We start from the raw sequence: 464,112 nt of genomic DNA, 5'->3' as shown, positions 1-464,112 counted from the left end.
CACTGGGCCGGCCCAGTTTTCATTTATTTTTATATTTAATGGCAATGCTGAGAAACAAACCTATTGACTTTCTAACCAGTGTAAGGATTGTGGAGAAACTGTCATTGCTTTCCAATAGAGAATAGGAACATGTGTAAGTAGTAAAAGAAATCAGATTGTCAGTGAGGTTTAGTAATTGCATTAAAAAATGCACTCCTCCATATTTAGGAGTCTTATCATTCTTAGCAGATGATGAATATTTGTTTTTTAAAATGTCATTTGGTTTATATACCTCCCCATACCTGTTGGAGGGAAGAGTCTGGCATATCAAACATTATTTGTTGGTGTATTTGAAGGTTTAAAAGCAACAGATTTAAGGTTTCCATTTTTATGCAGTAGTTTGAAAGATAGGCAACATTTCTGAGCAAAGTAGAATTTTTAAAAATAGCTTTATTGGGATGTAATTCATATGCCAAACAATTCACCCATTTGAAGTGCACAGCGTTTTTAATATATTCACAGAGTTGTGCAGCTATCACCACTATCTAATTTCAGAGTATTTTCCTCACTCCAAAAGGAAACCCTGTATTCACTGCATCTAGTATAAACTTTTAGGTTAAGTTTTAGAATTGACAATTCTGTTTTGATGTGCTGTCTTCAAAATTAGTTAAAATCTTAAAAATTCCTCCCCCCCAAATTTTTGCACATTGTGTCTAATGGTACTTCAAATGGAAACTACCTATTTGGATTTCTCCTCCCTTTTGGCAATTTGACTTACCGTTTTTACTTAAAATTATTTTTCTTTGAATTTAAACATCCTGTTAACTATAAAATACGCTTATTTGTTGGCTGTGACAGTGTCACTTTAAGAATGCTGGATAGGAAACTGTTCTTGGAAGATGCCAAAGTCACTTCAGAACCAGACCCAGTGGTGGTTCTACTGTCAGGGAGCACATTACCAGTTCTTTTTGATATTCCAAAGTTGTAGAAGTCCAGCTAACAGGCGAAAATTTAGTTTGTGATTGGCTCTTACTAACTTCTATTCATTTTTTTATTACTTAAAAGTTTATATGGAATGTTTGTTTTAAAAGACTAGCCCTTTCTGCATTATATTTGCATTATATTTGCATTATATTTATATTCTGCATTATATTTGGTATGCAATTTGGTATGCTGAAAGAGTTTAGGTATGAATTACATATTGGGGATGTCTTTTGTCATTTCAGTTATTAAGGTGTTTTCAGGCTTTCTTCTCACATCCATCTTCAGCTGCTCGCTGTTGGTTGGTTGGTTGGGTTGGGTGGGTTGGGTGGGTGGGTGGGTGGGTGGGTGGGTTGGTTGGTTCATGTCCCTAGGCCTTTGTGAAGCTGTTTCTGTGTCTGAAATGCCCCTTTTTCCTTCTTATTCCCAAGGGCTCCCTTTTCTCCTGGGCAAAAATACCTTTTTATCCATAGAAGTTTTTGTATTTCCATCTCCCTCAGGGCTGGGTTTGTCTTCTATTATAGTACTTAAAGTAGTAATATATTGCCGTAAAGTAGTAATTTATTGCCGTTTACTCCAGTTATTTGTTACAGTGTGGTCTTCCATTGGTCTGAGCCTCCCAGCATTTCTTTAAATCTTGCATGCATCACCACTATCTGTTCACTTCTGAGTTGTCTTTGAAAGAGGGCCAACGCTAGCCAATGTCTCTGCACAGCACAAGATGGGATCTTCCTTAACCCTTTGTCACTTCTAACTTGCTATTCTGGTAGTGTGATTCTTTTTTACCCCCAGGAGAAACTTAACTGGCCTGTTTTACATTTTGGAGGTGTGGCAGAACCTTCTCTTTCTACCTTTCCCTCTAGTTTGTTTTGATTATTTTTCTATCATTTGTGGGTGAGAAATGATTGAGCATAGAGATTTGTTGAGTTCTCTCTTCTTGCTTTTACTGCTACTAGAAGTGGGTACTTAACTTGCATTAGACATGTTTTACCTTAATATTTTTCACTTTTAAATTTCAATGAAGGATGGGAAAAGAAGATAATACATGTTTATGGTTTCTTTATAGATTTTAATGTTACTCAACAATGCTATTTGGTGCAGTTTTTAGAGTGGAATCTTATTTTAGTGACACTGTGTTATCACTTAAACATGGTTGTTGTTTTTTTTTTAATTTGTAGTTATATGAAGCATACTACAAATGGAAAGTCGTAAACTGAATTTGGTGGATATGAATTTATCCTTTTAAAGGGCAGGCAATCTATTAGAAAATTGGTGCGAGAGTCAGGAGACCACTAATATGATTTCTTAACCTTAGTCCCTTGAATGTAGATGAATTTCCTTTCAGTCTGTCTTCTGTTAAATATGAGTAATATTTGTTCTTGCTGTGATTCTGGGATTGTTAGAATTAAAGAGAGAGACGTGTTAGAAGAATGCAAAGTATTTTCATAGAACAACAGTACATACAAACTTGTTTTTGATATTGGAGAAAATAATCTATGAATGAATCAGGTTTAAAAAGAGCAGCCATCTCAATTTGGAGGCATAAAAAGTAAAGTAGGACTTTAAATAAATTCAAACAATAATTGGGCACTGGCTTAACCAGAGCTATTACTTGAGATCCGCTACCCATGTGTATCGAATGAAGTCTTTAAGGACAGAATCAGGCAACTGGGCCTCAGGAACAATGAACTGAAACCAGCAATTCAGATACTCTTACCTATGGTCTCTACTCTGTGCCTCTGCTTTGTTTATCTTTCTCTCTCAAGATTGCTTCCTAATGTGGCTGTGTTAAACATAACCATTTTAATGCCAGACTTGACACTTAAGAATCTAACACTTAACAGTCTTGTGGAAGGACTCTGATTGGTCCCATCTTAGGTCATTTGTGGAGTCCTGAACCCTAGTTAACTTGTGGTAAGTGTTATGGGATATGGGGGGGGGGGGTTGTCATGTGGTATGTGACCGCTTCCATTGGATCTATGGAAAATACAGTTGGTAGAGAGAAAGCAGATGTTATATATAACATGTTACAAATGGTTGTCTAATACCCATAGTTTCTTTTAATGCTAAATTTTTAGTTTAATGCTGTGCACCTGCATAATTATAAATACTTAATATACAACATTTACAATATACATAGGGAATTTCTTAGAGAAAATGAGACTGCAAATACTTTTTTACACTTGTAGTAGTGTATTATACTTGTAGTAGCACCTAATGAAATGTCTAATATTACAAAATGCCATGGAGCTCTTCAGAGTTGTAATATGCAGAGACAATGAGAAATTTAAGGCAAGAAGATTGTGTAAAACTTCAGTAAACAAGATTTCAGGTGAACTTTGTGGGGTTAAGTGCAAGCTAATGATTAGGGGGACATCAGTCTAAACCTTGCTGATGGACAGTGAATGCTGAGTTAATTGCCAGATGAAAGTATTTTTGTATGTTGGAGGTATGCTTGCTTTCCAACTATGGGATTTTTTGGTTATCTTTCTGCTACTGATTTCTATTCATTGTAGTCGAGGAACATGCTGTGAAATGTGGAATCATGTTGCACACCTGAAGCAAATGTATTATTGTGTGTCAGTTAAAAAAAGCGTCATATAAAAAAGCGTCGTATATAAAAAAGGAACACGTGCTGTTTAATTTCAGTTCTTCACATTTATGGACTTACTTTATGAGGCTTGTATGTGAATAGCTCTTGTCAGTATATGTGTGCTTGAAATGAGTACGTATCTGCACTTGTCCGTTAGTCTGTTGAACAGTGTTCAAATTATCTGTATCCTTTCTAATTTATTTTTTGTTTGTCTTGTTAATAATCGGTTACTGAGAGGAGTGTTTTAGAATTCACTCTGGATTTGTATTTTTAAAAATTTTTGTTACAGAGTTTAAAAAACTAATTAAGAATTGTTATCTTTCTTAATTGAAACTTTTGTCATTGTGAAGTTAACCTTTTTAAAATCTCCAGCAGTGTCTTTTTAAAAAATTTGTAAATTCAAAAAAATTTTTTGACTAATATAGCTACACCAACTTTCTTTTGTCTAGTGTGTGCATGCTGCTTATCCATCTTTCTTTCTGTGTCCTGTGTTTTAGATCTGTCTCTCAGAGTTGAACTCTTTTGAAAACCCAGTTTGATAGTCTTAGAGTTTTACCATTTTATTTTCTAATTTGTTGCTTTCATTTGAATTTATTATTTTTAATAGAGGTATGAATCTAGTCTTTGGTTCTTTTAGAAATGAAAATGCTATATCTAACAAGGTCTATAATTTGCCAGGCTCTTGGACTTTAAGGTATTGTTGTCATTTTACTTTAATCTAGATAGTATAATTTTATAGAGTTAATGTTCATTTACATTTATCTGTTTGTCACCTTTATTTCTTGTATCTCAGTACTGTATCTGGGGTCACTTCTTTTTATTGCTGGTGGAAAACTATCAGATTTTATCTGACAAAAACTTTATTCTTAAGAGATAACTTCATTTGGTGTAGAATTCTCAATTGGCACCTATCCTTACTATGCTGAAGAAAATATAATTCCACTGTCTTGTGGCTTCCTTTATTGCTGCTGAGAGGTCAGTTTATATGTAGCCTGGCAAAAAAGAATGACCTCCCTCCCTTTACATTGTAAGATTGTCTCTATCTTTGGTACTTTGTAATTTCATTATGACATGTCCAGGTGTAAATGGCTTTTTATTTATCTTGTTTAGGATTATTTGGGCCCCTTGAATTTATGGGTTGGTATCTTTAACCAGCTCTAGAAAATTTCCAGCCACGAAATGTTTAGACATGCCTCATGTCTTCACTGATATACTTCTGAAATTCTGATTAAATGTTTGTTTGATCTTCTCACTTTATCCCCTGTATATCTTTATTTTTAATTTTTTGGCCTTTCTGTGCTGTATTCTGCATAATTTCTTCTATTCTGTCATAATTTCTTCTACTCTGTCTGCTTTGCAAACTTTCTTCTTTGTCTAATGTGCTGCCAGACTTTTGGTTCTTTCTCAAATCAATGTCAGTTTTAGTAGTTCTTCTGTTTTGTTTCAGCCTTTTCAAGTTTGTCCTTTATATCTTTAAACATAGTGAACATTTTGAGATTTGTTTCGTAATTCTAACATTTGAAAGCTGTGTGACTGTTGTTTTTGCAAGTTTTTGTTCATGGTGCTTTGGTTACTTATGTGTTATCTGTGTGCCGTTCATTGTTCTTTGTTTATATTTGTAGAATTTTCCTGAGGTCTGGAATGAAGATATCTTCATTCAGAGAAGATATACTTTGCGTCTGTCACTTATTTGGGTGCTCTAAGACCTTGCTGTCTAAAGTGTAGTTCGCACACTGGCAAGGGAGCTTGTTAGAAAGGCCGCACCTCAGGTCTGGTCCCATCCAGTATTTTAAAAAGAATCTGTGTTTTAACACGATCCCCAGGTGATTCTCAGGTATATTAAACATTGAGCAGCACTGCATTAGATTGGTAAGATTTGAAATACCCTGGCTTGAAGTTTTTTTTCATGCAGATTATTCAAAATACGGCTGTAAATCTTCGTCAGGCATGTACAAATTTTCAGGTATAGGTTTTCTTTTCCTTCTGATATCTCCCTTTGTCCAACTCACTGTTTAGCAACGAGGTGAGTGGCTTAGCTAGCAGTTGGGTGGGCTGGGAATTAGGCATGCATCTGGTCCTCTTAATTTTGAAGGTGATTTATTTATTTATTTATTTATTTATTTATTTATTTATTTATTTATTTATTTAGCTTCATGAGTTGATAAAGACTAACGAAAGTTTGAAATAAGATTAGGTTCTTGAGTAGTTTGGGTTTGGAAAGTAGAGTGGGGAAGAGCTTCAAGTGATCAACATCATTAGTCATTGGGGAAATGAACAACGATTTGCTACTAGATTACTAGTAAACGATTACTACTACTAGATTTACTAGAACAACGATTTACTACTGCACACCCATCAGAATAGCTAAAATTTAAGACTGACACCACCATCTGTTGGTGAGGGTTTGGTGCAACTGGAACTTTTATAATTATTGATAGGACTGTAAAATGGTATAGCTGCTTTGAAAAAAGGTCTGGCAGTTTGTTTAAAAATTAATCCTAATCTTCCTGATGATCTAATGATTCTACTCTTAGTGTTTACTCAAGACAAATGAAAGCATATGTCTGTGGAAAGACTTGTAGAAGAATGCTTGCAGTTGCTTTATTTATAATGGCAAAAACCTAGAAACAGTCCGTGTGTCCATCAAACAGAAGAATGGGTAAACAAAATGTGATATACCCATAGTCAAAGAAGCTTTATACAAAAGACTATGTATACTTTGGGGTTCCATTTATACAAAATGGTAGAAGAGGTAAAGCAAATCTCTGGTCAGAAACATTAGAACAGAACAGTGCTTTTAGAATGGGAGGAGAAGTACAGGGGGTGACTAAAGAGGAGCACAAGGAAACTTGGGTGGTGTTCTGCATCTTGATAAGGACTTAGGTTAACAGGTGTATGCATTTGTGAAAACTCATTGAGTTTTATAGTTAAGATTTGTACATTTCACTGTATGTAAATTTAACTGAAAACAAGACAGTTTGAACACTAGCTAGTGATACACACAAAATTTCATGATGTCTGCAGCGTACTGTGAAATGCATCAAAAAGGATGGATGCTCAGGGATGTATAGATGAGTAGATATGGGTACATACGTGATAAAGGAAGTGTAACACTCTTATAAAAGCTAGGTAATGGAGTTATAGGCGTTTATTGAACAGTTCTCAAGGTTTTTTGTATTTTAAAAATTTTCATAATTGTTGGGGAAGGCAGTGTGAGAAGTAAAAAAGGAATTAAAAATGAAATTTAGAAAGGGAATTGGATTTGTACAACTAGACTGTTTTTTACAGATTTTGTTCAATTTATATTTGTGCCCATTTTAAGAAGGATGGTAATTGTAGTCTTACTGATCGGAATATGGCTTTTATTTATTTTTTGTATTTCATCACTATTCTGAGAAAACTTTCAAGGCCAGAAAGCTTGAGAATCACTGGTCCTTATTTAGTGTGTCAAAGAATCTTTGGAGCTCATGTCATTGCTGTCTTTATCCACTTACATAAACATAAGTGAAAGATCCAGTGCTCAATTTAGGAGAAAGACTTGGTAGTACATTTAAAGCTGCTGGTCCATCTACGTAGATTGACTTAGTTTTCAGTGTCTTCCGTAAGTACGTCTTAGCAGTGTTTAAGGCACTGTTAGTCTTAATATTGAGCAAAAGGCCTGAAGCATAAGTCTTTTGCCAGAATGGAGTGAAGTGTTGAAATGATCCATACTCTGGAGTTCACTGTTAGGTGGTTGGTTGCATCTTGTATCATCAGAAGACGGTGCCCAACTTCTTATAATGTATGAAGAAGGAATTCTGCACCTCAGGGACGCTGAAAACAGAACCAGGGGAAGAAGTACAGTGTAGAGTTACTGTGGCCACTTCTCAAATAGTGGAAAACAGGGTTTGTTTTCTTTTATATCTTCATCTCTGAAAGAAAGATACAATGTTTTCTTTGATAGTCTCACACTGTGTTAGAGTTGGGAAGCGATTTAAAGGATGAATTAATAAAATGCAGGTTGACACACTTAGGTCAAGGATGATTTGCTCTATATCAATGAGAAAGGCTTAATTTTTCTTATTTCTGATAAAAGTGATATCTCTATAAATATAGTTTTTTTAAAAAAACAAGTGGTGAGGACTCTTTGAAAACAATCAAAAGCAACAGTCTCCTTCCCCCTTCAAAAACAGTAACATTTGAGTGCTTATTCTTTTCATAAAAGACTTTTATTATGGAGGATTTCAAACGTATACAAAAGTAGAATTGCATAATGAACCTCGGTGTACCGGAGACCCAGCTACATACACCATTAACTCAGGCCACTCTTGTTTTTACATATACTCTTACCCCCACCCACTCACCCTAATTATTTTGAAGCAGATTTTAGTCGTTGCTTGATCTGTAAATGTTTCAGTCTGCTTCTGTAAAAGAGAACTCTTTTTAAAGACATATGCTAATACCATAATATAAAAACGTAGTTCCTTAATATCTGTAAACACCCACTGTTCATATTTTCCATACTTGCATTTTTGTTATGTCTCTTAAAACTTAATATGCAAGTTTTTTCTCCTTTTCCCCTTGCAGTTAGCTTACTATATTTTTTAAGTGTTCTACTTGCGGTTAATTTTCATAACTTAAGTATAGTTGTCTTCATTTTATAGATGAGGAAGCTAATAAACCTTTCATAGGTAAAAGCATTTCTTCAAAGTAACCTGGTTTATGGTGGAGCCAGAATTTGAATTGACTCAAGAAATAGGTGCTCTTTGTCACTTCCCCTCTCCTTTACTATTAACATTTATGTGTATTTTTATAGATTTTTTTTTTCTACGCTTACACAGACAGGTACGCAATTTTTTCCAACACTTCTTTCTTATCCTTCAGGTCTCAGCTAAAATATCTTTTCGGAGAGATATTACCTGATACCTTAACCAAAAGTAACTTTTCCTTTACCCCTTCCTGTTATTCTCTACTTCTTCCTGTTTTTTCCCTATTCCATCCTTCATGGCTTTTATCACGATGTGCAAATAGCTTGATTATTTTCTGTCTTCCCAATTGAGGGTAACATTCATCGAAGCAAAGATTATGCCTATAGATGGAGGAATTAAGGGTGTCCTGCCCTTCTGTATCACTGTGGTATATACAAATCTACCTTTGTTTTTAAGGACCTCTAAAATGTAAGTATGCCGTGGAGTTGCCGGCAATGTGCTTATTGAATCATTCCCCTCCCGAGAACATTTATGTCTTCAGTTGTTCCACTGTGACACACTGCAGTGAGCCTCCTGATTACATATACCATTGCATATTTGTACAAAGATTTCTTGAGGTTAGATTCTTAGAAGAGCCTAGAAGTGGAATTGCTGGATTCTAAGGACATGAGTGGTAGTTTTTAATTATGGGATGTGGGAGAGTCATGCAAAAGATTGCAGAGGATTAGGTGATACGTAATGAGAGCCAAAAAAACCAGAAAGTGTAAACCTGTGTCAGTTCTCAAACCTACCTGATACTAGAATAATATAATGGGTTCTAAAGCAAAGTTTAACTTTCCCTTACCCCCACTCTGAAGCCCAGGCATCAGTCAGTGTTAAAAAAAAACAAACCTGTATGTTCATGTTCTTGATTAATACAGAGGCAGTCATTAACACCTATTTATTTTAGGTAAGAATGCTACTATTTGCAAAGTATGGAGCCTGTAGACTATGACATTTTAAATGTGGGTTTTTTTTTTTTGTTCTTTTATCCTTTGAAAAAAATGTTTTCTGAGAGTAGTATTTTCAGTCCACAATTGAGAATCATGTATGTGGAGGGCCAACATAAGTTACATGTCCTTTTTTTGACTGCGTAGGTGGTGGGCATCCCTGACCCCTGTATTGTTAAAGGGTCAACTGTGTTTCTGAATAAAAGTACAATTCCTATGTCATACATTGTCTTAAACAAAAATTTGGCATTCTGCATTGTTTTTCTTGTGTTCAAGTTGTACTCTATCTTTTCTCCCCAGCTTTGAATTAGCTTTCATAGCTTTCTCACCAGTAACAGGAACATGCATTGAAGAAAATATTCTGAAAGCATTGCCTTATTATGTGTGTCTCTATGCTCTAAAGGTCACTTACCAAACAAAATTGTTTTTGTCTGTAGGTACTGTGTTTCCCCGAAAATAAGACCTAGCCAGACCATCTACTCTAATGCATCTTTTGGAGCAAAAATTAATATAAGACCCGGTATTATATTATACTCTGTCTTATATAAGACCTGGTCTTATATTAACTTTTCCTCCAAAAGATGCATTAGAGCTGGTGGTCTGGCTAGGTCTTATTTTTGGGGAAACACGGTAGCACCTTTCTGTAATCTATAGGATACTATGTATTTTACTTTCAGTAACAGTGAGTCTTACTTAGTAGGCATCTCTCTGTCCCATGGTGGAAGGAGGCATTTACAAACCATTCTCTCTTCCCTCTCAATAGCTCTTTAGATAATCACTGTATCTAATACTGGTGTTACTAGGTCTTCATAAGGAAGAATTTAAGAAAAGCTCAAATAAGCGTTAGATGACAGTATTATAAAATTTAGAGCTGAATTTTTAGAGACTATGTAGTCCAAAAACTGTTCCCTCTTGTCTCTTCATTCCTGGGTAGGTAGAAAAGAAAAAAGAACATCTTTAAGAGGTTGTACTAAAAATGCTAGTGATAGGCTGACCTTCTACATAGCCAGCAGGATTGAGACCTGTTAAGACTGGGTCTATGAGCGATCTTTGATGCATGAGCTAAAAAGTTGCTGAGATTTTAAGAAAATACTCTATGAAATGCAGTTAGTATTCTGAAGGATTGATTATACCAGCTATATGACCTAAGACGGGATTTATATTAGGGAATGAGTTGATCTATATTTTAGAAGTAGTTGGGCTGGGCGGGGCCGTTACTTGTTTGTGATAAATTGTTTGGTCATATTATAGTGCTCTACAAAATAGACTTTTGGTGCCAGTTATGGACAAAACATTTCTGGCTGATTCAGTATCTATCATTGTCTCTATATAATGTTGTGTTTTAGGCAGTAAGAACTTCGTTTTCTTGGAAATAATATGTTTTTTTTTTTTTTAAAAAAAACATGCGTTGTTTTTTTTTTAAATGAACATATATCTGGGACATAGAAATGTTTGAAAGTAATCAGTTTTTGAATTTTTCTCCACTTTTTAATGATTAGATCACATGATTTAAAAAAATGAAAATGAGAAAAGAATGCTAAAATTTGCTAATATTTTATGTATTTTTTCTGGTTATTTTTATCCACTGTCATCTTTTCTAGAGTTATAATTACAGTATACATTAATTGTTTAAAGATTTTTTTTGACTAGGGATATACGTACGTGATTAAAAACGTAAAAGGCCTCGAAGGGTCTTGTTCTTCCAAGGGAGCTGATTTAAATAGTTTTCGTAATGTATTCTCTATTGATAATATTTAAGCCAGTGCTTATCTGCATATATAGTAATGTATGTAAATATATCATATTCTGTGCTCAGCATTCTGTACCTGCATTTTACTTAACAAAATCTTGACAAGGGTTCCATTTTCAGTGCATACAGCATTTTCCTTCTCATTGCAAAGTTAAATAGAACCCTCAAGGTTGTCTTCTTCTGATTTATAACATGTTTTTTAAATTGTGCAATAGTATTTTTTCTTCTATTTCTTTTATTAACCATGTTCTCCATTTTTATCTCTCTTCAGTTGTTTAGAACATCTTTTTACTAAATTCGAATTGCTTCCTCTGCCCTGCAGTTAATTTTCAGTTTTGCTTTTGGTTTATTTTTTCCCTTTGAGCAGAATAGATCATCTTGATAGAAAGTCGTTTGTGGTACTTTTTGCTTGGTGGTTTATAGTCATTGTTTGCCCAGTTGATGTTAATTTTGGAGTTGCCGTTTCCCTTAATGGCTTCTCTCCTGATTCTGGAGGTACTTTGATCTTTTTTGCCCTTATTCCACAGATCTTCGTGGTTTTTTTTTTTTTTAAGGAACAGGTCATTGATAGGAACCTTTAAGATTATCTTACCATTTTCTTTTATAAAATTCTGTGGTCTTTACCTCTTCCCTGTTTTTGGTACAGCTTTTATTGTTATCTGGCAATTTTTCCTCTGTAATTTAGGGTGCAGCCAGCTTTTCTCTAGTTTTATTATAAGTGGGGTTTTATTCTGAAATTTTAAGTATTCTGAAATTTTAAAAATTTATTTTGATTTCCTGGAGGGAAATAAAGAGAGGCTTTAAAATTACCCTGCTTTGGGCCGGCCTGGTGGCTCAGGTGGTTAGAGCACAGTGTTCATAGCATCCAGGTTGCCGGTTCGATATCCACATGGGCCAGTGGGCTGTTCCCTCCCCAACTAGATTGAAGGCAGTAACTTGACTTGGAGCTGATGGGTCCTGGAAAAACACACTGTTCCCCAATAAAAAAATTAAAACAAAAATTACCCTGCTTTCTCTTCTTTTTAGGCTTGCAATAAAATGCAGAAACCTTTTGAATCAAGTGTGCTTAGACTAAGAAATATTGGAGTCTTTGTTATGTGCTAATTAATGTATTAACAGAGACAACTGTGATTCAAGTTATGTTGAACAAGAAAAAGGAGATTTCTAAGAGTTATAGCACAAATTGTATAGATGTAATTGCTTGGCTTAATACTCAAAAGAATACTATACTTTGTGAAAATAGTGCCAAAATTAATCTCATTGAACCTTGTCAGATGGCATATAAAGTAGATACTCAAGGCATGTTACAATTGTAAAGTGTGGATGCTGGCATCAATTTGTGTGCCCCGTGTTGAATTTAGTTGGTAAGTATTGGGTGATACTTGAAAGATCAAGTGTTTGCTGTAAGCACTTCAGTTTTTAATTTGCAGTTTGCCAATGAAGGTATAATATAACCTTCATTGGCTTATAGTTATTCAGAGTTTAGACTCTGGTGGGTCAGTTGTTTTCTATTTCCACCTCTGTAAATGTATTATGTGTCAACAGATCAAAAAAACAGACAGTGATTGAATTCATGTTTTGAAGTAGAATGACATGATGGAAAGTATGATTTTACTGTTCTTAAATAGATGTATGCTGTGGAGCAGTTCACCCTGGATGAGAATTTTCTCTTATATAAATAATTGCACCAGGTGTGGATTTGGCACTTAAGGTTTATGGTTTCTACTCTCATGTAGGTTCTTCATGCGCTGGGCCGTCCTCGTTGGCCATGTTCTCTACTAGGTAACTGTTCTCTGCTAGGTAACTCTTTGAAATCTTCATTCTCTCTTGCTTTTCTCATACCTGTATCACAGGTTCAGTCAAGGCAGTCATGCTCATCCTTGCTGCCATTTGTTCTGCCTTGGAGATTGACGTATCTTTCTTATCTAAGGCTTATGCTATTGATTCTTTTTTCTTCCCTGTAGGATCTTGTCAGTAAAACCATACGTTATTTCCAGCCTGTTTGTTTCAGTAATTCTTTTCCTTACATAAACATGCTTAAGACTTATTTTTTTAAAAAAACAAAAATCACGTATACTCCTGCATACACAGCTTCTGTCAATTCTGCGTCCCCTTACTTCTTGGCTGTTGTCTCTTCTCTATTTCTTTTAGCCCAACATTTGCAGAGGAGAGTTGGTGTTTCCTGTGCCCTGAATTTACCCATATACTCTCCTACCCCAGCATTTCTAGAAACAACTTGCACACGTTTCTGAATTTGATGGACACTTTTCAGTCTCCTGTGTTCTTCTGTGCCACTTGAACTCTGCCTATGCACCTTACTCCGCTTGGTATCTGCCATACCACCTTCCTGGTTTTCCCCCCACAGTAGACATTCTAGATTAGTGGTTTCAATTCACATGCATGCTGAAGTTTGATAACCACAGTCCTAGACTTTCCTTTCTGATTGTATTGATTTTATTCTTGAAATTTCTTGATTTCCATCTCTTTATGTCACCTTCCATTGTTGTCAGACCCTTGTGTATACTTAGGTCTATTTGGTAGCTTAATAGTTGATCTGCCTCTTTATCTGTAGATCTTAAACCCCAAATATTTAGTTTTAGGCCCTTCTTGGTAGAGCCCAGAATTATTTCTAGGTCCATGTTCTTCCCCTGATCCCATGTTTCAGTCCCAATGAATTAGTCAACATCCATCCCTCCATTGTGACTTTCTCTCATTTCTTTGGACCTTTCCTCACTGCTCTAGCCTTTTAAGCTGGACATACTCAGTCTGCTGATGGCAAAATTAAGTCACCTCTTCTTTGTTTACAGTATTACCTTTGATAGTCTCATCATTTAGCATATTTTACGATAATTATTCATTTAAGAATTGGTCACCTAAACTAAATTTCTCAAAGAAACGTAAAAAATTTCCTATGGATAATCCTCTATGTTTGGACTGTCATTGTTCTCTAATGTTTTGACTTTTTAAAAAGTATATTTGTTCAAGCATAAAGCATTGCCATAAAGAGCATGGACTTTAGGTTTGACCTGTTTGAGCGCTGGTCCTGTTACCTATTGGCTTTGTGGCTTTAGGGTTAAATTTAACTTACTGTGTGCCACAGCTTCAGGGTTATTTCCAGTACCAATTTGTAAGGTTGTCGTGAAAACTGAATGAAAGACATTTTGCCTGGTATTTGGTAAGCACAGAATAACATTAATTACCATAACCATTTTAAAAAATATTCACATTAAAACCTGTATTTTCCTCAGTAAATGCTCTTTTGTAGTATTAAAAAATATAATTTAAAAATACTATTTTTACACATTGTAAATATGCCATCATGACGTAGGAATGGATTTGATGCCCCTAAACTGAATTAAATGCTTAACAGATCCCCATTCTTAGATAATTTACCCCTTTCCCTGTGCACAGTGGCTCTTACTCTCCTAATTTCTCTACAGCACGATTTTGATTAACTGGAAAAAACAGTAAATTTCTCCTAGTTTCCCTAATCCAAACTAATGTTTAGCTTATTAAAGGTTATTTAAACACATTGCACTATTCTGTAACAGATATAAATACTGAGTTTGACATGAGTTGTAACTACTGTATTTTGCCATGTGAAAGGTGCTCCAGTGTATAATGCGCACCCATGTTTTTGGCCCAGACTTTGAGGGGGAAAAAATGTTTCATTTGAATGCAAATTTTTGTTTGTTTACATTTAGGTACTTGATTTTGTATTATAAAGGAATTTTAGCATTTATTTTTTTAATATATTATGGTACAAGAAATTTTATGTAACAAATAATTAATAAAAACACAAGAACAGATAAAAGGTACACGAAATTTTGTGTACTGGAAACAAATTTACGATATTTACGCATCATAGAAGGCCAAGAACTCTTTGTCATTGCAAGTTCGTCATAAGTTCAAGAAAATCGATGATCATATTCCAGGGTATTATTTTGTATATGGATGTTGTTATTGATCTCTAGAGTTACACTTTTAACTCATAAGCATAAATAAAATAATTTAAAAAGTTTTATAGATATGGAATTAGTAGTACCCATGTATAATGCTCTCACACATTTGGGCAAAAACGTGCGCATTATACATGGCAAAATACAGTACAGTAGTACCTTGGTTTTCGAACGTCTCCATTGACGAACATTTCAGTTTACGAACACTGTAAACCCAGAAGTAAATGCTTCGGTTTTTGAACACACCTCAAAGTTGACTATGCCACGCAGCTTCCACTGAGTGCAAGATCCTGAGGCCTAGCTGTCAGCTGTTTTCGAACGTTTCAGAACTCGAAGGATTTTCCAGAACGAATTACGTTTGAAAAGCGAGGTACCACTGTATATCATGCATACTAACTGCTAGGATTTTGTTTGTTTTTAAACCTCCTTCCTAAATCAGAGTGAAATACAGACGGTCCCAAATGGTTTTGTAGGAATTTTTTTGGGGGTCATTTTTCTCTCTCAAATTCTTTAGTCAGCTGGTGGACCTGACGACTAACCCCCTTTCCCAGATTGACCAGTCACTTCATTGTACTTAACAGGCACTCATTAAATGTCAGCTGTCGTGTGTCAGGCACTAATTTAACAGCCTTATATATATTTCCCCTAATACTTAAACCCTAAAGTTAATAATATTATCTCTAGTTTAGTGGAGAAAAAAATGGATGAAAGTAGGTACTTGTATGTCTTACCATTGTTAAGTAGTAGAGCGGGGATTTGAGCCTTTGCATTCTGTTTTGTAGTCAGTCTCGTAGGGGATACAGAGCAGTAAGCTCCTTGTGAGCTGGGATAGCTTTGTTTGCCTCTGCGTGTCAGCACCTCTCAATCCCTTGCTCTTAGGGAAGCTTAAAGTTATTCACTGCCAGTTTAGACAGTCTTGTTTGAAATCCTTGCCATTCGTACTTAAGTAAGAATGACTTCTATTATAAGGAAGGATAACTTCGGTTTTATGGTGGAGTTCTTGAATATTTGCCCCTGGTGTGTTTAACTTACCATACTTCCTCCTAAGACCTAGTCATTTCTTTCTTGATCGAGTGTTCGTGGTTATAGTCTGCAGTTCTGGATGCCGTTCCTTGGTGCGTGTAGGCTACTTAATTTTGTAACACTTCAGTTTCCTTATTTGTAAAGGAGGAATATTAAAATGGCTTATGAGGCTCATTGGCACTTTTAAATTTTGCTTGTTTTAGAATAAACATGAATAAAGTCCCATGCAAGTTGTGTTTATTACTGTTGTTATTAGACTCCAGTTTCATAATTTGAAGCCAAACCTCGTCTCCTTGGAGGACCACATCTAAAATTAGTGGGGGACACACTGGATAAATAAAATTCATTTTAAATGTCAATTCTGAAAGCTGAAACCTTTTTGTAGACACTGGGGGATTTAAGTATGTATTAGCTTTGTAAAAAAGACCATCTTCACAGTGAAAATAATACAACTTAACAGTTTTTAGAGTTGCCTATCAAATAGGTAATAGGTAGGGATTACAGGAATAAACTTACTAGCTTGCTCTGGGGTCGTTCATGACTGTTCTGGGTTATACTGCATTGGAGATTTGTCCTCCAGTCTATCAAATTTCCTTCATGTGGTAAAAATTCTGCATAAATACTAACCTTTGTGGCTATTTGACTAGGAAGAACTATGACATTCTAAAGTTAAATGTTGCAATCGATTTTTCTTGGTGTTCTGAAAGTTTTACACAAAATGAATGGTTGTTTTCTTTTAAGCTTTTTTTCCCCCTATCCTTAACCTCTCTCCTGTGATTTTGAGTTATGAACAGGAAAATCAATTTCCAAAATGTTTGCAGCTGAAATTTTCTTGAAAGAATATCCTTATAAAATTTTAAGAATGAGTTTTTAAATGTAGATTAATACACAGTTGCTTTTCCTGAAGTTCTGTTTGCCTGAAAAGCTAAATGCTTTCACCTAAAATTCAAGTGCTATTTAACTTGAACAGTGAGTAGGTTTGTTGTACGCTTAGAACTGTGAACAGTCCTCGTGAGCTTGCTTTCAATCTTGAACATATCCATTAGTGTTTTTGTACTTTTTCTATTGAATTCAAAGTCATACATGCCATTATTTTATTTCAGTGCTTTAGGACCAAAGGTGAAAAATCTTGGTGATTATTTTCACAGAAATGAAGATACATCCCTGTTTAGAAAGGTAGTATATTTCAGGACTTGATAGGTTGTTAATGGCTGGACTTAAAGCTTCTAGTTTCAATATTGTGAGATAGCCAATTAAGACGGAATGTTGAATTTCTATTCATTTCAGGTTATTAAAACACGAATTCTAGCAATATAGTTTTTATATTAGTATAACTCACTTTTGTGTGTGTTTTAAATTTTAATGAATAAAATATGGTAGGCATAATTAATTGGTCAATATGGTACAGAATATTCACATAAGAAAGAAATCATTGAATGGTGCGAACTTCTGAGCTCTTACCTGGAGGAGTTCCATTTTGGCTAAAGTTGAGATAGTGGTGATCTCCAGAGGGGATGGGGCTCCTTAGTATCAGGATTCAGAGGACTGAGTCCTCAACACGTGACTTGAACTTTCGTCACTTGGATTTGTCTGTGACGTAAGGTGTTGAATTTAATCATCCCTGTGGGTCCTATCCAGCTTTGGATTTGTTGATACCTGGCAGAGGGGAGATCCTATTTTGGGAATTCAAACTCTAAAGTTTAACCAAGTCTGGCCTCCTTGTAAAGATCATGTTGTGCTTTAAAAGCAGCCATCCCTTTGATAAATAACTGTCTTCTTAGTTGCCATCGTACTCTCTCAAATCTCAAGAATTATTCTTACATGGACTATTGGCTGATAATGATTCTCGTTAACAACCTTCGAAGATGTTGGGAGCATTATTAAGGTTACTTTGGTGTAACTACAGGTCAAATTAACCAGTGTGACATATTCATTTGAATGACTTAGCACCCCTGACATACGGTAGGCATTTAAATAGGGAAGTGGGCAAGTGAGATCTACCAACCCTGCTTAATGATAGTGAAAGCAGTAGTCACATGCTATTCTCTTGTATCTATATTGTTTAGGGTCCAAGTGAAATAGCACTGAGATGGTATTGGAAGTAGTAAAACTTCTTGAATGAATTCTGAAATAGTCTGGCCTTTCATTTAATGGGATGCAATTGTTCTAGTGCAGTATAACCAAGAGAGCTCTTGTAAAATCTGTCTCGAATTTCTGTACCCCCAGAATCAGAATCTTGAGGGCAGACAGAGGCTAGGCATTAATATTTTGACAAAGCTTCCCAGGTGATTGTGATGCTCATCTTTAATTAAAAACATTGTTTTTAGTTATGTTATCTTTGTAGCAAAATTCACTTTTGAAACTACATTGCTAGAAATTGAAAACTCGTGTTGACTCTAGAAATTTAAAATTCAGAAATTTAAAACTCTAGAAATTTAAAACTCAGTGGTCTTTATGGTAAAATTTCCCCCCGAATTTTATTTTACCACAAGTCTTTTTATTCTTTCGAATAAATGTTGTATGTATTGAGCCCATGCTGTATGAGAGGCACTGTGTTAAGTGGTTTGCATGGGTTTTCTCATTTAATGCTCACAACTGCTCTGTGAGGTTAAATTCTTTGTCCCCATTTGATAGACTGAAGCACAGAAAAGTATATGTACAAAGTCTTACAACTTGATGGTGTTGAAGTCAGGGTTTAGACTCAGCCAGAGGCAGCTTGATTACAGAACTCTCATTTGTAATTACTGTGCTGCAGTGACCTACCTTATTGCTTACAGAGGGAAAATACTCTATAAAAACGACTCTTCGTTTATCTCAAACTTCAGACCCCCAGTTCTCTTTCTCAAAGCCAGTGAGTATTATTAACAAGATCTGTTTTATGAATCCTTCCATCGATTTTCAACGTGTAGACAATTTATAAAGATTAGTAAGTAAGCCCTTTTAATATACATACCTACAGACGGCAGCTTTATACTGTTTACCCCTAACATATCTTGGGGAGCTCTTTCTATATCAGTACATTTCTCTTAATGTTTGCATAGTATTTCCTGCCTTTCTAAAATTGACAGTTATTACATTAGTAATTTAAACTTTCTGACCAAAGTTTCGTGTATTAATTGATGTGGGACAGAAATACATTCCTTTCTACTGAAAGGGGTCAACATGGAACGCAAAAGAACACCCACTTTCTCCTGTTGTAGTGCACGGGATCTCTTAAAACAATTCAGTAATAGATTTAGTTATGATTAGTTTACATTTTCTTTGGCACCAGTTTCTCTGATGTAGGATCATTCCTTTCCTTCCCTCCCAGTAGGAGTAATTAAGAACTCTATTTGGAGTTTGGAGGTTTAAGAAAAATTGTGATAGGTTTGATTTATGCAAATCGTAATTCTTTCTGTGATAGTAATGTTGGCATGTTATTATATCAGTGAAACTATACTGATGTTCTTGAAATGTCAGCACTTTTTAATATAATTCAATTTCTTATGGAAAGATAGAAAATTCAGATTCATTCAGAAGTGTACTTTGAGCTACGTTCGTAAGTTACGCTTACAAGTACCTTCACAATTTATTATTGCTAACAACTCTGAGGCAACATGGTGATTTTACAGAAGAGGCAAACAAAATCTAGATTTTAAGTTTTTTTGTCCAATGTCATAACCAGCACAGCTGATGTTGAAATGGAAGATATCTGGGACCATTTCTCAGTTTACTGTACTTGAGCTGCTTTCTCCTCATTTCTCCATTAAGATATGGTAGTTGTATGGTTTCCTTTGTACTTATGATTCCATTTGTTATTCACAGCACTACTGGGAAGTAGTCACGAAGTGTCTTATCCTGTGGCTGAGGAACCCGAGGCCAGAGGTTGTGGTTTGTACACAGGCAGACTCTCTGATACCTGTTCTATCACAGGACTTGAGCCGAGGTACCCTGACTTTAGGTGCAGTGCCCTTTTCTATATAGTACTAAATGTGGAAGCAAAGATAGGACGTTTCTATCTGTGCTCTGGGTTTTTGGTTTGTTTATTTGTTTAAAAGGTTTGATTGGGGAAGGGGAACAGGACTTTTATTGGGGAACAGTGTGTACTTCCAGGCCTTTTTTCCAAGTCAAGTTGTTGTCCTTTCTATCTTAGTTGTGGAGGGCGCAGCTCAGCTCCAGGTCTAGTTGCCGTTGCTAGTTGCAGGGGGTGCAGCCCACCATCCCTTGCGGGAGTCGAACCGGCAACCTAGTGGTTGAGAGGACACGCTCCAACTAACGGAGCCATCAGGGAGCTCAGCGGCAGCTCAGCTCAAGGTGCTGTGTTCAATTTTAGTTGCAGGGAGCGCTGCCCACCATCCCTTGCGGGACTTGAGGAATTGAACTGGCAGCCTTGTGGTTGAGAGCCCACTGGCCCACATGGGAATCGAACCAGCAGCCTTCGGAGTTAGGAACATGGAGCTCTAACCGCCTGAGCCACTGGGCTGGCCCCTGTGCTTTTTTTCGAATGGGAATTTCATGGGTGTTCTATGAAAAAAAATCTATTAATTTTAGGTGCTGCGTTCTGGACCTCAATACCTTGAATCAAAATGTTTACATAAAATTTCCCCCTCTTCTTTGGTGCTCTTTATTTGTTTTCTGTGTTGTACTATGTATAGCTGATATTTTTTTCTCATCTTTTTTCCTTTTAGTGAATGGTAGTGTCTAGAAAGGGTATGTCCCTTCAAGAGAGAGGTGCCAATGTCCAACCGGCCTAATAACAATCCAGGGGGGTCACTGCGACGTTCACAGAGGAACACTGCCGGGGCCCAACCACAAGACGACTCAATAGGAGGAAGGTATGTATTTAATCGTAATTTGAAAAGGAATTGGGAATAAAAGAAAATGTTTTTTAAAACCTCATTGTTTTTCAAACCAGAACTTGTTCACTACAAATGAGTAATTTTTTCTTGATTCATGAGCCAAGTAACAAGTAAAACTGGAATTCAAAGCAATTCTTTAGTCATTCTCCAAATATGCCAGACTCAGAAAAATAATTCTCATTCATTGACATTATCAAAAATCTAATTTAAGTGTCAGTATATGGAATTTTATGTTTTGTTCGCCCTTTCTCTTTATCTTCACTTCCTAAACACGTGGACAACACATCTTTCAATCCTTTGTGGTCCCTTCTTTATGTATATGTTGACTTTATTTACTTTATTGAAAGGAAGCTTCATTTGTTTTAATTTAAGATCTTGACCTTTGGTACTTAGCTTTTGAGTTTTTTCCTCATCTTTTTGACAACATGGATGCTGACAGGCTGGTGAGGCAGTCTGACTTGTTAGCATATCAGTTCTCATGATTTTCTTAGTGATCTGGTTTTCAGCTGGTCTTTTTAGTTGGAGTAGTTGTATAGGAGGTAGTGTGAAGAATCAGATGGGTTCTCTTGAATGTAAAATTCTGTGTCTGAGCTATCCGAGGACTCATTTTATGTGTAAGGTACTCAGAACTTTACTTGCAAGGCCTTATTTTCCATTCCATGGGTTAATCTTGTTTAGCTTGCAATAAATAATTGCTAAATTTTAACATGATTACCCAATGCAACACTTTGAGGCATTACTATATATATACGTATATACATGTATATTTCAGTAAATTATAAAAAAAACCTTTTAATGTTAAATGTGAAGAATAAAATGAAACATCTTGACGCCAGGCTATTTTAGTGGTTGAGCATGTGTCCTTTGGATTAGTACAGTTTTGCGTGCAATTTCTGCCCCTGCCATTAAATAGCTGTGTGTCCTTTAGTTAAATTTTTTAGGAAGCCTCAATTTCTTAGTTCACATAGTGGGATACCTATTTCATGGGGTTATTGGTTAGTTTCAGTATTGTCTAGTATGTTAAGCTCTTAGTATAATGCTTAGTAAAAAGTTATGTCTGAGATTGTTTTTTGTTTTTTTTTTGTTTTTGACTTAGCTTATTCTTTGGAGCAACCACACTTTATCCTATCAAGTAAAAAATACCACTGCCCCATTATAAAAATGTTACATATTTATTTTAGAGAATTTGGAAAATTCAGAAAAGTGTAAAGAAAAGCATCGCAATTCCACAATCCACTCTTAACCACTTACATGGCATATTTCTCCTTACTCTTTTTTTACTGCATGTATGTGTGTATGTACGTGTATGTGCATGTATTTGCTCCTAAGTAAGTTGTACCTTTTGAACAACTACAGTTTCATACATTATTAATCCTGAGGTTATATTTGGACTCTTGCACATGACTGACAAACATTTTGGGCTCTTACACGGTACTTTGCTTCTAAAATCCACAGTGATGTTTTGGCGTCATTATCTTTTCTACAAATCAGTCTCATGTAAAATTATTTATATACTATATTATACATTTTAAAGGTATGGGCGTGAAACAAATGGAAATACTAGTTTCACTTGATATTAGTGATTAAAATGCCTTTGTATACATAAGAAAGTTGTAATCGAGATGGAACTCAGATTTATGGAATGATAAATCATTGTAGTTCACATAGTTTAAGCCAATAAATTATATGCTCAATTGTGAAGGAAAAGAATAGAATTTTAAAATGCATTTGGAATGGCTGAAAACAGGCCAAAGAGCAAAATGTAATTAGGGATTTTAGAGCTTTAATCCCTCTTCCTTTTCAATAATGTCTCATTTCAGTTTTCACAATTTCAACTTGTACATGTCTTCAAAAAACATTTCCCCACAAAAGTAGTACACAAAAGAGAGCGTAGTCACTTTTTTAACCTTTTATCATATATGTCATTTTCTGTGTCCTTAAAAATTGCTTAAAAACATGACTTTCAAAGTCTTTATGTTCAGTTGTATGGCTGTACCATAATTTAGTAATAAGTTTGTGTACATGCAGTCTATAGGTTTTCCCTGTTTTTTATGTAGATTAGTATAATTTTCAGGATATAGAAATTTAGAACTTTAGCCAAAAAGTTTTATCAGTTTGACTAAGAATGCAAATTAGAAGATATTTGCTCATCAGAATTTCATTTTGCCTTCTTAGACAGCTTGATATATTTGCTCGTGATAGCATCTCAGAACTGGAAGGTACCTTTTCATCAAACCCCAGACTAACTTTTGAAGCCCCAGTAGAAGTGTGCTCTACTAGCAGTTATCAGACCTCTGAGAAACTTTCATGATTTTTGGGAGTGAGAGGATTGGGATTAATTGGGAGAGAGCAATTAAAATTATATTTTTATTTTCATATCTGACTCCTGTGCTTACTTTTCCTAAGTAAAATGTTATTGTGGGTTTTGTTTCCAAAAAACAGTGGACTTGGTCTTATCATAGAGATAGTGATTCAAAAATGATAAGAGTAACAACATCTGCTACTACAACAGCACTGGTGGAGTATTTTAAGTTAAAAAATATTTTATATGTATTTCAATTGAGACTCAACAGAAGCTATGTGCTAAGTATGTATCTCCTGTTTAATAAATGTGGTAGGTTTCTTGCTCAGTTTAACTCAACTAGTATGTAGTGAGGACTTGATTCCCGAACTCTTGACTCTGAAGTCAGTGATTCTTTTCATTGTGCTAAACTGTTTTTACTGCACAAACTACTTGGACCGTATGATGAAGGCCTTAGACCAGGGGTGTCCAAACTTTTTTCAACTTTTTTTACCAAGGGCCATATGCGGTAAAATACACAAACAGCCGGGCCACTCACTCGAGGTGAAGTACTATTGCCTCACCTGGTTTATTTAAGTAAACTAAATATATTTTTGGAATTTGCTGCGGGCCAATAAAAAATGGATTGCGGGCCACAGTTGGCTCGCTGGCTGCAGTTTGGACACCCCTGCCTTAGAGGAAGGTATGAAGTACTTATAATTGAGAGTATTAACTCATCCAACTTAGAATTTAAGAGGCAGATTTTCCCTGGTAGAAGTTTTTATATAAGTTCATTCATTTTTGATCCATTCTGTTTTCTTCCAAACTTGGATTAAGCTTGTCTTCTTTACTTAGCTTTCTTCCTGTGACCTTACATGCCCTTCCCCCAAATCAAGGTTACTTATTTTTTAAAAAATCTCCCTGCCCCCCTTTCTTGCGCGTCTCCCCCCGTCCCCCACTCCGGTTCAACCATTATTTCTCAGTCTAGTTGTGTAGGACACAGCTCCCTAACCCCTGCTGGTATTACAAGGCTTGTGCTCCCTCTGGCTGAGGCAGTCTGTCCCAGTTGCCCTCCGGCTGCTCACGGCAGCCCAGCTCTGTTGTTCACAATCCTACTTCTAGAGGGTGCAGCTCACTGGCCCATGTGGGAATCGAACCAGTGAGCTCAGCCTTAGGAGCACTGTGCTCCAACCACCTGAGCCACCGGGCCGACCCTTACTTTTTTTTTAATAGAAGAGGTTTTGTTCATCCTTAAGATATGGGGATTATATTAGTTTTTCCTGATTATTCCCTCTTCTTTTTCACTCATCCTCATCTCTTGTCATAATTGAACTAGACATCTTACTCCTCTTCTATTATTTTTCTCTTTTCCTTTTTTCCATAATTTTTTGGGCTATAGCTGATCTGTTCCTCTCTTTTCTGTTCTCTTTTTCTTCTTTAGGAAATCACTCCCACTGCTTCTCTGTTGGCTTGCTCTCAGGGATACTTCCTAGCCTTTTCCACTTCTAGCACAGGTATTTGTAGGCTCTCCCTCCCTCTTGGCCATGCAGTAGCATTTTCATTATATCATGTGCTTTTTCTTGTTTTCAAATGGCAATGGTGGGATTGAATTCAGTTTTATAGCAACTTTGGTTAAGATTGCTGTAGTGATAGTTTCTTTGATGTTGTTTTCGTTATAAAAACACAGCATGTTAACAATAGAAAGTTGAGAAGCGTCAGGAAAATTAACAGATTTTATCAAGTTAAATTTCGTAAGTGGGTTTATAGGACCTTAGGGTATGAATATTCTGGTGTAACAAATTACGAAATTGTCTTTCAGAAAGATCAAACTGATTTATTTATTTATTTATGAATGATTGGACCAATTTATACTCTAATACTTTGTGAGAGCACCAATTTTTCCATATCCTAATTAAGATAGCATACCAAAAAAATAAAAATTTGTGGAGAAAAATGATTCTTTTGGTTAAAGTTATCATTTCCTTGGTTACTATAGAGTTGAATATCTTCCCACATTTTGGCCATTTTTACTTATATTGTGAGTTGTCTGTTACTGTCTTTTGTCTGTTTTAATTAGGAGATGCTTATTCTTTTGTTGGAGCCCTTCATGGGATGGGTATCAACCTAATGACACAAGCAAATATTTTTGCAAATCTTATTACCTGTTATGGTTTGTCTTAATTTATGGATATGTTAAAAATTAGATAATCATGTTTATCAGCTCTTTGTTTCGTTTCTTCCTTTGCCTTCTCCATCCTAAGAATAAAATTTTCTTCTCATTTCTGTCATGGTTCTATTTTTATGTTTTACTGTAATCTGTCAAGTTTTTTAATGGTGTGAGGCAATGCTTGAATCCAATCTAACCCACATCTCCACCCCCACTGAAAAATTTGTCAGCAATTTTTAATAACTATTACTGCATAAAAACTCAGTATGAGATCTGTAAGTTATAGCTTTTTGTTAACATTGTCACAGCAGAGATATTTTTATTTACAGCCAGCATTTATTATACAGAAAGAAAAAGATTTATATTTTGCTTCAAAAACTATTTCAAAAGGATGGGATACAAAAAAAAAAAGCACAAAAAATGTTTTTCAGAGATGTCTGTGTTAGCATTTTGATTTTTATCTCTTTAAAATACAATTTAGCGTGTAGCTGATTACTTTAAATACAGTTTTGGATCCTGCTTTTAAAAAAAAATCAGCATCCTAACATTTTCTCATGTCATAATTGTTTATAAATAGTCACATTTCCTGAGTATACATATTTTCCATGATTTTCAGTTTTTGGATAGTTAAATGGTTGCAATGGGGAAAGTTTTTACTTATATTAAATGCTTGCATTTTAGGTATCTCTTAAGGATAGGTCCCCGGAAATGAAATTTCTTTCATTAAAGGGAGTTTTCTGTGGTTAACTTGTTTCAAGTAAATTTTTTTCCTTCAATTTACTTAACACGATTTGGAAAAAGAGTGTTTTTCTCATTATTTTGTTTGTATTATCTCCATTTTGCATTTTCCTGCTAATTTGAAAAGGAAAAATTGCATTAATCTTTATTGGTGTGTCTATAGTAATGAGGTTAAACATTAGAAAAAAATAAGCTTAAGGGGTGAGATCTGAGGAGGATACTTTTTTGCAAATGTTAATCTTTTGTGCCAGTATACAGGTGAACTGACCTTCTAATCTGTTCAGCACATAGTAGCCCCTCTTACAGCAGTAACCCTCTTTGTGGAATGATTTCCCTCAGTTCTTTACTCATGCATTTCGAATGGTAGTTAATTTTTTCCAATGTGATTTTACTCTGTTCCTGGCTACTTATTGCCTAGTCTTTTGCCAGAGCTGGCAGAATCTGCAGTCTTCCATGTTTCTGAGCTCGGTGATTGGACTCAGGTGGTCACATGATCCAAAGTGGGAAAAACTGGAAGCTTTCCCAGTAGCAAAGGGAAGTTGTGAATCTTCCCCAACTGCATGTCTCTTGCCTAAGGAAGAAGATGGACAGACAGAAAAGCAAATATATTAGAGAGTGTGTGTATTAACGTTATAACAAGCTTCAGTTCCTTAATTTATTTGAGTGGTACTGACTCTTGCCTTCTCTAGACTTCATTATTTAGCTGTTTTGATTCTGGAGATATGCATGAATTATTTTAATAAAATTCTGCCTTAATGTAATACAAACTCAGTATAAAATTGTATTTATCCATTTGTAGAACACCATGCTTGTAAGCACTGTGCCAGGTGATAGTTATAAAGCTGAGAGTAGAATAGCTTTTGTCACAAGCAGTTCCAACTCAGTATGGAAAATGGGCATGTAGGGGATTATTAGAGTCAGGTAAGAAACATTTCTGGAGGATGACCTCGTTGATCTGGGCTCTGAAGGCTGAAGAAGCAGTTGCAAAGCAGATGGTACGTGTAGCTCTATTTGTCTCTACTTGAAACATGGAATCATTAGTTACTTCCAGAGTTTGGACTTTTTCTTCATTTTTCTATGTCACTTGGAACTTTGATCATAAGCAGTAGGTGTTCAACAAATACTTGGGTGGGGTAGAAATAAGGAGATTTATTTCCTTGGCATTTCTAAGCACAGAAATGTGACTTTTTTTGCTGAAATGGTCATGAAAAGACAATTAAAGTGAAGGAAAGTTGAACTAAGGCTTGGTTTAAATGGGCTGTGTATCCATTCTACAAATGGATAAATACAATTTTATACTGAGTTTGTATTACATTAAGGCAGAATTTTATTAAAATAATTCATGCATATCTCCAGAATCAAAACAGCTAAATAATGAAGTCTAGAGAAGTAATGACAGACAGCTCCTAAATATTCATATAACAGTGTGGCCACGAGGAAATGTGTCCATACATTGGATCAGCTGGAGGCTCTCTGCTCCATGTCTGAATGTTTAGGTAGTCAGGTAACATTACTTGTGACAAGATGATACGGTGAATTGCCCTCGTGCTCTCTAAGGCTTCCTCCAGAAGTGATTCATTTCCACCCACATTCCCTTGACCAGAGGAAGTTACATGGCTACATGTAACTTCCAAGTGGTTCAGCAGATACCATTCTACCATGTTTCTGGAAAGAGGAGAAATAGAATATTTGTAAACAGCATATTACAGCTACCACAGGCTATTTAAACATCATTTTTTAATTCTTACTGCCATATCTACAACAGTCCGTTTTTCCCTAAATTTTACTTAGTACAACATAGCCATAGATATGATGTGTTCTCTTTCACTTGCTTAACCAGTATGGTAGCCTTTTTTTATATTCCTTTTTTTGTGTGTTCTCTTTTTTTATCCTGACCTTTGCTCAAATGGAAGGTCAAGTGTCATCTTTTGGAGGAGAAGAATGTTAAGGGGAGACATGCTGTGATGTGAAAAGACCGTCATTGTTTTTTAGGACTAATCATTTTAAAAAACAATTTATTCTAGGGTTGGCCAGGTAATTTGGGTCTGGCTCCTTTCGTCAACGGGGAATCTTAGCTGCAGAACCATGTGTACATACACTCTTCTACTTTTAGCACTGCTTTGGTAATGAATGCTGAGAAGGCTAGCCTGTCCCATGAGGCCTTGCAGCTAGAGGGCAAGATTTATATAGTGTTGTGTTAAATAGTGGCATGGTTGCCTTGGTCTAAGGAGGAGCAGAGGTTACTTTTTTCTGGTTGGATGTTATGTACATTGGATTTTTAATAGTACCGTATTAAGTTCTTTATTGGACCAACAAAGTCATATTTTATGTCTTATAATTTTCTTTGCAGTATATATTTCTTACTTTAGTCATCAAGTGTGAAATTTTTTCCAAAAGTCACAGCATAAGTATGTCAGCTGCATAAATTATTTAATATCCTTAACTTATGATTTGCTGATTCTTACGTCCCTCAATATTGAGGGAATCTGATGTTCACACCACTTTTTACAAGTGTTCTCTCAGACTCAGAATGCTTTCCTAGAAGAACGTCAGTGTGACTTAAAAAATGAATGCATATACAAATGCTGCTTCAGTAATTGAACAGCGAGTTTTAGCATCACATATGGAAGGCTGTTTTCTTATGTAATACAGAAAGCAAAAGGAAGCAGGAGGACTCCTTTTTCAAAGATTAAAAGAAAGTGTGTTTTCTTCCATTTTTCTCATATATACCATCTCCAAAGCCTTAAGGCATTTATTTTTACCTGTTTGCAATTAGGGGCATAACTACCAGCATGGATAGGAAAAATGTACTAATCATAGATGCAGGCCTTTTGCTTTGACCACTGAACCCCTAGATCAGCTGTGGGATTTCAGATTTAGGCAGTTGGAGTGCTTGGACTCAATCTTACTTTTCCTGCCTAGGAGCTGTGTGATTTTGGGCAAGCCTCACTTTCTAAATATTTAAAATGGAAGCATATTCATGCTTTGGGTGTCTTTGAGGATTAAATTCGATAATGTATTTAAAGAATTGATACAATGCTTACCCCATAATCACACCTTGTAAAGTATTCTGTGGTCATCTCAGTTTTTAACCAGATATTTATAAAAGCCAATGTAGTTCATGAAATACTCAGTACTGCATCATTAATCTGTTGCTAATCACTAATTTACTTTTAACTTTCTTGGTGTTTGTACTCATCACCAAACTACTTTATTTGTGAAATGTGGGAGTGAAAGTAAATTGAGCTGTATAAAATTCCCATGGTTTTGATTACATTCAATCCCGCTGCCTTTTTACACAATAACGTATGCGTTGTAGTTCATTCACCCATTCTTAATATACCCATATCACTGAACATATACAACTTTTTTCCTTTTTTTTTTGGTGCAGCATGAACAGCAGAAGTTTATTAGTAAAAGAAAGTACACTCCCAGACGTGGAGCTGGCTGACCAGAGAGCGAACATATACAATTTTTGCTTTTGGCTAACTACTTCTAACCCTGTCAATTATTACAAACTGTTATTAAGGACAAAAATCTAGATCCTTTCACGAGGCGTTTAGGCCCTAACCTGCCCTTTCAACCATGTTTCCTAATGTACCTGTACTCAGGGATATTCTTACCATTTACCAGGTACCATTAGGGTTTCATAATTCCCTGTTTCTACCTTTGTCTATATTCCGCTTTTGACTGGAATGCTCCTTTCTTCAGTTTTTCATCCTTCAGGGTGTGGTTCAAATTCCATGTGGTCTATAAAGCCTGTATTTTCCTGCTAGAAGTTAATTTCTCCTTTTGATGGGAGAAATTAACCTGGTAGATCACTTCGTTTTATGAGACTCTGACCTCTTTGAGGACAGGGACTAGACTGTGTGTCATTCATATTTATATGCCCTGTCATGACTTGCTAATGTTTGAGTTGGCAAACCTGACATATCTGTTGAAATGAATAGCGTGGTACAGTCATGGTACAGTCGTTCTTGATGCTCGCACTCTATAATGTATATCATGTAATGCAATATCTTTAGTATGATGCTCCTTTAGTATCTTGAATTAAGAAATACATAAACTGCCGGCCCAAGCTGTTTAAAATCATCAACATAATGTATGAGAATTTTACAAAGGTAAAAATAAACAAGCAATTGTAAAACAGTTGATAACAAAATAACATTATCTCAGGGAAATTCTTGGGTACATTGACACAGATGACATTATATTCAGATGCTTGCATCTGTATTTCAGTTTATTGAGTGTGACAACCACAGCAACAGACTTAAATGCCATAAGCAGCATTTTCATTGTGGACTTTTTCAAAATGATGCATGACTGTTGGTAAAGCTATAAAAAACATACAATTTTTGTTGATTCCCAAGCATTGCTGGGAAATTTAACATAAAAATCATGTAAAACAAATCTGAGAAATTATAAGCCCATTTTTCACCTATGTCACAGCCAGATTTCAAGTTTTTTCATAAGGTCTCCATATATTACCAGCACTAAAGTAACAGTTTTTCATTGTGTCTGACTGTTCTGAGTATTGCATGAAATCTCCTACCTCTAGTTCACACCTGCTAAATGCTAATAACACTCTTGTTCCCCAACATATGTTTTCAAAATGCTCCCAAGAGGAGGAACCACTGATGTTTAAAAACATTGCTTTGAAAGATAAACAAGGAGTTCTTTAAACTACATAATCATTTGGGCTAGCATTTTGCCATAACTAAACATAGGGGCATTGGTCAGACTAATCAGCTTCAGTGTTGTGATCAAAATAGAAAAACAAAAAACAGTTCATTTTATAGAGAACATTTGTTTTTTGTTTAAAGTGGTTCAAATGAAATTGCTACCTTGATTATTGAAAATCGGGGACTTATTTATAACATGGATTCTATAGTGTTACAAGCAAAGCATTTAATTTTTGGAAGACAAAACTATAATGTAATAATTTTATGCTTTTTAAAATACAAACGCATAAAAATGTGTATATCTGTATATACATAAACTCGAAGATGTAAGTAAGCCCCAAATCATTTATATTTGGTAATATGTACATGTGTTTGAGTTGTGAATATGTCTGGCATAGAAATTAATTTTAAACCAAATTGAAGACCTGTAGTATAAAGAAGTAACTAGCTAGTGTAACCCACTTTGCTCATTTTGCCTAATATTAAGATAAGAATGTGTTCTTTGATACAAGGTTTTGGCCTCTTAGATATCTTCTGGACTAGAGATGGTTTTTAATACTTTGAACTACCAAGGATTTTACTAAACAACCTGTAAAAGTAAAAGTATTTAAAAGGGGCAGTCACTATGATTTGCGCAAAGGTGAACCATAGGCATTTGAGACTTGCTTTCAAGTTAGTCTTGAAAACTTACAACCCAGAGCTGCTTATAGTCTGTTCTTTTGCAACGTGTTTCTTTAATGTGAGTTGGCCCACATACATGTGGAAAATAGGAAAATGATTTCAATGTAACGTGAAAGTAGCATTGGTTCCCAGGCAGTTTTCCTTACATTGTTAATATAGGAACTGAAATGGGTATAGAGCTTTCAGTTGAAGAAGATTCGGTAATCTATGAAGATATGAAAAATGTGAAAATCTTGCAGAAATGATTTAAACAAATCATGTAGTTCAGGATAGCTAGTTCAGTGGTTTCCAGAACCACTACACTTTGCACTGTGTTAAACATTTTCAGGAAGCTCAAAACCATTTACTCCTGTTTTTATAAAGAAAGAAAATGTCAGAATGGAAAGTCTCCCCTTGAAGTGTTTTTTTAATTTTGTTGAAGCTGGTCTTCAAACCTTTTTAAAAGTTGACACTTACAGGAGAAAGTACAAAAAATAAGACTCCGAAGAGTGGACCAACTGTGATTATTGGTGCAAATGATAGTGGAGACTTAATCTTTTATTAAAATTGATGATGTTTTTGTTAGGACTCCCCTTAGAAAAATAATAGGTTTGAGCACTCAGTGTCCAGTCTTATTTTCACATGAGTTTATTTCAGGAACACCCTTACATGATAAAGAAGCTCCTGAATCACCTACACCCACACCCATCCACCCACCTGTCCTTGGGCTGTAATTTACTAAATGGGCTCATTCTGGTGCTGTCTAAGAGTTTGTCATGAATTTTACTGTGCTGTGTTTGCAAATTTGATACATATATATATATATATATATGTGTGTATATATATATAGTGAATATAAATTTTGATGGATCTTAAACAGTTATGCTTTTTAATAAAAACTGAATGTGGAGAATTAAGGTTCGATAAATGAGGGAGTTGGTAAAATAAACTAAAAGGCATCAGGGTTCATTTAGTGCTGAATACTGTGATATTCTAATTGGCTATTCTAGATCGGGTATTATTTTATGGAGGTTTATAGTAGTCTAAGCATTAATAATTTATAAATGGGTATAATAAAATAGAGCTCCACTTTGGGACACTCCATGTTGTTACTTTAAGTCTCATCTGGTTGCCTATTTTTCTTGTGGTAAGCCAAGGGTTGGAAAACTATGACCCAAGGGACAGATTCAGCCTACTGCCTGTTCTTGTAAATAAAAGTTTGATTGGATCATAGCCATGCAAATTTATTTATATAGTTTGTACTTGTTTTTTGACACATGATATTGCCCACACAGCTGAAAGTACTTACTACCTTTTACAGAAAATGTATTAAGACCATGCTAAACAACAGGCAGAAGGAGAGTAATGATCAGTATTTTAAAAATGTATTTTTAACCAGTCCTCCATGAGAATATGACACTTAAAATAATTTCAGGAAAGGTATAATCAGATCACTGGGCATTATTGGACTTAAGCCACTTTTGTGAACCTCAATTTCTAAGATGATTGGATAGTTACTTTTTTTGGTAAATTCTTTAGTTCATTGAAGGTGTTGGGAAGGCCATGAAAAAAATTCAGGAGTAGTTTTGGATGGATGTAAAGTTAGATGTATTTTAAGGACAGAGAACAATTTATTTGGGTTAAAAAGAGAGGAGGACTGCTATCTCTACAGTGGAACTGTTAGGTTGATGCCAATCAATTTCTGTTGACAAAAGAAAATGAATATTAATTATTACTGAGATTTATTGGGGCTATATTATGACTTTTTTTAGGATTGACATTTGAATATTTAACTGAACATTATCACAAAGTTGCCTAGCTTTGAATGGATAAAGTTGTTTTAAGTATGATTTTTAAAATTAGAATCACTATATTAAGGATTATTTTAAATTTTATAATTGAAGCAGAAATTGTGATTCCATGAAAAATTGATCTAGAGCAAACTTTATGAAATTAAGGCTGTCGAGAACCTGAATGACATAATTTACAAACACCGTTTTACGGATATAACCGTACTTTGCCGTGTAATGTGCTCCCATGTGTAATGTGCATCCATGTTTTGGGCCCAAGCTTTCAAGGAAAAAAATCTTTCATTTTAAATTTTTTAAAACTTTTATTTATGAAAGTGTGTTTTTCCAGGACCCATCAGCTCCAAGTCAAGTAGTTGTTTTTACTCTAGTTGTGGAGGGCGCGGCTCACAGTGGCCCCTGTGGGGATCCAACTGGCAGCCGTGTTAAGAGCATCGCGCTCTAACCAACTGAGCTAACCGGCCGCCCCCATTTTAATTTAATTCAAATTTTTGTTTGTTTATATTTAGGTACTTGTTTTTTGTACTATAAAGGAATTTTAGCATTTAATTTTTAATGTATTGTGGTACAAGAAATTGTATGGAACAAATAATTACAAAACACAAGAACAGATAAAAGGTATAAGAAATTCTATGTACTGGTAACAAATGTACAGTATTTACACATCATAGAAGGCCAAGAACTCTTTGTTGTTGCAAGTTCTTCATAAGTGCAACAAAACCAATTATCGTATTCCAAGGTAGTATTTTGCACGAGGATATCGTTATTGATTTCCAGAGTTACATTTTTAACTCATAAGCGTATGTAAAAGAATTAAAAACATTTTTATAGATACGGAATTAGTACCACCCATGTATAATGCACATTCTTATTTTTCCCCTCACAAATTTGGTCAAAAAAGTGCACATTATACATCGCAAAATATGGTAAATTGTATACCCTGAAAACGGAACATTATACCTTTTAAAATAACTATGAAATGATTTAAAATTTTTTCTCAGTCTTATTTCTTCAAACACAGGGGTAGAACTTAGGTATGTTTACTAGACATGTATTATAAACAAAAACAAGTCCTAGAAGTTAAATCTCTTTCCTGAGAAACTCATGTGATAACAGCAAAATTTTAGTCTGTAGTGGAAGACTAGGAAAAATAAAAATGAAATAACAGTGTATACAAATCTTACAAGATTCCATTTGGCTACACCCAGAGAAGATACATACCGTGAAGAAAAACATATTCAGTACTAAAGTGAAGACTGAGGCACTTGAAAGACTAACCAAGAGTTTTTTAGTAGTTGATCTGTTTTTGTAAGTCTTTAGAAAGTGATTCTGTTGTAGATTACATCCTTAGAAATAAAAATGATATTACAGATGCAAGAAATATTTTTTTTCATTGAGAAGCTAGTTTCATATCTTCTTTCAAGAATCCAGTATTGAATTCTGGAAAAATGGAAGAAAAAATAAAGATACTGAGACAAGAAACCTTAGATCATCTTTTTAAAGAGATGTGGAACTTGTATGATATATTAAGAACTGTATGGCATCCTTACAGATTCAATTAGAATTTTTGTGTGAGGTTTATAGCGACTTATTTCTAAGTTACTTTGAGATGGTGTTCAGAATGAAAACCTTAATTTTTTTTTAAACAGTAATCAGCTTTGGTATTAATGAAACTTGCTTATTCTCATTAGAATATGCTTTTATGACATTTTCATGATTTACATGGATGTAGGCTGTGAATTATATAAATTGCATCTGCTAATAATATTAATGTCTCACTTCTGTTAACACCAGCCTTTCTGGGTACATATCAGTCAGTGCATGCTTCCTTTGCTTATGTAAATCTCATGTCCCTCAAACTTGCTCTTAGAACAGTGCTAACATAAGGATTTGATTTATTATAAATATAACCCAGCCATGTATTAATGATGGAATCTTCTGAATGTGTTTAGAATATTTTGTTGTAAATTCTTTATCTCTCTCTCTCTAGGACTTGGGTTTTCGTGTACTTTATTGATTAGTGCTTTAAATTCTTAGCAAATACCACTATTGATTTCATGTTAAGCTTATTCACTATTTAGTGCTTTAATGATTTTTCTGTGTAAAATCAGTTTGAGAATTGATTTCATTTGCCTCTGCATTTACTGTGCTAACCTGAATTACAATGTACAGATTGGGCGTCAGTATCATTGTAGGGATCACAAATTGCAATTTCTGTAAACTTTAAGCTATAATAGTCACATTGTCTATTAAAAATAGTTTTTAGATCTAAAGTCCAGATTTGTGTTTTGCAAAAATTGAACATATTTGAATGTCTACAGTAAAATCACTGAAAAATTTATTATTGCTTAAGCAACTATTAGGTTGGTGCAAAAGTGATTGCAATTTAAAAGGTTAATAATTGAAAAAAACCACAATTACTTTTGCACCAACCTAATAATAATGTTGCTATGCAATTATGACAACTGGTAACAAAAAAATGTTAACCTCCCTCGGTATTGAGGGAGTTGGTTCTTAGAGGCAGTTTGTTTTGCCAGATTATTTGACAGAATAATAATTACAGAAATGTTTGGGAAAAGGGTAGGGTCAATAATGAATTGGGAGGCTTTTTTTCAAAATGAAAAAATATTTCACTTTCAGTATTGTATTTGCATCTCACTTTCCTGATAGATTTCTGTTTTGATTTTCTGCTGACAGGTCACATTTAGGGCAGGCAAAACATAAGGGATATAGCCCTCCTGAGAGTAGAAAATCTAATTCTAAGGCACCCAAAGTGCAGTCTAATACTACTGAACTGTCAAGGGGACACCTTTCTAAAAGGTAAATCTTCACATTGCTTATTTTCAAGGCAGAATTATTTGCATATGAATCATTGCATATTAAAACTGACCAGGTTAACCCAGTCTTATGATGTGTGTTTTCATTATTCTGTGTAACTTTTTGCATTAATAGTTCATCAGCTGTGCAGTGATGTTGGTGTAACATGCCCTAGACTTTTTTTTCTCTTTTTTTTTTTTTTGTGCTTAGAGAGCTGTGAGGTTCCCCTTTTGCTTAACAAACCATTGCAGGCATCCAAAGTGCCATTTTACTTTCTTTTTTTGTTTGTTTAGTTTTTAGTTTTTAATTGTCAGAGCAAGAGGTCAGTGATTTCTTAAGATCTAATTGGTAGGAGTCTTTGGAAAGGAATGTAACTGTAAAGATTTAATGATAATACAATACAAAAATTTCTAACCCTCATTTTGAAAGCAATTTAATGCTTGTTTGTTTTAAGCTTGAACAAAGTTGTTTGTAAATAGAGCATCAGCGTTTTAGTTTCAACTGGTTCTGAACTACTAAGTATTCTTTTTCTTGTAATCTTAGTTCTTATTTTGTTATTAGCAGTGTTAGTGTCAGTAATCTTTGGGCTAAAGAATTAACCTGATCTTGTAATATTTTACCGTCCAGAGTCACACCTGCTTTTTTGGCCCCCTACTTTGAACCATTTGAAAAGCTATGTTTATTTAGTACTGGACTTATCAGGGAAACTTGTACTTTATTTTTTTTTAAAGCACTTTCACAGATTTGAGAAGTTAAATAAGTATCATATGACAGTTTCAATGATGGCAGGCTGGTATTGACTCTCTTTTTATCTAACCTCTTAGAAGCTGCAGTTCATCATCTGCTGTCATAGCTCCACAACCAGAGGATCCAGACAGAGCCAATACTTCAGAAAGGCAGAAAACGGGGCAGGTGCCTAAGAAAGACAATTCTCGAGGAGTGAAACGCAGTGCTAGTCCAGACTACAACAGGACCAATTCTCCTAGCTCTGCAAAAAAACCCAAAGCACTTCAGCATACTGAATCTCCCTCGGAAACAAGTAAACCACACAATAAGTCAAAGAAGAGACATTTAGACCAGGAGCAACAACTGAAATCTGCACAATTGCCATCAACAAGCAAGGCTCATACCAGAAAGAGTGGGGCCACTGGTAGTTCACGGAGTCAGAAAAGAAAGAGGACAGAGAGTTCTTGTATAAAGAGTGGTTCTGTGTCTGAATCAACGGGTGCTGAAGAGAGATCTGCAAAACCTACCAAGCTGGCTTCAAAATCAGCCACCTCGGCCAAAGCTGGGTGTAGCGCCATCACCGACTCTTCTTCTGCTGCCTCTACTTCCTCCTCGTCTTCTGCTGTAGCCTCGGCCTCCTCCACTGTTCCACCAGGTGCCAGGGTGAAACAAGGGAAAGACCAGAACAAAGCCAGGCGTTCCCGTTCAGCCTCCAGCCCCAGCCCCAGAAGAAGTAGCAGGGAAAAGGAACAGAGTAAAACTGGTGGCTCTTCAAAATTTGATTGGGCTGCGCGTTTCAGCCCTAAAGTTAGCCTTCCTAAAACAAAACTGTCTCTTCCAGGGTCTTCTAAGTCAGAGACATCAAAACCTGGACCTTCTGGATTACAGGCCAAATTAGCAAGTAAGTTTATGGAAAGATCATTTTTTTCCTTTAAATTAGTTTCTGTTGGTTTGTCAGAAGTGATCGTGTTCAAGGTAGTCAGACCTCCTCCGCCCTCCCCTCAGTCTGGGGCAGCCTGACATTTATTAATTTATCTATGTCTATGTAACAGCACATAATTGATACCACATTTAGTTTTATGGAGACAGATAAGGAATGCTATCTTATTAATAAACCACCACGTTTTAGTATGTGTTTTTCTTTGTTGTTGCATCATATGCTAATTATTTTCTAATATCAGGGTTGGACCTCAAGTTGGATTTTCTTCTATAACCAGATACAAAATTATTCTAGTTATGAGTTGCTCTTTACCAAGGTTAGAGATCAAATGTTCTTTTTGTTATTATACATTCTTGATGTATGGAAACACTGAGCTAAGTTATTAGAATCAATGTACTTTAGTATAATTAAACCTTATTCACATGTAATATTTTACGGACTTGAAGGAGTTCACCCTGAAGATGAATACCTCTTATGTTCCATGCACTGGGGCTGTGGGTCCTAGGTAAATGGGAAAGAATATTGTCCTCTTGAAGCTTGTAGTGGAGTAGAAAGAACTAACGTTTGAGATTAGTACATTCACGTAAAGAATTAAACCAGGTGGGAGAAAAGGGGTCTCGAGGCACATTCTTCCTCTCTTTTTTCCAAAAGACTTCTTTGGGAAGCTAGGTGTTCATTTCATTAGAACCGATGAACCTTTTCAATTTTGCAGTTGCTGTGATGCTGAAGTGTTTCTTTTTTCTGTATTGAGAAACCTAAACACAAATTTTTAGGCATTTCGTTTCTATAATATTTAACCAGAAGTTTGATTTTGACCGTCTTTTCTGCTTTTGAGCCCTCATTGAAAATTTCAGATTCACATTTTGATAGAACTACAACTTTTTCTTGGTTTAGCAGATTTTATATAGTGTCTACTACTTTTCTCGGAGTTTAGCGAATATTGAATCAGTCTAACCTAATACTGAATTAGAGCTAATTGTTATCTGTTTAGGTTTTATTTAAAAAACTTTATTTAAGTGTGTTTTTCCAGGACCCATCAGCTCCAAGGCAAGTAGTTGTCTCAATCTAGTTGTGGAGGGCGCAGCTCACAGTGGCCCATGTGACGGACGAACCAGCAACCTTGTTGTTAAGAGGCCCACGCTCTAACCAACTGAGCTAACTGGCCTCCCCAGCTCTGTTTAGTTTAACCCTGCAATCTATAACTACTTTCAGTCGATTCAGTATTAACTAAACTTTGACAAGAATACTAGTAGACACTAAATAAAATCTTATGTATAACCTATATCATGGAGTTATTGTGAAGGTAATGTCTTTTAGATTATAGAATTTTGTTCTATTTGGTTTTTTATATATGTAGTATAAAATCTTTTCAATTTGAAGATACCGTTACTAGTTTTAAGATTTTAGTGTCTTGAAGTCAAAAGAAAATAAAAGGCTTGTTTAAAAAGGTATATAGCCAACTTAAATATTGGTCCTGCCAAGGTTTTCTTGACAATTGGAGTTACCTGTCTGCACTTTTATTCCTCTTACTGTTCTTGCTTCTAAGTGAAGTGGAAGCATGTATGAGTGTGTGCGTGTGCGTGTCCATTGTCTGTAGTAACTGTGTGAACTCCACAGGCAACAGGCCAGGTTTAGTTTGCAGCGTGTTTCATGGGATTCCCTCCTCGCCTTTCTGCCTTCTGCTCTGAGTCATTTGAAGAGCTCATTTTTTCCAGCTCTATTTCTAGGAGAGTCCAGGACCAGGTTGATAGCAGATTGTTCTTGAGTGTCACGTTCTCAGCTCTTCTCAGAGAAGAGCTTTCTATTTTTAGAGAGAACTCTCTTAACATGATTTTTAAAAGAAAGCCGGAACCTACCAGCAGACAGTGGGTTTTCCTTGGTTGTGAAGTTGCCCTCAATCGGGAACTACTGGGAGTTTTGATGTTTCCTTGTGCCATAATTAAACCAGTCTAAATATTCTATCATACTCCGCATGTGGTCCCAAACTGATTTAGTTTAAAGTCTGTGTGTGTTCTATGGTGGCTAATAACCGCTTTTCCGTTTTCACTGCCATGGTCCTAGTTAGTTCTAAGCTCTCATTATAGTCTAAGCTGTTGAAATACGAGAAGGGAACCAGTATTTGTTTAGCATCTTATAAGTGCCAGGCATTTTACATATGCAGTCAAGTTTAATTTTCAAAAAAAAAAAAAATTGTGCTTGATGATAGTTATTAAGGAAATTTATTCCAAGGAGGTGAAATAACTTGTCTGAGTAACATCTCATAAGTGGCAGAGTTAGGATTCAAACATGGTAGAATGTGTGACTTTGAAGCCATTGCTTTCTTTGCTGTGCCACTTATTTTTCACCTATGTTAGTTCACTGTATTCCTGTTGTAATATCTTTGGATCTCCTCTGGGATGTTAAGATCCCATAGGAGACAAGGTTGTATATGACTCTTCTTTACTCATATTGATCGATTCATCCTTAGGAATGAATACTCTGTGAACCAGGGATTCATATCATCCCATTCATTACATTCTTTTCAAATACGTGAAAAGCATTTCAAAACAATAATAAGAGGTATTTAACGTGCCTGACAACTTGTAAATACAGGGATCATCTCATTTACTCCTCAATAGACCTGTGTGGCAGATACTGCTGGTCCTACTTTTCAGGTAAGGAAGCTCAGGGTCAGTCGTCAAATGACCTGTCCAAGGTCACAGAACTAAAAAGTAATAGAGCTAAGAGTCAAACCCAGGCCATTTGATTCAGAAATCACTTGCGAGAATAGAACTCAAAGGAATTGAGTAGGCTGGGGAGCTAAATATAGGACGGCTTCCTGAAGTCCAAAGGGCAAGGTGAATTTTAGGCATGATTAAGTATATCACTTCAGGAAAGAGTTCATGTGACAAGCAGTAGTGCAAGAGAATCGGCAGTACTTCCTAATTTTACATAAGAATATAGGTGCAAAATGAGGTATTGTGGGGGACTCCGGGTTTCAAGTAATGGTGTTTTGGGGAGAGAGAACTCAACTATAGAGCTAAGAAAACTGGATTTGAATCCTATTTCTGCCATTTTATCAGTTGGTGACTATTGGAAAGTTTGTAATCTTTTCATTATAAAATGGTCATAATAGTTATTTGAAGAATAAATAAATATATGAGGAGGTTTAGCATAGTGCTTAGTAAAGGGATGCATTACTAAATTTAGGGCGCACAACTGAAGGGTGAGTATTTTAAGACAGAAAACATTCAGAGCAGTGTTACCAGTTTAAAGAGTAGCTATCCTTAGATTTGGAAGACCCTGATTTAAAGTTGTGTTATTTCCTGATAGTTTTGTGCGGTTGGGCAAATCGTTAGCAACCGAATCCCTAATCTTTCTTGCAGAATGTTAATACTCATTCCGTTGAAGCATTAATAAAAGAATGAATATATGTGAAAACAGCTTTGTAAAATTAAAGTACTATATAAACATTATGGTGTATTGAGACTTGTTCCCGTACATTTGAAGGGTTTTTGTATGCATCATGAATTGTTTTATATATATATTAACATTAACCCAGAGGGCAGAACTAGATTCAGTGGATAGAAGTTGAGAGGCAGATTTCTGATTAGTATATCTCAGGGAAACAAAATCCGTAAAGTATCTAAAAAATGGAGAACGCTTTGTGAGATAGAAAGCGTGCCAAATTAGGTAAATGATTTGTTTTCTTCAAATTTTAAGAATCTCTGAACCTGTTAATTAGAATGTGATGTTTCCTCAGGTAAAGGCTCGTTCTAAGGTACGCTTGGTCAGTAAAGCTTCACGGTCAAGCAAATTTTTTCCAAATTATTTTCCAGGAAGATTCGGTATATGTAGGAACATGTGGAAAGCTGTGAGAAATCTGATGCTGACTTCTGCATAACTCAGTATTTTATAAATTTATTTGAGCACCTCTTACCTTGGTTAGGTAGCAGTGGTCCCTGGAGCTCACTTGGGGAAATGATAGGACATTTAGTTAGAACACTTAAGCAAGAAGACCTTTTCTGGTGTGCTTCGGCAACTGTTCTAATGGAGGAGGAACAAATTCCTGGTGAGGAACTGGGGCTGGCAGTAAAAGTAGTGCAACAGTTACTTTTTTGATGGCCTTCCTGAAGCTTTGTGGCTTGCCAGCTGCAGCTTATCAGAATAGCTCTAGGACAAAGGTCACCTTGTACCAATTGGCAGAATTCTCGAGAGTACCCCAGAAAGGATAGTGTTATATGACAATGTTTAATATGCATTAGGAAATTATTCTTGCTGTGAGTTGTTTAACCTAAGTACACAGACATTCTTATATAGCATAAATGTAAAACCAGTGGGGAAATGTAATACAAATGATTTAAAAAATATTTTTGTAATATTTTAAATATAATATTTAAAGATACTTTTATAATTCATTTGGCTTTAAAATATATTTTACTAATCTACATTTTTAAATTAAGCATGTTTTGAAATAATTCGACTATTTCAAAGTAAAAGTATGTACTGTCTGAATAGTAGAAGGTTATGGATGACATAGAAAATGTAAGAAGCAGTTTGTGACCAAAATCGGGGTAATAATGGAACTCATTTATAGAAAAATTTACAGGTATATTTCCAGTCTGATGTGTCTATTTGTAGATCTAGTTTCTTCATTATTTAAAGTGGATATTGTGTGCACATTATTAATAACATAGCAGTAGTTGCCACTTACTTCCAGCTTTTGTTTCAAATTCTTCTGGTGACTTCCATGCAGCCTGTGGCCATTATTAGAATTAGACAAGAATCAGGCAGATGCTGAGTTCTAGAAAGGTAATTCTGCTTAGATTAGGACTCTCTTTCCACCATTCTTTGCACTTCTTGCGTGGAGGGAGGAACTAAGAATGAGTCGAATAGGAGAAAAGAACTTGGTGAAACTCTTGGTTTCACATTGTTGGATCTTGTCGGGTCATCCTTACTGAGTTTATAAAATTGAATTATCTTTTAGCTTTGTGAGGTGTTGGGTGAGGAGTTTAAAGAGAAGAGGATTGAGCATTAAAAATTTTCTATAAGGCAGCTGTTAAAATAATTTAAACTTAAAACATTAATAGTTCTAATATGTAACTGCTTTGAAAGATTACCAACAGTGATTCCTAACATAGTTGTGGCTTTAAAAAAATGTTAAATTTTAAAAAGTGAGTTGCCGAATTTTAAGAAAAGGTTAAATGGAAACAGGTATCACTGGCTTCTTGAAAGCTTTGTTTTACATTGTGAAATTTAAACAACCATGGTGTGTATTTTTGTATGCCAGGTTAGAATAAGAGTTAATTTAGTCAAATTGCATTTTACTAAACTTTACCTGTAAGTTAGGGAAAACTGCAAACTGCTCTTTTATATTTGAACTTCTGTAATATTTTTGGCACTTGATTATAATATATTATTTTAAAAAGGATAATCCAGAAAATACCAAAACATGTAAAGAAGAAAAATATAAAGTAAGTTCATTCCATCACTGAGGACTACCTCTTTCCTTGTGTGTATATCCTGCTAAAAAGTTTTCCTTATATTTATCGATGCTTAAATGCAGGTTAAAGTCAAGTTGTTTGAGATTTATTATTAAAAGCAGTCTTCTTACCACATTGCCTGCCTCCTCCAGAGCTGATTATTTTGGTATTTATTTTAGCGTCTCTCAATTGTGTGCTCAGTTGTCTACTTGTTGATTTTTTTCAGTGTGAATACTGTTGCATGCCCTTATGGAAGGTTTACACCACCTCTTCACCCACCAAACTCATACTGTACATACTTCTCATTTTCCTGGTCATGATCAAAGCTCAGTGTTTTTATGGTTACAAATGCTGTTTACAGTCATGTAGGAGCTTTTCCTTTCTTACACATTTTCCACCCTGAATTTAACATTTTGTAGTTGTTTGCTTACTCTTCTGTGAACCCATCACTCAACTCCAGACTCTACTAATTGTCTGAATCTCAGAATCTTTTCTCAAGCTGTTCACATGCATCTGTTTTCAGTTTTCTGAAGAAAAGAGGACTTTGGGCGGCTGCTCTTTTATGGCTGGTTACACTGCGTTTAGCCTGTTGATTTTCTTCAGTCTTTCCTATTTTCTGATTCCGTATCATTCTAGGTTTAGTAGTATTTTGATGGAACATATCTTCTACTTGCTATCTAAGAAAAAGTGCTTGAGATTCTAAAATGCTTTTTAATTGTTTTTAGATTTTGAATGTCTGAAAATATATAACCTTGATACTTGTTTGATGGATTGGATATAGAGTTCTGGCTTGGAAATAATTTTCCTTCAGAATTTTGAAGAATTACATTATCTTTTAGCTTTTGATGCTGCAAACATTCTGATTCCTGATCTTTTGTATATATAACCTGTTTTTCTGGAAGTGCAGATCTTTACCTCATTTATTTATTTATTACCTTTTTTTTTGGGGGGGGGAGTAGTGTATTTCTCCAGGGCCCATCAGCTCCAACTCATCCTTCAGTCTAGTTGTGGAGGGCGCACCTCAGCTCCAAGTCCAGTTGCCGTTTTCAGTATTTAGTTGCAGGGGGCACAGCCCACCGTCCCACGCGGGAATTGAACCGGCAACTTTGTTGTTGAGAGCTCGCGCTCAAACCAACCGAGCCATCCAGACCTCCCTACCCCCACTATTTAGAAATGTCATGATGCTGCCATAGCTGTCGGTGTGTTTTCATTCTTTATTAGGGTGGCCAGCAGTCTTGGTGTTCATTGGGTCTGAGGCATTCTCCAAGGCTCAGAACTTTCAGCCTTAAAACTACAATAGACTCGGGCAAACCAGGAAGGATGGTCACCCTATTGTTTTTTTTCTCTTTTTGTATCTATTGTTTTGATAATTGTATGCGTATCCTTCTAAGATTCTGATCTTAATTTTTTGTTCTTGCTTTCTTTTTCTACTTTCTGGTAGATTCCTTCAACAACTTCTTCCAACCTTTTTTTTTTTTTTTTTCTTCCCTTGGATGATAAGGGAATTCCAACCTTTCTATTGATTTTTTTTCCATGTTTGCTATCTTGTTTTTATTTTCAAGAGGTTAATTTGTTTTCCTTTTTTTTATTATTATGGATGCATTTCTTTTTTGAGGACATTACTTACGGGTGAGGTTTCTTAGCTTGCAGCAGTCTTCTTGTGTTGTTTTTTTGTGTGTGTGGGAGGTTGGGTTTGGTTTGATTTTTGGCTTTCATGCTAAGAATTTTCCTCAGATTCTGGTAATTCCTGGTTATTTCCTCATGCTCAGTGTAGGGAGACCAAAAATCTAATTTGTAAGCTCTGAGCACATAGATGAGATTTGACTGAGATTCACTTTATAGTGAACTTGTTGGGCTATTCATTATGAAACCTCCTCTGTCATTATTTTTAGATCTTTTTTCTTTAGCTGGTAAAATTCCACAGGGAACATTCTTTCAGAATCCTGCCTGGAGGTGAAGGCCTCCAGAGTTCTGTGGACTGAGCTGGAGAAGAGGCCTAGGAAAGAGGCCATATGTCATCCATTGTGTCTCAAGAGGGGATACTTGATCCCCTCTCTCATTTTTGGTATGGTGCACCTGTTTGCAACTGTACTTGAATTAAAAATTTTATTTTGTATTAGGTTGGTGCAAAAGTAATTGCGGTTTTTGCAGTTGTTTTCAACCTTTTAAACCACAGTTACTTTTATATCAACCTAATACTTTCTAAAGAATAAAGGTTTGTGTTTTCCTGCCTCAGCTGTGTATGTGGGGGAGGGGATATGACTGCTTCATAAACAGCCCATCAAGTAATCCTCAGTGTTAACTCTGAAGTCTGTCCAGTGTACCTGGACCATCAATTCCTGAACCTTTGTCGGATTCTGAGTGTCCTTCTAATGGGTAGTTTTCTGCCTTCACTTTTGTGGATTTTCCAGTGCACTTAGCACTGGAATTTCTGCTTTTCATCTTCTAAAATTGTGTTGTAAGAGTGGTCTCCAATTCTTCCTATCCTCGTGGACTTAGGCCTCAGATTCTTTTAATGCTATTTTAGTAGAGTTTCATGAGAGGACAGAAGCGAATGCTTGTGTGTTCAACATTCTGTCTTTACCTAGAAGGCAGGCACTTCTCTATGTGTATGCAAATACTTTTTCAAAAGAAGGAGCTTGTAAGTGACAGGTATTGGTTTTTGTATGTCTGTTATAAGCGTAGGCTCCATACTAGACACTTTCATGTACATTAAATTTCATCCTCATGATGTCAGAATGAGGTAGTATCCATGGTTTAAATACGAAGAAACCAAAAGTGCTTTATCTGGCAACACTCTTATTAATAGATCTTTTTCTTTAAAAAAAACAACAAACCACTAAATTATATTATTTTTAATGGCTGTGTATGGATATACCTTAATTTAGCCCATTCTCCACTAATGGCATTTATATTCTTCTAAATTTTTAAATTAACTATAGTTTTGTAATTTACAACATTATTTCCTTGTTAGGTCACTGGTTATATTCTTTTTAAATATTGATGTACATTTTAAATTGCTCCCTAAAATAAATTTACATTCCCACTACCAGTGTAAAAATGCCAGTTTATTCACATTCTCATTAACTAACACTGTGTTCCTGCAGTTTTTTATTATCATACTGATGTTTATGTAACCCTTTTTTTTTTAAATTGGGGAATATTGGGGAACAGTGTGTTTCTCCAGGGCCCATCAGGTCCAAGTCACTGTCCTTCAATCTAGTTGTGGAGGGCGCAGCTCAGCTCCAAGTCCAGTCGCTATTTTTTTCAATCTTAGTTGCAGGGGGCGCAGCCCACCGTCCCATACGGGAATTGAACCAGCAACCTTGTTATTGAGAGCTCGCACTCTAACCAACTGAGCCAATCTGGCCGCCCCTACCCATTTTTTATTGGAGATTTAGCTCTTTTCCTGTTTCTTATTATAAATAATAATGCTTAGGTGAATATGTTTGCTCATTTCTAATGTTTTAAATTCATATTGCCAGATCAGTGCATGAAATTGCTGTGCATTGACTAGGAAATAAAAATTTGGGTTAGAAAATTCCATTTTGGATTTACCTCACTGTCATCTGCAAAACTTCTCTTTTATTCCTACTGAGTGATTTTTGGAATAAACATCTATGATCCCTTTTTACATGATAGATTACTTTTCATTTTTGGAATTTAATAAAAGTAGCCATTAATAAAGATGTATAAACTTGAAAAATTGACATACAATAATACCAAGTTATACCAGGTTCTCAAGATTCTGTGCTGGCTGAAGGAATCAAGAGCTGGTCACTGAAACATACCCATTGTTAACTGATTCTCTTTATTGGGTCCAATTTTTCCAGTAGCAAACTGGCCCCATCACATGATTCTAAATGTAACTGCTCTTGTGTGGCAGTAGTCATGTTATTTGGTGCTTTTTTTCCCTTTTAAGAAGGAAAAAAGTGGTTCTGAAAACCCTTTGAAATAGATTTGACATTGTAAATAAATGGATCTTAAAGTAACTAATTATTAGCTCTTTTTAGTTTATAAAAAGTTGGGGATTTGTCTTTTAAAGATAATGTTAGTCATCCTTTGTCACCTATATATGTAAATGAATTATAGCAATTTTTTTCTGGATATTTACCATTGTATAAAGTATTGGTTTGTGTACCTTATGCATTGGTTTGTCTGCTCCATTTTAAAATGGAAATGTATTTACTTTCTGTAGGAATATAACAAAAACTATAAGTTAAAAAATCAAGATACTTAATATTCTGGAGAAATTAATGCTGAAACTTTTATTACTAGCTCAGTTTCTGTTTTTCTTTCCAAAACATAAGGAGATTTATTTTGTTTTGGAGAGGTTTTTTCCTTTAAATTTTTGACTGATTTTCAAAATTTAGGTGAGTATTTTTACTATTATTCCTTTTTTTCCTCAAAGTCCAGGGCAGTAAACATTTTCTGGAACCGCTATGTAGTAAATATTTTACGCTTTACTGACCACATACAGTCTTTGTCACATCTTCTTTATTTTTTATTATAACTCTAAAAGTGTAAAAAACATTCTTAGCTAGTTGGCTACAAAAGCAGGCCGCCAGCCAGAGTTGCCCCGCAGTCTGTAGTTCATTGACACTTACTCTAGAATAAAAAATTTCATACAGTAATGACTTATATTCAGAAGATTTGGGTTTATATGTGATGGACATTCAATCAAAATTGAATGGAAATCAGCTGACATGATTGGTAAAGCCAAAAAGTTAGCCAGCTTCAGGCATGGCTGAATCTAGGAGCAGAAATGAAGATGGCCTTTTCCAATCCAATCCTTGTGACTTATGACCCCCCTCATTCCCTTACCTCCCAAAGATACTGTCCAGTCATTTATAGGTCAGACTGTAGGAAAGTCCCTTATTTTTCCTTGGGTCATATGCCTATCATTGAACAAATCACTATGGTAGAGGGAAGAGGATGGTGGTTGTGGAGTGTTTTCTTTTTAATTGGGGGATGTTGGGGAGCAGTGTGTTTCTCCAGGGCCTGTCAGCTCCAAGTCGTTGTCTTTCAATCTAGTGGAGGGTGCCGCTCAGCTCCAAGTCCAGTTGCCATTTTCAATCTTTAGTTGCAGGGGTTGCAGCCCACCATCCCATGCGGGAATTGAACCGGCAATTGTTGTTGAGAACTCGTGCTCTCACCGACTGAGCCATCTGGCCACCCTAGAGTTGTAATTGGAGATGATTGAAATAGTCTGGCCAAATCAAGTCCCACTCTTATAGTCGGAGTAAACTGAATAACAGTTCCATCAGTACCCAGTGGAGAAGGGGTGGGAGAAGGGGTGGGAGATAGCTCCCCAGAGAAGTAAAAAAAAAAACACAAAAAAAGGCAAGGTGAAAAAAACGAAAAACAGAAAAAACTTTGGGTGGCTGGTTAGCTCAGTTGGTTAGAGCCGGTTCTATCCCCGTATGGGCCACTGTGAGCTGCGCCCTCCTTAAAAAAAAAAAGAGGAAAAAAAAAAGAGAAAAAAAAGCAGGATGCTCAGAAAGAGTTGCTCATAGTTCCTTTAGAATCATGTGATGGGGTGGGGGACTATATATTCATTGTAATAGTCTGCTATATGTGTATATATCATATTGAAGATTAGCACACCTATGACAGATCATATAAGAATTAAAAGCAGAATGAAAGCAGGACAGCGAATATGTATCACACAATGGTTTGTTGCTACTTTAAAAGTAACTCAACACAATTAAGAGGGAAAAACCTTACTTTCCAAGGATTGGAATTGTCCGCCTTTGGTAACTCTGGTAGTAAAGTCGGCAGTCCATGTTACTAGGGCTCGTTTCTTCTGCACAATGACAAAATTGAAATCATTTCACAGCTATGTAATGCAATGAGAAATACTTATTAAAATTTCAAGTAGAAATGAAAAATCAGTTAACAAGTAGAAGGTACCCAGGAATATTTTTTCATAATAATAACGGGTCCAGAAGGTAAAATATCTAAGGCCCTCAATCTGTTGGTTCTTTTTAAATGTTTGTATTTAGAAATCCAAGCTTATAATTGGATTTATAAGAGGTTTAATTATTTCACATTTCAAATGTCATACTATGCCAGAGGACTCATTTTTTAAAATATGAAGCCCTGGATTTTGAGTAAATCAGTTTGGGGTTAGGAATACTTGTTAAAAAGAAAAAAACCGAAAAGAATAAGATATATTGTAGAAGAACAAATCAAACTGGACTTCGAAGAGAATAATACTGCCAGTTTCACCTTTATCCAAAGGAATAAATATTATAGGAATACATTTGTAGGAACAAATAACATATATTCTTATAGCAATAAGGTCAAGCAAGAGCTTTGATTAATATGTCTACATATATACCTAACTTCGTCACACACAAGGCTTTGTGGATAAGAATATATTGATCTGACCAGTGATATTCTTGTTGCTTCTAAGAGTGGCATCATAAAAATAAATGATAAATGCAGTTTTGTTGCATTACAGAGCCTGGGAAAGGGGTGTGTTATGTAGGTGTGTGTGTTCCCCATGCACATGTGTTTTAATTGGTTTTCAGCAGGTTGTAGGTTTACAATTACCATGTTTCCTCTTCTATTAAAATATTCCTTCCTTCACCAGTAGAATGAAGGAAACACCTTTTGATTCTATAAAAATACTGTATTTTTATAAAGAGTTTTTAAAGTTTTCTAAACAAAGCAAAATTTTAATTCCTTGCCAGAAGTGTATTGAACGTGTAGTACTTTGTTCTGATTCAGAATAAGCTTGGGAATTATATGGTTGGCTGGTTTATGCACCTTTAAGCAAGTCAGTTAATATTATTGTGTATGAAAAATAAGAATTGTCATACTTTATATCTGGAAATGCTTTTTAAAAAAACTCGATAGGCAGTGTAAAATTGTGAAGATAGTACATTCTAGCATCGTCAATTTGATGCATGGATGAAAAAGAAGGTTAAGGTATCCCCACTTTCTAGAAAGTACTTGATTTACCAAACTGTTTCAGCTTCAACTTTCCTTTTCTCCAGAATTTATATAGTTCTAAGGATTGACTTGATTTAGTTAGAAATGCCGGTAAGTTTCTAATTACCAATGTTCACCACATGCGAGATGTTCCCTTTTCAGTTTTCGGAGCAGACTATGTAAAAGTTAGTTTTGTCTCCCACTCTGGGCTCACGTACTGTTACAAATAGTGAAACCTCTTTTCCACGAAACAGCCTTGTATGTGGCAGCTCCTTAACCAGGGGATTGCCTTTCAGACACCAACATATTTGGGGTTATCTCTTCTAGGTGGAGTTATGTCATAGCCTAACAGTCATTTTGCACTGTAGTATGATTATGACATAAGTTATTAATGTTTTCCTGTTCCACTCTGTTGTTTGGTTCTTCTCTGCCCTACTTCTCTGTAACTTGGTATAGTTCTCTTAAAGTTTTAACTCCAAGGATGGATAAAGAGATTGTGCACATCCACACAAAGGAATACCACTCCATGGTAAAAAAGAAACAGACTACAAATATGCTTAACAACATGAATTTATCTCCAAAACACAATGATTGCATTTACATGGAATTCTAGAACAGGCAGTAGCGACAAAATAGCAGATCAGTAGTAGTTGCCAGGGGCCTGATGGTATTGGAGAGGAGATTAACTGCAAGGGCACAAAGGTTTTTTGAGTAATGGAAGTGGTCTGTGTCTTGATTGTGGTGTTGGTTATATGGGTGAACATATTTGTCACCCATTGAACCCCATGCACTTAAAATGAGTACATTTTATCATAGGGGTATTATATTTGAATAAAGTTGTTTCAAAGAAAGTTAAACACCAAAGTCTTAAAATAGGTCATGAGTAGTGACGTGTAGAGAAGTAGTTTGGTCAAAAAGTATACTGTCAGCCTCAAGTTAGCAATATAGTAATAGTCCACAGTACGTTAAGATGAATATTTTTTTTTGAATGGCACTGAATACATGTAAAAATTTGTGCAAAGGTCAATTACTATATCATGGCATGTACGAAGACACTTCAGTGTTACATGAACTAATTTACTGACAGTAATACAAGGTTTTTAAAGTGCTTTCTAAGTAAATGCACTTGGTTTTTGCAGTGTTTTAATGTAATGTACATTCATGTTTTTTTCTTTGTCTTTAAATTGTACGTTTTTAGTCTAGTCTCATAATCACACAATTCAGATAGAAATATAGGTATAATTTATATTTTCTGAAATATTTAAATACAATTTCTGAATTTTTAAAAATATTTAAAAAATAGTGATATTCATTAGCTAAATACATTAAGCTAGCTTTATATTCTGTCCATATGCCATGTCCAGTCTTCCAGGTTATTGGACTGTGTGTCCAGGCAAAGATACAATAGTAGAGAATATCAGGCATAGATTTGTGATCACATCAGATAATTCTGGCAATATACTATATAGAAAATCAACCTAAAACTAAAAATAGAAACTTAAACCCCGAGGCCAGTCTTCCTTCCTCACTTAAAGTTATATTCTTTCATCCTTTTATACTAATTTGAGGAATATAGATAATCTTTCGCAGAGGTTATTTTGGGGAGGGGAAGGCCTGAAAGGTATGGTTTAGTTTTCTAAATGGTAATGTCTGGGTAAACAAAATTTTTTTATAGCTTTTGTTCTCTATTTAAAGGTTCTTGAATAAGTTGTTCTTCGCTTGGCAACTTTTATTATATGTGTATTGTATAAGTACCATCCCAAGTTGAATGAATTTGAAGTTTTAATTGAGTCTAAAAGGTCAAGAAGATATTTAGAATCTTTACCCCCTCTTCCCCAGACCCTTTATTGCTGTTTTTAACAAAATCAAGAGTAAAGTATTTTTTCTTTATACTTTAAAGCAGTTGAAGTACTCAAAAATGACAACTTCCTAGGAAAAAGCCAGTGATCTGGAGAATTGTTATTGTATAATTGGTCTGAAAAACTTAACATCTATTTAAGATGATGCCACAGTTCTAATGGAAATATTCTTGTTGACTTTGGAGGCCTTTCAGTGTTGGAGGTCATTGTTTAGATAGAGGACACTTGCCCAGTATGTCATCATGTGTGATAACAGTGTTTGGGGAAGATGGATACTCTGATGGCTTCCCCATTGTCCATAAAGTAGTAATAAACTTTATTTAATTGCTGTACCTTTTTAGAATTTATCACCTCTATAAAGGTATTAATTAGGTTCCAGAATAACATGTAAAGTATGCTTAATGGACTCCCTCCCTAATTATACTGTGAATTGGACATTCTAATAACGTTAGTTCAAGTTCATATTCCTTGCTGATGGGGTGGTGTAAAGAAAAAGTATTTTGTTCTCATAGCCTTATGTATAAAACAGGTGAAATGGGGCAGTGCAAAGACAGTAAAGTGCTAAATGATAAATTTAGTAAAGTTCTGAAATATAACATATACAAAAAATTCTCTTGGCTTTAGTTAGTGGAGAAAAGTAGTAGAGGAGTAGAAATGTGGTAGGAACTTTAAAAGGGGATGGTTTGAGAGAAGAGAGACTTGTCATTCATGGTGTAGGATAACTTGAGGTTGGGCCAAAGTGAGATTTGTCCTGAACAGGAATGCCAAGAACCACATTAAGTTGTCCATTGTGAACAGGTGAAGTAGTAAAGGCCAACTCTGGAAGTAAACCTTGCAGACTGTGATGGAGGGTCAGGGAAGATAGGGTGGTCTTTTGACAAGGATGATGATATGAAGAATTTTGTAATTTTTAATTTAACTTCTCTTTTTAAAAACTTTACTTTTGCATTTCACATGTATAGGTTTAAGGAAATCTACCAAGAAGCGCAGTGAATCCCCACCTGCTGAGCTCCCCAGTTTGAGGCGGAGCACACGCCAAAAGACCACGGGCTCCTGTGCTAGTGCCAGGTAATAAATAACTTGGGTTTTTCCTGTGTATGATTAGTCCATTATCTGTGTTTAGCTTTCATCAAAATCCTTGACTTTGTAAGTTTTAAAAAATTATAAAAATTTTCACTTGAATATTGAATAAAGAAATTTATTCTAATATAAGTAGTATTTTTGTGAATTCTTTCCCAATGTTTATTTACATGTTTTTGCTAAGTTTTGATCAGACTGTTTTTTTGACACTTTCATCCTCTACCTTTTCTCTATTGCTACATTATTTTCACAGTTATTGCCAATAGTTGGACATTGGTTGTTTTTGGAATTCCAGTTTGCCTAGTATCTCTCTAATGAGCTTCTGTATGCAGATTTGGATTTGGGTTATTTTGGTTTAAGGTAGCTAAGTTTCGCAGTAGTGTGATTAATAAATCAAAAAGAATGCCTGTTTTAATGGTCGTAATATTGCCTAATTAGTTTCTCTAAAAGCGTTGGCACCAGTTACTGAGTTTAATGGTTGATGGGGAGAGACGTACTTAATTTTCATTTTGTATTACATCACTTGTCCTGCAAGGAAAAATGTAGGTTTTATTTGTATTCTTTCACATCTCCAATTCCCATTTCTCTCAGTTGTTGTTTTGGAGTTCGTTTTCAGAAAATCGACTACCTTTGATGTGATACAGTGTATTATTTCACATACTTTTATTAACTGGTTGAGAATCTTAGGTTAATGTTAAAAATCTTTTTCTTGGAATTTCATCTCAGATTTTCAGGCTTAATCAGTTGATCAAGTGCTCTTGTGCTGCTAATTATTTGCAGCCATGTAGGATTTTTCTTTCATTTATGTGTAGCTTGTTCTCTCTACCACGTGTGCCAAAACCCAGTGATGGGGCGAATGATCTTAGTTTGCCTTTTACTCTCCTCTAACTCAGGTAAGTAGAAACATTTTAGCACTTCTTTTGGTGCTTCTCTAAAGTGATCGACTGTCTGCTGTTGGCAGTGGGTATAGTAGTGACGGTGACATAAACAGTATGACTTGTTGCCGATAAGTCATAGGAAAAGGACTGTGACCACTTTAATCTACTTTTCCACTTATTTTGTAGTTCTGTCTGGATTGTTTAAAATATCTGGAGTTAGTAGTACACCTGTTGGTTTTGAGGTTTCTTGGCAATACAGGCCATACCTCATTGTATCAGCAGTTTGCTTTTATTGTGCTTTGTAGATACTGTGTTTTTTTGCACGTTGAAGGTAAGACCCTCCACCAGTTGTAAAAAGGTTACAACTTGCTTAAGACTCAGATAATAGAGATTTTTACAATAAAGTATTTTTGAATTAAGGTTATGCACATTGTTTTTTTAGATATAATGCTATTGCGCACTTAATAGTTTTCAGTATAGTGTAAACATAACTTTTATGTGTAGTGGGAAACCAAAAATTCCTGGGACTTGCTTTACTGCGATATTCACGTTATTGTGGTGATCTGGAACCGAACCTGCAGTATCTGTTACAAGTGTGGTGTACTTTTACCAGGACCTCTGAGAAAATTTCTTAGTTCTTCGAAGCTTTTGTTCTACTTTGGGCCAAATTTTGAAACCAGTTTACTTAAGGTTTATAATCTGAGACATAAACTGAATTTACTGTGGTTGAAAATGAATTTTAAGCTGTATGTGAAGCCAGGTAACCTAGTATCTTGTCTTTCTCTGCAGCCTCCTTTTCTCCTGCTCATGGCCAGTTTCTTAGTGCACATGAAATCTCTTCCTGTGTACATGGTCTGGCTGTGCCTGCGCTGTCTGGCCCACCCGCCCGGATGCTCTTCAGCTCAAACTTTTTCGGAATTAGTTGAGATTTCTCAACTAATTACTTTTATAGTCTACTATAGCTGTGTCTTTGTCTCTGTTTAGACTAACACTCCTTGAAGGCACCACCAGAGTATTTAGTACAGTGTGTGTCACATAGTTGGTGCAAATTAAATGTTAAATGAATTAATTTGAATCACATTAATTTGTAGCCAGGTAAATTGGGTTTGGAATGAACCGTTTTCCCTGGGAAGGAAATAAATTCCTGTTAAGGGAGAATTTTTTACTACTTGGAAGAACAAACTCTTCTAGTACATTCTTTAGTAATTCAGAGCTCTCACCTACATGTCGGCTTCTTTCTTATTCCTTCGGCAGCATCTAATTTCCCTGTAGTTTGACTTTAGTCTGAAACACTTTAGCAGTAGGTTTCTGCATTTCCTAAGGTAATTTGGGGTACTGCTGTTTAAACAATGTCAAGTTGTAGTAATTTGGGAGTCTTTGTTTTTATCTGATTTGCTTACCGATTTCTCTATTAAAATAGAAAATAATACATTATCAATATAGTGTAATTTGCTTCAGGAGAAATGACTGGTCATTCTTTTTTGTGTATCTTATACTGTGCCTTAATCTTAAACAAGTGTCTTCCCAAATGTCATCTGTTATTTATTTATAGATATTAAATCTTTAATTCTTTATTTTAGAGGATGGAGCTTACATTCCATTAGTAGGATAGCTGTTTTCTGATGATTTAGGTAGTCTGGAACTTAGTACAAATGTTTCCCACCTTCTCCGCCCTACCCCTTCCCTGTTTGTCACGTTTCAATATGAAAGTCTGTGTATTGATCCATGATCTACCCTGGAAGTAGGGATCTATTGTAAATGAATTGAATTGTCTCTGTAGAATTCATCTCTTTTCCCTGTAGTTGAAAGTGTTTAAAAATCATTTCTGTCTGTAAAGGATGACAACAGCTCAGAAACACAAAAGCTTGTATTGTGAATGTGATATAACTTGTAAGAATTATAAATATACAAAGTCTTGGTTGTTACCCATAGTGATTTTCTGCAACAATTTTCATGTAAAAAGAAGAAACTGGCTTTGTGCTCCATGCATTGGAGCTTTGTGCTGTGTGTTCATTGCTCCTGGTCACTGGTAGTGCTGCCTATGATGGCATTTTTCTGTTGTAGTCGGCGAGGCTCTGGCCTGGGCAAAAGAGGAGCAGCTGAAGCTCGTCGACAGGAGAAAATGGCAGACCCTGAGAGCAACCAGGAGACCGTAAATTCTTCAGCTGCACGGACAGATGAAACTCCCCAAGGAGCTGCAGGTAGGTTGGCATTTCTTAGTCCAAAAATGCATTCATGTATCTTGCAAGTTTATTTAGAGATTAATTACTTTTTAGGTATGCCAAATGTAATGAAAGAGGGTCAGAAATACACTAGATGTTACCATCCAATGAACTCTCTGTTCTCTTTAGTTTCACTTCGTAGGTTTGGTTTTTTGAGTAGTTGGATTCATTTGTTGTGTGTTCAGTCCTTTTTTATGTACACATGTGTGCTAACTACATTCAGAGGGTTTTTAGGAGGGAGTAAGTTTCTGTTTAAGCTTATGTATTGATGAGTACATATAATAGTTGCCCATTGATTGTTTGAAAGAATTGAAATTCATAATTAAAATGTAAGGACATGGCATAATTTACTTCATACATGTGTAAATTTTAATTTAGAATGTTGTAATCCCTAAAAAAATATTCATTTTGAATCTAAGCAACTTGAAGAATACTATTTATGTTTTCATGGGCTTATTTTTATTCCTGATGTCTTAGCACAGTAAAAATTAAGCCTCCCCTTCTCCACTTTAAATATATATCTATTGCCAATACTAAAAGAAGGCTAATACTTCAACTGTTAATTGAGGCTAACATTTTTAAAAATATAGCTAGTCATTAACATTTCTCACTAGCATTAAGATCTGATACAAAAATGTTACAATTCATCATTATGAACCTGGGTATAAGACCCTTAAAATAGGATGGTAACACATAAGGTTTAGGTGTAGGCATATATATATCTTAATTTTGAACAAAGCCTTTTCATATACTATTGTTGAATACTAAGATATGTTTTTTTCTTTAATGCCTGTGGTTGATCACTCGTTATGTCCTATTTTGCCAGGAAAGTTCTGGTTTGCCCACTACTGTCCATGTTTTATGCCTTTTTTGTCAGTTTTCTGTACAGCCTAACATTTTTACCACTTTCCCAGTTTTGTATAACACATTACATGGTGAATTTACAGCATCTTTTCTGGTGAGAGGGGTCTTTTTCCTGTACCTTTTCCCTAGAATAGTTTGCTGAAGGATTAAATGGTAGATTTTGGGGGAAAATACAGTCGATTGCACATGCAACTCATTGAAGCTTTTAATGATGCACAGCCTATCCTTTCCAGGGTTGTAATGTTAATTTCAAGTATGACTATGGAAGCGGGGCAATTCCCATATGGATGACAGAAATGGAGCTGCCGAGTGTGTTGTTAAAGTGGGCTTACTACAGTAATTGTAATAGCTAACAGAGAGTGCACACTGTGTTGCAGACACAGTATTAAGCTCTTTACATATATTCTCATTTAATATTCCAGACATCCTGCTGAGGTCAGTGCCGTTATCCTCATTTTATAAATGAGGAAAACCTGAAGCATATAATGTTAAGCTTGCTTTGGGTTACAAACTGGGCTGTGTGACTCTCAAATTCAGGTCTCAGAAAAGAAGTGCACATTTATAATGGCTGTGCCCTGCTTCCTTAGGGTTACAAAAGTTCTGTTCGATTCATGTGGATATAATTGGAGACTGTAATGATGGGATAGTGTGTAAAATTTTGTTCCCTGGTACAAAATTTTGTTCCCTAAGAGTATAAAAGTTTCAGGGATTAGTTTCTTAAAATTGCCCTCCTAAACACTCACCTGTGTTTCATTGTCATTCATAAATCACAGTGTGATCTAGACGTTTTCCAAGTTTATGTAAAAGATGTATATGGCATGTTTATTACATTTTGGAGGTTGGATCCCTGCTGAATCCTACAGGAATTCTTCTGCCAGCTCACCAAAGTAATTCTGGGGAAAGAGGCAGTTACGTATTAGCTTTATATTAAGCTCTTCAGTGTAATGTGCTTTTTAAAAAATTTTGTTTTTAATTACAGTTGACATACAATATTGTATTAGTTTCAGGTGTACAACCAGTACGTAAAATGTGCTTTAGTTTCTCAGTACGTGAAACTGGAATTTAAGGAAAAACAAACCATCTAAGTTAGTGTCGAGTATATAAATCAGTGATGGTAACATAGCTAGCATCTTTTGGCAAGTGTCCATTCTTAGGTAGCTCTTACACAGTTGGCATAAGATTCCCTGCATTTGAAGCATTTATTTTAAAATAATGTTTTTACTAATTTAAAGAGATTGATTTAATTCCTTCAGTGTTATTTATATATTCTTTTTTTCAGTGTTATTGTTAAAGATCAGATCTTCCTGACCTACTTCAATGAAATCATTGAAATAAGCGTATTTCTTTTTTCACATATAGATAGTGAAGTATTGCTCCATCTTTGGCAAACTAGCTTACATCATCACACTGACTGCCAGTTTTGCCAGTGTTGATGATGATATCTAATGTTGGGTCACTCTGAAGTATACTATGATGGAGCTCAACTCTAGCTTTTCACAGAAGAAATGTTAGCTCCTGGAATTGAAGGTTAAGTGTTCCCCACCTGATCTCAAGAGCCGGGGGTTTAGTTTTGGGCTTTATCAGAACCATGCACCCCTTCATATTACTGATACAGGCTTGGAAATACTAGAGATACTAAAGTGGAGAATCAAGGATTCTTTACACCTGCAACAATAAAATGGTAAGGAAAGATGTTCTGGTGGCTACATTTTGCACTGAGAGTCTTACTTTCACAAGAAAAGAACAGAGTCAGATTGTAAAAAGAAAGCAACTCAGTTGTATAAATTTTTCTCTCCCTAATTACCTTTGTTCAGTACCACTACAAATCAGATTGCTACCATATCACCTGATACCAGGGCCCATATAAGGTATAATTATATTCCTAACAGCCATTCTTCTGGCCTTGCTCAGAAGTTTTTGTGACACTCTAAAAAAAATGTCTCTTCCTGTTGCCTCTTATACTTAGGCATCTGGTAAACCCTTAGTGATTCCTGTCAAATAAAATTGAATTCTCTCAGCATTCTGATATTTTTTGTCTTTGCTTTCTGTGTAAGAGGCTACATTTATTCAAGTATAAAAAGTTGGAGCTCTATAATAAAATTTTTGTGTTCTGATTTAAACAACAAATTTTCTCTATTTTCATTCAGCTGTTTATCGGAAACTATCTTACATGGTGTTGTGAAGATAGGCTAAGACTAGATGGGAGAGATGCCAGAGTAAACAAAAGGTTCACACCTCTTAAAATCTGGCATTGGATTTTTTCTGCTTGATAGTCTGTCTTAGTTTTATATTTGTGTCTGGGGACAGGTCTTGTGTATGTTGCCCAAGGATGTTTGATGTGTTGACTGAAGTACTTGGTCAAGTTCTTCTTGAGTGATTACATTTCCTTCCCTGCATGACTTTACAAACAGCAGCCCATAGACTAGGCTAGTTTGGTTTATCTGATTTTGTAAAAGCTTATATACAGGCAGCTACAGTCGAGAGACGCTTAAAATACTTGCCATCAGAGGGCTGGCCAAAGGGTCTCTTTCTGTTAGTCCAGTAACTGCGCTCTGTCAAAACAGGCACTCCCCCTCCATTAAAACCCAGAATGTCCCCGCCCCTTCTTGTAGAGGTTCTGTGGCTCCCTTAAGTTTGGGACTCCACTCTAATAGACTTGGCAGCTCTTTTTATTATGTGCTTTTCCAAGTTTTGTCATGGTTGAGGTCTTTGTAGCAGTGCAATTTGAGATACTATTATGTAAGTCATTAGAAGATGTTTAGGAAGTAACTTAAAATTAAACCTTTAAAATTACAGGTTGTAGATCTGTAGAATGTTTTTTAAAGTAAATTCAGTAGACCTTATGATAAACAAACAAACAAAAAAACCGTCATTACCTTGCAAGTGATTTTTGTTTTTCTCTTAAAAATTGTGTGGTTCCAGAGTGTGCTTTTAAGAACACCAACTATTTTATTTGTCAAAACTTTGTATTTGTTTTCCATATCACTGGAAGAGTTTAAAGCAAGTTTAAGAGGCACGTGAACAAATACAGTTGTAATTGGGCCCTGATAATAGTATTTGTTAACAAGGTTTATGTATATGTGAGGAAGTAGCTGTATTTGAATTAAAAATTAGTACTGAAGATATATTTAAGGAACTGATACGTAGAGTTCAGCTCTTAAGAGTACAACTTATGAAGTCAGTCTGCCGGGGTTCAGATCTCTGATCCGTCATTAGCTGTCTGACCTTAGGCAAGTACACACACAGGCTTCAGTTTTCTTATGTACATGACAAATATTCTGATTTTTCAAAAAAAGGTATTCTGGTTTGTTTTTGTTTTTGTTTTAATTGGGGAATACTGGGGAACAGTGTGTTTCTCCAAGGAGTTGTCCTTCACTCTAGTTGTGGAGGGCGCAGCTCAGCTCCAAGTCCAGTCACCATTTTCAAGCATTAGTTGCAGCTGGCGCAGTCCACCATCCCATGCGGGAATTGAACTGGCAACCTTGTTGAGAACTCGTGCTCTAACCAATTGAGCTATCCAGCCGCCCCAGTATTCTGGTTTTTATGTGACATCTCCCAATTTTTATCTCCAAAAACATGAATAACACATTTTTTAGAACTACCACTGTGTGAGCAAACATTAGGGGGCTCAAGTAAAAGATACCTGTAATTTAAAATTTTTCCACTTGTTAGGTGCCATTGGCAAGAAACAAACCCCAATTAAACAAAACAACCTCCAAGGAACAGTAAGATAAAATTATATTTTATCCTGGTAAGAATATTTTTGAAAACTATTCTTTAAAAAATTTCTAATTTTTAAAAATAACATAAATCCTAAATATTTCAAATGAACTGAACACATAAACGAATTATAAATTTGCATGCATGAAGGGACCTCATCATTTTTAGCAAGAAAGCAAATCAAACATGTACAGAAGTATGTATATATTGCAAGAACGATAAGAGAAAAGGCTAAAAAGGGAGTTTGGAAACAGATTATAAAGGATTTATAAAACAGTTTGAGTTTTTAAAAAGATTTTAATGTAAAAAAATAACATTTTCGAATTTGTATTTTAAGGAAACCTGTACTACGGTTCAGGGCATATTGATTATTTTTGAATTAAAGTTACTTGAGAAACAACCAGTGCAAGAAGGACACTGACCCCTTTTATTCCCCCGAAGGCAGGAAATAAACCTCCCACGTGAATGGTACCCTCCCTGTACCGGGGAAGGTAGAAGGTATCCTTATCACCAGAGATAGGGAATTCAGGGTCAAGAAGACTGTATAAATAAATCTTGTTGCTACCCCAACTCCAAACACCTTTGTCTTGTCAATACATCACAAATGTGTTGTCATTTTGTCTAAAAGGCATAAATCACCTTATTTGGTCATTTCTTTGAGTCTCATATTTCTATGAGCTCCTCTAGCTATGAAAATTAAATTTGTTAAAAAACAAAAACAAAAAAATTTAATTTTTAAATTTAATTTTTAAATTTAATTTTTAAATTTTTTACCAGCAGTGCCTTTTTGTATGGTTGTGAGGAAACACATAGAAACATAGTAAGCATTTAATAAATGCCATCTCTAAGTAGCATGCATTATGGAGTATAGTTATTGCTTATCTCCTTTTTCTTCACCATAAATGTAAGCATTTATGGGTAGCCTATAACTCTAAACCTTGGGGTTGTAACATTTTCTGTCAAGGGCCAGATAGTTAATGTTTTTGGCTTTATACGGGCTCTGTTGGAACTATTCAGCTCTGTGGGTGTAGCATGAAAGCAGCTTCGGACAGTATGTAAGTGAATGAGTTTGGCTATAGTCTAATACAATTTTATTTACAAAATGATGTGCCGGACTGGGTTTGGCATGTGGGCTAGTTTGCTGACTCCTGTTCTAAACCCAACATTTTCCGATGATTTAAAAAAAAAAAAAACTCCCGGTGAAATGTTGGAAAATACTTAATGGGATGTGAAGAAAAGAAAAAAAGCATTACAAAAATACACAGCTGGTAGCTGGCGCATTAGTGTCTCTTTCTTCAGAAAAGCTCTTTAAATTCACTTGTTATCCAAGTGCTTCTTGAAACAGTAATGACAAATATATTCTTCCTGGCTTGCATTCTGTCATTATTTGTCAATTTTACAGGGCTTAAGGTATTGTGCGTGATGTGGTCATACATAGATTAATTGTCTGTATAAAAACATGCTTTAGGACTCAATAGACACGGAGAAGAGGAACGGTAAACCTAATTTTATAGGAATAGAGTTTCAACTTCTGGTTAGATTAGTTAACAGAACAAACTTCAGTCTGCTTAGACTGAATTGTTGGTCAGGTTAGCATTTCTGGTAGTAGAATCCCTCTACTCTGATCTCTTCAATCTACACTTGTTTTGACATCGTAGCCCTCTCTTTTGTATGACAATGTTCTACAGTCATTTATTAGTTGTAATGTGTATCTTCAATAGTTTATCCTGGAAATAAAAGAGTATAATCTTTGCACCCTTTTGAAATGAAAGAAAACAGATAAATGATTTTACCAAGACTGCAGTCTAGGAATAAAGCAAACTGAGGAAGGCACACATACATCTACAGGGAATACTACCCCCAAATGCCAGTTTTGCTTTCTGTTATGTTTCTGACTAATTGTCTGTCTATTAAATATCAGTGGTTTTAGCAGTGTTATCTTCAGTTGCCTTTTTGGTAGATGAGTTCAGGACAAGGCTTAATTTAGGAACAGTTTTAAAGGCGTGAGGAATCTGTCAAAGCCATGTATGAATTCAATGCAAAGGTTGTATTTTTTATACTCGTTTAACACTGAAATAGTTGAGCCATCTTTTTGTTTATAAAAGCTACAGGATGAAGTCTAGAACAGCTGAGTGTGCAATGGACAGACATATTTAATTATGTTTATTTATTGGAGTCTGTAAATCTTTTCTTTTTATGATAAACCAGACATAGTGAGTTTACATGTTCCTTTCCTAACCCGTGCCTTTTTTATTCCTCTTTGAAGCCTCTAGTTCTGTTGCAGGGGCTGTGGGCATGACCACCTCTGGGGAGAGTGAATCAGATGATTCTGAGATGGGACGATTACAAGGTAAATACAGTTTTACGTTCTATAAGAAACCATTACCTTGGGCTGCCTATTACTACTGTTCTCTGTTGAAGTTAATTCAGATAAGCTTATTTGAACATAATCTAGCAGTACCTGTATCTCCGTAAGTTTCTTATTTAGTAGTGATTTGATGATTTGGAATTGGAAAATGCCTCTTCACTTTACAACAAAATCATTTTATCTAGTAAAAACGAGACAAAAATCTTACTTATTTATTTTTTATGTTTAAAATTTTTTCTTCATTTTGGTCGCATATGTAGCTGGTAATAAATTAAGGATGATGTATCTGGCAAAGGAGGTAGCTTAATCTATTGTTCTCTGGTACTTAATAACATGCATCTAGTGGGGTGCTTTTTTTGCCGTGTTCTTTTGTATTCTTGATTACTTATTTCAAAGTGAATGTAAAGTGTATACTTAAACTCTAGGTATTGTAATGTTTTAAGTACTTTTTGAAAAGGAGCCTCATGTATATGCTCTTTACAAGTGGATGGTTATTTTTATCGTCTTCAGATGGTTGACTTCCAATGTGAGGCTTACAAGAAACATGATTTATAAGTCGTTTTCAGGTTGCTTTTAAGTTTCTGAAGGAATTAAAGATTTTATTGGGGAAGGGGAACAGGACTTTATTGGGGGAACAGTGTGTTCTTCCCAGGACCCATCAGCTCCAAGTCAAGTTGTCCTTTCAATCTTAGTTGTGGAGGGCGCAGTTCAGCTCCAAGTCCAGTCTCTGTTTTCCGTCTAGTTGTGTGTGGGGTGGGGCACAGCCCACCATCTCATGCAGGAGCAGCCTTGTTGAGAGCACACACTCTAACCAACTGAGCCATCTAGCCGCCCTTCCGCAGCTCAGCAGCAGCTTAACTCAAGGTGCTGTGTTCAATCTTAGTTGTAGGGGCCACAGCCAACCATTCCTTGCGGGAGTTGGACTGGCAACCTTGTTGAGACCACGCACTCTTAACCAACGGAGCCATCCGCCACCCGGGAGCTCAGTGGCAGCTCCTTGTCTTCACTCTAGTTGTGGAGGGCGCAGCTCACTGGCCCATGTGGGAATCGAACCGACAACCCTTTTGCTCAGAGCTCGAGCTCTAACCAACTGAGCCATCTGGCTGCCCCTAAAAAATGTGGACCGCTTCACGAATTTGCGTGTCATCCTTGCGCAGGGGCCATGATAATCTCTGTATTCTAATTTTAGTATATGTGCTGCCGAAGCAAGCACTTTTCTCACTTTTGTAGAACAGATAAAAATATTTTTCCATATGATTTTAGAGGCTCTCATGACTAATATCTGATTGGGAAATAATGTCAGGAAGAACAGTGCAGGATGCTTAACATATAATTTCTTCAAAGTAAATACTTATTTTGGGTTTTTTGTGGACCATTTACACAGCTCCCACTGCCAGTGATATTTAATATCGCCATAAAACCTTTAAGATGCCTTGGAGCTGGTACATGGATGTTGTAACTTATATTAATTACATCAGTATGTAAGAGTGGTCTTGAAAGTTTAATGTAGCTTCCTTTAAAGTTCAAAATGGAAAGGAACATTGTCTAAGTCAATTATGTGAAAAGAATCAGTTGCTTGAAATTTTCAGATACGATCAGTGGCATTAACAACTCAACTACTGCTCTTTTCTCTTTAGCTCTGTTAGAGGCCAGGGGTCTCCCTCCTCACCTGTTTGGCCCTCTTGGTCCTCGGATGTCACAGCTATTCCACAGAACAATTGGAAGTGGAGCTAGTAAGTAAATACTTTTAAATTTGTTCTCCTCATAAAACCTTATTAATGAGTTGAGTGATAGCTTTATTGTTTGCCTATTGATATAAGGAAGTTTTCTTGAACTTGAACCTATTTTTAAAAATAGAACTTGTGCACATTCTTGCCTTAAATATAGCAACTCTAAGATTTTCTTCTGTACGTCTATTTGTTTGGATTAGAATCATTTTGAATTGGAATCATTAGAAAACCATCCAAAGTTGATAGCAAGATTGACTCTTGTTTTATTTGAGCTCTAGAAGAGTAAAGAATCTCAGGTGATTACATTGATTATTATACCATCTAATAACATGATTAGCATAGATTTGAGGTTTTTATAGTATGAAATTTAACCCATAGACGGTCAATCGTAATATGAGCCTGAGAGTAAAGGTTTCTCAGCAGAATGACCAGTCACTAGACTCATTTAATCAGGTTATCTTGTTGTATGTGGTAGACACAATAGTGACTCTTCAAGTCTCAATTTCTAACTAAGAATAACTTTTACATAATTACAAATCCAGTGAAATTCTTTCTGTTATAGAATACCATCTCTAGCTTCCTGAAACAAAATGTACATTTAAGCATTTTTTAATAACTCCATTGATAATGTTTCTATAGAATCAGTAGGCTAGGTGAAGACTTCTGTCGTGGTTAATTTCAAAATTTCTGAAGTGTTGCTGAAGCCTATTAACACTGACTTACTAATATTTGTTTATGTGATATTCTATTAAATATTCCAAGTTCTTTTTAATGCAGCTTGTGTACATGTGCTCATTATATGTGTACTTGTATTTGAGGATTTTCCAATTTTCTGGCCTTAGCATTTGACAGGAAATTGAAGAAGCAGCTGGTATTTTTTGTTTTGTGTTGTTTTGCTTTTGCTGCCCTGACACTCAGCTCTTAGGTAATATACCCCGTTGCAAGGTTCTCACGAAACCTTGAGTTTGGTTTTTTATTTAGTGTCATTTATTAGGTACTGGGATTGGACTGAGTCATGGACAGGATAATGAGCAGAGTTGTTTCCCATGTGGAGTTTTCATGCTGGAGTGTGACTCTGGCAATAAGCAAGGCAATTATTATGTAGTAAACTTTCAGGTAGTGTCAGTGCAGTGAGGGGGAAAACAAAGCACAGGGTAAGAACGTGGGTTGGTTGGTAGGAAAATGTAGGTAGGCTGATTAGAGAAACCTCCTCTGAGGCGCGGTGATTTTGTGAAGATCCAAAGGAAGTGAGGAAACCTGCGATGTGCACAGGCCTGAGGGAAGAACTAAGTGCAGTGCCGGAAGTGGGAGTGAGCTTGGTATGTTAGAGAGATAGACAGCAAGAGGGGCCTGTGGGGAGAGGGAAGGGAGAGTGATAGAAGCTGGAATCTCAGAGGGGGGTAGGCACGTGCCAGGTCAAATGTGGCGTTTAACCTAAGGGTAATGCGGAACCATTGAAAGATTTAGAAAAAGGGAGTGATATAAGTTTTATCGTGAAAAAGATCAAACATAGCAAAAGTTGCAAGTGTAGTAGTGTAATAACCTCCAGGAACCCACAAACAATTACCAATTCACAACAACCACTGTCATTTATATCCTCAGTTGTTCTCCCTACTCCCAAGGTTATTTTTAACCTAATCTCAGGCCTCATTTCCTCTGCATATATATTTGAATTGTAAAAATAGGGACTTGAAAATTTTTAGACAGTATTGTGGGTATATTAAGAAATTAATTAATATTATTTTTACTCTTGTTAAGTCTATTCAGAGTTTAAATGTTCTAGTCCTCATAAATCCCATTTAAAATTTTTGTTTATTTGAATCAGGTACAAAATACACACTGCCATCAGTTAATATGTTTCTTAATTTCTTTTAAAAGTGAAATTTGATTTCATTTATTTCACCACTTCGTTTATTTCTGGTGAGAGCTGGGAAGAAAAATTGTTGCAGGGCTACTTAAGGATATTTGCATTAAAACATTGCAAATCCATATTGAGGGCTGACCATTGCACAGGACATTAGTGTAAAGCATAGACTAGAACCAGAGTAGAAAATAGTTACACCCTACCATGCCCGTGACCCAGCTTTAGCAATGCCTGCTTTACAGCCAGTCTTTGTCTTTACCCTCACCCCTTCCTTATTAGTTTGAAATGGATCCCAGACATGAGATAATTTTATCTATAAACACTTCATCATGTAGCTCAAGGTAATGCCTCTTAAAACACACACACAGACACACAGATTGCTTTTATCATACTTGAAGAAAAATAAAACAGTAGTTCCTTAATAGATACCTAGTCAATGCCAAATTTCCATTGTCTCAAATGTGTCATGCGCAAGTGTATTTCTTGTAAACTTGTAGTGAGATCTGGAGGCTTTTTCAGATTCAAATTTATTTTCTTCCCCTGATAGGGAAAGACAGCAAAAAAGTAGTGTGTTCTAATATCATTAGGAAGCACATAAAAAGTCTGATTGTCTCTTAAGATACTGAAACTCAGTGCCTAGATACAGCGATTACAAAATGATAGTATTATCGAATATCAGTCTTCATTTATAAGAATTTAACATAACTTAGTTAGGAGTATACTTATGTAAAGAATATCTCTCCCGGAGAATAGTTGTTACAGGAAAAATTTTCTCCCCTCTACCAGTTTTCAAAATAGTTGGTTTTTACATTCTCCAAGGTACTGTTGTTACTGTTTTATAAGTGTCATTGTCAAGTGGGTTGAGATGGGTTTTAGACATCTCAGTGATTTCCATTGATGTTTTAATTGTCCTGTCATTGGATGATAATGGGATCTCTTTGAGAGATTGGCTTCTGAATCTTTTTGATATGATCACCTCCTTACTTTCTGATGTGTCAAGTTCAGTCCCCTCCTCCACCCCCAACCCCACCCTCACCCCTGTACCTGACATCAGGCATTGCCCTAGAGAGCCCTGATTTCTTTTATATGAAAACGATTTTGGAGCCCACACTCTGGGCTCTAGGCACATTCATTGCTACTAGGTTGATCATTGTTATTAGCCACTTATGGACAAACTTAGGAAATAATTGTATTTTTTTTCTTTTAAAATAAAAATTATGAGTTCACACTAATTCTACCAATTCTAGTTGAGGGCCACAGTTTTTATTTTTTTACATTTGCCTTTTTTTTTTTTTTTTTTTTTTTTTTAATGGAAAGGCTGAAGGTCCACAGTAGATTCAGGAAAGAACCGGAAATACTGAGAAAAAGAAAATGGACAAAGAGAAGGGAAAAAGGGGGCAGGGGGCTCGTGGGGATTGGTATTATCATGTACAAGGCCAGTATTAACTATTTTTTAATTTTTGTCAGTTTTTAAATTTTTCTTACCTTTATCTTGTATCTTCTTTCTCCCATGTCCTAAGTTCCTGAATAATAACATAGTCACTTCTTCTGCTATCCTTTTACCGTTTCCTCCTTCCACACAAACAACCTTTGTTAATTTTATGGCTTTTCCTTCTATTATTTATTTAAGAAAACAAATAAATTTATGTTACTTACTTCATACATACACACTACCTTTCTTAGATAAGAGTAGTCAACTTCACACACTTTACCTTGCTTTTAACAGTGTATTTTGGCATTGACTCTCTAGGGCTGCTGCATGTATACATAGCGAGAGAGTGAGAGAGATTTCTCATTCTTTTTGAAAGCATCCTGATGCTTCATTGTGTGGCTGTGCAGTTTATTTAGCCAGTTTCCTGTTGCACGTTAGATTTATTTCCAGTCCTGGCTGCAATGAAATATAGCATTTCTTTTTTTGTTTTAAACGGTCTTAGATTTCTAGAAGGGGGATTGCTGTGTAAAAGGGTAAATGCGTGTAACATTTGGCACATATTGTAAATCACCGCTTTTGGAGTTTTACCATTTTGCGTTTCCACCAGCACAACAATAGTGTGGTGTCAGTTTTTCCCCCTCTGCTAACTTTTTAGTTATATATCCTTATATACTTCTTTTAGTGGTTACCTTAGAGATTATAATGTATATCCTTGGTTTATTATAGCCTATATCTTATATTAATACTTGAACATACTCAAGCAGTACAAGAACCTTGCAACAATTTAAGTCTTTTTACCTCCTGCCATCCTTAATGCTATTGTTTTGTTTTACTTATACATGCATTGTGAAGACAATAAGACATAATTGTTTTAGAACATCCATATTCTTTTATGTTTGCCCATATATATAATTTCAGTGTTCTTCTTCCTGCAGTTCCTTTTCCTTCCAGGGTTTGTTTTCCTTCAGCCTGAAGAACTTTCTTTTTATTCATATAGTGAAAGATTGCTAATAATGATTTCTCTCTGCATTTGTTTGAGAAATCCTTGATTTGCCTTAATTTTGAAAAAGTGTTTTCCCTAGGTATAAGATCCTAAGCACTTTTACAATGTCTTCTGGTTTCCCTAGTTTCTGTTCAAAAGTCTTAGTGTTACCCTTTTAAGGCAGCATCTTTTTCTTCTGGCTTATTTTATGTTCGCTTTTTCAAATTATAATTAATTTTTACTAGTGTAACTATATTAGGCCTATGTGACATTTTCTTTCATTTTTAATGTGCTTGGGTTTCACTAAACCTTTGAATCTGTGAGTTGATATCTTTCATCTGTTTTGGAAAATTCTTAGCCATCATCTTTTTAAATATTTTTCTTATTATCTCTTCAAATATTCTTCTTCCTTTCCTTCTGGGAGTATCAGGATCATGCATATTCAGATTTTGGACTTCATCCAACATGTTTATTCTTGTTTTTGTTTTTCCAAGAAGCTTTTTAGATAGGTTGAAAAGTACTGATCAGCTTTCTGATTCACTAATTCTTTTTTATGCTGTCTTTTTCAATCTTTTGTTAAACCCATCAGTGAGTTTTTAATTTCAGATATTGTGTTTTCCAGTTTTAGACAGTTGTTTGATTTTTATTATAGATTCCAGTTCTCTATTTAAATTCCTTACATTCTTACTCACTTTGTCCATCTTTGCTTATATTTTCTATAAAAGGCCAGATAGTAAATATTTTGGACTTTGTAGACTATAGCGTCTCTGTTGTATCTATTCAACTCTGACACTTTGGCACGAAAGCAGGCCCAGGCAGTACATAAACAGGTAAGTATGTGTATTCCAATAAAACTTTATGGACAGTGAAATTTATATTTCATTTAATCTCACATGCTACAAAATATTAATCTTAATTTTTTTTCAGTTATTTAATAATGCAAAAATCATTTATAGTTCACAAGCTGTATAAAAATAAGCAGGAGGCTAGATTTTGCCCTTTATAGAAAATGTTTGCCAATCAACATCTGATTTATAATAATGGTTCTGAAATTCTGTGTTGTCAGTGTACTCCTGGTGGGGTGGGGTTGGGGTTTGTTCCTGAGACCTTTAATGTTTAATCCATAAGGTCAAAACTAGTAATAATTGCCAAGGTTTTTCCTTTTTCATTTTGTTGATATTTGCACTCATAGTGTAAAAGCTGTGCTGGGTAAAGCTGGCACCTTAATAATAAAGCAACCATACTGCACTGTATGAAGCAGTCATTATATTTTTAGTGTCATGTGCTCCTAGTAAAAACAATTCCATTTTTACATAAGGATGCCCTTGTTAAACAAAATTACTGACATTATTGTCTTTACTAATAAATACATGTCTTTTTAATAATCTTTGTGACAAAATAGGGGCCATTTTTCCACATACTTTAGTTAAGTCAAATAACATTCTGTCATAGGGTGAGACTAGAAACAGAGGTGAGTATACAGCTGTCTTTTATCAAGCCTGATGTTAAAATGATTTGCAACAAAAAATAGTGCTTCTCATCATCAATTTTTTTATTTTAGAAACTGGGTGTTTTTCACAAAATTTTTATTTGACTAATGAATTATTCAGTCAATATTTAAATTATTTTCTTTCAATTCCAAACATTTAATACAACTCAGTAGATATAAATTGTATAAACAAAAGTATTTTGGATCTCCTCGATAATTTTTAAGATTATAAAATGGCCCTAAAATCTGCTGTCACCATGTACCAAAATTAATTCCAAATGGATCAAAGACTTAAGCATAAGACCTGACACAATAAACTGCATAGAAGAAAACATAGGTACTAAACTTATGGACCTTGGGTTCAAAGAGCATTTTATGAATTTGACTCCAAAGTCAAGGAAGTAAAAGCTAAAATAAATGAAAGGGACTATATGAAACTTAAAAGCTTCTGCACAGCAAAAGAAACCATCAACAAAATAAAGAGGCAACCAACTGAATGGGAGAAGATTTTTGCAAACAGTGCCTCCGATAAGGGGCTAATATCCAAAATATACAAGGAACTCATGCAACTCAACAACAAAAAAAACAAACAACTCAATTGAAAAATGGACAGAGGACCTGAAGAGACATTTCTCCAAAGAGGATATACAAATGGCAAATAGACATATGAAAAAATGCTCAACATCACTAATCATCAGAGAAATGCAAATAAAAACCACAATGAGATATCACCTCACCCCAATCAGAATGGCTATCATCAAGAAGACAAATAATAACAAGTGTTGGAGAGGCTGTGGAGAAAAAGGAACTCTCATACACTGTTGGTGGGAATGCAGACTGGTGCAGCCGCTGTGGGAAGGCAGTGTGGAGGTTCCTCAAGAAATTACGAATAGAATTACCATATGACCCAGCAATCCCTCTCCTGGGTATCTACCCAAAAAATCTGAAAACATTTATCTATAAAGACACTTATGCTCCAATGTTCATTGCAGCTTTGTTTACGGTGGCCAAGACATGGAAACAACCAAAATGTCCTTCGATAGATGAAAGGATAAAGAAGTTGTGGTATATATGCACAATGGAATACTATTCGGCGTTAAGGAAAGATGATATAGGAGCATTTGTGACAACATGGATGGATCTTGAGAGTATAATACTAAGCAAAATAAGTCAGACAGAAAAAGCAGAGAACCATATGATTTCACTGATACGTGGTGTATAAACCAAAAACAAGAAAAGAACAAGACAAACAAATGAGAAACAAAAATTCATACACACAGACAACAGTTTAGTGCAGGGGTGTCCAAACTTTTTTCAACAATTTTACCAAGGGCCATATGTGGTAAAATGGACAAACAGGCCACTCACTCGAGGTGAAGTACGTATTGCCTCACCTGGTTTATTTAAGTAAACCAAATATATTTTTGGAATTTGCTGTGGACCAATTAACAATGGAGTGCGGACCGCAGTTGGCCCGTGGGCCGCAGTTTTGTCACCCCTGGTTTAGTGGTAACCAGAGGGTAAGGGGGGCAGGGGGTGGGAGATGAGGGTAAGGGGGATCAAATATATGGTGATGGAAGGAGAACTGACTCTGGGTGGTGAACACACAGTGGGGTTTATAGATGATGTCATACAGAATTGTACACCTGAAATCTATGTAATTTTACTAATGTTGTCACCCCAATAAATTTAAATAAATAAATAAAGTGGTCCTAAAACTAAAATTGACTGATCTAGGAGCTGATTTCTCTTTATATAGCTGAGGATAAATTATGGCTTTGGCTTTTGATGTCATTTTCAGTTTGGCATAAGATCTTTTAAGAAATATCAGCGGCATTGATTAAGATTTTGATCATGCCAAAATGTTCCATGTCCTTAGAATTGCCAGCCTTAGTATTTATAACTGGTGGCATGTGTCAGTTCTTTTTATTTGGTTGTGCTATTAGGACATACTTTATATGAACTATTTCATCCTTAAAAATGAATCTAGAAGAGACGAAGGATTTTTTTGTTTTCACTAGATACTCTCCCCTCATTTAGTTTTTCCTTTACATTGTTTCAACACAAAAATGATAAGCCTGCTCTAATTGAAACTGATTATTTAGATTGAAATTTTAAAGATGGTATCTCTTTGAATTTGACTTTCTTGCAATATATTTTTAGATGAACATTTAAGTATGGTAAAGGTAGGAAGGAAGTGATAATTATGCAATTCATTAGCCACAGTCTTAATAACAGAGAAAATAAACCATCTCTAAGGATCACCTGTGTCCCTTTGTAAGGTTTATGCCATCCAGGAAGACACTAAAACTTAATTGAAATAAAAAATTTAGGTTTTCATACGAATTCCACATTCATTGACAGTTTCCAAACATACATCATTTCTACTTATTTCAGTGTACACAAAGAATAACCTGAAAAGGTATAAGAAGAGAAAGGGCTTGAAAGTAACATCAGGTATAAATTTTGGCTAGCATTAATTGAATTAATCATATTTATAAGTTAGAAGATATCCATGAAAAATTGAAACACATTTGGAGATTTTATTTTTGAGTATCCCGTTCAGCTTCTGGACAGCTTACTTCTAGCTTCCGTCCCTGTGGTGATGGAGTCTTAGCGTTTTTCAATTGTTTGGACAATGGAATTGAGCCTTAAAAGTAGTTCCCTAAAGCAGTGTAATAGCATTTGCAAATGAAATGAAAGGAGGTGAAAAGCCTATCTTTTGCTGTTTTTAGAAATACTTCCTTGTTTTTATTATCTTTCATTGGATGCATTGTCTTGTTTGTCTTTATTTCCTTCCTCTTTCACTGTTACTTGGATTCAATTTATTCTGATGCAGGTATTTAGACTAGTTTTATGAGTATTATTTTTTGTTTTGGTCATTAAAAACCAATCAGGTTGTCGTATTTCAATAGATAAAAATTAAAAGACAAAAGATAAATAATTGAGATCACATTAAGGCAGATTAAATCCAACTAATTTAATTCTGTCTAGAATTATTAGCATTCTGTTTTTTAAAATTTTTTTTATAGTTTTATGGATTTTAAAATGTTTTCAGTTACTGCTGACAGACAATATTATATTAGTTTCAGGTGTACAGCATAGTGATTAGACATTCATATATCTTATGAGTAATCATCCCCATAAATCTACTATGTATAGATCTAGCTTACCCCTGGTATAGACCTAACCTTTAATTGGGATCCAAAGGAGATAAGCAGTCAGCTACCATGTAGAGTCACACCTTATACCTAGTAATAATTTTCTTAAATGTTTAAAAATAATGATTTTTTTCCCCTCCTGTGCAGGTTCTAAGGCCCAGCAGCTTCTGCAAGGACTGCAAGCAAGTGATGAAAGTCAGCAACTCCAAGCAGTTATTGAAATGTGTCAGCTATTGGTCATGGGAAATGAGGAGACACTGGGAGGGTTTCCTGTTAAGAGTGTCGTTCCAGCTTTGGTAAGATAGAGTTTTACCCTGGTTTTTAACCTCTGTTGTCCTCTGAATGCTGCCCATATTTTTACTGAAAGCATGATATTGTCACGATGATTTTTCAACATGATAGAACTAAGAGACAGTAGAGTGTGGCCTAGTGCTTTTATTTCATGCTTATTGATAGATATTGTGACTGCTGATGATGAATTAGTAAGTTACTCCACCAATGATACTTACATTACTGGTTTTGAATTTTAAATGGTTGGCCACTTCAGGTAATTATCTTGACTTACAATGCCAAAATTTATATGCTTTCTCTTTTAACCTTGTGATAAAGGGGGCAATAATACGAGGCTCAGTTATGGGTTGTCTTTGTGGTCCATAAAGTTTTCATGTTGATAATTATGTGCTTGGCAGAGAAGTCAAGCCGGAGCACCACATGGATCCTTCCAGTTTAAAAGGTTTTTAAGCAAAAACAAAAGAAAAAAACAAAACAATACCCACAATAGGAAAACAATTTAAAAAATCTTTTAATGATTTTTCAACACTGTTGTGAGTTGATACTTAGAATTTATTAACATCTTAATTGCTTAAGCATTTAAGCAATTAACGACAGGAAGAGAAATTGCCATTACCAAAAGTCGTAGGCCCTTGAGCATAATATGTCTTTTATTTTTTAAATTTTATTGGGGGAATTTTGGGGAACAGTGTGTTTCTCCAGGGCCCATCAGCTCCAAGTCATTGTCCTTCAGTCTAGTTGTGGGCGCATTGCAGCTCCAAGTCCAGTTGCCGTTTTCAATCTTTAGTTGCAGGGGGCGCAGCCCACCATCCTATGCGGGCATTGAACCGGCAACCTTGAGAGCTCATGCTCTAACCAACTGAGCCATCCGGCCACACCTCCAGAAGCTCAGCGGCAGCTCGTTGTCTTCAATCCAGTTGTGGAGGGCGCAGCTCACTGGCCTATGTGGGAATCATACTGGCAACCCTATTCAGAGCTTGCGCTCTAACCAACCGAGCCATCCGGCTGCCCCTAATATGTCTTTTAAATAGTGGGTTTTGGTAATTTTCTTAGTCCAAGATTAAAGAAATTGGCTATAATATAATATTTAAGTCTGAATGAAATACTAACAAGACTAACAGAAACATGAATACATTCACAGCATATTTTACCTTGGAAGTTAAAAATAAATACGTACATCTTTGTTTACATATCCAATAAAGTTGACAAAATTGAAATTATGGTTGGTATATCAGATTGTCTCATTTGATCACCTCAAACTATGGAGAGAGCTGAATTAAGACTAAATACAAGATGACACAATCTTTATTCTGCCTTTTCTTAGTTGTTGGATGGCTGGGCTCTGGCACCAGGTGATAAAAATTAAATAAGTTTTTTCACCCGTTGCCATTCAGACCTTCAAATAATGAAAGCTGGCTCTTAAATCGTATCAGTTCCGCTCTAATAAAACCTTGCATGTGATGTCAGAATGTTTCATGAAAGTAGTATTAGCCTTTGTACTTTTACATTTGACCTATGCTAATATTCATGCTCAAATTGATAGATTTCTTCAATAGTTGGCTTCTGTTACCCAAACTAAAATTTATTTTGTTGTTCATTAAAAATATATATAGCAACAAAGAACTAAGTTTACCTTAACACTATATACTGTTAAAATGCAGTTTCTTTTAGTTAAATAAAGAAGCTTTTAAATCTAGGCAGAAATAATTGACACATAATCCAGTTTGCTGTTGATTAGATTTAAGTGCTTACTAGACCTGCATGAGTCAGCTAGTGCTATTCATAATGACTAATTAAGTCATTATGAATAGCACTATGTGAAAAAAGATTTATCTTTTATCACAGTTGAATATTGTGAATGCCAAGGGTGCCAAAAAATGTATATGAGTGGACACTTTTGTCAGCGTTATTCAAGCAATAGTTCGCCATAATCAGAAGTGTCTGGACGCTGATGGTAACCACTTTGAGCACCTCTGGTAATTGCAGAAGTCAAACGTGACTTGTATTCATCTTTTTGTTGTTGGTATATATTGAGTATTACAATTTCAATACAGTTTTCCTTGGTTAAAATGTGTAGACATTGTTCTGGCATCCTGTGTATATCTGTCCATACATTTGTGTAAATGTAGTCATTTTTGGTGAAAGGGAATCTGTTTACAGCAATCCTTCCCAAACATGGTCTTAAAGGCTCATTCCTCCTTAAGAATTGGAGATTTTGTTCCTTTTTCTGTTAACATGACAACCCCTTTCAATTTAGAGCAGCTGTTTTAAGTGACTGGTTGATTGTACGTGATTTGGGACTGTGCTATTCAACTCTGAAATGGGGTGTGTATGTATTTTAACAAACATTTATCAGGACCTCTGGTATATACAAAGAGGGTGCCAAAAATGTATACACATTTTAAGAAAGGAAAAAACTATTAAAATTGTAATAATATATACCGACAACAAAAGATACAAGTCAATATGTATACTTTTTTTTTTTTGGTATACTGTATACCCCGGTATACTGTACCCAGCATAATTCAGAGCTGGGAAAACACTCGTATTAAATGATTATTGTATTAGAATGTCTGATGTCTGTTTTTGTGGTTACACATTTAGTTGAAGAGTACTTTATATCTTAAATTCAGTGCATTTAAAACTTTTCCATTGAACTAGAAGACAGTGAATGACAGATAGTCTGCTTCCCCAAGTGGGAGGAAGTTTCTTTGGTAGCTTTGGCTGCTTTAGGAGATGGCATGTATACATATCCCTTGCAGTTTTGCATTCACTTCTTTGAAAAACTTAGTTGAAATCTGCTTAAGGTCTTTTCCACAAGAGAAACTAAAATAAAATCAGATATTTAGACGCATTCATGTGTTTGTAGAATAATTATGTTAATTTGGGTTTTAATTAGTACATAATTGGTTTCTTTTAATTGTCAGTATTATGTTTAAATCCTATATTGCTGTTTATTTTACAGCTGAGTTAAATGGTCCTGAGCTCAACTTTTATAGAAGCTTATTCACAAGAATTTAAGCTATGGTCTTGAATGTGAACTGACAGTTGTTAAATTAACTGTTAAATTAACAACTGTCAGTTCATTGCTGCTCTGTTCCTTTATGTATTATTTATTTACCTCAGTGACGGGTTAATTGTTAATGAACTTCTGAAGGAGGGGTGGGGTAGAGGTACCAGAAGTTGTAAGCAACAGGAAGGTTTTGTTTTTGAACTGGATCATGACGTGCCATCCTACTCATAATCATTTCTTGTGTATACATACTAGTTTTTAACTTGATAATATTTTTGTATGGTAAAAGTCTTGAATAATACTTTCTGTTTCAGGTGAAGTAGAGATAGCAATACTTCTTCTATGACTTTTCTCTAAGAATATAGAAACCTTCTAATACTTTGTTGTAATCTTTTTTTAACAGATAACATTACTGCAGATGGAGCATAATTTCGATATTGTAAGTATGTCCTGTATTTAAAAACACTCCAAATTTATATTTTGAGTTTTTATTGAGTAAAAATGCCTTCCTGTTTTCTAGATGAACCATGCTTGTAGAGCCTTAACATACATGATGGAAGCACTTCCTCGATCATCTGCTGTTGTAGTAGATGCAATTCCTGTCTTTTTAGAAAAGGTAATCCTACTTTTGCCCAACTTGGTCAAAAGCAGGGGTTGGAGAATAACACAGAGAACTCCTGACTTTTGAATTCCAAAGTAGTACATCAAATTGTAAGGCCACCTTAAAAAGATAGTTTTTAGCATTCATTACCTAATTAAAATATATTTTCGGCCCAAGGTGCCAAAAATATTTCAGAGCTGTAGTTTAAAGTTGATGCTAGTAAAGCATTTATTAAATCCACCCAGTATTATAATTTTTAATACTGGCAATTACCACATTATATCAAATCTTTCAGAGAACTTAAAGCAGTGGATTGAAACTAATTTTACTATTTCTAGAAAGCATAATTTCATTATTTCTAGAAATCATCTCTGACGTTATTTAAGCCCTCATTTTACAGCTGAGAAGTCTGAAACAAAGATCAAAGTCATAAAGTGAGTCAGTAGAGATAGGAAATTTTTAAAAATACTATGTCGTAGGTTGTGTTTTTGGACCTTTTCCTTATTAACGCACAATAAAATTTTCATTATCTGATAACCTTGGAATATGGCATAAAGTTTAAAACCCGATTTTTAAAATGTTATATAAATATAAAACAACCCATTTATTTTAAATATGAAAAGTGAAAATTATGTAATTGGATTTAGTTTATTCTCTATATAAAACATTTTTCAGTATCTTATTAAAGTAGTTGGAAGCTATATTAGATGTACGTTATAGCTTAATCTCATAAATCACTGGTTTCCTATGATGGGTTTCATGTTAGAGGCGGTATAGATTGATGGAAATTAGAGAAAATACTGTGGTTATTCATGTAGGAGATAAGCGACTAGAAAAGAACTTGAATGATAACCTTAAGTTACCTATTTATATGTTCCCAGCTGCAAGTTATTCAGTGTATTGATGTGGCGGAGCAGGCCTTGACCGCCCTGGAGATGTTATCACGTAGACACAGTAAAGCCATCCTACAGGCGGTAAGTGTTGTTACCGAAGGACTATATTTCATTTAATGTTGGATTTTAGATCCACATTTGCACCACCTCCTATATTGCAATCTCTGTAAGGTACACATGATTTTTCCAAAGTGATGTGCTAGACTTTTTCAATTGCTGATAAAGGGTATTTCTTCACTTTAACGGTTTTCTATATTTTAGGGTGGTTTGGCAGACTGCTTGCTCTATCTCGAATTCTTCAGCATAAATGCCCAAAGAAACGCACTAGCAATTGCAGCCAATTGCTGCCAGAGCATCACGCCAGATGAATTTCATTTTGTGGCAGATTCCCTCCCATTGCTTACCCAAAGGCTAACCCACCAGGTAAACTATGACCCTATTTTATGTGTCAGAAAATGTTTTCATTACATTTTTACAATGCCAGTTTTAGTTAGGGTCTTAACTCTTTCAACTGGATGCATACATTGGAAATGTTCTGATCCATGTTATTTTCCCAGGTTACCTAGTCGTGTACCATATTAGGTTTATAAAATAAAATGGATTTACCCAAATGAACAGTGCTTTGTGTGTTTGATCTCTTCAACTATTTTGACTTTAAGGAAGGGATGAATTTGTTACTTAAGCAAACATTGACTGTTTACTATGTCATGTGATCGGAGTTTCCTTTTGGAAAGATCACCCTTTCTTGAAAGGCATTGAGTTAGACAAGACTAGGAGGACATGGGTTAAGATCAGAAGGGAGACTAAACTGTGTCACAAATAGAAATGAAACAGGAAACGTAGACTGCAGCACCTGGAGTTTGAGGCAAGCAGGAGCATTATTTAGGAGGTGGCATCCATGCACCTAGTGATGAGAAGCAGGACTTTGAGAGGCTGGGCTGGAGGACAGATTGTGAGGTGAGCCTCAAGGTTGTAGAGAAATTGAATTTTCTTTAATGTAAACTGATGTTTTAAAGTGCTATTGTTAAAGAGATTTTTAAAAAAGAAATCTGGCTTTTAAATCACCTTTACAAAGTGTGCTTAAAATCTTGAGACCATTAGTTACATAAAATATGTTAGAGGTTTGCATTAAGATAGATAAAATAGTGATTAATGAATGAATCACTGGAGTGTTTTGCTTCTAAGGTGATCAGGACAGAAGTAGCTCCATTCATGTATTTATTTTTAAACATTTATTAAGCTGAGATAATATTTTTTGGGTCTAGCAATATGTTCTCTAGTTAGCTGTTGATTTCAGTGTCTGTCTTATTTTGGAAATAAGGTGTGAGAACCAGAGAAGTTAACTAGTTGGCTATTGTTACTGTAGCGCTCTTTCTAGACTTAAGTAGTGACAACGAAGATGTAGGGCTTTTATAATACCAGAATTATTCTCATTTTTACACAAGCAAGTCTAGTTTTCACATCTGAAGCCCATTTATCAATTAAGAAACAACAAGGCCTATCAAAACTTGTTAAGCCATTAAATTGTTCTTTTTGTTCTTAACGTGGATTATTAAAAATATTTTCTCAGTGAGTCCACTCTAATAGTATTTTCAGAATGTTTTCATAGTGAATATAGCAAATCTATACCTAGTTTTTTGCATTATCCATAAACCTCACACACATGTTTAACTATTTTCAGTATTTTAGTTTTTGCATGATTTAAACCTTTCTACTGAGACTGCTTTGTAGGATGGTAGGATGTTTTCCTTTATAATAATTATTTAGGTTACTAAAATTAGTACAAAAGTTGTTCTCCTTTTCTGTATACTTGCTTTTATCTGTTGGGGCCTTAATGGAGGAGTGAGGTTCTATCAGTATGATTCTCTTGGCTTTGAAATAATGATATTATTGATTAGACTCATTGCATTTTCAAAGTTCACATCTAATTCAGCCAGTTTTGAATAATTTTGGGTTAGGAAGAAGATAAGGTGGTGATAGAACAGTGAAAATGTTTTTATTAATAAATCTTATTTTCCTTTATTATTAAAAAATAGGACAAAAAGTCAGTAGAAAGCACTTGCCTTTGTTTTGCACGTCTAGTGGACAACTTCCAGCACGAGGAGGTGAGCATTTAGTCTTTGGTGGTAGTTTCATGAAGTTGTTACATTTGCTGAATCATGATGTAACAGTTTCTTTTTTTTTCTTGTATTTGTGAAGAATTTACTCCAGCAGGTTGCCTCCAAAGATCTGCTTACAAATGTTCAACAGCTGTTGGTAGTGACTCCACCAATTTTAAGTTCTGGGATGTTTATAATGGTGGTACGCATGTTTTCTCTGATGTGTTCCAACTGTCCAACTTTAGCCGTTCAACTTATGAAGCAAAGTAAGTGCTTTTTTATTATCCTACTTTAAGCATGTAGGAAAAGTGGCTTAACAAAAAACTCCTTTAATAAGTCAACATAAGTCAAGCAAATAGCAGAGATTGCTAATATCATCGGCATTAAATAATGAAGAAAAATATTAATGTGTAATTTGTGTTGGGAATGATACCTACATACAATTTTTAAAGTATGTATAATATATTAAAATTTTACCCTTGGTGGTTTTAGGGCTGAAGACCCAAGATAATTGCTTTCTATATAGTATCAATTATGTAATGTTAGATTTTCTAGCACTTCCTGATTCCAGAATGCTTTCCTCCCTCAAAAAGTTGGAATCTTTTTATACAGATGAATGTCTCTGATCTTTGCTACTTTTTTTAGTATATCTGAGCCCTTCCCAGCCTTAACCCATTGTGCAGGAAATAGTTTTATTGCACTACTATTACAATTGACTATTACTTTCTTAAACCTTAAATTTCACAAATGAATGTGTGAAGACAGTAGGCTTCAGGGAATAATATGGTTATGGCTAGTAGAGTGTTGATCACTTTTGTATGGAAAACCTATAGTTGTGGGTAATTTCACATTCATAATTCTAATCTGAGGATATTACCTTGGGAGTCAGTGATGATATTCACTGACAAAATAGCCCTTGGTCCCACTGCCTCAGTACAATACTAAGTAGTATAACTTGTTAAATTATCAGATATTATTAATTTATTAAGTAGTATATAATTTAAACTACTTCTTGGGGGGAGCTCAGTTTTATTTTTAGTTGCTTTACTTGTACATTAGCACATTTTCACAGAATTTTGTAGAATGGTAGTGTTCCTGGGGTGATTTCATTGATAAGATTCCTCTTAAAGCATTGAATCATTCCCAAACTTGGTATTCCAGGGACTCTTGCTTGTGCCATGAACAGAGTGCTCTCTGTCCAGATAAGTTTGGGAAAATTGAACTTTTTTTGTGTGGGCAGTAATAATGCATTCTGCTCATTAAAATCCCTAGGAGTCCACCATTTCCTAAAGTTGAAGTATAGACTATCGTGTTACTCTTTATCTTTTGTTACTTTATCTTTCGTTACTTTTGCCACAGCGTTTCCCTAAATACTGGCTTGGACAATTGCAGCCTAACTTGTTTAACATTTTGGGTTTTTTTCCTTTTACTATGATGAATATTTTCACCTCTTCTGCATACTCCAGGAAGTTTACCACACATTCATAATATCGAGGCGCTAATCTTATATTTTCTTTTTCCTACTACAATAATACAAAGGAAACATGAACCTCTTCTGGTTCTTCCCATTTTGTTGTCATCCTCTGATCTTTTAAAAAATATTTAATAAATACTTATAATGTACCAATACCATGTATGCACAATTTTTTTTGAAAGTTGGCAGAACTACTTTTTCAAGAAATTTTTAAAAATTGTAATTACTATTTGTGAAATTTCAGTGGGGCAGAGACTTAACTCTCTATACCTCTGTCCAAATCAGTGGTGAATACCTTCCTTGACAACAGACTTGATTGATTACTGGCAAAAGCTTTCAATGAAATGTTCATATTTTGCCATATGTGTAGCATGTATACAAACACACACACCATCGCCAAAAGAGAGCCAGCCGTGTCTTGACATTGTAGCAGTTAGAGTGACTAATTAGACTTGTGGAGGCTGAGAGCTTCCTCCACTCACACTGTCTGCACATCAGACTGGTTTTCATGCAGGTTCTTCTATAAGCTGATGTCTTCTGGGAATGGAAACTTGTGGTAGACGATATTTTAATGATTTTGTATTTAGTTGCTATGCTTAATGTCATGTAAGGAAATGACTTTTTTTGATCACAAAATACGGTAAGATTCAGATGCTTTTTTGCTGTTTGTCCTATTGTCCACACATTTTCAGTATATTTGAATTTATGACAGATACACGAATATACTTGAATTGAGGGTTAAGATGCATGCTGAGTGTGCACTTTTGTACAAAGCATTGTGCTCTGCAAGGAAAGTTATAAAAGATTCCTGAAGTCTCTGGGGTAGGTTTGTGATTAGGTGTCCAGCTTAGAAGGTTAGGTAGGACTCAAACAAGTCCTCAGAAGGGAAATGTTAAAATCTTCATAAAATTCTTTTTAGGTGTTCATTACAATTCATTTGGATATTTTCACTGTGAATTCCATACAGTGTATATTGCCAAAGAAAAAAATGATGCTGATTGTTTTTTCCCCTAGGGAATGATTGCCTTTTAAATTAGGTAATACGACTCGTTTCACAGGCTTTTGCTTTTTGTTGTTGCATTTACAGACATTGCAGAAACGCTTCACTTCCTCCTTTGTGGTGCCTCCAATGGAAGTTGTCAGGATCAGATCGATCTTGTTCCACGCAGTCCTCAAGAACTCTATGAACTGACGTCTCTGATTTGGTAACGATCAAACGAATAATAACGTGTATAAGACAGTATTTTACTTTAGAGACCTGACACTAATATTTCAAAACCTGCTTATTAAAATAATTGCACTCTTGTTTTTCAGTGAACTTATGCCATGTTTACCAAAAGAAGGCATTTTTGCCGTTGATACCATGCTGAAGAAGGGAAATGCTCAGAACACAGATGGTGCGATATGGCAGTGGCGGGACGACCGGGGCCTCTGGCATCCCTATAACAGGATTGACAGCCGGATCATTGAGGTAGTAGTTTCATCGTACCGTTTAATTGTGTCTATTTTGGTGGAGAGTGGGTGTAGGGATGGAGTGGGGAGGGTGGCTATGTGTACTTAAATGTGCTCAGTTTTGAATTAACTCAAGATTCTCTCATTTTGTCTCCTGAGAACAAGGTCCTCATTTCTGTTCAGGTCAGAAAACATGATGTTCTAGTCCTGCTTCTGCTGCTAACTACCTGATTGACTGGGAGCAAGTAACTTAAATTCTTTGTTCCATAGTTTCCTCGTTTCTGAACGGAAACATGGGAGGAGTTAGGCTATATGTTTCTTAAAGTATCTCCTATCCAAAAGCAATCTCTCAAAACCAAAGATTTACGTGCAAATAGCTCAATATTTTTAAGAGCAAATAGGTAGAAACAAACTTAAATATCTTTATCTCTAGGTGAACAATTAAGTAAATTGTGATACATGCGTAATATCATATGTAATCCAGACATTAGTGGGGCATGTTTATACGACATAAAATGGAATATGATAAATGAAAACAGTATTCAAAATTATGTGACTTTTGGGAACTCAGCAAAATAAGAGAAAAGAGGAATAATATACAAAGGAAAGAAATACACCAAAATATTTATAGTGCTTTTCTGTAAAGGTTTTATGTGTGATTTTTTTTTCTTATTTCCATACTTCCATATTAAGTTTGCACTGAAATTTCAAAAATTTCTCAGGTCAAGGAAATATTTGCCCTAGCTTAGGAAGTGTTGGTGACTGCATTATTTCAGCTGCCACACATCATTTGCTCATATTGTCAATGTGTAATACCTTTAAGTCTCAGTATATAGTCAAATTTCACTGTGATGTTTGAATCTTTAGATCACACTTAAACAGGCATTCTTCTTTAAAAATGTCTTCCAGCAGTTTGTTTCTAAAAAGAATTTTGAAAAACTTTGAAAGCATTGACTTACGTTATAAAATCAGAAGTTCTTATGAAACCGTCTAAATTCAGTTGGCTTCTATGAGGAAGTTAACTAGGACGGGTCTTTTGTGCATTGTTAGCCCTCATGTCTAAGCAGGTCGTGGTCTCTAACTCTAAGCACTCTTTCTTTTTAGCATTATTCCGACAATTGCATTTTTACTGTTAGCTTACTATTTTGTGTTTCCTAAGAGTCCTGTCTTCCATTCAACCTAGGAATTCCAACAGTTTGGACTGTGATAAGAATGAATATTTTGTCACTTCTTTAGGCTTTCCAGAATGAAGGAAGCAGTGTGAATCAAACTGTCTCATTCTAGAAATGTGCTGTGTAATGTTTGCAACCCCTGGGGATTCCTTTCTAAGTTCCAGTTGTGTCCCTTCCGATCTTAGAGCATCATTTAAATGTAAAATCTTTTCTGTTTACCTAAGGATAATTTTATAGGATCATTTTGTTTAAAGGAGGATTTTGGTGGGCTGCTAAGAATCCATGATGTAAATAAATAACATTTTAACCTAAGAATTCGATACCAAAATTTATAGATAACAATTTTTTTTTCTATCAGCAAAGTCTTAAAAGCCTTGCTAATATAAATGGTGTCTTCTTCATGTCAGTGATTCTGCATGATTGAATCTTTGATCAAGATTTTTACCTGTATTTATGTCTCAAGGGACCTGATAGGGCTGGTGGTGTATATTTGTGTTTAATTGAAAAAGATTCATTTAATGAATGAGTTTTGTCACATCCACACCATTAAATTTTCCGTATTCTGTTACTTTTACCTTCTAAAACCTGATGAAATAAATATGTAAGTTAGTATTTATGGAGGGTCCCCATTGTGTCTTAAGTTAATACATTTCTCCATGGTTATATTCAAGGTTTCTCTCTCTTTACTCTCAGGCAGCCCATCAGGTCGGTGAGGATGAGATAAGCTTGTCCACTCTGGGACGAGTTTATACTATTGATTTTAATTCTATGCAGCAAATCAATGAGGACACGGGAACAGCACGTGCCATTCAGAGAAAACCTAACCCCTTAGCCAATACTAACACTAGTAAGTACCCTTTGAGTTAAAAGTAGTATTGTCATGGGAATAATATTTGCAATAATAAATAATTGCTTCATTGAGTGTCTTTATTAAGCTTAAGACAGTAGCATAGTAGTAGTTTGTTTTATCATGTGTTTTAATTGACTCCCTCATCAATATTGCTTATGTGGTATCTTCCCCTGATTATTTTACTTAAGTGATTTGCAGGGTCTCGGAGTCTAATCAGAATTGGCCTGTACATTTTTTTTATCTGATCCTATTACCCTATCCTATCTTTAGATCCACCCATACCCATCAGATAGTTCTTTCCAACCTTTTAGTTTATATTTTTTCCACCAAAATTCTCTTCTGAATGAATGAAAAATAGGTGGTTATGATTTTTTTTTCAGGCTTCTTTCATTTATTCCTCTCAGGAATATAGTCCTTTGGTTTTGCAGCTCTGGCCTAGAGTACAGGGCTCTGGCTTAGAGTACAGGGGTCGGTAAACTTTTTCTGCAAAGGGCCATGCAATCCCTGTACTCAACACTGCTGGTGTAGCTCCAAAACAGCCACATACATATGTAAGCAAATGTACATGCTTGTGTTCAGTAATAATAGGTGCTGGGCTGGCTTGGGCCTTCGGACCATTCTTACTTTTCATCGGTTATCCTTCCCCTACATCTCATTCCTTCTAGCCAAGCCACAGAGCATCTTGTTTTAACATAGTTTCTAACTGCGTACTTCTGTCCATTTCTTGAACTCTGTTTATTTCTTACCAGTGGCTTAGCTGGTTACTACTGAAATAGCCCCAGTATTTTGTTGAACATGTGTTAGTAAGATAAGAGGCACAGTGGTGGTGCCTTGTTCTCTTCAGCTGGCCAGAATGGTGAGTGGTTTCCTAGCAGGCTAAATTTTGTCTTACTGATCCCTTTAGTATCTTTATAGATCCCAGTTGATCACATTAGATGTGTTGATTTGTTTTATAATAAAAATAAACTTTTATAGCGTTTCGAATAATTACATCAGCTTGAATGCTTTATATTGTTTATTCAGTTTCTGAAGTCTGTAACTTTAGGATCGTATATTATTTCTAACAGGTGGATATTCAGAATTAAAGAAGGATGATGCTCGAGCACAGCTTATGAAAGAGGATCCGGAACTGGCTAAGTCTTTTATTAAGACATTATTTGGTGTTCTTTATGAAGTGTATAGTTCCTCAGCAGGACCTGCGGTCAGACATAAGTGCCTTAGAGCAATTCTTAGGATAATTTATTTTGCTGATGCCGAACTTCTGAAGGACGTCCTGAAAAATCATGCTGTTTCAAGGTGTGTTCATGTAAATAGTGAAAGCATCTTCGAAATTCACGTCTCTGCAAGTGATTTCAGAAATCTTGAATGTTATAGAAAAAGTGTATAAAACAATTTATTTGGAGTATTTTCAGCCCTTTGTTGTCTTTTTATGTTTATACACACCTTTGATAAATAATAAATACAAAAGTTGAGCGTTTAAGAAAAATTTTTGTTTTAGTGCACTATTTTCACAATTAAAATATTTTGCTCAAATTTAAAGTAGTGTGGCCAAAAGTAATTATCAAATTCAGACAAATGTTTTATATACAAATGCTTTCTTTTTTTAGTCACATTGCTTCCATGCTATCAAGCCAAGACCTGAAGATAGTAGTTGGAGCACTTCAGATGGCAGAAATCTTAATGCAGAAGTTACCTGATATTTTTAGTGTTTACTTCAGAAGAGAAGGTAATGTCATTTATGATAATTAATGGCTAATCTTTTAATCTTAATAATATTTCAGAAGTATAGTTTTAATCTGTAGAGCAATTAACTTACCTTTTATATAAGATATTTGCATGCTTATAACTGAAGTACGTGTAGCGAGTCTTTTATAAATATGTTAATACAGGTAGTATGAGATTCACCATCACTTGATAATCACTTAGTAAGTTTTGGTGATTTAAATGTTTATAGGCCAGAAGCAATCATTGACTTTTTATATTGATAATATACATCTGCCCAGAAAGATTCCTTGAGGTGTCTTTGCCAGTGAATCCTATTCGTAGATCAGAACAGTTGTAAAGGGATTACTTTATGCTTCATTGTGTCAATGATGGAATATTTTAAGGCTTGGAATCTTCAGAATGCAATTCGTCTAGTCCTCTAATTTGAGGCTTGGAGAAATGATACTTTTCTATTCTCTTTTTGAAGACATCAAAGATGAAGCTGTATCACTCATTCAGGTGTTCTATCCTTTTCAAACCTGCCAGGATATTCCAAGAAGTTATTTCTCATCAACAGAAACCTCTTGGTGGCTCTTACGCTCTTTTAGGGTACTTTGGTCTTGTGAGGATACAGGCCGTAGCAGTGTTTTCCTTCAAGTAATCTTTTAGCTTCATCTTCCATCTTATCAACAGTTCTAGTTCTTTCTGCAGATGATCTATTTTCCAATTTTTTTGATGACTTTTCCTTATGCTGCCTTCGTGTTTCTTCACATCGTGAGAATGAAATAGTCATGCTAGTGTAATAATGTTGAATCATATGGGAAGAGGTTTTCACCATTGATTATCATTCTGTTCAAAAAACAATGGCGTTTCCAAAACGAACACCACATATTTATATAAAATAGAAGGCAGACTCTCTCCATTTCCCAGCGATAATAGCTATGGTTAACAAATAGATGTTTTCTGTGCTCAAACATTTGGTATATGTTTTTATGTTTAGTTTTAGATTATTTTATATTTTGCATTCTATATTATGTTTTTGGCATTGTATTTTTTTTGAGTTGGCTTTCAGTTCCAATTTTCTGATTTGGAAGTATATCAGAATTAGTCTTTCTTTTTTCAGTGGTTTTTTAATTTTTTTACTTTGATAGGATCAGCTGTGCTATCAGATTGAATTTTCTACCCCCAATAGCATATACATTATGAAATCTATGGAGGATACTTGATTGGTTCTAGTGCTTTGCATCTGGCCAGGTCCACTGTTCTTTGAGGTTCCATTTACATGTCACTTATTTCTGAAGATCTTAACCTTCCTTCTGTTAGATCCTCCTATTCTATGCTGCAGCAGCACTGTGTTTTCTCTGTCTCATAAGCAATTCACTCTTTTGTAATGTTTTGCAAGTTGTGTCTTTCCCATTAGCCAGTAATGCCCTGGGTACATTTTTCTTGTCTGTGGCTCTATCCTAAGTACCTAGCACAGAATCTAGCATATGATTGTCACAAATAATATTTGTGGAATGAATGCCTAAAGTTTAAATTCATCCAGACTTTTTTTTGTTTTAAGCAGTTTGCCTTTTTTTTTAGAATCTGTTGGGAAGCTCTGGACTGTTCCCCCAGAAAAATGTGAATGTGTGAACATGCATTCACATACATTCACAAGCACACCTTTGTATACAATTTGATAGTTCTTGGACCATCCCCGGTGTACATCTTCCCATGATCCTAGCCCAGATATGAACCCCTGCCTTAATAAGTTTAGTTCTCCTTACAGACTTCCAAGCATGTGAAAATCACCACCCTTTCATAGCTGGTGTTCTCTTATTTGTTATTGTGATCTTGTCTTATGGTAACATTGAAGTTAACTAATGATTGTAGTTTTTTTCTCCCCTTGTAGTTATCAAGCCAGATGTGCACTGTGTTTCTGTAATATTGTTTTTATAATGGGCATTTTGAATTTCTAGTAGGACTTGTAACCCTATTAAATTTCCTATGATTGGCTTTTGAATATAAGAAGATATTTAATATAAATACCTTTCTTTAATTTTGAATTTGCCTATTACTTTTCTAAGTGGAGTCAAGTTGAAAACCCTGGCATCTCAATTTTTTTTTCCATCTGCCGGTATTTTTCATTCATTCCCTATAAAACAGTGTTAGCATTTAGGGATTTTGTAATGGCAGGAAGGCTATTCTTCCTGATTAATAAAACTGACTCTTTAATCCATATTATTGTGTAGGTGTAATGCATCAAGTAAAACACTTGGCGGAATCGGAGTCTTTGCTGACAAGCCCACCAAAGGTGTGCACGAATGGGTCAGGATCCTTGGGATCCACGACACCAGTCAGCAGTGGAACAGCCACAGCTGCCACCAACGCCGCGGCCGACTTGGGGTCCCCCAGCTTGCAGCACAGCAGAGATGATTCTTTAGATCTGAGCCCTCAAGGGTAAGTCAGAGTGGTGTGGTGATTTTTTGTTTTTTTTTGTTTTTGGTGCTCTTTGCCTTTTAGCTCTGCCCTGGTACCTGAGACTCACATAGGGAATAAAATGGTAAAATACTAGAGAGCGTCCACACTTTGTATTTTTTCATCTGTATTTTGTTAAATGTTTAATGGTAATGGGAAGAGAAATGAACGTTTGTTGCCAATTTGCTGTCCTGCGCCATTGTTAGGAACCACGTGGTATTTCGATTGACATAAAAGGGAAGGAAGGAAGACTCAGAGAAGAGAATGACTCGTACAGTGTCACACACTAGTTCTACAGATGCAGGATCGAGCCCTCATTTCTGAGTCCATAACCTTGAGTCCATTACTTACTGTATTGCAGCATACACACCAGCTTCGAGACATCCAGATGTTGATGTACTGAAATATTAAAAATTAGAATTTTCATAATGCAAAGGATAAAAGCCTGATATCCCATTTATCTTTAACTGGCATATAGGAACTTTGCTCTTAATAAAGGATAATGGGACTTCTTAATTAAAGGAAATTCTCTTCTTCCATCTCTTTATCTGGTTTTAATCCCTTTGTTGTACTTTGCTACTGAGAACATTACCAGATCCTCCTGTTGGTTTTCATTTTGTTTTGAAACAAATCGTACTCTAAAAGTGTTTTTGTTTCTTTAATGTTAGAAACTTAATATTGCTGTATGAATGGTGCATAATGAACCAAACTCATTTCTAAAATTCAGAATGTACTCAGGGCAGTACTCCTTTTTAAGCTGAAAAGTAGATCTTGGTAAAATATATAATAGGGGGTCTAAAACTTGAATCTTGTGAACTACAAGGTCGCGTTGTCCTAAAGGTAGCCAGCTTAGGATGCCAGCTGCTTTTGGTGCCCCCTGGTGGCAGTTGTCCGCTCTGGCTTAAATAGGAATTTCGCCAATTCTGGGACTTCTGGCACAGTTGCTGTTGCTTCAGGAAGTTGCTGAGTTTAGGTGCTATCCACGTCATGGGCCCAGTTTAAGGAGATTGTGCCTGGAGAATACTGGGGATCTTCCACCTTCCCCAATCTCAAGTTGGACTTGTCTTCCATATGCCCTCGCAGCCGTGCCTGCCTCTCTGATTCCTCCCCAAACCCACTCTCTCCCTCACTCCTTCCCCGCTAGCTGCTGCTGTCACCGTAAGTTATGCAGCATTTTACTATATAGCACAGGCATTTGGTGAAATGTGACACAATTCAGTCAAATGCAGTATTTCTGAGTCATTTAAATTAAGGAGTTAGACTTAATTGTAGGTTCTAACAGTTGATAATTCTCGACAAAAAGGAAAGACTTTTTTTCTTAAAATACCTGGTTTTAAGTGATCCTATTCCCTTCTAAAATGATTTCAAATGAAAAGTTTGTATAAATTTGTAAAGAAGGAATTGTTTTCAATCATATTTAAATTTATTCTTTGAAAGTTCACTTTTCCTGAAGTGTTTTAAATAGTGTGGCAGATGTTGGAAGAAATTTGCAATTTTTCTAATTTTATTTGGGTCACAGACCAACTAAACCAGAACATTTTTCATCTTTTCTACCTATCTAGCTTTGTTGTTATTCTAAAAATCTTGTTATTTCAAACTATTTCTAGTGTTGATAAGAATAATAAAAATAACACACAGAGGCTACGAATGTCCTATTTCATATATTCTAATTCAAAATAAGTTATTCACACTATCACTTGCTAGATCTGTTCATAGGTAATTTTGGATTAAAAATAATCACTAATGTATTTATTTGGAATGTTATTGCCATTGCTCACCATGAAATTACTTTGGGTAATAGCAAAAAGTATTTTGGTAATGCTAACACTCGATGCCATGTACTTGTCATTTAGGTTAGCAAAGACGTATGGTGCTCAAGATTTAACATTTTTCTAGTTTGTGGTTGCACACTTCTTTCTGATATTGATTCTTCTCATTGTATGCATGTTTTATGTACTTTTCTGTATGTACTACATTTTAACACAGGATTTATCAGATCTTCTATTTGGTTTTATTTTTAGTAGTTTAATACAGTCAAACAGCTAGTTATTTTCTGCACTAATCATTTTCTGTGTCTGTATACCTCCAGAACATGACTGGCACAGAGTTGGCATTAAGTAATCACTAAAAGAAAGATACCCTGTTATGGCAATGTTTTATAACTGATTGTTTCTGCCATTTTAGCTTTTCAGTGAGTAATCATAATAAATCGTGGTCATTGCTAAACTTATCCCATATTTTCCCCTGTGTTAGTCGATTAAGTGATGTTCTAAAGAGAAAACGACTGCCAAAACGAGGGCCAAGAAGGCCAAAGTATTCACCTCCAAGAGATGATGACAAAGTAGACAATCAAGGTAATTGATTTGATGAAACTGGGGGAGGTAAAGGGAAGATGGCAGCTGATAAAGATATGCACTTCATTAAAACTGCTGATACCATAGCTTTGAAGTACACCTGGGTCTCCTGAATACCCAGTCTCCTTAGGTTCTTTCAGCTACTCGATCTAGTAAAAATGGGAATCTTAAAATTCAGTTGGTTTTCATCAGTTTTCCTAAAATGATTTAACTGTCATTCTCTCTTCTTTTCATAGCTAAAAGTCCCACCACTACTCAGTCACCTAAATCTTCTTTCCTGGCAAGCTTGAATCCAAAAACATGGGGAAGGTTAAGCGCACAGTCCAACAGCAACAACATCGAACCGGCACGAACTGCGGGAGTCAGTGGTCTTGCCAGGGCCGCCTCAAAGGACACCATTTCCAATAATAGGTGAGGTGGGGGAATTCTGCATTCTGGTGTCAGAAAATAGGAAAACGGAACATTATTTCAGTCAGCACATTTATACGGAGATGAAACATGGACACAGACCTTGAATTTATGCTCAGAAGTGGCATAGCTCAAGGGTGCAGTAGGTTCTCAATTCTTGAACCCTGTGTCTGGGTTTGTCTTGAGTTCTAGTCGTATATTTTAAAACTTATTGAGATCCCTAGCTGCTAGGAGTCATGTATGTTCAAAACAAACAAATTATGTCCCTCCATGGAATCTCTTCCTCAATTTTGTTCTAGATCAGGGAAAACTGACATTTTCTGTACACAGACACACTTTTATGGTACCCTTCGTCTACTTACAACTTTAGGATCCTATGAGTAGAGGCTTTTTTAGGAACTTAGAAAATTACCAGCTAAACTGGTAGTTTGAAAGCCAATTTATGGCTTTTACAAGTTATTTCTTTAAAATCCTTGAGAATTGTTTTGTTTTTTGGCTCTGGATATAGCATACCAACCAGGATTACTTCCTCTGCAAATAAGAAATCTGAAAATATCAAATGTCAATGGCAAAACAAACAGGCTCTTTTTGGTTGGTTGGTTGGTTGTATTTTTGAAGCCGTGAGAATTTGTTAATTTAGACAGCTGAGTCTCAGAGGTCGTAGTTGATCTTGCATCTAACAGGTACATGTTTCTGGTCTAGAGTATTTTACTTCAACTCTAGGGAACACAAGCAAAGGACGTTGCGGATATGTTTCTACCTTATAAAACAGTCATAAAATCGCTTTCAACTTACCCAATCACTTAATGCAACTGTTACTTTGTAGAGTCCCAGGAAGTTAGAACTTTCTATTTACCCTTCATGCAGTGACCTGACATGTATTTTAAGAACCTGTGCATTCTCTAGGTACATCTTAGCCCATTTTCGAAGTGAAAATTAATTTGGTTAATGTGGAGTCTGAACTTACTAGTCTGTAAGCATAGGCCAGAAAGAATTATAAATGTAGCAGCTCTTTGCCTTGGAGCAGAAGTTATAAAGTGAAGTCTTTTCTGTGTATGCTAAGACTTTAATATTTTCGTTTTCCTTCTCGCAGAGAAAAAATTAAAGGTTGGATTAAGGAGCAGGCACATAAATTTGTTGAGCGTTACTTCAGTTCTGAGAACATGGATGGGAGCAACCCTGCACTGAACGTCCTGCAGAGACTTTGTGCTGCAACCGAACAACTCAACCTCCAGGTACCGAGTGCAACATGTCCTGCTGTTTCTCCTTCAGGCTTCGGCATCTCTCTGTCTTGCTGGTCTTTTCTTGATGGCTCTGGCTTTCTACCGATTAAACTCATAGATTGACTTTTTAGCCAGATATGTACTTTAGCACAGACATTTCTTTAACTTTTCCCTGGACTTTCATGCTCCATCATTTTATCATTAATTGTACCAGAAATCTCATCTTTCACTTTCTTTCCTTCACATCCCATATTTCTTGACAAATGAAGAAACTTCAGAAATGTCCCTCCGGCACATCTCCTCTCCTTTCAGTCCTCTTCACCTACAGGTACTAGAGTTAATACGACACTCCTTAACTCCTCTCCACCTGGGTTCTGATAAAAGTCAGAGGGGGTAGAAGTTTATTAGGCCTTTTATATGTCATCTGATTCTTCATCTTTCTACATTTTGATGTACTTGGAGCAATTTGAGTAGTACACGTTTTCTAAGAAATTATCTATTTCATTCAGATTTTAAATATATTAATCTAAAGCTGTACCTTGTGTCTTGTTTTATCTTTCCATTCTGGTATTATAGCTCTATATTCCTTAATTTGTATTCTCATCCTCTCTTTTTTTTTTTTTTTTTTTTAATAAGACTACATTGGTTGAATTGTGAAAAATTTTCTTTTTTATGTTAGTACGAACATTGGTTTTCTGTTATGAAAGAGTTAACATTTTGTAAGTGTGTTGTGTTTGTGTGGTGAGAGATCATATCTTACAAGGATCTACCAAGAATGCACCATCCGCTCTCCCCCTTTTAAAGGTGTTGAGAATGTATTAGATGTCATTTGGGGAAATGTAAATTGTACATTTAGTAGGGGCTGTTTAATTCAATATAGAAATACTGTTCCTAACTCTTTTCAGGTGGATGGTGGAGCTGAGTGCCTTGTAGAAATCCGTAGCATAGTCTCAGAGTCAGATGTTTCATCATTTGAAATCCAACATAGTGGATTTGTGAAGCAGCTGTTGCTTTATTTGACATCTAAAAGTGAAAAGGATGCCGTGAGCAGAGAGATCAGATTAAAGAGATTTCTTCATGTATTTTTTTCTTCTCCAGTAAGTTATCTAATAATGCTTGTGTATTTTATTATAAGAATCATTGTTCACTAATATGTATATCTTTTCATCCCAGTAGAGATGGTCAAGATATGGAGGTAAAGTTTCTAGCTTGCTTTTATATACAGTTGGGATTTTTTGGTCTTTCATATATCAAGTAAACAGTAAAACAAGGAAATGATGATTTAATGAAGCTAGTGCCAAAGTTTCTATGGTCAATATATCTTGAGTGTTTTTGTATGTAAAACAGTATAAATGCTTCCTGACTTACAATGGGATTACGTTCCAATAAACTGTCGTAAGTTGAAAATGCGAAAGTCAAAAATGCATTTAATAACATCCATCATAGCTCCACTTACCGAACATCTTAGCTTCTCCCTAGCTTCCCTTAAACGTGCTCAGAACACAATATCCAAAAAATGTTGGCAACGCAACACACTGAAGAGTATCGGTAGTTTACCCTCGTCACCTGCCTGACTGGGAGCTGTGGCTCATTTCATGGCTCAGCATCATGGGAGAGGATCATACCACATATCACTACTAGTCCAGGAAAAGATCAAAATTCACAGTATGGTTTCTACTGAATTGATAGTGCTTTCATACCATTGCAAAGTTGAAAAATTGCAAGTTGAATCATGTTAAGTCAGGGACTGTGTGTACTACCGTGTTTCCCCGAAAATAAGACCTAGCCAGACAGTCAGCTCTAATGCGTCCTTTGGAGCATAAATTAATATAAGACCTGGAGCATAAATTAATATCATATAATAATATGATATGATATGGTATGGTATGGTATGGTATGGTATGATATATAATATACGATATATGATATGATATGATATGATGATACCGGGTCTTATAGTAAAATAAGACTGGGTCTTATATTAATTTTCGCTCCAAAAGATGCATTAGAGCTGATTGTCTGGCTAGGTCATATTTTCGGGGAAACATGGTAACGATTCCATTCCAAAGTGCTTGGTCACATTTATAATGTGGATTACACGGCCGGAATTCAGAGTAGCTTCCCTCCCTTTACCCTCAGTGGATGAAAGCAAGAGAATAACTACTCTTGGACTCCACTGATGTTACACTACTCGTTTATAACTGCTTAAGAGAAGGCACCTCTAGGAAAATTTCTGTCTGGCTCATCTGTGTATAGGACCAACGATAACGGTTTTGTGTGTTCATGAAACTACTTCACCATGCCTTCCAGTGTTTGTAGGCGTTTAAGCACTGCTTGTTTTAATTTGTGGGGTTATCTCAAACAGTTGATATTTATTAGTGAGTTACTATGTGTGTGGCAATATTGGATGTAGTTTTATACCATGCTTAAGATTACATACAGGTGTAATCTCTTACCTTAAACTCCTTGGGGCTGTATGGGTTTCAAGAGTTCTACAATACAATGCATAAACCGTATGTTGCCTGATGTCCCCAGTAGATTCTAAATAGCACTCTATACACATAAATATTTTTGCGGCAAAAATGTGAATATTTTTACTAAATAAAGATAAATAAAGACTGCAAATCATCTCATTCCTGTCTCAGTCAGGTTTTGCCACCAAGAGTGTTTTTGTTGAAATAATTTATTTGAAAACATTGTTCTAACAAAATCATCAGAAAAGATACAAGAGAATAGATAAATATTTCCCTTTTGTGAAACTGCCTATTAAATTTTCTTGAGAGGAGCGTGCCATTTTCAAGAGGCCTTGTTTAACCTATTGGTTTATTTATAACTTTAGCTTCCTGGAGAAGAGCCCATTGGAAGAGTAGAACCAGTGGGTAATGCACCTTTGTTGGCATTAGTTCACAAGATGAACAACTGCCTCAGCCAGATGGAACAATTTCCAGTCAAAGTGCATGACTTCCCCAGTGGAAATGGGACAGGAGGCAGGTAAGGATCATGGCCTGAGTACGCCCTTGCCCTTGGACTGTGCTTAATTAATCTTGTTCAAAAGTGGCAAGCGGCCTGGTAATGTCTTCATCTGTCTGAAGCACATTTAACTATAATGGTTGAAGAAATTGTTGAGTACTTTAAATAGTGAATCAAATACTGTTTATTTTTAAAATCACCAGGTTTCTTAAACATGTTTTAAAAATATGTAACCCAGTGACTGTTGGTAACTTGTAATAGGCTTAGTTTTCCTTAAATTGATATACTCTTGACCATATAAAGCTTTTTCTTCAAGAACTTCGTGGGTATGGATAATAAAAAGTATACATTCTGTGTACAGTAATGTGATTTCATATGTGATACAAGTGCTTATAACTTTGTGTTTTGATAGGTTTTAACAAATAAGTATTTACTTTGAGGTTTTGCTGTTTTATTAAAGCTTAATAAAACTTTTATTTTCAATAATATAGTAGTTTTATAGAACTTGTGAGGTGCTATAGAAAGAATTCATTGTAGGAGTTAATTGTTGTGTTTTATATAATGTTATAAGCTTCCTAGAATATTATGCCTAGAAGCCTGGGAAATAAGAAACCATTTTTTAAAAAAATTAGTTTTAAAATACACAATCTGGTGTGTTTTTAAAACATTTAAATTGTGATTGAATTAAACACATCATTGAATATAGTGATCAGCGTGGACTAGGTTTTTGTCTGCTTTGAAATTTAGTGTAGATTGGTATTCATTTTTGATCCCTATACTATACTGGAATATTTTATGAAATAAGGGGACATTTTGAGCTGTGCCTGAGAAGCTCAAATTTTTATCCAAATTTGTATAAAATGACTATGTTTACATATATTGATATGTATATATCATTATAATGAAGTATTCTTTCTCATACCCCATTTACCTTACAGATAACCACATTTTAAGCTAGTCTGTGTCTTCCTTGTCAGGAAAGCCAGCCCTTTCCTGACTTGAGCAGTTAAATATCTTTACTACGTTTAGACTGGTGTAGCTATTAAACTGCTTCATTCAAAAGAATATAACAAAATTGGTCTACCTGAAATGAATATAATATTGTATGCCAGCTATACTTCAATAAAAAATGTTTTTGTATAATACAGCAAAGTATAATTTAAAGATTAGTTTTTAAAGTAATTTTATAGCTGAAATCATTGAAAGCAAAAACTTTTTTTGTTTTGTTTATAAATAAATAGAATTAAGTAGGCAACAGCAAAACATTGCAGAAATGAGCATGCTCAAATTGTTGAATTTTTATTCCAGAGAAATAATTAAATCTCTGTGATAAGGTATTTCTGCTCACATGGTTCATGACAGATGAAATGTTGATTTAATGTTTTCATATGCATGCATACATACCCTCTTTATTTTATAATGAGTTTTACTAAATTACTTGAATTGCTCGTAACTGGTAAGTAAGTGTTTACTTTGTGCCTTAAGGAAATGCACAGTTGGTATTATCTTGCTTTTATTTGAATTAATGTATGTTGATTTTGAAAATAATAGAATAACTTTTTTTCACAAATTATCTTGAGCTTTTCTCTTAACAGAGGATCACAGGCTTTAAAATTTTTCAACACACATCAGTTAAAATGCCAGTTACAAAGACATCCAGACTGTGCAAATGTGAAGCAGTGGAAGGGTGGACCTGTCAAGATTGACCCCCTGGCTTTGGTACAAGCTATCGAGCGATACCTTGTAGTTAGAGGTATTCTTCGTATGTGTATGTTGTGTGTTTATATGTACATTTGGGATGAAATACAGTAAGAGATATATAAATTATTCCCATTTATTGCTATTTCTGTCGAAATAGCATCAGGAACTTGTGTTCCTGTCATTTATTTTATATGTGGTATGTTCAACTTAGTAGGGGTTGACTGCTTACTTGGGTGATGAGTTAATTTGTCTTGTAATGTGGTAGAAATGATATTTTGTATTGATAGTTTTTTTTTTTAGGTATGTCTGCTTCATAGATGAAAGTGTAACATACACATTTTTCTTAGACTGTTAGTTTAAGCAGTATGTACAGGCATTTCTTTGCCATGTAAAATTGCTGGAGTTGAACAGCCTTTTTGGGTCCCTAGGGTATGGAAGAGTGAGAGAAGATGATGAAGACAGCGATGATGATGGCTCCGATGAGGAAATAGACGAGTCTCTGGTAAGGTACTATTCCCACCATATTGTCTTGTATAATGTGCAGAGCCTGTAGCTGAAATGGATTTTGTTTTGCTTTGTTCAGGCTGCTCAGTTCTTAAATTCAGGAAATGTAAGACACAGGCTACAATTTTACATTGGAGAACATTTGCTCCCATATAACATGACTGTGTATCAGGCAGTACGGCAGTTCAGTATACAGGCTGAAGATGAAAGGGAATCCACGGATGATGAGAGCAATCCTCTAGGAAGAGCTGGTATTTGGACAAAGACTCATACAATATGGCAAGTGGTTTTTCACCATCTTCGACACCGTTCATGTGTTTTGGAAATCATATTGCATAAAGAGAGGGGACCTTAAATCCTATATTTTATTATTAAAAGCCCTTTTCAAATATTTTATCTTGTGTGTGTGCGCATGCATGTATGTATTTAGCTTCCTCGTTAAGACTACTAGAAAACGTGTTTGTGGGCCATTATTATATCTACTTTTCTAGATTCATTTCAGGTCTTTAAATAAGACAAAAATGTCTTCATAAGAAGATGTTCCTTTAGGTAATGGAAAGTTTGGCATCTCTGCACCCTTAGATGCATTTGGATACAGCTTCCTGCATTGTTTGTGAATGCTTGCTACTTAACATTTAAAGAGAGCCATTCTTTTCAGAACTACTGCTTGAGTTTCTCCAATGGACCCTGCTAGGATAGTGGTCTCTGCTAGGAAGCAGTGCGATTGGTGATTCTCTGAATCCATAACTATGGAGAGAGGCTAGATCTCAGAGTTTTCTGGTAACTCTGGTGTCTGTGGCTTGCTCTTTGGCCTAGTAGGATAATTTACAGTTTTAAAATCTGTTTTTGGTTTACCTACATCCCTGTCACATTAGGTACAAACCCGTGAGAGAGGATGAAGAAAGTAATAAAGATTGTGTTGGTGGTAAAAGAGGAAGAGCCCAAACAGCTCCAACAAAAACTTCTCCTAGAAATGCAAAAAAGCATGATGAGTTATGGCACGGTAAGTCGATATATGAAGGGGAAAACGGATTGCCATGGGGCAGTAGTCTTCCTGTCTTTATGGTCTTAAAGCCATGATTTATTTGTATCTAGTAGTGTTAATACAATCTTTGAGTATACTTTAGTAAAAAATGAAATACTACAAACATTTGAGTCCTTTTAATCGAACCCTTGACTTGCATGTCTAAAAATGAAATATTAAGTATCTGCAAAATTAAGTTGGAAAGAAAATTGGGAAAAACTCTTACATTCTTTTCATGAAGAACTCATGTTTTCATTAAGGCTAAAACAAATTCATTAATAGAACAGATTCACTAAAGAAGAGCCTGGTCATTGGCAGGTTGCCCCTTAATTTTTATTGCTGTTCATTAGAGTAGTAGAATCTAATAATTGCAGAAGGAATAAAAAGTTTTTCCAGGTAATATAGTAATGACTACAGAAGGTAGTTGCATCTCCTAGGTGACTTCCTTTTCAGTATTTTTTTCCGGTCAGTTTTACTGGTTTCCTTCCTCTTTGTTTTTATGTATATGATGGCCTTAGTGTTAATATGCATTGTCATTCCATGGGGACATGACCTCACACTGATTTCCAAACACTGATGTCAGTTGATGACATTTTTCCTGGTCCACAGAAATAAGGGCATTGTAGCTATTTATTTTCCATAAAGCTGAGTTCTTTTCCAAAGGGTCTTTATTTTGAGATGTTACATTATTGGTGTTAAAAATTGTCCTTTTATGCAGTTGATAGTGTTGTAATTTTTAATTCCTTTGCGCAGTAAAAGTAAATGGCAACACTTTCAATCCCTCACTTTTTTGTTGTTATTTTAATGCTATTGGTAAAATATAAGAACAAAGGAATCATAAGTCCTATTTGGAAGCTATCAAAATCTATCCTAAGCCTTAGATTAAATAACCAAATCTCTTTTTAACAGATTTATAATTTGGGAATATTTGTCTATTTTATATGGCTGTTTTAAGCTGTATCTAAAAAATACAGGAAATTTCTGTAACAGTGAACTTAAATATAAATGTTTTGTTTTTACTCCTCTCTGGCCATTTTATTGTTTGCTATTGTTTCTGGTATACCAGAAACTAGGCAGTTTTCCTTCTTTACCATATTTATTTGGGTACGGGAGGGAAAGTAATTTTCATAAGCATGCATGATTTATGTATGAGATAAAAAAGATAAAAATGTTCAAGCTGTCAATAACCCTACTAATAAGATACCAAGCATTGAATCATGACAAGTTACGGTTACTGGTGTAGGCATGGTAAGTAGGCAGTCTGCTGGAGTAGACTGGCTCCATTGGCTTAGCCTTTCTAACTTTGATTTTTTGCCCTTTAGATGGAGTGTGCCCATCAGTATCAAATCCTTTAGAAGTTTACCTCATACCCACACCACCTGAAAATATAACTTTTGAAGACCCGTCGTTAGATGTGATTCTTCTTTTAAGAGTTTTACATGCCATCAGTCGATACTGGTATTACTTGTATGATGTGAGTAACATTGCCTGCTTTTGAAGTTTTCCATGATGTGTTATTCATTACATAGTTTCTGTCTAGTGATTTATGAATTTTCTGTTGTACCAGAAACAGAAACAGTGATTCAGCATTTTAAATGCAGGGATCCTGGCCCAGTGAAGGACAATGTACTTACTCATCAGTAGGAACTTCTCCCCCACTCTTTTTTTCCTGGCCTACGGTTTTTGATTCATTCTTTTGGCAGACTTATAAAATATTATAAAATCATGTTCAATTTCATGTTGTAGCTTAATTTAAACATGATTTTATCATAGTAAAAACTGTTTAGGTACATTAACCCAAAGTTCATTTATCTAAGGTAAGGTGTACATTAAATAAAAAGCTGGGTGCAAGTTGAATGTGGTCTTTGGTATTATATGATGTAGAGAAAAATGAAGAATGAAACAGCTGCCACATCAGTGGCTGAATCAGTACCAGTGGCATGTGGGGGTTGGGGTGCTTCAGATACTCATTGTAGAAATTGTCATTTGGGTTGGGAGACACCAGTGAGAAGTTATGTATTGTATATTGGAAGCTTGCCAGTGAAGCCTAGGCATTCTGCATGCATATTTGGGGTAAAGAAAGAGAGTGAATATAATCCTACTATTTTACTACATGTAGACTTTTTTTTTTTTTAACATTTTTCAGAATGCAATGTGCAAGGAGGTTATTCCAACTAGTGAATTCATTAACAGTAAGTTGACAGCAAAAGCAAATAGGCAGCTTCAAGACCCTTTAGTGATCATGACAGGAAACATCCCGACGTGGCTTACTGAACTAGGAAAAACCTGGTAAGACTGTCACTTTTGTAACGGTGGCCTCTAACAATTCTTGTGTTGGTCTTAATACATTTTGCGGCAAAAACCTAGTCTTTAGTGAATCTATGTAAATGTTTTCAGTAGCATTATGGTATTTGGTCACAGCTTGCTTAATAGTGTAGCTTTAACATCCACTAGATCTGCTTGAGAGTATGTGTCTGTGTATATGAAATGGGAAGGGACACGAGGACGTTTGAGGAAGTGCAGATCCTCTTCCAGGATACAGTTGGACTCCAGAGGTGGAGTTGGTTGAGTCTCTGAGCCCTTTTGGGCCCATACCGACATTCCTAGAGGTAGAACTGCACTGATCCATGCGGTGGCCACTAGCCACTCGTGGCTATTTACGTCTAAGATGACTTAAATAAAAGTAGTACTTGACCTTTTTAGTCACACTAGCCACATCCTCACATGGCTACCTGGAGGAAACAGAAACAGATGCTGAACATTCAGATCATCACAGGAAGTGCTCTTGGCAGCTCTGTGTCAAGAACTACCAAAATCATACACTAGGAGGCAGCACGGCCTGTGTTATTATTGCAGGTTTGTTCTTTGAAAATCAGCTGCCTTTTGCAGCTTTGAGTGACTTAGAAATGCTGAAGCTAAGAGGAAAATCATGACCTAGTAAAGCCATGTGGAATGAGAGGGGCTTAGCAGCCTCATAAAGTGGGGATCATGTTTTAAAATTTAATTGTCACTAGTCATGTTACACTTTCTAAAGATCTTTGGGTAGACTAAACATGATCTTGGATAGACTTGATTTCAAATGTAGAATTTTAATGGTTGAATTTGATTTCACAGTGAAAGGCTACTTAATGCATTGTTACTCTATCACCTAGAAATTTCATACAAGAATTATGGAGATTCTTCAAAATTAGTTTACCTAGACCATTTTTATTGGTTATTTTTATAAGTATTATTCAGTATCATATCAAAAGTTGTTTCTAATATAGGGTTTTTTTTTTATGGTTTCTGATTCTAATTCAGATAATAAATTTATATCGCATCTTTTTACAGCCCATTTTTCTTCCCTTTTGATACCCGGCAAATGCTTTTTTATGTAACTGCATTTGATCGGGACCGAGCAATGCAAAGATTACTTGATACCAACCCAGAAATCAACCAGTCTGATTCTCAAGATAGCAGAGTTGCACCTAGATTGGATAGAAAAAAAGTAAGTTTCTCCCAAAAATATTTAAAGATAAATCAAACTGAGCTTTTCAAAATAATGGGAAAACTAGAAATGTGGTGCATCTAATTATGCCTCTTGGTTTATAGGCCTTAGTCACATTCATCTCTTTGCTTATCTTTATTACATCTGCATTAGTCATATTTTCCTACCAGTCTCTTGGATCTGTGATTCTTCTTCATTCTCCAGTTAGAATTCTTTTTCCCAGTTTCTGAAATAATTTCTGCAATTCTTATAGTTGTCATAACTCTTGTGCCAAGAAAGAATCTTTTCTTCCGAGGCTTCATTTCTAAATTAGGAACTCAAGCTATCGCCTTCCTTTTACAATTGATCCCTTATGCAGTAGGTAGAGTTAATCAGATCCAATTCATTCCCTTAGCAAATTACTCCAATTAGACTGAAACAGAATCCTTGATGTATTTATTTCATGTCTGTAGACCAGTTAGCTTAGCCCCTGTGCTGCTGACTTCATCTTCCTGTGCTTCTAATCTTGGCTCCACATTCATAGCTGTAAAACACACAGCTCTGAGCCTTTTCATCTGAGACCCAGTCCTACACTTCTGACACCACACTGCCTTGTACCTAGGACTTCTGCCTTGTTCTTGCTGGGGATTCTTACTCAAGTCTGTCTCTGAAAAGCTTTATCTCCAAAAGTCTCATAAGAGCCATTACAAATGACATATAAAAGGAGTAGAAGAATGAAGAGCAAAACAAAAAACATTATACTTAAAAAAACACACACCACTTCACTCTTCCTATCTTTATTTGTATCATTAGGATTCCATTAACCAATGGTGTTGGTAGAATTTGGAAATCTACCAAAACCTTCCTCATCCGCATGAATCTCATTAGCAGATGTTTGCAGTCATGCTTGTGGGATTTCTGCACATCAGAGCCAGTAGGTTTCCAGCTCACCTGTCACCTCCACTCTTGTTTCTTCACCATCTAACTATAAATGTACCCAGGGAGATGCCATGAAGCTGCAGCCCTGAATTGCATCGATGTTTGTCAAGGTTACAGAGATCCTTTCTTCTCCAACTTGAATTTTCTGAACTTTCCTTGGGCTAAGACAGTAATCACACTTCTAGCTTTTCTTCATGTATGCCAGGATGCTGTCGATGTTTGTAGTGATGCAGCTACTACTTAACCTTTTTTGAGGTATGCTTTTTTTAAAGAAATAATTTTTTAACAATCGAAGTGATTTTTTTTTGCACTTCGAGAAATGCCACCTATTTATTAAAGTGTAATGTGAGTTTAGTGTCCTCACATTTGTACTTTCTTTTGTAGCGAACTGTGAACAGGGAGGAGCTGCTGAAACAAGCTGAGTCTGTGATGCAGGATCTGGGCAGCTCACGGGCCATGTTAGAAATCCAGTATGAAAATGAGGTGAGCCTATGAGTCTGTTGACAGTTTTAGCATGATTTGTACTCTTGATAAGAATGTCATTAGAGTTTTTTCTTTGTCCTGTGAAATTCTAAAAGATATTGGGAAATTTATCTAAAAACTTGAGATTTGTTCTGTTTTTCTCTTGAATAATTTGCTTTAAATTCTCCGTTTTTTGAGGTTAAATTGTTTGATAAACAAAGACAGGTTGTTTTTCCTGTCATAAGAACAAATGTTTGTGTAATCTTTAGGTTGATAAAGTAAATGGACGTTTTAAATACAACTTTCAAAATGTTTGAACTGCTTTTTCTTAAAAACCAGGTTTACTGAGATACAGCTTATGTAGAATAAATGCACACTTTGGAGATGTTGACAGATGTACACTGTCTGTAACCACTACCACATCAAGATAAAAAATCCCATCACCATAACACATTCTCTTCAGCCACCTTGCAGTGGTTCCTTTCTTCCACCCCCAGTCCTTGGCAACCACTGATCAGTTTTCTGTCCCTATAGTTTTGTCTTTTTTAGGATATGATAATAAATAGATCATATAGTATGTAACCATTTGTTACTCTTCTCAGTACAATGCTTTTGAGATTCATCCATGTTGTTGCATGTATCAATTTGTTTCCTTTTATTACTAAGTAATAGTAATACTCATTATGTGGATATACCATATGTTTACCAATTGATGCACGTTGAGTTGTTTCCAGTTTTTGACTCTTATGCATAATGCTGCTCTGAACATTTATGTACGTGTCTCTATGTAGACATGCGTATTTTTTTCTCTTGGGTAACTACTTCAAGATTGAATTGCTAAGTCATTTAGTAAATGTTTTAACTTTAAAAGAAAACACCAAACTTTTCCAAAGTAGCTGTCCCAGTTTTCATTCTGCCAGTAATGTAATATGTGAATTTCAGTTGCTTCATGTGCTCACCAAACCAACACTTGGTATTGTCAGTCTTTTTTAGTTATTCTAGTGGGTTTATCGCGGTATCTTACCATGGTTTTAATTTGCATTTCTCTGATGATTAATGATATTGATTTATCTTTTCATTCTTTATTATTAGTCATTCATATATCTTTGGAGAACTCTAAGAATTCTGCCCACTTTTTCATTGGGTTTTTATTTTATCATTGAGTTGTTGAGTTCTTTATATGTTCTGTATACAAATCCTTTTTGAGATAAGTGTTTTGCAGATATTTTCTTCCAAACTGTGGTTTATCATTTCATTTCTTTGTGAAATGTCTTTGATAGAACAGAAGTTTACTTTTGATGAAATCCAGTTTATCATTTTTTTGTTTTGTATTCTGGTTTGTGCTTTCTGGATCCCAAGAAATTTTTCCCTAGTCCATGGTTTCAAAGGTTTTTTTCTTGTGTGTTTTTTAGGAGTTTTAGAGTTTTTTTATATTTAGGCTTGTGATCTGCTTTGAATTTTTTTTTTTTACATATGGTAGAAAATAAGGGTTAAGCTTCTTTTTCTCTTTTTCTAAACACAGGCTAATCATTTTTTCCAGCACCATTTGTTTGAAATGACCACACTTTCCCCTGTTGAATTACTGTGGCACGTTTGTTGGAAATCATTTGATGATGAATGTTTGGATCTGTTTCTGGATTTTCTTTTCTTTTTTATTAAGCTATACTCTCTTGATTACTGTGGCTTTATATTTAGTCTTGACATCAGGTAGCGTGAGTCCTCCAACTTTGTTTTTCTTTTTCAGAATTGTTTTGGTTATTTTCAACCCCTTGTAATTCCGTGTAATTTTAGAATCAGCTTGCCCTGATGCTACAGAATTCTACAGGATATTGATAAGGATTATGTTGAGTCTTGCTCCGTTTGAGAGAGAACTGACATTTGCAGTATTAAGTCTTCCAATCCGTGAACACGGTGCAGCCTCTCACTTCTTGAGGTGTTCTTTAATTCCTGTCAGTATTCTTGACAACTTAAGTCTAGAGGTCTTTCGTGCACATAGTTGCTTAAATTTCTCCCTAAATAGTTAAATGTTTTTTGATGGTATTGAAAACAATCCTCTTCTTTCATTTCAGTTTCCAATTGATGTTATTTTATAGAAATACAGTTGATGTTTAGATATTAACAGTTTTTTGTGACTTTGATAAACGTTATTGGGTCTCATAATCTTTTAATACACTATTTAGGATTATTGTAGACCCAGGGCTTCGGAAACTTTTCTGTAAAGGGCCAGGTAGTAACTATTTCAGGCTTTGTGGGCCATTAGTCTTCATCACGACTGCTTACTTTGCCTTATAGCGTGAATGTGACCATACAGATTATTTATTTATAATAGCCAACAACTCTGCCCCTCGATTTCTTGTCTATAACATGGGTCTTACAGTACGACCTCAGGGGTTGTGACTGGGTTCATATTGTGAAGAATTAAATAGTGCCTGGCTCATGGTAAGTACCATATAGATTTAGCAGTTTAATCTAGCTAATACAATGTGTAGTTATCCAAATAATTTTAAACATGACTTTGATTTTTCACTCATTGTCTTCTTCTCATTAAGACTTTGAAAGTTAACTTAAAAGTATTCAGTCACCAAAATTAAAATTTGAAGTAGTTTTGTACTGGGAAGTAGACAGCGTGCTAGGGACCCACGCGATGGCAGAATTGCTGCTTTCAAAGGATTACAGTGTTGTGGAGACACAGGACAGAGGCACAAACAGGTGTGGCAAATGGGTATAGGTACCAAGTGAATGAGACTTTCAGACAAGTGGCCCTGTCCCAATAGTGTGTGGGGAAGGTTGTGAGGAGAGGGAAGCCCTCATGTATGAGCTTAATGGAAGCGGGAGAGGTAAGGGATCCAAGCATGAGGCTTGAGCAAAGGATTGGGCTTGCTGCTGAGTGGTAGAAGGGACTCACTGCGCTGGAGGGGATGGGAGGGAGGGGAGAAGGCGTAATGGGGAACTTGACTGCTGGGATAAGAAATTGGGATCTTCTTTTGAAGATCCACCCTGATTATATCTGTTGCTCAGAGGACACAGTTCTTACATGTTTACATGCCCACATTTCTTACTCATAAAACTGCAAGATCTTTGGTCTGCTTAGTTTATTTAAACAAGCTTTCTACTTTCTTATTCCAGCATACTTTTCTTTTGCCAGGAATGTCTTTTCTCTCTCATTCCTCGTGACTCTGTTGATGTAGCATCTTACACGATGAGTCTTAACCTATTGGCTCTGAAAAAGATTCCAGGAGCCGACATCATTGGAGAGGAGGGGTTGGGAGGAGTGCTAGCTGTATGTAGGCATAAAGCCTCAGGTTGTAAGTCAGATTCAACCATACAAAGCAGCTGGCGGCCATTAGGAAGACTCTCTAACAACTCAAGAGTCATCCTTGACATCCTTGACATCAAACAAAATGTCCGATCAAAATGGGCTTCGTGTTGAATAGGGATGGTTGATAAGCCGGGGGAAAACTAAACCAGTCTCTGGGCTTAGAAAGTCACCCAAGCCAAGTCCCAGGGATTGGGGCTACCAATGCCCAGCCTTCAGGGGAGGTGGAAGGTTAGGAGTGTGCACTGGAGCCAGTTACTGGCTGTGTCAGGTTGGGTAAGTCACATGTAAACTCGATACCTCAACAAGGGGCCTGACAAAGAAAGCTACCTCATATTGTTAGAATGATCAAATGAGTAAAACAGAATACTGTCACGTAGTAAGTATGTAAGTTTTGAAAGTAAAAAGACTTTGAAAGTTTTAAATAAGACAAGTGTCAGATTTTTTGGGTTACTCTATTTTTATTTCTTAGAGTTTTATGCTTTTTCTTCTTCCTTTAAAAACAAATGAAGCGAAGTCAAAGTACCCACGTTTTTAATGAACTGGTTGAGCAAACGAAGACCCCTGAGAAGATCCGGTTGATCTACAGGGCTGCTGGCCGGGCCCCAGATAGGGGTGAATGAACGGCATGAGCATGTGTCCTGCCACCTGGACCTGGTCCTGCCACGCTCGCAGGGACCTGCTCTGATGAAAGGGTTTACAGTGATAACTGCGTCATTCAATATTTTAAGGCTTGTTTTGCCTTTAGAAAGGATGAAAGAAGCTGACTGATCTGATTTGTGATTTCTACTTAGCCTAGGATAAAGATGCTACAGGAAGAAAGAGCTAACTGGCTTTGAAGCACCATCTGGTGGATGTCAGATGTTACTGCAGTTTTATTCTTTTCTCTCTTTGCTTCTCTCCTCCTTCCCCTCTTTCCTTTCCTCCAGTACCCAAGATTCAGGGAAGAACAAAATATACAAAAGTCTCTATCATCATAGAGCTTTTCTTTTAGTTTGGGGAGGCTAATACACACCCACTCATGCACATGTATGTGTTAGGCCATAAGATAAAAATAAAGTCAAGTCAGAAGGTGGATCATGATGGGGAGGGAATAGGGTGGTCTCAGGTGACATTTGAGCAGAGGTGAGTCGTTGCTGTCTGTTGGCAGATGCCTGGCTAGAAGTAAGAGTCGGATGGAAGGGATCAGAGCAGGCGGTGCTGGGAACTTGACTTTTGCTCGGAGTGAGATGGGAAACCTCGCAGGTGCACGGGCGGAGGAATGAGATGAACTTAGGTTTTGCAAGGCTCCCTCTTGGTGCTGGGCGAGTAGGTGTGAGATGCCAAGAATGCTAGAGCAGAGACCAGATAAGAGATGATGCTGGTAACTGGTTGAGACTATGTTTTGAAGGTGGGGCTTACAGTGTGTAGTGATGGGTTGGAATGTGGGGGGTGAGAACGAGAAGAGCCATGGACAGCTCCCAGGTTTGGGTTGGAGCAGGGCTGAATGTTGATACCATTTACTAACAATGGGATAGAGATGGATCCAGAAAGTGTCACCAAGTGCCAGCACATCACTGTTGGGAAAGTGCGAGTTAAATCTTTGGTGACTACATCTGATCTTTAAGCTAGTGTGGATACTTTTTTTAAGTAACTATAATTGTAAACGAATGCCCATTATTTAATACAGCTTTCATATAGCTTCTTGACAGAACTATGGTTAGATTTAGCCTATAAACGGCGGTATTACCTTGTCATTAGCTGCATATCTAATGTATGTTCTGAGCTGGTAGAACCTTGATAGAACATGAAGGAAGAACTAGGCTGTGAACACTACCCTAGGATCATGTGTCTCGTGGAGGAGGGGTTTTCATTCTAGGCTGTGCAGTTACCTTTGGGCCTTGTTTCAAAATCCCAGTGCCCAGGCTCTAAAGCAGACCCACCAAATCAGAATCTTCAGGACATGCCCACCCCCATCATATGCATATCGGTAAGGTCTCAGGAGATTCCAGTGCTCCACGGGTTGGAGAAGCACTGACGTCCTCCCTGAGGTTAACGTGGACGGGTGGCTGCTGGTATGTGGGCAGACCTTCCACTGACTGTGCTTTATCTGACAAACCTCGACTATACGGTTGGTGTGTGCCCGGGCACTATAGCGGGTACAGAGGTGAACTAAAGTTACCCTCAGGTGAGAGATGCACACAGATCGCGAGGTGCTGACAGTGTCATGTGATAACTAGTTCAGTAGCGGAAATGTAAGGCCAAAGAAAATGAGCAGAGAAACTGGGCTGATGAGGCTTCTCCGGAGGAGGTGACATTTGAGCTGGTTTCAGGGCAGCAGTTGACCGAACATCAAAAGAGAATGGGCGAGAGAGCCATGTACAAGCGGTGCCGTCTGCATCCCTGAGGGTAAGATACGCAGTTAGAATAGTACTTTAATCGGTGTACAATGAAAATGTCGGGCCGTGGGAGTAGGAAAGAAGGAAGAGTTGTAGTTCTTGTACCAGGTGACCGAGGCTGGAGCAATACAATCAGGACAGTTTGGGAAATAATCTCTACTGCGTCCTGATAAACAGTGGCTGTTAGCATCCACATTGCCAAGAGGGTGGCAGGTTAAAAAAGCAGTGCAAAGTCTCAGATTTGAAATTGTTCTACTTTTGTTCTTCTGTAGGTTGGTACAGGTCTTGGGCCTACACTGGAGTTTTATGCACTTGTATCTCAGGAACTGCAGAGAGCTGACTTGGGTCTCTGGAGAGGTGAAGAAGTAACTCTTAGCAATCCAAAAGGTAAAGAATCTGTGTGTGAGTCAGTCAGTTTGTGTTCCTCAGATCAGGTAGAGGGCCCTTGCAATTCATTACATGTGTAACTTCTACCAGAGGACCGTACTGTGCTCTCTGACCGTAGTTTCTTTCAGCCCTTGTTTTCTCCTTAACAAGTAAGGGAGACCCTTCCAGCTCTAGAGGACTTCATTCCATGACCTAGCTGATTTTGAGAATACTGAATTTCTTAAATGTTCTTAGTGTTACCAGGTTTTGTCTTGTTTTGGGAAAGAGCATCTAAAGTTTGGTGACTTGCTCATTTCACAGGAAGCCAAGAAGGGACCAAGTACATTCAAAACCTCCAGGGCCTCTTTGCGCTTCCTTTCGGTAGGACAGCTAAGCCAGCTCATATCGCAAAGGTTAAGATGAAGTTTCGCTTCCTAGGAAAATTAATGGCCAAGGCTATCATGGATTTCCGATTGGTAAGTTTAAGATGATGGTTCTGTAATTTTTTTGTACCTGTGTTCTATGAAAGTACCTCATCCCTTAATGCTGAATTTTAAAACAGTGCTTCACAAGCGTTAATGTGCATGTGAATTACTTGGGGTTTTGTTACACAAGCCAGTTTTGAGTAGTTCAGGGTGAGGCCCAGGTGCCAGTCTGTGTGGCCTGTTTCTTTAGTAGCAAGAGTTCAGAGTCAGGTGACAAGAAGGGTGGTTGTAATTATATATTTCTAGAGTGTGTGACATGAGATTTTTTAATTCAATAGCAAAGCATGAGTAAACTGCAGTCAATTGCCAGTAATGCTGGAGTGGAAAGTATCCCAGAAATCAGTATTCACAGAAGTTTGAATATTTCTGGACTTTTCTTCATTTCCTCTTCTCACATTTTCTGAGATATTTTGTCAGCATGTGAAAGACATTTTCATCTGATGTCAAATTCACAAGCTTACAAGTTCACTGTAACTAAAGAATGAGCTGTTAGTTATTTTAGAAATTCAATTTTTAAAAATTTTAATTTTGGTTCTTTTAACTTCTTTTGCTTCCAAATACGCAGTAATACAGGACTACAGTGGAATTAAGTTTACTTGGCCCCAAATAGAGTAAGATTCCTCTCAACATCTCTTGACAGTGGGGCCCTGTATGGAGAATATGTCCATCATTGAAAAATTGCTTTATAAGGTCATTGTTTAAATAGGATTCTTAACTATTCCAAAATTTTCACAAATCAGGGCCCCAGATTGAATTTAAATGGGGACAATTTCATATAATGAGTGAAATAGTTCCTAAATATATTTTTCCCCTTGGGATTACTGACCTTTTTAAATGACCTCTTAAAGTGTCAGTTATAGAATGGAGGCAAATCTAGAAGCTGAGAGTGACTGTTAAAATATTTTGCATATTCCCTTTCAGGTGGACCTTCCCCTTGGCTTACCCTTTTATAAATGGATGCTACGGCAAGAAACTTCACTGACATCGCACGATTTGTTTGACATTGACCCAGTTGTAGCCAGATCAGTGTATCACCTAGAAGACATTGTCAGACAGAAGAAAAGACTTGAACAAGATAAATCCCAGGTAGGTTTAGAAGATGAGGTAACGGTTAAGTGGATCAGTTTCTTATTGTAGAAAGATGAGGTCTTTGTTAAGTGGTTTGTATTTGACACAGTTATTTTATATTAAAATACTATTTTAGAAGAGTTTTTATTTAAATTATAACTGAAACATGATTTCACAGTGGGTAAGATGACGTATAATAACAGCAGGTGATGAGTAGTAAACAGCTTGATTAGCAAATAAAATACGATGAGTAGTAAACAGCTTGATTAGCAAATAAAATACACTCCTAACTGAACTAAGGGGTCTTGTTTGTTCAATTTTATACGGGTGTTGTGTATCAGGGCAGGTACATATACTGAATTCTTTTAGTAAGCATTTGAATTGATAAAACTGTTCTCAAGACACATTGATTCTCCCCCATCCCCAGAAGGTGGCTTAGTTTAGAACATTTGTTTCTAGAAAGATCTCAAGAAGATATTTTCAAAAGGTCATAGTAGTTGTGCACTGTTTCCTGGCAACACATTTTTAGATTTCTCTGTTAGATTTCATGTGTAATCTTGAGCTTTATATCATTTATATTTTTTATGTATTAACAATAGATTAAAAAGTCATTTGACTCAGTTTGAGATTAATAGTGTCTCTGTATCTGACATTTGGAGAAGACAAAGTTGTATTAAAAAAGTAACACAGACTCAAATAGCTTATATTTGGGCAGGTCACACGGACCAATGTTAAATCAATTTCCATTTCTTAAATTATGTAAAGTAAGAATAGAGAGTAAGATTCTGTAGCGAGAGAAACTGTCACATCTCTTGATAAGATGAAGAGCACACAGCAGACAGGTGGGGGTTTTAGAATGCCTTTTTGTCAGGGAAGAAGATGATTTGTAAGGGAATTAATCTTATCCCCCATATTAATTGGTGATTTTTTGGAAAAAAGTTTATTAAGGGAAATGGTATTTAAAGGGGCCAACTCCATCTTTTCCATATGATAATTGTATTAGGATTTTGAGAACCAGTTTACAATTAGCAACTTCATAAATGTTAAACTACTACACTCTTATTCAAGATCGTCTTTTAGGTAAATAATGGCCAGAAAACGTGTGTGTGGGCAGGGCCGAGGGGGGGGTGAGGAAAGAAAGTAAAATCTTGGTACTGTTCCCAGTGCTTTGCATATGTTAATTCATTTAATCCACAACAAGCCGGTGAGGCTTAGGTATTTCTGCAATGTCCCTGTTACATACTTGAGAAACCCAGGGCAAAAGGTTGAGTAACCAGCTGCCCAAGGGCACATACCTACAATGAGGGGCAGCTGGAATTGCATCCCCGGCTGCTCAGTACCGAGCCTGCAGTCGTGCATGTCCTGCAGGTTCTGTTCTGGGTCCTTGTTTCCACTGCAGCATGCTACCCTGATTCTCTTCTTCTAATCTAGATTATTCCTGATGCTGTCATTTTAAAAATATAAAAAACACAGAAACTGATTTGCTGTATTAACCAACTTTCAGCCAGGGCATGAGGAGTGGTGGTATTCCGAAACACTTTAGCCCATCATTTTATAAAGTACACAGATGGAGCAAGTTGTACTGACTGACATTTCTGTTGGCTGGTCAAGGTTTTGAAAGATAGATGGGAAATGGGCTGAAGCTTAGCTTTTGATTTAATACGTAAGTTTCAGAGAAACAGTGAATTCCTTTTAAACAGCTCAAGGACATACTGTGTATTCTAGATTCCTATCAGTGATAGCATTTTGTAATGAAAATTTTTACAAAGAAGATATTTCTTAAGTAGTTATGGGAGAAGCGACTTCCCATTAGCGTAGTAGTGATTGCCTTGGTCTGTTACAAGGCGGTGGGGGCGGGGGCAATTTTGATAGCTTTCCAGTGGGAGAACATTCAAATGGACAGCTTTTAAAATTTTGTTTTTCATCTTTCTGCTGAAGAATACTTCATATGTAAAATGAAAAGCCTTCTTTTGGTGTCATAAATGATTTACCCGAAACAAACATAAACGTGGGTTTTTGCAGAGAAGGAAAAGTGGACATCATTTTCAACAACTGTATTTTTCCTTAATCTTAAATAATGCTGCCACCTCTGTATTTTGAATTACCTGGAATCCTAAGCAGCTTTTAGTTTCTTCAAAAAAAAAAAAAAGACTAATTTAATAATCAGCACTTCCTAGCCTTTTTTAGTTTAAGTTAGAATATAACTTGACTTTTCATAGAGTTTTGTTGTAACCTGTTTTCACCGTAGTGTTACTGTATGATATACGTATTTGTTATTCCAGGCCTGAAATGATTGAATGAAGAATCTGGAGAATATTCTTTAGACTTGACTTTTGCAGAGATAAAAAGTTAAATGCTGTTAGGACATAGTGCATTATGTGTATTATTTGTATTTACAGTTTCTAAACTGTTGTATTACTCAGTAATTGCTATATACATGCATTAGATTCATTAAATTAGCCTAGAATTTATGAAAAGTGTGTCTGACTCTAGAGCACACGCTTTTAATTGACCATTATGCAAAGAACCATGGCCTTTCTGTGAAATCTGGTTTGAATATGATCAAATTGAACAGCAAACAACTCATTATGGAGGAGTACTCGAGATCTTGTGTCCCATATAAAGGTAGTTACATTCTGAAGGGTTTAAGATGATTTCCTTTTGATCTCAGTGACTTGTTCATGTGTAGACTATAACTGAAAGAGAATAAAGAAATAGACTAAAAACTAAAGGAGCTTATAAAATGTGTTAGCATATGTCTTATAAACACAAAAACATAATGGAATGAATTACTGTGCTTGACAACCCCCCTTCCCTTTCGTTTAGACCAAAGAGAGTCTACGATATGCATTAGAAACCCTGACTATGAATGGCTGTTCAGTTGAAGATCTAGGATTGGATTTTACTCTGCCAGGGTTTCCCAACATCGAACTGAAGAAAGGAGGAAAGGATATACCAGTCACTATCCACAATCTCGAGGAGTATCTGAGAGTATGTAATGCAGCATTCTCTGGGAGGAAGGCCGTCTGGGTTGAGGCAGGGCTGTGCTTGTGGGAACTGCTGGGAGCGAAAGGGAAGGGCCTGTCAGGTAAGCACAGGCCGTATCCGCTCCCGCCTACACCGATGGGTTTGACACTGGATTCCTGGGATCACTGCCTGAACTTCACCTTTTCAGGCCTTACCTTCTGTTTGCTCTTGAGAGAACATGTCAGGTAGTTCCCAGTACTTGACATAGAATCTTGAATTTGCTATCCACAAGCTTGAATACTATCTAATAACATCACATTTCATCACAGTTTAAGAAGAAATCAGTGAAAAAGAGCCATCACTTGTGTTCTCACTAAACTGCATTTCTGTGTTTCTATCAAGCCGGGTAACTTGACAGCATTCTCCCTCACGCACACGCATGTGCATGTGTGCGCGCCGGCGCCATGTTTATGGGTTTGGTGAGGCTTTTCAAATGATTAATTCACACTCCTTGACTATATTTGCTAAATTAAGGAAAAATGATTGTATATTGAGTACAAATTACTCAATGTAGAGCTTTATTACTACTTTTTGAAAAGTTTCTTTTGGTTTATTCCTGACATTGAGTAGAAAGAGCATTGGGTTCAAGATAAAACACCTCCTCCACCTAGACCTCACTTTTCCACTGACTTGCTGTGGAATTTTAGATAGAACTTCTGAAAAATTTCAACTCTTGTTTTCTTCATCAGTTTGAGAGAGAAGAGAGGAGGACCTCAGGTACTACTAAATCCACCTAACATTTCTGTGATTCATAAGTAATCCCTTTAGTGTACTCAGTAGGACTGTCTTCTACTACTACCTATTTCTTCTCCTAACTTTGAGAAGGCTAATCGTTCAGTTTCCTAGGTAAATGATGAGTTAATCTCCAGATTAAGGTTCTCTGAAAATAATTTACAATAATGCTTTTAGTTTTCTGTCAAAAACACTGTTTTTAAAATTTTTTATCTGAATATGTCCCCTATTTCTACACCCATTCGGTTAGTCAGAGTCATGATGACTAGATAATGTTGGACCAGTAACAGATGCCTGTGTTACCCTTCAGCCTCACAGGACTGCGTTTCCAGTTTGCCTTTTTCTAGGTTGGGTTCTAAGAACTTAGCAGAATTTAGAGCTAAAAATTTGACCTTAAAAATTGAAAACACCTAACAGTTGGTAATTGTGTACCTTGAAACATTAATTCTCAATGACATTTTATCCCTTTGGGAAATTCTCATCTGCTTATCATCTGGTAAAGGAATATATAACTCTATACCATAGGGATTTGATGTAAATGAAATTTTGAAAACACACTAAACATAAATGCACGTGGCAGTTTTTACATATTCTTATTGGCCAGGTAGCAAATTAGACGTTGATTTGATTGATCTTTTACCTAGGTAGTTTTCTGGGAGCTATCTTAAAAACTTAGTAACGTGTTTTTGTTCTTGTTTTTTAAGTTATCATGAAGGATGTTTCACTGTATTTTGCCACAGAAAGAGATTTGAATCTTGTCTGTTTATAAAAGACTTTCTTTTTGCAGCTGGTTATATTCTGGGCACTAAATGAAGGCGTTTCCAGGCAATTTGATTCATTCAGAGATGGATTTGAATCCGTCTTCCCACTCAGTCATCTTCAGTACTTCTACCCAGAAGAAGTGAGTATCTTATGTCTAAAAGAATGGTCACTTCTAGCCTGTACCCATAGTTACCTTAGTGGGGTGTCGCTGTGCTCTTTAGTCAAAGACTCATCGTTGCAAACAAAAAAGGGGGGTTTGGGAGCAAGGGGTGGATGTTGAGGAAAGATAAGATTATTTCCAGAGCGAGAAAGAATATTAAACATTAAATGTAATATAATTTTATGTTGTATAAATAAGATGAATTATATTAAATGTAATAAATATTAAATATTAGGGAGTGAAGGTCATGTGGGATTAAGCGTAGCATCGTAGTCAGCTGGACACGCAGGATGCTGCCTGGTGGAGAACAGGGCTGTTTCTGTCCTGTGGCTGGAGGGAAGAGCCAAGGGCCGGCCTAGTAACGAAACTGACTGAAGAGGAAACTGACTGAGGAGGTTGCACTGTTTTGCTTTTGGACTTGATTTCTTGGATTATATGAGACTTTGTTTCAAGATCAAAGTTAGTCCCTGAAGTTTTCAGGAAGTGGAATTGGCAAATTCACAGAAGACTTGTGAAAAGGGAAAAAGTGTAAGGGGCACAGTGTTTTCCAGCAGTCTGAAGAAATTACATATACTTACTGGTAGTGAGGTGTCATAGAAAGAGTCTAGAAGGTGTTAGGTTCCCCCGTTTGGAAACCTTTTTGTTTAATGTTTGAATACTAGCTTTAGAATACACATTCATTACTGGCTAAATCTGGAAATCTTTTAATAACTTAGCATTTTAATCTCATTTATTTTTATGTCCCCTTTGATTTGCTGCTTACTGAAGTGTGTGGCATACCTGGCATTTTTAGGCACTAAATGTCATCTAGAATTGAAAGCAGCAGTGTTGGTGCTCGAATTGAATCTAGGTCCCCACTAATTAGCTGAATGACCATATCCATCTACCTCATCTCTAAAATTGGGGTAATCTCTGTGTCACTGAGCAGGATACATAAAGTACGTGGCAGTGAGTGACACATAGAGTAGATACATGCCCTGAATTGGATTTTCTCAAAAGTATGTAGACCTGCAAATGGGCTGTTGACCAGAGGAAAGATGGTTGAATTTGAAAGTGATGTTTGGTATTTCCAAGGACACAAGAGCATTTTTTGCTTCCTAATATTCATTCTGTAATGGCTCGTTGGTCCTGATACAACCTCAGCCATATGGCATAAATGCGCCTCTCTACAGAGAATGAAAACCTACTCAGTTGCTATGTCTCAGTTCAGATGTCTTTTCCCACTTCTCTCTCCAGCTCACTATTCTGTCTCTTGGCTTCCCTTATTGTGTGCCCTTTTGTTTCTAAAAGCCAGTATTTATAAAATCTCCCTAGTTAGAGGTAGATTATCAAGTTAAAGAGTCTAAAGAAATAAAAAGCGCTAGGAAAACTTAAATCAGGGTTTGTCTCACATGTGTTTTGTTTGACATTAAAGGCGTCTCTAGAACTCAGTCTCTGCAAATGGGCAGAGTGCCTATTAGTGTGCAGCTGAAGAGGAGATTAAATCTGTAAATGTGTTAGAAGAGCATATCATATAAAGAGGTCCTAAGGGCAAGTTTTCGATAGGAAAATGATACTCTTATTTGCTACATATAAACCTTTATATTGGGTACTACAAAACAGAACATGTATGCACTTCACTCAGTTATACAGCAGTTTAGTAATTGGTTACCCCTCTTTAAATACACAGCTGGACCAGCTCTTGTGTGGCAGTAAGGCAGACACTTGGGACGCAAAGACACTGATGGAATGCTGCAGGCCGGATCACGGTTATACTCACGACAGGTGAGTGCTGGGATCGCCAGGTTTTCAGTTTGTAGTCGAGAATTTGGTAGTGCATGTAAGTATATATTATAAACAGCAATAAGGCGGGGGGGTCATTTTTAAATCTGTTAAAGGAGGCTCTCTGATTTTTTGGCCTAGTTTCTCTCAAGACTGCTGCTTTAGAATCCAAAGGGTTCTTTTTTCAAGTATTTCTGTGAAAATGGGCAGGCGGGGGGAAGGAGGAGGGAATACAGGGGTAATCTCGTTACCCATTTTTATATACTGTGAAACAGAGATACCTGTACATTCCCAGACAAGTCTTATTTATTCCAGCAGTAATCATTCCATCTGAATTCTAGCTATAACAAAAACAAATTTGATTTCAGAGTGCATTGTAATGTGAATTCATATGTAGTCACACTTAAATTTAACAATGTCTAGCTAATCGTGAGAGTCGATGATATGGTATGGTTCAAAAGTATATTTTAATGTGATGAAATAATCTTGGTGTATTTATTTCTGTTGCAGTCGGGCTGTGAAGTTTTTGTTTGAGATTCTCAGTAGTTTTGATAATGAGCAGCAGAGGTTATTTCTGCAGTTTGTGACAGGTAGCCCAAGATTGCCTGTTGGAGGTGGGTACACTGTTAATGCCTGGCATCTATCCTAGGTGTGTGTGTGTGTGTCTGTGTCAGTGTCTGTGTGTCTTCAGTGCCAGTAGCAGGATATTATTTATTTGGTATAATGCCTCTTAGTTATTCCAATACCATAATGTTTCGAAGTTTTCGATTTGTTTTGTTAAGATCTCACTGGTAGGGAAATTCACAAGGATTGTCTTAAACAGATTGAGGTAGGATTACTAACATGTATGTAATGCTGCTTTTCTAGGTAAAATCCAAATTCTCAGACATTTGCACATTATAAGCTCTTAGCTGAGAAGGCATCCTGAAGTCTGATTTTTCAGAAATGAGTCCTGGTAATACTCATATTAGCTATGAATTGATACTATGTTCTAAAAGTCAAAAGGCGTAAGGAACTGTGTGCCTTCCTTCATGTTACACAATGACTTTTTATGGTAAATAAAGCAGATGCCAGGTTCCATGCACTAAATGTGTACTGAATGTGTAGATCCAATTGCCAAGGAAGAAAACATACTTGGCGTGTGTGGTAATACTATACAGCAGAACAGTGTCATGTTTTCTGGTGGGAGCAGCATAGAAAAGGGGACACTTGTGATTCCGGGCTGGTTCTTCTCACGGGTGAGAAAATGTTCTGAGCTGGCTGCTGTGCATCAACTTCATTCCTGTCAACTTACTGAGTTCCTCGGTCTCTTTCTTCCCTCTAAATCAGGCTTCCGGAGTTTGAATCCACCTTTGACAATTGTCCGGAAGACATTTGAGTCAACAGAAAACCCGGATGACTTTCTGCCCTCCGTAATGACCTGTGTGAACTATCTGAAGTTGCCGGACTATTCAAACATTGATATAATGCGGGAAAAACTGTTAATAGCAGCCAGAGAAGGGCAGCAGTCGTTCCATCTTTCCTGATCACACCAAGAAGTGCAGTGTCTGCCTGTTACAGCAAAAGAAAAAAATCATGAGTTCTTTTCTAAATGTATCACCTGAGGCAAGGAAACATGTTACACCTTGTAGGAAAAACGGCTTGCAGATTATAAAAGAGACACTTGGTTGATATTCATTAATGGCCCATGGACTTAAAGTGATCAGGCCCTAAAATGTTGTTGTGATGAGGTTTCTTTAGCAAGTTCTTGTTTAAATTATCATTTATTTGATGAGTGAAGTTTTTAACTTGCTTTGCTGTGTGAAATTTAAAAAAAAGGGATGTTTTTCCAGGCTGAAACAATAAATGTCGCTGTGCAGTTTAATTCTGGGCTGTGTGTATCCATCTAGCTAAGTCTGCAGTTTTGTTTCCTCCAAAGACAACTCTTGTACATAAGTACAGAAATTAAAGCTCACGCGTATTTGACAAATCCAGTTTAGTAGGTTAGCTCTCTGTGCTTTTCACTTCCCTCTAATTTTCTCTCCCCATTCATGTATTGTTTGTGCAGTTCACAGTTTCTTCTTTTTTTTTGTATATGACACAGTTGTTACATTAGCCATGGGCTTTTGTTGTTCCATGTTCTCTCTCAAATTAAGACATAATTTAAAAGTCAATGAATTGACATATATTGTCAATATAATTCAGCCTTTGTAACTAGGTAGATTTTTCTTAGAGCTTAGTTTTAACATAGTTGTAGGGTATTACTGGCTTTTCCCAGTGACACACTAGGACTGTTTACATGACCTTCCCAGCAAGAGCAGCCCTGAAGCAGAGACACGGCAAGGAGAGCACATTCATTCATTCTCTAGTGTAGGTCGCAACATCTGCAGTGGGGGGCTGGCCACCTGGCCAGAACATTTTGAATTGATGCCAAGTTTTAAACAAAATGAGCAGTTTTCATTCCCTCTTAAAGCGAAAAAAGTTTTTTTTTCCTCCCATGTTCTTGTTTTCAGTTTTTGTTAGTCTTTCTTTCTTCCACTCTCTCCCCCTCCTCGCAGCACAGCCTGTCTCCACACAGATGAAAGGACCTGTAACCAATGCCCCTCTCTGTCCCGTTGTTTCATGTGCTGATTTCTCAAATCTGCAATAATCCATCAGGTTAATGTTTTTACCTGAAAATAAATGTTTGCTTCACCTTTTTGTTTATAGTTCTGTGCTGTATGCATAACTTTCAATTGTGTAGATGTATTTCAATGCAAGTAAATCATTCCGTCTCCATGATTCTGCGTCATGGCTGATTTCACTCTTCAAAGAATTTATAATAGCAACTTGAAGAACAGAGACAATGGGAGAAGACGCCTTTCTTCCTAAGGTTCAAAATTAAGCCTGTTGCGTAAATTGGAGAGAATTTCCATAATTCTTTCGAAAATGAGAGATGAGCTAATTGTTTTTATATTGAACTTTGAGAAATCAATTTCTTTGTTTGACTGTTCCAAAGTCTTATTCAACTCCTGTAGAAGTCCCTTTGTGCCCCATCTCACCACTGGAGAGGAACGTAGTGGTTTGTTTCACTTAGATTACTTTGTCATTTCACACATAAATGGCCTTATGTGCAGCCTCCCCACAGAGGCTGCTCTTCGCCACGTGGCAGTGACCCCAGCAGTGTGACAGGGCTGTAGGGGGCTCGGGGTGTGTGTCCCTGGTCCCTGCAGAGGCTGTGACAAGTGAGTTGCGTCTGCAGTTATAACAGCATAGGAGCTGAGCAGTTCCAGCAAGTGGAATTAGTGTTAAAGAATGAACTGATTTGTTTTAAACTGTTCTGATACCTTTTTACAAACTAAGCACAAAGGTTTTTGCTTGAACGTAGCATTTTGTTCCTCATTCTTTTGAAAAACAGGGTTCTATTGTTAAAATTTAGACGTGTATAAACAAAGTAATGTTTCATATTAAAATATCTGTACTTGACATTTTATCCATGTTGTGGCCCTGGCAGATTTGGCCTCATTGACTTAGCGTCTAACGAGCACATTTGATGGTTTTGAATCCAATTCGAGCTTAGGTGTTTCAGAGTCAGTAGTTACCTGTTTAAACGCTTTCAGTCTTTAGCCTACTCCCTTCCTCAGTATGCGGAACCCTTGGTTAGTGAGGGCAGGAAGACTCTTCCCATGTTAAAGCAATCTCTCTTAGCAGAGGCCTTAATATTTTATCGTAGGGAAAAAGGATTAACTTCGTTTGCTTTTCTTCCAGTTATGCCTTAAATTTATTTGCTTAGTAATCCTGTCAACAAGCACCGATTTTCTAAGTATGCTTTACACACGTAAAAAGTTGGGTAGTGACTTGAGATTTTGTTGTCCTTTAATTTTGCTGAGATGGAGTCAGTCAGATGTTAGTGGCAGCCAACACCCAGTGTGTGTGTGGTGGTGTCATTCAGACAGTTTACTGATTTGATCTGCTTTGTATATGAGAACATATTTTTAATGATTTCATTTTTAGAAGGAAGGGAGGGGCAGTTATATGTAATCCCCTCCTCCCACCCCCCGCCCCTTTTTCCCCCACCTCCCCAAAAAAAGTGAATTGTGAGCTTTAGGTAATCTTATCAGGAACAGACATGGAGAGAGTTCTAAATGCCTTAGCCAAATCCAGCAGAAACCTTTCACACAGCTACTCATGAGGATACAGATTTCTCTCTCTGTTCTCCCGCTCTGTGTTTGTAATGACAGAAACTTGCACCGTAGCAGTCTATAACGAAGATGGTGCCCAAGCCCTCTTGCCTGCATTTGGCTGTGCTCTCGAGTTTAGTACATAACATGGAAAGTAGTACAGCTGCTAGCTGACCAGTCACTTCCTGCACTTGCCGAGGGCATCCTGTAGGCCGAGGGACAAAGCCTCAGCCTCTGCATCCAAGAAATTAGATTCAAGTGTTAATTTTCCACAGCAACGGTTATCGCCGGCGAATTAGAGGTTTGTCTTTCTCTGGTTCATGAGGTGTTGAGGCTGTGTGTCCTGTTCCTGTCAGTGCTCTGAACCCAGAAAATGGGAATGTCTGGTATTCCAAGAAAAAAAAAATGTGGTTAACAAAGGAGGCTTGCTGGGGAAAGACATAATTGTGCATTCGGAAACTAGATCCTTTAGGGGTGTTCTGGGTGCTGCTGTTAATTCCCCAGTAGCGAAGATGATCAAGCTTTGAATTCCTTTCTCTTAGCCTTTGTTTTTTTGACCCATTTTTCCCTACTGTAATGAGAACGTTTGGAAATGTCATGCTCTGTATTTCTAATTTTCTGAAAAATGCTTTTGTACGAGTCTTAGGTTTGACGTTGCAGAAGCTGGCATACACAGGACAGGATAACCTAGTGACAAATCACTGACAATGCTTCCTTGGTTACCTCAAAAGAAACTAATTCCAGATAAAGTAGAGCATTTATATTTCTAGAAAAATGGAGGATTGGCTGTTTTCCAAGAACTTCAAGTTAATTCTTATGCAAGAAAAAGTTCTTAACTCTAAAGACTTGTCTGCAAAAAGGAGACATTCTTTAATAATGGAAGAGGTGGTTTTATTTTTACAAGTCTACTCATATTACCAAACCTATAACCAATTGCTGATCTCCTGTGTAAAGCATTTTTTTCTCTTAACTGAAACAGTGATTTATATGAACTGTTGGAATAATGGAACCTCAAACTACAGATGTGTATGTAAAATTGCATAAATGCACTGACTTCCTTCTCCCTGAATATATTTTTAATAAACAGCATTATCCTACATGGTCAGTTTTTTTAAATTATGCACAACTAGAGGGTTCATCTGAGAAGCGGTATGCTTGTATGGGTGGCTTTTGGAAAGCTTCCTATTTTGGTAAGTAACGCAGTAATCTTAACCATTTTTGGAGGCAGGTAGTGCAGAAAGTTAATAGGAGACAAATAGATAAAGAGAGATGACCCTAGCGCATGCTGGTTGATAGAGGTTTATACTTGTTTATAAGATACGCGCACGCGCTGGTGGAGTGGTGCCTTGGGGTTGGGAGATACGTGACCGTGTACGGAGAATATAGAGCCCGGTTAAGTCACTGTTCTCAGCTTTCATGACTGGCTGCTCCGGAAAAGTCTTATGTCACTGAGACAGAAAAAAGAATTGATTTAGCAAAGCAAGGGAAATGGATATTTTTGTTAAGAGTGATGATTGAATTTAGGTTTTTTTTGTTTTTTTTATTGGCCCAGATACCACATTTGAGTGTTTACGTGTGCACATGTGCACGCACACATTCTTACATTTTGCCTTGGTAAAACTGCCTAAAGATAAAGCCTTATTTTTCACTTGAGACTCTTGGCCTATGAAATGACTAAGTCACAGATGAAAGGTACTACACAATTCAGGCCCCTACGGTCAAGTGTGTAACCAGAGTAGTGCTGGCCGGCCAACTCTCGAGTGTGGGGGCTGGATATGGGCTGCTTGGCATTTTTGGCTGATGCACTTCTGTGAATTGACACTGGTACGTGAATGGCTTCGACAGAAGAAGCTTTCAATGTTAATGACAGTTGTTGGGCGGTATTCCAGTGGACAGCACACAGTGCCCCTTCACACGGTCTTGAGACCCCCTGCATTTAGTGGGGGCGGGGATGGGCCATTACAGTTGTCATAACTCAACATGCTTACTGTAGAGCCTATACCACTCCTTCCTCTTGTCCTCAGTTCAGTAACCTCGAGGTTATCTGTCCCCACCCCTCTTCACGGGAAAAGGACTGAGAAGGGGGCAGTACTGGGCCTGCAATGATGCCAGCCCGCCTATGCAAGGAGCTCTCTGGCGAGCAGGTCCCAGAACCCCAAATGCACATTGGTTTCCAAGAATTTCCCTTGAGACCTACGGGAACCTTGTTAGACACCCAAGGTTTTTGTATCTCAGATAGGCTTTTGTGGCTTAAAGGCCCAGGCAGACATTGATAACTGCACTCTCCATGGGAATGCAGGTTGCAGGAAAAGAGTTTAATATCCTCTGTGTGACTAAGACACATTCACTGGGGACACTATTAAGAACTTACATCGTGAAGAAAACTGCTAAGAAAAATGAGGGCAAAAAGTACAAGTTGAGATTACTAAAGGGACAGGTCAGGTTAGTGTTTGCATGGGCTGATTGTTACGTGGGTAGTTCCCATAAAGGAGGGTTGTCCGAAGTGATTTTCTGAAATGAAGTGACAAGGAAAGCCCAATGTGCTAGGTAGGTGTTCCCTTTGGGTCCCTGTGAGACCTGTTCATCCAGTCTGTTTTCCCAAAGTGCATCCTGTTTTCACCTAGTGGAGCATAACGCCCCGCTCTTACAATCCAGGCTTCTTGATAACAGCTGTGTAAAGGGTTTTGTGAAAATACAGATAGTAGAGCAGGAAAAGCCTTGGACAGTCAAGCCTGACACAGCCCATCCTCCCAGCTAGTCGCCAACCTCAGTCCTTATTCTCTGCTTTTGTCGTCTCCAGGGAACGTCATCTGTAGAGTCATGTGTCAATGCTCATGTTCTTATATCTTGATCGCGGGTGTGATCTTTGAAACGTCTTCCAGTGTTTCTTGGCGAGGGCATAGAGGCATTTGGGTCGGCATGGCTGTTCCTGGGGAAGGGCCACTGCGACACATAGAGCATCCCTGGCTCCTGGCTCCTGTTGGCAGCACCCTCTTGTCATTGTGACAACGCCTTCATCCTCAATGTCACGGTGTTGTCCCCAGGCGGAGAAACAATGGTCATGTGTTGCAGCTTTGGAAAGCATTCAGATTTTAGATTCAGCCAATAACTGTCGTTAATAAGAAAATGGCAGAATTTACGAGCAGGTGCAAGAAAGGGATAAGAGGAATGTAAAAATTACTTCTTCAGCCAGACCTTTTTGTTCCTGTTTCATAAATAAGACTGTCGTTTGAAGACTTAACGTGATTCGCCCACATCCCCAAGCTAGTAAATGGCATGAGACATCCTGAGGTGAAAAGGCAGCTGTACATAGCAGGTATTTTCTCTACGTGTGTGTGAGTGTGAAAGAACAATAAGGAGAAAACAATTCAGAGCCACAGGAAACAGTGACAGGCCCTATTACTCGAATGGTACTAAAGTATTGTCATGTCAAGTTCACCATCAGAGATTTTGAGGCTTTAGTTATTTGACTTAAAAGAAAAAAAAAGAAATTGGCATCTCTGAGTTTGAAAATGGATACGTTCTCTATTTCTCCTACCAGTAAAAAGGGAAATGGAACCATTGTCACCCCAATAAATTTAATTTAAAATGTCACGCCAATAAATTTAATTTAAAAAAGGGAAATAGCCTCCGGGGTTTATTGAAAATTGAGAAATGGAAATTGAGTAATGTCTTGAGCTTAAATAGAAAAACAGGGCTGAGCCACTTCTCCAATCCCTTTGTTCAGGTCTGCACGAAACTGCCTGTCAAATCGGCCCCTGTCAAGTCGGCCCCTGACCGGATCCCGTGGCTGCTGCTGACTGGAGCTGGGCACGTGGAGAAGGCGCTGTGCCCTGTGACCCTCTACTGTTAAAAGGACATTGAACTCCTTGTTTGCTGGTCATGAATAGATGCAGGTGGTGCCCAGCGGGAGAAGGACACCAGCTAAATAGATAGATCACTTCCACTGCCTGTAGGAGGTGCTTAATATTTTAACAGCACATTTAAATATTCAGAGGCATTTCTTTTCTCCTTGTGCAGGTGACAAAATGTGCTCAATCACTTTTTAGCTTAAAAAAAGGAGAAGTGACTCAAACCGTTTGGTTGTCTTCCACGTTGGTGTCATTAGCTGGCTGACTGGATCTTATGCCATCAATTTTGAATATATGTGGAAGCATTTTCACATACAATTTTATCCTGGTTTATCTGCTCTCAAAATACTTGTACAGTTGATAGTATGGCGATTGTCTCAGCGTTGGTCCTGTTTAATTGTTAAATGAATGCAGAAAGGTGTGTGGAACGGGCCTCTAATTGGTAACTCTCTTTGAATCCTACATTTAGAGCTAGCAAAGTCCTTAGCAATCACCTGGTCCAGCTTTCTCATGTTTCAGGTGGAGAATGGGGTCGTGAAAGGTTCAGGGATGTGATCCCGTGGCTGGTGAGGGGCAGAGCCAGCCATGGGAGCGAAGCCTCTGTGCCCAGCCTCTCTGTTTTCCAGGCTCCTCCCCCCGAATCCTGTTCTTCACTCGCTGATCCCCCAGTTCCACAACACCGTTTTTTGTGTGTGTGTGTGTGTGTTTTTTTTAAAGGAGGGTGCAGCTCACAGTGGCCCATGCGGGGATCGAACCTGCAACCTTGGTGTTATTAGCACCACGCTCTAACCAACTGAGCTAACCGGCCACCCTCCACCCCCCTGCCCCCCCCTCCAGCCCATTCTTTAAAAGCTATAATTATTAAAAGTTTCTTCCCATGAAGAACTTTTGCTGGAAAAGCATTTTATATTCAATTGCCACATCTAATAGTTTGAACCCAGTGACAAATACGTTTAATAGGAGTCTTTGCTCTTTTATTTTTTTGTCATTGGAAAACTGGATGGTTGATAGAAAAGGATTATTCCCGGGGAGTCTTTCTCCTCCTCTTCCCATTTTTTCCTGACTTTATTATCAGTAATTTCCTAGAAATCTTTCTTAAGCTACTACCCAAGGGAAGAGCAAACATTGGTTTCTTCTCTAAATGGCCTTTGATTAATGTGGAGACTAAATAAGACCAAAGGGAAGAGGAGGACATTTCTAAGGAGGAGAGCCCATTTTGATATGGAGCTGAAACCTGTCTTCTTGTCCCGGGGACTTTCATTCTAGTCCCGTCTTCTGTAATCGTTCTAGATAACATCGAAACCTCTTCCCAGGAGGTAGCCCTTAAAATCTTTGGAATACAGTCTCATTTCTACTTCTGACTTCTCCATGCCAACATTGTTCTTCTCTAGCTGCACCTCCTACATGTCCTTAAATTCCCAGTGAACTTCCCACCCCATTCCTTTGACACAGTGCCAGTGTTAATCTCCCTCGAGTACCTGACATCTTGTCATTTATGTCCCCTCTTCAAATGGTAGCACTTAGACTGAAACAATTTGTTCTGTGGGCTCTGGCTGACACACACCAGACAGAGTGAGATGCTCTCTCACGGTAAGACGCTTCACCTGAGATTGTATTCACTTTCTTGGGTACCGTGTCACAATGTTAATTAATATTGAACACAGGGTAGATGTTACCTCTCAGTCTATTTCTTTCAGCTCGATGTTTCCATCTGTCCATATCCCATTCTAGAGCTTGTCCCTGGGCAGCGAATCATACAAATACTTATGTACTCTTGGTTCAGAGAGACTTGGGGTCATGCTCTCAGGGAAGGAGTGTGGAGAATGGACTGTTTGGGCCTGGCTCTCCTTCCTCACGGAGCGTGCAGAGCTGCCGACGTTTCCAGCTGCTTGCTTCTCCTTTTCTCCCATGTGTTCCTGGGATCCTTCTGAACTCGTGCTGTTGCTGCTGCATGTCCAGAGTCCTCTCTGCCGATCCAGCCATTTGCTTGATGGTTTTACAGAGGGTGGGAAAATATCTCTTAAAATGGCCCAAAGTGAAAGTGACTGGGAATGAGGTGCGGGGACACATCAGAGGTGTGACCCTCTAACATCAAAGCTTGGAGTCTGGACCTTGCCTCTGGGAACAGGACGTGCACAGCGTAGGTGTTTCTCTCATATTACCTGACTGTCCTCTCACTTGTCCAATTGCCTTTGCAACAGTGATACTCCGTGGAAACATGATACCTCCGAGTCTTGGCTCCAGAACAAGCTATCGATGCCTGACACGTTGCCTGTGAAGGTGGCTGTCTCCGCTTGGGCTCACTTTCTCGGAGATAACACACAGCGACTATTATTTCCGTTCTGAGTTTTACCATTTCCTTCCTTCTGTTTGCTTTGTCTTTAGATTGCTCTTCTTTGTCTAGTTTCCTAAGGTGAAAGATTAGATTATTTATATCAGACGTTTATTCTTTATTTAATGTCACTTATATCTTCTATTTGTTGAAACATTTTTTTTGGTCATACCTTCATTTAATTTTTGATACACAGTTTCTTTTAATTGTTTGAACACGTTTATTATAGCTCTTTTGAAATCTTTGTCTAGGTTTCTATTGGCTACTTCCCCCCACTGTGTATGAAACATACTTTTCTGTTTCTTTCCATGTCTTGTAACTTTTGTTGTTGAAAACTGGATATTTTTGATAATAGAATGTAGCAATTCTGGAAGTCATATTCCCCCCTCCCCAGGGTTTGTTGTTGTTGCTGTTAGTTGCTGTTTCTTGTTTAGTGGCTTTTCTGGACTAATTCTGTATGATTCGTACTTTTTATCATATGTGGCCACTGAAGCCTCTGCTTGGTTAGTTTGATGGCGAGCTAATGATTGGACATAGAGTTCTTTAAGTGCATGAAACAGGAAATCTCCCAGGCTTTGCTGGAGGACTGTGCGTGTATGTGGGGACATGCAATCAGTGCTTTGGCGGTTGGTGTTCAGTCTGCCTTTGCCTTCACTTTCGGTTTGCACACAGCCTCCAAGCCAGCCAGAAGTGAGAGATTCGGGCCTTTCCTGGTCTTTCCTGGGCATGTGCACAGCCCTGCAAATGCATGCCACCTTCTAGATTCCCAGAGCTTCCCTAAGCCCTCTGTAGACGTCTCAGTTTCCAACTTTCTCTTTTTAAGTTTTTGGTCAGTCCCAAGTGGCGTGGCTATCTCAGGTAACTGCCCGATGTGAAACAATTGGCATGTATTGTGTTTTTTTTTATTGTTGGCACATATTTGTTTGTTGACAAACGCCCCAGGGATAGGGTTGCTTGAACAGACTGAGCTCTGAATGAGGTTATGTAACAATAGCCTTGAGAGGAGAGCTTTTCAGGGTGCTGCCAGACAGGTCAAATAGTGACAATGCTTTAGTAGTAACAATAGGCATTTGGGGAGCTCCAGACCTATTTTTTTCTCCCTCCAGGGGCTGCTAGGCTGATGATTTTCACAGCTTCCTAGCTGTGGGACTGTTTTCAAAACTACTGTGGAGCTGGGGGAGGTGGGGATGGGACTAAGGCAAGTTAAAGTACCACCGAGCTCTTTGTGTTGAGATTCAGCAGACCTTGAATAAGTGTTTCTTAGATCACTGGACACCTGTTGCTAATTTCCTCAGGTATGAAAAGTTGGTTTTGACAATGTTTGCCAGTGTTCTCATTGATTTTACTCCACTATTTCAGAAATGTTTCTACAGTGATTAGGTAATAGACATGTGTGTATAAGTGTGTGTGTGTGTGTGTGTGAGAGAGAGAGAGAGAGAGAGAGAGAGAGAGAGAGACAGAGAGAGAGAGAGACAGAGACAGAGAGAGACAGAGAGACAGAGACAGAGAGAGACAGAGATGCCATATGATTGGATGCGAGAATAGTTTAACTTGTAGACAGACCAAGGCCATTCTGTTGGGGGTGGGGTGTGTGTGTGTGAGTGTGTGTACGCATATGTGTGTTTGTTCATAGTTAGAAAATCACGGGAGAGGCAAGGAGATAGAGAGGGCTACTTCTGGACTAGAAACTAGAAGGCAGGACGCCGCTTTTCTCTCTGAATTGTGTCTCTCCAGGTGGGTCCCTCTTTCTGCCTCAGTTTCAGTGCCAGTGAAAACAGTGTTGCTAGTCTAAGGTACTTTTGGCTAGAAATTCTATAGTCCTCTGAGTTCGAAGCCTGCAAACTACAGCAAGCCACATTGAAAGTGAGGTGGTAAGTGCTTGAAAGTTTTTGAACTTAATATTTTTTGAAAGTATTTTTCCCTTTTTTATACACAGTGAAACCAGAGGACTAGTGAGTCCCACACTGAGCTGAGTGTGAACCATCTTTCCTCTTTACCTTCCGTGACTGAGCAAGTGACCTGACTCAGGAACTGCGCCCCAAGTGGCCTTTCGTCCTGGGAGCAGATGGACAGAAGGAGCCTCTTGTTCAGCCACGTGCAGGACGCACACAGATGGGATCTGGTCACTGTCACCAAAGATGGATGGTTGTGTGGGGCGCAAATAAAGCGTATTGATAAATCCTCTTACTCGAGAGTTGAGGAGTTTTGCTGAGACCAGGAGTTGGGTTTTCAACATCACAGAATATTCACATATGATGTGAGCTGAAATTCCCACGGAGGATCTCAGGATCTCTTTCAGTTGCCCCTCATTTCCAGGAGGATGAACTTATCCGCTTACCTTTTATCACGAAGGCTAGATGTACTGGAGGCAAAATTGTGACATGAACAAGTTTCCGGCTATGTCTTAAGCCACCTTTCCTTAAAGCCCTAGACTTGCACTGACTGTGTGCTTTCTGCTCGACTCTTGGCTCCAAATTTACTCTCAAGGTCTCCATTCCCAGCCAGAAGTAAATGACTGGTTACAGTTTACAGCTCTTCCCAAGGATGGTTTCAAATGAAGAGTGACAAAGGTTTCGAAAGGTATCCCCTGTGATTCAAGCACGGCAGCTCCATGGCACTCCATGGGCTGATCCTCCTGGTTCTGTGATGATTGTCAAAGTTGTTTTGACAGGGATGACTGTGAGACCTCAACAAAGCCAGGGAGAGGAGAGTATCCTGATTGATTAGTGATGTCTACTGTGAGTTACCATGGTAACAGAACACACTGCCTGGCCTGGTGTACAGGGTGGGTAGATATCTGCTCTATCTACCAGAATTGGGTTTGATTATGAGCCCTGCCGCTGACTAAGGACTATGTTACTGAGAGAATTAGAAGACGTGAATGAAACGAGAAGATGCCTGTAAAGTGTTCCGTAGAGAGATCAGAAAGCAGTTCTGCTTCCCTAGGCCGTGAATTCCCTGAGAATTCACGAGCCTGTCTTATTCATCTCTGTACAGTGCCTGGCCCACAACAGGCCTTCCGTAATTTGTTGAATTAATGTATGCTGCCTACGAAAACAGATTAGAGGAATTAATCTAGTGATTGGCTTTGACGACTCAGTTCAACAAAGAGGGAAGAATGACGAATCGGGGTTTGGGGGGAGGGTCACTGGTCATGGTGGCTTTCCTACATGCTCCTGAAGTCACCCTTTATGGGTTTCCTCCTATTTTTTTTTTTTAAGATTTTATTGGGGAAGGGGAACAGGACTTTATTGGGGAACAGTGTGTACTTCCAGGATTTTTTTCCAAGTCAAGTTGTTGTCCTTTCAGACTTAGTTGTGGAGGGTGCCATTCAGCTTCAAGTTGATGTCCTTTCAGTCTTAGTTGTGGAGGGCACAGCTCAGCTCCAGGTCCAGTTGCTATTGCTAGTTGCAGGGGGCGCAGCCCACCATCCCTTGCGGGAGTCGAACAGGCAACCTTGTGGTTGAGAGGACGCGCTCCAATCAACTGAGCCATGCGGGGGGCAGCTCAGCTCAATGTGCCATGTTCAATCTTAGTTGCAGGGGGTGGAGCCCCAACTGAGCCATGGGGAGGGGCAGCTCAGCTCAATGTGCCCTGTTCAATCTTAGTTGCAGGGGGCGGAGCCCACCATCCCTTGTGGGACTCGAGGAGTTGAACCGGCAACCTTGTGGTTGAGAGCCCACCGGCCCATGTAGGAATCGAACTGTCAGCCTTCGGAGTTAGGAGCATGGAGCTCCAACCGTCTGAGCCACCGGGCGGTCCCCTCCTCCTATTTTTTAAACTTAAAAATCATGATTGAAGTAAAACACACACAGAGAAGTGCACTAAAATCATAAGGAGACACAGCTCCATGAATTCTCACACATCCGGGTAACAACGATCCATGTAAAAATTGGAACACCACAGGACCCCCGAGAGCTGGTGTAGCTTCCCCAGCTACACTCTTCTCCCAAAGATGCCCTTATCCTGACTTGTAACGTTATGTATTAATTTTGTTCAATATGTTGTGACATTCCACCATGTTGTCGCATGGCGTGGTAATTAGTTCATTTTCACGGACATATCATACTCCAGTGCATGGCCACACCGTAATCTGTTGGTCCATTCACCTGCTGATGAACATTTGGATTGTTTCCAGTTTGGGGCTATTACAAACAGAGCTGCTATGCACCTTGTAATACATGTCTGTCAATGTTTTTGGCTCACACTTTTACGGATGTGAGTAAAACCTTGGAGTGAGATGGCCACGTCACAGGGTATGTTTATGTGGGATGTTGGTAGACACCACCAAACAGTTGTCCAAAGTGGTTGTACCAGTTTACAGCCCAGCAGCAGTGTCTGCGGGTCCCTTCTGCTCTGTGTTCTTAACACCACTTGTTATTGTCAGTCTTCTGAATTTTAGCCATTTCAGTAGATGTGTAATATTACTTATTTTGATTTTAATTTGCATTTCCCTGATGACGAATGTGGATAAGCATCTTTTCATATATTTACTGGCCATTTGAACATCTTCTTTATTGAATCCTCCTCTGGATTTTTAAGACAGTGACTTCCAGCTGCAATTTTTATTTTTAATGAAACTATGTGATCGATTGTACTTGCTAGAAGTTATCAAATTCTGGTTTCCATACATTCCGGTTTCCATAAATTCCTCTGGTAAACTTGTTGCTAATTTCTTTCCTGTAATGGGAAAGTTCAGCATTTATGGTATATTTTTCTATATGTTCTGCATTCTCCAGGGGAACTCATACCTTTGGAATGGATACATCGTGTATTTAAAACTATACTGAAAAGCAAAAAGAACACGTTCCCCTGCCCAGCAAAGGCCCAGGTCAGGACCAGAGCTACCGTTTGCCTTATCAGGGAATCACTCTGCTGGAGAGAATGAAACGCTGTGCGGATTTTAGAATACTCAGAGTGTGATGGCCCCGTGTGACGCGCAGCCAGGCTAATGCTCTGGTTTCACCTGGGGACCTCTAGTCCCCTTCTACTCCCTGCACCCGGACCTGCTGCGTGCCCAGTCCCTTTGAGCTGACTCTTTGGTTGCACTGTTTGTCCTTGGCTGCTGCCTGTTGGCTCATTTTCAGCTCCAGGCTCTGTAGCTGGTGGACCAGTGATGTCCCCACCACCACCACACTGCCACCACCCCAAGCCCTGCTCAGACCCCACAGTTCCAAAGCATTTGGCTCCATCCATGGTCCTTTGGAGTTTGTTCCCAGAATGTAAGCATGAGTCAGCAGCAAAAGAGTCTCTTATTCTTTCTGGAATTAAAAAATATCCTGTGGTCCCTGGATTATGTGGTGAGCATTCCTAAATATTTGATTTCTAAAATTCATCATAGTTGATAACCAGGATGATGATAAAAAAAATCCCTCTAGCTTTAAAATGTAGTGTAGTAAAAGGCGAAATTGTGAGTGTTCATTTAAGCAGTTTGCAGTAGAAGAGGGGGCGGACTCACCTGGGCTAATTTGTACGTTGAGAAAAACGACCGAGCATGTCCTGTGTTCCCTGATGAGCTGTTGTGAGCATACAAATGTTGTCTGGCTTGTGTCTATTAATTCTCATCTCAGCAGCAAATGGAATATTTGCTACTGAGTAGTTCTGAATCGGTCTGTGACATCTGCATCTAAATAAATTGGCTTATGCTTGAGACAAATGGTGGTTGGTACGGCTCAGTTATAAGAATGTCCTTTATAGTCATCGCCTGTTATTTGGAGGACGCTCAGACTGCACCCTGCAGGGGTACCCTGACTCACCAAAGGTCACATGATGCTGTGATGACATTTGGTAGTGACGTAGACCCAATGCTTCAGTTAGTCACAAGACAGAGTGACAAGCCAGCCCGGGAAGACTGAAACACTCGAGACGTACAGCGAAAAACTTCTGTTTGTTTGTTATCAACTGTTTAGGTTTTCCTGGTAATTTAATTAGATTTCATAAAATACAACTGTTTTCGCTCAGGCTTGGTCAGCAAAAATGGAATATGCACAAACTGTTTTCTGAATTGCCGGTATTTTTTGGAGAGCAGTTAAACCAAATATTTTCTAGATTCCTTTTTTAAAATCAGCATCCTCTTAGTGTATTAGTGCCTTTGGAAAGATTTATAACCAGCGTGTGAAGGGACACACTGTCCTTGCAGTAGGAGTACAAGGTTTGCTGTGCGAGGAAATGAGCCCAAACAGTGGCACTGATTTTGGAACCGTATGGTAGGGCTATACCACGTGTGTCAAACAAAATAAAACGGTTTTGTGGGTTGAAAAGAGCAATTTGGATGTCAAATTTATTTATACTGAAAAAATATTTAGAAGTAGCTAACAAAACACTTTATGTACAGAATTTGAAATATAAATTAATTGTCAGCATCACTTTCATGTCGATTGAAGCACTCTTCTCCCTTCTTTTGCTCAACCCTATCACTGGTCACTCACCATCTGTGACAACATGGATGGAGCTAGAGGGTGTTACGCTAAGTGAAATGAGTCAGACACAGAGAGACAAATACCATATGATCTCACTAATATGTGGAATCCAAACAAACAGACAAAACAGAGACAGACTCATAGATACAGGGACCAAGGTGATGATTGTCAGATGGGAGGGGTTCGGGGACAGGGTGAAAAGGTGAAGGCATTAAGAAGTACAAATTCATAGTTACAAAATAGTCATGGAGATGTAAAGTACAGTATAGGGAAAACAGTCAATAATATTGTAAAAACTATGTATAGTGTCAGATGGGCACTAGACTAGTCAGGGGGATCACTTCTTAACTTATATAAATGTCAAACCACTATGCTGTACACCTGAAACTAATATAAAACAATATCGAATGTCAACTGTAACTGAAAATTTAAAAAGGGGGGGAAGGTGAAGGGGAATAAGAAGTCCAAATTTCCAGGTATAAACTACGTCAGGGGATGTTAACCTACAGCATGGAGAATATAGTCAATAATATTGTGGCAGCATGGAACAGTGTCAGATGGTTGCTGGACTTATCATGGTGATCACTTCTTCAGGTATATAAATGTTGAATAAGTATGGTGTAGCCCTGAAACTAATATAATATTGTACGTTAGCTATATTTTAATAAAAATCTTTAAAACACAAACAAAAAATTAAAATCCTCTGGCTGCTAAAGACTAAACTGTAGCTAAATATATATATATATATATATATATATATATATATATATATATATATATATATATATATATATTATATATATACACACATATATATGTATATATCACTTGTAAGTGTTTTTCCAGCCATCCTACCAATATCCAAAGGAACCAGTGTCCTGTAGAACACCATTTGGGAGGTGCTGCTTTAAAAACTAGAAATTAGCCCTTTGATTTTGATAAAAATTGCAAATGTTTTTCTGTGCTCTCACTTTGCATATGGTGATTTTTGCTATGTGAAATTCTGGAATTTTATGTTGATAAATATTTTGATCTTTTTTTAATGGCTTCTGGACATGTGTTGCACTCCAAGATGGTACAAATATTCTGCTTTGGATTCTTCTTGCAATTTTTTGGTTTCATTGAGTTGTCTTTAAATCTTTGGTCCCTTTGGAGTTTATTTTGATGTAAGTAGTGGGGTATGGATTCAATACTATTATTTTTTCATGTGGTGACTCAGTTGTTTCAAAACAAGATCTTGAAGAATTCAGCCAGCTCTTAGCATATATTAACTTCTCACAAATATTTAGTTTTATCTCTGGACTCCCTAGTCTGTTCCATAAATTTGTCTGTCTATTCAATGTATCACACTGTAGTAATTATTGTAGTTTTGTATTTGGTTTTAGTACATGAGTTAGTCCCATCGCGTTGTCTTCTTTTCCCAAAGTTTCCTAGCTCTCTCAATTATTTATTTTTCTGTGTGAAGTTTAGAACTAGCTTTTCTAATCTCATTGATGAATTTATTCATCGTGTTACATTTATAGATTAGTTTAGGGACATTTATATTTTATGATCTTAAGTCTTCCTCTCCAAGTTCATCGTAAGCCTTCATAATTGTTCCTGTTTATTTTGTTTATCAGTGCTATTTTAATGTTTTCTTTAATACATATTTGACATTCTTATTATGTTTATTACTAGGTTTTTCTCTTTTTTCGTTCCTAATGTAAATGGGAATTCCTCATGTCCATATGTATTAGCTGTTTGTTGTTTGTAGATATGAAGTTTTTTGATTCTGTATATTTATTTTATACCCAGACAGTATATAAAATTTTCTTATTGTTTGTAATACCATTTTAGGTGGATTCTTTAGGTTTTCAATCATATTATATGCATATAATGATAACTTTATCTCCTTTCCAAAATTTACGTCTGTACATTTCCTTTGAATACTTGCTTGGGCTAATACTTCCTCGAGAACAATATTAAATGATAATGACATTGGTGAGTATCGTTGTCTTAGTTTCAACTCTAATGCTATTGCTTCTAGTATCCCTTCATTAATCATGATGCTGACTCTTGGATTGAGACAGATTTTTTTTATGATAAGGAAGTAGCCATCGATTCTCATTTTATTAAGAGTTTTATCAAGAATGTATATTGAATTTTATCAAATGACTTTTCAGCATGTATGAAGCATATCACAGGAGTTTTCTTCCTTAAATCGATTAACATAGGTGAATCAATTTTCTAATACTTAATCATGCTTTTGTTCTGGGACTAAACCCTACATGGTCATTACATAGTAATTTTTAATCATTTGCTGGGTCATGCTACAAATTTTTAAAGGATCTCTACATCTTTTTTTTTTTTTTTTTTTTTTTTGGTATGTGTCTGCTAGCTTTGTTGGGTTTTGGTGTCAGTGGTTTATATACTTTATGAAAAGAAGAATGTGACTGGCCTCTGTCACCAGGGAATGCTCAGGCCTAGGTCACATACCTTCTCTTGGATCTGGATGTGGGGTCAGTTTCTTTATCCATCCGTCTGTCTGTCTGTCTGTCTGTCTGTCTGTCTACTAAACTACTTTATTGAGCTTTGATTGACATACAAAAAGATATGCATGTGAATGTATACAACTTGATGAGTTTGGAGATAAGTATATATCCCTAAACCTATCACCACAATTTATGCCATAAACGTATCTATCACCTCCAAAAGTTTTTTATGCCGTCTTTTTGTTATTATTATTAATTATCATGTAAAAAGAACAATTAACATAAGGTCTATGCTCTGTTAGCAATTTTTTAAGTATTCCATACAAAATTGCAAGCTGTAAGCTCTGTGCTGTACAGTACATTTCTAGGACTTATTCAACTACAAAACTGAAACTTTGTACTCTTGGGAGCAAAGGAGAGGCCTTGGATGGAACCTCCTTATTTTCAAGCCTTCTTGAAAGCACTCTGATATTCTGGTATGATACATTCCTCATAATAACAAAAAGTTGAAACTGAGCACAATTACTGAGTTTAATATAATTCCCACGTTCTCAGGAGTCTCAGTGCAAAGATCTGATTTCCATTTAGTTCAGTGTTTTATGAAATATTTATAGGGGGAAGATATGCGTCCTTGCTGTCTTTTTATTCAAGGCTTCTCATTTAAACCTGCCCTAGATCAAATCAATATTAGAGTGATAATGTAAAAGAAATTAAAACTGTTTTAAACAGCTCCTAGAACAGTGATTATTCAAATGAGAGCAAGTCTAGGGGGAAGAAAGAAAGTGGATCCTATCTTAAACATAGCAGTTAGGAATTGTTCAATGATAATTCAGAGTAAAATAACCTGGATATATATCCTAAAATACTTAAATAACTGATTTTAAAAGGCTACTACTAATTAAAGAAGTAAGACAATAGTTCTGGTGTTTGTGCCTAGAATATATGCAAATCATGTTTACTCTTCGTGAACTTTTCAAAGAACTTAAGACTCCCAGGTACTTAGCAGGTATAATTTTATACTGGCTTTTGATTTGATTGCCTCTTAGGTAGGAAATATTGGGAGTGGAGGAAAGGCACTGTGGAAAGGACGTGGAAAGAGCATAAACTGGGGGACTCGAAGGACTGGGTCTCATTCTGGTTCTGTTGCTACCCAGCCTGGAGTAGTGATTAACTTCCTCAGCGCCTCATCCTCCTCCTTAGAAAAGATCGTCAGAGTCTCATCCCATTTTCACATCCTATAAATCTGCAAGTGAAGACTAGCAGTGTATCTTACAAAGAAAGCAAGTGAGCAAAGAAGTGAAACCCTTCAAGTGCCGCCCCCGACAGTAACCCAAACTCCAGCAGGCCCAGTGCATCCTGCCATCCATTCATACGTACATATGAGACATACATTATACATACGCACAGTACATATGTCACACACACGATACATCCCACACATACATGACACACATCACAGATAAATATATGAAACATCATATGCACATGCAGATGTGAGGCATATATCATGTAGTATATATTACATATGTATGCATATATAGAGAGAAAATGTGCAGAACTACTACGGGTCAGACTCTGCACTGTAGAAGATGCAGAGAGCAGATCTGGAGTAGAGGTCCAAACTACAGGCTCTTCAGCCAGACTCCTTTGTATGTTTGAGTCCCAGACACTCTATTTGCAAGATGGGTGACTTTAGACCTTTTACTTAACCTCATTGCATCCTAATTTTGTCTTCTTTCAATTGGGCACAAGTCATGTTTTCTATCGCAGTGCTGGCATTAAGATTAAATGAGATAATATGCAAAGTGCCAGATACATTTTACGTGCTCTATGTGTCACCCTAATCATCCCATTTAATTCTCCCAAAATCTCTATAAAGTAGATAAAGTAGGGTGTTTGTTCGCAATTAGCAATCTGGAGCTTCCTGGGTGAAATCCGAAACTGGCCCCATACATGGAGGGCAAGGAGAGACCAAAGAAAGAGGCAGACCACTTCCAACAGGTAGGTGGCAGGTGTAAGAGGCAAGGGAACTTACATATAAGGCTTGTCTTGGGTGGACACAAGGTGAGTGGATATCTGCACCCACCCGCCAGAATCTTACAATTTTCTGGGGAGGCTTTAACTGGTTTCAGTCATGTTTTCAGTCCAGAGGGTCGTAACAACAGCTTACTTTCTCTAGGCTGAGTCCTTGGATCAGCTCCGACTATGGGAACAGTGGGCTGGATGAATATGTTCCAATGGAAGGGCAGGGGGTATGGAGCCTCTGATTGCCCATCCAGCTCAGCGATCAATCGGCTGGTAGGTCCTCTCGATGACCTCCTTCAACATAGGGATTTCTAGCTCCATATCATGTGGCATCTGAGGGTCAAAGACACTGAGTGATTTGTTCACCACCATCATGGGTCCTGAAACAACTGTTACAGTCAGAGTGGGTTGTTTGGTGCTGTTCTCCATGGTAGAAATTGTCACCAGGCAATGTGTCTCTTGCTTCTGGGTTGTGTGGGCTGACTTTTCTTTCAAGTCAACTCCAGCTTCAATCTAGCATCCAGGCCTGCCTTCTGCAGGGGGCAGGAATGTTTCCTTATGTCCTTAAAGGGTAACCAAATGTAGAAAGAAGGAAGCAGTAATGACATCACTGTCTATAGGTAACTGTGGGTGTAGATAGAGGTGTAGGGACCAACTTGCCAATGGTTAAAGACAACTTAGGTGCTTTGGGGGAGAAGGTGAGTGCTAAATCATTGACAGAGGCATGTATTAGTACCTGTGGAATTCCAGGTAAGTTGAAGGTTATGTATCACCCCATGTAAATGTTCTGGTTTGGATTTAATCCAAACCCTGGAAGATCATACCAGGTAACCTTTGCAGTGTGTTCTAAATATGAGATTCTAAGTCTAAGGATCTCCCACTGTGCATCCAGGCCAGCATTCCCACAGGATGCTCTGAAGGTCACAGAATATGAAAATGTCACCATTAACAGGAGGGTTGCTATCCCTGAAGCCAGTGGTTCTGTGGACCTGTGTGGGCCTGGGAAGATGTTTTGACATATGCAAAAAATAAAGACAATTATATTTGCATTAGTTCATAACACTTTTATAACATCCCACAGTATAACTCAGTTGAGTTAGTTATAACTCTGGAGTAGATCCACAAAGAGAAACAGGCCGAATTGTTTCTTGAAAATGTTTTGTTCAATCAAATCCTAAGGCCTCAATCTCTTTCATTGGATCCAGCCTTCCGTCCCACAGGACAAGCACCCCCAAGATATCCAGTCATGCTGCATGACTCAGGGGGAGCCATCAGTTCTGCCCTGCCACTTACTAGTAATGTGTGACCTGGACTTATGTAACTTGCTGGGACTCAATGGCTAAAAACGACAATGGTCTATGTCTTGATCACAGCATATGTCCATTGCAGGCTCTCATTGCTTCACCAGGTTGTCCTCCCTTAGGGATACAGGCCGAAGGAGCGTCTGCTGGAAACTTGCTGGTCTCCATGGTCACATGAGCCATGCAATGTAGTTTAAAGGCTTCCACCTGGGAGTGGTGCATGCAATTTCCCCTCACATTTCATTGGCCAAGGCAAGTCATATGACCGCACCTAACTTCAAGGGGGCAGGAAAGAACAGAACTACAGAAAAGTTCCTGGAAGGAGGAGACTTTGAAATATTGGCAAATAGCAGTAAGGTCAAATGTACTATCATGTGCTTCATATTTCACTTTATTTATTTTAGCTCAGCATTTTTACTGGTTGAGATAATTTTACATCTTGATTCCAGTATGAATTGTATTAGCTGCCCAATTTTGAGAGCCTATGTATGGTATTTTTCTAAAAACTTTATTTAATCTAGTAGTGATCCACTGACTAGTATGTTTAGACTATAGTTTTTATGTGGTTTCAAGTCTACTTTCTCCATAAGGTGGCCATGAGAAATTCTACAGCATTCTTTGCTGAAATCAAGACACATTATTTTGATATTTTGTGCTTGATTTATTAATGTAGGGTCTCTCCCCAAAAAGGAAATGAGATAGTTTAGGGTGAAGATTTGATGTTCTGTAAGTTTAGAATAATAGGAACCAAAAGCCTCAGTAACTGAATTTTTAGCTTTTGTTTAAACACAGAGCCAACATTATTTTAATAACTTCTGTTAAAAAGGTAAGTTCATAAATTAGTTGGTCTCTTTAGCTGGGTATTTGGGAGTCGTGCAGATGGTTGGAAAACTGTGAGCCAATTGCCAAATCAGCCTTCAGAACCAAAGAAAAGACCCATTTCTCCAAGACTGATAACACTTGCCTGGGTTTTGGGGTCAGGCCATAGCATGCCGTGATCTGTTATCCAGAACTAATCACGTGGCTCCACCTATAATAAGCAAAGGGCCTAGGAAATTTAGCCTTTTTTACGTTGGAGAAAAATAAAATGGTCTTTTATTGTCTCTTCATAATATGTCTTTTAAAGATTAAAGATAGAATACTTTAAAAAAACAGCTGATCATTATCTGGAAAACACAGAAATCAGCATCCAGAAAAGACAACCATTGTTCTTTCATATTTCAAAGTGATATGAAATTGATACACAAGGGGGTTGCTAGGTAAAAATAAACTGAAGTGTGATTTTAATTAGCTCACAACCTTTCTTACAGTTCATTTTGCTTCGTTTGTGAGTGTATGTTGATGGAAGGGAGTGAGCAGCACTAGTCCTTTCATCCAGGATGTAAGGTAAGTTAATGTTAACAAAGAATGCATGCTCCAGGGACACAGGACGTGGAAGAACACCTGAATGACGAGATTAGGACCAGCAGAGGGTGCTGGCGTGGCACAAAATTAGGGTTTTTTTTAAAGAGAGGAGGTCTCAGATAAAAGACAGCAGGTATGAGGGAAAAACATAATAACTGTCTGGTCCACTTGGAGGGTTGAGTCCCCCTGCTGCATGCAGATCCATTTCCGGCCGCATGAATTTTAGGGATCTCCTAAAGCACAGAAGCCTGACATTTGCTCCTGTGTCTGAGCAGGACAGGGAGAGCCTGTGCCGTGTGCCTCCTGTTTTCCCTGGAGACTTTTAGCAGCTCATCTGGCATTGGCATGCATAGGTTCATGTGGCCTCTCCACTTTCTTATTTGCCCAGTTTTTATGAAACTATTTCTGTGTGCCCTAAAAATTTTGTGTGCCCCAAATTGTCGATCCAAGAGTCACATTTTTCCCCCCCCACGGGGCCAACTTAAAAACAAATTTCTGGGAGCCTATGCATAGTAGATGTTGGGAAAGGTCAGGTGGCCGAGACAGGCAGGTTGCGCTTATTCAGCAGAGCGTGGCCTCTTTGGCCTCACCCCGGACGTTTAGAAGAGCCCCTCACCCTCCGCCCGCCCCAAGTAGTTCACGGTCAAGGTTCCTTTTCTGCAGAAGTCTGTAGTAAATCCTGGCAGGAGGGCGTTTGCGAACCTGCACTTCCGAACTGCTCTTTCAGGAGACTCACAGCGTTCTGGGCTGGGAGTCGAGTGACCCACTGGGTTCTGCTCCAGCCTGTCTGGGCCTCAGTTTCCTCCTCGGTTCAACAACAGTGTTGGACACTGTGATCCCCAGGCCTGTTTCAGCGTTCACACGCCACAGGAATTTCTGAGGGGCGGGAGACACCAGCTCCCCTCTCAGCAAAGGGCCCGCGAGAAGCGACTCCTCGGTCAGCACCAAGGACAAGGGCCCCCGGGCCGCTGAGTGCACGCGCGGTCATTTCCCAGCAAAGCCCGCGGATCGGCGGGCGTCCGGGCTCCGGGGGTGGGCGGAGTGCGGGGAGGGCCGTGTGTGCCGGGGGAGGGGAGGGGAGGGGCAGCCCCGGGAATGAGGTAAGGCCGCTCCCCGCAGCGGTCTCACGGATTCTGCGCCAAGAGGCAGCGGGTGGCGGCTGCGAGTCGGAGCCGCCCCTCCGTCCGCTGCGCGGCGCAGCCTCCGGCCCTGCCCCGCGGGTGGGTGCGCGCCGCTGCTCCGCACCTGGGGCCCGGGACAGCCGCTTTCCTTCCCGAGCATTGACCCCTTCAGCCGCTTTCCTTCCCGAGCATTGACCCCTTCAGCCCCTCTCCTTCCCGAGCACCGCCTACTTCCCTCCCGGCCAGGCCCCCAAAGCCACCGCGGCCCCTTCGGGGTTCTTTTGGACAAACCCACGGCTCTGACCGCGCCCGCACGCCTGGGGGCCCCAGGGGGCCTTCCTGCTCCTGCCACAACTCGCTGTGGGGGGGTCCCCACGCCCCTTTCCTCGCCCGGGCCGCCTCCCGGTTTGCCCCGCCCCCTTGCCCCGCCCACACGCCCCTCCCGTCGTTGCCCCGGGAACCACGGTTCCCGCAGCTGCAGGAGGCGGCAGGCCCAGCGGAGCAGCGGTCGCGGCCACGGCTCCCCGGCTCCGGCCCCGGCTCCAGCGCCCTCGGTCTGCCATGCCGTCCCGCCGCGCCCCGGCGCCCGGTGCGCAGCTGCTGCCCGCGCCCGCCCTGCTGCTGCTGCCGCTGCTGCTCGGCGCCGGGCCCCGCGGCTGCTGCCTGGCCACCCCGGTGCCCGCCGCGCCCCTGCCCGCGCCGGGGCCGTGCGCCGCGCAGCCCTGTCGGAACGGGGGCGTGTGCACCCCGCGCCCGGAGCCCGGCCCTCAGCCCTCGGCGCCAGCTGGAGAGCCCCCCTACCGCTGCACCTGCCCCGCCGGAGTCTCGGGCGCCCACTGCCAGGTGAGTGGGCGCGGCGGCCGACGGTCGGGGCGCCGGCCCGGGACCCGCAGCCTCTCCCGGCCAGCGGCGGAGCCTGCTCCGCTCGGGGCCTCAGTAAGCCGGACACTGGCTTCTCTCCCCTGGAGAAGGGGTGATGGATTCGGCCTCTGGGGCCGCGTAGACGCAGACCCCTGGCGCACCTTCCAAGTGCCGCTGCCCTGCCCACCCTGGTTCTCCGGCCGTGCCAGCCCGGGGCTCTCGGGGCGCACTGCTCCGCGGCCTGCAGCCGCCCTGGTCCCGCTCCTGACACGACCGTTGGCCACGTAGGGGCGCGCCCCCCCTGCCCCCCGCCGAGCCGCTGGCTCGGCTCCGCTGGCGCGCAGTCTGGGTCCCGGCGTGGCAGCACCGAGGCGCCGGCTGCGAGCGTTCCCCGCGGGGTGTCCAATGTCCAGATGCCCCCTGCGCCCTGTGTGTGTCGGGGGTGCGCGGTGTGGGAGGCAGGGGATGGAGGGCCCGGTGCCGGGTGGTCGGCACTTTATTTCCTCCACCCTTGAGGGCTCTGACTAGGCGGCTAGAAGCCGAGAGGGCAGCTGCCTTCCCCCGGCCTGCGAGCAGCCCATTCTGAACTTAGGGGGGGGTGTTGGAACAGCCCGAGGCATTTGAGGGGACGTTGCGCGTGGAGCTCGGTGTGTTGCCCTTCCGGCTGGACGCTACTCGAGGGGCGGACAGCCAGGGCGTGAGCAGGGCACTGGAAAGCTTCGAGGAAGCGTGGGGGCGGGCCGTGGGAGGGGTGGGAGACGGCTAGCTGCTGCCCGTGGATTTGGATTTCTAAGAGAATTTGGCAGAAAGTAGTAAATGAGGCAGGATTTCGAGTAGGTTAGAGCTCGGTGAAACCAATTAACCTATTAACAGCAACATTTTCAGTAAGGGATTTTGAAATGCTGTGTGTGCAGGTCGAAAATATCCAAGTCTGTTCCCGGGCAGGGGCAAACAATACCTGAAATGATTAAGTTAAATCGAGTGAATATGGAATGTATTTGGGATCAAATGCTTTCTTTCTTACATTTGGAGTGGAAGAGTTTGTTTCATATAAATTTGGTAAAAGGCTCCAAGAGTTACTTTGAGAATGCTCAAAGGCACTCTTATTTTTGTGGGGGGAGAACGTCCACATATACTATGGTATGATACGATACGATACAATATGATAGACTTTTTAAAATAGAGGAAAATGGGATTGAGAAGCTTGACCTTGACAGCTAGAATTTTACCTATTTCCTAGAATCTTTTTTTTCGTTAGTAGCAAACTACCAACCTGAATCCTTTTTTTTGTTTCAGTGTTGTGCTCTTCTTTATTAACTGGTTTCAGTAAGCTTTAATTCCCTCAAAGGGAATCGTGATGATGATGATGACAGTGTGTGATATGACCATCCTCAGTAGATCTGGGACATGAGGACCCTTTGGGGAAATGCCTGTTGGAGCCATTCTAACCATTAGGCCAAAATATTGCTTATGAATTTCTTGTGTTGAATGATGATGTATGTTATTACTTTTCCTGAAGAGAGAAGTTGCCTGGATGCTTTTCTCAAATGCTGTTGTATTTATTAGGTTGGTGCAAAAGGAATTGTGGCTTTTGCAATTATTTTTAATCTTTTAAACCGTAATTACTTTTGCACCAACCTAATACATGTCTGAATTCTGTCCTTGAAAGAAATAGAGGTTTTGGACTCAAGAGTGTAGCGAGATGGACTGGAGAAGGAAGGTTAGTCTGTGCTTGTCAGTTTCCGTGAATAGGAAAAAAGATTGGACCTTGGTAGTTTAACTCAACTCTGAGATTTTTTTTTTTTTGTGACTTCAAAAATAGATATAAGAAATCTTCAAGAAAGGAAAGACCTTTTTAGTGCTTCCTAAATATGATTAAAAGACAGGCATAAATATTTTTTGTCATAAGTAGTGGTTTGATGTATAATGTGATTCATTCAGGAAAGAGTCATGAACTAATACATAAATATTGCAGAACCAAGTGCTTCAAAACAGATCATGTTTCCCGGTGTAGCTCCCATTCGGGGCACTCTGCTCCGGAATGCTGCCCACCTGAGATGCAATACTGGCTGCTCTGAGTGAGAGCTGAAGTCACTGTAATTCTAACAGGAAAGCAAATTTGCAACCTGATCTGGCTTGGTCACCCAGAAGAACTTAACTGAGATGATTCAGAGCCTTATAACCCATGAAAAACTGATTCCTGATAATTTTAATTTAATCTTTCATGATTTTGCCATAATGCTAGAGACTCTTATTTTCTATGGGGGAGGGGAGGACAATCTCAGTAAAGATGTTAAACACAGGGGATAAAAAAACAAACTCCCATACATACTCAATTACAGATAAGGGGAATGAATCTTAGCCTTTGCAGACAGTGTAGTTCGTGAAATACAACCTAATGCTCGCTCACTGGCTAAACTGGGAATGGAATTTTACTTGTGTGTGTGTGTCAGGAGACGCCTTTAAACAGTGTCACCCTTTTTCCATCTACAAAGACAATCATGTGAGCAATGGAAACATTAGAACCTAACTCTGAACATTTCCTCCCTCCTTCCCTCCCTGTCTCCCTCCTTCCTTTCCTTCCTTCCTCTCTTTCTTCTGTGGAGAGAATTAATAACATCATAAACCCTAATTGGGGTTAGAATGGATTAAGGCTCTCTTCAGCTTTTCTGCCCTCGGTGGCTGGCTGGCGTTGAGTAAGCCCCACGTGGGGTCAGGCAGTGCTTCTCGCATCACCTGATGACAGGAACTCTCAGGACCTGGGAACTGGTGTGAAGGGAGGATATGTAGGTGTGAAGCTGAAGTGCGGAAGTTAAACCTGCTGTGACAGGTGATCTAAACAGACTGAGTCCCGGTTTCCTCATCTTCGAAGGTGGGATCTACCTCACAGCGTTTGTAAGAAAGAGTCTGATTCTGTTTTCTGGTGTTTGACTGCGGACAGCGTTTCAGCCTCACCCCACCCTCTTCCCCTTCTGCTCCACATCTCTGCCATGTGATGAGGAAGCCGAGGAGCTCTTTCTCTTGGTTTGCTGAGGGCCCTGTAAGCCCCAGGCTACGCTATATTGCACCTCCCCCATCTGCAGTAAAAGCCCCAAGCTGGCTCCTTCCTCGCTCTATCAAGCCATTGTGGGCCTGTCTGGGGGCTGCCTGCTCTTCCCAGAAAGCCTCATTATGTGACCGAGGAACCCTTTCATACCCTCTTGGTGTGTGTTCGGCATTTCCAGTTTTGACATCTAAACTAAATTTTGAGTGGGTGCCCGCCCTGTCTTTGTGGCATGTCCACTGTGGGGTTTTTGGGAGGGGTACATTAAGTGTCAGGAATCACTGAGCACGTGGTGCCCCCATAACTGTCACATCTTTTCTTTTTAAACTGTTGCGCATATTCCATATGCTGATTACCTAATGGTGTGAGGCAGGTGGAACAAGTATCATCCCGTCTTTTTGTCACATGTAGACACTGAAGCTCATTTTCACTGAGTGGGTAATCCAAGATCTCACGTTTTAACACTGACCTAAGAATCATACAACACTTAAAACACATCTTTTCTAAGCTCTCTGTTTAAACATAGTAAATGATGAAGTTCAATGGCTTGTGAATGTATATGGAAATCGTAGCTACAGAGACATAATGATGAGGATGGTGGTGGTGGCGGCCAGCTTTCCTCCAGCCCTTGCCATGTGCCATCACTGTTCCGGGGCCTTTATGGATGTACCTCATCAATTCTCACAGTGTCCTATGAGCTGGGTGCTATCACCATCCTGTCATAGAGATGAAGTGTAGAAAAGTCAAATGACTGGCCCAAGGTCACACTGCTACTAAGTGGTAGAGCTGGGATTTGAACCAGGTAGCTGGCGTGAGGGACAGCTGTAGAGTCTAAAGAGGGCTGAGATGAGGGTCCAGTCCTGGCCCTGCCATTTTTAGCCGTGTGACCTTAAGTAAGAGCTATAACCTCTTTGCATCTTATCAGTAAAAAGGGCATGAAGTGATTCCTGAGTCCGAGTCTGCTCTAAAATGGCTGTGCTCAGCTGGAGTAAAAAGCCACAGGCATGACAAAGATGCAGCAAATTCTCCTTATGTCGGATACCAAGCAGGACCTTCACCTCAGAGTTAGAATTCTGGGTCCTAGGCGAAGTTCCTTTCTACTATGCTGACAAACAAATGGACACTAAACAAAAGAATTGTAAATCTGATGGGTTTGAAAAAACTTCAACTTTTTAAAAATTGAGGCTGTTCTTGCCTTTCTGGTTCATTGTGGGAAGCAGGTGGTACCAGAGGGGGCAGCTACTGGGCCAATTTTTCTTTTCTGATGAATGGTACAGGAACTCCTCCCATCTACTGAGCCATCCATCAAAGGTAAGGATTATTTAAATTGGTGTTATTTTGTGTGTAAAGCTTTTTAATTTTAATGAAATAATTCTTTGTCTGATACGCAAGCAGTCAGACACCTGTTTGTTTTTTTACTTCATGTTCCCTCGGAATCTTATCCTTTGGGATTATATTGAAAATGTGTCAATTTCTGCACTTGGAGAAAAAAGGGCCATGTGTAAGCTTCTTTTTATACAAGTAAATGTTACTCACTAAGCTGATTTTATAATCCTCTCTTCTGATTAAGCATGCTAACTTGAAACAATGGTTCTGCTTCAGATGATTCCATTTTTGACTGAAGTTTGCTAACAAACAACAACAAAGAATCCTAGTTCTTTGCACATCAGTCTTCTCTACTGGACTTTTTACACACACACACTCACATTGTAATATGTACAAAATGTCCAATATTAGCTGAGATGTCGAGAGACATTGCTTCTTTCTCTGGCTTTTCTGTGATCTCATTGTGACCTTGGGAGAGTAATTGACCATCCCTTAACCTCGATGTTCCTATCTGTAAAATGGACTAATGCTGCTTGTCTTATTTTCTTTGTAGAAAAGATGTAGTTCACAAATGGGATCATAGTAAATTTTTTTCAATAAGTATAACGAAGTGTGGGAGAACGAATTTTAAAGCATTTTAGAAAAAAGTAAAATGCTGTACTAATACAAGCTGTACTAAGAAAAGGATGTGTTTCCTGTCTAAAACACAATGACACCAATTTATTCAGTGTCTGATTGTTTTCCTTCAATGAACAGACTCAGCTTTTTCTCCCCACTAGGATGAGTTATGCTACCACATAAATTTAAAAAAATGAAAAACTGATTGTATGAAAATGTTGACAAATGTGTAGTTTTTTTCATTTTCAAAGAAACTTATAGCTTACCAGAAAATTCTCAGTGGTTTCAAGTTTGCCTTTGAAATGAATGAAAAAAGCTGGTCACCTTCCTTGTAATAATTTGAATAAAAGAAAGAAACCCTTGTTTTGCTTGGTGTTATTAAAACGAAGCAACTTTCTTATTTTGTTAATCTGGCGCATTCTCAGGTTGGCCACCTGACAAGAATGCATTTCTGTCTTTAGCCTTTGCTTAAGCCTCTCATGTGATGGGATGCCATCCATAATGGTTTTGTTTATGCCCCCATTTCACAAGCATCAAACAGGAAAGCAAACCTGCCTGGAGCTGAAGGGTATTAGAGTCAGAGAGCACAATGCCGGGGTTGTATTTTTAGATCTCCTTACGGCTTCAGCAGCCCTGTGGGCAGAGCTGCTTAACCCAGCATCAGGGATTACAGAATCTTGCCTCCCAACAGAGAGCCTTACAGCCCAGGAAAGTTCTGTAGAGAGAATTTCTTTATGTGTAGCCTTCCCCACTTCACCTGCACCCCCCTCACCTGATGTGTAACCCTGGCTACTTATTAGAATCATCTGGGAGCTTTAACAAACAGGAGTGCCTGGGTGTGAATTTAGGGGTTTAAAATCCCCACGCAGTTACTTAGCTTTCTTAACCCCAATTCCTCATTCGTTAGTGGGGTGGTTGGAGGGACTAAAGAGAGTAGCTACGAGAGTTCCTGCACAGAGTTTTCCCTCTGTATTTCCAAATTGCCATTTTTACAGAAGTGAATACGATTTTCTGTTATTTATTTATTTATTTTTTTATTATTGGGGAATGTTGGGGGACAGTGTGTTTCTCCAGGGCCCGTCAGCTCCAAGTCGTTGTCCTTCAATCTAGTTGTAGAGGGCGCAGCTCAGCTCCAAGTCCAGTTGCCATTTTCAATCTTTAGTTGCAGGAGGCACAGCCCACCATCCAATGCGGGAATCGAACCAGCAACCTTGTTGTTAAGAGATTGCGCTCTAACCAACTGAGACATCCGGCCGCCCCAATTCTCCATTTTATGGCTAAGGAAACTTACCTGGGGTCATAGAGCTTGTGACAAAGGTGGAGATTTGGGTCCCGGGCTGGGGTTTTGAGTATTTTGTTGGCACCATTATTTATTGCACTTGCCTCAAACTGCTCCCTGTTTATGACTTTCAATGACTTTCAGAGTGAATGCCAGACTGGGGCCATAGAGGAAAAAGGGGTGTTGGTTCCAGTTCTTCAGGTGTGTATGATGTATGGTTTTGCTTTTTGAAAGAGAGAGAAAAGGCATAGAACTTTTGGAAAAGAGTGAGGATGTGAGCAATGAAATCAGTGAACTTAAAAGAAAGCCTGAAAAGGCACCCGCATTCGCTCTCTTCTGGGGACAGGCCCTCTACGCCAGTGCGGCTTTTAGAACGTCAGTGCTGACACCTGCTGCTTTTAGTTAATTTAAAGGTGAGTTGGTAATTACTTTTGGGTTTCAGAGGCAGATTGGAACTCCTTTCGGAAGGCATTCTGTGGGGGAAGTAACCACAAGTCAGGAAAAGGATCTAGGCCCTCTGTCCGGTGGGAACTCCGGGGGTCTGTAGTAAATGGGCAGGTTTCCACCAGTGGAAGGACCGCCCGTGAGGACGGGTGCCTTTCCCTCAGCATTCTAGTCAGACTTCTGAAATACCTTATTTGGAGCAAACCCCACCCTAATTTTCAAACACAATAGAATAGAAGTTAAATGTATGCCAAGTATATTACGCTACAAAGGCAAGAGTTTAATAGAAGCCATGAAAAGAAAATCAAAACTTCTCTAACTTCAAATGGACCTCCCTGTTGTTTTTAGACAAAGGAGTTGTAGACTTTTTTTTTAAAAATTGAGGTGTAATTTACATAAAGTAAAATTCACCCTTTTAAACATCCAGTTTTATTAGTAGTTTCAGGTGTACAAAACAACATAATGAGTAGACTCTCACCCCCCTGACAAAGTGATCACCCCAACAAGTGTACTGCCCGTCTGACATTGTACATAGCTATTAAAATACCATCGACTATATTCCTTATGCTGTACTTTACATTCCGTGCCTATGTGTGTGGTGTTATATATATTATATATAGGTAAGTCCAGCATCCACCCCACACCACACATAGTTTTACAATCAGTTCTGTGAGTTTTGTTATACAGTTGTGTAACTATCCCCACAATCAAGACATGGAATAGCTCAACACTTCCATAAATTTCCTCATGCCCCTTTTATAGTAAACCCTCTCCCCACCCTGGCCTCTGGCCATCACTAGTCTCATTTCTGTCCTTATAATTTTTCCTTTTCCAGATCATCATGTGAATAAAATCACACAATATCTGTGATTCTTAGCATAATGCCTTTGAGAACGATCCATGTGGTTTCATGTATCAGTAACAGTTTCTTTTCATTACTGAGTAGGATTCCATTGTATGGATATACCACAGTTTTGTTTATCCTTTCACGAATTAATGCTATTTGGGTTTCCAGTTTTTGGTGGTTATGAATAAAGCTGACATATGAGGTGTTACATTTAGGTCTCTGACCCATTTTGAGATAATTGTATGTGATGCAATGTATGGGTAGTTTTTCTCATTTTTGGCATATGGATATCCAATTGTTCCAGAAATATCTGTTGACAAGACTGTCTGTCTCCACCTAATTATCTTGTCAACTTTGTTAAAAATCACTTGACCACATACAGGCGGACCTATTTCTAGACTCTAGTCTATTCCATTGACTTTATATACCTACTCTTTGCCAATTTCACACTCTCTGGATTACTGTAGTTTTAGAGTAAGTCTTCAAATCAGGCTGTGTGAGTCCTTTACATTTGTTCCCTCTGCCTCCACCTGCCCAAATTGTTTTGGCCATTCTAGATCCTTTGCAACTTGCTTTTTAGAACAGCATGGAAGGGGAAGTGGGGACATGCAGTTCTCCCAAGCATATGTCGAGATGTCAGGAATTCCAAAAGTCAGGATAGCATTTCACATCTAGGTAGAAACTAGGGTTCTTAACCTGTAATCCATGGATGGTTTCGAGAGTACAGGGATGTCCTGAGATGCTGATTTTTTATATGTATATGTTCTGGGGAATGGCTCACAAGTTTCATGAGTTTCTAGAGGGAGTCCTCCACCAATGAAAGAACCCCTGGGACTGGAGGAAGATGAAGCTGGTGGAGTACATCTGGGCAGGGATTAAGGCACGTACCAATAACTGGCCTGGGACCATGAAATGACTCCCAGATAGGGGTGCCAGAGAAAATACAAGATGCTCAGTTAAGTTTGAATTGCAGACAGACAGTGAATTTTGCTTTCTATGTGTCCCATATATTGTGCATTGTTTTTCTGAATTTCACATTTAACTGGGAGTTCTGGATTTTTAATTTGCTAAATCTGGAAACCTTACCCAAAGGCCTAACGAATCCCTGCTTCGATTCCCAGCTTGTCCTGAAGGTTTCGTCAGTGGCATTTCAAATTCTTGCCAAATAATTACATAAGGGAAATTTTATTAACTTGTGTTAAAAGTATTAATTTGGCTTATAGTTTCACACCTTCATGGTCCTTCTAAGAGCAACTGTCAAACTGTGTTAGGGCAACACAAAACTGAAAATGTGGTGAAAAAGACCCATTGGCAAACTTGCCTTGCCCTCTGTGCACCGTCTGCTAATCTCGTGCCTCCACAGTCGTCATTGTTTTCATTTTGGTGTGTAGCTCTACATTTTCCTCTCTATACATGTAAACATATACGAAGCATATATAAATACTCATATCTACGCAACTGTTTTATACAAAACAAAATCATTCTATACATACTGTTCTGCAACTTTTGGCTTAATCTGTTTTGAATATCTTACCATGTCTTAAAACAGAAAGCAAATCTTTTGATGGCTGACTAATATTTCGTTGTGTGAATATTTATGTATTCAGCCCTTACTGAAGCACATTGTTTCTATTTTTCCATTATAAATAATATTGCAACGAACACACACGTATAACATATATACACAATGACATATATATGTGTGTATATATGTATGTCAAAAGTTACATATATTAAACATTCTAATACATTTTGCTGAATTTCCATTCAAAAAGGCTAACATTTTTGCATATTTACTAACAGCGTAAGAGAATGCTTGTTCACCCATATTTTTGTCAATACTGGTATTCCAGATTTTAATTTATTTTTGTGTGTTAACTGATAGCTGAAACATGGTGTCTCCGGGGTTCTCTTCACAATTTTGAAATTATGAAGGAGGGAGAATATTTCCTTTGAATTGTCTGTTCTTTTGCCAAATTTTCTTTTGGGTTGCTCATTTTTTAAAATCAATTTGCAGTAGCCCTTTGTTAATGAAGGAAATTAGCCCTTTGTCCTTTTTTGTTGTAAATATTTTCCCCCATATATATTTTTTTGACCCTGTTTATGCTCATTGGTTTGCCCTTTAGAAGCTTATCATTTTTTATTGTTGTGTAGCCAAACTCATCAATGGGGTGGTTGATAAATTTTAATTAAAGCTATAATGTTTGATACCAATATTATACTGTACAGTATTTTGAGAATTACCTGATTTGAGCCAGGAGTTTGCTTTTGAAGAATTCTGTTTTGGCCAAGATTTATGTTGATAGCTGATCCTAATTTCTTTTTAGAATGTACAATTAAATATAGCCCCAGTTTTTGCCTAATTTAAGAAGCGTTGGCATAGATTTTCTATATCATGTTTAAATGCTTGTAATTTATTTTGACTTTTCCTGAGGCTGGAACACTGCAACCATTTTATTAAGATTCTTCATTTATTTCTGGAAAAGAATTGCTTAGCACATGTTCCCTTTAATAATTGGCATGAGTTCCTTAGTATTTCATTAAAATCACCAAGTTAATTTTAATGGCATTATTGGATAACAGAGTATTTCTTAAAAGTTCTTTATGGTTAACAGTCTGATTTCAAAAAGTGTTCTTCATCCAGGCTTGGGCAGAAAAAGGCTCATCTAATATTCAGCAAAATGCAAATTTCCCTTATGCTTTTATCTCCATAGTGTATTTTTAGCTCTTTTCCCCTTGAGAAAAACCTCATTTCTCTTGACCAGAGATCTTTCTGGTCCTCTATCTTCATTTTCACTCTTTAAAATTGGCCACTGATTTTTTTTTTTGGGTTATGCAGACGGACTTCTTTTATTTATGTAGAAAAGCCTCATGATGGGAGAAATAATGAGACAGAGAAATAAGAACTAATATTAATATTTCTATGAGACCTGAAATAAACTCTCAGCTGGAAAGAAGTAAATGTAATATTTTTCGTTTTTTCTTTTACAAAGGGAGGTTAAGAGGGGGGTGATGAGGATTTGGGGGCTATACTGCCTGAAAGGGATGTCACTCTTTCTTTCCTAAGGAAAGAAATTGTGATTATATGTTTAGCCTTTTAATAGTGTTAAAAAATGATATTCCAATTGATGCTGACATCTTGTTAGAAGTTCCAGTTGAATTTTCTGTGACGTTTCTATTACTTCCTGCACCTTCAGTCGGTACTGTAGTTGTTCGTATGCTTAGAAGAGTTTTTTCAAGCAGGCCTGGGAGACTGAAAGTCATTGGCGTGGAGGGACGGGTGGTAAGCAGAGGTTCATGCTGAGCCCTTGACCTCACGATTCAATTTTTTATGAGTTCCTCTGGGCCACAAACTATCCAGAGTTGCCAGAACTGCCTGCTCTCTGAAAATAGCTTGTTTTCTTTGGGGGGTGCGGGTGGGGGGAAGGGTCTGTGCATTAGGGTCCACAATGAGCCTATAAAACACCCATCCCTACTCCTTTCTACACTATGCTGTCCAAATCCCAGACCCTGAGGATATTAACCAGGTTCAGGTTGTTGGAATCTAGTAGCCCGGTGTTGGTTGCTAAGCAACAAGTGAACTCTAGGCTCATCATCCAGTGTAGGGGGTCTCACCCGTCAGCCCACTCACATTTCTGATTTATGCTGAGCTCATTAAAAACTAGCCTTATAAGTGCTCTACGTAAACCCACACGAGCTAGTTCCTTAACAAACAAGTCGACTCAGATGGTATTGCAACCCTCCGTGATTATTGGAGAGTCTCCATTTCTCCTTGTGATGGATCGAATGTGCCAGTTGGATGCCAGGGCCTAGGAGAAGAGCACTGCACAGGGTTATCTGAAGGTCATCCAACCAGATGCCACTTGTGATCTGGATGGCCTTGCATAATTTACAGAAGATGAAAATGACGACCACAAAGGTGAAGTAACTTGATCAGAGTCACACAGTAAGTGGGGGAGCTGAGCTATAAACCCAAACAATCTGTGCTCTACACCACCGTGCTGTAGTTTTTCTCTATTTTGCTTTGGTGCTAGCCACAGTCTCTCTTAACTAGCTCATGTTAGTGACCCATTTGTGTCTATGTAGTCTGTATACATAGGTGTGTGTGTGTGTGTGTGTGTGTGTGTGTGTACGTGTACCAGGAGACTTGCAGGATCACCACTCCCTAAATCCCAGTCGTTTTGTGAGATTGAGCAGAGGGCAAGCCTTTCAGACTGAGCAGGTATGCTTGAGTTCTTTGGAGATCTGTCCCTGGGACTCCCACTACAGCACTAATCTTTAATACACTCCATGTTTTGAGCCCAGGACAAATTGATACTAGGAATTAGTGCAAAAGTAAATTGGTTCAATGCATGGTGCTGAGAAAACTGAACATCCTAGTGCAAAAAAATGAAGTTGGGCCTTTACTGTTCACCATGCAGAAAAATTAACTCAAAATGAATGAAAGACATAAATGTAAGAGCTGAAACTATAAAATTCTTAGATGAAAACATCCAGGGAAAACTTCTGATATTGGCTATGAGGACGGATATGACACCAAAAACACAGGCAACAAAAGAAGAAATAGATTAAGTTGAACTTCAGCAAAATGAAAAACGTTTGTGTATCAAAGGAGTGAAAAGACAACCCATGGAATGGGAGAAATATTTGCAAATTATATATCTGATAAGAGATTGATATCCGGAATATATAAAGAACTCCTAAAACTCCATGACACGAAAATGAACAACCCAATCCAAAAATGGGCAAAGGACTTGAATAGACATTTCTCTACACAAGATACATAAAATTATGATTCTCAGCATCACTAGTCATTAGGGAAGTGCAAACCCAAACAGTAGTGAGATACCACTAGGATGAGTGTTACCAAGAAACCCCAACAAAATCGCGAGTGTTTGTGAGGATGTGGAGAAATTAGAATCTTTATGCATTGCTGGTGGGAATGTAAAATGGTATAACTGCTGTGAAAGGTGATATGGAGATTCCTCCATATATTTAATGTAGAATCATTATATGGTCTAGCAATTCCACTTCTGAGCATGTGCCCCAAAAGAAATGAAAGCAAGGAACTCAAACAGGTATTGGCACACTCATGTTCATAGCAACATTATTCACAATAGCCAAAAGGTAGAAACAACTGAAGTGTCCATTGGTGGATGAATAAATGAACAAAATATGGTCTATCCATACAATGGAATATTATTCCACCTTAAAAAGGAAGAAAATTCTGACACATGTTGTAGCCTAGTACCCCAAAGGGTAACCCCAAATGAGGGAGATTTATCAGGCTACCCGTCTTTGGCAGGCTTTGAATTCCAATTTTTGTCCCCCCCAACTCACTGAAGCTGTCGTCATCTCTTCTCAATTTCTCAGCACTTTAGCAATCTCTTCTGGAAAATTCAGATACCCCTGGAGGGAAATCCCTTCCCAAATACTGGGTTTTCTTTTTATTTTAGATCTGTCTCTGTAATTTTTCACAGCCTTGCTAGCCATCCCTTACCCTCCCCACTCCCAGTGACTTCAGAGCACTTTAAATAGCATTTGCCTAATTTTCAGTTGTCCTTAGCAGGCTTGTTGGTCTGTATAACCAGGTCCAACTTAGAGGAAATGAAAGTCTAAAACTGATGTTAAAAAGCAAGTCATGAAACTTTACTGACATAAAATCTAGTGTAATCCATTCTTTCTTAATAAATGGCATCAATAAGAAAAAACTTGGCTATATTATGAGGTTTCAGAATGTGATAAAATTGAAGTCAGTAATAAAACAGTAATTCCAAGCTGTACGGACAGCACACACACCAACACACATACGTGAGAAGAATATAATCCTATTACTTTACTTATTTTTCTGTAACACTTGTCACCTTCTACCTACTTTATGATTTACTCTTTTATTGCATTCATTGTTTCTAGTCTGTCTTCCACCTGCTAGAATATAAGCTCCATGAGGGTAGGAATGTTTTTTTCCCCCCACAGGTATAATCCAAATCCTTGGAACAGTGCGTTAATAACTTCATACCGTATTTCCCTGAAAATAAGACCTAACTGGAAAATAAGCCCTACCATGATTTTTCAGGATGCTCATAATATAAGCCATACTCCAAAAATAAGCCCCAGTTAAGATCATCAGCCAGACGGACACATTTAGTACATCCGTTGCAATACACGATGGACGTATTGAATTACATAATTAAACAATAATATATAATTAAATATAAAGAAATAATATTATTGACATTAGTACTTAAAATAAATAATATAAATTATAATTATTTGTAAACACCCAAGCAGGCGCCGTTGGGCAAGAGGTAAACACCTATGTAAACAGATGAACTCGAGACTTACTGACAAATGACCAATTGGAGTATAGACACACTGCATGAATAATGTGCCCACTTGATAATGAACAGACATGGTTGTGTCTAATATGAATCTTCATAATTCAATACGTCATGTATTGTAACAGACATACTTAATGGACTCGTGTGAAAAAAAAACAACATTGTCTGAATTTTGGTGCCTGCAATTTTTCTTTGCTTTTGTGTGGACCATTATTCTTAACTGTCATCATTTTTGTTGCCACTCCTGTCTCATAAGTCTTCAATTAACACCTGATTTAATGGTAGATTTAAAGGGAATAATATTTTGACCCCCAGACAAGATGAGTGCAAAAAGAAAGAGCTATTCCATCGAGTACAAGAAAGGAATCGTAGGAGGACTTCTGGGGCAAGAATCCTACAGCTTTCTGCAAAGAGAAGTCGGATCCCCAAATGGTCCAAAAAAGGCGAGCAGAGTACGATAACCTCAGTCAACAGGTGGATGAGGAAAATGCTAAGAAGCGCACGTGTGGATCAGGTCAGCAACCATTATTTCCTGAGCTGGAAGACATCATCTGTGAATGGCTGTCCAAAGCTGCTTAGGTTGCAGAAGAGCAAAGGTCCTGCCATTCCTCGTGGCTCGGAAGTAGATGTCTGCAAGACATATTTTGCTATATAGGCAAAAGGGGAAAAAACACCTTGTTTCCCTCCATTAGTAGTTCTCAATCCTGGCAACATCTTAGGTGAGCCTTAAACATGCAGATTCCTGGACTGACTCCAGGCATATTACAGCAGATTCTCTGGGGGTGGAGTTGGGGCAGCATTAACACAGGGCCCCCAGGTGATTCTAATGGGCTACTAGGGCCCAGGATGGCTGGCCCAGGTTATTTGTGTAGGTCACACAACACGTTTTTGTGTTATTTCTTTCCCTTCCATGAGACATAAGACTCCCTTCCCACTTCTGGAATATTACCTTTCCTCTGCTTTCTTGGTTGACATCTTGGTTTAGTTTCTTCCACTAATTTTGGTCTGCCCCAAGAAAAAGTAAGCCTTAGCTGAGCAGTGTGGCATGTAATGGTCAAATTCAAATGGGTCATTCTGTTACCGTCTGGTCCTTATGCTTATCCAGTCTGTGGGATTCCATGTTACTTATCCAGTCCCTTCACTCATTGGATACAGGGATCTGAATCCTGGTTTTGTGGCCTTGAGCAAGTTACTTAACATCTCTGAACCCCATTTTCCTCATCTCTAATTAGACCTAATAAAGCGTCTCTTCTGGTTCATGGCAGGGCAGATGCTGACCATCTGAAAGGCTGTGACCAGTCGTTTGCCATCTTTCCTTCTCTGTAGGAAAGAATTTCCCCATTAAAAACAAAATTTCCCTGTGCATTTTGCCCTAAAGCCAGTACGAAATGAATTCCAATGTTTGTAGAATCATCTGATATATTTTCTACAAGTCATCTAAGGATATGCTTTTCCTGGTTCCTTCAGTTTGGGCCCCTCTAAAAGCAACTAGAAAATAAGTGTATTTTTACTTATTTTGCTCTGCAGGGGTTACTGGAATAGTTTAGTGAGGATGACTTTTGTTTTTGTCTCTGTCACCTTCGTGCTGAATTTAGATGAGAATCATTATAGTGGAAGGTCAGCTGTCTTCAGAGTAAATCCTGAGTGTGTGAGTTGTGGTTCATTATTCCCATTGATGAGCACAGTTCTGGCCTCTAATTGGTGAATTAAGATATGTCATAAGGCCAGTGTTATAGTATTAGGTTGGTGCAAAAGTAATTGTGGTTTTTGCAATTTTTAACCTTTTAAACCGCAGTTACTTTTGCATGATCTCAAGACTCAAGACTGGATTCCTTGCTTTACTGTGTTCCAAATTTTGGTTTTTGTTGCTAGAGAGAAAGCAAGATACTATAGTATTTCTTATGTTACCTGAATCAGATCAGTTGGGTTTTGACTGGTAATTCCCTCTGTGCGTTATTTTCTATAGAACTTGACAAATGATTAATAAACATGACATATTCTTGTCTTGCATATGTTTCTTTGGGGAAATTTCTGAAGTTAGTTGGCTGTATGGTTGACTACTTAGTTGATATCTGAGCATGGAGAAGAAACTTTAACATGGGGGCTGATCATTTGAAAGATTTACTTGTAAACATTCTGAGACTACAATGACCCACTGATGGGAAATAATTATAGCCTTCAAATGTAATTACTCAGATTACACTTGTCAAAGCTTGTTGTCTTTCGGAACTGCATTTCAATAGAAGAACAAAGTTTTTTTTTTTTTTTTAAAGCTGTATTGAGATATAATTGATATGCAATACAATTCACCCATTTAAGGTGTATAATTCAATGGATTTTAGTATAGGCACAGAACAACCATCATCAGAGTCAACTATAGAACGTTTTCACCTCAGTAAGAAACTGAGAAACTTTTGCACCCCGCTAGCCCCCCACTCCAGCCCTAAGCAACCACTAATCTACTTTCTCTCTCTATAGTTTTCCTTATTGTAGACTTTCATATGAATGGAATCACATAATATGTAGTCTTTTGTGACTAGCTTTTTTCAGTTACCTTAATGTTTTCAAGATTCATCCATGCCCCACCTTGTATCAGTACTTCATTTTAAAAAAGATTTTTGTTAAAATACAGCTAACATACAACATTATATTAGTTTCTGTGTACATCATAGTTATTCAACATTTATAGACCTAAAGAAGCAATCACCATGGTAAGTCCAGCAACCATCTGACACTGTACCACGTTATCACAATATTATTGGCTATATTCCCCATTCTGTACATTACATCTCCATGACTTATTTGTTTTATACCTGGAAATTTGGACCTCTTATTCCCCTTCCCTCTTTTTAAATTTATCAATTACAGTTGACATTCAGTATTAGTTTATATTAATTTTGGGTGTACAGCATAGTAGTTAGACATTTATATAATTTAAGAAGTGATCTCCCTGATTAGTCTAGTATCCACCTGGCACTACACATAGTTATTACCGTATTATTGACTATATTCCCTATGCTGTACTTTACATCCCCATGACTATTTTGTAACTACCAATTTGTACTTCTTAATACTGTCATTTTTAAAAATCTGTCCACCAAACCCCTCCTATCTATCACCCTAATAAATCTAGTACCCATCTGACACCATAGATAACTATTCCAATATTATTGACTATTCCTAATGCCATACCCAACATCCCCATGATAATTGTGTAACAGCCAGTTTGTACTTCTTAATCCCTTCCCCTTTTCACTCACCCTCAACTCCCTCCCATCTGGCAACTATCAGTATGTTCTCTGTATCTAATCTATCAGTTTCGGTTTTGTTTGTTTATTTTGTTCTTTTGATTCCACATATAAGTGAAATCACATTGCATCTGTCTTTCTCTGTCTTACACTCCACTCAGCACAATACCCTCCAGGTCCGTCTATGCCTCCACAAACGGCAAGAACCCATTTCCTTCCCTGGCCGAGCAATATTCCACTATATATACAGAGGGTGCCAAACAAATGTATACACAGTTTAAGAAAGGAAAAAACTATTAAAATGGTAATACTCACTATATACCGGTAACAAAAGATGAATACAAGTCACGTTTGACTTCTGCAATTACAAGAGGTGCTCAAAGTGGTTACCATCAGCGTCCAGACATTTCTAATTATGGCGAACTACTGCTTGAGCAACGCTGACTAAAATGTCCACTTGTATATCTATTTTTGGCAGCCCCGGAATGTAACACCCCCTTTTTATCCATTCTTCCATTGACAGACACCAGGCTGCCTCCACATCTTGGCCATTGTAAACAAGGCTGCAATGAATATATCGATGCACATGTCTCCTCGAAGAAGCATTTCATTTTCTTCAGATAAATACCCTGAAGCGGGATTACTGGGTCCTTCATTGTCTCTTGTTGTAGCCTTTGTTTTAAAATTTATTTTGTCTGGTATAAGTATTGCTACTCCAGATTTTTTCATTTTGTTTTGTTTCCATTTTCATGAAATATCTTTTTCTATCCCTTTTCTTTCTGTCTGTATGTGTCTTTCACTCTGAAGTGATACTTGTAGGTAGCATATGTAAGGGTTTTCTTTTCTTATCCATTCAGCCACACTGTGTCTTTTGAATGGAGCATTTAATCCATTTACATTGAAAGTAATTGTTCATAGATATATAGCTATTGCCATTTTATTATTCATAATTTGATTTTTTTTTTGGTCTTAAAGAAGTCCCTCTAGCATTCCTTGTAATTTTGGTTTGGTGGTGAGTAACTGCTTTAGCTTTTTCTTGTCTGGGAAGCATTTTTTTTTTTAAATACAGAATATGTTTATTAATTTATTTTCCCATAAAGATAATATACTTTGTATTTAGAGAAAGAAAAACATTAGTTGTTGGGACTTGCTTTTGGAGAATGATCAGTAAGCTCCTATTGATGGTTGGATACTGATATCAGGGACCATTGCCTCTTGCACACATTAATATTTGTACTTCCAGCTCCTTTAACAGCAATTCAGCCTTTTTAGCTTCAATTTGTTCTTTCATAATTCTGTTCAGGACTATCATAGAAAGTTTGGGCAATCCATCTTGATATAGGATACTTGAAATGTTTCCAGTGTTCTGGGGTATAGCCTTCTGGAATTTTTGCTAATTCAGCTTCACTAATGAATATATCTTCACCAAAGTCAGGCCAATTGCTACTGGAACCCCAGTCAACAAAATGTATAATTTCATTAAACTCAAAAACCACTTGTCATAGAATCCAGATTTGGTGATAAGCAGTCTTTTCCCATGGTCTCCACTGTGTTGCCCAGGAGTGATTGTCTTTGGAAAGCCTCGCATGAGGAAGCCCCTGAATACAAGTTCAGTGCCAAGGCAGAAGCCAGACAGAGTGGCCACCATATTGACTGACACCCACTGCAGTAAACTCATGGATGCCATGGCTACTACAGCAATAGGAAGAGCCTGGAGGAGTAATGGGAGCCGAGAGAGCCAATTTACCAATGAGAGCCAAGGTGGAAGGTGGCCATGTTGAGTGAGGGCTTGGGAAGCTCTTATCTGTCCTTCAATTCTAAATGATAGATTTGCTGGGTAGAGTAGTCTTGCTTGTAGGTCCTAACTTTTCATCATGTTGAACATTTTGTGCCAATCGCTTCTGGCCTGCAAAGTTTCTGTTGAGATATCAGCTGACAATCTTAAGGGAGCTCTCTTAAAAGTTACTAGTTGCCTTTCTCTTGCTGTTTTTAGGATTCTCTCTTTGTCTTTAACCTTCGCCATTTTAATAATAATGTGTCTTGCTGTGGGCCTCTTTGGGTGCATCTTGTTTGCACTTCCTGGACTTGTATATCTGTTTCCTTTGCTAGGTTAGGAAAGTTTTCAGTCACTAGTTCTTCAAATAGATACTCCCTTGCTTTCTCTCTTCTCCTTCTGGTGCCTCTGTGATGTGAATATTGTTATGCTTGATTTTTGTCCCAGAGGTCTCTTAAACTATCCTCACTTTTTTGGGGATTCTTTTCTTCTTTTGTTGTTCTGATTGGATGTATTATATTATCTTATCTTCCAAATTGCTGATTCGGTCCTCTGCTTCATCTAGCGTGCTGGTGATTCTTTCTAGTGCATTCTTCATTTCAGTTATTCTTCACTTCTGAGTGGTTCTTTTTTATGGTTTTTATGTCTTTTTCAATGCTGGCTATCTCTTTGTTGAAGTTCTCTAAGTTCCTTCAGTATCCTTATAACCATTGTTTTGAATTCTGTATCTGGTAGGTTGCCTGCCTCTTTTTCATTTAGTTCTTATTTCTGGAACTTTCTCCTGTTATTTCATTTGGGGGTGTATTTCTTTGTTTTCTCATTTTGGCTGCCTCTCTGTTTGTTTCTATGTATTAGGTAGATTTGTTATGTCTCCCAGTCTTGGTCTTATATAGTATGTACCCTGTGGAAACTTGGCACAGTCTCCCTGGTTACCTGTTCCAGATGCTCTAGGAGTGTCCCTTGTGTGGGTTTTGTGTGCCCTCCTGTTATAGTTGAACCTTGGTTGCTATTGGCATGTCAGTGGGTAGGATTGACCCTGAGGCTGATTGGCTGTGGGGTTTGGCCACGTCCACAGCTTACAGGCTGCTGTATGGGGATTTTGCCCCACTGAATGGGATTCATGCCAGTGGGCTTTGGTACCTGTTGAGACCGTCCTTTGGGTGTGCCACTTGTGGAGCTAATTGGGTGGTGCTCTGCTGTGGTCTAAAACCAACCTCCAAGTATGTTGGTTCTGGGACCTCTTGCAATGGGCTCCAGTGCAGGCCCACGTCACCTACTGCATGAAGACTGGCTGGAGACTATCTGGTAAGAGCTACAAAGTGATCCGTGGTTGTTCACTGCTTGTGTTAACCCTTAGGTGCATGTGAACTGAGGTCATCTGCCACCAGTACCAGGCCTGGGGTAGCTCCACAAAAAGCCAGGACAACCCAAGGCCTGCTGACACCTGCCAGCTCTCTTAAGTTTCAGCCCCTGAAAAAGCCTCATGTGGTATACAAGTTGGGTGAGGCAGGGTCTCAGGGAGTCACTAGAGTGGAAAGAATTGTGGTCACCAGGTAATGTAGACTCTGGTTTGGTGCCAGTACTGAGCCTAGAGCTACTTAGCAAAAGTCTCAGAGTACACTGAGGCCAGCTGCACCTGCCTGGGTCCTGTGGACTCCGATAGTTTTTCAAGAAAGAGTGCAAAGCAATGCAAGCAGGGTTGGCTGCTGTTGGAGAAAGTGCCTCAGGTGTTCGGCATGCTGGGTGGGGCAGGGTCCCAATGAGTCAGTAGGGTGTAGCTGTGGAGCTCACCAGGCTAATCAGATTCAGGTTTGGCCTGTGAGGGAGGGCTCAACACAGGAAAGATGGCACCTGCCTGCTGGCTGCATGGGAGGAGGACCCCACATAGGGAAAATGGTGACTGTCCTCCAGTCCTTGCACACACACTTTAGTATGCACCCTGTATGCCTCTGACACCCCCCGAGTTACTGTGTCTCTGCTGCTGAGTGCTTGTGAGTAAGAGAGTCTATGCGTGATCTGTTTAAGATGACATTTGGGTTTCCTGCAGCCTTTGGTCCCACCCAAATGGTTGGAATCCCCACTGTTTTTTAGAGCCAGATGTTGTAGGGTTTCCTCTTCCTGGCACCAGTACTCTGGGCTGGGGAGGCTGGTGTGGGGCTGGGGTCTCTCATTCCTTTGGGGGGAACCTTCATGGCCGAGATAGCCTTCCCTGTTCTCAACCATCACACTGAGGTTTGGGGCCAGCCTGTTTTGTGTCTCCACCCTCCTACCAGTCTCGACATGGCTTCTTCTTTATATCCTTAGTTATAAAATTTCTGTTCAGCCAGACTTCAGATGTTTCTCCACGTTGAACTATAATTTAGTTGTAATTTTAATGTGTTCAGGGAAGGAAGCAGACATAGTGTTTATCTACTCTGCCATCTTGGATCTCCTCTCCAGAAGAACAAACTTTTATGACTTGATACCAGGGTGATATGCTAGAAAGAGTTCTAGAGGGGAAGTCAGGGGGCCAGACTCGGTCATTAGCTTGCAGCAGAACCTTGGGTAAGTCACCTAATCTTTTTGGTACTTAGTGACATCATCTCAATGATGAAAAGTTGGCTTTCAGGTTCTCTGGGGTCCCTTTTAAAACTGATCATTTCAGTGGTAGGAGGGCTTAAATTTGTTCTATGGAGCGAGAAGGCCTCTGGTGGTGTCTGCCCCTCTTCATTCCCTTGGCACCCCTATTAAAGGGAGTATGCATGTATGAGTGTATGCTTTTAGAATGCAGGAGGTGCCAAGGGATTTTCACACTAGTAGGTGGTGGTATTTCCTCTTCATCCAATTTGAATTCAGTGGATCCAACATATTTTTTTTCTGGCTTTCTACTCTGCCAGGTTACCTCTCCAGTGCTTTCTAGTATGTTGATCCAAATACTGTCATCTTTCTTCTTTTCTGTCAGTACACTCTAAGGCTAAGATAAATTGTGTGAAGAGACACATTTTTAAATGGTTTTAAACCTTGCATATGTTTAAATGGGTTTTATTAGGAGAAATATGCCTGAACTTTTGCATCGTTAGAAAATCATGGTTCTGCTAAAGCCACCAGCTCAGTGGCTTTGGTAGAAGCAAGGTAGGAATAAACTAACTCTCTACATGGTGGAATAAGACACCTTTAACCCAGGGCGAAGGAGGGAAGGGGGCAAGCAGGGAAGAAGAGCAGGACTATATGTACCACAGGCTAAAAGTGTATATGTTCCACTTAGATTCTTGAATCTATTTTAAATATGTGCTCAAATGACACTCACTTTCTAATATCTCCTAGGAACCAGTCTTGTAGATTAAATTCTCTCGTGTGTTATTAAAGGTCATAGTCCTAGAAACATGATATTTCATTAAGGATTCGCCCTGCTGCCTGGAAGGTCAAGGTCCGAAAGAGAGTCAAGTCTACCATCTAGTGGCATCTGCCACAAACTACAGACATAGGATCCCTGGGAGCCAAAGGTCATTCTTGCAGGATGTGTCGGGCTGCTGTAACAACCCACATTTTGCTGCATCTCAGTTTTCAAGGCTGAGATGCTGGAGAAACTCTTCTTAATAAATTTCCGTAATTAAATGGGAGGACAGTTGTCTGTTCAATGTTGCTGAGGCTACAAAAAATACAAAGTTGCATGATGCCATGAGTCTATCTGGTGATTGCTTCCGAGAAGTCCTGGGTGGGTGGGATTAAGTGCCAGTGTAGACATCCATAGTTATTTGAGATAAGTTTGGGTTTCAAGGTGACTTGGCATGACTGTGCCTTTGTGGACAGGATCAGACTTTTCCAGGAAGTCCATTTGGTGTGTCATGACTTGGGAGGTACTGTCAGCATGCAGATTGTACTATTCTGGTGAAATTATTAAGGAAAACTATTGTTTAAGCAAGTTGGCTGAGAGATGAAAGGTTCCCACACAATGTGTTAGCTGATGTGAGGTTATTGTGGCAGAGGGTTGGCATAGATTCTACATTACAACTAAAACTTGCTGAACTCTTGCTGGCCAATTTTATTTACCAGCCTGATTAAGGGCACACAGAGAAAGAAATGATGACAGTTAAGGCAAACTTGACTGAGAATCCATCTGGAGATTTACAAATATATTGTGAAATGACGCTGTTAGCCTTACGACTAAATTTCACAGCTACTGATATTACAATATTATGACAGATTAAAATAATTTCAAATTGCATTAAAATGTACTCCTTAAGGTGCATTGGGCACTTAAAGCAACACTGGATGTAAAAATTGTGTTATTTTTCTGGAAAGCAGTTAGACAATAGGGAGCAAGAACCTTAACATTTTTGACTCTTTTATACCCCTTTTTGGAGTTTGTCCATAGCAAGTAGTTGGAAATTTGAACAAAATATTTTAAACAGAGATAGTTAATCATAACATTATTTACAATAGTCCCAAACTGGAAAACACCTAAATGTCAAATTAATAGGAGAATGAGAATGTCTAAATAATGGCATAGCTCTGTGATACTTTTAAAAAAATTAAGGCATAATTAACATAAAATATTGTATTAGTTTCAGGTGTACAGCACAATGGTTTGATATTTGTATACTGTGGAATGGCCAACACAATAAGTCTAGTTCTGATCGATTTTTACATAGCTTTTGTAAAAGACATTTTAAAAGGCAGCTTTATGCTCATGATGTTAAATGAAAAGAAAACAAAAACCAAAACTGTAAATTGAACCAGTGTTATAATGACAATTAGGTTAAAGCGCATAGAATAACGTTGGAAGGAAATATACTGTGTCCCTTGACAGAATGGCATTACAAACAATTGGACCCTATGCCTTTAAATTATTTAAAAATTTTGGCTTTATTTGCAGTGTGTTTGTACACATTTGATTGCGATTCAGAGGGAGTTGACAAGGTGTTGGAAGGTTGTTCCTTCCTAACACGTTGGTGTGACTGGGATTTCCACGATGAAAGTCACTTGTTTGGATTAAGGTAGCAGGGATGTCGAGAAGGTCCATATCCAGACTGTCCAGTGGCGATGTGGCAGTAAGCCAACCACCGCTGTTACTGCCCTAGCAGGGTTTGTTCTCTAGCTGAGTGGTGTCGGGAGGCAGGCTGAGTGGGGTCTGCAGCTGTGGGCAGGCAGCAGAAGGCAGGCTCGAGCAAGATTTCATGGTAGGTGGTTACAGTGGGGCCTGGGGGTCTGTGAACAAACACTGGCTGTGGGTGAGGGAGGGTCGGGATGAGGTGCCAGTGCACAGTGTCTCTGGGGTTTGCCTCTGTCAGTTTATTTGAATTTCTACCTGCTTCTGGCCTTCAGGCCAGGTCAAGCTGGCCCGGTTTTCTGTCTTCCATGGAGCATTCCAGAGGCCACTGTGCTGCCTGCCGCATCCCAGGACTCCAGTTCTCTGTACCCAGGAGGGGGTCCTTTCCTGCCTCAGACCCTTTGTACGTGCAGGTCTCCCAGAAAACTCCTTTTTCCGTGTCTCTGCCCGTGGCTGGCTTCCCTGCATCCTTTGATATTCATTAACTTTCACCTCCTGAAAGAGTCCTCCTCTGACCACCTCATACTGGTCTTAGCCTCCTGCTTGCTTCCTTCCCAGTTCCTGTCTTGCCTTAAATTACATGTTGTTTCCTGTCTGTCCACACCCCAGAGAGCCCATGGGCATGGTCGCCGTGGCTACTGTGTTCCCAGTTGTTCGCTCTGTTTCCGGTACAGCGCCTGGCACCTGGAGTTGCTCAGTGACCATTTGTTGAATAAAATAAGTCATGAATGAATGAATGAAGAACATGTAAACTGACTTTTACATTTATAATCACTGAACAGAATGGAAAAGTGTTCACTATGGAGTATGTTTTATTTGCTAGATTCTCTGTACAAACAGTTTATTAATTCCTTTTTGGTGATGGTAATAATGATGGTAATAATGATGATGGTAATAATGATGGTGACCATCAGCGTTTATCGGACAGGCATGGCTGAACAGGCACTGTCCTGTGTAGTTTACATGCCTTTTTTTGTTTAATTTTCCCCAAACAACATTCAGAGCATTTCTATGGAAGTAACAATGATACTCTGCCTTTGATATAGCTGTATTAAATACTGTTCTCATCATATTTTTGCTCAAATGTGTATCATTCATTTAGTGGTTGGCTCTAACTTCAAATTCAGGATATGATAGAAATAGAAATGACGGCTGATACTGTCAAGTATTCATTCGCACACTCTATTTAGACAGAATAGTTTTAATAATTCTAAAACTTTTAAATAGCTGTCGAATTGCAGTTGGCATTGTTTTGCCAATGGACCCTTTATCCTTCATTCTCTTCAGAGCTGTGGGTTGCTAAGCAACAGAAGACCAGAGTCCTCTAAACTTGTGTTATTATTATACAAGCACAGTCCCAGTGGATTGGAAAAAGTCAACAAAGATAAAAACGTGCCCCAGAATGATTATAATAATTCAGTGATTATCCAGATTGCATTCATGAGAATCACATTGATTCTAAACCATATGCTCTGTCTCTTTATTTTTACTAGGTCAGGAGAGCAGCTTTCATCTAAATCATCTTTAACTGTGGATTCTCATTATAATTCTTCAAAAAGTAAATTTTTAAAAATTAGTTTCAGTTGAAAAATAGCCCATGCTACTTTGATTTGTGATAAACTGTGGGCTGTAAGTGGGTCATATTCGTGAAGACCAGATTTGATAGGATTTTTTTTTTAAACTACAGATTGTGGCCCAGAAAAATGAGCTCAGGTGGCAGTACGCTTGGAGTTAGACAAGTCCCAGTGCAATTTTGTCACTCTCTGGGCATCTTTGGGCAGATTTCTTAGCTTCTCAGCCTCAGTTTTCTTGTCTGTAAAATGGAGCAACAATAGCATCTCCCTTGTAGAAGATGCTCCTGAAATAGATAAGATCAGAGAGGGAGGGTGTTGCCAGGTAATGTAAGCTTTGTATATTGTAGTTAGACTTTCCATTTTATCCAAAGGACACTGGGGAGCTTTTGGAGTGTTTCTAGTGATCCCTTTTACCCCCAACTCCCACTGATGAATGGGGGATCCTTTGGGTCCTGGAGCTCATTGACCTGGGGCTCATTTGGTTATCTAGTGTTGAGAAACAAATTACCCCAAAATGTAATAGTTTAAGCCAATAACCATTTTATTTATTTGCTCATGAATCTGTAATTCAGTCAGGGCTAAAGGGGCTCCACAGTATGCATCAGCTGAGATGCTGTGACTGGGCTGGAAGAGCCCCACTTCCAGGGTGGTGTGACTGGCATGAAAGGCATGGTGGGGCTGGCTTTCCGTTGGAAGCACCAGTCGAGGCTGTAGGCCTGGACCTCCATTTTCTTCCGCATGACTTCTCTGTGTGGCTAGATCGGACTTCTCAAATGGTCTCTGGGTACGTGGACATTTTGCATGGCAGCTGGCTTTCCCCAGAGCAGAAAAGCAGAAGCTTCCAGAGCTTCTTAAAGCGTAAGCCCAGAACTGGCACAATGTCACTTCCACCACATTCTGTAGGTCAGGGCAGGGCAGAGCTCCAGTCCAGATTCAAGAGGAGGGGTCTACACAAGGCCTTGAATATGGGAGGTGTGGTTCACTGAGTGCCCCCAAAGTAATAGTTTACCAGAACCTTCACATTACCAGAGTTCAACTTCCCAGTCTCTGGGCATTAAATATCACTTATTCCATCCCACCACATACATATGGTAGCAATTAAAAATCATACCTATGCATTGCAAAATCTTTCTGGGTGAGAACCACTGATAGTATATACAAAGGGCTGAGGATGGGCAGTGTGGTTGTAAAGGGTACTTAGCAGAGTGCCTGGCACAGGGTGAGTGCCCATACAAGCTGTGTCACCATCATCATATCACCATCATCATGACCATCATCACCATCACCATCATCACCATCACCATCATCACCATCACCATCATCACCATCACCATCATCACCATCGTCATCATCACCATCACCATCGTCACCATCATCACCGTCACCATCATCACCGTCACCATCATCATCATCACCATCATCACCATCATCATCACTGTCACCATCACCATCGTCACCATCACCATCATCACCATCACCATCATCACCATCACCATCGTCACCGTCACCATCATCATCGTCACCATCATCACCATCACCATCATCACCATCACCATCACCATCATCACCATCACTATCATCATCACCACCACCACCACCACCATCAAGAATATAGCTTTTCTGGACTGACCTGATAACTCATTTATTTTTCTTTCCTTTAGTTGCCTTTCCTGTCCTTATTTCTTTAGGAAAATGTACTTTGATTTCTAAACAACTGACTTAACAAAATTTTAAACACAGTCAAATTGCAAATTGAGGAAAAGGTAGACTTCTTTAGCTTGCATTTTCTTTGGCATTCATAATTTATGGGTTTTATAATTTCTTGGTGAATGCTGGATAACATTTAATGATATAAGGTCTAATAAGTGGAGAGACAGAAAAATGTTGAGGTTAAGAATACCACTCTGGAATTCAGACTTCAGAATTGCTTCCAGTGGCACGAGCTTCAGTTTCCTCATCCATAAAATGGGGGGTCACAATATACACCCGGTAGGATGTTAAATAAATTATGCGTAAAAATCACTAACTGGACCACTTTGCACATAGTAGGTATTCAGGTGATGAAGCCATTGTGATCAGTCTAGATTTTGGTTTTGTATCTGTTCACCTATGATGAATCAAATTTCATGGTATAACATCTTACAATTAAGATGTTAAATAATTATCTACCTCATCAAATAAATTTATTTCCCTGGTGTGCCTGGAAATTATTGTTCACCTTTGCAGTTTTGTGGTCCAGTCTTATGGAAAGCAATAACATTCACTGCCACTCTCCCATCCTGGTTGATAACCAGGGTCTTGACTTTTCATTGGGGTTGATGTTTATTATTATCACCATCTGGACCCTTCATTTTCTTCAATATCTTGCTTTGAGATGAAAGTGACAGGTATAATTTTTAAAATGCCACTTGCTTAGCTGATTATATCAGTAAGAAGTATTAAGAAAGAAGATAGTAGACTCTTTTCTTTTTAAAATTTTATTGGGGAAGGGGAACAGGACTTTATTGGGGAACAGTGTGTACTTCCAGGACTTTTTCCCAAGTCAAGTTGTTGTCCTTTCAATGTTAGTTGTGGAGGGTGCCATTCAGCTTCAAGTTGTTGTCCTTTCAGTCTTAGTTGTGGAGGGCGCAGCGCAGCTCCAGGTCCAGTTGCCATTGCTAGTTGTAGGGGGCGCAGCCCACTATCCTTTGTGGGAGTCCAACTGTCAACCTTGTGGTTGAGAGGATGCGCTCCAACCAACTCAGCCATCTGGGAGGCAGCTCAGGTCAAGGTGCCGGGCCGGCCCAAGAATAGTAGAGTCTTAATGAGTATTTTAATAATCTCAGTGAAATATTTGACTACAGTAAGAAAACTAAAGTTGCCTTTAGTTATAGTAATTACAATATATTGAGTTTTACGCCAAAATTCTTAGGAGCGGAATAATTCTAACCAAGTTTTAATTTAAAAATTCTTTGTATAAGTTTTCGTAGGAAATTTCAGTCTGTAGTCTGCTGAATTTTATATGGGGTTTGGCGGAGAGTGTGGGATACACTTGTAAACTAGTCTTGAAATATGTTCTCACCTGTTCAAATGTCATTATGATTCTAAATGCAGTGTAGCCTTCAACTGTGACCTTTAGATTTGAAATTGTTGGAACTCTCTCTTCCCTTCTCATGTGCCATCTCCCCACCCCTTATCTTGCTTACATTTTGAGTGATTTCTGTTCCCCTTTAATATAGTTTTCTCTGGAATATGTGCATAGCGTCTGGCACTCTCTCGTGCCTGTTTCTAATTTCTTGAGATGACATTTACTAAACTAAAAAAAATATAAATGTATTAGATGACGCACGATTTTTAGTGTTGGTGTAATATTCCATATTCTATTTAATGAACTACCCTGAATTTGAATGAGGATTTGGGTTAAGGATCCACCAATTTTGAAAGAATAGTGTTTCCTAGACAAACCTTGTTAAATCTTTCTCATTCCCCTCAGATGGTGTTGCATGTTTCCCCAGGACACAAGAACTGAGCTGGGTAACTGTAGTAAAGGATGTCGAATTTACTTTAAAAAATGACTGAAAACGTTGGTGATGGTTTTGGTTTTACTAGGAAGGAATTTAGTATTTAAGGGAAACTATAAATCACATGTTCTACAGCATACCTGATTTTGTGAGTTTGGATGCTTTCTTCTAGGTGGGGGCCAAACTCCGTTTTCTAGCACATAACGACTTAAGGGAGTAACGGCAGGATTGATAAAGAGGGACCTTGATCTATCATTTTACCCCTTACAGTGGCTAGCTGGGAGTGGCTGGTGGGTCATCTCTGGTTCTTATTAGTTACCAAGTGCATCAGTCTCTTATTATACTTGGGATGTTTGGGATCTATGACTTAGTGTTAGAACGTGGGGGTGGTCTGTTGTCTCTCAAGTGGTCTATCTTTGTCCAGGTCATTTTCCTCTTACAGTTTTATCGGTGGTTTTCCGCAGCTGGCTTGCACTAGTCTGTGAGAGCTGATGGTTAATTTTCAGGAATTTTGCAAGTCACTTGATGTCATGTGGTAACTTGAAATCCGCCATGGTGAAAGTAAGAGTGTTTGTACCATAGAAATTAGCAGAGGCTACAAACCAGAGCTCCTTCCATTCCAGAGAACTGGCTGTTAAACTTCTGCCAGCACACTTCTACATCTACCTCTCCCTTGCGGACAGTCTCACATTGTGGCTTAGCGTTTTCTTCACGTCCTTGATGACTGCTTGATTTCCCCACTCCCTGCTGGCCAAAGCTAGTCTGCTCCTCAAGGTGGTCTTCATTGCTGTATCCTTAGGTGCTAACAGGGTGTCCTAGTGCACAGCAGGGGTGAGATGGATATTCACTGGCTCAATATATGCATGTCTTTTGGAACTGTCCCCTGTTCTCTATACATTCTCCAGATCGGACATTTCTTGAAAGGGGAATTTATGGGACCACTACTTTCAAGAGAAATGATACTGCTGAGAAAGGTCAGTTGTATGAAAAGTCAATTCTTAGCTTTGTCAAACAGCTTAAAAATAAGTGAATCCTCTGATTCTTTAATTTTGCAGGCGCTAACCCATGGTTCTGATCAAAAGGGCAGGCAGAGCTGTCTTGATTGCCTTTGGTGGGAAGTTCCAGGCTCTAGGGTGTTGTCGTGTTGGCCATTCCAGTGTGGGGACCAGCCCATCAGACTCTGCACTGAGTGATACCCACACTTCTGAGGAAGGGCACAGAATTAGCAACTATGTGGGCATTTGGGGGTCATTGGTTCTTCTCTGGTTACGAATGACCAATTACCAGGTGAATCGGTCTGCACCAACAAGAGTGCCATCCATGGGCTCTTAAACCCAGGAGATGGCAAGTGGGGACCCCAAGAGACGCACCATGGGAGGGAAGCCTTCTTCACTGATGCAGCTTTACAGGTTCCTTACAGAGCCTTCTCTTTCTGAGAAGCCATCCACGACCCAGTGGCATGTGAATGCATCCAGACTCTATCTGCACCCCTTTCTCTAACATAGCTGGGACCGTATCTTGAGACAAATGAGTTTCGTAGTGTTATGACTCTTTGTGAACATTTGACTTCCTTTCATTTGTCTGATACTTTGAGTTGTAGAAGGTATCCATCCCCTTATTCGAGTATTTTAGGATTTGGTGAATGAATCCTGAATCATTACTTCATGTTTGTGTCACTTTGAATCAGATGCCTTCTGGTTCTTTGAAGTTGGGGGAGACCTCCTTTACAGCACTTTTTCAAATGAGTCAGATTGCTTTTACCGGATACGATTACATGCAGTTGCAGACCATAACCCTCAGAAGTGGAAGTGAATCACCCCCTTTTTTATGTGAGAGGGTGGAGGCATTTTGTGCTCCTGAAGAATGGCGGAATTGGCCTCAAGTTTATGTGAACGATGTTGGGACACATGGCCAACATACTTACTTGTACTGAAACTCAGTTTGGAGGGAATGATTAGGAGGGCAAGCAAACACAGAAAAGTCAAAAGTATTAGGTTGGTGCAAACGTAATTGCGGTTTTTGCAATTTTTAACCTTTTAAACCTCAGTTACTTTTGCACCGACCTAATAAATGTGAGGACTGAGTTGTAAGATGTTATCAGATACCAAATGGACCATTAGACATGTGGAAAGAGGCATCGTGGTTTCTGCTGAACTCAGCATTTCTGCTGAGGTGAACAAGTGGAGGATGAGGAGCTGTGGATGAAGTACCCGTTACCTCTTTTGAGACTACTTGTTTTAATGGTCAGACTTTGCTAGGCCTATGGCAAGTGATTGTAACTCTGTTTTCAATCTACAAAACTAGAGTAGGATAGGATAGTTGAGAGAGAGATGGTTCCCAACATAAAGTTTGCGCTAGTAAACTTGCACATCTATGTAGCTCTTTTATAATAATATTTTCATATTAAGTGTGTTTAAAAATATCATTTAGTACATTTTACAACTACTCATGCTCCTCCTTCTCCCCTTACATACCTTACTATTTAGAAAAAAGGTGAAGATTAGCTCTTGGACTATATAGAGAAATTGTGGCTTAAGGTGCCTTGGATCTTTAAATATTTAAAGATTTCTTTCTCTCTTTTCTCCTTTAATATTCTTGTTTGGGAATAAACTACAGGCAGGTTCTTTGTAGCTGGTGTGCAGACAAAGACATAACCCATTGTCTAAAGGACCTCTTTGAGGAGTGCGGGCAGGCGACTATACCAGAAGGGGGTGGTTCTCACATGTGGTGAATTTTTCTCATGCCATGCATAATCTGATGTCAGGCCCAAATCCTCAGAGGCTCTGTAAGGAACCTTCTGGAACCTGGAAAGCACCTTCACTTGAGAATGTGCAGTATCGTTTCTTGCTCTGTAGATCCATCTTGGAAGAGATGTAGATGCATTTCTGTATCATCTGCCATCAGACACGTTTTATGGCCTTGTAACTGTGATCGTTGGTATCTTTCTGTCACTTCCCCCTTGTGTTGTGACTTCCCCACCCAGTGATAACACAGAGCCCTTGTGTGGCGCTGTGCTGCCTGTAGGCACTGAATTATGTTGATGTCCTTTTCTTGCAAGGCTCTAAATCCCAGTGGGAATGGGGTCTGGTTTCGTGGGACGGAGGGGTCAACTCTATGTGAGATCGTGTAGGGAGCGGAGAGAGAATTTGACTCCTTGTGGTTGAAGAATGCTGGTCTGAGCGTTGCGACAAACACAGAGGCTGCATTTCAAAGACAAAATGAGATGGATAGGATGGTGAGTCTGGAGAGAAGATGATAACAATGACCTTCAAGAAGAAGATGAGGGTGAAGAAACCCCCGTGTCATGAGGCATGGAGGAACTGGATTAGGACAGAGCCACACCTCTGTATGTCACACTACATACCCAGTGGGCCAGCATGGATGTGTCACAGGAAATCATGCTCGAGAAAGGGGAAGTGAGACCCAGCCCTGTATACCCAGCCACCCGAGTCAAAGAGCAGGCTGTGAATTATTGTAAACATGGTATCCTGCACTGCGTCAGGGTTGAGGGCAACGTGTAATGTGTCCTTTCCATTGTACGCAGCTCTATGATCATGCATGAAATGGAGGGGCCACATTTCTGCCTGATAATTTCAAGTCCATCCTGGCAGTGACTGCCGCAAAAAAAAAAAAAAAAAGAAAGAAAAAAGAAAAAAGAAACAAGAGACACAACCACACCTGCTGCCCCCGCCCCAGGGAGCGTCATCTGCAGACTTCCCCCAGTTCCTCATAATCATGCACACGAATGACTTGGAAATCATTTGGAGCCATCGCAGGAGTTCTCCTTGGGGTCCACATGTCTGCAGGTGCTGTGCGAAAACAATTTTATTGTTCAGGGAGGAGGACTTTATTGAAGTGGCTACAAATAGGGACGGGATGGTGACCTAAAGTAACAATCCTTTACTGGAGCAAGCACGAGCCACTCAAAAATCAGAGCAGCATGAAAATGTAGGATTTAAAATATTAACATCAAGCCATTCAGCATATTTAACTACGTGACCTTTTTTTCATGCTTGTTTAAACTCATTAAACTATCAGCTCCCAAAGGTCAGATGTAATTTCAGAAGTATTTAATCCTCACAACAACCTATTGGAGCAGGTAAGTATACCCATTGAAGGAACTGTGGCTCAGAAAGGTGAGGAACTCGCTTGGGGTCTCACAGTAGGTGCCTGTTAGCATCGGGGCTCAAGCCTGGACCTTCTGAGTTCAGGTTCAGAGCCCTTCAGCATTCATAGTGTAGCCAACTCCTTTAAACCGAAAGGGCACTGGTGGTTGAGGCCGTGCCTGTGACGGTACCAGTGAGGGTGGGACATGGGGACTTCACAGCAGCAGCAGCAGCAGCATTACCGAAAGAGCCCTGCGATTCCTTCACTTAGAAAGTCTCCTAAGATGTCCCTGAAGTCCCAGGGGGGCAGCCCCGGCAGTCAGGCTGACCCCTCCTGGGAGGTGGAGCTCACAGCTCACCAACACTCTGGACCTTAGGAGCCCATTTACAGGCTGGGCACAGGCCCTGGGAACCGAGTCCGGCCATATTACCTGCACCCCACCGAGGCTATGGGAGAGTAAAGAGGAGAGGCAGCTGAAGCAGTGGCCAGAACTGCTGCCTGTTGGTCACTTCCTCTTGGAAGTCTGAGCTGAGATGGCACAGGTAAAACTGGAGGGCCATCGCTTTGGGGAGGTAACATTGTTAGCCCCGGAGATTAGCCTAGAGGGACAGCTGAACAATGAGAAGTCAGGCCAACCTGTGTCTGCCAGGGATCCACGTTTGTCCGTCCTTTGTGCGTTGTGTAACCCTCTACCTTTGGCTATCTTCTGGACGGCAATGAGGTGCAAACTTGACAGCTTGGGTAAGCTCCCTGTTCACCAGTTCTTTGAACTGAATCAAAGTGAGTGTAGGCCCAGGATCAGAGGTGACAGGGCCCGGCAATTTGTGGGTGTCGAGAGGGGCAGAGAGTGGGCTTGCTGAAAAGAAGACAGGAAATGGAGCTGAGTCCTCTTCAGCTCATACTGACGACAGCTGCCACACTTCAGAAATTACCCCTCTGACTGGTCCTCTGAAACCAGCGTGGCTCCTTCAATAAGCTCTTTGACTTGTCCACATGGGAGGAAGCTATCTTTGGTGGCTCATGTCGTGTAGCATGGCATATTCCTGACTCTTCAGTGTACTTTCAAAATGGGGATTATTAGCAGGTACCCCTGGTTCTTCCTCCCCTTCAACATGAACGCGCACACACCGTTCCAGCCTCTGTGTCAGCCCCTTCCAGATACGCTGCCTGTGTTTTGAACAGGGTAACAGGATCAACACCTTCTGGAACAGTATGATTTTTATGTAAAGGATGACGTCCAGGAGCGGACGCCTACTGCTGAAATGAATGTCTTTTATTTCCTAGCTGGCTTCCCTTCCGGAGGGTGCCTTTTAGCGCCCTGTTATCGTCCAGGTGGAGAGTGAAAGCAGAAGGCACCACGGGCGGTGTGCATTGCCTTAGATCTCAGTGTTTTGGAAATAGATACTATTTCTGGCTTCTTGACAAATAGCAGCCAAACAAAATTCAATATAGCGGGTGGACTGTACAGTCCATGAATGCAGGAACCCCGGTGCTCCCCTCACCACCGAATCCAGCTACTGCCGTCACTATTACAGCTCACGGTGATTTGTGGATAAATGAATGAATAGTGAGTGACCTGATTAAGGCACAACTCTAGTGAACAGTCCCCAAGGAGAGCCAAGCACGAAGGTGGTAGAGGGATGTGTGCCACTGGTTAGTTCATAAGAGCAAGGGTTCTGGGCCAGTCAGGGTCATAGCTAGAAACAGATGACCTTGTTGAGTTTTTATAATTCGAGAGGAGTTTAACAAAGGAACTATTTACACCGGAGCGGGCAGGGCAAAGAAAAACCAACAAGGGGTGCTGCAGTTCCCTGGGGCTAACAATGACCCCTTCTATTGCCCTAGCCCTGAAGGGGTAAGAGGACAGAGGGCCTGGTTCCTGCAACCTGGAGATAGGAGGTTATGTTAGAGCACAGCAGCAGAGACCTTCGATGGAGGGGTGCAGCAAGGCTGGAGTGACCTGTGAGGGAGAGGTCGGGTGACAGATACCCTTATCTCACTCTCCTCCCTCACTGCAGCCTCTGGCCAGTGTACCCATGGAACCCACCCAGAGGCAAGGGAGCCTGTGGGTGAGCCCACACGTGCCAGCCCCCAGGGCTCAGGGCAGGTGGGGGAGATGCAGAGATGGCTTCCAGCACAGGCTGTCAGTTTGTGCCCAGCTCTCTTCTATCTTCCGCAGGTTTGAGCAGTGGCATTTGGTGCCTCAGTCTCTTCCAGTGTTGTGCTAAGCACTGCCCCCGGATTCTGAGCTAAGGTTTGGTGAGTGACAGGAATTTCCCAAAGGGGAATCTTTGGGAACCACAGTGCCCCAAACATGTGACCAGTAGGTGAAGGATAATTGGCAAATTGTTGGTAGTCCTGTGAGATGGTCTTTTCTGAAACTGGCTGCAACATTATATCCAGTCCCATAGATCCTTCTAGAAACTTGCCACTCTTCCACCGAGAGGTGAGTCTTTGTCCCTTTGCCTTTAAACAGGGGCAAGCCTTGGGACTGCTTCTGTGAATGTTATGGAATACGAAAATGTCAAGGCGTGACCTATGAGACTAAGTCGGAAGAGGTGATAACTTCCACCTCTCCCTCAATCTTAATCAATCTCTCTCTCTCTCTCTCTCTCTCTCTCTCTCTCTCTCTCTCTCTCTCTTTCTCTCTCTCCATGCACCTTTGGAGACCTTAACTGCCATCTAAAAGCCTGACTTCTTTTGAGGCTGCCATGCTGAAAAGATCACATGCAGATAGAGAGAGATTCCCGAGGACCCAGCTCTCCCGGCCCCCAGATACTGGAATCTTCTGGCTCCACCTGCCTCAGACATGAGACTAAAGGAGCCTGCATATGATTCTAGCCCTAACTTTGACTGCTCACCCTCTAATGCCATGGAGCCCAGACAAGCCATTCCTGCCGAGCCTTACCCAAATAACAGATTCAAGGGCAGAATCAATATTGTCATTACTTTAAGCCTCTACGTTTTGGCACGGTTTGTTACACAGAAATAGATAACAGAAAGAGTAGTCTAAGAAGCTGCTGGTTAAAGTTTTGATCTCCTTTTCTTTTATCCTAATGCATTTCTATAAATTTGTTCTACTCTCCTCCCATACACTAGAGAACTTCAAAGTACAATAACATAATAATTTTGCAGCATTTCTATGTGCCAGGCTCTCTACTCAGTGCCTTCTCTCTGCTGTATCATACGCATTCTCACAGCTCCATAAGGTGTTCTGCTCCTGCCTCCTCAAGTAGCAGACAAAGAAGCTGATGTAGAAAAATTGTTATCTACCCAGATCTGACCCGGCAACTTAATCCCAGAGTCTGTCCATTCATTTCTCGAATGTAAAAGTCTTAAAAAGCTGAATCTCCACGAAGCCTGGAGACTGTAGCTATTCAGTCAGAATGTATTTATTGAGCACCCATAAATTACAGAAACTACTCTTGTTGGTGGGCATAGGGAAGTGAACAAAACAGACAAGATTCCTGCTCTCTCAGAGCTTGTATTCTAATTTAGGGGAGACAGATAATTAACAAGTAAATAAACAAGAAAATAGCCCGTAGTGAGAAGTGCCATGCAGAGAATTAAATGAAGTGACAACATTGGAGGTGACTGGTTGGCTACATTGGGTAAAAGACAACATTTAACCTGAGGTGTGAATTTTAAGAAGCCAGAGATAAGAGCTTTGGAAAGATGGCTCACAGTATGGGGAACAGCTTTGGTGGTCTTGTATGAGAACAAGCGTGGCATGGTTACGTACTCAAAGGAAAGCCAGAATGGCTGGACTAGAGTGGATGGCAGGCAGATTTGATTCATACCTGGAGCTCTTCGTGAATGATGGTTGTTTGGACACCAGCAGTGGTTTTATCATTTATTGGTTATCGATCAGCTGGAGCAAGCCCCAGTTTCACACTAGCCTTCTCAGCTTGCTGGCAGGCACAGGACACTGTCCTCCTTTTAATATTTTCAGCATACATTTCTTTTGATTTTTCTGATTATAAAAGTAACACATGCTTATTATTTAAACATTTGGAAACAGAGAAAAAGTGTGAAAAAAAAACCCAGAAAAATTCACCCATAGGCAACCACTATTACTAACATTTCACACATTTCGCCAGTCTTTTTACGGTGCCTTTTTTCCACAGTTGAGATTAGACCTATACTGTCCGATATGGTAGCCAGTGGTCCCCTGTGGCTATTTCAGATGCTCAGTAGCCACGCTGGCTGGTGGCTACCATATGGACAGTGCAGAATAGAATATTTCCATCGTCACAGAAAGTCCTACAGGGCAGAGCAGGGTTAGACACATCCAACTTCTGTGTTTTTAATTATGTTTTCTCCTTAGTGCATTTGTGGTTCCTACTGAATTTTGACTTACTGTAGACTTGATGTTGTCTCCTGTTTATTTAGATATCAGTGGCTTATGCAATAACATCGGCTTCCCTTTAAAAGGTTCCAGTTCCTAGGAGAGCCCCATGATAAATCTGTTTCATTCCTACAATCAAGCTTGTGTGATGTTGTGAAGGTCTCAGATATGTTTTCCCAGGGTGCATAGCAGCTCTTTCCCTGGAGTATGTGTCACTTGTGCCACACGAGGATGAATAGGCTTAGCTGGGCTACAACAGATGGAATCATGAGAAGCCATGGGAGCCTCGTCAGCCTTGGCCTCGTAGGAGACTTGAGGAGAGGCCCTGCCTGATAGAACCAAACTGGAGTCAGCTTCCCCTCGGAATGAGTGGCCATTGACAGGACCACTGGATCCTTTGAATGACCTCAGTCTTGCCCATTCATGAGGATCCACGATTTCTTGATGCTTGGTGAAGATTAATGGCTGCCACACCGTTTCCAGAACTTTGCTGGGTTCTGAGTGACACAGGGTCTCCAGGGCCCCTTCCTCCATCAGAACCTGGCTTAGCAGCTTTGCTCTGAAGGCAGAATATTGAGTCATTGCTCTGCAGCCTGAGTAAGGATTGGTGCACTTGCACTGATGACAACTATTCTGGAAAGGGCATTTCCTGTGTTCTCATACTTCTTAGAAGAGCTCTCCATCTATGTTTTATAGACAACATTTATTTTAGGAATATTTTATGATCTTTTATGTCTCAGGTGTGTCCTTGTTTTGTGTCGGGAATGTGTACCCTCTCCAGATCGAGATGTTAGAAGCTACTCCTTTCCTTCCTCACACACAAAGGCACACAGTCTCCCTGGCAATGATCTTTCCTTGGGCAAGTATAAAAGGCACATTAGACTAAGCTGTGTGACAGCGTCACGTGTGCACATCATCCCACACGGTAGCCTTTCAGCCGGCCTCTGATGAGCATTTCTAGTAGCTGCTCCTCTGGTCAGGAGAGCTTTGTGCCTGAAAGGTGGTGGACACACTCATGGGAGGGTGACCTCAAAATTCTTCCAAGTCTGTCAAATGCACTAAGTCCTCACTGGATGCAGTGAGGGACACTGTTTGGCATTCTTGGGCTTCAGAACCTCTCAATGCCATGACACACCTATTTTGTCCACTACAGTATGGCATAGAATCTCTGAGTGCACGAACCCCAGAAAGCATGGTTGTGACATATAATCTCCAGTGGGCCCCTCTGTGGTCCTGTTAACAAATGGGCTCTGTTCACACTCACAAGTGGAGGGTGGAGCTTGTTGTTACCATGACTACGTCAGGAAAAAAATCATCATGCTCAGCTATAGTCCAATCCTACCTGTCTACCTCCTTCCTTCCTTCTTTTTCTCCCTCTTTCCTTTCTTCCTTCCCTCCCTTCTCCTCCTATTACACTAACATTTTATATTCTCTTTTTATTAGAAACTTAATGTGCCCTTGTTGGTAAGTTATATGGCAGTATCTCAGCGTCTCCTTTCAAATATTATACAACGTCCTTGTCAGAAAATGGACTGGGCGTAGTAGCCAGCATGAGGGACACACAGCTCTTAAATGGCTGCCATTCACTGGGGCATGCGCTGTGGTGTAACTGTGCCCCAAATTCTGCAAGCCTCAACTCAAAGAAACTTAAAAAGCACTAGTGACGCACATCGGCAGCGAGGTGCACGTGACCCTGGGCAATTTATGTAATAGTCATTAAAGAGGTCTGCCTGCTCCCAATAACTTTTTGATTAAAATACTATGCTTAGCATTCCCCCAAGGCATTGGCTTGTCAGAAACTCTCTGCAGCCTCATACACTGCTTCCTTTTTAAAAAATTGTTCTATGTGTCACTTTGCAGAGTGGTCAGAAAAAAATGCTATTTTGGGCAGATGCGTTTCTGCATCAAGATGAATAGTTCTGTGCAGTCCATTGAACTCATTAGTCATCCCAATGGGCATTTTGTTGCCAACGAATCCTGGTGGGCCCCTCCGGATGCTACAGTCCTGCTGAAAAGAAATACTGGACAGGAGCCATTATCTAGACCATTTGGGACACAGTGGAGGTTTGGATAATCGTGCCTGCTGAATCTTTGATGCAGAAGAGAAGTCATGGGCAGCTGACTACTCGTTTGAGCGTTTGACACAGCACGAGCTATTTGAGAGTCAAGTCTTAGTTTAACCATTCCTTGTGGTGCATGTGCCCAGGGTATCAGGGAGCCTTCTATCAGGACAACTGTTATATTTTCCTGCCCAAACAAGACCTTTGCTGGCTTCCTCCTCAGAGGAATAGCATTCTGTCCGTTCCTTGCAGGGGCTTTCTGGTGGTCTCCATTTTGAGTCACCTGATATTAGAAAGAGCTGTTCCTGTACCAAGTCATAGAACCATAAAGCTGTACACTTGGACTATATTTTTCTAGCTTCCAACAGGATTATATTACTAGATAGGTTAATATTATGCTAAGTTTTTATCGAGGGTCATGGTACAAAATGGCTACATTGGTTGGTACTTTTTGAAAAACATCTGTCGAGGACACTGTCCATGATGTTAAATGTCTTTAAAATAATGACACACATGGAAACTTCTTTTTGTTTGAGCTGGGGCAATTGTATCTCTACTGATGAATTCATCTGATTAAAGTCAGATGAAAACTACTTAATATATCATGTCTCATCTTTTGCCTTGGTTGCTATGGAGCTCAGAGATCATTTTTGTGCTCAGTTGTAGAAACTTTTCTAAGTTTAGTTTTAAAAAATATGATTCCCACCCTTCTTCATTGTTATTATTTGTGTCTTGTTTTTGGGTTACTGATAAAAAATATTTTGGGGGGTTTGTTCTACTGCAAACTTGCTTTTTATGAGATGGCCCATATCAAATTGTTTTTGGAAATGGGGAAGGGAGAGGTACCAATGATTTGTTCTGGAGTTTCCTCACTTGCTCATGATTTGTGACCATCATTAGTTAGGGAGAGAAGTGCAGGTAAAGTAGGAGGGGTTTTGAATGGGGAAGGGAAGAAGATATAACATAATTAAAGGATATTATGAATGAAGGTGGGAGGTAAACAGTTGGGCTATCATGAGGAGAAATGGGAAAGAAGATAGGAAACCTGCTGAGAGGATGTAGGGAGGGTGTGGAAGTCTGGGTTTGGAAGCCAAGTCCATTTAGGACTAGGTTAAGTGACCCCTGAGAAATTTATGTTTTTGAATAGAGGGGATAAGATGAAGGTATAATGTAGTCTATTTATCTGACATGCATAATGATTGGAATTGAGTTGAGATTAGAATGGGAAGATCAGCTGATAGGAGGTTGCAGAAATTCAGGTACCCCTAAAAGCCTAGATTTGAAGAGATGGAGAAGCAAAAGACTCTGAGCTACAATGTTTAAAAAAAAAATAAACAGACCTAGAACATTTTTTTTAATTAATTTTATTGGGGTGACAATTGTTAGTAAATTTACATAGATTTCAGGTGTACAATTCTGTATTACATCGTCTATAAATCCCATTGTGTGTTCACCACCCAGAGTCAGTTCTCCTTCCATCACCATATATTTGATCCCCTTTACCCTCATCACCCACCACCCACCCCCTTACCCTCTGGTAACAACTAAATTATTGTCTGTGTCTATGAGTTTTTGTTTCTCATTTGTTTGTCTTGTTCTTTTTGGTTTATATACCACATATCAGTGAAATCATAGGGTTCTCTGCTTTTTCTGTCTGACTTATTTCACTTAGCATTATTCTCTCGAGATCCATCCATGTTGTCACAAATGCTCCTATATCATCTTTCCTTAACGCCGAATAGTATTCCATTGTGTATATGTACCACAACTTCTTTATCCATTCATCTATCGAAGGACATTTTGGTTGTTTCCATGTCTTGGCCACCGTAAACAAAGCTGCAATGAACATTGGCGTACACGTGTCTCTATAGAGAAATGCTTTTATATTTTTGGGGTAGATACCCAGGAGAGCGATTGCTGGGTCATATGGTAATTCTATTCGTAATTTCTTGAGGAACCTCCACACTGCCTTCCATAGCGGCTGCACCAGTCTGCATTCCCACCAACAGTGTATGAGAGTTCCTTTTTCTCCACAGCCTCTCCAACACTTGTTACTATTTGTTTTGTTGATGAAAGCCATTCTGACTGGGGTGAGGTGATATCTCATTGTGGTTTTCATTTGCATTTCTCTGATGATTAGCGATGTTGAGCATTTTTTCACATGTCTATTTGCCATTTGTATGTCCTCTTTGGAGAAATGTCTCTTCAGGTCCTCTGTCCATTTTTCAATTGGGTTGTTTGTTTTTTTGTTGTTGAGTTTCATGAGTTCCTTGTATATTTTGGATATTAGCCCCTTATCAGAGGCAATGTTTGCAAAAATCTTCTCCCATTCAGTTGGTTGCCTCATTATTTTGTCAATAGTTTCTTTTGCTGTGCAGAAGCTTTCCAGTTTCATATAATCCCATTTGTTTATTTTAGTTTTTACTTCCATTGCCTTTGGAGTCAAATTCATAAAATGCTCTTTGAACCCAAGGTCCATAAGTTTAGTACCTATGTTTTCTTCAATGCAGTTTATTGTGTCAGGTCTTATGCTTAAGTCTTTGATCCATTTTTTTTTTTTTTTTTTTTTTTTTTTTTTTACCAGATCTTTATTTTTTTTTATTTTTTTTTTTTAATTAATTAATTTATTTATTAGTTTCAGGTGTACAAAACAAGGTAATACTTAGACGTTCATCATTTATATCCCTCATACTGTGAACCCCCCTCCCCCCATCCACTATCCCTCCGACCTCACACTGAACCATCTTTGATCCATTTTGAATTAATTTTGGTACATGGTGACAGATAGCAGTCCAGTTTCATTCTTTTGCACGTAGCTATCCAATTCTGCCAGCACCATTTATTGAAGAGGCTGTCTTTCCTCCATTGTATGTTTTTAGCTTCTTTGTCAAAAATTATCTGTCCATATTTATGTGGTTTTATTTCTGGGTTCTCAATTCTATTCCATTGGTCTATGTGTCTGTTTTTCTGCCAATACCAAGCTGTTTTGATTATTGTAGCCCTGTAGTACAAGGAAAAATCAGGGAGTGTGATACCTCCAGTATTGTTCTTTTTTTTTAATATTGCTTTGGCTATTCGGCCTAGAACATTTTAACTTGCCTTTAGCCCTGTGTCAAAGATGATCCCGGGGTCAACAGTGTCAGAAATTTACATTAGGCCCTATTTTAGTTTGAGTCCAAATCCAGCGAGGCATTTCTTTGATAGAGCATATTTAATACCGAGTATGGTCAAAGTATTAAACATTGACATTCTGGTATCATTTGTTATTGCTTTAATATTGCGTTATAATGATTTGAGGCTAACATTTAATTATATATTTAAATATTTCAAAAAATTACCCTGCTGATTATATATCCTCCCAATATTACACTTTCTAATAGATGCTTTAGAGAATCATTTAAAAATGTTAGTGTTAGTGGCCGTTTTAAATTTGTTTTTGGTTGCCTGCACATTTCCTTAGCTCATTGTGGAGTTCTGAGGTTGGCCAGGTCCGTCTTTCATCTGGATTGAACATTAGTGCAGTTGGTGATCAAACTTTGTACACGATTGGCTTTCTTGGAATCCCCTGGTGCTGTGCTTTCTTTCTTTTGGATCCTTCTTTAACTGGTGCCTCAAATCTGGCATTTGCTGTCTTGGATTCATTTTCTTACCTTGATGGCTTTTCTTAGGATCTCCAATAGGTCGTCTTGTGATGGCTTCTTTCTTAGTTTTCACAAACTTTCAGAATTTAGTTGGGCATTGGCCTTAGCTATTATATTTCCTGCAAGAGGAAATGTGCCTTATTGCTCAAGAAGATGTGAGCTGATGAACTTGTTCTTAGAGGCTATTCTACAAGCTAAAGGGCCTGACCTGAAACTGTTTGAGTGACTTGATGAAAGGGGGATTGTTCTACTACTTCTCATGATAAAGAACTCTAAAGTTCGCTCAATGGAATAAATAGTTAAATATAACTTCTTTTGTGGGGGGACACAGGATTCAATTTTATTTTTCTTTTCATTTCTTTTGAAATTTAGAATTATATATAGCTAAAGGGGGAAATTAAGATCTAAGAACATAAAACACAATTATACTGAGCAAGAATTAATGTCAAGCAGCTGACGAGAGAGTGAGAAATCAGGCATCTGGACCAAGGACCAGTGCCTTTTCAATGCACGCACAGTTACCTCAGGCTGGTGTGCTTTGAAAGTACCTTTTCTTCTCCCCAGGTAAAAGAATACAGAAGTCTGTGCAGAATGCCTCATTTTCACTTTGGAGGCCAAGTGTGTGGAAGGAAGGCAATGTGAAATAGACTTATCATGCACTTTGGGGCTGAAACCCAGTTCCTTCATCTACCAGCTTGAAGTCGAGTCATTGACCTGCTCTGTTTACTCCTGTTTACTCCATTTACTCATCTGGGGATTGGAGATGAGCATAACTATCTGGTGTCTTTGGTCAGTTTTTATGTTGCTTCTGGAGTGGGGCCCTACCCAGGGACTCATGTGCTGGGTTCAGTTCATGGCCTTAGCATTCCTGATGTCCTGCACGGTGCTTGCATTCTACTAGTGTATGGAAAATGGCCCTTAGTGAAAACAATATTTATTTTAGCGATTTTTCTTTCACTGCTGATTTGGGCAAATTTCTTACTCAAAGTACACTTTAAGTATAGACTGGTGGAAACTCCTGTTCAGTTGGGAAAAGATCCGTATTGAATACACATCTTCGCAGTTGAAGAAAGAGAAATGCCCAAGACTTTATGACTCTCCTCAAAACCAATGCAAGTCAAGAGCTGAAATGGGAGCAGGGATAATGAAGCAGTTACTGGTACAATGCCGGTTAATTCCAAAGACTTTTCTTTGAATGTCAGATTCATCTTGACTGTAGAGGGCAAAAATGGAGATACATTTATTTAGCCCCAGAACCCCTGTGGAACCTCTTGATAATTTATTCTTTGAGATTGTTTTCCAAATAGGCACCAATTACCAGTCCTCCTCCCTACCATTTGTGATCAATATGAAATCCAAGATGGATCCACTGTGGCTTTCAGGTAGCAGTGGATAAAAGCTGACCATCATGTATTGCTAAAGAAATGTTACACGCCTATCCTACTTCCAGGAAAATATTAAAACCCCCATTGTATCAGCCGGTGTGGCAACACTCTCCTTAAATCTTAACTCCTCTCTAAAATAAATGGCTCATTACACGTCCCCGGTCAGTCTGCTGGATGCGTTAGATGTACGTACGATGTAAACAGATGGCACTTCTGCTCTGCACAGTATAAGCGAGATTTCATCTTATTGGTCTAACGTTAAAATTTTATATGAAAATGAGATTGATTCCTAAGGCTTTTTAACTAAGTCAGTGTTCATCCTGTAACTCTAGGTTGGTTATTGTTCCTTAGAGTCTGTTTTTACTCTTTGAATATATGTCCCATGTGCATTTTCCCTACATTCCTAATTTTTTCCTGGCACTTCCCAAGAAAAAAAGAATAATGATAAAGCTGCAAGTAAAAAAGAGTCCAAAACAAAACTTCATGCCATTCACTGATCTACTATCTCACAGTAACCACTACAGGCACACAGGACACCTAGCAAGTGTGTGCAACACGGCAGGTATATCCTTCCTTTTCCTACTTGCACCAGGGCTAATGACTGCCATCTGTTTGTTGTTAGAAAGAAAACTCTCTAATTTGTTAATAAAAAAAATGAGATCGAAAATGAAACTCTCTCTTGGAGAAATGAATGCTTGATTTTGTACTTGTTTGGTTGTCTGTGCAGGGTCCAAGTATGTCCCATTATCATTCCCCCAAGAATGCAACACTGCTAACCTTATTGTTTGGATACGTGAGGGCTGGTTTGGTCATGTGCTCAGGAAGTAAACGCCATGACAGGGCCTGGGATTGAATCAGGCGATCGAAAGAGAAAAAAAAAAGTTTGGAATGATTTGAGTGTATTCGCTTTAAACATCATGTAAAAACTCTTTTTTGATGGACTTGGGACATAAAATGGTGCTTTAATTTGGAGGAAGCTTGTGCTTACAAAATCCCAAACCTATTACTATGTACTCCACCGCACTTCCTTTTTTGGTGGACCAAAGAAAGAAATAAGAATTAAAGAGTTGTGGGTTTTTCCTTTTGCAGTTTTTCTTGATCCAAGCGAAATATTCTGATAGGGAAAAGAGCATCTGAAGATTGCTTTCAAGCAGATCAATTGATTGAGCGTCAGCTTGGGGCAAAGCGCTGGGGAGGCCCAGGGTGGTTTTTCTCAGAAGATTGGCAGGAGCACAATCGTAGAACTGGAGGGGATCTTAGCAATTGTCTGGTCCAGCCTTCCCAGGCAACAGGCAAATAAACCAAGGGCAAGAATCAGCAGAGCACACCCGTTCAAGGTCCCAGGGAAAATCAGCCTCAGAGACAGCCCAGCTTTCTTAGTATTTTATTCAGTGTACCATCAGTACATTGGTGTTCTTACTGTTCTCCCACTTCTGACAGGTCTACCTGATCGCACAGGTTAATCCACTTTGCATCCTGCTTGTAAGGCTTTGAAACTTGACTGCTCAGAGACTGGTTTGGTTTAGCTCTGTTGACCCGATGAGCCTGCTATGTGTGTTCTGGTCAGCAGAGGCCAGAGAGACCTGTATTGTCCTTGGTTTTTCAGGAGGCTGGGATGGTTCTAGATTATGAGGTAACCTTCGCTTGGAGGCCCTGAGGTGGGAGAGGAGACCAAATGGGTGTTTGCTTCTTTCCTTAGAGTCCATGCGTGTCACATGAGGACATGGCCTTGGGACCCAGACCCCCTGGATCCATGTCTTGGCTCTGCCACTGACCAGCTGGGTGACCTTGAGCAAGTTATTGTTTGTTTATGCTTCGGTTTTCTCATCTGGAAAATGGGAGCAGCATTATTAGTAATTCATTATCTATGAAGCCCTTAGAACAGTGCCTGACATAATGAGTACTCATTAGGGTTACTTATTCATGTCCCTGGGTCTATCTTTGTCATGAAGTGTATCCTCTTGGAGCTGCTCTGGGTCACAGAGCCAGTGACCTAAGGACAGCGGCATTGCTCCTAGGCGAGTGGCCTTGGGCATCTGTCCTGTGCTGACTCGGCAAGTCCTGTCCCAGTTCCCCTGATGACATTGTGTTCGTCTCTAACCGATGAGATGATTATTTTTCTTTGTTCACCTAGCACCATGCTCTTGCAAAAGTCACATAAATGTGACCAGATTTAATGCTGTAGATCATTACAAGTCTTTGGCTATAAGATGCTAAACCAAATATTAATTGAACTTAAGTAAATCAGTCAAATTATTTGACGTCATGGACCATAAAAGCTGGAGTTTTTCCATGTCTAGCTTTTCCTGTTGGCATCACGAGGATGCAGCTCACTGATGCCAGGTATTAGTGGTAGAAAAACCGAGACTCAGAGAAGTACTGACTTGCTCAAGGTCACAAAGTGTTTGGCAACGCAGGTCCAGGACCCATAGTTCAGATCTTGTGACCAAACTACAAATTAGAAACATTTATATCACGGTGAGGGTTAAGTTAGGCCAAATACTTCTGTTCTATATACATACCAAATTCTTGTGCACATGAGGAGTAGGGGATTTGCAGCCGAATCAGGTGGGAAGCCATCCCTTTTGCAAATGTAAGCTGTTGGCAGAGCTTTGAGAATCTTTTTGAAATTTTCAGTAATTTTTCAGTGCATCTGTAGTGAGTAAATTTATTGTTTTAGAAAAGGTTAATGGCTTAAAGCATCTAGTTCCTCTGTGCGGACCCCATTTTCTATGTTTACTGAAGTCTAGCTTCAGAGGCTTGAAAGGATACCCCACTCCTGTCTTCGGACAGAGAGACACAGTCCTGTTTAGACAGGGTGCGTCTGCAGCTGCAGCTTTTCTTCACCAATGACTCCCGGTTCTGGGAGCTGTAGGATTCTGATAATGAGAGTATCAGCTCCATATAGGTCATGGCATCCTTCAGGACAAAATTCAGATGTAGAAAAGTGGGAAGTTAAATCAAAGAAGTCATCGTATTTCTTTCAATAGAAAGCTGGCGAATTTTGTTGCCTCTATTTTTTTTTCAAGGTCTACCTTTTAAACCTTCCATTATAATTTAATTTTAATGATATGTTGTACAATTTGAACTACAAAAGTTATGTCCATTTTTTTTCAACCTTGATGGCCTTAGAAAGCAGTCAGAGTGTTTCTTTCTCATGGTTCCTCAATCTAGAAAAACAGGGGATCAAGACAAGTTATTTTCTGAATAGATTTTTGGTTTCTGGGCCCTGATTCTTTGAATTGGTTGTTATTCAGATCCAGGAGTAAAATACATCTATTTAGCCAGGGTCTTTGTGATGGGCAGTTGGAAAATCAAAACACCCAGCCCCCATAAAATGCCCATGAATAATAGGCACATTGTGAGTGCTTAGGATAGCCTGACTGAATGAGCGAATTCATGCTGAATGAATGACGGCTTTATTTTTCATTTGAGTAAATCGTTGGGAGCACCATTCTAACATTCCAGCAGGACCTGATGGTGGAGAGGCCCTGCGTGGGTCTGCCAGCGCTGGACAACCATGCTGCTGTTGGGACGATGAACCTGAAGACCTGGCAGCAGGACGGGCAACGTTCATTCACACCCAAATCCAAAGCACTTGGGCCACTTGCATTCTCAGCCAGAGTAAATGGGACCAGTAGTGCCAGCTGGGTGTCCTGGCTTCTCTGTTGTCTGCAGGCAAAATCAAAAACTGCTTCAGAAGACACCTGGATAACACTTGCGAGAGAATGAGAGTAGGGGAAACTGAGTCAAGTCAGACCCCTCCACACCTACAGCTGGCATGCTTGTAAAGGTGTAAAGGTTGGTTGGCCAGAAAATGGAGGCAACCTGCCCATTTGTCCAACCATAATGATAGAGGTCTTTCTGGAACTCTGGCCGATGGGCTGCTTGCGACTTCAGCAACATTCTGTTTAATTCTCGTTTCATTCCGTTTCCTTTTTTTTTTCTTGTCTCTAAATCACTGGCTTAGGGAAATAAATTTTAAATGTTTCTAAGGCCTATAAGGAAGGGTTTTTATCCTTTCCCTGGTAATGCACGTGTGATGGTGAATTTCATGTGTCAGTTTGACTAGGCTAAAGAATGCACAGCTAGCTGGTAACACATCATTTCTGGCTGTGTGGGAAGGTGTTTCTGGAAGAGATTAGCCTTTGGGGCAGTAACTGAGTAAAGAAGATAAACCACATCAGTGTGGGTGTGTCTCATCCAATCCATCCAGGGCCGGAATGGAACACAAAGGCAGATGGAGGGCAAATTTGCTGTCTGTGCCTGAGCTGGGACGTCCAGCTTCCCCTGCCCTGGGACACCGTGCTCCTGGTTCTTAGGCCTTTGCACTCAGACTTACACTCTCAGCTCCCCTGCATCTCAGGCCGTCAGACTCAGATGTAATTACACCACTGGCTTCCTGGATCTTCAGCATGCAGATACGAGATCCTGGGACCTCTCGGTCTTCTTAACAGCACAAGCAATTCCTATAAGAAATCTCATATTACACATATCTCTATAAATCCTATTGGTTCTGTTTCTCTGGAGAACCCAGACTAATAGAGGAGGATCACCTCAGAATTATGGAGTAGCAAGACTGACCCCAGGATTGCATTCTTGAATGGATTTCTCCCCTTCTCTGAATTTAGGAGAGGGGCTGGCTGGCCTGTGTGTGGTTGCTTTTCTACACCAGGTAGGTATTTTAACTCTCAGGGACGCAGCAGCTGCTTTGAGGGACACAAGAGCTTGGTTAAAGGAGGTCATGTTTGCAAAAATAATGGGTTGTCTAGGTCTTATGTACTGTTATCTTGTCATACAGTAGGTACTAAGCAAACGTTGGAATGGCTGTTCCTCAGCTAACCGTGATATACCATCATGGGGGAAATATCTTTAGTATCACGATGACTTTTATTTTGTTACTTATGCAATGTAATGTTGAAATTGAAAATCAGTGCCTTCATCTTTTTCGGAAAGTAAATGAATTGCATTATAATTTCATAGCTCCAGGACATCAAGATATCTCAAAAAACATATTTGCTGAAATTATACTCTGCCTGTGAGAATTAATGAATAAGTACTTAGATGTGATAGAATAATGCTGATAATCTCAAGTGTTATAAATAGAAGAGTGGCTATCAAGACACTGGCATCATTTTAATTATTGACAAGTTTACTGAGAAGAGCTAGACGCCGTTAACGGCGAGCTTTCCTCTTACTCATTCCTGAGCCTCCAGCACTCACATGGACGTCGGTGGGAGCTGGAGCTCAGCCCGCACTTGGTCATCGGGAATGCTTCTCATGTGTCTGCCCCAGTAGCATGCTCTTTTATAGGGCTGGTCTCATGAGTCCCCACAACACTGTAGGGTAGGCACCATTTTTTATTAGTTTCAGGTGTACAAAACAATGTAATAGTTAGACATTTATCATTTCTATCCCTCACACAGTGATAAGCCCTCTCCCCCAATCTAGTACCTCTCTGACATCACACACAGGGTCGGCACCATTTTTACTGCCCACCTTTTAGGAGATGACATTAAGCACAGAGAGCTTAAGAAACATGTCCGAGGTCACACAGCAAGTAACTGACAGACTCTGGATTCAGCCTGGGTTTCTTTAATCTGAAAGCTTCTGCTTCCAGCCTTGGATACCTGCTTCCCAGATACCAGACTGTCGGCCAGACCTAGTAACCCAGGCACTGGATGGTTTTTCACAATTATTTTGTTAATGGCTAGGGTGCCTGTGTTAATTTCCTAGGGCTGCAGTAACAAATCACCACACGCTTGGTGGTATAAAACAATAGAATGTTATTCTCTTACAGTTCTGGAGACCAGAAGTCGGAAATCAAGGTGTGGTCCGGGTCACGCTCCCTCCAAACACTCCAGGGAAGGATCCCTCTTAGCCATTTCCAGTTACTAGTGGTTCTTGGCATTCCTTGGCTTGTAGCAGCATGCCTTCATCTCTGCCTTCATCTTCACTTGGGTCTTCACTTGGCTGTTCCTATGTGTGTCTGTCTCCCGTCCCCTCCTCTCCCCTCCCTTCCCCTCCCCTCCCTTGGATTTGTTATTGGATTTAGGACTCACCTTAATCAGATTATCTAATCCCCAGATCTTTAATTTAATTACATTTGCAAACACCCTTTTTCCAAATAAGGTCACAATTTATCGGTTCTGGGAGTTGGGATATGGATGTATCATTTTGGGGGCTATTACCATTCAGTTGATCACAGGACACCTTTTAGTTCTTTTTACATAACATAAATGAAACCAAGTTATTCTTTTCGAAGAAATAAAAATATTCACCAAATGTGCTACTTGCTGTGAATAATATATTCTTTATCTTATTCATTTAGACCTTCTGAACTGTCTCCTATTTTCCTCCTGCACTCCTGGATCTTAGGCTTGTGACGACCTTGTGAAATTTCTTTTCTTTTCTTGAACCTGGTGGTGTTAAAATGGCTATTCCCTTTCTTCCCCCATGAAGTTCTTTTAAGATGCTTTTCTGGTCCTAGTTGTTAACATTTTATTTCCTCTTTTTACTAGACCCTCTTTTGAGTTCATTTCTTTTGCTTCCTTTTTAAATTTATTAACTCCTTTATTTAAAAATTCTTTTTGTTATTTATATATTTGATTCCATTCTTTTTGATTATTCCTAATTTCACGTGGCCTTAATATGTTTGGGTAAAGATACTGTGCAGCTCTGAGGGCTGTTGTTCACGGTGAGAATGGGTCCACCATACATTTCAGTGAATGCCACCGCAATTTGGGGAATTTTCCTGGGATGTGGCAATGTTTTAAAAACGAGGTCATTCAGTTGTTCATTCTCTGAGATTTATCTTAGTGCCAATATCTGAAAGATCTTCTACAAATTGCCGGCTGCTATTTTAATGATGCTTTTGGTACTTTTTTATGTAGATTCTTTTTTTCCATGGAGAGTTTGACATCATGAAGTCAACACTTCTAGCTGGGTCAAAATTAAACTTTTCCCTTGTGAGAAGTGACAGGTTGATGTTTTGGTGACTGTGACCTCAGGGATGTGTTTAGGCTGAGTTTCAGGTGGCTTCTGACACTCTGGCCTCAAAGGTGAGAAATGTGTTAATTTGATGGCAGTTTTTGTAGCTAAGAGCTACTTGGTCTCCTTACAGGGGTTGGAACCTTCTAGTCCAATCCAAAATCTGAGCCTTGCCTGACACCCAGCAGTACTTGAGTGCCAGACAGTTGAATTCAAGACCATCCTGGGAAAGGGTTTAACTGCCACAACCGCTGGTAGCAAACCAGACAAAATATAGCCTCAGGGTGGGATTTCCAAAATTTCTACTTTTCTCTTTAGGCATTGTTATAATATCTTTGCAATAAACACATACTAAACTAAGACCAAACTCCTCCCACAATCTTTGCCTACCCTCCCTCTAAACATAGATTTAAGACAACCCTGCGACGCTTCCTCATAACTTTTGTACTTTTCTTTGGCATTTTGCAGCATGGCTACTTATGTACACCAAGGATTTTTGACAATTAGCCAGTCCTAACTGCCTGTATTTTTTTCCTATGTTGTGCATTTCCTCTTAGAATAAGCAGAGGGTGAAAGGCTTACAAAGCACGTGTGTGGCTATATGAATATTCAGACACAGCATGGAAAGGGAAAGAAGTCACAGTCTTAGGAAATAGATTAATGGATGTGTAGGAGGGGCTGGTCTTCCTCCCTTGTCATCTGCCTGGTGATGGGCGGCTTCCTAGCTCATAGAAAATGAGCCTCAATTAATATTTTTCTCTTTAATTTGAACTGCTCAGGTAGAGTGGGAAAGGAGTGAAAAAGGTGGGGTTGGGTAGGGAGCTGTTGAAAGGGGGGCCATAGTCACAGTTGTCCAAAATCTACCGTAGGTTGGTTCCTGTAGTATTTGCAAAAAGAACACAGTACTGAAGACACTGACCATCCAAAGAGTAAAAATAACTACAGTAGAGAACGTGTTTACTTTTTATTTTCATGGCAAATGCTGTAGGAGAAGCAGTCAGCTCCTGGCAGTCTTGGAGCCAGTGCTCTCTGACTCCAGTAAAACAAAAACCTGAATTTGCTTCCACGTCTGACTCTGGGAGCCCCAGAGAGCTAACACCTTCCCCACTACTCTCCCTGGAGGATGTTTCAGCCGTGGAAGGACTGGGTGACTAGGTGGCAGTTGTCAGCAGCAGGGGTGCCACCTCCCAAAGCCAAAAATGGCAGAAACCTCTGGCCTCTCCCGAAACCTCCGGCCCAGGGTCTATGTGCTTCTAAGCTACTAGGTTACGCATGAAAAGAAACCTTGGGCTTTCATTCGAAGTCCCGTGGGAAAGACTGGAGAAACTAATGGAACCTGGAAACTAATGGCTTAATGGAAGTGTGCACCGCTGTGCCCACCGAGAGGCACGTCCAAATTAGCATGCAGGCGCCCAAGTAGATAGAGCAGAGTTCTACCAAATTCCAGGGAGAAGAAAGATCTTGTGTTAGCAATTGAGCTAATCATCCCCGACCCCACTCATTAGCATACTCCCCGGGCTGCCCCCCCTCTGTGCTCCATTCTGCACACGTGAACAGCTTTTCACAGCTTCTTTCCATCTGCTGAAATAAACAATAGCCTTTGTAGCCAATGGAAAAAGCAGCAGCCGGTGAAGAACTATTTTTAGACATGCTGAAGGCTCAACATTGGTGACTGTATTTTCACACTTAAAACATCCAAGATGCTAGGCTGAAAGCATTGTTTTTGCGCTTACCTCTGAACTCATGATAGCTACTGTCTTTGACATGCTGCTTCCCGCCTGACACTTCCTTCTGTTACCGGACATGCTAGAGGAACAGCAGGCAGGTCACTTCTTTATGGCACCTGTGGGGACAGAGCCGGAGTGCAGTTTCCAGGCTCTTGCCCTCACATGGAAAGGTGCTGGCTCAGGTAGTAGATGGCCATCAACTGTGATTGGATGGCCATCAGCTGTGGCTAGCTGGCCGTCAGCTGTAACCAACCAGTGAGCCATTGGCCAATAATATAACTGCCATGGCTACGCTAGCAGGAAATGGGGGCTAGCAAGAAGATGGTGGCTGAGCCTGCAAGTGTGGGTTGCAGTTAGCACGGCGGATTGCAGCTAGCAAGTGAGGTTGGGTGGCAGAGAGAAGTGGACGGCAGGTTGCGGATAGTGTGGCTCCTGCTTCCTGTGTCTCCAGCCCAGCCGCCAGCGAGAATGTAGTGGTCTGACTCCCCTACCTATGGCTCCGTGGGTGTTCCTTTTTGGCCTCACCGTGTCCTGCGTTCTTATGTGGGGAGCGGGAGCTGAGACCCTGATACCCTGCATGACAGCACCTCATCCCTGCTTACCTGATGGCATTTTTAAAACCAATTATTGCTCTTCTTTCACATCTCTTTAGCATAATGTTGAAGACATTTGTTTACTGTCTGGAGGTGCATGTGGCCCATGGTTCGTTTTCCTTCTGTGATGTCCCCAAGTATGCATCTCGGGCACTTGCCATCTCATGTTGAGAACTTCGTGTTAATTGCTTTTACATGTTGTCTCATTCATTTAATCTGCAGAATAAATCTGCAGGGTGGTGGTCTTGCCCATTTCACAGACGAAGGATGAGAGAGGGTAAGAAGCCTGCTCAGCCAACTTACGTAGCTAGTTGTGGCCGACTTGAGTTGGAACTCAGGTTTTCCAAACCTCATGCCCCACTCAGTTTTCCTGCTGCCTTTCTCACTGATTTAATTTCAAACTGTTCTTGACTGCCGGGGTGGGACTCCCATTTTTCTTTTGATGTTTCTTTTAGCTCTTTGATTCTATCATTAAGTGAATCTCTTTTGAGTACAATTTTCCTTTTTTCAAATGCTACAATAATGACCAGTAATAGCTAAGGATGTCAAATGCCTGTCATTTTCTTCTTCTAATTGAGACAAATCCATTATGTTCCCCACTGATTTTCTCTCTACCCCCCGGGTGTCTGATTTACTTGCCCCCATCACTGCTTTGTGGCTGTGACACCGAATCTTAAAAGCATTGTGTTGTCAGCACCTGGGCGCCTGGATTGTTCCACTGGATTCTGCTCATCTGTGTGCTGCTCTTTGTCTGACCTTCATTGGATTGCTCGTTGCTTCCTTGTGACCCCTTCTGAAACCCGTGGACTTACTTTGAGATGTCAATTACAGAAGGTACTTGAGGTCTCCTTGCGCTAATTCATTGTTTGAGAATAAAAGAATCCTCCATCTGTGTGTAGCCGGTTACAACGCGCCGCTCTTACCCTCATTTGCCTCTCACAGCTTAGGGAGGAACTCTCAGCCTTGAGAAGAGGCTGAGACCTAGGCGGCTCCTTCTCTGTCCTCGCCTCCCAGAGGGTACTCTCCCTTCTCCAGTTCTACTCTCTCTCAGACCCAGATAATGTGTTCATACCCTGCCGGGACCAAAAAGAGAGTGATTCTCAGGCCTGCTCTTAGCCAGAGCTTGGGAGAACACACTCAGGTGTCCTCTGAGAACTGTAGGAGAAAACAAAACATTAAGAGACTTCACTCGTGTCTGTCTATCCCCAAATCATCTATAAATGGGTTTATGCCAATAAGAGTCCTTCTGTTGCAAACAACAGAAATGACTTTTATTAATTTAAACCAAAAAATGAATTGACTGGGAGCTGCAGAGCAGCTCACAAAATACGAGACAAAGCTGGGCAATGGACCTTCGCAAGAAGGGGAGCCAGGGTAAGTCTGAGGAGCAGGAATGGCCCTTTCCTGGAGCCACCCTCGGGACAGTTCATCCTCTGTCCTCCAGCCACTTGACTCACGACTTGGATCAGAGAAAGGGTGAATGGCCCAGCTGTGTCACGGACACACACTCTGGGCCAGACCGACAGTCCACTAAGCCTTCCCAAAGGAAATTGTGGTGCTCATCTCAGAGAAAGGGCAAGAGGAAGAGAGACAAGCACAGCCAACACATGTCCCCGACGCTCTGTGTTTATCCCAGGCTCCAGAGAGTCTATAGAAAGCATCTCACAGAGATCCATAGCGATGGGTGGTCATAGGGCCCTTCAGAACCAGCAGTAAAGTGGCCCCTGGGGAGGAAGGGATTCAGAGGCCAGATACTGTCAGGGGAGACAAGCACTGCTTGGCAGTAACGATGGACAGGGATTGGGTAAGTCTGGGCCGGCAGGAAGAGCCATTCTGGCAGGTGAGGGGTACCAGGTAATGCAAATCCCACCGAAGGGAAGTGTGTGAGCAGGTGATGGGTAGGGGCCAGTGGGGAGGCAGATCATTGAGGGCTGATAGTAGGAGTGAAGGGCTGGGCTGCATCATCAAGATGTCCCTCTTTTTAGGGGACAGGGTTTGGTATTGCAAGTGTGGTGTTCTCTCCAGGAAGTTCTGTCTTGACAGTCTATGGGGGTGTAGACTGCTTTTCACAACTGTCGCTAGCCAAGATTGCCAAGTATGGGAAGTGCATTTTCACTTGTAAAACACTTTCCTTTCCTTGGTGCTGATTGTCTCCATTTAAATAGAGAGGAGAGGGTACTCTTTCTGTCATGTTTCCTCTCAGCTGCCTTCAAACCTGGGCTCAGATACTTCCGTCACATTCTGGTCTGAGTAACTGCGAGTAGTGTAGGGGGGGATATTTACATTTTTCAGTAGGCCTCGGAGCCCAGGTAAAGACTTGCATCTCCAGCGGATGGAATCTCCTTATCAGGATGTGTGGGAGACTAGGTAACAACTAAATTTGTTTTGTGGGATGTAGGATTCACTTGGGAGTTAGGCTAGTGATTTTGATGTGCTTTCTTCAGAGAAGACCCAAGAAGAGAGAGCGGAAAGGGAAGCATTAGGGACAATTGTCCTTCACTATATGTAAAGTACAGTAATCCTAGATGTTAAAAATTTCCTGTCATCACATTGTAGGGTATAAGTATAACCCTGCTGTGATTATCTCAATTGCTAAATTCCTGGTACAATTCCATGATGCTCTTTAGCTAAAACCAACGGTGTACAGGAGCCGGCTCATCCTGTCTGGTGAGAGAGAGCTGGCCCTGTGCGTCTCCTCCCAACTTGACATTCAGTGACATCACATTGGGAGCTGAAAATTGGACATGTGGGTGTATTTATATCATGGAAATTGGAAACTCTGTAAAGCAGAATTTCCCCCCCTCCCAGAGGATTGGCTGTGAAACAGTTATCCAGGTGTCACTGAATAGAATTCGTTTCGAAGTAATGCTTGTTAACTCACCCACTGCTCTCCGTCCTATGGCAGATACCATATTTCAATATGGAATGAGAAGCATATGAATGTGTAGTTAAACTTCTCAAAGCAGCTTTGTAGTCAAGCTTTGATCTTAGCTTTTTTTCTTTTTTTTTTTCTTCTTTTTTTTTAGGAAAAAAAGAAGCCTTAGAAAAAGAAGAGTCAAAGGAGCTGGCCAAGACACTTTTACCTGCTGTTATTGTCTGGCCTTTTCTCACCTCCTCCTTTCTCCCTGTCTCTGTTATTGGAAAGAATTACAAGTGTCAGTGACCTCTTAAATCTGATGAGTTCAGGACAGCATATGCTTCATTCATGGGTTTTGGCCTGTGATGTGGGTTAGCAGACACACTTTATCTCTGGGTGGGAGGAAGCCTACTGTCATTGCAAGCACATTTTCAACAGAGGAAGGTTTTACAAATGAAAAAAAAGTGTTTAGAACAGTGAGTATGTAGGAGATGAGTTACTCTGGGGCCAAGTGCCCTGTTCAAAGAATTATCTGTTCGCTTTTGTATTTGAATCAGAGAAACAATGTGTCAGGTTATAGATAAGTAGAGCATATATGTAGAGATGTTTACCGTTTAATATCTATTATAACTTGCTTTTATTATCCTAATGACTTTATGCTTTTGCTTAGAATTCCCTACGTGAGATTAAAGATGGAAAAAAAAAGAATTCTTTAGAAACTAGTTATTCTAAAGCATCTAAGTCATTTGACATTGTTCATGGGAAGTAATGAAAAAAGTTGTGGAGAGATACGATAACTGCAGTGGCTTTGGACAGGTTCAATTACAAGACTTAAAGCAGCACAAAAAGAGCTTACGATTATTTCAAGCACTCAAAAGCTTTGCAAAGAGAAAACTCGAACTGCTGAATCAGAATGTGGAACGACGTAAGTGTTACTCTAAGGAGTAGTGTGTGCTTCGAATTATGAAGCAATTACATCCATGTACACAGTGGATAGAGGATTCTGAATAGTTGGACTAATTGCCTTGAGCATGTCTGATTCAGTTGGCATTTATTGAGCCTCTGCTATGTGCCCATACTGTGCTAGAGTCCTCAGGAGGGGTACATGGTCATGACACAGTCCTGTATCTAGGCTGATGGGAAAGCAAGCATTCAAAAAAGCTTCCCATTTATTGAAATGGGAAGAGGAAAATAACAACACAAGAAGGATGATGAAGGGCTCAGAGCCTCCCCAGTACACTAAAATTACGACCTAAGTCTTCCTGAGGACATAATACATGTCAACTGCAGGCCCCCCTCCTTTTTATATGAAAAGGCCAATAGTATAAAATTGCATACTTTTATTTCTTTAATTGTTTTTTCTTGTAAATGTAAACCATGCTCTTCATTAGAGAAGTATACAGAAAATAAGTCACTTGTAATCTCCCAACTAAGAGATAATCCTCTTTTAGCATGTTTCCCCCAGTGTATTGCTTATATGTGTATGTAAATATATCCCAGTTTTCAAGTGGGAATCATTTATATACACAATTTTATGCTCCTTTTCCCTTAACATTCTCATGAACATTTATGCATGTCATTAGGTATTGCACAAAAACTTGCTTTTTAATTGTTGGCTGATAGTTCATCATACAGACATACTGTAACCATTTAACATTTCTTCTGTTGTTAGACTTCGAGGTCATTCCCTATTCTTGCTATTATAACTTATAGATCTTTGCTGTAGATAGCCATAGATACCCTTGCATAAAAATCTTTGTGTACATTTCTGAATATATTCCTACCATATGTTCTTAGAAATAGAATTGCTGAATTGAGCAATTGTGATATTTATAATACTTTTGATAAATATTTCCAGATTGCTTTCTATATGCGTATCCCAGTTTATGTTTCCACCTGCAAGGATGTCAGTATTCTCAAAATGTATGTGTTGTGTTTTAATATTAGTGTAATGGATACAAGCGGGGGAGCTGAGTTATAAAAAAAACAGTTTTTAGTGACTAGTTTTTATGAATGTGAAATAAATACTGTCCTTGCTGTTCCCACTGCCCAGTTTACTTTCCCTCCAGATAACTGGGTGACTTGCTTCCTCATTACCTTCAGCTCTTCCTTCTCCTTTGAAAGGCCACTCTGGAACCGTCTGGTCACTTCTTACCCTGTTTTATTTTCCTTCTTACTAGCATATGTATTAATTAACTATGTATTGCCTCTGGCCGACTGCATGTACGCCCCACGAGGGTAGGGAACTGGTCTGGCTCCCTGTGGACAGTTCCCAGCACAGAGTGTGCGTTCAGTGAGCAGATGTTGAACAGATGCACTAAAATACTTGTACAGTTTGGTTGCTCTTACGTTGTTTATTTTTATTCCTTCAGAAAACCTGAGGGCAATGTTATATAACCAGCAACTGTCAGATGCTTTGTCTGTCCGATTAGTAACTCAGAGAGGGCTGGCTCTTTTTGTGCCATCAATGATGTCAACTGCACAATTGCATAGATAAGCATAATGTATAATACTTGGTTGGCATCAGCAAAATACAGATAAAAATTTAGGGTTATTTGGCTTCTCAGTTTTGATATTTGGGATTCTGAATTAAGCCAGCATAGCATTATTTATTTCACATTGTAAGCCATCTGTGTTTACAATGCTTTTCCAAATCAGATTTTTTTGGGGGGGCTATTTTATTATTCATTACAGATTTTTCTTGGTAATCCAAGCAATATACTTGTATGTACTTGTTGGGACTTGTTTAGTCATCACAGTTCCTTGTGATAATGTCTTAAAATTAGAAAGTGAAAAGAATCCACGCGCAGAGTAGGGTGATTGGGCACAGAACCCCTGGTTGTCATTTACCTGTTGCAGCTTTCACAGTGGAAGGTGTGGGAGGGAAAGAGGAAATAGAGAGAGAGGGAACCGCCTAAAGTGACAGATTTAGGCAGCAACAGAAAAGGATTACAATCCACATTGCCAGGGATTTGGTCCACCACTTGGTCTCCCTGTCAAAGTGGCTAAAGGATTAGATTCCTCTTGTTGTGTGGAAGGTTGGCCAGGCCCTTGGTGTCTATTGAGTTCACTGGGTGTGTCATGAAAATCAATATTCCACCAGAGGGAGATGAATAGCAAGGAGGAGACCAATTTGCTTTCTTCCCAGAAATGCAGAATTTTATATTATTTTCCAATTTTCATTAAAAGAAAAATGTAAATATCCCGGAGAACATATTCACATGTGTCCTTTTTGACTCTGTTTCTGTTCTTGGAGGACCATTCCTATAGCATGTATCTCTCTGCTTCATTTTTCCTACTTTGAAGGGTGTGATAATTGCTAATGGATCAGGAGACTGACAACATAGTTCCCTGCTTTGCTTCCCTGTCTAGTGGCATTGTTTATTTTTAAAAACCCTGAAGTATCTCTGAAGGAAAAGAAATTAGTATCTCAAAGAAATATCTGCAGTTCATTGAAGTATTATTCACAATAACCAAGCTATGGAAGCAGCTAAGTGTCTGTTGAATGGATAAAGAAAATGTGAGATGTAGACACAATGGAATATTATTCAGCCATTAAAAAAGAAGGACATTCTGCTACTTGGGACAACATGTATAAATCTGGAGGGCAATATGCTAAAAGAACTAAGCCAGACAGAGAATGACTATATGATCTCACTTACATGTGGACTCTAAAAAGTTGAACTCATAGAAACAGAGTAGAATGGTGGTTACCAGAGGCTGGGAGCTGAGAGGAATGGGCAGATGCTGGTCAAAAGGTTGACATTATAAGATGAATAAGTCCTGGAGATCTGATGTACGGCATGGTGACTATAGTTAATAATAATGTATTGTGTACTTGAAATTTGCTAGGAGAACATCTTAAGTGTTCTTACCATGGGGAAAAAAAGGTAACTGTGTGAAGTGATGGATGTGTTAATGAACTTGATTGTGGTAATCATTCCACAATGTATACATACTCGTATGTCAAATCATCATATCATATACCTCATACAATTTTATTTATCAATTACATCTCAATACAGCTGGAAAAAAATAAAAAGCCCTGAAGATCATAGGTCTGGGGCTTGGTATTAACTCTGTGTATGAGTAACAGAGAGAGAGACAGAGAGACATTCTCCTAGATTCCCAAAGGTAACTTGAGAATATTGCTCTTTCCCATCTGTATACAAAATTGTACTCTTGGAGGCTTTTTCTGTCGTTTACCCCACACTGTCACATATCCATATTCCTTAAAATCTTTCACGTCTGATTTAGTTTTCTTCTCACCCCTAAGTCACAGTCTCACTGGATTTGATGTAACACCTTGTGGAGAGCCCATCTATCTCCCAGCCTCCTTGTGGCTCTGTCCCTCCCGCTGCGTCTGCTTCGCACCTGCGCCATGTCTGCCATTCTTGCCCATGACCACCTGCTAGACAGAGTCGGCCCTGGCATTGTTGACTTCTGGCATCTCCAAGTCCAGCGTCCGTACATGCCATTGCTCCTCACTCATGCACTCCTGCCACACCTGCCCTTTGACTTCATCAAGACTTCCAAGGCCATTAAGGCTTCATTTTCTCCCACCCACCCAGTCCCTCCCAGACCCCAGAGGACTCTTTCCTATCTTCCCTTCTTGTTTGCCAATTCAAATCCCATCATCCATCACTTCAGACAATCTCTTGACCATTCTCTCAGCTTTCTCACCCCTTTGGATATCCTGCTGTCCCAGCCTGGCAACATCACAATCAAGTCTGTCCAGGTATTAACCTTCTTGGCCCCAAACCCAGACTGTGGATCCCTGACGGCGGTGGGGGGGGGACCCCCCATCCTGGAGACTGGTGCCACTGCTTATTCATGGTCTCCAATTTCTGCTGGGTCCTTGGTGTTGCCCAGTAAGACTTTCAAGGCTCCAGTGACCCATCTGTGCCAGGCAATTTCTGGCATTGTCTCAATTCCATTGTTCCACGAAAAGCACCACTTCAGATGCTTAGAGCATGTCTTGATGTCTTTATCTCTTCCTCCATGTTAACCATGACTGAGAAGTAGAATAAAAATGAAATGATTTGAACTATTTCTTGATATCAGAAATTATCAGAGATATTTGAAATTGCCTTAACTATGCAAACACTTTGTATGGCACAAATAGGTATTTCTGCGAAGGTTGTTGTATGGGACATTCTCAGCCGCTTTCTCTTCGTGTGTCAACTGATGTAACGTTTTTCTCACTATTCACATATCTTTAAATCATTTGGCACAATTCTATATTAATCCTTTCAACAAAGCTATGATTTCGTGAGTGGGAAGTATCACATTGTAGTGTAGTCTTGAAATACGCAAACCAGGGCTTAAAACCGAGAGGGCAAAAACCTTCCACAGTAGAATCAAGGTTGTGTTGACCTTCATGAAAGCACATTGGGCTAATGTTAGCTTTTTATAGCTTTTTTTTTTTTTGTCTTGCAAAAAAATAGCTTCTGCCTGGTGCTGTAGATTAATATGTACATTACAAGAGTGCCCATGTAAGCTGTGAGAGGAAATGGTGCCTCGGGCTCGGGGGAAGGGCTTCTTCTGGTGTTTCTCTTTTTCACTATAATTTTTCTGTAAGGCCTCTTTCATAAATATATGTTGATAATTAAGATCCAAGTTCAAGTGGAGGCTGTTCTTTGGAGGAGGAAACCAGAGCTTGCAGTCAGGTTATTTAAGCAGTGAAAATATGCATGTTCTGAACTTGTGAGTCCAGCACGGGTCCATCATCGGAGGGTCTGCCTGTGAGTTCTTTGCTCAGAATTTTGGGAGACTGAGTGCTCATCTTGACTTCCTGAGTGCTCATCTTGGCTCCAATCTTTGGTGGCCAATTGCTTGGTTTTTGTCAGGACTGAACCCGAAGCCCCAGGCTTATTGGAGTTTTGCTCCTAACTACTTTCTGGATGTACGTATAAACACTCAAAAGCTTATTTTCAGTTTTATAACATATTTAGGAATTCCCTTCTGTGTTCTTATTCTTTATTGAATGTCCTTGAGTCTTCAAATAAGACATTTCAAAAAAAACTATCAGAGTAAAAACAACCCAAGATCATTTGTACTGTAATAATTAACCCTGTTTTCTCATTTCAGAAAGCTGCTTGCACATAGCCTTCTCTTGTTTCTATATGCTTTTCTTGGAGCCTTTCCTGATGGGATGGTCACAGAGCTCCCTAAATTCAGTGTGCTTTAGTACCACATGGAGGACATGTTTAGGTGTAAAGCTAAGCCCTCTTCCAGTGACTGCCATTCAGAAGGCAAAGATGGCCCCAGGTATCCACATTTCACAGGGACTCCCCAGGTGGCTCAGCTGCCAGGCGGATCAGGGTGGTCCCAGACACACTGAGAAACCCACCAGAGTCTAGCCTTAGAGCAGCAATGTGAAGACCTGGCCTTGAGGCTGTAGTTTCTTTGGATTAGTGATGTACTTGCTTTGGAATTCATTTTCTTAATCTGTGAAGTGGATGGAATCAGATTACTTTACCCACACAATTTTGTAGATAGTCTGTCCTAGTTTGTTCCAAAGAAATGACTGTATCACTAAAGATGCTCCTTGGCTTCCAGTGGGGTTATATCCTGATAAGCTCATCATAAGCTGAAACTATCATAAGTCAGAAATGCATTGAATATACTTCACCCCCTGAACATCATAGCTTTGCCTCGGCTACCTTAAATGTGCTCAGAATACAATACACAAAACCACTGGCATCACAGTACACTGTAGGGTATTTGTTGCTGACCCTTGTGATCACGTGTCTGATTGGGAGTTGGGGCTCCCACGTGCTGCTCAGCATCATGAGAGAGAATCGTACCACATGTCACTGGCCGGGAAAAGGTCAAAATTCAAAATTCAAGGTACAGTTTCTACTGAATGCGTATTGCACCATTATAAAGTCAAAAAACTGTAAGTCAAACCCTTGTAAGTCAAGGACCATCTATATATGACAAAGACATGACAGAATATGATTCGTATTAGTATTTTTATTTTATTTTAGACTTTTGGCCACAGGTTTAGCAGGTTCCTGTAGATGAATGTCCTGCATTTGATCAATTTATTTAAATCATTAGAACAGAAAATATCCCTACCTATTCTGATTGAAATTAAATTCATATCGCATGGGAAGATGCACATTTTTTAAGACTCTCTTTCTGTCCTTCCCCTCATGCACATTGCTTATCAAAATGTGCAGATGGAAGAAGACAATTAATCGTGTATCATGTAAGATGGAAACTATTAAAGAAAAAGCAGGGAAAAATATGTGCAGATGGGAAAAGAGAGCTGAGGCATCACTGAGGAGATGTCTTCCATATTGATATCCAGTGGTCCTGTACATTTGTTGAAAAGAGTGATTTTTCCATTTAACTACTTTGATACCTTTGCCAAAAATCAATTGACCTAATGTTTGTGTCTATTTCTGGACTCCGTGTTTTATTGATCTATTTGTCTGTCTTTAAGCCAGTACTAATTTCGAAAGTGTACTTTCGAAATTAAATAGTGTAAATCCTCTAACTTTGTTTTTTATCCCTAAAATCAATTGGTTCTTTTAGTCTTTTATATATTTCCATTTTATATATTTCCATATAAATTTTAGAATCAGTTTTTTCTATATCTATAAAACAGTCTGCTAGGATTGTGACCAGGATTGCTTGGAATCTATAGATCGGTTGGAAAGAATTGACATATATAAACCCCTGCAATCCCTCCCACCATTATGTCAACATTTGGTTTTTAAAGGATTGGTCATAATTTAAGGAAGAGAAATCCTGGTTAGCAAATGTATAGTTTGAATAGAAAATACATAGTAAGTTTAAGTTTCTACTGATATGTTTTATGTGGCATTTATCCTAATTATTTCCATGGTAATGAAAACATTTAATAATTTTTTAAAGCAACTTAATAATTTTTGAGATTAGGTAAAATGTACAAATTAAAAATGATTATATTTCCATGGTAACCAAAAGGCCAAATGCCTCCATGTGAGTTTAAACTAATTAAAAAGATGATGTTTAAGCATGATTTTTCCTCTTAAGAGCAGGGGTAAATATTTAACAACTGACTCTTCCCGAAAAAAAAAAAAAAGCCCTGATTTGTAGCATTTGCCAATCTCTGTGTTGTAAATGCTCACACTACAGCTGATTGCAAGCTGCCAAGGTGATGTCTCTGAATGCAGAGTTGAGATGAGATGTGCGCCGGCATGCCATTATATAAAATTTCCTTCATATATCATATATCATAGATGTAAATGACTGCAACAACGTAGGTGAAAAAACATGGTAAAATAATTAGGAAGAGATGGGGTTTGCATATTTATTACCTTTGCTTTTAATGCAATTTATTTAATTGTAAGTTTGTTTTATTTGATTTTTAGTAATAGCTGTGTTTAACAACTGGCTCGCTAAATTCCTGAAAATTTCACAATTGGCAAGCAGGTATGAGCTGGTCCTAGCATACTGCTATACAAGGCTAAGAATAAAGAGTAAAGCATGTTTACCATCAAACTGAACTAGTGGTTAATTGTCAAGTAAAATACAGTGAGAGGAGGCTTGTTATGTTTTGTAACTTTAAATCCTTGATTCAACAATTTCAAATTGATGAGTCTGGGTAAACATTGTATTACCATTTTATAAATTAAATGATTGATGAGATTGTGTGTGTGTGTGTGTGTGTCTTTTCAAGGATGGGTCAGGGAAGATCAGCTAGAATTTTTCTTTAATTAGGGTGGGATTGGTGTAAGAAATTGACCCAAACATGTAATGGCTCCTCACAAAAGTTTGTTTCTCACTCATATGAATATAGTAATAATAATTGAGGCAAGTTCCAGGTGATGATGTTTTTTTGTGTGTCTTTTATGGGTGGTGTCTGCTCCACTCAGTTATTCAGGGACCGGGTTAAAGACAGCTGTGCAACTTCATCCAAGATCACAGAGGACTTTCAGTCTGGTCAGCAGAAAGGCGTCTGAGCATGGAAGAACAGTAGGGTAGATTTGTATGGCCAGGACTGGAAGTGGCACCTGTGCCTTCCTCCTCCCTTCCATTGGCTACACCTCAGTCACATGACCACATCCAGCTGCAAGGGAGGCTGAGAAATGTAGTCTGTTGGTGTGCCTGGGCAGGGGAGCAAAGCAGATTTAGGGAAACGGGTAGTAGTTTCTGCCACATTGTTCCTTCATACTTTTTTAGTGGTCCTGATGCAGCATGGTTTGGGGAGTGTTGGCGTAGAGATGAGGACATTTGAATTTAGTTAAGTTTTATTATCAACACTTATCATTGAGCTCTTGGACAAGCCCAGTCCCCTCTGTGGGCCTCAGTTTCCTCATTTGTAAGATTTAGGTCTTGAACTAGGTCCTTCCTAGTTCTTTGACTGCTAATTCACCCATGTTCCATACTCAGCATTCCCTGTTCTAGCTTTTCTCCTTCCTGCTCTTCTGGGGTGGCTTTTGTTCATTTGTTGGTCCTGATATGACCCCCTTTCTGCCAGTGGAAACTGGTCTTTCCTATGAGTTGGCAGCTCTGTTCACCCACCCAGCTTGGGACCCCCAGGGTGCTTCTGACTCAGGTGTGTTGAGGAACTGAGCCTGCTGTTCCCTCTGGGCAGAACCCTGCATGGCGCAATGCAGGGTTTTGTTGGGAAGCTGTTCTCATTTTGCTTCACTCAGGCAAATGCAGGTGCAAAAATTTTGCTCCAGCAAACAATATCTTGGAGGAATTATGGTGTGCGATAAAACAGTGTGGCCTCTGGAATCTCACTTCCTGGGTTCAAATCCCTACTCTGCCCTTCTGACTTATATAACTGAGGCTAAATTACTTAACTTCTCTGTGCTTCAATTTTCTCCTTTGTAAATGTTGTTTAAAATAAAACATATGATTTAAAAAGATTTTTATGTAAAATAACCGTCAGAGTGTTTTTTGAGGATTAAGTAAGTTAATACACGTGAAATGCACAGAATAGTGCCCACTGTGTGGCGAATACTATAAAAACCATTGTTTTTGCTGTTGTTATTCTTAATATAATTATTATTTCATAGAGTATTTAAGGAAATGATGCTCTTGTAAATAGGAAATAAAAGAGTCAAGATCTAATTATTTAAAAATTGGCAGTTGGTTTAAAACTGTGCAGGGCAGCCTGTTCACCAAAAATACAAACTGTCTTAATTATGCAGCGGCAGTCTTCCTCTTCTCTTCCTTACTGTCTTTACCTCTTTCTCCCTCTGTCCATCAATCCCCTGTCTTCTATGAGAGGTAAAGACAGAGAGACGTATGAAGGTACTAAAGTGCCAAACTGAGTGTTGCCGACAGTTTAATCGATCAGCATCTTTTAGTGGGTCTGCCCATCTTTCCCCTTCTACTCTCTTGGCAGACATTACTAATCAATGTGGGATTTTTTTTTTTTCCCCTGCTGAACCTTAGTGCCTCCAAAGAAAGGGGTTATAGTCAAAACACTTAATATCTGGTATTGTTTGACCAATCAAAACTAATGCTGGCCAGAGGGCTGGAGGTCCCCTGCTGCTCCAGGTATTAACGCCTCAGTTACCAGGATTGTGGGAAGACCAACGGGTTCACAGGGTGCTCAGGGCAGTATGGAAGAACAGAGATATTTTATTGTATTAATAATTGGTATAGCTGTCCTTTTAAAAAAGGACTACTAACCTTGCACAGAATTGTTTTCAATACCACCACTGCCACTGGCCACGTTGGTTTTGAGATGAAACTCAGCTGACAATCAAGTGTTCTAAGATGTGGTTCAAAGAAGAGCGTCACTCTACTGTTCTTGAAAGTTATGGAGAAGTCCCTGTAGAAGAACAGGGATTTGGCGGGGCCCTGAGGGTTTTCACAGGTAGAAGGAAAATGGTCATTTCAGGTGAGGGAACAGGATGAACAGAGGGGCCAGTGTGAACCTGACTAGGGAGGCAGGTCCCTCCTCCCAGCCTTCCTGGAGGATGCTGTGCCAGGTTGCCATGGTGATGACAGGCTCCTTTGGGCAGGCAGTGTTGTGAAGCCAGTAGAACAGAAAAGGCGGGTAATTCTCTGGTTCCCATTTCTGCCCAGACTGTGAAATGGCAGTAAATACCAATTGTTTTCTTCCATAAAAAGTGGTTTCTCTTGAAGCCTTGCTTCTTAAGTTCTAAAGAGAAATAATTCACCATAAACAAATGTAATTACATCATTACAAAGTGTACCGGTTTACTGTTTTTCTCTCTTTTGGGTACATGTTTCTAGTATTCAAAAGTAAAATCATACCACTCTCAAAATTAGACTGGATACAACCTAACTGCTTGACAAAAACTATATCTCCAAATTTACTAAGTAAGAAATACTGCAGCAGTGTGGTGAGAGTAGAATGTGTTTTAGACTGGGAGGGAGAAGACGAGTTCCATTCTTGGTTCTGCCTCTTTCTAATGTGTAACTTGGGACATTTTGCCTCCTGCCTCTCAATTTTTTCCTTACAAAGTGAGATAACATAATTTCACAGAAAATTTGCCAAAAAAGAGGGAAAAAAATCCCTTACTTGAACACAGCTGTCATAAGTTTTTGCTTATTCTCTATTCATATTTGTTTAAAAATTTTAAACCAAGTTCTAATCACGGTCTGCATTCAATTTTATATCCTGCCATCATTTGCCTTTTTCTATATTGCTTTAGAGAGTTTATGATTTTACCCCCTTCTTCTTCCTCCCCTCCCCCCACGCTGGTTCAAGCCGTTGTTTCTCAGTCTAGTTGTGTAGGACACAGCTCCCTGGCCCAGGCTGGTATTATGAGCCTTGCGCTCCCCCCCTGCTGAGGCAATCGGTCGCCAGTCGTCGTAGGTCGGCCACTCATGCTGGCCACCGGCCACTCATGGCAGCATACAGCAGCTCATGCCAACCTCCGGCTGCTCAGGGCAGCCCAGCTCCAGGGAGAGCTGCTGTTCATAATTTTACCTGTAGAGGGTGCAGCTTACTGGCACACGTGGGAATCGAACCGGCGACCTTGGTGCCGGAGCTCCAACCACATGAGCCACTGGGCTGGCCCTAGTTTATGATTTTTAATGGTTGCAATAATCTGTGTACTATAATAGGCCTAACCATCTCTTTTATGTCACACATTATTTTCTCCAAATTTAGTATTTCTGATATTCAAGTTTGAATGTAGAGCTTTTCCCACATTAAATTAAAGCTGTATTATGCCACTTGTTCACTTACTGCCCAAAAGTGTTTACCAATTTACAATGTTATGGATAAGCAAAGTCTGGAAGTGCTGTTTCATTGAACTCTTGCTGACGTTGGATATAGTAATGATTATTAATTAAATTATTTTTGCTAATTTACTAGGGAAAGATTATATTTTGTTTCAATTTGCAGTTTTAATTATTGGTAGGCTTGAACTTTCCCCCATGACTGTTCACTTTTTAGAGTTTTTATTTTGTGAATTAGTCTTTAGATCCTTTGAATATTTGCCACTAATGTTTTTCTTATTGTTTTATTATAGTGAAGAAAAATATTAACACTGCTGCAAAACTTGTTTGTTTCCTATTGGACATCCTTTCTGGACTGATATTTCTATTTCAATAATCTGGACTCTGTATTCATACCACGATTTGAATAAGGCTTCTTTGTAATTCTTTCAAAACTTGAAAAAAGTTCTACGTTCCCCCTTTTTACATGAATGTTATAATTGTTTGGTGACTGGTCCCTATCCCACACCCCCAAAAACCCAGTTTGAGTTTTGATTGTGAGTGCAATCTGCACATTAAGTTGGGAAGTACAGACATCTGTTAATCCTTTATCAAGTCGATGAGACTTGGTCAATCGACCAACTTAATTTGTGGAATTGAGTTCTTGGAATGCTTCCCTCATTCAGTCTCAATTACAGAGTTGCTTTTTGAGCTGGGGGATGTTTTAGTATGCAAGTGGTATAGCATAGTTAGTGTTTATTTAGCTTTCGATTGCATGTGTCAGAATGCCAGACTCACTGTTTTGTAATATGTTAATAGAAAACATGAGTAACTTTGAATTTGCACGGCCTTCTTTACGAATGCTCTTTCCAGAACTCCCTGGATGCTGGCATGCTTTCTTTAATATGACATTGATATTGAGGCAATTTGACTTTTCATTTTTATCAGCTAAAGCTACTATCTGTGTTCAGTAACACTGCTTTTGGTGCCAACACTTTAATCAAAGAGATATATTTCATCACAGCTGTATATTTTGACAGAATAATTTGTATTAGCTCAAAATGTTTTGGAGTGCTTATTTTAGCAGAGTTAGGGAAAATACTGGCAGATGTATTTTATTGGTTGATATAGAATAAATAATAATGACAATAATAAAAATAATCGCAGTGGACATTTGATGTCTTACTGTTGCCATTTATTTTTCATAGCTAATTTAATTCCTAAAAAGAGCCTATGAAGTAGATGCTGTTACTACCCCCATTTTGCAGACGAGCAACCTAAGGCACAGAGAGATGAAGCAATTTACATCCCTTTCTTCTCCTTTGCCCTTTCACTAAGATGTGGACATGAAAGTGTTTGTAAGTAGCTGTGTAGAAAGCATTTCTGGTGCTAAACAATTTAAGAGCTGGAAGTGATGTCTTCATATCATCTAGTTTATGGTCTGGTCATGTTACCTTTTAGGTGAGAAAATCAGATCCCAGAAAGTTTCAGTGATTCTTTAATTTTTGTTTTTTTTTTGTTAAGAAGATAATAATGCTTTATATACAGAAGTGCACAAAGTACAAATTCCCCCATTCTTCTTTCTTCCTATTAGTTACACTCCCCAGGAAAGTGCCATTAGTGGTTTGAAGTGTCTTTCTCCAGAGAGTCTCTTTCCATATGTAAATCGCATTTCCAAATTTCAGAGGGAGCTGGGAGGCACAGCGCAGAGTAGAAGGCAAAGCGTATGGCTTGAGAGATAGGTTCTAGGTGGCTCCCCAAAAAGCTCCTCCAAGAAAGCACTGGGGGAAAGGACATAGTCAGCATGCCCCTCAGCCACCAGACACTGTCATTGGGGTAAGCTTTGGTCATCAATTGGTTGGTCTTTTCCAGGCAAGCTAATGGCTTCAGATGATTTTTCGCCCCTGTAGTTATGAAAATAAGGTGCTGCCAATAAAAAGTCTTCATCCAATTATATATTAGCTTGTGATCTATGTGCAACAAGCATAAATGAGACATATTTTCAACATCTGACTAGAAGATTTTATTTTCTGTTAGTCTGCAAGACTTCTAGGGCCCCCAATACAGTTGGTGTTGAATGGATACATTCTGTTTAACATTGACATGTTTTTTATGTGGTCACCTGTTAAAATAGAAGATGGGTAAACCTTGCCAAAATGAACACTGGAAAGTGATTGGGGTAATAGATTGTGCTCATAAATGAGACTGCTAAGAGAGGCACAAATTCTATACTTCGTTAACTTGAGACTTACTTCCTACAGCTATACTAACCTTATAATGTCGTGTTTGATACTTTTTGATCACCCTTTCTGAAAATGCACAAATCTACCACCTGGGATCAGCAAACACTGCTTTAAAAATTGATATATCAGAGATAAAGGCACCCATTGGTGTGGTCATAGAGTGCCAGGCATTCAAATCCACCTTGTTGCATTTCTGGGTGCTGTCCCGGGGTGACCAGCTCAGACTTTTCAAACCTGAACTGAATCAACACAGTGATATTTTGCAGATATTTTGCTTTGCCATTTTCGAGGTCTTCTTACCTAAGAAGACTCTCAGCTTGGGAGGATTGGAAGCCCCACGGCTCTCTTCCTCTCTGATACCCTAGACTCCATGTACTGGTCGAGGGCCCTTTAAGGGCTTATTCATTCAAACCAGCGGCCTGGAGTTGTTGACTTGACTGACCCCAATGGGGACAACAGTTCTGAAAGCTCTTCTGAGCATCTCTGCCCGGTGAGGCTTCAGTATCATAGCCACAGTGCCATTGAGCCTCCTTAGTAAAATGTAAAGAGAGTCTTTATGAGGCTAATAATAATATGCCCTGAGTCTTGTCCTTTAACTGAGCGTGAGCATAATTATCTATGGTACCTGTCAAGTGTTACCTATAAATTCCTCCTTGCTAGACTATTGGGAAAGCTGTAAGCTTTAATTAGGACAATAATTATGACCCAACATTACCGAGCCCCGATTGTCACATATTAATCATTTAAGCGTTACATCAATTCTATAAGCAGGGTTCTATTATAATCACACTCATTTACAGCTTAGAAAACAGAGGCACAGTGGCCCAGGCAAAATTAGGATAGAAATCTAGAGAGTTTGGATTCAGAGTCTAATCACCTAACCACTGTGCAAAACCATGCAAAACACTTTTTATTTCTATTCCTTCTCTCACTGAGAGAAAAAAGAATTAAGGGGAAGGAAGAAGAAAAGGGAAGGGGCAGGGTGAGGGATTTTTGCTATCTTTTAAATACCTGTTAAGATTACAGTGGTACGTTGGTTTTCATGCGTAATCCATTCTGGAAGACTGTTCGAGTTCTGAAACGTTTGAAAACCGAGGTGCGGTTTCCCCATAGAAAGTAGAGAGAAATGGATTAATCTGTTCCAGACCTTTAAAATCAACCCCTAAAGCTGCAAATTTAGCATGAATTTTACTATCTAATGATACCATAGATCCATAACATTTACGGCGTTCGTAAACCGAAATGTTCATCAATGGAGACGTTTGAAAACCGAGCTACTACTGTATTTGAAAATATGTTAGAGGGAACATATGAAATGGAAGATGGAAGTGTCAGGGGTCGGACTCTGGGACAGGGGAAGAAGCTACCTTTTTTATGTCTTGGCTTTCAACTCCTACCTGTTGTTAGACAGGTTCCCTCTGGCCGTAGAGGCTAAGATTAAGGGTTCTTCCTGCACCTAGATCATGCCTTGGGAAGCTGGGTCACAGTGAGGACTTCTTGTGGGAATGTTGCGTGCCCTTTTGTGTTCAGAACTCATTAGCTCTAGCATCATACTGCATTACAGCCCAGAGCTTCTGGGATTCCTGAAGCCCCTGTCCCCCAAAATCAAGCAGCTCTGGTTTCTTCTGTTTCATAGTTTTGGGTTCTGAATAAGATACCTTTTGGCCAAAAGATCCAGCAGTTCAAAATCTGTTGAAAATTGCTTCTCTATAAGACTGAAGTTGTGACCAGATCTTTGTGTTTTGAGTACCTAATTCTGTGTAGCAAATTGCTCCCAAATTTAGCTGCTTAAGACTACCATTTTATTTTGCTCAGGATTTTTTGGGCTGTGAATTCGATAAGGGCTCTGCTGAGGAATTTGTCTCTGTTCCATGAGGTGTCAGCTGGAGTATCTGGGGCTGAGGATCCACTGCTAAGATGGCTTCTTTCCTCTTAAGTTGGGTGTTTTGGTGATCGTTGGTCTATTTCTCCTGCCCCTTTCATCCCTAACCTGATTCTCATGCTGCAGCGCATCTCCATGTGGTTTAGGCTTCTCTTAGCATGGTGGTTTCCGGATAGTTTTACTTCAAACATGGTGGCTGCCTCCCAAGAGGGAGGAAGCGATAGCTACCTGGCTAGGTAAATGCTTTCCTGGAACTGGCATGAGGTTACTTCTGCCCTGCTCTATTGGTCAAAGCAGCCGCGAGCCCACCCACCTTGACTAGTGTAGGGAAAAGACTCCACCTCCTGATGGGAAAGAGGTGAGGTCACCTTGCAGGAGAGGATGTAGGGTGGGAGCTATTGTTGAGCCATCTTGGACAACCCCGCTGACCACATCTCACTGCCTCCTCAGTGCCTCTGGGGCTGTAGATGCAATTTCAACCTCTGACCCCTCCCAGATGCTGGTGTTTACTCCCTCCCACCTGCTTCTGTCCATTTCCCTTACTCCTTCTCTCGTTTCCCTGCTGGTGAGATTCATCTTCTCCTCTCCAATCACTGCTAAAAACCTGCTGCTCACTGTGGCACATTAATAGCTTCCAGAAATGTTCTCTTTCTCTTCTCACCACTTGTCTTCTGTCTGGTTGCAGCTTGTTTTTCCCAGTGTCTTGCCTTTTCAGTGAACAAGTGCCATTTATAAAGCATCACCTGTAAATCAGACCTGTCTCTCTTCCAAGGGCATTCTGACCAATCGTGGTTTGATTCATGCAGTCTTTGTGGCTTTATTTTTCTCTCTCGGTTTTGTTCATTGTTAATAGATGATAAATACCTATTGATTTGCTTCACATATTTTGGAACTGTTTTCCTCTGGAACTGCTGTTATACCAGAAGGCTAGAAGGGAGGGTAACAAATGGTTGAGCTTTTATTAAAATTAGACAAGGCTTTATTAACCCAGATTTGTCATGTATGGGGCAGATGTTAGATTTACTGTGGTGATCATTTTGCAATACATACAAATATTGAATCATGTTGTATACCTGAAAGTAATACTATGTTTTATGTCAATTATATCTCAATTTAAAAAATAGTAAAAAACTTAAAAAAGTTCAAAAAGACAGTATATTTGAGACTACTTCTAGCATATAAATAAGCATTGCTAATAGTTTTTAAAAAGTCAAAAAATTTTTGAAAAGATTAAATTTACTTCCACATAGGATTTTGACTTAAATGTGCATCAAACTTCTATTTCCACTCATGTTCCCACTAAGATATGATGAAAAGAGTACAAAAATGGGAAATCTTTCACAGACTCAGGAAACTAAGAAACTCTGATCAAGTCATACAAGAAATAGTAGAGGTGAAAACAAATTGAAGAAAGTCTGAGGCATATTCAAAACTCCCTTTTAAACAAAGCACATTGGACAACATAGGAAATACAGTCAATAATATTGTAATAACTATGTGTGTTGTCAGGTGGGTACTAGACTTATTGGGGTGATCACTTCATAAGGTATATAAATGTCTAACCACTATGTTGTACATCTGAAACTAATATAATATTATATGTCAATTGTAATTAGCAAATAAATTAATTAAAAAAATAAAACCCCCACCAAACTCATAGATACAGAGAACAGATTAGTGAATAAGCCAAGGGGATGGAATGTACGGCATGATGACTATAGTAAATAATTCTGAATTGTACATTTGAAAGTTGCTAAGAGAGTAGATCTTAGAAGTTCTTATTACGAGAAAAATTTTTTTATAACTATCTATGGTGATATCAGGATTAGAACTAGACCTACTGTGCTGACCGTTTCACAGTATATGCAAATATGGAATCATTATGTCGTACACCTAAAAAAAAAAAAAAAAAAAAAAGAAGAAATCACATTGGTGACATGCTGAGGAAAGTGTATACTGGCCTAACAGTGTTACATCTCTCAATTTGAAAAGTTACGCATCAATTTTCACCAATTTTTTTACTGTCAGATGATGGCTACACTGAATGGATTATTTCATTAAGATTACAAACTGGTGATTTTTCTCATCTTATTGTTCCTCCTATTATTATTAGCTGGGATTCTTCTGTATAGGACTTTTCCGCATCCACTAAAGCTGTTGTTAACCTTGAAATATTTTTTGTATAGGAAAGGCAGGATCAATGCTTAAGGATTTCTCTCCAGTGGAGTTTAGGACACACTGCCCTGAAATATGGTACATTGGCATATTAAATATTTTTGGCTGAAGGAGTTTGAGATAACAAAAACAGGAAGGTCACTCTGACCTTCTCCCTGCCCTTCTCCCAGAAACAGGTCATAAAACACTCATGTGAGAGCTGCCCTCCCTACACCGAGAGGAAATGATCATCCTTATCTCCCTCCTTATCTCCAAGGACGAAGAAAGGCCGAGAAGAATCTAAACAAACAACAGGCAGGACTCACTAAGTTTCCCCCCAGCTGACTGCACTAACCTCACACCCCTTAACCTACCATATTCCTCCCCGCATTTCCACTGCTCATCAAACCTAGTACAGAAACACTGAGGTCTAGCGAAGTCTTCGGATCTCCATTTCCTCACGAAGCCTGCTGTGTCATGTAAAATGTATATTAAATATATTTGTATGCTATTGTCCTATTTTTTTTTAAAAAACAAACATGCCTAATGTCATGAAATAAATGTGTTTTAGATGACGTGTTGTAATATTTTATTTTTAAATTTTGTAACAGTGAGTCATATTTATAAAATGCAGGATAATGTGTGTTTATTAAATCATAGATATTTGCAATAAGCACTCTCTAGGTACGTTTTTTTCATTACCTCTAAATACTTCAGTGTGTAATTCTTTTTTTTTTTGGTTGTATGCACTGCTTTTTGGTTGTATATTTCTTTTTTTTTTTAATTTATTTATTAGTTTCAGGTGTACAAGACAAGGTAATACTTAGACGTTCATCATTTATATAGTGTGTAATTCTTAAAATCAAGGACGTTTTCTTTCATAACCATAATGCAAATGTGTCAAAATCAGGAAATTAACTTTGACAAAACCACTATTATCCAACCGACAGACTTTTATCAGTAGTCACCCACTGTCCTACTTGTTCGTTGTACTGGGAATTTTTCAGGTCCAGGATCCAATCCAGAATCCTCTGTTGCATGTCACTTGTCATGTTCCTTTAGCCTTCCTCCATCTGGACTAGTCAGTCAGTCTTTCTTTGTCCTTCACAACATTGACATTTTGAAGAGATGGGGCCAGTTATTTTGTAGAGTGTCCCTCACCTTGGGTTCATCTGAAACTTCCTTAGATTCAGGTTACGCGTAGGTGTCAGGAAAACCCCAGAAGTGATGCTTCTCATCGATCCTGTCAGGTGACAGGCGACTATGACTTGTTCCCATATTGCTGATGTGACGCTGGTCACCAAGTCCTGGATATGTTCTCCAACTTTCTTTACTGTAAAGTCATTGCTCTCCCTGTGTAATGAATAACTAACCTGTGGGGATCGGGGTACCTGGGAGCGGAAGCGTTCATGTGGGCACCTTACCAGTTCCCTGCGTGAGGCTGGGACCAGGCAGTTTTTCTGGTGCTAATTTGAAGGAGGGAAGTAAGTCCCAGGTGGGTACGGGGAAGATTTACTTTGCATACAGAGAGACATTCTGATAGATTCATCGGGACACTGTTTCAGTGAAAAGAAAAAATGCATTGACTGCTCTGGGATTTGGGGCGAGTGATTTAACCTCTCACAACGTTAGTCTTCCAACCTGATTGCTAATGGGGTTCGTGCCGAGGACCTTTGTGGTTCCCATCAGCTCTAACGTGTTCTCATATTTTTTAAAGGTGACCTCAGTTGCATAGATTTTCTTTTATTCTCAGATGGGCATTTCTACATGATCCCTTCTTAATTAATGTGGAAAAAATATTGTGTGTACTACACTCAAGACAGTTTTAATACTCAAATTTCTCAGTATTTACCCAAAGTGAAAGACACCTTGGAATAAGTCCAGACATCATGATTAATCAGTTAAAATACCTAATAACAACATGTTGAATGTGTGGATTTACTGATTTATCTTCATACTTGGAAAGGTGGTATTATTTCCCAAACAGGCAAATGTGGCAAAGGGAAATGCTGCTGCTTTTATAGTTTCAACACGATCCATCCCGATCCTTAGGCTTTTACAATAAAAGTAACATTGATTCTCTATAACTGCTTTCAGTTGTGTTTGAATTTTCTTTAAAGGTCTACAGAAAAGGCCTTAAATAATGATTGTATAAACAAATAGGAAAAACTATTAAAATTGTGCTTTCTCTAGCTCTCCTGTCCATATAATTTAAAAAACCCATCTATACGTGTTTTACTTAGCTCAGAACATATATATATGAACGGGCCAGTTTTGTGGAGTTGAATGTAATGGTTTGAAAAGCTGATGTGTTCACTCAATATCTCTCTCTCTCAGCATTTGGATTAAACAGAAACTTCTGGTCCAAACGTTGTCATCAAAGTTACGTAGCAGACAGCCTTTTCAGCCTTGCTCTGCCTGAGAGATTTTGATCTCTATCACTGTTTCAACTGTCTCTTTCCAGTCTCACCAAACTAGAATTCTTTTGCCGGTCCTCAAAGTTACTTTGTGCGGTCCTGCTTCTGACCTTCCTTAACTCATTTATACACTTGGGGCGATTTTCCTACCATACCCCATCGGCTCTCCCTTTGATTCAAACTCAGATTCCTCTCGTCAGTAATCTATGTTCCCTCCTAACAACACATTGACTTACAACCTTAGTGCTTTTTGAGAAGACGCTCTGTGTCAGTTCTAGAGTTTGGATCCTGCGTAGGCAGAAAGCAGGCTTTTCCTCTGGCTCTTGAGCTCTTCTCCATCTCCTTTGTTTCTTAGCCTTTGAGGTAACCCAATGACTGTGGCCTTCATACTCCATTCCGGCCGCGTATTTTATGTGAGCTGTGGAGGAGCCTGTAAGGGGGAGACAATGAGGATGGAAGAAGGTAGCAATGAGAGAAGAGCAGGGAATTAGAAGGGAAAGTTTGCGATTAGGAAAAGGAGAGAGGGGCAATCGGGAGGAATAGGAGCTGATCTCAGTCTGCACTCAATTACTGATGCTCTGTCTACTCTCCTTTACCCCCCACCCTCTCCCAACCCTCCTTGATTTTCCACGACAATGAAATAAAAGAGAACTGCATTGGGGAAGGAGATTTTTCTGAATTTGCTTTATATGATTTTCTTCGGTTTAGTTGCAATTTCTGTTTAGCCTTGGGCTTAGGGGTCTTGTTTAAAGAAATGCCATCATCCTAGAAAGCTTCTCATATAGTCTGGTTTGTCCTTAATACAAGAAAATGAAATAATACTGGATTCTCACCCTCACGTAGAAGTACTTTAGGAGATTCGCTTACATATTGGAAATCGGAGGGAAAAACTGAAAAAGTCATAGACTTTGGAGTTCCAGAGTACATTGAGCTAACCTTAGGAGAGATAAAATTAAGGGGCACGATTTGAAATGATAATTCTGTATAGCCTCGAGAAATGTACACAAATACAAAGGTGTACTGTAGCTCTACTGTGGCTCTCTCAAGGCTGAAAGTGAGGGCTGAATGTCAGCCTAAAAAAGGCAGAGAAAAACGATTTTAGGTTGTTTTAGTACTGGTGGAAACTGCTGATTGCATGCAGGCAGACATACCCGATCCTGTCAAAATTAGGACATGCCACTGTCTTTATGACCGGACAAGTTTACGCTCTGTTAACTTGTACCCAGGTTAAGGAATAGTAACCCAATGTGGGACATCTGTGTAGGGTTTTCCTTTTAGCATTGGAGTATCCGATTCTTGGAGATGAACCCATGCAGGAGGGTGGGGAAAAGGGTGGGAAGGAAGCCTACAGATTTCCTTTCTTCCCTTGGACCTCTCCAGCCCATTTGCAAGTCTGTCTTGTCTCAATGGGTAATGATGGGATTGAGGGGAAGAAAACAACCTTGACAATAAATTTAAAAAATTCTACACTAAAACAAAGAAATTGGAACTAGGCTAGAAAAGGCGAAATTAGGTACATTCAGGTCAAAACATGTCTATAGTGCCATGCCCAGGTGAATAGGAAGCGCTTAACACCCGAGGGCACACCACAGCCGTGCTGCCCAGATCAGGGTCTCCGTTAGAGGACAGTGGGTGTGGGGGAGGGGAACGGTGTGGATTTGTTAAAACGCATGTTTTTAGGCACCACCCTAGAGATTATGATTTAGTTGGTTGAAGTGGGACTCAGGAATCAGCCTTTTAAACACACATCCCCGGGGACTTTGATTCAGGTGACGTTCCATACCAAACTTTCACGAACACCAAGTGTGACCTGTCTCTGCATTGTATTCTCGCCTTTGGCTGTGCCCTGGACTCATGGGGAGGCTTTAAAAATGATGAGTCTCGGCCCTACGGGGACATTCTGGTTTGCTGGGCCGGGTGGCGTCTGTGTGCCTGGGTGACGTGAGGTGTCCCCAAGGCGGAGAACTGCTCACTCAGGAGAATCAGGGACCGAAGGCTATGGACACAACTGGGTTTCAGCGTGGTGATGGGAACGCTGGAAGGGGAACATATAGGCCACTTACAAAAATAAGTTCGGACATTCTTGAAAGACCGTAGCATTTACATGCAATTTGTGCACATAAAGCTGATTTTAGCCTTGTGCTTCCTCCAGGTGTTTTTAATTTATTGGAGAATGACAGGATGTCTGTAGGACCTCACATTGTTCGTTAGCCATTTATTTATGTTACTATTACCGGTATGTAGCTGAAAATTAAGAAAACCGTATTCCTCTTCTATTCCAGAATTAGTACCCCTCACCCACAGTTTAGAATGGGCTACTGCTCACTGTTTCTTCTGCACAGCACTTCTGGGTTCTGAGATTTGATTGTATTGCTGAGAAGAAGGTGGATTTGGATTTGTTATTAAACTACTAGAGAGAGAAAACATTGGCTCCTTTTATGTCTTAATGAATTTTCAATGTGAGATATTTACAAATAACAAAAAGTTGCATGGCCAATATAACACATACCTCAAATGGCTCATTTCTGAGTAAAACTATTGCAAATCAATGTATAGGAAGTTTATCTGTTTTGAAACCTAATGAAAAGTTTAGCTCATCTCACAGTCACTTTGATATTTATTTTGACGAAAACTTTTGGGGAAAGTATTTAAATATATTCGGGTTTATATGTGAAATACTGATTAGATATAAATCCTCTGAGTTTGATTCAGTTTTAGTATTATTGTGACTATTGTGTATGGGTTATATCATTATCACTAGTGCCTTAATTCTGAAAACTCACACTTGTATGATACGTTGTGGAGCTGGTTAAACGTACCCCTCTTTCCCTCATTACAATTAAAGAAGTCATGTATCATGCCCCAATTATTTTCTATTATGGGTAGACTCAACCAAATAGTCAGATACTTGTTGTACTAGTAAAGCTGTTCACCGGGGACTAGTTCTGCCCGGTCTCTGCCCGGTCTCTTTAGTGGACATGAAGTCGCAAGCGTGCGTTTAGGAGTAGAGGGTTTACCAACACTGTGGTGGGTTACATTGGCTGGGGCAGAGTTCAGGCCCTGGAGTACAAACATCCTTGCTTTTTTCTGAGGCTCTTAGCATCTCTGCCGGGAAAGCTAAGGAGAACATGATTCAATGTCTACAGAAGACACCAAGCGTCCAGCGCCATATAGGAATGCTTCCGCTTCAGTTCTGTGCCTCATTTCATCACACACAGTAAGCTGATTGACATAAGCCCTTATTGAAAGGGATGCTGATGGCTGAAGCTCAGCAGAGGGCATTTAATTGGTTAGAGAAGGTGAGTGTCAACTGTGAGGCCAGTGTGTGGATTGGAGTGATTCCCATAATTATGGTTCTGGTATGAGAGTAATTTGAGTCAAAAAGATAACGTGAAAAACAATTAAGTGATAATGATGATGTCTGGTTTTGCTCAGCCCTTCCTGTTAAGCGTTCCTTAATTGCTTCCTGGGTTTGCTCCCTTTCCATTAGTATTTCTATTTATTATGTCTCTCGGGAGCAGAGCCTTCTCACACCCCACTCAGGCCCAGGAGGTGTTGCTGCTCCTGGTTTTCAACAGCCACAGGCTGAGTGTGTCCATGCGCCTCACTTCAGTTCAGAAGAAAGTTCCAGTGAATTCCATATTAGCTTCATCAATCTGCTTTCTCAAGTGTGAAGAAGAAATTTCACCCTGGTGATTTTTTTCTCCCTCTCACTTTTGTACTAGTAAAACAAACCCTTAATGACTCGATTTCACAGGCCTTTTTCTTGTTCGGAAACAACAAAGAGGATGGAATAACAGTGCAGGCTGAGAATGATCCAGGGGAAGAGAGAACAGGAAACAAAGTTAATTTACTCATCTATAAACTCATTGCCACTGAATCCAGGCATTCTTAGAGTGCAAAATAGTGTTAATATTGGCTGGAATGTTTAGGTGTTTACTTGGTACCTGGCTGTCTGCTCACTTTCTTTTATGCATTCTTTTACGCAATCCCAAGTAACTTTATGAATTAAGTTCTGGGATTAGCTACATTTTAAGGCTTAGAGATGTAGGAAGGTAGGACGCTTGCCTTGCATTACACTGCTAGAAGGGATAGGGGCAGGACTTGAACCCAAGACTGACAGATTTCAAAACCTGGGTCAGTTCCGTTGTTTACAACCTGATCCTGCTCTTTGAGACAAGGTTAGCCGTCAAATGCAGAAGAAGCAAACAGTATGGCTAGCAGCGCTGCTGTCATTTCTAAGAAACCTGCTTGAAAGACCACCTCGGGATGAGGCTGCTGACAAGGAACTTTGCTAAGTGCTAATCACCAATGTAGAATTCTTATCAGCAATTCCTATTTTCATATTACTTTGTCTTTGGAGATGCTGGAGGAGAGGTGAGGTTTCACAGTGCAGCACATTTGAAACCCTGACCACTGTCTAGTCTCCATTAATCTTTCCATTCATTCAGTAAAACATGTGCAGTTGCTCTGTCAACTATTTATACTTGTTTCAGTTGTAGCTGTTGGCCGCCTTTGCGGATCTGGGGTGGTTTTGCTTCCACCAGGCACCCTTGAGGCTTTGGTGGTGTCCTGGTGGAGCTGCCCTTTGAGTGAGCATGGATTCTGCTTGTCCTGTGTGAGTGGCTTCATGCTGAAAACGAAGTCATTGAGAACTTGGGGACCTCAAAAGGCTACACGGACAGATGTAGAAATGATCAAATATCTCATTTCTGAGTAAAATCATTGCAAATCAATGTACAGAAAATAGATCTCTTTTTAAAACCTAATGAAAATTTTAGCACATCTCAAAGTCACTTTGGTATTTATTTTGATTAAAACTTTGGAGGAAAAGATTTAAATATATTTGTGTATGTATGTGAAATACTGATTAGGTATAAATCTTCTGAGTTTGATTCAGTTTTAATATTAGAGTATTGTGACTGTGGATTATATCATTATCACTAGTGCCTTAATTCTGAAAACTCACAATTATATGATATGTTATGGAGCTGGTTAAAGGTGCACTTCTTTACCTCATTACAATTACAGAAGTCATATATCTTGCCATCAAGTTCAGGGTTCAGAGACATTCCTTAAGGGGTTAATGGATGTTTCAAACTTTTTTTGGGGGAGATATTTAAAAAGATTTTGAGTTTATTTACTTTTCTTAAAAGATATGTTTTATATCTTCAGAAAGATGAAAATATTTGGGGTTATCAGATCAGTGGGAAAAAAGGCATTTGGGACTTGCACTCTGAAGAAGTGACCTAACATTGTTGAGAAATGAATGTTTCTATAAAAGTGAAATTTTCAGGGAAATGAAGCTTGCCTCCTTAATAGTCAAAACATTCTTTGTAAGTATCCATTTTTAAATTGTGTCCCACACTTCCTTGCCATTTCTTGAATAGCAGGTAATGTAGTAAATAGGTCAGTATTACACAGTTCGGATCTCAGGCTCTGGAGCAAGACTTTCTGCATTCAGACTTTGTTTTACCACTTGTAGCTGTGTTCCCTTGGCAAGCTGTCAATCCACTTGGCCTCAGTTTCCTCATCTATAAAATGGGGATAATGTCAGTATCATTTTGTAGGCACGTTGGGAAGATTAAATGAATTAATACATGTCTAGTGCCTGGTACACACTAAGCACACCACAAATGTTAGCTGTTATTAGATAGGTTTTTTGGTTTCATATTTTGAACTGTACTGTGCTCTAATGCACCAGTGTTCTCTGTAATGCTCACAGGACTCCCGAGTTTTCTTTACTCTTCTGATTGCTTTAGATCATGTTCCTCTCCTACCTGTCATCTGCCCTTTGTTACCCCTTCTGTCCTTGATTAATTTCACGGTGGTTCAGAAGATGGTTTTTGAGAATGAGAGAGCTGGGTTTTACTTCTGGCTTTTATCACCACCTCTGAGTCTGAGACCTTGGGCAAGTTATTTAACTTCTCTAAGTCTCTGTTTTCTTATATGTACATCGGGCTAATTGTGCCATTCTCAGAGGAAACGTATGTAAGGTTCTTGCCATGGTGGTTGACACAGAGTAATAATAGCTGCCATTAGTGCTGTTATTTATTATTAATGCATTGTTGCCTGGGAAAGGTCCTGAAAGTGATCTTGTGCTTTTCCTACAAAGTTTATAAATATGTAGCTTTTATAAATATGTAGTTACATATAGTTACTTATACAACTTTTTTCTTCTTCTTCTGATTCTAAGCGGAGGTAACCAGATAATTATACGCAAACGGCTGTGAGCATTCATTGATGCATTTCCGGCATTCCATGAAATAGTATGATGAAATAATATATGTAAAAATAATCAGATTGGAAATCACTGTGGCAATTTTATATCCACTGTTATTTAATTATTTAGAAACACAGCATCAGCTCATTTCCCTAGCACATGATAAGTTACTTTAAATGAGTGTACAGGTACCTGAACTTTGCTCTTTAAATTCTGATTTTCTTCCTTGCAGTCATTGTTTTTTTTTTTAATTGGGGCATATTGGGGAACAGTGTGTTTCTCCAAGGCCCAGCAGCTTCAACTCATCCTTCAATCTAGTTGTGGAGGGCGCAGCTCCAAGTCCAGTCTCTGCTTTCAATCTTTAGTTGCAGGGGGCGCAGCCCACCATCCCATGCAAGAATTGAACCTGCAACTTTGTTTTTGAGAGCACGTGCTCTAACCAACTGAGCCATCCAGCCGGCCCTCTGGCAGCTCAGCAGCAGCTCAAAGTTGTCTTCAATCTAGTTGTGGAGAGTGCAGCTCACTTGCCCATGTGGCAATCGAACTGGCAACCCTTTTGTTCAGAGCTCGCGCTCCAACGAACTGAGCCACCTGGCCGCCCCTCTCACAGTCATTTTAGAGGAGCAGTCCCATAGTGCACTATCTGTCAGTGGAGCACACACAACATCATTTAGCCTTCTTGTTGACCCAAGGGAATTATTTTGAGCATTAATTATGGGTTGTTTGTTCAGTAACCACAACCATTTCCAAGGAATCGGAAGACGTAAGATGTTACCGCTCTACCCTCTGGGCTCAGATGGTCAACTTGTTAATTCCGTGTTTTTCCTTTTTATATATTTTCCTGCTGCTTCTCATGCCAGGTGTCACTCCATACCTATGTTACTGACTCAGCCTGTAGTAGAAATTTTTCTTTCTAATACGATGCTTCCAATTTATTTTGGTCTGGGTGACCAGGTAACCAATTTTGCTAGGTTTGTCTTCAAGGTTTGTATTCTCATCAAATCCTTACCTGTGAGTACAATGCATGATTATTCAATGAATTTTAAATTATGTTAGGAGGTGTCAGCTATGTTCATGGCTAATGGTGGGTAGGTGAATTATATTAAGTTTGGATTGTACCGTGAGACCGCTAAGAGGTGTTAAAGCAAAAACACAAAAGAATTTTAAAAGGGCAATGTTATTCCATTGAGTTTGTATGACAGGCACTGAATTGGCATACCTCCAAATTACTAAATTAGCAACTTTCCTAATTTTATTAACCTTAGTCTACTTACAGAGAGAATATAAAATACGCAACATACAAAGTTGAAAGGCACCTGGAGCATGGAGCCAGGAGGAAGAAGTAAGCCTTGTGAAGTCAGAATTCAGTGAGGTGGGCTGCGTGTCCCATTCTGATCACTCGGCAGCAGCTTTGTGAGGCTTGTAGGTGGTGAAGTACATTCTCATGTGATGCCCATTTCTTGGAAATGGGTCTTCAGGAAGACACAGAGGTTGCTTTGGGAATTCCTCAGCTGGCATTCTGGAATCACATACAAAGCACACATTTGAAAAATATTTCGAGTGGTTCCATTTTTCCTTACTGTCCTTTTCTCAGGGAGGAATTGGTAAGAACTCTGCCTGAGTGAATTGTTTTGGATTTGTGTTGTCTCCTTTCTAGACTGAAAACGTTTTCTCCTTTGGGGTCTTCACACCATGAAGCTTTTTATGTAACAACATTAAATATTCCCTCTAGAAATATTTACCAAAATTACCTCTAGAAATTTTGAAGAATTTTGGATCCGTTATTTCCTGCCCAGTAGTTCATGTGATTAAAAAAAAAAAAAAGAGTTGTCATGCTCTTTTATGCATGTGTTCTATATCTGTTAGAATATAGGGCTACTGGGCTCTGAAGGCTGTTGGGTGCAGCCCTGTGTCATGCAGCACAAGTGGGGTTGTTTCCATTTGACAGATGCAGGAACCAAGCCGAGGAGTCAGGTGACTTGTCCCAAGACTGCGACCCTTTTTATGCTTACAACACACTTTTTTTCTCTGGCTTTTTCATGAAGTATAGAGAAATAAATAGTAAAAAAAAAAAAATGCAAATTTTTTTTGTTAAAAAATTGAAGTATAAAGAGATATAACTAATGTGTTTGATGGATATGTCTTTAACAGTACTTTTCAGAGGGCTGTCAGTTGTTGAGAACAGTTGTATCTAAACAAGGCTAATTTAAAAAATTATAATGAATTTTTCATTGTCTAAATTATGAGGACCTTATTTGGAATAATCGTCACAAATGACACAGTTTTAATTCAAGTGGTAAGCAAATCAGTATTTAAAATAGTTCCATATAATTAAGTTGCAATTAAGTGAATAAATTGGGTCTAAATCCTGGAAACTGTAACTGTCCTAAACTCCATTCTAGAAAGCAAGTTTGTCATTATAGAATCAAGGAAAAGAGCTCTTTATTTTTTCTTTTTAAGTTTATCATACTCTCTATCCTGATTTTCATTTGTCGTAAAGCTAATATTGAGCTTTGGTAAATAAGATGAAGTAGGATGAAAGATTTCTTACTTATTGAATTTGGTTTGTATATTTTGAACTTTGCCTGAGGTTGGAATGCCTGCTGTTCATTTTTCAATATCTCTATGCTGGTTGTGCTGTGGTGTCAATCACATTCAGGACGTTTTCATGGCAAGGGGTCACATCATGGCTAGAGCCACCAGTACCAGATCCTCCCATCTACATAACCTGTGCCCCATGACCAGGATGGGCCACATGTCCGAGTACACACACTGATTTCAGGTACATCAGGAATACTCATTCGGTCCTGGCATTACCCCAGGGTATTAGAGATTAATAGTATTGTAGATGGCAGACCTTCCAAGGCTTAGATTGTAGATAGCTCTCTGGCTGTCTGCATGACACCAGGGAGAGAGATGACTCCTGTAAGTGGCTGGAGATGACCAGTGTTTTCTTGATTCCCTGGCTAGTGTTCGCTCTTTTTCAGCAATGTTTCTGGGCACAGACAGGGAAGGGGGGCCACACACACTATCCAGGAATGTATTTGCAGGAAGGTAGGTGAGTTGGCTGAAATGATGTATAATATTTGTGTTCTTATTTTGATATCATCACCCTAAATCGGGGTGTCCAAACTTTTTTCAACGTTTTTCACCAAGGGCCGTATGAGGTAAAATACACAAACAGCCGGGCCACTCACTTGAGGTGAAGTACGTATTGCCTCACCTGGTTTATTTAAGTAAACTAAATATATTTTTGGAATTTGCTGCGGGCCAATTAACAATGGATTGCGGGCCGCAGTTGGCCTGTGGGCCACAGTTTGGACACCCCTGCCCTAAACCATAGGTGACCATGTTATAATTGAGTATCACTCGAAGAATCAGGCTTTTTGGTGTTTGCCATAGAGTTAGCTGAAGAGGAAAATATCAGTAATAAATAAATGGTGTATTTACTTCAAGGGAGGGTCAAAAATCACCATGGCATCATATGACAAAGGTTTTAAGATGTGTTGAATGAGGAGATGATGTGGGAAGATTCAACATCACACCATGATGGTGGCCCATGGTAGTGGCGTCAGTGGGAAGAGAACCTTCGTGGAGCATGGTCATCGCGTGAATAGCCAACTGACTACAGCACAACAATATTCTCTGCCACATTACAGTAATTGCAATTTGATTAGTTTTGTCATTTGTAATAAAATATTTTATATTTTTTGTATCAATTTAAGCAACGGTTTCAATTTAGGTCAACAATGAGTGTCTGCGCAATTGTTTGCCAGTAACAGGGGTCCATCATCTTTCGAGTTTGATAAAGTACATACTCTGCTGCATGCTGATCTTGTCTTTCATATTCCTACGTGCAGGCCCAGGACCACTCACAGAATTCGACCCTCAGAAACCCAGACTCTTAACTGGATCCTATCTACCTGCTCTTCTGGTAGCTGCTTACAATGCAGTGACTTTAGAGAGAAATTTCTTTTTGGCCACCAGTATCATAGTGAAAGGATGACCTTTGTCCTCTAGAGAACAATTTGAAACCCTTGCACTGTATTCAAACATAACCGTGGAGTGGGGAGGTGTTACTAACTGTCCTGCCTTATTGAGGATTGGGCCTGTGAACCCTCTGCTCCTCCTTTCCTGCTTATTTGAAACCGTTTCATTGATTCGGAACTACATGATAGATGTGATGCTATGGGCTTTGGAAGAAGAACTGATTCTGTGAAACATGACCAAGTAAAGAAGCCATCTTGGTTCCCAGCCTGTGCCCGCTGTGACTTCAAAAACCACCTTCCAGTGGTCCTTTGGAAAAGTATCTTCCTTAGAACAGGCTGCCACATTCTGGGAATGTTTTTGAGGTATCCATTAACTCTGCTGATGTTCATGGGGAATAAAAATAATCTAGGAAACCTTGCAGAAAGGGGAGCAAAAGATTGTGAGGGGGGTCAGAAGACAGAGTCTGAAATGTGTGTCCAAAGAATGACCAGCATGTAGCAGCTCTCTAGACCGCTGGCACATAATTTGTTTTTCAGACAAACTTAGTTGAGTCCTATGTACGAGCATTCCTCCAAGAATCAGACTTTGTGATCAATGTTAGTCCTGGTCCTGATTATAAGATAAAGTCTTAAACAATGGTACATATAGAATCTTCAACTTCAGGTGATAGTATGCTGGTAAAATACAACTTCATTGGGTAAAGCCATAGTGCTTTGCGGATTTCATTTCCCCAACCAGCCACAAGGACAGTGGGGATTGTTGGGCTGGTTTCACATAAGAGGAAATTGCAATTTAGTCTTGGTGTAGTCAGCAGAGGAGGAAGGGCTGGACCCCAGGCCCCCGAGTCCAGGCTCTAGCTCTTTGTCTCCTCCTCTTGCTGAGAAATAACCCGGTTTAGCCCCAGGAAAACCTGCAAGAAAGACTGCCTCTCCACCCCAGGAAACGGATGATAGAGGCTCTGCCAATGAAATGGCCCACAGGAGAGCGTAGAAAGAAGTTAGGAAGGAGACAGAGATGAAGCTGGGAGTAGACTAAGTGTGGAGCTGGCCTTGCTCCCAGGGGTACTGGACTTGGGGGACGGGCCAAGTAAGTTGGGAAAACTCTAACATTCCATCTAGTTGTGTTCATGTTTTTTTTTTTCTTTTCCCAAATACTCATCAACAAATACAAATCTCCAACTCCTTTTGTGTCAGTCATAAACTTACTTTTGCTTCACTCGTGACTTGCTTCGTTTATGCCATAAAGCCCTTCAATTAGCATGCATAATTAGAAATTTAAGGCTCAGCAGTTGTGAAAAGTGCCTGAAATGAAGACTAATGGTTTTCAGACTTTATAGTATGTGTAGTCATTTTTTGAATGTGTCCTCCGATTCACCTAGCTCAGCTCATTCCCGAAAGGTGAATGATTAAAAGAAAAAACAAAAAAACAAAACAAAAATACACCCAGAAAACTCAGTAGCTCTTTATCTTTTTGGAAAGGCAAAATTTAATCAGAATCACCTGGGTTTGATTCTTCACTGTACCATATTATTACGTTTGTGGTGTGTGTTAACTGCTCTGAGTCTCAGCTTTCTCACCTATAAAATAGAGTTGACAATGCTTGCTAACAAGATTCTTTTTAGGTTTAGAAACAACATTTGTAACGCTTATCACGCTCCTACAGAATACACGCTCAGTATGTGAGAACTTTTATCAGTTTTATTTTCTACACAATACACTGAATGTGTCATGGCTTGGAAATTGAGTGTGATGTGACTATAATTCAGGCAATCTGCCTCTTTCACCATCATATCCGTGAATACTTGATTTTGCTTTTTACGGTAGTATGCATTGATTGTCAAACCAGTCAAAATGCTGTGGTAGTAATTGATACGCTGTTGGATTTTATTTCTTCTCTTTACCAGCAAAACTTCTATTTTTGGAAGCAATATTTATAGAATGAGCTGGCTATTAATCTATATTGTATTTCTGGAAAATTCGATTTTTTAATGGCTTTATTTGCCAAAAATCTTCCCTGCAGAGTTGGAGATAATAGAGACACTAATAACTGGATCTCATGTCAGACATTTTGCAATGCAAATGCTGTAATGAGGAGGACAAATGTGATTGGATTTTAAATAGAGCTAAGCCATGGTTTTATTTTATCAAGTCAGTAGTACTTTTGTCTTAAATATTCCAACACAAATTATGGTCTAAAATAATCTTGTACTTTGGACTTGGTTCTTGCTTTATAACACAGAGTAATATGGCTTGGGCTGACACTTTAAGATTTCTTATTAATTCACCCAGTTCTCCCTCTGTATGTGTGTAGACGTGATTAAATAAATTCATAGAATTATTCACAGGATCTAGAGGTTAGCAGAAAAGGCCAAACATACCTGGTTTGGAGCGCCTCGGGCCTAATAATGGACAAAACAGAGGCTCCCTGAGTGCACTGGGGCTGGCAAGCCCCACCTCCAGGCCATTCTTACAGAAGTGGAAACGAGAGTGAACCGAGAATTTTCCAGTCAGTGCTGGGCCCACGGGGAGGTTGCTGGAGCCGCAGTGCTGCAACCTTCAGAGGGGCAGCTGTCTCAATGGACACCCCTTGTGGACAGCTGCGTCATTTCAAGTCCAGGGTCTGCTGACGCTTTGCACCCAGCACCCGGCCGGCCCTGACCTGAGGTTCCTCTGCTGGCAGCGGCTGGACCTCCGGGACAGCTTTACCTTTAAGAGTAAATCTCTCTCTCGGACATTTATATATATATATATTTACTGAGATATAATTGACATGTGACATTACATTAGTTTCAGGTGTACAGCATAATGATTTGATATCTGTGTACATTGCAAGATGATCCCAAATGTCTAGTTAACATCCATCACCACACATAGTTTGTCATGAGAACTTTCAAGATCTACTCTCTCAGCAATTTTTAAATATGCAATACAGTATCACAACTCCATGACATTTATTTTATAACTAGAAATTTGTACCTTTTGACCCCTTTCATTCATTTTGCTCACCTCCCACCCCCAGTCTTGCAACCACCAATTTGTTTCTTTTTCCTTTTTCCTTTTTTTTTAAAAAAAAATGATTCCATGTGTAAGTGAGATCATCTGGTATTTGTCTTTCTCGGTCTGACTTATTTCATTCAGTATGATGTACTTGAGGTCTATCCATGTTGTCACAAATGGCAAGATTTCATTCTTTGTTATAGCTAAATAGTGTTCCACATATACGCATATATATCTCGCACATCTTTTTTATCCATTCATCCATCGATAGACACTTACATAGGTTGTTTCCATGTCTTGGCTATTGTGAATAATACTGGAGTGAACGTGAAAGTACAGATATCTTTGTGAATTAGTGTTTTTGTTTTTAGATGAATGCCCAGAAGTTGAATTGCTGGATCATATGGTAGTTCTAGGTTTAATTTTTTGGGGAACCACCTCCCTGGGGTCATGTTGTCCCTTTTTTGCAGTCAGGCTTCCATCAGGGGCCCCAAGTGCCTCAAAAATGCTGGGAAACTCTGAACCCCAACAGTGGGTACAGTCCATATCTTCCTAACCTGGTCAGTACATACACAGATGTGGGCAACCAGGTCCCCCAATTCCTCTGACTAAAATTCTGCACCTGAGACTCGGCTTCTCCCCGAGAATCCTCAGCCGACAGCCCCTCAAGGAAAAGAGTATCTTCTTTACAAATTGGAGAAAGTAAGGAGTTGAGAATTTCTTTGCTTCTCCGAGGACTGAGAAGCATTCTGTGGCCATGCTGGGAGCTGAACCTACTTGTGGGGGACTCTGGAGTGCAAGTGACTCAATTGTGCAGCCACATCTGACTAATACGCACGTCATTGATCAGCTGCCAAAACGTGAGCATGATAGGAAAACAAAAATGACAGGCTAACAATGCAAAGGTTTCATGTGCTTTGCCTGTGTGGTGAAGATAAGGGTTTCAAAGGCACCCATCAGGCTGTAAACCATGTAACTTGCCATCCGTGTGCTTTATGTTTCCTGTCAACCCTTCTTAGAGGACGGGTGGTGCAGACAGGTTCCGGAAACTGGGTGTGAGTTGCGCTGTCACTTAGGAACCCTGTACACTCATGGAACCTTCCAGGATCTTGGTTTCCATCTTTGTAAAGTGGGGGTAAAACCTCTGGCTTGCCTGGCCCTGAGGGTGGTTGTGGGACCTCTTAGACCTCAGTGTCTACTGCAGGCATTGTCAACCCACTGGATGTCCACCGGTGCTCAGTGCACTTGTTCTCTCTGTGGTCGGCATACTGTTCTCTGGAAAGGTCAGCAATTTGGCTCTCTCAGTAGATGAAGACTAGTGGGCAGCGGAGCTTCCAGATTGTTGCACTTTCTACAATTTTAAGTGCAGAACTTTGGAAATTTACTTTTTTATGAAATTCATGTATAAAGTGACACACATGGTGAAGAATTTTTTTATGTATTACCATGCAATGGTTATATCAACAGTTTTGATATAAACCAGAGGTTCTGGAATCAACTTTCTTGGTTCATGGTGGTCTTAGCATCACATTAATTATTTAGTTTTTTTTACAGTGCCTTAGGCCAAAAGAAATAGCTAATGGTTCCATTTATGAAGGAATGTGAAAGAAAAATCAGAACTGGGCAGTAGTGAAAGTGGTAAAAACAGGTTTTATTCGGGAAAATTACAATAGGGGAAAAGAGACCCTAGTACAGAACTGGGCTCAGTTCCAAATACAACAAAGATGGAGGCGATTTATAGCTAAGCAGCAGGTGGGGGTTAGTAGATGGAAAATTACTAAGAAGAAATGTCAGCAGTAAGGGAAGATTCTGGCTAAACCACTTAGCAGGATTCTTGCTAAAGGTGGGCCAGAGTGAGCAGACGTCACCTGGGGTGGGGGGTGGTGAGGAACCCGATCAGATATTGAGGGTGAAGGTAGGGAGGATGGGGAATTCCAGCTTACGTAGCAGAATTCTTGCTAAATTGGACAATGCAGAGATGAACAGAGACATTCAAAAGTCGAGGTCTAGTTGGAAAAGTTCAGGGGAACTTGAGTAGAGTTTGAGCCAGGAGAGAATCTTTGTCAGTAGGTAGCTCCCAACAATTTACATCCTAACAACTTTGTAGCTGCTTGAAAAAATAATGCGTGTATCTTGAAAGAAAAAATAATATTTTTATTTCATCCTCAAATAACCACAATTACACACTAATGGTGGACACATTATTAAAAAAAATGAAATCTATGTCATGCCTCGGTGCTCCTATGACTTCGTTCTGGCGCCCATGGCATTTTGTCACATCGTTTGGGAAGTGCAGGCGAAGGCAGCGTATGCATTGCTCTTTCCATTCGACAGGTATGGGAACTGGGCTCCGGGTTGCCGAAGATGTGTGAGTGTTAGGAAAGGACCGCCTCCTAGAAGCCAGTCCTGAGGAGTGGGCTTCCTGTACCTGTGCGTGGTCAAGGAAGTGACATCTCTGCGTGGTCAGATGGAGCAAACGGAAACCCACGGAGGGCGCTTTCTAGGACCGTGGGCTGTCCTTATGAGCAGCAGCTGCCCATCCTGCTCCGGACAGAGTGAAAGACAGGATGGTCCTGCACGTGGGTCTCAGGAACAGGGGACGCAGCCTTTTTGAATAACAGTCTTCTAAGTGAATTTCTTCCTCTCCAGGAAACCTCTCTCTTCCTCAGTGTTCCCTGAGTTTGAGGCTATTTAGAGTGTTTCCTATGACTTCTGCAGCTCGATAAGTGGACCGCAGATATACATTCTTCATGTTTATTTTCAGAACTTGTGCTTGGGGTGATTGGGTATGGCTTACTCCAAAGTCTGACAACTTCCCATCTTCAGAGCACATGGTGTCAGGTCACAGTTTTGATATTTTTCCTGTGAGCAGAACTGGAGGCACACACAACACGACAAGAATGATCTCTATAATTATACAGTTATTTTAATAGTTATTTTCCTATTAGAGTTTTTGCAAGATGGATTGATTTTCCTCATGAAATTTCTTATGTGATAAAATTTCATGGTCTGACTATTTCTAGCTGATGAGTTGAATCAGTGATATAATTCTGGGGAAGGAGGAGATAGTGGAAAATATTTCTAAGCCATTACTTCCGCCTCATTGGGCGAGCTCAACAATTATTTAGCTATTTTTATGAAATTGTAAAAAGTGGAATGCATAATCCATGCAACAAAATTGTCTGTGTCATTTCGTGCATGAGGTGATACACATAAGCAGCGTAGGACAGTGGTGGTAGGTGGTCCAGCGTAGGGCAGCGCTTCTGACCTGTGACCCTCCACCATCGCCGTGGGAGCAGACGCTTTGCCTGTTCCCAGGGCCTAGTGCAAGGGCAGCACACTTTTTCTGTCAAGGGCCAGATCGTAAGTATTTGTTGCTTGGTGGGCCATATGGACCTCTGTTGCGGCTACTCAACTGTGCTGATGTAGGGAGAAAGGAACCGAAAAGTAAGTAAATAAATGATGTGGTTCATCCCAGTAAAATTTGACTGATGGACACTGACATCTGAACCTTATGTAATCTTCATGTGAGATGAAATACTAATCTTCTTTCGATGTGTGAAATCTTTTAAAAATGTAAAAATCGTTCTTCTTTCACAGGCTGTACAGACACAGGTGGCAGGCCGGCATTGGCCCGTGGGCCATAGTTTGCCAGGCTCTGGGCTGGAACCATTTCTGGCATACAGGAGTATGTGCTCAATAAATATTTGTTCAATGATGAAGGGCACATTTTTTTAAACATATTTTTATTAGGAAATATTTTGAGCATACAGAAAAGCACAGAGAATAATATAATTAGCATTTACCATTGAGATACAACAAACATTATTCTGACATAGTTGCTTCAGATATTTTTTAGAAAACAGCTAGATATAGTTAAAGCCCTACCCCTTTCCCCCACTTCTCCCAATCCCATTTCCCTCCCTTTCTATTCAGAAACAGTTGCTATTCTGAGTTGATATATAAGCTTTGTGTCTATGTTTTTCATTTTTACACCATGGGCATAAAATGTCCGTCGGAGAGTCATACTGTGACTGTTCTTCTGCAACTTGCTTTTTTTTTTTTTCCTTTACCTTCTACTGTGTTTTGTCTGCAGTTGTCAGATGTAACTCTAGTTTATTCACTTACATTTTCATGTGGTTTAATATACACATTTGTCTTTTACTTTAGCCTTAATAGATTCTTTCCAACCTTGATATCATAAAGATATTCTCCCATATTTTCCTCTAGAGCAGGAATTGGCAAACCTTTCCCTGCACAGGGCCAGAGAGTGAATATTTCAGGCTTTGCTGGCCACACCTTCTCTGTCGCAACTACTCCACCCTGAAAGGAGCCACAAACAATATGCAAACTAATGGGTGTGACTGTGTTCCAATAAAACTTTATTTACAAAATCAGGCAATGGGCCAGGTTTGGTCCATGAGCTGTAGTTTAGAGACGCCTGATATAAAAATTTTGAGATTGTATGTTTAACATTTTGATACATAATCCATCTGCAATTCATTTTTGTGAGTATTACATATTTATGTTATCACAACAATCAGCAATTATTCAAGTACTGCTTACTAAATAGTTTATACTCTCCACACTAATTGTTAGTGCCTCCCCTGTTATATACCAGCTTTCTTTATACAGTATATCTCTGTGCTCTCTTTTCTGAAACATTTTTCCATTTGTGTATCCCTGTGCCAGTACTGTACTGTTAAAATGATTATAGCTTTGTAATAAATTTTATATCTGGTAGGGAAAATATGTTGGACATATTTGTTCCTTTCCTCTCCCACTTGAGTTTTGAGATCAATTTGATACATTGGAAGAAAAAAAAATGAACATGGGCTTTTGATTGGAATTATATCTTTCCACTTGGATTAATAGTCTTGTTTCATAGTAGCCAAGGACAGGACAAGTTACTCTAATTCTCTGAGCCTCAGAGAGAATATGTAGGTAATAGTGTTTACTGAATATGGTTATAGTGAAGATGAAGTAGGTAAAACGTGGAAAACGTTGGGAACTGTGCTGTGCATAGTGTAAGCACTCAGAAATCTTAGCTATTATTAGCTGTCAGTATTCTTTGGTAGAAGCCCTCTTATCAAAGGTTTAAGGACAGTTAATCAAAGACGTTAATTTAAGTGGGGAATCATAAAGAAGTTTCAAACATACTTTAAGTATCTTATTTTATCGTGAAACACATCAGTATATATTCACGCAGCTGTGGAAAAGGTTTTGTTGACTCTTCACCCCCAGTTCCACATGTGGACGGTGGTTTGTTTCCTTGTGTGGTTTGTAATTTTTTATTGTGAGCTCATTATGGTCTGTGCATGCACATGCATGTGTGTGAGTTTCGTGTGCTCTGTGTTGTGAAAGTGTCACTCTGTCCCTCTCGTGGTCCTGGACAAGATTTTTATGTTCATTTCTTAGGATTTCCACATCAGGGGCAGGGGGGTATTGTTAGTCACATGGGATGTTCACATGGGAGGTTCTGATTACTCTGGGCAACTGTTTCATCCAGAGGTCTTAGAGAGATGTCATTTTTCCTCCTGGTTTTCCAAGCCTACTGGTCGATTTTTCTTTAGGCCACTTATCTCTCTCTTAAAAAAACAAAAACAAAAACAAAACAAAACACAAGGTGGCTCTAAGACTTTATATATGAACTCTTATAGGTTCATATATAGTTATAGGTCCCCCTCTTCTCCTGGGCTCAAGGCCACATTTCCCATTACCATGTGTTCTAGAGCTCAGACTCCCAGAAATAAGCCCCAAGGTCTTATTTCCAGGTCCATAACCCCTGTGGTCAATGCAGTGTCATCTGCCAATGGCTCTGGTTGTAAGTTCTCTCTTCTCATCATTTCTAAAACTAGAGGAGTCCCCCCTCCCCCCCTTTCTAAAGTTCACCTTTTAATCAAAGCATTTTCTATTTGAAATAATGTTGTTATATGGTTTTAGCTGGAGAAGGACCTGCCCATCAGTTCAATCTTTTTTGGTGGCTTGTTATAACTAAAGTCCTGAAAAATGAAATCGTCCATCAGTAGCTTCTATTTTCTGTATTTACATATGCAAGAAAGTCACGGTATCTGTAATCTCTATACACTAACTTAATTCATGTGGTCCAATTTGGTGAGCATTGTTAAATGCGATTGGTTTCATCAACATCCTAACACAGATCAGAGGATACTCTGTGCTCAAAGATTAGTTTCTTGAAAAACTCTTAGTTCTACATGGTTATACTTTCCTGACAGTTTTTTCCGGTGGGTTTTCTTATCCTTCTAATTTCATGCCTCAATTGGAAATACTAACTATTTGTGGTTTTAAAGAGATAATGTGGATGATCCATATTGTAGCGTGTCTTGAAGCTACATGCCCCTGTTGTACTGCTTCTGTGGATGTAATTATCCAGGCAGCAACTCTGCTGATTTAAGGCTTAGCTTGTCATGGGGGAGGAAACCCCTCTGTGTCTGAAGAGGCAATGCCCTCCAGTACATCTGGAACATTCTCTCTTCTGCTTCCCTGTAGAGCTGTCCCGTGTCCACAGGGCTGCATAGTTAAGGTGGCGGGGGTTTTCTGTCCCTTGTGCATTCGCTGTCTGTCCTGACTCCCAGACTACACAGAATCCTGTCTCTGTTGCTAACCATCCTCGTGTCTGTGCCTCACAGTCCATGGCGGTTTCTAATTGACAGGGTTTTGTGGATGACCTCTCCCCCTCTCAGCCTGTTTTTCTATTCCTTTATTGTTTTATCTTTTGTTTCTTCTGTCTTTTATAACTTCAAAAGTCCTCTCAGTTTCCTCATGGGAAAATCCCTGGCCTTTTACTAGGTGTTAGCCAATCAAAGAGCTGCTTTCCTCCCATGCCGTGAGATGACTAATTTGAGCACACGTGCAATTTGGGGGTCTTGGCTTTTTAAAAAACAATTGCTACTGGATATCTAGGGCCTGCAGCTTTATTTTATTTTTTCCTTTTTAGCTTTTTTGGTGGCTTGAATTTTGTTTTATTTTTTCCTTTTCAGCTTTTTTTTCTTTGTGAAGTCACTTATATGAAGCTGGCTGGTTCTAGAAGGCTTATTTCTAGGTAAATGAGGTTGGACAACATGAAGATTTTAGTTTTCTCCTCAGAGTCACTGATTCTTGTCCTCATTTCTGGGAGCAGGCGGGTATTAAAATTAGAGCAGCTGTTTCCACTTAAGGTTAGAAAAGCTGAAAAGAGAGCAGAGGGAATTTTTGTGACTAAAGAGAGAAAAACACACCAGAGTAGTCCAGGGTCCAGGCAGGCGGGTCCACAAGCACAGCAAGCAAGCACTTCACAGCTTAAAGTGAAAGGGTTTCCCAAATATGGTGACCGTGGTTTTTCTGCGCCTTCACCTGGTTTCACAGGTGTTGACAGAGTCCTCGCCCAACTTTTTTTAAGGATCCTGGGCCACCAAGCATGGCTGATACAGAACACCTGCCTAGTGGCAAATGCTCGGAGCAAAGAATGAAGAAGGTCTAAAACAGCAATGCACTTCCTTTGTTTCAGACAATAAATATTCATCAAGTGCCACCTATGTGCCAGGTTTTGCAGCTCCCTGCTGCCTCACACAGGTGTCATTTGCCATTCCACCTACTTTAAATAATAAAGAAATCAACACATTTTAATATTTGGAGACTACCTTGGGGTCCTCAACTAGAGTGGAAGGTTCTTTTGAAACTGGGAGATGGACTGGAGTCCCACCCTGGTTTAACATGTTTTATTGGCTTCCGAAGCTTCTAGGACGGAGGCCAAGCCCATTAGGATAATGCAGAGGCAGCTGTATTTGGGCTCCTGCTGGCTCCCGCCGCCCCAACCCCAGGCTGCTGGGGAGTCTCTGGAATCTGCGAGCCCCTCCACCATCTGGAGGAAAGTCAAGAAGGGGCCTCTAGGTGACTTTTGAGCCAAGGCCGGTTAGTATCATCATCTTTGCCAGCAGCTCCTGGGTTCTCTCAAAAAGAAAAACTCGGGGTGCAGGAAACTCTCAGAACAGGGATGCAGTTGACGCTGCTCTTGAGAATTTTCACCAGGGCCTCCTGCCAAGTGCAGTTCTCTGCCCACCTCACTCAGGTTGTGCCACCGGTTACACAGTTGGTAGATGGCAAAGAAATTTCCTGGAAAAGTTAAAAACAAAACAAAACAAACGAAACGTGCTTCTTTCATTTGACTGGTGGGATGTCACCCAGAAAGATGGCGTCCCAGCTTTCACATGTGTGGACAATTTCAGCCCAGACTTTAAGCAGTTTAATGAAATAGCTCTTCTCAGGATAAGTCACCTTGTCCCGCGTCTTCTCTCACTACCGGTGTGGCCGGTCTGGGTCGAATGCTGAGGCCCCTTCACCTTTGCTGCCCTAGCTGTGGGCACATTACACGGTGTACATACTCTACTTGCTCCTCATTTGTCTGCGCAGAGGAGCTGCATGTGCTCAGACTTTGCCCTGTGCAGATCCCTGAAACTTGGTCAGCATGTGGCTCATGAAGCAGGTACCTGCTCCTAGAAGCCATGTTTTCCTGAGTGGGGGTTGGGGGCAATCCAAATGAGGGCAGAAGAAAATCTGGCATTTCCTCGCTGTTTACCCTGCCCGGACCCTGCTAAGGGTCCATATTCCTACGGGCTCCATTCTCCTGGACACATCTTCAGGCATCTTGCATTCCACGGATGCAAAATGAAAGCCTTCTCCAGAAGCAGGAACCAGGGCCCTCTGGGCAGGCGCCTTCTCTCGAGAGCTGAGTGAGCTCGGTTCAGATTCTTTCAAAGGGCTAATGAGCTGCCCAGGATTTGGGGTCTGTTTAACCTGACGCCCTCCACAAACCATGGTTTCCTGACCCTTCTTAAACTTGTTCTTCTTTCTGAATCCCATATTTCAATGAGTGACCCTGCCAGTTGTCCAAGTCACATGCTAGGAGTCACCATGCACAGTTCCTTTTCTTTTTCACCTCACGCATCTAGTTGGTTAGTGTCCCAATCCTAGGACTCTCCAGCCTGCCTTCACCTTTCCGGCTATGTTGACCCTGCCTTAGATACTCGTATGGCCTACGTCACTCCCACCTGGATAATTGCAGTGGTTTCCTAATACACCCCTGTCATCCCTGTGTCTCCAGATTGACCCCCTACTAACACATCATCCCGTTGTTGCTAGAGGCCATTTTCTAAACTGCCTCATCTGTCATATGCCTGCTCCATATTCATTACGACTTGCTTTCAGAGCCCAAGTCAAACTCTCTAGCATCCCAGGCTACGGACTGATTTTTACCTTTTTTAACAAATCTCTTTTTAAAACTCCCTGACACGTTGCCCTTGCTTCAGTTAAATAGAACTACTTGTAGTTCTCTCCATGTACCGCACTCTTTAACACCCTAGGGCTTTTACACTTGCTGTTCTCTTTGGCAGAAGCCCGCTTTCTTGCTTTTCTTTCCTTGGGTAGCTCCTCCTTGACCCTTGAGACTTAAGGTAGTGAGACTTTCTGAATTACCTTGGGGAGTGCAGTGCTGTACTCTCTGGGTGTCACAGCGTCCCGTATGCATATCTCATGGCTCCGATTTCACTGTGATAAAGTCATGCTTTATTCATCTGTTATCCCCCTTAATCATTAATCTTAAGGCCTGTGCATTCATCTGTGGATTTCCAGATACACTGCCAAACCTTTTTCATAAAGGCTATCATATGAGAGTACTTCCTTCATGATATGGTTGCTAGATACAGAGATTAATACTTTTTAAAATTAACTTTTAAGAAAGAGAATTCTATTTTTGTGTATGGTGTGAGAGAGGAGTCAAGCTTAATTTTTTCCCCAATATAGATATCCATTTATTGAAAAGACTCTGTTTATCACACTACTCTATTCCAGAAATGAAGTGTCCATATGTGGCCATTTTAGTTCTTGACTCTCTAGTCCATTGTACTAATTACTGTAGCTTTAAAATTCCTGATTCCTTATAGGGCAAGCCCTCCTCTATTGTTCTTCTTATTCAAGAGTGTCTGGGCTCCTTGGGGACATTTTACACAAGAACAACCACTGCCACCACCACCACAACAAAAAACCTCGTGTTTTTTGTTGCATTAAATCTGTAAATAACTTTGGGGAAAAATCGAATCTTTTGTGATATTGAGTTTTCTAATCACTAGAATCTCTCACCATTTACATATATCTTCTTTAATGTCTCTCAATACTCTTTCACTATTTTACAACTTTCTTTGTTGAGGCCATCCATTGCTTTCATTTGATTTATACCTAGGTATTTGATTTTTTTGATATGTTGTAGACAGCACCTTTTAAAATTTTATCTTTTATTTGTTTCTGATATGTGGAGATGCAACTGTTTTTTTTTTCCCCCAAGAAATTTTGACGTAGTGTCTAGCTAACTTGCTGGAATTCCATATTCTAATACTTTTATCTTCATGCATAATCATAAAGCCCGTGAATCATGACAGCTTTTGTTTCTATTCAATCCTTATACCTTTTTATTGTTACCTCCTTGCACTTGCCAGGACCTTTAGTGCAACATTTACTGGAAATGTTGATGCAAGCATTCTTGCTTTGTTATCAATTTCAGAGAGAAACTTTTCACCATTTCATCAAAAAGTATTAAATTTGCTACAGGTTTTTTTTTTTTTTTTGGTAGATACTCTTTATCAGATTATCGAAATGCCCTTCCATTTCTATTTGCTAAAAGTCTTCACTCTACGTGGATGTTGAGTTTAATAAAATGCTTTTCCTGCCTCCATGGAGATGCTCATATAATCTTGCAGGAAGTTGAATTCCTAGTTTGCTGCAGGCTTCTTTTCCTGAGTAGATAGGGGGGTGAAGGTTGACTTAATCTCCTGGATTCATGGCATTGTTGTTTTGTAAAAAGAGTTTGCTAGGATGTAGGAATATCTCTGATGAGAGGCAAAACAAGAACATATGCGCTGAAATTGTTCTTTAAATTTCGGATTCAAGAAACTTGTCTTTGAATGACTAAAAGAAAAAAGGAAGTAAAGCACTTCATTTGAGGCTGTGTACCTATGGGGGTACATGCAGTTGAGGATTATCTCGGGGAATCTAGTTGAATGTGGAAAGCAGGGGAGAAAGGCTTTGCCTGGTTTTTGAAGTACAGTTATTTAATTCTTGATATATCTGCAACTGAGCAGGGCGTAAAGATTCATCAGTATGGCTACTGACTCTGTGTACCAGCCAGACTAAAGAAAGAGTAGTGTAATTTCAAGATCATTTCCAAATGTAGCATACTTTAAAGAGATACCGTGAAAAAGTAGGAACATAATGAGACGGGTTTATTTTTAATGGAGTCATTTCATCGTCAAAAATTTGAATCCTGCTTATAATTTCTTTTTAGCCTACTTACAAATGTGACTCAGCCCACGTGTGAAAATCAGGACAGGCTGATTTTAAGAAAGTTGACTAAGGTTTTGAGGGGAAACGATTGACTGCCTAGATTAGTCTTGGAATAATTTTCAAGTAGATCTAGAGTTCCTAATAGAGGAGTAAAGAAATACTCAAAACATAGGAATATGTGTTTCACTATGATATACAGTCCTTGATTCAGTAGAGTGAATGAGAATTTTTATTATTTGAATTTGGAAAAAAAAATTCATGGGAAGCGTTTTTTGGCTGTGTCTACTATTGGCATAAACACTGTAGCGATTTTCCCCCCACATCTTTCCTCCTAGTGGGTAAGCAGTTGGCATTGGAATGTAGTTAAGATCTTTGTTGAATAAAGTAGGAAAAATATCCTTTTAAAGATAGAAACACTGTGACAGTTGGACCCCAACAATGTTCATTTGCCTTTCATCCTGCAGATGACATTTCTAACCAGTGCAATGCTTATTTTGGATCAAGAAACCCAATATTAAGAAGTTTGTAGTCCCATCCTTTCTTTTCGCAGTTGAGGAAACAGAGTCCCAGGAAACATCCTTGTCTTGTTCAAGGTCACCCACAAATGGGAGCGGAACACCAGGCTTTCTCTGCTGTACCATAGTACTTCAGGGCAGTGATTCTCACTACCATTTTCCCACAAACCCTGACACCCAAATTTTGACGTCATTTATGTTGTGGTTCCCCTCCCTGTTGGCAGATGTAGACACTCCTGTCGTTTCAAGGCCCCCTGGCCTGTGTGACTCCTCCCCTGCCCCCCCCCCCCACCCAGGGTTCCACCTACTTCTTTGTTTAGCCTCTGCAGTGAGCTGTCCATCACTCATTTCCATTTAGTTCAGTTGATAGGTAGGAGGGTAGGGGGAGAATGTCCACAGTTCTTGCAGTGAAGAAAAGGTGTGAGTATGACCCTCTGTCATAGTCTCGCCTCATAGTGCATTATCTGGATAAGGATTCCTTTCACAGTGCCAAGATTTATCCTGCGACGTTCCTGCACATAATTATGATTAGAAGAGCGTCTGGTCCCTTCTCTGCCTTACGTTGTATCGTGAATGGTCCTTCTGTGACTTAATAGCTCGGTGCATGCCAGCTTGGTAAGGGAGTTGGGTGGGGAGAAAAAAATAGCAATATTGCTATGGACATTATCATGGCCCCGTTCAAGCTTGTCTTCTTTGAGGTTTACCCAGAGGAGCCCACGCACTTATCTCTTTCTTTTGTGAACCCCAAGTCGGTAGTGTGTGGATCAGGGATTGGCAAACTCAAGGCCTCCATAATAAATATTGAAATGGCTTTGTGGGCCGGATAGTCTCTGTGGCAACTGCTCAAGTGCTGATGTGAGATACTCAAAACACACACAGATGGCCATGGCCGTGTCCCAGGAAAACTTTATTTATGGAAGCAGCCTGGTTTTGGCCCGTGGTTGTAGTTTGCCAGCCCTGGTTTATACTGACAAACTCTGAATTTTTTGGTTTTGGACCAAGTGCATCGAAATCATCTGGGGGAACTCGGAACGATACGGGTTTCTAGGCCTCACCCTCAGAGTTCTGATGAATAGTTTGGTGAGGGGGAATCTATATTTTTAAAAGTTCTTTAATTGATTCTGCCGCCCAGACACATTATTAAAACAATGGTCCATTCTGCTTTTAAAAAATTTGTGTGTGTACTTCTATACAAATAGACACGTGAGATCGTGGTTTGTGTTGAAAAATAATACTAAAAATGGTGTGATTCTGCACACAGCATTCTGTGCATTCCTTGTTTATGCTTTGCCCTTTTTATTGAGGTGTCTCTCTGTTAGTGACATTTAGGAATCTATATAAAGACTTAATTCTCTGCAGTATGTTGTACATTTTTCTTTCTCCATCATGTTGCTACCTTTTAGCTTCATTTATGGAGTCATGTGGATTTTTGAAAACATTTTAATGGGGTGAAATGCATCAATCTGTTCCTTTAAGGAGTGATTTTGCTCCAGGGGCCGCTGGTAATGTCTGCTGACATTTTTGGTTGTCACAACTGTCATTGTTGGATGGAGGGCTTCTGGCATCTAGTAAGTGGAGATGAGGCATGCTGCTAAACCTTCTGCAAAGCACAGGGCAGCCCCACAACAGTGCAATATACAGATGATGTATTACAGAAATATAATACATCACCTGAAACCTATATATTTTTACTAACCAATGTCACCCCAATACATTTAATAAAAATTAAAAAAAAAACCCACAAAACTACCCAGCCCAAAGAGTCAGTAGTGCTGAGGTTGAGAAATCCTGCTGTGAGGATTTGTTTTTGTTCCTTGCTTGATAAGGCACCTTCTTCTTCCTATGACACTAAGATCTATATGAAAATCTGTATTCAAAAGTTCCTACTCAGAAAAATTCCTAAAACAATGGCCCATTCTATTGACTTGTTAATATCACACCACACAGATTTCCCAGTTGTTTCTCTTCTGTGTCTGTATCTTACTCCTCACTGCTCTGTAAGAGCCATGAGTCTTCCGTGTCCCTTTGGTGACCTGCATGGCCTGGGTCACCTAAAGGGCTCCATCTGGGGTTGCAGATGCTGCTCCTGGCCTGTGCGGGGTTCCTATTCCCAGGCTGACTCGCCCACTGAGCACGGGACAAACGAGGGGGTGGGGGTGACCTCAGGTTTGCACTGTGCCCCTCCGGACCCTCTGACAACAGTGTCATTGAGCGCCGAGTGGTCGTCAGAAGCATCTGGAATCATAGAGCTGGATGAGGCCTTAAGGAGTTCTACCCCAGCCCCCCACTTAATGTGCGAGGCGTGTGTGTCTAGAGCAGGCATGGGACAGGTCCAGAGCCTCTGAGCCACCTGGCAGATCAGAGCCCATGCCAGGACTGCAGTTACTCAGCTGGCCCCATTTTCCATTAGAGAAGTCCTTTCTGCTGCCTTTGTTTTGTTGAGAGCGGCCACTGTCATCTAACACAGGCTGGCTCTGCAACCTGCTCGTGACCTGCTCACTTCATACACACAATTGTCAAGCCCATTCTCTCTCTCTCAGCGTTAGGGACTTAAACTCAATCAAACACATGATTACAATAGTCTGCATGCGTCTAAGCAGGGTATTAGTTGACCATTAGGCTGCTCAGGTCAGGTCCAAGTCAATGGGTCTTTTCCTTCTATTAGACTGTGAGCTCTTTGAGAGCTAGGAATGGACTTTATTTGTCTTCCTGACCCGTCTTCTGGGTACCCTACCTGGCGCTTCACAGGTACTCTGTAAATGTCACTTGAATTACTGACCAGCCATATTGAGTTTTCTGTAACAGTACGGGAGAGGTAGGAACAAAGCCCAGAGCTTCTCTAAAGGAACATGGAAGGATCACCTGGGAAGGTGGTTATGTCTCCCCAGACCCACCATCACCCAGTACTGCCGATGAAAGTGTCCATAGGCTATACTTTTGAGGAAACTCTACAAGCTTTGATTTCCTGTATCTAATGACCCTGTGAATGGGCCTCTTTCAGGCTTGTTTTAAGTTTGACCTTTCATCCTTCTGTCTGTATGTTGCAGAAGGCATTGGAATGGCCAAAAATATGGGCAGCAGACAGTTCAAGGACGGAAATCAGGTCACAGCTAAAGTGTCACATGAGACACCTTTCTATCCTGAGTTCTTGGGGTGTCAGGCATCTTCCCTGAGTCTGGCCTCCCATCTCAGCCGTGCACACCCCCATAAATGCTCTTGATTGTGGTATAAATTATTTGACACGGGTGAAAAATTTAAAATAAAATGTGATAAGAACAGTTTTAGATTAGTACTATGATGTGAAAAAATTGGGCTTAAATACACAAATTAACCTTATGTGACAAATATACAGCATTTAATAAATAAGCTTGTTGGTTAACTGTAAGCAGAAAATCATCAACCCATGCGCTTTCTCTTTACTCCTTTTTAAATGTGCTATTACAAAGCCTTACTCGTTTTTTCCCCATCATTAGAAGCTAGAAGTTATAGCCAGGAAAACATCGCCTGTTGAATTTTGGGTATCCCCAAAGTCAGGTCTATTAATTATGATGTTTTGCCTCATTATGCATTTTGACAGCTTGGTTATTTCCTGCTTAAAGTTCAAACTTAATGGGATTCAAGGGCAGTAATGACCTCTACGACAGGACTTTTTTCTTATGAGATAAAATACAAATAGAAACTTAAAAAAAAAAATCTAAGTTGTATCCAGTCAGACAGGACTTACAATAAATATTTACAATTCCAGGATTCTGCTTAAAAATTAGTTATTGCATTTTATCTTATATTTTCTGTTATGTAATTGAAACTGATTTTTTTTTAATGAAACTAGTCTAAGTAGTGTTATAGAATGGTAGGTACTTGTCATTGTTAGTGAAGCAATGAATAGAAAAGCCAAAGAAGTAGCATTACTGTGAAATGATTATTTTAAAGAAGGGATCAGTGACCTCATAGTGCATTTAATTTTCTGCTTTGTACCCCAGTGCGTGCTTTGTATAAAACACCATTCATTCACTCAGCCATTGATTCAGTCAGCTCCCCTGTTCTAGAGCTGGAGGCCCTCGAGTAAACAAACAGGTATAAAAAAAGAAAAGCAATATGACCTCATAGGTGTTACATTTCAGTGGGGGAAGATAGAAAATAAATGTAATGAATAACTTTTTCCCCCCACACAAGATATTAGACGGTGACATATGTTTTGGGGAAAATGAAGCAGAGAAAGAGGGATGGACAGTGCCAAGCGGTGGAGACTTGGCACTGGTATACCCTATACCAGTATACCCTATACCAGAGAAGTCCTCCTGAGCAGGTGACATTTGACCAAGGACTCAAAGAAGGCTTGGGAGTAAGAAGTGAGAAGTAATAGAGGCAATGGCCATGAAAGGCCCTGAGGCAGGAGATGCCTGGCGGAATAGAGGAACAGTGAGGTCAGTGCGTCTGGAGCCAAGAAAGGGAGACCAGGAGTGGGAGGTGATGCTAAAGCAGTTTAGGGAAGGAGCCATCACACAGGGCTTAGAAAGGCTCTGTAAAGACTTTGGTCGAGTAAAATTCAGTATTTGCTTAACATTGCTAAGTCTTAGCCGTACAAGTAGAATAATAAATGCACTTACCTTAGAGGGTGGTCGTAAGGAGGAGGTTCAGAAAGGAAAAATGCTAAAGGTACTGGAAGGTACCCAAAAGTACTGAGTGAAAAAATGGCAGGGAGTCGCAGTTTTGCCGTTGTTCTTAGTGCCTGTGTGGGGTACTAGATGGAAAGTCTACAGGGGCAGACACAGCATCTGTTTTGTTTTATTTTTCCTTTTAGCATGTTATTCCCAGACCTGGTGCAGTTCTAGTCACAGAGTGAGGCCTCCATCAATATTCACCGAGTATTATCGTGATACCTTTATTCTAATAAAGCATTTGAGGTGGTCTTCATTGGCCTGTGTTTAACTCTTACTTATTTTCTGTTGCTCACAGAAGTATAACCTTTCCCTTTTGCCTTCTCCACAGGGATTGTGTGTGTGTGTATGTGTGTGTGTGTGTGTGTGTGTGATGGTAATAACTAGATAACAAAGTTGCAGTGTTGTGTTGTGGAAGGAACTCTCAGCTGGACGTCAGAAGGTGTGGCATGGTTGGGCCGTGATGGGTCACTCAACTCCTCTGCCCTCCCGTTTCCCAACAGTGATATGGGTTCAGAAAAATCCTTCTTAATTTCAGGTCTGTTGTGAGACACTATATGGCAATGTTCTTTGAAAACCCTAAATAACCACCACAGTGGGGAGCCATAGGTACCACGCCTTTCCTGTGTGAAGGCAGATACCTGTACTTTGAATTCTTTGTCTGGAGCAGGTATTGGATTTACGCTGTGCCTTGGTCCTCTCTGAGGACTGGCTGTTGCCAGCAGTGGGCTGTGGGAGGGGGCAGAAGCCCTGGGGCCTCTTTGGCCTCAGCTGGGTGGCCTTTGCCTTAGTATGTCATTCTCTAAGCTGCACAGTGGAGGTTTGGATTTCCAGAATTAATTTTTATAATCTCTTCAATGTACTTAAATGATCTAAATGCATTTCTGTGTGTTTTAAGCACATGCTACGTCTCAATCTGTGACTATGTCGATCTCAGACATTGCATTAAAAGTTGATTTCAGAAACATGGCTTATAGGGACCCTTTATCCTCGCTAATTAAATCCTTCTTCCTTCCTGTCATATAATTCTTGAGGTGATACCCATTCCATGAAGCTTTCCTAAAAACAAAGCAGAAACGAGATAACAGTATCACGACTAAGGAGAAATTCACATCTCTACCTCATCACACGTTGCTTTCCAAATAGCAATCAATCAATCTATCTATCTATCTTTATTTTGTCAGCACTTTTAAAAGGAAACCCTGCCATGTTTTCTGCGTTCCTCGATGAGCTGGGAGTAGAGCCGTGAACACAGTGGATAAAGTCCATGTGCTCATGGAGCTCACATGTCTGTGGCAGAGGAAAAAAGGAATTATTTTAGCTTTTGTTGCGAGGGAAGACTTCTCCAAGTAGATGACATTGGAGTAGAGAACTTAGTGAAATAAGTGAGATAACCATGCAACGTCTGGGAGGAAAGTATGCCAGGCAGAGAGCCCAGCAGGAGCAAAAGCGCGGAGCTCGGCATGACCTTGGCTTGGTCCAGGGACAGCAAGAAAGAGACCAGGGAGGAGGAACGTGTGTGGGAAGAGAGGACATCAGGGGTAGGAAGGGGTCAGATCAGAGCTTCGTCTGCCATGGAAGGAGTTTGGATTTTACTTTGAGTTGCTAAACATTATAAATATTTTAAAATCATTTCCAGTTTAAATATTCTTGGCAGATACCAATCCATCTACTCTTATCTGAGATTCTGTGAAGGAATTGCCAAGTGATAGTCGAGACTTAACACTCTTTCTGGAGCTTCATTTTATTTGATTCAAAAACCCCTTTACAGTCCTGAAGAAGTTGGTTGGAAAGTGTTTGACAAGGATATTAGTGGAGTGAGTAGCCATTTTCCATGCAGAATTACTTGTATGTGTGTTTATGTGAACCATTTCAATAGGAGAAATCAGGGCTGCATTTCTCTGTAGTCTGTTCTTTCCTGAATTCTATTTTATGGTCAGCCCTGAGAAGCCAGGAGTACATCAAGTAGAGGTCTAATTTTCTGTTATCCCAAAAGCAAATGATAATTGAATAAGCATTGAGAACATGAGCTGTCTCCAGGGAAGCATTATTTTATTGTTTAATTTCACATTGTTTTGTAGCATCTCCCAGTAATAACAAATGGCAATTCAGAGGTCAGCAAAGGACTCAGAGATAGAAACACTCAGAACAGGAACACAATTTGAAGACATGTAAGTGAATTTTTAGCTCCCATATCCAGCAAGGTCACATTTCTCTGTAATCACCCTCCAAAATAATGAGGTAGAAACATTCACCAAATTCTGCTTAATACACACTGCTCTCTACTTGCTTGCAGTTGTCATGCGTGCTCCTCATTTTGGAAGTCAGTCATGAAGTAACAATCACCGTAACAAACTTGGTTCCTCAGGTAGGAAATTGGGAGACTGAGGTAGGCGCACCTGTAGGAGAAAGAAACGAGGCAGTCATTTCTCATGAGCAAACCTTGTGATGGTCCAGGATGTGCAAAAGGAGACTTCAATTTAGACGCCTAGTATTATTTGTCATGACATGCAGCTGCAAAATCAATGTTGGTATTTTCCTAATGAGCCTCAATTTTAATTATTTTCACCTTAGAAAATTCCTCTAGAAAGCGTGTTCCTGAAATCAACATAGTTTAGGGCTTTGGGGTTCAGGGAGGCCCTTCCCTATGTATGTCCGGGCTGGACACCTGTTACCTGAGGAGAGTTGAATGTTGGGATGACTTTGGGACAAGCAGTGAAGACCTTGTATTTCACAGGAACAGCGTTTCCTGAGCAGCAGCTCTGAGACACTGAGCTAATTTCCCAGCGATGGCACCACTTTTCTTATGAGGGAATAATTGGCCCATTTGTGGTCTCATTTCAGATTGTTGCGGATCCTTGCGCCAGCAACCCTTGTCACCATGGCAACTGCAGTAGCATCCCCGGCAGCGATGGCTACCTCTGTGTTTGCGCTGAAGGCTACGAAGGTCCAAACTGTGAACAGGCACTTCCCAGTCTTCCAACCTCAGGCTGGACCGAGTCCGTGGCACCCAGACAGCTCCAGCCTGTCCCCGCTACCCAGGAGCCTGACGTCATCCTGCCCCGCTCTCAGGCAACCGTGACCCTGCCCACGTGGCAGCCGAAAACAGGGCAGAAAGTGGTAGAAATGAAATGGGATCAAGTGGAGGTGAGAATGTGTTGTTGCACATATTTTTATGTGCGGAACTAACTAGGTTAAAATAATGCCCGTGGTTCCAACGTCAGCAGTAAAAAATGGAAAACCTTTAAATTACCTATTGAACAAAACAACCTTATTCCCATCCGTACTTGTTTGACAGCTCTCTTAGTTACACAAATGGAACATTTGGATTGTGATTGTCTCCTAAGCATGAAGAGAGTAATCAAGAAAAGAAAAGGAATGAAATTTGTTTCTGGAACGATAGCCACATACATTTCTGTACGTAATCTTAGATTTGGGGGCAGACAGCTCAAAGAAGAGTCATATAAATGGACATATCACAGACCCTCCATTGTTGACCTAATTTTCCTTCATGGAATCGTATGCTCAACTTTTTGTTTGTTTGTTATGGTTTAGGTTCTATTTATGGTAACGTGAAGCATTTCAGTGGGATTTAGAAAAAAAAAAGCTATCCTTGATTTTAAAAATATTTTGAGAATGCACTTGAGAATGAAATTTGCAAATTTTATTTATTTTGGCAACAGCAAATTCTATTTATTGAATCTTGTCCAGTCTGAGTTTGGCTTATTGTATGTTCAGGCTCATCAGAAGTCTCACTACATAAAATATAAAAATTTCAGTACATCCCTAAAAGTTGACCTAAAATATCAATTTTCTAGCTGGAAGAATTTGGGAACAAATCCAGATCATGAATTTGAGGTGGCATCGATAGACTGTAATCCCATTCCATATTTTATATTTTACATGACGTCCACATAGACCTGGGGTTGTATATCATTACAGGTTTTGTAGCTTAAATGGAAAAAACACACAGATCTTTGTGTAGCACTTTTTGAGTGAAGGAATGTGTCTAGGAATTTCCCTTATAAAAAGAGGTAAGGTAGCATGTCTTCTTTGATTTTCTTGGGTAGTTCTAACGAGTTGACCCACTTTTGTTTTTCCATTGCCACACAATTTATGAAGGCCACCTTCAGACTACAAGACAGTGTTCTCAGCCTCCCTTAGAAACGGTGGACTTGTTCTGATTTCAGACTTTTAATAAAGCCTTTGAAGTTACGGTTTTTAATACCTCTTTGCTGAGGGACTCACTTCTTGAATGTGAACTAGATTTGGTTCCATGTTTATCAAGGAAGTATTCTTTAAAGAAAATCTCTCCTTAATCAGCCATTTCAATGTCTTTATTTAAAGACGTGCTATCCTACAGCTGGTAAATATGAAAAAAAAAGCCTCATCTTCCCTTCCTGCTGTTATTTCTTAGGAGGTTCAAGAAGCAGGTTAGAGGCAGCAGAGGAAGGAGACATGTGAATGTGTTTGGGCTTCCCCATTTCATGAAGTAATGATGCTTCAGAATCATGAAGCATTTGGAGCCTTAGGGGACTAAAATTTACAGGACAATTGTCTGTTACACAGATTGAGCAAAGTTTTGTGGCTTAAGATTTTGGACGCACATCTTTGAAAGTCCACGGTGGGGTTTCCCTGCAGCATTTGACTATTAGGTGTCGGGTGTGGGATGAAAGTGCTGAGGATTTCCGTTTCGTTATCAGTCAACGTCATGATGAGGGATACCTTTAATACCCTCTGATTTTGACTCTCATGGGTGAGGGCAGTGATCACGACATGAGGCGTAAATGAATAAACTGGTCAGGAGCGCCTGACGCAGCCCAAGTGTTGGGTTGGCAATGTGCTTCCTAAGGAGCACAGTTTTGTTTCCCTCTCGAGCTCCTCTTGTTTTGTACACATCAGTAGACACTTTGGGGAACATATCACTTACAAAACTGAAGGTGTAGTCCACAGTGAAAGAAAAGGGCAGCAGGTGCCTGGCCTTCACATGTGCACACAGTGAAGGAGACCCACCTGTGTACACAGCAGGGCCACCATACCAGATACCTCTTGCCTGTTACTTATTTAAAGGCTCATGCTCCTAGTCATTAAGGATTACACCCGCCACCGTGTGCGAGCTAGGCCTTAAAGGCCAGCTCCGTGTGCCCTGAGCATGCAGTCCCTTATTCCCCCAGACTGAGCAGAGAGTAGAGGTGCCTGTTACATGAAAGAGGGTCCCCTGCTCCCGGCCCTACGAGATCCTATTATCAGGTTTTTGCAATCCTATCACTTTTTTCCTGCTCCCAGGAAAGCTTTTGTATTTTAGAAACTTGAACGGTGAAGCTTTCATTTTTTTCTTTGGCTTCGGTAAGATTTCACTTGTCCGCTTTCTGTCCCCACCCTGGCAGCATCGAAAGGGACCAACGGCATGCAGCCCAGGGAATTTTGCTTTATAATGTTATCTTATAGTGTGATCAGCCCCAGTTACTTGTGTTTTAAAAATTTTCTTTTTCCAGGTGATTCCAGATATCGCCTGTGGGAACGCCAGTTCTAACAGCTCTGCGGGTGGCCGCCTGGTATCCTTTGAGGTGCCACAAAACACCGCAGTCAAGTAAGAAAATTCTCCGTTAAAAACTGTGAAGATTTATACTGTGACTGGGTGCAGGGCCATGTCTGTCCACGTAACTGGTCTGTAACGGGTCCCTCCAGTGAGAAACATGAATGGGGTTCATGTGTAGACGTGGCCAATGTCACTCAAAACCGTGAGGACGCTATTTCAGAGGAGAACATTATAATGGGATCCAGTCAGGCTGGAGATGTGGAATTGTGGAATTGGATGGGCACCGTCAGGTGTGGCGTAAGAAACCCTGGGGCCTTAGCTGAGATCCAGACCTTTCACTTCCCAAATGACTTTTGCTTCCAAAATTCTCTGGCCTCTTATGATTTTAATGGCCCACTAGTTAAATTCTTATGCATTAATTTACCCCAAAGTTAAAATGGAAACATAACAATTTTCTCTTTGAAAACAAGCAGCTGAGAAGAGAGTGTTTGGTTTTAAAGTTAAGCTCTTTTGCATCACGTACTGTCCATTGTCACTGGTGGGGTTGGGGACCGGGCAGGCGAAGCCCTGCTGGCTGAACACTCGCTGTACACCAGGCACTGTGCTTGCTGGGGAGAAGGGGGAGTCAGCATTTGGCCATCCTCTCGGTCCTGTCTGAGCACTCCCATTGCCTGCCGTTCTCTGTCCCTATTAACTGCTGTCCCCCACCTCTATGCCCTGTGCAATCAAATGGACATTTGTTGTCTGGTCTTCAGGGACTTTGGAAGACCGAAGGACCCGTGGCCCTGGTTAAGCAGTGAGCTGCATGGGCTCCCTTTTAAGGGGACAGTGGGTGTTACAGACCTCTTCCATCCATCCTGGGTCATTTTTGCCCACCTTGCCTTCTAAGCTACGGAGTCCCTAAAAATGTTTGGAAGAGGGACTTTGTTACACTGCCCCTGCATCCCCTCGCCCCAGCCTTGACTCCCTCTGGTGGGGGAAGGAATGGCGAAGAGCCAGGGTGAACAATGAACTCTGGGCTCTGGGAAGGAGTCCCCGGAGCCAGAAAGGTGTTGTGTGTGTGGCAGCTTCGAGTTCTACCAGTAGGGGGACCCCGCTCCTAAGTGTTTCGTTGTTCACAATACGGACGAAACCGCCTCTGTAGGGAGCGGGGTTTAGGGAAATGAGGTTCATTAGTTTCCTTTACGTCTATGATACCATCTCCCAGCCCTTTCTTGTCTAGGTCTTATTATCTTACTTTCATAAGCCTTTCCGAATAGTTCTGATCTTCTCTCCCTTTGAATGCTTCAATGCTTTTTGTCTTGTCCCCCCCCACCCCACCCGACCCCACTCTCAACAAACCTGAAATTCTCCAAGACCCTCTTAAGCTGCAAAGCTGGGCAGAAATAGCAGAGTCTGACACAGGCAGAGTAAGGTGGGAGTGTGGGAGTGTGGAATGATCTCCGGTCGCCCTGAACTTACTTGTGAGGGTTCCTAGCCCCTTAGACTTGGATTTATTCATGAAGTCAATCATGTATCAGCCCTTTACTCCGCACCCTGCTGCAAGCCAGGAGCTCTGTGCTGGGGGCAGCTCCGGGCACCAGTGCAAACATGTCATTGAAGAATGCCCGTTTCTCATGGGCAGGAGGAGGCAAAGGCTGGGAGCGGGGCCAGGACCTATTGGGACTTCCCCAATAGGTAGCTCCCTGGGGCTCAAGGTTGGAGGTGCCAGATTTGAGTCCCAGAGGGGAACTGAGGCTGAGGGTGATTAGTCTCCTATAGGGCTCTCATTTCTTGGATTTTATTCCGAAAACAAGAATAAGTCAGGGGAGGCTTGAAGCATGGGAAGTGGCACACTTTCGCTTAAGTGGCTATTTCGGGATGGATTACACAATTATAATAAATTCAAGCAGGACTCTATGTTATATGGGGATGTAAAGAGTTGTCTCTAAAGGAATTCAGTATACCTTTTTATTATAAATAAATTTTTATTATTGATTTGAATTGTCACCCAAAGATGAATGATCTATTAGTGATCTGAAGGTCTATGTTTGATTGAGTGAGAGCCAGACGTTTCTAATACATGTGGTAAATGGCAGCCATGAGTGTGCACCAAGCGGGTGCTTGTTTGTATGACCGTTGTTGCGTCAGTGCCCTTGTACCTTTGTGGATGTACACACTGTCTTTATGTTTAGTTTTAATTTGATGGACTGGTTCTAAAATGAATTTTTCTGAATGGGGCTTTCCCTTTACACCGTTTCTGTTTTCAGAATTCGGCAAGACGCCACTGCTTTGCTGATTTTGCTGTGGAAGGTCACGGCCACAGGATTTCAGCAGTGCTCCCTCATAGATGGACGGAGTGTGACCCTCCTGCAGGCTCCTGGGGGTCTTGTCCTCCTGGAGGAAATGCTCGCCTTGGGGCACAATCACTTCATCGGTGAGTTATGGAAATCATCTACCCAACACCGCATCCGGTTCTACCTGACCTTGGTTTGGTGTTTACAGACAATGTATAAGAGTTTTGCCAGGATAATCTGAATTCTGGCCATCAACACTATTTCCTCTGTTTTTAGTGAGGTTTTGCTCATAATCAAAATTGGTTTCTAAGGTAGTATTTGCAGTGTGGCTCAAAGTGGAAAAAACGTGGGCTCTCATTCCCCGAGACTATACCCCAGCCCTGGCCAAAGCATCATAGGTGTGTGATCCGTGTCACGTCATGCTTTCCATCTCACGTTAATTTCCAACTCTTTGGTCTGCCGCTTTCTCCAAGACTTGTGGGCAACTCAAGGCACTGAGCATTGGTCTCTTAGAAAAACCTATATTCCCAACCTGGACCAACCTGGACACAGCAGCTCAGCAAGCGATTTACCACTTCTGTACCTCAGAAGTGACTCAGAAATCACAACTGTCTTTGCGACCCCTCTTCCCCACACTCACCCCTCCTCTGTGGGTCACTTCTGATTCTTACTCTTTCTCGAACAAACTTGGTTAAATCTGTAATTTAACCTTCCCTAAACTACCCCATGTCCAATTAGCTGTTTTCAGATTCCTCTGCCCTGGAGGAGAAATGCCCTTCAGAAAGCATGACCTTTCACCCCTACTCCTGCTACTCACAAGGGCTACACCAGAAGACTGTCCCTTAGTTTAGCATTCCAACCCGCATCCTGCCAGTTGTCTACACCAGCTTAGAGTGCCTTTGGGGCTGCGAGTTGTAACTCTAGCCCTTAGCCTGCCGATATCAAAGCTATGGTATTAGAGCTTGTTTCTTCGTGCAGCCTCAACTCAAAGACATAAAGTCAAGTTTAAACTCTGCCCATCCCAGTCCAGGCACCCAAGCAGCTCCTGCATCCTGCTGTTAACACCTTCTCCTGTCCAGTCATATATTCCAACAGTCCTCACCTGGAAGATAGGGGGTGGGGAGGTGAGTGACAGCACCTGTCTCTCAGGGTGTTGGGAGGGTTTAATGAAAATAGATATGAAAGTATAAATTACAAGCGTTAGGGATGATACTCGGTTACTTTATTTTTTTCTGATGTACACTAAATATTTTAAATTAAATGGAAAATATACATTAAGATATTCTCTAAAACGTGTTTGATGCAAATATCATAATGAAGATAAGGTGATAGAATGAAATACTCAGCTCTGTATAATTTACGTAGCATTTTATACTTGACTAAACCTTCTCTGATGAGAAGGTCATTTCCTGATCTTTGGAAAATCCAACTGGGGGAAGCAGAGATTTTATTGGGTGGAGAGAAGGTAAGGAGAAATCATCTTGCGGAATGGATGTGCTGGAAAAGGAGGGGATGGTATTTAACTCCAAACCAGTTTTTGACTATTGAGATAGTACTAGATTACTAGTTAGAAATTGTGTGATGAAGCATTGTCAAGAGACAGATCTAAATTTTACTCCCCAGTGCATTCCAATTAACTATTATTTACATCCCTATCTGTTGTAACAATTTTATCTAAGAGGAAATTGTTTGCATATTTTGATAAAGTTTCAATTTTATTTTATATTGATCTTTAAAGTTTTTCTTTTTAGTCAATTAGCCTTCCCTTCTAACATGGAACTAACATTTCAAGAAAATGTATGAACTATTACTACTCTTTAAAATGTCATTTTTACCAGAAGATAGTCATTTGAAATGCTAGCTTAAATTTTATACAACTTTTGCTTGTAAGATAATTATAACTATAGACTGATATTGGGAGTAGGGGTGCAAATTAATAGAGAAGGATTTTCCAGCATTAACATACATGTATTTTTTTGAGATACAAGGAATTTTATGAACGCCAACAGAATTTGAGCTCATTTGCTAACAAAAAATTTCACGGAAAAATTTATCTTTGTTTGAAATTATTATTTCTTGGAGGAATGATTTCCAAAATTTAGATGGCTATATTAGCTAAATTAAGGAATTCTTTCTCAAAAAATTATCCTTTAAAATTATGAGGAGGAGACAATGATGTTGAGTGACACCCTTTATTTCTCTAAGCCATTGTTTTCCATTTTGAAAATTTGTGATCTGGTATCTTTTAACATTTCCTAACCAGAGCTTTCTAAGTGTTTTATATGCCTTTGTAGTGGAGCTCATGATGTTTTAGTGTTATTCTCTTTAAAGATAATCTTGCACAAGAGCCTTCTGGGAAAGAATGGCCAGGTTTGTCACAAGGACAAATTGGCTCCCCCTACACACTGGCACCGACTCTTTTTTACACATTCTTTTTATCTTAAAGAAACAAGATTGATCTTTTGTGGTTATTGTGGAAGCTTTATGCTTACTGCATTGACACGTTTAATGCTCCTTTTTTGTTTGTTCTTTTAAAAAAGCAGCTTTCTTAAAAAAATTCATTTATTGCAATAGTGGGCTCTGTAGCCATGAATACATTTCAGTGAAGAACCAAAAGACTATTTTGAAGAGGACAATGGCATTCATTTTACCGATGAACAAATTGAAGCAAGTGTAGGTGGGAGAAAACTTCCATGCTAAAGGGATAGTGAAGTTCCGGAATTGTGCTGCTGTGTGTAGTTACTACTGCTCCTTTTTAGAAAGAAATGTGAATTCACTTCCAGGAACTGGCTGTTTCCTCTCTCCGCCTTTCTGTCAATAGATTTCAGGTGCATAACTAAGGAGCAAAGTATTTTAATATTTCTATGCAACAGAGCAGAGGAGTCCCTTCTCTGTCTCTGACGGACAAACGTGGTTGCTGTCACCCAGCTTTACACACTTATTCCTTTTTTAAAGTTTATTGCTGAGAGCCCAACGTTAATGTTTGATTTATTCCAGGTGGTGATAATGTACTTGAATTTAACCCATTTCAGTGCCACTGCTTTTACTTTTTGTCATTTTCTTTCATTACTATTGCCTTATGAATATTGATATGATTTCATAGAAAGACAGAGATGAAAGAACATTTTATGCAGTACGTAGCTCTTTTTTTTGCTGTGCCTCAGTGCGTCAACCACTTTCCCTCTGGGTTGTCACCGAGTTTCAATTCTTCTGCTCTCCGCTTAATTATCGCTTCTGTTTTCCCCAAATATGTCTCTTCCAAATATGTTATTTGCTTTATGCAGTGTTTTGGGGTAAATAATGAAGTTAACCTTCGTTTAGCATCGTCTGCTCCATGGGAGGCATTGTAGGTGCTCATTAGCTCCACAGTGACTCATTGGCCAATAGTTCCCGGTTTCAAATAGGAAAGATTCATAACTCCTGTTGCCTTCTCATGAAACAGAGTTGCGGCCTGCCTGTCTTACATAAGGTAATTTTGTTTTGTATTTTGTTCACGTGGGGTTGCTTGGAGACATTGCTATCAGGGGTGAGGGACAGCCCAGCCCTCCAGTGTGTGGCCTCTGTGTCCAAAGCTGTTGGAGGTCACCATTTCCTTAGGGGGAAAGCCCCGCTAGACCCCTTCTCTAGGTTTTATTTCCTCTTGTCACCTGTCCTCGCTTCTACTGGGTGGACCTCTGCTACCTACCCACTACGTTTGCCATCACTACCTGGACTCCCACCCCATCCTTCCCATGCCTCCGACCCCCAAATCTATTCCTCATTTAAACTCTTCTCATTGGGAATGGTTTAGGAGAAAAATGGCCAATCAGAGACTCTTCTCTGCATGGATTCTCAAATCTCCTTAAACCCTTGTCGATTCTTACTAACACACAGACGACCCTGGACTCTTCGCACGGTGAGCTCTCCTTTTGGTCGGGCGGGGCGTGTCTTCTTCACCCTTACGTCCTGTCGACCAACTTGCTCAGAGAAAACCCACCTTTCCCTTCCCACTTTTCTCGTTTAGGGTCCGTATTTGTTGCTACCCCACTCTGGTATTGCATTTCTTTCCTCTTCTTTGAAATTATTTTCGGTGTGATCCAGCTTGTTTCTCTCTCCATTCTTTCTTTCCCGTCGTCTGGCAGCTCATAATTTGCCTTGTTTCTCTTTCTTCATTCTAGTCTCCTGCCCACGACCCACTATTTTTTTCTATCACTTTCATGACACTGGCACCATTCTTTCTTACAGTTTGTAGTACATTTTTTTTAATGTTAACATAGTCATAAAAATAAGTGCAGTTGTACGTTGACTCCGGACCAGGGGTGTTTCATTTATGACCTACTGAAAAGCCGCTCTTAATAGCTTAGATCCACTTTAGCTTGACAAAGAGTGAATTTGCAACCTGCAGCCCACGGGAATGCCCTCTAGGAGCTGGGTGTTGTCTTCTGGATCATAGTTGGGGAATCAGCCACAGAACTCTGGGAATCAGTGACTTCCAGGTCTTGGTATCTGATGTCTTAACTGGATTAGAAATGTCCCTAGTCTGTGCCTAACCCGTTGGTGTCTCCTGGGAACTGTAGAATACCTTAAGTTTCCTTGAGTATAAGTTTTCAATTGAAAAAGATACTTGTCATGCAAAAGGATTTGTAAAGCAGTGCATTCTCTTTGTTTTCTTTTCTGGAGAAATAAGGTGGAGCAACGTGGTACTTTAGCAGGTGCAGTGGAGGTGATGACTTCTTTTCCCTGAAAATAAGACCTAGCCGGACCATCAGCTCTAATGCGTCTTTTGGAGCAAAAATTAATATAAGATGTGGTCTTATTTTACTGTAATACAAGACCAGGTCTTATATAATGTAATGTAATATACTATACTATACTATACTATAATATAATACCCGGTCTTATTTTACTATAATATAAGACTGGGTCTTATATAATATAACATATAATAAGACTGGATCTCATATTAATTTTTGCTCCAAAAGGTGCATTAGAGCTGATGACCCGGCTAGGGCTTACTTTCGGGGAAACAGGGTAGTAAGACCGAGCCTGTGCAATGGAATGTCCTGGCCCCAGAGGTTTAGATCTTTATGGACTCACTTGACGCATTTATCCTCACTGGCATCATGATGCTTTCTTGGATATGCAGTCTTTTGTAGTCAAACAGATTATACTGACTTGTTTTAAAAACAACAAAAACCAGAATTGTCAATATGCAACCAACTGATGCTGTTACTCTGAGGCACAAGCTCTTAATCTGGGTTCAATTGGCCCCTGGTTTTGTGGCAGTTATGGGGGTGTCAAAGGTCACCTCACAGATCCTACGGATGTCCTGAAAATGCACTGCAAACTCTTACGTGTTTGTACATCCTTCTTAGAAGAGAGTCAAAAGTTCATTGGACTCTCAAAGACATCTGAGTCCCTAAAAATGTTAGAACCCACCATGGTAAGCTATGTATGTGATCATGTGAGAAGAGATATGTTTTTCAACATTTTCTACTTCTCCAAGGATGTTTTCTTTAACAGATTTACCTGTGTCCCAAGTCCCCACATCAAGGAACTTAACCTACTTTTATTTACTTACATTTTTAGGCAGCAGGGCTATGGGAAATACGTAGTTCTGTGTTCATGTAGAACATACATGTTGCATGCCTCTTAGTTCCCAGGCACTGTGCCAGCCTGGACACGCACAGAGGATTTAGCTGTGGCCTCTGAGTCAGTGGGGCCACAGGGAGAGCCGAGTGCTATGGACAAGGCATGTGCAAAAGTGGCTGTAGGATTCAGGAGAAGGAGCTGCCACCACTGCGGGGGAAGGTAGGCAGGTAAACTATTCTCCTGGGATGGACAAAGGGCAGTGAATGACATTTTCATGGCACAGGAGTCTGTCATTAACATAATTTCATGTTAGTGCTAGGAATTGACTAATGGCCATCACAACTGGAAATAGAATTTAACTTCAACAAGCACACAGCAGAACCTTTGAAAATCCCATCCATTCCTCTAACTGCCTCACATCTTGGGTGTGAATAAGTTTATACAAGTTAGGTGCTCAAGGTGTGAATTTTATTTCCTGAGTTCTCTGTTTATCCTCAACAAGCAAAGAGGGAACCTTCTGGACTTTGATGTGAATTTTCAGGTAGTCCTCTGGAATCCCTTAATAAAGCTCTAATTTCTTAATTGTGAATTGTATCTCTCTCCTGCCTTCTGGATAAACTTCCTATAAAAGACTTGTCCATTAAATGTAAGTTTCAAAAGTAATTTGGCTGGAGTTGGGGTGTCTCATCCTCTAAATTTGATGGAGAGAGCGAGTTGGGGGAAGGTGCTCCCTGAAGGACTATGCTAACTGGGGTAGGGTGGTGGGCAGTATTCAAAGGGGAAAAGTTCCAATAGAAGAGGAGGGATAGGAGATTTTTTTTTTTAAAAACATCAGTTTGGCTGGAGAGCTCCCTGAAACAATACATAGTGGCCAATATTAATTTTGTTGCATGTGGCTATTTTAGCAATTTAGGCATCAGGTCTCAAGATGGGTCTGACTGTATCTCAGCCCTTTCTCAATGACTTCTTTTGTTGCTTGCTTGAGAGTTAAAAGAACTAGGAGATAAATAGGCCAGACACTGCCCCTCTTCCATGTGGAGCAGCTGGGATCTGGCTCCTTGGGGAAGACTGAGGGTGGCAGGAAAGGGGTGTGGAGAGCAAAGGGCCAGGTACAGACCACTGACACGTCAGAAGAAAGGATCCCATGTGGAGTAAAAGACGCTCAGTGTCTGTTTTCCTCTGACTTGTTGGAAGAGGCCACCAGGAGATGCAGATCCAAATCAGTAATTCAACTGTTGCAGCTGTGAAGATCTGATGGCCTCTTATCTCTCTCTTACACATTCTTTCAGTTATGTTTTACCTGGCTCTGATAGCCATTTTCATTTGTGTTTCACTTTTTAATGGTATATGTGTTTTGTGAGCCCCTCAGCTCTTACGGAACGATTTAGGATATAAAGAAATAAGATATTGATTGGGGCACTTAAAATTTCAGAATATTCTTTGCTATACCTTGAGAATGTCTTCATTGATTGTCATATATTTAGGGCCATTAGTATAAGGATGCGTATTTGCATCTGAGCTCTGACTCAGTAGAGCAGGGTTGGTTCTTTGAAATATTTTAACTCATCTTTCCCATATGCAGGTTGCTGCCAGACTGTGTTCGTGAAATCACGCCATTCATTCTCAGTGTCAGACCCTGCTGAGTTGCAGTGAAGGTTTCAATCTCCAGATCATTCTCAAACAAACCTGCACTATTTTATTAGCACCTGTTGGTGGAGGTGGATTGAGTAAACATTTTACCAACCACTTTAAATCTGGGCTTGGGAAGTCTCCGGCCCCTTGGCTGGCTATACATTGATCTGGAATCTTCTTCCCCTCCAAACCCACAGGAACGGAGCTTCTGCCAGCTTCCTGAAGGGAAATCTAATTTCTTGCAAACATAAGGTCCCCTCTTCCAAACTGTTACCCTGTCTGGCTGCTGTGCTCCTTTCTCCGTGGTCTGGAACCTGTCATCCTGACACTCCCAGCCTCCTGCCTGAGCCCAGGCCCACCTCGTACGTACAGATAGCATCCTGGAGTGGGCTGTGTTTTCCCCACCTCTGAACCCTGTGGTTTGGATGGCTGGTCACCCTTTCCAGACCTTCATCTAATCCCAAACCTGCAGGTTTCCTATTTGTTCTTCTTTCTGTACAGCTGGCATCATTTTTTCCCAACTCTGTCTTCTTTCCCCTCTTCCAACTCCTTTATAAAATCTTTGCTTTGCCAGCTGTTTAAATCACACTTTTTCCTCTGATAATTGTATCTATAGCCAGTATCACACCACTTAGCATCTGAATGTTCCCTCTCCTTTTTTTGGTTTGATGATTTTATATCTTTAATTAGACTTTAAATTCTAGAGAAGGTACTGTGTCATAACTCCTTGTACCGTGATGGCCACCTGAGTGATTAAATTTTGTTCATATACAGTTATTTTGCTCAGTAAATGCCATGTGAAAAAAATTGCCAGCTGCAAATGTCAATCTTTAGAATTCTTTGTAGATTTTCACATCCCACCTCTGTGACATTTAAACTTCTTTCCCCCCTTCTGTTACATTAAAATTATTTTAGGGGATCAAATGCAAAAAGAAAAAAGAAAACAAAGAAAAAGAAAGAAACTTTTCATCATTCTTTTGGGAATGCTACATTTTGCATTTTGTCCTTTAAGATATCTTACTCTGGGGCCAGGGGTAAAATAGTCAAAGAAAGTTTGGAAGGGCTACCAACTATAGTAACAGTAATATCTTTTGGTGAAATCTTAAAATTTAACAAGGAAAATGCAAATTATTTCACCTTTTCATGGCCAACTTAAAACCACAGTTGAATATGGTCTATTGAACTCCCTGCAACAGAGGGAAGGAAACCTTGGAAATGTTAAAAAAAAAAATAGTTGGACGAGAACAAAAGCAGAAGTATAAGACCGTCCTGAACAGCATAATTTACATAATGTTCTTATAGCTCACATTGGCCTACTTGGAGGACTTCTATTAAATTTTGCTTAAACTGAAACTACATTTCTATATTATTAGCAAACAGGATTTTTCTTTTTGATTGTTTTTATTATTGGTATTGTATATTAGGATCTTTTAAAAAATTAGTTGGCCTTGAACCTCAATGCCTTGCTCCTATCTTCCTAAATTTTGTCATGGTGAGCACCATTTATTGGTACCCATTGATGGCAGTGATAAACTAAGCCGTGATGAGAAAGACACATTCCATTATGGACATGCACGGTCCCTATAGTTGACAGTCTAAGATTCACTGGGTCCCACTGAGTGTTGGTTGTCCAGGCTGCAGGTGAGCAAAGATGAATGAGGCCTTTCTCCTACCCTTCAAGACAGTGCCTGGGATCAGGCTTTGTAGAAAGACAGGTTGCTGGTCTACCACAGACCTGATTGCTCCACACAGAATCTTTTACAAGCTCCTCGGGTCATTCTTTCACACACCATAATTTGTGCAAATTGTAGGAACTAATCAATAGTGTTAGAAGTAGAGGACACCTGGATGATAAAGCCACCCTAAGTGCCTGCGTGCAAGCCAACTGTAAGTTACTAAGGTGCTTCTGGAGATTTCCAGCACCAGTTTCAGAATTTAAGAGAACAAAGGTAGCAGGTAATTCTTTTATAATTCGTGTCTCATGTATTAGGTGGAGGGGTTTGCTTGGTTTTGAGAAGTTAACTCAAGGTATGTCTTTATAATCATAAATTCTTTCTCCCTCTCCCTCAGCCCTTTATTTAAAAAATAAAGATAGCATATTTTGCTTGCAGATTAATGTGGAAAAATTAAATAATAAGAAAAACTATATTGTAAAGAATTTATTGTTAACTCTGGAGAGAAATACCTCATTACTCATCCAGTATTGGTGCATTTTAAGCCAAATCTTATTCATAGAATTTGATTGAAACATTTCTTTAAAACTTTCCTTGCTTCTTTTAACTTAGAGACAGCCTCTCAGGGCTGTGCCAGTTTACTGTCAAACACTTTTCTTAGCTTCTGTCAGTGCAAATTTCAACTAAGAAAGTGATTTTTTGAATTGCTGTTTTTACATCAAAGTTCTGCTCCTGTGTAGCATGTCTTGTTTTTTCTTCTTTCTAAGGTGGAGGGATGGGAAAAACGGAAGAGGGAAAGAGAAGAAAGGAGAGAGAGGGCAGAGAAGGAAGGAGAAGGAGAGAGAGGAAGACCGGGTGGGGAGGGGTGGGGGCGGAAAGAGAGAGAGAGAGAGAGAGAGAGAAAGAGAGAGAGAGAGAGAGAGAGAGAGAGAGAGAGAGAGAGAGAGAGATAGATTGATTTTCAGGGCTAAATGTTTAAACCCCTGAGATTTTGGTTTTCTCTCACCAGAATGTAGTTTTCCAATTTACTCTGTTTTGAAAAATAAAAAAGGCTCTATGACAATAGATAATATAGATAATAGTCACATTTTTTTGGAAAGAAGAATACATTCATTTGCTGTCTGGTTATCTGGTCTTTTCACTTAATGTATCACTGATATTCTTTTGTGTTAATAAACATAAACCTATAATATTTTTCTTAATGGTTGTATAGTGTTCCATTGAAGCAATGCACTATAATTTATTTAATCAATATGCTATTGTTAAACAGCTCCCTTCTTTCTTTTGCCTCTTGAGATAGAATTTCAAACATTATAACCTATTTTGTCTGATGATTTATTTGGGTTAAATTCCCAGATAGGGAATTTGCTGGACCAAAGGGTTTGTATGTGTTTTTTTTTTTAATTAAAGTTTATTGGGGTGACAGTTGTTAGTAAAGTTACATAGGTTTCAGGTGTACAATTCTGCAATACATCATCTATAAATCCCATTGTGTGTTCACCACCCAGAGTCAGTTCTCCTTCCATCACCATATATTTGATGCCTTTTACTGTCATCTACCATCCCCTTCTGGTTTGTATGTTTTAATGGCAAATTTGATACACATTATCAAATTGTCCTTAACTTCCTTTTAATTTTCACTCATGACAACCAGTTTTTCTTAGAAATAATGCATTATTTTTCTTCCATCAACTTTTGGCTGGATTCAACTGGAAATTGACATACACCTCTTAGAAATTTCCTTAACAATCTGAAACTTTTAGGGAACTCCTGAAGGAAAAAAGTGGTCCTTAACAGTTTCCAGAAAAACAACAGTTCAAGTCTCTTTAAGCAGAAAGGTATTTAAAGTGGTTTTCTCATGATATGGCACTTAGCTATCAGAATAATGGTAGATGTAATGGTTTCATTGTATCATTCATTTACACATCAGCACAATTGTAAAATGGTGAGAGAGGGGTGAGGAATGACCAAGTGGCTGCCTCTCATGGTCCCTGTCACATTGTCAAGCTCCAGTGACATTTCTCCCACTTAATGTTCTGTGAAGAACATTCATATTCTAGAAGACTACAGCCGCTGATTCCATTTCCACCTCCTTCTCTTGCAATCTTTTGCTTCCCCACTTTAATATCCTGAAGGTAGATATTTAAATTCCATTTATCATAGGCTTTTTATGAGGTCAGAGTTATTCCATGAGGATGGGGCAGAGGATTTCCAGAATGGACAAATATTTTGAAAACCTGTTAGGGAGGCTTTAGAGATGGTCACTTGCTTTTGACACAAAATCGTGTTAGTTGTAATTGTGTTTCATGAAGATCTTGAGTTTAAAACTCAGAGCAGCAAGTAACTGAAGCAAAGTAGGACATGCCAGCAGGAAGAAATTATCATTTTTGGTGAAGAATATAAATAATTAGGATTGCATCTCAAAAAGACTCTCTTGCTTTCTCTCTGACATTTGGGTTTTGAATGCCATGGTATTTTTGGTATTCACATGCATCCTTAACAAGCAGTGCTCTCATGGCTGTCCTGTTTTAATGCCGTGATCGTGAGTTTGACCTACAAAAGTTATATTTGCTTGGTAGACAACTGGAAAATCTCCTTAAATAAATAACACCGACAAATACTGTTTGGCTACCTCACCGATAACAGATGACAGCCTCTGGAACGCTACCCTGTGAAAAAACAGGCTCTGCATCATCAGCACATCTCTCCACATCCCTGTTTATCATCAATAAACATTTATTGATGAATTGCTATGTGCAGGACCCCATGCTCAGTACTAGGGATACAAAGAAATATAAGGTCCCAAGGGCTGACTTTGAGAGTTTAGCCTTCAGGCAGACAGGACATGCTCATTATAGATAAGTAACCCCTATAAGTCTTGTCCCAGGACTCAGTCTTGTTCATGAAATCGTATTCAAATAAACACAGACCCTTAGTCAAAAAATGAATTAACACACTTGAAATTTTTATTCATTTTTTTGAGGGAATGGAATAGGAATAGAAAATACATTCCTGTTGGGCAACAAAAGTCGTATCCATCTTATCTCCTCCTCATTCCTCTCTTAATAGTCTTCGTGTGTTGGCACTTGCTTTGTGAAATTCTCTCTCCCACTCTCCACATCTGCTCCCTCAAATCTCAGCCCAACACCCAGGCTTTGAGGCGCTTTCCTCCTTTCTCTTTCTGTTCTTTCAGTTCTTTATTTGGTACATCAGGGTAGCCTCTCTGTTGTCGGTCTGTTTTTAGTTCTTCTCTCTGTCATGCCCATTACCTGTGTTCTCTACAACCAAGAACTTGACTGGGAACTGACCCAGCAAGCAAAAGTCCTTCCCCCTTAGAAGCTGAAGTCAGAGGAAGGTTATAAATATTCATATAATAAGTAATTGTTGCTCTTGTTAGATATAAATGGCTTGGAGATGATGTTGCACGTAAAGTGGTAAATGAGAAGATAAAAGGGCGAATATTAAGTATCAGATGAATTATACAATCAATTTAAGGGCGACATGGATTCAGAAAAGAAGAATAATCACCAAGGAAATCACTTTAGACTTGAGCTTGGCCTTGAACTGAAGAGTAGGTGTGAGAAGGAAAGACATTCAGGGTGAAAGGAATGGTGCGAGCAGTGATGTGGGAGGGAGAATGCACGTTTGAAAACAGTAGATCAATTTGGCTGGAGCAGCAGATGTCAATAAATAAGGCATGGAGCGTAAGGGAAAGGGTAGGATGCAGGAGCTGGGCTGTGCAGGGGGTTGCACAGTGTGTTAAGGGTCTTGCATTTAGCTAGAAGGTGGTGGTGAGCCAAGGCTTTAAGCAGGGGAGGAAGTGCAGATTGTGACAGAGGTGGTGGTATAATATGGTGAGAGCTGTGGAGTAGCTTTTGGTGGGGAAAATGCAGGGTCAAAATCAAGTGGGAGTGGCAGCAGAAAGCAGGACAGTGGATCGCAGAGACGTTGAGAAGGTAGCTTCAGTAGACATGATTGTATGTCAGGGCAACAAGGGTGTGACATAGAAGACAGAAGCCAAAGGAGCAATATCGGTTTCAAGTTAGGAGGGGTTATTAATAGGAATATTCCACATTGGGAAGAAAGGCTCCTCTTGCAAAGGGTGGTGGCGCTTAGTTCAGACGTGTAGGTGACATTCAGCAGGCAGTTGGAAGGGCAGAACCCTATTCCAGAGGGAGGCTATGGCTGGAGATTGAAATGTGGGGGTCTTTGGGGTCAAGGTTAGACTTGAAGCTGCTGGGAAGAAGGAACATATCGTGTAGAGAAGAGGGTTGGGGATAATGCCATCGTGTAGCTGCGTTTTGCACGTGGGAAGAGAAAGGGAGCCAGCCAAAGTGGCAGCACAGGGAAGACACGAAAGAAGGTGGCAGAGAGGGAGATGGAGGGGAAAGTGAATCGGAGAAAGGACCTGAAGGTTCCAGCTCTTAGAGGCAGAGTTGCTCTGAGCGGCCATAAACTCTGCGGGTGTCCTTCCCATGTCTGATGACACAGTTTCCTCCTGCAGTCAGGCCCCAGCCTTGACATCACCCTTGAACTGTTTCTTTTACTTCTCAAATGCATGTATCAAGAAGTCCCTTCTGCTCTGACTTCAACATGCCCGCACGCATCTCTTCACCTCCACTGCTGTACCCTGGCGCAGCCCCCGGACTCTCTCCCTGCTTTTACCCCTGACTCCTACCATCGAGCCATATTCAGGAGGACCACGTCATGTCCTGCCCCGGCTTACAACCCTGCAGCGGCTCCCATTTCATTGAGAATGGGAGCCAAGACTAAAAGTCCTCCGAGGCCTAAATTCTCTAGCTCGTCTCTCACCACTCATACTCGCATTCCTTCCACTTGGACCATTTCTAGAACTCCCCAGGCTTCGTCCCTTCACAGGGGCCTTTCTACTGGCTGCCTCCTCCCTTACCTGCTCCATGTCCTCGCTTACCTTTCACCTGTAGTGACCACCCTTGTGTACACTGCAACCTCTCTTCTCCTCGTTTGGGCCTCTAGGGCTCCATAGCCCCTTCTCTGCTCTTCTTTTCCCCATAGAACTTACCACTTTCTACCAGAGAACATAATGTACACCTTTTCACCTGTCTCTCCTGTGAGCCTGTGACCACCACGAAAGCCAGAAACTGTACAGATGGTTCACTATTGTATGAGAAGTACTTACTGCAATGGCTGCTTCATAGTCGGCACACAATCGTTACTGAATTACTGGGAAGTAAGAAGTGTAGAAACCTTGCTCAAACTTGTGGATGCAAAAAAGCTGAAAAAACAGCCGGCAGAGGTGCTGCGTGAGAGTCTCATGTGACTGAAAGTGCAGGTATGGATGTGACTTCAGTAAGTGCCTCAGGAAATTTAATCAGACACGTCTGCAAGAAAATGACAGCCCCCGAAACATGTGGTTTTGGCTTGTTTTCGATTTTGTGCGTTTGATCTTATTTTATAGAATACATTGTTGAGTTACATAGATGCATGTGCCTTTATCCATCGGTCATACACTCATAGGTGCACATATGTGTGTTATGTGCACACACACGATCCTCATTTGTGTATACACACACAGATGTATGTCTGTACATAGATTTGTATGTGCACAGGTGCACAGACACGTCTACACACACATATGGCTTAAAGGGCCTGACAGGTAGCTAAGGTTAAAGGACGCAGCTTGGGGCATGTGAGAATGAGCATATAGAGATGCGTAAGATTTGGCAATTAGTTTGGAAAGAAACAGAGCTTTTAGAGTTGGAAATAATGGTAGTACTTATGTGGAGGGTCTAGGACGTAGCTAACATTTATGAATAAAAAATGATCAGCAAATTCACAAATTAATTTTCTATTAACGTGATAGCTTTATTTCAAGAAGCATTCCTTTAAAATATTAAACTGTGATCGGCTTCTACAAATTAGCCTGATTCCAAAGCTTGCGTTTCACACTGGGGAGCCAGGTCCACCCCCACGGAGAACAGGCAGCCTTTTTACCAAGGCTGGAGCCCCCAATGAGCACTAGAAAGGGAAATTCGAAAGACTGAGACCCACTTGATGTGTTTGATATTGTTCTCTTTGTTTCCGATGTGAACAAAGGTTCATTTTGTTTTGTTTTGTTTTGTTTTTGGACCTCTGCCTTACACACTCTGATTCCTGTTGGATTTTCCAATAGTGAAGGCAGTCTGTCCAAACAATGTCAGATTGGGATTTTGGACTGTAAAGGTTGTAAGGAGATGGATAGAATTTTTAATTTGCTACATTGACTATTACAGAAACAATCGATTATCAGATAGCGAGCGGTCTGAGGACTTTCGTAAAGTCTGAAGCCTAAATGAAATCTGTTCTGGACAGATAAAGGAAACGCTTTTCAGTCCACTGAGGTGATGGTCACACTGAATTAAAGAATTTAATTTTGGGAGACAGCTGATTGGGACTAGGGACAATCTGTAATTCATTCTTTCTTGATAAGCCTCCAAAACAGGATTGGTAGTATTGTTCATGGGTTGGAGCAGGATATGGTTTATGAGGCTTGCCACCTAAATTGGTCTGGGTCTCTGTGTTCAGCAGAGCCCCTGGCTGAAGGGGAAGCTGCTTTGCTGTGTGCTTGGAGCTGTTTTGATTACTGCGACCACCGAGGCTGTTAGCTGGAGCAGGAGGTCAGGGACGTGTGTCCTTGTCACCACCAGCTTTCTTTTCTGGGTTCCTTGTTGATCTTTGCTATTTGGTCCTTTTTATATCCTTGTACTTGCTGGCACCACATCTAAGGTCACTTGTCCTCCCTCCCAGAAATAGTTGTTGAGAGCTAAGCACCTGTTTGGTGCTGGTGATAGGGCAGTGAGCAAAACAAGCAAAATCTTTGCTCTCATGAATCTTATGTTTGAGTGGGGTGACAGGTAATAAACAATTCTGCAAATAAGTAGAAAATTACAATTGTGATATGCACAATGTGCTATGATTGTAGTTGATAAGAAAAATCTAATTGACAGCACCTTGCGGAGTGAAGACCACTACCTTGAATGAAGATGAGTGGGTGGAGATATTGATTAGGCAATGGAGGCGATTAATCCTTCCGGGCGGACGGTTGGAACTGCATGTGCAAAGGCCCGGTCGCTGGACGTCATGGTACTGGAGGAACTGCAGCAAGGCCACGAGGCTGGAGCTTAGAAGGCAGGGTTTAGAGAGGTGGGGATGTGGTGAGAAGTAGGTTGTGCCAGCCCTGCTCGGCTGGGGAGACCACATTAGAGCCTAGCAAGGGGAGCTGTTGAAGAGAAGGATCTGATCAACACTATTCTCCTGTGTGAGGTTCCTACTGAAATATATTCGTCTTAATTTGGCAGAAAAGAAATCGTCCTTATAGCAGCTTCTCTGCCCGGCTGTCAGACACCTGGGGTAGGTGGTGAACCCTTCAGTCTTTGGTGTGCCCCCAGAGATTCTGATTCACTGGGTCAGGGTGGAGCCTATACAACAGTTTATGACATGAACTCTGTAGGGAATTCTGACTCCCTGCAGATTCTTCGCATTTTTGAGTCAGGTAGTAGAGGGGCTGAGGGTGGAGACATTTCTGAAGCTCCAGAAAGTGGGGCAGATAGGTAAGGCTGCCTCTGAGCATCCTGAGGACGGAGGTCAAGGACGTGACTGTTCTTGTGATGGGAATGCTAACATGAGCTAGAGATAGCTCGACCAAACAGGCTGAAGCTCAGTTGTCGTCTCCATACCTTCCAATTTTCCTCTCTCAAACTGTCGTGCGCTACCGGGGCTTCATTGCAACACATTGGCTGGTTCTATTTTTAGTGCAGTAAATACTTGCCCTGAAAAATAAAGGTGTCATGCATAATTCAAGAGCAAATGCATCTCAAATTAGAAATCTCACCAAACACTTGTAAGTTCAGATAACTTCTTTCATATGACCTTGAGTTACCAGACAGTCTTGTCAGTGGCCATTTGAATGTGGGGTTTTGAATCAAAGCAGAGCAAAAACATGTCATAGAAGAAAGGCAGTTGAAAGACCATGTTCACAATGTTTGCAACAGCCAGGAAAGTAAACACGTTAATCAACAGCTTTTCATGTTAGCTCATCTCGAAGGCCCGATTCCCCGACTCCCTGATGTTTATAGTTATCCACTGCCCAATTATTGTGCATTTATAGTCTCCCGCTACCCTCCCATCAACACAGAGAAGTGATGAGTTATTTTGGCATTCATAGTAATGCCATTAATCAGGATACATTCACTGAGTATTAATGACTGGATGTGGTGGGCAATTGTATATGAGTTTTACATTAGCTTAGCAATTGATTTACTAGTATTTGATGAGTCGAAACTGTACTAACAGAAGATTAAGTGATACAATTCCAACTGATGATGAAAAGGCCATCAAATCGACATTGAAAAAGAGATTAAATAAAGAATTTCAATTGTATATTCTGTGTGAGCCAACAAAATTTCAAAGGAAAGTGCAAATTAATTTTCATGTTCTACCCTTGGGTATTCAGAAACTGGCATTAAAAACTGTGTCCAATTAGAATGTGGTTTTCATATGAAATGAGGTTTTTTTTGTTTGTTTTGCTCTTGCAAAATGGAGATTAGTTAATGTCAGAAATAGGCACAAGGAGAGATTTGGCAGCCCTATTTGTAAATTTTGCTTCAAAAAAGGATTTTATAATTTGAATATTTTTATATCACTATGTCCATTATATTGGCCAGTGTCTCCTGTGTTAATTGCTGGTTATACATTTAAAAATTGTCTTCTAATTGTGTGAATTGTAGGCATACATGATATATACATTATAACTTTAAGTAAAGCCTAGAGCTTAGCTTTTAACAGTAGAACCTAGACATTAATTATTCAAAATGGCAGGTAATAAAAGTCACATTGCTATGAATGGGTAGTGTACTTTTATTTGGACATTATTTTTAAATTCTAGGAAGAATTTTTACAAGTAGCAGTAACTAAAAAAAAATCCGTTTCAAAGGTTTGATTCTCTAAATGACCTCCTTGTTTACATTCCGGCACTGCTCTTTTCCAAGGGGACATACTTTCCCAGAGCCTTTTCCTCAGACCTACACAAGTTTTAAGTTCCAGTTATGTCCCAGTTCAAATAGATGTTGGTTTTTGATATTGCTGTTGATGATGGTGATGATGATGGTGGTGATGACTGTGGAGATGATGGCGGTGGTGATGATAATGACGATGGTGGTGATGGTGGTGGTGTTGGTGGTGATGATGGTGATGATGACGATGGTGATGATGGTGGTGGTGGTGATGATGGTGGTGGTGGTGATGATCGTTGCTATGAACTGAACTCTGTGTCCCCCACAATGTTGAAACTGTAACACCCAATGTAATGGTACTTGGAGGTGAAGCCTTTGGGAGGTATTTAGGGTTAGATTAGATCATGAGGGTGGACCCCCCCATTATGGGATTAATGCTCTTATAAGGAGGATTAAGGGACCAGAGCTTTGTCTACCAGGTGAGGGTACAGCCAAAAAACAGCTGTCTGTAACCTAGGAAGTGGGTCCTCACCATGAACCTGACCATGCTGGCACGGTGATCTCTGACTTGCAGCTTCCAGAACTATAACAAATAAATGTTTGTTGTTTAAGCCACCCAGACTATGATATTCTGTTATAGCAACCTGAACTGACTGAGACAATGGTGGTGATGATGGTGGGGATGATGGTAGTGGTGGTGATGGTGGTGATGACGGTGATGGTGATGACGGTGATGGTGATGACGGTGATGGTGATGATGATGATGGTGGTAACGATGGTGATGGTGATGATGATGGTGATGGTGGTGATAATGATGATGATTCATAGAGTCCTTACTATATGCTCCACTGTACTAAATGCTTTGCTCATGTTAAGACTTTCAATCATAACAACTACCATGGGAAATGGTAATATTATTATCTGCATTTCAGAGAGAAGGAATCCAAGGCATTAAGCGTGTAAATAACTCTTCCAAAGTCACGGAGCTGGTGAGAACTCAGGCCATTTGGTGGTAGAGCCTAGTATAATCTCCTCTTACCCTCATGTTAGCACATGGGCCTGATTACTCAGTGTTTACCGTAAAGCCACTAAGCAGGAGACATTTCTTTGGAATTAATAAATGGATTTGTGGACAAGTACCCATTTCTGTAATTTGAAACACAAACTATATACAGAATACATAAAAAGTTAAAATCAAATTATAGAATATAGTTGCTGTTAATGTGTATATTTAGTATATCCCTATATAATAAGAGGAATGACATTCAATATATTTTCCTAAGCTGGTGCTCAATTCCTTATCACTCCTTCACTGTCTGATATAAGGTGAGCCACCTTGATGGCTAACCTGGCTTTATAAATAATAAGGAACAGAAAGCAGAGGGGGAAGTGATGGAGTTAATATTTTGTGAATTTGCGACCCTAAGTAGTAGCTAAATGGAGATTCCTTTGGCACCAACTGGTAGAGATGGTGGGGTGTGGCACAGGAGAAGGAATTTTATATGATCCTTTTGCAGGCCTGTGTTGGTTAGGATACAGTCTAAGCTGTTGCCATAGACAGACCTCAAATACAGTTCCAGGTTAGTTTCTCTATCATGTTGCAGTCTGGACGTAGCTGTTCTAGGGCATACAGATTCCACCTCTGGATTCAAAATGACTGCCTAGCTGTCACCATTACTTTGGCAATGTGAGCCAGTGGGAAGGAGGAAAGAACAAAGGGAACACAAGCTTAATCTTCTTAAATGTACAACACCGGGTACCACACATCCTGTGACTCAGTCCCTGAGAAGAGGTGTGCTCTTTAGCTGGTGGCCTAGTTCCCAGCAAAAACTCCAAATTCTACTAAAGGGATGTGGGGAGATTAGACTCCAGTGGGCATCTAGCAGTTACTGACATGGTTCCAATGCTCAAGTTTTACTTAGGACAAATAAGTTAGTCTAATATTCAAGGAGAAAGGAGTGTGGTAGGATGAACACCTTCTTGAAAAAAATTAAAAATATTGCACCCTGGACTAGTAACCCTTATGATGGTTACTTTGTTGTGGGAATAGGTACTTCTTTGGGAAAAATGTGGAATGTCAACCTAGCAACTCTCAATCTAAACATTTTGGTTCATTTTTTAAGCCTCTGTTTTGATACTGAATTTTCAGTTTTCTCTGTAGGATGAGTAGAGGGTGCTGCTGAGATGCTGATAAAGGTGGGAAGTAGTTTTTAAGGGCTGCTATATCTGACAGATTTGTTGAGGAAAAAAAACCAATCTACATTCAGGTGCTAGCAAGTACATTGTATTTTTTCTATAATATCTTCCCACTATCTTTATAATTTGATAGAAAAACATTACAGTTGACCCTTGAACAATGTGGGGGTTAGGGGCACTGACCCCCCATGCAATTGAAAATCTATGTATAAATTTTGAGTTCCCCAAAACTTCATTTGTCTTTTGGTATCCATGGGGCATTAGTTCGATGACCCCCCACAGATACCAAAATCCATGGATGCTCACGTCCCCTACAGAAAACGGCGGAGAACAATGCATACAATTGACGCTTTGAATCCTTACATTCCCAACCATGGTTGTGAAACCCAGGGATATGGAAGGCCGACTGTATATTTATTGAAAAAAAATCTGTGTGTAAGTGGACCCATGCAGTTCAAACCCATGTTATTCAGAGTCAACTGAACTTAACATATACTTTCCATAGTCATTTGGCCATGTGTGACCTACCCGATGACTTAGACAAGTGACAATGATTAAAGTATCTGGGCAATTGCTGTTATGTGCTACTGTGCCTGCTAAATCAGAAAGCATTTTTGGCCATACCTTTATTCAGGATACCCCAGGAAATGCGATATTCCAAATGGGTAAATTTTCCAAAAAAAAATTTACTTCTGATGCCGTAAGCATCAGAACTTAAAAGCAAGCAAGCAAGCAAACTAGCAACAACAAGACCCAGTCTTTACTAGGAAATCTAAAGAAAGTTTTGTTTCGAGAAGGTAGAAAGACCTTGGATGAGGTCCTGGGAAGGTTGGTGTAGCCAGGCAGGCTCTCCAGCGAATGAGGCACCATAGTGTTAGTACATGGGTGTAGTAATAACCTTGGTTAGTGCTCCATCTCCCACTGAACTGCTGGCTGCTGGCATTCTTTATACATGCAATGGAAGGACAGCCGTGTTCAATACAAAGAGGAGGTACGTCCGTAAGTCCTGTTTTAGTGTCATGCTGACCTGGACTTCATTTAGGTTCAGTTTTGCTCCCTGAATCAAGCTCTGTTTATTGCCTCTGGCCTGACGTTGTCAAAAGACAATTTGTTTCTCAGGTTTTGCTTCCCAAACCACAAGTATTGAGTCCCAAATCCATGGGGATCTGACTGGCTTACAAAGCTTTGCACTAACCTTCATCATCCCACTTTCTAAAGAGTCCGCAGAGATATGCCATCTCACTCGTGCTTCTGTGGCACGAGATGTAGGCATGGGGGTGTTTGCCTTCCCCATGCCCAAATCAATGCAAAAACCCTGCGTCTCTCGCTGGAACTGCCATCTGTGATGTTTCAGACCTTTCCTGTCTCTCTGGTGCCAGCCATGGGACTTCCTGGTCTGTGAACAGTTTTTATAGGTTCTAGGTTTGTGCCAAATAACTTGCCAGTCTTAATAGGAAAATTCACAGTTTGTTTCCAACACTTACTGCTCAAGTATTTACAGCTAGAACTTTTCTTTTGCACGTATGCTTTCCCTCTCACAGGAAGGAAAATGGTCTTTAGCCGATCCACTGAAGTAAGAAATGCAAATCTCATTCGCTATTAATCCCAATGAGGTATTAACTACAAAGTCCATTTAAGACTCTTTAGTGTTAATATTAAAGAAGACAAGTGGTAAAAGCAACAGTTAATGGCCTGGAGCCAGCCGTGTCTGTGTCTCACTGAGGCTGGACCACTGCGTCCCAGAGATAATGACTGGACCCCTTTCAGTTGCTCTCAACTTCTCATTGGCCCCAAGGGAGGTGAGTTTGGCAGTCACTGTTTTAAAAGGACTATAACATGGTAGAACATTTTATTACAGTGGTAATGAGCACAGTGTGGGGCTGAGGGCTGGGGAGTGTTTGTGTGTGTTTGTGAGAGAGTTGGGGGAGTGGGGACATAGGGGGCAAGGATTGAGGGGAGGGAGAAGGAAACCCAATTTTTATTTGTCATCATCACTAGTTATTCGAGGGTGTTAAGAGATCCCTGGATAATCTTGGGAGAAAGTTTTCCTTTATTACAGTTGTAAAACTCATTAGGGAAATCACCCAGTTGCATTGCAAGTAGAAGGGGGCTTTCAATTGCCATGGTGTCTTTTCCCTCCTCTCTCCCTCCTTCCCTCCCACTTCTCTTCCTTCCTTTCTGAATTTTGTGTGGAACTGTGTAGAGTCTTTGAGACTTTTTTCTTTGTCGTGGAACTCAGGAATCTTCTCTTTTCTATCAGTCCCACAATGGAAAAATCATAGAGCTATTTCTGTTTCAGTTTATTTTCCTTTAGTTTTTCTTTATTGTGGTAAAAGACACATAACAAAATTTACCATGTTAACCACGTTTAAGTGTACAGTTCAGTACATTCGTGCTGTTGTGCTACCATCACTACTCTCCATCTCCAGAACTCTTTTCATCCTGCAAAACTGAAACTCTGTCCCCATTAAACAACAACTCCCATTCCTCCCTACACCCAGCACCTGACAAGCACCATTCTACTTTCTGTCTTTTAGTTTTTTTCTAGTATGATTCTGTTATTGTCTGGTAACTAAGCAAAACTAAGTTTACATTGTGAATATTGGCCTGTAAAGCTTGGAGCTTGGTTCTGGGCCCTGTTCTGTCTCTCTTCTCTCCCTAAGTGTGCTCTCCCTTGTCCCAATGATTTAATATGGTCCATATTTAGATGAGGCCCAAGTTTCAATCTTCATCCCTGATGTTCATAACTATCCATGTCCCATGTCCAACCACCAACTTGCGTGCTTCATTTGGGGTCTCATCAGTGCCTCACATGTAATACGTTCACAGTGGAAATCATGATTCACTTGCCTACCACCCCTCACCCCCACAAGGTTGCTTACACTACTTATGTATGATTTCTTCCTTTTTCTCATACCCTACACAAAAGTTTTCTTGGTTCTTCCTGCCAAATATGATCTTTCAAAAAGCATAAATCATGTGTTACTCTCCTGCTTAAAACTCTTCAGTGGGTTACCATTGCACTTGGCATGGAATCCAAGGTTCATTAGACCCCCCTGGGATCGGGCTCTTCCTGTCCCTCTGTCCTCATCAAGGTGCTGGCCATTGACACACTGACCTTATCATCCACCTGACACGCTGGCCTCCTCCACCTGACACACTGGCCTCCTCCACCTGACACACTGACCTCCTCCACCTGACACGCTGACCTCCTCCACCTGACACACTGACCTCCTCCACCTGACACACTGGCCTCCTCCACCTGACACACTGGCCTCCTCCACCTGACACACTGACCTTCTCATCTACCTGACACATTGACCTTCTCATCCACCTGACACACTGGCCTCCTCTACCTGACACGCTGACATTCTTAGTTATTTCACTGGCTCTTTCTTAGCCGTCAGGTCTCAACCTAAGCTGCCACCTACTTGGAGCTCAGTAAACACCAGCTGAAAGTTGAATGAATGAGCTCAACGCTTCCTATACTGCTTCCATCCCTGTACTGCTCCCCATCCCACTTTACAGCACTAGTTTACTCACTGGAAATGCATGAACTGTCCATTTAGGGTGATTCAATATTTCAGCCTCATAATCAGAATCCTAGACTTGGACTGTACACAATTATGATTTAAACAAATGCTTATTCAGGAAAAATTTCCAAGAACTCTAATTTTACATTTGTTGTGGTTGGAATGGGGAATAAAATGTCCTAAAAATGAGAATGATAAAATATCCTTTTGTCACAAAAGGTGTGAGAACCCCTGAAACTTTTGGTGGACCTTCATTTTCTTTTCCCCATTTCTGCTTTACGTGTTTTTCTGTAGTAGTGTTTCCTTTTCTTCTGTCTTATGCAGTCTATCCTATGATTTGGTTTTTCTTTTCCCTCTTAGTCTTCTTCCCTCCCTCCCTTGTGTCTCTCCTTTCTTTTATAAATCTCCTCTTTCTAGTTCCCTTTCTTGCTTTTCATTTCAATAAGCCTTAAATTGGAGCAATTTCATAGCCTCTGATGTGACAAAATTTCTTTGGGTTTTGAAAAGATCATAGAAAATACAGGTGTTGACGAAAGCCCACTCTGAAACGTCGCTGTAAACAGAACCAGAGTGTCATCCTCACTCCTGCTTGGCTAGTTTTTGTCTCCAGTTGATCAGTTGGCCAGTGAAGCTTGCCCTTAAATATGAGGGCAAGCTTTTCTATCCAGATGAGTATTAGGAATGATGTATTTATTGGTTTCATACCATTGAGGAAGAGAAAAATCATGACCTTTTGCTCCGCGTTTCCTGTAAGTGTGTTAGAAATATCCATTGATGTGAGTGAGTACTGTGTCAGGGAAATCACACTGGCTTTTCAACAACTCTCAAATGACCACTTATAAAGCCCCAAAGAACTTCTTTGTTGAGAGAGGAATTCTATTTCATTTCAGAGCCTTCCTCCTGCCCCTTGGTAAAGGGTAGGGTTCCTACTCTTGGCATGTGGGATTTCCTGAGGGCTACTTGGCTCTCACCCAGCTGCAGGTTGAGGAGAGTCAAATTGGATGGTATTGCGTTTCATTATGAGGAACTCAGAAGCATTTTCCCTTAGGCATGATCAAAGGGAGGTGCAAACAACTTACTGAAAGTAGACTCTGACCTGGAAGGAGCCGCCAGGCACTGTTCTCATTGTGTAACCATATTTTGCTGAAAATAACATGCTTATCCTGTTGACTCACTTTGGGGAATTAGATGACATACCGTGTTTCTCCGAAAATAAGACCTAGCTGGACAGTCAGCTCTAATGTGTCTTTTGGAGCAAAAATTAATATAAGACCCATTCTTATATTATAGTAAAATAAGACCAGGTCTTACATTAATTTTTGCTCCAAAAGACGCTTTAGAGCTGATTGTCCAGCTAGGTCTTATTTTCGGGGAAACACGGTAATTAGGAAGTATGCAGTAATGTGTGTAACTGTTGCAAAGATTGATTTCTTCAATAGTTTACGAAAGGATTGTAGGGCCAAAATACTTACAGTCTTATTAAGTAAATAAAGCTAATATAGAAACCTGTATCAAAGTTGCGTCCAGGAACTTCTGAGACCTATGATGTGGAGGGAATCTAAATATTGTTCCAATAGCACAGTCACTATTCAAAAATAGGTACATGAAACGTGCTTTCAGAGGCTCACATAGATGCCTCTAATTCTATGTGACTGTTACCTTAATAGTAAAATTACTTATATAACTTAGATTAGTTTTTCTACCAGATTAGTGGTTCTTACCTGGAAGCACATTTCAGAATTATTTCGGGAGTCTTTTTCAAAAACATGCCTTGCCAGGGGCCCACCTCAGACTGTTGATTCTGAAAAACTTGTGTTGGAGCCTGGACATATGTACTTGGAAAAAGCCTCTGCAAAATTATGAGGCTTCTGGTTTCAGAATGAGCTAAGGACCCCTCCTCTCAACTGTGAGTTTGGTATGGCAGAAACCAAGGGTGGCTCATCTTTGTAACCTTAGTGTCTAATACAGTGCCTGGTTTGTAGATGTGAACGCAGTAAATTGTCATTGAGGAAATGGAAGCAAATTATCTAGAAAACTATACCGTGAATATTTGAACTGCTCATTCATTTGAATTTCTACCAACTAAGTAAATTTAATAATTCAACAGAATTTTTAAAATAACCTTTGGAGGGAGGCCTCTTCTACACAATTATGAAGTGTTATGCGGTCTAAATGCTTAGTAAGTAGACAGATGATATAGATTTTCAGTAATTTGCTGTGAAAGAGAACAAAGCGAGGGTATGAAAAACACCTTTATAATGACTGATGTCTGATTTCCCTCTATTACTTTAGGTGTAAACATACCTTTTTTGTAATAAGAACTCTGGTAGTATCCCAATATTATATCAGGCTTTATATGATGGAAGTGTTAATTATAAGATATTCTTTTTAGAATGAAAAACTACACATAAATAAATGAACTTTCTTATTAGAAAAAGAGACACATTCTTAGTGAAATAATTATATCATTGATGCAAAATATTCACCGTATTTATTTCTTTATTCCAGTTGGAGGCTCTTTACTCCATATTTATTGCTGTCTACTATGTACAAATGGCTGCACTAGACATAAAGGTCATCCAACAATAAATATGACACATCACGGATATGGTGATCAGTGTTCAACTCTGATTGGTCCTGTTTTATTTGATGGTTAAAGCCATATAACTTAACACTATGCAGTCAGATCGGTGATCGAGTAAGATGTTCACTGATAAACCCAACACAGAATGTGGGCCCGCATTGCATTCCAGCCTGTGAAAGCCCTGATTGCTGCTCAGGCAGGCTGGTGATGCAGTGCAGTCTTGGGGGATATTTAGTGCTCGTGACTGCCCCAAGGAGCCAGGAGGAAGAAGAGCGGGTCGATGCAGTCAGTTGGCGTCCTGGGAGAAGATGGGTTCAAATCGGAGAAGTTAATTCTAAGATGTTAGAGAAGGGATGGAGTTGAGCGACAAAGTGGCTCCCAGAGGACAAGGGCAGGAACAAAGCAAAGGGATCTGAGGTGATGATGGAATTGCCTGGAGCTCCTTTTCTTTGGCCTTAGGTGTTTCTCATGATGTCGTAAACGCCTGAGGTCCGAATGGCCACTGTGTGTGCTTCATCCCTTTGCCTAACTTACTGCTTCTTGTTGTGTTGGCTAGACTTGAATGCTGTGTGAGCTAACTCCATAGGTCTCGGGAAAAGAACGTTGGTAACAGTCGACTCTACATTTCCTGTGTGTCCTATTTTCTTTTAGGTTTTGTGAATGATTCAGTTACTAAATCGATCGTGGCTTTGCGCTTGACTCTGGTAGTGAAGGCCAGCACCTGCACACCGGGGGAGAGCCATGCAAACGACGTGGAGTGTTCAGGAAAAGGGAAATGCGTCACGAAGCCATCAGAGGTAAGGGGACACTGGGCAGCTTAAAAAAATATAAACGTATATGTATTTATATATATGTATATAGTTTACATAAATGTATTAAAAAGCCCCCTGAATTTCTGGTTTCAATCATATATTCAATCATATATGCAACATATAGACACATACATCTCCATATAATTTTTAAAGTAATTATAATAAATCTGTGCAGTGCTAGACCTTCTTGCTTTGGTATGAGGTAGAGATTTTGTGAGAAGTAACAGCCATCATATCTGGTAACAGAATCAAGAAAAATGGAAGAACGAGAAGGTAAGCACGGTGTCATTTACTGCCCCGTTATTACATAATTTATCCGTCCGTAGACATTGCATTTCCCCAGTGTTGTTAACAGTTGCAGAAGTATAAGTAAGAGAAGGAACGGAGAAGAGGCAGGGATAAGAAAGCTGACATTATTATTATATTATGACATTATTTTTAATTTATTTTTTATTTTTTATTGGGGAAGGGGAACAGGACTTTATTGGGGAACAGTGTGTACTTCCAGGCCTTTTTTCCAAGTCAAGTTGTTGTCCTTTCAATCTCAGTTGTGGAGGGTGCCGTTCAGCTTCAAGTTGTCCTTTCAGTCTTAGTTGTGGAGGGCGCAGCTCAGCTCCAGGTCCAGTTGCTATTGCTAGTTGCAGGGGGCACAGCCCACCATCCCTTGCGGGAGTCGAACCAGCAACCTTGTGGTTGAGAGGACGCGCTCCAATCAACTGAGCCATCGGCAGCTCAGCGGCAGCTCAGCTCAAGGTATCTTGTTCAATCTTAGTTGCAGGGGGCGCTGCCTATCATCCCTTGCGGGACTCGAGGAATCGAACTGGCAACCTTGTGGTTGAGAGCCCACGCTCCAACCAACTGAGCCATCTGGGAGCTCAGTGGCAGCTCAGCTGAAGGTACCATGTTCAATTTTAGTTGCAGGGGGCGGAGCCCACCATCCCTTGTGGGACTTTAGGAGTTGAACTGACAACCTTGTAGTTGAGAGCCCACTGGCCCATGTGGGAATTGAACCAGCAGCCTTCGGAGTTAGGAGCATGGAGCTCTAACCGCCTGAGCCACCAGGCTGGCCCCTGACATTATTTTTTGACTTTTGTGGACCAGCGTCATCAGCGCTATGGAAGACCTGAGCCTGTTCCCCCTTTTCTTCAGTAGCTCAGGTCACAGGGTCATGAGGCTTGGAGCAGAGGCCACCTACAGTTCCTCCTCCTTCTTCTGGTTAGTGACGGGGTCCAGGATCCCACCAGCAAAGAACTGTAGCAGCCTCTGAGGCCGATCACTGTTAGTATAGGGGTCCCTTAAAATGATGGCAGATGGACTCCATCTGAGCATGCTCAGAGAGGGACACTGTGCACCTTGTAACGGGGCCCGTTCCACTAGGGCATGTCTGTTCCTCTTACCACTTGTTATTTCTGTCTCCGGCATCCTTTCATCCATTTTCTTCTCCCCAGTTCTACACATCTTTCTGTTGGAGAGAGTTCATGTTATAAATGAAAGCGGGTCTCTGAATAGGAAAAGAGCCTGATTTGTTTTAGACCAATTTTAAGAGTAGCACTGCTAAGTTTTCTTTGGTGACACTTCCTTATGGTAATGACAGCACATTCAGTCATGGTGCACTTGGCCAGGTAGAAGGAATGGGGCTAACTGACAAAAGGGAAGTAGGAAGACGCTGCTCGGGTCACCTTGGAAAGCCCGTGATTTTGATGTTGTAGGTGGAATACTGCAGTAGCCTAAACATGCCACTTTTCTGCAAGATATCCCTTGTAGGGGCAGAATATGGTCAGAACATGAGAAAGCAGTGGGGATAATAATTTCCACTAAATCTTTGAAAAAGAACATAAATGTAAACCAAGGCCAAAATGAAATCCCTGGGAGAGAGGAGAGTGTCTAGTGTAAAGCCAGGAGGTGACGCATGAGGTCCTGAGTAGAGCTTGCCCCGTGGACCCCATTTCCTTGTATCTCAGCCAATTGGACCTGTTTCTCCTCTCTTGAGAGAAGGTTCATTTATCAACGTATTTAATGGAAGAAAAGGATACTGTGTTCTTCTGTGACAGTCAAGACGAGGAGGCCGTACTTGAGGAAAGATGAGGAAGAGTGTCAGATCTTCCCAAGTGGCACTGCAAAGTAGAGACCGTGGTCTTCCCCAGATTCATTCTTCCTATTCCCAGTGAATAATTCTGAGGCCTGATCAGCCCTCAGAAAGATCATGTTGTCGAAAGAGAAGTACCTTAAACAAGGAACAGGGGGCTCGTCTCAGAATTTTGGACTGACGAAGGGGTGAAGAATCCTTGTGAGCTTTCTGTTGTAAGGGACGACCCTCCTGGGGAAATGTCATCCATAAAGTGGTCACCATACTATCTTCAATCACCCATGTTGCTGTGGTCAGCAGCACTCACACGGGTTTCATCTGCTTGACAGCTCTAGCTAAGAGGCTCTGCCTGCTAGTTTGGAATTGACTCATTGAAAAGGCCGTAGAAGTACTTAGCACCTGGCAGGTAACTTGGCAAACCTTGCCAACGTGCTTTGTGTTCCATGAAAAAATGACTCACGGGCCTTAGTGAGGAACCCATGCTCGTTTTAGCAGATCGCTGCAGAGGAAGCGCAGCTTCTTATGGGCACCAGCTCCTCTGAAGAGATCTGAGCACTGCTCCCCAAGATGACACCTCTTCCCTCTGCCACTACCTCCCAGCTCCAAGCAAGTTGCTTCTAGAATATTGAGCCTCTGCTGTTGATTCTGTAAAGCCTGCATTTACCTTCAGTGAATTTAAGAAAATTGTGTCCAGTCATCTTATCTAAGCCTTTATAATTACCCTTGGTGACTCTGAGCAAATGATTAGGCTGACATTACCTTGTCCATTTGTAGACTCACCACATTGTTATCTTGGAGAGAAACATCTGGAAGCTAGTTCTACAATTCTCAAAAAGACGGTGGGAGTGCGAATGGAAAGATGGTTCATCGTTTTTGTGTCTACTTGCGTTCCGTGGCTTTTCTTGATTGTTGTCATGATTTACGAGTAGTTTGCCAACAATAAAATACTTTTATTAGTTTGTTTCTTTTTTTCACTCTTTCCTAAAATTAGAAGTTATCTATCCAAACTTCCACTCAATTTAAGAATCCACTCTGTAGTAGAAAACAAAAAGAACTGCATGGTGGTTTAATTTTATGGTTTCTAATCATTTTTATATCGTTTTATTAGATCATCCATCAAAATAAAAGCAATTCTGTTACTTCCCCACTACTCTCATTGGGTAATGGAACTCATTTCTTTTCTGTCAGATGTACTTTGGCTAGAGGATATTTCACAGTCCAAGCTGATGGGCCGTTTGCGATAAAGCTTAAGCTTGCTGTTCTTTGTTATCGCACGATCCTGGGAAGGTCTTTTCTAATGTTTACTATAGCACTGCAAGGAGCTCTCTATTTTTAAAAACTGATTTTGTTACGAGGCTTGATTCTGATGTGTTTTTTTTTTTCCTTATAAAAATTTGACTGTGGGCTACTGCTTCTCTTAGAACTTTGTCACAAAGGTTGGCTGCTGCCTATTTGACGATTCCTTAATTACCTTAAAGGTGAATGTCAGGGAGTCGCACAGGGATCTCTGCTGGTGTGGGCTTTAAGCCTTCTTTAGATCCAGTTAAGTTCCATGGACCCTGTCTCGCAAGAGCAAGAGCAAGAGATACGTATTAGTCATGGTTCTTCAGGAAAAAAGAACCAGTGGGAGATATATATATATATATATATATATATATATATATATCTATTTATTATATCTAATAAATATATCTATTTATTAGATTAAGGAGATTTATTTTTAAGGAATTGACTCTTTGTGGACCAACTCATTGTGGAGTTTCCATGCGTCCAAAATTTGATGGAGGAGAGGCTGGCAGGCTGAATACTCAGAGTGCTACAATTCGAGTACAAAGGTGGTCTGCTGGTGAACCAGGAATTGCTGATGTTTCAGATAAAGTCCAAAGGCCATCTGCTGGGAGAATGCCTTCTTGCTCAGGGGAGGTCAACCTTTTCATCTATTCAGGCCTGTAACGGATTAGGTAAGGCCCACCCTCACTGTGGACGGCAATCTGCTTTTCTCAAAGTCCACTGGTTTAAATGTAAACCTCAGCCAAAAAACACCCTCACAGAAACATCCAGAATAGTGTTTGACCGGATATCAAAGGCACCATGGCCCAGCCAAATTGACATATAAAAATTAATCTAAAAAGATAAATTTTCTCTATTTTTCTCTTCAATTCATTATTGCTTTTTTTCTACTCATTTGCATACCTTGCCCACAAAATTAAAGGAACAATTTTAAAATTTAGTTTGCCTAAGATGTGCCTGAGGCCCTTGACAAAAAGTCATATTCCAGGCTCCTCAATCAGATTATGATGCCTTTCACTGGGCAACCAGGTGGTTCTGATGCAAAGGTAGATTGAGGACCATCGTTCTGGAATTAGGGGCTGTGCCTATCATCTTCCTGTTTTTGCTGATTCCCTAAAGCAAATGTACATCTTTTTATTCAGAGATTCCATTGTTAATGATTTCAAGGTCATTTGGAATGAATGGAGAAAAGGTAAATGCTGATAAGTGGTATAATGGTTTGATACATATCCCAAAGCTTTCTAATTTGTTAGCCCTGATCTATATTGACAGGTAAATGGGTCAGGTCTCCATTCTTGGGTATGAGAAGGTTCCTTAGAAATCTCTCTAGCTCTTGCCTTGGGACTTTATCACCCTTAGGCTATTTGGGCTGCATATAGAGCTGACTACTCAGACTTTGTTCCGAGAGAGAACTGAGCGGGCATCATGGCTGGGAGCCATTCTCAATCCCATCTGGAGCCTGTGTTTTATTTCTGCCTGTGTGCATGGGCCTGTACCTGAGAAAAGCACTAGCATGTTAGGCTCCTGAAAATTTCTGACCTTTTGTCACCTCCTTCCCTGCTCTTGGAAGTCAGAGGCTCAAGCTCCAGAAAGTCCTAGTCTTCCTCCAGCCGGGGTCTTCTGGGTGGGTTTGGATTGTTGGCAAGAAACCACTGACTTGAACAAGTTGCTTTGTCCATCGCTCATTAACACCCAGATCACCTGCTGCCCTTGTTCTCCAGCCCACGTGTCCTCTGTAGGAGACTCCATCCTTCCAAAAGCCTGTCTGCCTATGTGAGCATCTCTACCTATCTTATTTTCCTGTTTCAAAAGCACGTGCCTCTGTGTTAGGGCTCGTAGTAACTCCCCGTTTCTGAGGTTTGTTTATTTCTCATCTCAGTCCCAGCGCTCGGAGACGAGCATGCCGTAAGCTGGGTGCTTTCCCGCTTCCAACCTCAGCTCCTCCCACAACCCTGCAGCGCCAATTCCTCCCGCAGGTCTCCGTGGTCTTGCTCCTGCGGTCCCCTCTACCTGGAATCCTTCGCTGCCACACCACCCTTCCACAACCCTCTGCCCCTGCCCGCCTGCCTTCCCAGCTATATTTCAGGTTCAGCTCAAAATAATCTTCTTACTTCCGGAAGCTGTCCTTAATCCCTCAGTGCAAACTTTTTCCGCTCAAGCCCTATTGCACTTTATTGTTCTTATGAGACACCTGACTATTGATGTGTGCTTATGTTTCTTTACATCCATTGTTTATTTGCATTCACTTCGCTGCAGAGTTATTGCCTGCGATGTGGTTGGTCCTGCCTGAGGCTCTGGGGATGCACATTTGGTCAGAGAGGGAGCTGGAAGCTTGCGGGGCAGGGTGCTAGACCCGTAAAATCATGGATGAGTGCAGCGTGATGCAGCCCGTGGGTGAGGCTTGCAGGTGTGTTCTGAGAGCCCAGAGACACGTCCAACTGAGACGTGGGATCACTGGGCGCTTCCCAGGGGAGTCTCGGAGGGTGAGTTCCTTCATGTTAGAACCTGTGCCTAGTTCTTCCTGCATCTACTGTAACAACTAGCAGGATGCTTTCCAAAGTGTGGGAGATGCTCACAAACTGTCTATGAACCGAATGAACAAAATAAAGAAAAGAACAAAAATATGATGGGGAACCAGTTCTCTGAGTTTGGGGTTAGGTATGTAATTTGAGTTATATGTTTGGTAAATATGGGAAGGACATGGTGAATTTAATTTTATAAAGTAATGAATTGGAAAACAGCCTCTGGTGTAAGGCTGTCTCGCAGATGGTGTGACCCAGAATGCTGTAGTAACCCCTCAGAGCATTTTAAGCAATGCTGCCAATCCTTTCCCTCTCATTTCAAGAGGAAACAGGTCAGAATAATTTGAGCCAATGGAATCTTTGATGCTATCCTCCTGTTGTTTTGAAACTGTCGGGCGGTACCTCTTCAGGTCAGGAAGTAGCAACGTGCCAGAAAGCAGGAATGAGTGTCACCTTCTTTCATCCATCACTTCTCTGAGAGCTAATTTCTCGACTGTCGTTAGTGCGAACATAAAGGCCCTCATGAGACCTTGAAAAGGGACTGTGATTCGATGGGGTTATGAGAGAGAAACGGGGCGGGAGGGTCGCTGAAGAAGCCCATCAAAGAGTCAGAAGAAAGGCTTTCACTGCATCCTTCCAGCATCAAGACAGCAGCCGGCACTCAGGATGTGGGGTCGCTTTTTGTAGTTCTGCTCAGTGCATGGTGGGGTGAGGCCCCCACGCTTCTGCCAGCACTGTGGACGACTTCTCCTGGGAGTAGGAATATGAGACACAGCAAGGGAGGGGCACTGTGGACTCATGGATGGGAAAATACGTGATGAACCACTGTTAGCAGCATTACAGAGACTAATTTACTTAAAGAAATTGTTCTTTTAGGTGTGGAGGTGGGAAACTTTCTCTTGACTAAATCCATAGCTTATTGACAATGCTCAGTACAAACTTTTGAGCCTGGGAGCAGGTGCTTTGGAGGTATTGCCAAAAAGCAGGTGGATGTGATGCATGTCTTGGTTAGTAAAAAAGATGGGCGATCTCTCCCATAGATATTTTTCTTGCAGAATCTGCTTTGTGGACCTTTGAGAAAGTACTTTTATGAATAATAAAAAAGAATAATAATTATTAGAAGCATATAACCACAGAGATCCTAAAAGTAAGTGCAGACCAGCCGTCACCTTTTCAATGCATAAAGTATAAGCCCATCTAGAATTTTGTTGACTTGTGTTTGAATTATAATTTTTGATACTAATATACTTAAAAAGCCATTGCTGTTTCTTGTGTGATAGAATGGAAGGATGATCATATCATTGCCTGCACAAAAATATGACAACATATTTGAGTCATTCATTATAAATGATTTAAAGAAATATTGCAAAATTATGTCCTGAAGGATAGATGTTTCTTCATGTTTGCGTTAGGCACTGGAATTTTCCAGAAGGTTGAAATGTATCTCCACATGCTCATAGATAGTTGCAGAGGCGTTGTGGCTTGGTGGCCCTCCTGATGTATTAGGGTGAGGATTATCTGACTGGTGACATTTCCAGGGTCATAGAATTTTGAGAGGAAAGTGATTTTAGAGACCTAATTTATTTCCAAGACCAGGAAACTGAGGTCTATGAGAGATTTAAGCGATTTGCCCAAAGCCCAAGAGCTAATTTGTGATGGGGAAGGACAAGAATGAAGGGAGATTTCTGCACTTTTGTTCCATGGCGCCTCCTACTGGGTGGCACTGTCCCTGGTCCCGCTCCGCCCCTCCCTCCTCATCCTCCAGTAAGATGGTCAGAACTACGGCCAGCTTTATTTCTTGTTTAGTGTCTTCAGGTAGTTTCACTGTTTACTACGAGGAAAACCAGGCAGCAGGTAGAAAACTTTATAAATGATTCGACCTGATGGTGGGTTTTTTTTTTAATTTTATTATTTTTATTTTATTATTATTATTTTTTATTAGTTTCAGGTGCACAAGAGAAGGTAATACTTAGACGTTCATCATTTATATCCCTCACACTGTGGACCCCCCTCTCCCCAACCCCCATCCACTATCCCTCCGACATCGCACGGAGCCATCACATTATATATATAAAATTATAGTTGGCATTCATTATTGTTTAGCTTCCGGTGTACAGTGCCGTGATCAGGCATCTACAGCATCCCTGAGGTGGTCTCCCAAATGGGACACATGTCCGACCTGATGGTGTTTTGACGCAGTGCATCTCCAAACGCCAATGTGCACACAACTCACTTGGGAATCTAGTTAAAATACAGATCCTGACCCTGCAGGTGTGGGTGGGGCCTGAGGCCAGATGCCAGTAAGACTGTGAAATGCTGTGAACATCAGACCAAGACATGAGAAGTCACATTCTCAAGACCTTTCAAAGAAACTTAGAAGATTCAGCAGCCTCCATTCCATGGTTTTCTTTGGCATAAATTGTACTAGGGGATTAAGACCTCTGAAACTCTTATTCCAGAACAAACTTTGAAGAATAGGTTAAATAAGTAATTCAGGGAAAGAGAAAATCTGTGTTGGTGGCATGCAGCTTTTTACACATAGCCCAGGAACTTTTTTTTTGGATTAATTTCCCCCTAGTTTTATTGAGATATAATTGACATACAGCATTGCATGAGTTTAAGGTATGGAACATAATGATTTGATATATGTATGGATTGTGAAATGATCACCACAAGAAGTTTAGTTACTGTCTATCACTTCACATAGTTACAATTGTTTTTTCTTGTGATGAGAACTTTTAAGATCTACTCTCATAGCATCTTTCAAATACACGGTGGAGTGTTGTTAACTATTGCCGCCATGCTGTACATCACATCCAAGGACTTACACACTTCCAGGTGTAAGTAAATAAGTTCCAGAAACTGTTTGTTGCAGCCCCTGGTTTTGCACTCCAATTTGTTACAATTCTTAGACTTCACAAAAAGGAGAGCTCCTCATTTTACAAGTCTGTTTTGGAGACAGATAACTATCATTCTGTGATTTCAATTAATAATTTTTAGAACACAGAAATAAGGCTGTGTTCTAAAGATGTACACTCAAAGATGGGGATTTCATAAAATTTTAATTTTTACTCCTTCATCAAGGACATTCTCAGTGAAACTAGACTCTGATGCCTGAGAGAAGAAAACAATCACTTTGGAACTTGGAGGGCTTGCTTTCCTTGTCTTTCCTCTCCAGAAAACACTTATCCTTTGGTTCTATTTCTCAGTCCGAAAGCTGGGTGTGAGCGGTGGGAATAATGTAGCTCAATGGCTTTGCCTGCCGAGGGTGTCCTTTTCAGGGATCCGAAAACTATCCGCAGTGCTGGCTCACACACACAAAAGGGGTTTGTTCCTCTTATCACTTTCGATATTCATTTATTGCTGCACATTTTCATGCCCTCTTCCAGTTTTCTGTGAGCACCTCTATGTGCCAGGCAGGGAGCTTCACCCCAACAAAACACACTGAGGAAAACCACCTCGGTCCCTGCTCTCCTAATGTTGTGACCCTCACCTGATGTTCAAATCTCCTCTGAAACATTATCAACCTCCTCAGCTTCTAATTAAATATCTAGTCAGTGCCCATGTTGGGCAGGTTGGGACTTCTTTCAGATTTTGAGGGGAGGGAAAAAAAAAACCCCTTTGAATATTCCCTACCATGGTCTTGTGTTCTTGGCAGCTGCTCCAAACCCGTCTTTAAAGGACAAATGGCTCATCTTTTTCCTAGGAGTCTGATGAGAAATAGAGCTGTAGTTTGATTGTGATATTTGCCCATTGCTACTGTGACATCCTCTTAGCTTCTAATAATCTGGCTTTGCAGATTATTCTCCCGAGTTGTGGAATGTTAGGCAGATTCGTGATGACCTTTCGTGCATTAGGGAGATAGGCCAGCTTAACTTTCCGCAATCTGGAGAGAACACCAGCGGGCTCTGGGCATGTTACTAACGTGTCTTAATGGCGGGCAGAGTCGGGTTTCATCATGGTATTGGTTGACATCTACCTTCCTGTCTAAAATGGCTCCTTGCTGGCTGTCTGCCTGTTTTGGTCTGTAGAGATTGGTCCCATTTTCTGTCCGCCGAGCTACAGACTCAGTTGAAGATTTGTCCACTGCATGTAGTGTTTGTCGTTTTACATACAGAATTGTTTGACTTCACCGAGCCCGGTGATCTTCTGACTTTGTGGTCTCAGGACTCCTTTGTACTCTTAGAAATTATCGAAGACCCTGAAAAGTTTTTGTTGACTGAGCTCCATCTATTGATCTTAAACGGAGGGATTAAAAGTATTTATTATTTCATTGAATAAACCCATCGCATGTTAACAAAAATGACACCTTTTCAAATGAAAAGCAACTATATTTTCCAAAACAAAAAGAACTTAATGAGAAGAGAGGCATGGTTTTCATTTTTACAAATCTCTTTAATGTCTGGCTTAAAAGAAGACAACTGGATTTTTAGATTTGCTTTTACATTCAACCAAGAGCAATGTGTTGTTTGGTTGAAGTACAGGAAGAAAAGTCAGCCTCACAGAGATATTCAGTTGGAAATAGAAGTGTTTTAATAGCCTTTTCAGATAATTGTGGATATTTTTCTTGAAAATACTCCAAAACTCAATAAGCGGCAGATTCATAAATGTGGAATCTGAAACTGTGTAAATGCCCTCATGCTCACTGTTACATTAAAATCCATTGGTCTGTTTTGCATTTTGGATCTTCTACCTATGAATAGTTTTTATAACATCATATGTTGGTCACTTGGAAAGTATTGGAGTTGTACAGAGCTTCCAAATGTTGACACATCTCACTATACAATAACAGAAAAATCACATCTGTGGTGAATATCACCACCAATCTCATCAGAAAAGTCTTCTTTAAGTGTTAAAGTCTGTCAAGCTCATAATGAAAGATAAACGTTTTCCAAAATTCTCAGTTTTCCCTTAAGGCTTTTAAAGCTCAAATTTTAACTCTGACAACAGAAACTATTGGTTGTTTCCCTTGAAGTGACAGGCTCCCTTGGTTCACGTGAGAGAACATATCTGTGGAACAGCCACGTCTGAATGACCATCGTTAGTCTGTAAGTCATTCTTTCAAGGAAAAAAGGTGTTTCATGAAAAACGGGCTAGTTAGGTCGTGACTCAAACAACTGCACCAATGTGTTTCCTGAGAAGATCACTGGACTTTGGGGAGCACTAGGAGTGCTTGAGGCATACCTCCTATTTTGTCACCCAGAATGTTAAAAAGGTGTGCACTCAAGGGTTGACCTGTCGTAAAATTTTCATTTTTACTGCTTCATTAAGGGTGTTCTAAGTGACACTGGCATTTTTTTTTTCTTCCTGCAAATGCTTGGTGATGGTGAAGACCAAAGAGTCCTGCTACAGACACCCTGCTTTGATTTCTGTGAAGGCATCAGCAGTTTTTCTAACCATTGTTTTTGCATCTTTAGTGCCCGTGTCAAGGAAAAAAAGGCACACTGTGTTTGAGTATTATTATAAGATAGTTTTGACCTCATGGGGCCCCAGTAGGACCTCAGCCCCTGTCTCCCCTGCCCTGGTCCAGGCCTTCCTCTAACCTTTATCTCTGGACCTCTTTTTTTACTTTCTGCACCTCTGTTTTTCTAAACACCTCCAATTTGGTTTTGGATAATTCTTCTTTTTTCCTCTCTGACCTTGAAAACCACTTTGCAACTTAAAATAAAATTTTTTCCCCCAATCCGCTATCTTGGAGCTCTACCCACTTTGGACCTTTTGTCTCTCCTCTGTGGTGATTCTCTGAAGGGCTTCTTTGTAACAGCTCTGGGTCAGTTTGCTAAAAGCCAACTTGACAGGTTCTCCATTTGTCTGCTCCTTGACCATCCCTCCCAGCACCTCAGTTTCCATCCCAACCCCCATTCCCACCTTAGGATCAGCGGCTCACTCTCTCCCCTGTTTTCCCTAAGGCAGAGGGCCATCTTCCTTTGCTTCCTTCTCTGTTCTTCCTCCTCTGCCAGCAGGCTGCAAAAAGCCAAAGTAAAAACAAACAGAACATTCCCTAAAACATGCTAAAAAGATAAAATGAAAGCTGGGCAATTACCTTTATAGAAATCTTCTACCAACCTTTCTGTTAAACATTGTTACAAGCTCTTTAGATAGTAAAGAGGAGCAAGGAAATGGAGTTATTGCCTTTCAGAAAATTGGCCTGCTTCCCTGGAGAACAGAGGTGGCAATGTTCAGCCCTGGCTCTTGTTGGGAGGAGGGCGACGGTGATTGGTAGGAAGCCGGGATGTAGGGAGCTGGAGAAGGGCTTGGGTAACCAGTATGCCTTGTCCTTTTGCTAAGTTTGGCATTGAATGCAGGGAGAGAGTGGGAAATTGGGTTGAAAGAACAATTTTTGCTTCTAGAGCAGAGGATACATCACATTGCAATAAGAAAGAAAGTGGCAGATGTGACAGAGTGGGTGTGTGGGGTGTGTAATTAATGGGTGAAGGTCCTGCAGGAGGTGGAATCGAGAGAAGTGTGGAGGACTTCAGAAAAGGGGACAAAGCTTCCTTCTTTGGAACAAGTTATGCCAGGCACATGGCTTGACAGGGTGTTTAAAACAATGTTTTTTAATTGAAGTAAAATTCATACAGTACAAAATTAACCCTTTTAAGGTGAAAATTCAGTGGCGTTTAGTACATTCACATTATTCTTTATCTAATTCCAGAACATTTTCATCCCCCCAAAATGAAACGCTGCACCCTTTACACACTCACTCCCCATTCCTTCCCCAGGCCCTGGCCACCACCAGTCTGCATTCTGTCTCCGTGGATTTCCCTATCCTTGAAATTTCATATAAATGGAATCATACAACAGGTGACCTTCTGCATTCATCTTTTTTTCACTCAGCATAGTGTTTTCAAGATTCATCCATGTTGTAGCGTATGTCAATGCTTCATTCCTCTTTATGGTTGAGTAATATTCCAGTACATGGATATTGTAGCATTTGTTTATCCATTTATGGTTGATGGCCATCTGAATTGTTTCCCATCAAAACTTTCCTATCACCTTTATGAAGGAGCTGATAGGCACAATCTTGGTTACAGGGAAAGGAATAACTGCAGACATCATGTGGTCGAGTTGCAGCTCCTGGAGACTCGAGATTCCTCTGCCTCCTCATGGAGGCAGGTGATCCTATTTGCCTGAGCCACTTGGGTACTGGTCCAGGCGAGGTCAGCCCTGGGATACCTGCTCAATCCTAGGTTATCTTTAGCCTGAAAGCCATTTAGAGGTGTGGTTTATGCCTAGGGAATGTGGGATAAGGCAGATTCAAGAGGAGATGCTACCTTAATATTGCCGTGACCAGAAACTGGCTGGGAACCTACCACCTCAGTGCAGAAGGGGCAGGACAGGGGTCACCCCAATACCTGTCTGACTGTCGTGAGTCACTGCATGGGTTTCTTCCTTCGGATTGCCTTTTCCTTGTAGTCCTAAGAATAATCCCAAGAAACTTGGCCCAAACTTGCATGTCTTACTCATCAGCAAAAGGAACTCATTCTGTGCTCAACTTCCTTTCACATAATGGGCAGTTTAGAGGCATTGATCAACGTTTAATTGAGCTGCAAACATTAATCTTTTCCAAGTTCACATTGGAGGAAAATTTCTAGTTTAATGATAATTCTGCGGTTGGAGAAAATGTTTCCAAGTCAACAAGGGTAAAGAATCTGGCTCCAGAAGGCAATGAGGAGGCTCTCCCTGGAACACAGCAGCTGCTCAGTAATGGGCAGATGGAGGGAGGTTACCACAGGCCCCCGGGCCACTGCCATGAACACAGTCGTCCCTCTCCATCCGACTGTAGTTGGTTTCCACAGTTTCTGGGTAGAAAATTCGAGCTGTGTCTGAACCGCAGACAGAGAAGACCATGTGATATGTGCAGTGGGGTATCACTTAACACTCGAGTGCGGAAAGAAAGGCACAGAGGACACTGGTGTAACCGTTTTCCAGGATTCAGCAGAGGCCCCAGTCAAAGTGGAATGTTCCAGAGCTGTCCAGATTTCAAAGGTCATTAATTATGTAGGACATTAGAACTGTCATTTACACATCTTGATTTAGCACAGGCACAATATTCTGGCAGGAGACTAGGGTAAAACGGAGCCCATGAATAGAAGAAATACCAGTAGGAAATACAATACCATTTATGTGTGCTATAAATAACTGTGCACGTGTGCTTAGGTCTGTATCTGTAGAAAAACTTAGAACGTTTGCTTTTTCTCTCTTCATTTTATTTCCACATTACAATTCAATGAGTGCTTTCCTAACTTCACTAGTATGCTTTTAATTTTTCTTTTCTACTAACTTTTCTCATTTCTTTACAGGCTTTCTTCACTAATTGTTTTACCTTCATCCTTTTTTCTTTGTAATTCTCTGGTCTTGGTTTGATTTAGCATATATTTAACTGCTGGTAAGCAAAGTATAATAGGTAGTCACCATCAAATGGTGTCAGTAGCAGAGTTGAACAAAATCATATACATCAAGCAAGTTAAACATTGATGCAAAAGGAATTAATGGTCAGTGGAAATTAAAATATTAAAAGGATGACTTATATATTATCTAAGTACCAGCTAAAGGGATGAAACAGTCTGCTGAGGAAGTTTTGTAGGGGTCTGGAATGGGAAAAGAGCCGTCAGCAAGGTGAGTGGTGAAGGTCATCGTTAGTTTGAACTTGGTTTAGGCTAAGTGTGGGGCTGCCCACACCCCAACGTCACAGACTGGGAAACTGTGCTGAAATCTAGCCATTTTTCTTCTAGCCTGAGTTATGTTCATTGATTCTTTTTTCAACTAAAGCTTGCTTCTCTATTTTTAAGGTTTCTCCACATGCAGAAGATTTGGGGGATAAAAAAAAAAGATATTATGTTGTGATATCTAAAATTAGAAGAAGCAGCTAAATTTGACTTTTGTCTGCAAGGCTTTTTCAGGTTGCTAAAATAAATAAAAATGTAGGAAGTATGGGCTTCCATATTTATTTATTTATTTATTTATTTTTAATTAATTAATTTATTTATTAGTTTCAGGTGTACAAAACAAGGTAATACTTAGACGTTCATCATTTATATCCCTCATACTGTGAACCCCCCTCCCCCCATCCACTATCCCTCCGACCTCACACTGAACCATCACATTATATATATAAAATTATAGTTGGCATTCATTAATATTTAGCTTCTGATGTACAATGCCATGATCAGGTATCCACAGTATCCCTGAGGTGGTCTCCCAAATAGGACGCATGTCCATCGGATACCCAACAAAATCTTTACAACATTATAGAATACCTTCCCCAAATTAATTTTCAAAAGAAAAACCCTGAGGCCATCTTGTGGTTACCAGCTGCTTCCAAATCCCTTCACCTTTTCCCTTATCCCCAACCCCCTCCCACACACCCATCTAACCACTCTCGGTTTTTTCTCTGCGTCCCCAAAACTGACTCTGATTAGTTCATTCACATAGTCTTTTCTTTAGATTCCATATATAAGTGAGATCATATGGTACTTGTCTTTCTCTTTCTGACTTATTTCACTTAACATAATGTTCTCTAGATCCATCCATGTTGCTGCAAATGATAAGATTTCTTTCTTCTTTATGGCTGCGTAATACTCCATTGTATAAATGTACCACAGCTTCTTAATCCAGTCATCTACCGATGGGCATTTCGGTTGTTTCCATATCTTGGCTATTGTGTAAAGTGCTGCAATAAACATAGGAGTGCATACAGATTTTTGAATTGGAGTTTTGGATTTCTCCGGGTAGATGCCTAGGAGTGGAATTACTGGATCATAGGGTAGTTCCATTTTCAGATTCCTGAGATACCTCCATACTGTTTTCCATAGTGGCTGCACTAATCTGCAGTCCCACCAACAGTGCACTAGCGTTCCCTTTTCTCCACATCCGCGCCAGCATTTGTTGTTTGTTGATTTATTGATAATTGGGCTTCCATATTTAGATTAGAATCGTATTGTACTTCCATTTTCTATCATAAGAACAATTCATTTCACAATTTACGAAAATATGCCCCATTAATTTCAGCTTGGCTTAAATTGACAGGATGCTAATGAGACATCAGTTTCATTGCTGTAGCCACTCACCAGGATCCTGTGACATGGACATTTTTTTCACTCGAGTTATTGGAAGGGGGTATTGAGGCTTTCGGTAATTAAGTGACACGATATCAGTGAGGGCTGAAATTTCTAAATTTGATAGTGCTTGCAAGGTTTCTAACATTTTTAGTTTTGTTTAGATCAGTCAGAAGCATATGAAGGCCTTATTATCTTTGTCATCTAGTTGGAGAGAGAATTCAGGGCTAAAGCTAGTATCTGTGTGTTGAAAGAGAGCTGTTCCTGTGCTTGGTCCAGATGCTCTCAGTGTGGCTTGCACATTCGGACAGACCACTCGGGTGAAGTATGAAGCTCTGTGGCCCAAAGAAGGCGAGTGGACATGGGGGCAGATCAAGGATCAAGACCTGACTCTGGTACTCTCTGAAATCACGTCACATAATTCCCTGGGACCTGTCTCCCCACCCAATGATGGGAATGATGAAAGTGTCCATGTCGCAGGGCTGTAGCACGAGCAAGGCCTTAGAGTTAGCACAGATCCCTGTAGGCGCTGGAAAAAATACTAAAGGAATTTGAAATGAGATCATATATGTGGAAGCATTTTGTAAAGAGCTTTACCAATAAAAGGTGGCACTTATGAGAGATACGCAAACCAGTAGAAATGGCATCTGTTGCCTCTGTCAAAAGCCCCCTTCCTGTGACCCTTGCTGCATTTGGTATTCCAACCACTTGGCATTCCCAAATGGAAGTGCTTCCACTCATCCTCTTTTGAACTACCAGGAATGCTTCTGGCCTGCACAACTGATTTTAATTGACTTGAGTGGAAATCATTTGGGGCTAGACTCACATTTAAGTTCCTTCTTAGAGTTCTAATTTTAAAGGATAATTGTTGGGAAGAAAGTTGATACTTGAATTTTGGAATCCAAGTCATTAGCATATGCTCTGTATACTAGCATTTTTTAAAATTTTATTTTGTTTTTAATACCTGTGCTGTGACAAGAAGAGGGCAGTTGGCCACAGAAGAGGGCAGTCGGCTTTTTTCTGTACTTCTTACCCATTGTTTTGAAGCGTTGCTCAGCTAAATGTCTTTTTAAAAAATAAAATTGTTGACAAATATCAATTGTAGCCAGTAATACTCACGAATATACAGTTGGTCCCCAAGAAGGACCCTGATAAAAGGGTCTCTTAAAAAATGGTAAAACCGTAGTTACCGGCCAACAGTATTCGTAGGAAATAATTTTTTACAAAAAATTTTATTATGTAGGGTTTTATTATTTCTGAACTGAAAATTCTTTTTTAAAAAATGCTTCTAAAAAGTAAAAGTAACTTGATATTGGTACAATTGAGTTGCCCTTACTTATGGACAGAAGGCAGAGCGGCTAGTGGTGTCCAGTTGGTGTACGATTCAAGGATACTTAGGGAGGTCCCTTCATCCCAGGTTTCCTTCACGCACCAGCCTGGCAGGATGCCTGCAATCCTGCTACTTGAGCTTCATTCCTATGTAATTAAAGCATGATTTCCTATTTAAATGCAAATATCCCTAAATGGGATCCCATTAAGATATTATCTATCATTAAGACTGGAATAACTTAATTCAGTCAGGGGTTGATTTTTAGTAGGAAAGAGAATAGTAGATCATTCTGGAAGGCAGGTGCCTCCTGGGGGTGTTGGGTATGAGAACAGGGACCTGGCGTTGGGGAGGTGAGATGTGTTAAATTTGTCAGCAAATCTGAGCCTCATGTTTGGTTTCCATTTCCCCCTAGTTTAGAAATCGGGGTGGGGACTGGTGGCGTTTGAGCCATTCTGAGACAGGTGTTAATGCCAAATGAGCAAAACTACTTTTCTTTTAGAAGAGCCTGTGAAGCTCTAGGAGATGCACTCATCTGCTGACATAAATGACTTTGAACCCGTTCCATAGCAGAAACCCATTCATGCAGCCCTCAGAGAAAACAGGAATTTGGGCCAGCTCATAGGATCTTCTTTTTTTTCTTTCCAACATGTGCATCTAAAAATTGTAATTAGGAAAAACGATTTGCGATTGGCCTCTACACTGAGGACTGTCGTGTATGGCAGCCACAAACTAGGTATATCGTCCTTTGCCGGGGCTGGTGCTCATGAAAGCGGAAGTGAGCTTAATGTTTTTTTCCAGCACGTACATGGATCTTCCAGCTCAAGGTCTTCCACACCCCGCAGTCCTGTGACATGGATATTTCATTATCCCATCTAATAATGGGAATACTGGGGCTCTAGGAAATTAAGCATGCCTTTTTTTTGAAATTAAATTTATTGGGGTGACATTGGTTAATAAGATTATCTAAGTTGCAAGTGTATAATACTAGATATAATACATCATCTGTATATCGCATTATGTGCTCGTCACTCAAAGTTTAGTCTCCTTCTGTCACCACATATTTGATGCCCGTTACCCTCTTCAATCTCCTCCCCCACCCCTTCCCCTCTGGTCACCATCATGTTGTCTGTCTCAGGGAGTTGTTTTATTTGTTTTGCTTGTTCATTTGTTGCTTTCTGTTTTATATCCCACCTTTGAGCATAATCATATGATTCTTATCCTTTTCCGTCTGACTGACTTCTCTTAGCTTGATAAGCTCAGGATCTATCCATGTTGTCGCAAATAGCCGCATTTCATCTTTTCTTATGAAAGCATGACTTTTTTCCCCCAAATAAAGAACCTGTAAAGGTAAAACTCAGTTTTCCATCTTCTTGTGTAGGGAAAAACCCAGTTCTTCCCTACTGTGTGTTTCTTTATCCCGTATGTCTCCTTTACCTTCTCAGATAACTCTTCACTTGTGACACTTCTGGTCCCGAAAGGTGTGGAGGTTGTCCCCACACCAACAAGCAGTTCTCAGAACAGTAGAGTGTCTAAGAAGTCAGCTCGGTTCTGACACCATCTACCTGGAGAGAGCATCAGACCCCACAGGTTAAGGGCTTAGTCCCACAAGACTGCCCTCTCCTCACTTCAGATGCCAGTCGCAAGTCCAAGTTGTCACCTGTGCTTCTGACTAACCTGCCACAGTGGAGGTTTCAGTGGCCCTCTTTTTTGGGTTTAATTAATTTGCTTGAGTGGCTCACAGGACTCAGGGAAACACTTACTTACATTTACCCGTTTATTAAAGAATATAATAAAGGATACAGGTGAACAGACCGATGATAAGATACGTAGGGTGAGGTCTGGGAGTGTCCTGCATGCAGGAGTTTCTGTTCCAGTGGAATTGGGGTGTGTCACCCGCCTGCTGTGGGCTTTGCCAGCCTGGAAGCTCACCGGACCCTGTATTATTGGGGTTTCATGGAGGCCTCCTCAGGTAGGCATGATCAGTTATTAACTCCATCTCCAGCCCTTCTCCCCTCTCTGGAGGATGGAGGTGGAGCTGAAAATCCCAAGCTTCTAAGCATGGCTTGGTCTTTCTGTTGACCAGCCACCATCCAGGAGCCCACACAGAGTCACCTCATTAGAACAGAAGACACTCCTATCACCCAGGAAATGCCAAGGGATGTTCAATCCAGTATCCTATTCCAAAAGTCATATGTGAATGAGAAGAGAAACTACAAGCATCAAAATGGGTAAAATATGTTAGATTAACCAAGAAATTTTTGAAAGGAAGATTTGACAGCATTAATGTTCTTACATTGAAAATTTATACACAGATTTTCTCTTATTCAGAATTAGAGGACTAAATTAATCACCCAAAAGAAATCACTTCATATGAATATTGTAGATAAACAAAAACAGTTTGAAAAAAAGCAAGATTCCCCTTGCCTGTAAACTTACCTTTTGCTACCCGAGTTACATATTTGGATGAGTTTCTTCTGGAAATTATTAGAATGATTCTTTTCTAATTCTCCCAGAGAAACACTTTTATTAGATAATAACTTGCCATTTGTTCAGTATTAAAATGATGAAAGCAACAAACATTTATTGAGACAAGATTTAATTAAAATGAATGATAGTACCTTCCCACCTTTTCTGGTGTAATTTCAATTTCTGTGAGGTAAAGTCAATAAAGTAAGAAATGCATTTATCAGATCAGGGACTCCATATAAATAAAAATCATTCACAGTAAAATAAAAAGAGTTTTTTTCTCCCTTCTAATGCTGAAGAAATATTTTTAGTCAAACTCCACAGTATCAGGGACAAACCTCTTAGAATTAAGGCTATGATTTACTTGTGTATATTCTTATCCAATAGGAAAACACGGGGCCTGAAAAATTGCATTCACTTTCCCTAAGGAAGGCTGAACTGATCCTTTATATCAACTCTATGTTGCGTTTTACTTTTTTGTTTATTTTTGGTGTCTTTGAATTGCATTTGAGACTATTCACAAAGGCATATAAACTATAAAGTAATCTATTAAGAAGAAAATAGATGTGAAGACCAAAGCAAAGGAGAATTATAGGTCCAATAGGAAAGTAAAGCTAGGTTCAAGTTATAAATATTCAGAGGAAGAGTTGCCTACTGGCTAACGATGGGAATTGGGGACACACATCCTATTGGAGAAATGTTGTTGAATATCTATTGTACCATTTTAGATCTTTCAACAGTTAAATTCTACAAATTACAACATAAATAATAGAACATTTTGGTGGCAGCACATTTCCTTTTATTTTCTTCTATTGTAGAAGTGAGGTCCAACAAAAAGCAAAATAATAAATAATACAAATTACTTACCCAAGGTCAAGGAGATAGAAGAACCAGGAGTCGGATCTCAGCAAGCAATGCAGTGTTTTCTCTTACCATGCTACATAGTTGTCTGTGGTTCACGTTTAATGTCGGTTTTTTCCATGTAGAAGGCAAGTCCTGGAATCAGATTATCTGGGTTCAACATACAACTCTTCAATTAATTCACTGGTGCCACTTGGCCAATGTGCTCACTCTCTCTATGCCTAAGTTTCCTCAAATGTAAACTTGGACTAACAGTAACAATGAGGGTAACAGTATTTTTGCAAAACCCTTAGAACAGTGCCCGGCATTTATTCAGCGCTTACTAAATGTTCATGATGAAGATGATAGTGATGATAGTGAGGCAGACTTGTGTCTCTAACCAGATGGTCAAGTTCTAGAGCACATGAACTGTATCTTACATGTCTCTGTATGTGCAGTGCAGACCTTTTCACACAGCTATTGTTCAGTGAAAATTGTGTGTCTTCTAGGATAATAGGTTGAATATTGTAAGCACCAAATATTTGTGAAGGACTGAAAGCAGCATTTGGAGAAGATTGCTCTGAAACTAGTTGGAGGAATAAGCCAGAGATGGGGTGGGTGGGAGTTATGGGCTGAATTGTATCCCCGCAAAATTCATATGTTGAAATCCTAACCCCCAGTGCCTCAGAATGTGACTGTATTTGGAGATTGGGCCTTTAAAGAGGTGATGACGGTGAAATGAGGTCGTATGGATGGGCTCTAATCCTCTGTGACTGATGTCCTTGGAAAAAGCAGAGATCACGATATGGACATACACAGAGGGAAGGCCATGTGAAGACAGAGGGAGCAGTAATCTGTAAGTCAAGGACAGAGGCCTTCAAAGAAACCCACCCTGCCGACGCCTTAATTCTGGAGTTCCCAGCATCTAGAATTGTGAGAAAATACATTTTTGTTGTTTAAGCCACCCAGTCTGTGGTACTTTGTTATGGCAGCATTAACAGATGAAAACAGTGAGAATAGGAAAGAAACACGTGAGGTGGCATGAAATCACTTGGCATAGGATTGTGACAGTGGGGATTTGTGGCCTATATGGGACCGAAACTGTCACGCAGGGGACCCTGCTCGCTGCGCCATTTGTCATGCGGGGCGTCCTGCGGGGTCTCAGCTCCCGCTCCCCACATAAGAACGCAGGACATGGTGAGGCCAAAAAGGAACACCCACGGAGCCATAGGTAGGGGAGTCCTACCACTATGATCTCACTGGAGGCTGGGTTCACACGACGTGTGACCTGCTGTCTGCTTTGCTGCCAACCGACTGACTCTCCTTGACTCTCCTTGACTCTCCTTCAGTCTCCTCCTTCACTCTCCTCCGCAACTGCTCAGCCAGAGCCTGCAGGGCTCCCTCCACGCTGGCTGGAGAGCTGTCTATGTCCTCCCACCCCTCCTTGGGAATCCAACTCCTAAGAACAGTGGCCACCGGACACCACACACTGTGTGGGGGCCACACGTCCTCCTGCCCAGAGTCAGACTCCTTTCCTACTTGGTTGGAATCCTGCCATCCTAACAGCAGTCCGCGCTTGCCAGCCACCATCTTCCTGCTAGCCCCCATTCTTTTTTCTTCTTTCTAGCGTAGCCACGGGAGTTATATTAGTGGCCAATGGCTCGCTGGTTACAGCTGACGGCCAACTAGCCACAGCTGATGGCCATCCAATCACAGTTGATGGCCATTTACCACCTGAGCCAGCACCTTTCTATGTGAGGCCGAAGGCCTGGAAACTGCTCTCTGGGGCTTTGTCCCCACAGAAACCCAGGGCCATCAGATCTAAGAAGCCTTTGGAAATCATCCCCTTCAAATTCCCACTCAGTGCATAAATACTCCCTTTATCCCCTTTCTCAGAATGTCATTTGAACCCTGCCCCTCATACTTTGTAACTTAATTCCTTGCATTTCTGAGTATCTTAAACTGTAAGAATGTCTTTACCAGACCGGATCTACCTCCCTCTGCCTCTGCCTCGCTGTGTGACCTTGAGCAAGCTACTTAAATTCTCTGATCTGTCGTTGGTGAAAGAGAAAAGGGATACTGATCTTTCAAGACTGTTGGGAGGATTAAGTGAATCCTTGCATGGTGTTAGGCATGGGGCTTTCTTCTTAACTGGTAGTTTGGTACTCTGCCCTGTGCCCATCGGCTTTCCATCTTTAGAAAAAGTTGCCACTAGTTTATCGTCTTTGCTTTATATTTAAAAATGTAATTCATGGTGAGTTTTCCATCGAGGTAACCTGAAGATATTGGGAAGGATCTTTGTTCTTTAATGAGTTCTCATCAATAATTTGTACATCAAAATGTCCACTTTGTTAAAGCTTTTTTCCTTATCATTTTCTTTTGATATAATAAAGGAAATAACTAGAGGACCTAATGGAATTTTTAAATAAGAAAGCATTGTATGTCATTTACTTGTGGGGTAAGGCTTTTTTTTTGGGAGGGGGGGATTCAATAAAAGATGAATTTTTAGTGATACTCATTTTTTTTTAAAGCCAAACTTTGTTAATGGATTGGAAAATTGAAGCAAATAAGTACACAGATGTTAGTGAACTGAAGGTTAAGACTTCATAATTAGGAAATCTTATGCCTAATTATGGCTACACTCAGAGTGCTGAGAACATGTAAATTGGCAGGATACGGTTAGAAACTGCTTTTGAACATCTCCATTCTGCCAATCCATACATCCAATTTTAGGAAGAAAGCCTTTTACAAAATTTCCTGAAACACATTTACCTTCTTCTCCCTTCAGTAATAAACTTCAATGTCCTTTGGAAGGAGAGAGCAGGACTCTCATTCATTATTTTCTATTATTTCGAATTTAACATTTAAGCCAAAGAAATGAATCCTATGAATTCATGAATGTCAGGTCTTGAATTTAATGTTTAGATGACCTGCATATTTCTAAGCTTATTTTTTTTAAAGTAAGCTGCTACGTTTATGGTTAATGAACCCAAAGAGACGAGCAATAGAATGTCGAATGTCTAATGGGAAAATAAGATTATGAGTTATAAGCAATGCAAGTATGTTGTTTAAATTACATGTACAATGGATAGAACAATAAGATCCAGCTAATAGACAAGGAATTTAAAAAATAATTTAAAAAGGAATTTAAGTAATTCACAGTGAGTTTTCCTTTGAGACAGATCCCCGTGTCCCAACAAGAGGGAACAATTTTTCTGTATGGCTGGATTCCAGGTGTTCTTGTGTGGCCTGGGCTCAGGGAAAAGTATTTGTAAGCACTTTTACATCATAAATAGAAGTCTCAGATAGTCTCTTAAATTTTACATACAAGCAATCCGTTCTGTTTCTTGATATACTACATCTGGGTTTAGCAAAAGGCTAAATTCTACCTGCATCTAAGAACACGCTAGACTGATCTGACCCTTTAGTTGTAGCACCTCTGTGTATTCAGATGAACACGTGTGCTGTGGTGACTGCTTTTTACCTGGTTTTAGTGTCTGTCCACTATGTAAGTTCAGACCTGGTCTGGTTCCCGTGACCTATGAGCTCAGATAATAGGTCCCTGGCTGAGGATTACTGGACCAGACATCCCTGGTCTCTGTCTCCACTGATTCAGGGTCAGTGTATTTGGGGTGATGGGACAGTGGGGGCTAGAATCTGACTGGTGCTGTGTTGGTACATGGGGTATCTGGGCCTCCCTGCCTTCCTTCCCCAAAGTCCGCTGAGAGCAAGGTAAGCTCTCGGTTGAGGTGCCACAGAAAGCCCTTCTGTCGGGGAGTCTCTTCCCGGACAATTGCACCTCCAGCTCCTTCATTAACTAGGAGCGAAGAGATTCCAGAGCTTTCCAGCACTGGGAAACAGACTCTGCTTCTTGACCCTGCAAGTGTGTGAAGAGCTAGGGCAGAGAGAGGTCTTCTGCGTTGTTACCCACGGGCTCCGTGAGCAAGAACTGCTGGCTCCCAGACAAGGCCGGGGCTGGGTGTGCCCTGCTTGTGACCTCGGGGTGGTGTGCAAGGGAAGCTGAGAGGCCGCCAAGCCTCCCCGTGGCGTAGGAATGGTTGAGCCTTCTCTTTAAGAAGATTCGGTTGTTCAGAGGGAAATATGCTGTTTTATGTTCATGATTCATGTTGTCCACAGGGGAAAACTTGGATGAGCAGAGCTTTTCGTGGCATTTGGACTAGATGTCCGAGAGGGCCTTCCTGTACGAGGGTTTGGTGATGTGCAGTCAGTGGTCTCCATAACATCCCTGCAGTAAATGCAGCTGCGGATTCCCCAGGGTGCAGTGGGGCACGGGACGTTGACATGTGACTCGAATGTTTCAGTTTTATCTTTTCTTTCTTGGGACTTAGCCAGACTCTTACCATAAAAACAACAAATTGTCTTATTATGGAAAGTTTCAAACATAGGTAAGAGTAATTTGGCAAATCACCCCATCTGCATCACTTAGCTTCAACAATTATCAACTCATTAGCCAGAGTTTTGACCTTGCAGGTGTTCAGACTTTTAATTATGAATGGCCTTGATGTTGTTTGGAACCAGGCTGGCCCATGATGGAAACTGAAATTGGCCGGGCATGTCCTTTAACCAGGAGTCTTTTAAGTAATCTCCTTTCCATTTTCAGAGGTTCAGGGGCCCGTTCGTCACCTTTTTTTTGCCTGGGATTGTCCTAATCCTTGTTTAAGTTTTAGTCCGAACGTGCTTTTGAGGAATGTATAAGTTGCTATGATGCTATCTTAACAAAACAGAAGGTCATCAGAGATAGAAAGGAAATAGGAGAGGAGGATGGTCTGCGTGCAAGTCTACTTTTAAGCAGCCTGTTAGAAAGTCAGCTTAATTGAACGAACATGCAGATGTCTATTATGCATGAGTAACTGAATTCCCAGATGTCAGGGACCCCCAATTCTGGTGAATTGTCTGCCTGTCAGAGTTTCCAAGTCTTCATGAGTGGTTAGGCACTTTATGTACAAGAGATGCTTTCAACCTTCAGGAAGGCTTTCTTTACTCCAGTTTGACATCTCATTTGAATAAATTTGGCTAAAGGAAATTAGAGTCAGTGAACCAAAAGGACAGTCAATGATGTTGATAAGGAAGGGAGCCAGATAGCAAGGAGAAGGTAGAAAAAAGACAAGAAATGTGGAGCAGGATCTAAAATACTACAGTTGTCAGGGGTTATGTTTTCTCCACTCCCTCTTTCATTTCCCCCATAGCATTTATCACCTAATTTACTACCTTATTTACTTGTTCATTTTGTTTATAGTCAGCATCTCCTCTAGAATATAATCTCCATGAGAGGGTCTTGTTCGTGTTTGTGTCTCCATTTCCTAGAGCAGTGCCCCCCAGGCATCTGTGGTACCCATCACGGTGAAGATAGGATAATGCAGCTGAGAGTGGAAAAGGATTTGCAATCTGATGACAGGGACCTAAGCCCTGACCTTATACTTGTCTGTTGGGATACCTTAAGCAATTTTTCTGACGTCTCTGTCAAGTCTGTTCTCAACTCCTAAAATAGATCTGGTCATACCCGCCTGACAGAGGTGGTGAAGATTAATGAGATGATTCACCCCAAGCAAGCTCTATAAACAATGAGTTTCAATATGGGGTCAGCTGGGGATTTTATGTTTGCACTGAGACCACTGGGGCATCAAGAGGAGATAACTGTATTTTCTGTATATTTGATTGAAGAGAGAAAATAAAATAGAACGGATAAATTCTGATTCTTAAAGACAGAAGTCAAGTTTCTCATGCTTTGTTCTTGACAATTAGGCTTTCCTGAGGTGAACATTATAGAGAATAAGACAGAAAAAGAAAGTTGGGGCCAGATTGTCAAGGGACCTAGGTTCCACGAAGGGGAGTTTTGATTAGTTATTCATACACTTGGCTGTATATTTCATATAGTATTTTTTAAATTTCATACAGTATTGAAATATAAAAACATCAAACAGAAGTCAGACTCCGAGAAGATATAAATTAGAAAGCAATATCCAAGTTAGAAAGGGGAAATAGTCATCTAGGTCACAGAGCCCTAGATGGTTGTTAAAGTTGAACCGCCAGTAGACTCTGCGCTTAACTGCAGCCAAATCAAATAGGAAAAAACAAACAGTGCAGTCATATGATCTGCCCTGATCATGAGGACAAAACATCAGTTCTCACGACTAGCAAAATTTTCACTGGCACTAAAATGAGTGAATTTTCCTGGCTAGAGCTGTACAAATGCGGCCCAAAAACATGTAGGTATTTATTGTTCTTAACAATGTCCTTATAGTAAATGCAATAGTAGGTTTACTAGGGATGGTTTCTGATCGGACCCTTCAATATTTAGTTGAGAGCATACGCTAAAACATCAACTCAGTGAAAACAATTCACTGTCAGCTCAGTGAAAGAGAGGGCAAGAGAACATAGTCCAGGATTCGGTTTTCTGGTGGTTGGGTTTAATTTAAGGGTCAAGTGAAACCTTGACTGTGTGGAGAAGGTTGAACTCTATGTATGCACACGTCTTCAGAAACATTGGTCCTTCCAACCAGACTTGGATTGAGGTAAAAGTCAGCTTGCCTCCCACCACTACTCGCTGTCCGTTCATCTCAATTTACATTTCTTGGTAGCACTTACCATTATGTGACAGGATGTTATGCATGTCTTCATTGTCACTCTAGGGTATAAACTAGAATATAAGCTCCACGAGAACAGGGACTGTCTCCTGTCCTTCATCTGTCTCTAATACTCACAGTGTTGCTTGGCATATGGAAGTGTCCAAAACCTTTGTTGAATGAAGGGGATTGATGAATGAAAGTTGGGCGATATCCAGCTTCAGTTAAATCATCTGGTAAGAGCCAGTTATGCTATGAGGTCTGACAATGCTGAATAAAGATACACTTATGCTTGGAAGATCATCTCAGATGGCATCCTACTATGAAAATTGAAGAGCTAACTCAACTTTGCCTGAATAAATGGCCATCAACTTCTGCTTTGAGATGCGTGGGAATTACTTCTAGTCAGCGTTAGGGTGCCACCAGAATAAACTAAGCTATAGTAGTGAAACAAGGTAATGTAATGTAAAGCAACATTACTATGTGAAATATAATTTTGGGTCTTTTTTGGCACATGAACTATGGTTTGCAAAGTTTTCTTTCAAGCCAGAATCCTTTCAGAGGCTTATAAAGCTCTACATCAGGGTTTTCAACTGAGCACTGTCAACATTTGTGCCAGAAAAGTCCTTGTTCTGGCGCCTGTCCTGTGCATTGTAGGATATTTAGCAGTATCTCTCATTGCGATTCACTAGATGTGTGTAGCAAGCCCCCTGCTGTGACAACGGAAAATGTCATGGGACATTGCCAAGGCCCCCAGGGGTAAGATGGCCCCTAGATGAGAACCATAACCTTGTATCATCTGACCCTCCTCTTTCACGTCCTACCACTCTCCCTGCCACACTGACCCTCCCACACATTCTTGGGAGGGCTAGTCTCCACCTTGGCGTCTTTCCACTGACCATTCCCTTTGCCTAGAAATCTTCCCTCAGCCGTCTCCCTGGCCCACTCCTTCACCTCCATCAAGTCTTTGCCCAGTTGTCCCCTTCTCAGCGTGCCCTACATAACCACCCACCACTTCTCTCCCCCTTCCCTACTTTAGTTCCCCCCACAGCATTTATCACCGAATGTACGACCTTATTTACTTGTTCATTCTATTTATCATCAGTCACCCCCACTGGAATATCATCTCCCTGAGAGAGTCTTGATCACCTTTGAGTCTCCAGCTCCTAGAGCAGTCCTGGGCATATGGTCACTGCTCACTTTGTTGAATGGTGAGTAAATGAATGCAGGGATGACTGAAAATGTTTAACCTAGAACTTTTCAAAGTAAGCTTTTTACCATGATCTGAGAACATTTCATTAATGTACACATGGAATGTTGGACTCCAAGCTGTTGAGGAAAATTGAGATTCTGCATTGGGTTTTAAAATTAGTCTCTGTGAATCACTTTTCATTTTACTTAAGAAAGACTTTTACATATAAATATACAATAATTTTGCCAGGAAGCATCGTTCCTTAATTTAGCTAAGCTACTAATTTTAAGTAAGTCTGTTTTGTCTCTTATGTGGTTAAGTTAATTGGACGTAGATTAGTGCTCTCATAGTCAGCAGGATACATTTCTTGGCTGGTAAACAGTTTACAACTTTCAGTGATCAAACACAGCTTTCCACAAAAAATATGCTAAAAACATAGCTTCTAGTAAAGATTAATGGCTTCTTATAAGTCAACAGTCTTGAATCTATTAAAAGAAACCTTTTAATATTATAGGAAAGCTCTTCATTCTTAGAAAATAGACTTGGGAAGAAATCTAACTTTGTTTTATGACCATGGGTATATTATTCATTTTCTTCCTCTTCCATCAATCAAAGTTTAAGAATTAATTCAATATTTTGCTTGATCAAAAGCAATTGCTTCAGGGGTTTCTTAAAGTTTATTTCAAGGTTCCTGCTTAAAACAAATCAAAACAAATGTGTGGCTTCTGTTTTGGCTTTAAATTCAATTTAAAAAGTGAACCTGCAGATACTTAATTTGGGGCTTTTAATAATTTACTTTCATAAGTAACATAGTTTCCATGGACCAGATGGATGATATGCAAAATGTATCGCCCAAATAATCAAAGAAATTTATCTGCAATATGGACTGTCTGGATACAGACCAAGTAAATTTTAGAGGACAGCTGCTAAAAATAATGACACATAGTAACTTATTATGTAACTTATTATGACGCTGAGGCCCACTTGGAATTGTATGCACTGGGCATGCCACAAATCTCCAGCTGCACAATGGGTTCCAAAGGTGTGCTCTGTTGTACATTTGTGCAAGGACAGTATTTTCTCTAGAAGACAGCTCTACAAAAGGAGTTTCCTATTTAAAAGGCTACCGTTCTAACAGTCCTTGATGCAGCTCCTCTCAGCTTGAAATTACAAAGTCTACAAGGTCTGACAATTAAGTTCGCGAACTTGTTGCACCGATATTGTTAACCTTTTCTTGATATCAGAGGGATTATTCATTATGAATTTGTACCAACTGGACAAACAGTTAACTAAGTTTACTATTTGGAAGTGCTGAAAATGCTGCGTGAAAAAGATGACCTGAACTTTTCACCAACCATTCATGGCTCTTGCATCACGACAATGCACCTACTCACACAGCACTGTCTGCGAGGGAGTTTAGCACTGTCTGTGAGGGAGTTTTTAGCTAGTAAACAAATAACTATATTGGAACACCCTCCCTACTCACCTGATCTGGCCCCCGATGACTTCTTTCTTTACCTGAAGAAAAATGGGCTCCAAAGATGTGCTCTGTTGTACATTTGTGCAAGGACAGTATTTTCTCTAGAAGACAGTTCTACAAAAGGAGTTTCCTATTTAAAAGGCTACCGTTCTAACAGTCCGAACGGTTAAGAAAAAGGAAATATTGAAAGGAAGACATTTGGATGACATTCATGACATCAAGGGTAATATGATGACAATTCTGATGGCTGTTCCAGAAAAAGAGTTCCAAAACTGCTTTGAAAGATGGACTAGGCACTGGCATCGGTGCATAGCTTCCCAAGGGGAGGACTTCGAAGGTGACTGTAGTAATATTCAGTGATGAGGTACCCCAAAAATAAGACTAGGTCTTGTATTAAGGTTTGCTCCAAAAGACGCATTAGGGCTTATGTTCAGGGGATGTCATCCTGAAAAATCATGCTGGGGCTTATTTTCTGGTTACCATGTTTCCCCGAAAATAAGACCTAGCCAGACAGAATCAGCTCTAATGCATCTTTTGGAGCAAAATTTTACTATAATATAAGACCAGGTCTTATATAATATAATGTAATTAATATAATAATATAATATAATAATATATAATATATAATAAATATAATATAATATATAATAGCAGGTCTAATATTAATTTTTGTTCCAAAAGATACTTTAGAGCTGATTGTCTGTCTAGGTCTTATTTCTGGGAAACATGGTATGTAGCACTTTTTCTAGGATGAGTTTGTGAATGTAATTGTCTGACCTCGCACACAAACACAAAAGGAAAAAACTCACAATATCATGAAAAATCATATAGGAAGCCAACTATTCCTAGAAGGAAGAGCGAATTTCCATTTGCCACAAAGAGGTGTGAGAGATGATAGAAAGAGATGGCAGAAAATTTAGCTCTGAGAAAAAAACCATTGCTTTAATTCCAATTGTTCTCGTTTCGATGTTCTTAAAGAAGACTTGACTCTGCAGATTATAAGAACTTGTCATATTCCCTTAAGAAAACATTTTCTATTAACAAGAGAAATGTACCTATATAAAATCTGGTAGTTTTGGTCCAGCTAAATGTCATGTTTGACTGTCTGGCCTCTTGGATGGTTGCTGAGGCTGGGTCCATCCACTCTTGGTTTAATCACTGTGGCAAGGGAGTCCTCTTATGGGGTAAAATATGATCTCACCATGCAAAGGACAGTTTTTCTTAGAGAAGGAGTGTGTTGGGGCGGGGCAAGTTAGATGGGAGGCATCATACCTATGACTACATATAGAATGCAGCCATGAAACAATTTTGCATGATGACCTCAGTGAGTGTTTCTTTCCAGGAATGCAAAGTTGAGTCAGTGCTAGGAAATTTAAACATTCAATTCACGCAGTGATATGTTAAAGATTAAAAAAAAAATAGACAATTTTTAAAATTATAATTTTATTTAAAAATTATCTGTTTTTAAAAATAGAAGCTAAAATGGCATTTGATAAAATTCAATCATCATTCAGCTTACTACTTAGTGGTAAATTCTACAAACCTCCTTTTGAAATCAAAATTATTCTGGAAGAGCCACTAATGTAACCAGGAGGGCTGGAGAAGGGAAGGCTATGTTATCATTGTTTGCAACTTATAGGCAGATGTTGGAGGTTGTGTTTTATCTAGAAAACAAGAAAATCAACTAAAAACTCCCTGACCTATAATGAGAGCTCAGCATGATGATTGGTAACATAACTAACATTTTCTATATCAGTAACAGTCACTAGCCAGTGTGATGGGTATTTTAAGAAAGGGATGAGGAAGATATCTCATGAACAATAGCCTCAAAGAAATCTAAATAGGTGGGAATAAATTTATCAAGGAATGGACAAGAACACTAAAACTCGATTGAGAGACAAAAGGAAATTAAAGAGAGGAATGGATGACGCTGTTTTTTCCTTCTGGAGGAAGGAAGACCCTGTGTTGTGCTTGGGTGTGGAGGTACAGCGTAAGGATCCTTGGTTAACAACACCTGAAGAGGGGAGAGTCTCTCTAAGGTTAGGGGCAGGAAGTTGGGGCGCAGGAGAGAGAGGGACGGTGTGTTCAGGAGATGCTGTGGGCGGGGCTTCGGAACTGGAGAGATTTGAACACCTGCCTGATGGCTTCCGGAGAGCTGGGAAAAGTGCTTTTGTCCATTTTTTTTTTTTTTAAGTAGTGAGGTTTGCTTGTGCCATTCTCTTTTGCCTCCTTCCTTTCTTTCTTCATGAACATCTGCAGTAACCATCTACATTGCTTCACACAGGCTTTGGAGCCACAGTTGTGTTTCTGTTAGATGTGTCACCACCCTCCGGCCAGCGTTAAGGCTCTGTCTTATTTGGATTTTACAACTGTCTCAGAAATGAACCTTCCAAATTCAGTCATCTGGGTCTGAGTTGTGCTCTTTTACTAAGATAATCTTAATATAAAACAACAACAAAAAAAGCAGGTTACTTGAATTACAGTGCTTTTACTTTTCTTTTGATTCAAGTCATCTCCATAGTGGTAGGTTGAGACTAATTCACAGGGGGATTCAGTAAATGCAATGCTCTGGAAGGGTGGGCCGAGTAGGACATTTGATGATGCTTTTGTCACCAGTGCTGCGTATGCCGAGGGATTTTAGTTGGTTGGAGTGACATCTAATTTAATGGCTGTCGCACAGTATATCGGCTCTAGCAATATTGCCATTTCCATGTCAGCAGAACTTTTTTTTTTTGCTTAAAGTTATCCTTTCTATTTCTATTTTAGGAAGACTGAAAATGGTTGGAATAAATATGAATGAAGAACCATACCAATAAATGGTAGAAATTACACTGTAAAGCAATACATTTCTTTTAAAGCTATGATTTTAATCAGGTCACGATATAAGTGATACGATTAAAAATAGTGTTGGTATAATTCTAAAAAGAAGTGGTGCTCGAGCACTGGGAGTTTCACAGCCACAGCATACAGTTGAGAGGACTCAAGTAACATACACTGTACGTTTATATTTTAGGCAACTTTTTCCTGTAACTGCGATGATCAGTATATTGGAACTTTCTGTGAAGAGTTTGATGCCTGCCAGAGGAAACCCTGCCAGAACGCCGTGAGCTGTGTTGATGCAAAGGAAAAGCAAGATGGAAGCAATTTCACCTGCGTCTGCCTTGCTGGTATGGTCTCCAAAGCTAATCATTATGATATATCACTCTGTAGAATATATGCTTATTAATTAAGGATGGCTAGACAATAATTGTCCAGGGGTTGGACAGGGTACCTTCAAAATCCCCTTTGATTCCGTCAGTCTCTGCTTCATATAATCAGGGAAAGGAAGAAGGACGTTCACATGGGAATAAGCGCCCTGTCCGTCGGCTGGCTTTCTGACATTTCCGTCTGAGCGTTCCACCATTTTTGTTCTGGGATAATGACATTCTTGACCAAATAGAGGCCTGGATGTTTCAAAAACAACTCTGCAGATATGTACCATGTGTGTGCTGGCCCTGTGCTGGGTGATTATGCCGAATCATTTAAGAAAAATCTAGAATCAACTGCACAGGTGGTTATATAAAGCCACCTAATCTTCCTGTTCCTGTTAATTTTGTTTTGTTCGTGTATGTTCCTTCGCCTGAGTTCCTGGCACACTGTTCTCTACAATGAAGCAAAGCCTTAATATTCCTTGATGAGTGCAGGGGATTCGTGGATGTTACATGAGACTTTCAAAGCCTCAGAGCACAATGAGTGAGTCTCAGGAGACTGCAGGAGACAGTGTGCCCACCCCCTACTATGGTCTGCCAGCCATCTTAGTGGACTCACTGCTTAGCCGCCTCGATGCTTAACCCTCGGGGAGCAGGAATGGCATTTACCAGAGAACATGCCTATACAGCTTAAAAGCAAACACCAAATTACTCCTTTTTTATTATCAAATAATGTGACATCGTCTTTCAAAAATGATGTCATCTTTCCTTTTCCATTTCATCCTGTCGCCAATTTCTGCCACTGAGTGGGGATTCAGAATGAGGTAGGGATTGGGGGTGGAGAGAGGGAGAGGGACAGAATGAGGTGGGAGTTGGGGGGATTAAATGTTCATCATAAGAAACAAGACCCAACAATGCAGAAGTTTATAAATTAAAAAGTTCTTGACTCATCTAACCCGACCCAAACTTCATCAAATCATAGGGGTAGTTTGAATAGTTGGGTATGTTCTTTCCAGATTTCTTTTTCTCGCTCTCTCTCCCCCGCCCTTCTTCCCTCCCTTCCTTTTTCCCTCCCTCTTTCCCTCCTTCCCTTCCTCTCTGCCTCTCCTCCTCCCTCTCCCTCTCTTCTTGTCTCCTTCTATCCCTCTCCCCATCCTGTGTCTCTGTGTGTGTGTGTATCTATGTGTGAATGTGCATATTTTTTTGCTGATCAGATGATTAAGTGTTTTTCTATATGTTTTTAAAAAGTGATTACAGTATATACATTGTTCTAGAACTTGCTTTTTTCCAGTAGATCATAGGTTTCCTTCCATGTCAGTACATGTGGAAGTACTTAATTCATTTTAACAGTTTCATAGTGTGTCTCCTAAATTTGTATCTCCAGGTCAGGCATCCTTCAAACCCATTGATCTAAATGCCTACTTGGCATTTCCCCCTTTGCCTCCATTCTTCCTCATGTTCTAGGACAAATCCTAATCAGAGGTAGAAAAGATTTGGGAACTGTTACCCCAGGACGTGAACTCTGTCTTTTCTCATCACTTTCTGACTTGTTCCTGCAGTTCTCTTAATCAAGTTTCTACTTTATTAGTTCCTATTTTCAGTAGTAAGAACAACCCTTTTTCCCCCTTATAGCTCTACATCTCAATAAGCTACACACACACACACACACACACACTCACACACACAGAGCTAATGTTTACTGAGTGTTTACAGTGTGCCAGGGCTGTGCTAAGTGCTTTCCAAAGTTGTTTTTAGAACAATCTCTGAGTTAAGCACTCTTAATCGTACTGATTTTGTAAGTGAGAAACTGAGAGAATTTTGTAAGTTGGCCAAGAATATTAGGTTGAGCAACACCTGACTGTACTGCAGGAACGCATCAATCCCCAAATCCCAGTGGATTCCAAAAAACGGTTAATTTCTGCTGTGTCATAGTCTGAGGAAGACACTTGGCCTCCCGGTGGTCACTTAGGGATCTGGAGGGTCCTGTGTCATATTCCCACAGCAGTGCCTGGAGGTGTCTTATATCACTTCCACCACATGCCTTTACCTAGAATTCGGTCACTTAGTCCCTAGAGGCTCGCTGAGGAAGAGGTGAACATTCTCAAGGTCTCTACCATGCCAGCTGCACATGCCAACTACTGGGGCTGGCTTTGAACCAGGTCCTCTGGCCTGCCTCCAAAGCTCATGTTCTTGACCATCTTATTATACTCTTTCTGTGTATGCAGCCACACTGTGTGCTGAGTACTTTCCTCGTACAAATATGTGACTCAAGACCATGTCTTTCAACTCTCTCATCTCAAACAGCTCTCTTTTTAAAAGAAGAAATATTAAGCAATTTTGTCCAAAAAAGGGGACTGGTTGATCAAAAAGAGGAGTTTTATAGTAAAATGACTTCTGAATGTCCTTGAAAAACTTATTTTCCATAGGAAATCTACATTTCCTTTGGGGAAGAACTATTTACAGGTTAATTAACAGCAACTAATTGCCCTGCGAAGCTCCAGATATATACATAAGAACTGGCAAACAGTGGGAAGTGTATTTTCCTTTTGAAAATTTATCCTGCTGTGCTCTGATTATTGCAAGCTTGATCATGAGAAATTATCTTGTTTGGTGAATGAGTGAATTCAAACCAGGTTCTTGTCACCAGAGAACAAAAATTCCCAACAATGTCTTTTCTCGGAGACATTGTCTTGATGCAATGCTCATTTCTCGGGAGAGGCGACATTTCTTGGAAAGTGAAAATATTTTCAGCAAAGAAGCTTCAACTCCAGATTTTATAACGTTGTGATAATTTGCTATAATTTCTATAATGTCCAGTGCCCGTAGAAATAGAATTTTTTGAGTCATGGGTAATCTAGAGGTGTATGGATATGGCAGACGGGGTGTTGAGTTGGTTAAGTAACAAGCTCTCTGTTATAGTTTCCATTTTGATTTTAAATACAATTTCTTGGAAGCATGAGATGAGTTTTTAAAATTGTAAAACATTGATACATGTCAAATACATTTGTATACAGAATAAAATGAATTATAGATTATGGTCAGTAAAACTTTTATTTTGGGGAGGACATTTTTATAAAGTGTGATTGATTTTTTTTGAAACGTCCTTGTAATACTTTCAAAAGGAGGGGGATTGTCAACAGCATCAAATGTTGCCCTAGAATCTAGGAGGAGGTTATGGCTTTGTCAACAGGCTTTGTCCAAGCCATTGGCAGCTTCCTATTTGCACTGATGTGATAAGAGCTACATTAGCTTTGAGGGATCTCTAAAAGACTACATACAGGGACAGAAGTGAGGGAGCGTAGCCAAAAGTGACCAAACCCTCGGAAGAGGAGCAGCGTATCTGGACATAAGTCATTGCCACTTAGTTTTCATGTGGCCTAGAAGCTTCCTCAAGTGACACTGGTTGGCAGGGATGAGGTGAACAGGATCTGGGCAGGATGTGAGAACGAGTGAACAGCAAATGTGGACTGCTCCAAAGACAAGTTTAGTGGCAAAATTAGTGTGAGGAGCAGAATCAGAAAGTCTTTTTTACTCAGTTTTTTAAAACACTATGGCATGCTGGTTAAGAGCACAGGCTCTGGATTCAAAATGCCCAGATGACAGTCGTAAATCCCACCCAATTAGGCCTTAAATGTGGGCTACTCTGCATTGCCACAATGTCATACTTTCTGATTCAAGATGAGCTTCCTAGAGACCCCCTCCCTGCCTGTTGCCCGAGGTTACATGAGCCCTAAGTGCCGGAGGCAGGAGACCTGGTACCATCTGCCCTGGCATCCACCCCTACCCCTGTCACTTGGCCACAGCCTCTGGAGCCAACAGCCTAAATCCTGCTTCCATCCCTACCATTTCTCAGAGCAAGTTATACAACCTTTTTGGGCCTGCATCTTCCAGTCTGCAAGGAGATTACAACCCTCGCATGGCTGGTTATGAGAATTAAATGAGAATGCAAGTTTGTGGTCTGTTCTGTGGACATGTGTCTCTACTCCCTAACCCTGGCATATAGAAGGTGCTAAATAAAGATTTGCTAAATGAATGAAATGAAATTCTACACAAGACATACAGTAATGGCTCAATTCGCCTCTCCTTTCTCTGCCCTGTCTCCCTGGGCTTCTCCCCACAGCACATGTGGTGTTTTTTGCCTCCCATGTCAGACTGTGGCTGGCCTGCGGGCAGCAACTGTGACATTGTCTTACTTTTCCCGCTCTGTCAGTGCCAAGCCCTGTGCTTTGCACGTAGCCGACACACAATGAATGATTAAGCTGAAAGTTAGCTTTTTAAATCCGGGTTTATTTTATAAAAACCTTCTAATTTCGAGAGTTTAATTTTTCCTCAAAGCAGCTTTTTCTGAAAAGAATAGCTGTGGTACCTGTTCAGAGCCACCACTGCCAAAATATTATCAGCATTTCTCAACTTCAGAGCTCCTCATTGTTCAACTAGTTGGTGTTTTCAGCCTGTTTTCAAAAACTCGTCATTCCCCAGGCAGGGGGACCATAGTGAGTATCCCAGCTTTACTCTTTTAAACACTGAATGTGGCTCAGAAGACCTCTAGGGGCCTTGGAGTTGTGACTTAGAAGTGGGTCATCTCCTCCTGGAGACAAAGCCTGAGGAGATTTGCCGAGTCCTCCCATCCAGTTTAAGCTCTGGAAGTGAGCACATTAGCAGATCATGAATACGGTTTGTCAAAAGTGGGTTAGGTCAGGCGTTCAGAACGGAAAGTCTCTGTATGTGAAGTGTGGGAAACCTGGTGACTCTTGGAGGCTGGAGGACTTGACCGAGGTCACCGAGCCTGCAGAAAAGCAGAAACTCTGGTCACTTCACCCTCTGTCCGTCTTTGGGTCCAGCATATTCATGGTTAGTGAATTTTCCATTCCCGATGAACAGGGAGGAAGGTATGGACGCCTCTGACAGGCTATGAACGTAAGTATGCTGGTGTTATGCCATTCATCCCCTCTTGGAACCAGAGAGAGCAGCATTTGGGGTTGGGGGACAAAACAAAATGTGTGACATGGCCAGCTGGGCTTTTAATGCAGCCTCTTCTACTTAATAGTTAAGTGACCTTGTGTGACCCTCCTGACCTAGTTCTGCCCTTGGGGTTTCCTCATCTTTAAAAAATGGATTGTTGTGAGGATCAAACATTCATTTACCAATTATTTATTGAATATCCCTTATGTGCCAGGCACTTCCTAGGTGGTGACTACAACTGCTAAATAGCAAAGCCCTGTGCTCAGGGCAGTCATGTACTCACAAAAGAGGAGATGAGTCAACAGTGTGCACCTGGGTGTCCTTTGGTGTGTGTGTGTGTGTGTGTGTGTGTGTGTGTGTGTGTGTGTGTGTGTGTGTGCTTTCATATATGTGTACTCTGTGTGTGTGTGTAGTCAGGGGAGAGGGTCAGGTAGCGATAGGTGCTATGAACACAAATAGAACAGGGTGAAGAGGTGAAGAGAAGTGGCAGTATGACTGTAGATAGGGTGATTAGGGAGGGCCTCTCTGAAGGGGAACTACTTGTGGAGAGACGTGAGCAAAACGAGCTTGTGATAATGTGAATATGGGGGCAGTAGCAATCCAGGCAGCGGGAATGGCACATGCAAAGGTCCTGAGGCATGAATATGCCTGGAGTGTGTGACGAGCACAGTGCTAGGAGAACCAGCAGTGAGACAGCTCTGGGAAGGAAGCTGGACCAGGCCGTGGAGGGAGGGCTGGGATTTTATCCTGTGGTGACAGGAAGTGATTGGAGGGGTAAACTGGGGTGGGCTATCTAATTTCCCTGTAGAAAGGATCGCTCTGGAAGCTGGTGAAGAACAAACGTAGGGAGGGAAAATTGGGAAACCAGTTAGGACGCCATTTACTACCGAGACAGTTTGAGCACTGTGGTACTGGTGATGGTGAGACGTTTTCCATGTGGAGTATATTTGAAGGTACGCCGGTAACACGTGCTAGTGGGTTGAATGTGAGCTGTAAGTGAAAGTGGATGACTCCAAAGCTTTTTTTTTTGTGTGTAATAGCTTTATTGAGATACAATTCACATATCACCCAAGTGTACAATACAGTGGTTTCTAGTACATTCACAGAGTTGTGTAACCATCATGACAATCAATTTTAGACCGTTTTCATCACCACAATCAGCAGCCCTCCTCCTCTCAGCTGATCCCGCCACTCTGCCGTCCCCCTCCCCAGCCCTAAGCAACCACTGGCCTACTTTCTGTCCCTGTAGATTTGCCTATTTTTGACATTTAAATAAGTTGAATTATATGTGGGGCTGGCTTCTTTTACTTAGCATCATTTTGTTAAGGTCCATTCATCTGTAGCAGGTCTCAGCACTTCATTCTTTTCTATGGTTGAATAATACTCCATTGAATGGATACACCACATTTTGTTAACCTTTCATTCGCTGATGGACATTTGGGTTGTTTCCACCTTTTGGAGATTGTGAATAGTGCTTCTGTGAAGCCCACCTTGATATGCTCTCCCTTCTTTCTTCCTTCTTCTCTTCCACTCTGTTCTGCTCTTCCGCTCCCTGCCACCTTCCATCTCCCTCCCCCTGGCCTCTTGTCTGCAAGGATTCTCGGGTCTCATCTGAATACCAGTCCCTCACACAAGCAGAATTCAGTGAGTCACTGCTGCTGCTTTCTTAGGTTCTCCTTCTCTTCCTCCTCTTGCTCATCTTCTTCCTCACTGCCACATATTGGTCTATTTCCAATTCGTACTTTTCTATGCATGCCCTTACGCTTCCTTTCTCTTTACATCATGACACTGCTTCTCCAAGGTCACAGGCCATGTTCTTCTCGCTGGTTTCCATGGCTCTCGCTTAGTCTTCATCCTGCCGACGGGGACGCATTTCTTACCTGCCTTCCAGAACACTGCACTGTGTCTTTTCTCCTGGGGTTGCCAACCCTCCTCCCTTCCTTCTTCTTCCCTTTCTGGCGTCAGAGCTCAGTTCTTAGCCCTCCTTCTTCAGCCGCTTTCCTCTGCCTTTGGCGGCAATCACTCATCCTGAGCTGTCGCCTCTAAGTGGATGGCTTCCAGACACTTCCTTGCAGCCTGGCCTGTCACCTCAGCTCCAGCACGTTCACGGGACTTGGCACTGATGTATCTGCTAACACCTTACCCCTCCTCGTTAGACTCAACCCCAGACCTGCTGTGTCCTCCTCCCTCTGCCTCCCACACATGCTTTCAAGCTGCCCTTTTCCGACGGGCTCCAGTTTCTATCAGTCGTGCCATCTCCGCCCTCATCACTCAGGCTGGAAGCTCAGTCCTCACGATCAATTCCCTCAGCTTATTTATCTGTGGATAGTCGCCAGGTTTGCTTTATTTACGATGATGTCCCATCTGGCCCTGTGCTTCGCTTCCTCTTCCATCGCCAATGCCCTAGTTCAAGCTCCTGTCATCTGCTTCCTGAAGGATTGTGAGAAGCCTGGGTACCCTCTCCACGATTCCGGCTGCCTTGCTCATGACCGCAGCACAACACCCAGAAGCCAGGACTGGGTGGGGAGCAAGCTGGGCCGTGAGGTCAGATGGCACCCGTGCCACGCCTGCACTCACGACCCATTCTCTGTGTGACTTTGGGGGAAATTGCCTCATCTCACTGGGTCTCATCTTTCCATCTGTAAGTTATGGTAAGGCGACAGGGTTCCAAGCATCACAGTCTAGTGGTTGTGGGGAAGATTAAATAAGCTGACACGTGTGGTGGGCTTAGAAAGATGCCTGGCATACAGTGAGCACTCACTAAACACCAGCTGCTGCTATTGGTATTTCTGACAAGCCAATAGTTGGATGCCCTATACCAGCCTCTACCACTACTTCCTCTAGCCAGAGACTTGGCCTGGGCTCCTTCTGCGACTCCCTGTCTGGTGAGCCATGTGGGACCATGTGGGACCCTCAGCGAAGACCAAGGAGAGCCAGGCCTGAGCAGGCCACTCCCCTCCCACTTTCCCTGCCTCAGGGCTGGCCTTGCTCGGCTGTCATAGTCTTTACAGACAAGCCTCAGGAAAGGGAAAGAAAAAACACGTGAGGAGTCAAGAGTGTGGGGTCTGGAGTCTGCCGTCCTAGGCACGGCCAGCTCCTCAGCTCCTGCCAGCCTGACCTCAGCCCAGCTTCTCTCCGCTACGGTCTCGTCACCGGCATCCAAATGGGCCCAACTTGGTACCGTTTTCCTGCTTTTGCTCACACGCTGTGTTTGTTTCTTGTGCAGGGTCCTCTCTGCTCACCTGGAGGCTAAGCTCCCTGCAGGCAGGAATGTTTCTAAACTTCTTTCAGACTCCCTGGTTGTAAATTTTTACTCACAAAACATTTCTTTCTGAAAGAATGGATGGATGCCTTTTCTGCGGTTTGATTTATTGCACAAACTTAGAATTCAACGGATAAACACCTTTGTTAATCTCTTGTCTATCCCATGACATACATTCTTAGTTAACTTAATGTTTTCTCCTTTTTGATTTCAGTTTCTCAGAGGGAGACACTACTCAGTGAAAGGAACTTTCTTAAAAATCTGTCCCCCTTTGTAATGACCAGATTAGAAGATATCAGTGTTATAAACAGTCTGGACTATAGCAGTATCACAATTTCTTATGTAAGTTTAAGGGAAATGGAACGAAAGGGATTATTTAAAAAATAGTGATGCGTGGTACTTATGCTGTCATTAGTTACTATATAATGGGTTCCTCTAGTGTCTCTGGCTCTGTTGTAGGAGCTGGGGACAGAAATCACTGACATCTGCTCTTAAAGAATAGGGAAACAGACCTGGAAACCGTGCAATGACAGGTACAATAATTTAGTCTCGAGGCTCCCACTCATGAAAAGAAAGTGTGTGTTGACAGTCCAGTCAGTAAAGGCAAGCTCCTCAGGTCCTGTCAGCCTGTGGTATACGACATACTTTCACTCTTTAATCTTCCTTTGTAATCTGCATTATAGGCATAATTCTTAAATGAATAACATCAATACTTGCTATTAAAATACTGTTTGCTGCTAGTTTTCCAGGTCAGTGGTGCTCCAACTTTTAGCTTAAACTTTGTTTCAAAAATCACCTGGAGGGCATCTTAAAACACAGATTTCTGGGCCCTACCCCCAGAGTCTCTGATCCTTTGGGTCTGGGGTGATGCTGGTGAGTCTGCATTTGTCGTGAGTTCCCAGGTGATTCTTCTGCTGCTGGTCCGGGGACCACACTTGGAGAACACTGCTCTAAGCTGCCTGTTAAAAACTGAGAGATCAAACAATATTGGCATATTGCTTGGCAGTGTTAAAATCCATAAATTATTCATTGGTCATGTGCCAGGCATCATGCAAGCTATTATGGACTCAAGGCTGCACTTGATAGGAATGGCTCCTGCTCCTTCTCGGAGCTGATCTCATTCAATCATGACAACCATCTCGGGAGGGAGCCAGGTATTATCATCACTCCTGTTTCACCCATGAGGGAAATGAAGGTCAAAGTCAATGCTCTGTTGTCCTCACTCAGCTGACCATTGTGTCACCACCAGGACCTTTCACTCCCCAAACCACTGTGTTCCATTGTGTCCTTTGCCTGTGTGCTTCTCAGATGTGGTTACTTGATTTCTACCCTGAGATGGATTTTCCTAATTCTGCTGCATGTCAGCATTCTCTCATGCTTTTCTTTCTAGTGCATATTCCTGTTTAAATTATATTTTATTAATTACCTTTCACAGACGGGCATCTTATATCTTCTTTTCTTTGCCTTTGGTTTTTAAATCATGTTTGCATTTGTTCAGATGCGTTTTTCCCCTGCCAGCAAATCTTACTAGTGTTTTCTGCTAAATACCACAACTCCTGCCTTTCGACGATGAAATTGAATGCCTCGGAAGTTGAACGTCTTGATGGAGTACAGATTCCTGTTATTTTTTTCCTCCTTCAGTTGCTAATATTAGGCATCTATCTCAGCAATGGTAGCCGAGGCCCCAGCTGGAGTTGCTCAGACCTCCCCCAGGGCTGGGGCTGGTGGACTCTCTGCTGGCATCAGGCTTTCAACAAATCCAGCAGCTTCCCCTCACTGCACAGGCCAGGCTATTAAAAGACCAGGAATGTTAAAAATAGCTCTCACCACAATTCTCACCTTGGAAGCTTCCAGGACAGCTCTCCAAAGAAACAATTAGATTCTGCCTCCCAGAGTGAAAGCAACAGCGGGGGAATATTTTTATTTCAGTAGTGGAATCATCATACAGAAAAAAAAATGTGTAGGGAAAGACATATTTGGAAAGACAACTGATTGATTACCTTGTTTTTTTAATAGTCTGATTCATCTGGCCAACTTTGCTTATGCCTCATGTAATTTGCTATCAAAACCCACAAACTTTTCCTTCATTTGAAGCGTACAGGCAGTATAAATGTTGACTTGGGGGTGCTGGTGGGGGGCACAGGCTTTTTGTTACATTGCTGGCAATCAAAAGACAGCACCAGGTTGTTTTCTCAAAGCTATTCTGACATTCACAGGAAACATAGCTATTTTTCTTTTTCCATACACTGACACTTTTTAAATTATATTTTTATACTTAAATACAAAATGGTATAAAATTAAATACTCCAAGTCTACATTAGACCCAGTGTAATCTGATAACAAGCCCGCTGAATGGATTCAGTGCATTTCCTTAATGGCGTCTGGTCATCTTCTACCATCTGCCAGGCTACACTTACCAGCACATACACTTCATTTCATCTAACATCATTTCTCAAGGTCAGATTGCTTAAAAGCACTAAGCTTCGGTTTAGAGCTTCCCCACTTGTCCCATATGTCCTTGAAAGGTATCCTTACTGTGTATTCCGAGGCACAACTTTTCTTACATCTTTTTTGTTTACTTGAATGTTCTGCAAAGAGACTCTCGATAAGACCTCTGTGATTCCCTACAAGGAGAAATCAGTGTTTCCAATGGTCATGTATTTTTGAACTAATTATTTTACTTATTCATTGAATATCACAATTATAAATTCCTTGGTAATTAATGTTTTACAGTCAAATAATTTATTTGAAAATGGTCTTTAACTTGCTAGAAATATGCCTAAGGATTCTCATCTTGAAAGTGTTCTGAAGGTACTGTTTTTCTTCTTTATGAAGGACCAGTTTCTGTTTCCAGGAAGATGAGAGGTGCTGGGACAAAAACGAGGGTTTTTATGATAAAGAGCCAAGGTCTCATGGACTTACGCTGAGGTTCTAACTGCGGCATGAGGGACATTTTGGGCTGGATAATTTTGTTGTGGTGGGGCTGTCTTGAGAATTATAGGATGTTTAGCAGCATCGCTGGCCTTTATCCACTAGATGTCGGTAGCACGCCCACAGGTGTGACAATAAATGTCTCTAGACATTGCCAAATTCTCTCAGGGGAGAACCGCCCCAGTGGAGAACCACAGACCTAAGAAATTCAACCTGGAGAGGGCCTGTTGCAGGAGGAGAGTTCTGTTTCAGATCTATTGATTTGCCACGTTGCAGGTACCTGCTGAGGGTGCCGAATGCTAGTTGGAGAAGCAAGAAGTTGAGAAGAGGGTCAGCATAGCACCCCCCACTCCCCACCCATCCTGGCCTGGCTGGGGAGGGAGGGCCCTTTGGCATGGTCACGGCTCCACTGCTATGTTAGCTAAAGTGGAAGTACAGACCATTGCACATTGTAGGTGGTGTTAGATAGCACATTTTAGAGGTATCATTTTTTTCTTTTCATTCTCTTAGCTACGTATTTATTTTAATGTGCATTAGGAAGAAGAGTAACTAGCACATTTCACCCATACTGTTCTGGGTATTAGTGCTTAGGGAGGGGCTAAAACTAAACTGAAAGGTATAGTTGAACTTAGGGCAAAAGTTAAGCAAGTTGATTCATTTCTTCAACACATATTTGTGCCAGGAGGAGTCTAAATGTCAGCTATTAACAGGACAAAGTCCTGATACTTAGGGAGTTTCTGTTCTTGAAAGGGAAACAATAAAGAAAATCATTTCAGGTATTGATAAGCATGACAGAGTGGAGCATGGAAGGGCCAAAGCACCACCCCGGTGGGGCCACCTTCTAGGTGGGGAGGTAACAAGCATATGTGTGTTTTGTTGAGTAGCAATAGCGCTAACATGAAGAATTAAGGAGGGCAAGAGGCCTGAGGTCTGAGAAGGTGATTTCTGAGCAGAGACCTGACTAATGAGAGGGGACGTCATCCATGGAAGGGTGTTGAGTCAGAGGAAACAGCCCATGCAAAGTGATGAAGCGATTCCAGGGGGTGAAGTTTTTGATGTCTTAGAGTGGCTTTTATGCACAGGGAAGACTATCTGAAATTATCTTCGGTGTTTGTTCCCTTGCAAGAATTAAACTTATAAATTACAGTGATTCTCAAATCACTATATCTTGTTAAACATCCCAGTATGTACTGGTTTAGCCTTGTCTTTCACTCAAATGCCTGTAGTCCCCCCTGCCATGAGAACTTAAACTCATCAATCAAAAATCAACTACTAAACATTTTAATTGGAATCATAAGTCTGATTCTTCCAGAATGGGTCTCCCATAACACATACATAATGACCACCACATATTACCGCACATTACCTTTCCTATCTACTGTGTTGACTTGAATATCTGTCTTGCTTGAATATCTTCTACCAGGCCCTTTGGGTATCTGTCACCGCTTTGTAGGATAAGGAAATATTATTCATGATTAGTGTGGTTACTTTATTTCCTGGAGAAGAGACTAACTTTCGGCAGGATGGAAGAAAGGACCCAGGCAAAGTTTTAATGGCGTTTTTTTTCCATTTCCATTCCTACCAATCATTCATTTAGTTTTACCCCTTGGTTATGACATCAATAAAAGAACAAAAGACACAGGGAGGGTGATTTGTGTAAACCTTAGGCATCCAGTTCAGACTATTACATATAGATCGATATTAATGATTTATCTGACAACGGCGCGTAAGACACTGCTCTGTCAGGGCCCAGGAAATGACTCACTGGTGTGTAAGAGCCCCTTAAACCAGCACAGGATGTTTGTGGGCCTTGCCTCTGCCTCTCTTCTCCCACAGCTGGCCTCAGTTGGCAGTCAATGATGGCACTCCTGAAACGTCCAACTGGCAACTGCCCTGAAGGCGACAGTAATACCAGGCCTGGCCCACACCACAACCACAGGAGCTGCACTAAAGCTCAGCAGCTTCCCCGTAGCTGGTGCACTGGCCGCCTGCAGCTAAGGACGCTGCTCAGTGGTCCTGTAACCTCCTCACCCAGCCCTGCCTTCCTCTCCTTCCCCTCCCACACTCCTCCACTGTTCAATCGCACCTCCAGTCATGCTGACCCATAGACATGCCAATATGTGCATACTACAGGTCTAGTCAGTACATAGGTTTAAAGTTATAGTTCTGTGTTTCCCATATTTAAAAAATCTTTAAAGCTCCACAACAAAAGCAATGATCTAGTGACTGAACCTTGACTAGTGTCCCCCGGTGGGGGGAAGGGGGTATTGACAGCTCTGTTATCTTGGGCCATCTCAGGCGTGCAGGGCTTCAGCATCTTCACTGCTGAATGCCAACGGGACCCCCAATCCATTAGGACAATCCCAGACACCCCACACAGGGCAACTGTGGATTAGCTTCTTAGATCGAAATTCTGCTCAATGTGCACACAATAGTAGAGCATTTAACAGCAGATGAGATTCATCTTTGCTTATAGGTTTAATTTATTAGATTTATTGGATAAAAACAAATTAAGTCATTAATTTAATTATTTAATTTAATTAATTTATTTGATTATTTTTTTGTCTGATAAATTTCTTTTATCAGACAAAAATTATTTGTCTGATAATACGCATGGGAAGATTTGCGTATTATCAGACAATTGTGGTTCTTAAGAAGAAATTCTTTATATTATTACATACAGTTTAAAGTGTTTAATTAAATTTCTAAATGGGATCAAACATTAATTAAAGAAGCCATTAAAAGTAATCTTTTAACAATCTGCTTTAGTTAGGGAGGCATATTGAAGTCTTTATAGGTGAAATGAAATTTGCTTTAAGATATCACAAGAAAAATAAGAAAATATGAGGAGACTTGATGAAATTAAATGGTCAAAATGTTAGTAATTGTTGCAGCTAAGTATGTTTACAATTCCCAAATAAAAACGTAAAAGAAGGTGTTTGTTAAAGTTTTCTCCAAGGAACTTTGAAGTTCACGGAATCCTGCATTCTTTTCATATTCTTCCAAGTCTGGTAAGGGACACACATCTCTTACAGATATCTATCTAATTGGCTCCTGGCTCTTTTTCATGGTTTTGTGTGATTCTATGGTCACAGTTCTAAGGTCTTTCTCATTACAGGATTCATAACTGTATCCTTTAAACCGCACTACCTCTAAGAAGTTATCATTTGTAATTGGTTATCTTTTTCATAAATGTACTTTTCTAGCCGTATTGTAGAACGTTTGAAGGCAGGATTTAAAAAAATAAAAATTCTTAGCCCCTCCAGCCCAAGCATAACCACACAGAGGCTATAGGTTACAGGTGAATGTTTATGGTGTTTGCTTTATATCTATCTTTGTTTATCTATATGTACGTATTTTCTTATGTTATTTTTCCTTCATGTTAAATATATTCCTGATGATGTTGTGCATATTGCCTTAGGTATAATGTCATAATTAAGGATTTAGGCTCAGAAATTTGACTCCCTGTGTGATTTTGTGTGAATTACTTAACCTTTCTAATCCTCAGTTTGCTCATTTGTAAAGTGGGTAAATGATAGTACTGACCTCACAGGGTTGCAGCAAGGATCAATTAATATGTGGGAGAAAAGAAAATAAGTGCTCTATTATAAATATTAGCTATTATTTTTAGCCAAAAAGTGATCTGTAACACTCCTCTTAAAAATAATTTACTCTCCCTCATTCCGAATTTAGAGCTTTCATTTTAAAGTATGTTTTAAGCCTAATATCACATGAAAATATTTTATTCTGGAATTTTGAAATAGCTTTTCGTCCTGGTGTTTGGATTTTTAGTTCACGATCATTTTACTCACTTTCTCATACTCACGTATTAGCTGCCGTCTCCTAGACTGTTTGGAGGCATGTCAGAAAGAGTAGGACTGCAAATAAGTACCTCCACATTCAGTCTGTAATTTAGACTCGCATGGCATGTAATTGAAGCTCAGGCAAATCATTTCTCTTGTAATGTCGTTGATTTATTTTTGGAAATCTCAGATTCAAGTGCTAATGACAGTCTTTCAAACTAATAATTCAGAAAGACAAGTTTTTATATATATATCCTAGAAAGATGTAAAGTGTTGCAATATGATTATAATTGTGTAGAAAATACTTGTGCATAACAATTTCTGTTACAAATTATCTCCAAAGGATTAATAGTTCTGTTACTCAAATAACAGAAATAAGGGCAACTCTTTTCTGTCAACATTTTACGTCTTGTATTTTCCAAAATTTCTTTCATAACCATCGTGTTTCCCCGAAAATAAGACCTAGCCAGACCATCAGCTCTAATGTATCTTTTGGAGTAAAAATTAACATAAGACCTGGTATTCTATTCTATTCTATTCTATTCTATTCTATTCTATTCTATTCTATTCTATTCTATTCTACCCGGTATTATGTTATATTATATTATAATTATTATATTTATTATATTAGGTAAGACTTGGTCTTATATTATACTATATTATATTATATTATATTATATTATATTATATTATATTATATTAAAGACCTTATATTAAGGTCTTATATTAAAATAAGACCGGGTCTTATGTTAATTTTTGCTCCAAAAGACGCATTAGAGCTGATGGTCCAGCTAGGTCTTATTTTTGGGGAAACACGGCATTTCCCACTTTAAAATGAAAAACATACTGGCATGTTGTTTTTTCAAACTCATCTCTCTGGATGGCTTTGTTTTCAAAGTTAATAAAAAATTTGGAATTTACATAAGCTTTTTGGCTACACAGGTATTCCGATATCTTTAAGTCCTTATTTTCCTCATCACAGATGTGTGGTTTTCTAACTATCCAACAAAACTACCACTGGAGTCTTGCTTCACAGAGAATTTACTGGGTTGGAGTTGTGATTCCAGTAAGAATTAATATTAACATATTAATGTGCTTAACATTATATGTGTCTCAACTTCTTTCTGTTTAAAATGAGGGGATAGGATAGGGTATGAAATGAACACAGAAAGTTTCGTGTAGCTCTAAAATATTCTCAATTAATAAATTTTAATAACGAGAAATTTTTCTAGTGCTTTTTTAAAGTAGGTATTGGGGTGACCCAGGGAAATGGCAGCCATCTTTGTTAGGTCAAGCAGAGTGCTGTAGATTCTGTTTTGACGTAAGTCAGAAGGAAGCTATCAGAAGGAACAGTGGTCTTCAGTCTCAGCTTCTGAAAGTTCTGGCTAGAATTTCAAAATAAAACGCAGAGCTAATACTGAAGAACAGTCTGTTTTTTGCAAAAAAAGATTTTTGCACTGTAAATGTTTTTTGAGCTGTTATTCTAAATTGCTATGATTGTGTTGAGTTGCAAAACCAACTTAGATCAAGGATTGCGTGGGAGATACGAGCTCAGGGCTGCTGCCTTTGTTTAGTGGGTACCAGTTGACTCCATCAGTTCATGGGATGGTTCATGGTAGTTTTGGAATAGCATATTTTATAAAATGTCTTTATTGTTTTATTCAGGTTATACTGGAGAGCTTTGTCAATCCAAGATTGATTATTGTATCCTAGACCCATGCAGAAATGGAGCAACATGCATTTCTAATCTCAGTGGATTCACGTGCCAGTGTCCAGAAGGTAAGTATTATTACCACAGGAATACATTTTGTTTTCCAGTTTAAATCGTAAGCTAATTTGGTAAGTTTAGTACTTTAAGTACTGAAAGACACTATACAAGAGAATTTTCAATTTTGTTCCATTTATAAAACAAAGGATCAAATAGTTTCCTTTCTTTTTTATTAATAGTTCTATGCTAGAATGGCTTAAAAATTATGTTTGAATAGTAGACAATCTAGGAATTTTTGTGATTTTTATTTATACATTGAAAATGAATAACTATAACTCAATGGGCTTTCTTTCTAATGGTGAATTTCACTTGTTAAGATTCCTATTTTGTTAAATTATTTGGTTTTTGATACCAGTTCACATACAAAAAATTTCACATAAAGTTCACCTGCTTTTTTTTTTAAATCAGCTTTGTAACACTCAGAAACTTCAAGTCACCTGGAAAGCCACATCATTAGAGCCACTTTTATGTGTAAAAATAGTTTTATGTTAGAGTGGTTTCACCTGAAGGAGCCGGTGGGCAGCCACAGCTATCGTGCTGGTGTTCAAGGACTGATTTTGGACTTGGAGAGGTTTTGTTCCCATGTCTGCTTTGAGGGATGTTATGGGGGGAGTAATTTAAAACCTTTGATGTTGTAAGAATAACATGATATTAGAGTTTTCTTCTTCCTTAAAGCCAGCTTGTAAAGTCCTGATCCACAGAAGTGTCCTTGACAACTACGTAGAATAGAATGGCATCCTCTGCAGAGGTTAAATGTGGAAGAACACATCCCTGTACACAAATCCACCCTAAGCTGCTCCTGGCTGTAAGGCCGGAGGAGGGCAGTCGCACCACATGGTTGTTGATAAAAGGCCATTGATGCCCAGGTAACCCAGGATTGCCAGGAGCAGCGCCTGCTATGGGCAGTGCCTCATCCTCTTTAATATTTTGGAGACCTGAACGTCAGCTAATGAAGTGAATCCTGTCTCTGGGTCCTGCTCACCTCGGTAGTGGTGGGGGTGGAATGGCTGAGGCCAGCCTAGTTATCGTCCTTTCTAGCTGTGTGTGCTTGCAATGAAAGTGGTTACCATGACGATGGAATTAAACAGCTGGATGAACCCCACTCCTCACCCTCCACTTGAGTCTCTTAAACAGATGGAAACCTTGAGAGCATTGGAAGGGTGGATGACTGCACAAGCAGTACCCATTGTCACTTGCCTATAGCATTTCTCAGATTTCCACAGCTTTGCCACACCTGGGTTAGACATTACCACCTAACTCGGCTGTACCTACACACGGCGGTGGGCTTCAGGGTCATAGGGCAAATCGTCAATCCCCTTCCCCACCCAATTCTTCTTTCCCTTTCTGGGTAAATGTGGGAGGTGATGATACTACTACCTTCACAGGACCATTGTGGGATCAGATGGAATTTCTGTGGAAGCACTTGTAAAACTCCAGCGTGCTTTAGTAGTATTGCTTCCTGCTATCAGGAAGTAGCTCAATAATTATTAACTGCTTTATCATTATGGTTTGCCTAATAATTATTCCTATTAAACCATTGATAAATTTTAATGACAATTTAAAATTTTCATGCTGGAGCAGTATAGATTGGAGAGAGACAAGAGTGGGAATGAGGAGAAAAGTTTGGGGACTGTCGTAGCAGTCTGGGAAATAAATGTTGACTGCTAGGAGGAGAAGGGTAGAATCTGAGAAGGAGGGAAGCTTAGGGTTTTGAGAGAACTTGGGAGGTAAAATGGAGGGGGTTGGGAGGTAGACGGGATATGGAGCGTGAGGCAGAGTGAGGAGGCAAGTTGGTGGCTTCTGTCGCCATTCATGGAGAGAAAGCAATGTGGAGGAGATGTGTTTTATTCTGGACGCATTGAGTCTGAGGAGTCCTTGTGACATTCGAGTGGAGATGTCAGCTGGGCAGTTGCTATATGAGGCTTGAGGTGGGAGGAAAAATCTGCGCTAAGTTTTAACAGAGACTTAGTTTATAACTTGTAATTCACACCCAAGCATCTAGGGCATTGTGTAGGGCCCTTCTCCTGTACCGAACGGCTTCTCAACTCTTCCACGCTGTCTAGATAAAGCCTAGAGAAAACATGGTGAACTAGAATTGAAAGGGTGAAGACCAATTTCCCAGCAGGCTTCGTATGAAGACTTTCATTCACAGGTTCACCTTCATTGAAGACTGACCAGGGAAATGGGGCTTTCGTTATTGTTTTTTTTTTTTTTTAATTATTGGGGTGACAATTGTTAATGAAATTACATAGATTTCAGGTGTACAATTCTGTATTACATCATCTACAAATCCCATTGTGTGTTCACCACCCAGAGTCAGTTCTCCTTCCATCACCATATATTTGATCCCCCTTACCCTCATCTCCCACCTCCCACCCCCCTTACCCTCTGGTAACCACTAAACTATTGTCTGTGTCTATGAGTTTTTGTTTCTCATTTGTTTTGAGGCAATGTTTGGAAGCCTCTTAGCAGGAGCACATCACCAGTGACCCGTCTTTTCAAAACAGCCCCTTCCACTGGCCTGTTTATAATATGGTGGTTGTAGAAACTATTTATAGAGCACTTTGCACTTTAAAAAGAGCCCGTGTCTCCAGGACCCTTCTCCTGTCAGCCACACTGTGAAAACACATCTGAAAAGTGTCTCAAGTTCACAGAGTGTTTTGGAGTTCTCAGGCAGCACTCGACTCTTCTGTAATTTCTCTTTTTCCCCCTAGTGATGAATATTTCAGCATGTTTGCTTTATATGTATGTATTTACATATATAATTTCTTTTTTGGGGGAAAGTAATTTGAAAGTAAGTTATAGACATCATAATACTTCATCCCCAAATAAATCAGTTTGTGTTTTCTGAGAATAAGGGCATTCTTTTTGTTGGCTACAATACCATTATCACACCTAAGAAAATTATGAATTATTTCCTAATATTATTTACCATATGCCCCCATTTTATTTACTCCTTTGTTTGTGTTGATGCTGTCTGCCTTGCTTCGCTGTGTTATCCTTTGAGGACAGGAAATGTATTTTATTCATCTTTTCTCTCTCACCTGCTCCCAGTACCCTACCCATGGAGCATATACCTCCATATTTTATACTAGTAGGAGCTTAGTAAATATCTTTTAAATAAATTAATTTTAAAAGTCAACACTTACATATCATTCACCATATCTGCTCATCCTTTTGATCCTCACAAAATCCCATGAAGCAGATACTGTCAATATTTCCATTTAACACACTGGGAAACTGAGGCACATGAGAATTAAATAACTTGCCTGAGATCACATAGCTAGACATTTAAACGCAGGGTACTCTTGGCATTTTTAACCATTGTCTGATCCCACCTCTGAATATATTCTTCAAAATAAATTCTATTATGTTTATATTTAAAGATTATATTTGTAACCATAGTAATGAGTAAAATAAATGCAAAGCTTGTTGGGTTCTCAAACTTTTATATATCCCTGATAAAAATTTTTAAGTCTGGAAAAAGTTAGAAAAAAAAAATTTTTTCCGTAAGTACAGTGAAATCCTTTTACAATTCTTCCCAGTCCAGAAAGCTCTTAAAATTGGGTTTTCCCTCTGGATCGTGCTTTTGACAGTGCACATTCATTTCCTTGCTTTTTTCCATCCTTTTCATGTTCATCCTGTTTCCTTCAAGGATTCTTTTCCATCTGACCTGGGCCAAGTCCTTAGAGGTTGAATTCCTTCCTGAGTACCTGTCTCTTTAACTCTTTTTTTTTTTTCTTTTTTAACCTCTTCAAAAGTTCAAAGTCGAGCAGGCCTGAGAGACAGAGGGTGCAGTAATTATCATTTACTCTCTCCTTCTGGAAGCTGTCCATTCTTCTACACTTACATCTTTATCCTTCATCACTGGCTTCTGTCTTTTCTTTGAATTTCTGCTTAACTTTCACTAGGTCCATATTTGAAAAGCGTAGTTGTGGCTTCTGGTTACAGTGGAGGTGACAAGAACAAAAGTAAAAGTATCATGAATGTTTTCTTATATTGACCTAATTGAATGATAACGACAAAAGTCTTTTGTTTGATTGCCTCGGTATTTACTCTTTCTATTGATACTGTCTTTGTGGTTGGTTCAGAACTTTGAGATTCTTAAAATTTTAAACTAAAAGCATTTTAATTCTGAAGATGTCTAGTTATATGTACTCACCATCACTGCCTGTTATATTTCGGTATGTATATATAGATACATGGATATATTTAAACACCTATAGAAATAAAATCTGAGTATTACTGTCTAGCCATCATCTTTGCTTTGGCATCTCAACTTTTATCTTTCCCACCCTGGGAATTTGAAGTCGAATATCACATAAATTAATAAGAAGTAAAAATAAATCAATAGAGATTAAAACATTCAGCAATAAAGCACATTTGTCAGTTCTGTGCTCGTGACCACTTACACCACACAGGGCACATCTCATGTAATCTAACCACCTTCCTGGAATCTACCTGCCATATAAGGCATATGGCCATCGGAGACAGACGTGAGAATATGAGGCTTCATGCTACATTTCTCCAGGGTATTTTAAAAACATTAATGTAAAGACCTTTTCCAGTGCTACACCTTCTGATAGGAGTATAGATACATAGAATTCATACTAACTGCTCTTGGACTACAATTTTGGAGGCAAGTATTGCAAGCAGGTAGGGGACTCATTTCTTTCAGTCCTATACCTGTTGGAATGCTATGTTGGGTTTTACTGTCAGACTTGGCAGATCTTCTAACTTGGAAATTCCATTGCCAAGTATGGAGAGTTGGTGTCTTTCTCTGGCTTGGAGGTCAGTAGACCTGATTCTGGTTCTGATGACACGGTAGGAGAGTGGTGTGGTGACAAATGTGGGTTTTTAGGGCTACACTGCTTGGGTTTTGAAGTGTGGATCCATCCACAGCTCTTTGCTTCTCCAAGGCTCATTTTTCTTATTTGGCAAACAGGGATGATACGATACACCCTTTTTAAGTTGGCAAATCGTTAAGTGCTGAATAAATGTTAGCTATGATGACACTGATGAAGAAGAAGAATTAGTCCTATCACCTTGGGTGAGACATACAATTTTTATATCTTTCAGCCATTGTTTCCTTGTGAAATGATGAGGGTTGACCATTACCTTTAAGGGGCCCTTTTCCTAAAAGTCTTTGATTCAAATATATCCGCTTAAGAACCCCTTGCTGAGTCAATAAATCCACTTTGTTTATTTAAGTGATGTTTATAGAGAAAAGTTTCAACACCTCTGTGCGACTCTAAGGAAGGCCTGGGTTTAAAACTCAGTGTCGGGCCAAAGGCTCTGCAGGTTACATGCCGTTGCAACATGCTGCAAAGGTTTATCCAAACTATTTTTGTTTTTCTACATTTTATAGTCTTGAGTAATCTAGCCATATAAATCCTTTTGTTCAACTCAAGTGTCAGTGGTAATGCTTTTCATCTTAAAGGGATTTACAGGCAATAGTCACACGTGTCATAAAAATGATCTCTGAGATTCATGTGTTTTGTTCAGAATCTGGGCATGTTACCCAAGAAGGATTTAGGAGTTATACAGTCCTAGGGTTTGACTGTATTCCCCCAGTATCCTGATTTTGGTGAAAGCCCTCTCAGGACTATATAAAACAGCATATGTTTATATAAGAAACATGTAACGTCCTCATAAAATTACCAGGCCTGAATATAATACTGTTCTTATTCTTTTAAAATTTGCCGTTATCCTTAAATCACCACTTCATGTGGGACTTGTAGCAGCTGAGATCCTTGGAGTCCCAAGTGCCGTATGGTTTCACCTTTTGGAAACAAAGTACGGTATTAAGGCTTATTAAGTGTGAGTAACATTGTCTATGTGTTTGGCACAAGCTGATGAATTTCTGATTTACAGCGGAGTCCATATTTCCTTTTGGTTCTTTTCTCTGTTTTTAGTTTCATATAGCCCAGTTTCTCTGAAATTGTTTAAATAACAATCCTGCAAGGAATTTTGTTTGCCTGCATCTCCCATTAGCAGGGAGAGTAGGTGCACTCACTTTCAGGGACCGAGTGGGTCCTAACCCTCAGTAGGTCTCTTCCCTTTGGGAACCAGTCTGATGCCCAGGTTAGTGCTGGCAGATGGCAGTCAGAAGTTACAGCTTAATGACTGAAGACAAACTAATGATGTCTTGGTGTTTTTCTTTTTAAAAAAGAGGTAGGATATAACCAATGGGTAAACATAAATTCTGACTTCTTAAAGTATGTGCCCAGATCTGCACATGAAAATTCCTTAGAGCATCCTTAAAACTTTTTCGCTTTAAAAATTCATGTATATGTCTAACACTTCAATAGTTGTTTCTCTCATAGTAATCACAGCAGTTGCAGCAGTAACAGTAACTTCAGTGATCAAAGCTGCCACTTGTCGAGTACCTACCACGAGTTAAGCACTGTATGTGGCCTGCGAATTTACTATTCAGCCTAACCTAGCAGTTAATAGCTGGGGGTCAGGTAGATTGCTGCTTGAGCTTGAATCTGTGTTTGATCATATACGACCTGGTGACCGTGGGTAGAGATCAGTCACAGAATTTGGGGGTCCTCTTCTCCAGCTCTCTTATTTCCCAGGACCCTCCTTCACTCCTCATGATGTGTCTATCCCAGTCTCCTTCCCAGGGTTGCTTGGGACGGAAAGAGCAGGTTTAATGCTACCATCTTGGGCTCCCCATCATCACAGCTGAGGCTGCTGAAGGGTGGAGCTCCCTAAACACAAAACTCACCCCATGCTGGCTGCTGCCTCCATGTTTTGACTCTCTTCCCAAATCTGCCTGCTTTTGTTCACTTTCCAGAGACTTGAGGTTGTTGTTTTTTTTTTTTTGGTTTGTTTTTGGTCTGGAATTTTCAGATGTTATTTGTGGAACAATCTGTTGGTTAAAAGCTTATTTTTCTATACCAGTAGCAGAGTGTCCATACAATTGTTCTAAAAGCAACACAGATCCTTTACAAGAGAAATACGCACATCCTAGAAGTAAATATAATTTTTAGTTTTCCCTGCAGCAGAATTTATCTCCTTATACATACCCCTCTTTAGACCACAACAATTGGAGGAAGCTAGAGTGAAATTTGTGTCTGATTTGGACCAAAGTGCCAGGAGATAACAGGCCTGGGTCCCAGTCTTCGCTATTCAGATCTAGGCTCTGACTCCTATTAGCGTCTTAAAATAGGACTCACAGAGAGACCCAGGCCTGGGAAAAACTGAACAAACGTAAATCTGTGAAAGTAAAAGAATGCTTGCTAATTACTGTAAGCATATTTAGTTTTGGTTAAATAACCCGTTCTTTGGCTTGGTTTTTCCAACCAATTTCTCATCTCATGTGACCTAATATCATATCCATAAAAGGCTGCTGAAGATAGATACTTATGGCTGCTCCTTACTTAATACAGCTCACGGCCCTTCTTTTCAATTGCCCCAACTATATTCGATTGCGATTGCAATTTATACAAAGAATTTGTCATTTTTAGAGTCCCTTCCTCACTTTCAACTAAGAGCCTGCACTTAGCAGTTCTCTGGTCACTGTGAAGCAGGACATCACATGCAGTCATCGTCCACTATCACTGCACTTGACCGTGACCCGCTTTTCAGCTACAGCCTTGGGCTTGAAATAGCTCTCTGACTATATAGTATGTATTCAGTCGCTAGCATATGTATTCAGAGGGTGCCAAAAAAGTGTATACACATTTTAAGAAAGGGAAAAACTCTAATTAAAATGACGCTGATGGTAACCACTTTGAGCACCTCTTGTCAAACGCGACTTGTATTCATCTTTTGCTGTCGGTTTATATTGAGTATTACAATTTTAATACAGCTGTTTCCTTTCTTAAGATATGTATACATTTTTTGGCACCCTCGGTACATATTTATAATTTCCCCCTAGTCATCAAAGAAATCTATGCTCAGATGAGCTCAAAGGAAAAAAATACGCATAATTCCGCCTCCAAGAGAGATCACCTTAAATGTTAGGTGTTAAATGAAGTGTCTTTTTAAATGCACTGTTTAGAAAAACAAAATTAGGCATTCTCTTGTAATGTGCTTCTCAAACGGAACAATGTGTTCCAATTATTCTCCTGTATTGTGAATTATTTTTCTGAAGAATTGTTATTAATAGCTGTATGCTATTCCATCACCTGAATGAGGCATGATGACTTAGTAAAAGATGAATCATTCACATACCATCACCTGCCTGTGGCAGTTACTGTGCTTGTCACAGGGATCTAAGAGTGAACGGCAGATGTGGCTGTGGCCTCATGGGTCTTAAGGAATAGTGGGCATGCGAGACGCCATGCTCAGTGATATGGCAGGGCTCTGCTGGGGTGATCGGGTCGTTGAGAAGAGGTACCTCTCACCCACACTGCGGGCTGGAAGGAAAGTCAGCAAGCGTTCCTAGGGAAGTGATGCTTGAACTGAGACCGGAAGGAGAAGCAGCACCAAGATGAGTCCGTTATGACCATGGGCAGGCAGAGAGCAGTCACCCAGGAAGGGAGAATCAGTAGCATGTGTGAAGGCAAGAGAGAGAACAAGATAACAGAGCCGTAACGCAGATTGTGATGGAGGGAACATACAGGCTACAGATAGAAGAAGAAGCCAACTCCCACAGGCCTTTCAACAATGAACAGTTGGAGCAGGGGAAGGGCAGAACTTTAGCGTTTGGGAGAAATTACTGTGGCTAATGGGGGAAGAATGGGTTGGAAGAGGACACGCGTCAGTGAAACTGTTAGGTCTCTTGTTACAGTACTTTGGGTGAGCTCTCCTAGGGGAATGAATCCAGGTGGTGACGATGGAGATAGAGATAAGTGGACAGACTGACTGTAAGAGGAGGAGAAGGTCCACGGAGGACAAGCCATCCTTCAGAAAATTTTAGGCAACCTCATGTCTGGGGGTGAGCAACTCTGAGAGGGGACAATGAGAAGTTGCATTTGGGACATGAATTGAATGAATCCATAGAATATTCAGAGGAGACATTGAATAGACAATGGAATAAATGAACCGGAAGCGTGTGAGCGAGAACTAGGCTGGAGAGGTGGATTTGAGAAACTCCCATATACAGATGCTAATTTTAGCCATGGGCATGTGTGAGGCCAACCTAGGAAAAAACATAGTGTGGGAAAGAAGAGAGGCCAGGACAAAATGAGGGATGACAAGTTTTAAGGATTGCTGAGGAAATGGTTTCTATAAAGGGGACATCTAGGTTTGTCTTTTTTCATTCTTTTTCTTTTTTCAATTTTTTTTTTTTTAAATCATGCTGCAGAGAACATTTCGTAATTACATTTTTTATGCATTTGTTCATCTATTTCCTCAGGACAGACTCCTAGAACTAGAACTACTGGTTTAAAGGACTTACAAGTTGTATGTAACTTTTATGATTCTGGATATGTTGGGGTACATTTGCAGAGGTAAGACCCAGCTGAAGAAATCCCAAGCAATTAGGAAAAAACCCAACATCTCATCTTCTACTTGAAGTCTTTGAGAATTTCAAAAGGGTGTAAATTATATCTAGTTGATGGACACACTTGTGAAACGTTCTTTCTTTTGGTCCTTTCCCTTTCCTCAGAGTTTCTATTTTTTCCCCCTTACTCTTATCATCCATGTATTTATTTTCTAATTTATCTATTTACTTTGTATCAGGAGGCTTGACTAGGCTAATGTGGCCGCCTTTTGTTTTTCATTCAAGATGACTTTTATGGCATCTCTGTATCCATTAAAAATCTTGATTTTTAAGAAACAGACAACCCAACTCAAATAGGTTAACAAAAAACAGGGGGGGAGGGGGTGTACTGGCTCCTGTAACAAATACACAGGATGAACGCAGGCTTGGCTTGACCTAGGGGCTCAAATGTCACTCAGCAGCCTTCTCTCCACCTTCCTGTGTTGGCTCCATTTTCAGGATGGCTGGGACAGAGCTTTTCTTTTCCCAACAAATCAAAAGCCATGAGGCTGACTTGGATCATTCGGAACTGAGACATTTGTCCACCACTGAACCTCTCATTGTGGCCATTGTATGGAATGCTTTAACTAGCGAGGCCTCAGACACAAGGTCAGCCTTGGAGCTGACAGATGGCGTCGATTCCATCCAAAGTATAAGGTCTGAGTAAAGAGGCATGTTGGTTTCCAGAGGAAAATTAGTTGTACAGAGTTGTCAAAAGAAAGGACAATGGAATTTGGGGGCCCAAAATAGTAAATGAATAGTGTAGCCATGGAGTGTAATTATACTGGGCACAAAGATACTGTGTTGGTTGGAGACTAAAGACAGTTACGAAATTTTAATAATAGTTTATGCATTTTCTTCCTCAGTACCAAATAAAAGAAACCCTGTGGCTATCAATAGAGAAAAAAACAAAACACCAAACAAACCAAAACTGTGTAAAGGAAAGGTGTATTCTCCTTAGAAATTCCTGATGGCAGGCCACACACAAGGCCAATTAAGTTAGCATCTCAAGGTGGGAACTAGGCATTAAAGTTTTTAAAGCTTTCCAGGTGGTTTCAGCATGCAGCCAGGGTTGAGAACCACTGTGCTTGAAGAACAGAGCGCTCTCTCAGGGATCGATTCCATAGAGCTGACCAAGAAAGTTTCTGTGAAGTCGTTATTATTGCCAATAGAAGCTTTGACCTCCACAAGAAAGGGGTAAATTGCCCTGTTCCCTGGGAGGTCTCAATATTCATGTGGAAGTGGAAACTGCATTGTGCTCTGCGTTTCCACACATCAGCAAAATCCATGAAAACGAGGTTGTTGTTTTGAATGCAGTTGAAGAAACTGAGGCATAGAATTCCACTCATTGTGGAGGGACAGATCTGTGTTGAATTTCACTTCTGTCAATTATCATTTGTCAAGTTACTTAACCGTTTCATGATATGCCAAAGATAATGCCCGTCTCAGGGAATTGTAGGCTCATATATCTCAGGTACTCAGTACTTATGTCACCCTTCCATTTCCCATTTCTTAGTTCATATTTTCTCCAGACTCAGAATTTTCACAATGAGTTGAAACATTCAGCTCTTTCTTATATGTATAAGGCAATCCTCCAGTGATCTTCTTACAGGGCACATTATTTTGTTGTTTGTGTCAAAGGGACCAGTTATGTGGTTTGCCCGAGATTTCCAGCCTCTTGGACTCCCAGGTCCCAGTCGTGTCTGGACTCCTACGGTAGCTTTCTGACATCCTTTCTGAGTCACTCTTGTCCCCGGCAGTCTGTTTCCCACCTAGGAGCTAAAGTGATCCTTATAAAATGTAGACCCCTATGTTTTCATTCCCTGACTTTCAAACCTCGGGTAATTTCCCACCCAAGTGTAATCCAGGGCCAACATATCCCTGGTTACCTCTGCAGCCTCACCTCTTCCTATTCTCTGCTTTTCCTTCCTTCCAGCCACTGGCCTCTTCAAACATAAGACAGACTTGGGAATTGGCCTCCAGGGGGCGCCACTCACTTCAGAACAGTGCTGTGTACTTGGGGCATTTGGACCTGATGGTCCTTTTGCTGGAAACCTTCTTCCTCCAGACTTGAATGTGGCTCTCCCCCTCATGTCATGACTATTTAAGACAGTCTCTACTGTTCTCTTCCTGTTACCTGCTTCAGTAGCATGTAGCACTAGTTGATGATAGCTGTTTACTTATCTTTCTATTGTCTGTTTCCCTCACTAAAGTCCTCACTAAGGTCTTGAAGCAGTGCCCGGTACAGGGTTAGTCTCTATTACTATAGGTTAGATAAATGAATGCCCAAAGGCAAACACAGAACTTTCTGACTAAACCTCTAAATTTCCATTGTTAGGAACCAATTATTTTTGCTCAGATAATTCATCTACTTTAAATAAGTTTTATCTCTTCTGATTTTTATCTTTTTAGTCTAAACTGGGGAAAAGTTGATTTAATATTCCTCTGACTATTTCCTAGTTATTTTTCATGTTCTTGTCTTAGATCTAAATTTGTCTTTTTGTTCTGCTAAAGAAAAAGCCCTTCAGGTGGTTTTTCAAATGGATTTCCTTAAAAAATTAAAAGTCACATTTGAAATGTAATTGTCTTGGGTCTTTTACATCTGATAGTTTTATAATTGCATTTGCTGGATAGTCCTCCTTCTCCTCTTTATCTTGCATAACCGTCTGCTTCCTTAACAACAGAACAAATATGGTCCCAATTAAGTTTTCCATAAACATCGGCCAAAACCTCTCCTCTGATCCTAATGTCATTTCTCTTCCTTGTCTATCCAATGAAAGCTCGGGCTTCTTTGAGACCCAGTGCAAAACTCAGCTGTCCCAGGAGGTCTTTCTGGCCTGCACCACCCCACTAACAATCCTTCCTTCCTTTGAATCATTGCTGCCCTTAGCCTGTGCCACACACACACTGATCCCAGGCTGACAGCCTGGGCCAGGCCCTCCGACCTCACACCATGCTGGAATCTTTCCAGAAGTGTTCGCAGAAAGCCAAAATGGCCTCAGGTTGTTCCCGTGTCCTTGCAGATATGTCCTTCTGGTCTCTTCTGTTAAAGAATAAGCTCTTTGAGAATCAAGAGTCTGCCTTCTCTTTGCTTCCCTTTTCTGCTCATCAAGTCACTTAGATGAACTAAATTTTCTACCGTTGTCCTGATTCAGTGATTACTCATTTATATATCTGGAATCAAAACAGCTGGTGACTAATAGTCTTCCTCTTCGTATTCCCTCATCGGAACTCCTAAAACCTCTTGCATATTTGTCAATCTACTTTTACTAACTATCCTATTGTGTAACAAATCTTTTAGAATATGTCCCCTGCCACTCATACCTTTTCACTTATTCCACAAATATTTATGGACTGGCCACTCTGCTGGGTGCCGAGGCTCCAGGGTGAGGGGAACCCACATGGCTCCTCCTCCAGGAAGCCTACCGTCTTGTTGAGGGGCAGGGGGAGACAGTTATAGACAGGTAAACCAATGCACAACTATGCCCTTACAGATTGAGGAAAGTGCTATGAAGCAGGGTACCGTGATACGGACTAACCAAGGAATGTACCGCTAGAATGAGGTGGTCAGGGAAGGCCCATCTGTCTAACATTGAAGCAGAGAACTAAAACATAAGAAGCAGCCCACCTCATGAGCAGGTAGGAGCAGGAACTTCCCAGCAGGGAATGGCTTGTCATTTCTGGGAACTGATTGGAGGCCAGTGGGGCCAGTTCCTAGCGAAAGACAGGTCAGAGAGACCAGCCAAGTCCAAGGCCCCGGGACTTGTGGCCCATGGAAGGGAGGTCAAATTTTATTCCATGAGTGAGTAGAAGTGATGATAATATTTATATTTTAAGAAAACTGTTCTCATTGCTGTTTGGGAAGTTGGTTGTAGAGATAAAGTAGAACAGGGAATCTCATCAGAGGAAATTATTGTAATAAGGGGAGAAATAATTGTGGCTTTGACTAGAATGGTGGCAAAGGAGATGAAACAAAATGTTCGAGTTCACAAAGTGTTCTTGGAGATAGAATCTGTTTGGAGATAGAATTCACTGATTGGTTAGAGGATGTTGGGGGGTAAGGGAGAGGAAGCAATCAGGTACTTCCTCTGAAGCAAGTCAGATTTCCAAGTTTCTGACTTGAAACATTTTACAAGACAATGAAATCACGAGCTAAGTTTTAAGTGTCCACACACATCATTTCCTCTATATAAACAGTCTACACAGTCAGCAAAGATGCCGGTATAACTATATTCCGCATTTAACCCTTATTGATCTTGAAGAATCTTCTGACATCTTGATTGCATTCTAGATAGAGTGACTTCATTGTCTTGCAATTTAAAATCTTCCAGAAATGTTTCCTTTTGGTCCTAAATATCTGATTTCCATAACGTATATATCTCAAGGGTGTTGATTTCACTTTTATTTACAGAATAAATGTTCAGCAGGTATATTCATATAAATATTGGTTCAATACAAACTTTGAAGCAGCAGTCAACTAAGTAATAGTTCTTTGCATTAGCCCCTCATTCCTTAGTAGATTTCTTTTGTAGTTCTGCTTTAGTTTCCATTTTAACCCTTTAATCTTTCACCCTTTTCTAAACTTCCCCTTATTGCAATGAGGTTTTCTGTGTTGTTTTTTTTCCCCTTTAATCTCTTGACTGATGGCATTATTTCCATGTGTTTGAGTTTCTCTCTGGACCAATTGTATTTTCTTTCCAGTATTTGTACCACCTGAAATATATTCTAAACAAGAAATATCACTATCTTAATTATTCTCTTTGCATCTTTTGGTTAACATTACCAAATAGCTTTTTTTTAAAAAAAAATTTCTACCTTTCTTGTGGGATTATAAATTCAAATACATTTGCTCATTAGTTTACAGTTAAAACTACATATTATTTCTCCAGTGTGGTTATTAATCTATTAGTCACTTCAGAAGCACTATTGTTATTATTTTTATTTTTATGTTACAGTATTCTACAAAGCAGTATTCCAGTTGTTCTCCTATATTGAGCCCTTCATGTTTTAGGGTTTGAATGTGTCCGTGGTTGTGGTTGAACCCAAGAACGTTAAACTTTGTTTTTCAATCCTTTTGCCTTTGCTGCCATAATTAATTTGTTTGCATCTTTTGCAAGAGGCATTTTCAAAAACATTTATCTTGAGGTCATTATTGATAGATTGACCAGTCAAATGAACTTTCTAGACTGTTGCCCATAACCAATCCAAATGCAACAAATATTTCTTCCCCTCAGACTGTGCACCTCTCCTGGAACTAGCCCCACTTCACCGTTTTTTGCCCCCCTTTTCTATAGCCAATGTAAATTCTTTCAAAATAGCTGACATTATCCTGAACTCACAAAGGGCCCCGTCACTCCCAGGATGTCGGACCTGTTTGTCTTCCCCATCACGCCCTGCTGCTGGTGGTTTAGACTGTGTGGCCCAGGACCTGGTCCTTTTTCTGGCTAGCATATGGCTCAATAAACCCTTTTTTTCGCAAAAACTTCTGGCCTTGAAGGTTATTTTTTTAACATGTGGTACACTAATCTTCTCTGAAAATATAAGATGTCATTTGCATTCTCATCTTGTTCTTATATTTTTCTTGAATTGGTAAGAAAAGGGAAATTTTAATAATAATAAAATGAAGGATTTCTGATTCAACAATAGTGAACCTTTTTGATATTCAAGTCAGCAAACATTTATTAATCACCTCTAGTTAAATTTTCTTTAGTATGTAATCAATAACTCTTTAAAGTCTTTCATAAGCAAAACATAACAAAAGTCTGTCTCTGACCTATATTCCCATTTAGATGCAATCATGTATCTCCTACTGCATTGTGTCAGTTAGCTTTTGCTGCATAACAAACAACCCCCAAACTTAGTAGTTAAAATAACCACCATTTATTTAGTTCGTGATCCTTGTGGGTTGGCAATTTGGGCTGGATTCAGCTGGCTACTGGGCAGATTAATTGGTGGGTGGCTGGCTAGCCAGGATGGCCTCAGCTGGGCTAGCTGACTGCTTCATGTGGTCTCTCACCTCCTATAGGCTGGCCTAGGCTTGTTTGCATGGCTTCAAGGCAGGATTCAGTGACATTTTTTTTGACTGCCTCCTTTTTGACATTCTCTCTTTCATTGTTTTCGGTGATAGCTTTCTCTCCTGGTTTCCCTTCTACCTTTCTTAAAACGTCTTCATTCATTTATCTCTCCATCCATTCATCTGTCCACCTGTCCATCTGTCTCTCACCAGATGCCTACCAGTTTCCAGGCTCTGTGTCAGGCAACAGGGGTAAAAAGACAAATAAGCTATGTTCCCTGATCTCGAGGAAATCATAGACCAGTTATAGAGGAGCCCAACAGTGTGTGGCAGGTGCTACAAGAGAAATCCACAGGGAGCTGCAGACCACAGATGAGGGGTCTCTCAGTGAGACATGTTCTCTGCTGTGTCTTCGTCCTTCTGCTCCTAAATGTTATAGTTGTCTAGAGTTGCAGCCTTGAAATTTCTTCTCCCTCTGTTCATTTGCCTCAAGTGTTAGCATCTGTACCTATGAATTCAATTTCCATGCATATGCATATGACTCCCAGTCATAGTTCTTTAGTTCATATCTCTGTCCTGAGTCCTAGATCTATATAGTCAGCTGACTGTGGAACCACAAAAGCATCTCAGTTGAAAATGCACTAAACTTTTTAAGCAGTGACTCAGGAATATATTATTATGTACTAAGTGTAGTGAGAGATGCTACCTTTCACATAAATGTGATTATCATTAATCTTTTCAAAGCAAAAAAGGAAAGGCCATTGCCATAGAGTTGGAAACATTTAAAATACAAATGAATAATTAAACTATATTGAAGAAAAAAAAAAAAAAGAAAATGCACTAAGCTGAACTCATAATCTTCCCCTGGGAATCTGCTCTAGTATTTTCCATTGCAATTGGCAACAACACCATCCACATTGTACCCCAAATCTGGAAACCTGGGAATCACATAGCTGTTTCTTATTGAGCACTTAACTATTTGCCAGTCACTGTGCCAAATGCTTGCCATGGACTTTCACATTTAAGCTTTATAAAAACCATATGTGTAGGCATTACTATCCCCATTTAGTGAGTGCAGAAAGCGATCAGGGGGAGGAAGTACTTTCCTAAGGTCCCACAGTTTAGTGGGCAGAGATATTCAAAACCAATTCCCTTTGGATCCAAAGTCTGCACTTTACATTATGTCATAGTAAGAAGCCACATATTCAGGGCCGACAGATATATTTTATTTTCCAGAGAAATGATTTATCAACATTTTAGAATAGGAAGGGTTCAAACAAGAATCAGGATTTCAGATATTTCTTGAAAATTCAGAAGATCTGGTAACTGGCCCCACATTCCAAATGGCGGCAGTTGGCTGCAGGTGAGTGGCAGCCAAACCCTTTGGAAGGAGCACAGTGCCATAGTCACTTCCACTCCCTGTTGTCTTATAATTGGGCGACTTCCCTCATCAGCATTACCTGCCTGACTCCTTTTGGCATTTGAATTTTTGACTCCTGTTGCATTGTGTCCCTAGGTTTTTTCCTCCTTTTTATTCCTCCCCCATCCAATTGGTCCCTGACTGACAGTGTTACTTGTAAAATTATTGACCAATCTGTCTCACATTCTTTATCCCTACTGCTACAAATTGGTCCCCTTAACTTCTCACCTCAGTTACTCTAGTAAAGACCTGGTTTCTTGCTTCCAGTGTCACCCTCCTCTAATTCATTTTCCACATTTCTTACAATTAGGGATATTAGAAAGATGACAAGTAGGTGCTATCCAGCAGCCTCAGAATGAAATGTGAGCTCCTTAGTGTGGCATATAAGATCTTTCATGATCTGGCCTCTGGCCAGTACCCTCATTTATGTTCACTGCACACACTCCTCTTGGTTTTATTGGAATATCGGCTCTGCCCAAAGTCATGCCCCTGCACATCTTGCATTTTTATCCATCTTCCTTTCTCTTTGGAACATTATATGGGGATTATTAATATTTGTAACTGAGTATATTAACATGAATCTAGAGTGATTGCCTGGCTAACGTTTGGTTTTCCTTTTATTTTGGCTTGATTGGCAACTCTCCTATTTTGTCTTTCACTAAGATTCAAACAATAGAAACATAAGTGCTGGTTATGTTTACACATCATGACATCTTCATTGATCCCGTATTCACTTCTATTCAGTGTACTAGATGCTTCTATGCAGTAAGAGGTTGGGTTTTGTGTCCCAGCTGTGCTATCTATTAACTAGGTAGACTTGAACAGGTGACTTCATATTTCTGTGTCTCCATTTTCTCATCTGTAATGTAAGGCCACTAATAGTCCTTACATCATACAATTACAGTGAGTTTAAAGGAAATAATGCAAATCAAGGCCTAGAACCATCTGGAGCACATCAGCCCCCAGTGGATGTCAGCTGTTTCTGTTACTATTACCATTTTTATTTCATTCATTCATTCATTCATTCATTCATTCATTCATTCATTCATTCGGCATTGGATTGGGAGCTGTTTTAGGAATTGTGGTGTATATCTTTTTAGAATTCACAACAACTTTTTGAAGAAAATAATTTCAGCCTTGTTTTCGGGGTGAGGCAGTAGAAGATTAGAGAGGTCAGGACTTTCCTGGGTCGCTGAGTTTGTCATATGGTAATAAGGTATGTTTAAGTATCTCATTTTCAATCAGAGTGAAATGGAATACATCTCAAGAAGGATAGAATTATAGTCCACTCCAGGCTGTGAAGGGACTTTTTGGAAAATTTAAGTGTTATTAAAACAGATTGTGTGGTACATTTTCAGTATGATTTCTAAAATTTAAAAACTACCAGAAACTTTATAAAATGTTGAGTAGCATTGTATTTTTAAAAATTTTCTATTTCTGTACAGAAAAATACCAAGTTGATTATGCCAATTTATGGATGATGCTTCAGATAGATAAGTCTGGGAACTATTTTTGTTTGTTTTCTATCCTCACTCTGTCCTTAACAATAGCAACAAAAACTGCCAGTATTTCTAGGAGTTCTGTGTGAAGATGGGTTAATACAAACTTAAATATATTAAGAACAATGAAATAGGTCATCAGAATAAAAACTGTAGTTGGGTAAAATTATTTAACTTTTGTTTCTAAATTTTGAATAATCTTCGTTTAATTTTCAACCTGCTCTGCAAATATTAAAATAAGAATAGATTTTACCCAGAGCATTGTTAAACACCTACATGGACTCACAGAGCCACATATATACGTATGTATTATTTTTTTAATCGGGAAATACTAAAACACACATACAAAACAAAATAAAAATTACCTATGCAATAAACACATTTAAAATTAAAAATTTTAAACCTTTATTGAGGTATAATTTACAAATCATAAATTTCATTCATTTTAAAAGTACAGTTCAATGCATTTTAGTAAATCTACAGAATTGTGCAATCATCACATTAAATCAACCCCAAAAGACTCGTCATGGCCATTTGAAGTCAATCCTTCCTCCCACTCCAGCCCCAGGCTACCACTAATTTACTTTCTATATCTATAGATTTGCTTTTTCTGGGCATTTCTTGTAAATGTACTTACACAATATGTTTTGTTTTGTACCTGGCTTCTTTCACTTAGCATCACGTTTTAAAGTTCCTTTATGTCGTGGCATGTGTCAGAACTTGGTTCATTTTCATTGCCAAATAGTATCCTATTGTATGGATAATACCACAGTTGGTTATCTATTATAATAACCAGCTTAAAAAAGTATAGGAGTATGTTCAGGAAACTGCCAACAGTGGCTGCTTCTAGAGATGGACAAAAGAATGGCGGACAAAGGAATAAGGGTGGGAGAAAGATGTTTTATTGCTTACTATTTTATAGGGGCTTAATTTCTTAAATTCAGGATTATATCTATATCTATTGAAGCAAAGTAAGGCATATCTAAACCCTGCAATATGCATAAAATAAAAGGTGAAAGCCTTTCACTGACCCCAGTCCTACCTTCCTGAAGGGAATCACCATTAATTTATTTTTGACATCTTTCTATCCTGTACTCAGACACACACACGTACACATTTATGCATATAAATATAGTTATGTCCCTGTATGTACATTTCATCATATATTTTATATTAAGAAAAACGGAAGCACAGGACTTAATGTTTTAATCCCCTGGTTACCAAAACTGAGAAAACCTTACCTACCTAGTTGGGTTGTCTGTATTTGGAACCTACTAATGAATTAGCTGGCTAATCAATTCACAACGAAGTAAAAAACTGCGGACCCAGTTTAATACTGACATGTAAACACAGTTTAATGTTCTTACCTCTCCCCCTCTGTCTGTGTTTCCTGGCAGGATACTTCGGATCCGCTTGTGAAGAAAAGATGGACCCATGTGCCTCATCGCCGTGCCAGAACAATGGGACCTGCTACGCGGACGGCGTGCGCTTCAGCTGCAGTTGCAGTGCCGGCTTCACAGGGCCCACCTGTGCCCAGCTGGTGGACTTCTGCGCACTGAGCCCCTGCGCTCACGGCAGCTGCCGCAGCGTGGGTACCAGCTACAAGTGCCTCTGTGAGCCAGGTTGGTACCCACCTCTACCGCACATCCTTTCATCCCCAGGCACACAGACTTCTCACTCTTCTTCTGTATCTGAGCCCTTGTTGGCCTGCAAAATGTGTTTACTTGTACATGTAAGTGGCTTCTAGTTGATGACACACTTTCTCCTTAGACTTTCTCTTGGCAGGGTTTTGAAAATGCCCTTTCCCCTTTTCATGAGCAATTCACAGTCATTGTAGAAAAATAAGAAAATACAAGTAAGCAAAATGAAGAAAATTGAAAAACAGGCCTACTCTTATAACAGCTTAATTATTTTTTAACAGTTTACTAAAGGCCATTCTACAGCTTTGCCTATATTGCATATCTGTGATACTGTGTTCTTAGGTTAATGGAATGTGTTTTTCCATTTTAATGCACAGACAAAGCAGAATGCAATCCATTCAGAATTTTATCATCTATTAAAATTACTCTTACTCTGCACACAGTGTTATAGGACCTGTGACTCCCTGTAGAAATGTTCAAAAGCTCCGTCAATTATTTTCCAAATTGCTTCTGCATTTCACTGGTGTGTGTGTGTGTGTGTGTGTGTGTTTGACAGAGCGGTTACTAGCCAAAGTTTTTTGTATCTGTACAAACTTTGTACAAACTTTCTGTTTGTACAACCTTTCCTGGTGTGGTCTGGAAAGCTTGCCTGTGGGCAGCTCTTTCTTTTCTCTCCTTCCCACTCTGTCCGCGGAACCGTCCTTGCACGAGCTTGTTCTTTAGAATACTCCCCACACGAGTCACTGACCCATCAGCCAGTTCCCTGGTTTTGCTTGACTTCTGGTTCCGCTCAGGCAGTGCCGGGCTCATCGATGCCTGCTCGCCAGAGCCCTGTGCCACCTGCAGACTCCTCCTTCTGGGGCTGAATCAGTCTTCCTTGCCCTGAGTTCCAGCAGTCAGCCACAGTGTCACTTGCCCGGTCTTTAAAGCATTATAGGAATTATCCTTGTGTGTCTCTCTGTCCCCCTTGGGGTTAGGAGGAAGTGTGTCTCGTTAGTAACTTTTGTATAATGATAACAGCCCAAAGCCACCTGTTTGGTCAGCATTCATCTTTCTAGGTTTTTGAGCTGGGTACTCACAACTCTGGTGCTTTTAGTGCCTTCCCTACCAGGTGGATATTGTTAAGGCAGATTTGCACTGAGGTTTATTCAGTGCCTGTGGCCACACACCCAGTAGCGGGCGGAACCCAGATTCCAACCCAGGTGGTTCCACTGCCCGGAACGTTCAAGGGGCACATCTCATCCTCATGAATCAAATATGGAATTAGTGGGAAATGCAGGTAGGCATTGAAAGGGTGTTGGAAAGCCTTTTTCATTTAAACTTTATATATATATTTATTTATGTCAGGAAGTGGCTGATGCAATGAGAACTGGTAAGTTCAAAATCTGTGGTGCAAGCTGGCAGGCTGGAAACTCAGGCAGGGTTTCTATGTTAGTTTTGCTCCCAAATTCCTTCTTTGGGAAACTTCAGTCTTTGTACTTAAGGCCTTCAACTGAGTAGGTGAAGTGCACCCACACTTTGGAGGGTAATGGCTTTACTCTGACTCTACTGATTTAAATGTTAAATTTTTCTCATCTGGAAAACACCTTCAGAGCAATATCTAGTCTAGCGTGTGACCAAATATTTGGGTACTGTGGCTTGGCCAAGTTGACACCACATGAAATTAACTATCATGGTAACAGTTTAGGGTTTTTTATACTTTGAGGTGAAGTTTCTCCACCTGTGTGTATGACATAAGGAATCTTTTCTGGGTTAACCCGTCCTCTCCTGTTCGAGCCGTGGTGGAGATGGAACTGGCTTACCCGTCTTGAGGCCATTTTCTTCCACATGCACTGCAGCCGTGGAGCTGGCCATGCTGAGGAGGGAGGCCGTACAGTGCTGTCCCTTTGCTGTCAGGAACCTGGCGCACTAAGACCACTTGTGTTTGCAAATTAAACAAGCTGCTGGGAGAACAAAGTCTCACGTCATGACTGGCGAGCACGCTGCCCCCAGCGCTCTGCTCTGGGTGTCCTAACACATGGGTAACTCCCATGGCAGCCATCTGAAGCACAATCTGTCAGCAACTTCCTCGATACTTTGTTACCCGTCTCCTGCATGTCAGTGCAGCCTCACTGAAAGGAGAAGCAAGTATCACACCACTGGAAGGCAGCCTCATTTTCTCCTCCCTTTCTCCTCCGACTTCCTGTCTTCATCATAGTGAATTTTTCCTTATAGTCACTTGGTTTATTTTTTTAATCTTTAAATGGAATGTAGTTATTCAAAGATAAATGTTGCTTAATATGCTTTAATATTATTGGAATTTTCTTTAGTAATATCAAAAGAAGTTTTCAACATGTGTGAGGCGGCTTCCCTGGTCCTCACCAGAAGATACTCTGCTGAGGTTTCTCTTTCCACACTGGGAGAGGTAGCCGAGGGTGGTAGAAGGAAACTGCCTATGAGATCACCACTTGTGACTATCACTGTAGGAATTTGACAGGACATCTCTGGGCCTCAGTTTTTATTTTCATGAATAATGTCTTCGATGCTCGTCAGTTCAACTGCGGTTGGAATCACAGACCAGACCTGGAACAAGTTGTGGACCCTGCCCTTCTGTTGTGTGTGAGAGCATTCCCTGGGAGGCGTGTAGGGTGTTGCCTGGCATGGAGTACTAAGAGCTATTCCCCTTTCTTTCCATCCATGGAGGTTTTACCTCCCGCCTCAGAGGGGTGAAGTAGCTTCTGTTGAAGTTTCACTTTTCCCTCCTGCTGTTCTCTGTTCAAACTTCATTCGTGTCCATTTGGAGCATTTAGCTTGGTAACAGCCAGTGTCCAGCCTCTAAGTAGCCTTGAGAAGCTGGAAGAAATATATACCTTCATTTTCTAGGCAGTCTCTCGGAGTAGAATCTTGGAGTTCTCTCAGAGCTCTGTCATCGAACTTGGGATTAAATTGCTTTCAGAGGGGTTGCTTCCTCAGATCATTAGGTGACATTGTGTGAAATAAAAAAGGCATCTTAACATCTGGCAAGAATTTACATTTTAAGAGGTGAAAATGACAATTCTACGAATGTGAAATTTCCAGTCTTAATCTCTTGGAGCATGTAATTGCTTTACCACTAGTTTGCATAATAGAAGAATCTCATGAGAGTGAGTGAAATTGGGTGTCTGGCTGAAGAATGCCAAGACGCATCATCCTGATAGAGAGCGAACGGATCCCACTTTACAAAATGGGAGCAGATTGAAATCATGTCAGGTTGATAATTAGTTCCCAGCTGACAAAATGCCATTTGGGTGACTGCACATCAGACTGCCAGGTGCTTTATTTTTAAATCTCATTTTTAGCTTACTAGGCTAGAGATTTCTGATGGGATTTTAATATCAAATAATAAAATGTCAGCACTGAATAAGTTTGGAAACGTTATCTTTCGGTGACAATGTTAAGTGATAGGCCACACGTATTCCAAAAAAAAATTGCAAATTGAGATCTCCTGAAGATTGGATGGAGAGTGTGAGAACATGGAGCCCCACAAACGTTGTGGGGGGCAGAACCACAGTGTGGGGAGTGGCCAGGGCATACCGGTGCCCTTGTAGGTGACAGCCACGTGTTTCATGTGTTCTCAAAAATGGTGGTGTCTGGAGATGCCGTTTGGATGGTGACCAATGCTAGGAGAGATCCCTGGTAGGAAGGGAGATGATCTGCCTGAGTTCACCGGTCTTGGCCCCTGCCTATTACACTTGAGTTATGACCCTGACCTTGTTTGTTCAATTGAACGAACCCTGCCATTCCAGAACATGCCTTACGTTACTATTAAAGGAATTTAAAAGGAGTTTTTATGTGGAAATACAAATACCAGTTTTTATTTTCATGAATGCTCATCGATTGTCACCAATTAGACCTGGGACAGGTTGGCAACCACGTATCTGTGCTGATTCTTCTCCACTGTAGGGCTGGTGACGCAATGAGTTCATCCAGGCTTTAAAAGAAAGGAAGTTTAGATTGTTTCCAAATGAAATATTTTTAAAAGGAAATTATATTTGTAAGAATTTCAGATACTGTTTTTATTTTGTATTTTTTTCTAATTTTTCACTTATGCCTTACATATGGGCTGCATTTCTGGTCTGTGTGGCCTAAAGGACATAGCTAGCTAGCATTGCTTCCGTCAGTTAAACTCAGACTTGGCAATATCAGCGCTCTGATAGTATCTACTGGAAACAGAATCTAAGAGAAGACTTACTGGTCAGGATTATAATAGCAATTCAATAGCTATAAAGAAAAAAAAAATAAACCTGCAAAGAAATGAAGACATTTATCTTGCAAGCGAATGCCAAATTGCATTTAGATTCTTGGATAGGTACAGTGGACAACTTTCATCTTTTATTAACCAGAAAACTTTATCAGCTTTACTAGGATGAAGACAGTTCTGATGTTTAACATGCTCTAGGAGGGTCCTGATCTTCATATCACATTTTTCTTGAGAGTTGTACTTGTATGGAATATACTGTCTCCTCTCCCCACATCCTAATCCTGTTCTCATGCCCTTCCTTTGTTATATTCCAAACTACGATACCTGCCCTCACCACCGGGATGCCAACTAGAATCCTGTCTGCCTAGCTGCAGCTGTAGTGACTCTTTATAATCTGTACTCTACCTACGCAGCGTTTAGATCTCCACGCCGATGTCACAATGACACTAGGGACTGAGAAAGAGAAGAGAAGCCCCTGACATTGGAAGCCTGTTAGACTTGGAGTTGTTAGGAGCCGGCCTGGCACTCACAGCTGGGCCACGGTGTCTGCTGCTGGACACGAGGACATAAACAACCCCACAAAACACTGACATCAAACACGGTCACTCATAGGCCATGATGAAAGGAGACAGACAGACCATTTCATAATTTTGTCAAAGTACAGCTAAAAACAAGGTCACCATGCGACCCACAAAATAGCAAACATCCCTTTCTCTTGCAAGTAAATGGAGTGCCAGCTGCGTTTTTCCCAATTCCAGCTCTAGTCTTGTAGCCTGCCCTCCCTGTAGACACGATTTATTGAGATACTCGAGCATAGAATCGCTCCTGCTTTCTGATGGCCTCCACTGTAGAGTGAGTCCTCCCCAAATCACCCAACCAGAGTTCAAATCCTAACAGTAAGTCTTAACACCCCAGCATTTCCCATGGTGTGTGTTCTCCCTTGCTGTAATAAACCCAGCATGTTCAGCTATAGGTGTGTCCCAGTGGCCTTCAGTTGGAAGACATTGACAGGACTTAGATGATTAAAATGCTCAAAATATTGGGGGTTCCAATTGATTGAAATTTTTCGTATTGACAATAGTTCAGTCAGAATTTCCAACGAGTTAGACGCTGAAATATTGTTTAGATTTATATGTGGGGGAAGGGTGCTAGGGTGTGAAAGTCCTAGGTGGGGGTAGGGTTGAGTGGAAGTTCAGAGAACAGTAGATCCGATTGGCCATAGGATAAGATGCATTGGATGCAGTAATGGGTAGCGGGCCGAAAATTCTTTTGCATTAGTGATGTGAGTGCACTGATCTGTGTTTGGGAAAGATGATTCTGATAGAATTAGACATTACAGTCAAGAAGAGATGGTAAGACAGGAGATTATTCAGGCAGCTCAGGCAAGTGGAAGTGAGGGTTTGAACTTGTGGGAGTGGGGTAAAAAAGGATGGACCTGAAATCTATTTGTGGAGTGCAATCATCAAAGTTTGGTTGTCAGCTGAATGTAGGGGACAAAGGTGAGAAGGGAGTCAAAGGTATCACTAAGGCTGTAACTTGGGTAACTCAGAGAGATAAGGAAATCTCCAAGAGGAGCCTTCTAAGCTTTGGGGTACAGCAGGCCAACCAAGTAGAGGTGCCATTAAATCGTTGTTACTTGAGACTAGAACTAAGTAAAGAGGTTGAGACCCTGGTGTGTGGGTGCTAGAGAATGTCAAGGGAACTCTTAGCACAAATGGGGCGAGAGTATGAAAAGAAATGGGGAAATTGAGGAGAGTGTTCTTGCATTGAGGTGGAGCTGGAAGCAGCAACAGAAGAGGTTGGAGGAGGTGTCCCTGAGTTGGGACGGTCACTGGGAGAGGACAGTGCCATGGAAGTTAGTGGCAGGGGAGGAGAGGAGATGCAGAGGGCACTGCCCAGGGTGGGAGTGGCAGCGTGGGCCAGGTGAGGAGCTGAGTCAGACTTGCCGGACCGCCAGACGCTGAGGGACCTGTCCTACTGGTGTCCATCGCTGCCGCCCTGACCTTCCTTCATCTCCACTTTGTTCTGAATATAATTTGGGGGGGTACTCGGGGGGATTTATGATATTCACCTTGTGTAGGCTAGTGACCTGAGAGATTAATACAGGGGAGGAAGGACAGTGGTAATGAGGGAGGGGCATTTGCTGGTACAGCGTATGGAATTTTTATGAGATTCCTGACATTAAAAATCTATTCACAAGGCTGCTTTTCTAACCTTGTGTTAAATGGCTAATCCATATGTATGAAAGTGTTAATGAACTGGCCTTTAATTATAAGGGGTTTCTGCTCCCTCTGCTCCCACTGCTCCCAGCTTCCCCTTAAAATTTAAATCGTTCAGAACTCATTCTTGGCTGAACTATTGTTGAAAAGGTGTGAGATTTACCTGCTGGTGGTAAGAGCATAGTCTGTGAGGAAATCATTTTACATCACCTTACCTGGAATGAGAGTCAGACGTGTCAGCTGTCAACAGCTTACATCACTAATCAGAGCTCCATTCCTGAGGATGGCTCTGTTTGAAACACTGCCAACACTGAATTTCAGGAAATTCTCATTAAGCTCAAGACCATGGAGGTCAGATACTTAAAACTATCTTGTAACTAAGCCATTGATCGACTCTTATTTTGTTTTGTGGTTGGAAATTATTATGATGCGATTGCTAACATTTTTCAGCTTGCTGAGAAGGTCTGCGAATCTGGAATTTAGAACTGAAATTCGACATGCTTTGCCTCTCTTACCTGTGGACTCTGTGCCAAAATCTTGATAAATATATTCTCTTACTTAACCCAGGTTATAGTATTTATGTTCTTTGACTTAAAGATGAGGAATCAGAGGCATTGAAGGTCTAAACAACAAGAGTGGAGGTGACAGAATCCCACATTTAACCCAAATTTGCCTGACGGTAAAGCTCTTGACAAATAGGCTAGAAGCCCAGTTGTAGCCCCCTAAGTTATGTGTGAACCTGGACCTCACTTATATTTCAGCCAGTCTCAAGGGGAAGCTTCTAGACTCCACTCATCTCAGCACAGCTCCTGACATGGGTCTCTAAGGGGACACCTCAAAACCAGGTTTGCAAGTGGCCGTGGTTGTGGTCCAGTGAGTGCTCTTTTCACTTCCCAGCTTAGAGAAGCTCAGGTCTGACTTTCAAGGACATTGAACTGCTTGGAGGCAGGTTGGCCTCTTCTGCTTTTGTTTCGCCACAACTCCAGCTGCTTCAGAATTGATGCTTATGATTTCATTTGACCGGGTGTCTGCTGGATGCACCCAATTAAAGAAACTTCCTATGACTCAAATGAGAAATGCAGACATAGCCACATGACAGATGTATCTCCCTTCCGCTTCTGAAGACTCTTTTGATGGGCACTTCTCACTTCTGGGGGCCCCAATGCCTAGGAGCAATTTGACTTCTTTTCTTACTATCTGAATCTCTGGAAGCCTCTTGCATTGATTATTGTATGTCATGGACTCCTTTAATGCCGTTTCTTTTCACTTGTCTCTGGTGATAGCCCTTGAAATATTCTTTCCTCTTCCTACTTGACTTGTTTTTTTAGTTCTCTGCCTTGAGATAACTCTGATGTCCCGCCCATTCAGTATCACTGCTTCCCGCAAAACTGCTCAGTGTCAATGATTTGCTGCCATGTCAATGATGAAGCATCTCCTGGGCCTCAGAACCCCAGCGATGGAAACCGTATGACAATGTGCTGTTATAGGTGACGTCTGAGATAGATTGTGACTGCTGGTGACCTACACCCTGAGTCCCAGTTAGACAGCCAATAAGGAGATTTGTCTGCACGGTCTACTTTTCCTACCCTCCTAGCCTTCAACGTACTTTAAATTCTTCATTGGTTTGGATTTGTATAAAAACCTGGGGACAAGGCATGTCTTCCATTTTTAAAATTGCAGCCATTAATTTTCAATTTGAAAGCACACAATGAAAGTTGCTGCATGTACTGAGTGCTTTTACAAAATTGCTTCAGTTTTAATGAAGATTCAGAGCTCTTAGGTTTTTCTGAAGCGGAATGATACATGACCTCTTTATTTTATTTATTTTTTATTCCAGGACATTGTCAACTCAAAGCACTTACTGATTTTGCAGAACAGCACGTCCTTTCCCATGTCACCAAGTGCTTCTTTATGCAGTGCCTCACTGCTCCATTTAAATCCCATTTGGCTTTATGGGGTTGCCGAGAGAGCTCCTTAGCTGTTTGGACTGAAGTCTAAATGATATGTTGATAATCACCAGGGTCATGTTTCATTTTTTTTCCTCTACCAGATGGTTTCGGATGGTACAGATCAGAGTGTCCCAGGTTATTAGCAAAAGTGTTTCTTTTAGATTGGATAAGCCCAACTGAAAGTACGTCTGGACTAAGTAATATGTAATGCCTGGTGGTATGATTTTGGGATGGCTCGCCTTTATTCACCACCCCTGAAAATATCTTTCCTTCCAGTTCTCTGATGCCCAAAAGTTTATGTCTGTGGTTTTAATCCCTTAAGTTAGGTATTGTCCCTGGTAATTAAACCTTTGTATCAGTTAGTTACTGCTGTGTAACAAACCACTCCAAAACTTAGTGGCTTAATACAACCATTTATTGCTTATAATTCCTTTGTTAATAATTTGGGCAGGGCTTAGCTGGGCTGTCTCTTCTCTGCTCCATGTGATGTTGGGTGTACTCACTTATGCTTTTGTGGTCATTTGGCAAGTTAGCTGGGTACTGGGTGGTCCTGGATGATCTTGTTCACGTGGCTGGCAGTTGGCTGGAGTGGTGGGGCAACTGGGCCACACACCATCATCCAGCCGACCAGTCTGGACTTCTTCACATGGAAGTTGGGTTCTAAAAGCAACAAGAGAGGAGAAGGATCAATGCACAAACACTTTTTAAAGATTCTTCTTCTGTTATGTTTGCTTATGTCTCATTGGCATAAGCAAGTCATAGGGCTAAACCCATGGACTACATTTCTTGATAGGAAGAGCTACAAAGAATTTGTGGCTGTTTTTTTTTCCAATCTACCACAATTTTCAAACTAAAACACACACAGACAGAAGCATACACGCACACACACACAGGATGGAAAATTGAAAAGTAAAAACAATGTGTAGGCATTGATTACTTGAGGGAAAAGAGATAAGGCCCCATAGTACTTGCCTACTCGAGTGATAAAGAATGTCTAGGAGATAACTTCTTTCCTTACTTCACAATTCTGTATAGATTGAGCCTCGTTTCTGCTTTATTTCAAGGAAATTTCATTTTCCACTTTAGATACTTTAGATAATTGACATACATAGTCTACTAGGATCTTAAGTCACCAAACAAAACACACACTTTTGATTGTCCAGTGTGTTATGACCTTTTAAGTGAATAAAATTCTTATTTTTAGGCATCTTTAATATTCATTTTGTAGAGGCAGTAGGAACAGAATTCAGGATTTACTCAAGTAATTGAGTTCTGTCTGACTCCAATTTATTTGCATTTTAAAATTTTCTTTATAATCCAGTTGCCTCAAGATACAGGCCTGTTAGTTAATTTTAGCTTTAGCTGAAGTCCTGACTGAAGTCCCGAATTAGCTTCAGCCCTTATGAGTTTAAAGCCCTTAGGGATGGTTGCCAAGTGGGAGATGTATGCTTCTAAAAATGTTCCTGAATGACTATGAGAAATTTTCTTGGTGGTTAACAATCTTTAGGGTTCAGCATATTTACATGAGAATGGCAATGACTAATAGGGAGCTTAGAGGACTACACTTTTGCATTGTGCTTTTGAATGTCCCCAGTGATATGAGAGTAAAATATTTCCAGGGGGGAGAAAAATCTATGGTTTGCATTGTATATTCCGTGCACCAGAATTTTCTGGAAAAATCTCAATCCCAATCACACAAATACTTTGGTACCGACTGCTGCCATGAGGCTGCCTTTTATTACTAGAAACAGCACCATCTTGTCAGATCATATTTCCCAGTTGTTGGTTTGTAAAAATGATTAGTATAGATTGTCTACCATTTTCTTTTTTCTGAAAATATTTTCAAAAATTAAAAAAAAATATTCCAGTGAGATATAATTGACATGTAACTTTATTAAGGTGTACAACATGTTGATCTGATACACTTATATACTGGAGAATAATTACTGCCAGATTATTAGTTAACACTTCCACAATTACCATTTCTTTTCTGTGGTGAGGACATTTAAGCTCTACACTCTTAGCAATTTTCAAGTGTATAATACAGTATTATTAACTGTAGTCAACAAGCTGTCCATTAGATCCTCAGAATTTATTCATCTTACAAGTGGAAGTTTGTACTCTTTGATCAGAATTTCCCATTTCCCTCACCCCTCAATCCCTGGCAACTGCCATTCTACTCTCTGTGTCTATGAGTTCTGTCTGCCATTTTCTGACAGTATTCCTTTCAGCTAAAATGCTGTTCCCATGGCTCAAGGAAGCTGGATTGGAAATGTGGGAGAAAAACCGTGTTCACTAATAGGAATTTAGACTTATTTCTCCTCATTCTGAGTAGGTATATATGACTCCTAGTCATCCGGTGAGGATTTTCAACGTTGGCCACTTCTGTACCCTTCCCTTTCCTCATTTTGGCCTTCCTTTTCAAAATCGATATTTGCTGTCAGTTGGAGATTTCCTTGCATTGCCTTCTTCCCTTAAGCAAATTCGAAGAGGAGTGTAGTTTCTTTTAGCCGAATGTCTGTGGCTGGTAGGTCATTTGTCTGTACATCTCAGTGTTGGTTCATTTATATGCCTGTGACTGGTCCGTGTTCTGACTACATGTTTTATGGTTGGTTTATTGATCTGCGGAGGGGAAGCCATGGCTCTTCAAAAGCATTACCACACCGTATCTAGACTTGCCATAGGTAACTCCTAGCATGTCTGTGCACTTTGGAGAATCAGAAGTTGTGGGAGGTACGTACTTGGCTGGTCTATAGCTCGGTGATTCTCAGACTTAAGTTTGTATTAGAATCAGGCAGACAACTTATTACATCTCAGAGTACTGGGCCCCACCCACAGAGTTTCTCATTTAGCAAGTCTTGGGTGGGACCTTACAATGTGCATTTTACAAGTTCCCAGGTGACGCTGATGCTGGTGGTCTGGGGACCACGCTGTAAAGACCACTGGTAGAGAGAGAGGAACAGAGACACGAGCCCTTTGGAGGGCAAACACCTACAATTTCCTGTACTTTAACCTTTTAAAATTCCTCTTTGTTAGTGTGCATACTTACATGAAAATAGTCATCCAAGTTTTATTGTCTCTCCAAAGTGCTGGAATGGAAACTTAATCTTTGATTTTGCCCCAGCACCTATCTGTTGCCTGTTCTGGGCCCCGTATCCATCTTGGTACGTTCCATACTGAGAACCCTCTGGAATGTGAGGGCTTTAACTTTCATGTTCTTTTCCAAATCTCATCCTCCTTCTCACCTTTACTGTAGACCAAGCCGGTTTTATGTGTGTACTTAAACATGCTAGAGAATCAATTGAATTTATGGGATTATTTCATTAAAACATTTTACATACTATTTATAAGTCAATACACAGACCACAAGAATCTTTAAAATCTAGTTGTAAAATATTCTGTCTTGATAACCTTGAACCTTGGTGCTTTAGTCATGGTGTTGCAAAGTAATTTTTATAGAGTCAGTAAGAAACATAGCCCATTTTATAATGAATAATTTTAACTGTTGCTACAATATGTTTAGGGGATGTATTGGTGAATGTGTTTACAAACCGTAATATTGAATGTTAAGCTTTATTATTAAAGGAAACAATATTTCTATGCCATGTCTATTTCCCTTTGGTAAAACACATCTTTACATTGCTCCTCTTTTGTTAAACTCTTGAGCAACATTTTGGTTTTCTTTTCGATAGTATTGATCATAGGTAGAATCCACCCTCTAGTGGCCAAAAGCATCATGAAAACAAAAATGACATTTGTAAGATGAAGCTAAAAAATTATGAGGAGTAATTGCTTCTTCCATATGACTAGTTTGTGACCTAGTTCTGAAGGCAAATACAAGAGAAGACTTCGAGAAATGTTTAGCTCAACGTGGTTAGAAAAATTCCCAAGATGATAGATACGTTTAAGGTCGAAATGCCTGTACATACGCAAGTGCTTCTGTCTAAGCATGCTCACTGTTGAGTTCTCCTGACTTCTGAAGCCCTTCCCAAGCGTCACAATTCAGCTGTGTATCTGCAATATTTCTTTCATTTGGTCTTAAATGTTTTTTGAAGGAGAACGCTCTTTGTAAGAACGTAACTCAGAGTAGTGGTTGTCTGCTTTTCTAGTATATCTTTATGACTTTTTTCTTTCAAATATTGAAAGAAAATTATGACTTATACTCCAGAGATCTAGAGAAATTTCAGGATTTTTAGCATCTCCAAAGATCTTCTTTTCTATATATTAGAAGATGTAATTCTCCTTTTAAAGAGACTTTTCTTTATTAGCAATACAACTTATTATAATGGCTATTCCTCATGTCTTCAAAAGTCTCCTTTTCTAAGAAGACTAGATTTTTCCCCCCTCTGTACACTGTAAGAACCATGCTCATCTCCTTCCCCTGAACCTAGAAAAATACTCTTCATGAAGTCAAGCTTTTTCTAATATTCCCAGTTCAACCTACTGCCCAATCAAGTGTTAAACACACAGCATGGTTCTTATTTCCCTGGTAATCAACATGATTTGGAGTTGTGATACTACAAATAAAACATGTATAACACATCTTTGATATAATTCCTTTGTGTTACACAAGTAACTATTTTCATCGTGGAAAATTAGATTTGAATATGCATATTTAAAATAAAAAAATGATACCTTAATTTCATCACCCAACAAAAACCACTGTTGATTTTGGAATATATTTTCCCAGGCATTTTTATGTCCAAATCAGACATTTGTAAAGAAAAGAACTCTGGCTGTATTTATGTAGGTGAAGGGGGGTACTAGGCTTATTTTACCCTATGATTCGCTTTCCTAGCAAATTCAATTCAGCCATTGTAATTGAGCATCTTCTCTATTCACCAACCCGCGTGTGAAGGAAATGAGAATGGACAGTTGTTAAAGAGAAAATGCAGAGTTTGGCATCAAAGATTGAGCAGTGAATTAAGGAGTTTTTGGCAAGCAAGAAACCAGATCCAGGTCAGAGGTTAGTCTCCAGGGATGAGGTTGAGGAAAGGGAAAAGGTAGGCTTTTTAAAAATTTGTTTATTTTTTTAATTTTTATTGGGGAATATTGGGGAACAGTGTGTTTTTCCAGGACCTATCAGCTCCAAGTCCAATCGTTGCCCTTCAGTCTAGTTGTGGAAAGCGCAGCTCAGCTCCAAGTCCAATCGCAAGTTTCAATCTGGTTGTGGGGGATGCAGCCCACCATCCCATGCCGGAATTGAACCTGGAAACCTTGTTAAAAGCTCGCGCCCTAACCAACTGAGCCATAACCAACTGAACCATCCGGCCACCCCACCAGAAGCTCAGTGGGAACTCATGGTCTTCAATCTAGTTGTGGAGGGCGCAGCTCACTGGTCCATGTGGGAGTCGAACTGCCGACCCTATTGTTAAGAGCTGTTCTCTAACCACTTGAGCCATCTGGCCACCCAAAAGGTAGGCTTTTAAAAAGCCAATCATAAACAGACTCTGTTTTATAGTAGAAAAATCCTGGTATTTGAGCTTTGGACTGGTGAGATCTGGGCTAATCATTTGGGCACTGTAGAAGGGCAAAGATGGCACTGTGTTTTTCCAAGAAGTGGTCTTCACTGCCCACGTGAAGTGATGACTCAGCATAATAATGGCACCTTTCAGGGGAATGATGCTCAGTGCCTTTACTACATAGACGAGGTAGGGCACCTACTTCAGAATTATAGGATCCATTTTGTCATTTTGAATCAGGTTTGCACTGTAGTTAGCAAACCAGGTGACCACATGTCACATTTATTAGGTACTTACTGTGCACCAGCCACTGTGCCAGATGCTTTCCTTCTGTTACTTCACGTACAATGCCAAGTGCATGTCCTCCTTTTATGAGTAAGCTTTGTTGTCACAGGCTCCCATGAGTTACCTTGATGGAAGATGGCATTGAGCCAGTGATATGGGGGTGGTCCAGAGGTCCTTACATGGAAGTACTCTCTACACTGGAGAGGTTACAAAGAGTTTAGTGTAAAGAAAATGGTGTTAAATATATTTTATTTTAATAGAGAATAACTTGAGAAACAAGAACCCTGCAATATCCCATTGTCTCTGAAACTCTTCAGATGAACCCCCTCCCCCATGCCCGTGTGTTGGTGACCCTTCTAGAGCAGAGTCCGAGGTTGATACCCCAGCTTGATTTTAGGCAATTCTCAATAATGCTTGTTTTGTAGATTAGTTGTAATTTTGATGTGGTTTTGAGAATAGGTAAACACAGTGTTTACCTACTGCGCCATCTTGGTTGTCCTCTCTGTCTATCTATTCTTTTTGGGTATTTCTTTCTCTGTGCCTTTTTCTTTCCTTTTCTCCATCTTGACACTTCTGGATCTCTGTCTTTACCTTCCTCTCTCTTTTTATTCCCATGCTCTCTTTTCTTTCTGTTCTCTTTCCCTCTCTGTGTTAACCTGTTGAATCCCCATGGCAACCCAAAATGATGGACATGACTAGTCCCAATTTATACATGAGTTAAGAGTCAGAGAGGCAAAGAAACTTGCCCAAGGCCACACAGTCAATCCTGTGTATTCTTCCTGCCTTCTCAGATTGCCCTCAAAATGCATTCATTACCTAGTGTATTTGTTTGCTAGGGCCGCCATAACAAAATACTTCCGTCCTCCGATTTTTTTGTGTCTTCTAACTTATAACCTTTCTTTTTAAACTACAGTATGATAGATAACCTCAGCACCTAGTGCAATGCTTGGCAACATGGTCAGAATTTGGCAAATATTTGTTAAAATGAACTGGTGTTTTTTTCTTCAAATTACTTCTGTTTTCCTGGGAGAAACTGTCAGTTCCTTTTGTTTGATTAAAATCTATTTCTAGAAAGTGGTTTCATACTCCTTTCTATCCCATCCCCCACCACCAGTCCCACCCTATGAATGAGATTCTGTTGTATCTCAAAGTGCCTAGAACAGAAATTGGCCCAGAGGAGGGGACTCAGTCAATGTCAACTGGCCCATTTCTTCTAATAGGAATTACAGCACCTCTGGATAGGAGAGCCAGGAACCTAGGATGCAACTTCGTCCTCTCCCTCTTTCTTACCCTTCACATTCATTACCACGTACTGCTATTTTACTTTTAAAATGGCTCTTGACATTAATTCTCTATCTGGCACTGCCACTGGCATTCCCGCCATGTTTTCCCTGAGACTATTACAGTAGCCACTTAACTGATTTCTCCACATTGATTCTTGCAGGTCTTTCCCCACTTCTCCAAAATGTAGCTGGAGTGTCCTTTCTGAAATGCAAATCTGATTTTGTCACGCCCCCACTCCCCCCGCCCCACTCCATTAAAGGTACCACCTGTCTGGCATCTTCCTGCCTCTTGTTTCTTCTCCACCCTTTGCTCTTCAGTGGGCCCTAGCCCATCTGCAGAAGGAGCCCTGCATCCCCACCATGGGGCTTCTGCACGAGCTGTCTACCTGCCTTGAGTTTTCTCTTTGCCCTCCCATTTAATCGATACTTACTCACCCCTCACCTCTCAGTTTCCTCAGGGCGGCCTTCCTGGAGCTTGGCCAAGGTCAGGTACCCTGCTTCTCTTCCCTCTTCCCTCAGCGCTTCTATTTGGATGATTGTTTGCTGTCTTTCTCCTTTAAAGGCCCCTAGTAGAGGCATTATGTCTGTTTTCCCATAGCCTTACAGCTCCAGTGATTAGTACAGTACTTGGCAGATCATAGAATTAAAGAATGATTTAATTGAGGAGGCAAACAGGAGATGCAAAGAATCGCCAACCTACCCACATGACTGTTAAAGGTAGGAGGTCTTTGCAGTGATGGAGAACATCAACTCACTGCACTAATAGTCAGGACAGGACTGACAGCCAGCTGTCCATTATCCATCCTTTTGGCAGCCCAGGGAGGCGGAGAGGTGCAATCTATAGATGGCTCAATAACATGAATACAAGGGAGATTGGAGAACCTAAAACTTTAATTTAGCCTCTATTGATGATCCTTCCAATTTAATGCTTATAAGAACCGCAACAGTGGAAACATTGACTGATTTGGGTCAGTGCACATCTATTTCCCCTCGCAAAGGACGGTTAATGAATTAGGGAGAAAAGCAGCAGCAGCAGCAGTCACTGTCCTCCACATGCAAACTAACTCTCTGTATTTGCTTACACAACCTCCTCCATGCTCACAGATTGTTTCTCTTTGTGTGTGTGTGTGTGTGTGTGTGTGTGTGTGTGTGTGTGTGTGTGTGTGACAGGACAGTATAATTACCCATGGATGTCTGTAAGATCTCAACGCAGCAGGTCTGTTTAGAGTGCCTGAATGCTTGAGAGGATTAATGGGAGCAGGGATTCTTGCTACATTTTTTCCTGTTCTTAAAAGGATTCCTATTGTGAACATACCAGCAAAGAGAGAGATTGAGATGGGCACATGCACACGCATGCACACACATTTTCCTGAGAGCAGCAAAGCTCTCTGTTCAGTAAAATGAACACGCTACCTGAGAAGCTGCCTTGCTGAAGGGGCTCTGTGGTAATCAGAGAATTTAGCCAGAATTTCAAAGCTCACAGACACTCAATATAATAGGTCTATTTTCTCTTTGTCCACAGCTTTAACTACTATGGCTGAGGTGTTTGGAAGATTTGCTCTCCCGGGAACTGGCGTAGGCTCAAGTCAGGGAGTCTTGGGTTTTCATGTTTTATCCATTAAACCTGAAACGAGGGGAAAACATCCTTTGAGTTGCAACACACTTTTAAAGGAGCCACTCTGTGTCTCCCCACTCTCTTCAGTCTGATCTTAAAGTAAAACAAACCAAACAGAACCAAATCACATCACATTCCTTCCTTCCTTGAATTTGGCCTGCACTGAAGGCATGCCCCCTGCTCCCCCATTCTGCACACATCACCACTGGGTTTGAAGATCCGGTGAGCTTGCTCTTTCTGAGGCAGCAGGGAGCCCTCCAGAAGTGACACACATGGCTGAGTTGTTGCAATTTGTTATAGGACTTGTGAAAGCCATCTGGCTTCAGCCAGCGTCCTGCAGTTGGGGATTTTTCAGCGTGGGATGTAATGGATGGACGAGGGGAGGAAAGGGCTCTAGAGTAAACGCAGTGTGGGGCCAGAGCCTATCTTATGTTGATATGAATATTTAATTGATGTTGTCTTGGGACAGTGTTGAGAGAGAATGGGGAGAAAAGGAATCAACTGTCTCTTAAACCCTGGAGACAGCAGTCATGTTCTGGGACAGTCTGGACGCCGGAGGTAGAATCCTGGCTCCCTGGCCTTTGCCGAATTGGTAAATGGGTTGGACTTTGGTCTTTTCCGGGGACATAGAGGCGTCCCAACCTAATGGCAGAACAATCAGCAGGGTTCTTCTTGCTGTAGCTTGAAACCCACCAGGAGCCGGGGTGAGCGGGGGGCTCTTTTCTCTCTCCTCTCTTTATCCCATCTGCTTGGTGAGTTCCTAGCTGCAGAGGAACCAAATGCCTCTGTGGGATGGCACTGCTGAAGAGACTCACCCATGGGCTGGCATGACATCAAACCCACAATCATAGATGGACCCCCTTCGTTCTACCCAGAAATCCTTTTTCTCGATGAATTCACTCTCACTCTTCACAGTGACAATGTCAAAGTGGCACATCCTCAACTATCAAGTTGCTTTCATGTTATAAAAAGGATCTATGACAGTGGTTCTCCAAAGGAGGTTTTTGTCCTTTAGGGGACATATGGCAACATCTGGAGACATTTTTGCTATCACAACTGGGGAGCAATCGTGCTACTAGAATCTAGCAGGAATAGGCGGGATGCTGCTTGCCTTCCAACAATGCACAGGACAGCCCCCAACCATGAAGAAGGATTCAGACCAAAATGTCAATAGTGTTGTAGTTGAGCAATCCCGATTCTCAGTGTTCTGGACTGAATTGTGTCTCCCCCAAATTCATATGTTGAAACACGAACCTCCAATGTGACTGTTTTTGGAGATAGAGCCTTTAAAGAGGTAATTAAGTTTTAATGAGGGCATAAGGATGGGGCTCTAATTCAGGATGACTGGTCTTATATAACCCTGTGAAACACCAGGGAGCCATGCCCACAAGCAAAGACCAGGTGAGGACATAGCAAGAGAGTAGTCCTTTGCAAGCCAAGGAGAGAGGCCTCCGGAGAAACCAAACCTGATGACACCTTGATCTAAGACTTTCAGCTCCAGAACTGTGAGAAAATAAATTTCTGTTGGGTAAGCCACCCAGTCACTACTATTTCATTATGGTGGCCCTAGCAAACAAATGCACTAGATAAGGAATGCATTTTGAGGACAACCTGGGAAGGTAGAAAGAACACATAAGACTGACTGTGTGGCCTCAGGCCAAGTTTCTTTGCCTCTCTGACTCTTAACTCCTCATCTATAGATTGGGACTAGTCGTGCCCATCATTTTGGGTTGTCATGAGAAACACACAACCCACACAAAGGGTGTGCTACAGAGCACATGCCACCATCTTGCTTCTAGACTCTGAGCTCCCTGTAGGTGACGACTCTGCCATTTAGCTTTATACCCATGATACCTGGAAGCACCTGGAGCATCAGAGGCACATCTTTGATGTGTGTTGATTTAATCAGTGACATTTTGGGTGCCAATGCAACCACTTTTATTTGAACATCTTTCCTGCACCAGATACTGTGGGTACAGCTATGAACTCTGCAATTATGGCCTCTGCCTTCAAGCTTATATTCTAGTGAAGAGAGAGAAATAGTAATCATGTAAAGAACTAAGTTAAAAATATAGTTTTAGACACTTATAAGTGCTGTGGTGGAAATCAATTGAGTGTTGTGATGAGTAACTAGTGGGGAAAGCTACTTTAGGTAGCGTCGTCAGAAAATTATCTGAAGATACGACTTTTGCTTTGTTTTGTTTTGTTTAGTGATATATGTGTGCTCTATTGGTGACTTAAATTCCACTATTGCTCTTGTGAAGAGATTTGCCAAAAATGGTGAACAAATCTTGGTACAATCTTCTCTTGATTTACCCCGTAATTACATTGCAGGAAAACTCAGTATATCTAAAAACAATGTTGTACATGTAAAGCAGTTAGATTCTAGGTATCGAAAGTTATGAACAGGGTTTAACCTACGTGAATGTCCAGTGGGTCAGTCCAAAGTTGTGAAGGATGCCATTCTTTGTTGTGTAGGGGAATCCTAGTCATTGCATGATGTTTAATATCTCTGGCCCCCACTAACTAATTTCTACTAGAACCCTCCAGTCATTGTAATAATCAAGCTTACCCCCAATTTCTAAAACACCCTGTGACAGGCAGAACAGCCCCCAGTGAGAGTCATGCTTTTGAGGCTCTCCAGTGATCTCCTAACCTTGTCACTCTGTTGTCATTCTCAGTCTCCAGAACCTCTGACACTGTTCAACAGCCTCCTTGGTTTCCTTTTCTCTCCTGGCTTCTGTGACTTTGCATGCCTTGGGCTCTCTTCCTCTCCTTTGCTCCATTTCTGCCCAGTGTCCTGATCTGGCTTCTTGCTGTCCACTTGCCTATCCTTGTAGATCCGACTTTGGTCTCTTCTTCTTTTCTCTCCATGTTTTTCTTTGGTGAAAACTTCACTACTTCCAGGCACTAACTCTCAGAGGACTGTTTCTATCCTCTCAAAGCCCAATTTTTTTCTAACTGCCACCTGGACCTCCCCAAGAGAGCCCCAAGTTAAACATGTCCAAAGTCTAACTGGTCAACTTCCTCAAAAGCCTGTTATTTCTATGGTCATATCTGTTTGTGTTAATGGCAACATTACCTATGCACTCGGGCTAAACATGGCAGCCATCTTGACCGCTCTTTCTCATTCCCATGTGTGGTTGGTCGCTGTGTTCTGTCAATTCTAAGGAAGTGACTGGAGTTGCATATTCAGGAGCAAGTCATGCACAGGTCAGACTGGTAGTGATGAAGATCAGTGCCCTGAAAGGGGCCACTCGGATCCCACCCTTCTGATCTGTTATTTTATTTTTTAAAAGACCTTTTTGGACTAGCTTAGTATTTCTAAACACTGGGCATACTGCCCTGAGCTAATTTGTCTGCCCAAATTCATTACCAGCAGTGGGTGGCAGCCTCATTTTCATAGAAGCCGTCTTTTTTTTTTTTCCAAAGGGTGGCCTTTTCATTCAAACAGTCAGATTTAGGTTCTTTGGCATAAAGTGTAAAGGGGGCCTTGACATTTCCATAAAGACATTTAAATGTTGCCGTCTCTGAAGAAACAGTTTTAGCATATGAGACCTTTATCTTCCTTCCCCCCAAGGAAGAAAAACATCACCAGCTTAATTATCTCTGTAAACTAACTTACTCATTTGCTTTTCATGTTGCTGATGGAAAAAGATAATGATAAAGTTTTCCAAAAACGAAACCAGTTATGGGTGATTTCATGAAATTTACTTTTGATTTTCGTCTATGTAAATAACACCTCAGTTCAGAGACCCAAGATGCTTGTAGGGTTATATATGATTCTTCCAACTTTATGTTTAAAAGATCTGCTAGGAGAACAAATACAATTGAAAGATGCTGCTTGTGGCTATTTTTCCACAATGGGAAGAAGCCAGAAGACACTTAACAAGCTCTATCTGTCTGTCTATCTATCATCTATCTATCTATTTGTCTGTCTGTCTGTCTGTCTGTCTATCTATCTATCTATCTATCCTCTATCTATCTGTCTATCTATCTATCAACTATCTATCCACATTGTGTGAGTGTGTGTGTGTGTGTGTGTGCGCGCGAAATTTTAAAAAATTGTGATAAAATCACATAACATGAAATACATTTTTAGGTTGACAGTACAGTGCTGTGAACTATACGCACATTGTAGTACAGCAGATCTCTATGCCATTTTCATTTTGCGTACATGAAACTCTGTCCACTGGACAGCAGCTTTCCATTTCCCCTCCCCCAACTCCTGGCAACTGTCATTTTACTCTGCTTCTATGAGTTCAACTACTTTAGATGCTTCTTATGAGTAGAATCATGAAATATTTGTCCTTCTGTGAATGGCTTTTTTCACTTAGTGTATGGCCTCAGGGTTCATCCATGTTATAGCTTATGACAGGATTTCTTTCTTTTTTAAGACTGAATGATTTCCACTGAATGCATATACCATATTTTCTTTATTCATATATCTGTTGATGGGCATTTACATTGTTTCCACTCTTGGCTATTGTGAATAATGCTGCAATGAACATGCGAGTGCAAATATGTCTTTGACATCCTGTTTGCAACTCTTTTGGAGAAGTACCCAGAATTGGAATTGCTGGATCATATGGTAGCTCTATTTTTAATTTTTTGAGGACTCTCCATACTGTTTTCCATAGCAGCTGCACCATTTTACATTCTCACAACAGTGTACAAGGGTTCCAATTTCTCTCCATCCTTGCCAACACTTGTTTTATAATATATATATATATATATATATATGTTTATATATGTATTTATTTATAATAGCTATTCTAACAGGTATGAGGAGATATCTCATTGTGGTTTTGATTTGCATTTTCCTGATGGTTAGTGATATTGAGCAACTTCTTGTATACCTGTTGGCCATTTGTATTACCGTATACCATTCACAAAAATCAACTCAAAATGGATTCAAAACTTAAACATAAGAGACCTGAAACTATAAAACTCGTAGAAGAAAACATATGGGGGAAGCTTCACAACCTTAGTCTTGGCAGTGGTTTCTTGGGTATGACACCGAAAGCATAGGCAACAAAAGCAAAACTAGGGAAGGGGGACTACATCACACTTAAAAAGCTTCTGCACAGCCAAAGAAGCAATCAGCAGAGTCAAAAGCAACCTACGGAATGGGAGAAAATGTTTGCAAACCATATATTTGATGAGAGGTTAATACGCAAAACTTTTGTAAAAAGAAAGATTTTCTGTTGAATCTAGATCGGGAACCAGCCAACTTGTTCCCTAAAGGGTCGGGTGGCAAAGATTTGGGGCTTTATAGGCCATTTGGTCTCAGTTGCCACTATTCACCCTGTCCTTATTGTGTGAAAGCAGTCACGGGCAATCCAGAAAGGGATGGGCGTGACTGTGTCCCAATACAAATTCATACCCCAAAATAGACTGGGGTGGATTTGGCCTGGAGGCCATAGCTTGCTGAGCCCTAACCGAGAGCAGGGTTTCTCGATCTGGCTGTGGTAGCATCTCAGTCAGGTGGATTGTGTTGTGAGGAAGCTGGCCGGTGCATTGTAGGATGTTCGGCAGCAGGCTTACACGAGATGCCAGTAGCAACTCCTTCCCTGACACTCTAGTGACAACCGAAAGTGTCCCCAAACACTGCCAGGTGTCCTCTGGGGGACAGAATTGCTATGAGTTGACAAACTCTGACCTAGGTGAGGAAAATAATCTGATGAACAGTAACAGGAAATATTTCCCTGAAGCCACCAAGAGGGTGAGATAGAAGAATTGAAAACCATGGTATGTTTGCCGTAGGTAGGTCAAGGTCTCCTCAAAGGAGTCGTTACCACCTAAATTTGGAAAGCAGTTGAAATGCCAAGTACTTGAAAGGTGCTCTGTTAATAATACAGATATGAGCCTAACCTACTTTTATAACTGGCACAAGAAACAAAACAGTTCAAGTTTTGAAGGTTGGCTATGAGTTGGAAAGCTGGAAAAAAGCTAGTAGTTCTAGTTCCCACTTGAGCAAGCGTTTGTTTTTTCTGCTTATCTGAATTCAGAACCAACACAGGCAGGGTGATTTTTGAAAGTACTCACATGTTTCTCATTGCTTGGACAGGGCCAGACAAAAAAATGGTCCAGTTTCATTGCAAATTGGCAGTAACACATATTTTTGAAAGTTAAAAACAGCATAACATTCATAAGTGAATCTCAAAGAATGTTGTCATCTTGTCTTTTAGAATAAACACCTGTTTTGCAATTAGGAGGGTAAGAGCCATCTTTAATTAAGAAATTGTTGGGTTTCTTTTCCTTCCTTACTATTATTATATTTTTAATAATTAAAAACTGTGAGTACAACGAAAAATGTTATAATTTAGATAATCATAACTTTAAAGAAACAAGAAAAGATAGCCCACATTTCCTCATGAATTTAAGTTAAGCCTTTTTAAGCTGACTTTTCTTCCTGACTTGAAAAGCAAAGAAAATGCATCGATCTTTTTCTCCTTGAATGAAATTCCCTGAAGTTAGATATATTTTTCTAACTGATTGGAGGAAAAGTGTGGTCCTCACCCTTGAAAGGGGCTGTTTATCCCGTGCTATAGATGCTGCCGCTCTCACTGTCTCCTGTGGCCACAAAAGATACTCAGTACCTGTGGTACTACTAAACACAATGTAGTAAGGGGACCAACTGGTGGATAAATGGGATAACTTCTTTGATATTTGGGATCATGCAAGAGGGTGATCAGAACAGATTCTTCATAGCCTTCCTGAAAATCCACAATTCAATTCTACCCCAAGAGACCCAGTTCTTTAAAAGCCCATTGTCTGTGCCATGCTTTCCAGTGAATCCCAGCTGCCTTCCTGGCAGGCTGGTTCAGTGTGGGTTTCCATGGGATGCATCTGATGGCAGTCCTTTCTCTCTGTCTCTCAGGTTACCACGGCCTCTACTGTGAGGAAGAATACAACGAGTGCCTCTCTGCCCCATGCCTGAACGCGGCCACCTGCAGGGACCTCGTTAACGGCTATGAGTGCGTGTGCCTGGCAGAATACAAAGGTGAGCGGCTCTTTGGCCTTCTTGTGGTAGAGTGGCTCTAAATGACATCATGGCTTTCTCAATGTAAACGCATAAACCTTAAGTGGAGCATGGAATTGTTTAGAATAAAAATCAGATACTGGCGCTGGGATGATTTGTGGGGCCCGAGGGGACCAATTGGCAAGTCTCAGGTTTCCTCCAGATACACTGAAAAGTCTCTCTTCTGCCCGTCCCTTCATGTGTCTCACTCTTTTCTCTGTTGAATGTGTACAAAGCTGAGGATGAAAGGTGAGTGTAAGTGGACGGTCAGACGTAGGTCAGAGGACTTGGCGGTGGAATCGGCGGGAGAGGGAAGCATGCCGCAGAGGGCTAGCTGGGCAGACAGGCTGCTGTGCTTTTCGCCGGAGGAGTCCGGTGGAATCTCACCTATTGGCATATAAGTTTAATCTCATTCAATGACTCAGTTTTGTCAGAGTCACTCCGGAAAAACAGCGGACCCTGCTGGAGTGTTTAAGATGTATGGACCCTGTTCTATGTCTTTACGTGCATTACCTCATAAATCACCACAAGCACCCTGTGAGGTGATAGGTCGTGGTCATGGTGTCCCTGTGAGCCTGCCAGCGTGGGCCCGAAAGCTCTTTTGTCTGCCTCCCCAGTGGGCTCGAGCTACAATTGGTGGGTGGTGTGGCTTCACTGGCACCCAGACACCCTCAGACAACACTGCCCGGAGAGGCTGTTTATCAGCTGCCGCACACATTTCTCTAAGCCCCAACTTCAGGGCCGGGTTTAGATTTTTGAAATGCTTCTGTGGGCTCTATTTATAACCATTTCACTTAACCTCTTGCTCCCACCGCGGCTTGCTTGATGCCATCCATCTGCACGGTGACCTTGTGCGGCAGCCACTGCTGCTTCTCTTTGGATGGACCCACCCTTATTTCGTGGTCTTCTGCGTGAGTCTCACGGGTTTGGAGGCCACAGGGATAATCTAGCCTATGGAGGCAAAGGCTGAAGGTGGGTCCGGGCTTTGCTTTATGTTTGGCAGATCTGATGCCTCCTCCAATGTGTGGTGCCTGTTTCGAGCCAGATTCCACCAGCCTCCCCAAGGGCAGCTGTGCTGGGTTCATCCATGTGGTTTTTGTGTTCTAGGTCCATCAGAGCATTGAGAAATGGGGAGTATGCTCAATTCTGGAAAGTAGCGTAAAAGAGCAGGGAATCAGAACACCTAAGTAACTCATCCCAGTTGTATCACTGGCTTCCTGATGAGCCTGGGTAAATCCCTTTATCTTGGCTGTATAAAGGAAGGACAGGGATACTTCCTGAGATTTGGAGACTCTTCAGTGACAAAATTAGTAGTGGTGGGTGTGCTTCAAAAATTAAAAATTCTAAGACTTCTTTAGTTTATGAGAGAATTTTTATGAAGCAAACTTCATCTTTGTAAATGACAAAATCACTAATGGGGTGTATTCTGAATATGCCCCTTACTTTCCTGTCTTTGAGGCATTGCTCATGCTATCATGACTAAAACAGATGGCAGGGCCCGAGTCCTAGAGTTTCTGATTCTGTGTGTCTGGGGTGGGGCCCAGGAATTTGCGTTTCCGGTAAGCGCTCAGGCGATGTTGATGGGCTGGCCATGCACCACCCGTTGAGACTGCCCCGCTCTACAGACTTACCTGCATTCACAGTCACTAAAACCTCTTTCTTATCCATATTTGTTGATCGTGTGTAACTCATCCTGATCAAGGGTAATTCTTCTACATATGCTCTAAATTCTACCTTTCTGTGACCTTCTTCTATCAAGTACAGACTCTGCTGGATGACTTAAGAAGGGAGATAGCCCTGGAGGGGATGTCAAAAACATCTGAGGATTTGTGTTCTCAAAGAAAGGGTACGGGTGCTGGGAGCCTTTGCATAGAACAGGGTTAGGGGACAGGGTTCTGAGGGGAACCGAGGACTCAATGCTCAGCTGAGCCCAAAAGACCCCTCAGCTTATGGAGAGGCCATATATGAATGTGCTGCATGTGACCCATAGGGCCGAGTGCTTGGGTCTCCTGGATATTGGCTGTCCTTGGAGAAAATGGCACAGTGGGGCTGAACTGGTCTTTTCTTTTTTGTGTGGCTGGGAAAGAATGGTCTCCTGTTCACACCTGGAGAGCCTCGAGAACCCCAAACTTGGAGGCCTCTAGCCTGTGCCTTAGTAGACAGGACCCAGGTGGAGGAGAATATCTGGTGTCATCTGTGTCTGGCATTGTCAGCTTCTAGCCTGGCCAATATGGGAAGCCTGTACAAGCAACTCAAAGAGGGAAAACATTTAGGAAATAAAAACAAAATCGCAACAACAATCAACAAGTCTAAACACTCAAGAGAGGAAGTGAAAAAAGTAATGTATACTACTCAAAATTTAATTTAGATCTGGAAAAGCAAAAGGAGGAACTAATTCATGATAGAAGTAAAAGTATGAGGAAATGGAAACCATGAGACTAAAGATAGAAAATGTGCAGAAAAGATGCAAGAGATCTGTTTCCGTCTGAATGATGGATGCTCCAGAAGAAAAAGGAAGACATGGAAATAAAACAAGAATCATCTGATTACTAGAAGGAGAAATCTATGAGCTGAAGAAAATTGAAGTGTTCAAATAGAATGGGCTTACGCCATTCCAGATGATTAATGAAGGATATGATTCACAATGTGAGATTTCCTGGTAGAATTTCCAAACCCAAGGATAAAGAGACACTTTTTAAACACTATTCTTCACAGGGAGTACAGTTTACACACAAAAGAAAGAGAATCAAACCAGCATTGGACTGCTCTTTTCTATAATGAAACTAAACAATAGCAAAGAAGTACTCTTTTCAATGACAAGGGCTGGTAGTTAAAGGATAGTTGATATTTGAGGGTAAAAGAAAGACGTTTTGTACATTTAAGAATACAGAAAATATGACACCATGTACTCTCTCTAAGAAAATTGTTTTAAAAAGTATTCTCACTAACTTGCAACTAAATCAGAACAAAGGCTGCTAGGGAAAGGCAGAGAACAGGAGGAAGAGGGCGGAGCGGATTTCTTTAAATGGAGGGATAAACCTAAATAGATGATATTGATTGTGATTGTGAATAATCATTTAATGGTGAAGGAAAGTCTCTTGAAGAAAATAGGTATACCTTTGTATTACTTAGTATTGCTGCATAATGCGTTCTTACGAGGTGGTGGCTTGAAACAACACGCTTTTGTTACCTGACAGTTTCGCTGGTCCAGGCCTGGCTTCATGGACTCCTTGCTCAGGGTCTCACTGGAATCAGGATGTTGCCTGGGCTGCATTCTCATCTGAGGCTTGAATAGGGAAGGATCTACTTCTACGTCCCTTCAGGTTGTTGGCAGAATTCCCATCCTTGTGGCTGTAGAATTTATGACAACTCGCTTTCGTGAAAGAGAGCCTCTGTTGTTTCACATATCTAACTTCAGGAGAGGCCTGCACCCACTAAAGACCTCACCTGATTATGCCAGGCCTACCTACGAGTAACTCAGAGCCAACTCATTAGGGACCTTAGTTGCACCTTCAAAATCTCTTAACTTTTGCCACATGCTATTGGTTAGAAGCTCAGATTCAAGAAGAGGGAATTACACAAGGGTGTGACTCATTGGGGGACACGCTAGGCTGTGTCCATCACACCTCTTACTAATGAAAAATTTAAATGACCACACTACAGTTTCATATCCTTCTCACGAAATCCATGAGTTGGAGGGGATGGGGTGGGAAGGATTGGAAGACATACAAGTGTATTAAAGATCTCATCCCAGGGGCTGGGTAAAGTGATTACTTAATTTTGGTATATTTATAGACACATTTAGGTTACGTTTAAATAAGACTGCTGAAAACAGGAAGTTAAACCCTAGCAAAGTAGTGATAAATGATAGAACTTCTGAACTAACAGTGACAGGGAAGTGGTGGTGGTTTAGAAGGAATTAAAAGAGAGGCAGAAAAGGCTAACTGATGATGCTCTCCAGTCCAGAGGAAGAGTGAGTAAGAGGAAGGGAGAAGTAACAAGATCTTGTGCCTTTCTTTCCTTGAAAAATGGACATTCCCTCCCTTTTTGGAAGCATTTCCCCCCAAATATAATTACAGATAGGGTGTATGTATAAACGTGGGAAATGATCAGATGGGTGGGCATCAGTTTCTAGCTAGTGCTTACTTCTGGAGTTAGAACTTAGATACGTGGTGTGTTGGGGGAGAGTTGGGACTTTAACTTCTTATTTTACACGTGTTTTTTTTTCCCCAGTCTAGTTGTGGCGGGGTGCAGATCACCTCAAAGTCAAGTCATTGTTTTCAATCTAGTTGTGGAGGGCGCAGCTCATTGGCCCATGTGGGACTCGAACCGGTGACCTTGGTGTTATGAGCACTATGCTCTAACCACTGAGCCAACTGGCCGCCCACCTGGGGCTCAGCTCCAAGCTCAAGCCATTGTTTTCAATCTAGCTGTGGAAGGCACAGTTCACTGGGCCATGTGGGAATTGAACTGGCAACCTTGTTGTTAAGAGCTGCGCTCTAACCAACGGAGCCATCCAGCTGCCCCCACATTATTTTTTAAGTGGTGATTTTTATTGTTTTATGTTTAAAAATTTCAACAAATGAATACAACTTCCTAAAAAGAATGAGTGTAATAGGACATCAGACAAGTATAGCTAAGAACATTTTGAAAAAGGAAAGAAACGACGGGGGACGTCTGCCAGATGTTAAAACTATTATAACATTATAATTATTATTACATTCATATGCTACAGGTGCGAGAATGAACAGCTGACCAACACTGAACAACGGCCCAGAAACCATTGTCTGTAATAAGTATGACTCAAAGAGAAATTGCTATGAACGGGAAGGGAATTCTTTTTTAAATAAATGGTGCAAGAAAAATCGGGCTGTTAAACAGAAAAACAATAAATGTTCTTACTCACATTTCTGAATAAATTCCATATGAATTAAAGAACACAATTCTTTGACTTTGTGTCCTCTTCTACTTGCAGTACTTTTTCCTTTCTTCCTTCTTTTCTTTTCTACCAAGTTTCTTTAGAGTTGGTAAAAAAGCACCTCTATATCCTTCACTTTTATTCTTTTCTTAACCCTCCTCAGTTTGGATCTTGTCCACACCATTCCACTAAAATGGGTTCAGTGGTGACCTCACTGGAGACTTTTCAGTGATATCCATGAAGCCTTTCCGTTCAGCCTCCGACTCCACATTCCTGCCCTTTGGCCCCACGGATCACTGGGATCCTTGTTTTAGCTTCCACAGCTCCATTTCCCCCACTCTTCACTTCCGGCCCCCACTGAATCCTTGTCCTCTGGACACCATGAATGCGGGTGGTCCCCAGGGTTTGCTTCTTGGCCACTCTGTCTCTCCTCTTCTCTGCTCTCATCCAGTCCTCTAACTGCCTCCTCTGTCTGACATGTTGACCCCCAAACAGAGGTGACTCTTCCCTCCTTAAACTCTCCCAGCATTTTCTCTGTATGTGCTATGACAATTGTGATGGGCCGTGTAGTCAATTCTTTCTGGCTTCACACTTTTCTCTACCTTACACTAAATCGTAATTTAGCAAAAGGCGGTGACTGCATGGTTTTGTTTTCTTTCTTTTTTTCTTTTCATTCTCGGCAGATTTTGATATGGTGGCTTGCACAAAGCAAATGCTAAATAGCTATCTTTATTTGAATCGAAACTGCTGCCTGACACACTAATTAAAGAAAACCACCTTGAACATTTTCCCAGTAAGTTTCCACTGTGGATCATGAAATTATTAGAAGCAAAATGCCTGGAGGGGTTCAGAGTAACATACTCTCAGACACACCGAAATGCTGGTATTTCCTTTAAAACCAGTTCACAGCTAGGTCATGACAAACTTTTAAGACTTGGGTTAGGGTTCGTAACCTCATGTGGACAAAAAGTCAAGTTTCTGCCCCAATTGTGTTGATTTTTATTTCTAGCAGAACAAACTAAATAATCAACAATATATCCTTTTGGAATTTTTGGTGATAAAGTTAGAAAGAAAAATATTTCAATTTTTAATGGTGAAAATAACATAACAATAATAAAATATTTAGAAAAAAGAAATTTCAAAATAGCTCATTGCTTTACAGTAGAACACAAGAGTGATAATCATATGTATTATTTCCATCTTTTGTAAATAGACATGTTTTTATGGTTATAATTGAGTATACCAACAATTTTGTATTTTTCTGTTCATACTTAACATTATACTATGTTTGACTGAGATATTGCTAGGAAGTCTTACTAATTCTATTTTAAATGGTTATGCAATGTTTCCATTGCAGTATGTTTATCCATTCCCTTGTTGTCTTTGATATGAGGCTGTTATAAATAATTCTTGAATGAACATCTTTATTCCTATAATTTTCATACTTTTCTGAATATTTGGGGGGGAGAGAATAGGGTTTCAGAAAAGGGATCACTGGGTTATGGGTTTGATCACATTATATCTCATGACTTTTTAAAGTCTATATAAATTTATAGTTGAAAAGATGAGAACTTTTGCTTTGTTGGCTAGAATTATTTCCTCTGTGTAACAGGGAACAAGAATTTCTGGATATTTTTTGTATCTAGCCCCTCTCACGTAGTGAGTTAGATACAAAAATTAATAAGTCAAGGTTTCTCCCCTTTTCAGGCTATTATTAAATCAGAAGAGTAGACTGAGGCTGAACACACAAGGAATAATGAGGGTAAGGTCGAAATGTCAATTGTAACTTCTGAAATAATTTAGAAAAAGTTGAGTTCTGTGAAGGTGGAAATACTAGAAAAGTTTTCATGGAAGAAATAAGTTTGAATATAATAGGATGATATTTTAAAGAGAATATTAAGTTCAAGGAACACTTCATGTTAATTTTCTTTACCTGGATTACTTCTCCTGGAGATAAAATAATGATATTTTGTTTTCCAAATCTTAATCATGACTAAATTGTGATGACCACAAAGATTTATAATTGCCGCACTACTCTTTGAATTTTTGCTCATTTTTAATTCTAAAATTAACTTATACAAAGAGCCCTGTTGGAATAGAGATCTTTTCAGAAACATTGCCTCTCTATTCCTTAATATGAAAAGTATGAATTTTTATTAGTTTTGACGGAATTACAGTTTATTTTTCCTTGAGACTAAACATAAGTTTCATAATAGTGCGTGCTACATTCTTTGCCAATGGGTGATGCATGTGTCATTCCAAGACTTAGTTTGAAGTGTGGACCTGGTTTTCCTGACAAAATAGGGTGTTTTTGAGGCAGATTTGGAATGCCTTCTCACTCCTCTGGCAATCCTACCTGTGTGTCAGCCAAAGTATGCAGACCTTCGCCTCTCCTGAAAGGACAGGAGTCTGGTGGCATATTCATAATTTCTTTCAAGCATCCAGATATGGTCTGTGCTATAAAGGACCTCAGAGATTTGTGGGGGCTGGGATCAGACAGAAGAACAGATAAGTGAAAATTGAATACAATAAACCCCATCATGGCACGAACCCAGCACGCTTTCAGTGTACAATGATGGAAGAATGGAGTTCTGTCTTAGTAGAGTCAGGTTCAGCTTCACAGAGAAAGGGTGTTCGAGCTGAACTTTGACAGATAGAATGTGCCAGGTGAAGACCAGCTTGGGAAAGAGGGTGAAGGAAAGCGTCTTTGTCAGAGGACACAGGATGTCCAACACTCAGTGCTGGTCAAGTGCCCGGGGCTCCTGGGGAGTGGGGGGTGCAAGAAGGTGGGACCCAGGGGTCTGAGGAGAATGGTGGCATGGAGGCAGCCTGGGCACAGCAGCAGTGTTCACGACTGTTTATTCTCTCTATTTAAGATTTCTAGCTCATAGTTGTCCAGCTCTAATCGTCAAGCTGAGTAATCAGACAGATATGTTTTTATGTAGGGCTTAGCAAGGCTTAGAGTATAGAAATGTGAGTAACCAGAGTTCTCACTGGGGACTTAGAAGACCATCTTGCTTCATAGTCATCATGATTCTCTGAAGATTAGCTGTTGTCCAGTCTTGCTGCCAGAAAACTCTCAATGACCGAGAGCAAGTGACCAAATATCTTATCTTTTGAAAAAAAGAGAAATAACAAGTGATAACATTATTGCCAAAAATTGAAATTGCTTATTATCTTGGGTGTTTTCATCAAATCTATATTCTTAGGTTGTTTAAATATTAAGCCTAGATTTTCTTTAGCCTTATTGGAAAAATGTGGTAATTTGTATGTTAATGTATTATTTATATCAATATTATACAGACTAGATTGGCTAATGTAGTATTACTAGAAACCCAGTAAAGATCCTTGATGCTCTTACTTAAGGGAGAATGGAAATTTTTTTTCAGGCTTCAGACATCTCTGAACCTCAGTTGTGGCTGCATTTCCCATTATAATTGAAAGCCTTTTTTTTTTCACCTGGTTTCCATTGACCAGTCACAGGGGGACTTGTAAATATGTGAATCCTTGTTTTTTGATAAACACTTTGAAGCAGAAAAGGCTCTTTTACATTTTATTCTTGCAGTTGAGCTGGTGCTGCTTGGGAATCAGCAGGAAACAGAATAGAGACTTCTGGGCTAGGAAGCCATACACACCCAAGTGATCATCAGTTTCACGCTAATTAATAATTTAATCTTTAAATTAGTTTGAGCTGGTGTATTCCCATGAATCCTGGGTTTGTCAAGGGTGATGAAAGTCAGGGCAGGGATGCAGGGAGCAGGGACAGGGCTTGAGGGGGCTGGATCCCCGCACACGCGAGTCGTGGGATCAGGTGGTGCTTGCAGGCAGCGAAGTAAGGCAAAGGTCTGAAAAGCGTTTTGGAAAAACATCTGGCGGAATGTTGTTCAGGGGTTGGATATGAGGGGCAAAGGATAAAAAGGAATGAAAAGCCATCCATTCCAAAATGCTTTCCCAGGCTCAAGTGAAGTCATTAGTGTTAATACAGATGGGCAGTTCTGTCTCTATTTTCTTTTACATTTTTTTCTTCTGTCTTGAGCCCTGCTTCTTAAGGCACTGAAAAAGAAATGAGAAAAAAATCCCAGTAAGAATAATTTCGGTGACTAAATGATGAGTCATTGGGTGTGGCACTTCTTTGCACCAAAGTAATGAAGAGAAGAGCGAATCAAGTAAATCCCTTTCAGTCACTATTTGTTTTATGCCTATGTTTCGTGAGGCTGTTGGGAAGCGTTAGCATATCATTCTATATATTCTTATACAGAATATCATGTAATTTATCTCCTGCTCCAAAGGGCGAGGGATGGAAGAGAGCTGAAGCCATTCATCCTTCCACGTTGGCATGCCAATGATACAGCAACAGAAATCCTACTTTTTGAAAAGTGCTGGATTTTCAGTTTTTTTAATGAAATTGTACAATTTTTATAAAATTTTATAAATTAAATTTAGTTTTTTTTTTATAAAATTGTACAAAAATTCCAACAACATAGAAATATGTAATATGAAAGTCAGAGTAATCCATTTTCCTTTTAGTCCCACTTTAGGCATTAGCATACATACATGCACACAGACTTAAAAAAAAAATACCGAAGGGAAACTTACTGTTTTCACTGTGAAGATTCTTTTAAATGCCTCTTTTTGGTTAAGTAAGTACTGAGCTACATTGGATTTTGTATATTTCCGTGGCAATCTGAGCTCACTGTAAGCAAACTACTTCTCAAACACACATTCAGATTCAGAATGCTGTGGTTTCAGATTCCGGCTCTTGGCCTACCAGCCTGGTGATCCTGAATTCTTTCCTCAGTTTCCTTATCTGTAAAATTGGGGGAATGAGGGTATTTGTCTCATAGTGTTGTTGTGAGGATCAGATTAGATGTAAAGCACAGCACATGCGTCTAGAATATACTATGTTTCCCCGAAAATAAGACCTACCCAGACAATCAGCTCTGATCCGTCTTTTGGAGCAAAAATTAATATAAGACCCGGTGTTGTTATGTTATGTATTGTATTATATGTTACGTTATGTTATGTTATATTATATTATGTTACATTATGTTAAAGACCCGGTCTTATTTTACTATTTTAGTATTTTACTTATTTTACTATTTTACTTACAGTAAAATAAGACCGGGTCTTATATTAATTTTTGCTCCAAAAGATGCATTAGAGCTTATTGTCTGACAAGGGCTTATTTTCAGGACAACACGGTAGTGTGTACACAACACATGTTAACTTTAGTAGATGGAGAACTGATTAGGTCTTTGAGGATGGAGTGTAAGTACCAAGGGGTCCCCGTCTGTCTCCCTCTCTTCTCCAAAGTAGAACTGGGGCTCATTTAAGTACCTGACTCCAAATCTTCACCTTCAGATACTGCTTATCAATTATGTCATTGTTTTATGAAGGCTGCCTGGCTATTTTCAGTTTCTTTTGGAGACTTAGAAAGCATCTGTCCCTGATAAACTTGATCATTCAGGCTTTTAACTTTCTGTTCCCCAGGCTTTAGCCCAGAGAAAGTATGAAAAACTTATGGTAGGATCTATGAGTAGCGATTCAATGTTATTTTCTCCTAAAGTGCATCTTTACAGCAGTCTAAAGTCAAGTACCTGGGTGGTCTCTCTCTCTCTCTCTCTCTTTCTCTCTCTCTCTCTCTCTCTCTCTCTCTCTCTCACACACACACACACACACACACACACACACACCGCCAGGACCCTGCTTTCACGCCGGTACAGGCTGTTCAAACACTTTGCTTTCAAAGGCCATGGGAGCTGGACATTTTTAACGAGCCACCCTTTGTCTCTCTCTCCACAGGGGTACACTGTGAGTCGTACAAGGACCCCTGTGCTAATGTCAGCTGTCTGAATGGAGGCACCTGCGACAGTGAAGGCCTAAACGGCACGTGTGTCTGCACACCAGGGTTTACAGGCAAGTGGTCCAGGAACTGAGTGTTCACATTTACTGCAAAATCCCTTAGATTGCATCTGTTAAAAGCCCAGGACTCTCTATATACATATCCTTTCACCATGTACATAGGCACTGCTGGGATGAAGGTCTGTGTTTAAACAGTGGACTGTTTGTCCTGACATGAGGCTCCTCTGAAACCAGCGTTTGTACATAGCAGACATGCTGAGACTGGCACTGCTATACATTTTTGGAGCTATAGCTTTGAAATGTGGGACATGAAAGACAGGTGTGTATGGTTTGTGTTAATGAAAGAGGGGGAAAGGGAGCGTCAAATGTATCCTCTGTGTAAAAGCGACTGGATTTTGAAAAATAAAGAGATAAGTGATGGTGAGAAGCCCAGGAGACACTCCAGGTTCCGGGTTGATTGTTAGTGAAGGTGCAGATACTACTGATGTGGAGAGAGGGAGTGGAATGGGGAGGGAAAACTGCCTGAGGGCAAAGCAGGTAGGGAGGACAGGACCGGCTCAAAAGGAGCTTTGGTGCCATCGAGCTCTGAGTGGGAAGAGTCCCTTGTAGATTAGGGAACCCAGCCCAACCCAGGCTCCTTCTAAATTACTTCCTATGGGCTTCAGGGAGTTTGTGAATTCCCAAAACTAGGTGCGAAATGTTCTATGTATGTGTAAAAGAACTCTGAACCACTGGGGTAGAAAAGGGTCCATCCTTTGCCTTGCCAACAGAATGCGGGAGTCGTGAAATAATGAACGTGGGACAAGCTATGTTTTCGGAGCTTTGTTCAACCAACAAAACCACCAGGTTGCTCTGGTTTGCAAGTTGGGAAAGGTTGACCTATAGGGAGCCCCTAGAAGCGATGGGTATTTCAGCTGCAGGATAACAAGCTGCCTGTTGTTGGCTGGGGAGCACCTTGCAGGCTCACCTCTCCCTTCTGACCCACCGTGGCCCCCTCCCAAGCCTGGGAGAACTTCCAGAGCCTGGGTCCCCAGTCCATCCCTGGGGAGTCCCATTTGTGCTTCTGGGGAAGAGGCCAACAGTCGAGATGTGGGAGAAGCACCTTCTGATCTTCTTTCTATTTATCTGTGTCACATCCTGTGTTTTCCTTTTGGGTTTTCCTTGGACCAAGGAGTGGGTTCACTCCAGAAAATCCTTCACAGATGGTTTTGTTTTGCTGACTGGTTTATAAACACACAGAGACATTTATACTCATCAATGGATGCAAAAATAATGTTGGGGAAGCATTCTGTTTTTTTCCCCCCTGATATTTTTACCCCACAAATAATAAAAAGCCTGGAAGAAAAATTGGAAAATATAGTGCTATAGGGGAAAAAAAAAAAACACCCACCACTTAAAACTGCACTGCTCAGAGCTAGGAGATAACCACTGGTAACATCTTGATGCAATATGCACACATAGTTGAACATAAAAGCAAATATACTGCTCATACTAGATTGTACCCTCCTTCTCACTTAGAAATGTGTGTCATAAATGTGTTTCCGCACAAAGAAATATGCTTCTGTTTTATCTTTTTTACTGGCTGCACGTTAGTCTATTATATGAAATAATCATGTTTTTTTTTGTTTGTTTGTGTTTTTTGTTGTTGTTTCTAAACCCATTGTCAATTCAGCTTTTGGGGAGCTGAGAACTTTTGCCTATTATAAACAATAGTGCAATGAATATTCTTGAATATGCATCTTTGTGTACCTCTCTGATTATTTCTTTGAGCTAATTTCCCAAGAATGAAACCCAGGGTCCGGGAGAATCCTTCCATGTTTCCATGTTACTGTCCAAGAGAAAGCACTGTACCGATATTCACTCCCTCCATGAGTGCCCGCGAGCATGTGTTTCCTCATTTTCACACAAATACTGACAATCGTCATTCTGGTGGCCAAAAATGTGTTTAAGTGTTGTTTTAACTTGTAGGTCTTTGATCCCTAGTGAGGTTGAATACTTTTTAAATATGTTTATGGCCATATGTGTTTCTTCTTTTATGAACTTCCCAGTCACATCCTTTGTTTGCTATTCTACTAGACCATTCATGTTAACCTTCATTCTTGATTTGAAATAGCCCTTTATAATAAGTCTATCACATTTTTATCTGCCGTAGGTTGCAAATATTTTTCCGCTGTCATTTGCCCTTTCAATGTACATAAAGTGTTTGTTTTGTTTTCCATATATCATATTTAAATTTATGTAATTAAATCCTGATATTTTCTTTTGTTTTTTTCTTGTTTTATGCTAGAAAGAGCCTATGTATCAAGTTTTTATATTCTTCTATATTATTCTAATCATGTATGAGTTAATTTTGTGCGTGCAAATGTTTAATCCATTTGACATTTATCTTGGTATCTTATGGGAAATAAAGTGCTATCGCATCTCCAGAATATTTAGCAAATCTCCAACTGCCTACTCAGCATTCACTCTTGGATGTCTCTCAAAGACACCTCAAACTTAAAGATTTTTCTCCCTTTCCCTTCTTTTAGATATTGGCTAGCTCATTAAATGGTATTACTACCACCTCAAGCTGCTCAGGACAGAAACTGGGGAATAAATTTTGTAGCCTCCTCTTCCTTGCCATCACTGACATCCAACTGCCAAGGAGCCCTGAAAACCCCCAGAGCCTCTCACTTTTCCGAGAGCCAACACCAAGCTGCCTTCACCTCCTGTCGGCACTAGTGCAGCCCCTCCCAACTGTCTCCCCATGCCTATTACCCTTCACCCCAAATACATTCTCTACATTGTAGAGACCTTATAAAATACAAATCTGATCTTGTCACTCCCTACTTAAAAGTTGCCTATTGGTGTTTCACTGTCTTTAAGAGAAGGGTGAAAGCGCTTACCTTGATACAAGACCCGGGTGGTGTGGCCCCATTTAGCCTTTCCAGTTTTGTACTGGGCCCCCACCTGCTTGATTCCTGAGCACCCCAGTTCAGGTTCTCCTCAGTAATGTTTTTCTCCTCTATCTGCTACTTCCCAGTCCCCTCTGTTCTCCACTTCCCATCCCACACCACAGCCCTTTCTTTGTGGCACTCAGCACGATCACTGGAAGCAATAGGACTCTTCCACTAAAGTAGCTTCAAACATCACACCAACTGGCCTTTGAAAACAAGAGATGTCTGTTTCTCTTCAGCCCTGGTAATCTTTTAAACTGCAAAGGACCATAGCATGGTTCCTAAAGTTGTTTGGAGAGTTGTGCTGTTAATGCGTTTTACAGAATGCTGGTCCCGTGAGTTGCTCCATGGAAAAAGTGTCTGTGGCCAAATAAAGTTGGGATATGGTACATGCCATGTGGAGATTCACGAGGGATGTCTGCATTCTGAGAGGTCTTCCAGGAAAGGATCTTATTTGCCTTTGTTTTATTTTCCAAATATATTTCATCATAGAACCTTTCCCGCCCCCTTAAAAAAGAACCTATTGTATTCTGAGAACTGGCATTCTATTGGAGAGAGAGGCTGATAAAATGCTACCTACCACTGTGCAGGGAACAATGGTGTCTCTGCTCTTTAAATTGTTACCTTGGAACCAAATACTCTTTTGTTTTACCTGAGGTTTAGCAAAACTTACTCTTGGCCAACTATTAAGTGCTTAAAAGCTCCCTAATTGACTGGTGGAGAGAATTAGGCAAATTGTTGTCCCATAATTAGATATTCAACTCAATGTCACATCTACATTATGAGACTAGCTTTTTCAGTCCCGGTTTATTTTGCTCTTTTCTCTAAGATCTCTAGGTGGGACCTTAGATTATCGATTTGAGACTTAGCCTCATTTCCGATGTATGCATTTAATGCTATAAATTCTCCCTTCTATACAGCTTTGGCTGTGTCCCACAAATTTTATGTTGTGCTTTTATTTTCATTTAATTCAATGTTTTTGTTGTTGTTGTTGTTGTTGTTATTATTGTTTTTTAGATTCCTTTAGATTTTTTTTTTGATCCATGGATTATTTATAAGTGTGTTATATAGTCGGGGCTCTTTTCCCCAGCATCTTTTGGCATTTCTGGTTGCTGGCTTCTCCAGCATTTAGTCTGGAACATATGAGGCCAAAAGAAAACTCAGGGAGCTCACCAGCAGGTCGTGACTTGGGTTCTGAGGTTCCTAGCCAGTCTATCTCCTTGTGACCTCTCAGATCTTCTCTTGTTTGTTTTATATACCTGGGGTGCCAAGAACAATGTACACAAGTGGACACTTTGGTCAACGTTGCTCCAGTAGTAGTTCACCGTAATCAGAAGTGTCTGGATGCGGATGGTAACCACTTTGAGCACCTCTTGTAATTGCTAAAGACAAATGTGACTTATAGTCATCTTTTGTTATTGGTATATATTGAGCATTAAAATTTTAATAGTTTTTTCCTTTCTTAAAATGTGTGTACATTTTTTGGGCACTCTCTGTATAATGTCTGGGGTTCTTACTTGTACTTACTGGGAAGAATGAGAAACATATTTCTGCTCCAACTTTTTGGAAGCAGAAGTCTTCATTCTGGCTGTTCTTAGAATTTTCCCTTTATTACTGGCTTTTTTTTTTTTTTAGCAAATTGATTATGATGTGCCTTAATGTGATTTTGTTGGTGTTTATCCTGCTTGGGGTTTGTTGCACTTTTTGGATCTGTGGTCTTATAGTGTTTTTTTTAAATCAAATTTGGAAAATTTTTAGCCACTATTCCACCAAATATTATTTTATGTCTCTCCTCCCTCTTCTGGGACTCATATTACATCTGTGTTAGACTACTAAAAATTGTACAACAGATCACTGAGTCTCTGTTGAGCTTAAAAACATTTTCCCCCGAGCTTCAGTTTGTGTAGTTTCTATTGCTCTGTTTTCAAGCTTATTAATCTTTTACTCTGCAGCATGTAATATATTAATACCACTGTATTGTTTTATTTTTAATTTGATGTATTTTTCATGTTTAGCTGTTCCATTCAGTTCTTTTTTATATCTTCCATTTCTACCTTCATTCCTCCCCACCCCCATGTTTCCCTTTACATTTTGAGCAAATTCCTTGTTTACTCACCATCATTTATTACTTCTGGGCCTCTGTCTTTTGAACTGATTTTTCTTCTGGTTATGGGTTACACGTGTCTGCTTCTTGGCACGTCTAATAAGTTTTGGTGGATGCTGGTCATTGTTAGTGAAGTTGTTGAGTGATTGGGTTTATTGTCTTTCTTTTAAAAGTGCTGGCCTTTTTTGTGGTGAGTAAGCTACTTGCCAACCTGATTGATCCTTTCAAGGTTTGTTTTTATGTTTCGGGAGTGAGTCGATAGTAGCTTTCACTCGGGGGATTGTCATGCCCTACTTTTAAGGTGAATGCACTGGGAGAGGAGGAAGGGTGTCAGTGAAATATCTGTACTTCGACTTGTGAGAGGCTGAATCCCTCACAGTCCTCCATAAGTTTTGGGAACTGTTCACCTTTCGTCTTGTTTCCCAGGCCCGTGGAATTTCATTTACTCATGCACAGTATTCAGTAACACACTTGAAGATTGCAGCTTACTACTGATGCTCTTTTTCTGAGTGCCTCTATCTTCTGTGGTAGTCTGTCCTGCAAATTACAGCTCTCTGGGCCTGTACAAAATCCAGTTCTCTTCAACTCAGTGAAACCATTGTGTTCTAAATTGGCTCCAGGCGGAAAGCCAGGATGATCGTGGTACTCAGCTGTTTTGTTTCCCTTCTCTCAGCTTCCACCGTCATGCTCTGCCTGTTGTCCAATGTCTTAAAAGTGTTTTTTAAAAATACATATTTCATCCATTTGTCTAATTATTTACAGTGGTAGGGCAAGACAGGCTCCAGTTACTCCATCATGGTAGAAGAAGTTCCAAATACTTTTTAAAGATTCATTTCATCTGGAATAAAATGCTAGTTAAGTATGAAGCCATAGTTAAAGCACCCAGTCCAGTGCCTGACACATAGTAGGCATATACTGGGGGTGCCAAAAAATGTATACAAGTGTACACTTTGGTCAACGTTGCTCAAGCAGTAGTTTGCTATAATCAGAAATGTCTGGATGCTGATGGTAACTACTTTGAGCACCTCTTGTAATTGCAGAAGTCAAATGTGACTTGTATTCATCTTTTGTTATTGGTATATATTGAGTATTACAATTTTAATACAGTTTTCCTTTCTTAAAATGTGTATACCCTTTTCTTGGCACCCTCTGTATTTAATACTAGCTATTATGATTATAATGATTTTCATTGATATCATTCAGTGTGGGCTCTATTGAACCAAGGACATACTAAGAGCAATGGCTTGGTCTCGTCTTTTTCATTTTAATTTATGTGAGGAAAGCATACAGAATTAAACAGCTCACTTTTAAATTTGCATAAATACTACCAAATTTGATAGCCACGGTACATATTGCCCCTTAGAAAGTAGTAGATTGAAAATCAATTGTGAAAGATTTAAAGTTCAGACTCTTGATTTCCAGCTTTAGTCAAGTAGAAATTGCATTTTGTATTCTCTTTACAAATGTTATTCAAGCACAACAGCAATTTAAAAGCAATTGATTTTTCTCCAACTCAAATTTTTTAAAAAAGTAAGCAAGTCAATGAAAAAAGTCATCTGGCTCAAGCCAGCAAAAGCATAAATATTTATTAAGTCAAACATGAGTAAAGAAAGATGATATAATATACTAAGAATTTTTCTAGTAAAGTAAGTTAGAATACATATTGCTTGGAGCTGGAATGTTGGGGTGTTGAAATATATAAAAACATATAGTATTCTTAATATGGGGAAATGTATATGAACCCAAACTTGCTCTCCATAGTTCATAACAAATCTTCAAATACCTTGCAAGACTGATGGCAAAAAGCATGATCACTGTAAGGCAGAGAAGAGCAGTCCCCTTGGGACGTCTTCTGGTTGAAATTTTCCTTGAGTGGCTCTATCATCAGAATCACTCCATATTCCTACCACCAGCATATGACACAGTAAAGGCATCAAACTGAGAGCCAGCTAGGGGATAACTGACTCAACTGCAAGCATAGGTGTGTTAGTCTGTAAAATAGGCCATTAAAGTAAATCTGAAGGTATCTGCGAACTGTGTATCACCCAGGGTTCTCCCAGAGCACATGTGCTGTGGAAATAACTGCTAGTTCTTTGGACCCTTAACTGGCATGGAATTTATATCATTACTGATGTCATTTACTCCCCAGAATGGCTGTAATAAAACTGATAATGAAGGCAGAGTAGGATAGTTTGGGATTCTCTCTGGGTTTTAGATATTTGATAAATGTCTGCAGAAAGAGTTCATCTTATTTTCTCTGGCCATTCTCTATTCCGATCAAATCCTTCCAATCTAGTGAGATGCAAGAACAGACAAATCTGGGAGTCTTGGACCTCTCCTGACTATGTTAGAGACCCTTAGAGATCCAGGAACCAATACACACATTAGGATAGCTCTGGGCCCTGAATTTGGCATTACCTCCCTGGGGAGGCTCTGGGCCAGAGCAGGACTGGATGGACAGATCTGGGACTGCACATAGTTTAAGAAAGTACAAGGGTTTGTTGTTGACACTGGACTTCTGTAGCAGAGTGGGCTTTTGAATTTTGCCGAACTATAGAAGTAGGAAGTCAGGTTGTTTCTGTTGGCAATTGTTGCAAAGCCAACAGGGCATCTTATTTCAGAATTGGCAGCATTCCAGTGGGTAGCTAAAAAAACCTATTATTTAGTAAATATCTCAATTAAGCTTGTCTTCCTAAACGGTTGTAAAATAGTACTGACGTATATATTTGTTGAGGGCTTTGATTTCATCCTTTTAGCATTTCTCAGTACTTTCTTTTTTATATGTCTCTTCAACTAGTCTACCATGTAATACTGTTTGTAATAGTTTATAGTCTATGCCCTGCTCACTCAGAATGATTGCCCCATTAATAGAAAGACAACCCTTGAAATAGGTTCGTAAGAGGCGATCAATTTCTTGTCTTTCCTATTGATGTAAATGACTATATTTACTGCAGGAAACAAATTCACTTAGACACTAGTGAATTATAATCAACCTAGTAGGACCCAGAAGTAGCAAATGTTTCTTTTGACAGATTTTACTTTAAAAATGAAAGAGTCAGATGCCAGGTATGAAAAGAGTGAGAAAGGGAACAGACATGAAATATTTTAGTGTGAGATTCCTCCTCTAAAATGGTCTGTGAGTGTCATATGGTGGTTTTATAAATGTGAGGTAAAGCAGTGGCAGGTAGAAAAACACTTCAGTGCTAATTAAGGAAGCCTGGAAGTAATTACCCAAGTGTACACCAAACCATTGCCATTTGAAAATGGCCCAAATATTTGATTTTGCTCCTTTGTTTTAGTCTACGACTATAGTAGTGCTAGGGTTTGTTTGATTTTTTTGTTTTGTTTCTTTCATCAATTTTCACATTTATCTAAGCAAATGGAAGCATCTTGCAAATATTTCTTTTCCTCATTTTTCAATCTTTTAAGAGCGATTGCCTCAATCCGAAGTATCCTCTTCTATTCAGCTTTGACGAGATGCCTTTAAATTCCGAAGCATACCCATTTTGTATTGACTCATGGTATGGCTTTAACGCCACAGAAAGACCGCTTTGTCCTTGTAACCACTAATAACAAGCGATTCCCTGGAAATTGGTGTTTGAACCATAGTGACGTCAGCTTAGGTTCCGGTTTCAACCAGGCTCTCCCCGAGGGGACAAGGATGTCCCAAAATGTTGGGTCTAGGCAGGGTCAGGAGCTCCAGGTCACATTTTTCTTTATGGGGGAAAGACAGACTGGCGTGGATGTGAGCTTCCCTCAAGCCACCATTTCCAGGGGATGATTATGTCCAATTTAGGTTAACCACAGACTTCACAACTGCCTCTCCTTATGGCCTGATGCTATTCCCGGGCATCTCAGGCCCTCCAGGAGCACGCCCAGGGACCTGGAAAGTGGGTACATTTGCTAACTGGACTCAGTGCAGGCACACAGCTGTGCCTTAGCACTCTCCAGAAAATAGTGAAATGTCCAGACTCACACACTCAGACACTTCACTTGGCTGAAAAAACAAAAAATCGTAAACTGAATTTTTGGCTTTCTGGAGTTTCAGGAAAAAAGGTGAAACGATTCAGCTGATTAAACACAAAATAAAATAGATTCCTTTAATAACATTAGGAACCTAAATTTGCTTTTCTGATAAACTTCGAAAGCTTTGTTCAGACATTCTGGGAGAGTTCTGCACTTTATACACACAGCACATTGGGCGCCGCTGCTGATGATCATGGGCCCAGCCTCGGATTTCTGCTTTGCCAAAGAAGGGATGGGTGACAGAACCCCTGGTGCAGCTAACAGCCTCACTGCCATTTCTCTTTATCTACTTAGGTGAAGAATGTGACATCGACATCAATGAATGTGACAGTAACCCTTGCCATCATGCCGGTACTTGCCTGGACCAGCCCAATGGTTATACCTGCCACTGCCCACACAGCTGGGTGGGAGCAAACTGTGAAATCCGTAAGTATTGCTGCTGCTCAGCTGCTGGCATTTAACCTCACACTTTCAGTCACCAAGACGAGGATGCCGACCAGCCCAGCCAGCCTCATGCCACTCACACATGAGGCAGTGAAGTCCCAGAGATCACCTGAGTCACCCTGTCTCCCGAATCCCAGTGTTGCAGTTTTGCTTGGGGCCTTTTGCCACCTCTACTCCTTCCTGAGTCTGAATTCAGCCTTTCCACTGGAATGAGAATGTGTAGATGTCGTCCAGAGTTCAGTGCTGCTACTACAGCCAAAAATGTGCTAAACAGAGAAACATTAGAGTCATATCACCAAGTAGAGTCTCTGTGTTGAAAACGTAAAAAAAAAAAAACACACCAAATGTAAATTCACTTTGCATTTATGTCTTCAAGTGTTTTCAGATGTATTAGGTTCCATCAGTTGCCTGGAGGAAAGTCCAGTGAGGATGAGCATAAAAGAAAATCTGAAAAACATTTTGAGCTGCTTAGAGCTAAGTGTTCTCTAAAGGTGAACTAACAGAAGTTTGAAAACATCACAATTGAGATTTTATACATTGAAATGAAGTATCTGCTAGGATTGAGGTGAAAATGAGAAATGACGGGGGAATTGGGTTTTCTGGTGTTTTGTAAACTGCTAAGAATTTGACTTTGAAAGGTGTTTCCTTCTTACTTAAATTAGTCGTGGCAGGTGGATCTTTCATGAAAGCTCCCTTCTGGTCCTCTCACCCCCTCCCCTACTCTTTATTCAGATAAAGACAGCTCATTTACTATGTGAGTTTCACAGGAGGCAAATACAGTATGTATACATAGCCCTGTGTCATGCAGGGTGTCATGTGGGGTCTCTGGTCCCACTCCCCACATAAGAACGTAGGACATGGTGAGGCCAAAAAGGAACACTCACGGAGCCATAGATAGGGGAGTCATACCACTATAGTCTTGCTGGCGGCTGGGCTGGAGACACAGGAAGCAGGAGACACAGGAAGCAGGAGCCACACGATATGCAACATGCCATCTGCTTTTCTGCCAACCAACTAAGCCCACTTACTAGCTGCAATCCGCGCTTGCTAGCTCAGCCACCATCTTCTTGCTAGACCCCCGTTTTTTTGCTAGCGTAGCCAAGGCAGTTATGTTAGTGGCCCATGGCTTACTGGTTACAGCTGACGGCCAGCTAGCCACAGCTGATGGCCATCCAATCACAGTTGATGGCCATTTACTATCTGAGCCAGCACCCTTTAGCGTGAGGCCGAGAGCCTGGAAACTGTACTCCTGGCTCTGTCCCCACACCTGTCTGTCTCCTTCCTGAGCTGTCTACCTGTCTGTCTCCTTCCTGAGCTGGCCTGTCTCTGCCTCTACTCCTCCATGCTGTAAGTGTTTCAAAAACAGGCCCCTCACTGGTAGTCCATACTGATTAAGGCTGAATGGGCACGTCTGATTCTTAGAGTGTGTCTGAGGTCAGGGGAGGCCAATATTAGGAAACCTTATCCATAAAATGGACCACATTCTCCAGCTTCAACTTCAATAATGAAGGTGCTGTTTGGGCTGTTACCTGCTGACTCTTTGTCTTTGCTCTTGGTTCAAAGCTTGAGGGGGGAGAAGGTAATTATTTTTAGGCCTCTCCCTCAACCTTCCCAAATGCTCCTAAACAGCATGAATTAGGACCAACTGTCCTTGCTGAAGACAGGTGAGAAGTACTCTCTTGCTGAAGAAAGGGAACGAAAGGGATTCCAATGGTAAAAATGCTAAGACTGTGATGTGGTGTAGGAAATTAAGACTGAAGTCATGTAGGATAAATCCAGTCTGGTGGAGCCTTTGGTGGAAAAGTTCGTCGAGTTGGGTCTGCAGGACCTGCCTTCTCGTCCTGGCTCTGGTACTCATTGTATGGCTGCATTTCACTGTGCTGAACCTCAGTGTACTTATCCATAAAATGGGACCAGTTTTCATTCTAAAATTTAGTAATTCTGTGAAATGACAAATTTTGCAGCTTGGGGCAGAATATCTACTTATAACTTTTACATCTTAATTGTGAAGATAAATATATAAGAAAATATGGATAAGAATTCAGGAAATTCTGAAGTAAAATCCTACAATTATATATATATTATATATTATATATAATATATATTATATATTATATATAATTATATATAATATATTATATATAATATATATTATATATTATATATAATTATATATAATATATTATATATTATATATAATATATTATATATAATATATATAATATAATATGTATTATATTATATATAATATAATATAATATGTATTATATTATATAATATATGTTAATATATTAATATATTATATATTAATAACATAATATTAATATATTAATTAATGTATTAATATATTATATATTATATATTATATATTATATTATATATATATATATATATATATATATATATATATATATATATAAAAATCTGAATTTTACTTTCTTCCTGTGATGATAATATAAGCAGAAGATACACAAGGATGGAATAATAAAAAGGACAAAAGTTGGCCACATATTCTAGCTCCATCATATTCTGGCTATGTGACCTGTACAAACAAATTACCTCTTGGAACCCTGTCTTTCTCACTTGGAAAATGGTGATAAGAAGGTTGCTGTGAGAATTAAAGGAGGCAAATATGTACATATTTCTGCCATGCAGTCGGCACTAAATAAATGCTAGTTGCCCTTCTTCTTTCTTTCTACACAATGGTAGCTCTTACACTGTGAGCTGTTCCCGAGGAGGATGAACCTTTGGCAGTTGTCTTTTTAGATGATGCATTTGCAAGGGCACGGAACACTCTGAGCGGCCAGGGGTGATGGGCCCGTCACATGTCTTGGTCCACACTTGGGCTCTCTGTTTGTCCACCAGAGCGCTTTCCATTTGATGATCTCATTTGCATCTCTCCATTAGCCAATGTGCTAAAATAAGTGTCACTGCAGATTAGGCTCTGCGGGTTCCAGTGTTGGATGCTTCCACCCTTGACCTGAGTGTAACAATGGAGAACATGCATAGGAAGTTTTTGATGACATATATCTGGAGCCAGTGCCTAGAGAATTGGGTCTGAATCAAATGGAATGGATCCAAGGACCAGAAGTGCAAGCAGAGTCTGGCCCGTCAGTAGATAGGTGAGATAGATACAAGCGGCCTCCAGTCCTGTGTGAGCCATGGGACATATGGCCTCTGAGGTCCCTTTTAAACCCTGCGAGCATCTGAGAGCTTCTGAAACCAAGAAGAGGATCCCTGGATGGTACCCGGTTGGGTCAGTAGATCTCAATAGGAAGGCTCAGATGTACGCAGAGAAGAGAGAGAGCCGTGGCCCACATAGTTACATGGCCCAGAGGGTTACTGGGCCATCCAAGGCAGTAAAGGAGACGCCCATTGGCCTGCCTCCAGAGGCCACATCGCCTGCCTCCCTTTCTTACTCTTCTTCAGGTGACATTGTCCTGCTTTTTTTTCCTTGAACATGTCAAGTTCATTCCTCCCTTCAGGGCCTTTGCCTCTGCTGTTCCATATGCCTAGAACGCTCTTCCTTCAGATTTTAACATAGGCATCTTCTCTGCCTCTGGGGATCAGCTTAAATGTCACTTTCTCAGATACTGTCCCTGAGCACCTAATTAATTTCCTACTGCAGCTGTAATAATTTACCACAAATTTAATGGCTTAAGACAACAACACAAACTTGCCACCTTATAATTCTGGAGGGCAGAAGTCCAAAATAGGTCTGACTGGGGCCAGTGGGGCTGCCTTCTTTCTGGATGGAGGCTCTAAGGGAGAATCTTCTCCCTCGCCCTCTCCAACCTCTGGAGGCTGCCTACATTCCTTAGGCTCACAGCCCTTTCCTCGTCTAAAGAGCCAGCAATCATGCTGACCTCTGCTCCTGTCCTCACACCTCCACTTCTGGGTCCGTCTCGATAATTCGGGATAATTTCTCTATCCCCAAATCTTCCATGTAATCATTGCTTCCATTGTAATCTGCAAAGCCCTTTCTTCCATGGAAGGTAATATATTCACAGATGCTGGGGAATATGACATGTGCATCTCTGGAAGACCATTCTTCTGCCTTCTATAGCATCCGTGTCTCATTTCTTCTCCTCATGTGTTCTTCACAAATGTAATATTTTGAGGTGATTTAGAATTAGTTTTTCCTGTGACAGCATCATATTAATCACTCTGATGAGTATTTGCATGAAAATGACTTAAACCCATTAAAAGTGCAGGAAGTGTATGGGGACAAAGTCCCAGAGAGCAGTTTCCAGGCTCTCGGCCTCACCTGGAAAGGTGCTGGCTTGGGTAGTAGATGGCCATCAGCTGTGACTAGTTGCCATCAGCTGTGACCAGTTAGCCATTAGCTATTAATATAACTGCCATGGCTATGTTGGGGGTTGGTTGGTTGGCAGAGAAGCTGATGGCAGGTTGCGGATCATGTGGCTCCTGCTTCCTGTGTCTCCAACCCAGCAGCCAGTGAGAATATAGTGGTATGACTCCCCTATCTGTGGCTCCGTGGGTGTTCCTTTTTGGCCTCATCATGTCCTGCGTTCTTGTACGGGGAATGGGACTGGATTCCCTGCATGACAATGTGGTAACTAGAATGAATGCGGCTCTCAAAAACAGAACCCTGAGTTTTAGGCCTGAGGCTCTTGCCACCCGACCAATGGCAAAACCATCTCTGGAGCTCAGTTTCATCACCCATAAAATGAGGGACTACATGAAAGTGTTGTGTTCTTCCTTCCAGCTCTAGAATTATAGGCTCCACCCTCAAAGTCATATCATACTCTGCCAGGAAGCACAGATATAATGAGGCAGAGACTTCCTTTTGCCTGTTCCCTTGCAAAACACGACAGAATGTTTTCTAGTGCACATGGAAAAGAGAAATTCAGCATAAAATACAGGTGGGATTCTCACAAATACACACTTAAAAGTTCTCGCACATCGTGAAAATTGTTCCCTCACCAGTGAAGGGTGCTGCACGTGGAAATGAATCACTTTTTCATCAGCCATCACTAGAGGTTCTGAGACCTCAGTGGGATTTCCATGTAAAGTTGTACCATTTTAGTGGTCCCATGGCTACCTCCTGTGCCCCGTGTTTACTCCAGTAAGGAATGTTTCTTAGAAATTTGCCCCTTTAGAGTTATTATTTACCCCTCCAATCAATTGTAAGCAGTAGAAATTGAGCAGGCCGCACACATTTATCAAAACCATCAAGATAGTTGATCCAGAACTACCCCAAAAGGATCATTCAAATAACTTGTGTTTTATACATATTCGGAGGCAAATGGAAACCCTGAATTCTGGAAATTAACTAAACAGCCCTGGTGAAATTTTAATTCTCTGCCACGCGTTCTTACTGCCTTGGGACTGATCACATTTTTTTTTTCTTTTAAATAAATATTTTGCTTTCCTAGAATCCAGGTCTACAAATCAAAATTCCTTTAAGTCTTTACATATGGTGTTTTGTATCATCTGTGTAGGAGCTGTGAGGTTTACACGGTTAGAGTTACAGTCAGTTTTGCTGACTGACAGTTGGCCAGTTATGTGCACTGATCAGATGAATCTATGGTTAAACTTTTGAGTTAGTGCTATTCTGCAGTTGAGAAATAGGTGAATTAGGCTATCTTGGATTATGCAGTCAATCAGTAATCAAGCGCCCCTTATTGTCAGACATTGAATATGGTGCCCAGGATATAGACGAATGACAGCCCCTGCCTTCGGAAGCGTGTAATCCAAGGCTGTGTCTGGCATGTGCTGGGAGTTCTATAGGGCTTTGTGGTGTCCTGGGCCTCTTCTCAAAATCACGTCTGAAGAAACCCATCAAATGATTATGTTATGTGGGCAGTCCTTATTGAACAAATTGGTTGGGTTCTGTGGTTCTTATTTTTATCTAAACTAGGATTTAAAAAAAATAAAATTAATCTTCTTCCCTATTCAGACCTCCACTTCACTCCCCCAAAGTAACAATTAGTAACCATTTATTGTGGATTTTTCTTGATTTATCCGTCAGTATATATATAAGTCCTCATTTTCTTTTCAATAATACTGTTCAGCATTTTACTTTTATGCTTAAGAACATATTGATTCTTACAATATATTGAGTGTTTATCCACAATGGTTTATGCTTGTCTAGCTCATTTTTAAAATACCACTTGGCTTCTACTCTGGCCCCTCAAAGCCTTTCTTCATATGCAGCCAGAAGCATCTTTTCTTTCAGTATTCTAAAAGCATACGGCCTTCTTTCTTTTAAAGTTTTTTTCCCAAGTTTTTGTGTCAAAATACACACAACATGATATTAACTATTAACCATTTTTAAGTGTACATACAGTTCAGTGGGATTAAGTACATTGTGAAACCATCCCCACCATCCATCTCCAGAACTCCTTATGTCTTGCAAAACTGAAACTCTGTACCCGTTAAACAATAACCCCAACATCCTCTCCCCCCAGTGCCTGGCAACCACCATTCTAGTTTACTTTTTTTTTTTTAACCTCTTCTTTTCCTCCACACTCCAGCCTCTGGTAACCACCATTCTACTCTCTGTTAACTGAGTTTGGCTTTCTTTTTTTTTTTAGATCACACGTAATAAGTGACATCACGCAACATTTGTCTTTCTATATCTGACTTATTTCACCTGGCATAACATCCTCCAGGTTCATCCTGTGGTTGCAAGAGGCACAGGCATCTTTTCAAAGTACAAATCTGAACACGCAGACCCTCTCTCCCGCCACAGTTTCCATCCCACCAGTTTCCATCCCTTCTCGTGCTAAGCTCCTATTAAAATACATCAAAGGCCAAAGATCAAAGGCCATGCTGTTTCCTGTGGGGCCCGGTGGGCTGCTCCGATCCTATGGGGAGGTACCCCTTTCTTACCTGTCCACTCTTCACCTTGCTCCTTCAAGCAGCCACGCTGCCCCTTTCCTGTCCCTTGCTCTGCTCTTCACCTCTTCCCAGGTCTTTGCCTGAGATGGGGATTCCTCTGCTCCCCCTCATCCCTGATTAACACCCACTCACTCTGAGAGCCAAGCTCCCTGTGAACTCCCATCGTGAAAGCTCTCCTGAATCCCCATGAGATGGAGCTTATCCTTGAACTCTCCCATAGCACCCCGAGCTTGTCCCTCACTGGCTTGGCACACTTGTATTTCTACACTGATTTTGTGATCATTTGCTTGATTCTTATATCTCAAAAGACAGGGGACTCTACAAGCCCAATTTTCTCTCTGTTTTCCCTCACTCTTAATCTCAGGTACCCAGCACAATACCTGGCACATAGTAGGTGTTTAATTAATATTTGATCAGTGACTGAATCCCTATAAGGGAGATAAGCTATTTGTTCCATCTCCTTTCCCATTCCTTCCTCTTCTGAAGATTTATAATAAGAGTTGTTAACTTTTCTCAATCTCGCTGACTGCTTTGATTGTCCAGTTAACTTTTTAGCTGTGGAAAACAGGAAGAACTTTGGAATCCCTCACATTTGTTCCAGGCAGCGGATGGTTCAAAAATTACCTACTTACCTAAGTGGCATCTATTCCCCAACTCACTCACTTTCACACTCTTTTTAAATAAATAGGTGGACAAATTAACTAGAAAGCTTCATTCACCTAGGTAAATGAAAAAAACGGATATGGACGGTATATTTTAGAATTAAATTTATGAATCTAATGAGGTGTCTGTTTGATGGGGTGGAGATTGTTGGTGGGTCTGCCTTTATTCTCAGCTCAGCCACTGGCTGCCTTTTATCTTGATCATCTGCTCTGGGTCCCGCCCCTCCACCCAGCTCAAGGTGACAGTTTAGGACCCATTGAAATGTTCAATGCAAAAGCACTTTGGAAAATACAAAACCTCAAATCGATTGAGTTTACACTGAAATCCCAGTGATCCCTCGGACCCGTAAGTGCGACATTTTTCCTGAACAATTTGTGGGGATATGTTGCTGGTTGTGCACCTGCTGGGGCTGATGAGATCATCCCGGCCAGCCCAGCCTGTGCAGGTGCATGGTCCTTCCTGAGCTGCGCTGTAGCCAACATAGTAAATGATTCATGCAGCGGGGCTCCCAAGATGCGGCAGAGCGATGACTTATGATGAGAACGCCTGGACCCGGAGAGGCAGCTGCAGCCACCTGGTGCAGATAAATTTGCTGCTTCTCAGACTAAGTCGTGGATGTATTCAGCTCGAGCCTGTCTACTCACTAACCCGATTAGCATGAAAAGCAGCCACATTCGCTTCTCAGAGAAGTTTTAGATGACAGTAGGTAGAAAAAGCCAAGGATAGGGCTGGGGGAGGTGGGTAGTAGCAGAGGTTTCAGGAGAAATTGTCAGAAAGTTATCCCGAAAGTCAAAACAGCTTGGAATGCAGAGTTTTGGGAAACGGAGCAGATGGCCAGAAATGCAAGCGATTTAGGCAGCTTCTCACTCCTGGGACAACATGCCAATCACATAAACCAGGGCAGTCAGTTTTCCACGGCGGTGGCCTTGCAGTCGTGCACTCCCTGTGTATACACAATAACATGATGTCGAAGCTATTCGCATGAAGTCATCAACCATAAGGTCTCATAAGTCATGTGGCCCCACTGTGGCAATCAGATGTGAGTCCTCCCCCAAGCTGGAGCAGGAACAGCCCCAGCCGGCTGCCTTTGTGCTGATGCTAAATGGCTGTTAGAGCGTACTCTGCGAGTTTTGGACTCCAGCCTACAACTGGATTTTTCAGAGAATGTCGAAATACTTGGAAACCAAGTGAGTCACACTTCGCTTTCAGCCAGAAAAATGAGTTGTCTCTCTCAGTGTGCACCACATATTGCCAAGAGAGATGGCTGCCAGTTTGGGGATGGAGTCCTAGTTCTCGTTTCACAAAACACCTTCTGTCTTCCATCGCGGCCATTTCTTTGCAGTGATTTATGGTCGTCCATCTGCCTGCATGTGCGGTGGCTCAGATGGAGAGGTGAGTGGACGAATGGGCAGTCTTACAGCTCCAGGAGCTTTGTGAGCTCAGGCAGGCCGGCTTAAATGGCAAAGCTAGACGTCACGAGGGAAGCTTTGGTGAAAAACTTGGGAGTCAGAAGATCTGGACGCAAACTCAGAAGTCAGTTTATTCGTCCCATTCTTCTCTAACTCTCAGGAACCATCCAGGCTTGGGGCATGGGTCATTTTTCCATTAGCCTTCTGGGAAAGGGTCTGCATTCTTGGATCCTTGTTTGGGTGTTTACCTGTGCCCTTCTGCAGACTCTAACTTTTCAAGGCCAAGAATAGCTGATTTTCGGACCATGGTCACCAAAGGGGTCACAAATACTCTCACCTAAGACGCAACAGTGGGAAGAGTCCTGAGGATTTCATGGGAAGACAGGCCCATTCCCACCTACCTCTGAATCCCATTTCCAGGCACCCAGAGTTCTAACATGGAAGTAATGGCCTGGAGGTGGTGCTGGTGGTATGAGCAGAGAAGGTATTCTCTTTTCCGTATGAGGATGGTCTTCCCTAACCCTCTTTAATTGTCACAGCTTCCTTTCAAATCCTGGTTGTGTTTCAAAGTGTTCCATTTGTGTGTAGGTCTGTAAACAGGACCTGTGTGACACTCTTGACTTGTGCCAGACACAGAGATTACATCCTGTCCTTCCATTTTTTCCCCCTGTGTATACAGGTTGGTGCTTTTTGGAAAGGCACAAGGCAATGCCCGATAATCCTCACTCAGGGCATGTGCCCCAGAGGACACCAGCCTCCTTCTCTTTATTCTTTCCAATTCCACCACCCCATGTGCTCCTCTTTAGGGACCACATACCATGTGCCCTGTAGTGGACTTTCTTACCTTTTTAAACACGATTTCTAACTTATGCTCACAGCAAGCCCATGGGGTATATGTGCTCTTTCTGTCTTATAAACGAAAGGAGGTTAAGTAAATATTGCAACCTGGATTAAAAGCAAGGTTGGTGTGATCCTAAGGCCCACATTCTTCCTCTAGTTATATTGGAAGATAATCCCATAGTATTTCGTCAAATATTCGGTTGGTGCAAAAGTAATTATGGTTTAAAAGATTAAAAATAATTGCAAAAACTGCAATTACTTTTGCACAACCTAATAATATATTGCTTATTTTAAAAATTATTATAAAAGGAATATATTCTTAAAAAAAATAAGCTAGAAAAGCCTGAGAAGTATAAAGAAGGAACTGAAAACCCCTTGTAATCCTGCCTTCCAGAGATCACTGTTGTTAGCACATTGCTGTGAGAGGCAGAATCTAAGAACTCAAACTGAGACTTGCATTTAACAAACTCAGCCAGGAAATGACATCGTTTTTCTCAGCCTCATCTATAAAGTGAGGAGAGAGAATGCTGTATCTTCTGGTGGTTATAGTGATGAGATGAGATGTTTTCAAAGAGCTTAGTCCATAGTAAGCAGACAACAAATGTTCATCATTATTATCACTCCATCCTTCTGAGCTTTTCAGTGTGCAGACAGGCGTGTTAAGCTCACATGGCGATTGTACTATACAACCAGGTCCTGTTTGGTAATCTTTTTATTGTGATTTTTTATTCTTTTGCTGTTTGATGAATATCTCTTCATCTAACTAAGAGTTGAAAATTTAGGTTGTTTCCTACCTTTTCCATTTTCTAAATTGTGTTGTCTATTGGTGGACTGAAGAGAGAGTATGGGAGTGGGGGCTCTAGCTATACTTGTAACATTTTATTTCTTAAAAAAAAAAAACCTGAAAAAAACCCCCAGTAAAGCAAAAATGGTAAAATATGAACATATATTAACTTTGGTGAGTATATAGTGTCTGTGCTTATTTTCTGCACCTTTTCCTAAATGTGCAATAGTTGATGATTTAACATTTAAAATTTGTGATGCTGGTGAACATCTGTGTACACAGGACTTTATGCAGTTATAGAATTATTTTCTCAACATAAATTCTAAAAAACTGGTATTTCTGGGTTAAAGAGTACACCATTTAGTCCACACAAGGTTTGTGTGTAAGTTTATACAGTCCCCATTTCTGTACCCTTGTCAACTATGGTTATCAAAAATTTTACATAATAGCTGGGAACTGATAGAGGAATTGCATTAAAAAATAATTCAGATGCTAATTAAGTTTTCTGTATGTGTTTCTTTGGTGAATTCCTTTTCTATCCTTTGCTCATTTTTCTATGGCATGTTCCTGCCTTTCCATAATGATTTGTAAGAGGTCCTTATAACTAAGGATGTTAGCCCAGATCTGCAGTATCCATAGAGAATCGTTCTTCCCGGTGTGGGCAGCCCTTAGATGTTAAGTCACCCAGGCAAGGACAGGAAAGACCTTCCCATGCTGAAAGCCGCAGCACATTTCCAGCCCCCTGCTTCTTTCTGCCTGCAGACCTCCAGTGGAAGTCTGGGCACATGGCGGAGAGTCTGAGCAACATGCCACGGCACTCCCTGTACATCATCATCGGCGCCCTGTGTGTCGCCTTCATCCTGATGCTGATCATCCTGATCGTGGGGATTTGCCGCATCAGCCGCATCGAGTACCAGGGCTCGTCTAGGCCGGCCTATGAGGAGTTCTACAACTGTCGCAGCATCGACAGCGAGTTCAGCAATGCCCTTGCCTCCATCCGGCACGCCAGGTGAGGCGGGTAGGCCTGGTGGGACAGGTGGGGTGGGTGGGCTGCTGCAGGGGCAGGAGGAGAAGGAAGGGAGAGGCTGCTTTCACGTGTGCACTCTTGGTGCCAGCGTTATGTTGTAAACAGGACTTGACACATGCCAAGAGGATTTCACAGAATAAAACATAGGTTCAAGGTACTGATGAATCTATTGAATATTGTTGAGGGGGCGGTAGATAATTTGGCTGCGTTATAAGCAAATCCCTTTTTAATTGGCTGCGAGCTTTCCGTTGTCATTGGAGACATTCATTTATTTAGTTTGTGTTTATCTGTGCCATAAATGTCTGATTCTTAATCACCACGTATGAAACATTTTTTAATGGTTTCGTTTTGGAATGTCTTTAGCTCTGATGCTCTTCAGACAGTTGGCATGGATATGCATTATTCCATTTGATGTAAGGGCTTCCTTAAAAAAATGACAACCAGCTATCATTCTGATGTTGGAGTTCATATTACATAAAAGAGAGTCCTTTTTTGGAGGAAAGACTCCTGGAGGGACAAGTTGTTGGTGAGGTATCACCACAAAGAAAGAACCTGTGTTTGAGGGTCTGAGGTTCCTCATTGAGCCCAGCTGCTCCACTGTCTGACTCTGGATTGTATGCAGCTCATTTAACCTTCCGCAAATACAATCCCCTCACCTATAAAAAGGGAAAACTCTACCTCCTTAGACAGTTACGACAATCACATTAAATTATAAGTATTCAAGGTTGTATAAACAGATAACACTATGTTTGCTTCTCTAAATCTATCATAACGTTAAAAAAGTTAGCTAACCTAACATTTTGTTGACTTTTGCAAAGAATATTTACTACAGAACTCATGGTGGTATTGTATGTTAAAGGACGCCATCTTTTCTTTTTAAATTGGAGAATAAGCTGAAACACGCAATTCAGAAAGTCGGTGTGCTGTGGCAAAAAGTTAGTGTCTTAAGATCGGGGCTCAAGGGAACTATTGGCTGCATCGTCTTTGTTGGGACATTATATTTTGATATTGATTAAGATACACACAGATCTAAATTCTGTCTGGATGGCGTAGAAGCTCTGAGGTTCAGAAATCTTGCTTTCTTCAAAAGGAAATCCCCAAACCCAGGAATCAGCTCGTACAGTGATCTTGCCATTCCACTGGAAGCAAAAGCCAGACTCTGGCCAGTGGAGGAGAGAAATTGGAAGACAGAGCATCTGCTCCCATGCCTTGGTAGGGCAAGGACAACTTTTCTGTGGGAGCTGCACCAGTCTTACTTCTACAACTGTGAGGGAGAAAAGAGGGTTCAGCCCTCTTCAAGTCGGGTCCTAAGTATCTGCTCATCATTGGATCCTTCTTCTAAGAGACAACTTGGCAACACAGGGTTCCAGGAAGCCCTGAGACCATTCTGCAAATCTTATCTTAATCGTTTACTTGACTCTTTCCTCAACTAGTTGGTAAAGGGTAGTGGCTTTTATTACTATATCTCCAGTGGGTCCTGGCACATAGCAGACCTTACTAAACTTTGAGTTCTTACTAAAATTTGGTCTGAAATGAATGGATGATCTTGGTTAGTGGTTGGCAGAGGATGTTTTTATCTGCCTGAGAGGTGGATTCATCCCAGGGCACCAACTTAGGAAATGGAACCAGCCTGCAGGAATATTTTCAGGATCCTGAGATGACTGGATGTGAGATAGAGGACATGAAAAGGAGAGGAGAATAAAGTTCCTTTGTTGCTCAGGAGTCTTCGTGAAAAGATATAATTGACCAGGAAGAGGCGGAATTCATGGCTTTATACTAGGATGTACTGGGGGCCTGACAAATCAGAGTCTGTCCACGCCCAGAGGGATGGCTGGCTAAATAAGATCCTTGGGTATTCAAGAGGAGGAATATTTTATTTCAGCCTCAGAATAGTTGAAGGTGGATTTTTCTGGGCTTCCCACATATATAGCCTACTAGGAAGACAGTTTAAATACTCTTGGAAGGAAAGGGTAAACTTGAAAGCATGTATAAACTGGGTTCTTATTTGGTGCTGATTTTTGTCAAAAAATACCTACAGCAGAATTCCTAACCGACAAGCTCCTACATGCACCAGTGACTGAAGGTAAAACCCAAATATCTGGGAACGTTCCCATCTAAAGGCTTATTCAGTTATAACCTGTGGTTTCTATAGCATGGCTCTTTAGAGGGCCTGCCTGCCTGGGTCTTCAGCTGGCTGGACCTTTTTGCTCCCTTTTCTTGGGAACCCTAGGAAAGCATTGACAAAAATGTAGTCCTGTTGATGTTACACTCTTGCTAGTTTTACGCAGCGGCCTATAGCTAATGTTCATTTCATGGCCTGTCTTTCAGCCGCTAGCTTGGAGGTGACATTGAATCACAGTGACTGCAGCTCAGTATCCATGCAGGACAAACACTGAGTGGACAAAAAATGTCCAGGACAAAAAATGTCATCTGTGTCATTCATGAGTGACTGAGGAAGTGTCTGGTGATGCTGATGTCAGCAATCAGGTGGTGGGCGGTTGAGGAGCCCCTCTTTGTCCTAAGAGTCATCTGTTCTGTAGGTACTTTGCTTATTATACCCAGGCTGGAGAGAATTTGTCACTCACTGGCATGAGTGAAGCCACAGTTCTCCAGGTTCTGGAGCTAAGGTCACCTGATTGCTCACTGCTCCACCAGCTGTAAGTGCCTGATCACAGAAAACAAAAACACAAACAAGAAAAGGACTGCTGTGAATGGACACGGTCACTTTTTTTCATATAGCATCTCCTGATTGGGGCCTTTTTCAAGGTCAGATCCACCTGACATTCTCTGCGGTATTGTTTTAGCTGTTGACTTTCAGCGGAATCGGAACTAGAGGAATGCACACCCTTTCACCTGCCTTGTAACTGGTCGCAGTGTCTTCCGTTTTTCTAGTGAAATCAGGTATACGAGACTTATCACCAAATAGGTTGTTTGAGAGGCCAGTGACATCAATACTACTGCTGCCATGACTCGGTCAGTGCTTCTGTGATGGGTGACATGGCCAGACGCTACACTAAATCCTTTACAGGGAGGCGCTCTGGGTGATTCTCACTGTCTTCATCAAGGGCCTCAAAATATTCTACTTTGTGGGCCCGACAGTCTCTGTGACCACTCGTCTCTGCCTTTGTAGTGGGAAAGCAGCAGAGGCATTACGAACGGATGCCACTGTGTTCCAATAAAACTTTATTTGAGAAACAGGCAGCAGGCTGTAATTGGCTTGCAGGCTGTATGTAGTGTGCTTGTCTTTGGTCCGCATTGTATCTTCCTCTAACTTCAAATTTTTTATACCATTAAAATTAATGAAATTAATTCTGTGTGTGGTATATTGTTACCAATGTATCTCTTTACTTTATGAGAAATAGATTGTCAAAATATTTGCACCTTTAAAGCACCCTCTGCAATTTTCAGACTTGGGAGAAAGTGTTAAGATCCAGTTGGCTTTTGCCTGTTGCCCCTTTTCCTGGTCTCAGGTTATGTAGGCCTCACTCAATTTAGCTAAACAGACTGCAGGCTGGAGCCACAGCACATTTTATGCACGCACCATCCCGGACCTTCGGGAGGCTTCACATTTTAGACACGATTTCACTAAGGGCCTTTAAATGCTGCAGTCATAGCTGTGGGTTTCTTGGTGGCAGAATGCTTTAACTCCTGATCTCTGCATTTTGCCTGGTGCCCATCTGGCATGATTTGTGCCATTGTGCCCCGGAAGGCCAGTAAGTCTTGAGTGAATTTTAGGAATACAAGATTGAAGACTGTGTAACAATGAAAGATCATAGGAAGAATGCAATGTTTCTCATTTCTCGAACTCCATTCTCTTTCTCATCTCTCTGTGTGAGAAGACAGACTCTCCAAGACATCAAAGGCAGAAAAAGGAACGGAGGGGCAATGGGTTGTAAGCTGTGGCGAATAAGCCCCTAATGTCCTAGGGTGCCCATCCTGCCAACCTTTTTAAAATTTGAGCTTCTTTAACAATTTCTTTTTTAATGGGCCCCTTTGGACTTGAAAGAGTTAAGTTTTGTCTGTAAAACGCAGGAGGGGTGGTGGGTTGGTGTGGCAGATTTGTTTAAATCCTGTTGCCCTGCAGAAGCTTTTAGGGGAGGTGAGATCTTGAATGGGAAAAGACCACCCAGAAGTTGAATTGACTTTATTTTAATAGTCGCCATTTCAGCACTGGTTTGGTAGGAGGTCCTGAAACTGGATTTTGATACCCCTGGCTTCTGCTCCTCTGTCCTGATGTCAAGGAGATTTTGAAATCTGCAAATCTGTTGGGACAATGGCTTTGTGCTTAGAGAAGAAACAATGGCTCGTGTGTATGTGGGGGTTGGGGAATAATACGTGGGATCGGATGGTGGGAACTGGCACATTTTTGTGGACAAACACCTCCTTATTTGAAGTCATTTCCTTCCTCGGCCCTTCTCCTTGTCTTGGGACCTCAGATGACTGCTGAGCCTTCAGAGCCCTCCTGTAAGTCCCACGGGAGAGGCTGTCTGTCCACGGTCCAGAGAGGACCACCCTGCCATTGTGCATTCCAGGCTCTGGAGTGGATGCAAAAGAAACTGTCCTCTCCACATCCTTACAGGTCTCAGAAGAACTAGACAAATCAATATACATTCTTTTAAAACCTGTTGTGGAGCTGTCGTGCCTGACTGCTTTGCCAAGATTTAACTAACCTATAAGTTTCAACATTAATTTGGACTCGATGTTTTGTGAAATCCATTTCTTGCCTCCTGCACCAAAGACTAATATTTATACTCATTCAGTGTTACTATGAGGAAGTCTTAAATTTCTGTACTTGCTAGAGAATATATTTCTTGGAGTATTTTTGTAGTTCCATTTGATTCTTGAACATAACTTCTTCTCACCATTTGTAGGACTTGAGATCCAATATACATCTAACTAGAGTTCTCTCTCCCTGTGATTTTAGATTTGGAAAGAAATCCCGGCCTGCGATGTACGATGTGACTCCCATCGCCTATGAAGATTACAGCCCCGATGACAAACCCTTGGTCACACTGATTAAAACGAAAGATTTGTAATCATTTTTTGGATTATTTTTCAAAAAAGATGGGCTACTACACTCCTTTAAATATTTTTAAGAAAACAAAAAGCTTAAGAAATTTAAAATGTTAGCTGCTCAAGAGTTTTCGGTAGAATATTTAAGAACTAATTTTCTGCAGCTTTTAGTTTGAAAAACAATATTTTAAAAACGGAATTTGAGAAATCCATAGACTACGTTTTAATGTACGTTCCGCTCTCTTAAACTATTCTTCCAATAGCGTGTTGGCCTTTCACGGTAGACGCTATCACGACACCCAGATTGATCTCTGTGGTTGTCACAGAATAAGTCTAATCAAGGAGAAGTTTCTGTGTAATGTGCGAGTACCAGCTTTCTGAGTAGAGTTAGGAAACCCATGTAGAGTATGACGCATAGTACAGTATACCCGTGACTTAAAAAGAAGTCTGAAATGTTTGTTTTGTGAAAAAGAAACTAGTTCAACTTATTATTCCTAACCCGAATGAAATTAGTCTTTGCCTTATTCTGTGCATGGGTAAATAACGTATTTCTGCACTGTTTTGTTGAACCTTGCCTAAACCTTCTTTTGACTTTGTTTTTGTCACTTTCGTAACAGTCGTCAAGCTAGGCCTTGAAAGAGCCGTGTGAGGCAAATTATGATTGAATTGAAACTGTATTTTCTTTAAAAAGTCAAGGTTTTTTTTATTGTGAGTAAATGAAATTTACGTTGGAGTTGTTAGTCGCTAAGAGGTAGTAAAATCTAAGAGAGTCTTGGTCCCTTCAGTAGTGAGTATTTCTTATAGTGCATCTTTATTTATATCCAGGACAGTTTTGTGGCTGTATTTGATTGATATGTGCTTCTTCCGGTTCTTGCTAATTTCAAATATTGAATAAATGCTACCAAGGCAAGGATGTGCTTGTCTCTCGTTCTTTTAAAATTATGTAAAACATTTTGGATTTGATATTGATTGTCGAATAAACCCGCCTGCTATGTTTTACACTTTAAATATCCCAAGGAGTATAGTTCTATGCCTGCTGGAGCCTTTCCTTGTGCCTTCTGGAACCTTTCTGACCTCCTAATTGGCAGGGAATCATCCCTACCTTCTTGTAAATGTGAAAGATGGAAAAAAAAACAACAAGAATTCTCACCTTAACTTTTGCAGTGGGCTTTGACCGTGAAATACAGCATGAGCAAATATTGAGGTACATTGAAATCCGGAAATACTCCCAGGCCTGATGTGCAAGGGCATCTTTGGCCTCCAGAAACATCTCACACGCTGCTCTCCCAGGGAGCTAAACTGAAATTGCCTTAGCAAACAGCGATCTCGTCTGCAGGAACTTGAAAAGCAGCCCTGCATTCAATTCCATTTGGCACCTACATGCTATGCTGACGTCCTAGAGTCATTTCTAAAAAATTCATTTTATCTTCACACGGCAGCATTTGGTATAGCCAAAAGTAGCCCTGAAATCAGGTGTGAGGGAGGGTTTCAGGCAAAATGAAGTATTTAAGAAGCTTTTCCTGCCCTCTCTTTCCTCAGAACATCTGTCTGTGATCCTACAAGTGATATCACAATACACCCACACTTTGATTATTAAATGATACAGTGCAATATGTTCATAGTTTTTAGTTCAGGCGTTTGGAAGTCAAGTAAGAACAAAATCGGAACACAGTTGGTTGAGCACCCTTGGGAACACTCACAGACCTTGCTTACTTCCACCTTCCCAGCAGAGACTGTTGATTGTATGGCTCAACCCACAGGAAACAGTGGTGGAAATGGAACTCTGCTTTCCCATGGACTGCTCTCAAAGCCCATGCTGCTGCTTCTCCTTTTCTTATTGATATTCATTTGGAGAAAGCTGCTTAGATTGCATGCTCTCAAATAATTTTCCATCTCCCAAGTTCTTATGTAATGCTCCTGAAAAGACTTGTTTGGAAAACCAAACAGTCTTTTATCAATCTTAGTTTGTTTTTTCAAAGCAAATGAACAGTCTACTAATTCAGGTTATGGCAGACTCGTCTGCCTTCTGACAGACTGAGAGCTGACATGAAAGACATTTAAAGATGTTCTTTTATTCATTTGGACATTTAATAATAATACATCTCATGGAGCATTTGTTCTGTGTCAGGCAGAGGGTGAGCTAGAGGAACCACATAAAAGGAACCTGGCTCCTGAGTTCATGGCTTTTTTTGAACCCAACCTTTGTCTAATAATCAAATAAATAAATAAATACAGAGTTACACCTAGATGGGCACAGTGAAAGAAAGGTGAACACTGCCATCTGGCAGCTCATTGGTAGCAGAGTGGACCAGAATCCTGCTTGAATCATTCACTTGCTATCAACTTTGGGCAAGTAACTCTCTGGTCCTATACTTCATAATTTGGGAAATGAGGATAATGATACGATAGTACCTCCCTTGGAGGGCCATCGTGGGAGTTAAACGGCAGCCTGTATGTAAATCACTTAGCCCACCTCCAGCACACATTAAGCATTCAGCACATGTTAGCTATTATTGTTGCGGCTTTTGTTCTTATTTTAGATACAGACTGTATCACAAAGTAGGCTAATAAACTTGCTTTGATGGTTAATGTCTGTGATTCGCAGTTGGTGTGCTGTGGATGGTAGACCAGTTACTAGTCCTTCTAAAGCCTGGAGCACTTTCTCTGAGTATGTCAAACACTCTGCCATCTTGTTAAGTTGTTACTTTGCCCTATCTGTGAGAAAAGCTTTTGATAAGCAAAGGTAAACTACTTGGTTTATCTTGAAAACTCAGATTTGGTCCATAGTACCACGTGGCAGTAAGTGGCTGAAATTGAATTGAAGCCGCCCCTTTTAGGCAGATGACCACAATCTCCACCACTCCCTGTTGTCCCACTGACACTACAAATAAATGGCATTCTTCTGTTTTTAGTTAGATATAATTGGCATACAACACTGTATGAGTTTTAGATGTATAGCACAATGGCTTGACTTACATATTTTATGAAAGGATTACCACAATAAGTTTAGTTAACATCCATCATGTCATGTAGATACAATAAAAAGAAATGAGAAAAGAAAAAAAAATTTATCCTGGTAATGAGAGTTCTTAGGATTTACTGTCTTAACTCTCCTATATATCATAGAGCAGTTGTCATGTTATACATTATAGCCCTAGTAATTATTTATCTTATAATTGGAAGTTTATACATTTTGACCACCTTCCTCCAATTTCTCCTTCCCTTCTCCCCTACCTCTGGTAATCACTAATATGATCTCTTTTTCTATGATTTTTTTTTTTTTAGATTCCACATATAAGTGAGATCATACAGTATTTGTCTTTCTCTGTCTCATTAATTTCACTTAGCTTAATGCCCTCAAGGTCTATCCATGTTGTCATAAATAGCAGGATTTCCTCATTTTTTTCTGGCTGAGTAATATTCCATTGTGTGTGTGTGTGTGTGTGTGTGTGTGACAGCTTCTTTATCCATTTTTCCATCAGTGTACACCTAGGTTGTTTCCATGTCTTGGCTGCTGTAAATGATTGTGCTATGAACACGGGGGTGCAGCTATCTTTTTGAGTTAGTGTTTTCATTTCCTTTGGATATATTTCCAGAAGTGGGATTGCTGGTTCATATGGTAGTCTATTTTTAGTGTTTTGAGGCTCTTCCATACCGTTTTCCATAGCAGCTGTACCAATTTAAATTCCTACCAATGCTATACAAGAGTTCCCTTTTCTCCACATCGTTGCTAGCATTTATCTCTTGTCTTGTTGATGACAACATTCTAACAGGTGTTAGAATGAGGTGATAGCTCATTGTGTTTTTGGTTTGCCTTTCCCTAATGACTGGTGATGTTGAGCATCTTTTCATGTACATGTTGGCCATTTGAATATCTTCTTTGAAAAAGTGTCTGTTCAGGTCTTTTGCCCATTTAAAAAATGAATGTTAGTTACAGCTTGTAATTTTATTTGCCCGGCTATTCTTGTTTTGTTTTTGCTGCATTTTCTTTTTGTGGATAAACATTTTTCTGTAGCTGTGCTATCAAAATGGGTAAATGAGCATTACATTGAATGGGCTGTGTGTTTCAAGGAAAATGAGAGAGCAGAATTCTCCGTGTAAGTGAAAATTATCTGCATGTGTTTAATATGCAAAAACACTTGCCTACTTGACTTAGTTACATTTCCCTTTCTGACTTCTGATAATATTTGAGTTTAGGATCCCAGTAGATTTTTTTTAAAAGTTATTATTATATTTAAAGTATATTATTGCCCAATGAAATATTACGAAAACATTCTTTGATTGAACCTGCTTGAGGGGTCTTGAGTCCCAGCCCCTCTGTCCCCATCTGCCTACCATGACCCACCCCAGTGGTCTCCAGGGATGGGAAAAGCCATAAGAGTCCCACAGAGGACAGTTTGAAAAACACTGGACTAGCCAATCTATCCCCAAGAGTCTTCGCCTTTCCAGCTATTCATCCATCCATCCATCCATCCATCCATCCATCCATCCATCCATCCATCCATCCAGCTATGCAACAGATATTAATGGAGCACTCAGCATGTGTGAGACCAGTGCTGGGTGATGATGAAATCAGGTATAATTATTAGCTGCGAGCCGCACAGACAGTACTTACCCCATGAATGTTAGAGGCTGGAAGGAAGACAGATATTAGAAGCATGCCATTGCATCAGCTACTGATAACAGGACTCATGGGAGCTCCGAGGTAGCAGGGAGAACCTGGTAGAATTCTGTAGCAGTCAGGGAAGGCTCCTTGATACGTAACATCTAAATCAGGACCCACAGGATGGGTAGGAATTACCCAGATGAAGGGAGGGATAGGTGTGTGAGGTCTCAAAGATTGAGAGTGGGCATTTCTGAGGAATTAAAATGTCGAGTCAGGCTGGAGCATCAATGGGTATGTTCAGGATAAGCATGCACTGGGCTATGACCCAGCAGTTTCAGTCCTGGGTAAAAGCCGAAGAGCAACAAAAGCATGTGTTAAAAAATATCTTATACAAGAATGTTTGTAGCATTGTCATTCATCATAGTCCCCAATACAATAGAAAACCATAAAAATTAAAAAGTAAAGAATTACTCAAATATGCAGCAACATGTTTGAATCTCATAGGTATAAACGTTGAGTCAAAAAGTGAGACACAGCAGGGGACATAATGAGCGATACATTCATTTATGTGAGATTTCAGATTGGGCAAAACCAATGTATGGTGCTAGAAATCCAAACAGCCCTTGCCTCTGGGTAGAGGGGCTGGGGATATTGATTACAAAGGGTCCTGAAGGACATTTCTGGGATATAGAAATAGTCTGTATCTTGATTTGAGGGATAGTAACAAGGGAATATACATTTGTCAGAAGTCATCAGGCGATACACTTAAGATCTGTGCATTCTACTGTGTATAAATTTTTACAAATCAATAAAGTTTTAAAAATCATAAGATCACTAGAAAAAACTGCAAGAGAGGGAGTGGGTTGATTGAAGATGGAGAGGCAGATAGGGACCAGAAGACTGAGTGAGGGGCAGGGGTGTTTCGTACCAGGACAGGAAGGAAGCAAAGGTCCATGTCAATGAGGCAGGATGACTGTGCCACAGGGGTTCAAGCAGAAATAAAACTGAGTTAGTGCATCATAAACCTCAGTTTCTGGATTGAATCAGCAGCCCCATGATGTTGTAATGTCAGTTTTGCTCAGATGAATTTCCATGCGAGTTATTAAAATTTTCTAATCCACGGATTAAAATTTCACCCACAGACGCATTCCCAGACTGCTGTGTGGCAGTAGGAAACCAATAGACAACCAATTGTTGTCATCTTTATGTTGGTTTTTTTGATAATCTCCAAATCGCTAAAGAGAGTGTTCACAAAATTGAAATCTTTTTATCATTAAACTAGTCCATGTGGAAAATACTCCATTGTTTTGTACACCTGAAACTAATAAATAAATTAATTAATAAAAAAAAAAAAAAAAAAAAAAAAGAAAAGAAAATACTCCATAGCCAAATTCTATTTTAATAAGTGATTTCCTGCTTTCCCAACTCAAAAAGCCCCTTAACAATTGGAAATTCTGATACTGTGGTTTCCTTACATTGGAAACAAGCAACTCTTGCAGTCTTTCGGAAATGTGACTCCCATGGGGAATTTCAATTTAACTCATGATAGCATGGTCTTCATAAGGAGTATAATACACATACAAAGTGGTCCTTAGATGAAGCTGAATTTTAGGAAGATCTACCCCCAAGCGCGAGCGCGCGCACACACACACACACACACACACACACACACACACACACATACACACACACACATTTATGGAGGGGCTGAGTTTTAAAATCAATGAACTAGACCAGGGTTTCTAAAGCTCGGTACTATTAATATTTATGTCTGGATCATTCTTTGTAGTGGGGCTGCCCTGTGTGTTATAGGGTATTTAGCAACATTCTTGGCCTCCACCCACTAGATGCCAGTAGCACTGCCCACTTGTGACAATGAAAAATGTCCCAAGATATTGTCACATATCTCCTGGGGGACAAAACCATAACACTGAACTAGAAAGTCATTCCTTTTCATTTTTCCATCTGTTCCTTCTGTCTCTCACTCATTCAATTCATTCCATCTGTTCACATTACAAATCGTCACAGAGTACCCACCGTGTGATGTACAGGTAGTGTTCTCAAATGCGTCCTCATGACCCATTGGTGTCGAGGCGTGTGGAGCCAGCTACGTGCTACTAATGCTCAAGTACTGAATTTGTATGTCTTCCTTTTTTCATGATTTCGAGTGATTAAAGGTTTTCTTTGGGCTAAGATGACTTGCACTCAATATTCTAATAAAAATAGCTAACGTTTATGAATACTAACTGTGTGCTGGCCAAACTGCTAATCAATTTGTGCAAATTATCTTCTTTAATCCTCACAATAACCCAATGAGGTAGAGACTTTTATGACTGCCATTTTTAAAGTGGAAAAACTAAGTCCTAGAGAGTTTAAATTGCTTTCCCACAGTTTTTTGAGATGTGGAACCAGTTTTAAGATATGGACCAGAGCTCCTGCCCGTAATCACCGTTCATCCATCCACCCATCCACCAACCCATTATTAATTCATTAGGCCATCATTAATTCATTAATTCAGCACGTACTTATTAAATACCTACTATATGCCAGTAAGCTCTTCCCTTATACCTTTTCAAGTTTGCTTTACGAGGGAAGGAGTGCCTTGACAGCCGATGTACCAGGAATTGCTCACAACCCTGGATAGCATGAGCCTCATCAGAGATGTTGTGTCTGTATCTCTCTTAATGGTGGTTGGTGCAGGAAAGTTCCCTTGGCGTCCCAGTTCAAAAGACAAAGAATACGAGTTGGCTCTGAGCTTTGTGCTTGGGAGTGAGGCTTTCTCAGGGACAGGTGGAAGGTGGGCCTTCTCAGTTTCCCTACTGGATCCTGGTCCTGGGCTGTGTGAGATGGGCCGTGGCTATGAAGACGGCTCTTTCAGAGAGACAGTCAAGCTTTGCGTGCTGACCCAGGCTTCCTGTGGCTGAGAAGTGAAGGATGTTTGGAAATTACTTTGTTTAACCCTCACTCTATAGATGAGCCACTGAGGCTCAGGAGGGCTGGGAGATGATTTTGCCAAGGCCAGTGGGACACCAGTGCCATCAAGAAGCAGAAGATGGGTTCCCGTAGCTGGGAGGATGAGCAGCACAGCTGCTCATTGCACACAGCCACTAAATAGTAACCCATTATTCCTGCACACAGCCACTAAATAGTAACCCATTATTCCTAATGGCTCCACTGACCTTCCTGAGGTCAGTCATGTGCACAGAAGAGAGAGGTCGTACGTACAGAGATCAGGAATGAAACTTAGGACCAATTATTTTATGTTACTCTGCATGTTTATCACATGGACATATTAGCTTACGTGGGCATAGCAATTTACAGAAGCTTTACAGACTCTTCAGCTCCAAACTGGGGATTAAGTGTAGAAAGCTTTCAACACAGGATAATATCATGTGGAAAGCCTTCCTTTCTTCAAATCGGGCAGCTAGGAACATGACTCATGTGCTTTGTTCTTTATATGAATTTTAAGGTGTTGTATAAATGGATTTACCTTAATTCTCAGTCTCAAATGGTAGTTATAGGAAACAATTACATAATAGAATAAGAAGTGTAATCCAAACAGTTTGCAATGGAGTGGTCTATTTTGGAGGCGGTGGGTATACCTGAAGCTCTAAGATTCAGTTGATAATTATCGTGCAAGTGGGTTGGTTGCTTTCCAAGTCCTTACTTTCCGAGGTCAGCAGAGTCAACCTTTCTTGAAAGGCTACATATTTGGATGACCTCCATAAGGTCTGGGTGATCTCCATGCTATTTCTCATGGGACTTCCCTTGAAGGCAATCACCATTTAACACAGACAGGATCAATGTCCAGCTATTTTCTTCCAAGGAAGACTCATTCCTAGGTCCATCGCATCCAAGGCCCCAAACAGCTTTCCCATTAGCCCTTGTTATTTTATTTCCATGCTTGCTCAACTAGATTGTATGGTCCCTCTGGGTGGAAATGCCACCTTTTGTGCTTGCCTCACTCATCAAAGGTATCCATTATCTGAGTAGTTATCCTTGCACACTCACTCCTGTGCCTCTCCTACCCCACTACCCCATCACATCTGGGTGATTGAAGAGTGTCAGTGAGTTCTTCCCAGCCCCCAATGCTCCCTTACCCAATTCCTTTATTTTTATTATTTCAAAAGAATGTATTTGCATCGAATCAGAGTTTCTCAAGCTTGCTCGATTATGGGAGCCACTGGCATGCTTGTGAAAATAACAGGCTCTGTGACCTTCTTCAGTGGAGACTGATTCAACAAACTTCTGTTCTGGGCCTGCTTTGGGCTAAGCTTGGGGCCGTGATCTAACAACTTAGGGTGAGCATATTAATTCAGTTTCATTGTCTCCAAGGAGCTGCAGTGGGGGTGGGGGGGTTTGTTGAAAGCTTTGGGTAGGAAGTGGGCAGAGGGTGTAGAATTTAGAAGAGCCAGATACAACGTTCCATGTGCTCAAGGCTGGGCCTGCTCCAGGAGCAGGGTCTTTGAGTCAGATCCAAGTAGGAGAAAGGCTTCCATCTTGAGAGAGAAGGTAATAGAATGGATGGGTGTTGATTATTTCTGCTCCAGCCTGACTGTCCTCCTTACTCGTCATTTTAGACATTGCCAAATGATTGGCACAAAAATTAATGCCGGGCAGTTTACCTTCAGGGGCTGGACCCCTTGGTGTCCAGCCCCTGAGGGTAAATTTTAAGGGTCCTCTCTTGCTTGCAGTAAACTTTCAAGTGCCAAAGGCCAGGCTCGACAAAATGGAGAATTTTGTCAGCACAGTTGCTCATTTAAATCTGGTTGTGACAGAAAATAATCCTGATCTCCTGTTTCGAAGGACCTCAGAATTTTCATCTATAAACTGTACATCAAATTTATTTGTATTAAAAATAGACTTTTCTGTTAAAATTGTTCTCAGACTGAAATAACTAATCTCAGACCCTTCCATGGCAAGCAAGTAGACCAAGTAGAATTGGCAGAAGCAAGGTTCCTTGCCTGGGTTTGTATATATTAACTCTTGGGGTTCCTTTTAGATGATTGGGAGCTGGAAGGTCAATCTAGGGACATGAAGGCAGAGTGGGGGGATCTGGCAACCAGGTGTGCCTTTGAGTTCTACTCCACTCGTCTTCTCTGAGCCTTGCACTAGAAGTGGGTTTATTTTTAAGTTACTCACCAAATAAAAGATGCTAGCAGCCATTGCTCTCCCTTCTCGCCTTTGCTCCACAGACTGAAGCACTGTTTTCACCCTTTCCTCCTTCCTGAATGGTGATGGGAAATGGACGAGCTGTGTGCACACACAGGGTTTTCCCAGCATCCAGCAGCTCCCCAGAAAACACCTTAAACGAAGGGACCCATTTTCTCCTTGTTAGCCAGCAAGGTCTGTTTTGTTTAAATGACATTTGTTCCAATGACCATATTTTTCAGGGAATAGACCTTCCGTTTTCATATTCATATCATTAAGCTACACTAGGATACTTACAAAACGCCTCCTTCTCCGAAATCCAGACATACAGACACTTCACCATGGGCAGAGCTGGAAATTTGTCCTAGGGACCTCGATGCGGGCTTCTGTCTTGCACTTATTCTTTGTGTCCACCCAACATCCTTCTGCTGGACGGTCCATCTGCTTCCAATAAGAGTTTTTACCAGCTGTTCGTCAATAAATGTCCACTCTGCTTGGCTTCGCTGAAGTTGCCAGGCTTTTCTGCATGTGGATTTCCACTCTGGCAACAAGGCAGGCATTTTAAGCTCCTGTGACAATTTGACATTTTCATAGCATCCTGTTTTGTGGTTTCATAGACCGTGTAGAATGAGGAAGCTACTCCTGGGCCACTTCCCCTTCTTTTGGGCATGCCATGCTGTTCATCAAGGAGAGGTCATGGAGCTGTCCCAACACTGTCGCTTCCTGGCCATGTGGTTGAGCTCAGGGCACATCACCCTGATTCTCAGAATCCTTTGTAAAAGGAGGTGGTACTTAGAGACCTTCCAGAGCTCGAGTTCTGGGATCTCCTTTCTGTTTATTGTCCAAATGTCCGGAAAGTCCCTGCTCATCACGAGTTGATTTAAGAATCGCTTTCAACAAGTACATTTGCCAAATGTATTTGCATTTTAACTGTTAGGTGGTTTTTCTATAAGTTGCAGAAGACATTACATTTTACACAAGTACTTCATCTTTCCCGTTATGATGTCTTCCATTGCTTATCCTCTCAGAATGTCCTTAGAGCACCGATTATACTCTTATTATATAAAAAGCTTGGAAAAGTCAGCATGAACAGACCAAAAATTCAATAGAGTAGTGGGGAAAGAACATAGGCCGTTTACAGAAGAAATATGAATACAGGAAAACAAAGTCTAGTTTACCAGTACAGAAATGCTAAAGTAAAATAATGAGTTACTATTTTTCTCTTATAAAATAGCAAAGTACAAGGTGCTGTGGTGAAGTTGCAGGAGCTGTAAAGTCCATCCTTTCCTGTGTTTAGGGGCACACCTCTCCCCCCAAAAGCTCTACATTGGAAATGCACAGTAAGATGGAGGGGCAGGAGGGGGGAAGTTGGGGTTGAAACTTTCTGTAAAGTTATGTTTAATTGGCATGTATCCAAAGATTGATTGAGCAGAAAGCATTGATGAGTCAGATTAAAGAACGGTGATAAGAAGAAGGCGTTAGGCTCCTTCTTGACACGCCCCCCCCCAAATAAAAAAGAAGAAAGCTATCCTACAAAACATCCTGCGTGTGGATTGTACAATGTGGCATCATGGGCCCAATGACTAAGGCAGGTCTCCACCTTGCAAAGACTCACAGTTCACTGAGGATAAGAGACAACCTTAGAACCAGGTGTGAAGAGGGTGGGGCAGGCCTCCTGGAGGGTATCGGTGGGGAGACCAAAGGATGCCCTCAGTGGCTGGGGAGGTAGACAGATTGGGCGGGACCAAAATGGTGGGTCGCTAAACAATAAGTTGTGGGATGTTAGTGTCCCCTTCTCTTTTGCTCACATATGTCTCCTTAGAGCCTGAACTTTACCCTGAGATAGGCTGCTCAATAATTATTTGTTGACTGAATAAATGAATGAATGAATGCTACATAACAGATTATCAAATGGTTACGTTGTAAATTTTAATCATAGATTTATTATTGGACATTCAAGAGATTTCGAGCTTTTCACTTCCGTCAGTAACCCTCCAACTGTCATCTCTGTACATAAATCTTCATCAGTTTCACCGAGGACTTCCTTTGGCCCGATCACTGGATGTGGCCTTGTGGGTCAGTGTGTGAAGGTTCTTGCAATGGAGCTCTCTTTTAAGGCAGACAATGGAGCTCTCTTTTAAGGCAGACGCTCTCTTTTAAGGCAGACAGTCTTATTCATTTAGTAATCCCATTGTCCAGCATAGGGTCCAGAATATATTAGGAGCTCAAGAAATGTTTGGTGAATGCACTAACCATGTAGCAAATGGAACCCTGGGAGACGTTGTGCCCGTCGGGCTCAGTGCCTGTCATAGTTCCTCCAGAGGCATCAGGGCCAGAGTGCCTGGAGCCATGCGTGCTATGCCTGGTGTCCAGATGGCCTCCTCTCCCACGGAAGGTTGTGGGTGGATGGCTGCCACATGAGTCACCGTGACCACTGAGAACCTCCAGGGAGCCCAGGCAGCTGACCCAAATGGGCTCGTTGCTCCTGGAAGCATTTTATGGATTGCAAGGATCAGAGGCGAACTTAGTGAAGAAATGAGATTTCCTAGTCAACCTCAGAGGTGGACACATGTCTTCAAGAGTTTTCTGAGCTGTAATGGATTGTGTTTGGAGTGAGACTGCAGGGCATCCTGGCAAAGACCAAGGCAAGACAAGTGCTGACTGGTGGTGTGAGTGTATCTGGTGGGTAGCTAAAATCTCTGAGCATTGACTGGGGACCCAGGCTGGCAAGGCAGTGGCTCACTCCCTGGGCTGGGATCCTGGGACACCCTGCAGAAGAAAGCCAGTGTTTCTTCCCACTTCCTTCACATGTGCTCTTTTCGAAAGTCTCAGTCGTCACTTTTTTTCTCCCCTTGCCCACGCATTGCTTGTCTTGGATTTGGGGTCTGTTTGAATGGGAATTGGTCTTGGTTTGAATCATGTAGAACCAAACCCCTTATTTTCCATGGGTACCATTTATGGATTACAACCAGAGGGAACCGGTAGCAAAATAGGAAAATGTGTGTTGGGAAGGCCCATCTGCTTGTGGAACTGTGGAGTCAGGTTACAAGGACGTTTGCTTATTTAGGAACTGGGTAGCTCACAGGGCTCCTTCTCAGTAGTGAGTTCATAGTTTGCAAATCCAGAATGAGTCTGGAAGTTCTTGAGCTCTGGGAGGTCAGGCCTATGGGATGACTTCCTTAGACCATTTCTGCATGGTCGTGGCTGGAATCAAGCCACCAGCTGGCGGCTGCTGATCCAAAGAGCTTCCCACACCACTTGTTAGTATTTCACCTGACATCCCCCCACCGCTGTCCCAGGAGGAAAGCAGCTGGGCCCCATGGCTGGCCTTTCTCTTGTCATCATTTCAGTGTTAGCTGTTCTCCACAGGTATTTTGTTCTCATAGGGATACAGGTATTTTGTTTCTTGCTGATTTGGGTGCATTTTAAATCCTGAGGGGATTTGCAAAAGTAGACCATACTCCTCAGCTCTCTGTTCACCAGGTTTGGGAGACAAGAAGCTGGTAGGAAGAAGGGGCAGGGAGGGGGGGGTGCAGCAAGGACCAATACATCACTTTCAGAAGATGCCGAGTTGCTCTTGGCCCCGAGTGAGGGAAATTGATGTGTATAGGAAGGGACTTGTTCCCCCCCTGGCAGCATTTAAGCCTTTGTCGGGGTCTGGTCAGAGGCTCACCTATTTACTCAGTGTAATTTTGTGTGGAACCAGATGAAAGGATGCCCTGGCAAATGGTAAGCTGCACACAGTAGAGCATCACAAACTACTAACATCTACCACCAGCTTTACTCATTAGGCAGTCAGTAACACCTCGTTTCTTTCTTTGGTGAAAAGTCCCAAGTGCCAGGCCCAGGGCCTGAATGACCCCAAAGATGCCACCCACCTGGTTCCTGAATCTTGAGACTGGAAAAATTGGGGGTTGAGGGCGACCAATCAGTAGCCCTCAAGAGTTTGACACCGTGACCTTGAAGGGAGTCCTTATGGTCAGCTCCCCTAAGCTTGATTCTTGATTGGCTGCACTCAGGTGGCCGGAAGAAATACAGGATGCCTGGTCAAGTCTGAATTGAGATAAAGAACAAATATCTCCAGTATAAGTATGCCCGATGCAATATTTGGAAATATACTTACACTGAAAAATTTGTTAACCGAAATTCAAATTCGACTGGGCTTCCTATGCTTTTATTTGCTAGATCCGTCACTGAAGGCTCAATACTGAAGTCACCTGGAAGAGCCGACTATATCGGTGTCTGGGTCCCACCCCAAGAAAATCTAAGTTACTTGGTTTTGAGTGGGCCTGAACTCTGGAGATTTTAAATAGCTTCTCTACTGATTTTAACATGCGTAAAGGTTTGACAGCCACTGGGCTAAAACAGTGACTTCTAAACAATCCTCAGCTTTGCAAAGCTCCACATGCTTTTCATCTCAATGATCTAAAGCCCTTTAATGACCTGCTTTCATTAATCTGATACCATCGGCTAATCAACCATCCTGAGCCTGTTTTCTCAGCTGTAGATGAGGGTACAGAACCAGGTTATGCCTGATTCGAAACATTATCCATGAAATTGCCCCTAAGTGCAGAGAAGTGTGGGCTCTATCCGAAAGGGTCTAAAGCAGCCAGCCACAAGCAAGAAAACATTTTTGATCTCTCATGATTGAATCCTAAAAATTCCTGTGAATTTTTTGTTGTCTTCTTTATTACGTATACATGTGTATGTCTCGATATACACATAAGGAATTGTCTTTTCCTTTACAACATTCACATAAAATTGACAACAAAAGAAGATGAACTTTGTTTATCCCACAATATCATGGGCCTCTTGGTTCACCAGAGAGATATCTTGCAGGAAGCACACCCTGGCTGGAGAGACACAGAAGTTCTGCTCCTGTGTGCTACAGAAGTCGACTCAATGATTTCATTCTGAGGCACTCTTCACTACCTTTCCTCACTTGGAGAAATAAAGCTTAGTGTTTGGTCCAGGTGAGCTTGCTAATCAGCCAAAGCTCTTTCTGGCTCAGTAACAGAGCCAATGAATAGGGGCTGGCTTAAAAACGGGCCCTATACTTAGAAACACCCCGAGTCTCCATCTGTAAGAGGCAAGGCAAATAAATCATGGCATTTCACCTATGGACTTCCATGTAGGTAATATAAAGAATGTGTGACAGTTTTAAATGTTGACCTGGAAGTAAAGAAACAGATTATAGAATAATGTAGCCTGAAACATAATTAGAGAGATGGACTCGAGTGGGTTGGTGATAAAGGGAGACTATCATATTTTCTAGCCCAAATTTACGAGACTTACTGCTGCACCATCTGTGTCACCTGGGTGCTGGTTGAAATGCAGAATCTCAGGCCTCACCGCAGACCTACCAGTTTTTAATATTGCACCAACCTAATAAGATCCTTGGGTATTTCAAATACACATTCCATTTTGAGAAGCACTGCTTTCAACCACGCTGGGTTGATGAAGTTCAAGAACAACTATGCACTCCTTTTGCAATACATGAATGAAATTTAAAAAAAAAATTTTGAAACTGTGTTTGTAAGATTATCTACATAATGTTTGCTGTAACTGTTATTTGTAGTCCACCACCTGTGCTATTTCTACACCTGTGCTATTTCTCTACAGAGAGCCGGAAAGCAGGTTTGACCTGACCGAGTCAGCCACACACACAGTCAGGGTCAGCAGTTTGCCTGACCCCTGTGGGTCCCAGTTCTCACACCATCTTGTGTTTGCATGTCCCTCTCATCTGTCCCCACAGAATTGGGACTGATTGTAAAAGCAGATGTGTGCATGTCACGGAGGATCACGGTGGCGGTGTACTGGGATTCAGCTGCTGGCTTGGGGAACAGTCAGCCCTTCTATGAGCTGACCGTATTTGCTAAGTGGTAGAAAAGCTTTGTAGTTTGGTCTAGTCAGTTAGGAAACTGCCTAGACCAGGGAAATGCGATGGTTTCTTGAATTGCAAATAACGTCGAACAGATCCCTTCTTCTAGCAGTTTCCAAAACAGTCTGTCAGAGCCTGCTCAGTGCCTTGGGGGGGATTTTCAGTGGAGGATGAAGCAAGGCTCTGTTGGTTTTGCTAATAGGCCGAACTGCTCTCCTGGGACTTGCAGCAGTGGCAGCAGCCCCACTGGACTCTCTTCCTGGGCATTTCACATCCTACAAACTTTCCTAGGGGCGAGATAGAGAATGCCAGAGATAGGGCCACAGTGTGGGAGCAGAAAGTCCAGGAGCCTGAAACTCTGGCAGGAACCTCCCTTTTAAAGAGAGAAGATATCTCCAAACAGAATAATGGACTATTACGAAAGAAGCCCAGGGCTGTATCCTTTAAGCTCCCCTGAAAGCCAACTCCAGACATCCCAATGGCCTGCGTGATTCCCCAATCTGACTGAGGAATCATCCAGAGGGAGATGCTGAGCTTTAGTGGAATGTCACCAGCTCACTGGGTAAAGTGTGCCCAAGTCTAATTAGCAGAATGAGGGATAAAATCATTGTGAGAGAAACAGCGGCTCTAGATGTCTTAGCCTGGCTGCCCCTGCTGGTCTGACAAAGACGAATGGAAGGACAAGTTTTGCTTCTGCTGAGTCCCAATGAGGAGATGTGTGCGTTTTACTAAATGCGATAGACAGACACTTCACCCTCGCCGGAAACCAATGTGCAAACACAGCTCCAGAAGAAACACGGATCCTAGGAATGACCAATCTGTGGACACTTGGAAAACTGAACGGACCCCCACATTGAGAGCCCCTGCTCTCCCTGATTCTGCAGTGTTTATTTTTACCCCGTGGTTTCTGATCTGAATGTTCTCCATTTAAACCCAAATGCTCCTTTCATGTCAGAAAGTTGTGTTTCCTTCCCTCGCCCCCAACAAAGTAAATGTCTGTTGTCCTCTGGTGCATTGCTTAGAAATGAGCCATGCTTTCTAAAGCATGAGAAGCAGACTAAAGCAGGTGATTTGTTATTGTGTGACTCCAGGGTTTGTGCAGAGAAAAGAGGCACCCAAATAGAGAAGACGTCAGTGAGGACATCTTCATGCTCTTGCCCCACGTGAGTATCTGATGGGGTTTTGTTGGGACATCAAGTTGCTGGGCTAAACCTGGAGGACACCGAAAGCAAAATCAGTTCTGTTATCATCTGTGACAGATGAGTTTCCCAGACACCAGACTGTGCCCATGTATGTACACAAGCTGTTCCCTCATCCACTTTCCTCTTTACCACTTTCTCCCCAGTCTGGCCACCTCTGTCTGAAAGGTTCCTGCTGTCCTCAAGTACTGACCTCAACAGGGAGTCACATTTAAAGAAAAAGTAGCCCACAGAAAACAAAATCATGAGTGGCGATTTTAATCTTTGTTATAGGCTGTTCGCAAAAATACCTAAAGCTGAGTGTGATGGGGGTGCAGACGGGAACAAAGAAATAGCAATGTTTCTTTAAGATCTTCTCTTGGTACCTTTGTCACTTTTAGTATCTTTTGTTGGATTTCATCTCTTCCCTTAAACCTCAGCTCCCGGTGAAAACATCCCCATACTTGGCCCAATAACCCCTTGACTTAGTAATGTCACAGTTCTCAGACTGAGAGCCAGCCTGCCTGGGTTCCAACCTCTACTTTCCCATTCAAAGCTATGTGTTCCTGGGTAAGTTACTTAGTCTTTTTCTACATCTATAGAATGGGGACAAAGTTTCAACAACTTAATATATGTAAAGTACTTACAACTATTACTGGCACATAGTAAGTGCTAGGTATGGGTTTATTATTATTATTATTATTATTCATTTGATATCCCTGCAACCTACTCTTTCCAACAGCTAGTAGTGTCCTCTCGTTCCAAAGTGAAATCCCTCAGCCACTCTACCTTCCCATTTTCCACCTCCATAATACCCTAGATCTTCCTACTAAAGAAGGGTGGGGGTGGGGCATGGATGAGGAGGAAGAGAGACAATGTATCCTCATGTAACAATATTTTATCTGATTCACTGCATGCAGAACGTCTATTCATCCTTTAAAACCTAGGCGTTGACTTCTCTGACCTCTTTTAATCCTCCAGAGAGTTCCTCCTTCCCCTTCCTGAGCCACATCTGAACGTCTTTCTGCTACTACACACATCACCCAGAGTCTCCATTATTTGCTTGTCTTTCTATCTGCAACATTAAACTGTGAACTCCTTTTGGGGGGAAGGAATATGTCTTATCTATTTTTGTATCATGAGTGCAGTATTTGCTACACAGAAGGAGCTCAATGAAGTTGATTACACAGAATTGAATGAAATTTTCATTGCTTGGGGGAAAGGCAGCCATGTTAGGAACTTTGGGAGAGAGGATGGTGTCAAAGGAAGATATGGGGTTGTCTCACCACCAATCTGGAGGTGAAGATTATATGGAATTGCTTCACACTAGAGATGCTTCAGCCGGCAGCAATTATGCTCTCAAGGGTTCCTCTCGCTGCACAAGAGACTAATGAGTGCTATTGACAGTAAATATGATAATTATCTAATGACATTCGTGTCTGATACACTTGGCATAGTGCCAGTGACAACATGGAAGCCATTTTTCATTGATTTCTTGAAATGAACAGAAACCAATCACCACCAACAAAAACCATAAATTGGATAAGCACTTAGTCTGCTCTACTGTCCCTCTGGGATTATGTATATTGAGTTTCTCCATCATATATATAGGTAAAACCATCCCTCTCTGTCTGAATTTGCCTTTTAAGAAGACTGGAGCTAGAGGGAAAGTGAGGCCTCTTTGAAACCCCAGCTGCTGGAAAACTAAGCTTCTAATTAAAATACAACTAGCTACAAGCCTATGTAGAAGATGCAATTGAGTTTTACCACCAGTCTTGTGTCAGGAGAAGGCAATGGCCAGAGGCCAGACACATTGAAGGTGCTGGGAAAAGGTGGTGATTACCAGGGGAGCGTTGCCTGTTCTTTCCATATCAAGGTCAAGGATGACAGAAGTGCTTTAAGTACTGGGAGAGGAGTCCCATTAAGGAAGACCATGAGCCCAGATCCTGCCCACAAAGAGGGCAGGAAAGAGACATCTCTTACCCTGGGGCCATCTAGCTGAGGAGTCTTGTGGAGCGACAGGAAAGCAAGCTCTCTAGAGGATGGTGAGGCTACAATTCTCATGGACTCAAGTGTGAAAGCTGTGATACTCTTCTTGGTGTTCAGGTACAAAAATGCCACATTTATTTTTCTGAATCAAATTTAGCCTGTCTTAGGTTTCAGCCTTCTTCAAGAATGTACAAAAAGCTAAGACTCACATACAATTCTGAGAACCCAAGGAAGAGCCTGGGGTCTCTGGTGGCCTCTGAGCTACTCAGGAACGAGGGCAAACAGTCCATCAGAAGATGGAGGAAGAAGGAGACCAGATGATTTGCCCAAAGCCTCACAGCAGATAAGAGACAGGGCCATGGCTCACACATGGCACTTCTAATCCAGGTCATTTGCCTTCTCTCCTCCCTTACATGCCAGAACCATTCAACAGGATAGCAGCTCTTAGCAAGCCTCCACTGGAGAAATTGCTAAGTGCCCACACAGCAGTTATGCAGTGCCAGCACTAGTCTCATCAGCCCTTGGAAAGGTTACGAAACTGAAGTGAAAGGGCTCCCTGTCTCCAAGTCTCGTGCTCAGAGTTCAGAAACCAAATAGGAAGTGAAACAACAGAACCATCTGTAAGAGAAAAAATAAAGAAATAAGGAAGCCAGGAGGAGGAAGCATGGAAATGAACCCTGATCTGGGCACTGATGACAGTTAACAAGGGCCATAATGTGATCAGTGATGGGAACGCTTAGTTGTATTAAGAGCCGAAGGTTATTTCAACATGCATTTATTGAATAACTCCTCTGTGCCAAGTGCTATGCAAGGTGTTGGAGATATAAAGATTAATTAGACCTGAAGTTCACTGCCTGGGACCATTTCTGACATGCCCAGGATATTCAGTGCCATAGATGTAACCACAGGCATACCTGTACAAGGTACAAGAGCTTGAGAAACAAAGAATGATTTCATAGCGCAAGGGGTCAGTAAAGTGTAGCTCACATACTAGCAGTCCTTTGAAATTAAAATAAAATTGACTCCTCAACTCAACATGAGGCGCAAGCAGTGCCCTCTCCAAAATTTCTGTCGATTTCCAGAATCTTATGGACTCATGTTTCCTTTTGACTCTGAGAACCTGACAGACATCAGACTCAATGACATGTGTCTCACTTCCTACAGGTTTTCTTTCCTCTACTCCACTCTGACTCAGATATGGAACTCATCCTTGTTCTACAAAAACATGTGACACAAGCTGGGGTCATATTAAAAAACATTGGTATGGAGATGGACACTAAAGAATAGTAATGAACAACCACCAGTCAGAATTGAGTGGCAAAAAAAATCTCATGTGGCTACTAGTACCTACTAGTACAGCTGATAATTAGCTCCTCACATAAGGCAAATGGAAGTACAAGTGATTTTAATGAAGGTACGTGGACATGGGTTTTATATTTAAATGATTCATAATGGAATATTGCACGGGAACCTTTTTCAGAAGTTCCTAACATTTCTCCATGTTGTTCGATCATCTTTCCCTAAGACCCTCTTTACCAATTCATGTCCATTTTTTTAAAAAGTTGGTTTTAATGAGGTACTATTTCTATGCATTAAGACACATTCATTTCAAATATATAGTTTGATGAGTTTTGACCAAAGTATGAACCCATTTAACCAACACAATCAAGGTACAAAACCTGGCCTTCATCCGAAGTTTCCTCATGCCCTTTTGCAGTCAGTGTTGTTCTCACCTCTTCTCCAGGCAATCAGGGATCTGCTTTAGGCTATTCTCGCTTGGATGTACCTTCTCTATATTGTACCAGTGGGATAGTGCAGGATGTGTTCTTTTGTGTCTATGAATCTATTCATGAGATTTACCCATGCTATTCCTTTTTATTACTGAGTAATATTCCACTGAACAAACATACTGCAACTTGTATATCCATTCACCTGCAAATGGACGTTTGAACCTTTTCCCTTTTTGACTATTGCAAAAGATGCTATGAACATATGTGTACAAGCCTTTATGTGGAAATATGCTTTTATTTCTCTTGAGTGAATATCTGGAAGTGGAATGGTTGAGATGGTAAATGTGTACTTAAGTTTATGAGAAACCACAAAACTGCAAAGAGGTTGTACAATTTTACATTCCCACAAGGAATGCCCAGGAGTCCAGAAGCTCTATATTCTCACCAAACTTTGGCATTGTCAGACTTTTTCATTGTAACCATTCCACGGGGTATGCAACTGGAGTATCAGCATTATTTTAATTTGCTTTCCTGTGTTTCTTGGTCATTTACATATACTGTTGTGTGAAATGTCTGATCAAATCTTTTGCCCATTTAAAAAATTGAGTTGCTTATCTTTTCATTATTTTTTTAAGTGTCCACAGGTAAATTCTTCAGTTATAAAAAATATTTAAAACCCAGTAGAATCATGTGGCTCATTATTGTACAGATTTAATATAATGTGTTCTGACTCGTGTCCACATTTCTAAGATTATATAAATGCAATACTAGTTCCCATTTTCTCCTCCTGGTTTAAGGACTTGCAGTAGCTCCTAACATCTCTGCTTTTTCACTGTTCCCATTTAATTTAAAAGCTTTTTCTTTCTGTTTCCAATTTGGAACTGTCCGATGCGAATGTACAAAATCATTCTAACTTATTTTTCTCTTTTATCTGTTAAGCTTTTTTTAATAAAATTTTCTTTCCCTAACAGTTTTAAGTAGAAAACCATGATACTAAATGCATATTTACTATGTGTGGGGACAGAGCCAGGAGTGCAGTTTCCAGGCTCTTGGCCTCAGATGGAAAGGTGCTAAATGGCCATCAACTGTGATTGGATGGCCGTCAGCTGTAACCAGTGAGCCATTGGCCACTAATATAACTGCTGTGGCTACGCTAGCAGCAAGAATGGGGGCTAGCAAGAAGATGGTGGCTGAACTAGCAAGTGTGGGTAGCAGTTGGCAAGAGAGGTCGGTTGGTAGAGAAGTAGATGGCAGGTTGTGGGTAGTGTGGCTCCTGCTTCCTGTGTCTCCAACCCAGCGAGACTATAGTGGTATGACTCTCCTACATGGCTCTGTGGGTGTTCCTTTTTGGCCTCACCATGCCCCGCGTTCTTATGTGGAGAGCAGGAGCTGAGACCCCGCCTGACACCCTGCATGACACTATGGTAACTTTTTAAAAATAATGACGGAAGGGGAAAAAAACTGGAGGGAAATACAAAAAGGACTAATAGTTTTATTTGAAAAATTAGATCATTATTGTCTTCCTTTTAACTATTTTTCAATTTTTCTGAAATGAATTGATATTATTTCTAAAATTTTAAGTGAGTTGACATAATTTTTTGGTATTTAATGAATCATTTTTAATGAAAATTAAAAAAAAATATTTTAAACTTTTTTTCAATTATAATTGACTTTCAATATTAGTTTCAGGGGTAGAGTATAGTTATTAGATATTTACATAACTTATGTAGTGAACACCTTGATAAGTCCAGTATCTATCTGGCACCATACATAGTTGTTACAATGTTATTGATTATATTCTCTATGCTGTACTTTACATATCCGTGTATTTTGTAACTACCAGTTTGTATTTGTTAATCCCTTCACTTTTGTCACCCAGCCCCCACAAATCCCCTCTTATCTGGCAACCATCAGTTTGTTCTCTGTATCAATGAGTCTGGTTCTGTTTTGTTTGTTCATTTATTTTGTTTGTTAGATTCCACATATAAGTAAAACCATGTGGTATTTGTCTTTCTCTGTCTGACTTATTTCACTCAGCATAATACCCTCTAGGCCCATTCACATTGTTGCAAATGGCAAGATTTCATTCTTTTTTATGCCTGAGTAATATCCCAATGCATATATGTATCACGTCTTTATCTAATTGTCTGATGGGCACTTAGGATGCTTCCTCCTCTTGGCTATTGTAAATAATGCTGCAATGAACCTAGGGATGCGTGTATCTTGTCTTGGATTTCTTCAGATAAATACTCAGTAGTGGAATTGTTGGGTCATAAGGTAGTTCTGTTTTTAATTTTCTGAGGAAGCTCTATATCTTTTTCAACAGTGGCTACACCGGTTTGCAGTATCACCAACAGTGCCCTTGAGAACACTTGTTTGTTGATTTATTTATAATAGCCATTATGACAGGGGTGACGTGGTATCTCATTGTGGTTTTAATTTGCGTTTCTCAGATGATTCGTGATGGCTGAGGATCCCTTCATATGTCTGTTGACCATCTTTATGTCCTCTTTGGAAAAGGAAAACTGCCTGCTGCTGAAAGAGCCTCTGGTGGTGCTCACGTTGGGTGGGGCAGTGCTTGAGTTGGGTGGGGCGAGCTGTGTTCACCAGGTTAATGCAGGTTCAGCTTTGGCGCCCATCTGCACCTGCAGGCTGCGTTGGGGGAGGGCTCAATACAGGAGAAATGGCGCCCACCTCCCGGCTGTGTGCGAGGAGAGCTCAACACAGGAAGAATGGTGGCTGTCCCTGCAGCCCTTGTCCTGAAGTCACACAATTCAGCTTCTGCCCGTATGTCTCTGGTACTTATTGAGCTGTTGTTCCTTCGCTGGACCTTAGGGTGAGTGTTTGCAAGCAAGTAAGTCTGTGCGCAGCCCTTTTAAGAGGACGCCTGGGTTTCCATCAGCCCTCCGACTCACTGGGAGGGTATCCCGGCTGATTTTCACAGCCAGATGTTGTGGGGCTCCTCTTCGGTACTGGGGCTCTGGGCTGGGGAGCCCAGTGTGGGGCTGGGACCCCTCAGTCCTTAGGAGGGCCCTCCAGAGACGAGATATTCCTCCTGATTTTTAACTGTCACTCATGGGTGTGGGAGCAGCACCTGTAGGGGCAGCATGGTTGGCGTCTCCGCCCCTCCTACCAGTCTCCACATGGTTTCTTCTTTAAATCCTTAGTTATAGGATTTTTGTTTAACTAGTTTTTAAACAGTTCTCCAGGTTGGTTTTTCTATAATCAAGATGTATTTTTGATGTGGTCATGGGAGGAGGTAAGCACAGGGTTTATCTACTCTGCCATCTTGACCTGAACCTCTAAATCTTTTAGTTCTTATATATAGAATCTGTATATTCTGGACACAAGTCCTTTGTCATTGACCTGTTTTGCAGATATTTTTTTCAGTCTGTGGGCCACCATTTCATTTTCTTAATACTGTCTTTTGAAGAACATGAATTTTTATTTTTGATGTAGTTCAATTATAAATTTTTTCTTTTGTGATTTTTATGGTCTGTCCTATATATAAAAAAAAAAATCCTTGCCTACTCCCAAATCATGAAGATGTTCTCTTGTGTTTCGTCCTAGATGTTTTAGCCTAGACATCTAGCTTTAAGTCTAAATCTAGGTCTAGAATTTTATGATTGGGTTAATTTTTGCAAGTGGTGTGAAGAGCCAAGGTTTATATTTTTACAAATGAATATACAGTACCAGTTGTTGAGATGAAAATTCTTTTGAATAGCCTGATGTCTTTGCCAAAAATCAATGACCATATGTGAATGGGTTTCTTCTTTAATCTTTACTATTTCTTTCTTTCTATAGGTTGATGCAAAAGTAATTGCGGTTTAAAAGGTTAAAACTAATTGCAAATACCTCAATTACTTTTGCACCAAACTAAAACTTGTGTTTATTTTGCTCTTCTTTTTTCATTTTCTTAAGATATAAGCTAAGATAATCGCTTTTAGACCTCTGTTCCTTTCCAATGTAAACACTTAGAGCTGCGAATGTTATTCTAAATTCTGCTTTAACTATGTTCCATATTTGGCATGATTCGTTTGCATTTTTATTTAATTCAAAATATTTTCTAAGTTGACTTATTTCTTCTTTGGCTCTGGAACTGTTTAATTTTCATATATTTTGAAATTAGTTTTCCAAAAATTGTTGTCATTGATTTCTAATTTAAGATTTTTTGTTTTTAGATAATGTGGTTTTTATGATTTCAGTCCTTTTAAATGTCTTCAGAATTTTTTAATGGTTCAGATATGGTGTATATTGGTGAATTTTCCTTAGGCTGTTGAAAAGAGTGTGTACCCTGGTATTGTTGGATGCATAAATGTCAATTAAGTCGAGTTGCTTCATAAGATTGTGCATATTGGTTTTCTGGTTACTTATTTTTAACAATTATTGAGACAGCAGTACTGAAATCTCTGGCGATAATTGTGGATTTGTCTATCCTTTTATGTCAGTTTTTGCTTCATTTATTTTAAATCTCTGTAATTAGTTGTATACACTGTTAGGATTATTGTTTTTTTCTGTTTGACACATTGATTCTATTTATCATTATGAAACTATTCTTACTTCTGATAATATTCTTTATTTTATAGCTTACTTTGTACATTATTTGTATAGGTCATTCTAACTTTTTCTTTATTAGTGTTTTCATTATATATTTATTTTCATCATTTTACTTTTAGTTTTCTATGTAATTATAGTTTAAGTGAATTTCTAGATAGTGCATATTTGGGTGGTGCTTTTTTTATCTGACAATCTACCACTTAATTGGAGTATTCAGTCATTCATATTTAACATAATTATCAATAGGGTTGTATTGATATGTACCGATTATTTATTTTATACTTTACTAATCTATCCTATTTTTCCTTTTTTCTGCTTACTTTTTGATTAATCAAGTATATTTTTGTATTCCATTTAGTTTCCTCCATTGCCTTTTGCTTGTTTGTTTTATTTTAAGGTTTACCATATAACTTTTAAAAGTCAACCTTTAAATATGTTATATCACTTCACTTCATGAAAAAGATTTACAAAAGTACATTTCTGGTTTCCCCCTCACATGTTTTGTGCTGTTGTTGTCATAAATTTTACTTCTATATATGTTTAAACCCACAACATGTTACTTTTTGGCTTTAAGTAGTAAACTATCTTTTAAAGAACTTAAAAGTGAGAAAAATTAATTTATACTTGTCCATATACTTCCCATTCCTGGCACTCCTCATTTCTTTGTGTAGTCCCAAATTTCTATCAGGCTGCAAGGGGGATGGTTTTAACAGTGGGTCTTTAGGAGGGATTGCTGGGAAATTAGGTGAAAAAGGTTGGAAGTAACCAGATCTGAGAAGGACTTTAGTGCCTTCTTCCAGATTTTAAACTTTACCTGAAAGGTTATATGACCAAATCTGGATTGCAGGAAGATCACTGGCATCATTGGGAAAATTTATTTGAGGAGCTTGAGAGCATTCAGCTGTCTACTGCAATAAATCAAATGACAGTGCAATAAATCAGACAATGAAGCAGACCTGGAGTGATGTCCCCTCTGTGGAGATGCAGAGGAGAGGACCAATCCAAGAGAAATTTAGGAGCTAAAATCAATGGCACTAGGTGGTTAACTTGATGTAGGAGACGAGGAGCATGGAGACGTATGGGACAGCTTCCAGGTTTTTAGAGAGGATGACCAAACTGATGGTCATGACTCCAGCTGAGATAGCACAGAACAGCTAGTCTGAGGAGAGAGGTGATGAGTTCAGTTTGAATGTACTGCGTTTGTGCTGTTTATGGGAGACCTAAGTGAAGCTAGATGAGTACGCAGCTCTGAGAAGAGGTCGGAGTTGGGTCTTTAAAATACAAAATAATATCTGTGAGTGTATGTCAGATTAGACTCTTTACCTAAGGCAGAGTTTGTCAGAGAGGGTGGTCCTGGGTCACCTGTGTGTGCTCAGTGAAGTAAGCAGATTTCTGGGCTGCCAGTAGGACCAAGAACCTCCGTTAACAAGCCCCACCGTTGATTCTTATTAGTTTAAATAAAACAACAACACCCTGATTTAAAGAGCAAGAAGAAATTGAATATACAAGACTTCACTCTCATATTTTTCTCCCATATGCAAGAGGTGTGTGAAATCTTGAGAATTCAAGCTGGAAGATATGCCTAGTGTTGAATGTCAAGTGGAAGGTGCTGAATACAAGGTTGGTAAATACATCTGTAAAATGAGATGAGAGAATTTGTGGTGGAAATAGGTTTTTTCCTCAAGCTTCAAGAAAAAAACACGTGGGAGCTGGCAGTAATTATTTAAGAAATAATAAGAGGTGACAAAACTGATCATTGTAAGTATTAGGATGATTTATGTAAGAAAGCAGCAGTGCAAATATTTTTCCTAATAGGAAATAATCACATGGCATAAGAATACAAGGACTGCCCATCTGGGTGAAACCCATCATCATTTCAGCATCTGTCTCTCCCAGTGGGAGAGAGGATGAATTCCCGAGCTCCATGAAATCCTTCTTGAAGTCACACCACAAGGTTAAAGTTTCACCTTCTTAAGTTCTCTTTGTCTCCAATATTTATTGTGACTCCATCTGTTTATATAAAGGTGTGTATCAGTACATACATGACCAATTACATAAAGATAAGCAGAGGAAGATGAGAACCTGAACTGATCGTGTGTGATTATCATGAACTGATTGAGTTTATTTATGAAACATAAAGAAAGAAGTTTTCAGATGGCTTAATATCAATTATTGATTTCTCCTTGAAATGTCTTTGGAAGTTTCAGAAAGATGAAAACCATGTTTAGCACATGAAATAATAATTCAAAGGCAATTAAATAAGAATATGAACTGTGGTTACCTTTCAGTGCATACAGGAGTTGTAAGAGACATTGAAAATAATATTATTGAACATGTTTAATGTCCTGTTTTGTTTTACATATAATAATTCCTTTAATCTTTCTAAAAGCTCCATCTGGGGTAGGTACTATCATGATCCCATTTTATAGATGAGAAAGTCAAGGCACAGAGGTCACCCTGTGTCACAAGCTGGGATTTAAATCAGGGAAGTGGCTAGAAACCTGCACACCATAATGATGAAGAAGACAAGAGTGGAAACAAGGTAGGATCATTGGGAAAAGAACAAAGCTAAAGAATTGAAAAGATGCTTCAAATAAAATGTTTTGGGCCAATAGGAAATTCCACAAGTAACAGAGATTAAAAGATGAATTCGAAGAACATATATCTTACATTAGAAATGAAAAGGCTTACAATAAAGCTGATCGTTCAAGTTCCTTCCTGGAATTCCACCATCTGCTGATACCAATACCAAATTGTGAGGCAATCTATATCCTCTGATTACTCTGGCATACGTTATCCCCTGTGATCAGTCACCAAAGACTTACCTGTACATACACAGGAACATGCCAAGAAGCAGAGAGCATAAAACGTGGTTAAAACACCTGAGGACACAGATTAGACACCAAGTTCACCTCAAAATAAAAATGAGAAATAAGGCTGGTGAAGTTTCTCAGAAAATGGGTTCTAGGAAGGCATGGGGAAGTCTCGGAGGTCCCTGCAACTGTTTCTGATAACAAGAAATGAAGGCTTACTGGGAAATCAGCACCTGGGTGGCTGAAAGCTCGGAAGCCTGCTTGCTCTGGGACCAGATGGGCGTACTGCCAGGCGCTGGGAAGGCTCCCTTGGTTAAAGAATCTTCATGACATTTGGGAAAAGACATCTGTATCAAAGTGCTTTTTGCCCACTTTATTTAGGAAACAACTACAGGCTCTCTTGCTACCATGAATTTAGATTATAAAAATATTTCCAATCATTCATTGCCCTCAGACCAGGAAGGCTAGCTGACAGAATGAAGCACAAGGCCCAGTGAGGAAATACATGGACGGGGGAAGGTCGGCTGCTGAGGGACCTTCTTCACAGGAGAAGGGAGTTGCCACATGGGGATTGGGGTTTCCCAGTGGCCTCATGGAGAAGGCCCTTCCCAGGGGCAGGCAACTTGGGGGCGACAGTAAAGCTTACATCTCACAGATGAGCTTACATCTGTGTTTGTGCGTCTGGCTTTTGACTTGGGTGTTTAAGAAAGGAAATTGGGGTCATATCAGTCGAAGGCCAGGTCTCCAATACAGTCCAGTATAATCACTAGCAGAAGACAATAGGTATATTGAATACTGATGTGGGTGGTCACATACAATGCTAACCAAAGTGAAATACAGCTTTATATTCAAGAGTAATGGAGAGTCACGTTTAATACAATTCAACACAGAGTAATTGGGGAGGAAAATGGTAAAACATGTTAGAATACATCAAGGTATAAGAAAAGCCCATAAAAAAGGTTCCTACAAAACTTGAATGATAAAGGAGATGAAAGAAAGGAAAGAAGAAGGCAGAATCTGTACGTGGTCAGTTTTAATAGAGTGATACATGCATGGTGCCGACTGGTTATGTGGCATCTTTGTGATTTGTCAGAATTTGTTTTGATAACCGTAGGGATAATCTGATTCAAAGACAGGTGATATCCACATTTCCTAAAGATTAAAGAGTAATGCCTTTAAAAATACATTTTAATAAGAAGATTGGGGAATGATAAATAGGGGACATTTAATCTGTTAGGGAGGGACACTGTTTGCAATTTTGTATGAGTCACTCTCAACATTTGATGCAATGGCATGGACCAGCAGGTAGTTCACAAATGTCTGTACAAATAATATTTTAGTGAGAAATAGCCCAACTGTTAATGCAGGGAGACACAAGGATATTTAAATATGTGTTATTTTTGTTTAAAAAACATCTGCAGGAGAAAACAGATTAAAACATGTTAAGTAAGATTGTATGGTTCGCAAGTAAAAAATGGACAAGCTTGAGTAAATAGAATTACCAATCTGATAATTCAGTAAAGAAAAACATCGAAATGAGTGTATTCAAGGCCAAAAACCTAAATCACATAACTTTAAATTTCATTACAATTTTGAATTTGAAGACATTGCTAAAAGCGTGTTATCTCAAATAGTTCTGTGCCTGCACAGATTGGAAATTTGGGCTAAATGTGCAGCATCAGAAACATCTCTTAGCTCCTCTGGCTCCTGTCCCAGCTCCACCTGGCTCCAGCCTTAACTGGCTATCAGCAGGCCCAGCCTGCCCAGTCTGAACCACTGAGTATCCAGCTTGGACTGTGTTAGTATCTCCTTTATTAAGGATGAGGTCGTAGGGTAGGGGTTAGGACAGTAGATTCTATAAATTCAGGAGTAGTCTCCTATCTTGTGTCATGATGCCCACACTAGCTCTGGGTTCCCAGCTCCCTGCCTGCCCCACCCCCTCCTCCCACCCCCCCACTGTGGAGGCCAGTCTGTTCTGAAGTCACTTGTCCCTGCCTCTGGGGTTTGGTGCCATTTTACGTCAGCTCTGAGCACAACCCTGAAGTGACCCCTTCAGATCCTCCCTGTGAGGCATTGCCCATGAGTAGACCCAGTTTCCAGAGCTCTGACCCTCACTTATGTGTACTTCCCACATAGGGAATCTACTGTTGATTCTCTTTACTGTATTCTTTATTTCAGTTATTGTACTCTTCATTTCTGACTGGTTCTTTTTTATATTTTCTGTCTCAATTTTTATGTTTTCTATCTCTTTGTTAAAGTTCTCACTGAGCTCATCTACTCTTCCCCTGAGTTCATTGAGCATCCTTATAACCAGTGTTTTGAACTCTGCATCTGGTAGATTGCTTGTCTCCATTTTGTTTAGTTCTTTTTCTGGAGCTTTGTTCTGTTCTTTCATTTGGGACATGTTTCTTTGTTGTCCCACTTTGGCTGTCTCGCTGCTATGTCTCTTGTTCTTAGTAGAGTGGCTTTATGTAGTAGAGGTCCTGTGGGGCACAGTGGTGCAGTCTCCCTGGTCACTTGAGCTGAATGTTCCAGGTGTGTTCCTTGTGTGGGTTGTGTGTGCCCTCCTGTTGTGGTTGAGCCTTGGTTGCTATTTGCATGTCAGTGGGAAGGATTGACCGTGGGCCTGATTTGTTGTGAAGACTGGTGGTGACTACAGTGGAGGAGCTGTTGTACAGGAGCTGACCCTATGTAGCAGGATTTGCTATATCAGGGCTCTTATGCCTTCTCATTCTCCCATTTGGGTGTGTTGCCTGTGGAGACAGCTGAGCAGTGCTCTGGCTTGGTTTGTAGTTGGCCACTGGGCATGCTGGCCCCAGGGAGGGGCCCTGCTGCACGCTAAGTTCAGCTGCAGCCTGTGCCCTGCCCAGGGCCACGTGGAATGAGCCACAAACCAATCCACAGAAGGCAGCCATATGCACTGGGCTTGGAGGTACCTGAGAGAGGCTCAGCTGCAAACTGAGGCTGGCTACTACTAGTGCCAGGCTTGGGGCTGCTCAGCAAAAGGTATGGGACATGTCAAAGCTAGATACTACTTGTTTGAGTTTTGTGAGCATTTGAGAGATTTTAGGAAAGTCTGCAACATGAGCCAAGATTGGCCATTGTATGGAAAAGCCACTAGAAGCAGCTTGCATAGGCCTACAAATTGGATGGGGTGGGGTCTCAGGGAATCAGCAGGGTGGGATGAATGATGTTAGACAGGTTGATGGAGACTCATATATGGGGCCCCTACCATGTCTACAACTCCTGGGAGCAGGAAGGCTCAACAAAGAAATAATGGATTCTGCCAAATGGATTCTGCCAATGGATTCTGTCTGGGAAAAAGCTGTCCCTCCCAGCTCTCACCCTAAGACCAGACAATTCACTGCCTCCCCCCGTATGTCCCTGGCATCTTTTTTTCAAGTCGTTGCCCTAGTGTTGGCACTCAGAGCAAGTGAGTCTGTCAGCAAGTAAGTTTGTGTGTGGACCCTTTAGTAGAAGTGCCTGCAGCCACCCTCATCTCAATCAAATACATTCTCTGCTGGTTTTCATAGCCAGAAGTTGTGGGTCTTCCCTTCCTGGCACTGGAAACCTGGGTTGGGGAGCCTAGTGTGGGGTTGGGACCCCTCGCTCCTCCAGGGGCCTCCACTGAAGAGATATCCCTCCCAAGTTTTAAACATCACATGTGGGTGTGGGACCAGCTCTTTCCGTGTCTCTGCCCCTCCCTCCAGCCTTGAGGTGGCTTCTTCTGTATGTCCTTAGTTCTAGAACTTCTGCTCACATAGACTTTAGGCAAGTCTCAAAAATTGTTGTGCTGTAGTTCAGTTGTATTTTGATGTGGTCATGAGGGGAGACAAGTGCAGTGTTTACCAACTCCACCATCTGACTGGAAATCCTCCAGATGACTTTATTTTATTACTAAAGTGAACACACCTGTATGTGAGTTCGGAGTCATGCTCAGGACTCTGAACCATCTAACACTGAAGAGTGAAAGCAGAGCCAGGATATTAGTGATGAACAAATGCTCTACCAATTTTGAAAAAGAGGAATTTGGCAAACTACACACTGGCAAATCTGATTTTATTCCAGGGAAAGCTTCTAAAATAGAATATTAAACAGATGGCATGTGAGCACAGAGAAGAGGAAGCAGTGACTCACTTGGCCAAATCATGCCAAATTCATAATTACCCTCTTTTTTTAATTACACTCCTACATTGGTGGAACGGGAAAAATTGAGGGAAACCTTTAGAAAAGCCTGCTTTTTTTTTTCCAAAAGAACATTTGCCAAAGATTCTCATGATAGTTTGATAAACACAATAATGAACTATTAGCTGGATGTTGGGATTGTCAGATGAAATTGTGAATGGTTGACAATAACTTCCAATAAGTGTTGGTTAATAGGTTGATGTCAATTGGAGGAAATGCTGAAGAGAAATGTCACATGGCTTAGTTCTTGGCTGATTTCAACATTTCATCAATTGCTTAGCTAAGGACATAGAAGGCCACATAAAATTTGCAGATGATACAAAGCTGTGACAAAAAGAGCTAATATGACAGATGCAAAAATTGAGATTTAAAATTATTTTGACATCTAACACTCTAGGAAGAAACCAATGAGATAAAATTGAACAAGGACAAATGAATGTAAAATTCTATACTTAAAACTTCATGGATACAGAATGTTAATGATCTGCCTAAACTTCCAATCTCTCTGACCCTAACTCTGACTACAGAATCAAATGTCTTTGCTATTTTGCTCCACTGGCATGCCCCTTGAATTTCCCTGGCCTTACGTGGGATTATGAGAAACGCTTTATTTTCAGCCATGGTAGGACTAGCTCTGAAGTTATGATTGCAAGCAATCCTTACTTACACAGAGTGTTCACAATAACTGAACTCCTCCCTGTTACCACAGATTCCATGGCCCTCATCTCCAGTCTCTCTTTGGCTGTGTCCCTATGTCAGCTGCTCAACTCTTGTCCATTTGGATTGTCATGATAGTTGACAAGATAGAACTCAGTGAACCCCCTATCCTGGCCCTGCTTCAGTAATTGTCATTTATCTTGAGTTCTGTTTGGGCTTTTGTTTGCAGTACATAACTTCTAAGTTTGATGCAAGATTCATATCACCTCAAGGTCTTTCCTCCCATAGACTTACTGGAAATATAGACTTAGGTAAGAGGCATGAGAGTGATCAACTAGGTTGAAGGGGAAGCCGAAGATGTGACTATCATGGACAAGGAGAAGGCATAGAGCAAATGAAGAGGAACGCTAAGAACTGGAGCCTGAGGGAAACCAAGAGATTTGGGGTTAAATAGAGCGTGCAAAGCAAATGGAGAAGAAGATAGCCGGAAAGGTGGGAGGTAATCAAAGAAAGATAGTTTCACAGAAGGCAAAGGTGAGGACAATTATCAGGATAAGGGATTGATCAATAGTGCTAGTACTGTCTAGATGCCAGTCAAGATAAAAGACTTAAAATATTTCAATTGGATCTACAAAAAGCTGGATCTCTAATGACATTGGAAAATGCTGCTTCTAGGGGAGAAATGGAGGAAAAGGCTAATTGCCAAAGTTTAAGAGGGAAGAGGTTTGGAGAAATGAAGATAGGATAATCTTCTCACTTGAATAAGGGAAAGAGAATAATAGAGCAGTAGCTAGAAAAGGGTAAAGAGCTAGATGAGGGAAGGGTGTGTGCATGTGTGCCCTCGTCTACACACTTGTTTATGTATGCGGCAGGGAAAAGTCATTAGAGGGAGGAATGGAAGTTTCATAAAATGTGTTTTTTAAATGTTTATTAAAATATAGCTAACATACAAATTATATTAGTTTTAGATGTACACCATAGTTATTCAACATTTACATACTAAAGAAATGATCACATGATAAGTCCAGCAACCATCTGACAATGTACCACGTTATCACAATATTATTGACTATATTCCCTATGCTGTATATTACATCCCAGTGACTTGTTTGTTTTATACCTGGAAATTCAGACCTCTTATTCCCCTTCACTTTTTCCCCACTTAAAAATATTTTTAAGTTACAGGTGACATTCAATATTTTATATTAGTTTCAGGTGTGTAGCTTAGTGGTTAGACACATATATAATTTATGATGTTTTTGATGGAGAGAAATCCCTACCGATCCCTCTATATAACTTCCTGTTTCTTCCCCCTTCTTCTTTTCTTTTTTTAATCCCATATAGTCTTCCTTCCTCTCTCAGACAATCTGTTCCCCTCTGTATCCCTTATTTTTGGAGATCAGGGTTTGTGCTGTATGTTTTTCTGTATTCATACCACTATCATCCCAGTGTGTTGCATTGACTGGGCTCAGTGAGATGTCATGCCTGAAGGGAGGCATGAGCTAATACTGAATAGGGGCTGCTCAAATCACATGCTAGTAATAGAATCATGTGTCCTTGGCGCGGCACTTTGCTTAGCCTATACAGTGCTTGGCCTACCTTATTTCCATTCCCAATAGTAGCTCAGAATTCTGTTGTACCCTTTACCCCATGCTGTTGTGATCCATGTAGTGTAAACAGTGAACTCTAGGCTGGCTCCTGGAACTGCCAAAACATTTGGAGGTGACACAGAGACTGACTGCACACATGAGTAATCTGGCCATTTCTCTTTTTGGGGGAGAAAATGCCAGTTCTTCAGTTCACTTCCCCAATTGGCATTCACAATTCTGCTGCTCTCGTGATGCTTAGGGGTAAATGTTGCAAAAGAATATTTTCAAGTTCTGCAAATTTTTGTGCTTAAAGAAATTGCTTTCTAATTTTTATTTAGCAACAAAGACTTTGGCAAAACCCAACTCTATTGGGCTGGGGCCACAAACAAGTATCTGTGTAAGAAAAATCACTAAAATTAGGTGTCGTTTCTACGGCTAGATGACTCACCTAGTGTCTTTTCCAGGCACATATTGGTTTGCTGATTTCTTATGTTTCCTCTTGTGCTCTTGTTTTATTTTCCGATTTCACTGTTATGTTCTGCAGTAGTCATTGATCAGAAGTTCTCTAAGTATCAATTTATTAGTTTTAGTAAAAGCACATTTAGTGGAATCCTCAAATAGAGGTACCACAAGTGCTATGTTGCTGTAATGAAGATGAAGAAATTACACCCCTAGCAATAACTGTCACTTGGCCCTTTCAAAAGTAGAAGATGACTCGAGAAAAAGAAAGGATTTGATATTTATCTTTTTTCACCATTGTTCGCCAAAACCTCCAAGATGACCGCAAGAGCAATTTGCAGATTAAAACATTATGCACAGGGGCCAGCCCGGTGTCTCAGGCGGTTGGAGCTCCATGCTCCTAACGCTAAAGGCGGCCGGTTCGATTCCCACATGGACCAGTGGGCTCTCAACCACAAGGTTGCCGGTTCAACTCCTCGAGTCCTGCAAAGGATGGTGGGCAGTGCCAACTAACAAAGGCAATTGGACCTGGAGCTGAGCTGCGCCCTCCACAACTAAGACTGAAAGGACAACAACTTGAAGCTGAATGGCACCTTCCACAACTAAGATTGAAAGGACAACAACTTGACTTGGAAATAATAAAAAAAAAAAGTCCTGGAAGTACATACTTTTCCCCAATAAAGTCCTGTTCCCCTTCCCCAATAAAATCTAAAACAAACAAACAAACAAACACTATGCACGAATTTTCTACATCTGAGAAAAGACATGCTGTAAGGCTCATAGCAGCCAAATCAAATTAAAAACATAGAGAGGCAGGTTATTGAATAGCTGATAATTCTAAGGACTGAAAACTAATCAAAAGATGTCTTAGGCATGTTGGATTCAGCCCTTCCTACCCTTGCATTTATGGACCATATATGCAGGTCATATACGTAGGACACAGAGGAAAACAGTTGTGAGAATTATCTGAGTTTGGCATAAACTGATGGATATTGAAGGTCAGTGGCCCAGTTTTTAAGGCTCCCGCCACCCTTATCCCTGGTGTACCTTCTAGGAGGCTGTTCTGAAGTGCCAGAAGAAGTACCAAAGCCCATACGATGCAAAAGCCACCCAAATTACATTATTTGTCAGTCTGTAATTCCTCCTTTGTGCTTTTTGGAGGTTTGTCACAAAACTATCTTATATGCAACATTTTACTTGAGTGACTTTTTTCTCTATCACTGCAATTTAGAGGCGCCACCCAAAGTGTAAACACAGGTCAGAATTCCAGTTTCCGTGTATTTGGGTATTTACTAATATAATGAATATACACGTATGTCTTTGTAACGTGTATATTCATTATATACACGTGTATATTCATCAACTAAAAGTTAAGTATATACAATGTAATTTCCTAAATTGATGTGTTGTACCCTTTACAAAGATTTAATGAAGTAAGTAGATAATGTGGGCTCTTTGTTTTATTTCTGATAATTAATATTGCCTTCTCTGTCACTGTGAGCTTTCACATGGATTGGGTCAATTACAATCTTACCCCAGCCAGATTAGCTTGAAAATTTCTCCCCCTGCCTCTGTTTTGGTCTCCGTTTCTGGTTTCCATCTCCTGGGAGCATCAGCTCTGACTGACTACTCCATTTTGCTAAATCAGAGAATGCATAGTTTTGACTTCTTTTTTCTTTTAGTAGGGAGGTCAAGCTATTATTTATTTATTGTTTTTCTTAGCTCAGATCTTCCTTTGGTATTGAATTAGGCCTGATTTTTGGAGGCAAAATCTGAGGGGTTGATTGGAACTTTAAAAATAATTACAAAATCATGTTATATAAATTCATTTATAAAGAGCCACTGTGAAGAGTCCTTGATGGCTGTTCAAATTGTAGGGGTTGTTAGTTTACTTAAGCTGAACAGAAGAAACTTCATCCAGATGGGAACTTATTCAAAACAATTTTTTTTGTGCTGTTTTTCAGAATACTCAAAATAAAGATTATAAAGCCTAAGTAGCTTACAAGTGCCTTAAAAGGACATGGTTTAAATGTTTAGCCCAAGGCAGAGAGGAGTTTACATAGGAAGTCGGACAATTAAGTTCACGAACTCATCCTAGAAAAAGTGCTACATCCCTTACTGCTGAATATCACTATGGTCACCTTCAAAGTACTCCCCTTGGGAAGCTGTGCACTGACCCCAGTGCCTAGTCCACCCTTCAAAGCAATTTTGAAACTCTTTCTGGAATGGCCATCAGAGCTGTCATCGTATTACCCTTGATGTCCTGAATGTCATCCAAATGTCTTCCTTTCAATATTTCCTTTATCTTCGGGTAAAGAAAGAAGTCATTGGGGGCCAGATCTGGTGAGTAGGGAGGGTGTTCCAATACAGTTATTTGTTTACTGGCTAAAAACTCCCTCACAGACAGTGTTGTGTGAGCTGGTGCAAGAACCATGAATTATTGGCGAAAAGTTCAGTTTGTCTAATTTTTTCATGCAGCTTTTTCAGTTCTTCCAAATACTAAATTCAACTAACTGCTTGTCCAGTTGGTACAAATTCATAATCAATAATCCCTCTGATATCAAAAAAGGTTAACAACATTATTGCAACAAGTTCATGAACTTAATTGTCAGACCTCATATGCAGAATTCTAGGCTCACTTAAAAAACTGGCTTTTATTTGATTTGATTTTCACAATGACAAAGACTCTCTGGACTTCATTGGAACCCAATGGGTTGGTCAATGATAGGTGACAAGATACACAGAATTTCTCATGTGGACCATTTACCTGTTTATTACAACCAAACAATATATTAATGTGATTGACCCATGAAAGATAACTCAAAGATTTTTTTTTTTTTTTTTTTTTTTTTGGACAAAAGCTGTTTGAATTTCAGCATTGTAGATTTTAGTTCATGATACTGAATTCTTTTAACATCTCATATGGTGTCATGGGCTTAATTGTGTCGCCTCCCCAAATTCATATGTTGATATCCTCACCCCCAGTACCTCAGAATGTGACTGTATTTGGAGATAGGATCTTTAGAGTATGTAAGTTAAAATGAGTTAGGTTGGCCTCTAATCCAATCTGACGGTGTCACTAAGAGAAGAGGAGATTAGGACACACAGACACCATAGTTGTGTGCGCACACAGGAAAGACGATATGAGGACACAGAGAGAAAACAGCCATTGCAAGCCCAGGAGACAGGTCTTAGAAGGAATCAAACTGCCAACACTTTGATCTTGGCCTTGTAACTGCGAGAAAGCAAATTTCTCTTGTGTAAGCCACGCAGTTTGTGTTATTTTGTTATGGCGTCTTGACAAGCTAATATATTAATCATATCAGCTGTTGATTGGTCATAAATCAGGATGTATTGGGTTATGCTTAGTGTGCAACAAATTTAGACCAACTTGAATTTCTGTACCTAGAATGAACTAACAATTTTGGAGTAGAAATTTTATTTTTTCTAAGCAATCTATGAAAATTTATCCCATCACATGACAGTAGTTAAGATGTTTATTTTCAATGAAACAAAACTCTAGTCCTTCTCTCTACATATTTCTTTCCAGGAAGAACCAAAAGTACTTGTTTAAAGCAGCGAACGTTTGCTGTTAGTAACACGAGCTGTTTGCAGCACTAGCATTTGTTGTTTTACAGGGAGCTTACTGTCTGCACACCTGTATTGGCCAGGTTTCTACCTAGAATTTTTATTAGTCAGAGGATCCACTGTGTGAAACATCCTGGTCCAGAGTGGCTGAGAAGTGCCACAACAATTATCAATGTGGCAAGTGGCATGAACAGGGCAGTGGGGGTTACCCCAACATCTGTGGACATTGGTACATCCATTTGTTGCTTCAGTCCCTTTGTCTATGTGGTCTTAGGTCATAATGGTCCAAGAGCTGGGTTAGACCATCTGTATTCCAAATAAATGGCAAAGTTTGTTTGGGGGCTCTGGTTTTTCATTTTGATTTAGCGTGCATGTCAAGGAGAATGAAGCCAGGGAAGTTTCTCTGCAGCTGTCAACCATTTGCAGGTTTGGCGAGGTCAGGCTCATGGGCCGCACATAGTCATCCAACAACACAAGTGACGCTGCCCTCTAAGCCTGCTCCTTCCGCCAACTCCATGCTCGTTCTAACATTTAACTGTATACTTTAGTACATCAATACAGTCCAGAGTATGTATGAGCAAAGGATCGCCCAAGTGTTTCTGAAAGCACTTAATTACTTAACTTCCTTATGTCATCAGTTAGAGCTTTTAAATGCAAGCACCACAAATGCACTCTGGCTAAATTAATATATACACACACATACACGCAGCGGGGAGGTCACAAGAATAAATAAACAAACAAAATAGCACAACAAAGCATAGCAATATCAACAACCAACAACTAAAGAACCAGAACAAATAAAAAAGACAAAATAGGCAACTCAGAAGCATCTCGATGGTAGGAACTACTTGAGTTTTGTGAGGCTTTGCTGTTGAAATTAATCACCTTTACAGTTTTGGTGTCTTAATCACTCTCATATGGTTCTAAGTCTAGGGAGGGGTTGGGCCCTGACATATGAAGTCACCTGCCCACTCCTTGGTTAGAGTTGCATGGCGCCTTGACTGACAGTTTCATCCACTGTGCTCAACGAGGTGGAGCCTACTCATGAAAAGGAAACCAGGATGTAAATTTCCAAGGAAGGTGGAGAGGAAGAGGACCAGCCAGAAGGCTCTAAAACCCTATCTCGAGGTCCTTTTATGGGGAGTTACATTTGGGCATCCCATCTTTAGTTTGCGCACACTTGAGCTGGTGCATGTTCCCTGCAGTGTTTCTAAATGCTCTTTTCCAGCTGGCAGCTGATCCACTCACACTGTCCTATGGACAGCAAGGGGCCTTTCTGCTGTGTTCTCTCTACGAGCTATCAGTTGGCTGCTCTCAGGGACAACTCCGGGTGCTCCACTCCAGTACATTTGGCCCTGCATTTGTGGCAGGCTGGTCCTAAAGCACTTTGAGCTCTTTTGGCACAAAGAAAGTCTTTTTCATATAAATATTATTATTAATTGTCATTATCAGAAATAAGGAACATCTTGATAGCATGAGGAAAAGAGGAACCAGCTCTGGTCGGGAGCCAAGCAAAGCAGCTGTGTGGAGCAGACACAGAGCTCCGAGCTTTCAGATCTGCTGCAGAACTGTTCCTGACTGTTTGGGTTTTAGCAGAATTTCCTGGGAGATGACACCACAGAAGTTCTTGGTGCTGGAATGCGATTCCATGAGCTTTAGGGCAAAGCAAGTGTTTCCCTTAGGATGACTGTGTTTGCAAATCTCCTGAGGACTGCATTCTATCCCGCCGAGTCTTCCAAATGAGAACGTGTGTTTCTGTGGCAGAATATTTCAGCCCTCCTTGGATCTAGGAGTAGGAGCCCTTTAGTGTCTCTCCCTTCTGGTTCCCAAACGTCCAGAGAGTTGGGTTGAAATGGAGGAAGGTCCACCTGGGAGTGAGAATCGTCCAGAGTCACAACAAAGTAACCATTCCTATCACGAATATGCCAATCACAAAATCCAGTCAAATCTTACAAAATGACACCTCTTTTTTTAATGACACTGTTGCATAGATTTTAAAGCATCCACCTCTTGAAGAAGAAATGGAGTTATATTGAGAGCAATAGCATGAAACAAAGCTATATACTCAGTGTGGTATGCTTGGTGGTTTAACCCTCTCTCTACTGAGGAAGTTGTGAATGGAACCAAGAACTTCATGGCTGAACTGATAGAGATGGGTGTACTTGGCAGAGGGTTTCATGTCGCACTGATGTAACTTCTGGGTTCCATGGGGAGAGGACAGAGAGCAGGGAGCTGCAGGAGAGAATCACAGAGTGCTTCTAAGAAGACTGCACTAAGGAACGTGGCTGCTCACCTATAGCAGCAAACCGTGGGAGTGAAGTGAAGTCGGGGCACAGTGGGCTTGCAGCCAGGGAGATCCTGAGGGGTCCAACAGCTCAGAGAGCAGAGTCCTGGGAGAGCTGGGAAGACTGGGCTTTTGCTCATGGCACCATCATCTAAGGCAAAGTTCAGGGGTGGAAATCCAGAAGAGGAAATTTCTTATTGCCTGACCCTTTCTCTGCCTCTCAGGGCTTAGTGGACATTTAGTTACATTGAAAGTCTGGTGAGATTTTCATTTCCAAGCAAAGTTGGTGTTTATTGTTTTTGAGTCCAAAAGTGAGGAGGAAATTTTATTTTCTTAGAAGGGTCAGATCAGTCCCCGTGGCCTACAACAGATCTGCTTTTAAATGTTGGGTGAAAATTTTGATAAAGAAGAAAAACTCCTCTACCGCCCCTCCCCCACAAAAACAACAGCAAAGGGGCATCGTTCTGTAACACACAAAAGTTCCAGTGATTTCTACGGGGCTGAGCCCCTAAATTATAAGGCTGTTTTTCCTCCCTGATTGAGGAGGGCTGGAACAATAGAGTGGATTTTGTCTGGAGTGATGGTGGGGGGGGGGTAGAGAGATGAAGTGGGAGGACTCGGAGAGGAAATGTTCAGAGGAAGCACAGAAATGTCTAATGGAGAATTTTATTACATTTTGTTTCTAGTTCCCATCTCCTGGTGAAATTTTCAGTAGAATCTAAACGACTTTCCAATGTACTGTGTAGTTAGATTTGTTTGGAAGATTGGGCAATGGGCTATTGGTCTCATGGTGGTAATAATGGTGATGGTAGTGGTGCTGGTGCTGGTGCTGGTGGTGGTGGTGGTGGTGGTGGTGGTGGTGGTGTGTGTATGTGGTGCGTGCAAGCATGTGAGTGTGGAGGAGGGGAGGAATGGGGAAATTAAAGCCACCCAAGAGAGACCTGCCACATAGCTTATACCATTTTCACCATCTGTCACTCTATGACTACTACCGTGCTAAGTTCTTCATGTGTGGTATCTCATTTAATTCTCTCACAACAATCCAACAAGGCCCTAGTATGTTTTCTGTTATGTCTGTGTCAATAGCTTCCTTTCTCAGCTAAGAGGCTGTGAGCATCTTGCAGGCAAGATTGTGTTTTATTTATCTTTGTATCCCTATTGTCCATTTTGGGGTCTGGCACATAGAATGTACTCTGAATATTTCTTCAGTTGAACTGAATAGAGACGGAGATATGATTGAAGATATAGATTGAAGCTAGATTGGTTTACAGATCAAGTTTTGATTCTGTCTTAATTGTTGCGGTGATTAGGGATGTGCCAAGGTGAACCAACAGCATGGAAGATTCTTGATCAAATAAGTTCATTCTATTTGTCTTGGCTTATAAACCTCCAGCAGGTGAGACTTACACCTTAAAGATCGAGCTGACTCAGCACTATACAGTGCATGAATACATTATTTTTCTTGACACATTATTTTTGATGATGGATTGCAATGTGAAATCAAGGGTGAGCCCAAGGGGTATCTAGAAGCTAAAGTTTCTCTCTGAGCTGTCCTTTGGTTTGTAAAAGAAATGGATACAACGGAGCCTATTAAAACTCTGAGGAAAGTTATTATTTTTAACATTGAACTTTCTACAAGAAAATGATTGGTTGCCCATTGATAACAAATATTATTATTGTGACCATAATAAGAAGGGAATGGCTTAATATATTTCTTTACATCTCCTCTCCACTGCTGTTTTCTTCAAGAAAACACCATTGTCTTGCCCAATTTGGCAGGAAGAGAAGAATCACAGAAGTGCAGAATTACAGCTGGAGCTGAATCATGATAATCAGCTGTCCCAAGGTCTCCCAACTTCAGAGTCTGTCTAGGTGATAATAGGAGTTCATATGCTTATTTCAATTTTTCTAAGAACTGAACAGAAGCCATGTATTTTCTCCTGATAAGATCATGCAGGCTAACTGAAATAAGCTTATTTACTTTCGGCAAATATTTTAGCAACTTGTGCTAACCCTATTCATCTCTTGGTGATTATAAGCTCTGATTAACTCTTGTCTGTGTCTTGGAACAAAGACATGAGAAGACAATTGAATTGTTATTTTAGAAGCAGTTCTTTTCGTGGTAAAAATATTTTCAAACAAATATTCCTCAAAAAACACACAAATAAAAGTGACCTTTGGAAAGAACTGTTGGAAAGCAATTTCATTCACTCCTCTCACTTTTACTGATGGGGAAATCGAGGTCTGAGTGTTAAGTTGGCCCTGAGGCCGGTAGTTCTTCTCTGTCATCCTCTCGGATGCTGCACATCCTTTGTTGAGCTGATTGGAAATGCATCTCTCCACATGTTTTTGTTCGATCTGAGGAATATATATTCAACAAATTGTTTCCCTGGGTTCTGCCCTTTTCAGTTTTCTAGTGAATCTAAGGAAATGCAAACGCTTTGTTGTTGACACAGTAGGATGGAGACTAAAGGATACCTGGTTGCATGGAACTGTGACAATGTAGTTGAGGTGACAACAAAAGGAAGCCCCTAAGTGTTTCCCAGAAATCTGGTGGGATATTCTTCAATGCATCGTCCCAGGCTTTGTTTGAACATGTTGGGGTGCTTGTTCGCATTTCACTTTCTCACATGTCATTGTCATCGTCTTACTACTTGGCTGTCTGTGAGCCCCACTGCTTCCTTCTGAGAACTCAGAACCTGAAACCGCATTGCCTATCATCTAAGACATCAGCCTGGGCAGAGCAGCCTCAAACCACTTTTAAACATTCTTTTAACCAGTACTTTCTGCAGTGTAATGAAAGAAAATATTATGCTTCTTAAAGGAAACAAATTGCTGTTATTTGAATCAAAGGAAAGTACACAGCCAGCCGGCATTTCTGCAAGACAGAACACATGTAAATTGTGGCTAATTCTAGAAAATGAAATGCAGTAAGCACATTACTGGTGTCTGAAGGGAAAGAAAGACTTGTAAAATACTGACCTTTTGGATAATGAAATAGAAATTGTGAAAAACCTTGAGAGTTTCTTTTGCAAGTTATGTACTTCTATTACCATTGAAAGAAACTCAAGGCCTGAGGAGTGAAAGATTTAGGAAAAGCTGAAGGAAGTGAAATATGGTGGAAATGTGACATCCTTTTATTTAATTTAAATTTAGTTAATTAATTTAAAAATAAATGTAGCATCCTTTTTCAACAGAGAGAAGGTGCATAACAATGTCACCTCCAGAACCCAGTATGTGAAATAAAGAGAACCCTCCTGCCTAGTTAGCTCATCTCAGTGACACCCCAGGCTCCGTGGCATGGTCGCATTTCAGTCAAGTCTCATGACATTGATGGGAGATTTGGCCAGTGCAGGGTCTTACGTCTTCTTTTCTTACTCGGCTTTTCCACTTGGGATAGGAAGTTTGTTCTTCAAAATAACTGTTAAATGCAGTTTAGGAAAGATGAGGTCAGCTAGCTTCTTCTGCTCATGGAAATTAGGTGGGGGGAGTCTTCCCAGAGGTGCTGTCCAGGGACCTACCTTACTCAACGGCCATGGAAGGCGTCAGCATCCTTCCTTCCTGAGCATTGATTCTGCACATGCTCCTTAAAAAGTTGAAAACCAGCCTTTTGAGTTCATCTGGTCTACGTGGAATTTCGTCGTCTAAAAACAGGGCTAGTAATATCTACCTCTAAGCATCTCCGGGAAGGTTTTTGAGGAGATGTGCACCAATTATATCAAACAACATATTCTGCAAGTGCCTTTCTGTCTTTACCTTCTCAATCCTTTTCTGCCTCTACAAATTCTTTTTACAAGGTCTTATTTAGAAATCTCAGAATAAGGAAAAGAAAAGTTAATATAAGAAGGTTAGAAATAGAAGCTTTCTGGAAACTTCCACAATATTATTTTTAGTAAATCCAATATGAAACATTACTGTAAATTTTTTTCCTCAGTATGTTAATTCTCATTTTATCTCCCCATCAGGAAAAGAATATCTTCACAATAGACTTTCCCTATCACTCTGGGAATTATTTTTATGTCTCTTTCTTTTTCTTCTTGAAAACCATTGGGAAAGAACTAAAAGCATAGGTAATAATTCTTTGCTTACCCAAAGGTTAACTTTTCAATATGAGAATGTCTTGAAATATACATATTCATACATATATATGTGTCTATCTGTCTGTCTGTCTGTCTATCTATCTATCATCAATCTATCTATCTGTCTGTCTGTGATCTATCTATCTTTGTAGCCTAAAATGGATAAAGACTGTTAAATTTACCAGGTGGAATTCCAGTGGGTCTCGTGTGGGATTCATGTGTTTGGAATTAGCTAGTTCTGGGGAAAGCTGTTGAAACTAATACTACCACCATTAGCACACCACGTTTTTAGCAACCAAGCAGGAGTCAATGTTTTATGGGACGAGGTTTCCTGTTTTAATATCTCATCTGCCTTACACCAACATATTAGGATATAAAATAACTTCTAATCCCACTCCTTTTACCCTTCCCTACCCTGTCCCACCCTTACCTACTGTATTTGGAGTTAAGGATCCCCAAAGGGCAAATCACACAGCTATTCCTACTCTAAAAATAGATTTGAATAATAGTGAAAAAATGTGAAACAGACATGACTGGGTCTTAAAGAATTCCATTAGTGTTATTGATGTACCACATTATACACTTTTAATGGGATCATTAGCCAAAGATGAGAATAATAAAATTTTAAAGCTGGAACAAAGCTTTGGTAAACTAATCCAAACAATTTATTTTATAGATGAGAGAAATGAGACTAGGAGTGGTGAAGTGGCTTTCTCAAAGTCACACCGTGCCACGGCTGGGGTTAATACCCACTCCTGGGCTCTACACCCGTTGGTATCCTCAGGGATGTTTGAAGACCTTCATTACGCTTTTCTGCATTTCATGAAGACATCACAGTATTCTGATTATATAGGGAGCAAGAGATGTTTGTGAATTTATGATTTCACGTGAAATATATTGTAGAAAAAAGAAAGGACTCTCTTGTTATATACTCTTGCCTTTATTAGTGAGCTTCTTTGGGCGGGGGGATCTTTAAAAACGATAGCATGATGAATATCAGCCCTGAAGTTTAATACTGAAAAGCTCAGTAAGTCACCAGAGACTAAAACCGTAAAAACGTTGCCACACTATCCCTTAATTCAACACAATGTTTTAAAATCTGACTTGTAGTTGCATTGGAAATTTGATACCAGAGAAGGGAAGATGGAAGTATGGACTCCCTGTAGGTAGCCTAAGAAAAGCAAGAGTGACTGTTGAGAGTCACAGTCTCAATGGGGACATGTAAATGGTGCTCACAGTTTATGTATTGTCAGTGGCAGAGAATGTCGCCTTAAATAAAAATACTCAAAATTATAAAAGTTATGGAACATTGTGTTTATTTACATGGATTTGGTATTTACAGATGCAGTGGGAATGTTCTTATGGTTTTTGTCTCCGGTGAGTTTTTGGAATCACAGTTGAACTCAGGTCTGTCTGACTCTGGCACTGGAATTCTTACCTATAAGAGAAAGTTGAGAAAATTATAGAACAAGTGAAAGGCAAAGTTAAAAACCGCCTACAGAACCATCATCTAGAGATAATTGTTATCAGCAATTTGAAGGTTTCCTCGTTTTGTTAGTTTTTCTCTTGCCTTAAAACACTTTTTTTTTTTTGCTGTCTCTATCTCGATCTCCATCCTTACCTTTATTCCTATGTAATTTTTAAAAATCATAGATAGGAAGATGGGGGATAGAGATAAATTGTGTGTGTGTGTGTGTGTGTGTGTGTGTGGTCAGTGTGTGTGGTCAGGGGTGTAGGAAGCAGGGGACCTGGGAAACAATGAGAATCTTTGACAGACTGGACACTTTTTGGAAAGTGATACCTTCCAACATTTGTGCAGACTGTGGAGGAAAGATATTTGACTTCATTCATGGCTCACTAAGAATAC

The 464,112-nt window shown here is 40.1% G+C and overlaps 2 protein-coding genes and 1 pseudogene across 39 annotated transcripts in view; 2 read left to right on the top strand and 1 right to left on the bottom strand.

The window, feature by feature from the left end:
* TRIP12 (thyroid hormone receptor interactor 12) overlaps window positions 1–120,648 on the top strand; it is a 137,037-nt gene extending 16,389 nt beyond the window's left edge. For 5 of the 37 annotated variants that reach the window (XM_081051214.1, XM_081051245.1, XM_081051225.1 and 2 more), the window contains exons 2-42: window positions 20,630–20,776; window positions 35,834–35,956; window positions 36,778–37,580; window positions 52,842–52,947; window positions 55,902–56,038; window positions 62,910–62,993; window positions 64,649–64,744; window positions 73,817–73,965; window positions 77,377–77,412; window positions 77,494–77,589; window positions 78,456–78,548; window positions 78,729–78,890; window positions 80,504–80,572; window positions 80,667–80,832; window positions 83,128–83,245; window positions 83,355–83,514; window positions 85,358–85,511; window positions 86,582–86,810; window positions 87,122–87,240; window positions 89,453–89,660; window positions 91,932–92,032; window positions 92,269–92,443; window positions 93,534–93,675; window positions 94,569–94,760; window positions 96,503–96,654; window positions 98,214–98,386; window positions 98,763–98,836; window positions 98,918–99,117; window positions 99,714–99,841; window positions 101,185–101,336; window positions 102,009–102,151; window positions 103,193–103,349; window positions 104,652–104,750; window positions 110,696–110,810; window positions 111,111–111,265; window positions 112,196–112,360; window positions 115,169–115,333; window positions 116,889–117,002; window positions 118,693–118,787; window positions 119,295–119,398; window positions 120,114–120,648. In XM_081051214.1, coding sequence (XP_080907340.1) covers window positions 20,679–20,776; window positions 35,834–35,956; window positions 36,778–37,580; window positions 52,842–52,947; window positions 55,902–56,038; window positions 62,910–62,993; window positions 64,649–64,744; window positions 73,817–73,965; window positions 77,377–77,412; window positions 77,494–77,589; window positions 78,456–78,548; window positions 78,729–78,890; window positions 80,504–80,572; window positions 80,667–80,832; window positions 83,128–83,245; window positions 83,355–83,514; window positions 85,358–85,511; window positions 86,582–86,810; window positions 87,122–87,240; window positions 89,453–89,660; window positions 91,932–92,032; window positions 92,269–92,443; window positions 93,534–93,675; window positions 94,569–94,760; window positions 96,503–96,654; window positions 98,214–98,386; window positions 98,763–98,836; window positions 98,918–99,117; window positions 99,714–99,841; window positions 101,185–101,336; window positions 102,009–102,151; window positions 103,193–103,349; window positions 104,652–104,750; window positions 110,696–110,810; window positions 111,111–111,265; window positions 112,196–112,360; window positions 115,169–115,333; window positions 116,889–117,002; window positions 118,693–118,787; window positions 119,295–119,398; window positions 120,114–120,310 — 6,204 coding nt within the window. In that variant the 5' untranslated portion in view covers window positions 20,630–20,678 and the 3' untranslated portion in view covers window positions 120,311–120,648. The remainder of the gene's footprint in view (window positions 1–20,629; window positions 20,777–35,833; window positions 35,957–36,777; window positions 37,581–52,841; window positions 52,948–55,901; window positions 56,039–62,909; window positions 62,994–64,648; window positions 64,745–73,816; window positions 73,966–77,376; window positions 77,413–77,493; window positions 77,590–78,455; window positions 78,549–78,728; window positions 78,891–80,503; window positions 80,573–80,666; window positions 80,833–83,127; window positions 83,246–83,354; window positions 83,515–85,357; window positions 85,512–86,581; window positions 86,811–87,121; window positions 87,241–89,452; window positions 89,661–91,931; window positions 92,033–92,268; window positions 92,444–93,533; window positions 93,676–94,568; window positions 94,761–96,502; window positions 96,655–98,213; window positions 98,387–98,762; window positions 98,837–98,917; window positions 99,118–99,713; window positions 99,842–101,184; window positions 101,337–102,008; window positions 102,152–103,192; window positions 103,350–104,651; window positions 104,751–110,695; window positions 110,811–111,110; window positions 111,266–112,195; window positions 112,361–115,168; window positions 115,334–116,888; window positions 117,003–118,692; window positions 118,788–119,294; window positions 119,399–120,113) is intronic. The other 32 variants (XM_081051228.1, XM_081051230.1, XM_081051229.1 and 29 more) reach the window with 21 other exon arrangements.
* Window positions 120,649–144,293: 23,645 nt separating this feature from the next.
* Window positions 144,294–418,412, top strand: DNER (delta/notch like EGF repeat containing). Its single transcript, XM_081051089.1, has 13 exons — window positions 144,294–144,690; window positions 254,840–255,142; window positions 257,491–257,585; window positions 259,784–259,950; window positions 286,620–286,765; window positions 319,642–319,795; window positions 336,440–336,553; window positions 356,308–356,532; window positions 380,466–380,588; window positions 391,327–391,440; window positions 400,747–400,878; window positions 412,222–412,468; window positions 417,411–418,412. The coding sequence occupies exons 1-13, from the start codon at window positions 144,409–144,411 to the stop codon at window positions 417,520–417,522; spliced, it is 2,214 nt and encodes a 737-aa protein (XP_080907215.1). The 5' UTR covers window positions 144,294–144,408; the 3' UTR covers window positions 417,523–418,412.
* LOC308498663 (NADH dehydrogenase [ubiquinone] 1 beta subcomplex subunit 5, mitochondrial-like) lies at window positions 163,053–163,541 on the bottom strand (annotated as a pseudogene). The gene has a single exon. The product of its transcript is annotated as an NADH dehydrogenase [ubiquinone] 1 beta subcomplex subunit 5, mitochondrial-like (transcript).
* Window positions 418,413–464,112: the final 45,700 nt, after the last annotated feature.

The sequence above is a fragment of the Rhinolophus hipposideros genome (assembly GCF_964194185.1).
Source record: "Rhinolophus hipposideros genome assembly, chromosome: 6".
Taxonomy (NCBI): Eukaryota; Metazoa; Chordata; class Mammalia; order Chiroptera; family Rhinolophidae; genus Rhinolophus; species Rhinolophus hipposideros.
This window is presented reverse-complemented; position numbering and strand designations above follow the sequence as displayed.

What these genes read in the sequence shown, in the direction of transcription:
- DNER (XM_081051089.1), top strand. Translation starts at nt 144,409, where the DNA reads ATGCCGTCCCGCCGCGCCCCGGCGCCCGGTGCGCAGCTGCTGCCCGCG. An exon ending in TCTCGGGCGCCCACTGCCAG is followed by an intron (nt 144,691 to 254,839) that starts GTGAGTGGGCGC and finishes GTCTCATTTCAG; the next exon opens with ATTGTTGCGGATCCTTGCGC. An exon ending in TGAAATGGGATCAAGTGGAG is followed by an intron (nt 255,143 to 257,490) that starts GTGAGAATGTGT and finishes TTCTTTTTCCAG; the next exon opens with GTGATTCCAGATATCGCCTG.